The following is a 576,716-nucleotide window of genomic DNA, read 5'->3' as shown; positions in this document are numbered from 1 at the left end:
AAGAGATATCACTTGTAGTCACTTCCACATGCAGAGCCATTTTAAGTCAATTGGTTTTATTATTACTGTACTCTTCACACTCATTTGCCTCAAATTGGACTGAAGCCATTTGAATTTATCTGCTGTATCGAGGCAATCAAATGACAAGGAGTGGTAGTCATTGAGGATGGATTACCTTGGATCTCAGTATCATCTGCCTTTAGAAATATAGTGAGACATTCAATCCAAGGAGGGATACTCCAGCTTTTAATTGATGTTTTCAGAATGCTCTTATTAACTTTTCTTTTAACTTCTTTCATTAATCAAAGATTATAGCTATATGGTTGAACAGATAGAGGGAAGAATGCAAACACTATATGATGAAGTCTGACAAAGAAAAAGGTATTGTAACTCTTTCAGCAAAAGAAAAATGTGTTCATTTTTATTTAAATCCGTCAGAATTCTGGGTTTAATGTTAAGTCTCTAACATGATCCAAAACAGTAGGTTAATTTCTTTTAATTGTTAAAGATTATCACTTAGAAGACAGATAACAAAGCAAAGTTGTTACATGACAGTAAGGTACTAGACCATATAAATTGTTCTGTACTTGTTTGTGTATAATTTTAGTGAAGTAATCAGTTTGGGATCTATATTTTTGAACAGGTGAATGTTTTCTTGTGTGAATACTAGAAATGTACCCTTCGAAAAGAGAATGGATTTGAAATTCTGCATATTTGATCTTACATGATATTTGGCTTGACTACACAGACATAATTCAAAACCTTCTCTACGTGTAATCATAAAGTTAGATTATGACAGAATATGCTTTACTGACAGATTGCGTAATATTTCATAGGAATGGTAAGGTGAAGGATAATAAGCACTTCTCCTAGGTCTAAATCACTTGCATCCAGATACTTTGACTCTCAAAGTAATGTTGTAGGAGTCAAAACTTGGCCAATTGTAAAATTAAATATTTCAGTTCCTCAAGCGGCAGAAAATGGAGTTGGGAAAAATTATTTCCTTCTGCTGAGACTATGGAGACTGTGCTGGTAATGTCTGTTCTGTTCAGTTACCATCCCTAAAATATTAGCTTTAGATGGGAAAGGGCAAACTACCTTTTTCTTCACTGTGCTAGTGTATCTGTGCTAGTCTTCTGCCTAAGTCTAAATGACCGTACTCCAACATGCAAAATGTTATTATAGGGCAACACATTCTGCACATTAATTTGTAGTCGTATTATAGGATTATTTTTGTAACCCTAGTTTGCAAGTGAGTTTAATACTAGTATTGCTGGTGATTTCTTCACATTGTGATTATTAATGCTAGGCACGTCACTGATCTGGCTCTTGATTGATAAGCTGCATGTTGAGTTCTGTTCCCAAGGCTGAGAAAGAAGATTATTAATTGTATTCTGAACATTATTCAAATAGTTTTCTTGTATCACTGGAATAATAAAGAGTGGTATAAGGATACAGATCTTGAGCTGCCGAAAGTCAGGGGCAGCTTTCAGCTGGGGAGTCTCTATAAGAATGATCCTGTGGTTGTGGCATCACGGGCTCTCTTCTTTTGGGGTGGATTTTTAAGCTATTGGCTATGTTCAACAGTAGGTACCTAAGGTGGGAAGGTTAATGCTGACTCGGATATGTCTTCAGGATGTTTCACTTCTCTTGGTTCACTGCATATGCATATTTGCAGTAGGCCTTGCAAAGGCAAATTAGATACATACTGTGCACTCGGCGGTATGCCTGGCTCTTTACAAATAACTCAGGGACAGACCATGTGCTTCAGCTCCTGGAAAAAATTCCATTGACTTGGTAGGGGTGAGCTTTCATTTCAGGCCTTTAATACATGTTTTGCAGCTATACCTGCTTTGAACAATTTCCTTCTTAAACATACATGATTTTCCACATTTTTATGCATTTATTTTCCCCATTTCAATTTTATTGCATCCTGCTACTTGCTTCTGATTTAAGTTGAAAGTTCAACTGATAACCAATTTTTCTGTAACACTGGTTATATTATGTCAGTAAGTGGGAATAGCATAGCATCTCTGTTTTCACTCAATGGAAAGTGACATACTGTTGATTAAAATTTATTGCTAATAGCTTTGGTGAGTGTTTCAGAGTATGTCATCAGTTTACTTTTTAATTTCTGGACACCTTCTATTTCTATTTTATCAATTCTGTTTCCTCCAATGTTTTAGACATAATGTATGATGGTAATACCAGGTCAGCTTCAAAAACCTGGAGCATAAAATGATACTTTTGTTGAAGGAGAGTGATTTATAATGTTCTTTAAAATACACGATTACATTTGTTGATTGAGGTGTCAGTTACATACAGAAACATAGGGGAAGATGTTTGAATTTCCTATTTCAAATTATTTAACACGGAGTCATAATTTATAGATGGAAGGCAGATTTATTATGTAAGCGAGCCCAACTCCGATCAAAGGGACCGTCCACTTCCTAGCATCTCTTTAATGCTTCTTTAAGCTTCCAGCATTCCTTGAGAAGACTTTCATGCAAGTTTTATAGATGCTCAGTCCGTTAATCTCTTCTCACTTTTTTCCTCATTATGCAATAATACTACAGGTCAGCTCACCATGTTGAATCACTCATTTTCCTTTCAGAGAACCAGGTCATATATTTCACATGATCACTTCAGTCCATTTTTGTAAAAGCATTTTGTAATAGTACCCACCTTGCATTGGAATAAAGGACTAAGGGAAGTTCATCTCTTGACCAATGTTAAAATAATATAAGTAGGCTAGCGTAAATTAATTCTTACATCTTTTGACCCTGGCTGCATATATTTTGGTCCTTGAGGTCCTTTTTAACAAGTCACTTAAGTGTATGATTACCTCTACCCATGCAAACATTTCATCTCACTCATCTTCCATGTGCTCCCATTTTCTCATTGACTGCAGTTCATCCAGACTACTCCTGGACGCTGACTCCATAAGGCTTCTTGGAGAAAAGTATTCCTACTGGAGTAATTCCTCTACTGCAAAGGAGCATGGTTCCTATGTGGGTGTTCTATTCTATACATAGGTATGCCCAACCATGTTTTTCCAGCTATCTCTAATTGGGTCTCTATCACTGCCAGCTGATTGTTTCTTCTCCAGTTTCTCCTTTATTCAAAGGATATATGCTTTGGATTATTTTTCACGATCTGTATTACCTAAGATGTTACCATGACCTCAGATGTGTCCAAATTAGGTGTTCTTTTTTACTTTCCCCTGCCCATTTTTCCACTCTGTTTTGCTTTTCTGTTGTTAACCATGTCTCCCAATATAGAATAATTTGCCAGTTTTTGTAATATGATTATTTCTCACTCTTCCAGATCATTTACAAAAATATTAAAGAATAGGAATGATAACCACAATTCCCTTATTACTGCAAAAGATGTCAACTTGGCATACTACTACTCCTCATCGTCTTTTGTTTACATTCAGTTAGTCAGGTTTTGGATCTGTCCAATCCAATTTGAATTACTCTTTCATGAAAAAGACAGTAAATGCTTCATTAAATTACATGCTTTATTAAAATAGCCATCGACTTCCATAAAGACACTTTGTAACACAATGTTTTACAATATAAGTGGTTTTGCACAAAATATCACAGTCTTGAAAAATGTATAATTTTAATTAGGTTGCAATTTAAAATGTTAGATTTTTGATGTCTTCTGTATGAGGGGATAATAAACTGATCTAAGAGCTAGAAGGTCTCAGATTTCTTGAGCAAATATATGTGGCTTTGTAGGGAAATGGAGCATTCGGCTCCCTCTGAAATCACAAATCACAAAACATCATGTTTGTCCCTGAGAAAAGACAGAACAAAAAGACCGTCTCCGTGCTCCAAGATATTAGTACAAAAAGTTTCCATCAGTGGAGAGACAATGGGGGTGGAGGGCAGGTATCTGCCTGAAAATGTTTGCAATTGCCTACAGGGCAACTTCTACTGTTGTATGCAATGATACAGCTCCCTTGTGGTCAACAAAATAGCATGAGTGTTTCTGACAGCTATTTACTGCATAATATGGAAGAAGTGCACCATAATTTGTAACAAGTCTTTTAAGAATATCCAAGTTCTTGTATCATATGATAAATGTTTTCACTGCAATTTTGGTGCTTTTACTGGATCATTTATGTTTTTTAGAGTTCTCCCTTCTTTAGGCCAGAATCTAGTCCATCACTTAAGCATCTAAGTATATACTTAAGTATGTTCATATCCAAAGAAGTGCCTAAATTTAACCTTAACTGTAACATTAGCTACCGCTGTGAGAAACTGGCTATCGAGCTATGTTTGAGTTCACAGAGGTGATGGCAACCACTAAGGCACTTAAACTTTGTATAAGGTTTGTCAGTCTTCTTTTCTCTGAGTAATCACTCAGCAAACAAAATCTGTTGTTTTTTTCTCTCCCTTCCCTCATCAGGTATTTTAATTTAAGTATAATTTTCCTTCTGGGTTATTTGCCAGCAAGAAAGAACCTGGTAAAGCAACTGTCAGTAGCTCTACTGGGACAAAGCAATGTCTCTGCTCCTACAGTTGCTGAGTAGACTCCTAATTACAGCATGAAGATATTTTAGAACAAAGACATTAAAAATCTTGGTTTTTATTGGCTGTTCACATGCCTTCTATAATTAATACTACACTAGGAAGTTTGCTTTCAGTTCAGTTGAACACATCTACTTTTAACCTAGATGACTGAGTAATTTCTCATAAGCTTAGTCATGGATTAATGTTGAAAAGATATAGGTGACTTTTTTTTCCTTTTAAATGCTACAGCCACCTACATTGTGAATATATTAGCTGGAAAGCTGTTTCATCAGTGGTTCAATACGGAAGTACTTACTGATTTGAGACAGGTGTAAGATGCTGAGAACTGCTATGGAAATTGTAAAATATTTATTAATACAATAATACTGCTTTATCTTGGATTCAAGTTATAATTTAAATTGTGTATCACAAGGATATCTTTGTTCTTGAAAGTACTTTTGAAAATGTCGGTTTAGACACATGCTGTATAAATAAGTAATTTTCTTTGCTTCATATATAGGCAACATAATTTGATCTTTAAATTTAAACAACCATTTCTTATTATATTCCTGAATAATGCATTTGGGTATTTTCACTTCTGCTGCTGGAATACTGTTTACAGGCAGGAGAAAAATCTGACTACAGCTGAAATTCAAAGTTTTTATATAGCTGGTCATAGATATTGTATTTGGAAATAATTGAAATAATATGTCTGTCTTTCCATATGTAAAGCTTCAGAGACCCTGATCCAATTTCCAAGTATTAGTGAAAAACTGCTCTAAAATGAAATACATGTTAGAGCCATTTCAAAGCCAGAAATTTGCAGTTCTGTTTCTGCATTTACCACAGTGTGTTTCTGTGTAGGTAATTTGGGGTTGGTTTCTTCCATCCTTACTTGTGAAATGCCTTCAGGTCTGCTCAATATTTTTCACTTTCCACACTTTAAAACTGGGGTAATAATTCTTAATTCAGGTCTGGATGTGGCCTCAAAGGCGAGTATAGAGGAAACTACACTACAACTTAGCTTCCTCTGTGTTTAGTCCATCTCATGTGTTCTAATACTGTGGTGCTGATGGGTAAAGGAGGAGGAACATAGTCCACTTTCAGACCTCTACAAAATCTTCATCTCAAACTATTTTACACTACAAGCCTGTTTTGAAGCTTCATCTTATATGTATAAAGAACTTGGGGAATATCATCTGTGGAGGACTACGTATCCTTTGACTTCTGTAAGATCTTTTTGTTGTATGGACATGCCATGGCCACCCTTAGGTGCTCCACTGGAAGACAGCTGAGGAATATCTGCATGACATGGAGGTGTGAGCTCTCTGGGCTATAACAATTCTGTAGCTAAATACAGAACCTCGGCTCCTTGTACCTGTGGTTTGAGCAAGTGCTCAAGTCCTCTTAAGCAGTGGAAATTGCTTTGGACAATCTGACGGCAGTTTCACTGAATATATAGTGACAAAAAGGGGAAATGGAAGAAACTCATAAGGCCTTAAGCCTGCAGCTGATATGGATGAGCTACCAGAGGGTGTCAAGTACAGTGGCTTTGTTCTTTCTGCATTGTTTATTAATCATGATTTTCTTATAAGCATTTCTCAAGTTTTAATGGACTGTGTGACCCTCAGATGGATTTCAGCTTCAATGAAAGGAGGAAGGTAATAGCAGAATAACTGTAGTGGTTTTACATGGCTTGGGGTTTTTTTGGTTGTAACTTTCTTTTTCACTTTAGTATTTTCCTTTATAAATGACCTGCTATTTATTATGAAAGGACATTATGTGTATCATGGCATGAATAGGACATTTACAAAAAATCAAATTGCTAAATTAAATTGCTGATTTGGAGACCAGACTGCAATTAGAATTTGATTTAATGTGTCACCTTTTTTTTTTAAGAACAAACTTGTGTTAACCTCCAGAAATTGTAAAAGCAGCGTGGGCTTGGATCCAAAAAGAGACTTGAGTTCTGTTCTTAAGTAACAGGCAAGTTCAGTCCTTGTTTACACGCATGAGACTTTTACTGACAATGATGAGCTCAGAGCTTTATGTGCTACTTGCACAGAATACATAATCAACAGTGGAAAATAACTCTGAAGCACTAGCTTTTAAAAAAGACAGGCTTGAGATATGTGCTGTGGTTAAGGAGTTTTAAAAGGTCCCATAATAAAGTGCTCTGAAGGGATGAATTTTGCTTGCTACCAGACTGAAAGGTGAACTTCTGCATAGGATACTGCAACTTGACAGAAAACTGTTTTGTTGTCTCACATCATATAACACATAGGATATATTTCATATCATGTCCCTCATAACATGAGAATCCCATATTCTCATGAATCACATCATGGACACACTTCGTTAGTTCCAGCAATGCTGGGATTAAGCAGGAGAGAGGAGTCCTGAGACCAGTACAGGTGCTTGTGCTGAGGTCTGCATTGATCTATCAGGTCTGTACATCCTCTCTTTCCTTTTGTAGCCTGTGAAATTTGAGAATAAAAGCAACAATCAAGAAAGGAAAAGCTTATTTGTACAAAAAAGGATGTTTAAATCTTTCCCCGTAACCCTAAATGTGCTTTGTTCTCATTGCTAGGAACAGATTTAGGCCCTTTCTGAAAGCCCCAGCAGACCAGAATTGTTGGTTAATAGTTTCCAGTAATACACAGTTTATAGAAAATGGGAGTGTTTAGGTCAGCAAATCTCCTTAACTTGGATTTTTTTCAAAGCAGCAACATCCAGCACATTTCTTCTTATATTTCTTCTTTATCATAGAATAACAAACTTCTTCCTAAAACTTTTTTGTAGAAGTTTCACGTGAAACTCCTACTTTGTCATAACTGTCCTTTCAAAAGAAAAGTCAGTGTTAAAACTAATGGACTACAGATAATTTGTTTGAACTGAAGGAATGTCTACATCTTGACGTTGATGAGAGGCAGGTGTTCCGAGATCCTGAAGCACTTAGGTGTGCCACCTGTACTGCAGTTTCAGTTTCCTCCACACTCCATGGAACAGTATTAAAAAACAAAATCTCACTGTGACGGTGCAAAAGCAAATAATCATGATAAACAAGATCTAATATGCATCTTGGCATTAGAAATTGGAATAATGTTAACGCCCTCCAGAGAACTATCATAAGTTTTACTGATGTTTAATAATTTTTTTCTTTTCCTCTGGGAAACATGTTTCCTGTCTACATGTAACCTGGAACATTGCAGCCGTAAATTCCTGAGACAGACAAATACATTTCATATACACATTTTTTTACCTTTTTTTACAAAAATTAAAATGTTCCCATCTTTGTTGACTAAAAATACATATATTTAATGATGATTCTTCCTGAGTCTCTTTTCTCTACAAAAAGCAATTCCTTTCTTAATTTAAAATATTTGTTGACTGATTCAAGTTGTTTCTTATCTGTTCTTTATATTCATGAAGTAGATTTCAGCTTTACCCTCTGACAGTCTAGGCTCCCAGAATTTCATTTTTATATTTTGACATTTTCAAGGTATCATTATATTAGAGAAGATACAGAATATATTCAAATGAACTTCCATTTATCTCATTGCTTTCTGATACGTACTGGGATATCCATCTTATTCACGTCTTTATCCTTAAGGTATCCGTGAAGGATATATGAACTGTGCTATAACTTGTGAATTTGCAATGTTGGGAAGGTTTTTCTCCTGGCAGGTGATGGATATTGAAGAGGGGAAAAGTTTCTCAGCCCTATGGTTATATAGAATCCTTAATTCCAGACGAAAATAAGCCAAATGTCTGTGGCTTCTGCGTTAGAAAGGATTTGTTGATCCTAGATGTTTTGTGGAAGAAATGAAATCTCCTTTTAAGAAGAAGAAAAAATGAAATTCCACTTCCCACCAGTGCAATAGTATGTCCTTTACCATCTGGAATTTGGGGCAGCTGTGCCTACTGTCTTCTAGGAATCACAGGAATAAAACCTGCAAAAAACATATTTCCACTCTTGCATGTGAATACACATAGTAAAGGAGGTAAATGTTAGCAGTCATAGCATTAACATAAACTATGGAGAAAGAAACCTCTTTCCCCACTTGCATCTTCGGATAGCCCAGATCTGTGTTCTTCTTTATCTCAATACCCAGATAAAGACTCAATTGTTCCCTAAGTATGTCTGCAAATCTGTTTTAGGGACAAAACTTTACCAGCAGTTTTTGGGTACAAGTGGGAAAGTTGAGGATGTAATCAAAGCTAGACCCAAGCCTTATACTTAGGAAATTCTATGCTTAATGATAAGTTGCACTAGTCAGTAATGAAATATATGAAAAAAATCCAGATAATACACAGCTAATTTGAAATAAAGAAAATCTGAAAATTTAAGTCAAACTGCTACTTTTAATTTGAAGATCCCCATCTTCTAACAAATCACTTTTCACGTGTTTTTATCTTAGTGGTCCAAATTGGAAATAGGCTGGCGCAAGCTTAGGCTGTTCACCTTCTGCTATCTTACTAGCCAGGCAAATAAATGAACTCTGAATCTGTCCTGGAGAAGCTTGCAAACAGATATTTTAACAGGTAAAACATTGATTTTAACCTTGAGCATATAGAAAACAGCAGCAGTTCCCTGTATCAGAAAAAGGAAGGAGTCATCCATCATCTCTGGATTTATGGTGCTTATAACTAAACTGTTGACTACGATGGTGTTCAAGAATTTCTGCTGTAAATTGCCCACTCTTGTGGTGTACTGCAAATAATTGTGATTAATTTCTCTGGGCCATTAAGCTCATTAGGTCCTACAGTGGTTATGGGCTGATATCCACTCAGGTCTGTAGAGTTAGCAAGCAGTTAGGAAGGAGGACTTTTACAATCCTTTGGAAAAGAATCCACTCCCCCATTTTTTGCCTTTTAAGGAAATTCTGCTTTTAAGAGGCTGATTGGAGAGCTGCCCTTCAGCAGAGTTATGGAATAACTTCATCCCTCTGTCAGTGCCTGGCCTGGTTCACTCTGGTTTACAGAACATTTCTCCTCCACATTTTAGCCCTACAGAAATACACCTTAAATTTCTGGATATTGAAATAACTACAGGCAATGTAAAATTCATCCTGGTCTTGGCTTTCTCTCTGGATGGATTACGTGCTTGGGAGCCCATCACCATTATAAAATGTGATAAATCCATGTCACAGAATCACACAGAATCACAGAATGTTAGGGGTTGGAAGGGACATTGAAAGATCATCTAGTCCAACCCCCCTGCGAGAGCAAGACAACCCAGAGCAGATCACACAGGAATGTGTCCAGGCGGGTTTTGAATGTCTCCAGAGAAGGAGACTCCACAACCTCTCTGGGAAGCCTGTTCCAGTGCTCTGTCACCCTCACAATGAAAAAGATTTTCCTTATGTTAATATGGAACCTCGTATGCTCCAGCTTGCACCCATTGCCCCTTGTCCTGTCATTGGCCATCACCGAGAAGAGCCCCACTCCATCGTCCTGACACTCGCCCTTTACGTATTTATAAACATTAATGAGGTCACCCCTCAGTCTCCTCTTCTCCAAGCTGAAGAGACCCAGCTCCCTCAGCCTTTCATCATAAGGGAGATGTTGTACCTCCTTAATCACCTTTGGATCTTCCATAGACTTGTATAAATCAGGACAGAAATGTGACTTCAATCACAAGGAAGCACATTGCTGCACACTTTATACTTACAGATATACCCTCATAGAGGTTATGCCTCTGAGTAGAAAAACATTTTGAAAGCTTTGGGTGCTGAGTCGCACCGAGTTTTTTTACATCACTCCCTTCCTCTACCACAGTTCACTCTTTGCAAGCTCCAGACCTTCATCTGTAACGTCCTGATTGTCAGTGGAAATAGTATAACACTGGATATGTTTTTAAATCCTCTATTGGCAAGATATTTTGTTAGTTTGCTTGTTTTTAATTAATATTTAATTGGGTGCACAGACAAGGGGTTAAATAAGCAATTGTAAAATGGTGTAGCTCTGTCAAAGCTGATGTTGATTTATACAACCTAAGAGGCTAACTTGTCCTTAAAGGCAAAAACTGTCTTCATAGGAAGAAAAATGGAATTAAAAAAGTAGATGTCATACTGTGATACGTGGTATGGTAATAATGATTTGTTGACTGCTTAGGGAAAGGTGACTTCTGCAAAAGAACTGGAAAATTATTGGGAGCTTTTTTCTTTTTTTTTTTTTTTTTTTAATTCTTACTTTCATCATAGAAAGTTTATTGCCAATTAACTTTATGGTAAGGAATTATAGTGGTGGTAAGCAATTAAAGAATACAGTACGTATTTCATAGAATCATAGAATTATAGAATGCATTGGGCTGGAAGGGACCTCCAAAGGCCATCTAGTCCAATGCCCCTGCAGTGAGCAGGGACATCTTTAGCTAGATCAGGTTGCCATACTTATGCAGTGGTAAGTGGAATTACTATAACTTAACTTGCTTTTTAAGCTTTGCCCTGGCTTTGTCTCTAGATACAAGATACTGTTTTAACTGAGATCAACTGCTTTGATAAGAAACTGTATTTGGTAAAAATCAGAATATATTTTCTTTTACTTATTAGTGTTAGTCATAAAACTCATATTGGAAACAGCACATAAATGAGTTTCTTATCCATAAAATCACTGTAACATAACATGACATTTACTACCTGAGGTACATAATTAGACTCCCATTCACTTATACAACCATTTATTTCAGCCATTGAATGTGGTAATTTTGGGATAAGTTGGCTTTCTACTAAAAAAATGAAAATTTTCGGTTGGACACTTTCTCTCTGTACTCCACACCTCAGAAAGTGTTATTTCAGATGAAGTAGTGAAATCTGCAAAAACAACCCCTTATTCTGTTTATGAAGTGCATCACTATCTATTGAACTGGGTTTTTTTCAGTTATTTTCTCCTTGTATTTGATGAAGTTATTTATATAATCTTTCACTATTGCTCCTAACAATGATTTTAATTATAAAATAATTGCTCTAGTAACCCATCTGTAATTAATGCACAGTATTAAAGATGATCAAGAATGGGCACTTAAAAATTATTCTTCAACATTTCTATGAGATCCAGCTTCAAAACGAGGTTACAGATTTGCTTTCAAGTTCTGTTATTGAATATAAGCATTAATAATTTATTTAAATTCAAGATTTTTTTTTGATTACAAACTTAACATTTCTCTAAGCTTAGCTATATGTTTGGTGTAGAGACCTAGTCATTCTCCAAGACTTGATGCGTTACCCTTTGATTTGTTTTCTTGTTTACTAAGTACGGCTAGCAATTGAAAATTTTGCATACCATCTCCTTTTTTCCCCACAGGACAGCCCTCCTCAGGGTGAAAGGAGGTGAAATTCTTCATTGGCTTTTAATAGAAGAAATGGAACTGAGATTAACATCTTACAGCAGATGAATTAATTGCATAACTAAAATTTTAACTATTTTGGAAAGAATGGAGCAATATGAAGGTGCTGTTAGCATCTATTAACATGCAAAAACGGTTCTATATCCTTTTTTAGGAAGACAAGAGACTCGTAGGTTAAAACTAAAAAACAAACCCAAACTAAGGTGCCCCTGAATTTACCAACAAGACCTCTCTTTACTTTTTGGTAATGAAGAATGTGGTCTCTTCTAAGTCATGTTTTAATTGTGAAACTTGATACCTTCTACAGTACAAGGATCAAACTCTGCCCTATTTCAGAAAAAAAAAAGATAAGTTTTCAATCTTTTGGTTTCACCTTGTTCATGATTTTTGTATGTTTGTTTTCAGCAGCAAAATAGAAATATCCCTGAATTGCATGGTACTTCAGTTTGTGTCTGCACTGCAGCACACTTTTTCACTGAGTAGTGCCTTGTTTACAGCTACTTTCTATAGTAAATCTTCCCTATTGTTTTGTCTTTATTGGTTGTGCCAGAAGGCTACTGAGCTAAAGCTCATAACAGCTATCCTCCAATACTTATTAACACTTTTGCGTTGCTCATCTGTCACTTTAACTGGCAGTTATCTTTGATGTAAAATATCTGGAAGTCTCCAAGAACCTAGAATACTCAGGATCTGGAAACAGTATGAATTTTTGAAGCAACTATTCATTTAATAGAAGTGGTATAAAATTATCATGGGAAAAAATATGCACTGTCTTGCTCAATTTATTTCAGAAAACTTTTCCAGCACAAAATTAAGTCATCCTGCTATCCAAATCCTTAACTGTTGGCTACTTGGTTTTACGATAGGGCCTGTGTGCTTTCTGCCACTGTCATTTGTAATATGGGGAGACTCTGAAAGCCAAATATTTAAAGGGCACTTGTTTTCAGTTCATTTCCTAATGGAGTAGTTATATAGGGCTGTAGATTTCTCCCTTTGTCTATATGTTTGTATAGGATATAAGCCAGATTTCCAAGCATCATGCTCACTTGGTAAGCCAGAAATTTGCCTTTCCCTCTGAGCTAGCAGCTGGTTTCAGCCAGGACATCTGTGGCCATAGAAATGGTTTCCCTCTGGATGAAGTGGAAGAGGACAGTCTTGGATGAGTCCTTTCTGCTTTCAGATATCTGTATCACCTAGCAGACTGTGGTATGTATGCTGGTTTGTAAAATTAGAACAGAAGGTGTCCTGCTCAGCATCTGGGCAACCAAACAAGGGATTTGTAAAAGTATTTTATCTTCAAAATCTTCAGCAGTTGGGAATGCAACCTGGAAGGACAGCACATGCTGTCTACGCTAACTTTGCAGAAAAGAAGCTAAATTTCAAATTTGCCGAGTTGTTCTGAGAGCTAGGAGCAAGCAGTCATTGTGAGCTCTGAACTAAAGCATGATTAAAAACCCCAAGAGATTTGTCCATATTTTGGTGTGGTGGGTTGACCCTGGCTGGGTGCTAGGTGCCCGCCAAAGCCACTCTATCACTGGGCATGGGAGAAAAAATATAACGACAGGCTTGCAGGTTGAGATAAAGAGAGGGAGATCACTCACCAATTACCGTCATGGGCAAAACAGATTCGACTTGGGAAAATTAATTTAATTTATTACCAATCAAATTACAGAAGGATAATGAGAAATAAAACCTAAATCTTAAGACACCCACCCACCCACACTTCTTCCAGGGCTTAACTTTACTCCCAATTTCTCTACCTCCTCCCCCACAAGCAGCACAGAGGGACAAGGAATGGGGATTGTGGTCAGTTCATCACACATTGTCTTTGTTGCTCCTTCCTCCTCAGGGGGAGGACTCCTCACATCCTTACCCTGCTCCAGCATGGGGTCCCTCTCACAGGAGACAGTCCTCCATGAACATCTCCAATGTGAGTCCTTCCTACAGACTACAGTTCTTCACAAACTGCTCTAGCATGGATCCCTTCCATGGGGTGCAGTCCCTCAGGAACAGACTGCTCCAATGTGGGTCCCCCGCAGGGTCACAAGTCCTGCCAGCAAATGTGCTTCAGTGTGGGCTCCTCTCTCTCCACAGGTCTGCAGGTCCTGGCAGGAGCACAGGCTTCCCACAGGGTCCCAGACTGCTTCGGGTGCCTCCACCTACTCCAGTGTGGGGTGCTTCACAAGTTGCAGGCAGACACCTACTCCACCATGGATCTCCATGGGCTGCAGGGGGACAGCCTGCCTCACCATGGTCTTTGCCACAGGCCACAGGGGAATCACTGCTTTGGCACCTGGAGCACCTCCTCCCCCTCCTTCACTCACCTTGGTGTCTGCAGAGTTGTTTCTCTCACGTATTCTCACTCTTCTCTCTGGCTGCAATTACTGCTGCACAGTAACTTTTCCCCTTTCTTAAATATGTTATCCCAGGGGCACCACCTTCATCACTGATTGACTCAGCCCTCTCCAGCAGTGGGTCCACCTTGGAGCTGACTGGCATTGGCTGGATTGGACATAGGGGAAGCTTCTAGCAGCTTCTCACAGAAGGCACACCTGTAGCCCACTGCTACCAAAAACTTCCCATGCAAACCCAATGCATTTGGTATTTGAATAATTAGGCTCTTTGCTGCTCTGCTGTAAAACAAAAATGACAGTTCTAATTATGCTTTGTTTAACGATTTGTTTTTCCATTTATGTCCCTATATTGTTACAGGAATATTTCACTATTTTTATAACTAGACTGTGCTATCTGTCAATACTGTGCAAGGAACTGGCTGATTGTTCCTAGTTAATAGGTTGTGGTCCACTTGACAACTAGTTGATGCAGATGCTTTTGGTTGTCTTTAGTTATTCTTAGTAGAGAGAAGTCATAAAAGTCAAATATCACAGATTGTATTGTCCAAAATTAACGGGGGAGGCAACATTAACTGAGTAGGGTGGAAAGTGGGAAACCCACGTTTGCTAGTCCTTTATGGCTCTTGAGCTTTAGATAATGCACTGCAGCAATTTATTTTATTTTAATGATGGGGAAGGGGAAACATGTAATTTTTCAGTAATTTCACACATGCCATTAGCAACATAATTTGAAAAGATAATGATTTACAAACCACCTGTGATCTGGCAGATGCTTAAATATTTGCACGTGTATGGAATATGGTATGAAACATATTCGAGGGTTTTAATTGCCCACTAATGTAATAGTTTCTGTTCTCTTAGAGAATGCTTTCTGTACAGGTTAATGATGCTTTTTCTTTTGAAGTAGATCTGCTGGGGATCTTTTCTAATAGCAAAGAAGAAGGTTCTTCACAGGCTTACTCAGTCCTTTTCAATTATTTTTATACTAGTTGCTTTCAAGTGGCTAGAAATTAAGAACATCTGTTGGTAATAACGTGAGACCTTTCGAAAGCATCCTGAGAAAGGAAGTCATGACCTGTCCTAGCATATGAAGAGGAACAACGATTTATATTTTATCCAAAATGTACTGAGGACCTCTGATCTTCTCAAGAGTCCTTCGAAGTCAATAGGAAAAGTCATGTCCACTAGAAGCCCGCTTCTTGTGGAAGGCCCATGGCATCACAAATCCTGTGCTAAGCTCCAGGTTACAGTGGTGGTTATATCATTGGTAATGCTTCCAGCAGCTCAGGCTCCAGAACTTGCAGTGAGTGTTTGTTATTTCTTTATGAATGCACCTGTAACTTTTATGCATTTAATAGCAAGGAGGTAAAACTGGAGTTGGCACCATTCTACACCAAAAGTGCAACATCTTGATCAAAAGAGAATACTTTGCTGGGAAAGGAAGCCTTCAATATGAGTATCCCAGGAGAAATTTGTATCCTGATCCATATTCAGTCCTGAAACTGCATTTGCTTATTCCTATTCACTTTCAGTGAAAAGTTAAAAAATTCCCACCCCCAGAAAACCGCACACATAAATAAGAAAAAGATCATGGTCACTGTGGCAGCATAAGCTTTTGAAATTGCTTAGAGGTACTTGGATAAGCATCCGCATGCAGAAGCAGCACCTAGACTGTTAATGTCACACATGGACCAAAGTCAAGTGGAGATTGTGAGCTCCATAAAGTCTACTTATTATGGATATTTTCTACGATTGCAAAATATTGTAATAGTCTTGCAGACAACAGGATTGCAAAGTCAATGCCAATGTATTCATGAGGTATGTGCTGGAAATACCAGACAGTGCGGATTTGCTTTAGCCACCATAAAGGATGCAATCTTGACTCTTAATCTAAGCAGACAGAAAAAGCTGGATGTTTTAGTGAATTGAGAAAATTATAACCTACTAGGACACAGCCTGTATATTCAGTGAGAAGAAAGGAGCAGTCGTAGATGGCACTTAAACTTTGGTATCTTTACACTAATGAATCTAGCACAGGCTAGAGATGTCCAAGCTGAACAGAGAAAATAACAGAATTATCTTTCCCTGTCTTTCAAGGCCCTGTACTAGATGTAGTAGATAAGTATTTTTTATTCAAACTTGCAGTAATATGCTGGAAGGAATTATAACTGCTCCAGGTTTTACAGGGTCACTGAAAATGCAATGTAATTTGAAAAATTGGATTTTAAACATGAAACATTCTTGTATTTAATCCAGTTTACATAAGGATTAGATACCTTGCTGAATTTGTCTTGGTATAGATTAAAACAATGGCTTGGAAAAACATATGTAAAACCAGAAGTGTTAACAATCCCCAAAATGTTCCCCTTGATGCATGAGTGTTTTACTTAATTGCGTACCACCTTCAGGTACAGCCTGATTCCTTCTCATGCAACTGTCTACTCTCTTATCCATAATTTTGAGTGATTAATGATTGAAATGTTATTTAAATCACTGAGCTTTCCTCTGTCAGAATTTATAACTAACTTGCTAATGGAGAGTGAAACTGAACAATCTGTTCTTTTTTCTTTCTTTCAAAAAGTGCTAAAATGTTGTATATTTCTGTTCCCTGCTACAAGGGCAACATCCCTTCTCCCAGTGAAACCAGAGGGATGTCTCAAAAGGAGTGATAATGTAAACGTTTGCCCCTGGCAGATAAGCAGTGTCGAATAAACTGGATTTGACAGCATTAACAAATTTACTGTGTTGGGTTTGAATGCATTAGCTGTGGTGGCTGTGGAAAGGTTTGATAATGTCATGGCTTTCAAATTATGGTCTTACCAAAGCGCTTAACAGATTTGTCTACTGTTTCACATCTGTAAATGACTACATAATTTACACATTTAATGGATGTTAGATTACCTGTCTGCCATTAGACTCTTAGACTACAGTGAATGAAAACCAGAAAACAGTACTTTCCCAGAATATAAATGCTTACTTAACATCAGTGGCACCCATGTATCATTCTACATGTTACAATACTGTGGCTTTGGAAAATCTGGATGAAACAGATAATTATACCCATCCATTAACTGTATTTAAGAATTTCTATCTATTACCCACAGAAAGATTACCTGGAAAACTTGTTTTATAGCCATTGCAAGTTAGAATGATGTTTAATCAAAACAGTGATGTTGAACATTGATAACCTGGTGAGATAATCTCTGTTATTAATCAAGGTGACTTTTAGAAAAAGGCTTCTTCACTGAGGCCTTTTCATTTTTCTCTCTTGTCTAGCAATAAGGGAAGTAACAGAAAACAGAAAAACATTTATTATGTGATTAGTAGCACTTAAAATCCTAAAATGAACATTGGAGTAGTTGGAACATATACAGAGAAGAATGCATTTGCAAATATTTCAAGCTAAGAAGTTTAGTAGACAGGTAGGAGTAGACAGGTCTTAGTGACCTAACTAGTTATTATCTTTTTTTATAAGATCACTTGAAAGAGCCCTAAAAAAATTAATAGTTATACAACTAACAAAGTCTGTGGAAGGTAAGCTATAATCTTTGAATAGGCTTCGATAGAAATATACTATATGCCTAATAGACTTTAATAAATAATTTTTAATATAGTTTCCAAAGTAACACATAAAATTAAAAAGAATATTTTTCCTAGTATGAAAATTTATAGGCAGGCTTTCTTTCCTTATTGGCATGCAATTAGGGTTCCTCCTGTATGTCACGTTGATACATCATCTAAATTATGTCCATTGATGCATTTCTGATATATCCTCACTCAGCTCTCAAGCCTCTTGTGGCTGCTTCACACGTGCCATTTCCAGACACTTGGGCTAAGTTAATTCAGCCTTGCTGTAAACCGCTGATAAATCTTTCCACTTTGTGGACTGAAACCTGCACTGGACTTCCCATCTGTTGTGGTTTGAACGCACCCAGCCGGCAACAAAGCACCATGCTGCCGCTCACTCACAGCTACCCCATCCTCTGAGGGATGATGAGGAGAAAAATATAACCAAAAACCCTTGAGGATCAACACAAAAGACAGCGGGGGCTCACTCACCAGTTATGGTCACGGGCAAAAGACAGACTCAAATCAGGGACAGAAACATCAATTTAATGATCAACCACCACCATCAAAGATAATGACAAACTCAACCAGGTCTTAAAAACACACCTTACCCCTACCCTTCCTGTCTTCCTGGGCTTCCTGGGCGGGAGGGAATGGGGGTTACAGTCAGTTTGTCACAAGTTGTCTGTGCTGCTTCTTCCTCCTCAGGGAAAGGGCTCCTTGCAGTCCTCCCCTAATCCAGTGTGGGGTCCCTCTCACAGCAGACAGTCCTCCACCAGCTTCTCCAATGTGAGTCCTTTCCTGCACAGCTGCAGCTCCCCATGAACCGCCCCAGCGTGGGTCCCTCCTGTGGGCTGCAGCCCTCCGTGCAACAGGCTGCTGCAGCATGGGCTGCCTTGGAGTCGCGATCTGCTTCGGGCCCAGTCCCTTGCTCTGGCCTAGGATCCTCCACGGGCTGCAGGCCAACTTCTGGGCGACTGCTGCTTTCCATGCTCAGCAGGGGCTCAGCCTGACATCTTACCGTGGGCTGCAGGGGAACCTTTGCATCGGCACAGCTCCTCCTCTCCTTCCTCACTGACTCGGGTGTCCACAGGGTTGTTTCACATCTCCCTCCTCTCTTCCACTCATAAACAAAGACTCACAAAGAAAGAACTCACTCCACAGGTTCTTTCACTCTTAAATAGAGTTATTCCCAGAGGTTCCGATTGTCCTGGCCTCGGCCAGAAGCGGGTCTGAAACTGGAGCCGGAGGAGCTTCTAGAAGCCTCTTGCAGGAGCCACCTCTGTAGCCCCCTCCCACAATACCAAAACCCCGCCAGACACCAAACCACTACACCATCCCAGTCTGGCCATTTTCCATTACTTTAAAAACCCAAAAGCTCTATTTCAATCTCAAATTCTGAAGCTGCAGTTCTTGAGGGCACAAGGACAGAAGGTGGCCTCGGTCATGCATGACAGCATTGGGTTTGCCACCAGCAAGAGGAAAGAAGGTTCAGTTGTTTTAATGGAGAGTTTTGGTAATAAAAATCAGTGACAATTTTTGTTTGAAAATATTTGCTTTTGTACTGATTATGCTAGTATTTCTTTCATAGTATTTGCTGTTCCATTTGCTTAAACAAGGCTGATAAACATAGTATCTTTCCTTAATTCCATCCTGCCAGCTGAAGTTTTTGTCCTATATCCATGTTCTTAATATAGCATATGATAATTTCACTGATTATAAGCCATTGCCTGGTCCTCTATTATCTGTAGGTTTTTTTAACACGTGAGATTTTCAGCTCCTGCAGTCTATTACAATTTTGAAAGATGATTTATCTCCATATTAAACAGACTTGTGGTTTGTGTAAGTATAATGTATACCAGTATTTGAGGATCTGTTATACCACTTATTACATCTGTTGTCAGTATAAAATTAAAAGACCATGGTGTAAATAAGAATCAGACTGTATAATTTAGCCTGCTGAAAAATCTTATTTAATCAAGTTCAATTGCTGTTAGGTATCCTATTTCCCATTGTGTATAATTAAACTTAAAAATAATTGTCCAGCAACTATGTGTAACAACAAAGACAAGTTGCAGTCTTGAATTTATTCATAATCCACTATTATTTGTAATGATAATCTGCTATTTTCTGTAAAAAAATTAATTTAAATTTAATTGTTTATTGAGATATATGTTGTTAACAGTGACTCCAGCTACATTTTTAGGACATCATGACATAATCCAAACATTTCTAAGTTGTTACATCTAAGATATCACTTATAAATTAATAAGAATGTGGAAAAATAATTATTTGTAAGAAAAAATTGCATATGTTGAAGCTGGCAATCTCAGTGAAAACATCTTGGTTTTGTTACAGTGTTTGCTACACATTGCTGGTACTCTTATTTTTTCCCCTTAAATTATATTTTTTCTGTAGTAATTTTAGATAATCTTCCTGTCTAAGTTTTTGTGGGTGTCATTATTTCATGGAGGGAGGAAAGAAATACAACACGGTGATGAAAATTTAACGTTTTATGAAACTGCCTATTTGACATGCTACCAACTACCACTAGGATGAATGTGGTGCTTTCTTTTAGTTCCTTAGTGCCATCCCGAGGCTGGGAGATGCACCAACACCTACCAAACAGCGAGGGAGTTGGAATCATCCTCTTCAGGGTGTGAACTAAAGTGCCTTGCACTTACTACAGAGCCTTCAGTTGTCATTTGAGAGATGTTCTGATTTCAGACAATGTTGCTGGTATAAATTCCAAATCAGAGACTCTTCATCTTAATTTGTAGTCTTTTTCTAAACTTCTTCCTTTAAAAAATGTACTAGATTTTGACTAGTGTAATGCAGATTTCCCTTTAGTTAGTATCTCACTCTTTCTTAGCCGATTTAAGGATCATGTAGCTGACATGGTCAGTAATCATTCATCCTACTTTACCTCCAAGTGAATGAACCCTGGTGCACAAGGACTATATTGATGTCCTTTGGGTTATCTGTTTATCTAACCGTAGCAAACTGTTTTGAGCATCATTGACTTTGCTCTTTGGTTCGCCAAAGAAGTAGTCCATAAGTAATGTGGCGTATTAACCATCAGAAATTACATTGCTCAGGGAAAATAAATACTCAGTTTTCTGTTCTTACAAACTATTGCTTTGAAAAACAGGTTGGATTGCTGCTTATTCATATAAATTTCCATCTGAAAAGTAAAATATTCTTGCTCAAGTCATTAGGCAGATATCTGGTGTACTACCTCTGTGTTGTTACCCTCTCACTTGTCCTCTGGCTAGCTCAAGGTACATATGACAAGTTTGACATAGTCACAACTCTATGAAATTTTGTGTTATAACCAATTGATTTAAGTCCTTAAAATAATTTCTCATGTAAACATTTGTTTCTTGATGTCCTGTTATTCTATTCCCTGGTATTCACTATTAAATCTGTGTTAAAATCAATTGCGGATGCTCAAGTTTGTCTCCAGATGTGGAAGGTTTGTGGATTTGGCAGCCAGTTTGTGCTCTGCTGCACGCACAGAATTGATGACAAGGATTGCAGAGGAATAAACTGAAACTATTCTTTAAAAGTTTATTGATGAAACACATAAAAAATGTAGGACATATTGCTGAGTTTCAACAGCCGTAAGCTGCTAGAAAGCAGATCTCACTAAAGCTGCTCTTTTGCTAAAGTCATGCATTTTGCTCTCAGCAGCTCTCCATAATTGTGTATGTGCTTGTTGTTCCCGCTATCAAGCTCCTGTCTTTTACAAAATTGGTTCACCATTCACATCAGCGTACATATTGCTCATCTTTCCTACTACTTGTGTTCTCCATCAGCCACCCCTGCTGTGCACACTTGGCTGCTCAGCCCTGCCAGCCCCTCTGCTCCATGATATATTTCCCTATATCATACTGTAATTCATCACAAGTCCCTCAGCTTTACAAAACTAGCTATCATTACTGAACGTGTCTCAGTTATGTATAACCAATGTAAATGAAACGTCTACAGCATGCATGTGGGGTCTTTTTTACTGAGGTCCCATCTCTCTCTATACGAGGTGCTGACAAAGCATTCCTACTCATCTGACTCCCTTCAAAATCATTGGCAAGAGCTGCTTTTGCTTTAAATCTCATACTTATCTTTACTCAGGAAAAAACCCCCAACTAATCCGAAACAACCAAAATAGTGAAACATTTCCTTAAGGTTGTGAACGAATTTAAAAATTTGTGGAACCAGGGCCAAAATAAGAGAGCCTGGATGAAGAAAATGGCCAATAGAATTTTTCTGGGACATTTAAGTGTTTTCATATATCAAGCTCCTTTCCAAATAATGTTACTGAACATCTCGTCCTTTCCATGTGGGGCTGAAGACCAGACTCACTGCTTGCTGGAGAATGGGTGAAGAGTGACTTGTCCTGTGTTACGCATTTGATGTCAGGCGAGACCAGATGGCCGTGGCTCTTGCTGAAAGCCCAGGTAGCACTTTCATGGAACATGAATTTGAGCTGCCTGTGAAGGAAACATGAAGGTAAAGTGTCTGGGCTCAGGGTACACAACACCTTGTGCCATGTCTGAGATTACAAAGAGTGCAGTAAGCATCAAAGTTACTATCAAATGCTCAAAAGATGTCCTCTCCTGCACATCAAGTCAAACATGCTATACACCCCTAAATAAGTACAATTACAAATAAGGAGAAAAGTATTGAATACAAAGTAGATGTTATCAGCATGCTTCATGTTGTGCCTTTGTAAAGAAATAAATTTGGAATAAAATGCAGCACCTACCGTTGGAGATGAAAATGAAGAGTCAGCTGTAGATGTTCTGGGTTTGTGTGCTGTCTGTATTTGTACAGTAGTACACATGGATTCTTGTATTTTCCTTCTTTTTCTATTAAACCTGAATTTAAGATCTTATTTTGTGAACTTCCCGACAGCAAATCATAAGTGCTGACTGGGCAACTTTTGTCCAAAGCAGTGGCCTATTGAGTTAATGGCCTTCTTAATGGAAGCCTTCTGTACTCCACAAGACTTTGGTCACCTTCTGAAGAAAAATAAAAAAAAAGATAGACCCAAATTTTCAATCTGGCTTTGTTTTAGCTCCACATTGAAATTATGAAAAAACATGTAGTATACTTTCAAGTATGGAATTATGTCAACTCAGATTTCCATATTTCCAAAGTTGTCATGGGCAATTGCTCCCCACTGCAATCTGGTTTTGGGTAATTTGTGTTTATGTGAACAAACTCTCAAAAAAGAAAAGAAAATCATAAGCTCCTGAGCCATACAAGTTGTACAACAAATTAATTCTAGAATTTCTCATTTTTCACTTTTTAAGGCCAGTAATAAATGTGTCTGGAAAACCTGTAGAAATGTTTATAATAAGGGTGTTAAGCAACTGTCTCCATAATTCTCTCAAAGATACTACTTTTAAGACCTTCATGGGTTTTTACTTACGGCTACTAAATTATGAAAAGCTAAATAATCTGCAGGTAACAAGGTGTCATGGTTTGAGCCCACACAGCTGGCAACAAAGCACCACGCAGCCGCTTGCTCACCCCTACCCCATCCCTTGAGCGATGAGGAGGAGAAAAATATAACCAAAAAGGCTTGAGGATCAACACAAAAGACAGGGAGGGCTCACTCACGAGTTATGGTCACGGGCAAAAGATAGACTCAACTTGGGGATAAAACATCAATTTAATGATCAACCACCACCATCAGAGATAATGACAAATACAACCAGGTCTTAAAAACACACCTTCCCCCTACCCTTCCTGTCTTGCTGGGCTCAGCTCTACTACCTCTTCCACCCCTCAGCAGCACAGGGGCCAGGGAATGGGGGTTACAGTCAGTTCGTCACAAGTTATCTCTGCTGTTTCTTCCTCCTCAGGGAAAGGGCTCCTTGCTGTCCTCCCCTGCTCCAGCATGGAGTCCCTCTCATGGCAGACAGTCCTCTGATGTGAGTCCTTTCCCCTGTGGCTGCAGCTCCCCACCAACTTCCCTCCCTGTGACAGGCTGCCCTAGTGTGGGCTTCCTTGGAGTCATGGCCTTCTTCTGACCTGGTCTCCTGCTCTGGCTTGTGGTCCTCCACAGGCTGCAGGCTAACCTCTGGACCACTGCTGATCTCCATGCTCAGCCACCACCTCACCACGGGCCGCAGGGGAACCTCTGTTCCGGCACAGCTCCCCCTCCCCTTCCTCACTGACCTGGATGTCTCTCTCACATCCCCCTTCTCTTTCCCACTCACCAACACAGATAGCCAAACAAAGAACTCAATCAACAGGTTCTTTCACTTTTGGCCAGAAGCTGGTCCAAAATTGGAGCCGGGGGGGTTCTAGAAGCCTCTTACAGGAGCCACCTCTGTAGCCCCCTCCCCCACTGCCAAAACCCCTACCAAAACCCTGTCAGACACCAAACCACCACACAAGGTAATAAAAAAAATGTAGGAAAAAAAAAATATTACTTACCAATATTTGCATGCAAGTTGGATGATAACTTCAGCTGCCATTGTAGAAACAATTCTCAGCTCCTAGGAAAATAAACCAACAACCTCCTGACGTGCTTGTCCCAAATGCCACTATGTGGATGGCTATACCTTCCTTGTGAATCATGGTGAAAGGTGGAGGTGGAAGGTTATCTCTGGTTGGTAAGTCCCTTGGGAATGCCAGTACTGCCCTAGCGATCTGGGTGATAGATGCAAGTTGGATGAGGAATGGAGTAGGAAAAACATCCATAACAGCTTATGTGTGAGGCATTTCAGCTGTAGCGGTGCTAAGTTGGTCAGCACTTCCTACCCTTTAAAATCTTAATAGCGTAGAAACCTAAATACAACCAAGAAATGAAGGTCCAGTCCACTGAGATGCTGAAATCCTCTGTTCCTGCTTAGGTTTTTTTACTAGCATTAGTGGGTGCTCAGGATCATAATAAAGGTGCAACTTGAAGCTCAACAGAATGGTCAAAATACAACCAGCAGGAGTGTCTGCTCCACGGGTCTTGGATCAGATGCTTATCTGACGGTAAGGTACATTGATTGATTGAAAATGTGAAACAGTTGATAACTGCAAGTGGCAATCTTCTAGAAAAAATGGCACATGTAAGCCTCTTGTTGCAAAAATCAGATGTCTGATATGCGCTTACTAAGTCCAAAGTGCGGATGAAACTTTTATGTAAATTTTTAAAATAAATTTTTTAATGTTGCATTCTGAATTCAGTTACTGGTGACAGCAGTCAAGTGGCATGCTTTCAAGGGCAATATCAGGGATAATTATCTTGTTCAATTACAGTTTTTAATTTAAGTAAAACTTTTTTCTTACTGAGATTATTATTACACATTCATATTTTCATTTTATAAGTTTGTGTATACAGCTACTAAGTTATTTGCATGTTATAGAATTTTATTTTGTATTTAACAAACAAATGGCATCCAAGAAATTTTAGATTTAATTTGATCAATATTTAATGAATTATAATTATAATTACAATTCAGAGTTTTGCACTGCCAAATATTGCTGTGTAATGTTTAATCAAGGAGAGTGAGAGAGACTAAAATATAACTAGAAAACAGCTATCAAGTGTATGTTAAAGAAATGTAGTGGGATTATTAACTAAATTACAGAGGTCAAATTTAATAATTTTTCTAGTTACTACTTCAGAATCGAATTCCAAGAACAGTTCCCTAATTTGTAGGGAAGTACATCTGCAGTATTTATTTTAAAAAATACACAAATAGTAAAATTACTTCCTGATATTGATGTTGGAAATCTCTGCATCACTAGCAAAAGTTCCCAGGTGCTCTATCAGGGAAAAGAGAATAACATTTCTGCAATTTAAAAAGGAAATCTGCCTATATGGACAGAATAGCACAGTCAATAGTCTTTGCTTATACATTTCTAAGAGACTATTATGTAAATAATGTGGGAATCAAACAAACTTTTAAGGTTAATGTAACTGAAGACAGTGAAATGGGTCATGAAAATCCATGAAAAGTGTATGTTTAATATCAAGCCTTTTGTTCCACAAACTAAAAATATTTTTTCCTCAGAAATGCAGGTGTATTTATTAATACCAACGTGATTTCACAATTTTTTTTGATTGATTAAAACTTATGAATTGTGAAACATGTCTGGTACTGCATGCTAGACAGAAACATGTATGTAGAAATGAGTTTTGAACAGGAAGCCTGGAAAAAGAGAGAGTCTAAAAATTTCTGTTTCACTTTAAAACAAGGCATTTAAAATACGAAGTTACAGGTTTTAAAAAAAAAATTTATGTATAACTACTTGGAATAAATGATACAATTTTTCTTTCCAAGTGTTTCTGAAGAAGGCAACAAGACTCTCCCCGTTTGATGCTATGTCTAAAGACACAAGTTATTTACAAACATGTAGGTGCAATGCATCTCTGCTCTGTAACATGCTGCTGCCATCAGCTGAATTCACATATTGCATGTGAGCACTTGGCTTCTGCCTCCACTCTTCTTGTTACCTGAAAACAGAAAGAAGATGCTCTTCACCCACATGCTTGTGGCTGTTGTTTTTTCTGACAGCAACTGGTAACTCCAGATGATGGAACATACATTGAAAAGCCCCCTTTGTTATCTTCCTCTAAATAATTATTTTCTTACTTCAAGTGTAAAGCTAGACAATGTAAGGCTAAGAATAAATTCCAAGATTTTACCCTGTTTTTTTGCTAAGTCCCTTGGGAATGCCAGTACTGCCCTAGTGGCCTGAGTGACAGAAGCAAGATGGATGAGGTATGGAGTAGGGAAAATATCCATAACAGTTTATGTGCGAGGCACTAAAAACCTGCAGGCAATTCACTGTGGGAACAACTTACCTAGGGATGTGGTGAAATTTCTGACACTTGAAATCTTTGGACCAGAATTGAATATATGGCTTATATATAAATACATATGTGAGTTGAACAAGGAGTTATGGTTACAGGAAGGAAATTGATGAATGAAATTCTGTGGTCTTCAAGGTGTATGAAGTGCCATTTGGGTTATAAAAATGAGCCCGCTCTCGTCTTAAAGCCAGGAAGCCGTAATCATACAGCCAACAGAGACATGAACTAGCTATTGATTCTTGCTTTTTATTGATATGCCAAGTGTGTATTAGATAGAACAAGAAATTGAGGTGGGAAGGGGGGTGGGACAAGGGGGAACTTGTTCTGGAAAGGCATAGAGAGGAAAATGGTTTCAGTAAATTGTTCTTTTTTTTTTTTTTTTTTTTTTTTTTTAAGAAACGCTTGTGTTTTCTAATTAGAAATCTGTTTGTGGTCAAATAATGAATGTGATGTGGTAAAAAATCTGTGTTAAACACTGTCACTTACAGCTAAATGACAATGAAGGTATTTTTAGCTTAACAATAATTTTCATTGTTTGAAGACTTTTGTTCTTTCAGTTAGCAATTTGGAATGCAGTATGTTGTTCTCGTCATGTATGATTATTTACCATATTGTAGCATCCAATTTTATTTGGAGTGATGACTGCAGGTTTCCTTCAGCCCTTTTAAAAATATTTTGCTAATAAAAAAAGAAGAGTATAAAAATCTAAAAGCAAAAGACAAATAACATCCAAGCCTGAAATGTTTATCTATGTAAAGGTTTTAGTACAGAGGTATTGTACAGCCCAGCTTTGCTTAGCCGTTTCAGGACTAGCCTCTTAATTTGTTTATTTTTTGTCATAAATCATGCACTTATATTCTTCTTATTTTCTAGATCTCATAACATTTTTTGAAATGGGAAAAAATTCCTAAATTCTTATTTTATTAATATATGCAAAGTACAACTTCCACATCTGATGTTATTCATCACATTCCAAATTAATCATCAGGGACAGAACCCAATATCCCATTTCAAGAAAAGTCCAATACTTCTTGGGGAAATTAAATCATATTTCAGAAATATTTCATTCTGAAAAGCTAATAATTCAATGGAGATGGATTTTTAGAGGAAAAAACCTGAGTGTGTTATATATTTTTTCTGTAGGGTTCTCCATCTCCTACACTAACATTTCATACACATTTTAAATCAGAATTTGTTGAAAAATAGTTTACATTGTTGTTGTGAGTGTCACAGTCCTTTAATGTTTCTGAAGTGATAATATGATTTGGAAACTCAAGGGAACATCACTTAAATCTAATTGAGACAGAAACAAACACAGAGGAAGGGACAGGCATAGAGCATGAAATTCTGATTTTTGCAATGACATTTTTATCTCATCTTTTCCCTCCCCTGTTGTACTTGAGAATAGCTTGGCCAGCCAGTTCTACAAAATAATGTGCAATCTGTTGTTCTGTTACCCTTCCCACTTGGTATGAAGAATTAATGGAGATTGGAAAATGCATTAAAAGCATATTTATTTTTAGCTTTTCTGCTATAAGAGTAGATAGCTCATGGCTATGCAGTGAGGGAGAAAAGGATTTATATCCTGTACTAAATATGGGAACAAGGGAGATGTTGTACTTAAAAGGGGAAAGGTTGGTTTCGGTTTTTTTTGTTCCAATAAGTGTTCGGAAACACTTGCCATTTTAAAGATATATTGGCCATTTAAAAATAAACTTCATGTATAATTTTTTTAAAAATTTTTTATTATAAAGCAGACATTCAGGTGTGCAATTCTGAAAGGAACAGGAACTAAGCTCAGTTGCAATGCCATGTGTTGAATGTTGTTTCATGGTACTTGCAGGCTCTGGTGTTACAGATGCTTGCAGCTAAGTCTTCCACTTGCTTCAACACTAGTAGAGTTGTAATATTCTCTAATAGCCAAAAGAGAGGTTGTTTTGAAAGTTTTCAGAATGTATTTTTTTCCTGTATTTGGATTCTCTTTTTCTAAATATATTTATGCTCCTAGAGGTGCAAGAAGTGTGATCGTCAGCAGGGCTCACACTTAATGGGTCCCCGTGTTTGCCTGTGCCCCCATGTTGTCCCATGTGCTACACTGCCCTCCTACATCTGCCCTACAAGACTCCTGATCATCCCTTAGCTATCTCTGAAGGAGCTGCAAGAGCTACTTGAGACAAATAAGTCTATCATCAGTAGTCTTGGTTTTATTTTGAGGGACGTCTCCTTCCACTATGATGTTCTCAGCATTACCAGTTGAAAAAAGGATGAAAAGTCCTGCTCTGTTAATGCCAGGATATCTATCTTGAGTTTAAATTTGCACAATAAACAATGAACTGAATACTTATCAATCTCTTCAGAATAGTCTTAGCCAAGACATCATTTAATCCATATGTTTCATTGAAATGACATATTAATTATTGATTATGCTTAATGAATATGCTAATATGCAGAATTCTAGGTGCTCTCTAGACCCTCATACATTTTTTAAGAGGTGTCTGTAAGAGACGGTGTCTGGGCATATGCCAAGACATCATAATGAAGACCACATACAGAGTTGAAGGGCTGGTGCTTGTCCTTCAGGAATAACATCAGAAACTTGTTTTGTCTGACACTTGTTCTTGAAATTTTTAATTAGATTATTCACTTTTTTCTGTGTGAAAGTGGGGTAAGTTATTAGGTTTTTTCCATTCACCTGGGGACGTAAAATAAGGTTTGACCTCATTTTCCATTTCAAATTATGGGGAGAAAAATAAGTGGAAAGAAGTTCAGGCCAATGGTCTACTCAATAATATATTAAAACTTAAGCACTCCTTCTGTATGCATTTGCAATGAGATTACAAAAAGGATTAAGTGTTTCTATCTTCTAGCTGTTTTTAATACTCAGGTGAAGTAACCAATATGCATAGTGGAAACAAAAATTTCTGCTGTCAAGGCCTTGATTGTGGTCTTGAATACAGCCTCAAGCAAAGGCTGATGTTTAAATTGCTTCACTCTAAAGAGCAGTGGGGGGCTTTGTAGCATCTATGAGGACCTCAGCAGATGCATTCATAAACCTTTATGATTGAAACCCTTTATACAATAAAACATATTAAAGTAGGGACAATTAATGTAATAACTTAGATGAAAATGGGAATAGTCTAGTGTGCCAGGCTTGAAAAAATGTGCTATTGTAAGCCTTTACAAACGTAAGATGGAAGCGTATCTTGAGATCATGTTACCATGGGCACTCCATGAATTGATGAAAATACCAACCTTGAAACTATTAGATTGCAAAGAAAAAAAGACACATTTTTATTTTTTGAACACTGAATTATTTAATTTCAGCGATTGTTGTTTTTCTGTTGTTTTTCAAGTGCTAGCAGTCTCTTTCCATTAAATCATAAATTAAATGATGCTACAGCTGCAAGTCAGGGCCCCATGAGAAATCAAATAGTACGTAAAGAGGAGTGCCACTAAAGACTTGACCCCTAACTGTGTATAAGCACAGTCTGTGTATTAATGAGTGTATAAAGAAGTATTATAAAAAGGCAATGATACTGAGTCACTTGGACAATCAATTTTATTATTTATAATTCTATTCGAAAATTCTTTAGAGATTTTGGGGAAGTCCTTTCTTTGGTGGGAATTAATTCAGGGAAGTGTAAAGTTAATCTGTGAAGAATGGGATGTGACCATCACTTTTTGGGGTGAATTGGGAATGTGGATTCAGGGCTAGTGAAATATTAATGTGATGATACATGAAACTTCCAACAGAGCTGGATGCTGTAGCCCTGAAATCAGAGACTGTTTGTTGCATTCTTCCTCCCAGTGCATTTGGGGAGAACCTGCTGGCTGTGGGACAACATCTTACTGATGTGCAGCAGGTTCATCCATCATGGAGCTCCAGAATTCAAGAAGTCTTGAATTGCATACTCTTCCTATGTTTGTCTTATCTCATTTTTCTCTGAGGAGAAGGAATGATTTATAGACAGGTTCTCACTGGTTCTCTCTCTGGGATGTCTGATTCATGTTAGAAGCTTGGCTCCATCTCATTGATCCTTATAGGAAGGTGTTGTGTAGAGTGAGCTTAAAGAATAGGTCATAACATTTTAATACATCTTTACGTAACAGGTTTGTATAAGTTTTAATTTTAGTTCAAACCAAAGTACTAATATGTAGCATAAACTTGAAGATAAACTTTCCTCCAAAGCCTGGAAATGCAGCTGACAACATCTGTTAAAGTTATCTGTTGTTTGTAAAAAGGAAAGTTACATTATTATAGAAGAATAGGCCTCAGATAGACATAGAATCATAGAAGGGTTTGGGTTGGAAGGGACCTCAAAGATCATCTAGTTCCAACCCCCCTGCCATGGCACAGACACCTCCCACTAGACCAGGTTGCTCAGGCTCCATCCAATCTGGTCTTGAACACTTCCAGGGTAGAGCATCTTCAACTTCCTTAGGCAACCTGTTCCAGTGTCTCACCACCCTCAGGGTGAAGAACTTCTTCCTTGTATCTAGACTTCTTCCTTGTATCTAGAAGATCAAGAATCGGAAGATAACAATTTTTTTTCTATAGCAGAAGAGCAGATAAGATTGCTCTTTCAGCCAGGGGAAAACATTTCTTATTGATCCATCAGTTGTGCAAAAAGAGTGATGAGATTAATTAGTTTAAACTGGCCTAAGGTTTCCTAAAACAGTTGAATAAATTGTTGTGTAACAGTAGGTTCTCCTCTTATCTTTAGATTTAGCAAAAAATCTTAATCTTTTATGATCCCTAAGCACAGTCTCAGGGCACACGAATGTACTGCTTCTCATCATCTCTCCTGCTGCAACCAGAACTTATTCCTGCCAATATAATACTACAAGATAGTACGGTATCCTACACTGGTGTATCATATATGATACACCTTACATGGTATTCCATAATACAGTATGGCTATCTTTGAAGGAAAGTACTTTTTCTTGGGGTTTTGTGCAAAGATGATCTATGTGAATGGGTTTCCAGGGGATGTAGAACAACTTGGATCTTTGCTAACTGGATGTATTCTTCTGAAAAAGCATACAGATTTGTTCCTAGTGATTTTCATTTAAAAAGTAAGGATTGTTCCTGCTTCTGAAACTGGATGCCTTAAAAAAGGCTGTCCTGAAAGGTTGGGGTAAAATGCTGATTGTTATTATCTATGCTAATCACAGAGGCATTAAGTCAGTCTACACTAGCTGATGAAGTAGCACTCTTTACCCTCAGGATATTTTCTTTTCTTTGTATGTTGTTTTCTCCATAAAATTTAAAGTGGGATGTGTAAAATGGATTGCCAGAAACTGGAAGTCTGAGTAGAGGCAATAGAAAAGGTGCTATATTGAACTTTGTTGAAGTGAAAGAGTTCTGCCTTAAAGGTAAACAAGTGTAAACTTGTATTTCTGTGGTTGCCCTTGGGGGTCAAATCAATAAGTACTCTTTTTTCCTTGCTTGAAGTTTATACTTTCTGTAGGAACGTGATTTTGCTTTCAGAAAGCCTTAATTCGTCTTCCTTGTGAAAACAAATTTCATCACCAACCCATAAATAATCACAGAAAAAATAATAGCAGCCTAATTTACATCAAACCTTTCTTTAATGATTAATGGATACTATTTATGTAAACTGTTCCTACATTGCAGCGTGAAATGAAATTTAAATTGCAAATTTTACAGTGGTGTATTTTAACTGATGACCCTTTTCCCAATCACAAATTAAAAAAACCCCAATTATATTTGTAATAAAGATGCTAATGTATATTTTGTTTTTAGGGCATGTAAAGTTCTTGCTGCCAGCAACTTTATTTTCGTTGTCAGTGGGTCAATAAAAATGTATTTTCCAAAGTGCTCCAAGATATGTGTATGTGTGCATTTAGGAAGGTAGCTAAAGAGTAATTCTCAGCACATCCACTTTGCAGCAGCATTCATGGCCAAGTAAACCTATTGCACATTGAAGTCTACGTCATCTACCGTTCACAGTCAAGAGCAGCCCTTTGAAGGAAAGTAGGTTTTCAACACATTTGAGGCATTGAACCTTCACACAAGCCAAAGGGCTCTTTAGCAGCTGCGATTACTCAAAGCTGGTGCCAAAGATACTCTTCTCTGCCTGCTTGCAGAGGTCTAAGTGCTGCACTTTGCTTGGATTATCCTTCATCCAGGGCTGCAAGGAGTGGCAAAGAGCAGTGCTCCCAGCTGAAACATGGCACAGGTCTCTAGAGACTGGCTTTTTCTAACAAACAGCTCTTGAAGTTACTTGTGCTCCACAGAGCTTTTGATTTAGGGTCTCAGAAGCGGTTTGGTTCCAGCTGAAGCATACCTGTTAAACAGTGATCTTTTTCTTTTGCTTCCAGTTGCACTCAGGACCCTTTTTGGGGATTAAAATTTGAAGGCATTTTTGTAACTCATTGTCGCTTCATTTGGCCTCTGAAGGAGGATACAGAAGTGGTGGAGAGAAGGGAGCTGGAGAGTTTTCCCTGTGTCTCATCATATTCAGGACTGTATTCAGCTGTGACTTTCAAAGGGCAATACAGGTCTACCAGCCCGCTCTTGAAAAGGCTGGTGTCCACCGCAAGCTGTACAGACCTGCTGAGATGCAATTAAAGCTGAGGTGCTCCAAAATGAGTTTGTCACATCAGTCTGGGGATCATGAAGTGACTGAGAAGAAACTGGGACTTTCCAAGTGTGTGCGTGGGAAAAGTTACACCAGAACAGGGTGCACCTTACTACTTTAGGGTGGCTGGTCTTGTGAAGGGAACATGGGCAGAGTTATTCAGCTGGATGTATTTTCATCCCCAAGACAGCAAACTAGACAGAAGCATGTAAAAACTACTTGAGAAGTCTTTTTTTTTTTTTTTTGAGAAGTCTTTTTTTTTTTTTTTGGAGGTGGGGAAGATTTTTTCTATTTTTGTAACAATGTGCTGTCAGAAAAGTTCAGGACCAAATGCTGTCTTTGTTTATGTCTGTACATCTGTAGAGGGGGGGAGGAGAGTAGAAAAGTGATAAGGACAAAAAACTAGAAAAATATGCAGAAAGGCAGAGTTTTGGTACAGCATAACGCTGCTTGTTGTCAATGACAAGAGACAGAGCGAATAACTGCTCATGAATGGTTTGCTGGTCTGTGACCAGTGGTAAGAAAATATCTTTCTATTTGTAGACTGAGCAAACTCGTTCTGTGAAACTTCAAATCCCTGGGTGTCATTTTATGAGTTGCTTTGCAGAATAAAGGAGCACTTTAATAGCAGGTATGTAAATCTTCTCAGCAACACTTTTGAAAACCATGACAGAGATGAACCCAAGGAATTTCAAGCTGTAACTTTTGCCTTGGCTTCTAGGAGTACTCAGTTGTTCCTGACTGAAAGATCTCTTGGGAGAGGGAGCAACTTTGTGTGGTAGGAATCCACAAAGTGTGGAGCTGTGGCTAGACTAACTGGGTGAATAATATAACAAGTGCAATCACCTTGCTTTAACTTGGATGAAACTAACTGCTTAGTGTCACAAATGGCTTGTAAGATGCCTTGGATGCTGTGGATGACTCTTTGGAGTGCAGTTGATGGCACAGGATCTGCTCAAGCCAGCAGCTACCAGCCACCCAAGCATGCCCCAGAGATAACTCTGGAAAGCCCAAATCTGGGCTCTAAACCTGATGTGATGGTCTTGGCGTAGCATGCTAGTGTTTGCATTTGCAGTTTCTTAAGTCCAGAGAAGCCCAGCATTGGTACTTTTGCTGCATCATTGGCAGGTACACTGTATGCACTTACTGCTTTTGTAGCTTTGCTTAGCTCTTATCGCTAAATTCAAGAGGCCTGAAATCTCAGTGCTCCTGTCTGTGACATGATATAATTGGTTACCCTGACAATTTATTAGCACATAACGCTGTCATTGTATTACCACCAGCCTAGAGCTCTGCCATTGTGTGGTTTTCAGTTTCCTGCTGTTGTTCAGGACAGCAAAGCTCACCTGACCTTGTTTCTTTGCTTAATGTCTCTATGTGAAGACTAACTTAGTCCGTTTTGCTTACAATATTATCTTATTACTTATTTTATCATTTAATTTTTATCTGAAAGTATTGTGTAGTTACAGTTAAGAGGTTGGTTCCCTTCAGTAATTCATTCATGTATACTCACTGTGCAGGTGACCAAAGCACTCAGCTCAAGTGATAAGAATTTATGCAAAGCCTGATGCTCTTGCTACCCTTCAGAGCAGGCTTCTGTGTAATATTAGGTTCAGATCTTTCTTGACAAAGAGGCACCAAATGGATTTAATGGACTGTTATAACCACAGACAAGGCTTCAGATTAGGATAAAAACACTTTTTCCACCCTCAGTTACTTCACTGCAGGGGTTAGTGGCTTTTACTGAACATGAACTGGTTTCTGGCGATATTAGAAGTAACACGACTGAGTTTGTAAATGAGCATGGTTAAATGGAGTCTATAATACATAAAAATGAAAGTTTGACTATTTCATGTTTTCTTTAATGAAGTTATTCAGGCAAGATATTAGTTATATTGCTTAAACAGTTCTAGTATAATAGAGCAGTGAAGATGCCGAACTTGTTAGCTGCATGGTTGTGTCGGTGCTAATCATGACTGACAAATAATTTAAGCAATGTTTCTAACTCTATTAAAGGATATATTCCAACAACCACAAAATGCTCATCTGAAAGGCAAATCCTGTGTGCTGTAGCCCACTGAGAATCTTTCCAAGCTGTGCACACATCAAAATGTTGATTGTGCTGCTAGATGTGAATATTGACTTTTAATTTACGCTTTAAAATTAAAATCAGGAGAAACCTTTTCTAAAGAGTTTTAGCTCCTTCTTATTTAACCAATTATCAGTATACACATAAGAAAACACCATGCAACATCCCTCTTCCATGACTTGTAATTTACCTAAACGGGGAAGAGAAGGCTTTGGTGGGAGGTTTATTTTTGCTTTTTAATAAAACTATTGATTTTGTACAATCTGTTCTGTTGTGAGAGCAGACACTGAACCTGTTTCCTATTTCTACACCTTCCAATAAATGCTTACAAGGCATGGTATTCTCCCTCTCCATAACCCTGTAAATCTTGAACAGCTTTTAACACAAGAAAGGGGGAGCATCCCTCCCAATCCTAACACGCAGCACAGCAGTCAGCCTCTGTTTTAGGGAGGGAAAGGACATCCATGCACACACACTGAGGCAGACACTCTCTGCGTAAATGACCCATGTTACTATTTTATTACACTTACAGGCAGAAAGTGGGGGGAAAAGGGATGGTCCCTATATTTAGACAAATGTGCCGTCCTGTCTGAGATCTGGGTTTTCTTTGGACGAGTCAGATAGGATGAAACACCTGAAGCGGGTTATCAGCCTAATCCCTGGGCTTAGATGGGAGGATGGTGCCTACCTGCTTGGATGCAGGGGGGGCATGGAAATATAACTGCATGTGTTTGGGGAAGATTTCTGCCATCAAGGATGTGTTCAGGAAAAGCAATGTTCTAGGATGTTCCCTCGGGGAAAGTCAGAGTGTACATCTGGATCCCAGACTGCTTGAAGTTTTGGCAGCTCTGATCTGATTTTTGCAGCTTTCATCTGCAGCCCAAGCATGTCCTGCTCCTCAGTGCACTGCTCTCCAGGTGTTGTAAAGCATCCTGTCTCATCCAAATAAGATATTTCCTAGTGAGGGAAAGGTTTTCCTGTGCTGTTCTCAGGATATAGACTTTAAAACACTTTGCAACCTACCAAATTGCTATTATTTTTTTCTACCATAGTAGTGCACTTTTGCCAAAAATAACCTGCCTTCCTTTTCTTTTTTATTACTGTGTGTGATTTTTCATTAAAATATTTATCTTTTTAAAGCCCATTTTCAAGCTCTCATGCTATGAGATTGCATGCCACACCTTCCATTTAAGTATATGCCACGATGAGAGGGAAGATTATAGAGGGAGATGGTGGAGACCGAAAACGCTGACATTTGCCTAAATTCTTCTGTACGTCTTGAGTTAAGTGGCAGGTTTAAGAATCTGGTTGGAGAGGTCCTTGAGGAAGTTCATATATATATGTGGGCTCACTAGCATGCTCTTTACTGATGAGAGTATACAGCTGGGTAGAAATGGAATCCTTCATTTGAGAGGTTGTGATCAGTGGTGCTGAGTCTAGTCGGAGGCCTGTAACTAGCGATGTTCCCCAGGGGTCAGTACTGGGTCCTGTCCTATTCAACATATTCATGAATGACCTGGATGAAGGGACAGAGTGCACCCCAGCAAGTTTGCCAGCAATACAAAACTGGGAGGAGTGGCTGACACACCAGAAGGCTGTGCTGCCATTCAGCGAGACCTGGACAGGCTGGAGAGCTGGGTGGAGAGGAACATAATGAGGTTCATTAAGGGCAAGTGTAGGGTCCTGCACCTGGGGAGGAACAACCCCAGGCACCAGTATAGGCTGGGAGTCAACCTGCTGGAGAGCAGCTCTGTGGAAAAGGACCTGGGAGTTCTGGTGGACAGCAAGTTACCCCTGAGCCAGCAATGTGCCCTTGTGGCCAAGAAGGCCAATGGTGTCCTGGGGTGTATGAAGAAGAGTGTGGCAGCAGGTCGATGGAGGTTATCCTCCCCCTCTACTCTGCCCTGATGAGGCCACATCTGGAGAACTGTGCCCAGTTCCTCTTATGAGGAAAGACTGAGAGACCTGGGGCTCTTTAGCCTGGAGAAGAGAAGACTGAGAGGGGACCTTATCAATACTTATAAGTACCTAAAGGGTGGGAGTCAAAAGGATGGGGCCAGGCTTTTTTCAGCGGTGCCCAGTGACAGGACAAGAGGCAACAGGCACAAACTGGAGCACAGGAAGTTCCAGCTGAACATGAGGAAAAACTTCTTCACTTGGAGGGTGGCAGAGCACTGGAACAGGCTGCCCAGGGAGGTTGTGGAGTCTCCTTCTCTGAGACATTCAAAACCCGCCTGGATGCAGTCCTGTGCAACCTGCTCTAGGTGAACCTGCTTTAGCAGGGGGTTTGGACTAGATGATCTCAGAGGTCCCTTCCAGCTTCTACCATTCTGTGATTCACACAAGAAAGAATTCCCTTGGGAATTACGCTAACTATGCCGGCGAAGTGTAAAATTAAAAGGTCTTCTGTGATTGACGTCCATGAGCTTCAAATCAGTTTAGAACTACATTCATCACTAAAGGAATTGCCAGAATTGTCTTCTAAGACAATTGTGCTGCTGAACACAGATACTGAGTCCAACACCTGGCTTGCAATTTGTGGAAAAACCTAGATCATGCGTCCCTCAGATGTATTAAAGTCAGAAGCCTAATCCTTATTCTTTGTGTTTGTTTCTTTCTGTGATTTTTTTTCTGCCAAAAGTAAAATTATACTAAAGCTTTCTTGCAGGCATTGTATTTAAAACATTTCAAAGCGTCCAAGACAAAAATTAAAACATTAACATAAAAGGCATTTGAACAACTGTAACACAATACATTACATTTAAAAAGCCAAATGCAATGACAGCTGCATCATTTCAGGCCTCTTAAGAACACCTGCATCAGTGAAACAAGATGGACAGGGATGTTTCAAAAGGATAGTTCTGAATGTATTTTGGTCCTGTTAATTAAATCATCAGCTTAATAACTCTGAGGGGGGAGGTAGGTTGTTGTAAATCCTTATGAGTGCTGGAGTTTGCTGTTCCCTTGTCGTTTCTAGGCCTGTCTAATTTCTGCTCAGCCTGCCTTATCAGTATGTCAGATGGAAATCTGATCTCTTGCAGAAGCTGTATCATTACTGTTCTGTTTTTAAGCAAGCATAAAAACTGACAGTTTTCTGACATTTTTGGCAATTGGGGGCATGGAAATTTTAGATTGCAATGATTCTCTACACAAAAGCTTAATAGACTTGATGTGATTTTCCACCTTTCCTTTTTTAAGAGGTATATAGGAGCCAAACTGAGATGTTAACTCCCACAAAGAAAATGAGAATCTGCCACTTTTTTTTTTTTTTTTCTCTGAAGGATCAGATCCTCAGTTTCTAGAAACTAGCTTCAGTTTTGCTGAAATATGCTTGAACATTCATGTTGTTTGTAGCTTCAGTGTGTGCCATTTAGCACAAGCGACTAAAAATTGATAGCTTAGTACCAACTATTATTTTTGCTAAAAAGGTACCAGTTCATGCACTTTTTTGTTCGTAGTAGAATAAAACTGGAGTTAAGCATTCTTTTGGCCAAACAAAATTCAATATATTCAGACTTTGAATAGCCTATTTTTCCCCTTTTTCTGTCCTTATTTTTACTTTATTCCCTTTGCAGTCTGGAGTAAAGTAACATCCTCAGCTCATCATGATCCAGGTGTTTGGGTCATGTTAATTTACTGATAATCTCAGAAAATTAGGACTACAGGTTTTGAAAGGGGGAGGGGTCAGTGAGTCAATGAGCCTTTTAAGGGGGCATTTCTGTGCTGTCCTCCATATACCACAGTGTTATTTTTTTCTTCTTTCTGTGCATTGGTGCATTTTCACTAGTTTTAGTGAAAAAATTCACAGTGATGTGAAATTACTTCGTGGGTGTTGCTTGTTAAAAGGATTCAGGATTATGAATATCCTTGCAACAACACTTATTTTGAGAGTTTTTAAAAAATAACGAAAATCCTGACCTCCCTAGGAATGAATTTGGCCAGTTAGGTTTTAGCACATAAAACATCTGCGAACACTGATTTTTTAAAAAAAATGAATTTATATGCATTTTTAGCACTTTTAAAATGTTTCCTTTTGAAATGCAGCAAAAATACATCAAAAAACCTCAGTCTAAGCCTGTGATATGATCTGCCTATGTGCTGGTTACTCCTTACATGTAAATGATAAATAATTATACTTATTGGAAATTCAAAACATGTATAAATCATCATTAGGCTTATCACTTGTGTTTTGTTACTGAATTATGAATCCAAGAGAAAAGTGCTCATAGCCAGTACCCTGAAAACTCCCATAATGAATTCCCATGATACAGCTAAGATTGTTGACAATAACATAAATAAATGTGCTGTACCATACCATGAACATGAAATGGAATACAAAATATAACAACTGAAAGGTTGGGAATGGTAGTTCTTTGGTAGTTGGTTTATATTTTATAACTATGGGAACTAAATCAATATCATGATTCTTTATGCACAAACATTTTCAATCTTGCTATGGAATTCTTATGAAATATTCAATAAACCAGAGAAAAGATAGTAACTTGAAGAGTTCGGGTTATTTTCTTCACTCTAGTTGGAACATTGCTTTAGAGGATTGAAAAATATCCCACAGAATTTTTCCATGAATGGTGTTTCATGCATGTCTCAGAAATAGGAATAAAATCCAATAGCTTTATGTAAGCATGTTAATCATGTTAGTGAACAAATACTTGTAAACACAGTGACCTTTAGTTAAATGAGGCAATGGAGTTTGGGGGAGGTGGGGGCTATCCAGGCAGTAAGAGGTTGTAAACTCAATCTAGCAAACATTATTTGTGCAGTCAGTTGTCTTCCTTATAGCTCCTCAGGGTTTGCAGTTTGCATGATGATAGAGATTAAAGGCTCTTGTGGGTACAGGCGGTTGTGTCCTTCAGTGTGAGGCATTACACAGCTGTGTTTCACTGCCACACAGGTCTTAAAAGCTTTCACATTATGCCCTGATTTTGCATCCTTTAGTGCCCTCCCATCTCAGGCCTGGTATTGTGATTTCAAAAAAACTCCCAAACCCAAACTTTGTATTAGGACACATTCTTTTCAAACTTACACATAAACCTGCTTTAAACATGTGCTTAAGATAAAGCATTTTAAACTGAATGTTGATTGCTGTACAGAAGAATGGAAAGCAAGTTTTACTGTGCAAGGGAGTCTAATTTGTTTTCAACTATTTTAGGCACTTAAAAACATGATTTGTGGCCTACGTGAAAAATGGAGTTGTTTCATGTAGTAAAGCTCGATTTTTTTACTTCAAAGAGCACATAATTTTGTAGCTGCTTTTCTGAATAGTAGAATTTCACTTTGTTTACGTTTTATATTTAAGCTTACCATTTAGTTAGTAAATTATTTATTACTCTGTTAAACAGAATTTCAATTTCAATTTCAATTTCAATTTCTATTTCTATTTCTATTTCTATTTCATTTTCATGCTATTAATTCCAACTCTTTAGATTGGAAGGGAATTCCTGAGGTCATCTGCTCCTTCCCTCACTCAGAGCACAGCTGATTCTGAAGTCACTCTAGTTTGCTAAGAGCCTTGTCTATTTGCCTTCTGAATATTTCCAAGGATGGAGATTCCATAACGTGTCTATAAAAGCATGAGATACCCACCCCTGTTCTGCATTTGTAACTCTTGGTTAAACTAATTTCCTGAAGAACTCAGTATAGCACTAAAGAGGTCACAAGAACTGCTGCCTTATACCAAGGAGGATTTACTTTTAATGGATAATACAGTACAGGGAAGATAAGGCCGCTAAATAAAATTTGTATTGCAAAATTAATCCCTTCATTGATGAATCAAATGACCTGCCACATGGAAACTCTTTTTTGGAAGGGTCTATAAAGGACTTCATGGAGGAATTTATTAAATCCTGCTTTCATGAAGTCAAATAGAGTAGTCTTTCTCTACTTTTTCCAAACAAAAATACTTCCTTTGGAAAAGATTCATTGTTCTCTTATGATTTCTAAAATAATCATTGACATTTTCATCCAGCAGGAGATTATTATTTTGTCTTTTGTAAGAAAGCACTTAGCATTATGCACATGAAGCATTAAAAAACGTGAACCAAGCCTGCCCCGTATGTCTTAAAACATTGGGATTTTTTTTTAAAGCTCTACTCCTTCGTCTTCTCTTTTTTGCAGCCTGATCAATGTTTTCATACCTTTCATATCACATCAGTGTTATAAATTCAACTGCTAATGCTGGAACCGTTTCTCTATAAGGAAAGTAGAGAGACTGACATGGACTCCAAGAATTGAGGAATTATGAAATATGTATACATGTGAAATATAAGCAACAAATTTAAAGACCATGACCATAACTGTGTGTGTACAATTATGAGTTTCCAGTAAAAGCAAAACTTCTGGATTTTAGAATAAACTTTTTTTTTAAACATTTGGATAAATGTTATTTTCCCTTTCATTTCCTTACTATTACAATTTCAGGAAAATATTGTAGAAAGGTAACAGTAAGGGGAAGATGGGTAGGCTGGAACAATGGGCTAACAAGGACCTCATGAAGTTCAACAAGGACAAGTGAAAGGTCTTGCATCTGGAAAAACATAATCCAGGAGTGCAGCACAGGCTGCAATCTACCTGGCTGGGGAACTGCTCTGTGGAAAGGCACCTAGGGGTCCTTGTGGACAAACTCAATATGAGTCAACAGGGTGCTGCTGCAGGAAAGAAAGCCAAATGATGCTGGGTTGCATCAACAGCAGCATCACCAGCAGAGATAAAGTCATCATTATTCCACTCTACTCAGTACTTCTCAGACCACACCTGGAATACTGTGCTCAGTTTTGGTCCCTGCTATGCAAAAAAGACGTGGGGAGGCTGAAGAGGGTCTGGAGAAGGGCCATAGATGACCAAAGGACTGGGAAACCTGCCATATGAGTAAAGGCGGAGAGAGTTGCTTTTGTTTAGCCTGGAGAAAAGAAGGCTTAGGGGAGACCTCATGACCGTGTTCTAATATTTAAAGAGTGACTACAAAGAAGATGGATCCTCTCTTTTTACAAGGAGTCACATGTAAAATATGGGGGGGGAAATGGGTAGAAGTAACTCCTGGAGAGATTCCAATTAGACACAAGAGGAAAATTTTTCACAAGAACAATCTGCCATAGGAATAATCACAGAATGGTAGGAGTTGGAAGGGACCTCTGGAGATCATCTAGTCCAAACCCCCTGCTAAAGCAGGTTCACCTAGAGCAGGTTGCACAGGACTGCATCCAGGCGGGTTTTGAATGTCTCAGAGAAGGAGACTCCACAACCTCCCTGGGCAGCCTGTTCCAGTGCTCTGCCACCCTCCAAGTGAAGAAGTTTTTCCTCATGTTCAGCTGGAACTTCCTGTGCTCCAGTTTGTGCCTGTTGCCTCTTGTCCTGTCACTGGGCACCGCTGAAAAAAGCCTGGCCCCATCCTTTTGACTCCCACCCTTTAGGTACTTATAAGCATTGATAGGGTCCCCTCTCAGTCTTCTCTTCTCCAGACTAGAGCCCCAGGTTTCTCAGTTAGCTCTGTTGAAGTCCAGGGTTGCAATCCTACTCATTGCCATGCTTCCTCCAAGCAGGATCCTGAACTCCACCCTCTCGTAGTCACTACAGCCAAGGCTGCCCCCAACTTTCACACCCCTGACCAGTCCGTCTTTGTTTGTTAGTGTGAGGTCCAGCAGTGCACCTTTCCTCATTAGGTCCTCCACCATCTGAGTCAAAAAGTTATCATCAGTGTTTTGCAGGAACCTCTTGGACTATGGCTGCTTGGCTGTGGGACTTGTCCAGCAAATATCAGGGTGGTTAAAGTCCCCCATGAGAACTAGGGCCTGTGACTGTGAGGCTGCTTCCAGCTGTCTGTAGAAGTCTTCATATACCTCCTCATCCTGATCAGGTGGCCTATAGTAAATGGCCACAGCAATGTGTCTCATCTTAGCCTGCCCCCTAAGTCTTAGCCATACGCTCTCAGACCAGCCTGTTACCAAAGATACCCTTGCCTCTTCCAGACAGGTGGATTCCATCCCTCCCTAACAGGTTATAGTCAAAAAATGTCCCGTTGTCGTAAAAACCGAAACCCTTACAATGGCGCTAGTCACGTAACCAGGAGTTGATGTGCACTATTCATCTATTTCTGTCTGCCTCCTTTTCTCCAGCTGGTCAGATGGAGGAATCGAACTGTGACACCAGAATTTTTCACGTTCAACCCCAGGGCTTTGTAATCCTCCTTGATTCTACCCAGGCTGTGACTTGCAGCGTCATTCGTGCCCACGTGAAAGAGTAACAGTGGGTCGTAGTCTGTACTCTTAATAAGCTGTGGCACCCTCTCAGCTACATCTCAGATCCTAGCTCCAGGAAAGCATCATACCTCCCGTTGGGATGCTGGAGACAGAAGCGAAGCCTTGTTTTTGTGGGTCACCAGGGTGCAAGGTGCCTTATTCTCAGTAGTGTCTGCTACAGCCACATGGTTATTAACCCACCTACCTATCTCTATCTCAGCTCCTCTAATGCTACGCAGCCTTTTGACTGTTTCCTGCAGCTCTGCCACCTGACGTAAAAGATCTTTAACCTGTGCACTTCGCTTTTCACCAGGTAAGGGGTCTGGGCACTTGCTGCAACCTGCTGCCTGAACTGAAACCTCCTTCCTTACCGGTTCCGCCTGCGTGGGTGCATCAGACATCTGGGGTTTTCACTGCAGGAGCTCTGGTTTTAGCTCTGAGGGGAGTACCCACCATTTTGCCAGAGACCTGGAGCACTTCCCTGGGCTGCTGACCTCTCAGCTGTTTAGAGGACACTCCCTACGCGCAAATTGTGGCGCCCCAGCTGCCGCACCACCCCGCTTGCCCGCCCTGTTTGCGGTGCTCGTGGTCGCTGGTGCTCCCCCAGGCCGTTTAAATCTCCCGTGGTTGCTCCTGGCAACGCCCAAGCTGCGTCAGCACGTCAGCCACGGCATGCGAGAGCTGCCGGATTTGTGGGCTCTTCCTCGGGGTCCCCTGGCTCCGGGGACACCCCTGTCTGCCTGTCGGTCTCGATCTAGAGCACGGCCACCGAGCTTACCTCAGCCGTTGCCATGTTCCTCGCCGACTCCAGGGAAGTGGTGGATTCCCCAACATTGGACACTTTTAAGACCCAGCAGGGCAGGGTGCTGGGCCATCCTGTGTAAACTGTGCTTTTGCCAAGGAAGGTTGGACCACATGATCCTTGAGGTCCCTTCCAATCTGGTATTCTGTGATCCTATGAAAATATGCCAAAGGATGATTGTGGTATTTTTAGTTAAAGTCTAGTCTCCACAAAGGGGTTTCAGATCTGCTTTGTGAATAAAGTTCTCAAAATGTGTCTAGACTTGATCTAAATGAGCCTTTGGGTAGTTAGGTGATCTGTGAATTTTCTGATCTCCATTCAACCACTCCTGTCTTCAGGAGCATTTCATACAGAATACATTTTACTTTAGAAAACCTCTAGATTTGATTAATTTATGCTGGTATTGATACAGAAATGAAGCTGCATACCCTACAATACCTATTGCAACAAAAATGCATGTAAAGTAGTGGTCAGTTCTCCTCTCTGCACTGGCTTTGTCCTGATCAGTCTCTGAAGGGCTGCTATTTTGATATTCAATGTTTTTTACAGGATTAGCTCTGATTGCTGGAACAATTTCAACTTGCTGTGGCTATGGCAATTGCATTGTTTGGAACTAGATTACAGAATTTTCTGGTGTGAAAGACACAAAGGCTGTAGACTGCACTGTTTTTGAACTAAATATAATATTAGTCTAAGTACAGGATTTCTCCAATGCAGACATGAAGGTTCCAGAAAAATCAAACAACCCAAATGCCTCCGTGCATCTCCCATCCATATTTCATTGGAAGACTACTTCTTTTTGTCACTTGTTTTTAAATAGCTGAGAAGCAGTAAACTACTGCCTTAACAACAGTGCGGATTTCACACACCAGCTGAGAAAGTTTCTCAGCTCCTTTGCATTCTGCTTCCTCCACCTGTTTTGCAGGAGACATGAATTCTGAGGAAAAAGAAACCTCACCTAGTGCCTTCTTTCAAGAAATGGAACCTAATTAGGATCTCTGTTAAGTGTTAGCCAGATGGCAGAAGTCTTCTAGTGCCAGTGAATTTTTTTTTTCATTAAGAATTAATACCATTACCTTTTAAAGGGTATTTTATTTAGACATTGCTAGATGTATTACAGAAAATAAAATTTTAAAAAAAGTAAAAGAATGTTACCTAAGGCCATTGCTACAGTTTGATTGCTTCTCATTTCTGCTTAATTCACAGTTGGCTACTACAAGGTCCTTACCCCTTACCCCCCACAAAAGGCAGAACAATATTATACATGAACTTTATTATATTCCTTTTAAAAACCCCAAACCCCAATTCTCTTCCCCTGAAATGAATCGAGACAGTCTGAAATCCTTTTTGTGTGTTCTCAGTTCTGAAAATACACTTTGAAGGAGTCCTTTGGTTCTCATTTTCAGGTGTTTTGTTGACATCTTGGGTGTGTTTCTCTTTTTAGCTGTACTCATCACATATTCCTTAGGTTATATGATAAAAGGCATGTCCAGTCAAGACAGGAGTATTTTTAATACATAATTAGCTTACCAGTAATAGATTTCCTCCCTCCCTTTAAATCACAATTTGCCTTGTAAGCTTTTAGTGTGTAACATTTTATTTTTAAAAACAATCTGATTCCCTTAAAATAACATTCATCATGGCTAGTTGTTATCACAATTGCTATAATTATGCAGGTAAACTGATTTGTCAAGTTGTCTACTTTTTTTTTGTTTTGTAAATGTTCCAGAGATCATGGCACCTGTTGCCGTGACCTTAAGACAAGAACGTGTGGCGTACAAAAAGCCCATCGAGCAACAGGACACTGCATACAATGTAAAATAGCTGTGTTGTGAGAGCAGCAGGTTACTGGGCTATTCTTCTGAAAGCCCTGGGCAATTTTTACAAGAAACACTTGAGTGTCCACTATAAGGTATCTGCAAAGAGAGGAGCAATAAACAACAGGGGACAGTAATGTTTTGTACTGCTCCATCCACCTGTGAGAGGTTGTGGGTTTACATCCGTTGTGACTTCTGAAAATATTTGCCTTGTTATATGTATATATGTATTTGTATATAGTTTCTTATGAATCTTTTTAAAGATACTTTTAACAGACTAGAAAAAAAATTTCTTTTCACCATGGAAATATTAACAACATTTGGATATTTATTCACAGCAAGTAGTAACTTACTTACTGCAGTGCTAAACTGGCCAAAGTTTTATATTGTCCTAAAAAATTAACTAAATAGCTACCAAAAAGCAAGACTCAATAGCATAATGATCAAACCCTTTTCTTAAGAATATTTTAAGAATAGATGTTTTCAAGTGTATCTGACTGCTACTGACCTGAGACAAACCCTCCATTGGAAAGCAAAGACTGGAAACTTTCAAACATACCTTTTCTGTGAATGAAGACTATGAGTTTATTTGAAGAACAGTGTTAATTAGTTTGAGAAAGATATCAAATATCTACCCCATATCACTTTGTCTTTTTATATAATATTCATGTTGCTGGTTGCTACTGTAACTGGACATTAAGAATGTTCTTTGCTACTTTTTCCTGGTGCTAAACAAATGTTGCCCAGTAAATAATTTCTAGACACCAAAGATACTGGTAGCTGGTGTTGGCTACCTCCACTTCTGGCGTAATGAGGCTGTGTGTAATTATTATAATGTAAGTTAATATTAGTATTTAATTAATTAATTAATTAATAATATTAACCACTAATATTAATATTAGTATTCAATTTATATAATTGCCCATTTTCTTTAGCTGCTTAGCTACTGTTCTCAAGTTTGATCACAACTCTTGAATGAGTTTTGGAGGTCTTTTTGGAACTTAAAGAGTGGGATTAGATCCCCTCTGTTTTGAAAGCTAAAACTGTTCAGTTTAAATGCTACTCAAACTCATGCCTTGTTCCAACTTATTTCTTTATGCTTTTATTCCTCAAAACTCGTACTCTGCTAAAACAGTACAATAAAAACAGGGCACTGAAGATGTATTCAAGCAGAAGACAGGTGCTTTCCTTTATTAATATACGTAACTTGTCAGAAGTACAAAACTACAAAAATTGGTTTACTTCAATGTATTGAATTGTTTAAGAGAAACATCATGCCAGCAATTTCCCTTTGCTTGGCCTCGGAAGAAAGTAACATCTGATGTGACTCCAGATAAGAAGGAAAGGCTATGTCACAACCACCTACAACTCCAGAAGGCCATGTCTAAGCATATTTGGTGGATGGAGGTGAGACAAATCTGGATGTTCTTTATGTAGTGAACTTTTCTAAATGAGGATAACAGCTCTTTGCAAATAATTGTTTTTCCAGTAATGTGTCAATGGGAAGAATTCACTTCTTGAGATTTCCTTAGATTGGGGAATTCCTGTGGACCATATGCACTTCCTTATCTTCAAGGTGGAGTAACTCTACATTCTGTGAATTGTCCAGCATGGAAAAGACTATCCTGATCATTAACTAATGACCTTTTCCGGTTCCTTCAATTTGATGCAGTATGTCTATAGGTGATAACCATTTCCCCAGCTTCTGCTCATAATATCTCCCCTCCATTCTTGTTCTCTTGACCATCTTAGTTTTTAACAATGATTCTGCCACTGTATTGTACAGGGGAAAATATTGCTGCCTGGTGGAATTAAAGGGGATCAAGAACTGTATGAATGACTCAGTCAAAGTAAGACTTTGAAAATTGGTCCTGTGTTCATCTCTGCTGGCCTTTGCCTCTGACAATGTGAAAGGAAATTATAAATGCTTGTTGAGACAAGTGTTATTCATGTTCACCATTTGTGCCAATTTGCTGGCTGTACTCCTAATTAATCATTCCTTTAGGCTTCCATTTAGTTTCTGACAATTGCTAACACATGCTTTCAAAAACTGCACCCTGTTTGTGGGAGTTTTCTGAAGGAGAGGATGTGGCCATAGTAATGCATTCCACAGTGCTTTGAAATGAATTCCCAAGTGCTTCAATCACCGTTCTTTGCTCTAGGCCAAATGCAAACATTGTTCTTTCTGAATGCGATGCAAGTTTCATTTACCAGCAATGTGATATTAAAATATAAAGATTCCATTACATGGGATGTATTTAAATGAAATATTATGAAAATGGAGGTTGTATAACCCTCTGCATGAAAGGTTTAAAATGGTTTGAAATGAAAGGTGTCCATGCTAAATACTGTTATCTTTCCATGGTGTTAGGTTGCTGCTTGCCTTTGTGCGGGAAGCAAGAAGCAAGAATGGTGACTCTCGGTTAGTGCAGCCCCAGCGAACATGAATTTAATTATACGAACATGAGAAGTCTGCGAGGCCCTTCCCTGGCTATGTGCAAGACAGGTATGGAGAAGAACAGGCATTTCTTTCTTGTAAAAGTCTTTCAAATTATATAGTAATTAGCTGAAATACTAAATAGCATTTGGATTAAGGACTGGAACCACGCAAGACTTACATGAGTGTGTCAGCCACTTCTTTGTGAAGTCAGGCTCCAGCTTGCTTGCTTGCTTTCTCTTTGTGCCTAGTCTTGAAGTTTTTCTCTGTTTTGTGTGGGATGAGGTGAAGATCATCTTTCCTGGTCCCTTAGGAGAATACATTTGATTTCACTTGGGCAGACTAGGAAATTGAACATTCCTACTTCTGCATAAATTACTATAGTGTATAGCTATTTTCTGTGGTTTGGGTTTTGTTTTTTTTTTCCTTTTCTTCTAGGGTCACTGACAAAAGAACTTTTCCAGTCATGAGTAAAGGCATGGGAGGAAGACGGGGTTTTATTTCTGCCCTCTGTTTCTTAGCTAGTTCTAAATAAAGAACCGCTGAAGCTCACTGGCTTTCGTCCGGAGTCTCTGAAGGTCTCGCGGTTCTCCTGGTCTCTGGGTCCTGCATCCTACATCTCAGTGCGGTGCAGTGCACACTTCACTCCTCTAAGATCTGGCCCTTAACCTTTCTATCTGTATTTCAATATAGAGTATCTTTTTATTTTTATTTTTTTAGACCATAATGTATTTTGGGAGGACCTTTGTTGTGGTTTTCTGTGCTTTATCTAGTGACATTGATCAATCCATACAATGTGCTATCACACGCTGCTCAAAACAGTAGGATCACAAATGGGTAATTAGTAATACCAAGTGGATTGTTTCCCTAATTGATTTGCATTGTCACCTCAATGAATGTGTTTGTTCATGGAGCTATACAGAAATAGATGTTACTCCGATATGACAGTTTCTGAAGTGATGGACTTTTCTGTTGATCCCTCTGGTCTTGACTGTTGTTTGCAAATACATAGTTAAAGCGTTGCAAAGAAAATCATTTAAATGTGACTCTAGCGTAATGCAACGTAATGTAATAAAAGGAGTGTAAAAGCCATATCTGCCTAAGTCTGCAGAAAGCTTGAGACGGTAGCTTTCAGTGTGAGGTTTCCTGGCTGGTTCAGTGGAGCCTCATTCATACCACAGTGATAATTTCTTTAACGTTCAGCAAATGGTGATGTGTTCCACAGCAAATTTTATTCTCAGGACACTTTCCTCCTTTTGCTTAAAATTTTCTTCAGAATATTATTTTTAGAAAGTATTCTCGTAGAAACTAGGCTCATCCCAGATTTGTGCTACATTCATTTACTACAGATAAAGATTTTTAATTAGAATATAATGATTTTGTGTGTAAGGTACTGATTTGGGATGTCAGAGGCCTTGATTCTACTGCTGATTTCATCATGGGCTTGCTATTTACTCACAGACTTACTACTTAATTTTGTCTATTTCTGCTCTGCCTGTCATCTGCCTTGTCTCTCAAAGACTGTAAATGTTTTAGGGAATGGGATTTTTTCCTGCTGAAATGTATAGAACGAACACAATGCAACCATGATCTCACCGAGGGACTTCAGTCATTACCATGTAACATTCATAATACTCATTATTAATAATATATTCCAGATGAGCATCCTAAAGCCGAGTTTTGAAAGGTAAGGCAGCTAGCAATTTCTGAGATAATTCAGATCTTAAAAAAAAAAAAAAAATTCTCTGTGTTCTTCTGTTGACATTCTGATAACTCAGCTCCCAATCCTATAATGACTTCTCTGCAAATCTGAGTGTACTGTTGAGCGGCTTTACTGATGAGTGTTTGCAATGTTAAGTGTGTGTGTGAGTTATTGAATTGGAATAAAATATAAGAATATTCTTTTCAATTTTTTTGAAACTCTGGTCTGTGATCTTGCATACAAATCTTCTTTGTCACGTATAGAAGATTTCTGATTTCTGACCCTTACAAGAATGAATTATTGCATGTAGTATATTCTTACAAGCAATTTATACTAGCCCTCAAAAGCAGGCATTTTTGGTGAAAATACTGTCACGTTCTTTGCATTAGCTGCCTAACAGTAAGAATACAGAAAGCCATGTCATTTCAGGCTTTCTTAGTGTCTTTTAATTATGTGCAAGCCAAAATTAATGAGCCAGTTCTCTGCATGTGAAAGAAGTCAGCAGTTTTCGGATATTTCTGTACGTTCACTTCACAGATTCTGACTGAGGTTAGGAAGCTACTGTATAACAAATTAATCTCATTCTGGAGGAGATGTCTAAGAAAATTAGGTGATTATTCTCTGAGAGTGCCTGTTTCTCTGTATTGTCTGTAGCAGCAGTGTGGGCAACTAGCTCAGATGAACTGCCTGGCGTTGGGTGAGGTGAATACCCTTGTGATGGGCCACGGGGGAGCTCTGAGAGACTCAGATCTGGATGCACAGGATGGATAAAGGAACCTGCCTCCATGACTCTGAGGGCAGTTTTTTTCTGTGGGAGCACCCCAGGTCAGAAGTTTTCCTGTATTGTGAGGAAGTTAGATACTGTGATTCAACAGAAAGGAATTTGAAATATTTCAGAAATTCTGTCTCAATGAATGTGGTACACTAGGTGAGGCAGGTAGATGTATTTAGAGGTTTTTTTATGTTTATAATTACCCCTTTTTCTGGTCTGGATGTGGGCAGTTTTCTGAAACACTGAAAGAACCCTTGTAAACCCTGTATTATTGTTTTGACATCAGATATTACAAAAGGGATGACTCTGAATATAACTCATCTAGAGGGCTGGGTCTTTGGAAAAAGTGTGCAATTTTTCTTTGTCATAGTTTAACCCCAACCGGTAACTAAGCTCCACACAGCCACTGTCTCACTGCTCCCTGGTGGGATGGGAGAGAGAATCAGAAAAGTAAAAGTGAGAAAACTCGTGGGTTGTGATAAAGACGGTTTAATAGGTAAAGCAAAAGCTGTGCATGCAAGCAAAGCAAAACAAGGAATTAATTCACAGCTTCCCATTGGCAGGCAGGTGTTCAGCCATCTCCAGGAAAGCAGGGCTCCATCACACATAATGGTTGCTGGCAGAGACAAACACCATCACTCCGAATATCCCCTACTTCCTTCTTCTTCCCCCTGCTTTATATGCTAAGCATGATGTCATATGGTATGGAATATCCCTTTGGTCAGTTGGGGTCAGCTGTCCTGGCTGGATCCCCTCCCAACTTCTTGTGTACCCCCAGCCTACTTGCTGGTTGAGTGGTGTGAGAAGCAGAAAAGGCCTTGGCTCTGTGTAAGCACTGCTCAGCAATCACTAAAACATCCCTGTGTTACCAACACTGTTTCCAGCACAAGTCCAAAACATAGCCCCATACTAGCTACTATGAAGAAAATTGATTCTATCCAGGCCAAAATCAGCACATTCCTCAAGAACTAGCACTCAATTAAGACTACTTCATGGAAGCAGAGATATTAGTAATAGCCTATTGAAAATCTGAGAAACTACAGTGATACAGATCTGGAAAGTCCCCAGTAAAGGGTGACTTGGTCTGAGTGGCACTAAATACGTATTTCATGTCATATAGAAGCACTTCTTGTCTTCTGTGATGCTAGTAAATGGGACCAATGTAAAACCAGATTGTTTGTCCCATGGCAAATTCTCCTTTTTTAATATTTACTTACGTCTTGTACTGGAACATGAAGTTTAAGGTATTTATAGAAAGAATAGGCCTTTAAATGATCAGCTTGAAATCGTTGAAACATTTTGTTTTAACTTGGTCTGATAGTAATCCACACCTGCCTACAATTGTCTGATGTCTCATCTGAGCTGTGATTTGAGCTGTGTGAGGATCTGAGAAGCCACTCACCATGTAGCTGCAGGCTTGGCAACACTGGGTTACAGCTGCATCAGGTCAAGATTTGGTTTTGATTGTACAGTAAATCTTTACCTTCCATTGTCTTTTACACTCTGTCTTTGAATTTTGGGCAGCTGAAGGTGTGAATCAAAACGCTCACATCCTTAGTGGCCTTCAGGAGTGTCCTACAAGGTCAGACAATCTGCCTTCAACTGCTGGTTATCAGCAGAAGATGTTCAGTATAAAGGCAGGTACCTCTGAAATGCTTCTGGAGATTTCTGCTGCAAGGCAGAGCTAAAACTACTTAATGACCACTTTATGGAGGAACTACATCCTTTTACACTGATCTGGTAAATGCCTAAGTACACACATTGAGGTATGTTTAATTGCCCTCTGAGGGCAAGAATCACATGTGGACATCCCTCTCATAATACTTGTAGCCATTGCTCCGTATGTGCTACTCATAAAAAGCATTGATGAAAGTTGACCCTACTAGCAAACCTGACAGATAAACTAAAGTTTATGTAAGCTGAAGTCGCAAGTTTCAACCTGAGGGTGATGGGTAGTGCTTTGTGTGCAATCTGAGCAGGCTGGGAGGCAGGAGAGGTTTTACCAGGTGCAAGAGGATCTAGATAATCCTGGAATGTGAAAATCTCAGACACGGTTCCCATAAAACAAAGATAAGGATTAAATGTTTTACATAAGCCATCTTGTCATGATACAAAAGGGGATAAAGACCTAGCAATGAGCATGGTGACCTTAGTTGAAGCCTTTTGGAGTTTTATGTCATTCCGTTTTACCCAGACATCTGTAGCTTACCTTTAGAGTTCAAAGGTGCTAGACCAAACATGCAAGTTTTCTTGGGTTCAGTAAATCTGTCCAAGTTGTTGTCTCTAAACCGAGCTGTGGTTCTTCTTTGGACAAGTCAGTGGGCTGAGACCTGCTGACTAAGAGTCTGTTGGCATTGCAGTGCATGGGACCTTGACACTGACACACCAGCACCACAAGAAGAGCAAAAACCCCCATGGCTGTTGCTGGTTATCACCAACCACCATGACAAAAGACATTAAATGGTTAAGGCATATTCCAAGTGCAATTCACTATGGGATCAAAGAATGAAGGGAGTATTTCAGCTTGGGATAATCTGACCTCAGATAGATTTGCTTTCATTGTCTTAATGGATTTTATATGTTTTGAGCAAAAATTATGTTTTGCCATAGGGAAAACACTTAGTTGGAGAATTTCTGATCAGTGCGACACACAAGGAAGCTTCTTCATTTAATCAAATACTTGTCAAGCACACTTCACACATCTCTCACAGCAATTAAAGGTGCCATTTTCCTGAAGTAAGGAAGGCATTTGGTTAGACATTATTTAAATGTAAAATATGACATGTTTTGTCAAGAGTATCTTTAAAATGACAGTCTTGCTTTACGCTGTGATTTTCTCTTGGTAACTGATCAGTTAGAACTGAAATCACTTTTAGGGCAATAATTTAGCATGGTTTTAATTAGTTTGCTATTTGCCTCTGATATTTTGCTCAATGAAAATAATCTAGAAAGTATTTTTTTCCTGCGGATGGGCTACTTATCAAAATTCAGACACCACCATGGAGAGGTGCAGTACTTTTATGACCTTGTGTGATTAGTGATCTCTGAATCTAATCTTAAGGTACTTTAATGGACTGTAATTATCTACAGTGTATAGTTACTACCCTTCCTGGGATTGATTTAAAATTGCCTCAGGAGGCAAGTGCTGTGTAATTATCTGATAAGAACTAAACTTGATACTCTGACTGGAAACTTTTGGAAACACAAAAATAAATATAGTTCAGGACAAAACATACTGCTGGCCAGCTTCAGAAATGAAATCTGTTCTTGCAGGCTGTCTCTGCAGCGACAGATAAAGAAGAAAAAGGGAAAAGCTTACAACCATTTTCAAGATATCAGCCTAATTTAGCAAACTTAGTGGAAGGTGGGCTTGCCCTCTGCCACAGATGTTCTTACAGAATCATAAACAGAAGAAAGGAAGGTGGAGGAGAGATAATGTGTGAACTCCTTTTACCCAGATGCTAGACAGTAGCTTTTATAACAAAATAAACAAGGTGCTTGGGAGATTGTGTTTATGGAAATTAGTGACTGCAGGAAGGAAGGTAGGTTTTGCAAGCATTCAGCAAGTTGTCCACTGCCTCTGGGAGTACGTGGTCTGTGCTAACACCAGAGTTTCTGGAAGACAACTCCCATCCTAACGTGACTTTCTCGCTGGAATTGACACATCTAGGACCAATGCCATTTCAGAACTTCACCAAATTAATCACTTTTTAACATATGGTGCTGGAAACACTTCTGAGTGTAGCATGTTCTAGGAAAATTAGAACATTCAATTGTTTTCAGACATATTTTTTAAAAATTCATCTTTCCTTGCACTTTTCCTATTATTTCAAAAGTCTGTTTGCTCTTTTGACCTATCACAACAGAGATTCCTTGAGAAGTTTGCTGTCAGAGGCAGGATGAGACAGTAGAATCTCTTTATGTGTTGACTGCCGTAAGAGTTTGAAGTTTGTAACAAATTAATGAGATGAATATGAAGATATATGGATAGCATCTATGCTGGGTCAAGGAAGAGTAGACTTCAGGGTGAACTTCAGGGTGCTGAGTTCTTGACTTACGCTTTTTCCTTTTTGCTTGCTGTTAGCCTGGCTTAGTTAGGGCTGAAATGTTGTGTTTAGGAAAACGGTGTGTGCTGATGAACTGCAGAATAGGCCAAGCTTTTCCACATTCAAGCCCAGTCATGCCTTATTGTCCAAAATGCATTAGCAAGAGTTTGTGCCAATGGTACAGTGCTGAAAATAGACGTGCCATGCCTCCAAAGGCTTCAGGAGTTGACAGCAGACAATCTTAGGACAGGAATCCTGTGCATATCCAAGACCATGGCTAAAGATGAGAGACAGAATAAGAGACCACATGGAGCCTGAATTACAGAAATTTGTCTTAACTAAATGCCTGCTCTCTGTAAGAGCTGCTTTCCACTCCTTTTAGGTATCAGCGATTTATCTTCTGGGTTACCTAAATAGATAACGACCATGCAGTTAATAAAAACTAATCTACCTGCAAATCATGGAATATAAGAATCATAGCATCATAGAATGGTTTAGGTTGGAAGGGACCTCAAAGATCATCTCGTTCCAACCCCCCTGCCATGGCAGGGACACCTCCCACTAGAACAGGTTGCTCAAGGCTCCATCCAACTTGCTCTTGAACACTTCCAGGGATGGAGCATCCACAACTTCCTTAGGCAACCTGTTCCAGTGACACCACCCTCAGGGTGAAGAACTTGTATCTGATCTAAACCTGCCCTCTTCCAGTTTCCAACCATTACCCCTCGTCCTGTCACTGCAGGCCCTTATAAAAAGTTCATCCCCAGTCTTCTTGTAGGCCCTCTTCATGTACTGGAAGGCCATGATAAGGTCTCCCCGGAGCCTTCTCTTTTCCAGGCTGAACAAGCCCAACTTTCTCAGCCTGTCCTCATAGGAAAGGTGTTCCAACCCTCTGACCATCTTGGTAGCCCTCCTTTGGACTCGCTCCAACAGCTCCATGTCTTTGTTGTGTTGGGGGCTCCAGAGCTGGACACAGTATTCCAGGTGGGGTCTCATGAGGGAAGAGTAGAGGGGCAGAATCACCTCCCTTGACCTGCTGGCCACACATCTTTTGATGTAGCCCAGGATACAGTTGGCTTTCTGGGCTGCAAGCACACGCTGTTGGTTCGTGTTCTTCTTACCATCCACCAGCAACCCCAAATCCTTCTCCCCAGGACTGCTCTCAATCCATTCATTGCCCAGCCTGTATCTATGCTTGGGATTGCCCCTACCCAGGTGCAGGACCTTACACTTGGCCTTGTTAAACTTCATGAGTCCGGCCTGGGCCTCCAGCCTGTCAAGGTCCCTCTGGATGGCCTCCCTTCCCTCCAGTGTGTCGACCTCACCACACAACTTGGTGTTGTCAGCAAACTTGCTGAGGGTGCATTCGATGCCACTGTCCATATCACCAACAAAGATGTGAAATAACACCAGTCCCAGTACTAATCCCTGAGGAACATTGCTTGTCACTGGTCTCCGCTCAGACATTGAGCCATTGATTGCAGCTCTTTGAGAGCGACCTGACAGACCATTTCTTATCCACCAGGTGGTCCATCCATCAAATCCATGTCTTTACAATTTGGAGACCAGGATGTTGTGCAGGACAGTGTCGAATGCTTTTGCACAAGTCCAGATAGATGATATCAGTTGCTCTTCCCTTGTAAATTGATGCTGTAATTCCAACATAAAAGGGCACCAGATTTGTCAGGCAAGATTTTCCCTTGGTGAAGCCATGTTGGTTGCCACCAATCAGCCTTCAGGAGGATCTGCTTCATAAAGAAAATCACTGAGTTTTCAGGTTCAGACTCGTGGACAACCCATCTCAATTTCCTGTCTCTGAGAGACAGCAGCACATGAAGCACTAAAGAATGATGCAATATTATCCTATGGCAAAAAAAAAGGTCTTTTAGCTGGATGACATGTTATCTCCTGCAGTCTTCTAAAAGTGTCAGTGATAATTTTCTAACACAAAAGCTGTTGTACTTTCCATATGTACTTTAAGCTTCAAAAAGGTAAATTTCTTAAAGTGGAAGAAGTTAAAAGATAAAAATTAGTTGAAAGGAAAATTTGAAAGACTAAAATGTGAATGGTGTTTAGAGCTTGGAGGGCCTTTCCATCAAAATGACACAATTCAGCAATCGAGGTGAGGGGGAAAAAAAAAAAAGAACAACTTCTAGCTTAAAATCCATTCTAGTTCAGTGGAGAAGCGAAGCAGAAAGTTAGAAATAAAAAGAAAAAAAGCAATGCAAAAAGGGACAAAAAAGGAAACTAGCTGGCATTATGATATGGAATCTAAAAATAGTGAGAAATAACCATGCTTGGCAGAAGAATTTTCTTACGTAGCTTTGGAAGAAACCTTTGCAGTGTTACAAGCCCACTGGTAGATGAAGATGATAAAATCTCTAACAGTGATTCAGAAATGGCAACACAATTAAATATTTAAAAAGAACAACCCTCCACATCAAAGTCCACATGTCAACTGAATATTTCCATCTTGGTTAGCATGACATCAGTTGTGGATCTAATACGATATTCAATGAGTAAAGAATGAGAGGACGGGAATAGAATGAACACTAGAGAGCATGGTTTATGGGAACAGGCACTTGCCAAGCAAGACTTGTTTAATCACGATGAGATTATAAATTTAGGTGGTAAAGGAAGTGGTAAGCTTGATATACTTAGTCCAGTAGACTTTTATAAGACATTTAACCTAGTTTGCATTACATTCCATGAAAGAATTACTGATACAGTATCAAGGAAGTTCACATTAATTGGATTAAAACCTGACTGACACAGTTGAAGATGTAGTTACTGCAGAATAAAAATCAGATTTTTTTTTTCAATTTTATTTTTTTTCTCCATAACTGGGTTCTGTATGGATTAGGAATAGACAGAAGCTATTCAACATTTTTATCTAGAAGCAGTGCAAACTCATTGCAGATAAAAGTGTAGAGGTGACAGAGGGCTGATGGAGTGGTAATAATGAGGAGGCTTGGGAACAATCTAGATAGCTTGACAAGTCAGCCCACTCAAAATGAGTTTGTTTTAATATCATCAGAGTAAGGTCAGGCAAGGTTTATATCTTTTTTTTAATAACAATTGCTGTAGCTGGAAAAAAACCAGACAATGTTCAAATGTGTAAGCTCTTCCTAAGATCATACATATAGGACCAAGGAATGAAAAGCAAACCTATAAACTATGTTCCCCTTCAAATCAGTGAATAGCGTTTAAAAATACCACAAAATAAGCCCCAACACCCACAAAACCAGAAGTAGTAATTCAAGGCTTCTCAGAAGCCCAGGTAAAATTTAAGGTTTGTCATAATGATGAAATAGATCCCCGATAGAGGGTGGGCAGATTAGGGGTGGGAGAGGTCAAAGGGTATTTCAGGGGACTAGAAGGGTCCATGGGACCTCTGTGAAGGGCCTTGTAGCAGCAGGTAATGTAGAATGCGCTTGGTGGCATTTTGTCGAGGCATTTGGACATGAGACAGCGATGGCAAGGCGTCATGGGGGTTGGTCCCTGCCTCCCAGACTGCTTCTGGAACCACTTCCTTCGTCTCTGTGGTCCCCCAGAGAGCAGGATGCCCAGCTATAGCTTGCTGCTCTGCAGGTACTGGACAAGGTGTCAGCTGCCTTTTCACAGAGGTCAGCTGCTGGGAGAGTTCAGCGAAGAAATGTCTGACCTCTTCCCACCTCAAGCTCCAGACCAGTCATTAGTGGGGAAGCAAGTGTATTTTTGACTGATAAGCGATATGGCTCTGTACGCTGGCTGAAGTTTTTGCTATGGTACAAATTTAAGCAGAGTTGCTAGATTTTTTTTTCTAGATATATAATTCCCTAACTGTTTTGAAGCAAATACCACTTTCTTTTTATATTTATGAACAGCTGGGGATCATGAGGCAGCTGTTGAAGGAACTGTATTTACTTTTAGATGTAAACAAAATATTAAAAGTGCCCTCCAGAAATCTCTGTGCTCACACGAACATCTCGTATTCTATATTATTGATATGCATGAGTGTGTGGGTTGCTGCAGCTTGTTTCTGTCTGATACATTATGTCTCCCTATGTGACAGGCTTTCTCTAGATAAAGCAATCTGCAGAGAGTGGACACACTATTGCTGGAGGGCCACTCCAAAGATGTTGTTATGGAAAACAAACTCCTTTTTCTTTCCTCTTAGATGAGGAAGGTGAAAAAAAATCTCCTTAAACATGAACTTCCCTTGCTGGTAAAAACTCAGTAGATTTTCCTCATGAAAGAATTAGGGAATATTAAAATAGGCATTTTGTACAACTTGGAAGAGTGTGAAGGAAAGATGCAAAACTGATAAAATGAATCCTACTCTCCTTGCTCCTGCTGAGCACTAGCAGATGTGGGAAGACATGCTTTCTTTCAACCTATTACATATACTTGCTTGCAGCCTTAAAATTCTCCCTGAGTCATACAGACTTTTCCTGCCTACCAGGAAGATTGTCATTGACCCATGTGCTGTTCCCATTTATTTTAAAAATACAGAAAAGAGGAGACTATCTCCTGGAAGGTTAATTAGAGTGTTCAAGGTTTCTAGATTGCTACTCTCATTGTCACTAAATTATTTCATGTATGATTGCCTGTCCCTGACAACAGTCTTTCTAAGGGCTTTCCTTGGGCTTTTCAAAGGACTGGATGGGAGACAAATAGAAACATTTTTTTAAATACAGGATGACAATTTGTTGATTCAGGTGAAAATTCTCACAAACAAGTCTACAGATGTGTTAGAGACAGGGAGGGAGCAACTGACAGTGATGACCTCTAACTGGTTCCAGAGGGTTTGCTCATGAAGGGGTGGGGAGTTGCCCATGAGCTGCATCCGGGCAGCCCTGGGGCTTTCCTGATTTGCACCAAAGGAATTTTGGCCTTTCACCTCCGCAAGAAAGAGCATGATATTTTAGTAGGAGCCAACTTTCTCAAAATGTGGGTTTTTTTAATCCTTTCAGCTTTGGTTGAGATCAGAAGGTTGTAGGCGGACACTTCTCTATGATGTTCCTGTGCTTCTGGTTCTGGCCATATACAGAGACAATGAAAAGGGATAAGAATAACAGGGACTTATTAATCAGGGGCCTAAACCACTTCTTCATCAGCACTGGCTTTTTGGCAGGTGGGCTGGAGATAGGGCTCACACAGAGGAGCAAATTGCAGGTATAGGAAGGCAGGTGGGAATTGCGGCAGTGCATGGGGACCACAACACGGCCCAAGATGGGGCTTGTGAGAGGCAGAGGGCTTGCGCCTCTCCCATTCAAGGGCCTTCATCAAGTGACTAGCAGGAGCCTCACCTTCCACCCTCCCATGCCTGCCTTTACATTTTGGCTGTGTCCATCTCAGGTGGTTCACATCTCCATCTGGGCTCTTCTGAAGTGACTGATGTGCATCTAGCAATGATATGTATTCTCCACTTACACTAACCTTATAACCTTGGTGTTCGGAGTCAGCCTAGTTTATATTGACTCAAACACGTTATAAATTTGGGTTATATCCATATTATCAGAGGAAAATTTTTATGATTACATGACAAGATGCCAGAAAAAAACCCAAACAATCTGAAACCTATGAAAATCAGCAGTATGTGCTGAGAAAAATCAATAAGTAATTTGCCCAGAGAATCCCAAAGAGAATGCATGTTTTTTGAGACTTAGAATAACTTTTACTTATTGATTATTAAAAGCTTCCGAACAGGGAGAAATGTAAATACAGGGATCCTGCTCCTCTGGAGTTCAGTGAGAGAAGGATCAGGCCCTGAGCTGGCAGCTTTGGGATTTAGAAAAGTATGCTCTGCTGCTTAATGAAACTATTAAATTAGAAAACTTTGTCACAGGCTATATGTGGCTTGAAGGCAGTTTTATCAAACAGGCTGAATAATTCTTTCCGACCATTAAAACTGATTGGTATTCTTAGCTTTGAAGGAAAAGAAACAGAGAGAGCACTGATAATGAAAGCTGCGCAGCATTTGGGGAGTTGCCTTTATGGGAGTCTGTTTGAGTCTTTGTCTTTTGAGCAGGTACTTGTGGCTTCTTTAGACAATTTACCACCTGACAAGCCAAAACTAAACTGAAATATTCATAGCTACATATTTTGACTGGTTTTGAGTCAGGACTGTGCAAAGCCGGAGTGCTAAATCAGAACTAATTTAACTCAATACCACCATGCGTGTGACTGTGCCTACTTTTAACCAGTTTAACTCTATGTTCACATTGAATTTTTTAATTTTCATTTTAAAAGCTTCTGGTTCTGTCGGAGAGTGGAGTACGTAATGCTAATAAAGTCTATGTTTCTGAGTGTCTTTCTTGAGAAAAACAAAGGAAGTATAAATTAAGAACCCAATTTTTAAACTCAATTTTAACAGAATATTAATTGAAGAAGAAGTTTTTCCTTTTCAATGTAATTTGCTTGCATATTCTCCCTTACTTACACTCCTGGATATTAAAGGGCAGGAGACGCTGTCCAAAAGTGAGAGTGACAATCCTCTTATTCCTAAAATTCCAAAGGAAAAATCTTGTGTTATTTCTTAAGTTTGGGTTTGTTGTTGTTGTTGGTTTTAATTTACAAATCTGTTGATTCAAAATATTGAATATTCATGTGAGAAGAAAGTGAAAATTATGTCAAACACACCCTTCTCAGTTCTTAAATATGTCATTGTTTTTGCGTTCCAGTTATTCATCTGCTCTTTCTGACTTAGTGTGATGCCTGATCTAACTGGGTACCTTATATCATTGTTCTCCAAAACTGAGGCTCATTTCCATCACATCACGAGATTCAGCTCAGAAACAGGCTGGGATATACCTCAGGGTAAAACAATGAAAGATGGTGTTTAAGGGACATCTAGGTCAAAGTCAGAGTGATATAGGAGAAATTGCTGCATTTGGATATACTCACGCACTTCATCTGGAAAATTTTTTGGCTTTAATATCCAAATCTACCCCCATCATTAAAAAGTTGAAACAAACATTTCCTAGACAAGCATTGCATTGGGATAAGCATTCAACAGATTCTTATTGTGGTCATAAAGGAAGATCATTCAGAAGATTAAGAAGAATTGTTTCTAAAACAATTTCCACCTTGATGCCATTCTTGTGGATTTTATAAAATTAGATCCATAGAGTCATATTTTTGAAAGACATGTATGAACCAAGTACAAGAAAACTTGGGCAAGAGTTTTAGAAATGCCTTGTGACCATCAGCACAGACTTTGATCTTGTGGCCATATTTTGAGAAGCTTATTAGTATGATGGATTTTTTTTTGGTATGTGCCCCTATCTAATAAAAATTTCCTTTGTTACTGTATTTGTCCATTGACTGTTATGCTCTTGCTGCACGTGTCTGAGAAGCGTCTGACTTGGTCTTCTCTGTCAGATAGCTGAAGTCTTCCCTTCTCCAGATTGAACAATGGTAGCTCTCTCAGCTTGTCAAATGTCATATGTCAGATGCTCCGGTCCCTTAACAATATTTGTGTCCCTCCACTGGATTCTCTCTAGTATGTTCATGTGTCTCCTGTACTGTGGAGCCTAGACCTGGACACAGTGCTCCAGGTGTAGCCTCACCAGTGTAGAGTAGAGGGGAAGGATCAGCTCATTCGAACTGCTGGCAATGCTCCTTCTAGTGCAGCCCAAGGCACTGTTGGCCTTCTTTGCTTCAAGGACACATTGCTGGCTCATGTTCAACTTGGTGACCACCAGGACCCTCAGGTCCTTCTCTGCCAAGCTGCTTTCCAGCTGGTCAGCCCTCAGCCTATACTGAGATTATTCCACTCACGGAGTAGGGGTTTGCACTTCCCTTTATTGCCTTTATTGAATTTCAGGAGGTTCATATTGGCCTAATTTTCCATCCTATTGTAGTCCCTCTGAATGGTGGCCAGACCATTCAGCATACCAATGTCTCTCCTCAGTTATGAATCATCAGTGAATTTGATGTGAGTGCACTCTACCCCATCAACCAGGTAATTTAGTAAACTCATTGAGCAGTATTGGCACCAGCATTGATCCCTAAGGGATAGAGATTGAATTTACAAGTTGCTTTCTTAAAGAAAATCTGTGGAGTTTTCTGGTGACTGCTGCTCCTGACCATGGCAGCTCTCTTTGAGGACAGCCACAGCAGTTTCAAGACATAAGCAGCCTCCTGGATGTAAACAGTGAGTGAATTATGTTGCATCTTCTTAGTGATAACAAACAATTTCAGTCTCTCACAATGTGTTAAAGAACACTAAAAGCACTAACAGCTTTGGTATATTTTATGCTTTTTTTTTTTTTTTTTTTTTTTTTTTTCTGGATGTCTGCATCAAGATTTGAGAGATGCTGTGCCCCAAAGTTACGCTAAATAACTTCTGTGAGTCGAGTCTCATCTCACAGTTACTCATGGGATTATTAGGGGGGAGCGTATTTTCCTTTAATGTCTCACAATGGTACCTGGTTCAAGACAGAATATAGCATTTTGTGAAATAAACTCAGGGGGATTCCCTCTACAAGTACGTGACTTTTAGAGATAAAGTTTTGCACTTCAATAGGTTTCCTCTCGTTTACAGGGCAGATGATTTGGGTAGAGTTTTGAATGAGCTCATATTAATTTAAGGAAATAAATTTTTCATTTTTTCCGGAGATTTCCTCTTATAATGGAAACCTCATACTCTTGAGTTTTAGAATATAAGCCACAAAAACCCCCTTCAGCAGCTGTTTTTCGCTGAAACACTTTAGGTAAGAATGGTTATTCTGAATTGGAAATCAGAGTCATTTACCACAATTACTATTACTACTGCTAAAAATTCTCTAACTGGAAAATTTGACATGAAAATCTTTTAGCTAAAACCTTGCAGATGAGGCACAGTGGGTGCTAAAACTCTTTCTGATGGAAATGTTTGTGTAGGATAATTAAAAACTATGTGGGAAAATAACTTTGTGCAAGACAGGAAGCTTCTTGTGGATGCAGTGTAAATGTGTCCAGATGAAGACAGTACACTGCTTTTTGAGGACTTTGCCTTAGGAGCACAGTATTGTTGTCTGAGGTGCTCCTCCTTCTTTCGGCAGCGTTATTTCTTCAGCTGAAAAAAAGGTGATTTAAGAGGGCAGATAAAGCTTCAGTCTGTAGACAGCTCCTTCAGCTACTGCCTAGGATGGTGCTGCCTTTGTGGTGCCCTTTCCAAGGCAGTCAGATGGAAGAGGTACCTCTGCTTGCTGCCTAGGGGCTTACACAGGCATAGTGGGTATCTGACGGTGCTGCACTGCCTTCTGGAGCTTCTCTCAGAGGCCAAGTGAAACCACTGGCTGAGTGACGTGGTGTGACTGGGCACATGTGAACAAAGCATGGAGCTATAGCTAATGAAGAGCTATACGGTGGGCTGTGCCACTCTGCCTTGTGCGTGCTCTGCTTATTTCTCCCTGATTTCCACCTTACCCTTGATGCATCATGACATACAAGCTCAGTGACGGAGTGGATAGGTTTCTGCAGGCAGTACCATTTGCTCTGTGTGCTGGAAATTGCCGGATAGGAGTCTATAGATCTGCTTTTACACCATTCACAGACTGGAGTTACTTACGTCACTGCACTGAAGCCCTAATTCAGCAAGGTGTTAAAGAATATGCTGACTTCAAAGCATGTGACTAATGCCTTTGAAATCACATGGCTATAGTAAGAATATGCTTTGCAAATGCTGGTGAGCAACTTCTAACTGGCTGTGCAGTGGAGTCCCAGGGTACCATGATGACCCATGGTTGCGCAGTGTACAGATATCTCAGGTCAGCACAGAGGGGCTGGTCAAACCACAGGCGTTTCTCAGTCCTAGTTTTAGCTACTCGATGTCAGTCCTCTCAGGACCCCACATGTCTTTATGTTTTATAAATCATTATTTATCAGTGCTAAAAATGCCGAGGCTTAACAGTGAAAGCAGCCTGCAAAGGTAAGAGAAACAAGGCAGAGTAGCTGGCTGACAATTTTTTCAGACTGCAAACCTCTACCAAAAAAATCTCTGCAGTTTGTCTCCTCCTCTCAGTGGAAAGGTTTTGTCGTTTTTTCAGCACTATGTTAGAATCTGTCTTTAATTGTAATAATTTTCCTACCAGTTACAGGCGTTGTGCTAAAATACCTTCCAAGGATGAGGTAAATGCATATGTCTCTTGCCTGTCCAGCTCAGGGTGCTGTAAATGAAAATATCCATAATATTTATATCTATTATATTTAAATTGCTGACTTACATCTCCCAGTGCCTTAATAACAACAGCAAAACAGATTATTTTTTTTTGCACAGTGTTGGACATTTTTATCCTGTTGTGTTATTTCTTTTTATTTTATATATTTTAGTTTGCACTGTTAGATCAGTCTATGGCATTTTTCTAAGTAAGAAACAAAGGCTGCTGATTTGTGTAACACCTGTCATTATTTTAAAGCAGGGTGACAGCTTTAATAAAACCTTTTTGCAGGGAAAGAAAGACCTGTATTTCACAAGGTCCAGTGGGAAAGAGGACATCTCCATTCCCCATCATATCCTGCCTGCCAGTACTTAGCATGTGGCAGTGCTGAATCAATAATTGCTGCTCTTACCACCTCCAAACTTTATTTCATCAGTCAGGAATTGAAACAAATAACTCCCAAAACAGTACAGCCTCTTCCCCAGGCTTTGCATGCTTGTTAGCTTTCTTCTTCCTCTTATGTTTTGTTGGGAATGCTGTATGCAGTTCATTACAATAAATGCTTTGCCACATTAAATTTTCTCCAATGTATTTTGGCAGCTGCATAATAGATATATGGCTTCTCTCACTACAGTACATGAGGACCTTAAATTATGAATACATTTACCTTTAGTTTTGGGGATTTTTCAGGGGTTTTTGAGGTGAGTGGACTCTTTTGTATAAGGTGTAATGATGCTCCCAGATCTGAGTTCTTCAGGGAGCACAATGGGAACTGGATGAAGTTGATTGTGATCAGGGAGAACATGGATACCTGCAACAGAAATGTTATGCGCTTCAGTGCTACAGAAACTAACAGGTGGCAGAAGAAGACTGTCTTACCCTGACCTCTCCGTGTAAGGAGGCAATAGGTAGGTGCAGAAGGTTTCCCCTCCTGCAGGTCTTCTCTGAAGAAATCCTCCCATAACAAAGTATCAAGGCCATCATTTGCACCTCTTGCTTGGGGCTGGTAATCAGGAAATTACCTGAAGTCCAAGGCCATAGCAATGAGGGAGGGAGACTGCTGATTTAAATAAGATTGTGCTGGTTATAAAGAAAAACTCAAGAGTTGAAGGTGAAAGAATGTAAGTTAGGGTGTCCTCAGCTCCCTCATATAGACAAGCCTTCCTTGCTCATTTAAGCTGTTGAAACATTCAGACTGGTGAATAGACTGAAGTTAAGATATTTAATCAAGTTTCCCAATGCTTCCTTATGATATGCAATAGTGATGATGAAGAAACGGGGCTGGACCACATTCTTTGAGGAAACCAAAGACTGCATATTAGGTTCTTTCAGTCACCAAGAAAAAAATAATCTTTGTTTTCTAAAATATGTGGGTGACATTTGATGTATGTGTGCTGATAGATTGCCCTAGGAACTAGGGGACGATTTTGAAGAAACACAGTTCAGTCCTGTGAGGTGCTGAGTGTTCCTGGTTGCACAGCAAGGTCTAATATTTTAAAGGCATTCAGACATTACCCTTCATCGTGTTATAATCCTCTTTTTTATACTAAAGTATCATCTCAAAAATTACCTTAATCACCTAACATGTTTTATATTTTTTAATAATATTCATTAAAACTAAGTATATTTAGGCAATCAGTTCCCTGTGCTTTCCAGAAAAGAGTCAGGAGCAGATGGAAAACTAGGCTTGAGAAATGAAGGAACAAAAGACTTTTCCTAGGCGCTTGGAGGGATGGTGTAGGTTTGGTGCAACCCAGGTTTGTGGGAACCTGAGCCACAATGCTGATGGTGACCCTAAAGGGAAGGTCTAACCCTGCAGTATCACAATGGACAACAGGGAGAGGGGGCAGTTTTCTACCAATCCTTTTATTGCTTTCTGTCCCATTTGAAATGTCTTTATTTTAAGAACGGTTTACTATGTTAATTCTCACTCTAATTTTACTTTTGAAGTTAAAAGTCCTCTTTCTGTTTCTAAGAGTAGACTTACAGAAGGGCTACGGCAGTTTAGTGCTTAGACAGGACTCAGTATCTTGTCATGTCTGTGAACATGAGTGGTAACACAAAGAGATTTTGGTTGTGTCCATTTTCCATTTTCTCTTTTTTCAGGCTATAAAGTGTAGTAATGTCTAAAAACTAAACAGAGGGGAAGGGATAGGCGTGTTTTCTGTCCTATTTCATGTATCTGATTACTAAGCCACGACTTTAATCTAGGTGGTCAAATAGTATGAATAAATGACTGTTAATAAGATTGATATGGGTTCAACTTTTATGTGTTTATTTATTTACAGACACCGCATTGAATTTTGGGCAAGAGTTCAGGCCTCTGCTAAATGTACTCACACATACTTTTGTTTAGGCTTTCTCATCTTTCCCTTTCAATGAGGCAAAGTCCACCAATGCTGTGGGATCTTGCCTTTGATTCAGTACATGGTTTTCAGTAGGGCACCAGGAACCTCTGTTCATGCTGATTTCCCAACTTCTCCTATTGATCCCTGGAGCAATGGAGGAAACCAAAGGAGCTGTGGCTTCCTGCAGAGTCTCCACCATTCTGAAAAGGCGATAATAAGGCAAAAAAACAGAACACTTGTTCTTCCAGCTCTGCAAAATGCTCTGTGAGCACATAATCACACAAAATAACAGAAGGATTTTGTACAGCGCACGTTTAAACATCATGTGACCACCACTGCTACTATGCCTATACTATGTCTGCAATATTTCTTTTCAGTACCCCCTGTGGGCATTTTGTACCATTTTTCAGCTCATCACATCAAGAAATTACTGTTTATACTAGTTCCCATGCCAGCCTATGGAGGGAGGTCTGATGTAGCTGAGTGTATAACACAGCTCATCTGCATTTCTTCGAACAGCATCGCCTATGGTGGTCCCAGGCTGGAGCACATATGGACAGCCCAGCTAATACCCCAGGTCCCTCGTAGGCTTAGTCCAGCTATCAAACCCAACCAGAGACACTGATGCATTTTTTATTACTGTGGTTACAGCATTGCAGTCTCAACTGCTTTTTTGGAGCATCTCCATCCTAAAGATCAACCTGCTAGTTTCACCAGGGGGAATGTTCCTTGCTTGTTGTTATGAACAGATATATTCTGTAACAAGTCCAACAAATTAACAAGTTACATATTTGTGTCTTCTGACACACACAAAAAGATAGTCAGGACTCATTTTTACTATATAGTACTCGTCCTTGCTTTCCACCCAGGCACATACTGGGACACAGCCATGGTTTTTGCAGTACCTGATTAGTGCTGACAATTTCCCAGTAAGGACTCAAACAACTATGCTGTGTTGGCCATTTCTTTATGAGGTATAGAAATTGAAAACCTTGGCTCTAGGTTTGCAAACCTTGGTTTACATACAGAAAAGACCTTGCAGAAAGAAACAAGCAGTGCAAGGGAACGGTAATGAAACAGTCTGTGCCAGTGTTCTGTTATCAGAGGTAGATGGTGCTGTTGACCAAAAAAAAGTACTGCAGAGACTGCAGAACTTCTTCCTGAGACAGACGCCCACGGACAATTGCAATAATTATGGGTCTCAGAGCTCCTTTGAGATCAGCAAGTATTATTCTGGGTGGAGATGCTCGCAGAATTTAAATTAGTATTGTTACGATTTTACAACTAGTAATATGCAAGTTGTGGCTTTGGAGGAGCATAATCAACTTTGCATAAACCTCTAGATGTGTATGAACTGCTCAAAGCTTTGGTGGGTACAATCCTGACAAGAAAATCTTCGGGGAAAAGTCTCTGCCATCATGTTGGTGTGGAAATTTCAGTTTCCCAGACAGATCTGGGAGATGCAGAGATAAAACAAAAGCACAAATTGTTACATGGGGGTAATGCTGTTTCTGACAGTAAGTTTACAAAAACACTTAGAGATGCTCACCACACTCCAGGCTTCGTTGCACATGTTAAGAGTGCAATAAAAACCAGTCCTTTGCCAGTAGGATCACTATTGAATAAAAGTTTATGAATAGTGGGGGAAAAGAGATGGCATTTTAAATATGAAGTCTGATATTCTTAGTGGCAAGTTACACTCAACGGAATAAAAACTATGCCTTTACGAAGAGCTCAAAGGAAACCAAAGATTGTGTTTGATAAGCTGCATGGGCAATAAATACTATTCCTAATACATGATTCACAAACTACTACAAGAGTTTTGAGACTGTCATAACCATCAGGGAGGTCATTCATGCTAACATGAATGCGCATTGGGGAAAAGCAGTTCATGATTTCGGGCAACACCCTGCTCTCCCTGTGTTCGACTCACATTGACAGAATTGGGTCATGTACCCAACTAAGAGCACATGTAAGGGATACGGTTAAGGATATGCAGGCAGTTGAGGTGGGAGCTGAACTTAGAAGGATCCCTAACTTTTCATAAAATAATCTATCTTCTTTTTACATAAACTCTGTAAATGCCATTTTTATGGTTATGATATTGCTGAGCCCAAACATTGGAGAATGATGAAATATAATAAACATGCTGGGCTTTTTTATTTGTCATTAGATTCTGAACATTTTAAGATTCACTTGGGTCACTTTTTGAAGCTTTTCTCTGCAGCTATCAGGGTTAGAAATGACATTTTATAAAAACAAGACTGATCTATTCACACATTCACAAGATTCCTGAAACTAAAGCTTTAAGAGCCAGCTGTCACAAAAGTGCTTGGCACGGCCAACGCTGCTGAGAAATGAAGGAGTGCACTGCAGATTTGTGTGAGCTGAATCAATATCAAGGACATGTAGCTAATGACTGTGATTTTATTCCTCTGGTTTTTTGGTTAAGTTCTCTGCAAGATAAATCTGAAACCTTAGAGATTTTTTCATTATCTAGCCCTCCTTTAGTATGTCTCAAGTTTTTCAGAACCAGGTTAAAAGTATAACTGAGAAAAAGCAAAAGTCTTCACTTGTGATATTTCTCTAAAACAAAATACTTTTGCAATTCTTCCTTGACCTTTCTTCATGTTCTTATACTCATTTATAAGGTGCAGGGGTGAGGAAGCCAGGGAAATTCGACTTGAAATATGTTTTAAGGCTCTGTGAATTTTCAATCACTAACCTATAGGTGCAATTTTAGGATTGAAAACTCAACAAGGATGTCTGTAGTTTCTAACTAAATCCTTTTCCCCTAGACAATAGAATTATACCTTTGGGCTTTTTTTGTCTCCTTTGTAGTGTTTGTGTGTGATATCTCACTAAATATGATCCTAGAAGACTATGTACTGAAAAATATTATTATCAGGCAAGAGATTGGTCTTAGTAGCCAATTTATGATGGATAAGTAAAATGAAATGCAAAGAATAATGGAAAATCTCGCTTACATTGCCAATGAAAAAGCTATAGGTCAGATTCATGTGATATGGAGCAAATATTTATTCCCAGTTAAAGCCATTTTGATTCACTGTATTTGATCAGCAGTCCTGGTTCAGTTTCAGGGTTTGCTTTTCACTCTTTCTTCTTTCACATATCTTCTCTTAAGCTGTCCTATTTTAATCAATGTATTTTGTGGTAACTACTTCACAACACCTAACTTTTTCATTAGTCTGAGCAGTCCTTTGGTTTTACCACTGTCTAAAACAGATGGACCTCAGCTGCCATGAGCTGCTGTAGTGCATTGTTCCCTCTAGCCTTGCCAGAACCAGGAGGCAGAAGAATAAAGGTGATAAGAGCCCTTAACACTCTTCGGAACATCCTAAATTTTTAGTTATAAAGTAAGCTTTGGGATCCTGTTTTCGTGATTTTGGGTCTAAGTAAGGAATAGTCCTTATGAAAAACCTGTCTCCATTATTCAACTTACACGTATGTACTCTGGGCCTAAACTGACATCTACTATTTTCTGATCACCATTTTTTCTACATTTCAATGCATTTTCAAACTCTGATTAGATATGAAGTGTTAGTCTTTAAGATTATTTTTGGGTTGATAATAAAAACAATCCTAAGATAACCTTTTGATTTTTTCATTTTTATATAAAATCAGTAAACCCACTGATATTTTACTAGTAAAAAGATCATTCTATTGAAGTCTCAAGGATATTTAATAATTATTAGTATCAAATCTCCTCTTGATAGAGGACCAGCACAAAGATTTTACTATGTCCAGTGACCTTAACTAAGAATTATGTGGTCTGTTGGCCTCACTACCCTTTGGTGAGAAGTTGGTTTTCCTCTCCTGTTATTTCAAATCTGAAGACATATGATCATGGTTGAGTATGCCACTGTACAAACCCAGGACAGAAATGTTCATAAAATCATCATATAATCGTTTGAGTTGGAAGGGACCTTAAAGATCATCTAGTCCGCTCCCCCTACCATGGGCAAGGACACCTTCCACTGGTAGGACAAAGCTGGGACAAGTGGTGGGGATTGTTCACCTCTTCTCAAGGCTTGACTTCAGCTCAGGTCCTCACCCTTGTTCCTTGCCTGAGCTATTCTGCAGCCAAGTCTGTGCAGCCACCCTGATTCCAATGTGATCCTAACTTTGTAGCTGGACCTTGAACCTGCCTGTGGTGGGTTGACCCTGGCTGGGTGCCAGGTGCGCACCAAAGCCGCTTGATTAATTCCCCTCCTCAGCTGGACAGGGGGGAGAAAATATAACAAAAGGCTCATGGGTTGAGGTAAAGACAGGGAGATTAACCACCTGTTACGGTCATGGGCAAAACAGACTCGACATGGGGAAATTAGCTTAGTTTGTTACCAATCAGATCAGAATAGGATAATGAGAAATAAAACCAAATCTTAAAAACACCTTCCTCGCACCCCTCTCTTCTTCCTGGGCTTAATTTTACTCCCAGTTTCTCTACCTACTCCCCCAGGAGCAGCACAGGGGGATGAGGAATGGGGGTTGCATCAGTTCATCATACGTTGTCTCTGGTGCTCCTTCCTTCTCAGGAGAAGTACTCCTCACACTCTTCCCCTGCTCCAGTGTGGGGTCCCTCTCACAGGAGACAGTCCTCCATGAACTTCTCCAACGTGAGTCCTTCCCATGGGATACAGTTCTTCACAGACTGCTCCAGCATGAATCCCTTCCACGGGGTGCAGTCCTTCAGGAACAGATTGCTCCAGCGTGGGTCCCCCACAGGGTCACAAGTCCTGCCAGCAAACCTGCTGCAGTGTGGGCTCCTCTGTCTCCATGTGTCCGCAGGTCCTGACAGGAGCCTTCTCCAGTGCAGGCTTCCCACAGGGTCACATCCTCCTTCGTGTGCATCCACCTGCTCTGGCGTGGGGTCCTCTATAGGTTTCAGGTGGATGTCTGCTCCACCGTGGACCTCCATGAGCTGCAGGGGGACAACCTGCCTCACCATGGTCTTCACCACAGGTTGCAGTGGAATCACTGCTCCAGCTTCTGGAGCACTTCCTCCCCCTTCTTCTTCACTGACCTTGGTGTCTGCAGAAATGTTTCTCTCACGTATTCTCACTCCTCTCTCTGGCTGAAGTTGCTGTTGTGCAATTTCTTCACCCTTCGTAAATACGTTATCACAGAGGTGCTACCACCATCGCTGATTGGCTCAGCCTTGGCCAGCAGCAGGTCTGTCTGGGAGTCAGCTGGCATTGGCTATATCGGACATAGGGGAAGCTTCTAGCAGTTTCTCACACAAGCCAGCCCTGTAGCCCCTGCTTACCAAAACCTTACCACGCAAAGCCAATACACTGCCTTATCCCTATGGACTTGCCCAACAATCTGGGCTCTCGGCTGACCCTTGCCACTGTGCTCCCTGACTTGTATGACTACTGGAGAGAGTTTTGCTGGTTATTAAATTATTTGTATTGCTGAAAAATCTGTGTTAATCCTTTAAATCACATCAGAAATAGGATTTCAATGTTAGTCTGGGCTAGGGTCTAAAACCTGCCACTTTATCTTCACAGGGAAGAGCGTGGTCAGCTCAAACACTGGCTAAAGGCAAGTGAAGATGCTAATACATGACACACTGTTAATACTGTTATCAGTGTCAGTCAATTTAGTGCAGATCTTGTATAATATTTCCAGTTAAGAGTATTTTATGTTGAAAACTGCCATGAGTCTCACGATGTCTGGAAAAATAGTAATGATTCTGTGTGTGCTTTTAATTCTTCAAAAGAGAAACATTTTGGATCTGGTGGTGCCACCTTGATCCTGGGATTAACAGTGAAAACAAAAGAAGTTCTTATTTTGAGGTTTAGCCCAAAAAAGCAAGAAAACACAATTCAGTGATCACTAGACAATAAACATTTTAGAAAAGGTTCAGGAGGGCATCACTTACTAAGAAGAATACACAGTTCTAATTTTTTCAAAATCTGAATGTGAAAAGTGGATTTTTAAAAAGCTAATACCTTTCATTGACAGCCTATTTCAGAAAAAAATAAAATTAAATCAGTCACTTCATTAGAAAGACTATAGAGGTGTGGTTCAAAATTGTATTTCTGCCAGAACTTAACAAAGGCTATTCATCATATAAGTACCCCAGGCTGCAAAGCTCCCATTTCACAAAGCAATATACAATTAATACAACCTTAAAGATGTATGCTATAAATCCTGATAAACCTTTAACCACAATGTGAGGTGTTACAGAATGGGTAGCTCTGGGCACATAGAACAAAGTGGACTGAAGACAGGATGCATTGAAGGGAAAAAACTACCTAGAAATTAAAAAGAGAAATATTATTTCCTCTTACTCCTTGTTGCCCTCTTATTGCCATGCTTGCATACAACCTTTCATTTCTTAATTGATTTATATGCAAGCAAACATCACCTGGATGGCTTACTTTTAAAAGGATTTAAATGCTTGGAAAGTACTTAAACAGAGAGCAGCTAGATTCATAGCTGGCATAACTCTGCACAGCTCTGCTGAAGTCAGTGGATTTATAATTACTTAAATACTTAGGAACCAAGTTTAAAATACACAGCTACAGAACTGTAATGCTTCCTACTCAGTAAAAGATTTCCTTTGGGTAAATCTCACACTAGAAGATAAAACACCTCTTCCCTTTCACCAAGAAAAGATGCTGAATGGTTAATACTGGACCTGTCAGAGAAGCTAGTGTCTCCTGTATATGGACAGTGTGGCTTAGGAAGATCTTTCTGAGCACCAGACTGTGGGAGACAACTTTGTGCAGGGAGCGATGGTTTCTATGGATATCTTTCTACCTTACTGTCTTTAATGTTATGGCAGAGATTTATTTTATGTCTGCAGTGCAGCTCCATAGCTACTTCCTTGTCTAAAGAGATGATTTATTCCTATCTGCTGCTAAAAGAGAGGATCTGGTCCTGGGGAGATGGAAATAAGCAGCTGAATTGTAACAGGAGTCCATGCACCACAGCCTTTGCTGTGGATATTCAGCAAATGAAACCCCCAAAACTAATTTGCTGGAAACTTTTGAATAGGTCAATGCTTACATGAGGAGTCATACCTCTCAAGCAGGATGGTCAATCACTTTCTAGGTGATGGCAGAGTTGGTTGTGAAGGTCTTTTGCACCAGTGTCTCCATCGAGATCCAATTAGACTGCCCAAACTTGCCTTGTGATCATATGTGACCACTACAGTAAACACAGGTTCCATTGCTATTTATTACTTTAGACTAGGCACAAAACACCCCCTACCTGCTTTAGCTACATAAAAAAGGGCTGGACTGTGTGACCATTCACTACTGACTCTGAAGGAACAGTTTTTGCTGACTAATTACATTTATCTTATCTAGGTGGAGTTTGGTTGATTCTGCAGCAGCAGCTGCCTGGGGTTGATGCTGGCACAGCAGAGCCTTCACTTATGTTACTGATCAAGACATTTAAGTGTCAATTCGACTGCACACAACAGGAGTTACCTGGGGGAATCTCCAGAACAGTCCAAAATCGCTTCCTGGAGAGCTCCTTTGATACTTAGTCAAATGCTTCGCTGGGAAGCTGCCTAAGAGGTTAGTCAATCACCTCATCCCAGTGCGGTCCATTGGCTCAAATTTGTTTCATCTCAGGCTGTCTCATCTATTCAGAGATCAGCTGTGGAAGTCCTTGCCTGCCCAGGGAATTAATGATCAAGTGTGCTGGGAGTGCACAAAGGCATAGCCCGGATGTCCAGCTGCACCATGATTGTAACTCTCATTTTCTCCTTATGACTTAAATCCCATAGATTAAATTGTTTGATGCAGACTGGGAGATGTCCCTCAGCTACCCTGTGGCACATCACACCCCCCCTCTTAGGGAGCCCAGGAAGAGGGCTGACAGCTGCAGCCAGAAAAAAGGACAAGATGGAAGCATCTTTACCTTGAGATCCCAGCCATAAGGTGAGATGACTAAATGGAGAACCTGGCCCAAATCATGCAGCTAGAGGAAGTATCACATCTATAACACCAAGTTTTCCCTATGAGTAGGTCTTGTAGAAGTCTACTTGCTGCCTTGCAGTGGGCTCCAGACTCATTGCTGCCTCTCAGCTGTTGAGCAAACTCAGAGGAGGCATTAGATCTGGAGCAACTAAGATGTTCAGGGTCATTTCAGGGTTGAGCCAATGCACTTTCATGAAACTGTTTTATGTTAAGAGGTATCAGAGGCCCTTGTACCAAAGGAAAAAAAAACCCAAAAACCTCGAACCCTTTTAGGCAACTTAAAATTTAATTTGTGTGAAAAATACAAGCAGCATATGTTAGAAGCAAAACTCAATTATGCACCACCAGTAGCCCCGTGCTCATGCTGCTTATCAGCCCTTCCAAGACAGTTGGATAACAGTGTCATTTGGGAATGTCAAGTAATATTCAGAATTCCTTTGAACATAGTGTTCCATTAGCTGAAAATTAATTGGATCTGTATGTCAGTGTGAACTGGATTACCACAGTTGAGGAAAGTGGTGGGCATACTGCTCATTTCTAGTACATTAGCAAATGTCTCCTGGAAAAAATGTCATTGGAATATTTCAACATATGATGCATCCTATAAGTCTTAGTATTTCAATAGTAGCCTGCGCCTCCAGTATCACAAAATCACAGAATCACAGAATGTTAGGGGTTTGGAACAGTTAAAAATTGCTTTTCATTGTCCCAGCCATCTATTGTAGATAATTCTACTTTAGAGTGAGTAGACTGGCTTCCAGCATTTGCTTGATGGCACTTCAGAAGCCATGTGTGTGTATTTTAACAAAGAGGCTGAGCTTAGCATCACAAAGATGAATTTAAAGAAAGAATTGGGGGGAGAGAATGAAGGTATGCTCTGAAATGACTAGTAGGGCATAGCTAAAGCCGCTGATTTTTCAGCTTAATTTTAAGCAAGAGGTGTTAAAAATCTACTGAACTTCTGTGCTTTCCTAAGATTTTTTGGTAGCTCTCCATCTACATATTTACTACTTTTCCCTTGCTTTCTGTTTAGGGCTTCTTCTTTTCTTTCTTTTTTTTTTTTTTTTTTTTTTTTAAGTAATTTCCGTGTATTTATATAAACGAGTACCTCTTGTTATTTGCACTCCTAGTCTCATTTCTTTCTATTGTCTCTTTTTCAGTTAGATCCTTGCCATCAGCTTCCTTTCTTTCCTTTTATTTTGTTTATTCTTTGTTGAAATAGAGTATTACTTGTTTACCACAATTGAAAAAACTCCAAATAAATCCCAATTGTTCAGTATGACTCTGTATAGTACAGTAGTAGTATTTTAGACTGTCAGGTCGCATCCACATACTCTGTGCATAACTGTTTTAATCATGGATTTGGCCATCCTACTAATTAATTTTCCTAGATGTGAGATCAGGAATGTGGCCATAAGCAGCTAGTTAGAGACATCTAGGATTGAAAACATGCATTTTATTTACATTTTCTTTTTTATTTCTCAGTCCTGGTTGATGTGCTCATTTTAGAGGAAAGAATACATGCAGCCTGAAAGCAGCATCAGTAACAACATTTACACTGAAAGACTGAAGGCCAGGACAAAGATAAGTGCATTTTTCAGAGTATGAACCAATTAGGGGATAGAAGGTCATGAAGGACATATCTTTATGTAGAACTAATGAACCGCTAACAAGGCATCTTACTTCTTCATGTTTTCCTGAAACATCAGCTGTTCCATTGCTACTGAATCACTGATATGGATCAATTCAGCTTAGTGATTCAGCTCAGAGGTTTACAAGTTTGCAGAATTTCATAGACTTCCACAATGCCCAGCAAGAGATGGGGATTCTTGCAGTTTCTATGAATTTGCCACTTCCCCTTTGATTGAGTGTGTGTAATCATAATTTTCTGATATGCAAAAATTAAGAACAAATGCAGCCTAGTGCCTACACTCTGCAGTAATTCATGCTGGTTTTATGGATTGTGTTTTCTTTACTGAGGACCTTCTGGCTGAGCAAATTTGACAAATGAAAACACTTTCTGAGATTTTATTTCTATGGCAATTTTCTATGTTTTCTTCCACTAACAATATCATATTTTTGTTTCTGAAGGGAAGAGCTATTGTTCATCCTAGTTATTCGCCTCTTAGAGGGGAAGTAAAAATAACTGATATTGAGGACACATTAAAATGGAAGCAGGTGGAAAAAAGCAGCTCATAAAAAAAAAAAGATTAGAGAAAATTTTGCAGACTTGCTTGTGGAAAACTACTGCAAGTTATTTCAGGAGACAAATGATGATTTAACTTATTGGGATATTTGGCTCTTTTTATCTTGCTGGACATCTTAAAAAGTTAAAACACACTTTTAAGAATTACATTTATTTGCATTACTCTGGTAAGTACAACATCCAGATTTTCTGTTGTGCTGGAAATGCATAGCAAAAGGCATCTCTTTTTCCTGGGCATATTAGGCAGATGAAGAGATGGGATATATCGGAAAAACACGGGTGGCAACCTGTGTTTTCCAAGCTTCCTCTCTAGAAGATCAGTCAGTCTTCAAATCCTCTTTTTGTACCAGTCTTTAGGAAACAGATGATTTATATGTGGCCCTTGGGAGATGGGTGAGCAGTACCAACAGGAACTGGATTCGGTCTGTCCAGGGGTACTTTTGTAAAGTGAAATAGCTGTGGCTTGTAGATGAAATTTTGAATCTAAGACATCATTGTTTTGCCTCACTGCTTGCTGGCATCTGCTTGGGAGGGGATGCAAACAGAAATATCTCATTTATTCCTTCCGGAAAAAATAGACTCATCAAACATAACCATACATTAAATTGCCCACAATAAAGTGAATAAAATGCAGTCACTGTGTTTGCAGGATGACTAGCACCACTTGCAGTAATCATTTAGCTAGGTGTGGCCCAGAAATATTAGTCATAAAGTAGCTTTAATTCTTGTAAATGGCATTTAGGCATTGAATGAAACTGAGGGTGAGTCTGCAACATGCTCTGTAGGTGTGTATTATTGTAAAGATCTAAATCTATATGACTTACAATTAGCTAGCCCAGAGCTCACCACAGGCTGCAAAAGATTCACAAAACCTTGGTCCACCCACATTCAGCTGCCTGCAGCTATGCATCTGCACCAAGGTCTTCCTTGGTTAGGTTTTCCAGCACATGGCTGGAGACCACAGCACTCTTGTACCCATGTGCTCAAACAAACAGCAGCACTCCTGTGCCATCTCCTCTGCTTGGTGATGCAAAACAGGCTTGAGATGTGGTCTGGCCTTGCTGGAATCTCTGGGAGGTGGTTTGCACAACTCATGCCTTTTCAGGAATGTGCAAAGCAACAAATTGATTTTAGGTTTTAGGAAGAGAGAAGACATAGAAACAAAGCTGTTCAACTCAGTACATAACTTTATGCCGTACTTGGAAGTGAACTGGTGCCATGCTTGGAAGTGAACTGGAACTAATTTTTCTCTGCATGTCTTACAGGTAAGGGGCCTTCAAATGCTCATCACAAGATAGGAAGATAGTATTTATAGGTAGATAAATGAGATGGACATGTTTATACAAAAAGCCAATAACCTGAAAACTGTCATAACTACACTACCCCAAAGGGAACTTCTTGGTCAGTATTTATTTTTTTGTCAGAAGCTGAAGAACGTATCACTGTTAGATTTTGGTGAGAAGGAGATACACCCCCACACCTACACATCAACTGATGCTGTAATTGTGAAATGTATATGAAAAAACATAGTCCAAATACGTCATTATGATGAGCACTTGAAAGGGGGATTGTACTTCCTTAGGTTATTAAAACAGCTGTCTTGAGCCTAGAACACAAATAATTTAACTACTCTTCTGTGCAAGATCCTCCCTTGGCAGCCCAGATAACATCAGGATAGAGAGGATATTAATAGAAGTAGCAAAAAGTCTGTAACCCCTAACACTTGAAGGTCCTGTTGTAATGCAACTGGTTTTGGTATCATAGCAATGGAGATAGTGACTAATTTTCTTGTACCTGCTGCTGCTGATTTTTTTTAAGCCCAAGCTGTCTGCTGGAAAAATGGATCTTACGGGATCTTCCTTTTTTTTTTTTTTTTTTTTTTTTGTGATTGTTTTTAAAGTAATAGAAATGGACAAACCTGGAAATGTCCATCACACTCTAATATTTCAGTAAATTAAAAAATTTATTTAGAACATAGGTTTTTATTAGAAAATTTTAGTTTATCGTAACAGCGTTCACAGAAAATATAGAGTTTTAAATATAAAACATAATCTATTTGAAATCTTAGATTTTAATGCAATGAAGAAATAATTTCAATAACAACCTCAGATACTCAGACACTGAAACATGATTTAAGATGTGTTTTGATGAAATGGGACATCTTTAATTGTCACTCTATAACAGTCTGTTAAGAAAAATGTGATTGATACCCTTTTAATCTTTCTTTTTTTTTTTTCTTAAAAATAAAATAGATTTATTGATATTCACTGGGGCCCAAGTTCTTCCATTAGGTATGGCTGGAGCTATTCAGCGTTTTCAGATGTAGCTGTATCTGTTTTACATTCCCTGTTATTTAACCTTACTGAGCAACCTTAAAGCCATGAGACCTGACCTGGTATTACTGAATTAACATTATCTCTTGATTTCCTTTTGTAAACCGTACATTAACCAATCTACAGAAAAAGTAGCATTTTGTTAAAGGCGATTGAAAGACAAAGTATTTCCATATTTCTACATTTCATGCTTTACTGTTTGAAATTCCATTCATATATTATTATCAGTGTTTGTACCTTTTCTTGTTTTAAAACAATTTAAGTCTAACTAAAGAAAAAAAGCTTCTGGTTATAAGAAAGAGGAAACAAAGGAAGACGACTTATTCTGTACTGTTAATAAAAGCATAATGCCTAAGTCATAGTAGGGTCTTTTTCTCTCCCTGAAGTGTTTTCAAAAATTCAGTTGTTTTTCAGTTGTATCTTTGAACCTGTAGTCACATAATCAGATTAGGGTTTTTTTTCCAGCAATCAGGTATTCTAAAATGACTCTTGAATACATAAGAGAACAAATTGGCAGATTGGAGTCTCTACATTAATTCTGATCGACATTTTTTAAGAACGCAGAAGGTAGATAGTATATCTTTCCACAGAGCTGCTGGTAATATAGTCTTGCACCTTAAATCCCCTAAAGGTTTTGCTGCTGTTGCTTTAAAGAAATAGTCAAGGCTGTTTTGTCTGGTTGCATGTAAAGAAGACAGAAAATAGCTAGATTATTTTAACTTTATCCAGCTACCAAAAATGATGCTTTTTGGTATTTTATATATTGCTTTATGTACCTCTGAGATAGCCTTCACTGACCCTCTCACAGCTGTTCCTTCCTTCTCCAGAGTGATTTCAGGCATTGACATAGCTGTTTCCCTGTAGATCCTATTTTGGGGTATGCCACCCATGGCACAACAGCAGTGCAGGCAATTGCTCTGCTGCTGAGGCAGAGAATAGTCTAGGGCTGGATTCATTATTCTTCTTTTGTTCCTATTACTTATAATGAAATAGATTACTATTTAAGTGAAATTATCTTTCAAAGTTTTTTTCAGTAGACTTTTCTTTTAATTTAAAAGTACTTTGTAACAAGCAAAACAAAGACAATCTCATTAGGATCTGTGAAATTTGGACATATGGGGAGATTTAACACCTTTTGAAGTATTACTTATGATAGTGGTATGTATTAACCAATTGTCTCTTACTGTGGTGTGAACAATGAGATGAGTCTGGAGTCATAGCAGGGAAGGATGTTAAAAGCTGTGTTGATATTTGTTGATAAATTTGCAAGAGTTGCAGTTGGCTGTAATGTTACCCTCTCACCCATATGCTTCACTGCAAATTAATGTGCTATGTGACTCTCCCGCCCACCCCACTGTCAAAAAAAAAAAAAAAAATTCTGAGTGCTTCGTTTGAGAAACACAATTATATTTGAATATTCTGTTGTACCTTACCAGGTTGCCATAATGCATAAACTTACATAGTACCAAATTTTCTAAAGTCTATAAAGGTAGTGCTCATGTTAGAAATTAATCTTCCACAGATTATCAAGGTTATTTCCGAACTTCAGAAAAAGATAAAAATCTCCAGCTCAGTGACTAATGCTTCTATTAGCCAAATACACAAAGCAAAGTATGTCTTAAGTTGTGTTCTTAGCTGAAAATTCAAAAAGTGATGTCTCTCCTGAGGCCTGTATAATTCATATCGTACTTTAACCTGTGATTAATTACAAAGGGAGCGGGAGCTTTGCTTCTTCCCACTTGTGCTTTCATCAAAACTGAAAACTCTAAAGTAAATCTCTGCTAGGCAGTAAGAGACCCAAGTGACTTGCTAGGCTGATTAAAAATCAGCCATCCTGCCAAGTCTTGAAACAACACCGGGTAAAACAGGGATCTCTGAAACGGAAACATCTACTAGAGATCAATGCTGTAGAAAGTAGCTTTTTTTTTTTTTTCTTTTGGTGGGGAGAAATGACACTGAAAAAGCAAAAGAAGGCTTCTGCACAAGCACAAAACTGATCAATGGGAGACCAGGTATGACTTTTTGATGGGGGGGTATTGTTTTTCATTGAAGGTTATGAGCTTCTGATGTGTTCTAGGAGTGGAAAGAGGGGAATGGCAATAGCACCATTGAAGCATCATCTTTAGTTAATCCACACAGAACGAATCACAAGTTAGTGAGTTTTGCCATGCAAAAAAGCCTCTTGACTGATGCTCTTTGATGTGCAAAACTTTCTTGCTGAAGGTGAATCATCTGTGAGCAGGGACTTGCTCTCAATAGCTGCCTAGAAGTAAATTTTCCATGGCAAAACCCAACAACATTATTTGAAATAGATTTCTCCATCAAGTATTATTCTGCTATTTTTATGTTTATTTGTGGTCTAGTTGCTTTCACAAAGTTTCAAGGTAATTAGGATAAGGTGAAACAAAAGGATGGGGTAGGCATGGGAAGAGCAAGGTTTCATTTGTGTGTTTTGAGCCACTTCTGTTCTTTGTCAACATATTTCAGATAGATGATATGTCAACCTTGCATGGTGGAATAGTTATCTACAGATCAGGGAAGGTGGTTCCCTGCCTTGGTTTTGCTGTGGCTGTAGCTCAAGAACAGAAGTGAAAGAAAGCAGGAACACAAGACCCATCTTCTTGTGAATGGAGAGTAGGCAGATCCAAATGTGTTGACCGAAAATATGGGAGTAGTTTGCCTAGCAGGTGGTGTAGACAGCTGAGTTCCTCTTGGGAGAGCTATGAAAAGCAATCATGAATACCTCTGGGAGCCCCAACCCCTTTACGTCTCACCCAACAAAACATTTCTTTGCAAAGGATTAGGGACACTGAGAGCACACAAAATATTGTTTTCCATTACTTCCCTACCCCTGGTTTCCTCCTGTTACAGATTCTAACAACTTCATTACTTTCAGCAAGAGATGGGAGTGGAGAACTATAAAAGTTAGGGCTTTGGGGCTTGTTACAGCCATTAGATTGCAGTAACAATTGCCCCAGCTGTCTGTCTCTTGCATGGTCCTGCACATGCCTTAGGATGCAGCTGGACACTTAACCAAACGTGTAGTGCTTGTTCCTTTTAGCAATATTTAGAGAGCTGAAAAATGAGATGAGAAAACTCACATAAGCAAAATAAACAATAAAAATAAATAAGTAAATGGTTCTGCATTTTAGTTTTTGGAACTGCATGAGGAGAGCAGCAGCTGGGGCTGAGCAGGGGAGGAGGAGAGTCGTAATCAACATGCTGATTTTTCAGTAAGGCCCAGATGCAGATCAAGAAATGCGAAGTTTGTGCTGACTAGGAGACAAGGGCCTCAGTTCTCATCCAGCAGAGAGTAAATTAAAAAATAATTATGAAGAATAGCAATTTCTCTGAAAGTGTTCAGTGCCTTGCGTATTTTTTCCATAGTTTTTTCTTTCTGTAGATGATATTGAAGGGCCTGGGACTTGGCCTGGGAAAATTTCATGCACCTTTGTTCCTCCAACAGCCCTACCCTGCCCACAGGGCATGTCACCTCCAGCTGATAAGCATGAACTGCTCTAGAAGTGGAGTTTTCCAGGTGATGTGACTTAGGAGCTGTTGAGAAGGAGTGAATCAGTAAACTCCTAAGGGTTGAATTCCCAGGCAAGGAAACCGAGAAACAGCAAAGGCTGCTTTTACTTATTTGGTGCTTCCATGTGTGAGGGAATTCAGTTTTGGGGGAATGAATATGAGCAACATTTGCACATCTAAGTGAATATTGAACAAATCTGAACAAGTTTCTCAGACTTGTCCTAGTATTATCCATGCCCTAAGCAGCCCCAATGCTGAACCATGGCTTAATTTCAGTGTTAGGGCAAACATGAAGTCAGTAAAGAAGTATTCATCTTTGGTCTCTAGTACTTTGACCAACCTTGTTTTAAATCTAGATGTCTTCCCTATGTTATATATTTTCTGTTTCACCTAATAACTGAGTTAGGTAATGTTGATAGACCTATAAAACACGTGAATTTAAGGAGAGATTGCAGGTTCTTGGCCAGTTAACAGGTTCTTATTTTATATTTCCATTGCACCATACATTATAACATAGCCTGCTCTTCAGTATATCATGGGAATGCAGAGAAAATATGAGTAACATATATTTAAAATCATATAGAAAACAATGGCTTTTTCCACATGTGTTCCCAGTTCCTCTTTTATTCTCAGCATAAAGCATGAATTTACATTCAGATCAGACTTATTCACAAGAGGCATGCAGCTGTGGAATGTGTTACATATTGTAATTATAAAGATATATTAGTTCCTTTTTCCCTGTGAATAGATTATTGTATTGATTTGTTCTTACTTCTGCACACCTATACTGAGGCAATGGGGAGAAGGTTGATTTTATGTGAAACAACTTTAATTGCCTTATCTCTGGGGAAGAAATACAGTCTTTGAAAACCTCAGTTACAACTTTGAAACAATTTTTCCAAACAGACTTAGACTAATGATCCAAAACACTTTTCTTCTTAATTAAGACTATGATTATAGATGGTTACTAGGATGCTTGGAAGGCTTGGGGAAAAAAGAAAGCCTAGAAAGTTCAAGGAAAAAAACGTAATGTTGAGCACACATTTTTAAAATGAATGAAAGCCATAGCTTCTGTAAATTGTTTTGAGAAAAAGAGTTATCCAGCAGATTTAAAGACATCTAATAAGTGAAAACCTGGACAAAAGCTGGAGTTTTACTTTCAATCCTACAAAAAAGAGCCAACAAAGAGTCAAAAGACCAAAAAAGAACCAACTCAAATCTTAGACCCCTCAAAGAGATCTTTGTGGAACATTGTGACCCCCAGGCTCAGCTCTTGTTTTCCTGGACGTAAATGGAGACAAAATCTAATACAGTCAGTAGATGAGGCCAGTAAGGCAACCACGAGGTGTATCAGCTGAGGATTAGCTACAAAAAACAAGGACTATTTTTAAGCTTTGAATCCTTTTTTTACCTCTCGCACCTCCCTTTGAGGTAATGTTCCAAAAATTGCTCATAGGTTTGTGTGCTTTGGGGATACTGTTTTGAAAAGCAGTAACGAATTATAAGAACTATTATACACTCTATTGGCTGTTCTTACTGAGTTTCAGGTTTTTTAATTCTGAAATATGAGTGTCTCCAAAATTACTGCAACAATATGGGTCCTGTTACTACAAAGTTCTTGTTAATATAACCATTATATTTCATTTTAAGAATAGTTAGAATATGCCTATTTTTAAAAAAACTAGAGGGAAGGAAAAACAAACCTTGTATTGGACCTGACGTTGACCTCTGAATATGTGAATCCTCCACAGACATCCTGCAGTGATATTGAGTGGGGAGAGCTGTAGAGAAATGCTGACAGAGGATGTTGCATCAGATAAATAGATCAATTTTCTTGGCAGAATAACAACGTTTTTCCTTCTTTGATATGGGGCAAATGGAATTGCTGAGCTGTGTTCTCAGTTAAGGTTAGATACATATTTTGAGCCCAAGCTCCTCTCTATCAGAAGTTAATATTAACAAAAAACACAAAAGCCTCTCCGCTTTAAGTACTGCTACTACTGCTACTACTGCTATTAATGTGTGTGTGTCTGTCATAAAGTATAGCATGAACGGTTCTTGCTTTTTATCCACAAAGAAGTGAGTTCAGCTCTTTTAGAGGAATGGGTTGAAATGCTTTGATTCACAATGTTTATTCTTCTGTGGTTTAGCTGAATACAGATGAATTAATGTCTTAAATGAATGTGCAGAGGTCCTCTCTCTTATACTCCTAAAAGGAACATGTTATGGTTCTCTCTCATCTCAGCATCTGCCCAAGCCGGGTACTCTTCCTTTCCTGAGTATTTTTTTTTCTTCCTTTTTTTTTTTTTTTTTTTTTTTCAGTTATCATAGGCACCTTTTGGCTCAGATGGTCTAGTCTTGGATGAAAATTAGATTTTAATTAATCTCTTGCAAAAATTTCTGCCTTGTGTGGATGATGTCATGTTTCCATTATCTAACCCTTAATAACTGATTATAGCCTAATTGAATATACTAGAGGAAAAACGACAGGATGTCAGGATATAAAGTTCATTAAGGAAAATCAATTTGCAAGGCTTTAAATTGCATTAAAGGCTACCCTTTAAATCATCTAATGTATTCCTTCCTGGTTTGGGAAGGTAAATAGGCACATTGTGGAGAAATATGTGCACGAAAAAGTGGTAGATTTTGTGGGTAAATTAAATTGCAAATGACTGAAGTTCAGATAACAATTTCATTATCAATGACAAGCTGCCAAGGTACTCAAAGCAATACTTTGCCAAGTGCCTTCTATTTGCAATTTCTTTGTCATTTAAAAATAAATAAATCTTGCTTGTAGGTTGGACCAAGATGTATCTCATTTTATTAAAAAAGCTAATAGAGAAGGGTTAATGAATACCAACTCTGTTACTTACTCTCCAGGATGGATTTGGCAGCCCCTTTACATGCCAGACCGGATGTTTTCATCTTTTTCAAGTCTATAAACAGTAAAAGCTGCTTATAGTCATATTCTTGGCACCATCATCAGCTGGATGCATTTCAATTAGTGTCTTTTGTGCTATGAAGTCAATACAGTACCTTTGTGAATTGTTTAATAAAAGCAGTCAGCGGGAGACAACCTTACCTTGGTAGTTAACTCTTGACAGTTATTTCAGAATGTGGTGATACATTGGTGACAGTTGATGTCTCATGAAACCGGTGTGTTTCTGTTGGGGTCTCACGGCTAGCTGCATCTGCTTATGGCTTTCTGGGTGATCAAGGGAGAAAATTTTGGAGCAATGCAGGATGGGGAAGGTAAGGATGATAGCTGGCTCTGAGGCCTGGAGCTGCCTATGCTACCTTGCATATATCGGTGTGGGACAACTGGTATTGGGATACCTCTTGCTCTCTGCATGACCTTGGAGCTTTAGTACCAGGCAACAATGGTTATATTCAAAAATGACAATAAAGTGATAGAAAAAACCTCATTATATTACAAGATAAATTAAACAAGATTCAGTTCTAAACCAGAGGGTTTTCTCTTTAGCATCCTGTTTTCTTCTTGGTACTATTTTGGGCTGGATTTTGGAAACATAACATAGTTTGGTCAATCCACACATTCCCAGCACTGCATCGAGAGACAAAGGCCCCACTTCTGGCTGGGAGTCCCTTCTGGGGTCAGGCCAGTACAACCAGGCAGTAGGCGTGACTTCAGCTGCTTGCATGGTACACGACAGCCTTTGATGAAAGGATATGTCCCAACCATAAATCCAGTACCATGAACATATTCTATACCTGCATTTCTTTGTCCAAGATCCGATTGCCTACCAGAGCTTGCCATGGTCTTCTTGTGCATCAGTGGGGATGATGAATCCAGGTATCTCAGTACACAAAAGCATACCCGCAGTCTCCTGTTTACAGTGATTTTCAGGTGAGATAATTAATTAGGACTTCAAAGGAAGAAGATGGCACTTTTAGCATAAGTTTTAAGTCACATTTTGTCACATTACCAGAACTTGATTAAAGAGAATTGGTACAGTATGTCTTTCTCTTTGAGATGTTTTATACAGAGTTTTTAATTACATTGGAGATCTCTTAAATGTAATTTTGTATGATGGCATCTGGTACAAACTAGATGCCTCACTTTGATCTCCTGAGGAATAGAGGTTGACAGTAATCTTCAAATGAAGAGTAACATCAGCAGAAAAACAGAGATGAAATTAACATATTGGAGCATAGCTTTTCTTGTAATCATCACCATATTAAATATGGAGGGGAGTATTCTGAAAATCAAGTTTGTATTTTGAAAAACGTTAGTGGGGCTGAGTTGCCCACATTAGCTATTTTGTATTAAATTTGATAAGAAAACTGATGCTGACAAGCACTGAAAATGTTTTTTTTTTGTCTGTGTTTTATCATATTAGATCACCTACTAAAAATATTGTAATATTTTAATAGGTATCTCACTTATAGTAAAAAAAGGTGAACAAGCTGAATGCAGAAAATAAAAATGCAGTCTTCTCAGCCTTTTGCTCCTTGTAATGGTACCAGAACGAAAATCATAGTGTATCTGTGTTTTACTTTACTTTCAGTTTGCAAGTATACTTTTGCATATTTGATAGGATTGAAAAAATATCTTACGTATTTCTGCAATGAATTTGCATTTCATGTACAAAATTTGGGCCAGCTTTCTTGTAAATTCCACATGACTGTAAGGCCCTTTAGGGTTTTTTTTTTCAGGATTTTAAAACATTGCAAATGTTTTCCCCGGGTGTAAATAAGATGCATCAGAATATACAGCTGCTCACTTTTATGTGTTATCATCCTACAGATGAACTCATAGTGAACATTTTAATTCTGAATATGCTCAATTTTGTTTCTTTTTTCAAACAGGTACATATTTGGGAATGCTGAAGGGAGAAAAAGTACTTTTATAATTCCTTGAATTTATTGTGAAAACTTCTAAATATTCCTGCAAACATTTATTAAAGACTTTTATTCCTAAGGAATATAGTATATATTTTGTGTGTCAAAAGCATCAGGTTAATTTTGTCCTTACAGTAATTCCAGGGGAGTCAGTAAAGTCTTTCTTTGAGGAGACAGATGCTGCTGGAGGGTTTCTGTGTTTTCCTAGCTCTGACCTCACTCCATTGCTGCTTCAGTAAGGAAGGATTCAAACAGAAGAGAAAGGCCAACATCCTTGCATTGATAGCCATTCCATCAGGTGGGCTTTAGATATGTTTATTATACTTATTTATAAATTTTTAATGTTCTTTATTTGAAAGTAGATTTACTACATCCTGCTTCACCAAAAATGCAATCTAATTTGGGGTAATGCTCTTTATTCAACAGGCACTACATACAAAAAAAACTATTGTTGCAGGTTGGAGTTCAGATACTTTGTCAAAGGAAAAATAATAACTTTGTCATGTTGAAAAATAATAACTGCCATCACTACACTCAGGCCTTGTTGGTGCAATTTGGACCTAACCCAAAGCCCAATGAAGATGTCAGTATGTTTTGAATGTTACCTTCAGCAAACTGGCGCTTATGCATTTCCTTTACGTGCCTCCTCTTATCCCAGTGCAATTGTCCCCAATCTGTGCCATGTACTGGGGACTTGGCTGTTACTTCTTCCCTTTGTATTTTAATGGCTCTCTATGCTTGAGGGGAGTGCGTTTGCAGCAGGACAACAGACCAAAGCAGAAGAGGGACTTGGTGATGTATGGTTTTAAAAAAGCATCACTATTAGCTATGGTGATACCCTCTTTTGGATTGACACAGGGGTTTTTTGGAAGAAGGGGGAGACAAATACTGTTATTTTCATGTAAGCTCAAAACACTAGCTACTGCACTGCCATTAGGGAATGGCATATACTTGTGTCCCTATATCTTGAATGGGCTTGTGAGCCACAAGTGTGCCTGATAATTCAAATACGCATTGTCACTGATGGCATCTTTCCTAGAATCATAGAATTATTTAGGTTGGAAAAGACCTTTAAGATCATCAAGTCCAACTATTAACGTAGCACTTCCAAATTCACCAGTAAACCATGTTACTAAGCACAACATCTACACGTCTTTAAAATACCTCCAGGGACGGTGACTCAATCACTTCCTTGGGCAGCCTGTTCCAATACTTGACAACCCTTTTGGTGAAGATATTTTTCCTAATATCCAATCTAAACCTCCCCTGGTGCAACTTAAGGCCATTTTCTCTTGTCCTATCACTTGTTACTTAGGAAAAGAGATTGACACCCACCTCGCTACAACCTCCTTTCAGGTAGTTGTAGAAAGCAATAAGGTCTCCCCTCAGCCTCCTTTTCTCCAGGCTAAACAACCCCAGTTGCCTCAGCCACTCCTCATAATATTTGTTCTCTAGACATTTTACCAGCTTTGTTGCTTTTCTTTCAACATGCTCCAGCACCTCAATGTCTTTCTTGTAGTGACATCTCCAAAACTGAACACAGTATTTGAGGTGCAGCCTCACCAGTGACGAGTACAAAAGGACAATCGTTTCCCTAGTTCTGCTGCCCACGTTGTTTCTGATACAAGCCAGGAGGCCCTCTTGGTCACCTGGGCACACTGCTGGCTCATATTCAGCCAGCCATCAAACAGCACCCACAGCTCTTTTTCTGCCAGGCAGACTCCCTGTCATTGAAGAGAACTATAAAAATATATAACCAGGCACCCCAAGTTTCTCATTCTCATAAGAATCAGGGGCATCTCTGGAAAATAATCTTAGCAAAAAAATAATACTTATGGTTGACCTGTTATTTGCAGTTGAGAAATTGTGTCATGCAGTGACTGTTTCTTGCTTAGCATGACAAAAAGCGAGACAAATATATAGCAAACCTGCAGCAGAAAAACAGAGAAAGCAGTAAGAAATTAGTAGGAAATCAGATCTTTGGTAGATTTGGGACAGTGAGTGGCATGATAAGAAAATCAATTGTGTATTTTATTTCAGGCTGAAAATCTACTGTGGTTTAGGCAATGAGAAGCTCATGTGCCATTGTGCTAGTACTGCTGTGGTTATGCTGCTTGTGGATGGCAGAGACAGAAGCAGTCTGATGAAGTATAACCACCTGATGCATAACTCAGTCTTGCAAGGGCAGTGTAGGAAAACAACATCATATCTAGACCAATTAATCTATCTTAGGTTTATGACTATCTCAAGGCCTACTCTTTCATTGTCAGTTCAGTCACAGGTATATATGTGATTATTATTTCATATGGAAAGTTCTTTTCCAACAGCTATTTTTGAAAGATGCTGTCTCACAGAAAAATCCCTTTAGTGAAGCATGTGTTCATTTTGAAGAACAATAGCAATTGTCAGTTAGAACCATCATTTATTTTGCTTTGTTCTGTTTTCTTTCTATTATTTGTGTATTATCATTTCAGGAAATAAATTTGTATGTAAGCAGTCAGTTCCAGAAGTCTGAACTTTCATTTGTCATTTTAGACATTGGCACCACTGCAGTGCGTTACACTCACCAATCCGAATCATAACCAGCCGCTTAATAACAGGTGTATAAAGTTGGCTGTACTTACAAATTGGAACAACTTAATAAATACAGAAGAGAAAAGGAATATTATGACACTTTGCAGGAGATTGAGGCACGGAAAAGTTTGGTCCCCTGCCCACAAAGGCATCTGGGTGTGCTGACTGCAGAGAGTGGGATCTGTTGGAGACCCTTGGCCAGCTCTGTTGGTATCAGCCTACACATCGTGATTTAAGTCACACAGCCATTGGTGGTGCATCAGATACTGGTAGCAGCATTTAAGGTCAACAGGCTGTCCTGAAAAACCTGAATTTGTGATATCACATTGTTGGCCAGTACTGAGGTTGCCTGTAGACTCCACTAGAATGGATTAACAATAAAAAAATGAGTGTAATATAAGATATTATAGATTATAATATAGCGATTATATGTGTATCATTATTATGTAACATATAATACAATAACTATCATATACCATATAATATAATAAAATATAATGTAATGACAAAACCTGAGTAACTGTTAGGCCTGTGGAGCAATTTCCATTCTCTCTCTCTTCCCCAAATATAACTCTGAATTCATGCTTCTTTTTCTTCCAGCTTTCATGTGTTTGTTTTACTAGACATACTTGCCATGAACAAGCCACTGAAATCTACCCAGCTTGCAGGTGGGCTATTTTATTATTCCACAGAGCACACTGGGGTAGGGGAGGCTCCGCAGAGAGGAGAAATAGTTCAAATGTGAGCAAACTGCATCCAGGGGGAGATGGTGGGGGAAGAAAGAGTGATTTAGAAATTGGTGTTAAGGATTTTGTATAAGAAAATCGAAGATTCAATAGCTTCTGTTATCTTTAGGATGAGACATGCAGAAAGCATGTTTGTGGCTCTTATCCCTCAGGCTATCTGAAAAGGTTATGGATATTCTCTGCTCTGTGGTGACATACTGAACATCCATACATCTCATTCATGTATCATTGTTCGCAAATAGGGTCACGGCTTTAACATCCAGGGACAGAAAAATGTCCTTCTGAATTACTTCTGTCCTTACTCTGTTCTTTTTATCTAGTTCCTTACCCATTAGAAAGGGTTTTTTTCCTGGAAACAGTAGAAAACAGCAGATAAGAAAGCAGGCTACAGCAGATATAACCACTTAGTTTCTGTCAGCTAGACAAGCATGCTTTCTTCTTCCCTAATACAACAGCAAAAAAAAAAAAAGTAAACAAAAGCATGTTTTCATTCACTAAGTTCCTTCAGTGCTGGAGCTGATAAAATCTTAAACATGCATCCAGAGCCAGAGGCAATGGAAGAACAAAAGGGACTCTTTTGCAGTGGGTACCAAACAAATGGAAAAGGGAAAAATCCTGACATTACTCAGTGCTGTAACAAGGGTAAGGAATAAATGGGTTAGAATTCAGGGAAGAAAGGTCTTTGGGGGGTGGTTAAATGTGGTGCTGTGGTTTAAGTTTCTAGTCAGGAAGTCCCTGAACTATAGATTGCAAAATCTGGGAGGGAATGATGGAGAAAGGATCACTCTCCTCTCTTTCCCTAATGCTCTTTCCACAAATAACTACGAATAAACACATAATATTGTACTTAATAGACTTCTGTTCTGACTCCGGGTGGCTGTTTCTCATAGTGGTTAAGCAGGGCCGAGATACAAGGCTGGGACGAGCGTCTTGACAGTTTGATAGTAGCACAACATGGAGACAGATGGGTAGGAGTCTTCTCAAATTTTATTTTTCTTTTAATCTTTTTTTAAAAAAAGGATTTCTGTATACACTTCTCTCGACTTTCTACAAAATCTGCTATAGTAAGTAAGCAACTTTAAACAACCAGCCTATTGAGTAAGAATAGGCCTGATATTATCTATTTAAGTAGCATTTATGCTTCAAATCTGCAAATGTTAATATTAATTTGTATTTAATTTTACAGAGCTGTCAGCAAAGTATGGTATGAGGGAGCTAACAGTGCATGTTGTTCATGGTTTTCGGTTTTACTGAAGAGTACACCTAAAGACTATTGATAGGACCCAGCTAAAATGTATGGAAGGTTTGTGAGGAGAAATCAGCATTATTTTTGCAGGTGTAGGTAGGGACTTTTCCTCTTCCACCTGTGGCTCATGATGCTTTTCCCAGAGAAAAGGGTAATCAAAAGTGTCGGTATGGACAAACTGGTTTTGCACTGAAAAAAACCAACCCAACAAAAAAATCCCAAACATTTTTACCACCTTACTTTATTACCGCTTTATAAGGCATGTACCTAAAACATGAGGGAGTCGTGTCTTCTTTCTAAAGGTATCTTAAAATGATAAAGCATTTCTAAAGCAAATAGTTTCTTCTTCACAATATATTTCATGTTAATAATAAATGAATTTGTGGAATTGGCATGGTTTCCATCTGCTTTAATGCTATCTTTTACAAGCCCATAAAAAGAGAGATTTCCAGAATAACAATCAGACATTGTTAAAAACCCAAAAGGTAAAGAAGTTACTCAAGTTTCTCACCCATACCATATTTATTTGGAGGAGCTGAAACTTCCTTATAATCATATAAAACCTAAATTGTTCTTTGTATGGCCATCAAGACTGAATTAATATTTCTAAAGGTTTTGTTTCTGAGGGCTCTGGAAATCAGACTTTGTTTTTTGTGCACTGGAATATTAATAAATATTGCATATCAATTCTTACCTTTTCTTTGTTTCACTGTGTATGGCTCATAAAAATGTCTCTTACTCCACTTACTAATAGCCAAACTAGGAAAAGCATTAAAACAGAGCACATAAATACAGCAGAAATGTAAATTAAAGAATTCTGATAACAAGACCTGCCCAAAGAAATCCGTACAGACACAGTAAAATATATTTCCTTCAAAACATCTTAAAAATCTTTTACTCTACCTCCTGCACATTATAAAACACTCATGGAATTATAGATTTAAGTCCTGGAATATGGTTAGATCATTATTTCCGATTACAACAATGCAATTCTTTGAACAGTGTGCATTTCATATATACAGAACAACAGTAGAATGTCAGGCACATATAGCAATCAAAAAAAACTACATTTCATGATTCACTTAACGTGTGCCAGAAAAATAGGAACAGGTAGATAGCGTCACAAATTTATTATGGGCTGTCTGGTGAAGATTCTGTCAGTGAATAATTGCAACCAATAATTTTGTTTTCTCTAATTTAATATAATATTATACACGTATATCAACCATGGAGATAAACAAATCTTGACAAACCACAGGCCTCCATTAAGTGCCAGTTTAAGGGCAAAACTTCTGTTTTCTACAGGGCTTACAGAAAGACTGAATAATACCTTTTTACTCTGAAGAGCTGATGGGCAACCTCACGGAATTATGTATTATTCAGTACTTTAACTGGAAAGCACAGCTAATTTTCACAGGTCTCAGGTAGCTTCTTCAGGTCTCACCTTTTGTTGGCTCCTTCCTGGTGATGTGTCACTGCCAGTTAGGGCCGGTTTCTCTTCCAAGCCAGTTGCATACACTGCCCATTGATCATGCAGGTACCAATGCACTTGGTAGTATCTATACTACCCATAGGCAAGAGCAGCAGGAATACAAAGTGACCCTGAATAGGTGTCATCTCTGACACTGCTTGCTTGGCACGTCAGAGACCTTGACCCAGGCAGAGGCCTGGGAGAAGATGGGACTGTCCACGTTTCTGGGAACAAGGAGCACTGGGTTTGACAAGATCTTCACAATCACCCTACAAAAGCACATATCAGAGTCTTATCAGCTTTTCAGGGAATGACGGACAACCCTCAACACAGCAATGGTCAGAAACTTCCAAGATGGTGGTGACTGGAAATTTGGCATTTCCCAAAAAATAAAAAATCCCCTTCTCCAAATGTGTTTCTGCAATTACAGAATAGGCATAGGGATTACAGGTATAGGGCACTGGAAACAGGTGAGGAAGATGATGTTTCATCAGGAGAGGGCATCAGAATTGGCTAAGCCTTAACCAAGAGTGTGTATGAAGATATAAAAGGAAGATGCTAGTTACTTGAGGCTTTCTCCTGTCGGAGATGAAGGCACTTAGCTGCATGCCTGGAAAGGCAGAGGTGGTGGAACTGGAGGAGATTCCTATGACTGGAAAAAGGCAAATGTTGCACCTGTCTTCAAGAAAAAGGATCCAGTTTTACTTCAGACTCTGACAAGGTTATGACATTTCCAAGAACATGCTTATGTTGGATTTGTTTTCAGACTCAGGTGACTTAAAAATGCATTGTTCAATGATAAGAATCTCTAGTGAGCATACAGCAGAGGGCTCCTCATGGGAATAGGATGTGTCTGAGTCACTGTAGAAGTGACAAGCCATAATCTCACTGCACTGACCATTCCTGTTGTCCAAAGTTATTTATCAGCTGTACAAGAGACAGGTACAGAAGGCTTGACATTTCAGACTGGAAGCGGGCTTAGCTATGCCATATCAGAACTTCATGTCCATTTTAAAACAGAGAAGGGCTAGGAAAACATGAAGAAAATTCATTAAAATGGATACAATACAGCTGACACACTTCATGCCTGCATCCTTGGGTGTCATTAGGTATATGCTAATCATTAGAATTAAGGTTCATTAGGTAGCACTAATAATACTGTCCATCTATGGGATTAGTGAGCTATGTGAAAGAATGTCCTTTAGATTGCACTGATGACTGGAGTAGGCACTGAACCATCCCAAAAATCTGTATCTGCAACTTTTAGACCATTTGCAATGTTTGACCTAGGAGCAATTTTGGTAGACTTGCCAAAAATCTAAAGTATCAATGATTGCCTGGGATCAGTTGAGTCTCACTGCACAAAACAGAACAAATAAAAAAACTTAAATTCAGTGGCAATCAAAAAACATTTATCACAGAAGATTTATGAGCAGGAATTTGTTCGGTTACACTGCTGTCATACTGAAAACGGCTTCCTCTAAATTAATTTTTTAGGTATTTAATTGGGAGTCACTGACATGAAATCAAAAGTGGCAAATATCAATAACTGGATGTTGGATCAGTTTTCAAGGTTGGGCACCTTAATTACCTTCATCCTGATTTGAAGAGCTCACCCATAATAACTTTTTGGCTGTGTATCTTTATAAATCATATTTTCACAAATCTTGATATTAAAAAAACCCTTTAAAATAAAGTGCCTCAGAAATCCTCTATACTTTATCAGTTTTTGTCTGACCTGCTGTAGTTTAGTTCAGGTGATATTTGATTCCCCACTGTTGATGTTCTGGTTTGGGTTTTTTCTTTTGCTTCCTGTGGAGATTAGCTTTATATAAACATGTTATCCATAACATAAATCAAAGTAGCTGGAAATAGTAATATAGTATGGTCATGTATATTCATGGTTGGTTGATGAAGGAAAGACATTAACATATTTCTAGATTCTCTGTCATTCCCTTCCTTTTTTTTTTTTTCCTTAAAACAAAAAAGAGAAAGAAGGAAAATATTCTAGTAAATGAATGTATTTATGAGAATAATTTTTTTTCTCTATTTTGCTGATTTGTAAATTAATGAGACAAAAATGTTTTTCTGGTTTCATCAATCAGTGATGTAGCAGATTCTACTCTTATAATTAAGTGCACTTTTTCCTTCTCCCCTTCAAACTGGGGAATTTAAATGGTTTACAGGCAGGAGCACCTACACCTGTGTCAGAGAGCTTGCAGCAGTTCTGCACACGTTGTCAGATTGATTTTATTTTTTCCAACCGTCACCTGCCAGTATTGTTCATATTGAGTTTATTATCTGTACTTAGGATTATAGCTGAGAGACATCCCTTCATGCAAGTTCTGTGTTATAAAGTGTGTCATTATCCAGGTGAAGGGAAGGACAGCATCTCATCTGGAGAATTTTGCCCTGAAGGCATTAACATGTGCAGAGCCTATTGCTGAGTACTTGTTCTACTCTGGGTTCCTTCACTGATTTTTATACTTAACAGCCTCATCAAAGGTAAGTTTCTCATGGTGTTATGCCCTCTGTATTCTTACAAGAATTACTGGCCAATAGCCTTTAAAATTCGGAGAATTCTTCCTTTGTCTATTCATAAAATCTCAATCATTCTGACCAACTAGATGATGGTGTCTAGAAAGCCCCAGGTCACCCTCATAACTGAGGATCCCTTGTGACCTGGCCTAGGACTTTCCTGCTTTCCAATTTCTGCAGCCATAAGGGTTACACAAAATGTTGACAAAAAAATGGGAGGAGAGGTCATTCATTCATTTGTGAATGAAAAATTGAAATTCTGAACATTTCCCAAAGATGGGAAAACTGGGGGGTGGGGAGCCATGAGAGAAACAAGCAAAAAACTTAGCAATCATCATGAAATTGCAAAACCTGGAGTGAATTTGAGGCTGGTGTCCAGGTTCAGGGGATCCCCTGCTCAGCAGTGGCTTTCAGCCCTCCTCTGTTCCCATGTCCTCCCCAGCAACGGGCAGAAACCAGGAGACCCAAAACATGAGGTTTTGCTTTCTGCTTCTGTATCAGAGTACCTCTGGACTCTGAGAACATTACAGGAGCTCTCCTGGTTTCTGCAAGCTTGAGATGTAGGAAGGAAGCCCTGATTAGACCTAAGGTTCCTTCATAAGTCTTTCATTACTGCATTATTGCTGAAAAAGATAAATTAAATGAGACCTACCTCTTCAAGATTAGACGAGCATGAAGAAAGGAAAAACTGACAAATACCGGTTTGATCTAATAGTGCAATAATGGAAGAAACTGAATTTAATACACAGTAAAACAATACCAGGCAATTGAGATACTATAATTAAGGAAATAACTTAATATGTACATGTGTAATTAAAAATACCATTTATCTAAGAACGCGCACTCTGTTTTGAATAGTAATTTGAAATCACTAAAGCTCTAGTTGAACAATATAATTTTCACTTCTTACTGATATTGGACCTGCACATGAAGGCATTCAGCACAGTAGATTTCAGTGAATTGTATAATATTTGTACCTTGCATCCCAAACTGTGAAAAGTAATGTGGATCATAGAAACCCAGCACATAAATGCCCTTATTACATAATGCTAAAGTTAGCACTTAGCGGTGTCCGGCTTCTGAAATAATATTGACAAGGCTGTTACTTGTAATCTCTATAGCTTTGGAAAAAACCCCAAATTTGATTCCAACATGGAATATTTAATTGTCAAATTCCTCTTTTTCTACCATTATTTTAAAAATTACATTAATTTTGAATAAAATCATAGTGAATAAGTCTTGTTGCTTTGTGTTTCCTTTGATGTTTTATACTGTATATTTATAGAAAGTGGAAAAAGTAGTATAATAATAAAAAATTAAAGCATTCGTTTAATGGTCTTCTGTTTCTTCTTGTTGTTTGTTTGCTGGGGTTTTTCATTTGTTTGTTTGGTTGTTGCGTCATTTTTTACTTAATAAAGTATTCTGAAAAGACACAGCATTTTACCAACTGCTTCCAAAATCAACAGCCAAATAAAACTCGTCCATGCAAACTCAGGTAAAATGAGAAACTGAAAATTATGATTTCAGAATGTGACAGGGCGTGAAGGGAAGCTGTATTGATGGAATGATGTTTTCCAAGGCATTTCTGATCAGTTCCACAAACAGCTTAGTTCTTAACCTCTTGATTATCTCATTGTGTTCACTCTATTCCGTCTTTTGTGGATATTTTTCTCTTTGTTTCTGTTATAATTCTGCAAGAATTTTAGAAAAAGGCTTATAGAATTAAAACCTTTGTTTCAGTGTTTATAAAAACTCCTAGAATGTGATGTTTTTTCTTTCTAAGTCATCAAGCTTGACCTTAGATTTCTTACCAGAAATCTTTCTGCTTATGGAAGAGAATAAGACATTTCATGGATGTGTCCCCTCTCATTGTCTCAGCTGGGCATTTAAGCTGCTTCCCATGTAGTTGTAAATGCTACTGGTAAGCATTGGTTTCTGATATTCAGGTTTTAGATATCCTCAGTCATTGCAAAACTATGTACCTCCTAAGGGTGCATTCAGTGTGGTGATGGAGCTGATGTCATCTGCAGTTCATTCTTTCACTTTGTCCCCTCCTTGTGCTTAATGTGAGAATTTTGAATTAAATATATTATTAAACCTGTCACATGTTTGTATCATGAAAAATATAAATGAAAGATGGAAATGCTTGTGGAGGTGGTGATCCTGGGGAATGAGTACTCCACAGTGTCAGACTGAGCAGTGAGAAATGCTTTTCTGCACATGAGAAACTCTTGTTGAGATATAAAAACAGGAATTCCTACTGTGGTGTGCTGTTGGGTAGCAAAGCCATCAGATACAGTGCAAAGTCAGTAACTTCTGTCTGTGCCTATAAGCATCTTAGGATAGGGATGGAGTCTGATCTCAGCTCAGTGCTTTTTGGGAAGTTACTGTGCAAGAAGACTAATGTATTGCAGTAGCATCCATTGCTATGTTTTACTCTGTCTTGGTCTAGGTAATCCCTTCAAGGACTGTCTCCTAGATTTCTGTGAGATGACAGCATTACTTTCCTCAAATTGGAAGATAACAAAGATATTTTGGAGCATTGTGTCACTCACATTGATTTATTAGAATAAAACAGTCTTAGACAGCAGTGGTCATGGAATGCACATGAATTGCTGTAATTTAGGCTTCTCATTTACATGATAATTGGTTAGTTCTGAGAAATATTCTGTATGAAACAGACACCTGTGCTTTAATAATGTGTTTTAATAGATCTGAGGCATCCATCGGCCCTCTTGAACTCTACAGATTGTTCTTTGTCCTCTGTTGTGCCACGAAAATAAAGTTCATGGAAGCTGCAAACTTTTCTGTGGGATGCTACTCAGAGAGAAGGTGGGTGTTGGAGCCTTTTGTAATACAAACCAGACACCCTGGTCTTGCCCTATGGCCTTAGTTGCTTATGTTTAAAGCTAATCACTGGTTTTCTATGAGAAAATACCAACTTGTTTAAAACTGAAACTGTAAGAAGGAGCTTCTTTTGATGAATTTCCTGTTCTAATGTTCAGGTTTGTTTGGTTTGTTTGACAAATGGCCACATCTCCAAATTCTTTCAAAATGTAAACCTAATTTTTAGTGGAAAGTTTAAAGTAAAATAAACCAGAATATCTTCAAAATCCTTTTAAGTTTGTTGAAATTAAGTGTTTCAGGGGATCCAATAAAACTTGAGGGAATTTTAAGTCTGAAATATCTCAACTTCTGCTTTTTGCCCCAATTCAGCATAGTTTTTCCTCCCAGAATTCTTGTAGAGGTGGTGATCTGTTTTTACCATGCCCTATTTATTAATCCTCCGACCTCAGAGTCTCCCCAGATTAAATGATTTTTTCACTGCAGAGAGAGCAGCAGATGTTCTAAATTCTATTTCTTTTTTAAACTATATTTTTTACCTTGTCACTTCACCTTCTATTTCTTTCTTAGCTTCTTTCTCTCTCTCTCTTCCCCCCTGCCCCCCAAACAAGCCCAACAGACCCTCAACATTTCTTGACCAGGAAATCATCATCCCATCTGAGGACTTCACTGTGGCAGGGGAAAAGGCTCCATTAATTTGAGACTTCCTGCTGAGTTTTCTTTCAGCTGGGGCTCAATCAAACCTCTTCTGTTGCTGCATGCCAGCTAAAACCTCAGAGAGCTAAAACCTCACTGCTTCCATACAGCACGGATAAGCCTTGCCTGGTTTTTACTGAAAATCTGTTGTCTTCATTCTCATGAAGATAATAATTTTCATATCTCAGTTATTCAATGCCAACTAAAGCTTTAGATCCTTCTTTTTGCTCTATAACTTCAGATGGGGCTGATGAAATACAATAATCTAGATGGGTCTGATTAGGAAAGTCTTGCATATGTCTGTATTTGAATGAAATAAAGTGGATTTGTTTTAAAACCCCGCTATTTTCTTATTGACTGTGTATTTTAAAAGCAACACAGTAACTGAGATGGTAAAATTGTTAAGAAATACATGATCTAAATGATTGGCATGTAGAAAAACATTAAAAAATTAATTTATTTAAATAAATCTGTGCAACCAAGGTCATGCATATCACTGGCAGCATAATACCCATAAAAGTCACTGCTCACCATAACAATGCAAGGCCCCACAGGACTTCTGATTCACTGTGCATGTGGAGCATTTCAGGGACTGAATTAGGAATGGAAGGAGACCAAAATAGCTTCCACAAAGTTGGCTGATTTTCTAGCTTGAAAAGCAGCTATGATAAAGTAACGCCAACCTAAATGTTTCATATTCTTCATCAACATGATAACTTTAATAACAGCTTTCATATTTAGTCTTTAATTACTTCTCCTAGATGTTAATTATTTTGCTCACATACCTTTAAATGGCCTGAGTGCTCTGCTGCCTAGTCCACCTCAGAGAGTTGTGTTGGGCTAACTAAATGTTTTGAGAAACCCACTAGCCTAGTTGCTCAAAGTTGGACTGTATTTGTGCCTTCATGTTAGTATGAGCTTGTGATTCACTGAAATAAAGCTAATCCATTTCAATGAATTCTATAATGATTTAAGTGTCCAAGCATTAGGGTACTGTACCAATTTAGGCAACTGCTCTTTTAAACTAGATCAGTTATATCAAGTTAGTTTATCCATTAATTTCTAATTTAACCATTATCTCTAACAGAACTTAGTGATAGGTAACTGCAAGACACAATATGTTCCAAAAACATTTCTCCATTTTGAGTATTACCCAGAAGAATAACTGGATTTCTGTTTACTAGGCTTAAAAAGCATCAAGGAATTTCTTGTTCATTAAAAATGCCATTGAGAATCTCATTTGGATTGTTAGCAAGCCCACCACAGGTGAAATTCAAACTGTTATCTCTTGGGTGCTTTTTTTCTTTTAACCTCTTAAAGACAGTTTAAAGACAGTATATTTAAATAATCTCTAAATGTGAAAGAATATACATTCTGGAAAAAGATATGGGAGCTCATAGGAGAACACTATTACAAAGCAGTTCTGATTAGAACAAGTCAAGCCCTATAAAATAAGTTCAGGAGAGTTTGGGAACCAAAATGCTCACTTGTGTTGAATCATAAAATGTGGACCTAACAGAGACATTTAACTTTTCAGCACTACCTACAGCCAGCCAACACCTCAGATAATTACTTCCAATTCTCTATCCATAAGGGAATTTGATTTTATCACTGCTTTCCTTGTTAACATCCCCCTCTGCTCCAAGGTTGCTAACCACCATTTTCTCATATTGTCAAACTGATTAATGTGATCAAGTTAAACTCAGACTGACACAACACTGTCTTTCCTGAAAAGTTTTTGTCACCTTCCTTTGGAGGAAGAAAAGCCAGAGTGAGCTGCTTGTGCTGGAACTGTTGTAGCTCTGCCATTTTATGCCTCTTGTTTGTCTGTCTCTCTTTTCCTCTCATTCTGAGCAAGGGATACACATAACACTTGGTATGTAGATGATCTGCAGAGTTTTAGTGACCTCTGAGTTTTCGCTGCTAGCTAAATGTCTTGATTAACCAAACTAATTGGGAAGGAAAGGACACAGTAGCCCATGAGCTGGCAGCTCTGAGGGCCAGAGACCTTTGGCAAAGGGGTTATGATAATCAGTGGGTGCCTGTAGCCCCTCTCAGTAGGAGAAGACATGGGGACACCATCTCAACTCCATTTGGGCACTGAGATGACTCATGTGCAGCCGACCCAGCTGGGGCAGGAGTAACCTCTAGCATGGAGGCAGTGATAAACACCTGGGCATGAGCTTCTTGATGAAGAGGACATGGGATCATTGCTCTAATCCTCTTCCCACTGGGGAATAAACTACATAGGTATCAGGATGCTTTATAGCAGCATAACTGGGTCAACAAGATGCATGGGAAACTAGCGTTTTGAGGATAGCAATATTATTAGAGCTGTGTGATCTTTGTGTCAAGAGTAGCTCAGGGGGCCCAGGTGATGGGGAACTTGCAGTGTTTCCTAGTTCTCTTTCACTGCCATTTAACCTATAAAAATACTCTCATTTCCAGCTGTATACTTTGATATAAAATGGTAAAAAAATAAGTTTAACAGCCTTCTGAAGTTTTCTGTTGGCTTCCCATCTGTCAAGTCTTTCTTTGGTAGTTGAGCTAGCTAGCTTATATTAGTCATTTGGGAGGTACTGCATTGATTTACATTACAGTGTGTCATAAACCAGTATGTGATGAATCTAGTGTGCTAATAAAAGCTAATGATACAAGTAGAACAATATAAGGTGGGACAATGCTAATGTTATACCTTTCTGAGAACATATAATTAAGCCTTCCTCAAGCCTTCTGCAACCCTATGTGGATTTTTCCCTATAATCTCAAGGTTATATTTGCATTTTTTTTTTAAATGGTTTAGTATTTTTGCTGAATTGCTCACTACAAAGAGGAATAGTGGTGCATACATATTTTTAAATCAGTGATTGTTTTGTTCTATATGTAACTTCAATTGTTCTAGTTACCAAGAAAACTCTTACTTCCGTGGAAATCACTGCTGGTTTTCACTAGCTGCAAATCCGGTCCTCTGCCTTATTGATTTCAGTATTTAAAAATTAAATGCTGTGCTTTCTCCACAAGAAAATGGGGGGCAGAAGTTCCATCCTGAACATGGAAGTAATTCTCAGTTCCTGTGTGTTGATACAGTGATGCACAGATGTCCTTCACATACTGGGTCTGTCAGGAGAGCAGCTGTCTAGGGTTGAGGCTGGGCCAGCCACTGACGAATGACAGACACTCTCTATTAACCCCTTTGCCCTCCCAGAAGGTGAAGGGAGAGACAAGAAGGGAGAGAGACTTATGGTTTGGAAAAGAAAACTAAAACAGCCTTAATGAAACAATAACAATAAAAGAAAAGATAGTAAGAAAGATAATAAAATATATACAAAACAAGTCCAAAACCAATACTGAACAAAACTGCCTGCACCCCAATGACCATAGGTCACCACTGATGCTGCAGGGCTGGCACTTGGGAATTCCCAGGCTGAACTTGGAAGCAGACAGGAACCAGAATCAGGAGCTGGATTCAGGAATGCACAGATCAGGATTGAAGACACAAGAATAGATGGAGTACTCCTTGGATGTCGGCCATTGAAGAAGAGAGCTGGACCCTTGTGATCTCTCAGCTTTCTACTGAATATGACGTATATAGGATGGAATACTCTGTTGGTCAGATTTGGGTCATCTGTCCAGTTCGCTTCTCCCTGCAGGTGTGACTTTTTACGTGCTTGTGACCCTTTTCACTTCCAGGATCCCAGCATGGAGTACAAGATTTAGTAGTGCCTTGGTTGCTATAGGAGCAAGTATAAGCAAGAGCCTCTCTGCATACCAGTCCTTGGTATTAACTATACATGTCAAGCACTATCACTGCTAGAAGCAGACACTGTCTGGAAAAGCATGCTGTTGATTTCAGAAAGTGCCGTTAGTTAGAAGAGACTTAAATGAAAAGGAAAATCACTGATGAGAATTAGTTCTGTTGTAGCTTAAACCAGGACAGAAGCTTAGCAGAATTTCAGGTGTCAAGAACAATTAGGTATTAATTAAAATGATATATTGCTTGTCCCACAAGGTCATCTACTCTAGTTCAATGGCAACAATGCAACAAAAATACTGGGACACATCTTTTTTCCAGCTGCCTCTATGACAAAGCAAGTAGCTTTTCAGTTGATCAATGGGTGAAAAGCCCCTCCATCTCCTGTGATACAAAGGGAAACCTTGTGACTTTCCCTCTATTAAGCCACTCACATACTTTCACTGAGAATCTGACATTTTTAGTAGAACCTAAAACAGCCTCTCCCTCTCCGCCTTTAGATGTGAAAATAGTCAAATATTCTGCTGTGCATCTTTTCTTCCTCCTTTCCTAAAAAGCTATGTGTCATAGGCCCTCCCACCGACGCTTTGCTTGCTAGCTGATGCTAGAAAGGTTAATAATGGAGAGAATGTGTGATGAGCCTTAGCTAACAGATTTTCCCAGAGAGAATAAATCAGAACAAGCCTGCCTCTCTCCTGTCTTTTCCATTGAGATTCAAAGCCCTGGTGGCTGCTTCAATTACTAATTATTATAAGTTACACTCAACCATGAAGGGAACAGAACAACAGCAACTATATGACTTAATGTGAATAATCACACTTTGCTGCTTCAGCTTGAGTCTGGATTGCTGAATACTGATGGACTGTAACAATTTCTTGTCTTTGGGTCAAAGAAAAGGAGAAAAAACTGTTCCAATACCTGAAAAAGGCCTATAAGAAGGCAGGGGAAGAACTATTCACAAGGGTTTATAGCGATTGGACAAGGGGTAATGGCTTTAAGCTAGAAAAGGGTAGATTTAGGTTGGGCGTTATGAAAAAATTCTTTAATATGAAGGTGGTGGATCACTGGAACAGGTTGCCCAGAGAGGTAGTGGAAGCCTCGTCCCTGGAGACATTCAAAGTCAGGCTTATTGGGGCTTTGAGCAACCTGATCTACTCAGAGATGTCCCTGCTTATTGTAGGGGGGTTGGACTAGATGACCTTTAGAGGTCCCTTCCAACCCAATACATTCTTTGATTCTGTGAAATAAACAATATTGAAGAACACGAAAGAAAGAATAGAGCTAGCCTAAACCTGCTTGACGCTATTACAAGCTGAATGTTAGGCTAAAATTCTCACATAAATGTGTGTTCACCAAGGGTTTTTTGTTGGGCTAAGAGTAATGGAAGAATTGGAATGACACAATAAGTTTTCCGGGACTTCTCTCTTCCTTTATTTTGTCTCCTAAACTCTGTATGCCTCATTTTCCTCCATCTTGAAGATTCCTTTCTGATCTCCCACTCCTTATCTAAGACTAGCAGCTTAATTTTCTCTAGTAGTTTCTTTTCCAGTACTGCATTGCTTCCACCCACTCCTGGCCACTGTCTCTATTTGATTAGTCACCTACTTCTGTTGTGATATGTTACTCCCCATTATGTTCATCCATCTTAATTTTCATTCTTTACTCTCTACTTTCATCTCTAACTGTGTCTCAGTTGATTCATTACCATTATTCCAAGTCCATAATAATTACAGACTCAGCTTTACTCTCTCTTCATTCTCCATCCCTGGGTCTACTTCCTCTCTAGCCACTTGGCTTGGCTTATGAAGTTCCCATCTCCTTCAGCCCACCTCTCTCTCTTTGAACTCTCATCTCTGCTCTCATTTCTCCAGTCCCAACTACATCATCCTGAACTCAACCTTGCCATTATGCGTGTCTTTTTATGAGTTTTGTGTCAAGTAGAGATCTTATTTCTAGCAGAACCTAGGCTACCTGGTGTCAAGCAAATGAAATGCGGTGTACTGAGTTCCAGCAGGAGATGGGAGAACATGTCTTGGCAGTGCAAGTCAGGTTGAAAACTCTACTTTTGTGGATGATGACTTAGGTATTCAGAACTGTGACAAAGTCAAAACACTTGATCCCACTTACGTCTACAGGATTTTGGAATCAATTAGATTTGCTGTTTCAAAGTTGTGGCATTATAGGTAAATCAAATATCAGAGTAACAGAGGACACTGGGAAATTTTGTCTAGGACATTTAACGGGCAGCAAAATCGGCAAAGAGGATGTTAGCTACTGTCTTCAGCACTCCAGCTCAAAGTCCCATTTTCCATCTTGAAATGCGGTTTTGCATCAAGATTACAGGATGTGAGATAAGATGGTTCACAAACAAGCAAATTTTCCTTGCTATCAGCCCTAGTGATGGTGTGGTAAATTCTGGCAGAAAAGAAGAAACAAATAGCATAAAGTACTAATTAGTCCTTGCTTTATTCACCAAAAAAAGTCTGCAATGTTAAAAAAAACCTGAAGGGAATCAGGAGCCCAAATCCATGATGGAAGCTGAGTGTTTGACTGCTTTGAGGTCCTCTCAAAGTCCCAGTCTAATAAATGGCAAGTAGTATCACATAACATGGCTGAGAACAATGGAAACATTGAGTCAGTTTGTCTGCTTTAAGTACTTTCTGAGTTACACACTTAGAGGACTGTAGCCTGATGACCTTTGTGGGTTTTTTTTCTGTATAAAATTTGATTCTCTCTTGTGTTCAACAAAACCTTTTATTAGAATGTTTAAAAAAAGTGAAAGGTTGCACCAAGTGATCTGTGAATAAAGATAAACACAACCAGCTGAAATTATGCAGGCATAAGGTAGCATGGCAAATTATAAAGCAAGGCAATTTTGATATCTTACAGACAAAAAATATCTTAAAGATCAACTATTCATCAGATATTTACTGCTAAGCATAAATTACAAGGTAAAAGATGGTCAAAAGCCACCAAAATAATGTTAAATTATATGAGTAAGAAAGACCTTAATTTACTTCAGTATCTGATGTTTAGGAGCAAACACTGATGAAAGATTAAATGCTTGAAAATCCTTATGAAAATCACTTCTGTACAAAATTGCCTTCTTTGGAGCATCTCTCATCTGTGTGTTTGCAGTAGGATCAAAATTTTTACTTTTCTGTTTTTTTCTTTTTTTTTTTTTGGATCAGTCATAGATGTAAGAACAACCACATCAGCAGTTTTGTCACCAGAGAACTGAAAAAAATATTCAAACATGCACTTAGTCTCAGCCTCGATGATATTTGAGGGTAGTTAAAAAGCCTTTTCAGTGAGAAATTTGATGCAATTAACCAGCTTCCAATTTGCCGTATCAGCAAATCACATATTTGTGCAATGTAGGCAAATGCTGACACACAGCTAAGAAAGTTTACTGAGTTTACTGAGTTTACTGGTAGACCGAATTGAATAGATTAAAAATGTTTTGATGCAGAATCTGTAAAATAAGCCTATTGTTTAAAAAAATATAAATCTCTTACATATTACTCAAGTAACAGAGTACAATAGATTCACTTGTAGAGATCTAGCAGAGGTGGTTCATTAATATGGCAGGATTCATTTCTGCTTTTAGGCAACATTTAAGTGCCTTTTTTGGTAACAGTCTTACTAATTTGATTTGTGCATAATTATTTATGTGTTTATTTTTATACTATAGAGAGCTATGCATTCACTCTTGCTTCCAGACACCATCCTGGTCTAAGTACTTAGCGTCACGACAGACTCATCTGCATCAGAAGGCTTATAATACTTTTATGTGCTGTCCATGGTGCACAGCTTTCCACTGTGCCTTGGACAGCAAAGTTGTCTTTCTTTGCATCGGTGACGCTTGAGGATGTTGTCATAAATTAATCAAAGGTGTGAAGCGAATGCATTAATTAAAATCCATGAACACCTGCATGGATCCTCTCAGTCATAACTCATATCACATTAAATTGCTTTTGCAGAACAGCAGACCTACTTTGAGATTGAACAGACCTGTAAAGGGTGCTTATGAAAGCAACCAAAAAAAATTAACTTCCAGGGACTTAGGCTTGGCAATAGCCTTGGAACATGGCCCAAGATCATCAAAAAGTATGAGAACATTTTAAGCACACTTGGGACAAGATAATTTCAAATGAAGGTGACACTTGTGGTCTGAGACAGCTAGTGAAACACCATGATTTTGAGAGGGTTCTGCTTAGGGACTCAAGATTTAGTAGCATGTCAAACTCAAAGTCAACACAGCAGAATTTAATGCTGTGTAAATGGGAGCCAAAGACAATGCCCTCGTGAATCCACGTGATAAATGTGCATGCATTTCCCACAGCTGTATTCTCTAGCACCAGAGTTTTCCTGTGAAATAACAATCATTTCTAGGTAAAAGAAAAGCACTATGAATACTCAGTTCTCAGTGAAGCTTTCTGAAGTATTTTTATGTGAGAGAAAGCCTTTACAGTTTTTAAACTAAAATCCTCATTTTTTTGTAATTTGTTGAGGAGAAAGAAAATTGTAAGCACAGACAAAATCGGATTTAAGACTGATCCTTAAAGGAAGTGGTGAGTAACAAATGACTAATATATCACACGGAAAGACATACAGGGCCCAAACCAGCTGGAATATATCTGATAGTCACTGGCAGTTTGCTTCATGGGGTCGTTTACAATAGTCACACTAAGTTCACTTGCAACTCCTTTAGTTTCCATTAACTGCATATTGTGTAAACTAAAGGACTTTACCTGGCAACTTTCAGCTCTACCTAACAGTTGAAAGATGTGGATAACATGATAAACATTGCAAGAGAACAAATCTGTCTATTGTAATACTTGAAAACTTTTTTTTTCATAAATATTGTGTGATCCTTTAGCACGGTGATAAATATTGTGTGATCCTTTAGCATGGTTATACTTACTGAAAGTGGAGAGGTGTTTTATTTTATGAGCTTCAATGCAGTTGAAATTACTTCTTCCTCTATAAACCAGACAGTCTTAGGAGTAAATAACATCCCATACTCGGGAAGTGAAAGCTAACTGCCTCTTCGTACCAGGGCATTTATCCTATTATCAAGCAATGGTACCTTTTTTTTTAACATGCAAGATGCATTTTCTCTACTTCTTTTCCTCCAGACTCCTCCCTAGCACCTATCTTTCATTTTAGAGACATCCTATTTTTCCTGTTTTCATGTCTATATGATGCTTGCTTTCTAAAAAGACATGTTTCACACTAGCTAAAAGTACGTTGACTTTGCGCTTGTTCTTTTATGCTAGTGCTACATGAAGACCTACACTTTACTGGGAACATACTAATTAGAACTGTATGGAATTTTTTTAATCAGATGTCATTCATTCAGATTTCTTTTTGATCAGGAAACAGTTTCAGCAAAACCAAATATCTTGGAGGATTGATTTCAATTAATCTTTTATTGAAAAACTTACTAAAAATTTTTTAATTGTTGAAAAATCTCATTCCTGAGTAATAATGTTTCCTTTTTGGCTAGACTGAACTTTTGTTTAGGCATCTCAGTTCATGATACAGTACACACAAACTGGAAAAGGATAGAAATCTTAAGTGAAATATTTCAAAAAGGTGGAGTAAAAAAAGTTAGGAGTTGAGGTTATTTGCTGTGCAGCCTTCCCGTTTCCATGTTAAAAGAGAATAAAGCACTTCTTAGGTGTGTTTGCCTCGGTTCTCTGTAGTGTTTTTTCACAGATTTGTTTGAAAACTCAGTGTAGTGCTTATTGCTTGTGGTAATGCCTCCTGTGATGAAAGTTAGGCTTGTTAAACCCTTCTGTCCCCTTAATTCCTTTGGCAGCAAGTTGTGGAGATACAAAGACTTTGTTACCAGTGAAATTATACCAGTACTGAAATGGTTTGAAAGAAGTGTTGTGCAAAAGAACTAAATGCTTATAAACAGACTTAGCAGTTCTCAGGGCTGAAGTCAAATGACTTGCCTCATTTTCAGGTTCTATTTTTTTCTTTTTCCCACTGAAAATAAAGAAAAAGAGAGAGGAGGTAAAATGACGAAGTGCCTATTTGTTGATGTTTCCATTTTCTTGCTATGCTAAAAAAAAATTATAAAAATCTTGTGGAGTCTCGTGGCAAGAAGCCTTTTAAAATTAAGTTAAATTAAATTGTTTGAAATGTGACCTTTGGCAAAATGCTTTGGTCTTTCTCATCCCCTTTCCATTCCCCCTACCTCATTGCTGTTCCCATTTGTAGAGCACAGCTAATTTAGAGCATCTGCCTCTGAACATTATGAGGTTGTTATCATGAACACTGCTGTGCTGGAGAATATTTCTGTGTAAAAGCAGAATCCATCATTTGTTTGACAGAGACTGTAAGCAGTCTGTGCCAGACCAGACAGGGCTCTCATCAAGCAGCAAGACAGCCAAAACTTAGCAAAACTGGTTTGCTGCAAACGTATCTGTAGCGAGTTTAATGAATGACAAACTCAGGAGCTGGTGGACCAGAGATTACCACTGACATAGCAGCTAGATTTTGAGGATGAAGGGTACACCGGAGTCAAACAGATAAGGAGAGATAGCAGGAAGACATTTAAATAGCTTCAAAAATTATGAGCAAGAACATACCTGGGGATAGGAGCCTACACCAGCTCCTTGAGGAGGCTGTTAATTTGGCATCCGTTGAGATGTTCACAGAAAAAATCCATGGGGTATCTGCTTGGGAGGGATGGAGAGTGTCTTCATCGCAGTGTTTTTCTGTTTGATTCATAATAGTAGTAAGAGAGGACTGAGGAACTCCAATTTTGTCATAAAGCTTTCTTCAGTACTTTGGAAATTACATTTATACACAGAGGAAATGTTAACATATACCCAAAGGAGCACCACACTTTTAGGGCTGCATCAATGGTCATGTACATTTGCTGTGGTGGGTCATCTTGCTGCTGAGGATGACTATGAAGCCAGAATGAATCCAGGTTCTTATTTTTGATACACAGAGAAAATAAAGCCAAGGGAAGAGTCTGCCTTGTTTGTGTTCCAGAGACATTTCATACACTACATCACTACATTTAAGCAATCTCAACACTTTGAAGTGATTATCTTAAAGAAGTTTTGGAAAGTCAGAGCGTAATAAACATTTTCCCAAAGCATGGACAGCAGGTGCCACAGATGTGCAGAAGTGGAGGAATTCACCTGAATGGTTGCTGGTTCTTTCATGGTGTTTTATGTGACGAATGAATGAGCTCATCCCTTTTTATAGATAGATCACTTCAATACCTTTTGGCTTTCACTTTTTACCTAAAGAAAAAAGTCTTCAAGATCAACTGTCTAGAGATCGATACTGTTTACAAACTTTTATTCTTCCCAGAATCAGAAGGAAACAGAAACCTGAACTTTCTTTACAAAAGTATTTTAAAAGTTTGGGTTTAGTCCTTCTGCCTTATAAAGTTCTGTAAATAGGCCTATATTAATAGTGTTGGTTTTTTTTCATAAAGCAAACTACCCATTGTTGCTATGCGGTTGTTTGCTAAGCTGTGTCTATTCTTACTTTGTATTGTCTTCCACAGAAATTTTAAAAGTTTTGGAGATCTGAGTTCATTTTCATTATGTACATTTCTGGTGCTATGATAGCACAGGATTAAATTACTATGCTCAAAACAGCCTCAAAGCAACACAAAGAGGTCTAAACTACAGGTTGACACTAAACTTAGTAACCAAATCATCTGATGCTTATCGGCATATTTTAACTTCAACGTGGATCGACAAGGTTATGATTAGAAAAATACAGGTACCAGTCCTGCAGTATTAAATGTAGAGGGCAGGAAGAGCAGTCCCATTAAAGTCAATACATATAAGCTTAGGTAAGTCTAAGCCTGTTAGATTGATGCCCTGTATTTTTATTTATGTTTGTTTCTTTTTGTGTCTCTGTTTCATTTATTTTTCACAAAGCGCTTCCTGTATGTGTTTGTCTGCGAGATCACTTTTCTTTGAAGTCCAATTATTTGTGTGGATTTCTTTTTCTGCCATAGTTCTGTCCTCTCTGGTTTTGATCTCTTGCAAGAATATACACTTTTTTTTTGTCTCTTATCTGGCAAAAAACACTGCCTTAGAACCACAAGTCAGTAATTATGTGCATAGCGTACCTCTTTCTCTTGCATTTATAGTAGTTATGGTGGTAAATAATATTTTGTTTCTCCTTAGTATTCAGGGAGCAGAGAGGATGAGACTGGCATGACCACCCCTGGATGACTGCAGATCAGAGGATAGACATCATGCTTCTTACATTTCACTCTAGTGCTCTGTTAACCCCAGGAGTCAACAGCAAACCCACAGATCTTTAATTCAGGAGCTAAGTGATTAACTGCAAAATTTCAATATATTTATTCCTGCGGGACAGCATCTCACTGAATGAACCTGTTTCCAAGTAAGAAACCAGTTGGTATGTGATATGAATAAAGTTAACACATCCACCCTCCGAGATCTGAATATATGTGAATGCATGATTCTGCAATTTAATGCTTTAATTTGGATAAAACTAGTGAAAACCGGCAAACTCCAGTTACATTTCAGACACAAAGCCTGATTAGCAATGCCTGTATGTTTTCTGCTGCAGTAGAAACATGTGAAACGTAAAAATTCCCGAGTGGCAGGAAGCACAAAAATACTGTGTCTTGTTTGCTTTATTTGCTACGTGTGATGGTGCAATTTAGAGTAGATTGAGCCATGCCACGGTGTAACAAAATCTTTGTCCCCATGCCCTATTACTCAGTGCATCTTCTTCACACCCCTATTATGAATTTCATAATGTACGTTGAGATAATTTTAAGCTCCCATTGATCTATGATGAGTTAGACAAGCTAAAGAGATGATGAAGCAGGCAGGCAAAATTACCAGCATACAAGAGAGAATACGAAAACTTGCTTATGCAGAGATATTCAAGTCTCCCAATTCATAGCAACATGGCAGCAAACATGAAAAATCTGTAATTTGTTTTTCACATGAAGTACAGACCTTTGTGCAACAAAATAAACGATCATTTCCATTTAACCCCTTTGTCTGGGTGAGCTTTGTTTCACACTGCTAAAATAATGGCAGGCTGGCTTAAAAAACACTGAAATGCTGCTGCAGATCTTTGCTGCTCCAATTAATATTTTTCAGTAACTGCAAAAGAGCAGGTTAGCTGTTAAAACTACACACAAAATACTGACAGCAAATATTTGTGCCTTCTTATGCAGTGCCACTCTGCAGTGGGATAAAACGCTTTAGCATAATTAAGTGTGAAGACAGAGTTGATTTTCACACATACTCTCCAGCATGTATGTCGAAGACACCGAGATCCACCCAGGTGCAGCTAGTCTGTCACATCTGACACCAAAAGGTCTACTTTGGCCCCAAGTGTTGAATTTCAGTGTTTTTATCAAGACTTGCCTGCCTCGTTCTTGTGGTTTCAGCATGCTGACGCCACTGCTCATTGGTAATGTTTTATGCTTTGTGCCAGGTAGTTGTTGTGGTTGTTTCTGCACTCACCACAAGAAAAATTTGTCCCCTTTTTTATACTTTTATTGCATCTCACTTGTCCAGTTTCTGCTGCAATATTCTGTACTGTCTTAGTTTCCTGGGTTTTGTGCAACTATAAAAATAGTTTGAAAGTAAGGTTTCTCACTTCTCATGATATTTTTTCCTTCACCCTACACTATTTTAATGGAAATACATGCTGCAGGAAGGAGGAAAAGAAATTGAGGAGAAAAATTGTTTTCCAGTTTTCAAAGATGGATACCGAAAGCTTTTAAAAAACCAAAATGGAATGAAAAGACAATCTGCGTTTGGAGAAAGAGGTTTATTACAGGGGGAAAAAAATTGCCTTATGCGATTTTCTGTAGAGTAGTTCCATGCTGCCCAATCTGCCTGCAAACATTTTAATTAGATAATCCTACAAATGCTCAATAATTGGTCTGACTGCTCAAGTAGTTTGATTCAAACACACTAAAATGGTCTGTAGATCTCTTGGCCTGGCAGTTGGGCAAGTGAAAGAAAACTTGTGTCTCTATGTCTTTAGTTGTTTTTCCTGCCATGGACTGTGGCTTTTTTCATGCCTGTTGACCAATGAAGGTTTAAGGGAAGAAGAAGGTGGCTTTTGCTGCCCACTGTAGAGATTTCTCCTAGGATAAGTTCCAGCTTATTGGGTTAAGTAGAAAACATGAAAGTGAATCTGCCCCAAATTCAATGCCTGGTTAGGAGCTATAATAAAATGAGCAACTGACCTACTCTGCTTGGATTTGACCATAAAATGAAGTTTCACTTCAAAACCGAAGAGCTTTTCTAGCACTTTCACCTTATATGTGACATGCTAAAGGTAAGATTGGCTAAACTCTGTCAAAATACCAAAACCAAAAATCGATTATGAAATCTGCTGGTGTTTTTTTTTGGATTCTGCTCTATGATAGTTGTCCAAAACTGCAACACTGAACCAAATCATTCAACATTGCTAATTAACAGAAAGAAAAAAAAAATGTTGAGTGTACACATGTGTGCCAACTGGGAACACACACTCAGCCTTGCTACTGGATGAACCTAGGGACACAAAGCCACAGGTCTCCTGGGCTACTGGATTCAACAATCTCTACTGTAACTAACTGCTTCCCTTTTGGGTAGGAGCATGTAAAATCATATTAAAAAGTATCCTTTTGTATGCCAACTCCCATGCACCAGTCTTGCTCAAGGCCAAGATTAAATTCCTTTATTAGGAATATTCAGCAGGGTTTGCTAGATTTTCATCTCAGTGTAGTTAATTCCACATAATAAAATAAGAATAATTATAGCTGTAAATAATTTTATTAGTTCTTCTGCACACCAGCCAGTATATGACATATTAATAACATCTGCTTTACAAAGATAACCCATGTCCAGATTTGCTGTCATTTTTTTACTGCTATATATTTATTTCTAAATATTTTTCTTTTCTGGTTTGCCAGCTGAATTGGAAGGTAACCCAGTTTGCTGCTTATGCATCTTGTGTTACTAACCCAGACAAATCTTCTGTTTTAGCCACAATCCCTATCCTAGTGAGAATCCTACTAATTGCTTTGTTTTTAAGTGCTATAGAAATCTGTCTCTTTTTTATGTCTGACCAAAATACGGATTTAATGAGTCTGGGGTAAAGAATTAGAGAGCTGGGAGACCCTGTGATTCCAAAACTGGGGCCTCAAATGCAGGGGATGAACCTGCATCTCTGCAAAAGCATGTGCGACCCTGCAGACCTTTCCTCTGCAGGTGACGGATATCAGACTTCTTTTCATTGCAACACTACCAATTTATAAAATTTAAAGCCCAAGGGCTTTTAGGTCTTTTAATTACTTCCTAGAAAAATTTCTGAATTTTTAGGCCTGAGTAGTCTCTTATTGCAGGATGGTGTGGTGCCATGGAGAGATGTGCTTGCTGCCCTGGGCCGAACTACATCTGGCAGGAGATGCAACTCCTGTTCTATGCTTCTGGAAAACCTTTTTCTTAGTGCATGAATGCTGCTCAGCCTATTCAGTAATAACACACTGCTGCCCCCTCACTCATGTTTCACCTTTTGAGGGCGAGCAGTGCAAGGAGCTGTCTTTCTCCAAATAGTTAGAAAGAGAAAATTACTTTGGGGAGCAGGCACTGTTACTTAGGCCTAAACTTCTGAAAGACGGATTTGCATCTTTGCTATGTGTGTTCACAGTCTTCCATGAATATCAAAAAAATCTTGTACCACACAAAGAAGATACTAGAAAGCTTAATTACCAATTTCTTTAGTCTTGCGCATAGCTTGCCTCTAAAGATCCTTAAATATGCTGCTGCTATGGCTAGACAGAGGGCTCAGTATAGTAGATGTTATACAAAAGTTTCTGATATTAAAATGTTTTAACTCTTTTTTAATTTATTTTTTTAATTGTAAACAGTTTTAGAAAAGGTGAAACCTTTCCCTTACCCTAAAACCCCCCAACATTCTCTGTGATAAAATGCTGTGAATGTTTCCCATTATACATATTAAGAATTTATCTTATATGACACTTAGAAGCAAAATATTGAAAAACTTCCTATTTTCAAAACCAGAAGTACTTCATCAATTGAATCATTTTTGTGTTTCAGTGCTAAATTAGGGATGTTTTATTAATTTGGGGATTTTAGAAAATTGTTTTCTAATGGTTAAAGGCCAGTCAAGTTCTAATGAGATCTAAGGTCTTTTTGTTCCTGTTACTAATGTACATCTGCAGCTTCCATGCTGAAGATATACAATGTGTAAGTAAACTCGAGACTGACCTTCATCTCAGAGAATTCAGTGTGAAATGCCAATAACTTCCACAGAACAGGATCATATTCAGAAAGAAGGGCTTGGGAACATCCCTGATCCCACATGTTTCCATGTATTTCTTTTCATTGTGTTTGAACTGAACATTTGTAGAGATTTTCAGAGAGGAAAGAAAACTAGAGCCAGAAGATGTTCTCACAGAAAGGTTGTCGTAGATGGAAATAGGCAAGCACATGCCTTTGTACTGAACACCGTAACTGAATTTCTTGCATTGATTAAATCAAAAAGAAAAAAAACAAACAAAACAAAACCCTTCTTAACACAAGTATTGACATAGCTTAATTTCTGCAAATGTTCTGTATTTGAAGAAGGGAGGTGTCCTTCAGACAGAAGGGCAAACTAAACAAGAGTGGGAACTGATTTTAAGAGGACAGAGAAAGATACTCTGTCTCCAGTAGTTGAAATGGTGCATAAGATTTTGAGTTTTCCACAGTAATTATTCAACTGTAACCTTCTCAATGCCTTGTCACTTCTTAATTTATTCTGTATTGTAAACACCTGCAGGTGCAGATGGCTGATCTATTCTCTAAAGCTTTGGCTATTTTGCAGTGCTAAAATGAGGTAGGGCACTGGTGCAATACAGATGAGGTTTATTGTTGAGAACTGATATTCACACTTTTACATGTTCGTGGATAGGAGGACAATTCTTTATGAATCTGTCCAAAGAAACTGGCTTAGGATCCTTCTCCACCCTGCTTCCATTAGGTAATATCTTCTCTTGACTGAGTAAAAGCACATTTGATAGATATAGGTAATAAATTATGCTGATGAGGTGGCTGAATGACTTCAGAAAAAAATGGGCATTTGCTGCAAATTGCACATGAAGTGAGGATTTACCAGCATCTTAGCTGAAGTTCCTTGACTTGGGGTAACAATTTTGCTTTAGGCCAAATTTACTTTCCATGCTTTTGCAACTTCAGGTAAGGCAGTGGGACTCAGGAAGCCTATCTCATGATATTCCTGACCTCCATTATATCTTACTGAATGTTTAATGGATATGTCTCATTTTCTGATAAGTAAAATAAGGGTGAAAATCAATTACCATCATTTGTTGGAGTCAGTCCTTTGGAGGCTGGGACTTGCAAGCCAGTGGAGCCATGCAGGATAGGACTTGGATCTTGGCTACTGATATACATGACTGTAACATGGAGAATAACACTGATCGTTGCTAGGTTTATCACAGTGCTGATCTAAATCAAATCCCTCTCCATACTTTAAGAGTGGAGGGAAAGTGAATGAAAAGTCACTTCTGACCTCCACCAGTCAGCTCTGAAGACGCTTCTCTAGGGGTAAATACATTCCTTGAAAATACTTATGCTCTCCTAGTAAGTACTTACCCATTGGGAAATATGCACTGCATATGTAATACCTGTATATCAGCATAAATGGAATGGAAATTTTATAACAAAAAAATTGAAAGAAAATGGTATTTTCAACAAAAATGCTGTAGAAAGGGACAAGAACTTGTGGTTTAGCTGATGGTTTACAAAGCCACTGCAAATAATGTCTTTAATACACAGTAACCATCTAAGAATAAGGAAAAAAATATTTTTTCACTGATTAGAAGTATGTCGTGTTTATTAAAGTAATTTGGGGATCTGAGACAGAAAATTGAAGTATCATTTTTCCAGTTCATTAAGATTTGACTTTTGACTACTGCTCTGCAATTGATTAGTTAGTTTAATTATGCAGATACCAAATGTTCTGAAGGCCATGCATGGTCTTTCACATATCCACATGCTATCTATGATAAAATGTGCTTTTGTTAAATGATAATATGAGTTTTTCTAGTGAGATAACTGCTTCATTTGGCTTGAAGTAAGAAATCCACTATTTCCTGTCAACAAAACTTTTTGTGGTATCCTTTAATTAATATCGTGAAGCACACATGTTCTTTGAGTGATGTAAATTACATTTAAAGTGACAATTAGTCTCTACCACATAGCAAGACTTTCACACTCCATTAAGAATAAAATTAGGAATAGCATTTTCTCAGCATAATCCATGGTCATTATAAAACCATCCATGGAGATCAAGTATTGTGGTTGTTATTGAAATATATCATTATAACAAGGGTAATGATTGCAGTATTCATCCAGCTGTAGTCATCAGTTGCTCTTTTTTGTTCTGATTTGAGAAGGAAAAATCTGCAATTAGAAAGCCACATATTCACAGAAAGTCGGAGCACTTACTTTCTGTCGCATTTATGCTTTAGAACTTCATGCCATATTTATCAGAACGTTCAAGAAACAGTCAGATTAAATACAATTTTATTTTATAAAAAAAATAAATGTTAATTCAGCTGCTATGTAAGTTAATATAAGGGATCCAATGTGGACCTTGATGTTAAATCAAATAATCTGAACATTTGACTAATCTTCAGCTTCAGGGGGCTCTAGCCCTTTTTCTCTTTTTCCTCGTTCTTGCACTTCTTGTTCTTGGCATGACTAATGTAATGAGATGACTCTATATTTTTAAAGACAAAGCCATTCTCGATCAAGGCTCTCATTGCCTTTGGGCTCTGTGCACACACCGGCCTGTGCCCTGCCCTTTGTTGTCTTTTCTGGTGACTCTACTTTTCCTCTAGCTACGTGGTGGAAGACGCCCTGTATGTAGATCTCTGCTGAAGACAATCATCTGACCTCTTATGCTGAGCTCTCCCTCTTGGATTTGCTCACCAAGTACAGCAACAGGACTGGCACAACTATCTGAAACACTTCTCAATCCTATTTCCTGGCCACTGGTTCTCCAGATAATATGTTTCTCAGATAAAGAATCAGTAATGTACACCTGCCCTGTCATTAAAAGTGACCTTTTCCTAGTATGCTCTATTCCTATCTGTGGTTGATCACTGTGCCTTGCATGTTTTGCTACACAAACCTTTCTAGTGGTTGTGCTTCCTGATTCTTCTGTCTCTTCCCACTTTCAAATACATATCATTTTGCTTGAAGTGCCAAGACCTGAGTATGCTATGGGTATAAGATTCAGTGTCCTTTAAAATTAACAAAGCCTATACTGAGCATGGTGTCTAGAGTGAATTTAGTGGACACTAATGTGAATGCAACAACACTAACTTTTCAGTATTACTGGAAGGGGTCAGTGCACCCGTTCCTGTGTGCTGCAGAAGAGGGCGCAGCTCTCTTTTCAAATGCAGATGCATCTGCCCTGGATGCAAGCCTAGCTTGGCAGAAAGAGGTGATATCTCTGGTGACACTTCTTATGCTTTGGCTAGGCCGCAGTACGGACATTTTTACTGCCTACCCCAGCTCATCCTGCTCAGTCCTTTGCAGGGCTCTTCTACAGCTCTTGTGAGTGTATCGAAGTCAGGTCCGGTTAGTAAAGACAGCACATTTCTGGTACTTGTTTCACTAACCTTGTCTTTAAAAGAACACTTGTGTTGCAGGGCAGCTAAAGCTCTAGAACATAAAGACTGATTTGCACAAACACAAACTATTGAATTGGGCAATTGAGTTATACTATTTTGATTACATAAAACAATATTCCAGTTGTTATTATTAACAGCTATTAAATGGTTATACCCAAAACAATTTCTAACCTTGCATCTACAAGGATAATATGCAGCCATACAAGCACAAACATGCTGCCTTATTCACACACTAGTTATCCCATTACTAAGGAAAGACCACCTTTCTATCCATCAGCAGTTCAGTGTAGGAACACCATGAAAGTCATGTTCTAATGCATGTCTTGACATACTCATGGAAGAGACGCAAGCTGATGATGGTGGGGAACTGTCACTGGCTTAGGGTACTCTTACTGATCCAGACCATGGTCCACACATGTAGCTTTGGCCATATAGTGAAATTAGTGTCCTTGTTTTATCTCTTGATTGTCAGTTGGGTTCAGATTGGTCTCCTGGTCATCTTCAGAAGAACTTTCCCAAAATTCATCTGGCACAGCTCATGCTTATATTGGAGATCGCCAATCCGATCCCATGGATCACCTAATCAGATGTTTCCTCATTCGTCTTTATTTTATCCAAACACCATCAGTCTCTGGAAGACCATGCCTTTCTGCTGTTTTTTTTGACCAGTCACCTTCAAGGTCAATAGTTAGTTTCCATTTTTATTATACAAATCCCCTTACAACCCAACAGTTGTTACAGTTGTAACAGTTACTTTCATTCGTACACCCATAATCTTAAACTTATGGTTTATGTATCTGTCTCCTCTACAGGCTGACAAGTAGGGAAGTCCAGTTCAGATGATCATAAAACTTTGCATCCTCCATAACTTCATCAGTTTAAAAGTGTTTAAACTGAACATACATTATTAATCATATACACTTTGCGTTTGTGTGCCTTCATTGAGAAAAAATATCTATAGGCCAGTTTAATATCATACTGCTTAAATTCCTTGGGATGTCAATGAAGCATAAGTGTCCACTGACTGTGCACCCTCCTGTTGCAGATTTTTTTGCAAGCTTTTTAGGATGCTATGCCTTTCTCTTCCATATACCAGCTTCTTTGCTCTACAGAAGCCTTATTCGTTATTGCACTGGTCTTCAGACTAATCTGTCTCTGAGTTGGTGAGCTCTCCTACCTCTGTGAATGCATAATACAAAGGCATCTTACAGATTTTGGGTAGTTATACTAACCAGCAATGAGTGAAACTGGTATTGTTGATATATGGGGTTTCTGCTTAAGGGAGACACGTTGCTGAGATTTAATTTCCTGCAATACAATTAATAGTCTTGAACATATGCTTTATGGGGACATTTCCAACAATCTTTGCTAGATAACAGGAATGTTTAAAAGATGTTCTCTTTATGCCTGCATTAAGCTAAGGTGCAAATGCCATTTTTAGAGGTCAGGTCTGATGGGAAATGTTTCGCTTGTTTTTTTTATGGCAGTGTTTACCAATGTTTCCTGTCAAACAGGAAATTATGAAAGGTGCCAAAATCATGACTGCATTTAATTCTTCACACTCTAAACCAAATAAATTCAGACTGCAAACCAGGCATACTTGTATGTATGTTTAACAGCAGAGGAGTCGCATATCAAGGGTTATGCCATTTTCACTGTTGCTGTCAGGGCTTGAATGAGGACTGGGTATGCTTTTAGGTTTTGTGTTGGAGGAGAGTCCTGAAGGGAAAAAACAGAAAACTTGTGTTGTACAGAAAATCATTCTAGTTGATTGCAATTGTTCTTTCTGGCCTGGTTGGCTTTTAAATGGATTTATTTTATGCTAATAGGGAACTTGGCACCTTTACTTCTATTGAGCACATAAGATACATAAGATTCCCACTGGAGCCAAAATTTGTGATTCTACTACAACACTGAAATTCAGTAGATAAAATCTAGATTTTTTTGTTTCCAGTGAAACGAAGTAAACAATGTTTCATTTTGGGTTAGTCCAGAATGTTTTGAAATGTTTTTTCCTCCAGTTACTTATCCTTTTAACCTGCTGTTTTTTCAATTTAGACGTATTTTTAAATGAGGTGCTGTTTAAGAACTAATAACCACAGATTACTGTTTCGTATTTCATAATGAAATAGACTTTTATTTTAAAACTTAAACACCAAACTTCACCCTTCCCCTGTTTATTCCTTCACAATTTTTATTGAAGATCCTGTTTATTGCAAATAAGTAAAAAAAAAAAATAATTTGCTCACAGTTTAAGATCTACAACTAGTTAAGAGATAATTTTTTCCCATAAGATCTTGGACCCAAATTTGGCTGAGAGGAGTAGTAATGAGAGTTTACCTATCACTGTGTATTGCTTATGGTATGCTTATGTATTTGATCAAAACTTTAATCATCCAGCTGCTTCAGTATGAGAGAACTAGGGGTTTGTTTTTGTATTATATGTGAGTTTTTTTCTTTTGAATAATGCCATATAGAATAATTACTGTGGAATATTTATCTTGTTCTCCTTGCCCATGCTTCTCCTATTCAAACCCAAACTGAGTCTTTCAATCTGACAATATTTATAATGAAAAAATCTATTTCAGTCAGTAAATGATATTGCTACTAATAGCTTGGACTGCAATCTAGTAAAACCCTTAAGCATATGGATTATATCTGTTTAAGTTAATTGAGCTGCTAGCATAATTGAAATTACATATGCTTAAAGACCTGATACCAGGAGCTTAGTCAACTCAACTGAGTTGTATTGGTCTGTGGGATCCTCTTGGGATGGGATCTAGGGAATTATATCTTTGCCAGAACTCATTCAGCATGTGATGTGGGGGTTCAAGATTCCTCTTTTCAGATGGGTAAGTTTAGTTCATCCTGACAGGGACACGGGTCACTTCTTGTGAAAAATCATTAAATTATTAAAATTAATCACCTTTGTAGCAATCTTGATTGTTTAGTGCAGTTCCAGCCACTATCCAGGTGTTTGTGGTAAAGCCTAACAGTTGTGTGTCCCTCATGGGTGCCACCGTGGGACGTCTCCAAGGTTAAAGTCATGGTGAGCCATAGGGAACAGGGAAGCCTACCTCTCCTCTTTGCATTGCTGATGCTATCATCTCTTGTATCTGATACCTGTTACTTCGTATGTATCAGGTGGAAAAAGCAGAATGGCCAAGAAGTGGGGAGAACATGTTTGGAACCACTTTTGTAAGTATTTGCTCTGTCTTAGGCAAATCAAACTGTGTGCTTGAGCAGACTGGTTCAGACCAAGCAAACGGGGCTCCATGGCATTACTGCAGCAGTGGTAAGTGAAGCCCAGGACATGTGGGATGGGGATGGCCTGGAGTGTGTTTGTGTGATATGGGATGTTCATCAGCTTCTTTTCCAGCAGAGTGCTCAGCTCCAGGTCTTGCAATTCATCCTTTCAGGACAGATTTATTCTGATCTTTTAGACAGATTTATTTTTTAAAGATAGGAAACATAGCACCTTCATTTATAGTAACTACCTCATACTTTCAGTGCCAAAAATTACTCAATTTTTCAAGGCAGAAATGCTACTTAGGCACATTCCACTGACAGAGAATGGAAATTTGTGTGCTTTGTAGAGATTTACCTTTGAAAATCTTCCCAGAGTGTTTTACAGACTAATTATGTATGCATAACCACACTCACATGAGCTTAACGGTTTTAATCTGATGATTTACCAGAGCAAGACCAGAGCTGACCATTCTTTAAGAGCTGATAGGTCTGGCTTTCTTTAGACCACTTGTCTTCAGTGGCTGCAGTAATACAAAGTTTAGCAAATTAAATTTTGCCAGTCACTGATGATTCTTCCCACATGCTCATAGAGTGGCCTGCAAAAAAGGACTTAGGTATAGGTTCAGGAATGCCATATACCAAATAAGTGAAACTGACAAAATGAACATGGCTTTCCCCACTTAAAAATGATGAGTGTGATACTAAATAACACACAGATAGGTGTGTGGTGGGGCGTGAAGTTGATGACATATTCAGGGATAGAGATCACACTTAGTCATCAGGCAAGCTGCTGCTTTGGGACATTACTCCACAGCAGAAGATTTATTCCAATGGCTTTAACTTTCTTACCCTATCAGAACTTCTCTTTATCTTCATTGTATATCACCCTGGCATTTTCCTTGACTGAACTCTTATCTTGCTTCTCTTTTTAGTATGTCTGCAAATCTCTCTGTCACTACCTTTGCTATGTCTCCCAAGTCATTACTATAGTACTTAATAAAAGGTGCAGTAAAGTCGTCTTAAGGATCTTGAGTTCTCAAAAGACAGCATATTCAGCATTAAAGTATTGCCCGTGTGTCAATAACTGTGGTGTAAACAGAAGTAATTCCATGTCAGCTAATGAAACCAGACCTGTGGAAAAAGACACTCTACCTATAATCCATCACACTGTATATAGATTATGTATCACAGCAATCTTCTACATGCAGCAACAAATACGGTCCTCTGTGTAATATACCCAACCACAGTGGTTCATATTAAAGAAATTTTTCAGTCATGTAATTGAATTTTAAAATGTCACAGTAATTCAGGCTCTACTTCATTTACACCTGTACAAATCTGTTTATGGCATCTTGATGTAATTTTGTCCATTATAAACTGGCTTAAATGACTTTAAAAGGGGATTTGTTTCCCCTTTCAATTCCCTGAAAGCTTTGCAGAAGTTAATAAAGCAAGTTCTATATGCTATTTTTGCAGCAGGCAGAAACTTCATAGTACCTTGTTTAGTTATTAATTTACTTCAGTACAAAGGGAGTGTAATGTCATGGTCATTAATAAATTACATAAATAGGATTTTTTAATGTGTTTTGGGGAAATTTTTCTTGCTGATTTTCATTTAGGACCCATTCATGAAAATGCAAATAGCCTAAAGAACTTACAGTTAAGGGGCTGATTCAAAGAGAGATGACTAAGGTTTGGCTTAAGTTGACATGTAGGACAGGAGGGTGGAGTGAGGCTTTTGTGGCTTTTTTTTGAGATGCAGAGAGACATCTTCTTGAAAGGCGGACAAAGACTGTAGTTCATGTTTGAGGCTGGCCTCAGGGATTGGGGTTCTCTGGAAGCCAGCTCTGGGGAGAAGATGAGTTGAATGATCTATGTGTTGTTTTAGTAACCCTCCCCTCCATCTTTTCGCACCTTCTGCTGGTATAGTTGGGCAGAATAAATATGCAGAGTGTATATGGCTGTCATGACTGCAACACACACAGATGATTTTTGCTTAACTCCTTCTCTTCCTCCTGTTTTGTTTTTTCCCTCCTTTCCCATGCTCCTAAAACCAATTCAGCTGTGGAATCAATTTTTCCTTATCTTCATCGACCATTTATTTGTCTCAAAACAGTAAGTATGAAATGGTCTCTTCTACTTCCACTACTTAGCTGTGGACTAGGTAGGCACATCCAGTACAGGAGATCTAGCAGCTTCCCATGATTTCTCTGAGGGCTCACCCAAATTAATTTCAATTACTTTTGGCAGCTTCTTCACTGGAAAAAATCTCTGCAAAAATTTTGTGTCATTGTGACCCATGTAGAAAATCAAGGCCAAATATATTGGGAGGTTAGTTATTTTTTTCTGAAGATAAAGTAAGATGACAAGAAAAATTTTTCTATCCACTGCACGAAATTACCTCTCCTGAGACCAAACAGATTAAACATGACACAAGACTTAGCAGTATTAGTTACATGGACAAGATAGCAGCTCTGGTGCTCAATCAACTTACTAGTCCATGTCATTTAAATAATTACAGGTACCTAAGCCTGATGCAGACTTAAAAAACACTTGGATAATTCCTTCCTGAGAAAGACCTATCTGGATTCAAGAGCACGTGTTACTTGCAGCTGCATAAGCCACTTAGATATATCAGTTCAGACCTCTGCACAAGCAACATAATTCTGTACGGTATTTCTTTCAGTAATGAGGCTGTTGGCACTGCATATAGCAGATTTCCAGTCACAAGAAGGGGATAGTTTTCAAGTGTGAATGAATTTGCCATACTAAAGCAATTGGAGTTAATGGGCACCATACAAAGCAAAGAACGAACAGAAAAATATCAGTTTGATGCAGTACAAGGGAGAGGGAACGAAATACTGAGGCTAAAACAAAATGAAAAAGAAAGCTTGTATCACAATAGTGGTACCAAAATAGAAGGAGAAATACAAAATAAAATAAATCAGTGGGCTTAATTTTAAATTTCACCAAAGAAGGTCTAATTAAAATTTGCCATTGATGTTGACAGACACTTACTGTTGTAGCCATGTGTCATTCTGATGGTAAAATATTTTCACATGGAAAATTTTGTCTTTTTCTAGATCAAACAGGGGTATTTTTTTTTTTTTTTTTTTTTAAATCTAAGATCTGCTGGAATTTGATAGCTATATGTTTATGAATATAAAAACCGGTATACTGTAAATGAGTTCTTATTGGTAGTGAATGAACTATTTCATGATTATTAATGAACTCTGAAGTTGCTATTGCTGTCTAATTATACTAAAAGTATTTCTCAAGGTTCAGGAAACTATATAAATCAATAAAAAGAAGTGACCCTGAAACATGAAGTGGAAGTTAATACACTGCTTGATGGGACCTTACTGATGGCTACTAGATGCTCCATTTTTTTCTTCTGGTTTAATTTTCTTAGTTGCCTGAGGAGTCTTTCTGTAACAAGGCAATTTTGAATAGCTGGTGTTTTTTGGTAACCTACCTGAAAGTTATTTTTGAATTGTACATGCAATAGCCAAGAACTCTCTCTATATAATTGCTGTGGGGCTATGGAATTTTCCCTGCAGTGAGTTTTAATTATTCTGTGCTAATTAAGCAACTGACGCCTACTGTGAAAAATTTTCCCTTTGGAACAGTGTGAGCGAAGGTGCGTACATAAATTTCATAACATATGCATAAAAGCATCCATTTCTATCTCTTGTACTAAGTTCATGTCCTCATGTTCAATCAGTGGAATATATAAATATAACTCTTATTGCCATATATAGCATGCTCATAAGACATAATATTAATCTCTTCCCATTAAAAAAAATAGCAACATGGTATTTTTGGTTTTGTTGGATCCTCTCTGTAGAAAAGACTGCAAACCATTACAAAGTTAGATAAAAAATGACATGCTCAATTATGTTTGTATTAGGAGAAGACTTGGTCAGAAGAAAGCAATAATTGAAAAAAGTAGAGACAGATTGTACAGTCAACTTGAAAAGTACTTTTTTCCCTTAATTTTTATGAAATGTTATGATTTAAGAAGAAAATGGGTAACAGGGTGGAACTGCCCTAAGCATGCAGCTCCAGGATAGATAATGGGCAGCACATACCTCAAGGCTTTGCCTGCATCTCTATCTCCTTCTGCTACAAAGTCAGAGAGTTTATATCTTTCCATTTTTTTATACAGTTCTACTGATATTTTACTGAAAGAAGAAACATTCTGAGTAAAGGGCAAGTTATATAGAATAGCCCTATAGTACTGGATTTATTTTTTTTCTCAGGAGTCTCATATTATGCCTTGTTGGTATACAGCAAAAGAGCCATAGGATGGTCTGGGTTGGAAGGAACCTTTAAAGATCATCTAGTTCAAGAACCTTGCTGTGGGCAGGGGCATCTTTCACTAGATCAGGTTGCTCAAAGCCCCATCCATCCTGACCTTGAACAGTTTGCAATCTCAATGAAATTGCAAAGTGCAAAGGGTAGAGAGAAAGGTTTGGTGGAGGAGAAACTGAAGAGAGGTATTTTCTTGTGGAAAGCATATCCATGAGACTGTTGCCTATACTGGACGGACTGTTGCAAGAAGTGGCAAGATTAAAACTGATGACATGGAATCGCTATCAGACTGTCTTAAAATGGAGGGCACGCAGTAAAAAGGAGGAAGTCTAAAGAAAATAATCATATGTAAAAGTGGCTGAAAATGTAGTTTCTGATCAAAATAAGTAAAACCAGATTTGTTTCTATTATTCAGTTGAAACTAAATAAGTTTTTTGATAGATGTGCTAGAGGTAAAAAATATTTTCTGAGGAAACTCTCATTGAATTAAAATGCAAGGTTTTGGCTCAAAGAAGTGTCAATATTGAATCAGCATTAGTCATTTCATATAGTGGTTTGGAAAGTAAATGTTCTGCTTCAAGTGAAACATCGCATATTATGCATATTATGCATATTATGCATATTATGCATATTATGGAAGTAAAGCTGAGTGGACCAATAATTGGATAATTACAGCATGAATAGGGCCCTGGGAAAACTGGTTCAGGATCTTACTCTGATCTGGATGTCAGCTGTATCTACTCTGTGAAGTGAAGATGGGCTTGACTCAGCCAGATGGGTGGATCTGCGTGGGCTCTTGCTGCACTGCTGCTTCCCTCTCTGGCTGTTGTCAGGATCAAAACATCCAAGTGTAACTTTGGAAGAGGAAAAGTCTATATAACAGGTATGGACTGGTATGGAAGCACTTGACAAGTGTCAAGAGATTTAAGTTCTTTGCTTATGGAGAACATAAAGACTGAGCTAAGGCTTTGTTTGAGGGTGAATCTGGTATAGATGAACTCCTGAGCGTGTTGCTACACCCAGTTGGGTGCACTGAGGCAGAGCGTAAATGTCTTTTCCCAAGCCACATGAAATCAGTAGGAGGCAGAGGCTGTGCCTGGAGGAATTTGGGCTTCAGCCATTCGTTCTGCAAAGCTGGAACTTCGTGAGTCATTAGAAGCTACATATAGATTGGGAACAGCAGAAGTCTTCACAGGTGCAAAGCCCTGTCCTGGGCAAGCAGAGCCCCAGCAGCCATCCAGGCTGGACCTGGCTGGCTGGGGGCAGTGAGAAGAGGGGAGGCCCCATGCTGAGGGCAGCAGCATCCTGTGTGGCATGAATAGGGGCATAGCCAGGAGATCCAGTCTGTACATCTCCTGTTTCAGTCCTTGTCCATTGCCTCCTACTTCCTGAGGCCCTCCGCTGGCCTTGCTCCAGTTTGTCAATGTTGATGTCCAAAACTGGACACAGCATCTAGATGTAATCTAAGGAGTGCTGAGCAGAGGAGGCTGAATTGTGCATCTGGTGTTGATGCCAGAGCTGCTCCTACCTTGAGCAGCCGACTAGATCAGAAACCTCCTGAGATCCCTTCCAGCCTGAATTAGTTGAGTTATCCTGTTATTCTTAAAAAAAATTGATAGAGATGAACTAGAGATAGAAACTGAGATAGAAGCTGATTTTAATTTACTTCAACTGTTCAAGGTGAAAGAAATTCAGAAAAAAAAGCAAACCAGTTGTAAATTTATTTCAGATTAAAAAAAAAACCCAAATAAAATCACTTATTAACAGACAGATATCTGTGTCACCTAGGTATTATAGATGGGTAGACATGTAGATATCCCAGTTCTGATCCACCTGTAAATCCAGTGCCTGTCAACATATTGCTGTGACGATCTGGTCTGATCCAACAGGGAGATTTTCCCAAAGTCAGGAGCTATTGCATTCACTTCAGGATATGTCCTCCAGTCTGCTGCCAGGTATATGTGAAAATACTCATCCTAGCAGTGAGCTTTCAGAAGCAGGAAAATGGTCTGCTTTCTACTTAATCCTGTCTATATGACCAAAGTGAAACTATAGGAAAAAAATCTGCGTGAATTATCTTTAGCTCAGCCCATTTTTCCTCTTCAAATTACAGATCTGTCATTTATATAGGTTTTTAATTCAATTATCTTTCCAGTTAACTGGAAACTCCTGGCCCATGTAAAGGTACAAGACAAATATTGTCTTTTGGCAGCTCAGCCTCATCTCTCCTTGCCTTGACAAAGTGTTTAAAGAAACTACAGGTTTCAAAAAGGCTCATTTATCTTGTATATTACTTCAAGATACTCTGGGCAAGTTAATCAAAATGATTTTCAGATTTACCACTTTTTTTGATCTTTCTTTCTCTTCCCTGTCTTAGCTGTGCTCAGCATTGCAGGAACACACAGACATAAATTTATGTATTTGTTTCTTTTATCAACATGTGCTCATTTTTAAGTTGCACTGTTTTTTTTTCCTTGCTATGGCATATGACACTCAGTAGTCAGAAGATGAAAGATTTATGTATTTTTCATTATTTGCTTTTCCTCCATTAAAGGCAGCTGCCCTGTACAACAAACTGTGGGACCAGTGAAGACTGCAAGAGATTGTCACAGAGGTCTTCTGATAGTTCTGGTCTGTGTCCCCAGAAGTCTTTGCTCCCTAAATTTAGAAATTTCCCCTCCCAGAAAAGAATTTTCATTCTGCAGAGGGTGCTAGCACTTTGAATGGGTTTTCATTTTTAAGGGAGACAAAAAGAAATGTTAAATTTTCCTGTAAACAATGAAAGTCTTGAAAAATGTAGCTTGCATTTATCAGTTTCCTCTTTGGTAATCTCCAAACATATATTTTTTTAGTGAAATTAGAAGAGTGTGGTTGCTGCTGTTGACTGAGGTGGTTACCCAGTCCACATCAGCAATGGAGCTATTTGGATAACCGATCCTATGATGTAATCCCAATTATTTTTGAGGATGGTACAAAATGTTCTGCTTTTGAACACTAGTACAATAAAACAGCAGGAGACGGTACTTTTTTCTCACCAGACTGTCTTTTGCAGCCAGTGCTGTGTAGATAAGCCCTGCTTTGTTTTGCTTTTTCCTTGGGGTCATGTTTCCCAGGCTGCCTCTGCTCTGTCTGTAGATTCTTAGCTCCTTCCCTGCAGCCTGTGCTGCCTGCACATAGCTCCATGGTCTGTTACCTTTGTTGTACAGCTCTCGGTAGAGATTCCCTAGGACATATCAGCTGTATTTTGAGTGTTGCTCTCATTCCCATAGAGAAGCTTAACATAGCCTGAAGAAAAACAGCAGTTCCCACAAACATCCATGGGCCTTTACCAATATCCTTTCTTTTACCTAGCAATGTGATAAAATAAAGACTATTCAAATGTATAAAATGTGTAATTATCTGATATGTTGATTGTTTAATAGTATGTATCTTTATAAATAAAAATGTACCTCCTGAAAACTGCTTAAGCTAAATATATCTTATATATGCAATACATTATTGCCTTTTCCTAGTTTAGGGCATGATCTAGTCAAAGAAGATGGCAAGGGATCTGCTTCCTTTCCTCCCTGCCACTGCCTGCGTAGTGTCTAAAAGTGTATATAAAAAACATTTAAAATCAAGCTGTGTGTCAGGTTTGGGGGGAGCAGGAAGGCAGTTCAGTATCTACATTCTCCAGCATGTTCTGTGAAATGACAGTGAGGGTTAACAGACTTTTGAGCATGACATATTCCAACTTGCTCTACTTGATCAGATGAATTTTGGAGTGCCTCCCTCCCCATCACAACGGCTGTCATTTCTGGGAAAGGGCACATTTGATCAAATACCTGTTGCTCTCCTGCTGAACAGAGCTTGCAAATTACTAATGATTCTGGCAAAAGAGCTTTAATTTTGTGCCAGTGGGAGATTTCAGGTTAATTAAATAGTCTTGTTGCTTCTGTGTTTCACCAAGTAACTGCTCTTGGCTGACACTTAGAAACTTACAACTTGCAGCCCTAATACTGTCTTGACCTGAACTTCACCAGGCCAAGTGAAAGTGCCCAAGTGTCTGAGCAGTTCTGAAGCTAATTTTAAAATACTTTAGGGCTACACTAAGAAAACAGTTTGCTCTGGGCAGTGAAAGAAATGCCTTGATGCTTACAACCTTTGTTGGGCTTTAAGCAAATGTCCAAAAATGTGAGAACAGGAAAACCTCACTGCTGAAGCACATGTCATCTAAATCAGGATCCAAGTCTCACCTATGGTGGTAGGTGAACAAAAGAGAAAGGCCAGGAAATCCTTAAGCAGAAGGTACAAAAATCCAGAGCAAGCTTTCACCTGCAGGCACTAAGTGCTTTCATTCTACAGCACAGACTCCTGCAAAGGAGATGAGTGCTGTGGGAGAGAAAACCTGATATACTTGGTGTGGCCAGAGGACCTGCAATCAAATCCAGTCCTGCCTATACATTAACAGTGGTGCTCTATTACAGTTTGACATAAGTATTTCATTGCTCTTAATAGCATTTATGAGTCGTTATTACTATGGCATGATCCAGGTAACATACCCTTACATCTGCATTAGTTCATCACCAAGAATTGGTCTAGACTCCTACCTCAGTTCCTTGAGCAGCAGCCAGGCCAGACAGCTATGAAAGACTGTCAGAAAAAAAGGTTTTTGGGGAAAAAAAAAAAAGCATGAATCATTCTTTTCGTAGAAATAAGAACACACAAATAAGATGCATTGTTCCCCACCATAAACATGTGGTGGGGAATGATGATGGTCAGCAAGATGTACTGATTCACCCACACTGGTGCCATCCTTGCAGTATAGGGGTTTGTGTTTCAGACACAGCTGAAAATGGCAAAAGCTTAGTTGAAAGTTAGTAGCAGGTTGGCTAAAAACTCTGGTTTTCTGATTTGTACAGAAGACCCTGAATTCCTTTAGCTTTGTGCTTCTGATAAATGGCCATAATTTAAAATTAATTTAATGTAATTTTTAACAAACAGCTCTGACATGCCAGGTCGTGTCAAACCTTCTACTAGTTCATTGTCCATGAAAGTCCATGAAAGTGTAGTGAGGGAATTTCTGGCCAAAGTCTTACAGTAAAATTTTGGTGATGTTCTGACAGATTTGGGGGTCTGGATGAGTAGAGTGGGGCCAAGAGAGATGAGAAGGGTCAGGACTGCGGGCTCTGAGAGCCACATTTGCACAGGGGGAAATCTGGAGCAAAAAGAGAGTCAGGAAGCATTTGAGAGACCAAATATGGGATTTTTCTGAGACAACTTAGAGGGTTTGTTGGATAAAGGGTCTGGTCAGATTGAGTATAAGAACAGAGAAAATTAGATAAGCGAGGGGCTCTGGGGTAGGGGAGGAGTAGCTAAAGAGCTCAGTGCTAATTGGTGAGCTATAGGTGATGCTGAAACAGTTCCTTCCACTTCCCACCCCATATGGGATGCTGGCCATCCCATGAATACTTGCTGTTAGAAATATAATAATCCCATGCGAGGATAGGCGTCTGCACCTCTTTTTAATTCCTGATTCAGATCTTCACATTCACAAACTCGTCAGCTACTTAAATCTAAATCTTCGCCAGCTTCACCCAGCAGTTACACTCCTGTCGTCGCTCAGCTCCTCTCCAGTTCTGCAGTGGTCTTACGGGAAGCAGAGTTGGGCTCCAGTGCTGTGGTTGGTTTGTCTGAAAACGCAGTATCAAACTCTTCAAAGTTTATGCCAGAGTTTAGCATACATGGCTGTCTAAATGTTCTAGATCACATTTTTTGACCCTGAATGAAGCAGAACAATGAAACAAGAACAACTGCAGAATATAAGCCAAATGTTGCTAAGAGTCCAGAGGCAGAGAACAAGAGTACAGGTTTAGAAATCATGACCTACAAGGACAGATCAAGTTAATTGGGTTGGTTATCTTTTGAGGAGAAAAGACATAAGTGAGACCTGATAGTCTAGTCTTCCAGTATGTCTGCTGCTGCTGAGTAGTTTCTTCTCCATGCCAGGGCAAGCAGTTAATTGGCTTTGATAGTAGCAAGGGAAATTCAGGCTAATCACAAGGCTAAATTAGGCTTATAAGATTTCTAACAGTTTGAAATAGGGGTTGGAATAGCTTGTCTGAAGAGGTTATATAATCTCTGTCACTGCAAGGTTTTAAGACCAAGGCATGTATATCCAAGAGGAATACAGCAGAGGTGCAGGTGGTCCTCCCTGGCATAGGGAGATGATTTTGTAGCCCTTCTTCAGTGTTTCCATGTATCTCATTCTGTGACTAATATATACCTCTTTGTATGTACGAAAATCAAAATGTATTTTCACTTTTTTCTCCCCAACTTTGACATGTAGCTTTTCTTTGTGCTTTGTAAACTTTGCTCAGAGATCATTTCATTTAAATAACATTCCCAGTGGTTTTTTCAGAAAGGCCTTTTCTGGGCATAGGAGTTATCTGTCCAGCTGTTTATGAAGAATGGAGAAACTGTATTTCAGGTTTTTGGAGAAGGCCTCTGGCCTTGTCTATGTTGACCCTATATCATTGGTGCTACCATGATAAAATAATTACATGCAAATTTAGTGAAGAATCAGTTATGCATAAGTTTTCCTGTTGCTATCTTTATGAAAAATAATTTTGCCTAAATAATAAAGTCAATCTCATCTGACAGTAAGAAGCTATCTTATGATGACAGCAAACAATATGTTAATGTCTCCTGGTTACTTATAGGTTACTGAGCTATTTGGAATATCTTTTATATATTTCTGTCTTTTTTTCACTGATTAAACTTTTCTTTCTCTAAGCACAAAAAATTAAACATTCACTTGTAATAACAAATTCTCTGGTGACAAGAAATCATTATTAAACAACTTCAATAACCATTAGAAACATAAATGGAATATAGGAGAAACATTTCTTTACAAAAGTCAATCAGAGGTAGGTTTTTGATACTATTTGTCAAATCTATCTTGTTGCTAAAGCATGATGCAAGTTAATATTGATTGACATTTTAAAGCGTAGCTTGTCGGCTTTGTTCCACTAAGCTGCCAGCACTGTAACTCTCAAGGTTTATTTTTGCAATGCTCTCAGATCTCTGAGGCTACTGGAGCATGTTAGGGCTGGTAAGAATACAACTAGCTGATAAACAAAAGCTATCAAATATCATCAAGGGAGAATGAAGGGGAACAGTAAAATCTCTACCTGTGTCTAGGCTGTGAACACATTAAGAGTATTAATTAAAATATATGTAAAGAAAAACATCTATAGTAACAGCACCAATGTGGCTATTGATTCTTTCTCTAATATGACAGTGATGAGTAGCATCTGTCAAGTATTTGATTTTGGATTTTGCTATCTTACTAGTAGAATTATAAATTCCAAAATTAAAAAAAAAATCCTTACTACATATCACTGTTCAAGTCTGAAAACTTACCTCACTGCCCTTAAAGGAAAAGGATATATCTTCTGGCATTTCCTTGTTTTCTCTGGGGTCTCAGATGCTTCTATCTGGAAGTGCTCTTAATATGCAGTTCTACCAGTAGGGAAGTTATGCTAGACCTCTTCTTGTTCTCATATTACAGTGTCTCTGATTCATGCACAGCTGGAGCCCTTGTGACTCAGGCCCTTGGCTTTACAGGCAGAGGGGCATGAGAGATGCATTTCACAAACTCTAATCTTATAACAAGCACTCTGTGAAGGCAGGAGGGCAATCAGAGCCCATTGTAGAATTTGATCTAAAATGCCAGGACAACAGATCCCAGATATTGCAGTACTAGGTCCGTGGCAACCCATAAGTAAATAGCTAGGGATGATGCTAAAAATCTTGCATGTGGACATGCAGATATGCAGGAACTGGAGTTCCTTCTTCTCAGCCCTGAGTTGAAAGCCTTTCCTTCACGGGTGAAATGAAAGATTCACAGATAAAACCATCTCTGCCTCATCCTGTCAAAAGTCTTGATGTACTTGACACACTCTTACAAAATTCTTGAAATGCTGTACTTCTGTTGAGTTGCTGTTTTTCAAGGGAAGGTTGTTCAGCTGGAAATTTTCTCGGCCAGCAGAACCTCAGGAGGCCATGCAGCACATCACTGTCCAGCCAAGTTACAGCCTGAGCCTCCTTCCTCCCCAGATCTGTTTTGGGGTTTTTTTTCCATCCATCAGGACAGTTTGCTTCTAGTACAGGCAAGATACAGGAACATTACACTTGCTTGTGCAGTGTGAAGGCTTTATTAGCACATTTACTTTGCACTGTCTGCTGATTAATGGGGCAAACAACCCTACACTCCATATGGATGCAAACTTTATATTACTTCATTGCCCTTGGAGAAACATCATCCTAAATGGAAAATATCACAACATGATCTGTGTATGCATAAAGTGATTTATTTAAAAATCACAATGTATTAATGGTGCTTCCACCCATGTGCTCTTTCTTTGATGGAGAGGAATTGCTATCTCAGCAGATGGTCCTGTGAATGCAATTTGCACTTGCTTTGCCAAGTGACATGAAACTCAACTCTATACCCTTGTCTCCCTGAGTTGGCTTGTTAAAGAGTATTTGGGCTACAGCAGCTGATCTGCAGTAGTCAGCTGAAGCACCAGAGGGATCAAATGTATGTGAAAATATTGAGGAATTTTCCTGCTTAAGGCAACTTTTAAACACACCCTCATCATTTGCTCTGTATGCTTAATCCTGTTAAAATAATAGCATGTCAAACACACTTAGTCACCAGCTAGCAGGTGTCCCTCCTGTGATTTTCAGCTTTAAGTTTTCCTGTATCTCGGTGCAAGGATTTTTCTTAAATATTGACTTTTAGTTTTCAAGGTTACTGATGATATGCTCAAGCACATGAGTTCTTCAGATTACCTCAGGAAAAGAGGCTCATTAAGAAAACAAATGCATTTATCAGACAAATCTTCCAGCTGACTATATACTTTCAGCCTTACCTGTAAGACATTAAGTTTGAATAAATCCACGTTTTCCTGTAATTATATATGCTAACACCTGTGAGTCCTTATCTTTCAGTTTTGCAAAGAAGTAGGTCTAATTTATGATGTTTACATGGTAGTGCATATGTGTTGGCACCAAACAGGCTTCAATCTTAATGTTAATCTCCCAAAAGAAAGAAAAAAAATTGGATTTAATAACAGTGAGAAACCTACAGAATCAATTGCAAACAATTGTCTGACAGTACAGTTGCACTTCTAGCTATGGGTAAGCCAATTAATTTAAGTATGAAAAAGAATGAACTTCAGGCAGGTCTGTACTATACTTTTGCAGCTGATGGTACTTAAGGCTGCAGAAGAAAGGGAGGGAAAAGCTGGATTTCTAGATCAGACAAAATGACCTGCGCTGGCTGGTTTGGCTGTGACAATGCCGGGCTTTTTACGCAATGTCACAACTTCTTTCAGGACACCTGTTTCATGATTTAATCATTCAGGTCATTTGGACTTCTATGGCATAGTTAAAAATAGATGCTGTGTTCAAGCCATTTGTCTAGCTCTGTATTTCTCAGGAAACAGTCCAGCAGTGCTGTGAAAAATTATGGGGTTTTTGTTTCTTTGGGTATTTTAAAGAACAACTGAACCAGTGCATAAAACCAAACCGAACCAAAACCAACCATCCAAATCCCAGAAAAACTCCTTTGATTTGTGTACAAAGAATTTAAAGAAACTCAAAGAAGTAAGAAACTGGGAGGGAGGAAAAGTAGTTAAATCAAAGATGTTTCTATGGTGCTGATAGCTGGAAACCTGGCTCAGGCAGTGTTTAAAATGCTTGTTAATCTTTTGTCTGAATATTTCACAATCATAAAAAGAAAAAGTACTGAACCTTTTTTTTGTTAAATTAAACCCAGAATAACCATTAGATATAATAACTGTTGTGTGCTAGTTAGTTGAATGTATTTTTTCCCTAGCTCTCACACATTTTGGATGTTGCTTTTGTTTTTTTTATAGATTTGTTTATTTGCAGTGTTTACCACAATGGTCACACCAGTTTCTGGCTTCATGAACTGTTTGTCGTTCAGGGTATGTGATCTTCTCCTCGATGACTTGACTACTCCCTGATCGGCCAGCTGAAATGATTATAGCCAAAGATAATTAAAATAACAAATGGCAAACAGTAAATAGCATATAACGAGTATCAAACCATTGTCTGTGCAGGTCTACTCATGTGTAACGGGTTTGCGTGGCAAGGTTTTGGTAGCGGGGGGGTTACAGAGGTGGCTTCTGTACGAAGTCACTAGAAGTTTCCCCTGTGTCAGATATAGCCAATGCCAGCCGGCTTTAAGACGGACCTGCCGCTGGCCAAGGCCGAGCCAATCAGCGACAGCGTTTTTCGCCTCTGTGGTAACGTATTTAAGAGAGTGAAAAAGTTGTTGCGCAGCAGTAATTGCAGCGAGTGAGAGGAGTGAGAATATGTGAGAGAAACAACTCTGCAGACACCAAGGTGAGTGAAGAAGGAGGGGCAGGAGGTGCTCCAGGCACTGGAGCGGCGGTTCCCCTGCGGCCTGTGGTGAAGACTGTGGTGAGGCAGGTTGTCCCTCCTGGAGACCATGGGCGGTGGAGCAGATGACTGCCTACACCCCGTGGATGACCTCATGCTGGAGTAGGTGGATACCTGAAGGAAGCTGTGAACCCGTGGGAAGCCTGCACCGGAGCAGGCTCCTGGCAGGACCTGTGGCCCGTGGAGAGAGAGAAGCCCACGCTGGAGCAGGTTTGCTGCTAGTGACCCCGTGAGGGGGACCCACACTGGAGCAGTCGGTTCCTGAAGGACTGCACTTGTGAGGGAGACCCATGCTGGAGCAGTTCATGAAGAACTGAACCCGTGGGAGGACTCACGCTGGAGAAGTCACGAAGGACTGTCTCCTTTGAGAGAGACCTCACACTGGAGCAGGGGAAGTGTGTGAGGAGTCCTCCCCCTGAGGAGGAAGGAGCGGCATGAACAAGAGTGATGAACTGACCACAGCCCCCGTTCCCTGTTCCCCCCCTGCACTGCTCAGGGGGGAGGAGGGAAAGAAATTGGGATCAGAGTTAAGCCCAGGAAAGAAGAGAGGGGTGGGGTGAGGGGAAGATATTTTAAGGTTTGGTTTTATTTCTCATTACACCTCTCTCAGTGAATTGGTAATAAATTACATTTTTCTGAAGTCGAGTCTGTTTTGCCCATGATGGTAAATGTTGAGTGATCTCCCTGTCCTTATCTCAACCCCACAAGCCTGCTGTTATATTTTTTTTTTGCCTCTCCCCTGTCCAGTTGAGGAGAGGGAGCGATAGAGTGGCTTTGGTGGGCACCTGGCATCTGGCCAGGGTCAACCCATCTCATCATGTTTGCATGTGATACAGATATTTGTATAAATGGCTGTGGCCAAGGAGTTGTGCAAACAGGCTGTTTGCATGAATGCTTATAGCTAGGAAACAAGAAGGGGGGTGAGAACTTCTGAATTAGGTATTATGAATTTGAGTAATGCAAACACTGTTCTTGGAACAGCTCAAGTTGGCACTCTTATTCATGTAAGTCAATGCGTGGTCACTTTACTTTGGAAATCAGTTGGAGGTTTGCCAATTCAAACAGGAATGCAACTAGTTTTCGTAATAACATTTAGTCAATATCAGTCTTAATCTTACAGGATTGCATTTGTTACCTGTTTCAATTAGATTGTTTTAATGTCTACGCTAATAAATGTTATTTAGTCCAACAAAATTAAATTCAGATGGGAAAATGTGTTCAGTGCTACTGTTTAGGTATAATATATAATACTACTGCCACGTTTTTACATGCATATATACATTTATGTGATATATGAATTCAACATGAATAACAATTTTTCCAAACCAAAATGTATTTTTCTGAAAGTCTGAATGTAATGAAAATACTGTACTTGGCTTCAGTTCCCTCTACCTTCTTTTCTTGATTTACCTTGCTCAATCACATTACTCAGTTAAGTTGTTTCAGCTACCTAAGTGCAAAACCAAGGTGGGAAATTCCCCACAAAAAAATGTGACGGGTTGAGATGCACGGGCATGCAGAGAAGTGCCTAGTGCTAGAGAAATTATTTCCCCCACAGCAGCTTGCAAGAAATGCAGGGCCATGAATGTCACATTTGTAACAATGGGCCAATGGGGGTAAAGGGAAGGAGAAGTGGTCCAGCTAGAAATGACTGGATTACAGCCTGCCTTGTCTTTGGGTTACATTTCTATCCTGAGTTCATCTAACTCTTTTAAAGTTGGGGGGGGGTTTATTACTTTATGATGCCTGCTAAATTAAAAGATCACTATAAATCAGATCTTCATCTCAAAACAAAATCACTCGTTACTGGTCAAATAGTGTAAGTTTCTAACAAAAAGAAACCCCCTGAAATCTGGGGTTGCCTCTTTCCTACTCACTCATTTATTTTGCATACCCCATGGTGTTAAAACCAAGATGTGCTGGTGAAATCTCCATCATAGAAATGGCAGTATTAGACATAATCAGCATGACTGGTGAAGGGGAAAATGAACATTTAACAGAAAGGTTGTAAACTAGGACTAAAGTGCATTGCCAAGTGTGTGTAATGTCTGCTACCTGCCTGACACCAGCACTTCATGCAGCTTTGCCTCCTCTTGTAAACTGCAGAACTTTTTAGAAGTATAGGAAATAACCGAAGGTAATTTAAATCAATAATCTGTTTCTTGTATAACAGCTTTGGTATTGTATACATATTCATACACTTCTTCAAAACTGATTTCTCTGTATTCTTTGGAGGGTGAGAACCTCGTTGCTAATCAGAACACTATTTCTGCTTATAAGTTCTAGCAAATGAATCTCAACTAGCTGTTTAAATTGAAATTTTTAGTTTCCAGTCAAGACAGGTCAAATGGGAAATGAAAAAAATTAGGAATCACTGAGTAAAAAGAACCAATATAAACTATATGCATACACCCATGGCTCGATGTATTCTCTGGGAGATTAGCTGCATCCAGATGGCAACTATTCACATGGCTTTCCTACTTTAAAAAGTTATTTCAATTAAAAGGAAAAACATGTTTTTAAATGCCATCCAGTCACTGTAATTGACTGTGCCAGAAGGTTAAAATATCTCTAAAATGTATATTCCACTTCAAATTGAGATTTTTGATGACCAGAGTGACTCCGCTGTATCTGCAGCAGCTCTCTCAACAGCTTCTCTGGGGAAAAAAAAAAAAAAAACAACAAAGCAACCAACGACCCTAGCAGGTAGAGAAACATCTACTTGATACTTATTGTGCCTTTATTTATATAGCAGCAGGAAATACAGGCCCTAGACACTAAGGCCACTGTGTGCAAGATGCTTCACAAACATAAAAGATGAGTCGTCCTTGCCTTAATGAATTTTAAGTTGATGTCTCTACCAAATTCTTGAGAAGAAATAGAAACACAAAGGTCAAGTGGCTGGTATAAGGACCTGAAGTGGGTTATTGGCAAAATAAGGATTGAAAGGCTCTCTAGTTCCACACAGCACTACTTTAAATCAATGGATGCTGGATTGCAGTTGCCAGGTACTCTTAATGTAGGGTGTTAAAAACAGTTCCAGCACTTTAACAGCCAGTTGTATGACAACCTCTGATATTTTGAACCATGCCATTTTATCTCACAGAAACACCTTTTTCAGCTCTGAGAATTATGTAGCTGTTGCCCTTAAAGTCTTGGTAATTGCTGCAGGTAACACCATGGGTAACAGCACTCACTCGCAGTACTCCTAAATATTCCTCTTGAAGTAATATAGGGAAGCGAGGTCACACCACCAACACACAGACATGCATCTAATACAAGGGTAGTACGTCTCTGTATTTGATATCACACCTAATTTTTTTCCTTAGACTGGAAGACAGGGAAAAAGTATATGGCAAAATTACAACCTTGTTATAGTTAATAAGTGTAGGTAGCTCTTGTAGTATAAAATATTTCACTAAAATCTGAAGGCTTCTCTGTCACACATCTAGACACATTTTTACCTCTAAGCATTTGAACTATCTCACTGAAATCAGTGAAGTCATAAATTTACACTGGAAAACACATACGAATGCCAACAGAATGATTCCTATCACCAGAAAAGAGAGGATGCAAATGGCTCCTTTAGACATATTCTTTTTTCTTTCTTTTTTTTTTTTTTTTTTTTCTTTTCTGGGCCATCAAGAATCCACTCTTGCTGCGTACAGTTGCCACAAAATCTGCTGGAGATAGATATGCTGAACTGAGCTAGTACCCGACTCTGGCTTTCCTGCTTTCATTCTGGAACTGTAAAAAGCAGGAAAGGATTTTGGTAATTGAAGTCACAGGCAAATTTACTCTCAGTGCCATTGTAATTTACTTGTTCAGACAGATGTCTTTTACACTTGCATAATTTCTTTGCATTGTGCGTGTTATTCATAGTTGAGTAAAGTTGAAAATCCTATAAGATACTTTAATTTAGCTCTTTCTACTTTGAATCACTTAAGAAGTATTTATGGGATTATTTTTTGCCTCACTTTTTACTCATTCAGTCTCAGTTGGAAAAGAAGAAGCTGCATGCAACAAAACCAAACCAAAACACCCACAACATGCCCTCCAGCAAACCAAAGCAAGTTTACGGGTGAATGGCCATATTCAAGCAGGGCATGAAGTGGATTGTGTTGTGCTCTCTATTGGTGTTTCAAGGGAATTTAGGGGTGAGACAGCCCTGAGAACAAAATCACACCACTCAGGGACATAAAATTTATGATTTATGAAGTGAGATAGGCATAGCAGGTGGATTGTGATTTCTATGATAAGGTTTCTGTTGTTTGATTTTTATTCTCTGACTGTAACAGACTTCACACTCCCTAGTCCTGGCCCTGCCCCATTTGGAACCAGCACCAGAGACCCAGGGGACCAGGACACACACATCCCACTGCTCAATATGTCCACTCCTGGGATGCAGCCCAGGCTCTGTGTGTAACGGTCCCACTGTGGGCTTGGACTCCTACATGATATTGGCTGGCTGTGTATAGATAGTCCCACAAGGGCATTGTTGTCCTCCTATTTAGTGCTTTATAACTTGGTTAGACGGCATAAGCAGGCAATGGCCCTATTAACCATATTGACCTGGGCCAAGCTCTTTGATTTCCTCTGGACTGAAAGTCAATAAGGTGTTGTTATCTGGGTCACTACCACCTTCTAGCCTCCTGCCCAATATGTGTTAAAGGTGCAAAATTGCTGACACCTAACTGAACCATTAGAGCAAGGCAGACACAGTCCAGAAGTTTTCGGTAGGCTTCCCCATAAAAATTACCTGTCCATTTGTTTCCCTGCACACACTAGAATCAGTTATGAGTTTGAGCTCAGCAAATGTAGCCAAGGTCTCAGGTATCTGAGTGGTGCTTTCAGGGAAGGCTTGCCCCATGACAGCAATTTATTATCTTTATCAATTACTTGGAAGAGATGATTGGATTAGTAGAGAGACAAAAAAAGGCACATAATGCAAAGAGTAAGGAGAAAAGGGGCACTATGTACTTAAGTTGACTGATAGCTGATAAAAATTTAACGTTAATTTTTTAGTTGGCTGAGCAACTGCAAACAATATGCATTTTAATACATATAAAGGAAAGGTCTTGAATTTAGTAAGAAAAAAAAGTAAGTGACACCTGTTCTGGGAAGCAGTGACTTTGCGAAGGGTCCAAGGGGTCTGAGCACTGCAGGGGAATACTTAGAGAAAGGTGAGGAAGTGGCAGTACATCAGTATCTAGGCCTGATGCCCCAGCCCTAGTCTTGGCATTTTAAGGTCCTACAGCAAAATGGGAGTGAGTTGAAAGAAGTGCCGTGACATTGATGAAAGCCTTAGAAAAGAGGTATTGTAGTAATATGTAGCATGTAAAAAATTTTATTGTGATAAACCAGAAATGAAACCAAGAACGTTTCTCTCTTGAGGGAGCACGGTCTGTGACCTGCGACCTGCAACACAGGAAAGAGCAATTTTAAAGAGAAATTTTGTTTCACAGGTGACTCTAAAAGCACCTGATGTTCTAAAGTTGAAGCTAAACAAACGTACAATGTAGATATCTGTGGTTTCTGCTTTTTCGGGGGGGGGGGGGGGGGTGAGTGGTTTTTTTTTTGTTGTTAAACAAACAAGCAGGGTTATTAAGCACTGGAATAGCTTACTGATAGTGGTAGACTCAACATCAGAGGAAGTATTTATACTAAGGGTGATTTTTTTTTTTTTCCTAGACACTCCAGTATACAGCTATGGTCTTTGATGAAAGGAATTGATTCAGGGAAGTTTTATGACTTGTGCTCCTTTTGACCTTAAAATCAACAAATATTTTGAAAAGACTAGGATAGTATTGTGAGAGAAGTCTTGCAACAGTGAAGGAAAGTAGAGTGGAAAAGAAGGCTATTTTTGCAAAAGAAATGACCTAACTTGGAAACAAACCAACCCCAAACACCAAAGAGGTAAATTAATAGTATAAAATAACCTGAATAATAAATATATGCTGATTTGCTGTCAGTCTGGATCAGATCATGAGAGGATACTGGGGTGATTATGTATTGCAAACTAAGCAAAAGGATTAAACTGACCTATTTTATTATTCAGTGGCTGAAAACCATATGCAAAACACCCTATAGCTCTAGGGAGAAATACAGATCTTATCCTGCCAGGTCCTGAGCATGCTGTCTACTCATCAGAAAACCTGAAGAAAATGAATAATTTAATTCCTCTCCTGCATCGGCTTCAGTACTATACTGAAAGTGTGTGCCTCACTTTCGGGGAAGCCAGATAAAAGCGGAAAACAGATGCAAATAAATGAGCCCAGAGCACTGCTTTTGCAATAGTCTCTAATAACAAAACTTTGGAGAAGGGAGAAGAAAAGACACCTTCCTTTGTCTGCACCAGCCTTGGAGCTTTGGGGCCATTTGGAAAGATTACAGTGCACTGATGATACTGTATATTTAGTGTATCTCAAAATGGGGCAAAACTTTGTTTCAATGACAGATCATCAACCATTCATACCCAAAGAGCCTGACGAATATAGGGCCATTGAAGTTGGCGGAAAACCCCCTTTGGCTTTGGGGGGCTTTGAGTCCATTCCTGTCTGTCCTCAGGCGGTAGGTACCTGCTGCCGCTTCTGACTTCAGTGAGAGATGCAGACTCTAAACATCTTAGAAAATTAGCTCCAAAACTGTCATTTTCCACCCTTTTTTAAAAAATCTTTCTTTACTCATTTAAAAGCAATCTTTATGGCACAGTACATTGCAGATACAGTCCTAACCAAATGATATCTTCAATGTGCACCATTTTGTGCAATATGCAAGAATTTTTTGAGGCTGTAAAACTTAAATGAGAATGGCTTCATTAAAAAAAAAAAGAAACTACTTTTGTTTACCAGAAAAACCCAGTCCTCTTTTGCTCTTGTGCACTATTTTTGCTCTGAAGTAAAGTGAGCTTCTTCTGCACGTTCTAATTGGGCTTTTTACATCTGACTGTGGTACCTTAACTACTTTCATCTGAAAAGCATTATTTTCACAGCATCATCTTACAGTTTGGAAATTTTCCATCTTTTGCTATGTGTGTAACATTACTGTTAAAGTTGTGCAGCGGCACTAAGAAACAGAAGAGGGAAAAGGAGGACTTGGAAAAGTGTGGCTGGTGGCATGGACAAAGGAAAAGGGAGGTACACACACCAAACCCCTCCGAGCTTGTATTGGGTTTTGACACAGAGTTCAGTGATTATAGCCAGGTTCTTACCCACAGCACATAAAATAATGGACTTTCCTTAACTCTGGCATACAAAATCCAGGCCTTTTTTCCAAATGCAGTTCAAATACTTTCAGCATTAACTCCATATTTTTGCTCAACATATTGGTAGTACTTGGATTAGGTTGCTACTACTTTTGTTGGTCATTTTAGGGATCTATCTACAGACTGACTACAACATGATAATCCTTTGGTAGAGTAGTGAATTTCCAGGGATGTAATGTCCATTAATGCTAGATGACACTGTGGCACATACACACACACCCCCAGGCACAGATATATACGCATGTATGTAAGAAACATATTACTCCTAATTAAGTAAGGCTGCTTGACAGCTGGTAGTGGCTGTTAACCTTCTGCATTATCCTTCCACCTTCTCCACCTTTGATGAGTTGTAACTTGCGTTCTTCTAAATATTAAAGGACTCAGTCTCAAAATCAAACCAGGACATTGTAAGACAACGTAAGACATGACCAAACATTGCTTCATAATAAAAACATATTATTTCTATTTATGTTTTAGTCAAAGAAATTGTTCAGTCATAGCAGCACTGGTAAATGCTATGAATGCTTTTTGGTCTGAGAGTATATTTCAGTTGAAAAGCAATCAGGTGAAAATCTACTGCTTTGTAAACCTTTCAGTAAATCTGAGATATTACTTAGCTTGTAATGAAGCATTATTCTTCAGAATAAAAAGGAACAGAGTCCCTGTAGTTGCCATCTAACTTGAGTTATATTTAAACTGGAGAATAAACTCTGCATAAGAGTTATACTGCAACATTAAAGTGGACTGTATGTACCACCCTCTAAATGACTGTTCATCCAGTGATGAATAAGACTGGACCCAGTACTGACCCCTGGGGGACAACACTAGCTACAGGCCTCCAACTGGACTCTGTGCTGATGATCACAACCCTCTGAGCTCTGCCATTCGGCCGGTTCGCTATCCATCTCACTGTTCACTCATCTAACCCACACTTCCTAAGCTTACCTATAAGGATGTTATGGGAGACAGTGTCAAAAGCCTTGCTGAAGTCAAGGTATACAACATCCAACGCTTTCTCTTCATCCACCCAGCCAGTCATGCCATCATAGAAGGCTATCAGGTTGGTCAGGCATGATTTCCCCTTGATGAATCCATGCTGACTACTCCTGATAACATTCTTTTCCTCCACATGCTTAGAGATGACAGCCAGCATGAGCTGCTCCAGCACCTTTCTAGTGGTGGAGGTGAGGCTGACTGGCCTGTAGTTTCCTGGTGCCTCCTTCTTGCCCTTTTTGAACATCAGCATCACATGGCTTTCCTCCAGTCCTCAGGCAAACTCTCCTGTCCTCCGTGACCTTTCAAAGATGATGGGGAGTGGCTTAGCAATAACATCTGCCAGCTCCCTCAGCACTCATGGGTGCACCCCATTGAGGCCCATGGATTTGTTGGTGTCCAGTTTGCCTAAATAATTTCTAACCCAATCCTCCTCACCAGGGGAAAATCTTTTCTCCAGTCTTTCTCTCCTACCTCCAGGGTCTGGGATTCCAGAGGACTGGCCTCAGCAGTAACAACTGAGGCAAGGGTGGCATTCAGTAACTACACCTTCTCTGTATCCTCCCTTCGTTCACTACTTCCTACTGGCAGGCAGGTGTTCAGCATCTCCAGGAAAGCAGGGCTCCGTCATGCATAGTGGTTACTTGGGAAGATAAAACGCCGTAACTCCAAATGCCCCCCCCCCCCCCTTCCTTTTTCTTTCTCCAGCTTTATAGGCTGAGCATGATGCCATATGGTATGAAATATCGCTTTGGCCAGTTGGGGTCAGCTGTCCCAGCTGTGTCCCCTCCCAACTTCTTGTGCACACCCAGCCGGTGGTCTGAGAAGCAGAAAGTAGGCACTGGTCAGCAGTAACTGAAACATCCCTGTGTTATCATCAATTTCCAGCACAAATACAAAACATAACTCTATCTACGAAGAACATGAACTCTATCCCAGCCAAACCCAGCACATCTGTAGATCCATTTGCCAATATAAAAAAAATGAAACTAAGAAAAATCATTCAAATACAGGTTTCCGTGCAGTCTTACATGAATATGATTAAGTAACACTAAAAAATGAAATCATTCACATAGAAATAAAACTACTTCCTGAGATTCTTATAATGGTTTTCAAGCCAAAAGTTGTGAAATATAGACTTGTATTAGAAATTTTTAGTTCATATATTTAATTCTCTTTCTGTGTTGGAGAGGAGTACTGAAAGCCTGTTCTTAAGTGTAAACTGATACAACTTTCAAAAACTTCATTAAAGTCTTGCTGATTATCAATAGCTGAGCTTTTTATTGCTATATAGTGAACGGAAGTTTCATTTCTTATGATTCTACTACTTTTTCCTCTTCCTTCTAGTTTCAGCAGACAGATCATTAAAGGGTCCCTATAGCATAAACTTATTTAAAGATATTCCTGACTGCTTTGGCAATAGAAAGAGACTTGAAATTTAGTTTCTAAAAGTCAGTATCCCTTCATTTAATGTAATTACAAAACCACATAATTTTAAAAAATGAGACATTAACTCTACATTTATGATATTTAATGTTCTCAGTGTGCAGATGGAATGCATGTAAATGTGAAATTTAAAAAATGGTATTTTAGAAATACTGTACTTCAAGACCTTCTGTACATGACTTAGGGGAATCAGCAGCAAATCCATTCAAAGGCGTGAGTTATGGATGATAAAAATCCAGAGAACTTGTCTAATAAATAATGGCACTAAAAATCTCTTCCATAGTTCACATTTCTAACATGAAAATGTACAGCTTGGTGTGACTGAAATACAAATTGCAGCTGTGTGCCTTGAGATCTTTTCTCTTTCAGGAAGGATGAAAGGATCCTCCTTGGCCAAACTGCTGTGAGCAGAAGGTGACTGTTTCTATCCTGAGAGAGTGATGGCCTCGACACTCGTTACATTGAGCTCCCCTGTGTCCTCACAGCTAGGAGTGTTTAGAAGAATTAATTAAGACAACAAGCGACGGAGAAGCAAAACATCCTGGCTACTTTCTCTCTGTGGCCACTGCCAGCTTAGTGGTTTTCCATCTCTTGGTAAACCTTGTTGCCTTCCTGCAAGCAGTGGCTTCTTGTGTAAGTGTTGCATCCAAAGGTTGTTTTATGAAGTGGCCTAAATTTTTGCCCACCAAAATCTCCTGTGGTTGTGAGTTCTTACCTGCAGAAATTTGCTCCCTTTTGTTTTTCTTTTGCACCTGTCACCTTGTCATTTTTTGCAGTGCCTTCTACTTTCTGCTATAAGAGAATGTGAGCTAGTCCCTGTAAAACAGCATGTGCTGCAGAGAGGACCACACTTCCGAGATCAGGATGGTATGAGCCATGCAACTGAGCAGAGTCATGCAGCTGGTCTCAATGCCACACCATGCCAATCACTAAAAAAATGGATCTGTTACAGCGGTCCATATAGCTCCAATATCATCCTCTAATCTGATCTGATCTAGTCATAGTAGACATCTCAGGCTTAGTATTGTTCAGTGGTGTTTTGAGTCACTGTATGTTTTCAGTCACATTAAATTGCCGCTTATTTGCGTTCAGGTCTGCTCTACATGTGATAATAGAATCAATATAAACAATCATAATGCACTATCAAGAGGAAAAGTAGCACAGAAATAAAAGACCAAGGGGTTTATGTTGTACTGTTTCTCTTCTATATATTTCATAGCCACTTTTGCAGTTGCTAATGTCCTATAAGAAGAGAAGATTCTGTCAATTTAAGATGATACTTTAAAACTTATTTATCATCCTGAGACTTCAATTGGCCATTGGTATTTCTTGTAGTGAGAAAAGAGTGGGCAGAAGTGACTAATATTCAATAATATCTGTTATAATAAATATATTTCCAGACTGTATATTCTGATAGATGCTTGAGCTCTAGAGGAAGATTCGTGAGTGAGATGGTAGTCATAAAAAGAGAGGTAAATGAGATGTCAAGGGAAGTTTATGGGACTCTATTGATACTACTGCTCTCCTGGCTGCCTCAGTCAACCACCAGCAAAAATCTACTTGGAAAACCAGGCAAAATTGTTGGGAAAACTTTTAAGGCTTTATTTCCATCTCTGTTAGCATAGGTGGTATTGAAGGAAAGGGCAAAGGAAGCTACCGTACATAGCTACCTGTTAAATCCAAACCAAGAATTACAAGTTTATAATATTTTCCAGGCTAAAAATAGGGACTTTTTTTTCTTTTTCTTTTTTTTTAAACCTAGGGAATTTTTCATTCATTTTTCTGCTTATAAATGAGATCACAGCTTTCACTCAATTTCAAAATGTCCTTTTTGTTTGGTTGTTGAATTATAAAACCCAAAATAAAACCCAAAGAATTATGACTTCAATATTTCCAAAGTAGTTTATATTTTTATCCCCTTCTTTTCCTCTGTTTGGTCTTCATAGGGAAATGTAAAGAAGTTGAGAAAAGGAACTTTGAATTTGATTCAAAAAAATTGAGTAAATCAGAATTTCACACTTTCCACTAATAAGCTGTGCCTTTTTTTTTTCCACACTATTAATATCCCTTTTGATAAAGTTAAAATGAAAAATAGTTATCAATACATTCTTTTTTTATAATCAGAAGCATATTTATTTCTTATACACGTAATATCTTCTGCCATCAACTACCTTAATCTCACATTGTTTGTGCTTCAACAGGCTTTGGCACTGCTGTGATTATCTCTTCTTATTTAATAAAGCAGTTTCATTGTGGTGCAGAACTGAAGCCTATGAGATGACCAGAAGCAGAGAAAGGTGGTGTGGAAATTGGCATATATTTGCATCAAATGTGAGCAAGGAGCCATTTGCATTGTCTGTTATTTTACTCAAGCGGGGTGCCTGAAGATTTTTTTAGGCTTGGTCTTGCACATTGCAATTAGACTTGCAGGGGCAACCGTACATTTAGTGCATTTGAGCTGTGTGGGAGAACATCACTTTGCAAGGTGATTTTTTGCCAGGCATGGTGGTTACTTCCCACCTTGCAACCACATTTGTGACATGTGGTAGGAGATTTCATTAGGGAATATTTCTGAAAGTGTTGTTGCCTGTTTCTTTTGTGAATAAGCAGGAACTGCACTCTTCTTACCAACTCTGGCGAAAGTCTTCTTGGGCCGTACTCTGTTGTTACTATGAAAACCTTTTTAAGCCATCCAACTAGTTAATTTTACTACTCATAAAACCATTCCCTGCCCTCATATTCTGTGGAGGTGGTGAGCAGCTGCCATCCGGAGCGTCATCCGGAGTTCCTGTTTTTTCAGGCAAGTATGAATCTGGAGGATAAGCTGCAGGATGATTCCCATGCTGAAGATGGTCCTGTTAGTAATGTCACAGATGCTGATGTTGCTTTGGATACTGACAGTGATGAGTGGTGTGTAATATCTGATAAAGATTAAAGGCCTCAAAATCAAAACAAAACTCCTGAACAGGAATCCCATGATACAAAATCAACATTTATAAACTGTGACAGCAAGATAATTGGCCTGGGTGTGGCTTCTATTTACTGGAATAAATGATAATAAATAGTGAATCTGGCTGGACTTTGACTGGAGGAAAATGGAATACTCATAGATATATTTTTGTATTATTGCTGTTGTCAGAAGACAACAGAGAAGAGAATGTCTATGCATTTTTGTGTAATTTACAAGTAAAAAAGAGCAGGCTGTGCACAAGCAAATGCACTATTGCATTGCTTCATCGTGACTCCCACACCGTGCTCTTTCCCATGTCATATCCTATGTGTCTCATCCATAAAGCCCCTGCTAGATCCATTCCTTCTTATGCCATCTCCCATATTCGTTATTCTTGTCACCTGTGACTTTTCCATAACTTAAGTATTTTCTCTTGACGTGAAAATTGGATTATCATCTCGAGATGGATTGTGAAAGGAGGAAACGTTGCTCGATGAATCCACTCTTAACTCTCCTCTTAGTTGGCAACATCCACATGGAATAGTGGGAAATAAGGTCAGGAAATGTGATGCCTGTCCATCAATGTTGAGTTGTCTCAGAAAGCTAAGAACCATCAGTTTCTTCTGCCCTTTCCTGCAGCCATTTCTGTATGACCAAGCTTCTCAAGGTCATGTAAAATACACTGCTGGTAAGGGGAAACTTGCTGGAAGAACAGTAAGTAAGGCAAGGAGGACACATCTCTTTTACCTTACCATCCTGATATTTATTTTTTTTTGAGCCAACTCAGGTCCTTTTTGGGGTTCTGAAAGGAAAATGATGCTGGTGAAAGGGTTGGAGGAACCCTTTTGATAAACCCCTGTACTGGCTTTGCCTGAGATGAAGTTAATTTTCCCCAGCAGGCCTCATAGTGCTGTGCTTTGTAGTGGTAGCTAGAAAGGTGTTGGTAACACTCCAGTGTTTTGGCTACTGCTGAGCAGGGCTTGCACAGCATCAAGGCTGTCTCTCCAACATTTCTGCATGCCCCTGCACCAGTAGGCTACAGGTAGGTAAGATCTTGGGAGGGGATATAGCCAGGACAACTGACTCAAACTAACCAAAGGGATATTCCATACCATATGACATTTGCTCAGCAATAAAAGCTAATAGAAAGGAGAATGTAGGGGGGAGATTCGTTATTTACATTTGCCTCCAGAACAATCACTATGTGTGCTGAAGCCCTGCTTCCTGGGAAGTGGCCAGACATTGCTTGCTGATGGGCAGTAGAGAATAAAATCTTTTGTTTTCCATCACTTTCGTGCGCAACCTTTGCTTTTGCTTTATTGGACTGTCCTTATCTTGACACACGAGCTTTTCATTATATTTTCTCTCCTCTGTTCAGCTGAGGAGGGGGAGTGATAGAGCAGTTTTGGTGGGGACCTGGAATCCAGCCACGGTCAACCCACCCCAACCCAATGTATAAGGAAGTATCACTTTGTCCTCATGCTTAGAATGGCAAATGCAATTTTGGCAGCAAGGCTGGCTGAGAAGCCAGTCCTTATCATCTGACTTCAGGACTTTTGCATTAACCTTTCTATTTCAATTGACTTATGCTATTGAGCAGTTCATGAAGCTGAGAATTTATAGAGAGAGCATTGACATGACTTTGAATTGGGGTTTTACATTTAAACTGCAGGAGTAGTCTTTAGCTCTAGGATAAGGACTGCATTTATGAAATTAAAAGAATAAAGGAAAAACCAGTTAACCTACAGGCCTATTCCCTTCAAAATTATGCCTGCATTCACCACAAAAGGGGAAGAAGTACATTTGTAAATGTAGTGTTAAACACAAGACGCTGAGTTGCTAGAAGGAACATACTTGTTATGACAGCAAGATAAAGTATCCACTGTCTTTTAACCAAGTAAATATTGAAGGACTGTTCATTAAAAATTCAGTAATCTTTCTTCATCGTATGTCCCACATTTCTTCAGTGGTGATGAGTGACTAAAAAGCAGTTCAGATGATAGCAGAACCTTGTTTTAGGCTTTGTGGTTTTTCACTCTACAGGCTTTATTGGGAGGAGTCCCATCATGATTAAAGACAAAATGTTTATCCTGTGCAAATCAAAATGAAAATTAATGATTCCAATTAAAGGAATATGGATAGAAAAGTGGTTGCAGAGATAAGAGTAAAAAAGGGAAGAAGGAACAACCACACTTGTTTGGAGTGTAACTTAGGTGTGATGAACTGAAAAGGGAATCACTGACTTCCAAGAACAAGTGCTAGAACCTGAGTAAATAGTAAAAGAGGATTTGCTGAAAACTTCGCAGGTTCTGCTTTTTCACAAAATACTCCTGGTGACTCTCCCCACCCCTCTCCTGATTCTACTATTGGAGTAGAAATTAGAAAACCTTCTTTCTTGAAAAGACTTTTACAGCTAACATCTCAGGTTACTGCACCTTCTCTTTTTCCCCATTAAACACGCCATTCAAAGGTAAAGCAGGTACTTCACCAGCAAAAAAATGATTTCTTAGGGCCATGGGGGTTTTTTTAGCACTTGAATCCAACTGAGTAACAAAGGGAAGAATAACACACTTCAAGGCTTCAAATCATACATTTTCAACAACCCTTCAGCCATTGGAGGGATCAGAACATGCTGACTAGGTTCACGCACCACAACATACTTCTCACATAGTAGTATATTTGTTAAATTGAAAGATGCCTCTTGCAGAATAAATCTCAAAAAGTGTAGTGGCACTAAATACAACAATTATTTGTGTCTCCAATTGAAAATTCTTCTAAATTTTCTTATTAAGATAAGTACTTCTGTGCCAGAAGACAGTGAACAATTCTGCGCAGAATATTGGCTCAGTCTGACTGTGCTTTTGTAATGAATTTATAGAATTAGAGGTGTTTTTGAAAAATATCCTTGCTAAAATTTCTGTTAATTTTATAATAGCATTTGTCAGCACTACGGAAGGAAAGAAAATTTCCATAATGACAGTAATGTGGGTGATTTTGCCTAACTTGCTGTCACAGAGTGGGCTGACGTTCATCTGAAGCCACTTGTGAAAGGCTTCTCTACAAAGGAAACTAACTGCATCTAGGTGTTGGACTTTTGAGTTTTGGTGGGTTTTTTTTAAGTACAGTGATGCTTTCAAAGTACAGGTAGACACTTAGAAAAGGTAAAGGTATGATAGTATCTGAAAATACCTGTATATGCCTTTAGATTAAAGGTAAGATTAACATCTTCAGATAGAACAGTCTTTTCATATAGAATCCAGTTTCATACAGCTCAAATGTTTCTAGGGAAACTTAGCACTTCCCACAAATTGATTTTAAACAAACATGTTAAAATAATTAAATAAATGAAATACTGGATTTTTTTTGCAAAAGACTATTATGCTGATTTATTTCACGTTATCCTGAGCTTATTCCTGAGGGCAGAGTTACAATTTTGCTTTTGAAGAGCTGGGCAGGACTCACAGAGGCAGTGGTGGTGGTACAATCTCTTTTCTGTGCTTTAAGTGCTCGGGTAATATTATGAGTGTCTGACTTGAAGGACCTTCTGATCCTGAGAGGGTCCAAGCACACAGCTTGCATTTGCTGGAGGCTACCAGGGCATTCTTGTAAAGCTCAGGCCTTTTGACATATCAGTTTGTTGCAGGAGATGAAAAACTTGTCCATCTCTGCATCCTAGTATTTCAAATACTCTTTTAGTGTGGGGAAGCAGTTAGGATATGTGGTCCCTGCGCTGTGCACTCTTTCTGGGTTTCATCCACTGCAAAGCACATACACAGAGATAAGGGCTTAAGGTCCTGCCCTCTTCTTCCACTCCTGTAAAAAGATAAAGCCCTGACAGCTTTTACATTTTAGGCCCAGGATATTCGTGGAGCAGATGCAGGTGTTTCTCAGTTACCTAGCTTGGATTATTCATACCTTGGAATGACAGCCTTCTTATCTGAATAGAGGTAGAGGGTGGTGCTAACCACAGCCCACGTAAGTGCTGCAACAAAGGTGCCAATAAATAATATCTGCCATGCAGATAAAGCCTATCTATTGCTTGCTCTTTCTTTTAAGATCTACACAGCAACAGCTATAAAAGACCAGGATCTCTCTTATCAGCTCCTCTTCTTGACAGACAGTCTGTGCCAAGTAACGAGGATGTCAAAACAGAGTGCTATTTCGTGAGGACCACCAGGTGCCTGTAGAGGAAGAAATTGCTAGTTTACCTGCTGTTTAAGGCATATTAATAATATAGTAACTTTGATTTCTTAAACTCTAACTAAAGGCTGTATTCAAAACCCGCTGTCTTCAGAACCTTTGCAATTGAATCATGGTCCCCACCTCCATACTTCTGTTTTTTGAATAATTCTCTTTTGTGATTGTTTGACAAGAATCAGGTGTCCTCCCACCCCATGCCAATGTCTACTGCATGCTTAATTTTTTTTTCTGGTTCTTCTTACGTTAGTCATTTCAGTGTTTGCCAGGTATACATCTGTGGCCTTTATATGTATTTTTATTCATCCATTCATGGGCTTAGTGCAGCTACTAATATCCATCATTGTTATTGCCCAAAATTAAAGCTAAACTCTTTTCTCTTGTGGGTTAGCACAGAGATACTGGTGATCATTTATTTAAACCAAACTTTTCTCTTCACCAGCACAAGCACTGTCTTCCAGGACTTAGATTCATCCAGCTAATCTTCAGTTGGCAGCAAATCTCCAGTACTTTACAGGATGGGAGTGTGGAATGGGAAATTACGCACGTACAAATGATACTGTATCTATTACAACCTCCCTTGAGGACAGTCTGAGTGTATAAATTTTCTTTTGGGTATTTTGAACCTTTCTTAGTGCCAGCACTGCTAGAGTATTGGCTGTCTTGGTACTCAGTGTAGTGCATTCGGTGCCTTACTTTTATGGCAAATTTTAATTTACTTATCAAGGTTTCACAGTGGTCTGCCTCTGGATTTTATGTTGCATTTGGAGTTGGGTACCTTCATATGGATGTAGCCCTTCACAATTGCGAGATTGACTCAGGAGGACTGACTAAGTTTAAAAGGTTTTCATGGCTTCTGTTCTGGCTGTCTGCTGAATGTCTGGTTTTATGAGCAGCAGAAGACAGACTTGCTTTCTGATGGGTTAGTGTCTGGTTAGCAGCAGAAGTTTAAGGCTGCCTGACAGTATAGGCAAAATTCAATTTTGCAGCATAGCAGAGAAGAAGGGAAGGTTTGGGGGAGGGGGGTATCACATTGGTCCTGTCACATCAGAGCAGGGGAAAGGGTCTGGGACAGGCTGCTGGTGCTTGGGGAAATGCTGGAAGGTCTGGAGTGTAAGTGGTGAGTGGTGAGGGTTGGGGTGTCCAAGGTCCATCTGTGCTGAAGGAAAATGGGTGATGTCCATTCCCTGACCTCACTAATCCTCATCTTTCCAGACTCATTTTATCAGGAACCTTCTCCCTACACAGCCTCTGCATTAGACAGATGTGTCCTTCTCTCTAGTGCTCCTATCGTCTCTCCCCATCACAGCCTCTTCTTACTTTCCCGAAAACCTTGGGCTGTTGCCATGCAAGATGAGAAACATCCCCATGGCAGAGTGCCTGGAAGAACCATTGTTGTGGTTTGAGCCCACCAAGCTGGCAACAAAGCACCATGCAGCTGCTCGCTCACTCCTACCCTATCCTCTGAGGGGCAGGGAGGAGAAAATACAACCAAAAGGCTTGAGGATCGGCACAAAGGACAGAGAGGGCTCACTCACCAGTTATGGTCATGGGCAAAAGACAGACTCAACTTGGGGAAAAAAACATAAATTTAATGAACAACCACCACTATCAAGGATAAAGAGAAGTACAACCAGGTCTTAAAAACTCCTTCTCCCCAGCCCTCCCTTCTTCCTGGACTCAGCTCTGCTACCTCCTACCCCCGAGCAGTGCAGGTGGACAGGGAATAGGAGTTACAGTCAATAACAAGTTGTCTCTGATGTTCCTTCCTCTTTGGGGAGAGGGGTCCTTGCAGTCCTCTCTTACTCCAGTGTGGGTTCCCTCCCATGGGAGACAGTCCTCCATGAACTTCTCCAATGTGAGTCCTTCCCACAGGGCTGCAGCTCTCAGTGAACTGCTCCAGCACAGGTCCCTCTTGTGGGCTGCAGTCCTCCCAGTGATAGGCTGCTCCAGTGTGGGCTTCCTCAGGAGTCATGGCCTTTGGGATGCACCTACAGGTGCTGAGGGAGCTGGCGGAAGTCGTTGCTAGACCACTCTCCATTATCTTTGGTAAGTCGTGGGGAACAGGTGAGGTGCCTGAGGACTGGAGGAAAGCAAATGTCACTCCAGTCTTCAAAACTGGCAAGAAGGAGGATCCGAGTAACTACAGACTGGTCAGCCTCACCTCCATCGCTGGAACAACTTATCCTCAGTGATGTCTCTAGGTGTATCAAGGATAAGAGGGTCATTAGGGGCAGTCAGCATAGTTTTACCAAGGGGAAGTCATGTTTGACCAAACTGATAGCCTTTTATGAAGACATAACCAGGTGGATAGACGGTGGTAATGCAGTGGATGTGGTTTATCTTCATTTAAGTAAAACATTTGACACCATCTTCCACAGCATCCTCACAGCTAAGCTGAGGAAGTGTGGTCTGGATGATCGGGTAGTGAGGTGGATTGTGAAGCAGTTGAAGGAAAGAAGTCAGAGAGTTGTTGTCAATGGGACAGAGTCTAGTTGGAGGCCTGTATCTAGTGGAGTCCCTCAGGGGTCAGTACTGGGACCAGTACTATTCAACATATTCATCAATGACCTGGATGAGGAAATAGAGTGCACTGTCAGCAAGTTTGCTGATGACACAAAACTAGGAGGAGTGGCTGACACACCAGAAGGCTGTGCTGCCATTCAGAGAGACCTGGACAGGCTGGAGAGCTGGGCGGGGAGAAATGTAATGAAATACAACAAGGGCAAGTGTAGAGTCTTCGTCTGGGAAAGAACAACCCCATGTACCAGTCTAGGTTGGGGACTGAGCTGTTAGAGAGTAGCGTAGGGGAAAGGGACCTGGGGGTCCTGGTGGACAGCAGGATGACCATGAGCCAGCAATGTGCCCCCATGGCCAAGAAGGTCAATGGCATCCTGGGGTGTATTAGAAGGGGTATGGTCAGCAGATCGAGAGAGTTTCTCCTCCCCCTCTCCTCTGCCCTGGTGAGACCGCATCTGGAGTATTGTGTGCAGTTCTGGGCTCCTCAGCTCAAGAAGGACAGGTAACTGCTTGAGAGAATACAGTTCAGAGCCCCAAAGATGATTAAGGGGGTGGAACATCTCCCTTATGCTGAAAGGCTGCAGGAGCTGGGTCTCTTCAGCTTGGAGGAGACTGAGGGGTGACCTCAGTAATGTTTATAAATACGTAAAGGGCGAGTGTCAGGAGGATAGAGCCAGGCTCTTCCCGGTGATGTCCAATGACAGGACAAGGGGCAACGCGTGCAAGCTGGAGCATAGGAGGTTCCATATTAACATAAAAACAAACTTTTTCACTGTGAGGGTGACAGAGCACTAGAACAGGCTGTCGAAGGAGGTTGTGGAGTCTCCTTCTCTGGAGGCATTCGAAACCCGCCTGGATGCATCCCTGTGTGATCTACTCTGTGTGGTCCTGCTCTGGCAGAGGGGTTGGACTAGATGATCTTTCAACCCCTAACATTCTGTGATTTTGTGATTCTCTGGGCTCAGTCCCCTGCTCTGGCCTGGGGTCCTCCACAGGCTGCAGGCCAACCTCTGGGCCACCACTGATCTCTGTGCTCTGCAGGGGGCCAGTCTGCCATCTCACCATGGGCCACAGGGGAATCTTTGCTTCGGTACACCTCCCCATCTCCTTTGCTACTGGCCTAGGTGACCGCAGGGTTGTTTTGCTCACACCCACTTCCTCTTCTCCACTCACAAAGACTCACAAAGAATGTGTCCACATTTAATTAGACTTATTCGCAGAGGTGCTGATTGGCCTGGCCTGGGCTAGAGGCAGGTCCGAATTTAAGCCAAGGTTGCTTCTAGAAGCCTCTTTCAGGAGCTATCTCTGTAGACCCCTCCCCTGTTACCAAAACCCCACCAGACACAAACCCACCACAGGCATGTATCAGATTCCTTGCTTTTGCTCTTGCTGACAAGTGTTGACCGCAGGGGCAGCAGTTTCAATCCATAAGCAAGGTCCCTCCTGTGTGTCAGAAGGAGGGAAGGTGCCCAGGCCCTGGCTCTGCAGGTAGGAAGTAGGATGCAGGTGTCAAATGACATTTTTGATTCCACCAGTTCTGACTTCTAGCATAGGCAAAATGGAGAGAAGGATCCTAGTGATGGCTGAGGGTCTTTGACTGTTCCTAGAAGTCTGATCTCTCCATGTAAATGCCTGCTTGGTGCGTGCCAGTGCCCTATGTCAGTTTGGTTGACTTTTGATCATATAACCATCCTTACCTTCAGAATTCCTATTTTAGTTCTGCATGAAATGAGTCTGGAAACTTCATCTTGAGACCCCTCCATCAAAACTGGAGCAAGACAGACAATGAGTTCAAGCACTAGTTGGGGTTCAAGGCACAATATGATCATCTCACAAGAACATGTAACTTAAATCAAATCAGTGATCCAATTAACCTGGTGTCTTGCCTCCAACTGATGCCAACAGCAGGTGCCTGGGGAAGGAGGTAAGAGTAGAAAGAGCATTTAGTTACACTTTCCCAGGATACTTGTGCAGCCTCTGGCAATTTGCAGTTGGCCTTGTCTCCCTATGGAACCTCATGAAAATCTGTCTGTCTCAGATTTCTTTACTGTGAGGAGTGTAGTCAGCCTTCCAGTTGTGAACTGTTAAACACATGAAGTACTCTTGAATCAGCAGTTATCAGAAACATGGCTCCATTCTAGACATTGTCCCTTTCCCTTTGCTTGCAGACTTGGTCTGAAGCTGTTTAAATCTTTTCCCAGCTGTTTTTTGCATGTCCAGAATTTTGCTGTGATACAGATTTTCGCTGTGATCCTCTGTATTCATTTAAGTGCTTTTAAGAACTCAGCTTTACTCTCACTCCAGTTGTGCATGACACAAGGAATTTTGGTGAGGCATCAAGGTCTGCACGTGGGAAAGGAGGTCTGCAAAGGACCAAGCCCAAAGAGCTGCAGAAGCTGGGGACAGGTCTGCAGTAGTGAAATGGCATGGGCACTTCCATGGTTTTCCTTTCAGGATGAAGATGGAGAAAACAGTTTTCAACCTTGTGGGGTGCAATTCCTCTTAGAGACTGTCTTTGGTGTAAAGAGAAAGACACGGACAACAGAGATCACATTACTAGATCTCTGGTGATGCAAACATAGAGTTAGAAGATAACTATATGATTGTAGACAGAATTTTCTTGGAAGGTATAAACGCCTTTTATGCAGTAGATGAATAGCAAGAGATAAGAAATATTACTATTTTATAGAATTCACACTGTATGGTAAATATGTATTGTCTAGGTATGTTGGTAATAGACTAAATGTTCTGATGCAGAGAAGTAGTATGGCTCCAATGAAGATGCTAAAATAGGCTTGAGAAATAAACAGAAACATATTTTAGACTTTAAGTTTTAGGCAACCAACCTTGTGTTGCTTGTAGAGTGGCAAAATGCGCCAAAGCACAGCTAAATAAAGTCAAATATGCATATGCAGATACAGGTAAGACATTATCTAATTTCAGCGTCTCTTTGTTCTGTACAGGGAATTCCAAATATCTTTAAAAATCTCTATTGATCTCTCCACCATGCACAAGGAATAAGGCTTTTAAAGAACTGCTTTTAAGCAATATGAAAATACGTATTTTAGGAAGTACTTTTGGAAATTTGTTATTTCTGCCTGCAGATACAGCTTTCCAATGTGAAAATTTGTATTTGATTTACTGAATCTTGAATGTTATGTGCGTTTTTCCATGATTCAGTCAAATCTATTAAGTAGGTTCTGAATTGTTTTAGATGTCAGTAAGTACTTTTTCGGCAGTCTTTGATGCTAAGATGTATTTATTTAGTAAGAAGTGTTATACTTTGATAAATTCTTCCTGGGTGGAGCTATTTTGATTGACATTGAGAAAGGATTAAGCTTTAAAATTGCACAGTGCCTCCACATATAGGAAATCACCAAATGACTTGGGAAAGTTGTCTAGGTTTGAAAGACGTGTCTGCGGAGGAAGGCAGGAGCCTCCCTTGAAATGGAAAATGCAACCCCCTTCCCTCCAAATTATTATAATTTTGAAATTAACGGGCCTTCAGGCAAAGATATGGGGAATAGGAATAACAGTTCTTTATTAATATATATATATATATATAACACAAGGCAGGGAAAAAAAAACAAACAACCCACTGGTTTACACTGACAGAGTCAGAAATACAACCTGACACCCTGTTAGGGTGGCAGTAGCAGTCCGATAAGATGATGGCTGCAGTCCTCCTGAAGTGATGGATGTAGTTCTGTGGAAGCAGCAATCAGGTAAAAGAGTCTGGTCTTCCTCCGAAGGTCCAGTGGTAGGTAGGTAGCTCTTGTCCTCTGGAACTCCAGTGGGGGAAAAACTCCTCTGGGAATCCAGTGGAAGAAGGCTGCTAGGGTGTTCGAGATCTCAGTTTTCATTTGGCATGGACTGCTTGGCTCCTTTCCCCCGGGCGGAGCATCTCACAATGGGATGGGGAGTCGTGAGGCAGTTCCTTGATGGGCCATTAACAGGAGATAGTCCAGGAGCGAGTTACCGATGGGTCAGGCGATAAGGCATTGTTGTGCCCATTGACAGAAGATAGTCCAGAGGGGGGAGGCAGGGAGCACCGCCCCACCTGGTCTCAACAGCTCCTGAAGATGGTAATAGAATACTTTTTTCCTTTTGGCACATTTTACACTGTAACCTAGGACAAAAGTAAACACAGGTAACTGTTAAAATACGGGATCTAGTTCTTCACTTTTTGGAGGAGATTGGGGAGCATTGCTACAAAACTCAATAGTTACGTTGATATAAAATTATCAAAATTAGGATGTGAAATTGCTTTAGGGACTTCTTTATTTTATGTTTGTATGGGATCTGGCAAATTAAAGATGATAGCAGATGCCTAATTTCAGGACAAATTGGATCAATTGTGTTTCTCTGAGATTACTCAGCTATCAATTTATTTTCCCTTATATGGCTTGTGCTGAATTCTCTTTACTACTTCAAGGACAAATTTCTATTAATTTCTAAATTCTTCTTAAGACAGATGTGTGTGAGAACTTTAAGGTTTTTCTACTGATATGACACTATCCTAGAACCTGAAAAATTGGAGAGGTTTTACTAACCATCCAGATACATTAGCTAAAATTTTAGTAATGGCTTTCCCCCCTTTCTTCTGTATTTTGGGGAATGGAAGTGAAGACGTACCGTCCAAAGCAAGTAAACAGTAACTCCAAGGAAAAACCACCTATTTTTCACTGCACAAATGTTGGAAAAATCTGTCTTTTAGTGAAAAGAGTTGGTTTGGTTTTTTTAGTTATCAACATTTTCCTGTTTGCATTTTCATTTTTCCAATCCAATTCTTTCATAGATAAACTGTTTCAGTAGTTCCTTTAACCCCCTTCATTTCTTTTGCTATAATATGCAAAACAAAAGCTGCTGAAAACCAGTTTATATCATCTGTGTTGGCAGAAAAAAATAGAGCAAAATTCTGCTCTCTGATTCACATTCTCCTAGGAACAATGTTTTCTTCTAATATTTCATTTGGTTTCCTTCCCTTTAGCAGGGGTTGCCACTCTCCATCTCCATCTCATCAGCCAGGATGTAGTGTTGTCCAAACTTGCTCATACATTGTGGCACATATTGAGTAATTTCGTTGATGTAAATTGATTTACCCAGAAAAACCGAGATCCTGCAGCTTTATTTGTCTAAGCAACAACCCCCTCCAGAGTAGTTTGCATCTGTTGAAAATTCATCCTTGAATTTTTCTTTTTCTCTTTTCCTTTTCTTCTTTTTTTTTGATACAGAGACCAATTGGTTAATTTTATTTATCTTTTTTATCATGAGATTCTTGTGAGCAATATGTTTTAAGAACATTTGTCCTTTTCAACAAATACAAAATTCTACTTAGAGTATAATGAAATTCAGATGGGTGCTACTTAGCATTGAATTAGTAGTATTTTGTATCCACTTTTATAACTGAATGTTGTTGCAGGTTTACTGATATTTCCATTGTCCTTTTTTTTTTTGTTATTTTCTATTTTCTCTTTACTATGCTTGTTTTGTCACTACCCATCAGGGTGAAAGCAAGACTAATTCAAAATTAGCACACCAAGTTATTCTCATACAAAGGAAGCAAGTGCTAGTCTGTGGTAAATTCAAAGGAATACTTCTGTGATCAGGAAAGTAATGAGGTCTGTATCTTTTGCTAGTTAATTTTCTTCATAGTAGCTAGTATGGGGCTATGTTTTTGATTCGTGCTGAAAACCATGTTGATAACACAGGGATGTTTTAGAGATTGCTGAGCTTACACAGACCCAAGGCCTTTTCTGCTTCTCATACCACCCCACCAGCGAGTAGTCTGGGAGTACACAGAAAACTGGGAGGGGACACAGCTGGAACAGCTGACCCCAACTGACCAAAGGGATATTCCATACTATATGATGTCATGCTCAGCATATAAAGCTGGAGGAAGAAGAAGGAAGGGGGAGATGTTCAGAGTGATGGCATTTGTCTCCTTAAGTAACCATTACCGGTGATGAAGCCCTGATTTCCTGGAGGCAGCTGAACACCTGCCTGCCAATGGGAAGTACTGAATTAATTCCTTGTTTTGCTTTGCTTGCTTGTGCAGCTTTTGCTTTACTTATTAAACTGTCTTTGTCTCAACCTATGAGTTTTCTCATCTTACTTTTCTGATAATCTCCCCCATCCCACTGTGGGGGAGTAAGAAATTGCCTGTATGTTGCTTAGTTGCTGGCTGGGGTTAAACCATGACACATATTCAGAGTGCAGCTGGGATGCTGCATTTGGCATTAGTGTCTGAAGCACAGAAAGTAGCTAGAGATACTGAAGGCTTAGCAGAAAACATAAAGAGTTTGAGAAACTGCTGACTAAATAGACCAAAGATTTATGTGTTGTCAAGGGTTGAGGCTGAGCTGGTCACTAATGAATGACAGATGTTCACTATTAACCCCTCCCCCTTCCCAGAAGGGGAAGGGAGAGAGAACAATGGAGAGAGACTTATGGTTTGGAAAAGAAAACTGAACAGCTTTAATGTAACAATAACAATAAAAGAAAGGATAATAAAATGAAATATAAAGAAAACCAATACAAAACCAATACCAAACCCTGTTCCCTCCCTTGATGATGATACATCATCACTGATGCTGCAGGGCAGGCACTGGGGAATTCCCAGGCTGAATTTGGCAGCAGACAAGAACTGAATGCAGGAGCTGGATTCAGGAATGCACGGATTGGGATTGAAGACACAAGAATGGATGGAGTCCTCCTCGGATGTCGGCCATTGAAGAAGAAAGCTTGACTCTCATGATCCCTTAGCTTTATACTGAATATGACATATATAGGGTGGAATACTTATTTCATCAGTTTTGGGTCACCTGTCTGGTTCAGGTGTGACCTTTTTATGTGTTTGCAACCCTTTTCACTTCCAGAACCCCATCATGGAGTACAAGATTTAGTAGTGACCTTGATTGCTATAGGAGCAAGTATAAGCAAGAGCCTTTCTACATACGATTCCTTGGTGTTAATTATACACATCAAGCATTATCACTACTAGAGCAGTCACTGTCTGGAAAAATATGCTGTTGATTTCAGAAAGTGCGGTTACTTAGAAGAGACTTAACTGAAAAGTAAAATCACTGAACAGAATTAGTTCTGTTTTAACTCAAACCAGGACATGTGCACACAATTTGTTACATACTGAAGTGTGTACATACACTTGAGTATATCTATTCTATTTATACTTTCCTCATTCTTATTGTTTTACAGAGTTATTGATCATTGGAAAACAGGCTGCTCTGACCATCTACTTCTTCCTTTGACATGAGTTTACTGCTGTAGAGAGAGGGCCTGTGATATTGAATTCTATTTCCATGGAAAATACGTGTGATCTGGCCCTCTTCTTCAGTGGCTTAGTGAAATGCATCCAGACGGCTGGATGACTGCGAAATCTATAAGTCTAATTTAACTGATTTAAATGCCTTAAATTTCTGTTCCTATCCAGTTGATGTCTCATGTGGAAATCCTGACACACACTGTGATTTGTTTTGAAGTCCAGACATCTCACGTCTGGTTCATTACCGCATAGGTCCACTGGCTCCATGAAATTCCACTTGACGTACGCAAATAATCATACAAAATTTCCATAAAAGTGAAATCGAAATGGGATCTTAGACAAGGAATAGGATAACAGTTCTGGAGTCCCCAGGCTTACAATCTGTGGCTGGTGACAATGGTACTGTGTCATTCCATTGACTTCAGTGAACTTTGGTGGTAAAAAAAAATGGCTTCTGTTTTACAAAGACCTTATTTACTCTAACACATCTTGAACGCCAATGCGTCCCTGCATTTTTTTTTGTTCAAAATGACACTATGTTTCCCCCCTTCTGTGTTACGCAATTTAATTATACGCAGACCTTGAATGTCATTTTCTAATCCTCTGTGGTTCATTTGAAAGTCTTGTAAAATAAAACTAATTGGTGTGTTCATTAAAATGTCAGAAATATTTTTGAGTTCAATTAGATAATACAGCAGTTTTATCTAAAGTGTGCTTATAGTACAATAACTATGTCAGGAGGATGTAATTAACAGCCATTTAAATGAACAATTGTCTTAAATTTTTCTGGTTCTTCATGCATGATAACTTAATCAAACAGCAAAGTTCTTACAGGCATATCCATTTGAGAGAAAGGTAAAATGCTATAAACTTGTATGTAAAAAGTCAAATTGAAAGCCGTAAAACTACTGAACTAAAGAAGTCAATTATACAAAAATGAAATGCAGAAGTATACTTCACTTCAATGTCAGCACATTGCAGCTAAAATCCAGTCAGAAAATATTCACTGAATTTTTGGAAAGACTAACATTTACATTGAATGAAGGTCAAAGGTCAGAATCACAGACTCGTAGAACGATTTGCCTTGGAAGACACCTTCAAAGATCATTCAGTCCACTCCCATGCCATGAGCAGGGACATCATCCACTAGATCAGGTTGCTCAAAGTCCCATCCAACCTGGCCTTGAACATTTCCAGGGATGCGGCATCCACGACTTCTCTGGGCAACCTGTTCCACTGTCTCACCACCCTTATCGGAAATAATTTCTTCCTTATGTCCAATCTAAACTACCCTCCTTCCATTTAAAACCATTGACCCTTGTCCTGTCACTACAGGGCTTGCTAAAAAGTCTTTCTCTGTCTTTCTTAGAAGGCCTCTTTATATATTGAAAGGCTGCAATAAGTCTTACTGGAGCCTTCTCTTCTCCAGGCTGAACAAGGCTGACCCTCTCAGCCTTTCTCCATAGGTGTTCCAGCTCTCTGACTATCTTTGTGGCTGTTCTCTGGACCTGCTATAACAGGCCTATGTCTTCCTTGTACTGGGGACCCCAAAGCTGGATATAGTACTCCAGGTGAGGTCTCACTAATGTGCTCCCTAGTTTTGCTTGTATTAGAATATTTAAGACATTAGGACCTTCTGCTCTATTTTCCTGTTATTTTGATATAAAATATCATTCACTGTTCAGTGAAGGCTGTGTCACATTTGTTTCTGTCTTCAGTGGCCTTAAATTAATTTGTGCAAAAACTATCTATTAGACAGCATACTAGACAGGATTGGTCCTCATGGTCCTAGTGGGTAAGGAGACAGTGGCTTCCAGAAGGGTTTAGCAAGTACAGCTTGCTTTTGGAAATGCAGAATCACACTGAATAATATCACACACAGTTTTATAAAAATTACTGAGCTTTGTCAGAATTATTTTTATCATCCATTTTCATCCAAATATGCCGGTTTGTCAAAATTGACATTTTGTAGTGAAGACTGTTTCTGTTGAACATCTTGATTATTTTTTTGTTTCCATTTCAGGATTACTTGAAAACACTGGAAAAGATTAATATACATTTTCTTGATTCACTTATGACTTTGTTCTGAACTGCAAGCTAATTGTAGTACATGTGCAAAAAATATGGGAAAGAAGGTTCACACTCAAACAAAACCTTCCCCTTGGCCTAAACTTAGTCAGGAAGTCAATTTGTAGATTATATTTCTGTCTGATTAGGTGAATAAACAAAATCTAAAACCATCAAAAGGCTCCTGAAAAGGGGAAAAGCAGTCCTTGCCCACCTTCAGAGATCATAGATTCAGCTGAAACAATGAAAACCACTCAGAACATGATCAAAGTTGCTCCTCCAGGTCCTGGAGCTTTAAATAAAGCTGTGCAATATCTGGAGCATACAGTGTAAGTGCTGATGCTTACCTTTGTGCCAGGTGGGATGGTCGGCACCTGAATATGAGGCTGTTTTGTGATGAGCGTGTGAAATTCCTTGATCTGACAGATACTGAAAGAGCCAGCACTGTGCTTTGATCCTGTCAGGGGCTGAAGGCTTTGCTCAGGCAGGGAAGTATGAATATGATAAGATGCAGAGAGACGGGAGAGTTGAATTTTTTTCAGCAAGGCGTCTCTCTTGGCGTTGTAGCTCTGTGGCCAGCTTGTGTTGGTGGTAGCTCATGGTCACACAGCGAGTCACAAGGTGGCTTGACACAGCCCGTTGCACCAGAGTCCTCAGCAGCCCAGACTGTCCAAACTGCGGTGTTTTATTCTGTATCAGTGGGTTTGCTGGTGGTGTTTGTTGGCTGAACCTACATGTTCCACACAACATAATATACTATGTACAATCTCTGGTGTTGACAGAGCTTACATGCACATCAAGTCTACATCACTTTGGGAAGATGATGTGGTGACAGGAAAATTTACTCTTGACACAGTCTTGGTCCCTGGGGACTCTCCTGTTATCCCTGTGGTGGAAGAACATTTCGTGGTCAGGTCAGAAGCTGCGTTGCCTTTGATACACCCATAGGATGATAGCCAATTGGGCTGTCCTGACATTGACTGCATTTAGCCATTGAAACTTGGTTCTGACACAGTACTTCCATTTCCACCTCTTGCAGCACCAAACTAAACCAGCATTTCCTGGATAATGACAAGGACTCCCTGTAGTCCCCCACTGAGGTGGGGACTTTGTGTTTTAAAAAATGTGCATCCTTAAAAATATTTTGTTGGAGTAAGTTAAACAGACTCCAGACTCAGTATTCAAAGTTAGGAGGAGGAAAACAAATAAAAGAAGAGTGACTGTGGTACAGAAACTCCTGTACAAGTTTTATGGCTTCCTCTTCCCCTGATGCAAGAACATAAATAAAAGACCAGCTCTGTAAAGCATTCCTCAGCAGGATACAACAGAAAAGAGATTAAGTTTCAGTAGGCCACCTTTGTATTTGAATGTGGTGTTTGCTGTCTCTTCTCAAAACAATATTAGCTGTTCTGCAAGCTATAAAGGAATTTTCAGCTGCTTTGTCTTGCTGGCTTTCATTGCTGTTTTTTAATTAAAGCTTAAGGCATTAAATGAACCAGGGATGCTGGGGTTACACAAGGATGAGAAGAGATCAGGCAGTCAAATCCACCAAGGTGCAATGGGGCACAGGCTGACTCTTGGATTATCATACCCAATGATTGTTTTTTCCAGCTTAAAGCATAAACATTAATGCATTTTAAGCATCTGGGTCAGGCTGACATCGTACAAATATCTGGGCAAATTAGATCTGAAGCAGATTGGGAGCGACTTTATTAAGATTTTGGGTATGATTTGCAAAAAATATTACAGCAGAAGGCTTTCTGTTATATCATTTTGCACTGGGAATGGAGAAATTAATAATCAAATGCTTAATAAGAGATATACCTATTTGGAAGTGAACAGCTATTGCATGAGGCATAATTCTAGCTGATACAGTGGTATATCTATTTTTTAGCACAAACATTTGTAACATTGATTGTTTTGTTTACAAATTGTGGTCACATTGTATAATTTAGCTGTAAGCTGCCATATTTAATTGAGGTAGGGGAGGAAATGAACCTGTCAACCACGGTCCTAATATTTACAGACATGGAGCTCTACTTTTCCATTACTCTTGTAATAGATGCAGTTTTGAATTAATTTTTAGAACTGCTAGTAATAGCAGCATATTGGATTCTCTCGCTATTTTATTTTATGTTCTGTGTCCCTGCAGTGTCTCTTGATTATTACTCATTAGAAACAGGCTACACTTGTGTTTACCAGAACAAAAATATTCCCCTTTCTCATTGCACCTTGCAATTCAAACTTTGCCTTGGATTTAAAAAGATGCAAATTAAATATTTAAAAGTTTCAAAGACTCTATCTTCTACCATTTTAAATAATGATGAGCATTTATGATGACCTGGGAGGATTTTAAAATACATTTCATATGCCATAGGCAACAGAACTGGTTATTCCTTTGCATGTTTTCTTTTATGGGAATAATAACGTGTGTTTATCTGGAGACAAATACCAGGATTGTTATTGGGATTTGAATGGGATAATGACTAGATAGGTAAAGTGCTAAACTGGGTCTTGGGAGAGCCATGGTCTGTTTCTGACTCTGTTACAAAGCTGTGGGTTTTGCCTTGCACCAGACTTAATATATGTCTGTGCAGATCACTTATTTTTGTATTAAGCATATACTAGCAGCCTAAGATGCCCTTGATATCCTGTGAATCACTGCAATTCATGGTAGCACTGAAGGGTGGTAGAGCATGGCTGGGTGTAGATGGTGGCTGTGCACCACAGATGTGTGAAGGGGACTTGGAGGGTGCATGGTGGGCTCTTTCATTTCATCTGACTGCTGGTAACTCACTGCTTGGGGGTACAAAGTCCTCTGGCTCATGACTTGTTTCAGCAAACAAACTGGATGACTGGAATGCAGCAGGCTCAGAGATCTTCTGAAGCTGAGCATCCCTGAACTATACTCAGCTTTGCTGGTGTGAACAGGTATAAACATGCTGGCTTTGCAGTTATCCCTGTTTATACCACCAAGGTGAAGATTCTGTTGAAGGACCCAGAGAAATGTCACATCAATGACAGTCCAATTTTGGGGAGTTTCAGAGAACATTTTGCCAGCCTTCTGGGCTAATTCTTCTTCAAAGCCCAGCTATTGTAACTTGATGGATACCTATGTAAAAGTTATGGCAATGGGACCTGAGAGTGGTCTTCACGAAGCTGAATGCTTTTGAAGGCATTGAGCTGTGTTATGTTTGGATAACTATACTGGAGCACTGCTTCTAATGGATTTTGCAGAATATGCAGGTGTTACAGTCCGGAAGAGGTAAACTTCTACTGGGACTGCTGATTCGAATACCTGCTGAGAGATTAAGGCACAAATGCAGCCATATATTGTCAATACCACTACAAAGGTTTATTTGGAAAGAGGAGGGGGAGAAAGAGAAAGGAAAAGAGCGCCTGGGGTAGTAGCAGTAGTCACCACCAGGACTCTGCAACATCCTGCTGTTCCAGTCGGGTGAACTTCCCCATCGAGTGGTGGTCCAGTCCAGGCAGGCACCCAAGAGGCTGCCAAGAGTCCCTTTTATACCGTAGTCACAGGCAAATCCAATCACGATTGGCTGTGGTCAAGCGGCGAGATCCAATCCGACAGAGACAGTGCCGCTTTCACGCACGGATCCCGAGCTAGCCCCGAGGCAGTACGCAGGACAGGTGCTCTTCTGAGGTGCCATCGCTAGGGCGACAAAACATGTGGGCTTCTAAGCAGCCTCGCCTGGCGTCAAGGCAGTGCACAATTGCTGCGGCAGCTTGCCTCTTCAAAGACAAAGCTTGAGACAAATTTAAAGTTTAACGGTCCTGATTCTTACAGCAGCAGCTCCAGGTTTCTCATGTATATGTCTATGTAAACTTGTAAGCGAAATGTATAACATGGTGTCTTGGTTTGAAAGACAGATGTCTGCGGAGGAAGGCAGGAGCCTCCCTTGAAATGGAAAATGCAACCCCCTTCCCTCCAAATTATTATAATTTTGAAATTAACGGGCCTTCAGGCAAAGATATGGGGAACAGGAATAACAGTTCTTTATTAATATATATATGTATATATATAACACAAGGCAGGGAAAAAAAAACAAACAACCCACTGGTTTACACTGACAGAGTCAGAAATACAACCTGACACCCTGTTAGGGTGGCAGTAGCAGTCCGATAAGATGGTGTCTGCAGTCCTCCTGAAGTGATGGATGTAGTTCTGTGGAAGCAGCAATCAGGTAAAAGAGTCTGGTCTTCCTCCGAAGGTCCAGTGGTAGGTAGGTAGCTCTTGTCCTCTGGAACTCCAGTGGGGGAAAAACTCCTCTGGGAATCCAGTGGAAGAAGGCTGCTAGGGTGTTCGAGATCTCAGTTTTTATTTGGCATGGACTGCTTGGCTCCTTTCCCCCGGGCGGAGCATCTCACAATGGGATGGGGAGTCGTGAGGCAGTTCCTTGATGGGCCATTAACAGGAGATAGTCCAGGAGCGAGTTACCGATGGGTCAGGCGATAAGGCATTGTTGTGCCCATTGACAGAAGATAGTCCAGAAGGGGGAGGCAGGGAGCACCGCCCCACCTGGTCTCAACAGCTCCTGAAGATGGTAATAGAATACTTTTTTCCTTTTGGCACATTTTACACTGTAACCTAGGACACATGGCAACTGTGAAGAGTGAAAACCTAGGGGGATCTCAGGAACTCCTTGCATTTACTACCATTAGGCCCTGAAAGGAATGTGGGTTTGCAGAGTCTTAAGAGAAATGTTCCTATAGATACATTCAGTCTTGATGCTCTATAGCATCATGCTCCTGTCTCTGAACAACTGTCCTTTGAAAGAGCTCACTTAGAGTCACTGGGAAGCTGATCTAGACTTCACTAATGGCCTAGTGGTGAAAATGCTCAGATCTTAGTAGAAATCATCCGAACTAAATTGTATGTCATACACCACACTATTGAAATATCAACAAAGGACTTTTATCCCTATTACACAGATGGACAGAAATTATTTATCCCTGTAACTGTCAGTTATTTTTTTTGGTAATCCAGCTAGAGCATAAGCTTTAATTAAGCCAAATTTCAAATTTACTGTGGAAAATAATGTGACATTCTCATATTCTAATTCTTTATTTGGAGCTGGAGGAGCTGAGTTGCTAAGAGACAACTTTTTTTTTTTTTTTTAGAGTGACTCTTCTTCATAGTTTCCTAATTAATAGTCAATGTCTAGAGTACAAATAATGCTATTCTTAGCAGATCATACAGAGACTGAATCTTGTTTCCTCACTGTACAGAAAGGAAGAATGAGGAAGGCAAAACCGAAGCAATTTCTCCAAAGACAGCAGCAGGTCAGTGGCTGAATGGACTGTGATAACCTCTGGATGTTGCCTCCTGCAGCAGCTCAGATCTTGTGAAGGTAGAAATGATGCCACACTGTAGACCAGCTGAAAGTACAAATATGCTGACAGTAGAAGGAAAGTTTCCAAGCTCTTCACTTCCCTTCTGAATTTCTCTCTCCTGCCTTTGAGTATCCTTGTTGCTGAGGTTTCCACTGGCAGCCACCTTTCTGGGGCTATTCATACAGATCTCATGAGTCACCATCACCTCTTTCTGAAGGCTTTCATTTATGTATAGCAGTGTACCATAAATACTATTCTTGCCCCGAGAGATTCTGTCATTTTTTCACCAGTGCCAGCAATTGAATCAACTTCATTGCCCATTCTTTTATGTGGCTTTCCAATAATTCACTTAGCTGCTTGCGTATCTCTCAAAGTACACTAGATAGACACAGTGCATAGGGGCAGCTTCTAGCTAAATGTATGGATACTTTTCCGTTGTGTGAGCCGTAGTCAAAAGCTTTATGGTTAGGCTTCAGAGTGCAAATGGTGAAGCAGAGATGTTATGAGGGTATGTTCTCACTCTTCTTATGCATTTCTTTTTCTCCCTGAAGACTCTTGGCTGCAGCCAAAGAAATATCTTCATTGCAGCTGAGAAATAATAAAATACTGTTAGCACTTATCACTGCCTTAGCTTCGTGAAGCCCATTCTAAGCTTGCAGTGTAATGCTGAATAGGACAAACAGGATGAAAGATGCTTTAGTTAGTGTATAGGCAGTTAAGTTCAATAAGTTGGGTTTCAATGAAAGGGTTGCTGTAGTGCAGTAATGCTCACTTAAATTGCTCACATTTTTTAAAAAAACACAGCCCTCCTCACTAACATTTGGTGTGGCTTGACTTTTAAAATCAACTTTTTAAAATGTTATTTTCTCAATGGCTTAGAAGTAGAGTGTGAAACCTCTGTGTATTTTACGAAACCATCTACGTCTTAAACTTGATAGAAATAAATCTTACAATCAAGTCTACCCTAAAAAGGTCACATTAGAGAACCAGCATGTCTAACATTTTGCATATGCTTTGGTTCAGTCAAACTTCCACTCCAGAAACCACTTAAGAACAGGCTCTTTATTAAGCCACTTTGCTTTTAATATGACTATGACTTTCCAGTTTCATTTTATATTTTTGTTATCATCCTCATGGATCACAACATTAAAGAATATTTTGAGTGATGCAACCAATTTTATCTTTTCACTTGTGTTAATTTTGTGACCTTATTGCCTGTACATGTGTTGTTTTGTTTTGTTTTTTTTTTTTAAGGGCCCTGGTAGTAATATGCTCTTTATATCTATGACACTTTACTTGTCCTGCACTGATTTTTTTGCTGGCAATGAAAGTGAAGAATGCAGCATGAATACAAATGCAAATACACATGCAGCTTCACCTTTACTTGGTAAAAATGCATACATTGGTGGGCTTTGCAGTTATTTATATATTCATTTTACTTTCATTTTCTTCCCTTTTCCCTGCAAGCTTTTCCTGTGAATGTTAATAAGATGGCTTCAGGTATGTTGTGTGGACAGGATGCTCTTCTCAAATTTCTCCTGGGTGAACAGCCACTGTTTCTCATCATGACCCCTGCCTGCTGCAATCAAACTCCAGAATCATTTCGTTCTGCACTTTGATTGAATCCTCACATTTGCGGCAGTGACTGGCCACAAACTCGGCATTGCAATCTGCAGGGTCAGTCACTGATGTGCTGAGCCCTTCTGCTAGAACCACTAAGTGTAATTTATATGTTTCAACACTTTCTCAGCCTGAATGCTAGGAAATAATATCTCAGGGAAATCCGGCAACTGATGCTGTAATTCCCAGTGAGAGGTTTGTCTGCCAATTAACCAGCTAAATTGTGCTCTGGTGGTATATTCGTGGTGTACGTATATTCAGGCTGTTATGACGCAGAGGGTTTTCCTTTCCTTTTTCGTGTATTGCATATCAGTTCTCATCCTGTTTGTTCCTTTATTTCTGAAATACAGGGTATTTAAAAACACACAGTTACCATATAGAATATATACATATATATTTCCAATCTGTCTAATTTGGAGCTTGAAGAGCAAGAAATGGAGCAATATAGCTGAAAGGATAGATTGCAAAGCTTCTATAGTGCATACTGTCATAGACTCTTTTTTTTCTTCCTCAGCCCCAGCAATGAAGTTTTTTGCAATGATTTTGAAGAAGGTAAATCATTTCCCCAAAACAAAGTTTGAAAGTATCCTGCTTTGAGAAAGATGATATTTTCCTTAGTAGTGTGGTCACTGAAATTTGTCTGAAATTATTTAGGGATAGTGTGTGGCTGGTCTCATGCAAGGAGAAAATAGGTCAATCAATACTATGGCTTCAGGTAGAGCTATGGAAAAAAAAAATCTCGTGGAAACCTCTGTAAATCTCATAGAAAAGATCCATACGCAGCTTTAGTCCTTTCATAACCCATGTTATAAGGCAGTATACAAGGACAGTTTCCTTGCTGGTTTTTGCAGCATTTTCTCCTGCACAACATCTTTCTCCTGCACAACATCTTTCTCCAGAAGCTGCAAGAGATGGGAGAAGCTGAAGAAAAATGATCACTCTTTTATCACAATGTTGTTGTTTTCTTCAAGAAAACTGTGTTACCCTGCTCTTCATATTGTGATTTGACCAGTCTCCTGACATTGTCTGTTGATGGGGGAAAACGGCAACATGATCTTCTGGACTTGAGTACAGCAGGCATAGGGGTATGGGCACGTGGCTGATAAACAGATAGTTGGGGCATCCCAGGTGAACCCAACCCGCTTAGCTTTAAACCAATGAATCCTAGGGACTAGTCAACAGGATTGTATCATCAAGAGGATAGCATCATCGACAGGACTGATGATATAACTGCATGGTCTTTAGCCTGTGACACCAGTCCCTGGTAAATCTGTGCTGAGGACCACGATGAGTTTGTACTGCTAAGAATCTATCTAGATGCCAACTATGTAGGTCTGCAGTGTTAGCTGCAAGTGTATTATGAACATAGTGGAAAATGCAGACATAACATTTGTAATCCACATAGGTTTTTACTGATGTTTTCTTCTCTGTTGTCTGACATTGTAGCCATGCATCAAATTGGATTGTTGGTAACATCAACAACTCTTCTGAGTTCTAGATCTGGACATAATAAAAAAGTCTTCAGCACAGATGACAAGATATTGACATAGAATTTAAAAAACCTGTTCTTTAAAAAATATCCTGGAAAACACACCTCTCTTACGGGAGAAACTATTTGCAAGTATATCCACACATTTAGCTTAGCTCAGAAAGAAAATGATGCTTCATGACTTGCTATTATATTTTAAAATAGGATGTTTTAACTCATTAATTGCTTTTGTCTTTTAAAATTATTTCCTTTATTATTTTTCCACTTTGTTTTCTTCTTACTGAAACATTATTTTTCTAGTGATGCTTCGCAAAAGCATTGCACAATTTCTGCAATGTAACAAAGTCTGAAAAGATGGAAGCAGTAAATACAGAAACATTGCACATTTCCCACCTCATCAGACCCTCAGTTTTAAATCAAGTAATGAGGCTGATTTCTAGAGAAGGTAATACTGATTATGAAGACAGCATCGGAAGTCTCAGAGTGATTTTCCTTGAATTTTTCATCAACAGATATGGTATGATACTGCATATTTGAGCCATTTGTTTAGTCATAGCATTTAACAGAACACAAACATCCTAAAAGCTAAGAATATTTAGATATCTTTTCCAGTGCTATCTACGCTTGTATTACACAGCTGAGGATATAAGAAGTTTAACCAGAGGGAAGTGTGATGTGCCATAAGCTGCTTCAGGTCCAGCTTTGAAAGAAAGAGGTTCTGTGTTTGGAGGTAGGAGAAATAAGAAAAGAACATTGTTTTATGAAAATGTTATCATAATATGCATGCTTGGTAGAAGGATGAATAAAGTGTGAGATCAGGACTGCCACATATTGCAGTTTCCAACCCAGGATTTGTGTTATATCAAGTTATTCTAAAAATAGAGTTGTCCTGATGGGTTTTATATCTATTGTTAAGGATCCTGCACATTTAAATTTAAATTCTTAGATTTGGGGGTTTAGCACTGTGAGCTCTCAATACTGAAACATTTTTTCCACTGATACATCACCATGGTCATAAATTCAAGCATACTAATTACTCCTTGCTTCTCTTGTTCATGTGGGTGAATAAATCACATACTGGGGCAGGATATTTTTCACAAAATAAAACAAAAAGCCTGCACCATCCTTTGTCAGATGCAGTCTGACAATATGATGAAGGGTAATTATTTTGGTATTGATTCTGAAAGATTCAGATCTGTACATTTCAAAGGGTTAAACACTTTCTGTCTGTGCAACAGTTAGACCTATGAAGTGTTGCAGTTGCTATAGAAACAGTGCATATTTGATTCAAATGAAAAAGAGTAAACAACCTCTTTTTATATCTCAAAGATAAATGAAATGTGGCCCCAAACTTTGTGAGAAGTTATAAATACTTTTAAATCAATCTGGAAATATATATATATTTTTTTTTAATAAACTAAAGCAAACAATTAAAAACAAAGAAAGGAAAAAGGGAGAAAATCCTGTGGTGATGGTTCCTTCTGCTCTATTGAAGACCTCACAGACCACAGATGATTGTGGTGGCTTCGAAAGAGGACCCAATGCCTTGGCCAGCCATGCTGCACAGCCAGGGTTCCTGCAACTTGGGGCAATGCTGCTCCCCAAGCACAGATACTGATTTTCTGGTGAATGAGGTGCTGGCACAGCAAGTTTTGACCACCTGAGCTCATTAAAAAGCTGCTATATTTGCTGTCCAAAGACTTCTGAGGCCCTTTCATTAGAGATCAGTTTACCTGTACATGCAATGAAAATAAACTGATGAGGGGGAGAAAAGGGAAAATACAATAATTTCTGTTATCAATTTTTCCCTTCTAACTAGTTTCAGATTCCCATCCCTCTCCTTTTGCAGCCATCTCACAGCAGTGATGTGACAGGCAGAGACCTTTAAGGGCTAGTAAGATATCTAAAGTCAAACCAGTTGGTTTTTCTTAGAGGGAAACACAGCTTTCAATTAATAGGTATGCCCTATGAGAACAATCTCTTTCCTGCAGGAAATTTTTACTATTGTTAAGAAATCACTCTTCCCTTGTCATGTTAAAAAGAATTTGGGGAATAAAAGGGAAAATATTTTCTAAATAGATTTCCTAGTTAAGCCTTTCTAGACAGGAATGCTGATCACACCAGAGACCCTGCCTAATGGGAGGCTGCATTCTCTACCAACATTGTGCTGGACAAATTTCTGCTGGATGCATTAGTCCTCCCGAACCATCTGCACCAGCCCTATACTGCTCTTTATAACTTTTTTTTCTTCTTGTTCATGTGCCTGAAGCCTTCTGCCCAGGCAACATCTACCAGAGGTGTTTTGCCTGACCCTTTCTCAAGGGATTTTACTCTTCATTCTGTAATTTCTGGATGTGACCTTACATTGACTATGGGGCTAATTAATGAATCTCAGCTTATTTGGAGACTGAACTTGGCATGTCTGTCGTAAAGCTGATGGTATTGTGCCTGGTGATGTTACATAGTTGTGTTATCAATTTCATATGTATTGATAGAAAACATAATGCTGCTAGATTTATTCTCACAGGTTGTCACAAGTTTAAAAACGGTGAGAATAAAATGTTTTGTTCAGCCCAAACCAGATTGTGATTGAGTTTTATTGCAGCTTTTCTATAGAGTGGAAGAAATGCAAAACATCCCTTTTTGGACCAATACAGAAACATTAATTTTTCCATGTTGGTTTATATAGGAAGTGAAAATATAAATGTATTTCCATAGATCAAGTACTAATGGGATAAAACAATCCTCTGTGTGGGTAAGTAAATTTTTTGTGTTTTAAGCCACACACAGTTCTTTTTCCCTGGCAAATAATATATGAGTAGGAGGCATTGAATGTCAATAGGCTTGCTTTCATAATTCCCAGAGCCTTGTTTGTAAAGAGACTACTAAAAAATTACACAGTATGAATCGGTGTACAGAAACCACCAGTGACCTGAAGCAGCAGAAGAGCTCTGTATGCATGGTAGCAATGACATGTAAACCTGCAGCTGAGAAATTAATCATATATCTACGTTTCTAGCATGGTACTTTTTCAATTATATTGCACGCAGTAAGTGACACTTACGGGGATGAATTTAGAACAAGTTGTTTCTTTCCTTTTTTCTCCCCTGACACCTTTTACACCTTCTGCAGAGGAAAAGCAGGTGTCAAACACACATGAAATAAGGTAACTTTGAAGGGATTGGGAAATAAATTGCTTGAGAAGTGGTTTTCTCGTTTAAACTTCGGCGCTCTCTCAGATTTTGATAGTTTTTTCCCTGATGTAAGGTCCTCGAAAAGCTCACGTTTTCAGTGTGGCTCAGATCAGTGCCATTCAGCATATGGTAGGGCTGAAGAACAGGGAATAGGAGCAACTGGGCAAAAAAATATGGGCCTGTCTGGCTTGTTACCTCTGTGCTATTGTGAGTGTGAGGGTTTGTAATGTTTCTTTAGCTCCTGTGATCCCAACACGAAAACTTTCCCTGCTGTGAGTGCTGCTGTTAGATATTTGGAAAGGGCTACTGTTTTCACAGTCCTCCATCCATGCAGGCTTTTAAAAATGCAGACGGCACCTCTTTTTCAGTCTTCAAGATACACCTGAAGCTTTTAAGAGGAGATCCAGGCAATAGACACAGCGCAGGTCTGATCTCTGCAGTGGCCAGTGGTGACGGGAGCTGGTGGCAGCAGCTGATTTAGGGTCATTGTGATTGTAGCAAGCAAAGGAGCTTTCAAGATGAGGTTTAGAGGAGGAGGTTAGTTGACTTAGGTGGGAAGGGATGTGAGCCAAGTGAAATGTGGACCAGGATGGGAAGAACAATACTGAAAGAACAAATGAAGTGTTGAGTGGATGACGAAGAAATGCAGCTCTCAGAAAGCAGCTCCAAGGTGGAAAGATTAGGGAAGAATATTAGACTTGGTGGAGTTTTGGGGTAGTAAATAGGAATTCTGGGCTGGGAAACCCTGAAATTTTGGCTGTGCTAGGAGACTGGTGGGAGGAGGAGGGAAGGGTATTAAAAGACATCTTACCACTTGCACAGCTGCAACTGGGATTTATTTTTAGTGAAGGACTGTCCCTACTTGTCATCTTTTTTCCTGTTGAAAAGATGGTAGTCAGAGACTGGTCCAGGTTCATTTTGCCACGTCAGCATGTTCGCGTGACACAGGGATCATTAACACTACAATGCCTTTAAGATCTCAGCAGGCATTGAAAGCAAACCCTCTGGATTTATTTGAGATCAGTAGATAAAAGTTTCCCAGGAGAGATTTTTCCTTTCAGCTAGAATCTATTTTCAAGCTGCCTTTTCACAGCAATCTCACAACTCCTTCCAAGCCACTTTTATTTTAGCTTGAAAAGCTTTTAGGTGATGATAGCCCTGGTTGGGGAGGAGATAACAGACTCTGCAATGGCTTCAGTGATGTTCACTTTCCTTAAAACTGTGCACAAGGAGCCCCCAACCATATTCTTTAACAAGAAGCTGTCATTAAAAGGCTCGAGGTAAGAAGGTCTCAAATTCATGCCACTGCTTTAGAAACTTTGATCTTTGATATACCTATATGCATATTGTATTTGCAAATGCAAAGATTGTTGATATGAGGATATTTTTCAAATGCTAACATTGGATCCCAGATGAATTTTGCTATGATCATAGGCAAGAATCCACAGCCACAAGGAAGTTTTCTTACTCCTCAGCTCCTCAGCAGCAGATCTTACCCTGCACATGATTATTGTGGGTGCTAGATCACAAAATAAATGGCTCTGGAAACCATACCTCAGTCATGCAGTAGTGCGCACTGAGCCAGAGGTAAAGTCAGCAGGAAACACTTGAATAAACACATAGTCCTATATGTCATTTTAAACAAGAACTGTATATTTTCACCAGAATTACTTTTTGCAGAAGGAACATTTCCATTAATTGTATTACAAAAAAATGTTGAAGATTACTAGCAACTCTTTGCTGCTCTGCTCCATGGTCATTTCCGGAGGAGAGGAGGAGTGAGTGAAAGAGGCGATTACCTGTCAGAGCGGGGATTTGGAGTGAATGACTCAGGTTGTTAACATGACAGAGTAGGACTGCTCCTGCCTGCCAACTGCATTTGGCTTCTTGGTGTCACACTTACTTTTATGGATTTTTAGCTTTGGTTTATTTGCACTGAATCTGCTCTTATGGATTTTTACTTTAACTCTCATAGGCTGCTGGAAACAAGATGGTAGATCATAGTGAGTGTGGAGGGGAAATAGTATTACCATTTGTATTTGTTTAACCACCTAGAGAGCAGATTTATTTAACTTACTATAGAGTAGAGAAAGAGAAGCAGCACCAGCAGTGATTGCAAGAGTTAGTTTTACAGAGAGTAATAACTCCGCAAGCAGGCCCGTGACGACTTTTTGAAATGGGTACGTGCTGAATTGATCTTCCCAGTATTTAATAGCTTTGGGAGCAATATGAGAAGATACCCATGTCTTCTACCCTTAAACTATGTGCTGACAACTTATTGGGGCAACCCTGGGGCAACATCAGAACTCTGGGCTCTGAAGACAATAAAGGATTTAGATACCAAAAAGTCAGGCGTGGCAGGAGCTGGTTTCAGGGTCCTGATTCCTAGGGCTGAGCTTTCTATACAATTCACAGTGAGTCTGAACCAGCCTCACAGCAGACACCATTGTGCTAGGATGGTTTAGCAGTGGGCTTGGTAGTGTTAGGATAATGGTTGGACTTGATGATCTTAAAGGTCTTTTCCAACCAAAATGATTCTATGATTCTATAAGAAACCCCTGAAGTGGCCATGGGGTGTAGCTTGATGCATACTTATCCTGGTTTGGCTGGAATAGGATCATAGGCCAGCCATGCTAGGCAGGCTTAAGTCAGCCAGGGTAGCTGACCTGAGTTAGCTACAGGTATAGCCCATACCATAATGTCAGGGTCATTATAAACGGGGAAGGTTCAGTAAGGAGAGGAGGCTCCTGTGGGGTTCTTGCTGAGGCTTCTTTGGTTTCTCCTGAGGACTGCTCTCTGGTTGATTGTGACAACTGTATATTAATTTGGCTAAGAATATCTCTGTTGGTATTGGTGGTGTTTTCAGTAATCTGCACTTATACCAACGGGTCTGCTCTCCTGAATCCCATCCCTGGCTGGTGAAGGTTCCTCAGGTGATAGAGCAACTGTTACAGTTTAGCTCCAGGTACAGGCTAGATGTAGACAACACTTTTTCCCCATGAGAACTTACTGACTCACTGAGTCTCTTTTTTTTTTTTTTTTTTTTTTTTTTTTAGCTTAATATATACAGTCAGAGAGGAGGTGGTAATGTGACGTGTTCTTATCCAGGATAAGAGAAGCCTTTGCACTTGGTAGACACGGCAGGTTTCATATCACATCCATATATTGCAATGTCTGTGCTCCAATTTTAAAGGAGCTAAGAAAAAAACAGACTATCACCCTTTTATTTTTTCTGTTACAGTGGGTTTTTCTTGGTTTTGTAGCTGTCGTTGCCCTAAGGAAAAAAAGCTGATGGGAGAATGCTCTGTGTGTCTGCCAGACCTTCTGTTTCACTCTCCTCCTCCTCTCCCTATATCTCTTGAATCCAATGGCCAATTTCAACCACAATAAACTGTGAATAAGAGATCACTAAAACGGTAACCTTTCTACAGGTCTCATCGAAATACATGGCTAAATAAAGCCATGAGATGCCATTAGTCTCTCTGCTAAGCACAAGATGCAGCATCAGGTCAGTCTTTTTTTGGATAATGGAGCAAAAAACTTGTGGGAATAACTTTAGAAACAGCTTGGCTGTTGGAATGGTGTCATTTATACCTTCCACCTGGCTCAGGTGAGAGCTGCTTTTTTCAAGATTACAGATAATGAACAGCATACACTTTCTTATTTCAAGGAAAACTCAACACCATAAGCTTTCCGACTTCATGGGAAACAAATGAAAGTCATGCTCTGATTACAGTGAAGAGAAGACATAACAAAGGAGCTTTCCCTTGGGTTTTTTATGCTATCAAGTGGCAGAAAATTGCAAACGACTAGAAGAATAACCTGCATCCTTTGTATGCACATGTGTCCTCCATCCTTTTTACCCAGGCTTGAGACTCTCTCCCAGTAGCTCTCCCTGCCCCAGGAGGGTGCAGGTGGGCAGCTTGTGCTACACCACTCCTGAGCCACTTTGCTCTGCTTACAGCTTTAGCAGGAGCTCATTTGAATGCCACTGACTTTCCAAGTGTGTGTTTTCAACTGTAGTTACTTCTGCTGTCCTGCCAAACCCAGGAACTTCCAAATGAGTAGTCACAGAAAAACAACTTACAATATCAGCTGCTCCAGGAGGTTCCAGTGAGTTGGAACTCTATTTATTATATGCTTGAGAGGCTCATGAAACGGCACAAAGCTGTGCATTAATACATGAGCAGGCAGAAGACAGACAAGGCAGATGCTGCATTAACCACAGCTCGTTGGAGTTGGAGAACAGTTAGTCCCTTGCCCTGCCTGTCTGAGATGGTCAGCTTGATAGCCTCTTTATATAATCCCGAAGAAACCTGCTGACATGCAGGTATGACTGAAATCGTTTTTGAAATAGCTGGCAAGTAGAGGGGGGGCAAGTTTCTCCCATTAAGCTCCTCTAACTAACTTGCTCTGTCTCCAAGGCATTTGTGGGTTCATTGTCTGATCCCAGGTGACTACCATAGGGGAAATCTGTTCACTAGCAAGCATCTGGAATGTTTGATCACAGTTGCTCTTCTGCTGGACCAGAGCAGGAAGATGCAAGAATGTGAACAAGCCTCAGTGCAAAACTGAGATCTCCAACCTTAAATGGACAATTACGGTGGTGGTCAGGCAAGTGGGGTGCCAGCATGCCTTCATTCCTCTAGCTCAGCTGTGGCAAGGTGACACACACAGAGGGATGGCAGGCAGACAAGGGACAGTTAGAGGAAAAGATTATGCTGAAGGTGAGTGTGGTTCACTCCTGCACTCCAAAATAACAGTCTTCAGAAACTTAATTCTTCCCATTGTTCTAGTTTTCACTCTGACTATATTCATGGCCAGTTCTGTATTGATTACTTTCACTCTAGTATCTCTACCTTTGCAAGCACAATTTTATTGCAGGATTAATATTGCAGCACCTGTCAGGTCTTCAGAAGATTTGTTTGTATTTGTCCCCAAACCCCATTTCAAATAGGTTATGTGTGGCAGAATCAAGGATTTATGATATCCAGTTCCTTATTCTAACTGAAATATTTCCCTATGCATAATATTTAATGCTACGCTCATTGTATCATGTTTTCAAAAATGATCATCTTTGTTTCTATGAAAACTTGTATAATCATAAATCTTTGTATGTACATAACAATGATTAAGATTAGCAGTTTGAGTTTCACCTTCAGTGCCTGGAAATAAAGCTCAGAGAATCAGACCACTTAAATGAAAATGAAGTGAATTAGCTGCATTTAATTTTTGGAGCACATATGGTATGTTATCTTTTCATATTGTAGATACATAATTTCTGGGTTTGCACATGATTATGAATATTGGTTGGTTTCCCCATCTGGTACCTTATTCTGATTAAAAAAAAAAAAAAAAAAAAGTTGTTATTAGCCGGAAAGGTCAGCCTGTTGCTACAGCAGCCTTCTAATAGGATCACAGCTTGTATTTTTAATTTAACTTGTTCTTAGACTATTACTTGAGCACCTCATGTTTTCTCACACTGGAATCACTACAGGCTTGTGGATCTCTGTGAAAATGCATGACTTTTTTTCTCCGTCCTTTTAGATGTTATTCAGTCTCTTAACCAGTGCTGTAGAGAGGAGAGCAAGGAAAGCAAAGATACTTCTGATCACTTTGTTTGAAAGTAATCCATGTGTAAGGGAAACAGCTGACGTACTGTACATTTCTCTACTGTTTGTCAGATGTGACACTTGCAACCTATCTGAAGTAGTTGTTTATCATTACATATAATTGCATTTTTAACCTATGTCATTTAAAGCAATTCATTAGGGGGTGTTTGAAAAGTCTCTCTAACAAGCCTCAACATTAAAGATTTAAAATTTTTTTCCCTGTTTCCTTCCTCATTCCCCCATCAAAATAAAGTAAAATTCCATTTGTCTATTCAGAAGGAAGAAAAAACAAATTTCTGTGGAAAATAAATGGCAGGAGGTAAATATGAAAGTCTAGTTGAAACAAAACTGCCCAGTCAATCATTTCAGTCATTTCTTCATCATGGATAAGCAAGACACTAGCATACACAGAAAAGGAGCACATCATGAATTAATACATTGGTATGGAGGATCTCTGTAAAAATGGAGAAAAAGGAAAACAGTGGATGGGATGGGGAAAATGTCAAGTTGTTTTTCAGATATCTTCTACTGCACAGCCTTCCAAATTTTCCATAAGTCAGGCAATTGGTCTGGATCATGTTTTGCAGATGGATCAACAGCAGCCCATCTTCAGCTGGGCATCTCTGAATCTGCATGACAGATGGTGCAAACACACTGGCATGTATTTTCTGGATCAGAAGGTGGATTTTTTTTTTTTTAATCTTCCATCAGCCTTTTGGCAATGTAGCTCTTGGCAGCAATAGGTGGATAAGGAATGACAGAATATCTGAAATAAGTTAGATTCCTTTGTTGGATATTTATCAGAGTAGCTTTGAGCTGGATTATATCTAATCTTCTTTCTTATTTCTTTGGCAACATGCTGCAATGCTAAGAGCTCATGGAGAAAAGATATAACCAGAAAAATTATATATTTGCTCTTTGATGTCTCAGTTAATCCAATATAACACTATTTTGTGTTTCTTATCCTGTGGAATATGGAGAAACAAGGAAATAACCATTAAAGAAATAAACCAATGAGGCCATCTATGGACCAGTGGTTTTTCACTGGACATTGAATAGTAGGATCTGCCTGTCTTCTAAAATTGCGAGGTATTTTCTTGAAGCCAGACTTAGAAAACAGTATGGTGTAAGATACACCGGTGAATAACACATTGCTCTCGCACAAAGGGCAAAGAAATTTTGTCATTGGTATAGAAAGTACATTCACTTCTATCCTGCCTCAGTAATAGATGCGTCTGCTCTGTTTGTCTGCTCTCCAAATGCTTGGTGTATAGCCTGTGCTGCCTGTGGTATCCTGCCTGGGGTTATGGAGTGGCATGTTAAAATCTAATGTCTTTATCAACGATCTGGACAAGAGGATCGAGTGCACCCTCAGTAAGTTTGCAAATGACCCCAGTCTGGGTGGGAGCATTGATTTGCTTGAGGGTAGGAAGGCTCCACAGGGGGATCTGGACAGGCTGGATCGATAGACAAAGGCTAATTGTATGAGATTCAACAAGGTCAAGTGCTGGGTCATGATCTTAGGTCACAACAACCCCATGAAATGCTACAGACTTGGGAAAGTGCAGCTGGAAACCTGCATGGCAGAAAAGGACCTGGGGGTGTTGACAGCTGGCTGAATATGTGTGCCCAGGTGGCCAAGGCGGCCAACAGCATCCTGGCTTGTATCAGAAATAGTGTGGCCAGCAGGACTAGGGAAGAGATTGCCCCCTTGTATTCAGCACTGGTGAGGCCGCATGTCAAATACTATGTTCAGCTTTGGGCCTCTCACTATAAGGAAGATGCTAAGGTGCTGGACCATGTCCAAAGGAGGGCAATGAAGCTGGTACGGGATCTAGAGAACAAGTCTTATGAGGAGAGGCTGAAGGAACTGGATTTGTTTAGCCTGGAGGAAAGGAGGCTGAGGGGAGACCTTATGGCTCTCTACAACTGCCTGAAAGGAGGTTATAGCAAGGTAGGTGTCAGTCTTTTCTGCCAAGTAACAAGCAATAGAACAAGGGGAAATGGCCTTAGGCTGCACCAGCAGAGGTATAGATTGGTTATTAGGAAAAACGTCTTCACTAAAAGGGTTATCAAGAATTGTAAGAGGCTGTCCAGGGAAGTGGTTGAGTCATCATCCCTGGAGGTATTTTAAAGACATGTAGATGTGGTGCTTAGTGACATGGTTTAGTGGTGGACTTAACAATGCTTGGTTAACAGTCAGACTCAAGGATATTAAAGATCTTTTCCAACCTAAGCAATCATATGATTCTATGTTGGCACTGTTGACCTGTTCAGTCCCATGTGTCCTGGATGCCTTGCAGAGTACGTATATCTTGAGTACGTACATCTCAAGTATGTTCAAAGCTTTCTTGAGGGCTTGTCATCTGCAATGGTCACATCCCTCTGTTTAAGAAATGACAGCAGTGTGGACCACAATACTTAAATAAAATTGGCAATGAATTATGTCAAGGAGAAATATTAAAAATACACAATTGAAACTTTTCATTCTTTGGCTTTAGTCCTGACTTCCCTCAACACCTTCTTCCTGTGTCAGGGCTTTGTGTGTGTTGTACTCCAGCTTGAGACTGCGATCTGACTGGGGTTCTTTTTGATACTTCTCAGAAACAGAATGAAGACATGAACGAGGTCATGGACCAAGCACTTTATTCCTTACAACATGGTTTGAGAGAGATAGAGAGAGAGAAAGAAAGAGAGAGAGACAGAAAGAAAGAAAGAAAGAAAGAAAGAAAGAAAGAAAGAAAGAAAGAAAGAAAGAAAGAAAGAAAGAAAGAAAGAAAGAAAGAAAGAAAGAAAGAAAGAAAGAAAGAAAGAAAGAAAGAAAGAAAGAAAGAAAAAGAAAGAAAAAAAGAAAAGAAAGTGTTGATAGCTACCACTGCTGGTGCAAGTTGTTCCGGCACTGAGTCCTGTTTGCGTCGTCTCAGCTGGTGGACATCCCACCTTGGTTGCTGTGTGATGTTCTTTTATTGCTCCTGGTGCCACCTCTTTCTCAGAATTAATCTGTATAGTCAACTAGTCCTCGGAACCAGTTATCATAAACACACCTCCGGACTGGCATTGGTGTTCATGCCCAGTACCATCACTTGGGGGTCTTAGGGGGTCTTCAAGGGTCTCCATACCCCCAGATCACTGTGACCCCAGGTGCATGTGCAAAGGTTAGGTTACCTTTCTTGGAACAAGTTCTGTATTCAGGTCTTTCCAATGCTGAGACAAAGAACCGGCACCTGCGTAAAAACAGGGCACTGTTTAGTCTTGTGGTTGACTAGCTCCTTCGTTGTCATGCCAGTGTCGTCTTTGTGGTTTCCTTTAGCGCTTGTTACAAAAATGTTGAGACAAACAACCGACACCATCTCTTACAGTGTGCTTTAGGAATGTGGCATTAAACACATATTTCATTGAATAAACATTTAATTTCAAGTGAATGGATGCAAGAAAGGAGAAAAACTGTCCTAAAGGAAATATTTGGCCTGCAGTTTTCATGATGTTAAAGACAGGTGTGGCACCTTGTGCTTTATATTGGCCTATGCCACAGCCCTTCAGAGGGCCTGAATGCTTTCTACCCCTACACAAATCTATTTGTTAAGATTTACCATATATTGGGGTTTAAGTGCTTTGAAATTTTTATTGATTTTATTTCTATCATTGATCTTGGTTTAGAACATGGCTCCAAAAAATCTCATGATAAGGAGAGGATTAAAACGGATAACTGAACATAAACTGACCCCATCACACAAAGTGCAACCTGCCATTGGAGGACATGGACCGGTGATGTCTGATTTTAAGATCCCAGTGCTGTCTTTCCCATGGAAGGAAAGAGCCTCTTACACGGGGTAAGTGGTAAACCCTGCTCTCACCACTTTTTGGTTATCTGAGAAAGGAGTAGAGGGGTGTACACCTCAGTTTAATGTAATCTCAAGACCATAACACCTTATTTGCTCCCATCAGTTGGCTGCTACTTGTACAAATGAATAGCTAAAGGTCACAGCTCCTTCAAAAAGTGTATTGATACTTTGAAAAAATCTGAAAGCAGAAATATGAAAGAAAAAAATCTCCTTTTCATGCCCACACTCCAATTATTTTGGTGGGTGGGTGAAAAGAAAGATGTTATGCCTTAGGTGAGAATGAGTGGTGCATACTAAAGTCCTGGTCAGAACCATTGTACCAAACTAACTGTAGCCTTTCCTTCCACACCAACAGCTGCAGTGTAGGGATGCAGAGCTGTTTAGAAGTGAAGATGCTTGAGTGGAGCATGCTGCCAAGCTGGGGAAAGCTGGCAAGTTTCTAGAGTTTTTGTACTTGGTAGAGAACATAGAGAGAAATATATTGCAAGAGAGGATCCAACTCAATATGTTTCTTTTGACCAAAAAAAAAAAAAAAAAAAGAGACTGGATTTCTCATAAATGCTTCTCATGGAGCCTGAGCATAAGCCAAACAGGCTACACATTGAAGAAGGCAACGAATTCATGGAGAAAATTAACATACCTTTTACATCCTGTTTGTTACTGCCAACATTCATCAGCTCAAAGTTTTTCTGCATACCCACTGAATCAAACATGTTGTGTCTGCTTTTAAAAAGATACTAGTATACGAGTTAAATGCCCACAATTATTTTTTATTTAGGGAATTTCCTTGGGTAATGATTCAACTCATCATTTTATTTTCATTTTTTTCAAAAATGTCTTTAAAAAAATGGGAATGAACACAGCTACCTGTTGTTAGGACCTTTTGTTTGTTGAAGCATTAAGACCTTTGGCTTAGTGCTTCAAACTTTCTAAAGATAGGACAAATCTGGCTGCACATATACATTTTTGAGGGCAGATGGCAGCAGAGGAATGGCAAACACATTTTTTTGAGTATGTAACATGGAAAATACCTCCATCTACCAAAGGCTGGTTACTTTGACGGAAAAGTACAAAAATCTAAACCTCAGTAAGTACTGGAATTTGATTGTCCAGAAATATTAGAAGGCTGTGGCTTAGTGGCTCTGTATGTATTATGTGTTTTGATACTGTCTATCAATCTCAGTTTTGCTGACTTAGTTTAAAGTGATTGGTGCAATGTATTTTATTTAACAAAGCGTAGTATCAATTCAGTTGTAAAGATAACTGTGATAATGTTTGTGCTCCCGCTAACACAGCCATCAATTATGTGCTGCTATGAGCTCAGACTACACTCTTGAACGGTCTGTGCAGATAAATTACTGACCTCTCACTGCAGAAAAGACACTTTTTTGTATTGCTGTTTCACTAATCTTGAGAGGATGTGATTAGTAACAAATGCCCCGAGATAGATCCAAGGATATTGAAGATATGACAAATTACTCATTAAGATTCTTCAGTGGAAAGGTTATAGTGATATATTTAAAGGCAAGCAAGAGCTGCAATTATGTTTTAAAATATTGACCATCAACGCATAGTATGCAGTGTGACACACCAGTTAAATGAACAAGCAAGCAAGCTGAACAAAACAGACACCTGGATAACCCGCTCAGAGCATCTTTCCACCACAGTGAAAAACACAGTGGTTTGTCTTCCCTGAAGGAAATTCACATATAACCACCCCTGGCAGGATAAAAAGGTGCTTTTCAATACCAAGAGAAAGGATGACTCAGTGCTGAGCATTAACCATGTCCACCTTCTAGATGCAGACCTGAATTTTGCATATGAACCTTACCTTTTGTAAGAGTTCTGACCAGTACCCTTAATTCATACATCTTTTGAAAGCAAAAGTCTGAGATGCAGTTAGGTCTATGAGACAGCTCAGTTTAGGTGATAATTCTAATTCTATTATGATTTTCTCTGTGCATTTTTCTTTTTTGTGTAAATATTCAGCTTTAAGAAGAAAAAGCAAAATCCCCTAACATTCCTTCACCCAAACCATGGTTCCTTTTGTGTAGTGTTTACAGAAGAGTGATCAGGAGTGTGTCCAAATAGCTCAAAGTCTTTATTCCAGTATCAATACCTGTCTATGAGCCAGTATTCCTCCCATTGACCCAGCTTTGCTGGATTCCTTTGAATTCCTTTAATGTGTCTCCTTTCATCTAACCTTATCTAAATAATTGGTCGACTTTTCTGCGTTACTGCTCCTCCCCTATTCAAACAAAATTAAGTCTATACATTTCTGTCTGAGTATGGAAATCTTGCAACTCCCAAGTGTTATGTTTTTTTCAGTGATTAAAGTAAATAATTCATTTCTGCTGTTTTACCTTTTCTTGCAAGACTGCTGAGTTTCATGTTCTCTAGAGAAATTGACAAAAGCTTTTGAAAATCCAAATAAATTACTTTGATTAATTTTATGCATTATTTGGTGCTATTCTCAAAAGATCCTAAGAGAATAGAGGTCTCTGATTCTTCCACATGGGTTTGCCCTCATGGCAACCTATAATTTTGCTTAGATTGCAAGCTTTTGGGCACAGGGACTGTCTTCTCTGTTATTTTTTGAAAAGTGCATCACTTTAAGCAAAACAAGGTCCTAATTGAAATAGTGAGGCATTATTAGTACATTAAAAGCACGTATGTCACTAGTTCTAACCTAAGAGATGGGGGGAATGGAAACAGTTCCATGGTAGGGGTGGCAGGTGAATCCCCTCTCCACCTCCCTCACGTTCCCAGTTGCCTTGCATAACAGATATGTGGCTCTAGAACTTGAGGGTCAGGAGGGTGAAGATGTAGATGAAGATCCATCTGGTTAGTTATCTTGGGTGCATCAACCAGCCCCACGCATTACGACTGGCTCTGTTAAGAAAAGAAGGAGGGTAATTATCTTGGGCGATTCCCTTTGAAGGGAACGGAGGGCCTGATATGCTGCCCAGACCCACCCCACAGGGAAGTCTGCTGCCTCCCTGGGGCCCCGGTGAGGGACATCACTAAAACGCTCCCTGGTCTGGTACACCCCTCTGATTATTACCCTTTCTTGATTTTTCATGTTGGAAGGGATGAGGTTACAGAAAGAGGCCCAAAGGCGATCAAAAGGGATTTCAGGGCACTGGAGCGATTGGTTAAAAGATCGGGAGTGCAGGTAGTGTTTTCCTCAATTCCTTCAGTGGCAGGAAAGTATACTGAATGGAGCGGGAAAACATACCAGCTTAATACGTGGCTCAGAGGGTGGTGCTGTGGAATTTTGGATTTTATGATCATGGGGAGGTTTACACTGCACCAGGCCTGCTGGCAACAGATGGAGTTCATCTATCTCAAAGGGGGGAAAAGATTCTGGCACATGAGTTGGCTGGGCTCATTGAGAAAGCTTTAAACTAGGTTTGAAAGGGGAAGGGGATAAAACCTGGTCCACTAGAGAAGAGGGGGAGAGGGTTAATAATAATATCAGGCTTGTCTGTGACAAGCTCTGAGACAACACATCAGGGGGACAAGATGCTAGTAAGGGCCTTCAACCTGTTGCCCTAAGGCATGCTGGGGACACTGCAGCACAGGCAAGGTCTTACGGAGACTAACTAGGGGCTCCTGAAGTAGTAGGTACCAACAGAGAAACATCCGTGAAACAGCTTAAGGGAATTAAGTGTTCCTTGAAGATGGCATGGCAGTCAGCCCAGAGGAAGTGCCACTACATGAACGCATGCAGCATGGGCAACAAACTGGAGGAACTGGAAAATACAGTGCTGCTGGAAAGCTATGACATAGTGGCCATTACTGAAACTTGGTAGGATGAATCCTATGACTGGAGTGTGGCCATCGATGGCTACAGGGCATTCAGAAGGAGCAGGAGAGGAAGGAGAGGTGGAGGTGTTGCCCTCTACGCTAAGTGCGAAGAGATGTCCCTAAAGAATAGCCAGGAGCTAGTCAAAAGCTTATGCATAAGAATTAGAGACCGAGGCAACAAGGGGAACCTTGTGGTTGATGTCTACTACAGGCCATCTGATCAAGGGGAGCCAACTGATGAAGCCTTCCTACTCCAGCTACAGGAGGCATCGAGATCACAGGTTCTCGTCCTGCTGGGGGACTTCAACCACCCTGACATCTGCTGGAAAAGTAACACACCAAGCTGTAGGCAATCCAGGAGACTCCTAGAGTGCCTTGATGACAACTTCTTAAGGCAGGAAATAGACAGACCTACCGGAGGGGATGCAATACTGGACCTGATGGTCGTTAATGCAAGTAAGCTCATCAGGGATGTCAAGACTGGAGGCAGCCTGGGCTGTAGCGACCATGCACTGGTGCAGTTCACAATCCTAACGGATAGGAGTCAGACAAGGAGCATAGTCAGGACCCTGAATTTCAGGAAAGCAAACTTCCAGCTCTTCACAGAAATAGTCAATAGGACCCCCTGGGAAACGTTCCTCAGGGACAAGGGTGCAGAACAGAGCAGGCAGATCTTTAAGGATGCTTTCCATAGAGCACAAGAGCTCTCGATCCCCAGGTGTATGGAATCAGGAAAGCAAAGCAAGAGACTGGCATGGCTGAGGAGACCTGCTGGTCAAACCAAAAGGCAAGAAGGAATTGCACAGACAGTTTAAGCAGGGACGGGTATCCTGGGAACAGTATAGGGATGCTGCCTGGTCATGCAGGGATGCGGTCACAAGGCCAAGGCGCGACTGGAGCTGAACTTGGCTAGAGACGTGAAGAATAACAAGAAGGGCTTTTACAGGTATGTCAATCAGAAAAGGAGGGTCAAAGAGAGCATACCCCCTGTGAGGAACAAGTCTGGCAAGATGGTAACAACAGACAAGGAGAAGGCTGAGGTTCTCAACAACATTTTTTGCCTCGGTCTTTATTAGCAACCTTTCTCCTCGCACCTCCAGAGTTGAAGGACCACAAGACAGGGACCAGGGCGACAGAGTCCTCCCCACTGCAAGTGAAGACAAGGTTCATGACCACCTCAGGAACCTGAACATACATAAGTCTATGGGACCTGATGAGATGCATCCCAGAGTGCTGAGAGAATTGGCTGATGTAGTTGCCAAGCCACTCACCATGATATTTGAAAAGTCATGGCAGTCAGGTGAAGTCCCAGGTGACTGGAAGAAGGGAAACGTTACACCCATTTTTAAAAACCGTAGAAAGGAGGACCCCGGGAACTAGTGACCTCTCAGCCTCACCTCTGTGCCTGGGAAGATCGTGGAGCAGATCCTCCTAGAAGCTCTGCTAGGGCACATGGTGGACAGGGAGGTGATTCGGGACAGGCAGCATGGCTTCGCCAAGAGCAAGTCCTGCCTGACCAAGCTAGTGGCCTTCTGTGATGGAGTGACTACATCAGTGGACAAGGGGAGAGCTTGGGATATTATCTATCTGGACTTCTGCAAGGCCTTTGACATGGTCCCCCACAACATCCTTATCTCTAAATCGGAGAGATACGGATTTGATGGGTGGGCTGTTCAGTGGATAAGGAATTGGCTGGATGGTCGCATCCAGGGGGTAGTAGTCAATGGCTCGATGTCCAGATGGAGACAGGTGATGATGAGTGGTGTCCCTCAGGGGTCCATGCTGGGACAAGTACTGTTTAATGTCTTCATGAATGACATAGACAGTGGGATCGAGTGCACCCTCAGCAAGTTTGCAATGACACCAAACTGAGTGGTGTAGCTGACACGCCTGAGGGATGGGATGCCATCCAAAGGGACCTGGACAAGCTAGAGAGGTGGGTCTGTGTCAATCTCATGAGGTTCAACAAGGCCAAGTGCAAGGTTCTGCATCTGGGCCGGGGCAATCTTTGTAATCAATACAAGGTGGGGAATGATGTGATAGAGAGCAGTCCTGCCGAGAAGGTCTTGGGGGTGCTGGTGGATGAAAAGCTGGATCTGCGTGGCCAGCAGATCAAGAGATGTGATCCTCCCCCTCTACTCTGCTCTGCTCTGGTGAGACCCCACCTGGAGTGCTGCCTCCAACTCTGGAGCCCTCAATACAAGAAGGACATGGACCTGTCGGAGCGTGTCCAGAGGAGGGCCACGAAAATGATCAGGGGGCCGGAGCACCTCCGCTGTGAAGACAGGCTGAGAGAGTTGGGGTTGTTCAGCCTGGAGAAGACTCAGAGGAGACCTTATAGCAGCCTTCCTGTACCTGAGGGGGGCCTACAGGAAAGCTGGGGAGCGACTGTTTACAAGGGCAGGTAGTGATAGGATGAAGGGCAATGGTTTTAAACTAGAAACGGGTAGATTTAGATTGGGTATTAGGAAGTTCTTTATCATAAGGGTGGTAAAGCACTGGAGCAGTTTGCCCAGAGAGGTGGTGGAGGTGCCATCCCTGAAGACTTTCAAGATCAGGCTTGATGGGGCTCTGGGCAACCTGATCTAGCTAAAAATGTCCCTGCTCACTGCAGGGGGGTTGGACTAGATGACCTTTGGGGGTCCCTTCCAGCCCAATGCATTCTATGATTCTGTGATTCTATTATTCTAATTCTGTTAGTTCTGGTTATTCTGCTTGTTCCTAGATATCAAAATTAGGCTTTGTATATGGTTTTCAGATATCCTCATAGTCTTTTAAAGCCAAGTATAGCACCAAAGTAATTTATTTGCTGAAAATATGTGGTCATAACCTGTGTAGCAACTGTACATACACCAATAGAAAGAGTACTGCTAACTTTTTTTTAAGCTTTTTCTTGTAGTCTTGAGACTTTCTGCACTCAAGGGAATCTGACAAAACCAGAAGAAATAATAAGGAAATCATTCTACACCAGAGCGATTTCCTAATTATTCCTATTACTTCTTACAGCTGTGATCATTGTTCTTTTCTGATTCATTGGCTTTGCTTTCCAGGTCCTGCAAGCTCTGTCAATGGTCCATTCCAACCGAAGTTATTCTGCAGTTCTATGATAATAGCTTAACAATAGGTATGTCTTCAGCCACTTCTCTCTGTGTTGTTTATTGTTTTAGCAGGACAAGAAAGGAGCATGTAAGTCTTTTGATGAGAGGAACCTCTGACTTGAGGGTGATCTCATTTCCCTTAGAACTTAAGAAGCAATTGTCTAAGCACTTTATGTATATTTGCATGCTATTTAAAGCAATGAAAGTAACTCTTAAAATCTTTCTCTGTTAGCTTTGCAGTCAGCCCACCATGCAAGCAACACTAAAAAGACTCATTGCGACCTCAGACACAAAGCCACATTTGCTTTGTGCTATGAGGTTCTTCAGCAAAGAAAACCTTTGGGACAATCATATTAAGCCCTGATAGCCAAATTAGAGGAAACCGCTCCTGAATAAACATATTGAATGAGCCATCCTTCCATGAAGGAAGGACTTTTAAATTTTGTTTATGTTCTGAAGGGGTGACTGCCTCGAGCAAAGAGAGGACGTGTGTCATTTTATCCCTGTGGACTCCGTATTAACCCAGCTATGTAAGCAAGAAAATAGCAATTGCCCTTTGTAGACCCCCATAGCACTGCAAATTTGCAACTACTGTGTATTCCATATATTGAAGAACTGTAATCCTAGAACTTTTGTTGGCTTGATGTGACCACACTAACCTAGGACACTTCCACTCTTGCTCCCTGCCCAAAGCAAGTTCGAGTCTGTTTCTAAGATGAATTCTGATTTTCAAGGTCCTATTTGCAGCATCTTTGTGTCTGAGGCCATAGGCATTGCCAGGAAGTGTATGGCCATAGCAATAAAATCTTATTCTCTTTCAGCCTGTTTTTTTTAGTGCCTCTCTTCTCAAAATAAAACTGGAGTGACTTGTTTGAAAGAATTATCCCTGATGATGGACAGTGAATGGCTTTTAGTCTCTCTGCTCATAAGGCAGATGAGGGCTTGGATTGGATTGAATTTGTCTTTCATGGAAGATTTCTCTCCTTTTGACTTTTGTCCTTTCTAAAGGATGGCAGTGCTGAAGGCAATAGACTTTTCCTTCTCAGCATGTCTATGGCTATCCTCATTTAGCAACAGTTTGTAGATTCACCAATGCATAGTGTGTGATCTGGTTGTTAACAAAGACAGAAAGCAATGTACCTTGCAAGCCAACTTTGCAAGGCCTGGTCATTTGCTGAGCTGCCTTTCATGGTCCTGATAGAGAGCAGATGTTTCTTACATAAACAGGCAATATCCTCATACATGACTTTCTTTTGTTGAATTAGGAAAGTTGGTATCAATTTCTGATCTCATTTATGAGTATCAGAGTTCTAGGCTACTTTTGTTGCCTAATAAATATACTGCTGAGAAATTAATTAAATTGTAAAAAGTATCAATGAGGGGTAACATTCATCTTTCATGTAGCAGCTGTGATACAGATCATTGCCAGAAAAAATATCCTAGACAATAGAAATTATTTTATCTGTTGTGCTGGTGCCTAATAGAAAAGTTGAAGCTAATCCTTGCAAAGCAATAAATGAGCCAATACATGAAGATGCACTGGTCTTCAGAGTTTCAGTTTCTCATATCATTAAACAAAGAAATTATTGTTCCTTTTTGGAGATTTGTATTCGAATAATCTCAGACAATGTGTTGGATTACTTAAAAAGGCAATACCTCAGTTTGTTCCCAAACTTAAATAAACAATATCTTTGTTTGTTTAGAAGTGTTTATATTTTAAATGTAAATTATCAAATTTACAAAACATATAAAATTATTAAATTATCAAATTTTCAATTTCTAATGGCTATGGAAATTTTGAACAATGTATCTCTTTGTAGCACTGTATTGAATGTTATACAATCTTCAATTTGAAGATTAATTTTAAAAAATTCTTTCTTTTTTCTCAGTAACCTATCTCTTATGGGAAAGTTTCTGTAATGACACCTTAAATTACAATTGCAACTCTCTTGTCCCCATTTATGAATTTTTCACTGCTGAAGTTTAGTTGTAAAATTATGAAAATATTTCTGCTGTGGTTTAACCCCAGACAGCAGCTAAGCACCACGCAGCCACTTGCTCACTCCTCCCAACTTCCAGTGGGATGGGAAGGAGAATTGAAAAACATAGTAAAACTCATGGGTTGAGATAAGAATGTTTTAATAACTAAACTAAACTAAAATTTAGTAACAATAATAATAAATAATAATAATAATAATAATAATAATTGTAATGAATAGGAATATAATTACAAAAATGGTAAAGAAAATTTTTTTTAAAAAAAAGAGAGATAAATAAAACCTGAGAAAAGACAAGCAAGGCACAATGCAATTGCTCACCACCTGCTGACTGATGCCCGAGCAGCAACCCACCCCTCCCGGCCCCCCAGCCAGCTTCCCCCAGTTTATACACTGAGCATGACGTTCTATGGTATGGAATATCACTTTGGCTAGATCGGGTCAGCTGTCCTGGCTATGCTCCCTCCCAGCTTCTTGCACACCTGCTCATTGACAGAGCATGGGAAACAGAAAAATCCTTAACTTAGGATAAATGTCACTTAGCAACAACTAAAATACCAGTATGTTAACAGTATTCTCACACTAAATCCAAAACACAGCACTATACCAGCTACTAGGAAGAAAATTAACTCTATCCCAGGACAATTTAATAGATAAAAACTCCAAAACATATCTTATGCTCATATAAAATACATAAAATAAGCAATTGTTAATTTTCATCCACAGGAACCATTTTGGAAATGTCAAGTGTTTTGTTCACAACCGATTAACATTTATCGATTCTAATACATACTCAAGACATGCTTCAGCACAATGAAGACATTGATCCCCCGCAGAAGATGGCATTTGCACTTCAAAGTGTAAAAACTTTGACAGTGAGCTTTGGGGAATATTCTACATTCACCGCTCTCCCCCTTTTTGTTGTTACACAAGTTTAGCCCTCTTATGCTCAGCTAAAATACTTATATTGTCATTTACTTTTTCTATGATATTCTTATTTTTATATTTTGTGTATCTTTGCCTTTTTTGTATGTGATGCTGTATGATTTTGTGGACAAGATGAGAGTGAAGGTAAAGTATGTTAAACCTCCGTATTATATCCTTGCATTTTCAAGAGGTTGGAAGATGTATTTCAGTGGTGGTTTTTGTTTTAGTAAGATGTATCTCAGTGAAATTTTCTTTAGTAAAGAATTGTAACTAAAGAAAATAATTTAAAAATGCATGGGCTTGTACCAGTTCAGAGCAATTAGGCTAGGTAATTAGAAGCACGATAAAAGGGTTGCATGGGGAAAGGAATTTAAACCCTCACTGAACTGCTACATCAAAAAGTGAATAAGAAAAAATTAAAAGCAGGGCTTATAGCTGGTAGGCAAAAGATAAAGCCAATTATTCTGGAAAAAGAAGTGCATGGTTATTTATCTAGAGCTACTATTCATCTATTCATCACATGTAATAAGGTTCCTGAATGTAGAAGTAGTAACTTACTGCCAATTTCCCTCCTTGGTCCCAACTTACTGGTCTTATTCTGTCAGAAGATGAACAGTATCAGCCTTTCCCAGGACCTTGTCACAGAGGAGTATGGTAAAGAGCATGGTTTCCCAAAACAAGTATATGAAGAAAAATTAAACAACATTACGGATAGTTGACATGATTAAAGACTGCATCACCAAGTGTTTACTTTGAAATGGATGGAAAGAGGAACTAGGAAATGAACTTGATGCTTTTTTGTTTTTTCCAACAGGAATAATATTTTTTTTTTCAGTGGCTCCTATGCTTGAATTAAATGCCAACCACACTTCAAAAAAGTAAGCAATCATGCAGCTGGGTGAATTTGCTGGCATTTGGTAAGGTTTGAATTTACTCTGAAGTTTTAATAACAGGAGTACTGGGAAAAGAGACTAAGGGGATCAGTTACACTATTCTAGCCCAGTGGCAATATTTCTGTGAGCACATACTATGTATCAAAGACCAAAAGATTAGCCCTTCATAATGCAAAAGATTATATGCTAAAAACTTCCGTCCTTGAGAGAAGCATGGAAAACACCATGGTGTGATTCACACCAAGTTCCTAGAAGGAGATGTATAAATTGCCATGGTCAGGAGAAAGGATTGATATGTTCACACTTAACCTCAAGGCTGTAGAGGCATTCACATGTTGCTGATGCCACAGGACTACTTACGATGATGACGATGCTATTTAATTGATTTATAGCTTGTGTGTTTGATTACTACTGGTCTCTGAAGCAGCCATTAGAAATGAGCTGCAGATCTCCCTGGGTTCATCTGTGGTTAATTAATAATCAGATACACTTTTTATCAGTATACCGTAACAGAATTTGACAGCAAAAGACATTTAAAACTATTGATTTAATGAGGAGACATAGTTTTTCTTTAATGACTGTAAATTGTCAGATTATTTAAATCAAAAGCTGCCATAAAAATGCCCTCTTTGTAACAACACCAACAACAATGTTGCCCTTGTAACCAACTTACTAGTAAAACAGCAATAAAGCAGCTTAATTGTGCTATGTATATTGCCATACATTTCAAGACCAGAAAGCACTTTTATGATAGTCTAATCTGCACTCCAGATAACCCCAGCCAGATAAATTCATATAATAATTCTTCTGTCAAGCATCTAATTTTGTTTGAGATGGAGTATCTCATTTAGAAGCCTGTGAAGTTCTGCTGAGCTGCAGCAATCGAGTGCAAGCATTAGAGGCATTTTTGTCCAGAGCTAGAAATTCTTCCAGACAGACTGAGCACAGGACATGAGAGGCTTTGCTTCATCCTGATGTGTGCTGTGCAAGGGCTGTGTGTGTCTGCATAGAGGGAAGTGGTCTCCCTGTTCCACCCCTGAGTGTGCGGATGGAAACTAGACTTTACTCCCATAGAAATAATGTCTATGCCAATGGCAGTAACTTTAATGATTCCTATGAAGGATTTTTTTCAAGAGGCTAAAGCTGTTTTTCAGTAAGGTTATGTTGAAGCATAGGGGCTGTTTCAGGTTTTTTTTTTTTTCCCCATAAGTAATGGAGGAGGCAACTTCAGTAAGGAAGGAAAGGACTGGGCTATCTCATTTTTTAATTCCTTATGTTTTTCTGGACGTTTCTTAGCCTGCTCTGTCTTGTATTGCTTTGTAAGAGTAGTAGAAGCATTAATTTTAATCCTTTCATCCAGTTTCCATTAACAGTTTGAATCTTTCCCACTCAGCATATTTCAACTGGTATTTAAAGCAATAGTACTTCACTGTGATTAAAAAAAAAATTAGGAGTCTAACTTGTGTGTTTTGGGTTTTTTTTAATCTTTTTATTTCTGACCTCACTCTCTATACAGTTATTTTTGTTTGGGGTGAGTCTAGCTCTGACCAAGGCTTTTCAGTACTAACACTAGGCAGAGGTTTCTTGTGTATTTGCCAAGGAAGAGCAAGTTTTCTAACCTGCACCCCATAATGCATTCCTCATTACTGACCTGAAGGGTCACCTACCCAGCAGGGGCATATTCCATATTCTCTGCATAGACTTCCTTGCTGTGACAGCCTAGATCTGCTGTATGAAACCAACATGCTCAACACTTTACTAAGGTCATCAGACAACCGTTAGATATCAGACACTTGAACTACTGCTTATTTATGATGGGTTTGAACTGGTGGCCTTAGGGCAAAAGGTACTGTCAAGCTCTCCAAGCTATCTGTTTTTCTGTTTTGCTTTGTTTTCTACTTGCTTTCTTACTTTAGTGACAACTCCTGAATAAAAGCAGAGATGGGAAAAGTACGAAAAATGCGCCTGGAACTACAGAAAGACAGAAGGCAATTTAAAGTATTTTTTTCTTCCCAGAAGTCAGAAGAAACTAGGAGAAACTAAATGCCCTGAGCAATCTATCTTTTAAATGATTGATACTTCCTCCAGCATCCTCCCAAAAATTCAGTTGTAGAAGGTGTTTTAAGATAACTTTGTTCTTTCTCATGGGAAATCAAAATCTTTTTCATAAAAATACTACCCCACTTCCTTTGATTTTCTGCTCTGAGCAAGCTTGCATTTTAAAGTGAAATGAACAGAATTGGGTGGTAAAAATGAGCTGGAAATACTTGTTGTTATTTTTATTTATTTATTTATTTATTTACTGCAGACACGAGGATCACAGATAGTACACTACTGATTATGACATTTAATGTAATTCTGGGACAGAATTCTTCCATGTTGGCCTCAGCAGGCATCAGGGAACCATGGTCTGAATGCCATTAGTTATCATCAACTTCCCCGGGCACACCAAGGGATGGCTGCAGGGAGCACTCCAGGCTGTTAAACCAGCCCCTGGCCACAACCCGTCTCCCTAGCAGAGCCTGGAGCTTCTGCCCAGCAGTTCTCAATACTGCTGAGCCTGGAAATTGGGATTGACGCTATCTCCAGCTGACCCTGCTTGCACCAGCTGCTGGAGCCATGGTGCATGTGAGTGTCTGCTCCTCTGTCCTATGAGAACAGTTTCTTTCACCCATCCAGACTGAATGCATTACAAGACAAGCAATAAAGCTTATTGCAAAGCGTGGGACCTTTTACAATCCTCAGCCTTCATTCCACATGGGTTTCTATCTGCAGCACTGAAGCATTAATGTGTACCATATCGCTATGGGAAAATATTGCCTTGCAGGAACACTGTTTAAAGTGTTTAAGAAAACTTTACAAACTCTAGTGATCTCAATTCAGGCTTCTTGAAAATAACCAAGGAATATGGAGATTCTTTGGCAGCTGCAGCATTACTGAAGTTATTCATGTGTTTTTCATTTTCCAGAAGGTCAAACAACAGCAACAAAAAAAAAAAAAAAAGAAAATTAGACTTTTCTGTACAGAAATGACGTACAATGAAGAGATAAAAGAAGTAGTCAGCTTAGACATGGATGTGAGAGACTGAAAATCTTTCTCTGAAGGCCCAGGTTGACTAAATAAGAGAATTGAGAAGCTGGTAAACTAGGATGAAAGCCAGCAGTTGGGTTAACAGTTTTGTTGACTGAAAAAATATACATAATCCCCTCCAAAAGCAGCTGATTCCTGAGACAATGTGAGCAACTACTCACTAGGATACATAGATGATGAAACAGAATAAATTTTTCATTTGTGCTTCCTCTCCATCTGCCCTACTATCTGCATCATTAACAGCCCAGGTTGTAGACCTCGATGTTTTTATATTTCTTTCCATCTCTGTAGAGCTTACAGATGAAATCCTGACACCACTGACCCTAGGGGCTCTGGGATTGTATTCAGCATCTTCAGTCCTCTTTAGTCTAGACAACAAAGGCTATGTCAGTAAGTCCTTTGGATGGATTAGTTCCTAGGATGGTTTTATTTATTACTATCAGACAAAACTGCAACATATCCATTGAAAAACTCAGTTTGCCGAACCTTCAACAGCAGGATTTGGAGTTATTAGGCACTTCCACAACTTCTTCTGTTTGTGGTAGTTAAAAGACGTATCACAGTAGCATGCCTGGTCTCCCTTAATCTTAATTTAGATCTGTTGACAGATGACAGATTCACTTCTTTCCTTCTAAACTTCCACTCAGTGACTTATAGTATGTTAATTTTTAACTATCCTGCTGAGCAGAAACATTCATAATGAATATGATATAGAATAAATGCGTTACAATTTATTTTTGCTGTAGGCTTAAATTACGCTTTTATAGCTCTGCATTGTGAAGAAAAAGTAAATTTCCAATGAAGGTACTTAAGAGTGCAAAATGCTCTCTACAATGCAGGTGTTTCCTCTTGCCCAGATACTCCTTTGTTTAATTACAGTTGCAATGATATTTAAATATAGGTTTGTGTCACATATCTACTTTGCAGCTTCTACTGCGAGAGGGCTTTCCACTCAAGTGAAATATGGTTTCATTATCTTCCAAAGTTTACAGCATTTAAAAGAAAGTGCAATTCTAGTAAATAAGCTGCACATTTTCTTGTTCACTGCTTTTGTCTTCCTTGAAACAACTGGCAAAGAATTCTATTCCATGCCACACTCAGGTGAGCTGGGTCACAAGGCTATCAGATATTCAGATGATATTGCTTCCTCTCATTAGAATGAGATGTTATGACAAGTTACTGTAACTGGTGTTTGCTCATCTTGAACAAGAGAAATGAGGCTTTGACAGTATTCTTGCTCAACTAGAAAGAACTGGGACTTCCCATTTCAAGAAATGTTATGTATTGATTTATTTTTAAAGGACTGGTATCAGTAGGAAAGGTTGTTTACACTGAAAGAGTGTTTTGAAAGGGAAAAGACTCTGCATGCTTCTGGAGGTGCTCACAGGCAGGACATTTGGGAATGAATGTGCTTTACAACACAAATAAAAGGTTTTTTTTTACCCAAGAAAGCAAGACTTGTGATCATGCTGTGTGCAGCCACAAGAATACACAAATTCCAATACACTACTGGGGGAGAGACACAAAGGTAAAGTGCAACCAAACTTAACAGGAGGGTACAGACACCAAAATACTGGATTTCTGTAAGTCTCAGGAAAGTCAGTGACAGCTAGAAGTGGGACACCTTTGTAACCAAAAGGCAGCATATGACCTCAGCACCTATTAGGCTCCAGAAAATCCACAGAGAAGTTGTGCAGCCCTAGCTATAGAAACAGCTTCATGAGGTGCTTGTACTCTGTGTTGCAAGACAATAGAACAGTTCCACAAATTATTTAAGTTGAATCTAGCCCTTTTAGGTCACCATAGGAACTGCTGCATACTGCGATTTTTTTTACAGGAGTGTTGCATTGCTCAGGGAAGCTGCTGAGTTCTTGAAAATATGGCTTTCAGCAATCTTAAAATTCTGGTGCACACACTGATAATAAATCAAATGCAAATCTTGGTAGCTTTTTACCACAAACTGATATGCCTCTCAGAACTTTCTATATTTATAAAGTCCAGGAATGTCTGTCTATTCAGTCCTCTGAGTAATATGTTGATATATTAAAGTTATTACTGTCCTTTACAAGCTGGAGAGTTAAACTGCACTTAGCAATTCAGTGAATTTCACAGAAGGGCAGAACTAGTCCTATATTTGTGTTCAGTGCATGTGTCATAGCACTGTATAATGTATAGATTAGACTCCATTCAGTGATGATGTCTTATCTCAGCAGGACAGACTTGTGAGCTATTGAGATTTCTTTAAATAGATAAATCAATTTTTCAAGGACATCCCTTAAGCTAAGGAAGGTTCCATACAAACATTACTTTACACATAAGGTATCATTATGTCTCATTGCAGTTTAATATGAAGCATGACAAAATGTGCCAGCTTAAGGACACCTTGTCAAGCCTACTGTGCCCTTCCACAAAAGAAATACTCTGTTGATCAATGGTTGCTAATAGCAGTGGTTTTAACGCAGATTTGTCAATTTGAAAGATGTGCATATGTGCGTGTGTGTGTGTTCTTTCATTACTAGTCACCTGTTTTAAATCATGTTAGAAATGAAAAATTTTATGACAGTACTTTAAAAAGTGTCAAGTAAGGAGTTTGAAAAGTGTGTTACAGTTCTTCTGTAGTTGTCTAGAAGGAATTCTGAGAAAAGTTGCAAGTGCAACTCCATTGCTTTCTAGAGAAGAGAGCCAATCAATGCAGCAGTAGGACATCTGATGACCTGATATATCTGGATTCAAGATATAGGAGGACTTTTCCCTTAAATGGAAGAATGGTGACTATCCGTTTCATCACACTATATCAGTTTTCATTCTCTGTTTTTCTATAATTAAGAAAATTCCAAGGGCTCTTTCTTTTTTTTCTTTTTTCTTTTTTTTTTTTTTTAAACGGTTGTCATAGATTTCTTTTTATTACATGTGGTTAAAAAGAAAATCTGTTGATAGTCTTCAAAAATTGTTAATAATTTTTTAGTTTTTGAGATGCATATCAAAGATCAATTGCCTTCCCCTTAGCATTGTTATAGGATTTTTTCTTTACATTCTTTAACTCTGAAATTTTGATATCTTGGAGTTTTGTTATCAACCATATGCTTATAAATCCTGCAAATTTTCATTAGCATTGCATTGTCTGGACTTTTACCAAATTCAGAGATTTAGCAGATACTAGCAACTCTCTGTCTGCAGAATTAGCCCAAATACAAACAAGAACTCTCTCAGCTGCAGCTATAGCGAGCGTATCTGCCAGCCTGCCACAGCACATGCAAATCTAGCTAGTCATTAGGTAAGATAAGTCAAACTATGAGAGACTGCTATGATAAGTCTTTCCTGCTTCACAAGTAAATTAAACAAAAGACATTGGCTTTATTTTAATTGTGTATTTGTCTGAAACTGTGGGGAAAAGATGTGCAAGACATACTTTTTTAATTTTAATCTGTTGTATTATTTCTGTGTGGAGATTTGAAAGTTATACTGCAATACATACATGCCCAGCAGTTTAGAAATAATTGTTATAGTCAGCTGTCTGGTTATCATATGTTTTGGCTGCCCCTTGTGAGTTTGGTTAGAAGGTCAAGGCTGTTTGTCACAGCATATTTAGATACCTGATATCTGAAATAATTGCAGCGATCCAGCCTGAAAATAATGCTGTCCATACTGGGGCAGTCATTTCCTACCTTATAGTTTTTGTAATTTTGTAGTGTACCCTATGAGGTTTTGCTAGTCACATCAGCTCAGTGCTTCCCTGCATCTTTAAAAGCTGGCATGATTCAGCTTCACTGTTTATCTCTCCAGTGGGCATCTCAGAGACATGCTACCTCCCTAGCAGGCAGCCTGGTATGCTGAACAGAGGAAAACTTATGATCTGGGAAGCCTGAAAACAAAAAGTGTCATTGTCAACCATGAAAGAACAGTATGCCTCTTCCTGACCTTAATCCCCAGCCATTTCTGGGGCTGGAGTCAAACTAACCATTCCAGAGTACGCTGCAAAACTCTAGTGGGAGTTTGTTTAATAACCAGGTATTGTTGGATCTTAGCAGAGCACTTATACAAGAAGAGTATATAACATAATTGGGGAACAGGGCTGTCCAATATAAATACAGATGGGCCTCTAAAATTTGTCACAGAAGGAACATCCCCAGTATCAGTGGAGGATGCATTTGATATGGATTCTTGAAAATGAGAAACCACTGCCAACACCAGAAAGGGGCAAGATAGAGAAACAGAAAGTAATAATTATTAAAGTCTTAGTGACCATCCATATATTGTGGAAACACTTTTCAAGAGCTGCCATGTTAGGACTTCAACAAGAATATCACTTGGTAGGGATTTCAGGTTTGAATAATTAATCATATTCTTCAAAGACAATAACTTTAGCTATCTCTTGCCCTAGCACAATCTGAGTAGACAAAAGCCAATGCAAGGGAAGTGGCAGCATGGGCTGGTGGCAGAGGAGAGGAATATGCAGCTTCCACCCGTAGGGACAGAAGAGCTTAGGGAGAGGAGAACGTGATTTGCTGAAGGAAGAGGATAAGATCTGTTTCCCATTCTGTGCCTTACTACTACTTCCTCAGCTCTTGGATTCATCACTTCAGGATCCTGACCAACAGCCCCTCTTATCTTTTTACCCTCTTTTTGAGAGTGAAGGAGGCAAGGGAAAGGAAGGCAGTTACAGTGCATTGGAGTAGATGGTTAGAGCTGGGTCAGCAACAACCTTGACAAGATGCCTTTCTGCTTTGGTTGTTTCCGGCAGTGGGAACAGAGTTTTTGATTTCTCTGATACTTCTCTAAGAGAAGAATATCCTGTGCAGAATGAGCAGCTTGCTAAACGCAGGAGTCTAGTCGGGCTGACCCTCATCTAATCCTTATCACCTAGGCACCCCTGTCCTCCCTGTCAGCTGTGCACTAGGGTTCAGCCTGGTCTGCTGATGCCTTCAACTGCATGCCAGAAGAAACAGTGATCTGTATAGGGCCTTCACCTTTCTGATATGTGATGGACCAGTTGCAGGTCTTGCTAAAGGTAGAGTCAATGGAGAAACGCATGGCTTATCAGCTCTCAACTGACAGGAGAATCACAATGTAGTAGATCTAAAAGCTATATAATTTCTGCAGGGTGAAATATACCTATCACTAGATTTACTCACTAAAATAGAGGGAGGTGAATCAGTAATAACAAGAATAACTCTTCATCTCAATGCCTCATCATCCTAAATCTGCTTCCCACTGCAGGAAAACAGCTTGAACCACTCTTTCTCGAACCTTGACTGCTAGTTTTGATATTACAGAGTTACAGTAACATGTAAGAACTAAATAAGGGTTTTGTTCGACAGTTTTTACTCAGACAAAATCCCCCAAACCGTGCATTGTGTGCTCAATAGAGTGCTAATATGTTTATAATAAGATGTTTTTTCATTCTGCTGGATTAAGACCAGTCAGTCAGAGAAAACTATTGAATTGTATTTGGCTACGATAAGCCTGAAAGGTAACACTTCAATATATCAGATCCTCAAAGGGATACCTTTCTCATTTACAGTAACTCATATTGTTACAACTCACATGACTGTAAGATAGATATTTTAGGTGGTCTTTGGGCATTCTTCACTGAGTAAAATTAAAATTCTTGAGGACGGGTAGCAGAGAGAAGTGTTGCATTGTTTATAGATGGGTGGTGAAAATGAGGAAACATATGTTTTTGGTTTTCCTTTCTGTGTCTTTATGATTCTTCTAGTTTTGTAGCTGTATCTCTATTACAGAAAACAGTCTTAGCTAAAAATGATAACAAAAGAGGATACCTCCCCTGAGTCCTGTAGTTACTTTATTCACTAACTGCTCATACATGTTATTTGATGTATTTTTGTATATTCTTTAGGAGCTGTCAACATAAGAAAAAAATATATGTTGTCAAAAAAAGAAAAAATACTAGCAGACATCAGAAAGGATGTGATTTAGAGGAAAACATAGTCTATATACTGGTAGCAGACAGAACTGGAGGCATTTTACAAATAATTGAGAGATTGCCTCATGTCACGTATCTGCTGTCATACCTATGAGAGAGCAGGTGGGCTCCTTGCTGGCACACAAGTCACTGTTTACTGAAATGGGAGCAAGATTAGAGTGACTGAATTGACAAATAAACAAACACAAAGTGGAAACATAGCTCTCACAACCATTCAGTGATCAATAGTAACTACAAGGGGTGATGCTCTTCCAACTTCAGCTACACTTTCTTTACAATATTGACAGTGATTATAGTGATGGCAAAGCCTCTTAAAAATTAGCATATTTTAAAAAATAAACTGGTGTGCTGATAAGCATGTAGAAATCCGTTCCCCTAGTGTCATTTAAAGCAATTAAGAGGAATGACATATTATTTCCAACCAATGGCTTGCAATGATGCAAACCATGTAGAGAATAATTAAATTGTACTTTTGAAAGGCTAATAAAGCAATTTACCTTGTCTTAAAATTTTAATTTAGATAATTGTACAGAATTTTGCAAGCTCACAAAGCCATTTATCTACAACATTTGCCGCATGTATTTTATGTGAGGCATACTGTGCCTCTGCTATGGTCACCCTAGTGTGTGGAATATAACTGAGTAGCATGTGGAAAAGAGATTTAAAATGTTATTGTCTGGGTATTACTTATTCCCTTATGTTGTGATCAGATTGTTCATTTTCTCTGCTGCTTAGTACAAGACCATTAGTTGCCACTTCAGGTCAAATGAGACCCTATGGTGTGGCCATTTTTCTTAACTTCCATAGGGATGATGAACTTTCTCATCAAAATGGGAAGCAGCAATAACCTAGTGGTATTCAGTGGGGAGGTGGTTGTGTTTTGGTTGTTGGTGGTTTCCCCCTGCCCAAGGAACTTAGGAGAAAACCGAGGTACTTTTCTGTTTTATATTATGAATATTTTTTACATCCAAGACCATATCTTAAAAAAAGTGATACTCGGTATGATCCAGCAATGTCTTAAAGTATCAGGCTTCAGAATGCTTGTCATACTAATAGCTATGAGAGATTAGCCAGTATTACTGCGCTGCTACATACAGGTACCTGAGGTAGATTTCATTAGGAACTTGGCACATCCTGCTATTACTTTCAGTGCTGCAGCCCAGAATCTAGTATGACCCGATTTATCCTGCCATGGAACAAGGTGCTAGAGGTCTGCCCTGGCAGTTATTGTCATATAGTAAGCAAGTGAACATGTAATATATTTTTAAAAGTTTAATTGGATCGATAAAGTGTGAAAATTTCCTTTAGAGCTCTAGTGCTTTGTTGTAACGCATTATATCTCTTCAAGCCAGCTGGATCTTAAGACTCAGAAGTTATAGGCATTCCCATTTTGGCATTAACACTTATCCCTGCAGTGAAGAAAGAAATACTCCCATTAAAGCCTATGCCAGTGTGTCATGCTTCTTTTCTGTTGCAGTTCCCTGAGATTCCTGTTCTTTGCTTAGCTACTGTGATAAATGAAACAAAAAATTTTCCCCAGAACAACCCTTGAGACACACGAATCAGATTTTCATGATCTTTTTTTGTGGTACCACTGATAGATACTGTGAAGCTGGTATGGACATGCAATAATAAGATGATCCCGGTGCAAAGGGAGCAGCTGAGAGGACAGAGCTGGTGAAGTACTACCATACTTTCTTCAGCAGCTGATGCTGAAATTATACACAGGGTGAAAAATGAAAAAGGGGTATTGATGAGGCTTGCTGGTTCCCTGCAATACATAGTAGCCCTTCTGGTCCCAGAGGCTGGCCAACAACAAAAGTATCTAGAAGCTAGAGCTGATGGATCATACTGACATCTTTGATTGGCTGTCTTGGTCTGCCCTGTTTAACACGTACCTCTGAATAAGCACCAAGAACCTGGGCCCATCATTTAGATGGTGAGAAAAACTTCAGAAAGGCATTTTCCCCATTTCCCTCACTTCTTCTACATATGTGTCTGTGGCATGAGGTGAAAACCCACTAATAATAGGGATATTAATAGTAGATTAATAATAGCTAACAGTAGTTTAATAATAGCTATTAGTAACTGGTAACATGGCATGTTTTCTGAAGGATCTTCTGTTGCATGGGATCCTACCTTCTCTTACCTCTGCCAGGGATGAACTGGTAGGGGTAGAGCATCCTCAGTGCAGGAAACCCCAAAGAGTGCCCCAGATTCAGGCCCTCGGTTGCAGGTGAGATGAAGTGATGCACTCTGTGGCCTACCAGCAGGACTCTCTTCTCACTCCCCAAGACAAGGACATAAGCTACTGACCAATGAAAAGGTGCTTCCTGCGGCACTAAAAAGCAAAGAAAGAAGAGAATAGAAGGTGGAAAGTTTCAGATACCAGACTTGTGTCCACCTTTTAAAGCTTTTTTCTTTTAGATTTTTCAGTCCTGCAAAAATAGTGACTCAATTCTAATTTAGAGATCAACTTCATTACATTTATCCTGTTAGAAAAATGTAAATACATCCCTTTCTAAAATATCAAACAGTTTCTGAACACACCTAGGACACTCATTTCAACATTCTGCTTTGCAATTGATGTTACTCAGCAGGTGGTATTAAGCCATTTCAATATTACTCCTGAGTTTTTTGTAAATTTGCAAAAAATGTGCATAACAATGCTTCCTTTCAGCTTAATAACTTTATGAAAGTTTTAATTGGTTCTCAAGATATTCTTGCTATTTCCACAGCCTTTCAGTTTTCCATGCAAACACAGAAAGAATATTATATTCAAAGCTCTATTGAAATTAAGTAAAATGAAAATTCAGCAATTCACTATTTCATGCCCATTTAAAAGGTATTTTTAATGCCTTGATAAAGAAGTATCTGGGGAAATATACAGATGTTATACAGTAGAGAAAATCAGGTGTTTGGGAAGAAAGAGTGTTTTGTATTATTTACTATGTTTTTAAAGGTCTTATAGTGATTTCTGAACAGTGACCTTAACTAATTGTGAATACTCCTTGTTGGAGATAGGTTAACAGACATCATATTAATGCTAAAAGTTGCAAGTGAGCTCATCAGGGATGTCAAGACTGGAGGCAGCCTGGGCTGTAGCGACCATGCACTGGTGCAGTTCACAATCCTAACGGATAGGAGTCAGACAAGGAGCATAGTCAGGACCCTGAATTTCAGGAAAGCAAACTTCCAGCTCTTCACAGAAATAGTCAATAGGACCCCCTGGGAAACGTTCCTCAGGGACAAGGGTGCAGAACAGAGCAGGCAGATCTTTAAGGATGCTTTCCATAGAGCACAAGAGCTCTCGATCCCCAGGTGTATGGAATCGGGAAAGCAAAGCAAGAGACTGGCATGGCTGTGTGGAGACCTGCTGGTCAAACCAAAAGGCAAGAAGGAATTGCACAGACAGTTTAAGCAGGGACGGGTATCCTGGGAACAGTATAGGGATGCTGCCTGGTCATGCAGGGATGTGGTCACAAGGCCAAGGCGCGACTGGAGCTGAACTTGGCTAGAGACGTGAAGAATAACAAGAAGGGCTTTTACAGGTATGTCAATCAGAAAAGGAGGGTCAAAGAGAGCATACCCCCTGTGAGGAACAAGTCTGGCAAGATGGTAACAACAGACAAGGAGAAGGCTGAGGTTCTCAACAACATTTTTTGCCTCGGTCTTTATTAGCAACCTTTCTCCTCGCACCTCCAGAGTTGAAGGACCACAAGACAGGGACCAGGGCGACAGAGTCCTCCCCACTGCAAGTGAAGACAAGGTTCATGACCACCTCAGGAACCTGAACATACATAAGTCTATGGGACCTGATGAGATGCATCCCAGAGTGCTGAGAGAATTGGCTGATGTAGTTGCCAAGCCACTCACCATGATATTTGAAAAGTCATGGCAGTCAGGTGAAGTCCCAGGTGACTGGAAGAAGGGAAACGTTACACCCATTTTTAAAAACCGTAGAAAGGAGGACCCCGGGAACTAGTGACCTCTCAGCCTCACCTCTGTGCCTGGGAAGATCGTGGAGCAGATCCTCCTAGAAGCTCTGCTAGGGCACATGGTGGACAGGGAGGTGATTCGGGACAGGCAGCATGGCTTCGCCAAGAGCAAGTCCTGCCTGACCAAGCTAGTGGCCTTCTGTGATGGAGTGACTACATCAGTGGACAAGGGGAGAGCTTGGGATATTATCTATCTGGACTTCTGCAAGGCCTTTGACATGGTCCCCCACAACATCCTTATCTCTAAATCGGAGAGATACGGATTTGATGGGTGGGCTGTTCAGTGGATAAGGAATTGGCTGGATGGTCGCATCCAGGGGGTAGTAGTCAATGGCTCGATGTCCAGATGGAGACAGGTGATGATGAGTGGTGTCCCTCAGGGGTCCATGCTGGGACAAGTACTGTTTAATGTCTTCATGAATGACATAGACAGTGGGATCGAGTGCACCCTCAGCAAGTTTGCAATGACACCAAACTGAGTGGTGTAGCTGACACGCCTGAGGGATGGGATGCCATCCAAAGGGACCTGGACAAGCTAGAGAGGTGGGTCTGTGTCAATCTCATGAGGTTCAACAAGGCCAAGTGCAAGGTTCTGCATCTGGGTCGGGGCAATCTTTGTAATCAATACAAGGTGGGGAATGATGTGATAGAGAGCAGCCCTGCCGAGAAGGTCTTGGGGGTGCTGGTGGATGAAAAGCTGGATCTGCGTGGCCAGCAGATCAAGAGATGTGATCCTCCCCCTCTACTCTGCTCTGCTCTGGTGAGACCCCACCTGGAGTGCTGCCTCCAACTCTGGAGCCCTCAATACAAGAAGGACATGGACCTGTCGGAGCGTGTCCAGAGGAGGGCCACGAAAATGATCAGGGGGCCGGAGCACCTCCGCTGTGAAGACAGGCTGAGAGAGTTGGGGTTGTTCAGCCTGGAGAAGACTCAGAGGAGACCTTATAGCAGCCTTCCTGTACCTGAGGGGGGCCTACAGGAAAGCTGGGGAGCGACTGTTTACAAGGGCAGGTAGTGATAGGATGAAGGGCAATGGTTTTAAACTAGAAACGGGTAGATTTAGATTGGGTATTAGGAAGTTCTTTATCATAAGGGTGGTAAAGCACTGGAGCAGTTTGCCCAGAGAGGTGGTGGAGGTGCCATCCCTGGAGACATTCAAGATCAGGCTTGATGGGGCTCTGGGCAACCTGATCTAGCTAAAGATGTTCTTGCTCAATGCAGGGGGGTTGGACTAGATGACCTTTGGGGGTCCCTTCCAGCCCAATGCATTCTATGATTCTGTGACTATGAAAAAGCTTTTCAATTTGTACATTACTTTTTTTCCTGTATTTCTTATTATGCTGAAATAAAAGTGGGAGTTCCAGTGAGGATGACAATCAATTGTTAACTCTGTAAGCCCATGACTATCTCCTAGAATTCCAGTTTCTGCCTCTCTATAATAAAGAAAACAATTAGTGACTTCATGGGTAAACCTAAAATATTAAAGTATTGTGCAATTGGCTTTTATAGAGGTATGTTGTACTTGAAAGATGTGCTGCACCTCTGTGAAGGAGTCACTGAATTTGTGGATAAGGCAACCTGGCCGATTTCATCAACTGAAGAACTTACCAATCTATAAAGTGCTGGAGGCAAATATTCTGGGAAAGCATTGCTGCACGTTTACCTTGTGTGCATTCTTCCCTTGGCATCTGCTGTTGGTTGTTGCTGAAAACAGGCCACCTTACCATATCAACTAATAATTGATCTACCCCAGTACTGGTGTCTGATCTTTTCATCTACCTGGGTTCATCCTCAAAAGCTCTGAAAGAAACAAAGCTACTGATTAGAGACAAAAGCCCCTGACATGGGTTATTATAATTTGATGTAAAAAGTAGGAAACAAAGAATTGATTTCTGTGGCCAGCTTTCTAAGTGAAGGAAGATCATCAATAGCTTCCCTCAGACACCCATGCCAGGTGTTGTTTAGATGTTCGCTTAGAGAGTGACTAGTCAGGAGATAGGGTTTGCTGGTGATATTCAATTACTCAGGCAAAAACAAGGAAAGTCAAGTTAAGAAGAGCTGCAGAGGGCTCTTAGAACAGTAACTTAACAGACAATAAAATAGTAGATGAATTTCAGCAATGATGAATATTATACGTGGCATACAAGAAAAACAGTCTAGGTTTCAATACTAACTCCAAAATATTACTACTTGAGAAGTTATAATATATATGTTTACAAGATCTTCACATCATTGCCCCATGACAGCCAAAATCAAATCATGTTAATAATTTTTAGGAAAGGAACAGAGGGGAAAAAAAAATCTAAAAGGTGTAATTACTGCACTGCATATAACTATAATATCCTCAAATATCTTGAGTATTATTTGGTGTTTTAATCCCCTTTCTCAAAAAAGATGTAAGGGAGTTAGAAAAAGAACATAAAAGGGCAGGAAGGATCATCAAAGGCAGGGAATGGCATTTCTTTCTTGGGGAAGTGAATGAGATTGAGATTTATAAATCATGAGTAGAATAGAGAAAATGAATATGGGACTATTATTCATTGTCTGTCTCCCCTGAACAAGAACTGTAACTATTAATGGAACTGTCTCAGGCCCAAGAAAAAGAAACAAACTCACCCATCTACATAAACTCTGCATTTTTCCATAAATCGTGTTTAAACAGTAGAAGTTCTTGAAAAAAAAAGGTGTTTAGGATGGCCAAAAATTTGTGTGGGTTAAAAATGTAATTGGGCAAAATAACTGAAGAGCAAGCCACAAAGGGCAGCTGAATACAAGAGATCATTGCCTTGCTCAGGAAGTTCTTGAGACAGGAATTGTTGGAGGTTGGGAAAGGATGCTTGCTAAACCTAAACATTTGCCATCAGAAACAGCATAGAGATCTGGACCGATGTCCTGGTTTGAGCCAGAATGGAACTAATTCTGTTCAGTGATTTTACTTTTCATCTAAGTCTGTTCTAAGTAACTGCACTTTCTGAAACCGACAGCATATTTTTCTAGACAGTATCTGCTTCTAATAGCGATAGTGCTTGATATTTATAGTTACTACCTAGGACTGGTATGCAAAAAGGCTCTTGCATATACTTGCTCCTATAGAAACAAAGGTCACTGCTGAATCTTGTGCCCAATGTTGAAGTACCATAAGCGAAAGGGTCGTAATGAAGTAAAAACATTGCACCTGTGGGGAGGAGCAAGCCAGACAGGTGACCCAAAACTGCCGAACTAAGTATTCCATTCCCTATACATCATATTCAGTAGAAAGCTGAGGGATCACAAGGGTTAAGCTCTCATCTTCGACAGCCAGCTTCCGAGGAGGATTGAGTCAGTTCTTCTGTCTTTGATCCTGATCTGTGCATTGCTGAATCCAGTTCCAGATTCCAGTTCCTGAGTCCAGTTCCCATCTGCTGCTGAGTCCAGCCTGGAACTTCCCTAGTGCCTTCCCTGCAGCGTCAGTGATGGGGTATCGCCATCAGGGGGTTGGGTTCAGTATCGGTGTTGTGTATATTTGTATATATTTCACTATTTTCTTATTAGTATTATTTTCTTTTTATTGTTACTGTTTTATTAAAACAGTTTTAATTTTATTTTCCAATCCATAAGTCTCTCTCCCTTATTCCCTCTCTCTTCCTCTTCTGGGGAGGGAGAGGGGTTAATAGAGAGTATCTATCATTAGTTAGTGGCCGGCCCAGCCCCAACCCATAACAGCCGAATTGTGGGTTGACCTAGTACAGTAATTCTTATGACTAAAGATGTAATAAATAGTAATAGAAAAATGCCACTGGTTCCTATAGATTTAGGATGCTAATGTCAGAAGACTGGAAAAGCAAACCCTTGCAGATCCCTTGATACAACAGCAGCCAAATTCTTGCCCAATAAGGTCACATGCATCTTGCCAGAAATATCGTCAACATTCTCCTGGGTGGATTCGTCAGTGCTGAGTAGTTGAGATCTGCTGTACACAGGAAAAACCCAGCAGCCACTTGAGATCTCACAGGTTTCCACCTGCAGTATGAGACCTTACATTTTGTACATACAGTAATTGCAGACTTTTACTACCTCTGTAGTTTAAAGCCCTGAAGGATGATCCTTCCCTAGTTTGTGGAGGATAGATACTCCCGCAGACTGCTGACATATTACTGAGCTGTGATCGTTTGTGCTTTTTCTTTGTAATTGCCATCTCCTCTGTTAATTGTATTTACTTAGTTTTCAAAATTATATCAGTAGGTGCTTTCTCTCATATCAAAAATAAAAGGCTATTGTGTTTTGATACGCGTGTTTAGCATCAGCCAGGCATTACTGCTGGCATCAATGTCACTTGATGATTTCCAATACCTACATCCTAATGCCAAACAATTAATAGTCAGAGTGGAGCCAGACAACTAAAATTAAAAAAAATGAGGCAGCTTGATGAATAGCTAAAAAAATCACTGGAACCCTGAAGAGATGGCATAGAATATTTATGGATTTAACATTGTGAAGTAATTTAGGTAACTGATAGTTAGGAAAAGAGAACCAGGTTACAAAGCACATATTATAAATTAGTGATTGATTCTACCTGACATAAGCCCCTAAAAAGATTATTATCTTGGCCCATAAAGGGCCAAAGTAATGGCACAGTTAAATCTTGATGGAATAAAACATGTCCTTCCTATATTCTTGTTTGTTTTGTTCTTTTTTATTTGTGAGTGGAGGAATAATTAGTTGCTTTGGGTTTTTATTCATTCTCTTAAGTTGTTGTGCTGGGGTTTTTTTGTGGTATGTACTGAAGTTTATAGGCCTTGTCTTGCTGTCATTTTTGTGCAGTAATTAATTTGTGATATCACACACAGCCCTGAGAAGGGGCTGGCATCCTTAATGTCAAGGAAAAGGACACAATTCACAGCTATGTGTTGGACTATCACTAGCTTCTGAAGTCTTCTAATTGCAACAGCTGGCAATTAACATAATTGCCTTAACCCCTTTCACAGAAAAAGATGTCCCTTTAAGAACTGTGGGCTTAATCCAGACCCAGGTACAACATGATGTTAAGGGAATAGCTGCAGCACAAAAGTTCAGGTAACACATGTGACAACACAGCTTAGACAGTTCCCTTTGCCTATAACTGAGCAGGAAAGACCAGGAACTCTAGTGATTTTGAGTTACAGCTTCTGTTTGAGATAACAATGTCTCTATGTGTCCACATCCACCCCTTTTAACTCTACAGCAGCTTTCACCTCCCCTTTCTCCTATAACCACCCATCCAGCACTGCAGATCCTGTGGATGACTGATACAACCCCAAAATTGTAACCCTTCCTAAAACTTTCTAACCACAGAGAACAGTCTAGCATATACCAAGGAGAGCTTACTGTGGTGCATTTCCTTCAGCAAGTCCCAGCTGGTGGCAAGTGCCTAATCAACCATCTGGCTGACACTGACAGGCTATAAAGAGAAGAGCTCCAGGTAAGCTACCTTCCCTAACTGAGGTTCATGTACTTTTATCACAGAACTGCTGAAGTAAAGGCAGTGTTACCTATTGCCACGGAGGCACCCTCAAAACAGACAGAGTAGTCACTCAGAACACTCTGACCAACCAAACCAAACCGCAAGCCTGGATGCCAGGCAAAGGCACTCACAAAACAGACAGAGCAGCTACTCAAAATTAGACAGCACTCCGACAGATCAAAGTAAAGTTAGGATGTCTGTTGGGAATATACTATTACACAACTTGACTTAAGAATTCCCAAGTTTTGCAAATAGTCCTTTTAGAAAAATGATGCAAAATGTGCACATACTAAATTACAAAAGGGGGGAAAACCTCCCATTCAAGGGTACCCAGAAAATAGAATCACTCACCCAAAAGGGATGAGGGCTCACTGGAGGATATCCAGCAGAGGTATTCACTCACACAAGGTGGGGGGATGAGGGCACTCAACCCCACAGAGTTTCCTCAGGTGGCATCCCAACCCAAGGGGAGAGTTTGCCACTGCAGACCCACTGCCCTGAGTTGGAGAGGCTCCCATTGGCTCTCCAGCATGGCTGCCTTTGTACCCCAGTTGAGTCTGACCTGTGATCAGTGCTAATTAGCTGGGAGCAAGCGTGTGAAAAGATAAGGTAAACAAAGTGATCAGGTTTTAACAGCTGGAAAACCTCAGTCTTTGTCTTTGGTAAGGTCCAGGTCATTGTTTTCTTTGTCAGGGTGGATACATATGCCACATCGATCAGTACAGATGGACTCATATTTGACTTCCAAGAGGTGAAGAAACACAGTCTTGTGGGTTTTTTTCTAAACAGTTTGTGAAGTCCTGTGTGTTGGTATCCTCAAGTGAAGTGGATTACAAACTTCCTCAGCTTTTCTGCAATCTGTTTGTCCACATTTGCCGACTGCTTCCCAGCAAGTTAAACTGTAAGCAAGATGGATCACTGACTTTGAGGAATGGGGTAGAGGTTCTTCATTTAAGCACCTACCTTAGAAAAGCAATGTATATTGACTTTATGTTTTAGTGAAGTGTTCGCTGTGTTTGTGAAACTCATATACAGCCTGGGCTCTATTATACAAATCTTCTTACCCATGTATACTGGTTTGTACTCAGCTTCATATACCAGGAGTCAATCCTTCAGTATATGGCTTTAGTGCTGCTGAGACGACTTATATTAATTGAGAGTCTGGCAGCTGTTCAGCAAAGTATATATCTAATAACAACGTTTGGATTCTTAGGAAGAGCTTTGCTTATAGTGGGTACTAGCAATACTGGTGGATTTGAGGCTTAGGTACAGATTTATACATTTTTAAATACATAGGAAAAATGGCAACAAAAGTAAGCAGATGTAGTCTTTGTTATGTGTTGTTGCATGGGCAACTTAAATTGCTATTGCCTGTAGTAAAACACTGTGGTCTCCAGGCCACTTTGGAGTAAGACCTAGGTGAAAAGAAGACTGGCAAAGTTGTTTTTTTTTTTTTTTCCTGTGGTTGGGGAAAATTGTTAATCTTTCTTCTTCAAGCTTAGATTGCTGACAGAAGCTTATGTACCCCTACCTGAGCTAAAGCTTGGTCTGCAGCTGTGCTGCTCCACACACCTATGCAGTCCAGGGCTGGTTGCAAAGCATGTTAAATGAGCTGAATAAATGAAAAAGCCACTAGATTGCATAGAGCTGCTGCCAGCTGTGGTGGCACTGCTCTCTCAGTGCCTTATGCAGTTGGAAGCAAGTTGGAACATGTTTGTATGTGCTACACCAGCTACCTTGGCAATGCAAGCAAACAACACAAAATTGTTTCTGGAATATGCTGAGTTGGTGAACAATCATTATGGGAAATGAACGAAAATTGGACACAATGCCAAAATATTTTTTCTTTGTTTTTAAATGCTTTCAGTGATAGTTTATCTTTACCTGTAAGTGCTCATGCCTGCCACACTGACATGCTGAGGGACATTTATTGCGGCACTGGCCTGGCAAAGGCACCTAAGCTGAAAATAAAGCCTGTCTTGCCATCTTGTTCATAGGCACATGTTATTGAACATGCCAGCAAGCAGACTTTTAAGTGTTGAAATCATGCAGCCAGTATGTATCCCTAAGAACTTATGTGCTATATCCAGAATGGTACTTACTTGCCAAGCTCCAAGAACATGTGACAGAATGAAAATTATGGAGACAAGAACATAATTAGAAAGTGCATGGTCAGGATGTGTAGGAGGTGGGAGACAGTATTTTCTTGTCTGAGCCATGACTGATGCTTGCAATCACAATTTGAGTACAGAGAAGAGAAGAGAAGAGAAGAGAAGAGAAGAGAAGAGAAGAGAAGAGAAGAGAAGAGAAGAGAAGAGAAGAGAAGAGAAGAGAAGAGAAGAGAAGAGAAGAGAAGAGAAGAGAAGAGAAGAGAAGAGAGAAGAAGAGCTGTGTTCTGCATTTGGCTTTCTCCATACTAACTTATCTGCTTTTTTTTAATTGTTTGTGACCCTAACACCAGCAGATATGAGAGAGAAAGCCAGCAACTCTGAAATAAAATCTGTAAACTCTCTAAGCTTATGAGAGTCCTCTTCTAGTTCTTGCTACATGTACTACATCCATATTTGCTTGACTCACATAAAACCACTCTCCTCTCTAATCCCCTATTCTTCCTTTTGGCAGTAACAGGATTCGTGTTGTCTCCTTGGGGAATTTTCTGATTTTGTTTTCTTTCCATGCCTTTAACAATTACTTCCAATGAATATAGTTGCTGCAAAGATTATAGTGGTTTTTTAGAGAAATGTCTGCAAAATCCGCATCAGCCTGTCGTATACACTGTCACAGATATCATAATGTTACCATAGGGTTTATTTACATGCAGAAAATAATTTTAATGGGGCTATACTGTTACAGTGATGTTAACATGTCAATAAATGTACCTATATAGGCACTATTTTCCCAGAACCAAAGCTTTCTTTCTCTAGGCCAGTTTGCTGAGAAATGGCTTAAGTAGAATCAGAAAATAACTTCTAGAGATATTTCTGATGGGGAGATCTACCAGCACAGCTAATATTGGGGACTTCACTTCAATAGAGAATAAACTCTCTGTGTCTCTCGGTTCCTGTTCCCCACTTTTATAGTGAAGATAATGTAAGGATGCAGCCATTTGACTTTGAGAAATGCAATGCCAGGGAGCAGCAAGAGCTGGCTGCTATGTGAGGCAAAGGGATCCAAGGATGCCAGCTAGATTGGCAGTGCTCTTATCAATGAGGGACATGGTCCTGCAACACCTGAGTAAGGTGAGCTAGCAGGTCTCCTGGCAGTGATCAAGGCCAGCCACTACCTGGTGGTCATTAAGGAAGCCCATGGTGATGGGGCAGGACTGAGGCAGTGTTCGGAATTCAAATGTGTGGGTCAGGATCAGCAAAGCAGGTGGCTGGGCACAAAAATGCCTGCAATATGGCTGAGGTGAGGCCAAGGACTAGTGCCTGAGCTTAACAGCGGATTGGATCACAGTTTTCTTAGAAACACATCAAAATCTATCCTGATTACTTTAGTGGCAAGAAAAGCATTCAAAATCTTTGGTCTTTCCATGACAACGGAACAGATGTGGCAGGATGTATATTTCTCCACGTGGGAAATACTGACAAATTGAAGTGGAAATATAAAATATTTGCTCTTTGGGCATTTTCCCATCATATCCTTCAAGTGTGTCCTGTTTTTTCTTATTCTTATCTCCTGGCTGCAGTTGAATACACTTGAGCTGAGTTTGTTAACTGAAAGTGAGAGCTGGGGATGCATGTGAACTCATATCGGGCAGCAGTGTGAAGAAGGGGAAAATGTGAGCCAGGGATTGTTCCAGGCAGCAATAAATTGCAAGATCCCACTGCTTGGAGCTACACTGATGATGCACAGCAGTTGTAAATGTAGTGTCTTCAGTCTGCTTGCTGCCCATCTGGCACAATGCAATAAAACAAACAAAGAAACCAGACAGAACAAATGAATCTGACCCTAAAAGCTAAAATTAGGCAATATAGTTTATTCCTAACAGCTTGAGAAAGCCTTGAAGTAGTATTCTCCCTGGGATTCTTTTTCTGCTCATGTCTGCATGCCTCCATGCAAGAAACTAAGTACTTTCTTGTAGAAATGTCAAGTTTAATTGAAGACCACATACCACCAATGTTTCATATTTGAGAGAGGTATGAATGTCATGATTATTTTGAAATCTTACACTTATTACGGATGTGGGAGAGAAGGGATTAGGGAAAACAGACTCGAAAATCCATTTAGTCTAAACCCACAAAAAAATTTTAAAAATAGTAATTGCATGGGTGATTCATATAGCCTGTGTATGGCGGGAAAAGCATTCCTTAAGTGTGACTTCCACAACTTAAAATGGTTTTGCTTTCTTAAGTCTGCTAACCTAAACCTGAAATTAAATGTGTTTTATCGGGTGTATTTGGTGAGGTGTTGGCAGCAGGGGGGCTGCAGAGACCTCTGAGAGGAGACCAGGAACGGCCCCATGCCAGTCCCAGACTGTTCTGCAGCAGCCCCACTGCAGCCACAGCTGAGCCCCCCAGTAATGTATTTAAGAAAGGGTGAAATGCTGCCTAGGCAGTGAGGGGACAGGAAAAAACAGCCCTGCAGTACCCAAGGTGGGAGAAGTAGGAGGAATTGCACTGCAGACCATGGAGAGACCATGGTGGAGCAGGTGTCCTCACTGCAGTGGACAGAGGAACCATGCTGGAGCATGTTTATCCTGCTGGAAGCTGTAGCCCATGGGAAGGACCCACAATGGAGCAGGAGAAAGTGTGAGGAAAAAGGAGAAACAGAGAGGGGCTGTTATGGACTGATCACGATCTCCACCCCCTTGCCCTCCTTGGGGTTGGGGAGGAGAAAGAGGAGCTGGGAATGAAGTTGGGCCTGGGGTGAAGAGGGTTAGGAAAAAGGCAGTTTAGTTTGTTTCTCACTACCTAAATGTAGTTTAATTGTCAATCAATTAAATTAATTTTTCCCAAGTTGAGTCTGTTTTGCCCATGAAGGTAATTGGTAAGTGATCTCCCTGTCTTTATCAACCCTCGAGCCTATTTGTCTTATTTCCCATCCCACCTGACCCTGTGTCCTAGGTTACAGTGTAAAATGTGCCAAAAGGAAAAAAAAGTATTCTATTACCGTCTTCAGGAGCTGTTGAGACCAGGTGGGGCGGTGCTCCCTGCCTCCCCCCTCTGGACTATCTTCTGTTAATGGGCACAACAATGTCTTATCGCCTGACCCATCGATAACTCGCTCCTGGACTATCTCCTGTTAATGGCCCATCAAGGAACTGCCTCAGGACTCCCCATCCCATTGTGAGATGCTCCGCCCGAGGGGAAGGAGCCAAGCAGTCCATGCCAAATAAAAACTGAGATTTTGAACACCCTAGCAGCCTTCTTCCACTGGATTCCCAGAGGAGCTTTTCCCCCCACTGGAGTTCCAGAGGACAAGAGCTACCTACCTACCCCTGGACCTTCGGAGGAAGACCAGACCCTTTTACAAGATCGCTGCTTCAACAGAACTACATCCATCACTTCAGGAGGACTGCAGCCATCATCTTATTGGACTGCTACTGCCACCCTAACAGGGTGGCAGGTTGTATTCCTGACTCTGTCAGTGTAAACCAGTGGGTTGGGGTTTTTTCCCTGCCTTGTGTTACATATATATATATATTAGTAAAGAACTGTTATTCCTATTCCCCATATCTTTGCCTGAAGGCCCGTTAATTTCAAAATTATAATAATTTGGAGGGAAGGGGGTTGCATTTTCCATTTCAAGGGAGGCTCCTGCCTTCCTCCGCAGACACCTGTCTTTCAAACCAAGACACCCTGTTGAGAAGGGGGAAAGAGACACCGGCTGGGTGAGGGCCCAGCAGCTGGCCAAGGTGAACCAACCATACATTTTTAAGAGTAATTGTACTGTAGGTACAATTAAGACTTCTCTTAACGTGGTTTGCACCTGGAAATCTATGTGGTGATTTTTTAATTTTCTTTTTTACTGCTTTTTTTTTTTTTTAAAAAAAAAAGGGTTTTCCTGAAAGGAATTTTTTATGCATTTAAGTCATTAGTCTCAACACTGCTGTACAGAAATTTTTATACAATTTAGAGGGACATGGTGATAACAGTTTCAGAAGAATTCATGTGCCTAGGAAGTTTATCACATCTGCATTTTTCAATGGCTAAGAATCTGATTCTCTTCTTATTAACACCAATTTCCCACTACTGAAGTGGTGCCACAAGAAGGTGCTTGTCTTATAAGAGGAGATGAAGGTGGAAGAGAAAGGGAGCGTTATAGATTCTCTTCTAAAGAAGAAATGTTGCTAAATGGAAAATCACACTGTTAGAAAAATCTCCTCTGAGGTCTTTCAGAATGTAACACAAGCATGTATTTGTATGGGTTAATTGATGCCAAATAACATAAAATCCGCCCACTCGTCAGAGGACCATGGCTTCCCTGAGCCCTGCACCCACTAGCACTGATGCAGCTTCCCAGACAGAGCTCTCGTGGGAACATGCTGCCACACAGGCGCTGGGCTGCAGGGTGTGCCTGACTCTTATGCTGCTGTCTGTTGGCACTGGTGAGCACCCCTGTGGGAGGTGTGCCCAGGTAGAGCAGCTCCTCTACTTAGCGATGGAGCTCAGGGAGGAGGTAAGCAGGTTGAGGGCCATCAGGGAATGCAAGAAAGAGAGAGAGATACTTGGAGTCATACCCTGACTCCCATGATAGAAACCCAGCAGGCAGACAGAACCCCTGCTACAGAGAACTCCCTGTCCTCTCTCCTAATGTGGTGATTTGGAGGATAGGGGGCAATGGCAAAAAGTTCCTGCCGGCACGACAAGTGCAGCAGGCATGTCTGCCCGGTAACTAGCCCACCTTCCCTGGTGCCCTTGCATAACAGGTACATGTCACTGAGGCTAAGACAGAGTATGCCTCGCAAAAAAACATCTGATAAAAAGAAAGAAAGACAGGTCCTTATCATAGGGGATTTGACTCTGAAGGGAGTGGAAGGCCCAATAGGCAGGCCAGACTGGCCACATAAGGAAGTCTGCTGCCTACCTGGGACCCAGGTTAAGGATGTAAAGATGAAGCTTCCTTCCCTAGTACGGCCCTCAGATTACTATCCCCTTTTCATTTTTCAGGTAGGCAGTGATGAAATTGTGAGAAGTCTTAGGGCAATGAAGAAAGATTTCAGGGCCCTGGGACAGCTGGTCAAGGGATCAGGAGCACAACTTGTGTTCTCCTTTATGCCTCTAGTTGTGGGGAGTGATGAGGTAGTAAACAGAAAGAGCCAGCAGATGAATGCCTGGCTCCAAGACTAGTACCACTGGCAGGACTTTGGGTTCTTTGATCATGGATTGATCTTCAAGATACCAGGTGTGCTGTCAACAGATTGGAAAAGCTTATCTTATAGGGGGAAAAGGGCTCTAGGACAATAGTTAGCAGGCATCACTGAGAGAGCTTTAAACTATATTTGAAAGGGGATGAGGATGTATCTGGGCCTGCCAGAGAGGCTCCTGGTAGTAGCTTAGTACCCGTGGGGCAGTAGGTTAATGCTTGTATTTTTTGAGAACCAAAAGGCCTACCACCACTTGAGAGTGAAATCTGTATGCTCAACTCCCTTCCTGAAATGCCTATACATGAATGCATGCAGAATGGGGAATAAGCAGGAAAAACTGCAGATCTGTGTGTGGTCACAGAGCCATGACTTCATTGTGATTACTGAGACATGGTGGGACAGCTTGCACAATTGGAATGCAGTCATGGACAGCTATGTACCCTTCAGGAAGGTCAGGCCAACTAGGCAAGGTGGGAGAGTTGCTCTTTATGTGAGAGAGCACCTAGAGGGTATCAAGCTCTGACTAGGGGGAGATGATGAGCGAGTTGAGAACTTATGGTTAAGAGTTAGGGGGCAGGCTAAGATGGGAGACATTGTTGTGGCCATTTACTATAGGCCACCTGATCAGGATGAGGAGGTAGATGAAGACTTCTACAGACAGCTGGAAGCAGCCTCACAGTTACAGGCCCTGGTTCTCATGGGGGTCTTCAACCACCCTGATATTTGCCGGACAAGTCACACAGTCCAAGAGGTTCCTGCAAAACACTGATGATAACTTTTTGATTCAGATGGTGGAGGACCCAATGAGGAGAGGTGCGCTGCTGGACCTCACATTAACAAACAAAGAAGGACTGGTCAGGAATGTGAAGGCTGGGGGCAGCCTTGGCTGTAGTGACCACAAGAGGGTGGAGTTCAGGATCCTGCTTGGAGGAAGCATGGCAATGAGTAGGGTTGCAACCCTGGACTTCAACAGAGCTAACTTTAGCAACTTCAAGGACCTACTTGCAGGAATCCCATGTGCTAGAGTTCTAGAAGGTAGGGGGGCCCAAAAGAGCTGGTTGCTATCCAAGCACCACTTCCTCCAAGCCCAAAACCGATGCATCCCTACAAGGAAGAAATCAAGCAAAGGAGGCAGAAGGCCTGCTTGGATGAGCAAGGAGCTTGATAAAACACTCAAAGGGAAGAAGGAAGTTTACAACAGGTGGAAAAAGGGATTGGCCACTTGGGAGGATTATAGGAATATTGTCAGAGTATTCAGGGATGTAATGAAGAAGGCTAAGGCTGTCTTGGAATTAAGTCTGTCTAGGGATGTCAAAGACAATAAGAATGGATTCTTCAAATACATCAGCAGCAAAAGGAAGACCAGGGAAAATGTGGGCCCCCTGCTGAATGAGCCAAGTGCCCTGGTGACAGAGGATACGGAGAAGGCAGAGTTACTGAATGCTTCAGTCTTTACTGCTAAGTCTGATCCTCAGGAATCCCAGACCCTGGAGGTAGGAGAGGAAGTCTGGAGGAAGGAAGACTGCCCCTTGTTCAAGGAGGATGGAGTTAGGGATCTCTTAGCTGGACTGGATACTCACAAATCCATGGGCCCCAATGGGATGCACCCGCGAGTGCTGAAGGAGCTGGCAGATGTTATTGCTAAGTCGCTTTCCATCATCTTTGACAGGTCATGGAGGACAGGAGAGGTGCCCGCGGACAGGAGGATAGCCAATGTCACTCCAGTCTTCAAAAAGGGCAAGAAGGAGGATCTGGGAAACTATAGGCCAGTCAACCTTACCTCTATCCCTGGAAAGGTGATAGGACAGCTCATCCTGGCTGTTATCTCTAAATAGGTGGTGGAAAAGAAGATTATCAGGAGTAGTCAGCATGGATTTACCAAGACGAAATCATGCCTGACCAACCAGATAGCCTTCTGTGACGGCATGACTGGCTGGGTGGATGAGCGAAAGCAATAGGAATTGTCTACCTTTGACTTTAGCAAAGCTTTTGACACTGTCTCCCACCACATCCTCATAGGTAAGCTTAGGAAGTGTGGGATACATGAATGGACATTGAGGTGGATGGGGACTGGCTGAAGGACTGTGGTGGGTTTGACCCTGGTTGTATGCCAGGTGCCCACCAAAGCCACTCTATCACTCCCCCTGCTCAAGTGGACAGGGGAGAGAAAAATGTAACAACAGGCTTGTGGGGTGAGATAAGGACAGGGAGATCACTCAGCACTTACCGTCATGGGCAAAACAGACTAGACTTGGGAAAAAAAGTAATTTATTACCAATCAACTCAGAGATGAGGAGTAAGAAACAAACCCAAATCTTAAAACACCTTCCCTACACCCCTCCCTTCTTTCCCAGGCTTAACTTTATTCCCGATTTCTCTCCCTCCTCCCCCAGAGAGACGCAAGGGGCAGGGAATGGAGGTTGTGGTCAGTTCATCACACTGTTGTTTCTGCTGTTCTGCTTCTCAGGGGGAGGACTCCTCACACGCTTCCCCTGCTCCAGTGTGGGGTCCCTCTCATGGGAGACAGTCCTCCATGACTTCTCCAGGGTGAGTCCTTCCCATGGGCTACAGTTCTTCATGAACTGCTCCAGCGTGGGTTTCCTTCATGGGGTGCAGTCCTTCAGGAACTGACTGCTCCAGCGTGAGCCCCCGTCACAGGGTCACTAGCAGCAAACCTGCTCCAGCGTGGGCTTCTCTCTCTCCATAGGTCCTGCCAGGAGCCTGCTCCAGTGCAGGCTTCCCACGGGTTCACAGTTTTCTTCAGGCATCCGCCTGCTCTGACGTGGGGTCCTCCACAGGGTGTAGACAGGTATCTGCTTCACCGCCCATAGGCTCCAGGGGGACAGCCTGCCTCACCATGGTCTTCACCACAGGTTGATAGGGGGATATATAGAAAACATATTTTATAACCAAATACATATCGAAAATATTAATAGGGAGCTACATAGACAAACAAAGCTAAAACTATTAAAACTTTCTTCCCAGAACTAACATGCATGCAAGTAAGCAATTAGTCACTAACCCCTGCAAATTGCTCGAGAAAGAAGCTGATAAGAGAAACAGAAAAGACAGAAACAAGGACATAATTCATGGCTCAAAGGCGTCAAAGGCAGGAGGAGATAAGAGCTAAGGAGGGCTAGCTAACATCCATCTCTAAACAAGAACAAAAACGAGATAGCCACATGTGCACACAAGGACAGATCAGGCTGAAACTAGTCTGGTACTGCAAGCTCAGCCAAATTAGAGATTCCAGGGGAGAGGTGAGGAGTACACAACGAGGAAGACCTACGGCCTTCATCCCTGCAGACCCCTGCCCACTACCACCAGGAGGAACTGCGCAAGGGCACCGAGGAGCAGCCCGAGGTGGAGATTATGGAAATGAAGTGAGGGGAGGAACTGCCTTTGCGGGGATAGGTCATGAATATGTATAGGCGTTTCAAAATAGATGTTGTTTTAACTGTATAAATACTAGACAAGCGGCCACGGTGGGTATGCACGTTTGTGGTGGAGCGATCCCTCATGCATCTGCACACAATAAACATACCTACTTTATAACCTTTCAGGTTGTAAAGTCTTTTCCCTACGTCAAGGTTGTAGGGGAATCGCTGCTCTGGCATCTGGAGCACCTTCTCCCCCTCCTTCTTCACTGACCTTGGCGTCTGCAGAAAATGTGTCTCTCACATATTCTCACTCCTCTCACTTGCTGCAAATACCGCTGTGCAATAACTTTTCCCTTTCTTAAACACGTTATCACAGAGGCACTACCACCATCACTGATTGTCTCAGCCTTGGCCACCGGAGGGTCCATGTTAGAGCCAGCTGGTATTGGCTGTATCGGACATAGGGGAAACTTCTAGCAGCTTCTCACAGAAGCCACCCCTGTAACCCCCCTGCTACAAAAACCTTGCCACGGGAGCCCATTACAAGGACAGAGCTCAGAGAGTTGTGATGAGTCATGCTGAGTCTAGTTGGAGGCCTGTAACTAGCGATGTTCCCCAGGGGTCAGTACTGGGTCCTGTCTTATTCAATATATTCATCAATGACCTGGATGAAGGCATAGAGTGCACCCTCGGCAAGTTTGCCAACAATACAAAACTGGGAGGAGTGGATGACACACCAGAAGGCTGTGCTGCCATTCAGTGAGACCTGGACAGGCTGGAGAGCTGGGTGGAGAGGAACATAATGGGGTTCAATAAGGGCAAGTGTAGGGTCCTGCACTTGGGGAGGAATAACCCCATGTACCAATATAAGCTGGGGGTCGACCTGCTGGAGAGCAGCTCTATGGAGAAGGACCTAGGAATTTGTCATGATTGGAGCCCAACCAGCTGGCAACAAAAGCACCACGCAGCCACTTGCTCACCCTTACCCCGTCCTCTGAGGGGTGGGGAGGAGAAAAATGCAACCTAAAATGCTTGAGGCTCAAGACAAAGGACAGGGTGGGCTCACCAACCAGTTATGGTCACACGCAAAAGACAGACCCAGCTTGAGGATAACAACACACATTTAACACAAAACAACCACCACCATCAAGGACAATGAGAGATACAACCAGGTCCTAAAAACAACACACCTTCCTCCCCCACCCCTCCAGTTTCCCCGGGCTCAGCTCTGCTCCCTCTTCCCCCCTAGCAGCGCAGGGGCAGGGAATAGGGGTCACAGTCCATCTGGCACAAGGAGTCTCCGCTGCTCCCTCCTCCTCAGGGAGAGGGGCCCTCGCAGCCCTCCCCTGCCCCACCGCGGGGTCCCTCTCACGGCAGACCTTCCTCCTCCCGCTGCCCCAACGCCAGTCCTTCCCGCGGGGCCGCAGCTCCCCAGAACCCCCCAGCGCGGGGCCCTCCCGGGGCTGCCGCCCTCCCACCCACGGGCGGCTCCAGCGCGGCCGCAGTCGCGCTCTGCTCCGGGCCCGGGCCCTGCTCCTCCGGCCCGGGGCCCTCCAAGGGCTGCAGGGCGACCTCTGGGCCACCGCTGGGCTCCGGGGGCTGCAGGGGCTCAGCCGCCACCGCACCGCGGGCCGCGGGGGAACCTCTGCTCCGGCACAGCTCCCCCTCTCCTGCCTCACTGACCGGGGTGTCCGCAGGGCTGTCTCTCTCCCATCCCCCTTTGCTCACCAACACAAACAGAACAAAGAGACGCGATCAGCAGCTTCTTTCACTCTCAAATAGTTATTCGCAGAGGTGCCATTAGCCTGTCCTTGCCCAGAGACAGATCCGAAATCGGCACTAGGGGAGCTTCTCGAAGCCCCTTACAGGAGCCACCTCCGTAGCCCCCTCTCCCACTACCAAAACCATGCCAAAAACCCCCCGCAGACACCAAACCACCACAGAGTTCTGGTAAACAAGTTGACCATGAGCCAGCAATGTTCCCTTGTGGCCAAGAAGGCCAATGGTATCCTGGGTGCATTAAGAAGAGTGTGGCCAGCAGGTCACAGGAGGTTATTCCCCTTTACTCTGCACTGGTGAGGCCACACCTGGAGTACTGTGTTCAGTTCTGGGCCCCCCAGTTCAAGAGGGACAGGGAACTATTGGAGAGAGTCCAGTGGAGGGCTACTAAGATGATTAGGGGAGTGGAGCATCTCTCATATGAGGAAAGGCTGAGAGACCTGGGGCTCTTTAGCCTGCAGAAGAGAAGACTGAGAAGGGATCTTATCAATGCTTATAAACACCTAAAGGGTGGGAGTTAAGAGGATGAGGCCAGGCTCTTTTCAGTGGTGCCCAGTGACAGGACAAGAGGCAACAGGCACAAACTGGAACACAGGAAGTTCCAGCTGAACATGAGGAAAATCTTCTTCTCTTGGAGGGTGACAGAGCACTGGAACAGGCTGCCCAGGGAAGTTCTGGAGTCTCCTTCCCTGGGGATACTCAAAACCCACCTGGATGCAGTCCTGTGCAACCTGCTCTAGGTGATCCTGCTTTAGCAGGAGGCTTGGACTAGATGATCTCCAGAGGTCCCTTCCAACCCCTACCATTCTGTGATTCTGTGATTCTGTGACAATCCTCTCCCTCTGCAACTTTAGCCTCCTTAAGAGGCCTGTGAGTGCTTTGTTTTGGAAACCTGCTTGTGCCCTTTTCTTCTGTTTTTCCAAAGTACAAATATTTAAATCACTACAGTGCCCTTCTTTTTTTTTTTTTTTTTTTTTTTTTTTTTTCTTTTTGCTAGCAGATATGCAATACTTGCATGAAGCAGAGGCCCACACACTTGTAGAGATGAAAAAACACTAACTCTGAAAAGAACACCTGAGGCTGGCAGATTATTTGAGCGGACAGCATGGCATAGCATATGTCTCTGACTACCTTTCTTAGAAATACTTGTGCTATGAAGGCAGCAGTTGTTGATATGTACTAGATGTTTCTATTATTTTGTGTATTGCAGAGCAGGTCTTTAGGTCAGAAAGGAAGAAGAGAAGGAAAGGCGAGAAATATTTTCAGTTTTCCCATCTTGATCCTTATTCTAAATCATCATTGTATTTTCTGAGTGAAAAGCAAAGCAGTTCGGCAAATTTCACGCTGCAGTGAAAAGTTCTGTTCAAAAACCACACAAATACTTCAATAATGGGTTAAAGACTTTGAAAAGGCTGCATAGCCACGTCCACTATATGAAAAAGTTCACTTTATCAACATAAATCTCATCACTGTGCCATGACTCATTTGCAATCCCTTTCATAACTAGTCCAAAAAGGGTCTCAAGCTCTTTTTTTTTTTTTTTTTCCGGTGGCTTTCACAGGTTTTCTGTTCCTCTTTTCCTGATGCTGTAAGGGTTATCTGTGCCAAAGTCTGAATGGTGGCTGGAGTCACTGTAGAACTGAGGTTTTTGTGTCATACCACACTAGATATCCTAGTGGACTGAGAACTTTAGTAATCTAAATACGATGAAGTGATATAGTTTGCAGTTTGTTCATGACTCCCTACCCTCCTTTGTGGAATTTCTTGCAGGATACCAGACAGCATGCCTTATGCCTCCTAATCCTGATCAAGAATGTCCTACAGATAAAGTATAACATTTAAAATGGAGTTTAAACTCTTAATTGTAGTCTTAACTGCACTTCTTTTTATGACTTCCAGGGTGGTTTTCTTTTGGTTGTTTGTTGGTTTTTTTAAATTTAAAAAATACTTCATGATATAATCGTCTAACATTGCAGTATAGTATGTCACAGCTATGCAGAACACCGATTAAGGTTCACTATAGATTAAATATACATGCTTCCTAACACATTCTAAAGGGCTTATAGAAAATAGGGCTGCTTCCTTTCATAGCAAGAACACAAGAAAATGTGTGATATTTCCTTTATCGCAAAACATCAAGTCAAAAGAATGTAAATTTAGATTACACAGAATGTAAATTCTTGCTTCTTGGTGATGCTGGTAGATATGTGCTTTGATGCTTGGTCAATGAAGGTCTGAGGAGCTAGTTGCCTTTGCAAGCCATTTATGTGTGAAAAGAGCTGTTAGACCTGAGGCAAGATGCAGCTGAAATGCGTGTCTGTTGCTTGGATGTTACAGTTGGGGGTCAGCATAACTCTGTCCATAAACGAAATACCTACATGAGACCCCATTTCTAGATAATGTCTTTTTACGCACTCGGCATGTCCAGTCTTAGTCAGATTGGTCTGGCTTGTGCTGTCTTGTTAACTGGTACTTTCGTAGTGTTTTCTACCTTTGAACTCTCAAGTCAAAGCTTTAATCTAAAAAGATTAAATCATTGCTTTTTTCAAAATGTGACTCCAGTGCAAACCGTGAAATCCTTTTTGCCTGAGACTTTTCCTGTTCCTTTCAGAAGGATGATATTAAAGTGAATGCTGAATGCTCTTGCAATTGATTAGTACATCCATGAGAAAGAGTTGTTCCTAATGTTAAGATCTATCACTGCAGTATGATTAGACTCCATTTTTTGTATCCACTTGTGTGTGGAGTTTGGCTTGTAAAGAAAGCTAGAAATAGATGAGACATCTGGCTGGTATGTTACCATGGCCTTCCAGGAAGAGAAGGACCCTGGATATTCAGTATCTGACTCCTGTAAGATCAAGGAGCAAGTTTCAGGAAATGAGCAGCTGTAATTTAAGATAAGAAGAAAGATACTGTTAAGCAAGATGAGTTTTAATATCCGAAAGCAGGACAGACATCAAACACTGGCTCACACTAGTGAAGAAATAATGTTCATATAACTTCTACAAAGTTAATATTGGAGCCAAAATGTTACTTAAATCCACTCTAAGAGAGAAGTTCTAACCTTTTCTCAATAACAGATACCACAGCATAACATTTGGCTGATTTTAGACTTTATTAGCTTTTTGAGACTGTGAGAGTCATGCAGAAGGCTAAAGTAGAAAAACATGATAAAAAACCAATGTCTTTCTTATATTTTCTGCAATCTTTTCCCAGTTTAAGGGGAAAAAATGAGCTAGTATTTATCTGAACAGGACCTGACTTTTCATTAGAAATAGGGCTTAATACCCTACTCGGGAAACTCGAGGTTAAAGATATCAAGTTTGGGGGGATATAGGAAAGTCCCAAAGCATTATAAATGGTGAACTAGGATGGCTCTGAAAGGTTTAGGAAACTTTAGGCTCTTCTTTTAAAGAATAGAACATTAAAAAAAATTTCATGGATTTTTTTACTGCCTCGTTGGAACAAAGAGGATTTATTTTATTTAAGAAAATCTCCATACATATGTGGTTTAATACAAGGTATCCAAAACATATAAATGACCATCCTGTTCCACAAATGTATGAAATCATGTCACAGTCAGAGAAGGTACAATGTATTTCTAAATGCTGAGGGCAGCAACAAACTTGAGGCACCCTCAAGGTGCAACACACAACGGATTATTGAACATACACATTGAGGAAAAATTTTGTGCCTAAAATACATATATGATAGTCCTCTTCAAAATACTTATCAATGTCCTAGAAGTGTCTGGTTAAAGCACAGGATAACTTATTTATCAATAAAAATTGCAGGTTTAGAAGAAATATACTGCATTTAATAATACAGTACTTCTCCATTGAGGTTTACTGGGTAACTGTTCAACAGTGAGCTGATGTGGTATATTTTGAGCAAAACACTCAAAATAAAGGAAGAAGAGGAATTATTCACTGCAACTACAGTAGATATTTCCTCTGTATATTATCAACCACACATGATTAATATCCTTGACAGGGTCATCAAAACAATCCTTCAGGGCATGAGTGGAAACAGCAGAATTTTCTGAAATATCATCTCAAGTATAGCACTATGGGAATACCTATAGGCATTTAATAAATGGATTTTTACTGCTGGCTTTTTTCTTCCTTTCATGGAAGATTCACAGATCAGACCGTTGCAACTTGTGAGTTGTTCAAAAACAATGCCCCATTAGTATCTGACAAACATCAGCGGATTACTTACTGTACTCTTGGACTAAAAGTATATGGTAATCCCAAATTAACAAATGAGACAGGCTGTAGAAGGTTTTGTCTAGCATGGAATGTCTCTTTTAGCTACATGTAATGACAATGGGTAGCCTTTATGTGAAATGTAACTTTTTTTGTACTAATTAAGTATCTGGAATAAATTTCCATTTAGATGTCAAAGCTCTGTAACCAAACCATAAAACCCAGTCAGCTGGGTTTTTTTTGTGGAGAAAGCAGGAAGTATTTGTTCCTGTACATACAGTTCAAACCCTCTATGATAGTCTCCTGCTTGAATGAATAGCATTAAATCAAAGAAAGTGCAGAAAGAACCTAAATAATGGCATAGGTAATGAACCTGAGGAAAAAAAGTTCAAAAGGCTTACTGTTGAAATGGAGCTATTTGGTTCAGTCTGGACTAGAATGGTTTATTCATTCCAAGCTTATTCTTGGGAAAATAAAGAAGATGTTAATCTATTAGTTTCCAAAACTTGAAACCAGAGGGAGTTCGTTGGGAAGCTGCTGCCTATGCATTGGCAGTGGGTATAGAGAGAAATTCAAGACACATAAATAGCAATACATCAGCCTGCTTCTTCCAATGTAAATAGGTAGCTAACTGGGCAGCTGTGTGAGGAGGGATTAAAGGTTAGGTCAACAATATACTTATTAATCTTTATTGATTTTTTTTATCATTTCTTTCTGTGTGCTTTGTGACTGTAGATGGAAGAACAAAGCTTTGAATCACACAGAATCACAGAATGTTAGGGATTGGAAGGGACCTCAAAAGATGACCTAGTCCAACCCCCCTGCCAGAACAGGACCAGCCAGAGAGGTCACACAGGAATGCATCCAGGTGGGTTTTGAATGTCTCAAGAGAAGGAGACTCCACAGCCTCTCTGGGCAACCTGTTCCAGTGCTCTGTCACCCCCACAGTGAAAAAGTTTTTCCTTATGTTAATGCGGAACCTCCTACGCTCCAGCTTGCACCCGTTGCCCCTTGTCCTGTCACTGGACATCACAGAGGAGAGCCTGGCTCCGTCCTCCTGACACTCGCCCTTTACGTATTTATAAACATTAATGAGGTCACCCCTCAGTCTCCTCTTCTCCAAGCTGAAGAGACCCAGCTCCCTCAGCCTTTCATCATAAGAGAGATGTTCCAGCCCCTTAATCATCTTTGTGGCTCTGCACTGGACCCTTTCAAGCAGTTCCCTGTCCTTCTTGAACTGAGGGGCCCAGAACTGGACACAATATTCCAGATGTGGTCTCACCAGGGCAGAGGAGAGGGGGAGGAGAACCTCTCTCAACCTACAGTTTTTTGAAGGTGGTGTTTGAATTATTTCAATGTGCTTGCCCTTCAGAGATCCCTGCAGTGAATGGATTTATGGGTGTCAAATTAAACTGGGCCTCCTCTCAACACAGAGAACTGAGGTTATAGGCAGAAACACAGTTCCAAAATTATTAAGTTGCTTGATTCTGTCCAGATGGGTGGAGGTGGAGCCCTATCAAAGGGATATACCCAAAAGGATTTTAAAAGGCTATGAAGCTCACCCTGTCTCTGCCTGTGAAAAACACATGATTTGAGGAAGAGATGCTAAGTGTTATTATCTGAGTGGCATTTTTCCTGAATGTTTTGTCTGCAGAAGCTTTCCCAGTGGGCACTCATTCCTGTGAGACTGGAAATTTGTCGCGGTAGGGACCGACACCGACAAAAATATATGTAAGAAGGCAGCCTTTATTAAGTTACAAAAAGCCAAGATGGGCAAGATGGCACAGCAGAAAAAACATACTCTTTTATAACCTTTCTTATCTGTCCACCGGTTCATGCACTGAGGCTGTTATAATGATTCGCTCAGTACCTCTGTCCATTCACCTCTATTCATATACTGATTGGCTGGAGCTCCTACTGTACTTCCCACTTCATCTACTGTTCTCTTGCCAAATTTCTGCTCTGTGGTATTCACTTGTTTAGTCTCTCCTTGCTCAGTCTCTTATCACCTCCTCAACCCTGTTTACAACATTCTTCACTCACTTCTTTCATCTTCTCAGGGGTATACTGGGATGCTGTCAAGGCCAATTTCATCTCCCTCAGTCAGGCTATCCCCAACAGAAAATGCCTTGTAGCTGCAATTCTGCAAGAGCTAGAGAAGGGACATTGAAGAAAGGCTCATTATTTCACTATATTTAAATGTGGAAACTAATACATATTGGTGTGTAAAATGGCACAAGAAGAAAATATTTTGAGGTTTAAAAAGGGTTCCAGGAGAGACTAAGTAGCTAAGAAATGCTGTAGCTCAAGACAGCTGCTGGCTTTAACTTCACAGTGGCTGACTCACAATCTACCCTACTAAACACTTTTTCACAGAATGTTGATTTCTTAACAAAATGCTTGTCTGGAGATGAATAAGTGAGAAGAGTGGCTAGAGAAGAGATAGATAATGACAAAAAAAGGAAAACAACTCAAATCCAGAAGGGTTTACTTCCACCTCTGCCTAAAAAGTCATTTAGTCATCACTCTTCAATTGCCACTCTTCAGTAATACTTGGCTAGGATATACTGTTATTATTGTGGCTGGGTGGGAGACCATTTTCAGCATTATAAAATATTTTTACTACAAGAAAGTAGAATTTACAATTGTTCACCTACAACTCCTAAGAATAGCTAAGCTTGAAACATGGTAGTAGTATGCAGTTACTGTCTCAGGTAATTAAAGACCTGCCAAATTTTAAGCTGATGAAGTTGGAGGCATTTGTTCAGCACAGCTGCACAGAAAAGAACAACTCTGTTTTAAAACTCAGTGTTATTTTGCATTTGGAAAGAATATGCATACTGTAGCATAGCCCACATAGCCATTAGCTAAGAAGCTCCCATAGGCACTGTAGCTTCAAGGCCCTCTCCAGAGTCAGGCAGAAGGTAGACTTGAAATGTGATCTCTCACTTTCCAGCTTACTGGAATTACATTTCTGTCCTCTGTATGAATCATAAACTCCATCCTGAAGCTGGGGAGTCTTCCTTCTGATTTTGTTGCTGGTATATTGTGCTGCTTCTAAAAACTATTACTGTTTTGATGAGATAGCATTTTTCACAGGAAAACTTTATTGCACCAAGTAGTTGGCAGAGGGGAATATCAAGAAGTTAACCTTAAAGAATACAAAACCCAGTGCAACATGACAGAAAATAGACTAAAGTCCAGTGAAACAAACAGATGGTGAGAGAGGCTTTTCCATTAACCTTGTCTTAAGATCACATATTGCAAGATCTTTAACAACTCCAAGTGCACCTTTTTTTTCAACCTACTTTGAAATGTCGGTAACCTCCAATGCAAGCACAGGCTGGCTCAGGTAAGTTATGTTAGCACTTACTTATATATCTTCCCTGCTGTACTTCTGTGCTTTATTAAAGAAGCTTTCTGCTTGGTTATTCCTCACCCCACAGACACAGAAGCTGAGGAAATATATGGTGGAAAAAGTACAAAAATATCCTAGAGCTGTCCAGAGCAAAATTAAAAATGAATCTATGGTGCTAGCATACCCTCTGTTTGAAACAAAATGATTGTTGAAAACAGTATGTTTTATTCATAGTGCTGTATTTCAAAGTATATTCTAAAATAACATTTTTGAATATTCCTATAAAAGACTAACACAGCACCTGAGCATTCTGCAATATACTATCTTTTCATTAAGAATTATAAACCAAATACTGAGTCAGGAAAAAACCCCAGGAATCCAATCCTATACAGTTAACTTGCATTGACTCTTTAGCTTTGCAGGTGTTGGAGGATCAAAGCAAGCTTCCCTTTCCCACATACTTTTGGTTTTTAATAAGAAGTGGTAGTGTGCCAGTCTTAACAGGACACTTGGCAGTTCTTGCTAGCATTACTAGCAGGAACAGACACAGGATGGAGTTCTGGTATCTGAACAAATGGTTTAATATAAACGGTATGATAACACTTTGAAGGTAGCTATTATCATGTCAAATAATACCTACTTAGTACCCTGTTATAAAAGTATATAATATGGTTTTAAGATGACTATAAATACCTATTGGTTTACTAGTAAGTATTTTTGTTTTGCAACTATTAGCATAAGCATTTGTAACTCCTGCCTAAGAGAGTTTCTGGTGCCTGTTTCAGTTCTTTGTATGAAATTATTCTTGCATGGCATTTGTAATTTTTCCTGTCAGGAAAATGGAAACCTTGCACATATTCAGTAATGTGCTTTGGAGAGCATGTAACCTTGGAGATCTGCGTAATGTACCTTTGGATAATGGAAATTCTGTAGATAGTTCCTGAAATACTACTTTCTTCCTCAAGAAACCTGAATTCTTTCCAGAGATAATGTTTTCCCTTAGCAAAAGAAATTTTGATACAATAATGTTTGTAAACTGCATTAGATGCAAGAAATCCTTCACATTTGTCAAATGCCCCAGTATAAATCTTTCTGCTTTTCAAGCGTGCAGAAGGCTGTACTGAAAGCTAACAAAAAAAACTTTGAGTAATAAGTATCCAATAAAATGAAGAAAATGTGATCTTTTATTGTTTATGTTTGCATATGAAAATGTATTACTTGTTCTGAAATTGCAGCTTCCCATCTCATTCTGCCCCTTTCAGATTTTTAATGAAAAAATATGCGCTTTTCAAAACAAAGTAAGGAAGGATTTTCCTTGTCAGACTATTTTCAAGGGCTCTACCAATTTTAGGCCTACTTATCATGTAATCTATCTTTTTATTAAGCTCAAAAAGCATATTCTTTTTCACCTTTGATATCTTCATGGAGGTGTTATCATGAAGAACCAGTACAGAAAAATAGGTGTGTTCTCTTACAGATTGAAAACAGTAAGTTTGCAAAAAAGAATAAATAAGTAGAAATACTGACATTGTATTTTCTAGATGATTTACTTGTGTGCTTTGTGAATAACAGATATAAGCTTTTAAATCATGTATGTGCTTTTTACCCAGAACTTTTCATACATGAATCAGTGCATAGACAAATCAGATACTTCAAATCTTAAGAAAGCTAGGGCTACTCCAGTTGCTAAGGTATTCAGCCAGCTTTCATTATGCTGCTTGTAATCTGCATCTATCTTCCCTTCTCTTCCCCAGAAACAGCAGCAAGCCCACATTCACAGACATATTGTCCCTCCTTTTCAGGCAGTGACTGCAAAGATTGCTCACCCGTCTCCAGTTTACTGTTAGGAATAAAGTGTATCACATGGCAGTACTGCATTTAAATAGTCCATCTTTTCCTCACAGAGAAACACCAGTGCCCTCCTTTCAGTTTGTAATACAACCAGTTTACACTAGTCATGAATTTTAAGGAAGCCTTTACCCTACAAAGTGCCTAGCACTTTAGTGTAAAATGGAATTGTTGGGAATTTGGCCTTTCTGGCACTAAACATTCCATTTGCCAGCTTTGGCAATATCAATGAAAAATTTTGTATTTGTTTTTATCTTTGACAGTGTAAAATATCGGCTAGAACTAGTATTTCTAGGCTTTGCCAGAAGCTGCACCCTGTGACAAGTTGCATTGTTACATTTCTCAGCAGGGCTCTCCTTCGGCAGCACTCCCTTTCTCAACTTGGAGTGGTGTGCCTCAGCAGCACCAGGATACAAAATCTTGTTAAAATATGTATTTATTATGTATATATAATTTGTATATATTTCATCTAGTAAGACTTTTACTATATAAATTTACTTTGTAGTCTAGATGACTATTAACATGTGACTGAAAGAGAGTTACGCTTATGATAAAGATACATTTTATGAAACTGTTCTAAATGCTAGTGAATATTTAATATATCTCCACAGGTACAGCAAGCCTAATGATTTGCTTGACCCTAAAATAATTATTAATATATTGGGTCAAAGAAAGATATTCAATACAGTATTATTACAATATTTTATCAGAATGCATTTTATACAAAAATGTACAAAATTATGAAAGAACAAGATTTTTTATAAAACTTATTAGGAATGTTTGTTTCTACTCATATATGCTAACAGTCTTTTCAAAATTCCTCTAAGTCTCAAAGTCAATGATCTCAAAAATAAAAGTATGGCATCCTGTTAGGCTAAAGAGACCAGTTAAGATAAAAAAAAAAGTGAGGTATCTTTTATCCCGTTAGACTGTATCAAACCAGTTGCTGTAATGTAGTTCTTTATTTTTCTTGTGCATGATCAAAAAGTGGGGAAATGACCATTTCTTCTTACTGAAATTTTTGTTTGAGGGGTCTGACTAATGCCAGTGAGAATATGTGTTTCTGTTCTCAAGTTCTTTACTGAAAGAAAATATAGTAACTCACACTGGCTTCAGCAGTTCTGTTATAGGATTATGTGCCTTCGTGAGCCTTTCTTCCTTTCAGGATGTCTGTTCAGGGCATATCTGTGCTAACAAAGGCTTGAGGCATCGCTTTCTGCAAACTGGATTTTGAAGATGAGGAAATGTGTCCATTGGAACCCTGAAGAAATAAAATTTCCTTTAGCAAAGTTCTGCTCCAAAACTCCCTGAAATCAGTAAGAACTCTTCAATTTGATTCCACAAACTGTGGAGCAACACAAAGACCTTTCAGTCAATGGCAGCCTAGACTGAGAAACAGTGTTTCTCAGAAATAATTGTGATGTGACTTACTTGATGCTTTTCTGGACACAATGTTGTTGGACTTTTTTTAGAAAAAAAAAGAAGACTTCTTTCAAGAACTGTGCACAAATAGGGTATGCAAGGAGTATGGCAGAATTTTGACAACATCATATCTTAATGCAGCTTAGTGCTAGAAACAACATTGATCCTAAGCAAGCTGTTTATTATCATATCATCTTAGAAAAAAAAAAAAAGGCCCATGAAATTAGAAAGTGATGTTAAAGATCAGGTAAAAAATAGGAAAGCACAGTGTAAGGAAACAGACTTAGGTCAAGTCATAGCCTTTGTGTACCCAGGGAGTTAAAAGCGTTTTCATAAATTAAGAACAAATAATATAGCGGAATCTGACATGCTCTCCTAGTGGAATGATCCAAATTAATTTTGTTACTGATTCCTTGATGATATTAGGTTAATCTTCACCATTCTTGCAACAGGTTTGACTGCACGTTGGTAGTTGGAAAGGCAGTTTTCAAGTCAGAAGTGTCTCAATTTTCCTAGGGAAAGCCAAGTGGTGGATTACAGTGCTGCAGCATGCTTAGGACTGAAATCTACTTTTCAGATATTACAGATTAACAGCTTGTTTACTCAGCAGTCATTTACTGGGTGAGTTCCAAAGGTACCAGAAATGGACTTTTGTAATAATTTTCTTAAACATATTTAATTAAGAAAATAGCAGATATTTAAAGCTGAAGCTGCCATGAACCCAAAACTATTTGCATCGGCTGAAATCATTCAAGCCACTTTCAATAAACACTTCATCAATCATAAAAACCCTGTATGCAAGTTAATTTTGTTGGCTGCATGAATTTTCTCATGTGTTCTCTTGTTTTTTTTAATGGATTCAATTATTATAGTTATTTTTTGCTGGTTCTCTAATCATTATTTTTCAAACAGTCTCTACAGTCAATGTTTAGTTGTGTCAGTAGTTTCCTACTTATGCTTTAAATCCCTATATATGAAATACCTGGGTTAAATGTGTTCCTAATAGGCACTTAAATAATTGCTTTAATTTTCAAAAGAAAAATTATTTGGAAATACATCTTGTTATGTTAGCTAGTAACCCTAGGCAACCGTGTAGTGCAAATGTATCTAACTGAAGTGAATGATCCCCAAAATCTTTTAGGTCATCAGCAGTGTGGATGTGAATAAAAAGATAACAGATACATAAATGGAAGTGAAATTTGAGCTATACTACTTCATTCAATTCTGCAGAATCTGTCTGATCTTTTCAAGGTAACCACAAAACCTTCTCAAAACCCTCCTAAACCTTCAGGTTTAGAAAGTAGATTGTAAATATGTTATTTACGAGATGACGAGTATTAAAACAATGTCATCTTCAGATAATTCTGAAGGACCTTAGAAAGGTGGTAGCATCAGTGAACATAGGTAGTTTTGTTTGCTTATAGTTTGAAATCTGACTTTGGTTTGCAAGCCTGTAAGAATCTGCCTCTGAAGCATGTAGCATTTTTCAAAATTTCAGGATTTTGCTGAAGGAAAACAAGTATAAGTACAATATTAAGCCCAAAGAGCTTAGTCACAACAGGCCTTTAAAAAGCATGCCACAAGATTCAGTGCCTGTCACGTGGAGCAGCTCTGGTGCTGAATCACCTGCTGAATCTCCTGAATCAACTCGTAATCAGTCACCCAGCAAAGCATTTTTGAGAAAAGTTTGAGAAAGAGGGTTAACTGCTTAACTTCCATTTCTTTGAACAGATTCACCAAAACGAAGCCCAATCAGAAAACATTTGGGTTAGTGTCTAATGTCCTCTGACAGCTAGATTCAGGTGATAAAATTGCACTTACCTTTTAAAGTCTAAGGTTATCTCGTGCAGGTATCATACACTTTTGAACAAATACTTCTGGAAGTGATGCAGAGTAGAGCATACATGTGAAAGATAGCTATTTGTCAGTGGTCAGGATAAAAATACATAATAATATTATGAGTTGGCAGATAGTAAGTTTCCACCTATATTTTAAGTCAAGTTCTGAAACTGTTGTATTTTGGAATTGCTCTACTTTGCTCAGAGTAACTACACCAACTGATACCAACAGTGTTACTGAGCAATTGTATTACAGCATATATGACCATGCAAGGAATTTACCTGATTGCTTTTGCCTCCTCTAAAAGCATCTTCTGAGTGTTTACTAAAATTTAGGTGCTGTATTTCTTACTTCCTTTTGAAAAAAAAAATATTCCTCAAATGTGGCAATAGGGCATTCTTTCTTTTCTCCATCTTTATAATAGTACACTTCAAGAATATTGCTAAAATAGGTGCTGATCAGGGTACTTGACAAAAGCATGGTAGACTCCCCAACAGAAACCTAATTAAAAATTGTAAGATAATTTGATGTTTTAAAAGGACTTGGTGCAGAGTGTGAGCTAAAATATTCTACCAAACTACCTATCACTTAAAGCTGAATGTATGGAGACATCTCCAACCCTGTTCAAAGGGTTGTGGTCAAGCTATCCACTCCTTACTGTAAAGAATGTAGCTGCTTTTGTATATTGATTCGGGATGGATTTTACAAACTCTAAGTGCTCCTTGACAGAAAATAAACACACAAGCGTAAGAAGTAAGCTTGAATTATAAACCAGGATCTTAATATAGAGGCGATAAATAAACTTCTCTGCAGGTGTACAGTGTCCTACAGCTGCTGTAAGGGCAGGTACCTACACTAGTCATGTCTCCTGACAGTCTCTCTCTGTTCACAATGGCAAGGTGTCTTCCAGCGCTCTCGTTTCTTGCTCCTCCAAAAAGTGTCTCCTTGCTGGCTGGGAAATCCATCCTCACTGAGCCCCCTAGATGTTGGATGTGCAAAGATTAAGTCCACACACCCAACACAGTGTCTACAGCAAGTCTGAGCCACGGTATTTTCTAAGTGCTTGAAATAGTTCAGGGGATGAGTTCTGTTTGATAATTAGATAAATAATGCAAACTGTGGTCATCTGTAATGTGGATTCTGAAAAAAAGTGCTCCCCACACCAATCTGCTTGAAGATAAAGCGGGTTCTAAAAATTAAGTGCAGTGAGGCCCCAAATGTCCTCCTTTCTCCATGTTACCAATCTTTAATGAATTTCATTATTCTTTTTTAATTTACATGCTCTTGCAGAATAAAGGTCCCCAAATCATTAACTAATTTGATATGTCTGAAGTACCAATTTAATTCTCTGGTCCCTTGAGAATCTTAGCCATCTTGTTCAAACACCTCTTAACTTAGTTTCATAATTAGATACACCTTGATTGATGGTTTTTCGTATTGCATTTTCAGAGGGAAGGAAATCAACCTAATTGTTATCACAGTTTAGCAGGTTTAAGACTAAAAGTCTTAGCCAAATTACTGATTTCCAAGAGGAAACAAGGTCCTGCTCTGATGTAGGGTAAGGTAAGGAAGGTCTTTCAGGTAACGACTCCAATAATTAATTGTTTTGGGAGGAAGCAATTGATATGGCAATTACTAAGAAAGTTATTTCCATGCTACCTGCACTTTGGATATATATTTATATGAAAACAGGGACATCTAGTTTTTCTTGTTCTTAATTGCTAAATCATTCAAAACAGGAAGTTGGTGATGAAATAAATGTTGGAAATAAATTATTAGGCATAGAATTATAGAATCACAGAATCATAGAACAGTTTTGGTTGGAAGAGACCTTCGAGATCATCGAGTCCAACCTTTGTCCTAGCTCCACCAACACCAATAAACCATGTCCCTAAGTACAACATCTACCTGTCTCTTAAACACCTCCAGGGATGGTGACCCCACCACCTCCCTGGGCAGGCTGTTCCAATGCCTGACAACCCTTTCAGTGAAGAAATTCTTCGTAATATCCAGCCTGAACCTGCCCTGGTGCAGCTTAAGGCCATTTCCCCTTGTTCTATCGCTTGTTACTGGGGAGAACAGACCGACTCCTGCCTTCCTACAACCTCCTTTCAGGCAGTTGTAGAGAGCGATAAGGTCTCCCCTCAGCCTTCTCTTCTCCAGGCTAAACAGCCCCAGATCCCTCAGCTGTTCCTCATACGAGACATGCTCCAAATCCTTTACTAGCTTGGTAGCCCACCTCTGTACACTCTGTATAGTTGCAACAAAAGGGAAAAAGTACTTTTGTCTAAAAGAAACCCTCTCCTTTTAGAAGAACTTCTAATGGAATCTTTTTAATTTAAAAAAAAAAAAAAGTAATTTTGAAAGCCATGTTGAATCCCAGACTTTTATGCCTGCTCACGTGCCTGAGCAGTCCTTACACAGTCAGATGTTGTGGCAGAGGTAATTTCAGGATCAGGTATTGAGCCAATGTGAACACACCCAGCTTGCTACTCTGTTACAGTTGAGCTGTGGGTTACAGCGTGCTGTTATAATGGGCTAAAGTCTTGCTATGAGAAGAAATAAGAATAATTCATGGCTGAGACATAACACAGACTGACTCAAAATCTCCATTCTTACTGAAGAAACTTGTCTGCAGAGGTAGAAATGAAAAATTGTCGCATCATTGTAGAACATGAATTACTTTAGGACTGAAATAATGACCTGAGAACCATGTTTTGAGGGCAGAATACATACTACAGAGTGCATAAACTTAAAATAATTACTTTCTGGTTTATGCAACTGAATAACACCTTCAGGGTTAGGCCTTTTATTGTAATATATTTAAAGAAAACTTGAAGAGATTTTCTGTTTCTGGTACTATTTATCTATGCATCATGAACTCAATGTACAGTATATATAGCATATATAGGCAAACAGTTATAATTAGGTATGTGGATGGGCAGAGGGATTTGAATTTACAAGTATTTGAAATGGGTATCAGCAACTCAGTATTTTGTTAAATTTTTAATGTTTTGGGAATAATCTTGTGTTAAATCAGCTGGAAAGGTTGTAAGCCACATATTCCTTACATTGTCATCTGTGTGAGTGTCTTAAAGTTTGGGAATTATTCAGGGTATTAAAGGTGTCAATGGTTACAGATTTACAGTTTGTGGGTACTACTGAAGAAATTTAGTTATGGGGCCTGGGGAATTATGAAAAGACTAACTTATTTTCAGCATTCTCTTTTTCTCTTTCTTTTCTCACTTTGGAAAGTTTTGGATACTTAGCTTTGTGATTATAAATGACTAGTAGTGGTTAACTGTAGCCTATGCATTTTGTTTGAGTTGTGGTTATAATGGAGATCACACCATCACAGTAGGGAAATAGAGATGAAGGTTTTCATCTAATGCTTATAGAGTGGTAAGCTTGGAAGAATCTGATTTTACTTATTTTTTGGACACTTTTCGTAGCCTTGTTACTTTAGTCACGTGCAGTTGACTACTGTAGTTGATCCGTTGTTTTTGCTTGGTTTAGATTTTAGGGTGTTCTGTGCTGATTTTCTTAAATATTTTTCCTTTTAAGAAAACTCAATTCGACTTTGCAGGAAGTTTAGAACAAGGTTCATGGTGCAGTATCTATATATCTATGCCATTTATAGACACAAATCAGGCAAAATCTATGGCCATAAGTTATCAGCTATTCTGGGATTTTGCATTAATGGTGGGGAGGAGGATAGGAAATGTGTAGAATTATGATATTTTGGATGAAAACATGCCTTAGTTCTGGAATTTCAGGTTTAATGAATCAATATTTCCAGCCAGTCTCTATCAGTAGAAATTAAGCAAGTTGTTTACATGCAAATTCATGTTTGTTTTGCTGGGTAACTCTTGTCTCAGATGAATGCTCATAATATACTGATTGACAAAAGTTATAAATCTGATAAGGGTTGTCATCAGCTAATACAGTAAGGTAAAGGAAATCCATAAGGGAAATCAGGATGCTCTAAACTAAAGCCAACCAATTTTCATTGCTGTATTAATCTGCTTCTTAATTGGCACAGAATGCGTATTTGCTGAGTAGAAAAGTCATTGGTTGACAGAAAAAGGAGCATAGAAACTGAAGAGAGAACAGACAATACTTCATTTTAGTTGATGGTTTGAAAAAGTATACTTTGTATACTTTATTTCTTCTCTCATTGTGCTGTTCCATCCAACTGTTCTTATCTCATCCCACGGGGTTCGACCCTTTTCTCCCAATTCTCCTCCCTACCTGCCGCGGGGAGAGGGGTGAGCGAGGGGCTCCTGGCTGGGCCTAAACCATGACACCCAAACAAAACACAAAAGCTGAGACTCATGAGCAAGCATGAATATGTTGATTACAGCTCTCCAATGTTATCTGGTAACATTGAAAGCTACTGTTTTAACATTTTCCGAACAGTAATCATTAAAAAGGGACAGTTTATTTAGCAATAGTGCAAGATCTGTACTGCCACCACCTGTATCTGTTCTTTTAAAAATATTTTCTGCTTGTCTCTTGTAAAATAAAACTCCATGGAAAACATACCTACACAGAATCTGGTTCCAAAAAACCACAGGTATTAAGTACATGTACAAAGTTCATAACTTAGCAACACACATCCTGATGCTTTGAAATACAAGTTTCAAACTACGTTAAAAGATGCTAAGTGATTTCCATCTGTTATATAGCATGGAATATGACAACATAAACTCATTAATTATTAGACATGAGGGACATTGTTTTGCCCTGCCATGGCAAAACAAATAAAACAATACGAGAACTTCTACTGCATGGTCCAAATATACATGAAAACTGATTTGTATTTGAGTGCCTATTAACCTACATATTTTCTCTTCTAACAATGCTCGTGCAAAACCTTTCTCTTGCCCTAGTGTCACAGACTTACACATATGTATTATAGTCAAGCATTAGAAATGCCATGGAGAACCATCTGTAACTGCTGTATTATATTCCTATCATACTTAACTCCAACCTGGACAAAATTAATTTCTATTCATGTAATTCAGCCAGTTTTTATTAATGAGGTCTATTGAGGGAGGATGTCTAAGCCATTGGACTGTGACTCAGATAATTTCCTAGTTTCTTCTGTGACCTTGAGCAAGTTGCTCAACTTCTCTGGCTGGAATTTTCTGAGACTCCAAACATTTTAGAAGGACAGTAAAGCTGATTGACTGGTTTGGTTCATTAGCTAAAGCAAAAAGTCATGCAATAGTGAGGTGAGGTTTAACCAAAACCAAATGGTCAATAAAACAGGAAAAACAAACAAATAAAAACCTAAAGAAGGAATAGGTTAATCTCAACAATTGAATTTTGCTTCTAAAGTTCCTTTCTGGCTTTTTTTTAATTATATTTTGGAAATTTCTGAAACAAATATTTGACTTGTATAAGAAGTAGAATACAATAAGAATGTTTTTGTTCCTCATGTTTTCTAGAACAAGCAATTTGACTTGAAAAAACTAATCAGCTTTAACTTCAAATTTGCCTTCCTGAATTGCAGTACTATTTTTTTTTTTAAAAAAAATCACATTTTCAGTGAGATTGTATACCTACAGCATTTACACAATAAGTTTTATATTTCCTAGGCCTTCAAGGCATTTGTGTAATAAAAATAAATTCATAAAGTCTTTTTTTCTTATGTTCACACTGAACTTGGGTGACAGTGTAAGGAGGTGAAAGGGAAACAACTGACTGTTGGATAAGCTTGTAAACAGAAAAAGAAAAATGCTGAAAGGAAAAAATTACTTCTATGGTCTCAAAGTAAGTCAAATAAGACATCAGAAGACTTGGTTTCTTGTTGTGACCTAAGTAGGAACAGCAGGACCAAGAAAGACATATCCTGAAATTCAAAGGTCCCCAGTTGCACTGAATCAGGCTTGCAGCTCCCAGAAATGTTACTGGTCTCTACAGCAACAGATTTAGTGCAGTTGATATATCCATCTACAAGGATTCAGTGTATATATCCAGTGTAAGGGCTTCACACTACAAATGCTATTTAAATGCCAGTCTTCTTTATTTTCATATGAATAAGTAAATGGCAAGATCAGCTCTGCTCAAGATCAAAATGGCATGATTCTACTCTGTTCTCATATCACCCCACCTGGAGTATGCGTTCAGCTCTAGGGCCCCCAACATAAGAAGGACATGGATCTGTTGGAGGAAGTCCAGGGGAGGGCCACAGAGATGATTAGAGGGCTGGGCACCTTTCCTATGAAGACAGGCTGAGAGAGTTGGGGTTGTTCTGCCTTTTTGCTAGTGGCTTTTCTCTATACGGAAAGATCATAATTTTAACAGTGGTAAATGGAAAGTATCAGTCAGTAAAAACCAGATTTATAATAGACAAGGCACTTACTGAACTAGAAATGTAGCAGTAATAGTAGCAGTAGTAGTAGTAGTAGTAATAATAATAATAACAATATTTTTATCGATTATTGAGATCCAGGGCTTGAATGTACCATTAGGGTGTTTGCTAATGATACTGAACTGAGACGTGCTGTTGACTCTGTTGAGTGACAAGAGGCCTTGGAGAGGGATCTGGATAGATTGAAGCATTGGGCTATGATTAATGGGATGAAAATTAACAAGTCTAAATGCCGTATTCTGCACCTGAGATGGAGTAACACTGGACACAAATATAGACTGGGAGAGAAGTGGCTGGAGATGAGCCCTGCAGAAAGAGATCTGGGGGTGCTGGTTGACAAAAGGCTCAATAGGAGTCAGCAGTGTGCCCTGGCAGCCCAGAGGGCAAACTGTGTCCTGGGGTGCATCAAACACAGCATGACCAGCCGGTCGAGAGAGGGGATTATCCTGCTGTATTCAGCGTTGGTGCGGCCTCACCTGGAGTACTGTGTGCAGTTCTGGGCCCCACCATTTTCAAAGGATGCGAAGGTCCTTGAATGTGTGCAGAGGAGGGCAACAAAGCTGGTGAAAGGGCTGGAAGGAATGTCCTGTGAGGAGTGTCTGAGTGGGTTTGTGTAGTTTGAAGAAAAGGATGCTGAGAGGTGACTTCATTTCTCTCTACATCTTCCTGAGAAGGGGACGTGGAAAGGAAGGTGCTGATCTCTTCTCCTCGGGATCCAGTGACAGGATACATGGGAATTGTTCAAAGCTACTCCAGGGGTGCCTTAGACTGGACATTAGGAAATATTTCTTTACAAAGAGGGTGGTCAGACACTGGAACAATCTTCCCAGAGATGCTGCATGCCTGTCAGGGTTTAAGAGGCATTTGGACAATGCCCTTACTAACATGCTTTAACTTTTGGTCAGGCTTGTAGTGATCAGGCAGTTGGAGTAGATGACCATTGCAGGTTGCTTCCAATTGAAATTTTTCTATTCTATTTTTCCATATTCTCTATAAATTTTACATAAATATATTTTTGTTAAGTCATAGACCAAAACACACAGAAATGCAGGAAAAAGTGAGGGATTCTCTCCTGAGATGCAGTTGGAATGATCTAAACTTTGTGTCAGCTCAACTCAGTTGAAGATCTGTTCAAAGACATGCTCTTCAAAGGCATGGTCAAGGTGTGTTCTTTATAGAAAGGTGTGTAGTAAGATCTGTTCAGGCATGTTCACACCAGACAAATAATTTTCTGAGCCTACCAAAATTATTCTAATCCAGATATGTGTTGTCTTTCCTTCTCTTTTTTTGTGTAAAAAGTCTGTGAGAAGTACAGAAAAAAAAACACTGAGGAATATAGAGCTGACAGAAGAATATGCTATCTTATTTTAGTGTGCTCCCTGTTGGGAAAATTATTACTTATGAGATTTTTTTATTGAGACAAAGAGAAGCTCTTTCAGACGTCTGTTTTCTAGCTTTTGACTGGTTCTAGGCATTGCTGATTAACATACTTGAATTTTCACAACACTATATGTTGTAGTCACAAATGTATGCAGTCTTTATCAGGTGACAAGTTTTCTCCCTGCAATCTATGCTTATTTTCTTTTTCTCGTTTCTTTTTTTTTTTTTTCCTTTTTCTTTAATTGGCCAAATATAAATCATTTGCTAGTACAGACCTTGGTGAAAATTATTTTGCTCCCCCTGCGTTGTCTTGCTATATCTACTTCTAAGAGCTGGAAAGTCAGTTTTGCAGGTGTCATGGTTTAGGCCCAGCCAGGAGCAGGGCATCAAGCTGCTGCTCACTCACCCCGCCCCCCACGGTGGGGTGGGGAGGAGAATTGGGAGAAAAGGGTCAGACCCCGCAGGCTGAGATAAGAATAGTTTAATGGAACAACACAAAGAGAGAAGAAACAACGATAACAACATGATAACAACAACAATACTAATGAAATCGTATGTACAGCGAGTGACACGGAACGCAACGGTTCACTGCCTGGACCGCTGGCCTTTCTGCACCAGGAGAGCCTTCCCACCACTTCCCCTCTTCCCCTTACATACTGAGCATGAGGTCAGCATGGCATCGAATACCCCTTGGCTACTTTGGTTTGGCTGCCCTGGCTGTGCTCCCTCCCAGCTTCTTCTGAAAATTAACCCTATCCTAGCCAACCCAGGACAGCGGGGTTGGATGGAACCTCTACAGAGTATGCCTGAGTATGCTGACCAATATGTTGGACCTAGCAGAGGGGGGTCTTACTGTTTCATGCTGATCTGGTCATTTGCAAGTACTCCTCAGAGCAGAAGGAAAGCATGTTTTCAGAGGAGTTTCTGGGGCTTGCCAGAACAAGAAAAGTATTCCAAGTGATGCAACTTAGAGGGCCACTGCTGCTTTCACCTGAACCTGAAGCTTCATCTGGTGCCTTAAGTAATAAATATTAGTCAACCTGAGGTTGTTTTATTGGTCTTGGCATGCATACAGTTTAATGAACATGAGGCTGTTTTTATTGATTTTGGTATGCATACAGTTGGAAAAAAATCTACTAATGTAAAGCAAAAATCACACTGAGCCTTTCTATTATTTAATAGTTTGCTTAGAATTTTTAAATCTTAAGCACTTCTCTATCAACTGCATTTATGGGAAAAACTGAAGACTAATCCCCAATGTTCACCCTTAAAAAATATTTTTAAATTAATGTAAATAATTTTGCAGTGTATAATTGTTGCAAATCTGCAGTGGTAAGAAAAACTTATCTACACAAAGTTAGGTAAGTAGAGACGTCCTTTATTAACGATGCGCCCTGTGCGCACTGGGGACATGGGATCATTCCCAAAGATGTCCGCCTGCACATTGCAATCAACAAATATTTATATATTAAATTCATACATATTCAGTCTATACAATGCTTATTTATTATCATCCTCTCGATGATTGGTTCTTATCACTTTTTATGTAAATTAGCGCGCAGCCTCTGTCGTAGTCTTCTATTGTTCTCTTTTGAGTAGGTGGTATAATTTGGGTAGGTGGTCCATGAGTCGGAGGTCTCGACCACTCCTCGAATTGACCATGTACGGTCAAGGAACATGTCCTTGGCTCGTAGGCTCTTGGCTCATACCTACTTCGGTCATGATTCAAAGATGATACACAACGGGTACTATAATAAATCCTGTCTAGCAGACATCTTGGACTACAACACACTGTCCTTGTTTCTAACCACTAACAGATTATTGGTTAATTAATACCTTAGGTCTGGAATTTTACAGGGATATGCTAGCAGCATTGCCAATACAGATTTTATTTTATATTTGATCATTTATTCCATTTGAGACTTATTTTCCCAATATAATCATTAGTTTCTCCTATTAATATTCACTAATTAGAATTCTTGATATTCAAATCAAGATGGGAAAAGTAAGGGGATTTCTAAGCAGTGTCCTAAAACCCTAAATCTGGTGATTGCTGCAACAAAATGACTGATACATTTAAAACAAAAAAAAAACAACTCAAGAGGCAATTAAGTTCAGTCCCTTAGATGTAATGCAAATGTCCCTTAACTTTTTTTTTCAGACTTTTCAGTCATGAACAACAAACAGATGAGTAACTTAGATACTAAACTCAGAGTTCATAGGCAAGCAGTGCCTAACTTTCTAGATCTCCCCCAAATACATTAGGAATTTTTATCTTGACCTACTGAGTTTTCTACAAAGAGAAGATCACATTCTTGGCCTCAACTGTATTGTTTGGCATTCTACCTCCAACACTGGTTGATCACTGTATCAAGGTTCTTAAATAAACACCATTATTTCTCAGGCCCATCATAGCAAATGTAACTCCTCACATAAGATATGGAATTGTTTTTCTTTTTGGTTTTGTTTGGGTTTTTCTGTTTGGTTTTTTTTGGGGTTTTTTTTGTTTTTTTGTTTTTTTTTTTTTTTTAAGAGGCTGTGGGAAGTATATGTGTAAATACAGTTATGACTTCATATATCATTGCAATTTTTCCAACCCCTATGAAATCTAGCATGCTCAATGGAGAGCTACAATAGCTAATAATTGCTATCTGCAAAAAACAAATGCATATCCTTGGCCAAACTGCCTTCAGCACACAGCACTAGACATCCATTGTGCAAGCAATAAGAAAAGGCTTATTAACATGGTCACTGAAATGATTTTGCAGTGGTTTGCCACGGACAGTATCTAACATTTTGCTCATGGAAAAACAACATGCACATGTGAAACAGCTGGAAAGAAATATTTAAACAGCACATGCTGTTCAATAAATCACTTAGTGTTTGCAGAAAGGGTGAAATATGGGACAGGTTTGTGGTTTGGAAAGTAGTGTAAAATTCTCTAGGGAAAAAGTAGATTGGACTTTGTTTCAACCTCCCCTCAAATACAGATACAGTTTACTGATATGTCATGTCAAAGGTCCACTATAACACCCCAACATGTCCAAGTGTTGTCAGACAGACTATAAATTGGATTGTTCCAATTATCTAGGCTCCAGGAAGAATAATACCGTAGTAAATAGAGGTCTCTGGAGGTTTGTTGCAGGCTTGTAATGGCTTAGTGAATGCCAGTGTCATTCCTACAGATCTGGCTGGACTGGAGCATTTTAACATCTATAGAAATTTAACTTCGGCTTTCCCAGGAGATGCTGATATTGTAGATCCTAGCCCTGCCAGCATCTCCCAGGAATTTAAGGTAGTGGTGATATGAATGGGTTGAGAAAGTAATTTTCCCCTCTTCTTAACATCACGTGTAAAATACATGTCACTACCTTGCCAAATTAGTGTGCAGTATTATCATATGCATTATGAAGAACATCTTCAACAACTTAAGGACATTTGGGAATACAACTGCAGAGACTCAAAAGGAAACCCAGGCTTTAGTGAAGTCACAACACTCATTTTGTCCCCCATTTATGTAACTTAAGAGATCTGGTTCTTTTGCACAGAAAACTGTTGCATACAACTCCCTGTGGAATTAAGATGCTGTTTCTTGAGAGAAAAAAAAAAATATCAAAATCTGTCGAAAATCTGCAGGAGGAGGGGGAACATCTCTAGATTTCTTTCTTTTATAGAGATCACCATAAAAAGTCCTAGAACACAATTGTTCAGTGAAACTTTTCAAAAGGTAATTTCTTAACCTAGACTTTTCAGCTTTCTTCTTAGGTTATTGTATCTGACAACCTGGAATTTGCAGTGGATGTCAACATCTCCTGTTCAGGTGCTGTCATGGTTTGAGCCCACTCAGAGAGTCGCTGGCTCATCCCCACCCCATTGTGTGAGGGATGGGGAGGAGAAAATACAACCAAAAGGCTTGAGGATCAACATAAAAGACAGGGAGGGCTCACCCACCAGTTATGGTCACGGGCAAAAGACAGACTCAACTTGGGGATAACAACACACATTTAATACAAAACAACCACCACCATCAAGGATACTGAGAAATACAAGCAGGTCTTAAATACAACACACCTTCCCCCCACACCCCTTTGGTCTCCGCGGGCTCAGCTCTGCTCCCTCTTCCCCCCCAGCAGCGCAGGGGCAGGGAATGGGGGTCACAGTCCGTCCGGCACAAGGGGTCTCCGCTGCTCCTTCCCCCTCAGGGAGAGGGGCCCTCGGAGCCCTCCCCTGCCCCACCGCGGGGTCCCTCTCACGGCAGACCTTCCTCCTCCCGCTGCCCCAACGCCAGTCCTTCCCGCGGGGCCGCAGCTCCCCAGAACCCCCCAGCGCGGGGCCCTCCCGGGGCTGCCGCCCTCCCACCCACGGGCGGCTCCAGCGCGGCCGCAGTCGCGCTCTGCTCCGGGCCCGGGCCCTGCTCCTCCGGCCCGGGGCCCTCCAAGGGCTGCAGGGCGACCTCTGGGCCCCCGCTGGGCTCCAGGGGCTGCAGGGGCTCAGCCGCCACCCCACCGCGGGCCGCGGGGGAACCTCTGCTCCGGCACAGCTCCCCCTCTCCTGCCTCACTGACCGGGGTGTCCGCAGGGCTGTCTCTCTCCCATGCCCCTTCGCTCACCAACACAAACAGAACAAAGAGACGCGATCAGCGGCTTCTTTCACTCTCGAATAGTTACTCGCATAAGTGCCATTAGCCTGTCCTTGCCCAGAGACAGGTCCGAAATCGGCGCTACGGGAGCTTCTCGAAGCCCCTTACAGGAGCCACCTCCGTAGCCCCCTCTCCTGCTACCAAAACCCGGCCAGACACCAAACCACCACAGGTAGTCAAAATAGAAAACCTTTTATTCTTTCTAAAACTGAGATGTGAGTGGAAGCTATTTGGAACGTTATTTTCTAGCTGTCTAGCACTGTAAGAGCTGTATCTGCTTCTGTACCTAGTCCATATTCTCTTGGAAAATTTGCTTAAGAATGCACAAATATTTTAAAAGTTGTCATTTAATAATTGCAATAAAACATGTAGCTGTGTAGCAATCACAATGCTAGAAAAGGCTCCAAAAGCCAATGTTACCTTTAGCCATCATCAAAAACATGCCCAACCCGTGAATACACTAGTTAAGTCCATGAGTCGTGCTGCGTGTCCTCTGAACTGCTATGTTCTGTTACCTAGAGGAAGCAGAAATTTTAAATAGAACCTTGGACACTAATTGCAGGGAGTATAGTAGAAATTTTGCCTTGATATTGTTCTCAATAATTATCCTTTATGAAATTGTAAATCTGATTTTTTTTTTTTAATTTTTGTATCTGTGCCTGTTTCTACGTGAAACTGTAGAGTTTATTTAAAATTAGCAGCAGTTTTATTAATGACATTTTCAAGTAATGTGTATAATGTAAATATAATTATATAAATATAATTTTCAGTAATAAGTGTATAATGTAAATCATTTAAAGTGCTTAATATGACACAACTTCTTGTTAGATGTGTGTAGTGATAAATTAGAAAACATAAAATATGCAGCAGAAGGAGAAAGCTATGAAAGTTTCAGGATAGTGGACAGACTTGGCCAATAGTGATGTGTATTTGTCACAGCCCTGCCCAAACCAGGACAGTATTATAGGTCATAATGGAACAGCGAATAACCTTCATGTCTTTGCAGTTGTTTTCCTAAACCTTCATAATTTTGTTAACTTTCATTTTTTCCACCAGCAGTTATTGGGTTTTTGTTCAAAGGTATCAGGAAGAAAAGTACCTATAGGCTGTGTTGCACCGGGCTGTTGACCCAGTGTCATTTAAAACAAACCAACCAACCAAATTATGATCACTAATCACAGCTACAATAGGAGATGCTTTTTTGAGGGATGAAAGTCAAACACAGAAATAGGCAAATGTTCTGGACAGTGAATTTACAATTAGCATTTCAACTCACTTTATCTGGTGGGATAATATGGTGGCCTATTTGTACAGCATTTGAGTGTCTACCATATAGAACAATAATAATAATAATAAATAATCTGTTCCCTCTTTCAGTTCTGATTCTGAGCAGGGTGTATTTGGGGCAGAATCAGTACTGTGTAGCAGAGGCTCAGTAATACTGTACTGCTACCTGTTGGACAGGAGTTTGCTAGCGCTTGCCAAGTGGGACAGTCAACACTTCCAGGGAGTGCTGGCCCAATTGCACTGGTTTATTTCCCCTGCAGTCCAGTTGTGCATGCAGGGTTAAATAATGTTTTCAGCATCTGATTGTATAATACATGTGCAGTGAGTCCCCTCATAGCTTTCTGCCATGGGGCATGGGAATTGGTTGCTCTGCAGTCATGTCCAGGATTTTGGGACATTCCGTGGCTTAGCTGGAGCTGCTGTGCCAAAGTATAGTTTTTGGTCATGTAAGAGTAACAGACTCATTGAAAGACATGAAGGAAATTTTGAAGTTTCACCTAGACAAATTTTTCTGCTGCACCTAAATGACCATAGCTGTTTGTCTTGCTCTAGACAGAATGGTTTAAACAGGAGTTAACAGTATTTTAATGTGGCTGTATTGTCAGATGGTGATACAGTAGATGATTTCTGCAAGAACAAAATTCCTATCTGTGTGACATGACTACAGCCTAATCTGCAGGCATTTGTAACTAGCATTCGTTCTGTTATACTTTGTTAGCCTAAAATTCCATGTAATCCTGGAGTCTGAGAAATGAAAGGGTGCTCAAAACAGTATGTTTCAAGTTACATTTGTAAAATGTCGGCATAAAAATCGACAGTCTTGTACATAGGCTGTAATGTGAAAATCTTCTTTTTTAGATAAGGTGGTGCTTTTCCATTTATAAAATTTAATAATAAGAGAGAACTTTCAATGTCAAGATGTTAGCTATATATTGCTTAGTCCAACTATTATATTCACTTCAATACTAAGCAGTTACTTTAGAAAATTTATTTTATTGAAAGTTGTTTTCTTTCATAAAATGGTGCATGCAGGTTTCACATTTGCCATACCTTCATCTTACAAGAGAATTCTGTTTGTGTCAGTGAAATACAACATCTTTCCTTTAATAAGAAGTGAATTTGTTTTAATAATTGTCTGACTGTTGTAGTAAGGTCCCTGAATATATAGAAGTTCTTCACTATAGTAAACATGAAAGTGTTGTAGTTAAAAACTCAGTTGAAAGTCTTTTGGTGAATGGGAGGTCACTCTAAAAACTGCAAAACAAAGTTAGAACAAATCAATTTGATTTCCATAGATGCATTGCTGTCTCTATTGCTGTGTGATTTTAGTTGTAAGCAAAAAGTGTAAATGCTTTTTGGGAGACCCAAATTCTACTTCCAATGCTAGTATAAATCCATGATTTGTATTATTAGCCAGCTTATTGCTGGCCTATAAACTTTATGGACTGCTTTTTTATGATAGAGCTATATAGGGTATGTGGAGGTAATCAGTAGCCTTAAATATATTAAATGAAAATGATCAATATAGTCTAGAAATATAAAATAATAATGCTAGAAGTAACAGTGAAATTTGTGGGAAGTTCTGAATAATAGTGTATATTAATGTTTCAATATATTATGACAATCCTTTTTTAAAAATCAAACTGCAGCTCTAAATCATATTTTGATAGCTCTTACTATCTGGAATTAAGCTGAATTATGAACAGCCATTGCCTGGGATGTGGCTATAGATACATAGGGGTTTTTAATACTATAATTTTTTTTAGCAATGGTCAGTGTTTGGAGAAATTTCAGTCATGCATTGACAGAACTGACTTCTAACTGTTTTCAAAGATCTGACAGAAATAACTTCCCATATTTCCTGTAGGCCGATGCATAACCAAAGCATGCCTTTGCTTTATGTCTATGCATTGTCCTAAAACTCGCTGGCTGAAATTTTAAAACTTGCCTTAAGGATATGGATGCCCAGCTCTCATTAATTTTAATTCAATTAATTAATTTTGTTACTCATTTCCCATTAATTTACATTAATTTTAATAGGAATTGGGCATCCAAGTCCCATAGGCAGGTTTAAAAATATCAGCCAGAATATAATGAATATCCAAAGGAAGGGAATTCCAGAGCAAGTTGGAACTTCTCAACTGCAAAAGTTCACCTGTTAAAGAGCCATTTTGTTGCTTTTCGTTGTCAGGAGTCACAATTGATGATCTCTCAGAAAAAGAACAAGTCTCTGACAGTCAATCAACAACTAGAATTATGCCTTAAGAAAGCAAGAAAGCAATGTACACCTAATTGTGACTGCTCAGTGCTGAATTGCAGCAGCTTGTTGTATCTGAAAGTCAAATAGCTATGATCAAGTGTGAGCTCTGACACACAGGATTCATTGCTATGGTACTGGAATACTATGCTAGTGTCATATAAAGATTTCATGGGCCTATGATGCTGTTGCAGCATCCACATTAGATGGCAACAACTGAATATTTTAGACAGGCCCTGCCAATCTCAGGATAAGCCTGGCAACACCGTGGGATCCAGTGGGTTTCTTTGTGCTCAGGTGGTGCAAGATTGCCAGAAGAATGGGCACCACCACCCAGGGACAGACAGATGCAAACAGCAATAAGTTTGCTCCATCAGATGTCCTGGTTTGGGCTAAACCAGAGCTAATTCTGCTTTAGTGCTTTAACTTTTCAGTTAAGTCTCCTCTAACTAACGGCACTTTCTGAAACAGCAGCACGTTTTTCCAGACAGTGACTGCTTCTAGCAGTGATAAGGCCTTATGTGTATAGTTCGTACCAAGGAATGGGATGCAGAGAGGCCCTTGCTTATACCTATTCTTACAGCGACCAAGGCCACTGCTAAATCTTGTACTCTGTGTTGGGGTGTCGTAAGTGAAAAGGGTCACAAGCATGTAAAAGGTCACACCTGCAAGGAGGAGCAAACTGGACAGGTGACCCAAACCTGACCAACAGAGTATTCCATCCCATAGACGTCATATTCAGTATAAAGCTGAGAGATCACGAGGGTCAATCTCTCTTCTTCGATGGCCGATCTGAGGAGGACTCTGTCTGTTCTGTCTTCGATCCCGATTCGTGCATCCCTGAATCCCATGCTTGAGTCCAGCTCCTGCATTTGGTTCCATCTGCTGCCATGCCTAGCCTGGGACTGCCCCAGTGCCAGCCCTGCAGTGGTGAGGTATCGTCATCAGGGTGGAGGGAGTTGGGTTCAGTATTGGTTTTACATCTATTTGTATATATTTGTATATATCTATTTGTATCTATTTCATTATTGTCTTATTATTATCTCTTCTTTTATTGTTACTGTTTCATTAAAGTTGTTTTAGTCCTCAGCCCTAGACAATAGTGCACGTGCTTCTTTCAAGCAATTGGTCAAGTTCTTTTGCTGGCACTCAACATGATCTTTTGGGGTTTTTTTGTTGTCTTGGTTTTTTTTTTTTTTTTTCTCTCGTGATGTGTTTTTGGCTGTTATCCTTGAGAAGTGTTTAGTTTACATTTTCATTCATTTTACTTCCTAGCCATACACTTAATTATCCTTCTGCACATCTGCTTTTTGCTTTAAAATTTAGAGGGGATGTCCCTTAATCTATTAACAACTTTCTTGCATAAGAATAATTATTAAAAAATAGTTTTTTCAGCACCTTTAAGGTTACCTTATTTTTATTTCATGGAAGTTTCAAATACCAGAATTGTAAACAGTCTGTTTCTTTCTGCTGTTGTATCTAATGTATTTCATAAACCAAACATTGAGAAATCATTGTCAAACAGAAAGTTGGTGACCAAGTCAATAGCACCTATTATTAGTCTTAATACTATGAATCTCTTCTCTCCTTTTTTATGTTTGTGGAAAACATTGTTCCTTTTTCTTTTTAATTACCAGATTGCAGCCACTTCTGTTTACAATAAAACTATACTGGAGAAATTAAATTTCTGAATTAGCAATTGAAGAAGAAAAGCAGTTTAAATTGCAAAATAAGCAAGTCAAACCTCCCTTAATTAATTTTATTGTTACTTTATTTTTTTTAAAAAAAAGCCATTTAGCTGCACAGGGGAAAATGTCACTTAATCATACTACATTTCATTGGAACAAATAATTATAGTGAAATATTAATCATTATGCACTGAAGCCCCGTTTAAAATGTAATCAGTTTGAATTGAAGACAGCCTGCTTCCTGCATTAATTTGAACTGTAACCTTACTGAGGTGTGTTTCCTATGAATATATGTAGAATGCTTGTATCTATTCTAAAACTGTACATAGCTTGAATATAAAATAACTAAGCTATTGTATATGAAAATTGCCACTGTGGGAGCCTGTACACATCCTGGAAGAAGTATTAGGATGGAGTTTTAAAAGCCCTTGGTATGTGCTTTTACCATTGACTTCAATGGAAGCAGAATTTCTCAGTGCCGAGAGCTTCTAAACAATCACTCTCAAGGACTGGCAAGGAAAAAAAAAGTAATAATCATGATTGCATCGATCAGTTTCTATCTAAATGTCCTCTGTTTTTAAATTTAAATGAAGATGGATTTGTTGTTCTGGATGGCTTAGACATCTATTAATTATACATGCACATAATATTTAATTGTCTTGAGTAAGTATGGCAATTTTCTTGAATTAGAGATGGATTATTCTATTCAGATTCCAGAAATTGGACTTTATGATGTTTGTCAGTTCATAATTAGCTTTGAATTGCTAGCTATGCTGTGGGTATTAGGAAGTTTTTAAATGCCTGGAAGATCCTACAAGCTTAGGAGCCTCTTGTGGTAGAGATGTCCTCCTCCTGGATGCCCGTGTGAAGTCTGAGGCTATGAAGATCATTAGTAACTTCTTCCAAGCTCCTGATTGCCTCAGCTTGTGGCCTTTTGGGCTATGATTCTGAAGCATTCTTTGGCTGGGTTCATAGTTAATAAAAATAAAATGTTCAAATGTAATAGGCCCAAAGCAAGTGCGTATGTTGTAAATATGCACTACAGACAGTAGACTTTCATCTGAGCATAACATCTTATCTCCTTTTATGATAACATGCAAGGAAATATAAATGGCAATTGCCTATATGTATACATAAGTATACTAACATTGTCTAGGAGCTAACATTCACACTTAACACAGTTTAATACAGTGTAACACTCTTACACAGCTTAACACCTGTATGAGGTCAAATTCATAGATGATATTGGTGTCTGTGCATCCACTGATAGCATCAAAACACTCTGAAATACATATATATGTCTTTTAACTACGGCTATGGTAAAATGTCTGCTGAAACCTGAGCCTGAACTGATATAAGCCGCTAACCTTGAAGCAATGAACAACTTAACAAGCTTCTCCAGTTTGTCAGTGCATGGGAATAAAAAAGCATACTGTTCAGTTTGCTTGTAAAGAGTACCCCGGAATAGAGGGTCCCACTTTGCTGTGGAAATGAAGGGGCAATTTTGGGGTATTTATCTCTGTGTGGGAGAAAAGGAAGTGAGAAGAGGGAAAAGGGAAGAGAAGCGTACTCTGAGAATTTGCTGTTAGCCGAGTTCAGCTCTCCACTTTTGGCAAGCAATCAGAGCATTGAATAATTTCCTCCCCTAAAGTAGCACAGAGTAACTATTAAGGAAAATACTTTATAGATACTAAGTTTGCCATGTGCCTCAATAGAAATAGTTAGCTGAGCATGTATTATCTCTGCAATCAGAGGAAAGAATCACTTTCCTCTCGAGCTGCCTTGCTCCTTGATGTTCCAAATGCCTGCCAGTGTTTGTCTTTTCTATGAAGAGCTTTGGCTAGACGTGTCCGCATGGGAATTGGCAGTTTACATTCAAGTTGTGAGTGGAAAAATGTGTGTGTGTGTGAGGGGGAAGAGAGGAGAGTGGAAAGAGAGAAAGCATATATAAGCTATTTTCTGAGAAAGCTTTGGAGTTCAGGCTTTTTGTCAGGAGTCAGGACTTGCTGAATGGATAAAAGGAGAGAGAAGAAAAAAGCAAGACGAAGGCAATTTAGGATACTATCAAGTGTATCTTTGTGCTAGGTATTATTGAAAACCCATATTTAATTTAAGCAATGGTTCTATGAAGTGTATTAACTGTTCTACTCTCCCTACCCCCATGGTGAGCAGTAACTGTCTTTTCTTGGTTTTTTTTTTTTTTTAAATATCTTACCAACTCTACTGTATCATTTTTAATCTCCTCTTTGAAGGAAATGTATCCCAGAAGTTATCTGATTGTAACCATGTTAATCTACCTGCTCTGTCCCCCAGCAAAGAAGGTAAATATAGATTGTAAATGGGGTTAAAAAAAAAAAGCTGAGAGGTGAGAGAATGGCAAGGCAGCAGCAGGAGTCAGATTGGCTGGCAGCAGAATGGATGAAAACTATACAGTTAGCAGGCTAAAATGAGTTTTAAGGAACCTGTGAGTATGTGGGTCAAATATTCTGCCAGTATAGATGTCACAGGTGTGCTGACTTTGGTAAATCTGTGCCCATTTATTTCGGCAGGAAAGTTAGCAGTGCTTTCTTGTACTAGTTAATTATAGCTGGTGCCTTAGGTTCCTATCCATGCACAGGAATGACCCGTGTTTTGTATTCTCTTCTTTTCCTGTCTGGTCTCTGACCTGACTTTTGTAATGTCTCCTGAAATACTTGCTGGCTTCATCTAGTGAGTTTGGCATCTGTGGCTTGGACATGACTGAAAAAAACCCCTCTCACTCAGCATTTGATTTACAGAGTTCTAGTTAGGATAAATTGTGCTTTAAAATGAATTTTTATGTCCCTTTTTTTAAAATTATTATCACTGGCATTTTCCATTTAACTTGCCAGTTAAGCTGTAAAAAAGGGAAAACAAAACCTTCATACGCTGAAGTTTGAGAAAACATTTTTTGCCACCAAAATGCTGTGTTAACATGCAGAAAGGTTATACTCCTGACATGATACCATTATTGTGCTAATAGTGTCAGAAGCTGATAGGTGTTCTCATCTATTTCATATGCATAATGCATCAGTGCACAACATTACAGTGTGTATTAACACATATTAGAGTTAGGTAATTAATTAATCAACCCAGACTCCTCCATCAGCTACTGTCCAGGGCATTGCTTAAGAACAGCACTATGCAGTTCCTTTATGGCTTTCAGTAACTTCAAAGCCAAGGATGCCTGGAGCCAGAAATAGTATATTTCATAGCATTAATATTATTTGATAGTACTATCTGGACTTTTCTTCCATTAATCTCTCCAGTTGCTTATGACCTTGGGTGTACTTTAAACATCTACAACATCCCAGGTCAAGTATTTGTATTGACATTAATACCTACTGTGAGATCTGTTCTGTGAAGTCTGACTGTGTCGGATGTTTGATTGAATTTAGAGAATAGCACTTGCATCACTGAATCTCCTTTGGCTTGGAGGTTTGGCAGTGTTAGTCTATGACAGGGATGACTTACAGGTCCAGCAGTATGTACCTTTGTGTGTTACAACAGTTACAAGTTACAATTGCAGTTGTTTCCAATATTTGAAAGAACCTATACTGTACATATTGTTCTTCATAGCTGTTCTTTTTCAGTGTTAAAAAGTGAAAAAGAAGCTAGAAAATCAATGAATTGTTATGTTTGAGATTATAATATGGGTGGTGAAATTATTTCATCCAGATGGCATCAGAACTCACAGTCTGGAATAATTTATCTAATGCATGTTAAGAACTAGTGTAATAGTTTCAATTAGGGGTCTGGATAAAAATGTCCCGATATATTTTGGAGCAGCTATAGTTCCTTCTGACTTTGAGTAATCAATAAGCTCAGACATTTCACTTCTGAAAATGTGGTCCATGAGATTTTTTTAACGGGCTCCACCACAGATTCCCTTCTATATGATGAACAGAGCTGCAAGACCTCAGCTAGTTTGCTAGTTTGCTATGAATGAAAAACACTGACAGCCACTGCCCAAAAAAGAACAAGCTGCATAATTTACTGTGGGTCACCCATTTTGAATTTTATAAAGCTATTTCCAAAGATGTCACCTTCATAGATTGAGTGACCTCCTGCAATAGTATAATTTATGAAATAAAGAAACATATATTACAACTTACTAATCTTTAGACATTGTCAGAAGAATTTCTGACTGCTATTTGCAAGTACCAAAAAGTATGAGACAAAACAGTTCTGTGAAAGTTTGTGGAGAAACTAAATCAGCATTTTGGAAAAAAAGACTTTGCATCTTCTTTCTGAAATGGAGTGACTTTGATCTTTAAATACTTACAAATGAATCCAAATAGAGTTTGGGGCTTTCTGAAGTTTACATAAGTGATTTGCATTTCAAAAAGCCCTGCAGTAAACACCAGTTAAGGTCACAAAAATCTTCTAAGAAGATTACTAACTTGAGAAATCCTTTGTTAATAATTAGTGCAGCTGACTCCTGGGTGAAATTACATATGGGGGAAAAAATTCATGTATCATCATGCACTAGATTCTGGACTTGAAATCAGTTTTTTTATAAATCAGAATTAAATATATGATGGAACATTAGCATTTACATTTGAGTTCGTAGAAATGTAAAGAAATCATATAAAAAATGTTTAAACAGCATTACAAAAATGGAGTTTGCTTTTCTGTGGGCTCTGTAGAGTCCTATGAATTGCTAAGCAATACAATTTTTTTTATACCATCAACATACTGTGGATCAAAATTCTTCTTAAACAACGTGAAACAAGACTGAAAGCTCTTTTCCTGTCTGACATCACCAGCTAAATGTAAGTAAAGGAACATCAAACAGATGGATATGGCCTGACTTACATGAAATGGCATTTCTATAGAGAAGAGTGGCTATTTAAAAAATAAAAATAAAAAAAAGCAAAACAAAGTTAACCACCATCCAGTACTACTGCACCCAAAGGAGTGTAAGTCCTTTCCCCGTGGCAAGAGCTTCCCTAGTTTAAGCCACAGGATTGTGCAGATGATGTGTGACTACTGAACATCATCTAGACTGCACCCCTGATTCAAAGCAATTTCAGTTATAGAGGGATGCTCAATGCCTTTTCTGGTCAAGTTACGGATATCTGCAAGGATGGAGATTTCACAACATCACTGAGCAACTGTCACAGTGTTTGACCACTCACATGGTGGGGAAAAAAATAATCCTTATATCAGAAATTTCTTGTGCTGCAACTTGTCTATGTTGCCTCTTATCCTAGCTGTATGGAAATCTGAGGACAGTCTGTCTCTGTCTTCACTGATCTTTCCTTTAGGTAGTTGAAAATAGATGTAAGATCTGCTGCTGAAGCCTTCTCTCTAGGCTGAACTTGCTCTCTCAGTCTCTCCTCATGTGCATCCTAGTCATCTGGGTAGCATTTCAGAGCCCTGAGTGCACCAAGTCCTTCAGTTCCTTTCCTGAAGAAAGCAGGGACCTCCACATGTTACTTGAGAGCTGTGTTTAAGTTCAGCCCCTTAGCCTCAGCACTAGCCTGAGCAATGTTGCAGGTATTTTTGTTGGATCAGGACCATGGCAAAGGCTGTCTAGGTCTTGTGCTTCATTTCTTCCTTTATCAAACTGCCTAAGGTATCAACACAAGATGTTAACCTCTTTATTTGATATGAATCATTATGACATCTCTAAAATCACTTTTATCTTATTAAAAGTTATTTCAGCTGAGGTTCTGATCCATCTTTCATTTCTCAATGGGGCAGATACAGCTCCAGGCCAAACTGTGTCACATGTACCTCACTGCCTGATGAGAATGGGGAAAAAAAAAACCTGCTTTTTTATTTTTTCACATTGCCTTCCATCCCATAAAGCCACACTTCTCCGTTACTCTGGAAGAATATTGGAGAAAGATACCTTTTTATTCTGGATTAGGCAAGTAAAAATTAATAATTAAAATAATAGATGGCCATCTCACACGGATTAGCGTATGCACCACAGTTCTGTAATGCCTTAGAGGGAAAAAGAAGGCTGCATATATGAAGTTGGACAGGTCACTCAACGCATTTCAAGATGTCATCTTATTTATCTATCTTTTCTATACCAGGATCAACTCTGTCTAAAGTTTTCTGGCAGAAAGCTACATTTCTGGAGTAGGAAGCAAATGCTAGGCCTTTTGCTGCTGGAGGGGAAACAAAAAAAACCCAAAACAACGAAGAGATGATACTTCACCAAATTTTCAAATCAAATGTCCTTAACAAAACATCCTGAGAAGGATTATTTTGGTGGCATTGGTGTTCATGACAACCATGTTGGAGGTTGGATGCATGATTTCTAATAGCAGGAGCTATAGACTTTTTTTAACACAAAATTGAAAACTTGCCTCAGGAAATTGCTAGCTAAACATCTTGGATCCATTTTTCCTAGAGGTATTGGGCACCACTGAAATCTTTCGTCAGCAGTTGTCCCTTCCCTCACTCCTCTAAAATGCAATATTGGCACTGCTTTTGTCTCAGGGCTCTTGTGTCTTTTTCCAGAAAGTCCTGCTTCCTCATTTGTTATGCGAGATAAATTACTGGATCTGCTATGTACCAAACCCCAGAATTTCTGGATGATGCATAAGCAGCAGTGTCCTTAATCAAGACTGTCTTGTTCCTTTTCATGGTTGACACTAAGTCATGTAATTTAGAAGAAAGCTGACGAAATAGCTTTATGTTGTGTGACTTCTGTTAGCTGGTCATTAATATGCATAAATGCCTTATGCAGGTGCAACCGATATTACTGTGAATTCCATACCTCATTTCCTCATTGGGCATCCCTTTCTTCTGCTACACTCTCCCTCTCCTTACCATAGTCCTCTATTTCCCCTCTACTCTCTCATTTCTCAGCAAGGTATATGTTCATGGTGATAAATGAACAAGATGGTTGGACTAGATGATCTCTAAAGATCTTCTGAATGTTCTAAAATTATATTTAAAGGTCTCTTCCAACCCAAACCATTCTATGATTCTGTGATTCCTGTACCCATGTTAAATCAGATACTGCATTCTCCCCTATCCTCGCACTAATGTCCTTTTTTTCTAAACTCCGGAATTCTCATGATATCCTTGTTAAGTGAGAGTTGAGTGAGGAAGACTTGCTTGGCCTCCTATGGCCGCCATGACTTTTGTAGTAAAGAAGTACTGCAGAATTTATCTTCTAGTGCTACAGGTTTTATCAGCAACAGTGCTACATTGAAGGGAATTACTCTCAGAAGGGCTATCAGACTCCTAATGTTATATTTTTTCCCTCTTAAATTTGATGCAACCCTTGTTTTTCTGCTTACAGCAAAAGGGGTTTTATGAAATAGCAGAATATCATTTACACAGAGAACTTCTATCCCTGAGAAACCATCCAGAAATCTAAGTAGAACTCTTTTTTTTTTTTTTTTTTTTTTGTGATATTAAAAAAAATAATAAATAAAGCTTAGGCTTTCAGTTATATTTAAATGACAGTCTAAGCTGGCTGTACTCACTGCTCAGCCTCACTACTGTAATGCACAATTAATAGCCTTAAAAGAGAAAATACTCCTAATCTCCCTTGCCTGTATTGAATTGTTTCCCTGTGACAAATTTAAAAAAGGAAAACTCTCTATCCGTATTGTCTGCTTAGTGCTGAAGGAAATTTTCCATTTACAGGGTTTTTAAGCTTAGCTTTTTCTATGGAGTTTCCTCAAAAATATTTTGCTTGAAAGCTGGAAAGCTTTCTTATTGTTCCAAGATAAGCAAATATATGTTAAGTATGAAGATGCAAATCTTCTGATATGTTTTCTGTGTTCTTGGTCATTATTTTAAAACTGCTGAAGTTAATGATGTCTGTTGTGGTTTGAAGCTGTCTGGCAGCCAAACGCCACACAGCTGCTCGCTCACCCTCCCCCCACCCCAGGGAAGAGGAGAGCAAATTGGAGGGGTAGAGGTAAGGAGACTCATAGATTAGAGACAAAACCAATTTAATAATTGGAATAAAATGAATATAATAATGTTAATAATTATGATAATAATACAATACACAAATGAAATATGCCCAATGCAATTGCTCACTACCTGCTCACCAATGCCCAGCCCATCCCCAGTTAGTCATCCCTGGGGGCTTCCACTGGCCTTGCTGCTGTTGACACCTTCTTGCTGATAACTTTCCTGTACAGGTGCCCCCAAACTCTATACAGTAGAGGAGGATAATAAAGTTTCTCACTCCACAGGCTACACTCCTGTGAGTAACAGCACCTGTGTGGTAGCACCTTTGCCTGGTGCCTCTGCTTCGGCCAGAATACGCTTCCCATAGGGAAGGTCGCTATCATCCCCAGTCCCAGGGAGGGTCCCAAGCATTCCCTGTAGATCCACACCCAGATGGGGGCGTCATCCCTGAGGGCTGAGGCTGCTGTGATGGGTTACTCTCTCCACATACTTGCCATGTGGCAGTTGGGAACTGAGCCCTGTGAGGTATTGCCACCACTGTTGTTTGGTCCTGTTCTGTCTGGAGGAGCATCTAGATTTCTTTCTGCACACCCATAGCACCAGTTGCCCTGAAAAAATCTGAATTATTTCAATCCTAGCAGCTACCTCACTGTCCCCACAGCAGCTGTCCGGTAGCCCAAAACTATCTAACCAGCAGGCACTTAAAGATTCTTTTTAATCAAGAACTGGACAAACTAGAAACTAGAGCTATAAGCAGCAAATCCCATAAAAGCTACCAGAAGCAGCTAAAACCAGCAATCACAATTTAAAAGCAATATAATCAGAAAAAAATAATACAGAGCAAACAACACCAGAAACAACTTCTGGAGGGGAAATAAAATTTTTTAAATGAAGCAAAAAAAAATCATGTCATAAAAGAATTTGTGGATTAGATATACTATCACTATCTATACAGGTTGCTTTATTTGCATTTTATAGCCCATTAGCCAGACATACCCTCATTTTGCCTGTGTACTTCCCAAAGGACAAGTAAGTTTTATGTCAGTTTTTTTTTAACTCCCCTTTGAGGTAGTATGTGTATGTTATATACAGTTGTTTGGCTCTACTTCAAATTTTAATAGAATGAGTATAAGAATAGGGGTTCTTCCCTTAGGGAAAGTTCATGTCAGTCAGCCTATCATGTCTTTCCCAGATCAAACTCTTTCCCCCTCTCCCCCTCTCCAAGAGTTTAGAGGTTGTTATATGTGCATACTCTTTTTACATGAAGTCTGGATTATTTCTCTGTGAATTATCTTAAATAAGAAGTGTTTATGAATTACAGTAGATGAGAAGTTCACATTGTCAGTTGTCAATGCATCAGTGCTACCAGTTTTTCTTTTGGAGATCAGCCATTGCCTAAGCAATAGTTTCCAATTGAGTTAATTACTGCTTAGTATAGCAATATGTTCTGCTCTGTTAAGTTTGCCATCTGCTCTTCCTTTTAAGCTTGGTTGTCCTTCCATAGTGAATTATTTATCCTAATGCAAGCTATTTAACAATACACATCAGAAGCCCTTTGACCACCAGGGGCGTTGTTGAGTTATCAGGGATACATTCAAAGCAATGTGGCATTCCCTGGGAAAGGTGCCAGTTCTGTGATGGTGTGTATTTCAAATGCACCTAAGTGACTCAGCTCAACCTTCTTTCTGATAAGAGGTCATAAAGTTCCTGTGGAATTGCGTCTAACTTTTTAGAAGCAAGGAAGGGTCCTATTTACTGCAGGTTGTGTTTGCAGCCCATATTACATTGCCATGCTTTTCTGAATTCTCACATGAACCAGAAGCCAGAAGAGTACATTAACAACCATTTGTTCTTTCTAAATCCAGCTGGGTAGTGGTTAGATGGTTCCAGACCATTGAAATCTCTCATGCCATGAAGAACGCTACTGTCTGGACTTCTCAGCTGGAAATTTTGTGCCACTTTTGTTCGAATGTCCTGAAAACTCAGTCTCCCTGCAGATTTAGTTCATATTTGTTAGAAGTATGTTAGACATGATATTGTAAGTGTATTTTGTCAAATCACTTTTGCCTTTCTAGAGTACTTTGCAATTTGAGGTTTTCCTTGTGATCTCTCTCTCTCTCCCTCTCTCAGTATATCAACTAGATGATAATTTTTGTTGAGCCTTAAAAATAGTGTTTAAAGATTCTGTATGATGATGCAGTTATTCACGGGGAAAAGCATGATATTTCTCAAATGCTCCCTTTGTTATAGTAGCACAGTATACAAGGAAAATCTACAAAACCAGATCAGCGGTACTGTGCATGCTTTTTAGTTAAATATGCTTTCAAAGTTCACTGCAGACTATAGTCTTATATTAATCATTTCCCTTTTGTTTGGAAAAAATATTTCTAAAATACAAATGTACACTTGAGACGCTATTTTTTAGTATACAACAGCAAATGGAAGAGTCAGGTTTTGGTGTCATCATTATAGATCAGAGAGGAGTGTGCTCACACACCAGCTTTTTGCTATATGCTGATAAGAAATTTACTAAAACTCTTCATAAAAAGTCATATACTGCAGCATAATGAAGAGAGTTGACTTTCCCTGGTTTGTCTTGGGAAACAAGCTCTTATCATCCTCTCTTTGCCCGTTACTTACTATACATGTAATAAGCTTCTTTCTAAATTGTATAGCATATGGATTTCAAAGGGTGCCTGAAAGTAAGATAGAATAGAATACATGTCAGAAAACTGAATAATTGATATCTTGTAGTGAATTAAAAGTGGCAATTGTCAGAAAAGAAAGAAAATATTTGCTCAAATTAAGGCAAAGACATTCCTAAGAGATTTGAAAGAGCAAGTTTTTATATCTGAGGTTCACTATTCATGTTATTTTTAAAAAAACTAGCAAAATTAGAGGAATCTAGATCATCTGCTTAAGTATCACAGCAAGAAATCTTCAATTGTGAAGTATCACAAGCTTTTCTGTTAAACTGAAATAGATTCTCATTTTACAGTGGAACATTGTGCTTTTCTATAATAAGATATATAGGCTGCAATACACTAAATAAGACTCCAAAAATTATTTATTATCTTATGTCATAGTAAGTGTATTGCTAGTGACCACTTACTAGAATCTTTGAGTTTATGCAGCAAAAATAAAGGAAAACATAATAAATTTAGTTGTACGGCTTTCTTCGTTTTGGAAAGGAATAGTCTGCGGTAATTGGCTGTGTATTTAAAAAAAGGCTTCCCTCATGTAGCTGGCTATGTAATGACTGGTATCAAAAACCATTCATGCACCTTCTCCTGAAACATCTGTTCAACTACTGGCAGAATCAGGATAGTACATAAATTCAATAATAAGCTAATTTAATAAGGTTTTATTGCCGTTTCTCATAAATAAGCTTTTCTAAAATTAGCATTCATATATAGCTGTGCATGTCATTTTAATGGGAAAATGTTTTAAAGGAAGACAACGTGTTGTTCTAGAGTGATTTACTCCATCTTAAAGATATTCCCTGGAATACCTAGGACACTGTAACATCTCCAACTATAATGTTCCCACTGAGCTCAGGAGTTCAAAAACATGGCTAAAAAGTGTGGTATGCACACATTGATAAATTAGTATAGTCTAGCTGAGCTGATCCTGGCTGCCCAATTTACCTCAGTGTAAAAGAAAGCTGTTCTCTTCAAATCTGAAAATCACATCGAAGAAATCATTCCAATTGTAAAAATACCACTAAAATACAATGATTACTTTGAGCAGATGGTTCTCAGTCATATTCAAAACTTATCTGTTCCCTTTTTATTTACTAGCAGTCTATATATTTAAAATAGTTTCACATTTGTCTTAGTCTACAAGCCGGTATGTAACAGGTATTCAGGCAAAGGGCTGCTCCAAGACATATCATGACATAGATATGTCTTGTGCTAATCAAGAGACGCTCAAGAAGTGGAGAAGTCAGTGTCTGAAATGACATTTTTTAACAAATAATAACAGTAGACCATATATCAATGCCAAGAAGTTCTAAGTCCATTTAGACAGTCTCTGATTGGGTCCATCCTGCTGAGAGATCACAATAGCAATTATGGTAGAAATATCTGGACAAGCACTGTCTCTCATCACAGCACTGAAAGTTCAAACTGCAATTACATTACGTTTTCACCAGATAGCAATATACTACACCATCAATACAGTACATAAACATTTCCATTTGATCTCATAATCTTGCACCTGTCTGGGCCAAAATGCATCTGAAATCTACCTCATTTTTCATTTTTGAATAACAAAAGGCCAACTTCTTTTTGAAAAAAAAAAAAAAATGCTGAATGCCTAACTGGTTCAGAAAGTTTCACCTGAGATTTAATGAGGGAGAGCTTCACCTGATCATGAGCTCATGAACTTGAACATATCTCTGTGTTGGAGCCCAGTTCAGGTCCTGCCTGAAGTGGGTGAGGAGCAGATGAAGGCTCAGGGAGAGCTGGCAATCTGACGTACTTGGTGGCACAACCTGGGTGTACTTTAGAGGGAGTCCACAGCTCCTCCTAGTTTAGTATCATCAGGAAGCTTACTTAATGTACATTTGATTCCTGTGCCCAGATCATTTATAAAAACATTAAAGAGCACTGGCCCTAAAATTGAGCCCTGGGGAATGCTACTGGTAACTGGATGCCAGCCTGATGTAACTACATTTACTGTAACTCTTTCAGCCCAACCTGCCAGCCACTTGCTCACCCAACATATTATGGACTTGTCTAACTGTGTGCTGGATAGTTTATTCATAAGGATACTGACAAAGACAGTACCAAAAGCTTTGCTAAAATTCAAAAACTCCAAATCTACTGGCTTCTCTTGGTCAACTAGATGGGTGACCTTGTCATAAAAGGAAATTAAACTGGTTAAGCAGGCCTTTCCCCTCGTGAACCTGTGCTGGCTATGAAAAATTACTGCATGGTCTCTCAAACGTTTTTCAGTAACTCCCAGAATAAACTTCTCCATAATTTTACCAGGCACTGAAGTGAGACTGAGGCCTGTAATTACTAGAGTCTTTCTTCTTACCCTTCTTCAAAACTGGGACAACATCTGCCAACTTCCAGTCTACAGGGACCTCTCCAGACTCCTGAGAAACAGTTAAGGAAGGCACTGTTCATATTAGCGGTCATATTAATCAATTAGGTAAACAGAAGATAAAACTTGGGGTCTTTATTACGGATCTGTGTCCCCCTGGGGACTGCCAGAACATGGGTATGGAGGTCCTCATGGTGACCACCAAGCCTTTTTGATGGGGGGCAGCATTGTGCCCAAATATCACTGTGACAGGCATCCCCATGGGAACCGTGGGGATCCTTGGCACTTGCCTCTGCGGAGTTCCATGAGGTCCTTGGCAGCCCATTTCTCTGCCCTGGCCAAGTCCCTCCCAAGAGCTACTCGGCATCTGCACCACCACCCTCAGAACCTAACCTGTGCCCAATGAAGCACCCACCTCCCTGTCACATAGTCACCTGTCTCCATTCAGTAACCTGGTCAGAGTTGAATGATCCCTCCAATGTGGAGCTTGCCACCGCCTGAGCTGGTGAGCAGATTAATTCATAAACAGAAAGGATGGCTGTTGGCCCAAGCTGCAGTTTACCCCTATCTCTGTCTGGCTACCAGTCTGTCATGTCTCTCTTCAGCAATGGTCAGGCAGTTGTTCTTTCCATCAGGCAGGGAGATCTATGGATGCTTGCCTTGAAGAGAGGATGGAGAAGCAACCTGAGTGCAGGGAATCCAGACAAATCACTCCCAGCACCGAGAAAGCGTGCTTGGAGGAGCTCTTAGCTACTGATGATCCTGCTGTGCATGGAGTTTCTAAGGTAATGGCTTAAGGGAACCTTCCTGGGCTTCCAAGGACAAGAAGCATCTACCACTTCCCTGACTCAGCCCAGCATTAACAGCAATCTTTGACTTTGCTGGTACTGCCCCAGCAAGAGCTGCTAAGGGAAGAGCCTCTGTTTGGTAACTGCTAGTGGCCTCTAGGGAGAAAGTTCCTATATACGCCCGCCAAAGAGCTCCACACAATGACACAAGCGCAAGCCAAATCCAAGCCCAACGAGCTGCTCCCAAGCCTGTCACAGGGGCTATCAGACCATCAAGTGGCCACCAGCCCATCAAAGGCCCATCCATCTGCACAAACCCAGAGGAGCACAGGGATGCATAGTGGAGAAGGGAACCCGAAGCAAGGACTCCGGAGGAGAGAGCAACTTATTCGGGTGTCCCAGCAGAGCCATCAGCCTCGGGGTCCAGGTGGCACACCCACCATGATGAGCCAAGGGGAACAGCTCCCCAGGTCACCTCTCAGACTAAGGAGGTTGCTGCCAAGGGGTGGGACACATTCTGAGCTGCATGGGAAAAGCAGTTCAGGGTCGCACAGGACTTCTTTTGAGTTGTTTAGCGGAGGAACTCAAGATAAGACAAGAGTGACATGGAGGTGATTTCAGGAGGATCAAGAGCAGGGAAAAGAGAAAGGCAAGGGACTAAAAAGGGCCAGTCACGTTCAACAGTTGGCTGGTCAGTGTGCTTGCCTGGCCATGCCCTGGCCCTGACCAGTGCAGTCCGTCCTGTCTGCCTGTTAAATTCCTTCCTGGCTCTGTCCTGGGCAAGGGCTCTCTGTTCTGTGTGCCTGTGCACGTGCAGGGCTGTGAGCACAGCAGCTGGGGTCAGAACACGTGGCACAAGGCCCCTATGTCCCTGGGGCAGCGACAGGAGGGAGTGTGGGTGTGTCAGAGTGTGTGTGAGCACCAGCGAAGATCAAACTGCATGAGTCAGTGAACAGATGACATGGCCTGGGAACAAGGGGGTGAGTGGGTCCCTGACAGCCAGCCCTAAGTGTGAGAGAGCCTGGGTGTCTCTACTGGTGAGAGCACAATGGGTCAGCTACAGGACCAGGGGAGTCTCACCCGGCCCAGGGTATGTGGGATAGTCTGTACCAGCAGCTGGTCAACAGCTGCAGCCTTAGTGGCTCCTACATGCAGGGGCCAGTAACTGGAGAGGCTGGGACCCAGGGGCCAGCAATGGGGCAGGCTGAGTGCCTAAGTCCAGCTGCTGGAGGGAATCACCTTGCCCATGTGTGTACATTCAGTCTTACTAGTGGCCTTCCTGGGGATAAAGCCCCTCATGATGTCACTGGGTTGCTAAATGAACAGAGGACTGCAGTCTGGAGAGGCCACTGGGACTGGGTGTATGCGGTGAAGTGCTGGCAAAGTGAGAAAACTTGTGGGGTGAGATAAAGTCAGTTTAATAAGGAAAGCAAACACTGTGCACACAAGCAAAGCAAAACAAGAAATTAATTCACTGCTTCCCATCAGCACGCAGGTATTCAGCCATCTTCAGGAAAGCAGGGCTCCATCATGCATAACGGTTACTTGGGAAGTCAAACGGCAGCACTCTGAATATGTCCCCCGCTTCCTTCTTCTTCCTCCAGCTTTTTATGTGGAGCATGACATCAGATGGCACAGAATATCCCTTTGGTCAGCTAGGGTCAGCTGTCACACCTGTGTCCCCTCACAGTTTTTTGTGCACCCTCAGCCTACTCGCTGGTGGGGTGGTGTGAGAAGCAGAAAACGCCTGGGTCTGTGTAAGCACTGCTCAGCAGTAACTGAAACATCCCTGTGTTGCCAACACTGTTTCCAGCACAAATCCAAAACATAGCCCCATACTAGTGTGGAGTAATTACTGGAGATGACTTGGAAATAAAACTTATATTAAAGATACAGCATTGTTCACACATTAAGGAAAGATATAGAACAGAGTGCAGCGGGTACAGAAGGAATCCATTCCACAGAAGTACCCTAGGCAACGTCAGAGGAGCTTGATGTGCTGACTCTAAGAGAATACGGCATGGAGGGTGGAGTGGAGTGAAATCACCGTGGCCAGGCTCTGTGATACTACTGCCAGGATGGGAACTTGATGGAACATGGAACTGCTAAGCTGCATAGTTGCTACCCTGGGCCAACACTGTGATTTTTTGACAAAATACTCCTTTGGGTGAATTTTGCTCATTATAATCTCATCATAATACTGAAACACACCTTCATCCCAAAAGCTACCCACCTTCAAGGTGTGACCACCCCTCACTGAGCTTGTGCCCTGAATGTCTTCAGTCTGTACTTTCAAAAGAGAAGCGAGAGAATTTTACACCAATTGTAATAAAGGTGTGTATGACTAGAGTCACTCAAGCTCCACCTGAAAGGTAAAAATTAGTATCAAAATGGCCTTTGAGAGAAGGATGTTAGGGAAGACACCATCGATGACAAGTCATGGACCATCTTAGACTTCTAGGATCAGTCAATGGGCTGAGCGTCTCTTCCCCCCCGTAGGGATGCCTTTGGGTAAGACCTGAACACTCAGTTACACCTAGTGCTCCCCGGGAAACAGAAATCTCTATAGTGTTGCTTTTACAACTTAGTGTGTATTATAGCCAGACTATGTTATTCTTACCTAAACTCGCACATATTTTGTGAATTTATCACTGGCCATCCAAAGAGCTTGTGTATCTGTTGCTGCTCTAATAAACTGCACTATCGGTAATCTAGCCATGTGAGCTCTTTTGAATGTGACCACATTCCTACATGTGGCCGTGGTAGTTCATCGAGCACCACTAGACTGATGGTACAGGGATGCCGTAATCATGATAGTTCAATTATCCATCTAGCTGTGTGAGATGTTTCAGTGCCGCTAGATTGATACTGGACACGACTGGACTCCTAGATCTGAATTGGGCATCACTCAGAATCTAAGCCCAGCCGCCCCCAGCCCCTCTGATACCTGAGGACAAGCTGGAAAGCAAGGGTGTTTATTTTCTGACAAATTCCTTTGTCTTTTGACGTGACAGCTAGCTACTACGAAGAACATTAATGCTATCCCAGCCAAAATCAGCACGCTGTTGTTGATGTACCTTAATTGATGAGATTTTAATTGATTTCTTTGTCAAACAAAAAGGTCCCATCTTTCTTTCCAACTCCCTGAGTCCTATCCCAGTTTGAACATTTATTTTAAGTTATAGGCCTAGGAAAAAATCCAGCTATCAATTTGCCACTGTCATTTACAGTACAAAAGAACAGAATCCAACAGAAAACTTGTGACCCTCATGCTTCTCCACAAGACAGCAGAAAAGGTTCAATGAAACATTCAAACCTATTGAATACAGTTCTAATACAATAAAGACAAGCAGCTGTCATGAATATCGGGCAAATGCATTTACATTTTGTTAGCAGTTATCTGGGAAATAAAACTTTAAACTTTAGCTTTGACTTTATGGCATTGACTTTCACACTGAAACACAAACTGTCCGATCTGTTTTTATTATCACAGTTGGGATATGATTTGACACATGCTCTGGGAAGAAATAAAGAGAAAAAAATAAAGCAGAAAAGGGATTGCTACAGATTATGAAACATCCCACCGCTGGTCTCAGCATTGGTCCTCAGGAAACTGACAGACCTGTCTCCTTATCTCTACCATTGCTAACCCAGATGGGTTGCTGATTTACAGCTTTCACATGAAAGCAGTGTCTTCCTTTGTGTATCATCTTCTTACATGCCCCCTTCTCCTTTTTATGCTCTGCCTCTTTCTAGATCTTATATCTTGACCTATTTTCTGTCCTAATATTCCAAAAGGTGTAAAACTAGTCTTTGTATGTAAAAAACAATCTTTGTTTTCTAACAGCTCAAATAACTACTCCTGTCCTACCACATCTGTTCCTTCCATGCCAACCAATTCAATGCCATTCTCAATTTTCAGTTTTCAGACTGAAATTCAGCCATATGGAGTAGAATTAAAATCCCCTGCAGAATGGGGTTTTTTTTCCCCTGATTCACCCATCCCCAGCAGTTACTGTATCTCATGCATATTTCCCTTTCAGAGCTTTTTACTTCAGATAAAGTAATCTTTTGATCAAATTAGAAAAAAAAAATTCTGCTCCACTTACCACATTCTGCTAAAACCCCTATATCCTAATTTTCAGAGTATATTGAAGATTAGCAGTAAAATAAAATCTTCTTTCCTAGATTTCAGGCATTCACTGAAGCTGCTCACTGCTCTGATCAGATTTTTGCAGTGTATAGTCAAAACCTCATCCCTTGGGTTTCACCACACCGTGGAGTCTGGTATTGTGTACCATTCTATGATTCTATATTGTAAGAACTGAGACAGACACAGCAGTGTATGTAAAGCCATTATACCCTCAATCAGATCAACAGTCCCATCCAAATTGGTGTCATCACAGAATCACAGAATCACAGAATGTTAGGGGTTGGAAGGGACCTCGAAAGATCATCTAGTCCAACACCCCTGCCAGAGCAGGACCACCTAGAGCAGATCACACAGGAACGTGTCCAGGCGGGTTTTGAATGTCTCCAGAGAAGGAGACTCCACAGCCTCTCTGGGCAGCCTGTTCCAGTGCTCTGTCACCCTCACAGTGAAAAAGTTTTTCCTTATGTTAATGTGGAACCTCCTATGCTCCAGCTTGCACCCGTTGCCCCTTGTCCTGTTATTGGACATCACCGAGAAGAGCCCGGCTCCGTCCTCCTGACACTCGCCCTTTACGTATTTATAAACATTAATGAGGTCACCCCTCAGTCTCCTCTTCTCCAAGTTGAGGAGACCCAGCTCCCGCAGCCTTTCATCATAAGGGAGATGTTCCAACCCCTTCATCATCTCTGTTGCTCTGCACTGGACTCTTTCAAGCAGGTTCCTGTCCTTCTTGAATTGAGGGGCCCAGAACTGCACACAATACTCCAGATGCGGTCTCACCAGGGCAGAGGAGAGGGGGAAGAGAACCTCTCTCAACCTACTGACCACACCCCTTCCAATACACCCCAAGATGCCATTGGCCTTCTTGGCCACGAGGGCACATTGCCGGCTCATGGTCATCCTGCTGTCCACCAGGACCCCCAGGTCCCTTTCCTCTATGCTACTCTCTAACAGCTCAGTCCCCAACCTAGACTGGTACATGGGGTTGTTCTTTCCCACATGCAAGACTCTACACTTGCCCTTGTTGTATTTCATTAAATTTCTCCCTGCCCAGCTCTCCAGCCTGTCCAGGTCTCTGTGAATGGCAGCACAGCCATCTGGTGTGTCAGCCACTCCTCCCAGTTTTGTGTCATCAGCAAACTTGCTGACAGTGCACTCTATTCCCTCATCCAGGTCATTGATGAATATGTTGAATAGTACTGGTCCCAGTACTGACCCCTGGGGGACTCCACTAGATACAGGTCTCCAACTAGACACTGTCCCATTGACAACAACTCCCTGACTTCTTTCCTTCAACCAACTCACAATCCACCTCCCTACACGATCACCCAGATTACGCTTCCTAAGTTTAGCTGCGAGGATGCTGTGGGAGACAGTGTCAAATGCTTTACTGAAATGAAGATAAACCACATCCACTGCACTACCATCCTCTATCCACCTGGTTATGTCTTCATAAAAGGCTATCAGGTTGGTCAAACATGACTTCCCCTTGGTAAAACCATGCTGACTGCTCCTAATGACCCTCTTATCCTTGATATGCTTAGAGACAGCTCCAAGGATAAGTTGTTCCAGCGATGGAGGTGAGGCTGACCGGTCTGTAGTTGCTCGGATCCTCCTTCTTGCCCTTTTTGAAGACTGGAGTGATACTTGCTTTCCTCCAGTCCTCAGGCACCTGTCGTGTTCCCCACAACTTACCAAAGCTGATGGAGAGTGGTCTAGCAATGACTTCCACTAGCTCCCTCAGCACCCATGGGTACATCCCTTCAGGGCCCATTGATTTATGTATGTCCAGATTGCTTAATTGATCCCTAACCCAGTCCTCATCAACCAAGGCAAGCTCCTCCTTTGTCCTGACTTCCTCTGGGGCCTCAAGGGTCTGGGGCTCCTGAGAACAGTCTCCAGAAGTATAGACAAAGACAAAGAAGGCATTCAATGACTCCATCTTCTTTGTATCACCTGTCATCAGGGCACCCGCCTCATTCAACAGTGGGCCTACATTGCCTCTAGTGTTGGTTTTGTCTGCAATGTATTTGAAGAAGCACTTTCTGTGGTCCTTGACCTCTCTTGCAACGTTTACCTCCAAGGAGGCCTTAGCTTTCCTTGTTGTCTCCCTCCATACAACAGTCTTATATTCCTCCCATGTGGCCATCCCCTCCTTCCAAGACCTATAGATTCTCTTCTTCCACTTGAGTTTACCCATCAATTCCCTGTTTAACCATGCGGGTCTCCTGGCTCCCTTTCTTGATTTCCTAGCTGCTGGGATGCTCTGATCTTGAGTTTGGAAAAAGTGGTCCTTGAATATAAACCAACTATCTTGGGCCCCTTTACCTTCTAGTACTCTGTCCCATGGGATTTCCCCTAGCAATTGCTTGAAAAGGACAAAGTTGGCCCTGCTGAAGTACAGGGTTGTGATCCTGCTTGGTATTCTGTTCCTGTCACACAAGATCCTGAACTCCGCCATCTCATGGTCGCTGCAGCCAAGGCTGCCCTCAACCTTAACCACTTCAACCAGACCCTGCTTGTTAGTTAGTATAAGATCCAGCATTGCTCCTCTCCTAGTTGGCTCATCCACCATTTGCATCAAGAAGTTATCATTGATGCACTGGAGCAACCTCCTGGACTGTGAATGGCTAGCTGTGTAGGCCTTCCAGCAAATATCTGGGCAGTTAAAATCCCCCGTGAGTACCAGAGCCTGTGATTGCGAGGCTGCTGTTGTCTGCCTGTAGAAGGCCTCATCAACTTCCTCATCCTGATCAGGTGGCCTGTAATAGACACCTGCAACGGTATCACTTATATCACAATATCTGCAAACTTACTGAGGGTACACTCGATCCCCTTATCCAGATCATTGATAAAGTTATTAAACAGAACTGGCCCCAGTACTGAGCCCTAGGGAACACCAGTTGTGACTGGCCACCAACTGGATTTGGCTACATTCACCACAACTCTTTGGGCCTGGCCATCCAGGAAGCATTTTACCCAGTGAAGAGTATACCTGTTCAAGTCACAAGCAGCCAGTTTCTTCAGGAGAATGCTGTGGGAAATGGTGTCAAAGGCTTTACTAAAGTCCACTACACAGCAACCACAGCCTTTCCCTCATCCACTAAGTGGGTCGCCTTGACATAGGAGGAGGTCAGGTCAGTAAAGTATGGCCTGCCTTTCATAAACCCATGCTGACTGAGCCTGAGATGTAACTACCTCAGCTGCAAAATAAAAATGAGTGTCCAGAGGAGCAAAAGAATAGCTCTGGAGCTGTCAGAGATGAGAACAGAGAGACTGGAGCCAGGAAAATTGAGAGATAAATATGTAGAGAGTGAGGATACAAGAGAAGTTGTGGACACCTGAGGAGTTAATTGGTAGAAGGATACTGCACCATGGTAATGAGTTGGAGGGGAACAACCCACTTATCACCAGCCTGCCTCATTAATTGTGAAGCTTCTGCAGTGCCTGTCACTGGAAGATTTGCTCAGCTGGAAGCAGAAAAGCAGGCAGTCTTATGAAAAGAAAGTAGAAAAGGGGACAATCTTGGACTTTTTTATACCTTCAATAGACTTCAGAAGGAGAGACAGAGAGAGAAGAGACTGGAGAGCACAGGCAGTCCTTTTATGTCTGCAGCACAGTGATGGTAGTTCATACAGCCATGCCCAAGCTAACTTTAAGCCAGCCTAGTAAAGTGGAGCCTACCAATGAAAGCTTATAGCTCTGTGTGAGTTGGAAAGCTCAACAAAACAGTGGGGTGTGTAGCCCACAGCAATACCATCCTGAGTCCTCATGGTTTTATGCCTACAAAGGCCACAGTCACTACGTTAAAGCAAGTGAACTCCTTTGTCCTCACCTTGTCATGAGTTCAAAACACATTACAGACCGGAAAGCTACAGAGGTGAAAGAGATAGAGTATAGGAGCAAACTCCAAAGTCTCTCAGCAATCCCTGCTTGATGCTCCCCACCTTTGGGGTCACGTTGTTACTGGAAGTTAAAGCAATGGCCAGACTTTTCTGCATTTGGGAAAACACAAAAGAAACAGGGAAGACCTTTTCAGCTCCCAGAAAGTTTCTTTACTTCGCTGCATGAGAAATTGTTGTTACCTGCAAAACAGGACTCCTAGGTGATTCTTAAGCTAAAGAAAACATTCCTGGCTCAAGCTGTTTTAAAGATTCAGAGGACATGAATAATTCCTTGGATAAATGCATTGTCAGCCTATATGGAGGCTTTGAATAAGACAGCATTTTCTTTTCATTAATGAGGTGGTATAACCTGTTAATATTTCAAGTCACTGCATTTTGAGTCTTTGGTGCTTAGGTGTCCTGGTTTGAGCCAGAATGATACTAATTCTGTTTAGTGATTTTACTTTTCATCTAAGTCTGTTCTAAGTAACTGCACTTTCTGAAATCGACAGCATATTTTTCCAGACAGTGTCTGCTTCTAATAGCGATAGTGCTTGATATTTATAGTTACTACCTAGGACTGGTATGCAAAAAGGCTCTTGCATATACTTGCTCCTATAGAAACAAAGGTCACTGCTGAATCTTGTGCCCAATGTTGAAGTACCATAAGCGAAAGGGTCGTAATGAAGTAAAAACGTTGCACCTGTGGGGAGGAGCAAGCCAGACAGGTGACCCAAAACTGCCGAACTAAGTATTCCATTCCCTATACATCATATTCAGTAGAAAGCTGAGGGATCACAAGGGTTAAGCTCTCATCTTCGACAGCCAGCATCCGAGGAGGATTCAGTCAATTCTTCTGTCTTCAATCCCAATCCGTGCATTGCTGAATCCAGGTCCCGAATCCAGTTCCTGTGTCCAGTTCCCATTTACTGCTGAGTCCAGCCTGGAACATCCCTAGTGCCTTCCCTGCAGCGTCAGTGGTGGGGTATCACCATCAGGGGATTGGGTTCAGTATTGATGTTGTGTATATTTGTATATATTTCATTATTTTGTTATTTGTATTATTATATTTTCTTTTCATTGTTACTGTTTTATTAAAGCAGTATTACTTTTCCAACCTGCAAGATTCTCTCCCTTATTCTCTCTCTCTCTCTTCCCCTTCTGGGAAGGGGAAGTGGCTAATAGAGAGCATCTGCCACTTGTTAGTGGCCAGAACAGCCCCAACTCATGACATTAGGCAATGTAGCTATCTAGCAAATGAGCGTAAGGACAACAAATAATACATAATTACAGAGCAATGACAAATTTACAGCAATGCACAACTAAATGCAAGATATTATTAAAAGGTCCTACTAGGATAGTGGAAATGCCCTAGAAGTCATGTCAACAGATCATGGATAGATGTGCAATTTTGTTGCATCTTCCACACCCCTCCAGCAGCATAAAGTAATGAATCACCCTGCTAAAGAAATGAAGAAAGAGGAAGAAAAACTGATCTTCCAAAGTAATTACACAATATGTATGGAGAGGCTTTCTAAGGCATGATGGGTGCCCAAGTCTCTTAAAGATTAATGACATGTAGGCACTTAGGTCCCCAAAATGCCTTGAAAATCAGCCCCATAGTTACAGACTTTGTCCCTTTATTCTCATTATAAAACTGATCCAAAAAGGAACATGAAACATCAGGGTACATAGGTCTCTGCATATAAATGATATAAATGGGAATTAATATCAGACTAATTTTCAAGACAGGGAAACTATCAAATGAACATTTTTCTCTTTTTTAACATCATCGTTTCAGGACCATGTAATTGGATAATGTAGAGCTTTTGAATCATATATCTTAGCTTCATGAAGTATCTAAAATGAGCACATTGTCCCCTACTGAATGTTAGAACTTTCTGAAAAGGAGCAGCAGCTGAATTTCAAACTGAAAAGTGACTACATCACACCCAGTCCATCCATTAGAGATGCAGGGCTGCCTTTCAAAAGGAAGGCAGCACTGTAGTTCAGTGCAATGCTTCCCAAATTCTTCAGTTTGTCAGCATGTTTCAACCGTTCGCATTTCAGCACCTAACTTTATTACAAAGCATGTCACTGGAAGTCTTAGGAAGATCATGAAAATAGTGCTGTGTGTAATATGACTCTATGAGCTTCCCACTGGCTAATTACTATGCAGATTTCTAGTGGATGTAATTTGAGAGTCGTTTGTCCAAGAGACTGAAAATAGTTCAGGGTATTAAAAGATTTGAATTTTATTGCTATAGTTTGTTATTTATATGACTTTATATCTTTATCTATATGACTTTTTTTTTTTTTTTTCATTTATGTGACTTTCTTGCTAGTAACACAATGGTTTTGCATGTCTGAGATTAAATTTCATAACAGCCCTTCCATTTGGCGAAAGGCACTAACAACATTAGGGCACTTGATTTTTGGATCACCTAATGGGTTCCAGAGGCTCTGAGACTCTTCTATATTTTCAGAAAAATCCAGGCACGTCCCCTACAAAAAGCCTTGCTCTTGAACATAACCTACATTAAACTCCTCAGGAAATGGAAGGCTTCCCAAGTCACTTTATTGGGGAGCCAAAATATCTCTGCACTCTATGTTAAAACCATAGTCCTTGTGCTGGTTTTGGCTGGGATAGCATTAATGTTCTTCATAGTAGCTAGTATGGGGCTATGTTTTGGATTTGTGCTGGAAACAGTGTTGGCAACACAGGGATGTTTCAGTTACTGCTGAGCAGTGCTTACACAGACCCAGGCATTTTCTGCTTCTCACACCACCCCATCAGCGAGTAGGCTAGGGGTGCACAAAAAACTGTAAGGAGACAGAGGTGTGACAGCTGACCCCAACTGACCAAAGGGATATTCTGTGCCGTCTGATGTCATGCTCCACATAAAAAGCTGGAGGAAGAAGAAGGAAGGGGGAGGACACGTTCAGAGTGCTGGCGTTTGATTTCCCAAGTAATTGTTACACATGATGGAGCCCTGCTTTCCTGAAGATGGCTGAATACCTGCGTGCCGATGGGAAGTGGAGAATGAATGCCTTGTTTTGCTTTGCTTGTGTGCATTGCTTTTGCTTTCCCTATTAAACTGTCTTTATTTCAGCCCATGAATTTTCTCAGTTCAACCCTTCTGATTTTAACCCCCATCCCACCAGGGGGAAGTGAATGAGAGGCTGTGTGATGCTTAGTTGCCATCTGGCATTAAACCACGACAGTACTCTAATAATATCTGAGCATAGCAACCATCCTTTCTTTATTAGTGCAGGAAAAAAAAATCTATAAACTTCATGAAGAGCTTTAGGTAACTTTTTATCTTGCTTTTAGATGAGTAAGCACAGACAATTATAGCTGGTAAATATACTGCGGATTTTTGTCTGTATAGCCAACTGTGCTCCTAATTTGTTTTCTTATTTTTGGTGGCACTACTTCTGGGCTCTGAAAAGAGTTGGTTTTGTCTCAGACAGGGCAAGAAGGAAGTACTGAGCTCCAAGCTTTTAAAAACACACATAAAGTGGCATACATAGGCATATTTCCCTTGTGTGTACTGACCAGTGAGCTCACCTAGGTAAGACAAACATGTCTGACATGGGAGAGACATTACTCCTCACTGTACGGGTTATCACCATCCTATATATATCCTACCATCCTCCAACCCTTGTTAATACTTTAAGTGTGAGGAACTGAGGGAGAGAAAAATTTTTGCTCGGGTTGATGAGGGAGGTCTAGTGGAAAAAGCAATCGAGAACTGAACATGAGCTGGGATGGTACTAGCTGCGGATCCTACCTTTCTCCTTGTCAGCCATAGCCCTGAACTGAATGAAGGTAGCCTATGCTTTTGTGATTCAGATCACTGGCTGCTCAACTGCGGAAATTAACTGTAGTTTTTCATAATCGGTGCACCCCTTATGAGGTTTCTCACCGATTCAATATATTTCGCGAAATTTCTACAAGACTGGAAATCGGGTGTTGGCAGGCGGGTGGAGCTGCAGAGGGTCCTCTGTGAGAAGAGACATGGGGCTGCCCCTCGACGGTCCCAGCCAGTCCCAGCCGGCCCAGCTGAGCCTGCCAGTGACACCGGTGACACCTCTGAGAAAATGTATTTAAGAAAGTGCAAAAATGCCACACAGCAGTGAGGAGCGAGGGAAAAAGTGTGAGAAACGGCCCCGTGACTCCCAGGTGAGATAAGATGGCAGACGGGGGTGGGGGGAGGTGTGTGTGTGTGTGTGCTGCAGGGGTGTGCTGCAGGCGCCGGGGCAGGGATTCCCCTGCAGCCTGTGGGGTCACCACAGCAGAGGAGCTGTTCCTGGCTGCCGCCTGTGGAGGACTCAGGCTGGAGCAGGGGAAAAGCGTGAGGAGGCAGGAGCTGCAGAGAGGAGCTGTCACCGACTGACCGCAACCACCATTCCCGCCCCCTCCCCGCGCCCCTCGGGGGGAGGAGGTAGAGGAGCTGCGAATGAAGGCGTGAAGTTGAGCCTGGGAGAAGGGGATTGGGCGGCAGGTGTTGTTTTAATTTGTCTTTGTTTCTTACTGTCCAGACCTATTTTGATTGGCAATAAATTAATTTTCCCTAAGTCTAGTCTGTTTTGCCTGTGACAGTAACTGGTAAGTGTTCTCCATCTCCCCATCTTTATCTTGACCCACAAGCTTTTCCCCCTGTCCCGTAGTGGCGGGGGAGTGAGACAGCAGTGGGTGGGGTCTGGCAGCTGGCCGAGGTCAACCCACCGGAACTGCCCCGTGAATAAAGACTTTATCTGCCTGTTATTTCAGGCTACTTGTGGTATGAAAGTACTGTATTAGAATCTATATGTCCATTTAATCAATGGCCTCATTTCTGTCTGAATGACTAAACATCGCCAATTTCAGTTTTAGTAAGCAAGTTCTGTGTGTGTGTGATGTGTACCATTCAACACTAAGCTAAGGGGAAATGACTGGGCATTTATTGTAATCTTGGCTGTTAACTTCCTTATTACCCAATCAAACATAGTTCTAGTGAACTGATCCAGTGATTATCACTGCAGCAGATGCTCCTTCTACTCTGAACAGTCAGAATGATTTTTTTTCTTATCATAATAAAATCTCAGGGAGTTCAGCCTGTGAAAACCACTTCATAACAGAAACAAACATGTATACCAGTGTTTTGCAAGGGAGGCATGCATAGAGACAGAAATTTGCCCAATATAGTTTGCCTCATAAGCACCTGTAACTACACTTCTGCCTATAAATGCAGTAGGCAGAGAAAGGTGAGGTGAAATATTAATAAGCATTTAAAGACTGGCTCCTTTAGCTAGTGTAACTGGCATTGCTCTGTTGAAGTCAAGCATACAATACCAGTTAATATAAGTTCACAGATGACCCTAAAGGGATCCTGACCAGTCACTTCAAAAACCATCTTCAGCCAAGACTTCACTGCAATTCACAGCATTTCAATAGTTTGTACCATTCATGAGATGAATCAATTATGCTTTTCTTAGGTAAAAGATACATGAAGGAAAAAGTATACTTTAAAGTGTTTTCAGTGTTTTAGTTTTAATCACTTTGGAAAGGAAACACCTACTCTTTTAAATAATTTTTTAAAATTTTCTTTTGCTATCATATTGTGCTTTGGTGCACATCACTGAGTGATGAACTTTGTTGCTTTTGGATTAAACTAAACTGGAAGAGACACTCTGAAATATTCCAGCCCTTACTGGGTATTTGGTCTACAAGACTAGAGCAAAGATGGTCCAAAATTAAACTCCTTGAAACTCATCTGTTGTGGACCTTAAGTCCTCATCGCCAGCTGGCGATTTACATATAGGTTAATTTAGACATAGGCAGAAAGGTGAAGGCACAGTGCATGGATTGGGAACGGGGAACTGTCCTTTTTTAACGTGATCCCTTCCCCATGGGTTGTGTTGGAAAGCATGTGTACCGAGGTCTGCCTTAGAACATGATTTTTCCTTTTATTAACACCTGTAAATCACCAGCAATGCAGTAGGCTGCATGGGCAGAAATAGAAGGATTTCTCCTAAAGTATACCCTAAAATGTTTGCGGATCTTTTGTTAACAGCCACTGAGTACTTCTGGAGATTTCTAAATTTTTTAAATTAAAACCTATACTTCAACCAATGATAGCATAAATGTGTTATATTACTATTAAATCCAGGAGAAAAAAAAATTATGTTACTCTGTAACCTGCTTAATGTTTGTAAAAGTGAATATTGTTGTTCGCTTTTTTGTTTGGTAAGTGTTTACAAAATCTAAAGTTGGTTTGGTCTGTTTGGTTTAAAGTACATATGCTAATGTGTCTATTAAGATAAAGTAGATGCACTAAGAACAAAATATCAATTTACTTTATTTTTTTTTTCTTGTAAGAAATACTCTCTCTTCTTGATCTAACTATATGTTATAGTCCTCAAAATTGCCAGGAAATAACGTATTCATGGCTCCAAAGTGAGTTTAGTGAATGTTTTCTCTGCAAGTTTAATTTCTCTCCCTCTGTCTGCATATATTACAGTCCTCAGCTGTTGCACATTAACGTACTTTTCCTCTCATAAGTTGTTTGTTTGTTTTTTGTTTTTTTTTTTTCTACCCAGCACTACAAGAGTACAACCAGCTCCCGTTTTCATTTGTTTAAATTGTTTGGATCGAACTGAAAGCACTTCTGAGTGGTATGGGGAGATGAGTGATTGGCATGGTGGTTTCATAATAAGTATATTGGGCAGCAAGCCAGGGACAAGCTGTGCTGAGAAAAAAATTAATGAGAAACAGAAACATTAGAAATTTGTGCATTTCCCAAGTCAGAAGAGGTATTCATGGCCCACCCTCCTGCTAGACTTCAAATTGTCAGCGTAAATATGTAGGCATTTTGAGTCTTTAAAATGAACTGAAAGAATAATAGAAAGCCAATAAGATCTGAGTTCTGCAGACACTCTTGCACTAAGAGACCAGCAAGTATTACCTATTTATCACTAAGGTGCTCACAGTCTCAGATCACTGCCAGCCCAGAAAGTTGAATGCTCTGCAGGGACAGAGAAAAAATAAGAGGCGATATTTCTCTTTAAATCAGACCTACGTCAGACATTTCTACCTTGGAAAGGGTTTCATTAAGCTTGCAAGTTGACTAAATACAAGGTAAAGACTGGCAAACAAAGTGTATCTTGAAGGCAAGCCTTCTGGTGTCTGTGATTTCCTGATGGCGGATGGAAGACATTTCCCTTCTCTTTAAGTTCCTAGCAATGAGTACTGTGTAATATTGCCAGAGTTCCTCTATGATATCACCTGATTTTCTGGATGTTTAGTGGCCATTCTCAGCCTCATTAATATTTTTGCCAGGGTTGTAAGTGATGATTCTTAATAACGTATTTGGCCAATACACCATCAGTTGGCATTTAGGACTACTCCCAGTTTGTGACTCAAAAAGGAAGGTAAAATGTTCATTAATTAATATTTTTTTTTTAATATTTAAGCACAAGCGTGTGTTTAATTCACCTCAAGGAGAATAATAAAAATTCCCCGACAACTTCTAAGAGATTTAAGTATCTAACATACCTAAAGGTTTTATGGGTAACGGTAAGAAACATGCTTGCATAAAAATGAGTCTGAAAGTCACAGATGCTTGTTTACTCAATACTTAATATATAGCTATTGTGATTTCCTGTGAAGAAATCATACAGTGTTTAATGTCCCATTTTATTTTGACCTGATGTATAACCACAAGCAGCCCAGATCAGCTTTCATCCTCATTCATGGAGCAGGATGAATATGATCTCCTATAGCTTCTACAGCCTTTTTGTCAAAGCTGAGACAGTTGTGTTTTTCTTACTGCTTGCATTCATTTGAATATCCTCACATATTTTGAGGCTGATTTTCCATGTGAAGTCTGAAATTGATGATCACTCAAAGGAGGCTAGAAGTACTTCTCTAGCTTCCCTGCTGGGTGTTCATGTATGATACACTCCAGAGGAACAACATGTACCATTGCTTTTACTTAAAGAAGTGCTGTCTGAGGTAGTTGATAGCTGATCTATCATTTAAACTGATTATTAACTGTGAAAATAACCTAGATTATTATAATTTACGTTAGAAGTAGAAATGAGTTGCACATTTTGGTCTCACTGCAATAATATACTTGTGGCAAATGCACAAGCAAATGGTCTGCAAGTCCAATAGTAGTGGTTCATCGTGAAGAATAAAACTGTCACTGGCAATGTTTCCCTGGTCAATAAGGTGGAAGTGAACCTTCCTCACCAAATTAAGAAATTTGTGTCTAGTAGGTCACTTTGTAGCCACAGAAATATGCAAGTTCTCATTATGCACTAGTGCAGGAAAACACAAGTGCAGTGTGGACATTTAGCCTTTCACTGATAACATGTAACCAATCCAATGAGCACCCAAGCTGCAGTTCTAGGTGGCCAAAATTAGGTCCTGGACAAGCTTGATACCAGATTTTAACTGGTGTGGGGAAAAAACAACAAAAAAATAAAATTGCTCTAGAACCTTGAGGCACATTAGAAGATGTATCAGTAAGTGCAGTAAGTGTTGCATTGCAGATGAGTCTTTGAGGTGGATTTCTCATCAAGTTATTCATTTTAATTTTGCTTCAGGATTTCCTGTTGAGCACATGAGCTGCATTATTTTTTAAGTGGGTTACCTGCCCTGCCTCACTTGCAAGCAACAGGCTGGTAGAATTTCAGGCGCAGTTACAGACAGATTTTCATCTTTTACCAAATTATTTTCCAGAGTCCTGGTTTACAATACATCAAGAAATGAAAGGTCTGCAAGGAAGTCTCTCACATTCCTGTACAGAAGTGTAAGTCCTCTAAAACCGTATGCTCCCTTATACTTCCATGTGGGGGCTGGTCATAATCTGGTTTAAGCTTTGCAAGCGGAGCTTGTTATTCTGAAAAACTTGTATTACTGCTGCCACTTAACATGCAATATTTGAAGATTGTTCTGTATGTCTCTAAAAGAAGAGTCCAACTTTCTCCTATTTGTTCAGCATGCAGCTCACCTTTGCAAACCTGTTTTCCCCTTTTTCAGAGTATACAACGAGAAGGTTGACTTGCTTGGATACATTTATTTTGTCTCTACTTCAAGCTCAGAAATACTTAACTTGAATGTTTCTAGTTGCCCTTGAAACTGAAATAACCATTTTCCTCTCTGCGTTCTTCATAAAAAAACGCTCTGTTACAAAACACGGTAAGTGGCAGAAGTGAGACTGTCCAAGTGGCCTTGTTTGTAACCTGCTTGTCTAGTTCAGTGATTCTGAGGGCTTCATCTACAGCTTGCAGAAATTAACTGATTTTGATCTTAAAGCTTAGAGCAGCAGGTATTGAATGCCCAAGTCATGTAACACATTCACTGGATCTTACAGAGTAAACCTACTTTTAATTTCAGCTGGTTGAGTTATAAACAACAATCTGCTATTAAATTCATTGCACCTGAATATGTGGAGAGATATATGCGCGTATGTATATCAGAGATGCAGAGATTGCTTTGATGGTAGTGCTTAGAAGGCTTAATAAATAAGGACAATTTTAAACTTTAAAACTAAACCGTGCTAAATTAATTCACTAACAGTATACTTTATGACAATGGTTAGATCCTAGACGTTATTTAACATTGTCACTACCTACACAGAACTGTTGAACTTTAGTGCTTATATTCTAAATTATCTAAGGGTGTAGAATATCACAGAGCTGATGCCACATAGTTAGCAAAGATGGCTACGGTCCTTGGTGATCTCAGTAGCCAAAGACAAGTTGGAGAACTCTTTGAAGAGAGAAATCAGGACTGAAGCAGGCTTGTTTTCTGTCTTCTCTGTGACAATAAATGCTGATGATTCTATGAAGCTTTCCTCTTCCCAGAAGGGTGGTTTCATCTGCTGTCCATGCTACTTTTCTTGGGTTTTGGTTTTGACAGTCATCTTTTTCTATGGAACAGGATGCCCTGCCTATTCACAGTTTCATTGTCACATTGCTCAGGCAGTTATGTAAAGTCCTTGAGCTTTGTGCCTGGCTATGTTATCACAATGTTACCAAATACTCAGATACTGTTGTTCATTGCACTATTTTAAAATGCTTATATTTTGATTGAATGGAAGCTAATATTAATTCTATCCTGATTAGTGCGCTTAAAATTTATAGATGTTTCAGGCTTCTGCTTTCGCTACAGAGTTACTGTATGTTCTAGGCAGGGCTTGCTTAGATATTCGGTAGTGGTATCAGTCTAAAAATAGTGCTTGTACCTTTGGTGCCGTGATCATCATCACTGCAGTGATTATTAGCAGACTCACGCAGGGAGCTTGCCAGTCTTTCTTCCACCTGATGAAAACCAGAAATTGCTTCACTGTGCTCTTTCAGACCTGATGAGTATATTAGTTCTTTAAAGTAGGAGAGTGTCAGCTGAAATGTCTGGCAGCTTTACTGATGCAGCAGAAGCATAACGAAAAGAGCATTTGGTGATAGTATGGGAGACCTGAGTTGAGGTCTCAGCTTTTAATGGGTTGAACAGGCCTTTGAGCTTATACCTTATTTTTCTTGATACCGCTGTAACTGGTGCATGTGTGGTTATTTTTTCCTATGGTTCTTCTCAATAAGTTTCAGTGAAAATGTTCCCATTGTTTATATGAGTTTTGCACAGGGATTGCTGCTAGGGCATTGCTGAAAGAGAATCAATCAGAAATACTTATTTAGGTGTATTCCCACTGTTTTTACAAACCCCAGTTATGAACTCAGGTGACCATGCTGTGCTATCATACAAATATAGGTACACAGGACCTGCTGTGAGGACCTTATTAACACAGGAACATAAATACCAAATATATCTAAAAAAGGAAAGAAGACTCTAAGAATTAGGTAAAGATCAAAGGGGTTTTGCTCTGCTGATCTTAGTCTTCTTTTAAACAAAAGTAGCTTTTCTCTTAGAAGGAAATTCTGCTCATTCTTTCCTCATGTCCATCTTGTTTTTCTGTCAATTGGCTGCTAGTACACATACAAACAGCTTAAGGTGACTTTCTAGAAAGATGAACACTGGGTTTCAGGCCTTCCAGGGTCCATTTCTCTAGTTACTTCCCAATGTTTTCCGTTTCCATGCTTTTGTTTTAAGTTTTGTGATAACTTGGCATTGTTATAAAGTAGAACCTTTGAATATGATGGTTGTGTAACTGTTATAATATTTTTTCCTTAAAAATATCTGAGCAATAGAGCAAATTAATAGCAACTTTCAGTCTCTCACAGTTGCAAAATTAAGTAAGCTCCAGTCATATATCCAGTTTCAAAGTCTCAGAACATAGAAAGGCAATTGACAAAAAGATAATTAAAATATCATACTTCTGCAGGCTACCCTGGGATTTTGTGAGGCCTGACCCCTGTGTTCTATGCTCTGGTGTTCCCAGTGTTTCAGAAGAGCAATGTCGCTCCTGTATTTAAACCAGATGCTCAATGGTACTGAAAGGCACCAAAAGGCAATTACTGGAAGGCAATTGAACAGTCCTATTTCAGGTTTACATAATTTGCTTAAGTGATTTACTAATGCTAACTGTTGCTAATGAAGTTCTGCTTGCATCAGGTTTACATAGGCATTCGTGCGTTTTGTCTTAAGTGCAGTTAAAGGCTTCCTTCAAATACTTCAGATTTTGTAATGTTCATTTTATCAGGTGAGGAAGGTGGCTGACATATCCTGATCAGCCAAATGGAGCTGGGTGAGATTAGACCTTGAAACTGTAGAGACTCTTGCATCTACAGGCTCAAGACAGGAAAGCACAACTGAGGTGACACAAGGTGGCAACGTTTTTTTTTGGAGATCAATGAAAGTATGGGCCTCACAAAAGCCTGATTTCTAAAGGTCATAAATGAAAGCAGCAAAATTGTTTCTGCCTGAACTTTGATTAACACAGTGCCTATGAAAAGAAATGTGATAGCTGGCAGTGTACTCCTGGAGACATGAGTTTTTTGCAGAATTGAAAATTTGCAAGTAGAGTATGTTACAAGACAGGGGGCTGAAGAATAGCTACCCATAAATATGCAAGCCTACTTAAAACTTTAAAAATTATTTTTGAAAGCAATATTTTACATTTTCTCTGAATGTTATACAGTCGTACCCTACAGAATCCATGTTATCATCTATTAATTCATTTTAATATATAGCATTGCTATGTTGTGATTTGCATATATAATTTACTTATATCTGATTGAACAGCTTCCCAGGTCTGGGTACACATTCTAACACAGTTGTCTAATGTCAGCTTCATTTGAAAAAGAGGAAGGGTATCATTTTTACCCCAGCTTTATTTTTCTTAACTAATTTCTCTCACATCTCTTTGATTCCAGCTTTTTTAAAAAACCCCCAAAACCCCAAGAAAATAAAAAGAAAAGAGGGGGGAGCCCCCTCCTTTCCTTTTTCCCTCCTCAAAGAGGATAAAACAGGAACACAAATTGAAATCAGTGGACTTTAGTAATTTCACTGAGTCCGTGGTTTCTGGGTAAGCTTTCAGACAAAATATTTGGCCGCCTCCTCTCCTTTCTACTTGGCTTGTGTCTATATGCTAGTGACTCAGAGTTGGAAGTGGAGACTCAGGCCAGACATGGTTGGCATATTCGTATCTATTCTAGAGAGAGATGAATAGACAGTGAGCCTCCTAATGGACTGTCTGCAGGAGTTCAGAGCCTCAGTTCAATGTGTCACATGTAGCTACACTAGCAACAACATCTGTTAAGATGCAAATCAGCAGGAGGGGGAGGAAGAAACCAAACAAAAACCTCTTCCCCCTCATTTACTGACTTTTGTGATGCTGAAAATGGCAGTTACTCTAAGAATGCAGGGAAACATCTGCCCCCAGGGAAAGACAATATGTGTAGCACAGAAATGGTGATGCTTTGCCTAGGTTTACCCATCTTGGTATCCTATCCAGATAATTAATTAGTAATGAGACCTGTAAGGGCCCTGAGGCACAAATAGACCTTTGTGACTCTAATCAGTCTTACTTGCAACCCGCATCCTGCCCATGGGCCTGGGAGTCTCATTTCAGCCAGCCCAGGGCCATTGGTCTTGCTGTAGCCATGCTGTAGGATGCTGGTCCTCATCTTCTCTGTCCTGTCTCCTGGATGGACTCCTTGGGTGGGCTGAGACACCCAGTCAACAGGACTATGTTGTCTTTCTACTCATTGTAATTATTGGTGCAATTGTTCAGGATCAGGATTTTCAGTCTCTGTCAAAGAGCTGTACATGGGGACTTTTACTACGAAATCTGGATGTCCACTTAATTTTTATTTTTCTGCAAGAAGAAAGAAAATCACTCCACCTTTTATACCAGTACTATTTTTTTCAAAGGATTCTCACAAACTCTTTTCCCATACAATTTTTTTTTTTTATTTTATCCCCTATTCACCTGAGTTGGTCTATTTTAATATACAATAAGCAAATAGACAGACTGAGTAAACAAAAGTGCAGAAGAAACAAAAAGGATACAGGACTGAGAGTTACAGCAGCAATTTGAGAATAAATCTCAGTGCGTTTTTCCCTGTGTTTTCTGTGAACAAGCTACCTTTACAGCCTAAAAGCACTGGAAATGTTGTTTGGGTTTTTTTTCTTCCCTTTCTCCCCCTTTTCTTTTTTGTTATCCTGGTCCAAAGACCACAGAAATCTGTAAGAGTCATTCCACAGATTGTGAGAATTTGTCAGACCTTCTATGTGTTTTAACTTGTACTCTTCACAAACTACTTCTTTGATTGCAGAGAGCTGTTGCTCAGACTCCAGAGTAACTCCTGGTACAATGGCTCCCCTCAGCACTTGCTCTGGTGTAACTCATGCAGGTCTCTGTAGAGCTGGCAGAAGACTTAAGACAGATCTTCCATGTTGACTTGGATGTGATACTGTGGAAGGGGGGGAACATGAGCTATACACCATAGAACAGTCCTTTCAAAAGACAAGAGCATAAAAGAATTTCTAATGAAACATTTTGTTTGTCTCAACTTGCCTTTTTGAGGGTAATATTTTTCGTCAGGAGGGATAGGAGTGGGAAGCCTCAGTACATCACTGTACCTTCAAATTAAGCACCTTTATCCAGAACTACAGTTAGATGCATATGAGACAGCCAGAGGTAGATGTTTGCTTGCTAGCCAGCAGTGCAGCATTGAATCCAAGGATGAATGAAGCTCTGTCCTTTCCTATTCTGAGTATTCTCACTGTCAAACTTAACATTGCTCCCCATTCCCTCTGTGCTACCCACCCTTTAAGCTTTGTCATCCTTCACACTGGCTTCTTGTGTGGTCTCTTCTGAGATGTCAAAACCTTTGTACATTTGTCTGTGCAGCACAAAGCTGTGCTGGGTTCATCTGCCTGGAGGTCTTCTAGACCAAGTCTCCAAGGGTCTTAGGGTACCATCTGATCTTTATACCTGTGGTGGGTTGACCTTAGCCAGCAGACAAACACTGACCCTATGTCTCTCTCACTCTCCTATGGGATGGGGAGAAAATAGAAAGAAGGAGAGAATTGAGATAATGACAGTTTAATAGGGAAAGTAAAAGCTTTGAGCACAAACAGGGCAAAAAGAGGAATCCATTCACTACTTCCCATCAGCAGGCAAATGTCCAGCCTCTTCCTGAAAAGCAGGGACTCAGCACATGTAGTGTTTGCTTGCGAAGACAAATAACATAACGATGAACACCTCCCTTTTATCTTCCTTTCCCCAAGCTCTCATGGTTGAGCATGATGTCATTTGGCATGGGATAGCCTTTTGGTCAGTTGGGTTCAGCTGTCCTGATTAATGCTGTTCTTAGCCTTCAGACATCCTCAGCTATATGGGAAGTATTAGCGTATTTGATGAGTGCCAGGTTTTTGCCTCAGGAAGAAGTAGAATTGTTCTTAAACACATTTTCCAGGTAGCCTGCCAATGGGGCTGAGCCTGCATATGAAGGAGGAGAGTGACAAAAAAGAGAAGAGGTGAGAAATAGTATGATTGCTTGGTTTTGGACTGTGCTGAAAGTCTTAAAAAGAAATAAATGGGACTGAGAATGAAAAAAAATAAAGTCAAAATAGAAAAAGCATTGAGATTGGGCTGGGTTGCAGGAATCAGGGATGAAAGAAATTAAGTTTGTCTAGGGGTGGTAGGGAAGTATAAAACCTTAATAACCTTATTCTGACCTTCTGAGTGTCCTCTGCAATGTCTGCTGAAAAATCCACTTTCTAACACTGACTGCAGCAAAGAAAAATTGCTCAGTTCTCATAGTTTTATACCATCTAAGGATTCAAATTTTTATTTTTTTTTTTATTACATGTTATTAACAAGCAGTAAGAGGACTATCAGGATCAATGTTAGCAGTAGAACAGATAGACACAATAACAGACACATATGAAATGTGCACCAACAAATTCCTGAACACCCTTCTGTAATCTCAAGAAATTCTGATTCTGCATGTGTGTGCACGCGCAAACACACACACAGCAGGCTGTATGTGTTAGCAGCACACACACACTCTCCTGGCAATGCAGGTTCCCCTCCTTGTACACCCTCTGTGGGACAAGGTGGGTGCTGCAGCCACATGTGGACCCCTGTGGCTTGCTACACCCTGCTGACCCACATGCCTGTGTCAAAGCCCTCCAGGAGTCCCAGCTGCACACCTAAGATGGGTCTCTATGTTCAGCTGATTGGTGTAAGAGGTGGTTTTTCAGGCTGCACAGGACAGTTTCAGCAAGGATATTTGTAGTATCTGTTTCTTCAGTTGGAGAAGCAGGTATGAAATGTCACACATGAACTGAATTTAACCTTTCTTGCTTGACTGTGAGCCAATCTTAACTTTAGCAATTCCTAACATTAAAGAGCTAGATTTCACAGCTGTAATGTCCTTTTAATGTGGGTGTATGAATGAATAATAGGTGACTGTATTCTTTTTGCTTGTTACTACCATTCCTTTTTCTATTTGAAAGCCTCCTAATTGTACCTTAGAGCAGGACCATATTTCCTGATAGTTTTGGAAAGACCTTAAAGAAGTGAGTAGCTAAGAACAAAAGTCACTTAATGCATTAGCTGACTCCAAATAATGAACACCAAATTTCCCAATTTTGGGTAAGAAATGGAAATCTCTTTCAAGATTGCAGATGAAGACTATCTGTGTAAGACTGCTGTGTAAGGCAGCACACATATTCTCTGGACAAACTGGGTTTTATTTTCAGGAAAGCACTTTTTTTCTTCTAGGCAGTACTTTCTCACACGGTTCCTTTAGGAATTCAGCTATGCTTTTCCTTGTTTTCTTTTGGCATAATTAAAAGTAAACTTCAATTCTTTCTTGCTTGTCTATAAGGACAGCTCTTTTCCCTAGGTCTTCCAAGAAGAGAGGAAGAGAAATCCCTTTCCAGTTCAATGCTTTCGTGTTACACTAAAGGCATCACAAACATGCACATAAACTTACACACACTTTCTCTCATGGAACTTGAAAAATAACCCTAAAATTCCATATTTTTTTGTGCCATGTCAGAAAAATCCAACTTGAACATTGTGTTCTTTTGAAATTATTTTGGGGATGGGTGGAGAAGATACTTTTAGAATGGTTGTGGTTTGGTTTTCATATATTTGTTTCTCTCCAGCCCCTTTTCCCTCTCCTTTTCTTCTCTTTCTCTCCAACTCCCTCAGTTCCCCCCAAAGCTATTGAGAGTAGAGGATAAAAATAATCAAGAATTGGGAAATCCCTAACCTACCACTCAGAGTATTCTTGCCTGCTAGAAGTTTGTATTCCAGAGGAAAATTCCTAAAGAATACAAAACTTAATCTTTCATACTTTTTCTTTTATAAAGCTCTGTGACCAGAGACATCTTAAAACTTATTTTAGCCTAAGATCAGCTCGTATTTTTAGACAAAAGTATGCATCTAAAGTTCACTGCACAAAGCATCCCATTTTAATAACTTAAGCTCATGAAAAAAGTGTCCCAATAATTCAGACAATTAACCCTGATACCTTTACAAGTCTGTGATTCCCCCTCAGGAACACTGAATCTTTTTTTATAACTTTAACTGGGGAACTAGCTGCCTAGTAAAGGGTATGTACGTTCCCATTAGAATGGCTATTTTTTACATTAAAAATATAGTAAGCCATTAAACTCTTAAAATGTAATCATTAACATTTAGCACACTGTGCCTGATGCATTAAAAACATTATGTGCAGCTGATCTCTCTGACTCACTTAGGGAAATATCAAATGGCTTCAATGTACCTTTGCTTTATCTTTTAATTTTGGGTGATATTGCTGTGTTCTTACTAATTTGCTTCAGTGAGTTCTCCTATTTCTAGGTGTTTATAATTTGAAAATCATAAAATATAATTATACGTAGTCTTTTAGAGGGCTAAATCTGATTTATTCTTTTTCATTTTGACTTTCAAGAAGTGTCAGAGTTTGTGAAGGAAATTCACCATCGTTTAAATATCTTTTGTTAAATGAATACCTACTGTACAATATGACATACAGTTTAATTTGTATTCATTCTTCGTAGATGCCACACATTAAATCTTCATATTTAATGATTATACGATCCCAAGATTTCATTTTAGAAGAATATCCTTCTGTTTCTTGATCATGAGAAAGTGCTTACATACATATAGACATCAAATGTTACCCTTTGAACTCTCTGACTAGGATGTACTTGAGTTCTCCATACAGACATTAAACATTTGACAGTATTTTGTAGCTCATTGGAATATTCACTATTATTTCTTCTTGTATTTTTCCAGTTTAAATTGAACCTATGTGGAATTTCAGCCATTTTTGAAATCATATTCCAATGGTTCATATCTAAAATATTTTTTCTTTGGTTCATAAACAGTGTCAGGTCTCCTATGTTTTATTCCACATTATAAACGGGGAAATTATAGAAGTCTTAAATTTGGATGAAGGAAAAGATTCTTCCCAATTAGCACAGTATTTTCACATCATAGTCATTGATACTAAATTTAGTGTTCCATGTGTTATATGTGTAAGACTGCATTTTTCAGTAGGTCTGCTAACTTTTTTTATAAGGAAATTGTCCAGTGAGCATGTGTATAACTAAATGAAATCTCTCTGCCTCTCTGGCACAGGGAAAGATCTTTACATTTGGGTTCTCTGTTTCTCAAGAACTGAGGGAACAGATGCTTTATCATATTTTCTTTACCTGATGCATCCAGATGTAGTTCTGTGAACACTGAGCAGTTTGGGGATGCTTTGTCACCCAATCAAATCTTAAAGGAATTGAACCTAATATTTTTTCTAGAAATTTGCAGAAAGTACTTCCTTTATTATGCTGCTTTTGATGCTCTGCAGCCCAGCTGAAACTGGAAATGGTAGAAGTCGTAGCAGAAAATGTCATCTCTATGGAAACTTCCAAACCCTATTGAGGATGGTGGGATAAAGTTTAGAGAATAATCAATATTTTATTCTGAGCTCATTTCTAGTGGGGCAAGATAAATTGAACTCCTGATTGGACAATTGCTCCTAAGGCAAGATGTTGAATTCCAAATAGAAGTGGAAACTTCTGAAATGGACTCAGTCAAAGGGTGGATTGGAGTATCTAGGGCTGAAAGAGGAAGAAGGAGTGGAACAAACACAAACTACATTGGGGATATGTACTGTAAAACGCCAGCTGACTGGAGGAAAAAGCAGTATCACCTCTGGCTGGGTTTTAAAATTTGGTAGGGATGTAAGAACTGTTTATTTTCACTGTCGGATTGTGTCTAAACAACACAGGATTGTATTTTTTATATCACTCCAGCTACCTCATTTTTAATACCTTATCCTCACATTTTCTTTTTTTATTACTTGTCTCCTGTTTATGTACTATTCCCTAATTCTGAAGTCTGTCATTCCTGGGAAGACTTTTAATTTTTTTCCTAGACATGCCTGGGCCTATCCTCACAACTGGAAACCATTATGATCAATCACCAACAGATGGTCTTCTTGACATCCCTATTTACTCCTAACCTGTAACCCAATTTTCTTTTATTTATCTGTGTCCCAAACCTATTTGGTTCCCCAGTCCTGTCATCTTTCCTTCCTTTCCTCTAAACTGTGGAAATGTTCTGTTTCAGAAGTGTGCTAGCTCTGCCCCTCTGCTGGAAACTAAGCAGATGCTTAGGCAAAGGGAACAAGGAGAGGTACAGTATGGTGTAATCTTCCCCCTCAGCTTGTGGTAATGACCTTGTGATTTAGGAACGGCCATGAAGACACTCCAATTAACACAGTTAATAGACACCAATGAAATCTTTCTCTTTGATTTTTTTTTTACTTTTTTCCACAATTTCTTATAATTTGTAATTATTTATAAATATTTTTTGGCCGGCAGTGATGCATTGTGGAACTTAACAGCTATGCATGATGTGAAAACATACTTTAAATCTGTATCATGTTCAAAACCATTGATTTCACTTGCTTTTTATCGCAAGAAGCTGCACGGGCCCCTCACTACAAGAAAGACATTGCGGTGCTGGAGTGTGTTCAGAGAAGGGCAACAAAACTGGTGAAGGGTCTGGAGAACAGGTCTTATAAGGAGCGACTAAGGGAACTGGAATTGTTTAATCTGGGGAAGAGGAGGCTGAAGGGAGACCTTATTGCTCTCTACAACTACCTGAAAGGAGGTTGTAGTGGGGGTCAGTCTCTTCTCCCAAGTAACTAGCAATAGAACAAGAGGAAATGGCCTCAAGTTGCACCAGGCGAGGTTTAGATTGGACATTAGGAAAAAATTCTTTACTGAAAGAGTGGTCAAACATTGGAACAGGCTGCCCAGGAAAGTGGTGGAATCACTGTCCCTGGAGGTGTTCAAAACCCATGCAGATATGGCACTTTGGGACATGGTTTAGTGGGCATGGTGGTACTAGGTCAACAGTTGGACTGGATGATCTCAGAGGTCTATTCCAACTTATGATTCTGTGATTCTGTGACGGCTCCCTGCCTCTGCACTATTTATATAACTTCACCTCAGACACTTAGGTTTTTTATTTTCAATGCAAATCCCCATTTTTTCTGTTTAGTTTTCATCCTAGAGAGCTACACAGGTGCAGAGATCATTCTGTATTGAAAACTGAAAGAAGGAGTGCTCTCAGCCATGTGAACTAGATTGTCCAAAACTCCCTATTCTGCTGGTTAGCAGACACAGCTTCCCAGTCTGATTTATGGAAATAATTTTGAGGCACATAGTGGTTTTCCTGCCCAGATGCTTATGCCAGGAGATTGGATTCCACTCAGTGTGTCAGGTGCCTGAAGATGTGTTTGCAGCACTAAAATCCATTTGCAAATCTAGCTCTTTCTGCCTCAATGAAAATCTACTGAGACAACATGCTTGAGAAGACTAATCATACACATGCTTTGCAATGCATATTCTTAAGATAAAAAATCTGTGATACGGTAATATGCCACTATGGACACTGACTATAATTGTTTTTAATAGAAAAGCATATGCTTTGTTTATCTTTTCTGTCTCAGGCACATGCTTCCTCCAAGAATTAGAATTTAAAATGTAATCTGTGCATAGCTGAATGAGCTCCCTAACCAGTAAGCAGATGCTAAGCACTGAGAGGAGCTGGAGTACATGGAGTGGCAAACCAGTTTTACGATGCTGTAACTCTGCTGCTTTAGGTAGTCATGGTGTGGTCTGAAAGATTCAGTGTTTTCAAGTGTATTAAAAAGGAAAAGATAAAACGCTCAATTCCCCATGAACTAAGGCATACAGAAAATTCAGTTCTCTGATAGATGCTGAGTGCCTACCGGTACCAATCCTTCATGCCTATGGTTTTCCAATCTTGGCCAATATGTACAATTTCTAATGCCTAACAGGAGCCCATGTATTTATAATCTGAATCTTCTGTATGTCAGCATATTTTTTGCATATCAGGCAGAGAGTCCTTTTTAATCTCACAACTGATACACATTTTAAACTACCTGACTTGCTTGTAGCTATTGACTGAGACATTAATCCAATTGGATATGACAAATTGTAGTGAAGCCAAGCATTATTAAGGCTGGCTTTATTACTCTCTGCTTCAATTATTTTGCTGATTTTGCATAATTTATGTCAACTGTTCTCGGTTTCTCTGGACCAGTCGGTGTGGCCCATGTGCAAAAGGAAATGTCACAGTATTCCTGTATAAAGAAGGTTGCCAGTAGAGATACTTAAACAGGGGGATAGCGGAAAGAATTGAATGAAGTGCCACAGAAGTGGCTGAAACAGTTTCAATTGCTGTAAATTATTTTTTAAAATAAATTTTGTGTAGCTAACTAAACTGCATTTTTCTGATTACAAAAGCTTACAAAGCTTCTAGTAAAGCTTAAGTCCTTCTGGAATCAGAAAATTATGTAGAAGTAGCCTGCAATCCTGCATTAGGGTAACTGATCATGAGCTCTCAAGTACTAAGCCAGTCTTTGCTGCTGAGAAGTCCTTGTGTGATGCTGTTTATTTTGGTCCTTTCTGTACCAAAACCATAGTAACTGTTATTCTAGGGTTATCCTATTTTTCATAAAGTAGACATCACAGTCTGTCGGTTTTGGGGCAACAGTTCACATCTCATGCTTTTTGTCCTTTACCAAGACACCTTTATTGTATATTGGTAGGGAGAAATGCAAAGAAGGTTGTTCAGCCAGCCCAGGAATTGTTGTGTCACTCTTCCCTGGCCTTGCTGCACAGACCTGAAGTCAAACGGGTCAACCAACTTTCCTCATCTCCTGTTGTATGGTCAGAGTTGAGAAAAAGCATTGCATCTTCTCCACTTGTGCATAAAACAGGCAGTTTCCAGTGCAGGCTTGTTTCTCTACCACACCATCACTAGGAAGCAATCCTTGGTTTTAATATTTCTGTCTCCCTGTGTCACTGGAATGTCACAAGATCTCCCAAATGTCAATCTTTGCAATTACAGGTGAACACTGAGTTTCCAGAATTCATCCTTTGCAGAGTAGCCCATAATTGCAGAGGCCATTTCCTTACCAAGAAGGGAAACAACTGCTCTTGCTGAAGATGCCAACCTCAATCCACAGCACCAGAAGAGTTCAGGTTTCATTCAGCAGTTGTATTTTAAAAGGGCTGAAGAATGTACCATAAGATGGTTTTTTCATATATAGAAAAAGAAGACTTCCACACTGCTTTCATTATGCAGCAACAGTTCAAAGCAGACACTGTAGAGAGGAAAAAAAAGAGTACGTTGTGAGGCTGTAGGAAAAAAGCATGGGTAAAAGCATGGTTTAGATCACTGAAGACTGGAACAGTAAGTGAACCCAAATGTTTCACTGTCTCTTGCTCACTGGATAAATATTTAAGTTTAAAGTCAGAGGAAACTTATTCTTAAGGGTGAAAAACAGCAAACTATGAAAGGCTTTTGACAATGTAAAATACATCCTCTCCCAAGCTAGCTGATCATAAAGAATGCTGCCTTTTAACATGCCTGGACGAGCTTTAAAAATGACTCAATAGATTGTAGAATTGAGCACATTTTCTTCCCAATTATTTTTGAAGAGATTCTGACAAATGTTTTCTAAGAGAGGAATGGCAGACTGTCAATTTTATTTTAGTTTTATGGGACTTTTATTTTTATCCTGTCATGAGAAGCAAATGGCAGAGCTATGATTAGGATAAGCCATGTAAGAGAGCTCAATCTGCACAATTTATAGTACAGCTTGCTTTAATCTGTCAGAGAATGTGTGCTATACTGCCTTTCAACAGAGGATAGAGCTCTGGCTATATATGTTAATAAATTCTATCCAGGCAGTCTTAAAAGATACGAACAATAGCTGGAAGTACGTGGAGCAGAAACTGTCTGCAATTTCGAATCCTTGGAGGATTCTGGATAGTGTGGATTTCTTTAATAAAAACCAGGCAAACAAAGAAAGCCCCCAACATCCCTGCTATTCAAAAAATCTTTGGACAAACCATTGAAACTGTAGCTACCATTGCATTTTGTAGTAATTAGCTTTCTAATATTTACCAACCTGATAACAAGACAGTGGTTATTATTATCAGTGACTTCAACAAATTTTGCATTATTGTTTTGTTTTGTTTTTTCTTTGTACTATGAATTTAAATCTAATAGCAGGTTGGCTTTTGCTAGTTCCTGCCTGTCGACACCCAGAACTGGTCCCTGATGATAGGCTGGGGACTAGAGCTCGAAAGCCAGCTTTGCAGTCTCTCTCCTATAGGCTACTGCAGCTTTGTAATTCTCTGTGACCAGAGATATGAGAGGCTGTAGTTATCAGCTACTGAAGAGGAAATCAAAAGTGGGTATTGGTCTCTCCACTCAAGAAAGTGTTTCACTGCTGGAACCCAGACTTCATATTTTGATACTCCTTTTCTACATGGAGAGAATTGCTTTGTAGAACAAGTTCATGTAGCATTACATTAATTTTAGTTTTGTGGTATGATATGGTATTTACAGCAGTAGAATTGTGGTGCAATAAATAGTCAGGTGTGTCAGTAGTGAATATTTATATGCTGCCAAACCCCTAAAGTAGTGCTAAAACACAATGCCATCCAAATGCAATGCAGGTTTGAATATACATATTGGATAAATCCGAAATTCTGCACTGATACAGGGTTTTCCCCCCTGTTTATTTATGTCTTCATTGGATTACCACTGCCACCTGGTTTCAACTCCTACAATTCATGGATTGATTTTCTCCATTGAGGTGAATGTGATAGGAAAATTAAATATTAGTATTTGCACTGATAGATTCTGGGTTTGTATTATAGAACAACCTTTGAAATGTGAATAAGAGAATTCTTGAAATGTCATGGAAAATAATCGAAGGTTCTTTAAAAAAAACTTTCCACATGTTCCTCTGACTATTTTTCGCAGTGGGAAAAGAAAGAAAAAAGAAATAAAAAAGAAAAAGTCACAAGTGTGAATGCTGAATGCTAGTCTAATCCTAAAGGAGAAGACACAGCCTCCTCTGTTTAAGGTTAAGAAAATTAAATGTATCGTCTTTTCCATTGGTTTCAAATGTTTTTCAAGAAAAGGCAAAGTAATGGCTTTAAATAGTGGAATAGAAAAAAATAACTCACACATGGTATTATGGTGGCTGTCTAGTCAAAATTCACATTTAAATTTGCGTAAGGATCAATGACAATTATAAGCACAGTGACAGCAACAATAGGTAAAAATAAAGTGAAATTATAATCTCTCATTCACTAGAAAATCAAAGCTGCAGACTTGGAACAGCAAGTGCTCAAATCAGTTATGTTATATGTTATCCTGACGGTCCAAAGAAAACAGAAAAATTATACCCAAAATAGACTGAGAAACACTATTTTTCCGAAAAGCATAGGATCACCTTTCTGGACCTATGCAAAATTTCCATTGATTAAATATTCTTCATATCCCAGATGGATTTTTTAGAATATTTTCCTGATCTGTGGGAATATGGCCTTTCAGTGTGACTGTCAAGGTCTGATAGTCCTGATGATACATAATCTGAGTATCATTTTCTTCTGCATTCATAATCTATGCTGATGTCTTCGTTTTGCTTAACTTCCTTTATTCCTTACTTTCAGGGGGTTTTGAATATCAAAAAGCACAAATAACTACATGCTGTTGCTTTAACGGCTTACTAATAGCAGTGTCAAATATGTCTGAATATCTCCTTTGTGGCAGGAGGCAGACACAAATGTGCTTTTCACCCTTCTGGACTTCTGCAGAGTAGGATTGGAGCTACCTGTAAGCAGCAAGTATATGATATTTCACTAACAAAAAGGTGCATTAGGGATATTCCACCATTTGGTTGTGGCACTGAATAAAAACTAGAGAAGGTTAGCTTGCTGCTGGTTGTATGTTTTCCCAAAAATGATCAGTCCTGAGGATCTAGATTTCAAGTTGCCTTTTTAACCTTAAAAACAATGCTTTGCAGACACTTCTTAAAGGCAGCTGTGGTTTAAAACCTCTTTTATCTTTATATCATTGAACAAAGTCTGAGCAAAACAAATGCAATGCCTCACTTGGAGCCATGCAACTCCCTCCTCCTTTTTTTTTTTTTTTCCCCTCCAGAATTATAAATAGATATTGTCAGTATAGGTAGAAATCTCATTTAAGCTTGTAAATAAAAGTCATTAAATCTTTTATTTGTTCCCTTTCCTAAGAAGGAACAAAGTGAAATAAACCACGAAAACCTATCAAAGGAAGATGTTAAAGCTGCTATTTGTGTGAAAAGGTCTTAGATCACCACTTGTTTAAAAGTCTACAGCAATTGTATAAAATACCTAATTACTTTTTTAGCAACCTATCAATCAAGATGTATGTCAGCCAAATTAGAAGGTAGATAACACTTGCAATTAAGTTAGTGTATGTGCTATAGCCATAGTTATTTATGAATGTGTAATAGGCCATCCTGTCAGAAGGAGATAATCTCTTATTAGAATAACTTTTTTTTTCCCTGTAGAAAAAGCACACAAAGTTGTGGACAAAGACGATTGATTCAAAAACAGGTATGTCTTTTCATGAGTTAAGCTCTAGCTCTAAGCCAGCTAGTTTCTGGAGTACTCAACTTAGTATAAAATGGTTAATTTAAAATCTATCAAGTTGGGAAAAACCCCACAAATACATTGCTTTTGGTTTGCTATTGTCCTAATGGAAAGCACTCTCTGAAACCCACATAATCCAAACCATCTGTTCCATAAAACTGCAAACTTACCTCACAACTAAAATTCTACAATTTCATCCCAATTTATTGCCAAGATATTGCCTTTTCAGTGTTTGACCTATAAAGCTAGATGTCAAGCACTCAATTATTTTTTCACATCAGAAAGTTCTCCCAAGAACTGATTGAATTCTTCTGGAATGAATTTTGCTGAGACACACCAAACTCTCTTATAAGGCATTCCAGGTTGTACAGCACTAACACTATTACATGCTCCCTCTCTCAGCAATGCATCTGGTTGTAAAACAGGTTATCCTCCAAAACTGTGACCTTACAAAGAGACAGTTCAGTATTAAAAGTAATCTCAGTATTTTATTTTAATGTTTCCAGGAAGCTTTCAGACTGTTTTAATAAAAAGTTTTCTAACAATTTAGTAGAGAATAACTTCATACAGAATTTTTTTTATGACAGGCTACAGAAGTACTAAGGGGCCATTGCAGATAATGACTTTTGTTCCAGGCCACAGATAGAGGAGAGCAGAATGCTCAAGAAAATTGTCTTTTGTGAAGGGGACTCCAGATGGTACCAGAAGAGCTTTCGATCCAAAATTTCTTCTAGAGTAGAGACCAGAGCTGACTTTTTGCCAGTAATGTCCCTTTAGCCTGTATCATTTGATTCACTGTCTAATATAGATTAAGCAAGTTTAGTAGTTTCATTGTGACTTTGTCACCATGTTTACTTAGTCTTTCAACTGAGCCTGATTTAACAGTAGCCAAATGATGAAGGTAGAAGTTAAGCAGTTAATTGGGTATATCAAAATGTTCTTTCATGTTACATTAAAACCTCACCAAATATGATATTCATTATACCATAAGTTTCATCATTTGTAGGCCAAATTTATCACATCTGGGACTGACAACTCATTTCCCTGCTCATTGTTACTGTAATCCCAGCAACAATATTTATTTTGTTGGAGTTAATGTAAGAAGTAGCTGGCTTGCCCTCAAGTTTTCCTTCCCTTCTTGTGCTCTTTTTCAAAATAAAAATGTTCACTAACGAGTTCTTTTAATGGAAGCTTCTTTTTTCTTCTTCCCCCCCCCCCCCCCTAAATCAACTAGATACTATTAAGGTGAATTCTTAAAAAAAAATCCCCAAATTCTTCTTTTGAGTTTGAAATATTTTGCTTAACTTTTTTGAGTACAGATTCAGTGTTGCATCTCAAACAAACTACTTGGCAATATTTTCTTTTTACAAACAAATCAATGTCTTTCTTGGGTCAGATTGCGTTTTATGTCTAAGTATCATCTAATTTAATCTTCTTTTGTTATACTTAGTGAAATTTTAGGTAATGCTAATCATAAGCTGGCAAGAGAAGTTTTTGCATATTTGAAGAATCATGTAGAAGTGTAAGGCAAAGTGTTGGAGACATTGCTGGGGTCCCTTGATCACTTCTGTAACTCCACTTTTGTCTTGTGGCACATATGCCATCCCCATGCAGCATGCACTATTTATCTGATGAAGTTTGTTTTGCTTGATTGTTATTCTGGCTTCACTCTTAGGCACATTGCACTGTGTATCTGCTGCAACAATATTCTTCTAAAGTGTAGTTTGCACTGTTTCTATAGGTCTGATGCACTTCTTGTGGAGCTTATCCAATTTTTTTGTCATTCTGCAGCAGTGCTCATGGAACCTACTTATGCTAGAGACTGTTCCCTCAAAAATCAATTGTTCTCACACCTGAAGTTAGAATGGTTTAGTAAAACCAAATGAGATAAGCCTTAATATGATCTTATTCTTGATTCCGTACACTGGATTCCAATACACACTGAACATTTTAAATCTGTTTACTGGAACCAGAAGAAGATGAGATTCTAATTAACATTCTTGACTGTGGTTGCCACTGATCACAGGTCAAAGGGATGTTTGCACTTGTTCCAACATTCAAGTGATTATAAGCAGCCTCCTACATTCATCTCAGCTCTTCAGGTCCTGTGCCATGGTGCATTCAGAAAAAGAATATTTTGAAGAATATTGTATGCAAAGGAAAATGATGCACTGTTTTTCTTCTACCCCTGTTTCTCCCAGTTCTAGTGTAATTTTCTTAATTCTTTATCAAACATGCACAGACTTTAAAGAATTTATGGTTTTGGAGATGTTGCAATACTCTAGGGAAACAGGTTCTAAGACAGGATGAGCAGTAATCTGCTTTACAGAAAGAAAACACAGTAGGTGAATGCATTTTTAGCAGCACTGCAGTAATGTATTACCAATGCCCTGGGAAAATTACAGGTGTAATGTAGTATATATGATCTGAGATGAATTAAGAAACATTAATTACAGGCATTGATGCAGTAAATTAGTTTATACACTTTGCTAGCTTTGTACAAAAAGTAATTGTTCTCTATGTACGTTGCAAAGATACAAGTTTGAAATGTACTTGATATTTCTTGGCAATATGAATCGTGTTTGGGGAAAAACACTTCACTATATGCAGTATATATTTTCTAATTATAGGAATATGTCATTTATTTCTATTCCTCCTAGTATTGTTTTTATTTTTTGTCAGTGATCTTAAGATCACTACCAGCACACAGGTGCAAATATAGTAATGAGATGTATCCCTACCTTTCTATCTATCAGCACCCTCTGTTTGACCAGTACTCCCATATATATGATGGGGAGAACATTGGTACTGTCACTGTTTTCATCCTAAGCATTTGGAAATTTTAAAGCTCCCTTCTTTTGTCAATTCTACTTTATTTCAAATAAACACTTAAGAACACCTCAAGTGCTTTCCTCAGTGTTGCTTGCTTTAGTTGGGAATTATAAGATTTATTTTCCTATACAGTTTCACCCTATTCAGAGAAAAAGTATAGTGCTGTCATTCTTTTCTTAAGTTTAAAATGAAATCTTTATCTTGTAATGTGTTACACAATAATTATGAAATGAGTGAAGAACAGATATGATGGACTGTATTTCAGAGAATAAGCAAGTAATAAAATAAAATAAAATAAAATAAAATAAAATAAAATAAAACAAAATGGCATGAGTTTTATACATTGATATTTGCTGATAAAATTTAGGGAAATTTTGTCCAAATATTTGTTTTCTGGTTTTTTTTTTCCTTATTTAGGATGAGAAGGAGGAGGGATCAGAATGAAACATACCAGACTGACAAACCTTGTGAGATTAAAAATCAGCTTTTTGGCTATGTGACTGCTGTGATAAAATGCCAATTATAAAATTAGATATTAAAATTTCAGTTCTGGGAACTCATAATTTGCTGATAAGAGAAACTTAAAACTCATTGTGGTCTTTATTCAGCCAATACTTTCTTATCGTTACTTCACTCTGTGAGTCCTAATCTAGCTTTGTACCATCCTGAGTTATTTCTCTTGGTTCTTTATTAACTACTAGCTTTCATTCTTATCTTTGGCTTTATACATGCCAACATATATTTAAATGACTTGTGGTTTACTTAATCCTTACAATTAGTTCCACTGAAATATCCTCATCACAGGTATGAGAGCAGGGTATCAATAGCTCTCTGAAATATGATTCCTCTTAAAACATAAGAAATGAGCGGAAAATATGCAGGCATACTTGTTTCATCCGAGTCCTGGTGAGGACGTGGGTATTTGTTAGGTGAAGACTGAACAAGCCATGAGACTTCTGCATGACATAAACCATCCCTTTGGGACTGGAATTTTCTGTAAGTCTCTAAATTAATCCAGTGATACTTTATTCTTTTTTTCCCTATCATTCATCCTACATCTCATTAGATAGCCTGCAGCCTAACTTGTGAATATTCCTTCTTAGTCTTTGCACTTTTTCTTTTAACATTGACTATGACAGACAAATTATCATTCATTAATTCCAGTGCAATGTGCTATCATTGTAATGTAGTCCACCATATATTTTAAAATTCCTTCAATGGATGAACTCATTATCCATCTTGCTTTTCAGTTAGACCATATGCAGCTTGGGTATTGGTCTATTAATCATGAGAACCCAAAGCCTGTCTTGATTTAAGAACACTGAACTCTCCTTTTAACTAATTTCTATCTGTCAGTCATAACATTAAAGATGTGATTAACACATGCAAGCTGCATTAAAGTAACATTAAAGGTTCTGATTTAAACTTGGGAATGAAAGAAAATGTATACAGAAGATTTTTTTCTTGGTGCTTGTCTCGTGGAATTTTTTCTGAGTATTGGAAATATTTTGCTACTGGCCATCAGGGAAGAAAAGAAAGACACTTCAAGTCCAAAACTGATTAGGTGGTTTATTACTATATGTAGTTTGAGCTACACTTAGAAAGACTGTTTTTAGTATTACTTAAATTCAAAGTCTAATTCCTCTTTTAAAGTACAATAATAATAATAATAATAATAATAATAATAATAATAATCTGCTCAAATACTAAAGTCTAATTCCTCTTTTAAAGTACAATAATAATAATAATAATAATAATGATAACTATTATTATTATTATTTTTAAAAATCTGCTCAAATACACATAGACTCACACTTACACAGTCATATTCACATACGCATGGCATAATACTCCAGAATGTTTCTGTGGAAATCTTAACTGAAGCCACAGTGTATATTTATTTCATATATTTAACAACATAAATGAGTATTCTCATGTTACAATAGAGTACAAAAGTATGGAGGGAGGGAAATATGTCACTTACTGTTGCATATAGTATGGTGCTATCTTACAGAGTCCACTTTTGTCCTGACTTTGTTTTTCTTTTATAAAATTCTTGTATCCTGAATCAAATTTTTGCAATAATATAGACAGTTTGAGTATTTATGATCAGTCAGTAAACTTCTCTAGGAAAATGGATGAAAGTAAAAACAGAGAAAGTATTCAGAAAGAGAAGTGTGAGCAGAATTGGAGCCATTGAAGCTGTATAAGTATTAAAGAAATATCTGTTGGAATTAGGTTCCTAAGTATCTTTAAGAATCTAATGGATTTCTCAAAGGCAAAGGACTAATTCATAGTGAATCCAAATATAAAGCCTAAGTACATCACAGGTAGAGCTGAGGTGCTTTTGAAGTCAAAGGTAAAATTACACCATCTTAGAGCCAGGGTTGCAAGACTAATTTTTACTTCAAGGACAATTCTGAGAGAAGATTGTATTCTCCTGCCGTTTAAGTTGATGAAAGTTTTGCTGCTGACTTTAAAAAAAAAAAAAAAAAAAAAGTGCTATATAGCCCAATAACTTGCAATAAACCAATGCTGCTATTATTTTACCTATAACTGGAATCTACATAACACATTATTATACTGCATTTGGCACAATGCAGTATGCATATGTACATAAACAGATTTTGAGAGATAATCTGCTGGGTAAGCAACCTTTTAGGCAGAACAGTTGAATTTTGTTGCCAAAAAACTATTAGCCCATGCTCAGTTTATTAATGATTATAAATTCAGGAAAATACTTTTCAGAATAATTCATACCCCTTTGTTATGGTAGGAATTTTTGATGAAAAATGTGCCTGGTGCCAGAAAAGGAAAGACATTTTCTAGTGGTTTTTTTTTTTCATTTTTATCCCCGTGGGTATGCTCAGCTGTAGATTCCTTTCATTCTCAGAGAAGCCAATATGTTGGCAAATACTGTGCCAGAGTAATTTTTGGAGTTGACCTGAACCTACTAGCTAATTAGAAGACACACTCTTGACCTACACTAGTTTTCATTACCTGGAGTTAAAAGCACAAAATCTTTTATTGTATTGCAATTTGAACCACACAACTTGCTATGTTTTCTTTTAAGTGGTTATACTCCTTTTTCTCCAGGCTGAAAGGAAAGCTACTGTTATCTCTGTTGCTCATACTATTAGGCCATGGTCAGACAAGCACTTCCCTTTACTGTTAAAATATTCCAAAGGATAATTACTTGTACAATAGGCTTGTATATATAGGCTGCAATAGAGTGGGCTTAAAAGACTGCAATGGGTATACTTAAGGGCTTTGTAGGCTTATTGGTAAGCACATCCTCATATGCACTTCTGCACTTAGACCTTCAGACTCTCTCAATATTTTGTCTTCTACCTCCCAGATGACTGCTTAAGCTATTTCTTAATACGGGGACATTCTCCGTCATTCTCCTCCTTCCCTTTGTGGAGGGTAATGATTGGGATGATGGCTTTTGTAACTAGTACTGGAGTATTAATTCTTTCAAAGCATCAAAGCAGTTCACTTTTGATAGGGCATTTCAGAGATGCTTTACTTTTTTTGTTTCAGCAGAGATTCTTCACTGAGTTTAATGTAAAGCCATTGGGCTCCTGGACTTGAATTGCTCTTTTCAGGAAATAAACAAACCATTCAAAAGGTTTATGCTGAATACACTTATAGCTTTCTGTGGATTGAGTTGGACAACACCTAGCTCAGCACCCAAAAATCTTTTTATCCAAAAGCAGTGATGACTTTAAATCACTGAAACCTTAATTTCACTGGGATTGTATTCTGAAATCTTTGCATTTGCTGTCCTCCAATTTGGGGAATTTAATATCCTATGTGGAAATCTTTGAAGAGGAGGCCATTTAAGATGGACTCCATCTTCCTTACACTCACCCCAGTACTGTGCACTGAGCAAGCCTTGCCATGGGGATGGCAAGGCCCCAGTGGGGCCAGGAGAGCCCAGCCCCACTTTGTGTCATTTTTTGGTTGTCTCAAAGGCACCTGTGTGGATGTGTGTGTTTGTAGCTATGTAAACAGTATATTTTCTTTTACCACACTTTTAAGGGTCAGGCTGTGAATGGAACTTGAAAGGTACTTGACACAGCTGCACCTTGTCTGGTGTACAGAAGCTGTGTCTAAAGCACGGAGATTCAAGTAGTTTCACCAAATGGAGGCAGAGATTTCAGTTAATTGAATGCTGGCAGGCCTTCAGTGCTTTATTATTTTATCATTATGCAAAGCCAGTGCTCACCGAAAAGCAGACATTCAAAAATTAAATTCATATAATCATAATATAAAAAATTGTTTACAATATAACGGTAAAGTCATAAAGTTTTTCACTGAAACAGAAAGCCTGCTTGTATTTTACTGTAGAGGTAACTCTGTGTGTGTGTTGTGGGGAGGGGGTAGTGCAATCAGTTATTGTAATTTTAGTCTCTTATAATAATTATCTGATGTCTGTTATTTTATCAGATTTGAAAAAAACACAATAGATTTAACTGGTGGGTTACCTGCTTTTACATCTAGTATTTGCTTAAACTTTGGCTGAATTGCAATTTATTCAGGCCTCTGCTCTGCAGTTGTGCAAGAAACATTGTATTGTACAACCTATAGTTACAGGACGGAGCATATTAATGGAACTCTAAACATGCATAAATATGATTAAACTTTTGCTGAATTCAGGTTATATAAGTAACTGCCATGCTGATTAAGTATCCAAGAGAAAAAAAACAGTTTTCTTCCTAAAATGGATTGCAAATCTTGTGATCTATGCAGAAGTCCTTAGGAATAGTTTTTCCTTGCAGTATATCTAAAGAATTCATATTTAAAAGCTTTTCTTTTCTTTCTCCAATGCCTTAACTTGGAGGCAAATGGGGTGTTCAACTTTGAAGATGCTGGCAGAGGAAGACGTTGGAGGAGAGAAGCTAATGGTCCCCAGCAGCAATGCTCCAGGGATATAAATGATTTAATTATGATAAACCCTCTGAGTCTTTTTGGGATATCACAAAGCAAGCAGCAGCTATTGCCCAAAGGCCTTGGTCTTTTTGGTTCCAATTTGGATAAGAAAAGTAAAGTGATCAGCAATTTGTCCTCAAAGTGTTTTATTTAAAAAAAAAATGTAACGGTATCTCCTCTATATCTAATTTGGTTAGCCTTGCCTGGCCCCATCAGTGCAGAAGAGGGGGAGGAGGTGCTACAGGCATGGGAGCAGGGATTCCCTCGCAGCCCATGGAGGACCATGTTGGGGCAGGTATTTCCCTGCAACCCACGGGAAGGATCCACACACAGGAGGGTCTGAAGGAACTGTGTCCTATGGTGAGGAACCATGTCAGAGCTGAGGAAAATTGTGAGGAGGAAGGAGTGGCAAAGAACTGTCATGGACTAATCACAACCCTCATTTCCCCTCCCTCTGCACCACTCAGGGGTGAGGGAGGAGGTAAAGCAGTTGGTAGTGGAGAAGTGATGGGAAGAAGGGGTGGGGAAGGTGTTGTTTTAATTCGTCTTTGTTTTTACTGTCTAACTCTTTTTATTTGGAAACAAATTAATTTTCCCTGAGTCTGCTTTGCCCATGACAGTAATCATTAAGCAATCTCCCTGTCTTTATCTTGACCTACAAGCTTTTCCATTTTATTTGCTCCCTCTGACCTGTTGAGGAGGGTGGGGGTATGGTGGCTGGGTGGGGGTATGGCAGCCAGCCAAGGTCAGCCCACCACAACATGTTGTCCTGACCAGGAGGAAACAATAGTCTGTCAGGCAGCTCAGCAAAGAAAGTCCAGTGATGATCTTATTTGTGACTTGGTGAGGGAAGAAGGGAGAAAACAGCTCATCACCCAGCAGCTGTCAATGCAATATTTACAGCCAGATTTTTAGAAGAGCCCAGTATTCAGTGTAGTCAGATATCTTATTAACGTAGTCACTTTGCAGCCTAAATGGGAGCTGTGGTAATACTTAACAATTTTATTTGCCAGTAGCGTTAGGACAGTTGTAAGGATATTCATTCTATAGGGAGCTCACATTTAAGACAGAGCACATTACAGTGATATAACCTGCCTTGTAAGGGGAATAATACTGCCAGTTACTCCATCTCATTCTTTAGGTTGTTAGGAAACTTCACATTGATGTAACATTATGAAAATCAATGATTTTGAAATAAAGATGTGGAACCTGAAATTTTTGGAAGAAATGAAACCTCAACAACTCACACAACTGCTGTGTCAGTAGGTTGGGTCTATAGTTCCTTATAGAAACTCTTTATTTGCTAAGGACATTTTGAATTAATCCACGTATTAATCTCTCACGTTTTCCTCTAAGCTTCTTAGGACTCATAGTCCCAAAAGTACTTGGCATATGCTTGGGAATGTTAGTCAGATAGTTTTCCTGCAGTATAAAACCTTCCATTCTTTTTTTCTGAAAGGCATATGAAATTTACAACAGGAATTGTTCATAAAGTAATGAGGAAATCAAGCCCATGTTAAGCAATGTGCAGACACCAATGTTAACATAATGGGTGTCTCTTCAAAATAGACATAGTTGTTATAGTCTCTCCTTGGCCTCAGAGCTATACCAACAGTATCTTTCTGATGAGCCAGGGAAGCTTGTTGTAATAACTGTAATTTCCTTATTGGCAGCTGAATGATTCTCCCTGCTTGGTGTCTCATCTGCCATCTTTTGGGAGGAAGAAGAGAAAATCTTTCCCTAGTTAGAAGACCTCCGTTTATTTTGTTATTTCTCTCTAAAGAACTTCATCGCTGTTATGAATCCTATATTATAAGATTGCAATAGATATTTTAAGAATTTATTGTTGGTTAAAATTACCCTTATTAATGTCCATATGAGTGCTCCAGATGTTTAGCTGCATTGCATTGAAAGTATGTAAAAATTTTCAGGGGAATATTCGGAAGCAAAGAATATATTTTGACATGGTCCTTCTGAAAAAAGCATCTAGTAAAGTCTGGAGTACAAAATCTGCTGTGTGAAAGGCAAACATGGTCCTGAACAAACCCCTGGGACCCTGGTGCCACCAAATGCGAAGATTTATTCAAGGCTCAAGCTTCCCACCTTATTCACCGAGATGCCCCAAACAGTTACGTGTAAATCAAACACTTTTGAAACTTGGCACCACATTCTATAATGAACAGAAAATCTTAGAAGTCGTAGGTGGAATAGGGGAGATAATGATGTAAAAAAAAAAAAAAGTTACTGGAACTTCAATTTATGAGCTTTTCACTGAATAAAAATGCAGTGTGGGGGAGGCTAGCCTTATTCTCATTCAACAGATTCAGTCAAAAATATATATAAAAAAGTTTCTTTCATATTAAAAATAATGAAAACATTCCATCTTGAAAGCACAGAGAAAATGCAGAACTATTACTTTGGATTCTCTGAGTGCAAAATGTTCTCTTTTTTCTTTTATTCCTCTAGTCCTGATGAACAAAAAACCTCCACTGCTATCTTGGTAAGTTGTTCTGAAATAGTAGGCTGCAGCTCTGCTCCCCTGTCAATCACCAAGGATCAGTAAAACTAACACAGCAACATAGTAGAGGCAAAATATATTGTGCTGCTCATCTTGAATAAGATTTTTTTTTTCTGTATAGACATGATTCCAAATTCTGGAAAATTCTATTATGAAAGTAAGTCAGATAAACATTGCAGACCCAAATTCTACCTCCTCCATTAATACTGATAAGATCATATTAATAAAATGAGGTTCCATTGCATTTTTCATGCTTTAGACATGATTTATGAGGACATTATCACCATCTGTCTTTCTGAATGTTTCTAGAGGGTACAATAATCATGTCTGTCAATTACTGTACTGCTGCCTTTTGGACATGTTTATGACGTATGTATTTTCTGATAGTCTGAAGATGACAGCAGAATTGGGTCCTTTTTAGGACTAACTACATAATTATAAACAAGCATTAAATGTATGGAAAAAACATACTTCTGCTGAGAAATTTTGCTTATTTTTGTAACAGTTAAGTTGCAGTATTATTGTCCTGCATAATATAACCACAGAAAAAACCCTTTCAATTAATTTTTCCCAGGGTGCTACAGAAAAAAGGCAAAATTTGAATACAAAACCATATGTGTTCTATTCATGTTCTGTCTATAAAAATCTTTATTTTTTGCATCTTAAGAAAGTAAGTGATGTGAGTTTTTTTCACTTAAACGATTTACTCAAGAATTTCAAAGGAAATTACTGCAGTTGGGTGACAATCTTCTAGGCTCCTTTAAAAGCCCGCAATTTTATTTTAAGAGTAGAAAAGACAAGCTCTCCTACTCTCTTTTTGCATACTTAGCTTTAGTAAGAAGATGTCAAACTCAACAGGAGTTGGAATTGCTCGGTCTCTCAATGGAGAACTTAATCTCCTTCTGAGTAGAGTCTGAAATCCAATCCAAAGGCTACTGAAGTTAATTGAATGATCTGATCCCTACTGTTTTCAGTGGGAACTGAATTAGGCCCTAGGACATCTTAAATGGACTGATGGCATTTAGTCATGACACTCTCATTAATTATGATAGGAACTGAACTGTTACAACCCTGTCTAACATAGAGCACTTGCCCTTTTTCATATTAAGATTGACTTTGTAATGAAGGGATTTACATTCTTTTTCACTGCATAAACCTCAATTCTGAGTGGCATCCCAATATTGAAAAATAAATACTAGAGTATTTGCAAACATCCCCTTTGGCTTAATGAAATATTTAAGGAAAAATCCCAAGTCTGAATCTGCTCATCAGGCTGTTTTGCTTGTTTGTTTGCTTATTCTGATTGAATAAAAAAGTTTGCTTGGAAACATGTCCCTTTTCTACCACTTGGGTGTACGAGTGTGTTATCATAAGGCTTTCAGCTTGGCATGTCTGATGTCATCTACTTCTGTAGGACTTCAGACGCTTTCAGAGCAGTACTAATTGTAGCTCTGTGCTTGTGCCAATTGCCTCGTTGATTGGAAGTTTAATTAGTGAGAAGTACCTATCTCTGTCTTTTGCATTCCTGTCTTTTTTTTTTCTTCCATGTATAACATGCATACATTTGTGTCTAAACATATATACGTGAAACTTGGCTGATAAAAAATTTAATCTGTTTTATGTAACGATAGGTTTTGTCATGGTTGTTTTTGTTTGATTTGTTTTTTCACTATAAAAATGTTTATATAACAATTTCAACTTCAATGACTTCTTGCTTTCACCCAGCATAATTCTAAAGCAAATGGACTATTTTTTTTTCTTCAAGTCTGCTAAAATTAAGCCCATTCTACAACATGAGTTATAAAGCTAAGAAGCTTTATAGAAATTATAGCATATGTAAAAATGAGCACCATTGCAAATATTAATTTCATTGCCATGTGTTCGATTTCTGTGCAGCTCACAGGGTTATCAACCTGGAAAATAATTCCAGTTTCTTTTGGAGTTGCTTCCCAGGTGATCAAACACACAAAAATAACAAACAAAACAAAAACCCAACCCAAAACATCAAAACCTTTCCTTTCCCCACCCTTCTTCAAACACGTTCATGGGAGAAAAAAAAACAAACCAAGATTGTGTAGCCTTTCCACTTTCTGTAAAATGTATCTACTGTAAGACAACCTCCGCTAAATATTTGGAGTCCTAAAACTATTATATGTGATGGTGCAAATACTGGTTGATCATAATGAAAACTGTATTCTCAAAAATTTGTGCGGAAGAAGGTGGGAGTTGGTCATGTTGAGTCCAACTCAGCAACACTTCTCTAAAGTAAAGGTAAAATACTTGTTCCATATCCTGTCTCTGTAGATTGTTGTTTAACCATGATATAATCTGAGAGTAAACACTGGTTAATTATTTTATCTGAACATATTTTTCTGTCCTTGTAGAAAATACTTGGTTTTTATTAAAAAAACAGCACCCACAACAATAAAAACAACCCAAAGCCCACACAACATAGAAAGCAAAAACCCAGAAGCTGATAGAAAGATTTCTTGGTGTTTGATTCAAAAGTTTTAGTTTTTGGTTAAAGGCATTTTCCATTAACAAATCTGAACATTTCTGCATAAGGATGACTAATCGTTCTAAACTTCTGTTAGAAGCAGCAGTTGGTTTGGTGTCTAGTTACCTTAACTTAAAATAGATGAGCTTAACAGATGAGTTCTTAAATAACAGTTAAATTTAACACTGGTTTTGGAAGTGTCAGCTTTAATTAATGAGTATAAATAGTAAAAAGAAAATACCACGTTTTTTCTAAAAAGCTGAAGTAAAAATACAATCACTTTTATGGATGCTTATTGCCCTTTTTTACACCTTCACCTTTAAACTTGTTTTATTTCCAAGACTTTATGGACCCAAACAAGTATCCTGAATATCGAAATAATGGACTGTTAAGGATGACCAAGAATAAAGTATTGCTTGAAAAAGTCTAGCTTCTTGAAAAATAAAAATAAGACAACTGACACTATAGACTAATTGCAAGCTTTTATTTCAGACTGTGTAATGTTAAACCTTCCTAAGAAGCCTATGAAATAATGTTTATGTTAGGATTTTTGATTTGACAGAAATAAGTAAAAGAAGGATAAATACAGAAAAATTGGGTTATAGGAGCTTGCATGTTTTGTCCTTAACAAGGTCTTAAAGAATTTCCTTTCCACCCTTCAGTCCCTAGGAAGCTTAGGACTGTGAGAAACCTAGGGCAACTTAACAAAACCTTGGCCTTCCTTCTAGCTGACCTGCTATGTTTATTAAAAACATCAGACAGAGTTATGTCCTACAGCTCTGCAGGAGCCCAGATTAATTCTCCTTCCTGTTAAACACCACAGACTGAAGAAGAGACTGTTTTGAGTAATCTGGTCTGTCCGAGGTATATTTTCCTAGACAGTCACTGAGTGCTAACTTTACAGATTCCGGAAACGTTATCACTCTTTATACTTGAAAGTGCCTTTAATAAACATTTATAGAAGTTATTGAGGAATCAAACAAACTGCGTGTTAAATTACACCTGTACCCATTTTTGTACAACTCAGAGTAGCATCTAATTGCTTTAACGTTTCCACGATCAAGTGACACTCAATGGCAATACATTTTTACAACTCTTCAGAGAGCTTTTTGCGTGCACACACAGTACTCTCCATTGTCATTGTCTGAGCTCTTAATTCACCATTCAGCCAGTTATGCTGAACTCTTCGAACAGTCCAGTTTTTGTACCAAGTTAAAGGCTAGTTTATACATCCGAAAGAATTTTTCCATATATAGCATTCTCATTTCACTATCTTCAAAATTGAGGATAAATTCTTGGCAAAACAGGTGATGAAATATCTCATCAGTTGATATTTTGTGATTACTTCAAAAACCAAAATCATAAAATTAATGCAGTGAAAAAAGCATACACTAGGGCATATGATATGCTAACTGAACTCACTAGGGCTAAGAAGGAATTTGAAGACCAAGTAGCCAAAAAGTTGAAAGCTAAGGTTAAGAAATTCCTTCTATTTAACAGGCCTATATAGCCAGAGAGTGACTTGTGAAACTGAACTTCATGGGAGAGTACAGCTGAAATTAAGAGACCACTGGCAACTGTAATATATCTGCAGAGCCACAGAGTGGTTTGAGGGCTGTTTCATTTAGGTTTGTAATCTGAGCAGCATCTCCATGAATAAGTGAACACCAAGGTGATGTCCCCTTCACTGAATACTTGTTGTTCAAAGGAGATAATGGGACTGTAACTCATGATACCGGAATGACTGATGATGAGGTAATTTTTATTTAATAACGGAATTTTGGTTTAGAGGAGTGCTTTTCACCAGTAAGGTTGTGTCTTGGATTTTACTGTCTTCATTAACATTGAAATATTCATAACCTTGCTTACATTTTCTTTCTGGTTCCTATTATTTCACCTGATTATTCTGCTTTTCAAACCTGCCTCAGTTATTAAATACGCACTGCATTTACCAACACCCCATTTTCTCAGGTGTTGCTTGTTGAGATGTGACACAGGGGGGTGTGGTGCTTTGGTGTCTGATGGGGTTTTGGTAGCAGGAGAGGGGACTACAGAGGTGGCTCCTCTAAGAGGCTTCCAGGGGCATACCCCGCCCCCCGCCCCGGCTTCAATTTCGGACCCGCCTCTGGGCAAGGTCAGACCATTGGCACCTCTGCGAATAACTATTTGAGAGTGAAAGAAGCCGCTGATCGCGTCTCTTTGTTCTGTTTGTGTTGGTGAGCGAAGGGGGATGGGAGAGAGACAGCCCTGCGGACACCCCGGTCAGTGAGGCAGGAGAGGGGGAGCTGTGCCGGAGCAGGGGTTCCCCCGCGGCCCGCGGTGCGGTGGCGGCTGAGCCCCTGCAGCCCCTGGAGCCCAGCGGTGGCCCAGAGGTCGCCCTGCAGCCCTTGGGGGGCCCCGGGCCGGAGGAGCAGGGCCCGGGCCCGGAGCAGAGCGCGACTGCGGCCGCGCGGGAGCCGCCCGTGGGTGGGAGGGCGGCAGCCCCGGGAGGGCCCCGCGCTGGGGGGTTCTGGGGAGCTGCGGCCCCGCGGGAAGGACTGGCGTTGGGGCAGCGGGAGGAGGAAGGTCTGCCGTGAGAGGGACCCCGCGGTGGGGCAGGGGAGGGCTGCGAGGGCCCCTCTCCCTGAGGAGGAGGGAGCAGCGGAGACCCCTTGTGCCGGACGGACTGTGACCCCCATTCCCTGCCCCTGCGCTGCTGTGGGGGAAGAGGGAGCAGAGCTGAGCCCGAGGAGACCGGAGGGGTGGGGGGAAGGTGTGTTGTATTTAAGACCTGGTTGTATCTGTCATTGTCCTTGATGGTGGTGGTTGTTTTGTATTAAATGTGTGTTGTTATCCCTAAGTTGAGTCTGTCTTTTGCCCGTGACCATAACTGGTGAGTGAGCCCTCCCTGTCCTTTGTCTTGACCTTCAAGCCCTTTTGGTTGTATTTTCTCTTTCCCATCCCTCAGAGGCCAAGGTAGGGGTGAGCGAGTGGCTGCGTGGTGCTTTATTGCAGGCTGGGTGGGCTCAAACCAGGACAGTGGAAAAAGACCCTTCATGTAGGTCTAAATATAGGTTTAAAAGGATTCCAAAGTAGGTGTTAAGTGATGGAGTATTTCAGAAGCTGCTGGGTATTACAGACATGAGTCACAGCACGATTGAATCCTCCCCATTGTCAAGGTAATAAAAATCATAAACAATACATCTGTAACAGACTTTGAGCGTAATTTTTTTTTAAGAGACAGGGAAGAACCTGTTGCGATGTAATCTTTCTTTACATTGTCTGGCTTGGACCTGAAAAACAGTGATGAATATTTCACAGGCTTCCATATAATCTACTCCAGTATTTCAGTCTTCACTATTAGAAAGTTGTCCAAATGATCCAATCTCTGCATCCCTTTCTTCATCTCAAGCCCCTTAGCACTGCGAATTTATTTTCTTTTTTTTTTTTTTTGGTTGTCTTTTAGGTATTTGAGGACTGATATAGTTTTATCATATATCCCTTCAGTCTTCTCATTTCTAGACTAAAGAATTCTCATTCCCATGGCCCTTCTTTTAGGTTATGACAGAAATTCATATCCATAGCAGTGGAAAAAGATAGAACTTCCAAACTATCTTTTAGGAGCATAAATTTCACAGACAGCCATAGATTAAAATTTCTAATTCAGTCAGTGCTTTTGACACCTGCCTATAAAAAGGCTTCTTGGTTCTTAAGCCATCAATGCAACCTGTGATGCTTACTGCACATTGATTCATAGACTCCATTAAGAGGATTTTACAGAAATATTTCCATGGCACATGGAAGAGAAATGTCTAGATGAGTGATTTATAAAGAGCTGTTGCAAATAAATGGCAATAAAAGTCCAGTGTGGGCTTTTAAAAAAAAAGAGCTAATTATGATTTCTACAATTGCTAATAAATAATGGTAGACTTAGAACCCTAAATCTCATGCTGCTTGGACAACATCAGTCTTTGCGTGTTTATATTTAAGTCCACTGGTTTTCAGATTGTGGTCCATAGACCCGTAGTGATAGGTTATATATGTTATATATACATAATTTGTATATATGTATTGTATCTGTGTCATATATGTACGTAGTGTAGCATATTTTGTTAAAGTATTGTTTCTGAATGCTTATTTGATAATAAGGGGAAAGCAAGTACAGTGATATCATAGAATGTCATTATAACTAGGAATTCACATTAAGAGTTTCAGAAAAGAAGTCTGATTGCCCCTCACCTGCATGAATCTTCACTGTTGTTTCTGTGCAACCAGGCATCAAATACCACAGAGGAAAATGAATCCATTAATATTTGCCTTATTGATCTAATAAATGTTTATAACATATTTTGTGTTTTAAATGTTTTTTGAACCTTACATCCCTTGCTTCCTCCAAATGTGTGTCATTCCTTCTACATTATGATCCTAAGAGCAATTGCTGTAAGAAGACATTTTTGTTTAAAACCGTGTCAGACAGATTGATCTAGAAGTATGGCTTGGTTCTTTTTGCTTCTGTGAGAAATTACTGTATTGTGGTAGAAGAACCAGTGATGTGTGTAATGAACCCAGTGATTGCTGTGATCATTGCATGTGATCTGTGATCTTGAAAATTGTGCAACATCTTAAGATGTGCCATAGACTGTTTTCTTCAAAGTTAACATAGCATCCAGTGTGGATTTAGTGTATCAGAAAAATTATTTAAGGGTTTCTTAACAGGTTTCAAATCTACTGTCATTCACAAGATGGCTCAAAAATTAGTTGCTATGTCTGACACTGAATGGCATCTAGAAGAGGAGAATTTTATTTCAGTTTCTGAATGTGATCCCATATACTAATTTCCTATTTTACTACAATTTATGGGTAATAAATACAGAATTTCCCTTAACGTTACTGTGCGAGAAACGCAGTATTAACATTATTAGTAGCTAGGCTTCCTTCCCCAGGGACCACTGAGTAGAAAACTTAAAATGAGTTACACCCCTCATGGCTGGCAGCAGTATACCAGTAAGTAGTTTCACTGTTCTCATGTCACCTTCATAAATTGCCTTTGGCAAGGTGTGTTAGCCCTTTTTGACAATCTTGATCTCACCACCCAAGTTGTGATTGCATTCCTTCAGACATCGTCCCCTCAAATGAACTTGGAGCATCTGAATTTCAGTTTTCAGACTTACACCATGGAAATCTCTGTACATTAATATATTTTAAGCCTTTGGGGACAATGCCTCGTCGTTGTGAGAGTGGTGCTGGTATGTAGTAAGCTCTACTCCAGTCACTGGATACAGGAGCTGAAGGGAAGCTTTGCTTTTGCATGATAAGCTCAGACTCAATGGGTCTCCTCTGAGCAGAAACCTTGTCTGAAACCCATCTTAGTTGTGCAACTCGACACGCATTTCACCCTGCTTAAAGATGAGGCTAGCTGTCGTCCCAACAGTAATGGAGTCTAACTCATTATAAAATAAAGCTTTATTGAGGCAGTAGGAAGGATAAGCAACAATGTGCCTATATGGCAACTCACCTGATCACTGAGACCGTGGCACCTGCTTTGAGAAACCTGGTCTGTTGGAGGCTGATGGGGTCCATCTGTCAGAGAAAGGGAAGAGCATCATTGGTCATAGGCTTGCCAAGCTGGTGAAGAGGCCTTGAAACTAAAGTTGTCAGGGGAGGGGAAGCTCCATCCATCTCACTCCTACCAGTCCAATGCCAATACCAGCAACAGATGCCTGGAGCCTGAAGAGGCATCTCAGGTCAGCAGGAGAGCACCTGAAGGGCAGCACAAAGGTATTCCAGCCCATAAGTCTGCTTTATCAGGGGCCCAACTTAAATGCACATAGCAAAACAAGAGGAGTTAGAGACATACACGCATTTGCAGGGCTATGATCTTATTGGCATCACAGAGAGACAGTGGGATGGCACCTATGACTGGAGCATTGGAATTGAAGGGTACAGGCTCTTTAGGAAGACGAGGAGGGGGTGTTGCCCTCATATCAATAACCAGCTGGAGTGCATGGAGCACTGCCTGGGGATGGATGATGAGCTGACAGAGCACTTATAGGTCAGCATTAAAGGGAGTGCAGGTACAGGTGACATTGTAGTGGGCGTCTGCTACAGGCTGCCAGACCAGGAGGACTAAGTGGATGAGGCCTTGTCTAGACAGATAGGAACAGCCTCGCATTCACAAGCCCTGGTCCTCATGGAGGACTTCAACCACCCTGATATTTATTGGAGGGACAACACAGCAGAGCACAAGCAATCCAGGGGGTTCCTGGATAACATTCTTCTCCAAGTGGTAGAGGAGCCAACAAGGAGAGGTGCTATGCTTGATGTTGTTCTCACCAACAAGGAGGGGCTGGTGGAGAATGTGATGCTCAAGGGCAGCCCTGGCTGCAATGACCATGAAATAGTGGAGTTCAAGATCCTTAGGGTAGCAAGGGTGATGCACAGCAAGTTTGCTAGCCTGGACTTTAGAGAGAGCAGACTTCAGCCTCTTCAGGAAACTGCTTGGCAGAGTACTGTGGGATACAGCCCTGGAGGGAAGAGGGGCCCAAGAGTGCTGGTCAATATTCAAGGATCACCTCCTCCATGCTCAGGAGCAGTGCATCCTGACAAAGAGGAAGTCAGGCAAAAATTCCAGGAGGTCTGCATTGATGAACAAGGAGCTCCTGGACAAAGTCAAACGAAAAAAGGAAGTCTACAGAGGGTGGAAACAAGGATAGATAGCCTGGGAGGGATACAGGGAAATTGTCTGAGCTGCCAGGGATCAGGTTAGAAAATCCAAGGCCCTGATAGAATTAAACCTGGCTGGGGACATCAAGGGCAACAAAAAAAGCTTCTATAGGTGACATAAGGAAGACTAGGTATAAAGTGGGCACTCTCCAGAAGGAAATGGGAGACGTAGCTACCCGGGGTATGGAGAAAGCTGAGGTACTCAACAACATTTTTGTCTCGGTCTTCACTGGCAAGTGCTCCAGCCACACAGCCCAAGTTGAAGAGGGCAAAGGCAGGGGCTGGCAGAATGAACTTCCCACTGTAGAAGAGGGTCAGGTTTGAGACCATCTAAGGAACCTGAAGGTGTACAAGCCCATAGGACCTGATGTCATGCATCCACAGGTCCTGAGGGAACTGGCAGATGAAATTGCTAAGCCACTGTCCATCATATTTGAGAAGTCATGGCAGTCTGGCGAAGTTCTGCTGACTGGAAAAGAGGGAACATAGCCCCCATATTTAAAGAGGGAAAAAAGGAAGACACAGGGAATTACAAGCTAGTCAGTCTCACCTCTATGCCCAGCAAGATCATGGAGCTGATCCTCCTGGAAGCTGTGCTAGGGCACATGGAAAATAAGTAGGTTATTGGTGGCAGCCAACATGGCTTCACCAAGGGCAAATTGTGCCTGACAAATTTGGTGGCCTTCTATGATGGTGGATAAGGGAAAAGCAACCGAAAGAGAGTCAAACATTGAACAGGCTGCCCAGGGAAGTAGTGGAGTCACCATCCCTGGAGGTGTTCAAAAAACGTGTAGATGTGGCACTTTGGAACATGGTTTAGTGGGCATGGTGGTATGAGGTCAATGGTTGGACTTGATGATCTCAGAGGTCTATTCCAACCTTATGATCCTATGATTCTATGATCATTTACCTGGACTTGTGTAAGGTGTTTGACACTGTCTTGCATGACATCCTTGTCTTTAAATTGGAGAGACATGGATTTGATGGATGGACCACTTGGTGGATAAGGAATTGACTAGATGGCCACACACAAAGAGTCATCGTCAACAGCTTGATGTCCATGTAGAGACCAGTGATGAGTGGCGTTCCCCAGTATTGGGACTGGTGCTCTTTAATATCTTTGTCGGTGACATGGAGAGTGGGATTGGGTGCACCCTCAGCAAATTTGCTGATGACACCAAGCTGCGTGATGCGGTCGACACGCTGGAGGGAAGGGAGGCCATCCAGAGGGACCTTGACAGGCTTGAGAGACGGGCCCATGCAAACCTCATGAAGTTCAATAAGGCCAAGTGCAAGGCCCTGCACCTGGGTCAGGGCAATCCCAAGCACAGATACAGGCTGGGTGATGAGTAGATTGAGAGCAGCTGAAAGAGGGTAGATTTAGATTAGATATTAGGAAAAAGTACTTTACTGTGAGAGTGGTAAGGCACTGGAACAGGTTGCTCAGAGAAGCTGTGGATGCCCCCTCCCTGGAAGTGTTCAAGGCCAGGTTGGATGGGGCTTTGAGCAACCTGGTCTAGTGGAAGGTGTCCCTAGCCATGGCGGGGGGGTTGAAAGTAGGTCTTTAAGGTCCCTTCCAACTCAAACCATTCTATGATGCTATTCTATGAAATACATATTTTAGGCACTAAAAAAAGTTATAAAAATGCTTTCACCCTACAGAAAGCTTGATTAGATCATAGAGAAAAATATAGTGTGTGCAGCTGATTATGCATTAGTAGTACAGGTACTGCTGACAGACAATATAGGAGATGGCAGGAGAAATCCCACACCCTCCCAGCAGCCTCAGGGGACATTCACCCTGGAAGTCACTCATCTCATTAGGTCACATGCTCTGTTGTGATTGGCTGGCAGCACCAGCTACCCTGTCCAGTTTACCAAGAAGTACATCATGCCTGGGAGGCCCTTTCCCAGTGTACACAGGGCAACACGATTTTGTTTTGGACTCCATTTTTTCCTGGTGCAAAGGAAGCAGGCAGGCAATCACAAGACTGCCAGAGAGCATGTGGGTATGATGGGTCAAGAAATGGCCGTCAGTCAGTCACAGAGCGGTATCACTTTCAACCAAATGGTTGCTCCCTGCCATAAAATGGCAGCACTCTGTGAAATAATGGAGTCCAAAACACTGCTCAGTGCAGTGCCAAACTGAAGGGTTTTTTTTTATTTAATTTGCCTTCTGATAGACCCTTCTTGTACTCTGTATGACAAGGGGAAAAGTGAAGAGAGATTGCATGCTCATGGAATAAGATTGTACTTTGCAGATCCTCACAGCTGACCCTCTCAATAGGAAGACTGCCCTAGAAAGTCCAAATAAAAGAAGATTTGGGACCTTGAGCTCAGCCAATATGTATTCTTGTGTGAACTGCAGTAGTTCAAACACCACACATCATGCTCACATGCTCCTCTACTGCATCCTATAGAGCACAAGTGCTTGGTTTCCAGGGGACTGGTGGAATTACCTGCTCAATTTTCACTCATTTTCAATGTAATTTGATCGCATGAAGCTCTTTGAAAGGGGAACAGCACAGAATCAGGTAACAGTAACAATGGGCTTCTATTTCTAAAGGCTGCCATCAGGCTGCTGCCGTGTCTTTCCTCTTATTTGGTTTGCGTTGACAGAGCTGTGCCTGTTGCAACACGGCATTCAACATATGCTTGCTAGTCAGGTGCACGTACCTTTCCCACAGCAAAAATGCCAGTGGGATGTTCATTCAGTAGGACAGACCTTTGCATTTCCTTATCTATAGAAAAAATACTGCTAATATTTTAATGACTCTGAGGCTGGAATGATTAGCCTACTATAAACTTAAAACCCCCTTTAGACAGAGTTATTCAGGGCCATGTAAATCTAGAAGCATATCTGAACTAGCTCAATATTTTGAAATGTCATGATATATTTAGAAAAAATATTTAATTCAGTTGAAGATAGTTATTTTCAATCTCCTGGGCAGGAATGAGTCTCTGGAGGCCTGAACTGCATTTATTATAAGCTCTTTAAGGGACTTGTCTGATTCTAGGCTCTAGCAAAAAAAAAGAATAAATTATTGATGAGTAGGCAGTGCAATTCCCTCTCCAGAGTCTTCTGGTCAAATTAATATAATTGATACACCACAAACTAGCAATCACTTTTTCATATTTATGGTTACTTCTATAGCATTTAGCTATGAGATGAAATGCAGCCGCCAGAATGTGGCTGTACTATATGGTCACATCTACAAAACTGGAAAAGGATTTTAAAAACACCTCCACCTTATTGGCTTCATATTTCCTATTTGTAAAACCTGTGCAGATAAGATATACAAAAGGCGTGAGCAATAGAGAAGGGTCTGTGCTAATGTATCAGACAGATCAGCCTTGCATTTAGACAATGCAGAGAGCAAGGATGCTAAAGGATCAAACAAGCCAGTTTGATTTAAAGTGTGGGCTATCATCTGCAAAGCATCAAAACCCTATGTTGGTATTAGTGTGATAAAGATATCTATCTTCTGTCCTCCACCCTGCCATGCCTCATTGGCAGTATGAAGGAGGAACAGAAGAAACTTTTTTGGATTAACAGTAGCAAAGTAATTGAATTTAATCCAACCCCATAAAAAAAGCTGCTCAAGGTACTGTGCATGTAGGGACCCAACACACTGAGTTTGAGCAATCACATTCCAGAAGCCTGTCTGCTGAACAAAAGTGATTAATGTAAAAAGTTAGCTGATTTGATGATTAGAAGATGATCATACTGATTTCATACAAGGAAGCGTTACTGTTATGCTAGCATACCTTCTCTGCAGGGCTGAATCAATTCATGTTGTTCAAATCAATGGCTAAGTGTTGTAATCTACTCAAACTGTAGAACAGATTGAAATCTTCAGAAACTATGTAATTAATATTATTCCTAATGCATCACCACATTTGATGGATTTAGCTTCCTGTTACTTAGCCAAAAGAAAAAGTGTTTTGACATCAGATTCTTGAAGCCTTAAGACTCAGAGTAGAGTTTGACATGTGAGAAGCAATTAGAGTGTGATTCATTAATCTTGTACTGAACAGTGGATGGCTCATGGCTGGGTGGAATTAAAAATAGAGGGAAGAAATTAACATACTTTATGGGTTATCATCGTATGCAATGTTGCTGCTGCTATCATACTTTTCTAGATTACTTTAATATTTATGTTAAACAAACTGGAAACATTTCAGATCATGCACTAGCATAGGAAAAACCCATTCCGGGAAAAATTTCTGATTACAAAATGTTCCCTTTATGGCATTACTCCTGTTATGGATTTTAGTTTTTATTTTTTTACATTAATCTGCTGTATGGATTATCATGAGAAAATGAAAATTTTGTGGAAGAAACAAACTACCTTCAGAAACTCAGATTAACTAGAGTATCGATTTGCTTTCTCTCCCTGTTTCTAGAGGATATATTTTCAGAAGAAATCACTAGCCAAAAAAGATTCATGAATAATTTAGCAAGGTGGAATAGTAGTTCACTAATGTTGATCACAGGTGTAGAAACAGTGTACTTCAGTTCTAGAAAGAAAAGCATTCTTGTTGGGTTTTTTGTTTGTTTTGTTGATGCTGTTTAAGTTGAGTATTCTAACAACGTATATTTTGCTTTCTGAACAAATATTACTACAGTGCATTCTACATTTCATCAGCTAAACCTAAACTTCAAATTGATGTCACCATGCTTTGTCATTAGCATCATCAAAATATAGTCTCAGTTGGAAAATAAATGTGGACTGGTGGCTAACATTCATAACAAGAATGGTTTAATTCATCAAAATTCTCTGCCAGTGCAAATTCTCTGATAACTTTTTTCACCATTTCTCTCCCAGTGAGCCCAACTTGGTCGAGAGTGGGCAATGTTTTATTGTAAGTAGACCGTCCAGTGTCTCGACTGACATAAACTGAGAAGTTACACAGCAACCAGCGACTTTAAAAGGTCTTTATATTGAAGTGTTTTTTCAGACTTGCAATAACATCCTGGAATCAACCTAAGTGCAGTTTATTTTGTTGTTGTTATACTAAATGCTTTCCCTGTCCAAGAACTCTTTTTAAGGCTACATAGTATACAAAGCAGGATTGTACAAAAGACCTAAAGTGGGCAAGCCAACCGGCCAATGATCATTAATTTTGTAACAAATTTCTCAAACATAAACAGAGAATAACCTGCTGTCACTGTGATCACTGATTTATTTTGTATGCTGATGAGATCAAAGGGACAGTACTTGCAGCCTTTGAGAGCAAAATTCATGGGTGAAAATCCTCATGTCAGAAGTTGCATGGAGCTGTGTAAATTAAAAAAACCCCAACTGTTTAGCTGGAGTAAAGTCAAGAATTAAAGAAAATAAAAGCAGAGAGATGAATAAAGCACATCCTTTAAGGATGCATTCAGAAAAGCAGGAATATTTTTGATCTATATTTCCAAACCACAGTCACCCTACAGCCAAGGTGATAAGAAATTTCCTAGGAAAACCAGCTCAGAATAGTAACAATAACAGTAGCGGAACCAATAATGTTTAGGGCATTCATAACATGTTTTAATAAATAAAGCCCCCAAACCCAAAAAAAGGGATTCCAAAACACCAAGAAAGCCTAAGGGTTAATCGGATTACAGATTGGAGTGAGAGGATTAGTGACTATGTCTTCTGAACAGTGTCACTCTATCAACACAGATCATGTTCTCAAACAGGGCATCAGATACAGCTTATTCCCAAGTATCAATTCTGAGACAAATCCTACTATAATTGCAGTCAGAGAGCCAAAATGAATAAAAGAATTATAATCCAGATGTAAGGTATTGGAAAAAATAGCTACTTATTAGACAGCTTTTTGGAAGGATCATAATATTGTTATTGGTAGCAGACAGATAAAAGTTTTTTTCTTATTAGGCTTTAGCTGGATTTCACTTTCATTTCAGACTACACAGTGTTCTTTTGTTAGCAATTGTTCCTCAGAATTACATCCCAGTAGGTTCCACATTACCTCCACAAGGAATATCACTTGCAAGGAATATATAAACCTGAAGAGGTGTGAAACTGCCATGATCCAGACCTAAGCTGAAATAGGTACGTACCTGCTGCAAGGATGTCTTGTGTCGGTATAAAATATGGATAAATAAAGAAAAAGGTTCATTTCCACTTCTGAAAAAAACAATGTATTCTTAATTTCTCTATAGGTTTCAGTCTCCAGACTTTCATTGTCATCATAGCTCCATGATCTTATTTGGACAAATGAAAAAAAATATCTCCCCACAAAAAAACCCGTGCCCACACTTAAACAAGAGTGGCTCTTGTTTTAATATATATTTTTTTTCAGTCACAATCTTGACTCTTATTAAAACAAGAAAAGTGATTCTTATCAATAGTAGGGTGAATAAATGCAAGGTTGCCACATGGCCACAGCATTTACAACAGACCTTTGTTCATTTCAGTCAGAAATAGAGGTCCATTCCTTGATTGCTATGGGAAAATGGAAGGCTTTCTAAGTCACCATGTATGTCAGGTATAATTTAGGAAAAAATAGTTCTCTGACCAGTCATAGAGTGCTGATATTTCAACCAAGATACTTACACAACTCTCCCAACATTTGAGTACAGTTCTGAAAGGAAGATGATATTTTTATTTTGAAGATTATTTTGGTTTATCTTTAATATGAATCTCTTGGCATCACAGAAAAAAATCTCTAAATGAAAGGCAAACTTAACATTTGTGACTATGGTCACACAAAAGTGACCTAATCATATTTTTATCTGGGTTTGTTTGTACCTCAGAAGTGAACCCTTCTGATTCAACAATGATTGCATTGAGTTTTCTGTGCTACAAGAAGCCATGTCAAAAAGGGTTCTAGCTTGCCTTTCATAATTTTTTATTCTAGCAGGACACCCCACTACAACAGATCAAGAAACCTGTGTTTCTACACCCCTAGCCACAGCAGTAGGATTTTAAATCAGAATTTAGTAACATGTCCATTGAATATTTCATACCAACAAAATTCAAGTCCCTAAGTCTATCAGTATTACAGATTTCTGAACATATATCATCTTCCTGAAGCTGATTGAAAACATGGAAGTTGTAACAATGTCTTCATTAATAATGGGTATGTTGATTCGGTGTGTTTTTACATTGTTCTTTTCTGGCAATAATATTTATTTCAGCATTCTTGCACTTGTTTTTAATGCCGGAAAATGGCTGGTAGAAGTCCATGATTAATCTTTTGTGCTCAGGTAATTTATTTGAGACTGATGTTGGTGGGGCAGTTCACTAGATACTTGAATCAGCCCTAGGTCAAACAAGGACTGCACATGCATATTTCATAGCCTAGGAGTCAAAGATTTTTTTTGTTTGTGGTAAATACCATGTAACACCAGAATGTTTCCTTGAAAACATATATTGGATTAGCAGGTGGCATGAAAGATCAGTTAGCAACTAGCAACCTCTATTTTGGGAAGGCTGCTTAGCACAAGAGCTGCTGTCCCATCAGCCTAAAAGGGATGTGATCTTCCCTGTACCATATAACTATTTGGATCTGAAGTGTGTCATTTGGCAGGTGACTTCCTTTCCCCAGTCATGTTTTTTGTGATTGACTGCTGAATGAGTCAGCCAAGTTTCGGGATGAGATGGAAGATATATTGCATAGAAATTATTAGGAATTGTTAATGCATTTGATATCTGATCAACGTAGAAAGCTGATTAATTTGATGATGTTATTAATTTGATTTGATTTTTTAATTGATTTGTCATTGTTCTTTTATAACTTGGAGATGCGACATGTAGGGTGCTACTTAGCAGTTTAGTTAAGAAACTGTATGCAATTAAAAACTTACACGGTTTAACTCTTTCTTTCCTAGATGGCATTCTCGGAATTTGAGGAGCCCTCAGAGTAAATAAAAGCAGCTATACTATCTGTTGCTTGATAAGTAACACCTTTTGTAACTATGGCCTGTATTGGAACACAGTGCTTCTCTATGTTCTTTTTATCCTCTTCCATTTTTTAAAGGGATATCAGAATTTCGGTGAACCAACATGATAGTAACAATTGATTGGCCAGGGTAGAAGCTGATCAGCTCCTCAGAAAAAAAGAATCTATACTTTTCAGAATGGTGAAAGGAAAGGGGTTTTTTTTTCAAGTTTTTAGGCATCTTAGGTAACCTCTTGATTTCTAATCCCATTGAAACCAAGTTGAGTTAGGTACTTAGGAAAGTTTTAAATCTGTCCACACAAGGACAATTTTCATCCCTAGGATTTGTTCAAACAAAACTGGGCTTCCCTTGAACAACTTGTTCATTTCCCTGAATTTCCTCCCTCCCACTTTCCAAGTGGTCTTTAGACAACATGGACCAGGATATTGAATCAGTGTTAAGTGTAATCTCAACTGGCATGTTTCATCCTTTCCCTGCATTCATTCCTGCTTGAAACACAATGCTTGCTGGATTCTTGACATGACTTCATGACCTGGGCTGCTTTAACAAAGGTCATTATCATACCACAGAACATGGATAATTGCATTGTCATCTAAATTACAAAGCCCTGAAGTTTCTAGCCCATCTAAGAAATACGTTCTGACATACTTGCCTGAAAGATGGTGAAGTTAACAATTCAGACTTCATCTACAGGCCTTCCTTGCTGTCTCTTATACAGAATGAAACCAGGAACAAAATAATTACCTCCATGAAATATGAAGTGTCTTCCTTTTTCTGAGCAGTACAAGCATTTCTGAGTGCTATTCTTTTATAAGATGCCTTTCCAAAAGCCTTTAATGAATGAAAGATGAACACTAATGGAGTAGTAGTTGAATGTTGCTTTTTTTTTCTGATTTAAAATATACATTCATTTTCTTTTTATCTCTAGCTTATGTCTATATATCATTTTGCCTTACTACTTTAAAATGGGAGTAGCAGCGTGCAACTCTGAAAAGTATTCTCATTATTTTTACCTTATTATCACACAATTCAAGATACATTGTATCAAAGATGCTACAGAAAAAGAAAATTAAAATTGAATTGCAGTAAAGATACTAAAGAATTCATTACACTTCAAAGAGTTTACAACTAAATATGTTACGTGGTGGGAATGAACAATTAAATGCAAAGAATAAGTATTAATATGCTGGTTTGTAATAACTATTGAATATGTGGTTATGTGTAGTTCATTTGGTACGTTTAATTGCAAATAATTGGTGATTCATATGTGTTCAAGGCTGCCTCAGTGTGTGGAAAATCTTTTAATTTTCCTACGAGATGAGACGGAGTAATGGTTTCTTCTATGCACATGCTTCAGTAACGGATTGGTTGGCAACAGCTTCTAATACAACCACTATTTTTGTGAGACTATATGTTTTCGTATCTTATGGAAGAATTCAATAAATGGAGAGGGAGTAAGGCTGGCATTATGAACTTTTCAGAAAGGCAATTCTGCTGTAGTTTTCCCTCTGAAATGACTTACATGAATCACTTGTTATGCTTAGAGTATTCAAAAGATCTTAGACATAATACTCCATTGATTGTTTCTGCGAAAACTGAAATTTTACGGTGCTACTCATATATCCCATAAAAAATAATAAAAAAACCCTTCTTCTAAAGCCAGTCTTGCTTTTGCATTATGAGAAGCAAAATATTCCATTTTAATTATTTCACTAATGTACTTCATACTATAATCTTTAGCAAATGTCTAATGACCTGATCCTGTGAAGTACTAATCAGCATTGGCTTCTGATGAAGTTATTGAGCTCTGAGGTAGCCTTGCCAGAAGAGGTGGAAAGTGTATTTTTTTCCAGAAAGTAACATCTTTATGTTGCTCCAGTATTTTCAGTTCTTCTGCAACTGGTGTGGGTGGGGATCGAAGCTTTAGGAATTATAAAGAAGAGACAGAGGAAATATCCAATAGTTACGATCAATAGGGAAATCCAACCCTGTCCTCACAGCATGTGCGTTTCTCCCCAGATTTCCTGGCTGATACCTGTCCTTAGGAAACAAACAGCTTTGAGCCTTCCAATGCTATACTATTTCATGACTGAAAAATACTGTGTGCCCATCTGATGAGTCCAGGTGAAGTATTAGTAGTGCTGGTGGCAGAAGAAACTGGGGGAAAATAGAACAAAAGGCAGCAAGAGAAAATTACTGTTTGTGTCCTTGTTTTCTTTACAGACCTGTTATCCACACTTAACCTTCTCTGGCTCAGTATCTACCTTGAGAAAGAAAGTGATTAATAATATTATCACAATATTTCTGGCAAAAAAATGTTTCATGAACAGGTTAGAGATGGACGTTTAAACTGTAATTGAAAGATTGATGTCAAGTTCTTAATTGGATTAATTTTCAGTTCTTGTTACATTCCTGGAATAGAGTACGGTAATAGACTACTGATTCTTCCATTGATTTGTGTGTACTGTTTTTCTCTGTTGTAAGAGCTTGAGGACTAACTACCTTTAAACAACCGTTCATTTTAGAGACCTTAATTCTCTAAAGACTGCTATAATTTCCTAGACAAACCATGTCAAGTTTCTCAGATTTTCATAATAGTTTCTTTTTGCCTTTCAACATGGATTTGAGATTTCCCAGCCTGAATTCATAGTATTGCTTAATCATGGGCTGAATCAATCTGGACAAACTGATTAATTAGCAAGCTGTCCTACGCTTAAACATCACAGTCAGATACTATATAATCTTTGCCAGATTTGAATATAGTCAACTGAGGGCCTGAAAACTTTCTGTTAATTGGCAAAATTAGTTGCTCATCATATCTTCACATGAAGTCTAGTGAAGTACATTCAGACTGTATTCAAATGTAAATAGGACTAATTCAGAGATGTATATTGGCTGGCATCATTTTCATCAATTTTTTCTATAAAGAAAGGGTGATAAGAAAACTAATTTTTTGGAGGGATGGGGAGAGGGCTACTGCTAATCTCACATAGTTAAAGCATTAGTTTTGATCTTTTTAAAAAAAGTAACAGCTAATGCTAATTTAGCATTTAATGACCCTATGAATACAAAGAACTTAAAGATCTACTTATGCATATTAACACTGCTAATGAGTCAATATTGATGCATTCATCATGAAAAAAATAAACCCTGAGAAAATACCTTCTCCACTCCAAATGTGCTTTAAAATTATTTTTAAATAAATAGTTTTCTAGTGAGGACTACTATTCTACTGTATAGTAATTGGAGGAAAAAAAAAATCTGTTTATTATGCCTAACAGGGCAGAGCAAGTGGGTCTTGCGTATTTTGACAACGCCTTTCTATGCTTTCAGATATTCAGCTTTCATCTGACCTTAATTTTAACTCAGTTTTGGGGGGATTCCAATTTTTTTTTGTCAACTACAGTAATCTTGTATGACTTGTCACTGTCAAGGTATCAGTCCTTATTCTCAAAGCTTTCTGTAAGAAAGTATTTAGGCAAGAAACTGCTCGTACATCTATCAGCATAAAAATTTAATATTATTATTACTATTATTATTATTAATAATAATAATAATAATAATAATAATAATAATAATAATAATAATGCTGTTTTAACATAGGTAGATATTATAATTTCAGTAATTTTAATGTAATCTTTTTCTGAGTAGTGGAAAATAACACAGTTGGTCTTTGCCCAAGAATAAAAAGCTGCCACTTCCTGTATTTAATGATTTTTTTTAAAAAATCATTTTTAAACCTCAGAATAGAGCAGTTCTGTGAGTCTACTCAGGCTATATACTTTATCACATAGGGCTTACAGGAAGGATCTACAATTTAAAAAGACCAGATGGGTAATACTGCTGCCTTTCCAGAGGTTACTACTGAAGATAATATCAGTGCAGCAGTAATTATCCTTAGGATTTTGTGTGGCCTTTCTGAAGTGTACCAATTAGTGACACTTCAGCCTGAAAAGAGGTGAAGCTCCTTTCTGGGGAATTAACTTGTTTCCAGACAATAGAAAACTGTTTGTATTTCTTAGTCAGTTACAGACTTCCTTAGGTAATTGAGATCCTTATCAAATGTTTGAAGTCTTCACCCAAAGCTACCTTGGGTGAAGTGTGCTTGGGAAAGGAAAAATACAACTTGTAGCTTTTAAATTTACTCTTTGCTCTGAGATGAAATGTCTCTGATATGAAACTTAGGACATTAAGGGTGTGTTCAGAGACCTTATTCAGAAAGCAGTCATTTGTGGAGATATTTCTGAAAGTATCTACTAATTTTTCAACTGTGATTAAAAATCAGATACAGTGCTGAGCTTCTTAATAAGAGGGATGAAAAATGGTATAGATGATATTATTATAATAATGTTATAAAAAACATGCCTGCCCTAGGATGGCTATGTTCAGTTCAGGCCTCTCTGTCTCGAAACTACCCAAGAAATGTAAAAGACATTTAGAGATATGAATCAGGGCTCTGCTTGACAGAGATGGAATAATATCGGCTGGCTGACAAAGTTATCATCTCTATCTGTCTGTAGCACCAACGGTGTACAGACAGTCAGATGTTCATGAATCAGCAGTTTAAAGTAAAGCATTAGCTTTGCCAACCTGTAACTTCTCTGCTTATCAGTCAGATCTTTCAAACTGATTAGGAACATATGAAGCTCCCGTGTGAAGCAAAATTTAAAAGATCAAGACTCCTTGCTTGACAAGGAGCAGCAGAGGTGATGAATGAAAGGTAACATGACACAAATACAGACAGTAGTGAAGACAGAGACGTAAGCACGAGTGTTACCCCTTCTGACCAAAGAAAAACTGAGGATGGCCTGATGACATGGAAGGGTGGCTCTTGCAGAGAGGCAGAAGGAAGGACCTTGCCCTGCAAAAACAAGCACAGAATATGACACAGGAAGCAGTAGAACTAGTTGATGATCGGTATTTTGGGGGCACAGGGAGATTCAGGAAAAAAGATTGGAAATATATGTAGAAAATAACAAAAATAACCTCGCTCATACGTTAATAAGTTAATAAGCTATTTGATTAAGCTAATTAATTTAATGATTTTTAAAGTACTGTAATGTGATACAGAGTCTCAGAAGAGGTGAGTATTTATTTTCAGAATATAACCAAATGATCCTTCCCTATGAGAAAGGAAGAGGTTCCCCCATGCCTAAGGAGTTATGTTGTAATTTGTGGTAAATGGTATTATCTGAATGAAGGAAGAGAATACAAAGCATCCAAAGTCCTGTTCAGTCTGACAAATCACAATGAATAAAGGTCAGTATATGAACAAGTGATTTTCCACTGTTGTTTGCCCTTCTTGGTTAAGAACTGTAAACATTTCTGTTTGTAACTCTTGTCTCGAAAAACCCACAAAAACATAAAACATATATAATGCAAAGTTTCATTTGGTTTCTTTAATAACAGAATGAAGAAAAAAAAAGCATGAATAGAACCAATGAAACTGTTAGGATATCAAGTACATAGATAGAAAGCAGCTGGAGAAGTAACTAGATGTAAAGAGAAAACAAAGGAAGAATCAAGAATATATCCCAATTTAACTCCATCTTGAACAGTTTCAAAGGCCACTCCAAAGCAGCTCAGGAAGGCTTGTGCTTAATATTAGACTAGAATTCAAATAATCTGAGCCTTGTAGAGGCAAAGGTGACCCTGATTCACTGAAGTGGTGACTAGCATCAGTATTTCAGTCTGGATGGACAGTAACTTCACCGTCATTCTGAAACTTCTGTACTGATGGGCAAGATGTGGATGGAGTCTTACCAATGAGGGGACAGCACAAAGGGAAGAAAATCTGCCTCTGAAAGAGAGCTAACAGGATGTTTCTTTCCTGCCTGGAGTACATAAGGAGCCAGAATTTAACTCACTGTAACTCCTTGAATGGTGCTCCTGCAGAGAACATGATTTGTTTCCTGGAAGTTTGTATATGATGGCTGCTACCAATTTGTTGTGTTAAATTTTAACAGTCTGTGTTAATGGCGCATTGTCTACCAATCTGTTACCAGTTTGTTTCATCCAATTTACAGACTACATTGGTTAAATTCTCCATCATTTTGTTGCATTACTGCTTGTTAGCTTAATTAAAGTCTTAATGGTCTAATCAAAGAATTATTAGTTCTGTTGCAATGGAGCTAACACCAAAAGTTCACATTATATATGGTTAAAGCTGATAGTTCTTCTTTACCCCTTTCACTGATGTTATGCTCCTTTTTTTTGTGCCCCTTAGACTCCTGAGGTTGATGATTTAGCCAAGGACAGGAGAGATACAAGAAGCTGTCAGCATCCAATGTTCTTTGCCAAGAAGTGTACCTTGCTAATGGTAAGTGTTTCCTCCTTTGCATTTTTAGGTTCACTTAACTTAATTTTTATGTATTTGCTAATGCAGACCTTCTGCTTGCTTTTGGTTTACAGTTCCACGGTATGTATGAGTTTCCAACATAATGGGATTTACAGATTTTGGGGACTTGTTCTTTAGTCTCTTTGTTACCCCTAAAGCTGGTTTTACCTAGCTCCCGAGTTTGTGTTTGTGTTTCTTTGATGAGCAATACCTGTCCACTGATGAGTTTTTATAGTCCCAGGGCCTCCAAGTATCATCCCGTGTCTGTATTTTCAAGTCATCTGCTGTCATCGCATGCTTGTATTCTTGTGTGATGCATTTTATTCTCTGTTCTTACTCTGTATCAGTTAGAGAAGTCTATATATAACAGAAATATACAAAGCTAAGCAAAAGAAAAACAAATAACAAAATAGCTAGACAGCTCTTTCTACAGGCATGCACCAGCAAGGCCATATTGACTAAGCTACAAAGCTGCAAGGCATCACCAACTGATTTGCTGCTGACTTTCCATGCCTCTCTTCCTACTGCTTGCTAGCATTTTATGAAAAGACAAGACTGGGACAGCACCAGGTCACCGCTAAGCACCGTCTTTCCTGTATCTAGAGCCTCTTATGACCTTGGTCAGAGCCAGGGTAGAGATGGCATTTGGTTGAGAATCATTCTGTTAGAGAGCTGGGAGGAATCTGCTGAACTGCTCTAGGAAAATGTCATCGTTAACATGGTATCAGCTGGTAATTTTTTCTGGAAAAAAATACCACTTATTAAACCACAAGTTGAAGAAATGTCAAATAATCATAGCACTTTTTTTTCTGTTTTTCCTCTTTTTTGTGTGTCTAGATTTTACTGCAAAGTCATATAGAAAATACAATTTCTGGTTATATTACTTCCCTTTATATATTTTTTTCCTTAAAAAAAAAAAAAAGAAAAGAAAACGACTCTACCATATTTTCTCATGTGTCTTTCTTATGCTTTGATGCTTTGTATGGTACCACAGTAGGAAGAAGGGTTCTTTGTTTCACAACATTAGCAGCAGATTCTCCCAGTTGCAAGTGGAATTTAAAAGATGCATATTTCTTTTCTGTATTATTTTCATGATGATGGTGGTGGTGAGAAAACCAGGTTTTTTAAATTCTGTTTCATTCTTAAAGTACTCAATACTTTTAAGTTTTACTTAGCATTTTATTTTGCATTTTCTATGAGGTGCATGGTCACTGTGGCAAACAGAAATTGAATTGTAATGCTGATTTGTCAATTATAACTAATTATTATGAAAACTGAGATGTCCTGGATATCTAGGAAAATGGGGAAGAAGGAGACAAAGGAAAGGGGGAAAAAATAGTCTTTTGAATTTTTAATCCTTTTTTTGTCATTCATATATATATGCTATTAGCTTTTCTTGTGGGTTTACTGCTTGTGCCCCGGTATCTGACCGGGTTTTGGGGAGAGGGGACTACAGAAGTGGCTCCTCTAAGAGGCTTCCAGAGGCATGCACACAACCCCCTCCCCCGGCTCCACTTTTGAGACCTGCCTCTGGGCAAGACCAGGCCAATTGGCACCTCTGCAAATGCCTCTATTTACGAGTGAAAGAGCCTGCGGAGTGAGTTCTTCGTTCGTGTTTCTTTGTTGGTGAGCGGAAGAAAGGAGGGAGATAGGAGAGAGACAGCCCTGGGGACACCCGGGTCAGTGAGGCAGGAGAGGGGGAGCTGTGCCGGAGCAGAGGCTCCCCCGCGGCCCGCGGTGCGGTGGCGGCTGAGCCCCTGCAGCCCCTGGAGCCCAGCGGTGGCCCAGAGGTCGCCCTGCAGCCCTTGGAGGGCCCCGGGCCGGAGGAGCAGGGCCCGGGCCCGGAGAAGAGCGCGACTGCGGCCGCGCTGGAGCCGCCCGTGGGTGGGAGGGCGGCAGCCCCGGGAGGGCCCCGCGCTGGGGGGTTCTGGGGAGCTGCGGCCCCGCGGGAAGGACTGGCGTTGGGGCAGCGGGAGGAGGAAGGTCTGCCGTGAGAGGGACCCCGCGGTGGGGCAGGGGAGGGCTGCGAGGGCCCCTCTCCCTGAGGAGGAGGGAGCAGCGGAGACCCCTTGTGCCGGACGGACTGTGACCCCCATTCCCTGCCCCTGCGCTGCTGGGGGGGAAGAGGGAGCAGAGCTGAGCCCGGGGAGACCGGAGGGGTGGGGTGAAGATGTCTTTAAAACCTGGTTGTATTTCTCTCTATCCTTGATGGTGCTGGTTGTTCATTAAATTGACGTTGTTATCCCCAAGTTGAGTCTGTCTTTTGCTTGTGACCATAACTGGTGGGTGAGCCCTCCCTGTCCTTTACCTCGATCCTAAGCCTTTTGGTTGTATTTTCTCTTTCCCATCCCTCAGAGGCCAAGGTAGGAGTGAACGAGTGGCTGCACAGTGCTTTGTTGCTGGCTGAGTGGGCTTAAACCGTCACAGGTGCCTTTGAGTGCCAAGGAAACCTTTTCTTTTCGCCTGCTTGCCTGACTTAAACATTTTCAGATTTTGAAAAGATGTCTTTATGACAGTACTTTGCTTTATGGCAAGAAGATCATTACATTTTGATGTTGCTGCAGTAAAATTAGAGGATATGATGAAGTTAAGTGTAGAAAATGCTACCAAAGCAGCATGAAAAGGTCATAAAAAACTGTCTTAATAGACAATTTACTGGAAACTTGGGCTGTGGGAGAAGCAATGGAAAATATGCTTTCCTTTTTGCTAATATGATATAATTTCTCAAAACTTGATTATATTTCTAACAGCACCAAACCCCATCCCTTTTACAATATTTATTTTCCTAAGAGTCTTCCTCAAAACAATATCAAATCTGGAAAATCCTTGATTTCAGTTCAGTCCAGATGAACAATGAAAAGCTGAAAGGTTACTTGTGATGTTTTCAGTGTTCACTGCATGGATATCACTATTTGAGAATGACAAATTTCATCCATCCTTCCTAAACTGCATTTATGGTACTTGCAATTAAAAATAAAAAAGGGATCTAGTTTAAAATTCTGTGTATCTGACATCTGGAAACCAGATCCCCTATTAACAAAATCTAATTTAAAAACAAACTCCACATAAGGAAACGAAATTTTTATTGAATTCTGTCATAGTTATTTGAAGAATATATCCATTAAAGTATCTGTAATTTAGGTAACAAGTTCTGATCCTGCTGATGGTGGTGAGTTCTGTTGCATCCTTTGGAATTTTGTGCTTTGTGCTACCATATTGTGAGGATAATCTCTTGCACAACTTCATATATTTGCGTCTAGTCCAGGTAGAGAACAAGAAATGCAGGGAAAACAAGAGGAAAGGAGAAAAAATGTAACTCCTTGCTTGACCTTCTTTGTGTTTTCTGTTTGGAAACTGTAGCATCATGTGGTTCAAAACAGTTCTTGACAGGGGGAGGTATTACTTTTCTCCAACAGTGTAAGAAGCTTTCTAGCCAAAAAGCACAAAAATGAACTTTAAGTGGTCTCCCTTGGAAAAAAGACAGGACATGAACAACTAGAACAACCTTCCAACAACATTTAGTTCATCAAATCCACCAATGTCATGACTGCTGTGTATCTGCATAATGAAATGATGTCAGATAAAATTCAAGTTTAATCTGTTGATAACAAGGTTTCATGTAAGTATTGTGAGTTCTTATTATACCTGGGGAAGCTGAAAACCTGCAGATTCACAACACAATGGATTGAGAATGGCTACAATGTCCCTCAGATATGGATATATTGTTTTCTTCCTTATTTGTTTTTTGCTTTTTTGGTCAATATCATTATCAGTCTTTGGAGATCTAACTTGTTTCACAGCAAATTTTTCTAGAAAAAATATGACTAGAAGGAGGAAGGGAATTATATTAATCAAATACACTGAGCACTGGAGTCTGCTTCAGTGTATTCCTTTTGTTTGATATTTAGAGAACAGTTTCATCAAGGATTTTAAGCAGATTTTGATAAAAAATGGATTTCTATACTCAGTATCGTACAGTGGAACATGAAGCAAAATGTATTGAGTTTAGAGTTGAAATTTTGGTGTTTGTTTCCCCATTTATTGATCCCTGCTATATTTCTTCCTTATTTGTTCTTGTCTCATATAATTTTGTGAGATAGTTCTGGGAACATTTCTGTATAACTTCAAGCTGAGAGCAGGCACTGTATGGCCTGCTCAGCTGACACTTCTATCTAAATAATTAAAGTGACTGTCCATTAAAGATTTGCAGCCTCATGATACATTTCCCAGTCATGACAGTCAATCATTTAGGAGGTCAGCTCAACCTTTCCTGCATTTACTTTGCTGTAAATTAACATCTGGCCATAAAAAAGGTATTGCTGTCAGAACTAAGCTCAGATATTTTAATATGCTAGTGATGATTGAAAGTACTGCACACCAATATAAAAAAGAACTTTCCAGGAAAATAGATTTTCACATTTCATTATCCCAGTTCAGTATCTTTTTAAATTCACTGGCGCTGATTTAGCAATGATGAAAAGACAGGGCAGTGGTATCTGAATTTTGAAGTGGTCATAAGCTTTCTTCCAATTCCAACAGCTGTTTTGAGACTTGGAAAATGAAATCTGTTTTTACTGTTGCAAAACTTAAGTTTAATTTAGTTTGAGGAAGTTATTAACTCAGAGAATTTTATATGAAGTTGTTTTGGGGCAAAAAACTAATTATGAACACTCTTCAATGTTATCATTTTCCTTTTCATTCTCTGAGATTTTGGTCAAAATTGAAATTAGAAATGCTCCCTCTCCCAGAGGAGAGAAAGTAGAGAAAACAATCTACTTTTTTGGGGGGGAATCTCTGCAGTGGGATTCTTCAACTTTTTAACAGTCTGTGGCTCTTGCTGTAATTTTCTTGTTTAGCAATGATATCCTTCCTGAGGAGTCCCCTGGCATCAGGCAAATCCTCCCTACTTATATCTCTGGGAAGTCAGACACCACCGTACTCTTTTTAATAATAGCAATTGCTTTATTAGGGGCCGGAACCAGCCTATGGATGTCCCTCCAAGCCCAGCCTCCCTTCACTGGGCAGGTTCCTCTTCCTAATGACATCTCTGCTGAAGCTAAAATAGTAGCAATGCCCAACAGATGTTGCACTAATAGATACTTAAATAAGTACGAAGAAAGCAAATTAAGCTTATATGGAGATTAACATCCCTTCTGCGATCTGCCACTTGATGCCCCTCCGTTTGTAGTGTTTTCACCCAATTGTTCTTAAAAGAGAACAAATGAAATGAAGTGTCAGGATAGTTCCTGCTGAGATGTTCTAGCTGCATTACTGAAAAGGTGAATGAGTGTGAAAATAGACTTGAGACACTATTGCAAGCAAAATGAAACCTAAACCCCCATAGAACGTGTTTTGTGTGTTTGTTGCATGGCATCATCCTATAACCCCCAAATCTTTAAAGTGCTCATTAAAGGTCTCTTTCTGGAATACTTTCAGCCTCATATAAAGAAGCTTGCCTTGTAGTTGGTTCTTTCTTCATACATTCCCAGTGATCCATCCCCTTTCAAATAAACAGGCATTGAGTGCTATTATCCACTTAGTTAAAAACCCTTTGCATAACCTACCTATCTGCCTACTTCTGACTTGCTTCAAACTGCAGCCTTCAAACTCCTTCTTACAGCCTAACCTATTTTTGTCACTGCCTTTACTAAAGATTGCCCTCCAGAATGTCAGGCATTACATTATGAATCAATCATTGCTGCCCTTTTGACTCAGTAGCCTCGATTTCCTTCAGTACAACTAAAAAGCTTGTAGGAATTGATCAAAAAGCAACACAGAAAGGAGCTAATGGAGGAAAAGAAACATTCTGCATGGGTAAGTATTAGTTGTAACTGAAATATTTCGAAGAATTTGTTCAACACCACAACAAATACTTCCATTAGACTCAGTTTAATTATCTGTTTTTTTCTGGAGGTGTCTTAGACATGCAAGAGGGAAATTAAGAGTGAAAAGGAGCAAAAAATGTCAAATATGTAAGTGTGCATAGACAATGCCATGTTCAGGACAGGAAAGGATTCAGTGAGAAGGCTTGGCAGAAGAAACATGGTTTGATTTTTAAATGGATTTTCTCCTGTTTCCATGTATTTCCTTCTGCTTCTAAACCAGAATATAATGAATGTGGTATGAATAAGGCTGTTATATAATTTGCCTTTTATTTCTGTTTCTCCATTGATAAAATAGAGATACTGATCGTTATACTTTGCAAAATCTTTTGCAATCTACCACTAACATGTATACACACACATATATGTATGGTGATTATGCACATGTATTATAATTATAAATGAGCATGTCTGTAGATTGAAGTTTCACACATAATATGTTTTCGATTTACTTTCTGAAATTATTTAACTATGATGATGATACGATGTGACTCTAATGAATTGATGGGGTCCAGTGTGACCCCAAGCTTAACACAAATAATTAGCAAACACTTTTGTGAATACATTCATTGAGTAATTCAAAAATAATGTGACATTTTAGTTACACTGCCATTTCAATTTAGGAATTTCCACTACAGAAATTTATTTCAAACTGGACAATGTATACATTGCATTTTTTTATTTCTTCCATGATGAAATGAATCATCCCACTTTTTTTTAATAACGCTATATCCTTGTACATTGAGTTGCTGGTTGTAATTCAGAGTATTAATTTAACAGAAGACGTAAAATGCGCTTTTTTTCTCATCATGTTTTTTAAAAGCTGCTTTGAATTGAGGCCTGGTGTGTTCTTATTTCATCCCATGAAAAACCTATTTAAGCAGGTGCAAACTGTAATGCTTTATTTTGGTATCGTTCACATAATTTTTAATAGATGTCAATGCTTTCCCAGTGTGCAAGACACTAGAGACTCACATACATTACGTGTCAGTAGTTACAGTGGAAATTTGATAAGAATGTTTGTACTGTATTGAGACACCACTGGATGGTATTTCAAATGCACCTGTGTTGTAAATCCTGACATTGTAAATAACAACTGTAGCACACTAATTCCATTCTAATTTTCCAGTCTAGAAGACAAAATCAACCTTCTCAACTTCCTATATTATTTATCTAGAGCTTTGATCCCCACTAAACTATTTTTCAGAATATCAAATATACTTTTGATATCATACTGATTTCTTCTTATTACCATTTACTTGCCGTCAAGGCTACCTGAAGAATTCAACTTAATTTTGATCTAAAATTCATACACATTATGGCTCACTATCCAAAATTGTTCTTGCATTTTGTTGTGCTCTCTGCTATTAAACTGTAATGGGGATGTTTCTGCTTCCCTGTATGCCAATTTTGCACTGTCTGTTCTAGACAAGATGAGTTTCTCATAAACTCTTCAAACAGCAATGCCTGAGCATCTTCTGGATCGGCATTACACGGTGTGACTAGCATCTGTCATGTGTGACTCATGTCCTCTTCAGTATCCAGGGTACTAGTACTTTTTGGTAAAGTTTGAAGACTTACTGTTTGAATTTTTGTGGTTGGAACAGACAGAAGTCTCTGTTTTCCAATGCTGGCTGATCTAGTCAGCCTGTCCTGGACAGGCAACACAAGGCTGTTGTCTTCATTGTTCATGGAAATGGGACAGCCAAGGAGAAACTCACCCTCCGTGGGAAAATAATGGAAGATTGGTGAGAAGGACTGTAAACATGCTCAAGAGACTTGCAGTTGGGGTGTTGAAAAACACATATATCACACTAATTGTTGTTTGTGCTGTGTATTTGACAAGTAGAACATCTGTGTTCAGATAACATAGGCCTGTGATGGACTTGGAGGTACCTTATCAAACATGCTTGAGGTTCCTGCTCTGCTGTGGGAAAGATCGAAGCACAGGGGGAAAATACACCTGCTGAATCCCTGATATAACAGGTGAAAAGCAACAAGTTTGTTAGCTTTTTGCTCACTAGCAGGACTGAGCTCTGCAGTGCCTGCATCTCTGCTTATAAACTTCCGCCTGGGTGCTGCTGTAGAGATCCCCTGTATCGCAAGGTAACAAGAATAAATTTACTCTTTGCATTTCATCTTTGGTTTTGTGGTTGTTCCTGTGCCCTGCCTGTGTCGGCTCACACACCTTCTAATCTACAGCTGTCCATGTACATCCATCAGTGATTTAGGAATCATAGAGTCACAGGCTAATAGAATGGCTTGGGTTGGAAGAGACCTTTAAATATCATCCAGCCTAGGACATGATTTGCTTTATGGGCTGCAAGCTCACATTGCCAGCTCATGTCCAGTTTGTCACCCACCAGTATCCCAAGTCCTTCTCCGCAGGGCTTCTCGCAATGCCTTCATCCCCAGCCTGTATTGACATTGGGGATTGCCCCTTGCCCATGTGCTGGACCTTGCATTTGGCCTGTTGAACTTCAAGAGGTTTGCATGGGCCCACTCCTCAAGCTTGTCAAGGTCCATCTGAGTGGCATTCCTTCCCTCTGGCAAATCAACTGTGCCACTCAGCTTGGTGTCATCCACGAACTTGCTGAGGGTGCACTTAATCCCACTGTCTATGTCATTGACGAAGATATTAAATAGTACTGGTCCCAGTACAGACCCTTGAGGGACACCACTTGTAGCTGGTTTCCATTTGAACACTGAGCAACTGAGTGCAACTCTTCAGATGCAGCCATCCAGCAAATTCCTTATCTATTGAATAGTCCAGCCATCAAACCCATATCTCTTTAATTTAGCCTTATTGAAACTCATGGAATTGGCCTTGGCTCAGAGATCCAGCTGTCCTAGGTTATAGTGTAAAATGTGCCAAAAGAAAAAAAGAGTATTCTATTACCATCTTCAGGAGCTGTGGAGACCAGGTGGGGCGGTGCTCCCTGCCTCCCCCTCTGGACTATCTTCTGTTAATGGGCACAACAATGCCTTATCGCCTGACCCATAGATAACTCGCTCCTGGACTATCTCCTGTTCATGGCCCATCAAGGAACTGCCTCACGACTCCCCATCCCATTGTGAGATGCTCTGCCCAAGGGGAAGGAGCCAAGCAGTCCATGCTAAATAAAAACGGAGATTTTGAACACCCTAGCAGTCTTCTTCCATTGGATTCCCAGAGGAGTTTTCCCCCCACTGGAGTTCCAGAGGACAAGAGCTACCTACCTACCACTGGACCTTTGGAGGAAGACCAGACCCTTTTACAAGATCGCTGCTTCAACCTAACTACATCCACCACTTCAGGAGGACTGCAGCCATCATCTTATCAGACTGCTACTGCCACCCTAACAGGGTGTCAGGTTGTATTTCTGACTCTGTCAGTGTAAACCAGTGGGTTGTTTTTTTTTCTCTGCCTTGTGTTATATCTATCTATCTATCTATCTATCTATTAGTAAAGAACTAATTTTATTCCTCTTCCCCATATCTTTGCCTGAAGGCCTGTTAATTTCAAATTTATAATAATTTGGAGGGAAGAGGGTTGCATTTTCCATTTCAAGGGAGGGTCCTGCCTTCCTCCGCAGACACCTGTCTTTCAAACCAAGACACCAGCCTATCCAGATCCCTCTGTAGAGCTTCCCTACCCTCAAGAAGATCGACACTTCCACCCAGCTTGGTGTCATCTGCAAACTTTCTAAGGGTGCACTCCATCCCCTCGTCCAAATCATTGATAACGATGTTAAACAGGAGGGGGCCCAGTACTGAGCCCTGGGGGACACCACTCATGACTGGCAACCAACTGGAGTTAACTCCATTGACCACAATGTCACCAGATGCTGTCTCATTTATCAGGAAGGGTAGTACAATTTCTTCTGTCTTCCTTTACTAATTAACATACCTGTCAAAGCCCCTATTATTCTTCACATCCCTTGTCAAATTTAGCTCCAGCTGTGCCCTACCTTTCCTGGTCCTATCCCTACACTCCTGGGCAGTATCCCTATAGTCTTCCCAGGATGTATATCCCTGCTTCTACTGCCTATGCATTTTTCTCCTGTGTTTCAGTTTTACCAGGAGGTTCTTACTCAGCCATGCTAGTCTCCTGTCTTCCTTGCCTGATTTCTTGCACATGGGAGTTCAAAGTTCTTGTCCTTTAAGAAAAACGTCTTTAAGTAGCTGCCAGCTGTGTTCTGCTCCTTTATCCCTGAGGACAGTTTCCCAGGGGTTCCATCCACCAGTTCCTTAAACAACTGAAGGTTCACTTTCCTAAGTTTTAATGTCTTTGCTATACATTTTGCCTGGCCTCTATCCCTTGAGATCATGAATTCCAGCAGGGCAAGCTACCAGCAATCTTGATCTCTCCAATAATTTCCTCTGTGCTAGGGAGCAACAGGTCCAGTAACACATCTCCTCTGGTTGGGGTTTCTATCAACTGGACTAGGATGTTATTCTAGTGCACTCCAAGTATCTCCTAGACTGCTTGCATCTTCTTGTACCACTTTTCCAGGACACGGCAGGGCGGTTGAAATCCCCTAGCAGGATCAAGGCCTGGCAGCATAATGCTTCCTGTAGTTAAAGCAAGAATGCTTCATTGGCACCCTCCCCTTGATCTGTTGGCCTGTGTTGTCTTCGTCTCTAATTTTTACCCATAAGTTTTCACCCTCTGTATTGCTGTTTTTCAAAGACAGTTCTGTGCAATCAATCCATTTTTTCATACAGACAGTAACTCCCCATCTTTCCTCCTTGCTTGTCCCTCCTGAAGAGTTTATAGCTGTTGATTGCAGTGCTCCAGTCATGTGATTCATCCCACCAAGTTTCAGTTGCCAACTGATAGCCATCAGTTCATAGTTTTCCAACTTCCAGCTTCCAGCTCCTGTCATTTGTTACCCATACTGTGTGCATTGGTATAGAGACACTTCAGTTGGACTTTCGACTGTCTCACCTTTTTGGCAGAACTTTTTTAGAGGGTTGGAGGCGTTCCTTACTACTCTGGCAGGTGCATTCATCCACCCTGTTGCTTATGAGTATGCAAGTGTCGTGGCTTTGGACCCACCTCCAGGTTCACTAGTTTAAAGGGTGATTTATTAAGCCAGAAGTACTTCAGGATCTTGTAGAATGTCTAGAAATTTCCTCTAGATGTAGGAAAATCTCCTAGGCTGCATTGAAGGAGTCATGGAAACAAGTTCCTTGCCCTCAGTGATTGAATCCATGGTTAATATTTCTTTCAGACTGTTGTTGTAAGCCCTTTCAAACAAAAGGTGTTTGGTATCTTTTAAGCAGCCTCAGGTTGAAAGAACCTTCACTTCAAACAGAATTTGAGGGTAGAAATAAAGCAAAATACATTAGAATAATAATAATAACCACAATAATAGGCATCCATTTAATCTTTCTTTGTTTAGCCGAGATGTGAACGCAGTTCTTAAGCCACACTACTCCCTTAAAAAGTTGATTTAAATCTTGGAACACAGCTAAAATTATTGCTTTGGGACTGGCTTTTAAATCTACCTGGTGATTTCCACCACAGAGGGAACCAGCATATTTCTGTTATGACCCTGGTTATGATGATACCCAGCTCCTTTCTACGCACTATCCATTGAAGATGCTCAGCTGTCAGATAACTCTAGAGCTCCTGGAAGCATAAAATACATATCAGTAGATAATTAGTAAGTGAGGGCATAAACAAATAATCCAATAATAATTACATCAGCAACTTCTTGCAGCAGACTTCGTTAAAGCCGAGGTCTTAGTTAGCTAATTGTTTTTTCTACTGTCTTTATTTCTTTGACTATTATAAGTCTACATATGGTAAGTGGCTTGTGGCCATGCTGCTTAAATCCACATCTATTAATATGATCTCAGAATTAATCATTTCATTTGGGAAACTAAATGAAAATATGGAGACTAGTGTTCCAGGAGTCCTGGCCATGGTGTTGTTGCAGAAGAGGAGGCTGTCATGTGTTCCTGTGGTTGTATATAATTTTTTTGATTCTCTATGGTATTCATTTTCCATTCATATTCAGGAATACTCATGTAATCACTCCACTTTCAAATTTGGGTTTAACTTAATTGGTTGCTTTTGTAGATCTCTTAATTCTTCTACAACCTGTGACTAAAAGTTGCATTGATATCTGATGAGATTTTTGTAACTGTCTGCCTTGCCATTTTTTTTTTTCTTCAAAGACATTTTTTCCATTCCTTCTCATATCTCAATCATGTTCTACATATGTATGTATGCATTCATGTGCAAATTTACCTTTTGCTTTGAAGAACTCTATTTCTTCGCAATGTATGTTCTCAGCCAACCATTCTCTCATATTTCGAATTTCTTTCATACCAGCCAAGCTTTTTCAGAGCACAGTGTTATCTCCACCTCACCTTTGTATCTCGGTTAGTTGCCGCATCTATCAGAGACTGTTATATACCTTAAGATTTGTTTCTCCGAATATTTCATGATGGAAGGGACCTTTCTTTGGCGTGGGACTTTTGCCCTAGACTGGGTTGAACGCCAACCAGTTCTTTCCTTAGGTTTCCTTGAAATCAAAGTATTTGAGAGAATCTTTACTTCTCCTTGAAAGGAGAAGCTTTTCACAATGGTTACAACACCTTTCTTGGCATATGGAGTATTATGGCTTCTTTTTTAATTATTCTGGATGTTATTTCCTGCTCCTTTCTTAGAGGATCTGATAAATATGTGTGAAAGTCTCATCATCACAGCGTGTACATCCCAGCATTTCCAGCATCAGTTTTCCTCAGTGACTGCCTTTCACAGGTATTTTAAGCATCATTCTCAACTTCACTGGTCCTGTGTGAGGTGACTAGATTTAATTGTGGTGGTTGCATTTCTTCTCAGTCAATAGTTTTAGTCACTGATAAGATATACAGAATATAATTCTTCCTAGTTCTTAGTTTATTTCCTTTGCTGGTCTTAAGATCAGTTTTCACCTATCTTACATCAAAATCATTTTGGCTGAAGGTTACCTGGGGGCTCTATTTTCATTCCTGTGTCAAAGGTGATTTTGTAAAATTTTTCTCTGATCTTGTTTCCAGGCTTTTGATGTTTTCATGGCTAAAAGTGCCTGGGTATCGTGTATAATTTACTATATCACATTGGTAGATCATTTAAGGTTTGGTTTGCAGAACTTTGGGGGTTTTTTTGCCCTATAATGCTACACGTTCCTCTATATACTGACTAAAGAGAAGTATCAACAAAGAAACATCAAAGTGAATTGTTGCACTGGGAATAGTTTTTTTAAAAAATAAAAATGATTGTGTGGATTGAGACATTATGAGAAGCATAGGCAGGTTGAATTCCATTTTTTATATTAAAGTATTTTTTAAGGATGACCACTATGGCACATCACTTGGGCATATACCTCACTTCAGGGCTTAACTATTCAGATGGGGTGCAACACAGAGAGCCAAAGGATAGTTAAGAACAGACTAATCTCAGAAAAGACTATTCTCCAATTATTTCTAAAAAAAGTAAAATTCAGCTGATGCTCATGAGAGGTCATTGTGGAAGCTGAAGAAACTCTGGCACTAACATATTTCCTAAAAAACTGTTAAATATTTTCATATTTATTTACAGATATTTTTTAACACAGATATCTGTTACTATCTCTATTTCACAAATAGGAAAATGGAAGCCTTGAGATAGTGACTGGAAGGTTGAAGGTTTCTCAACACATTCAAGCAGTCAGTGGAAGGAACATATGATCAAAATCGGTTTTAACACTGCTGCAGCAAAAACATTTATTTTCTTCTTCCGTAGCTTCCACATCAAGAAAAACCACCAACCTACTAAAAAGATTAGCGTTCTAATAATACTTTTCTTTAACCTACAGTGGTATTCAGATTTACATTAGGTGAGACCATTTACATTATGTGAGACCAGCTCTGCTATATTAGAAATATGTCTAGATTTGAATTATGTCAGTTTTGGAGCAACAACATACGCAACAAGCACACAAACAGTATTTGCATTAAGATATGGAATGTTAAGTTTTTGGAAAAATGCAGACTGTTATTACCATGGTTTAATATCCTCTTCAATTAATCAATATTTACCTTGACCATTAGCATTTCTTTTTTTTTTTTTTTCCTGTCGTTTTTATGAGTGTTTTGTTCAGTAAGATTTATTAGGGGAATACATGTAAAGATGTGTGTAGATTTTGTGGAAGAGCAGTTCTAAGAGGCCAAATAATACTAATTAGGACTACCAGAGAAGGGAGGACATATAGGTTGTTACTTCCATACAGATTATCCAGGGCTGCAGAGAAAGAACTTGCCACACATTTCTGACAGGGTATGTGGTGAAGCCTACTGATAGAACAATAACTGTTGAATTTGCTCGAGGAAGCTTATATGATGAAAACCTTTAGAGAGGACAAAAACAAGGGATCATAAGACTAGCTGAGGTATGTAGGACAGAGAAAAAAAGCAGACACACATGCCTGCATCTTTATTTAGAATTTTGGTATGTGCCAATGTATTAAAAAACCCCAATCTAATAGGAAAGATAAAGAAGACCAGATCACAACCTTTCTCTTCGCGCCCCCAGAGTTGAAGGACCACAAGACAGGGACCAGGGCGACAAAGTCCTTCCCACTGTGAGTGAAGACAATGTTCATGACCACCTCAGGAACCTGAACTTACATAAGTCTATGGGACCTGATGAGATGCATCCCAGAGTGCTGAGAGAATTGGCTGATGTAGTCGCCAAGCCACTCACCATGATATTTGAAAAGTCATGGCAGTCAGGTGAAGTTCCAGGTGACTGGAATAAGGGAAATGTTACACCCATTTTTAAAAAAGGTAGAAAGGAGGACCCTGGCAACTAGTGACCTCTTGGCCTCACCTCTGTGCCTGGGAAAATCGTGGAGCAGATCCTCCTAGAAGCTCTGCTAGGGCACATGGTGGACAGGGAGGTGATTTGGGACAGGCAGCATGGCTTCACCAAGGGCAAGTCCTGCCTGACCAAGCTAGTGGCCTTCTGTGATGGAGTGACTACATCAGTGGACAAGGGAAGAGCTATGGGAAGAAATATCTATCTGGACTTCTGTTAGGCCTTTGACATGGTCTCCCACAACACCCTTATCTCTAAGTTGGAGAGATATGGATTTGGTGGGTGGGCTGTTCTGTGGGTGAGGAATTGGCTGGATGGTCGCATCCAGAGGGCAGTAGTCAATGGCTCGATGTCCAGATGGAAATGGATGATGAGTGGTGTCCCTCAGGGGTCTGTGCTGGGACCAGTGCTGTTTACTGTATTCTTCAATGACACAGACAGTGGGATCGAGTGCACCCTCAGCACGTTTGCAGATGACACCAAGCTGAGTGGTGCAGTCGACATGCCTGAGGGACGGGATGCCATCCAAAGGGACCTGGACAAGCATGAGAGGTGGGCCTGTGTGAATCTCATGAGGTTCATCAAGGCCAAGTGCAAGGTCTGGCACCTGGGCCAGGGTAATCCTCGTAATCAGTACAAGCTGGGGGATGATGTGATAGAGAGCAGCCCTGCCAAGAAGGACTTAGGGGTGCTGGTGGATGAAAAGCTGGATATGAGCCAGCAATGCGTGCTTGCAGCCCAGAAGGCCAATTGCATCCTGGGCTGTATCAAGAGAAGCGTGGCCAGCAGATCAAGAGAGGTGATTTTCCCCCTCTACTCTGCTCTGGTGAGACCCCACCTGGAGACCCCAGCTCTGGAGCCCTCAATATGAGAAGGACATGGACCTGTTGGAGCAGGTTCAGAGGAGGACCATGAAAATGATCAGGGGGCTGGAGCACCTCAGGTGCAGGCTGAGAGAGTTGGGGTTGTTCAGCCTGGAGAAGAGAAGACTCCAGGGAGACCTTACAGCGGCCTTCCTGTACCTGAGGGGGACTACAGGAAAGCTGGGGAGGGACTGTTTACAAGGGCAGATAGTGATAGGACAAAAGGCAATGGTTTTAAACTAGAAACGGGTAGATTTAGATTGGGTATTAGGAAAAAGTTCTTTACCATAAGGGTGGTAAAGCACTGGAACAGTTTGCCCAGAGAAGTAGTGGAGGCCCCATCCCTGAAGACATTCAAGATCAGGCTTGATGAAGCTCTGGGCAACCTGTTCTAGCTAAAGATGTCTCTGCTTACTGCAGGGGGATTGGACTAGATGACCTTTGGGGGTCCCTTCCAGCCCAATGCATTCTATGATTCTATGATTTTCTGAACTACAGAGTACACATCCACCTGAATTATGCAGTATTTATGAGAACTGAAGTCAGATCCAGCAACAAATCTTGATTTCTTTTTTTTAAAATATTGAATCACACTTTGTAATTCTGCAACCTATTTTATACACTTTAATTTGTTTAAGATAGAAAAGACTTGTTTCCTTCTATTGTGTAATGGACATGTGGATATATAGAATCATAGATTCATTACGTTGGAATAGACCTCTAAGATCAGAAGTCCAACCATCTACCTAATATCACCATACCCACTAAACCATGCCTAGAAGCGCTACATCAACACATTTTTTTGAACACCACCAGGAATGGTGACTCCAGAACTTCTCTGGGCAGCATGTTCCAAAGTTTGACAACCCTTTCAGTAAAGAAATTTTTCCTAATGTCCAATCTAAACCTTTCCTAGCACAACTTGAGGGTGTTTCCTCTTGTCTTATCACTAGTTACCTGGGAGAAGAGACCAACCCCCACCTCATACAGCCTCCTTTCAGGTAGTTGTAGACAGTGATAAGGTCTCCCCTCAGTCTCCTCTTCTCCAGGCTAAACAACCCCAGTTCCCTCAGCCGCTCCTCATAAGACTTGTTCACCAGACCCTTCACCAACTTCATTGCCCTTCTCTGGACACACTCGAGGAACTCAAGGGTCCTTCCTCTAGTGAGGGGCCCAAAACTGCACACATTATTTGAGGTGTGGCTTCACCAGTGCTGAGTACAGGGGCATGATTACTTCCCTCCTTCTGCTGGCCACGCTATTTCTGATACAGGCCAGGATGCTGTTGGCCTTCTTGGCCACCTGGACACACTGCCAGCTCATGTTCAGCCAGCAGTTGACCGTGACATTATATCTGAATACGTGTGTGGACTTGTGCATGTGTGTTTTAATGACTTTTATTTAATGTGTAAGGACCATTCCTTTACCTGATAAAAATGAAGTGATCCTATGTAAGTCACAGGACCAGATCCATGAATATAGTGATCCCATGGACGTGAAAGGAGCTACCGTACAATCAATTTCAGTGGTTAGGTTATGATAAATATGTATTTTCTGCCTATATATGTATATACTTCTGTATATACTTGTGCATATTTTTATTTATATAAGTATTTCCACTTATATATATGCATGTACCTATATATTACTTAAATACATTTTTCCTGAAATGTTATATACCATTTCTTTTCAAACTGTGTGCCTGCAAATAATAAGAAAAGGTAGTTTGAAGCAATTTATCAGACTTACTTCTGTAGAAACTGAGTTTGTTGAGCTCAGATAATGACTCCTATTTTTCTAAAATTATAAGCTAGTTCTACCATCCAGGGATTTTGACATTAACACTAACTACTTCTGTCTGTGGTGGTTTTAAATGTATTCACTAAATAACTTCTGGAAAATTTTAGACTTTTTTTTGCTTAGAAAGTAAGTGAAATGAAAAGCTTCCATTTCTAATTTATTAGAAGACTATTGTAGAATAATGCAGCATCAATGAGGAAGATTGTGCATCTGGTCGTAAGAAGCGTCATAATGCAGATGAACTAGCACAGTGTCATATTCTCAGTCCTAATATCATAAACCAGGAAAATGGTAGAAACTATAGTTGTGAAACTAAAGTCTATTATAAAGCGTAGATTAATATAGGTATTTGGCCTTCAGTGAAATATTAACTTTAAAATACTCAACACAGTGCTATGTTAAGGCAGTCTAGCAGAATGTGAACAGAATTAGCTAGGCACTGGCAAATACAGCGTGCAAACAAAAGTGGCTTTTGCATAATTTTGTTTTTAGAATATGCCTTTGTATTAGATTTCAAAGCATTTCTAACATACCATAGGGAAATATGAGCAGCTGTTAGCATTCAAAGTATGGTGAGTTTGCATACACCTTCTAATAATTTCTGGAAGGGAGAGACACCCGTGTAACAGCTCTGCTGACCACCTTATAGCTTTGCAATATTACTGAAGCTGTGGTAAAATATAAAAAGTGTGATTGTCCCTTACCAGGACTTCTATCAGTGATAATTTTGTTAGTCGTGTCGGATGTGAACAGAATCATTCACTAAAATAGAAGAAATCGCATCTTCTATGTCTCTCACTGGGGGAAGAAATCTGACAGGTGAAGGCAAGTAAAGGCCTGACATGCCCAAAAGTTAGGCACTACAGAAAAATCAAAAAAGTTGAGATTATCCACAGTACAACGTGCAGAGGCATTAAAGACCTATGCAGCTTCCTATGTGAGCGTGTGAGGAACTGTAAATCACTAAAAGTCAAACACTAATGACAGGATTTAGACAATAATGCAATTTACAAACATAGACATTAAAAAACAGGTAAGATCACGGATATTGTAGAGCTATGCCATAAAGATAAGCTTATTTATTTGAGCAGTTACCAGAGCTTATAAAGTGTTAAGGTATGCAGGCTGATGACTTGGCCCTGGCCTGAGGTTTAGGTAAACGAGCAGACTCTGGGAAATGACTGGGTATGACACGAACAATCGCTGGACATAGCATGTAATGAAGTGAGGTGGTGTAAAAGGTATAGACAGTGCTGTGAAGGATGGCTGTATTGCAGAGAAGTAATGTGAGAGACAATCAGGCTTCACAGATAATGGGAGGGGAGTGATGGGGATCTTTTAGAGTGTAATCTTGTAAGGCCAACAGAGCCTCAGTAACCTATCAGTAGCACTAGGGAAAGCCATGTTCAGTTTGGTAACAATTTCAGAAATACCAAATTTGGATGCAGATACTGCAAGACCAGAACTAATGGAGAAAAAATAATTAAAGGCAGGATGTTAGTTTGCGTGGCAATTACAATGGAGAAAGGCAGGGGTCAAGGCTGAAGAACAAGCAGCCTGGGAAAATGGAGAGAAAGGGGATGAGAGGGACTGGGAGCCAGCAGAAGTCATGTCCATCAGGCTAGGGGAGGATAAACTCCTGGATGTAAGGGTGCCCTATGCTGGGCTGCAATGGGCCAGGAAGGAGTGATCCAATCTCAAAGCTGCTAGACTTGGCAGTTCCCTTTCTGCATAAGCAGCAATTCATCAAAGTGAGGTAGCTCAATATAATAAAAAGTGACTTTGTGATTAATGAGAGACTGAGATGGATCTGCTGAACATTTTGCTTCTCAAATGTGTTAGCGATCAACAAGAAAACAGGAACTGATGAAGTTAATAAGGCAAAATGAGACAAAGTACACAGTAATAAATGACTGAAAGACTGGGTGAGTAGACAGAAAAGGGGAAGATAGATACACCATAAAATGAAGATGGTCAGTGATGTTTGTTGGTGCCCAGTAGCAGTAGTTCAAGGAATACATAACAAGGCTTTCAATAAAAGCATTCATGTCAGACAGTTTGCTACTAGCAAACTGAAAGACAAATTCATGAACATATAGCTAGAAGACAAATGGATGACAATGATGCAGAAGTCTTGCTGGGGCACTTAATATATTCACCAAATACAGCAGAAGTGCAACAGAAATAGCCATTTGACACATGTTACATGAAATAGCTTAGCAAAAAAAGCATTTTTTTTTTTTAAGACCTGCTGCCTATGGTGCATCATCACAGCAGGCTTATGAGAAAAGATTAGTCACTGCCTGATGTTCAGACAAAATGCTAGTGGAGTTGTTCACAAAGGCTAATGTTAGTCCTCCAAGATTAGGTGTCCTCTCTTGTTCAAGGTAGGAGCTTATGCCTTCTGGGAGACAGTCCGTCCTCACAAGCTACTAAATAAGCCTGGTAAAATGTCATTAGGCAGAACACCCATGCTGAGCACTACCTACCATAAACCTCCTCCCCCTCAGACTATGGTGACTGTCTCCAAACTGCTACTATGCTGTTGCCATTGAACAAAACCTGACCGGTGTCTGGGATAGTGCTCTCTGTCATCAGCCAAGTGTTAACAGTGAATCACTGTCTGTCACGGACAAGTGCTTGAAACAGTGTCATGACCCAGATACTGTAGGCACATGTCTTACGACTGGTTTTGGAGGAAGGTTGATTACGGTTTCTATGAGGTAATTATCCTATCCACAGCCTTTTCAATGTAGGGAGAAATTGTCACTAGCTTTCTGGACTTTGACAGGAAAGAGTGAGCCCTGTCATTCATCCAGAGGTCAATCTGGAGATTATACACTCTTCAGATTTCAGTGCAAATAAGAAATGAACCAGGACAGGACCCTGAGTTTGCCTTCCAGGCATACAAGAACAGCATGGGATGGATGGTGTATCACTTCTTCATACCCACTCATCAAGTGTGGGCAAGGCAGCACCATGGGAGAAAATATGATATTATCATGTAGAATATTGGGAAATGAGAGAAGACTCAGGCACTGCTTTCTCTACAATCTACTTCTGAGGCAGCACTGCTGCAAATTAACTGTATGTGAGGGCTTGTAGGAAAGCTCCAAGCCTGCCAAACAGAAATGCGGAATGAGACGTTTCAACAAGGCTGTTACACTTGTGAATCTGATGGAGAGATCTTCAAGTATGAAATGGTGAATTGGGAAGTCTTTACCCTCTGCAGTTGAAGAACAGGCTGATGATGCAGAAGATACGAACCATCTACAGAATGAAATGAGAATGGCCTAAAGGGATATGTCAAAATGTTAACCTTAGTGAAAACTGAAGAAATGATGCATCATGTTGTTACCAAAACCAAGGTAACATTTCAAATACATGTAAAAATGTGCCATGAAAAATGTAGTCATTAATGAGAATAAAGTCAAAATACAGTTTTAAGCAAGATTAAAATAGTGAACAGTGATGTCTGCTGTGTGAGACATGGTCTCTATCTAATGAAATAAAACAAATATAAGCAATATATGGATCCAGAATAATTTGAACAGGTTCCCAGCTGAGCACCACTTAGCCATTTTCTCCCTGGGGATGAAGACTAAGCTTTTGGCTATTCTGACTCATTTGACTATGAGATATATTTTAGGGTCACCATTGGACAAAGGAAGATGAAGAACTTTTTTTTTACTGGAAAAAGTTGTTAAAGATCTTATGCCTTTGTGAAAAATTATCAGAAGCAGAGTGACAGACAATGCCACTGTTGTCTATGTTTAGCCTGTACCTGGGGCTAAACTGTAACAGTTGCTCTGTCACCTGATGAACCCTCACTAGCCAGGGAGGGGAATCAAGGAAAAAAGGAGAGTAGACCCATAGCAGAAGTGCAACAGAACTAATGAAAACACCACCAATATGAACAGAAACATACTTAGCCAAACAAATATGCTGTTGTCACAATCTACTGGAGAGCAGTCATCCGGCAAACCCCTGCAGTAAATCTTCCCCCTTTATAATGACCCTGACATTATGGTATGGGCTATACCTGTAGCTAACTCAGGTCAGCTGCCCCGGCTGACTTGAGCCGACCTAGCATGACTGGCCTATGATTCTATCCCAGCCAAATCAGGACAGACTGTATTCTGCATTTCCTCAATAGAAAGAGCCCTGCCATTGAAATGGCTGGACTGAATGGTGCTGGGTGTCCTGGACACACAGAACTATGACAAAATATAGATGTGTGGGTGTTTGTGTGTGTGCACATCCAAATAAAACTATCCCCTATCTGGGAAAATTCTTTGTCATTAATGGCTGTTCATTTGTGACTTACAGGGCTTAATGCTGTACTTAGATCACTGCTTGAGAACATCCAGAACTGATGCTGTCAGGGAGTGCTGGCTGAGGTGAATCACATATTACACAAAGTCAACAGCAGTGAAAAGCACCAGGAGCAGGAAAGGCTGCAGGTGGAGAATCCACCTCTCTCTGAAAAGGCCATCAGATAAGGAACTGCTTTGAGAACAATGAGCTGTCAGAAAGGCATCTTGGTCTAGCAATAATTACTGAACTTTGTCCACACAGACAACTGAGAATTGTGACAAGTAATCCTCTCGTTTGTCAGACACACAAGCTGTGCATTCTAATCTCCTGCCTGAGACTCTCTACATGTGAGAAACTCTCCATGATACTCCGTGAGTCTCTGTGAGACTCCCCTTGTTTCTCTCTCCATTAATTGCATGAATGACAGGTTTTTTTGTTACTTTTAATTAGCATTGCTTTCTTTATATTCAATTAAAGCAGAATAAAAGGTGCAGATGTGGAAATAGCAACTGGTATGATGGAGGGTCTGGTCTGCCATGTGACAAGAGCACTACTTTTTTGAAGGCTTCAGATCTCTTTCAAGTGGACATTTACAAAGGATCATTATTTTTACTTGCATTTCTCCTAGTCACACACTTATGAAATTCAAGGTCTGTGTAAGATTGTGTTAAATTTGTGGTTTAGAGGAAATGTATTCTGTTCCTGAGTATATTTTTCTTTAGTTCTGTAAAGAAGGTTTGTACTTCTAGAAGCCATGTTAATAAAAATTGGATAAATTGTGTAGTCTCTGGGAGTTTGGACTGAGTAATGAATTCAGGATTTTGGGATAACAATAGTAAGGATGAATATCTCATCAAATGATTATTTTAAAATCCCCTTAAAGCACCAGAGTGCTCTGACTCATTTAGTAATGGGGGAACAAATATCATTGAATCCTAATCATTTCATTGTTGTTCCAGTACCTCAGAAGCCTATTTATTACAGATATAGCTGTTTAGACAATATTAAAAAAATAATAAATAAAAAAGCCCTGGGGCACGGCTTCACCTCTGAAATAAGCTTTTGTCTCCTGTGAACAATTAACACCAGCTGTCTTCATGACCCTGTATGTTCAGGCAGGAGGAAATAGTGGTACATTCCCTTTGTGACCCTTTAGCTTTCTACCCTTAACAATGAATGAAGTTATGACACCACAGTGAAATACTCAGAGACATGCACTATACTGTGGTAATTGTCCTCCCCCTTGACAAGGCAGTTGGCTGTGTGCCTGATCCTGGGCCAAAGCTGGTTTCAGGAGACAAAAACTGACAACCAGTAAAGATGTTGCCCCTGATAGACAGTAACCTTCTCCTTACTTCCCCCATGACATTCAGCAGTAAATATGTCTTGATCACCCCTTGTTTGCCTAACGTTAATCCTACCCTCCAAGCCATGAAGAAACACAAAACTGGACCATTCTTCACCCCCTCAAAAAAGTAAGGCAATTTTGGGCCCAGGTGATGTCTTAACCCTATTCTCAGCCCTGGAAACGTAAAGAGAAGCTAAGTTGGGGCAACTTTCTTTAGTCCCACAAATGAACAGGCAACTTTTGGCCAAAGTGGCACACACCAGGTTCTTATTCACAGCAGCACAATCTTGCAAAGCTCTTTCTGCATTTTCAACTCTAGATTAATTTCCGTAAGAAAATCTGATCCAGGACTATCATATTTCAGTCTAAATTCATATCCATCCTCAGCGTTAGGTGGCACTGTTGAACCCCAAACCTGTGGTCCTTTGAATTTACTGCTGCAGTTTCCCCTCTTGAACCTTTTGTTAGATTACCTAACATAACTCACCTCAAACCCAACCCCAAGCTGATGTCTTCTCAGGCCGCAGCTCCTTTCTTTTTGGTCTAGCTAAAAGCATCAGCCTTTTTCCTAATTCTGTACAGTTCTTCAGAAAAACCAAACCAAAACAAAACAAAAACTTGATGCAGGTGCTAAGATTTTCTAAGATGAACTGGAGTGCAGTTCCAGGTAGATATAGAGCTATATTTCAATGATTTCTCACCAAATAAAACATTTCTTTGACATCTAACCCTTCCTCTGTCTGTGGGCCTGAGGAAGGTCTGTAACAGTCTGTACAGGCTGTTATATAGGCTGAACCAAACTGTTTCTTCTTCATTATTTTTCCTAAACCTAAGCCCAGCCTTAACCCAAGACTAAATCTGACCTTAGGGACTAACATTTCCAACTGATAATGTTATTGCCCTTGGGACCAAAATGACATCTTTTAATTCTTCAACTCCAGGAACATACAATATTAATTTTACCTTCTGAACTCTGAACTTTCCTTTCACCTGAGTCTGACTCAGTTCATCAAGGACTTTCTGTCTAAGAAGTACTTTGTGCTTAACCAACATCAGATCTCTTCCAAATCATCACAGCTCTCTTGACATGAAACACTAAGACCCTTTATGAAGCCTTTGCTTTTTTTATCACAAACAACATACACAACTTAAAATCTAAACAGTTGCTATGGGAGACAGCTCCTTCTCTTAAATCAGCTATTCAGTTTCAGGTCCAGGTAACACCCAATCTCTTCCTCAGCCTTCAAACTACTGACATACTGAAGTAAACTCAGCCCTTGGTCCTTTAGTTTTCTTGACTCTAACTCAAATCTTAGCAGTAGCCCTAAACGGTGTTTGAGCAAGTGAAAACACTTTCCAACTAGTAACTCCTAAATCATATAGCAGGAAATTCTCCTCTTGAATCTTAATTTTTTCTAATCCTGATCTAAATCTGAACCCTCATCTCAACTTGACCCTGTAAAATCACTGATTTTAAAGTTTTTGCTGCTAAAAGAAAAAAAGTTTAAATAGCACAATATTTGAATTCACTATCAAAGTAATTTTACATGGCTTTCTATTGTGTATGAAACAAGCAGGAGAGACAGCTGTGTTTTAGCTTTGGTAGTTACAATCAGCTCTAATCTGTTTTCTGAAAAGGTAGATTTTGTAATAAAATGATTAAGTGGAAAGATCATTGGCTATATTTGCTGGTATAGTCTTCTTTTTCTATCACAGTATTTTGTTTTTTATTTTTGGCAAGTTTCAGTTTTTGCTTCAGAATGTCATACATTTCGGATAAACACAGTGCAAAAAATTTACGAATTGCCATAAACAACACTTAAGGATGTTAAAGCCATATTCTGTTTCCTGGTCTCAATCTGTTTTTTCTCTGGTGCCACAATAATCTGTCTCACTCATATGCACAGTGGTACTGCTAATTGTCCTTAATTGAGACTAGTGGTATCTAATATGCTACAGTGATTTTCTGCTGAATTTTGATCAGGCGCATACTGATGTGACATTATACCTGCCTATTGCTGTTTGGACAGCCACAAACAATGCAGCATGAGAGACCTCCTCCCTTTATAGGCAATATTTCCAGACTCACATAATTGTCAACAGTTATCTAAAGATTTTAATATTCCCTTACTTCTTTCCAACTGTTGAAATGCCATCCCTGTGAATATAACGATGAGGAGGCAAATTAGTTTCTTTATGTGGAAATAGTTTTCCTCAACATTTGTGCTGGGAATTAAGAAATAGAGGGATAATAAAAATATTTCTGCCAAGGAAAGTTGATCTTAGCAGAATTTTACATCCTCCATATTTCCCAGGTGGGCACATAAAGGAAAAGACGGCATCACAGATTTAATAGTTTCCACTAACACCCATTAAAGCCTGATACAAACACAAGCAATTTCAGACAAGTATGATTTGTATTGATACACTGAGGTTATGATGGGGGCAAACTCCTGTTGCGCTCAGTAGTCTTTGAAAAAAGGTTTAAATATGAACATTTCTGTTGATAGCTTTTGAACATTTCTTTTGACTCATCTTTTCCACTTTCTTCTTCTATATGTTGGCTACCCAATGTGCATTTTAGACATAGTAGCTTGCAGTCTGAGCACGCAGCTACAATGCGGAATTTCTTTGGCATAGGTTCAGTCAGTCAGAGGTGTGAAGAGCTGTGACACCCTGACACTGCTGGGTTGGTGGATGGCTTCAGTGCAAATTCAGTAACACCAGCCTCAGGCAGCATATGTAACTTTTAAAGTATTGATATTCTGTACAGATACTAATGAAATTTTATTATTATTTCTGAGTCCACCACAGGAGCACTTTGCATCTCTGAAATAGTCTGATACTGCCAATCAGATATTGCTTGTTTAGCATAGCCTTGTCTTCAAGTGTAATCTTAGTTTTTGCATCATGATTGGCACTCTACATGGGCACACCTAGCAGTAAAAATTGCGGTGAAAATTTTGGAGCGTTGACTTCTTGACACCTTGACAATGTTAAGATTGAAATGTTCGCAGCAGACGTCTGAGTCTGTGACATATAATGTCTGCAGGAGATGGGTTGAGATGTTTTCTTAGTGGTGTCTATGATACCTCAAGAAGTACCAGAGAGCCAAAATACATTAAAATGTGCTTTTATAAGGAATATAAGAAAAACAGAAGTTAAAGACAACATTAACCCAGAATTATCCAACTTTTCTCTTCCTAGGCAACTTCTTAAATAAGAGACTTTTTGCTGGTGCCCAGCTACAAACAGTAATTGAAGAAGATTTCCGGCTTCAAAGATAATTAATAAATTAATTCACAGAATAGAAGGTTATCTCACAAGTGGGATAAGATTTGGGCTGGTGTAAGTACAGTATCAATTCCTCTGGCATTAAATAACCTTTCTTTTTCTGACAGACATAAATGGCCTTTCAGGTAGAGGCATGTAGTTTTCCCTGCCATTTACTTTCTGAGAGAGCTCTCATATTGTTCCCAGTTGTTACAACTGAGTTTAAAATTCTGCTCTATACAGGGTAAAGACATATATATCATCAAGTCAAAGCTCCATTAGAGAATCAGGTGGTAGAAAACCAGTGCTAAATGTATATGGATTTAGTTAATTGCTCATTTGTATTCAACCATAGTGATGCAGGTTATATTTTCTGTAGGAGGGTTAATACCTCTACCTGAGAACAAAACCAGAGACTGGGTGAGAGAAGACTTTTTGAATTTGTAAAGGGCAGGCAGTTAATTTATCTTATAGGCATGGCTCTGGGTACAATCTGAAATCAAACAGCTGGAGCATTTAGCAGATGGAAAAGGCACATAATAAGCAGGATATATATTACCAGATATAGGATGAATAGGCTGCATTAAAAAATAATAATAAAAAAGGCTAGTAAAACATCATGCAGAGGGACTTAAAATGTCCTAAGGGATCCTCAAGAGTATGGAAAAATGAACTGAAAATTCTAACTCTTGCCATCATTTCTGAACATACATTGCAACATGACACATCCTTTCTTTAACAATATAGGGACCAAAATGATCAATCTATTCTTGTGTATAATGTTGCAATAAACAGAAAATAAAGTATTTGCAAAAAAAATGCAGAGGTGAAAAGTAAAGGCCAAATATAGTGAAAAAAAAGGCTTAATGGCTTAAAAGCCATCTCTGTTCTGCTATGGATCACTTTTCATGTGGGATTAACAAATCTAGCACAGTTTTTACATACAGCCCTCAGCAAGTGTCTTTGTTCAGTTTACCTACACCGTTATTACAGATCAGATGCTTTGTAAGTATTAGCTGTGAGGCTAAGATCACTTTTTCTTTATTCTTTTTGGTGGGATTAGCAAACCTTAATTTTAGAAGTAATAAAGGACTAAAAAAATAGGATTTGCTACACTGTATCATGCTCACAAGTGTTTGTCATTTTGTAGGTCTGAATTAAGAAATAGATACTCAAAACAGTGAAGGAAAAGATGTTATAAAAGATATGTGTATGTATGCTTTTCCAGAGGGCATAGAGTGATGTTTTTTATTACTTTATGTTGTCGGTTTCTGTTTTGAAAGCGTGCCATCACTGAGAGAGCACATGTAAGAGCCTCCAATGGTCAAACATTCATTCTTTTTCTTATTTGCATTTCCTCTGTTTTTGTAAGATTGCACTAATTAAGATGATGTTCCTGCCTTCTATTGCAAAGAAACATGAAAATCTGGGAAGTAATTAATAGTTTTATCTCAAATGAGAATTCTATCTGTACAAGTCAGGGAAAATATACAGGACATTGCTTTATAAAACAGAAATAACAGGTAAAGAATCACTCTGTTTTTCTATCCACTAGTGTACAGGGATATCTGTCACTCTACATGGCACCAAAATGTCCTTTGAGACAGTAAGACAAAAAGCCATCATCTCTTTCCCCCACTTTTTTTTTTTTTTCTGATGTATTATTAAAACAATTTTTTTTTTAAATCTCCTGTGTCTAGATCTCTGTGGGGAGAAGAGAAAACCCCAAATGCCAGACACTCTTGTCAAGAGAACATGCTTTATATTTGCTGTTGTTGTGGCTGCCATCCCACACCATTTCTCCTCCCATGAGGATGCAGGCTGGAGACAACACTGTAGCAGTGACTGATTATGCACCATGACCATCCAATGGTGGCTCCCTGCACCTCCTGCATCTTCAGAGCGTTGTGAGACACCAAATCCCATAGTTCAGCATGATCTTCAAATGATTTAAAAACCTTCTTGCAAAAAGCCCTATATAGTTAGGAGCCCACCACACCAGCAAGATTTCTTGGCCACAGTACTTTTTGTTTTGTCTCAGCTGACAGATAAGGCCAAATCAAACAAAATGTGGTTTTGGTTTGTTTTTTTGTTGTTTTTTTTTTTTTTTGGCGGGGGGGTTGTTTGTTGGGTTTTTTTTTATTCAGCATATTTGCAACTTCTAGTTATAAATATTTAGCATCCTGATAGCCGGGTGTTATGGATGTGACAACTTGAATGCAACATCCTACACTTTTATAACACAGGGCACAATCCTCTTTATTAGGTAACAAAACAAATGCAAGCATGTTTTTTTTCTGCCACAGCAGTGAAATGATGAAATAGAAATAAAATTAAAATTTGGATGATATGTTAGCACAAAATTTGTTTCATGTACAAAAATTGGGAGTCAAAACAAAACCAGAAACATATCAATGAAATATAATATTCTGCATTAAATATAAATTATTGCTTTTAAAGCCCAAATCATGCAGAAAAGACAACAGTGACACTAGTAGGATTTCCAGGGTTGAAGGAGGTCATCACTGTATTTCATGACCATGTCCAGGGCCTATAACTCAGGGAGTTACGTTACATACTTTGGAGTAACAAAATTTGCCATAGCGGGCAACTTCATCAAAAGCATGTACATATGCACTATTTTAAAATGATTTTTTCTTTTTCAGAACTGGAAGCAGAAAGATATTCTTCCCATTTAGAGAATGGGGTGGATCTCTAGAGGCATTTGCACATGCCTCTGAGCTGTGGGAACAAATATATAGGCTACAAGAAAAATGTTGTACATGGGCAAAAGTTGACTTTGTTGCAATCTGCTATCATTGTATGGTGAAAATTAGCCTTGGCCTGTTTTATTGTCAAACCACAGCCTCATGAGGGGATACTTTGCCTGGGCAGCTCTGCTTTCTCCATGGAAGTGATTTTTTTTTCTGGAGTGGCTAATTAAGCATAGCAGGAAGAGGTCCACACTTAAGCAGAAAAGCTAGCATAATGCGAAAGTGTAGCTATACTTAGAGGAAAGCCACATTAGCCTGGGGGACTGAAAGCTTTCAGCAATGAAACAGAAAGTCCCTCTGGGATTAGCTACAGCTGGATGATGTGGACACACAGATATTCACAAAATTCAGTGCAAAACTAGCAGTTAATTGCAGTGAACAGGGAAAAAGCAATCCTGATTCTGTCCTTGGGAACTCCTGATCCTCTTCCTAAAGAAGGAAAACCAAAATGCTGCACATTAAGCATAGTTTTTCTTTCCAAGATACCACTTCCCATGAATGACTGTTGGATTCAGTACAAAGTCCATCAAAAGAGATATCTTGAGTGAAATCTTTAGGATTGGCTTTGACTTCACGGAATTGCTGAACTAATCACCAGTGTAAAACTGGTGTAAAGCTAAAAGAAGAAAAGATCATGTCCCTGCTTTGGTTCTTTTTTTGTTGTTGTTGGTTGGGTTTTCCTTAAAATTCCAGAGGTGCAATTCTGTATTTAGATAAAGGTTATTTTTTTCCCTCTGTACAGCAGCTAGCTCTGAGCTTTACCTTGACCATTTACCTTGTACAATTGCCTGGCTACATATATGAGTTGCAAATGGTCTTCTCTGAAAAATGATCCCTTGGATATACCACTTCAAATACAGTTTGAAGTGAAAAGTCTCCAGGGGTTTTGTTAGAAGAAAAGGGACAAAAGCAATAAAAACACAAAGCCAAAACTGTTTTACTAACAATTTTATTTGTATTCAGCTAGATTGGATAAAGAGCATAACAATATATGAAATGTATAACTTGATTTTTAAACTACTGATTACCCTCTGTCTCAAACCTCTGAAAAGAGAAACAGTTATTCTGTTAGCTTGATGCTAACAGTGCATGATTTATTAGAAAGACAGAATTGTACTGGATCTAGTTGCACCTACCCCACCTGAAATAACAAATTTTTTAAAGATACTGGTAAGAAGGACAGTAGTTAGAGATCCCAGCGTAATTACAGATCCCAAAACCTGCAATAATTAGAAATTCCATCCAGACCTAAAAACAGGCATCATATTTTTAAGAATGACAGATCTGGGATCCAGCAGACCATGACAGAGACTGAACAGGGCTGCCCTCCCACTCAAATCAACTGCCAACAAATAAAGTTCACCTACAAGCACAATTGCATGGCACATCTTGAACTCTTTCCAAGAGGACTGTGTGTTTAGGACCATTAGCTTTCAAACGAAGTATAAAACAAGGTCTTGGTTAAAGCGCAAAAGTACCCAAATAACTTGGCAACTACAGTCCTCATTTCAAAACTGACACACAAACTCAAGTCCTACTTGCTGTAGGCATTTCTGGAAGAGTTACCTTTTTATCAGTTAGTCTTATCAAAATGTATGTGGCTAAATGTATTTCCAGAAGTGACTTAATCTCTAAAAAAAAATCCCTCTAATCCTAGCTGACAAATTTACAGTCCTCATAATTTTGACAAGGAAGACTAATGACTCCTATTGCACAGATACTTTAAACACACTTCATGGATCTTCTTGAAAGAGAATGTTCAGATGGACAATGGGAGTTCAAGATGAAGGTGGTCAGTACCTTAAATCATGTTAATTCTCCATTGTTCCAGAGAGTTCAGTTGAGTTTTGACAACATTCAACAACTAGTATTTTTTTAATTGCATTGTATTCCTTTAATTTCTTTTTTGTTAAGGAAACGATTAAAAAAATAAACCTCTTGAGTTTGAAAATTCTGTAGAAGAGAGTATATAACAGAATCAAGGAAAACAAAATAAAGCTTGTGGTGTGGAAGTAGCCCTCATGTTGGAATCACTAAACAAGCTTGCGAAGAGAGGGAGGATTTTGCCCCCTAGTCTCTGTCAGACTGATGGGATGGGATTTATGTTTTTTTTCTTGCTTGATTGCATTATGTGGTGCATGTCAGGCTTTTGTAGGTCATTTTTTTGTAGATCATTCATTAGTTTTGTCCAACAAATTCCTTCTACTTTGATGTTTCTTATACTCCTCCTAGGGATCATTATGTTTCTAGTTACGGTCTCCTGACCTCATCATCATCTTTCTGCTTAACCTTTTCTTACCTTCTAGTCACTACTTGAACATACTATCTGGTTTCACAAATAGTAAAGAAAAGTGTAGTGAGAAGAAAAGAAATGTCATTAGACATCTCTGCAGCAGCTTTAATGTGCCACTTTGGTAGGAGTCCCTCCTCCACAGGTTTCTACTCCATTATTGTCCTTGAAGTTCCTTCAGGAGTTTGGATGTGGGTAAGAAAACCTAGAAACTAAACTGAGCCCTGCTCCCCTGGACCTGTGGCCACTTATTGCTAGGCTACACTCATGCAGATGACAACGTGTGCAGTGTCATTTCTATGAGCGAGTCTATGAATGCATCTCTACATGCGCCTGGATGCATTTAATTTTAAAAATTATGCCATGCTTCACCAGCACTACATTTACATGTGCTGAGGCCCTGTATGGTCTTGACTGCTTAGCGTTGTGGGAACTCCTGCAGGGAAAAAACGGTCGCTTGCTGTACTTCTGCATCTGGTGCCTATAAATCTACCCTTGAGCCAGTAGAAAAATTATTTCACTCAGGGATGTGTCCTGGTAAGCTCAAAGTAAAGAACCTTCTGCTTCATCATAAACAGCTGTCAAGTTTTATCCTTAGAAGAAACACATATTTCTATGCATGCCAAAGGTTAGGAAGATCATCCCCAGACTCAAATTGTTTGGGAACCAGGATGCACAATGGTGCTGCAACATTGATCCTCATTTTTCTCAAAGAACTTCTTTTTGTTGAGTTTGTTTCATGTGTCAGGTATTTTGAAATAAATTTTCTGGCTAAATACCTGAAGCCATACTCCCAAAGATATATCTTCTGGCAGAAACTCTAATGCTGCTAATGCTATTTTTAGTTCCTAATTTCTGTTACCTTTTCCTCTTTGATCATCTTGGATGGAGAACTGTATTGGGTTTGTGTCTGGTAGGGTTTTGGTAGTGGGGACGGGTGTCTTGGTTTGAAAGACAGGTGTCTGCTGAGGAAGGCAGGAGCCTCCCTTGAAATGGAAAATGCAACCCTCTTCCCTCCAAATTATTATAATTTTGAAATTAAGGGGCCTTCAGGCAGAGATATGGAGAATAGGAATAACTGTTCTTTACTAATATATATATATATAACACAAGGCAGGAAAAAAAAAAACCAACCCACTGGTTTACACTGACAGAGTCAGAAATACAACCTGACACTGCAGTGGCAGTCCGATAAGATGATGGCTGCAGTCCTCCTGAAGCAATGGATGTAGTTAGGTTGAAGCAGCAATCAGGTAAAAGAGTCTGGTCTTCCTCCGAAGGTCCAGTGGTAGGTAGGTAGCTCTTGTCCTCTGGAACTCCAGTGGGGGAAAAACTCCTCTGGGAATCCAGTGGAAGAAGGCTGCTAGGGTGTTCGAGATCTCAGTTTTTATTTAGCATGGACTGCTTGGCTCCTTCCCCTCGGGCGGAGCATCTCACAATGGGATGGGGAGTCGTGAGGCAGTTCCTTGATGGGCCATGAACAGGAGATAGTCCAGGAGCGAGTTATCTATGGGTCAGGCGATAAGGCATTGTTGTGCCCATTAACAGAAGATAGTCCAGAGGGGGAGGCAGGGAGCACCGCCCCACCTGGTCTCAACAGCTCCTGAAGATGGTAATAGAATACTTTTTTGGGCACATTTTACACTGTAACCCAGGACAACGGGCTACATGGGTGGCTACTGTAAGAAGCTTCTAGAAGATCCCCTGGCTCCAAGTCAGACCTGCCTCTGGCCAAGGCTAAGACAATCAGCGATGGTGGAAGTGCCTCTGCAATAATATAATTAAGAGGGTGTTGTGGTTTGAGCCTACCCAGCTGGCTCCAAAGGCACCACGCAGCCCCTTGCTCACCCTTACCCTATCCCCTGAGGGACGGGGAGGAGAAAATGCAGCCAAAAGGGCTTGAGGGTCGAGACAAAGGACAGGGAGGGCTCACTCACCAGTTATGGTCACAAGCAAAAGACAGACTCAACTTAGGGATAACAACACACATTTAATACAAAACAACCACCACCATCAAGGACAATGACAGATACAACCAGGTCTTAAATACAACACACCTTCCCCCCACTCCTCCGGTCTCCCCGGGCTCAGCTCTGCTCCCTCTTCCCCCCCAGCAGCGCAGGGGCAGGGAATGGGGGTCACAGTCCGTCCGGCACAAGGGGTCTCCGCTGCTCCCTCCTCCTCAGGGAGAGGGGCCCTCGCAGCCCTCCCCTGCCCCACCGCGGGGTCCCTCTCACGGCAGACCTTCCTCCTCCCGCTGCCCCAACGCCAGTCCTGCCCGCGGGGCCGCAGCTCCCCAGAACCCCCCAGCGCGGGGCCCTCCCGGGGCTGCCGCCCTCCCACCCACGGGCGGCTCCAGCGCGGCCGCAGTCGCGCTCTTCTCCGGGCCCGGGCCCTGCTCCTCCGGCCCGGGGCCCTCCAAGGGCTGCAGGGCGACCTCTGGGCCACCGCTGGGCTCCAGGGGCTGCAGGGGCTCAGCCGCCACCGCACCGCGGGCCGCGGGGGAGCCTCTGCTCCGGCACAGCTCCCCCTCTCCTGCCTCACTGACCGGGGTGTCCGCAGGGCTGTCTCTCTCCCATCCCCCTTGGCTCACCAACACAAACAGAACAAAGAGACGCGATCAGCGGCTTCTTTCACTCTTAAATAGTTATTCCCAGAGGTGCCATTGGTCTGGCCTTGGCCACAGTCGGGTCCGAAATTGGAGCCGGACGAGCTTCTGGAAGCCTCTTAGAGGAGCCACCTCTGTAGCCCCTTCCCCCACTGCTAAAACTGCTCCAAAACCCCGCCACACACCAAACCACCACAAAGAGGAAAAACCTGTTGGGCAGGTCATTATTTTGGGGAGTGGAGGAGAGGAGAGGGATGTGACAGAAACAACCACGGGGACACCCAGGACAGTGAGGAAGGAGAGGGGGAGGTGCACCAGAGCAGAGATGCAACCCGTGGTGAGATGTCAGGCTGATCCCCTGCAGCCAATGGAGGTTAACGGCGGAGGAGATGCTTGCCTGCAGCTCATGGAGGACCCCGGGCCAGAGCAGGTAGATGCACCCAAAGAAGGCTGTGACTCTGAAGGAGGTCTGCCCTCAAGCAACCTGTTGCTGGGAGGACTGCACCCCATGGAAGGGACCCATGCTGGATCAGTTTGTGAAAAGCTGTAGCTTGTGGGAAAGACTCACATTGGAAAAGTTCATGGAGGACTGTTTCCCATAGAAGGAATGCCACATTGGAGCAGTGGAAGCCTGCAAGGACCCCTCCTCCTGATAAGAAAGGAGTGTCAGAGACAACACGTGTGATGAACTGACTCTAACCCCCATTCCCTGCCCCCCTGTGCCACTGCGGGGAGGAAGAGGTAGAGAAATTGGGAGCAGAGATGAGCCTCGGAAGAAGGGAGGGATGGGGGGATGATATTTTTAAGATGTGGTTGTATTTCTCATTCTTCTACTCTGATTTGATTAGTAAATTTGTGGTAGTGTTTAAATTAAATTGCTGTTGTTTCCCCAAGTCAGGTCGGTTTTTTGACTGTAATTCTCCCTGTCTTTGTCTCAACCCTCGAGACTTCTCTTATGTTTTCTCCTCCCTATCCCATTGAGGAGGGGGTGGGGGGGGTGGGGGTGAGTGAGTGGTTGCATGTGCTTTGCTGCCAGCTGGGCTTAAACCACAACAAGAACAAAATAAGAAAACAAGGCAAGAAGAACATTCACAGTATGTCCTATTTCCTCTAGTGTCACTAAGACACTGATGTAACTTAGATTGTGTTAGCAGTTATGACAAAAGTGATCAGCAGGCCAAATTTTGAGTACAGTCCTGGTTCTGAGCTTCATTCTTTCTCGCTTGATTAGCATCCTTTCAGCTCAACTTGCACTTGAAAAATCAGAGAGGACTCAAAGATTTTAATCACGCCCTAGAGACATTAGAGGTGTTTTAGCCTCAGTTTCCTCTCTGCATTATACTGTAAAAGCAAGAGCTACAGTATTTTTATTTTGCTCTCCTAAGCTCTCTGCTCCCACTCTGTCTGTTCTTTTCTTCATGGCTGGATACTTCTTTTTTCTATTTAGTAGCACACAGGGCCATGAAAACAGAATCAACCATCTCTCACTCCTTTCACCCCTAGTCAGCCTTGATATTATTTATTTTCTGGTTGGTGAATGAAATTTTTTTTCAGCTTTTCTATTCCAAATGGGGTTCAACATTTGCCTGAAATGAAGAGTGTTAATTATGCGAAATACCTTCATTAACATTTTCAGGACAACGCACCAAAAAAACACTCCAAACTTGGATATTGCTTTCCAACATAGTTAGGTTATGTGATAAAAGTCTGATCTCCATACATGCTAAGGAGTACAGGGGCACAAGGCAGGGTGAGGAGGGATGGGATGAGCCCCAGTAACCCAGTCCGTCACCTGCCTGTACTGGGAGACCATCTGCGTCATGGGCTGGGTGGTACCCTTTGTGGTGAGTCATTGCTGCCCAGGTCATCTCACAAACTGAAGGGCATCACTGCCTAGGGGCACAGGATGCCTTAGGGGATGCAGTGGAAGAGCATTTGGGGATTGTATAAGATTTATAGGATGTTTAGGAGAGGAATCAAAGACTGTGAGCTTGCTGTATTTTTGTAAAGCATGGACGGTATTTCTAAAATGGTATTCCTGCCTTATTTTTAAACCGAAGCATAATGCAAAGGGAAGAAGGGGAGATAAAAAGAGGTTTTTTTGCTTTTGAAGAGCTAAGGGTTTCTCAGATAATGAGCACTTTCAGTATATTTGGATCTGTGTAGGCGATTGTGCCAAGACTGCGGTCTGTTGCTAGAACCAAGATCACATTTCTCAGCCTGCCAAGCTCTAAATAGAAGAAACACCAACATAGCAAAAGGACCCAGAGAAAGGAAAACAAGACATTGTAAACCCGCAAAGCCAAAAAGGATGGGAAAGGGGAGGAACTGGATTTGCGTGTTGTGAACACAGGGTACTGTTCCCTGACCTGTGTTTCATGATTCATCTATCACTGTAAATATTTCACAGTAATAGAAGGGAGCAAACGACAGTTCTGAGGGGACAGAGATAAATGTGTATCTGAAATAAGGGAGTACTGAAAGATATAGCTGAGATATACCCAAGCATGTTTATATATAATAGAAAGTCTGACAGAATGCTTGCCACTGGATACGTACACTGGTGTTATTACAGCTGACAATGTGAAAGCCTTGGTAGCGATGGAGCTATTTATTGTTGATAACAGCATGGGGAAACGTAGCTTTTGTCAATGCCAAATTGCTCCTTTTACAAAGCAAAATATCGCATGTCAGCCAGTTCAAGACACCTTTGGTTAAAAAATACCACTTGGAGACAGTATAGACACACACACACGCAAACACAGAGGCACCAATATGTGTGCATGTGATTGCCACATTGGTGAAACAGTTTTGCAGAATTTAAAGGAGGGCCATCCAGCACCAGCCTAAAAAAAATGATGGCAGTAGATTTTTGATGGTGGAACTCCTAAAACTTACATTCTGTATGGATTTTTGGTAGCTCTTTGACAGAGTGCTGTATCAGGACTGAAAGTTTTCAGAAAGGCAATGGAAAGGTCAGGAGACAATACTAAAAACAATTCTTTTTCTCATCTGGATCTTATCACTTCCATATCCTGCCTGTATAACCTTTTCTAGATGAATATATTATAACTTATACAAATGCACTACTAAAACTGCAGAGTTTGAAAATCAGACCTTTTGATGTTTTCTAACCTGTTTGACTTCCTCACCTTTTCATAGAAATTGCAGAAAGAGCACCACAGAGCTTAAAAGAAAACAGGCAGTGAGTGAGGGTGTCTTTGAAGCATCTTTTCCCTCTCTCAGTCCTCTGTAACCCTATGCAGCTCCCAGCCACAGGTGCAGGCTGACACAGGATGAAAGCTGCTCAGAGGTGTCAGTGGAGTCCAAAAGGACACCACCATGTGAGTAGGGTACCCGGATGTCTGGTAGCAGCTCTTTCTTGCAGCTACATACTCTACATTGAGAAGTAGCACTGGTCCAACTACCAGCAAGTAAATGTCTTATGTTTGATCATATTAATAAAAGCAGCAGATCCATAACTTGGGTAAACTGCATATCTGATGTGAGTTGTTCACCCTGCAGATCATGATAATGAGTAGAAACAACTTGACTCATTATTACCTCTGTTCCTCTGAGGTAACAATTTCCCTCTGCAGGCAACGCCTCTGGGCAGCTGATGGTCTATTAGGGGAATTTATTATGAGTTTGCACACTTCTTTTGAGAAACAACATATAAATATTTGCTTTTATATATTTATTTAGATTCAGCCTGCATTATTCATTTATGTATGTAAAATAAACACAAAAAGCAACCTTGCAGCCAATTTTCTTCAGTGTCAGATGGATTTCATAAAGTTTAGTATCATGGAGAGAAATGGCAGACCATTTCATGCATTGTTGTCTCGCTGTGGACAGGTTATGAGGCTGAGAGATAACAGCAGCTTTCAGCTATCAAGTTAGCTCCAACTATGATGCAGATAATTGTTACTGCCATTATCTTTGAAGCCAGATGTTTGGTGTCCCTGTGAGAAAAAAATAGAATATCACTACTACTTCTAAAAAGAATTTTTTTCCACATTGTTATAACTCAGCAAAGAATGATATGACTAGGGACTGAGTTGAAATAGGGAGGGGGAAAAAACCATTTGTATAAATGGCAGAAAGGATTAATATAATTAATTTCCTATTTATTAGTGGTCTTCTGTTGTCAGGATGTGCTAAAAAGAGCACATAAGTGGAAACAAATTGCAAATTATTACAACAATGTTCTGTCAGGTGAATTTGATATGAAAACTCTTCAATAAATCACCTGGCATGTTTATAAAAATAAACTTCAAAACCAACCAACCAAACAAATGGAGGCAGCTTGCAGCTGTTTTATTACGCTGATAAATATGGGACAAGGCTCAGAAAAAGCAATGAGGCAGGTCTTCAGACACTGAATTTCCTTTGAACATGATACCAGAGCTGAGAAAAAAGGACAGCATATTCATCACAGCGATGAGGATGGAAATAGACATGTTCATCTGAAGTTGGAGAAAATGGAAAGGCAAAAGAAACCAACAAACAAACAAAGCCCTAAACCCCCTTACCTCCACCAGGTGTCCACAAACATTGAAACATTAATGGTGACCTTTGGAAATGTCATGTTCAATGGTTAGTCCATACTCACCAAGCCAGACACATACCTATGGGAATGGTGACCATTGCTGATTCATTCAGTGGTCACCTGCCTAGAAGGGACAATGGTGGACATGGCATGTTGTGTGGGCATGTTTTCCCCCACTGGGTTCTTCATCCAAACACTGTGTGGCTCTGGAGATACCCAACCAGTGCCTGAGACATGAACAAAACAAGTGGACACCTCTTGGTAACACAGATTTCAACTTACAAGCATGGCTCTGGAAGAGACAGTCTTGAGATCTGCTATCCCTGAAAACTGCATTATCATATAAACCCCTTCATAATTTAATCAAACTCTGCCATAGAATTAGTTACTGTACTTATTATGTTCTTAGTCTTTTTTTTTTGTGTTGATGAACATACCAAATAAAATCAATTCTAAGGCTCTGTTTTGAAAAGGTCTCATAGCAGCATGTCATTTTACAACTCAGTCATTAAGGGCATTACATAGCTCTCCCTATACTTACCTCAAGACTGTTATATTATTCTCCATCAAATACTTTGCTGAAGTCAATATAGTTTATTGCATTTCCTGAATCTGAAACTGAAATAAATCAGAGATGTAATATCCAACAGTTTATCAAAGCATTTCACCTTTCTTGATGAAGGCAAGGAATTATTTCAGCAATGCTTGAATTGAGAGAGACACTTAATGCACATGCCCTCTTTGAGGTGTGCAGTCCCAGCTGGAGTGATAACAAAAATAGTCAAGACATTTTAGACCAGGATTGAAGCAAAGTTATAAAGCTATTTTCAGACTATGCCATGAGACCTACTCATATAGGACATGATTCAATCAAGGTCAGGTTGGATGGGGCTCTAAGCAACCTGATCTAGCTGAAAATGCCCCTGCTCACTGCAGGCGGGTTGAACTAGATGATCTTTAGAGGTCCCTTCCAGCCCAAACTATTCTATGATTCTATGATCTATACAAGTAAAATGAATTTGAACATTTCTGTTGAACTTAGAAACCTCCCGTTAATCAGAAATAACTCATGATGTTTTAAGAAAAGAAGAACTTAACAACTCTAAAGAGTACCTTTAATACTTCTGAAAATCTTTTTGAATGCTATCATAGCATGGAAAACAAGTAAAACAAAAAAATCCAACCTTATACCCTTTGGTAAATTTGTGTTCACACTTTCACCAAGAAGAACTGCAGCTCACACTAAGGACTGACCAGCCAGTAACTGCTTTTGTTTTTGTTAAATTCTTAACTGTCCATTAAGACTACAATTATGACATTAGATATTCTCCAACAATAGACATTGCTTGTCACTTAAGCATTGATGAATTTGAGTATGCAGAAATCCATGCGAATCCAGTGGGAATACTCAGATCCTAAAAGTTAAACATGTTTGAGAGCATTGTTGAGTTGAAATCAGACCGAAGTTAGGTTGTCTCCCAACCTAAGTCCAAAGTCAGCAAAGCATTATTTTTATGAAATAATTAATGCTGTATGAGTGATAACCTTTTAATTTCTCTAACAGAAATTAATTTACAGTGATGTCTGCCTTATGGAATAAGTTTACCACATCCTCATTCCAAATAAGGCAGTTCCTCTTGGGTGGTTTTATGAAAGAAAGATAGGCACTAGGTTTTTATCATCCCCACAGTGATAAGTCTTCCTTCCCTTTCCCTTGAGTGCAGTAGATGTGGAGGTTGGGGAGCCCCAGTAGCACCTGGCCCAGATTACGTGCAACATAATCCTGTACTTGTACTTCTTTTATAGTAGTCTTTTACCTCTAAGGAAGAGATACTATATGCAAATGGCATGGACTTCAGGTTACCTGTCAGTCACAATATAAGAAATATAATCACTGCTGTTCATTGCCTTTTTAATCTAGTTTTCCTTGAAATTTGCTTTTGCTTAATTTACTTTTCCTCTTGTGTCTCAAAAAGAACTAGGAAATTATTCTATCTAATAAGTCATATTCCACTGGACTTTAAAAACCTTGACAGTTTGGTGATCTACAACTGTATGAAAGAGTAGCTAGTATACACGTATGAAGTCATTAGAATAAGGACAGCCAAAATTGAGAAAGTATCTATGGAAGCAGTGAGTCCCGAATATTGAACATGCACTGGGTGGAGTGTCTGCTTATCAACAGCAAATTACACCTAACTTTGAGCAATATGGTAAGGCAAAGCTTCTGGAAACCTGTAACTGTACACTATATAAAGATCAATACCACAGAAAAAAGCCTTTTAATGTTTTTGGCAACTTTTCCCACCTTGTTCCTGCAGCCTCGTCCTTTTTGATCAGCTTCAAGTCACTTCCATCTCTCCTTCCCCAAATTGGAGCAGTCATTGCTTCAACGACAACATCGTCAATTCACAGTACATCTTGGGACTGATGTACTGTGTACTGTAAATGCCTCAAATCCCAGACTGAAAACTGCAGAAATTAGATGGCTAAAGAAAAAAAAATCACAAAATTTCAAAGTCTGTGCTATTGTACAGAAGTGTCAGTGTTTTAGCAGAATGGCTCTATTTTTGTCAAAACTCATTTTTCTCTCGGTTGCCTGATTTCAGTTTCATTATTTGTGATGACTAGTTTCATCATCTTTAAAAAAAAAAAAAACAGAGGTTATTGCTGCAACTCCCACACAGTAATTTATTTGTAAGATGGCTACAAAAAAAAAAAAAAAAAAAAAAAAAAAAAAAGAGATGACACAACAGTCATTATTTTTAACAGCTAATTTAGGGAGTTATTGAAAACTAGAATAAGAGCAATGGTGGATAACCTTATGCACTTAGTTAACTAGATCACCTGAATGTCTGACTACTATGATGGATTTTTTCCTAACAGAAAAAGAGGAAGTCCTAGGACATCCTTTCTTTATGGACTGTTGATGAAGAATATGAAGGTCATAGGACTGAAAAGGAATAGTATAAGTTATAGTGTGCATATCTAGCAAAATTGCTATTATATCAGCTATTTGAATCCTCATAGTCTTAGCATCATGAGAAATAGGTATATTGGTGGTTTTTTTCTGCTGTCTGTTACATCTCTCCTTCCCCTGCTAAAGGACAGCATTCACATCTGCAGTTGTACATCTTTGGATTCGGAGTGATTCCTGAATGCATATAATTCAGAACACTTTATTCCTTACATCTTCCCCGCCCCGCCCATCACCTTGAACATTCCTATTAACGATTTTGCAGAATCAGACCCTACACATTCAGAAAGCATGTGCAACCTGCAAGGAGGAATTACTTAAAGTCCTTTGTGGGTTGTTTTAATTGCCCAGGACAGAGCAGCTGAGGACTCTGGAGCTGCAAAACCTTACAGAATTTTAAAAATAAAGATCAGATTTGACTGACCTTTGCAATTGTTGATGCCCTTTTTAGTCTTGAAATGCCTCTGGCATGTATTTGTGATTGAAAAGTGTCTCCTAAAAGTGCAGCTAGAACAGGAAGAGACACTTATAAAACCTTTCATAAAACAAAACAAAACAAAACAAAACAAAACAAAACAAAACAACCCACCACAAATTTTTCTTTCTGATTTTAGTAGGACAATTTTGACACCAGCAGATAGAGTGGGTTATGTTACCATAACTAAAGCATGAACAGATTTGAAGTTTTCCTTAGTTGTTTTCAGGATATCTCCAAACAATTCACAGGGCAGAAAGAGAAATACCTAGTTCAATGACTATGAGCAGAAGGCAAATTCGGCTGCCTTTTTGATTTTTAACAACATCCTGTTCTTTGCTTCTGACATTACCAGTTGTTGCACCAAAGGTAGAAAAACTATGAAGGTGGGAAATTAGTTTAAATGTCACATCTAATTGAGAAAGACTAATCTCTAGTTTGCTATAGTTCAGTGTCAGCCCCATACAGAGGCTCATCCTGGACATTAACCCTTCTGAGGACAGACTGTATCAAGATTGTGCTATATCTTAGTCATACATATGTATTTTAGCCATTATACATACAAGCATAAAATATACATATGTACATACACATATACATTTATACATACAAGCAGTAATATGAGGAATGGAGATTAGATACAGCCACAATTGAACTGTAACTAGTATTCAGGCATAACGAAGATTGATTAAAAAGTTTCCTCACTGTCTGTTCAGCAGTTGTAGCACTTGCTCTTCTTTGAACAGACAAATACAATTGCCCTTTATCTGGTTAACCTGTAGATTTATAAAAAAATAAGTATCCGTGTTAATATAATACAGTGAAAAGCTACTATTTTCTGTGCTTATATAAGCAGTTATATTTACACTTACATATTATTATTATTAGTAATAATTATTATTATTTCCATGTTGGTACCACCTCAAACCCCAAAGGGAACTAGAGGCTGATAGGTTCATCACATCTGGATTTTACCATCCTAAAATAAGAGACACATAGCCAAAAGGGCTTAAAAGTGGTATAGAAACAAAAGAGATGCTACTAGAGGAAAAAAAGAAGCACTTTGCCCCTAATCAAAACGAAGGTCACTGATAGAGGTGGAATTTGCCTCTAGGGCTGTTGATCTATACAACTGCAGTGCTTCTCAGTTTTCCTGTCTTTTACAGTTCCTTTAAACAGCACATTGTACATGTTACATGAAAAGGAAATGTGCAGTTAACCTGGAAGTATAAATTCAAGAGGCAAAGTAGAGTTGTTGCCTCATAGACCCCATCTATTTCTAAATGGTGACTCTGACAGCTGAATAAGTGCATGATGACAATTATTTTTCATTTTATTATGTTGAGTAGAAAGCCACTGTGGGTGGACTCATCATTGCTAATACTTATACCATTAACAAGATGTGTTCTCCTACTTACTTGATTTTCACTTAGACAGCTACTAACTGTAACAACTGGGCTGCTTTTAAGGCCTATGAAATAGCTCCTAATTTCTTCACTTTGAACCAAGTGCCTTTTTCCCCTCCATTCTGATTTAACAGGAAAATTAGAAAATGTTTAAGCAAGTGATGTTAATAGAGCTCCATTTGGTACTTACATCATACATTAACATATCAAACACAGTTTAACATTCAAAATATCTCCTGTCTGGCAGCCAGGAAATTATGCCATAATGTTAATGTACATGCCCTTATTAAATTTTGCCTCTATAATAGACAATCTGTTATAACGTAAAGGGAAAGCAATGTATCACAGATACTACAACACAGACTAGTGCTGCAAAGATAAAATTTCAAATATACATACATATACAGCTACTATCTGAATATCTTTATCTTTAATATGTTTATTGAATAACTTCATTTCTCTGGCAAATAAACCAAGGACTCAGGGAGAGCAGGCACTTGGGGAAAGGAGACAGAGGCAGAAGGGGAAGAAGAACAAGGAATAAAATGCCATGTGCATGATCAGTGTAAACCAGTGTTAAATTACACAAAATCTGGGGGCAATCTTGCCTCCCTTCTGCCTGCAGCCATCTCTTCGCACCACTGTCTCATACTTGCTTGGACTCGGTGAGGCAGATCAGTTCACTGACCTGATTGAAATGTAATGCTGGAGCAGAAAACTTGCTTTCCACCAATGCATGTGAGTCACTACAAATGTATACGGCTACTTTAACCACCCCACGGAAACAAGCGAGAGGACACAAACAAGGGAGCAGTGTGCAGGAGAAAGAAGGAGCAGCTGCCCATGCACAGCAGTGCAGAATCCATCAGCTGAAGTTGGTTGTGAAACTCCACTGTAGGAAAATGAAGTAAGTTTTAGGAAAGTCCTCAACAAAACCAGTTGAAACTTGAAATTTATGTTTTGTGAGTTTAAAGTAGTTTAAAACAGCAAAACCAAATGGCCATATTTCATATAATTAATTTTTCAATTTTATTTTTAATTTCAAAGCAAAATATTTATTTATATTGAATTGAGATTGTCCTTGGAAATCCAACCCTGAGAAGCTTTATTACATTCCCACTTATACAGTTCCTGGAGTGCCCTATGGGATGCAAACGTTAGAAATTATCATCCATGCTGTCTGCATGATAGTATTTCTCTGGAGCCACAACATCTGAGAGCTGTGGAGTCAGATGGTCCTTCACCTGGCAATGCTGCCAGGAAGCTGCACAGTTTGGAAGCAGAATTTCCCAGCAAGCCACTACAAGGAACTTATATACATTATATTCTCTGAGACTTACATAGCAATCTGAGCAAGGAGAATCCAGCCATTCTTAAAGAGAGGGAGAAAAAAAATAGTTTGAACATATGAACAAAACTGAGCAGCATCTAATAAATTTTCACACTTGAAGTTCAATTTGTTTTGCTCTTAAGAAATCCAAATAAATTAGACACTTCCCTATAAAGAAAAAGAAAATTGTCTATTTGAATATAGAGATCAGCAAAGGAGGCCACTAGAAAAACGAGGAAGAAGAAAGCTTTAGAGGAAAAACTCAGCTCCTGATTATTCAGGTCTTTGTGCCTTGTGTGTCTGTTTTACCCTGGGCACAGCAGGCAGGCTGTGTCTTTTGCTAACTTGGCCAACACGGCACAGTGAGAACAGTCAAAACAATTGCAAGGCCGAAGATGACAAACACCAAACAGAAAATCTGAGCCAAGAGAGACAAAAAAGTAAAAGTATTTAAAATATGTATAAATTAAATTGAGGAGGAAGAACCTGAATGTAGTAAGAAACTTTAGGCAAGTTATAGACGAAAACTATTCTTACTCAGTACAACAAATAAGGTGAGATTTTAACTGCAAATATTTTTTTAGATTATGCTGGAGAGGAGATCCTGTCCGCCACTCCCATTCCCTGCCTTTCCTTCTCCTGTACCTGAATAAGACTATTTGCTGCCCTTTTCATCTGGCTCTGGTGTTGCTTCCTCAGTGTCCCACTGTGCTTACTTAAAACCACTGACTTCTTGTCCTCCTAGACCCTTGTTCCCCTCTCCCCCTGGTCCTGGGTCACCACTGTCACCTTCTTTGCCCTCATTCATCCCTGCTGCCACGAGATACCAAATTACCGCCTGGTTGTCTTTGCTGTGGGTTGACCTTGCAGAAAGCCAGCATGTCAGGTAACACCCATGAATATGAAGTCAGTGCATTATGGTCCTGAGATGGGAAATGGTGACATGGAGCATCCTGTACCTGGAATTGCACCTGGATTCCTGGAAGCCTCATTCTGAGCCCTAGCAGATTGTTGTGGCCCTGTTTTTGTGCCCCTGTTTCCTTTTCATCCTTGGTTTCCTTTGTTCATATTTAAGCCTCCCAAATCAGAAAATACCTCTTACTGAAAGAAACACTCTGCTGCACATCAGGCCTGATGCGAGTCAAAGCCTTTACACTGTTGTACATCTAGATTAAAATATCCTCTATTTCTCAGGCTAATTATTTTCTTCCCATCCACCCCGCAAAAAGCAAACCAATGACAGCAACACCACCATGAACAACATTAACAAGTCATTGGTTTACAGTGAAATAGTGCATGGAGTCATTCTGTCTCCCTGCACACCTGCTGCTTGTTGATGCTGCCATGCTATGTACTTGTCAGCCTCCTGCAGTGCACTGCCCTTTAGTTAGCTTGCCCATCTGTTTATAGTTTACCTTCAGCACACACTAACTTTGGCATTCTTTTAAACATAAGCCTGGGTAAATGTAGCCTTGCTGCTGGAGTTTCTACTTCTGGCCTCCTTGGGCTGTTCTCAGGACCCACAAAAGTCAACAGAATTAAAGCTTCCCATGAATTCACTGGAGCTTTAGATATTTCTGCTGTGGCTAATTAATCTTGTTCATTAGTTACTCCCCAGGTCCCACTCCCTCTTCCTCATCACTTCGTGCTAGTGCACATTATTCTTGTCTTTTAAACATTAATTGTTGCTGTGCATGCCCTTCCTGTAATGTATTAAGATTAAATGTCCCCAGATATCCACCTTCCTTCTTTTGCCAATGCTTCAGAGACTGGGGAGTCAGAATGTGGCAGGTGCAACACAGGCCAATTAAAAAGCAAATTCATGCTAACTGATGGATAATCTTCAGTGGAAATCACAAGCGACATTATTGGGTGCCTGGGGAAAATTTTCATTAAGCAAATTCTTCCACTGCTGGCACAGCTCTGACACCTCCACATGTTGTAGCTGTTGCAAGGTAAGTTTCCTATAGTTTCACCTGTGGATTTTTTTCCTATTGCTTGCTGACTCTGTATATGCTACTAAACATCTTCCTTCATTTCTAACCTGAGAGATGAAGGAAGTCAGGGGTAAAGTGTGTCAAAACAATCAAAACAACCATCAGTCTGCTTTTTATTTACTTCCTTTTCATAACTATGAGAAGGAAAAAACCCCTAACTAACCAAAACAACAAAAGACCAAAAAAATCCCAAACCACACCTTTTATATTTCTACTTAATTAATAGATGCTATTGTTAGAATTATTAATATTGTTATTGTTAGTATTATTTGCAAAGCACTGTCACTGATAATCAGTATCAGAATCTCAGTTCAGATTCAGAGTTCAATCTCTATCAGAATATCTTCCTATGAGAGAAAAAGCAAATTATTTAGAAAAATCACTGTTAAATTTAAAATCTTAGAGTCTACATGCACGAGTCAGACAAAGTATTGGAGAGGAGGAGGCAAAGTGAAGTGCAAACAGGGACACACGCGGCAGATGGGAATGTCCTCTTCTCCAGATGCTGTCTCCTCTTTGTTTTGCAGATTTGTAAAGAATCTTATGGATTCCCTTAAAGCCTATCAAAATCTCAGAACAGGCAGTAGGCTCATAACACCGACATTGATGGGCTGTGATTCACAGAATCACAAATGTTAGGGTTTGGAAGGGACCTTGAAAGATCATCTAGTTCTATCCCCCTGCCAGAGAAGGACCACCCAGAGTAGGTCACACAGGAACGCATCCAGGTGGGTTTTGAATGTCTCCAGAGAAGAAGACTCCACAGCCTCTCTGAAGAGGAAGGACATGTAGACTGGAGGGCTTTGAGGGTTCAGTATTTGCAGAAGATCCTTCTTTGCCCCACTCTGGGGTCAGACAGTTACCAGTAATGTAGAAGAGGTTAAAGCGAGCTGGAGCAAATACAGTGTCTGTGTGTAACACTGCATGCAACTAGGATGTTACCATATCCTGTATGAGAGAACGGAGCTTCAGCTCTTTTAGCTTGAGTAATTGAGATTGACCTCTCCCTGGCCTTAGAAATCTAGCTTTGCCTGTAGAGCTGCAACACAGGCTGCAACACTGAGCCCAGGCTGCTTCCATACAGAGATACATTGACTGAAAACAACCTCTCTCTATACATACGAGGATGACATTATATTCACCAACTGGCAAAACATGTCTGACACCAGTTGAGCTTGTGATCTGCTCTATTTCACAGGTGAATCCATGGTCTGGTATCTCAATATATTAAGCAATTACCATATATTTTATAGATATAGATGGTGTATCACATATATGGTATATGATGTACAAATGTTATATATTAACATAGAGCAGAGAGTAAGTAGTGCAATTATTTCTTTTCCCTCTGTACAATGCAACATTTGGAATGTTATCTCAGACTTGCACCGCATGAAAGCAAAATGAAATGGAATTGTGTGAGCCAAAATCCTTACTGAGCTGCAATTTCCACTTACCGCTTTCAAATATTGATCCAAGATTACTTTTTTTTCTTGCATTGTGTGTGCTTAAAAGACGTTTTCTTTTTTGTTATTTTGGGGGAGAATTAAGTCTGAATTCAGTTCATATAACACTAACAATGCTGCTTCTGCACATCTTGAGATCTTTTATCTTTGTTCATTTCCTTTTTTTTTTTTCTTGACAACCCTGTACCTTAGCTTCCAGGACTTAAGGTGATAAGCTTCAGATACAGATATTATTTCTAGTGTTTTCTTTCTTGTTCAATGGTTTAGAAGGAGAAGCCTCTGGTTTTTAGAACTGCGATAGGCATTTGAGTAATTTCTTTATAGCATTAAATAAGTGTGTGATTGTGCATATATATATTTTTGTTTAGAGGAAAATATTTAAGCATGAGTAATCTACCTCTAGCACCATTTAAAAACTTTATGCTTTATGCCCTAGAATATATGACTATGTGCTATGATCACAAGGCAAGAACACTTAGCTTCCAGTAAATGCTTAAAAAAAAAATAATTCGTCTGCTATTCCAAAAAGACAAAGAATTTGGGTAATTTTGTACACCCTAAAGTTCTCTGCTGTCTACAAGCAGTAGTAGTAGCCACCCTGTGTCACTAAGGACAGGAGAAAGGCCAGGCTTTGTGCTTAAGAACTATGTTAGAGTCTAAAGTTTGCAGCACAGGAATAACTATGTACTCACCTTACGTATCTGGAGGATTCCTCATCAGTGTGATACAGACTGTCCTCATATGAATGAGGATACTTAAGGTAGTGAAATATTGTGAAAAAACCCCAAATCCTTGAATTACCATTCCCATATTTTCCCTTCTTAAAGTTAATTTATTTGTCTTTACTTATATCTTTACTAACACAATAACTTTCAGGCCAGGATTGAAAATTCTGGTGTTTCTGCAATAAAAATAAAAAATAAATATCTATAATTCTTCCTAAACAATAATAATAAGAGCAGTTGTAAACAAAACCAAGAAGCAGATGCTTGAGAACAAATGCTGACAAGATTTGAGAACGTTCTGATATCTTTTTGATAAAACTAGGTGAGAAGACAATTAATTGTCTGAATTCAAAAGTTTGAAACCATGCTTTTTGTTTTTTTTTCATTTTGTATTTCATTTGGAGGGTATAGGGACCAGGTAGGCTAGTGTGCTTGGTGTACCAAAAGAGTGCAAGACTTGCAAGGTAGGAAAAAAGATAGTCCTAGAAGGTTCAGTGCCATAGGTTCCCAGAAGGCAGCACAAAGTTGCATCGTGATGCAATAAACTCATATATGTCAGCAGCCGTAACATATGATATGTCCCCTAACAGAACTATTAGCTGTGCACAGTGCAGGGATGTATGTATTTTTGACCAAATATTTAAAAGATATTTAAGTTATATACATGTTTAATTATTTCTTGCCATCATGCTCCATACTGTATAATATCTTTCTTTCATGGGATATTTCGGACTGGGGCAGGCTGACAACCAGCTTCAGTGACCTTCAGTACTATATTTTGCTTTTCAGAGGTGAAGAAATTAATTCACGGTTCAAGAAATAGGAATGTCTTTTTACTTTATCCGTCAAACTTCCTTCACTACTTAGTCTAATGCCACCCAAGTGAGGGACTGTATCAATTGACATGAACCATAATACCTATGACTGTTTTAAATGTTCAACTGTAGGTTGCTCTTTAATGAATAGCTGAAAAATCTTCCCCAAAGACACAGAAATCTGAGTAACTAAGATGTTGATAAGATACTTATTTCTGCTATGGAAATATATTTCCAGTTATTTCAGCTGTATTACTGCAAATTTACATCATTGGGATGGAGATCACAGGCTTGGTCTACTGTCCCAGAAGCACAGGAGCTGAAAAGTTTCAAAGTGTGAAATTAAGAATTTAAATTTCCAGGAACATAAAATCTTGAACAGATACTTCCAGAGCTAAAAGTCTGTTTTCAAATGGGCCAGCAGACTAAGCAGTGCTCAGAGGAAATCTCTTGCTTGAGATGAGAAGGTCTTGTACCATGCCCTGGATGGTGATTCTGGATGTCTTCTACTACTTGTGAAGTAGAAATACAGTGGCTCAAGATTCCCTGCCCTTTGACAAGAAAAATCATGAAGGTTAATTGTGTGGATGTACTTAGGCATTTGTCATCCCTTAGTACATAGAATGAATGCATTCCTATGCTTCCTTTAGAGATAGACATGTCACAACCCTTCTGAACAGTACAGATTTTGCTCTGCTCTATGTAGAGACAATCCTTAATTTACTGCAGCGAGAAATTAATTTGGCCTGGCAGAGCAGTTTCACTAGTAACTTTACAGAAGCTTATATAAAGGGCCAAGAAAAGTCAAACTCTCCTACAGTTAGGTTTCCAGATGGGTATCAGAGAGATTCCCCTAATTCTTGTTTAGGTGATCTTTAAATCTACAGTACTGAGATTTACAAAGGCAAAGTTACCAACACATCTCATTTTCTCCCACTTAACGGATGCAGAACTGGCTATGCTTCAACGTTAGAAGTAGACAAATCCAGTAAACTTTGGTACCCAGGGGATCTCCTTCCTGGACTGCTGCAGGCAAATCTAGAGGGCTCCCAGCCCCAGGGAGAGAGCTCTGGGGAGAGGCTAAGCATGTATTCCCAACCAATACATGTATGTACACAGTGCAAAATCTCACAGGTCAGCACAGAGAGACGAGTGCCCTTATCAGCACCCAGAAGCTGCACCCAAGTGAATATGATCAACACAAGCAGGCCACAACTGACCCTCCCTGCCCTGATCATCACTGAAGTTCAACAGTGGAACATACCAGCTTCTCATTGTCTGGATTCACACCACAGTCACCGCTCCCTCAGATATGAGCGGGACTTTTAATATATCCAGCATCTATGCTTGGACCATCAGTTCATTACTCAGTTGCCAGATCTTTCCTGATGGAGGTCTCCCACTATTGGCAACTTAGACCAGCTTGAAGTACAAAGCCACGAACGCTTTCACCCACCCGCCCACCCACCTGCTCCCTAGAATAGGGTCCATATCCACAGAAAAAACATAGGAGTAGAATAGTTTGAGTTGGAAAGGACCATTAAAGGTCATCTAGTGCAACCCCCCTGCAATTAGCAGGGACATCTTGAACTACACCAGGTTGCTCAGAGCCCCGTCCAACCTGACCTTGAATGGTTCCAGGGATAGGGCATCTACTACCTCTCTGGGTAACCTGTCCTGGTGTTTCACCACCCTCATCGTAAAAAAATGTCTTCCTTCTATCTAGTCTGAATATACCCTCTTTTTGTTTAAAAACATTACCCATTGTCCCATCAGAACAGACCCTGCTAAAAAGTCTGTTCCCCTTTCTTATAAGCCCCCTTTAAGTAAGGAAAGGCCACAATAAGGTCTCCCTGGAGCCTTCTCTTCTCCAGGGTGGACAAGCCCAACTCTCTCAGCCTTTCCTCATAGGAGAGGTATTCCATCCCTCTGATCATTTTTGTGGCCCTCTTCTAGACCCACTCCAGCAGGTCCACGTCTTTCTGTGCTGAGGACTCCAGAGCTAGGTACAGTACTCCAGGTGGGGTCTCACCAGAGCAAAGTAGAGGGGGACAATCACCTCCTTTGACCTGCTGGCCACACTTTTTTTGATGCAGCCCAGGATTGGCCTTCTGGGCTGTGAGTGCACATTGCTGGCTCATGTCCAGCTTTTCATCCACCAGTACCTCCATGTCCTTCTCAGCAGGGCTGCCCTCAATCCCTTCATCCCCCAGCCTGTATTGACAGCAGGGATTGCCCCAGCCCATGTGCAGGACCTTGCACTTCACCTTGTGGAACCTTGTGAGATTCACACAGGCCCACTTCCCAAGGTCCAGGTCCAGGTCCCTCTGGATGGCATCCCTTCCCTCAGGCATGTCAGCCGCACTGCTCGGCTTAGTGTCGTCTGCAAACTTGCTGAGGGTGCACATAGTCCTACTGTCTATGTCATTGATGAAGATAATTCCCCTCCCCAATATGAACCTGGGGGACACCACTCATCACTTATCTCCATCTGGACTTTCAGCCATTGACCACTACCCTCCAGATGCAGCCATCCAACCAATTCCTCACCTACAGAACAGTCCACCCATCAAATCCATATCTCTCCAATATAGAGAGAAGGATGTTGTGGGGGACAGTGTCAAAGGCCTTCCAGAAATCCAGATAGACGACATCCGTAGCTCTTCCATTGTCCACTGATGTAGTCACTCCATCGTAGAAGGCCACAAGCTTGGTCAGGCGGTACTTGCCTTTGGTGAAGCCATGCTGGCTGGCTTGCATCACCTCCATGTCCTTCTAGGAGGATCTGTTCCGTGATCTTCCCAGGCACAGAGGTGAGGCTGACAGGTAAGTATGGGACAGACTGTGGTGACCAACTGGGGTTCAGTCAGGCAAGCATGCTCACTGATCTCTTTTTTATATTTGACTCCTCCTTTTCATCTGTTTTTCTTTCTGATTTTCCACCATCCAATCTTTTCACCTTCTGATTTTCCCTCCTTTTTCCTTGCCTTTTTCCCTCCCCTGAACATCCAGTATTAAGCCTTGCACATCTCTGTTACCCCCTTAAAATATCCCCTAAGAATTTTTACACAGTCTCAAACCTTTCTTGCTTTCGTCCCAAAGTACTCTTATTGCTGCATCCTACAGTGAGCCCTGTGCCCCTACATGCATGTCCAGTACCCTCCACCTGTGTGCAGAGGAGTCCTTTACTGAATCACCTCCCTGGTTTCACACTAGCGACAAAATGCTAATCTGCTCTGATGGATTTAGGAGCAGTGCACTGTGTGCTGTTTTCAGTGATTAGGTTACTGAGTTTCATTCACCCACTTTCATTCCTCTGATCCTTGCCTGCTCTTTGTGTTTATCTTAATTAGCTTTTATTCAATGAGTGTAACACTAGGCTGTGTGGAATATTTTAATTTTAGAAAAATTGTCAGACAAAACATTCTGCATGTTGCTACCAAGACCTGCTACGAGAGGTATTTTGCCTGCAAAAAGTCCCCCAAAAGACCAGTTCTTGGGATCCTTGTCTGAACCAGGTGCTTTATTCTATTTGCTTTATTCTATTTGCTTGATAGAAGGGAAAGTCCATTAACTCCAAATTCTGCCAGGAAAAGTCAGAGGTGCTGGGTGTGACTTTTCCTAATTGAAGAAAGTCTTCTACTAGCTTCTTCATACCTGTGATTTGTATTGCCTTTGTTCCTTATATTGTACACAACCTTATTTAAAAATCGTATTGACTAAGTTTGTAACACCATTAGAGGCTGACATAACTATGTGACTATCATCATAACACAGGCATACTCCATACCTGGTGATTTCATTGAAAAGCCCTTGGAGAGGGTTTGAGGTTTTCAAAATGTTTCTTGTTACCTGTGTTGAGTCAAACACAACACACATAGTTTGGAAACTATCCCTTAGTTTGGAAACCTAGGTTTTGGTGGGGAGAGTTGCCCTACAATGCTTAGTAAGTCTTCATTTCTTTACCTAGGTACAGCAGCTTGTTCTTTGCATTATGTCGGACTATAATGCTCTTCAGTTTTTATATGCCGAGATCCTGATGTGTTTGAATGCACAATAAAAGATCTTCCAAAGGCCAGCTTATAGTAACTCAAGAATGTGAAAAAAGTCCAAGCAAAATTTATTTGGCACATTCACAATTGTCAAGATCTATTAGGCATTCATGTATTTCTAAATTACATACTATGTGGATATAATTACATAGTTAAAGAGTGCTTGTCTTCTGAATAATGCTGATACTTTAGTAAACTGAGGCATTCCTGAAATTTCACAAATACTCAGATAAAGTGTTCTGCAGGTGTTATAGTTCATGTATTAAAACACTGTGGTTGTGAAAGTAATCAGCAATATATACAATGTTATATCTATATACAGTGTCATATTTTGTAATGGATTTAAAAAGTTATGCTGAAATGCCATACTTTGAGACTAAGATTCATGCTATTTGTTTTGACATACTGTACTATGTAATAAGCAGCCTTTGTTCATTTAATAGATCTATTTTACATAATCACCTACACCCATGAGAGGGAACACAAAGCCACGGAAGTATTACACTCATTGTATGTGTTTTACTAAGTAATCAGTTTTTAGTGGTGCGCTTTATTAAAAAAATATTTTGGAACAAAGCAGCATCTTTCCTACTAGATTGGCTACAATCCGAACATCCAAATTCTAATTTTAACTTAAAGCTGAAAAAAAAATCTGTAGTTTTCAAGAGAAAGCAATATCTTGACTATTAGGATCTGATCTCTTTGCACTTAAATTTTCACCCTTCATCATTTTCCTTTCTTCTTATTTTGTTCCTAAGGTTTGGGCCATCTCAGTATTTCTTTTCTATTTCAGCTATAAGGCAACAGGAAATAAATAGCATCTTTTACAATCACACGATGTCAATACACATACCAGATTAATAGCTCTAGAGAATGACGATCTCTGATACTATGAAGGAGAAAGAATAGTGTCTACAGGAAAAATATTAGTAACAAAATGTATTCTCTCCCTTTCTTCAATGTTTCTCAACTCCTTGTTGCTTCACTGGATGAGGATGGGTGAACTTGTGAACAAGCTAGTAGGGTTGCCATGATTTGGATAACTGACTAGTCTATAAAAGATGGATCCATCTAATTATGCTTGAGAATGTTTAGCAACTATTTTCTCTACAAATGCATTATAATTGCACATAGAAATTATGGTTTATATCAGGATAAACCTGGTGGGTTTGGTTCTGATGTGTCTGCAGGAACAATAGTTGTGTTTCTCAAAAATAATTTTAAACTGTAACAAAAATCCTTGAAACAGTTTTCTTGGGAAACCATGGAAAAGATCTTTAGGTTTTTAATTTTATTATTTCTTTCTCTTTGAACAACCCTTTTAGGAGATGGATCATAATTTTCCTTCCTGAATAATAATTTGTCCTGCTTTAAATCTTAAGGAGAAGGACACTACTCACACATGTATCCCATTATATTACAGAGCATTCCATAACATGCTGTCATTTGGTGGTTTCTTGTTGTATTAACCAGGCTGCTATTTTAGTGTCGATCTGTCCTTTGTGTATAATGACATTAAATATCTGGAATAAAACTTTGGTATTAAAAAAAAGGAGTCACCTAAAATACTGAACTTTTACATGGATAAGAAAGAGGCAAGGGATTTCAATGAAGCCTGGCAAACCAAGTTTTTATACACTGCTAAAAAAACCCCTGCTGGCGGAAAACCTCAGTGATAAGTAATTATATTTCTAAATGAGACAATCATTGTTAAGCTATGAAGAATATAATTAATTTTATAACATTCTGTGGTGTTGTAGTCAATACAGATAATAGACTTTTTGAGATATTAGCTGTCCAAGTATACTCAACTAATTTAAAGAATGTCATTGTGCATTCTCTTAAATGAACTCAACATTAATAAAGTCCTTCTCTGTCACTCTGATAAACTCAGTCAGCGGCTGACTTTTGCTGAAATGAATTAACTGAGTTTAAAGAAACTAGTGTAGCTCTAGTTCACAGACATTCAACCAGTTCCTAACTTTATTTCATAAGGGTTTTGATTTGCAAGCACATCACATTTTAATATACAGTGGACCAGATTTGTCTTTTCTATAATCACACTGATTCCAGCTAAAGATTTACCAGCCATGTATAGGAGAGAAAAAAAAGAACTAGACAAAACAAAAAATCTAAAAAACAGTTGCCCTTTCAGATTAGTGGCCATCAGAGTCACTATCTTGTATTTTATTGGGAACAACAGATGGTGGTCCAGAGGAAAATTCGTGAAAAGCAAATGCATGGAAAAAGTTTAGAAGTCAGTCTTAAGACCTCAGCGAGCAAAGCTCTAAGATCCTAAACCAAAAGCTTTTGCATGTAAATGCAGTCTTCTGTTCGTACAAGATTGATTTTACCTACAAGATTAGTCTATCACTACAATTTCTGAAGGATATAGAGATCACAGCTCAAACAAGAGACAACCAGCTTAACTCTTTAAAGCAAAGCTGAGGTCTACTGAGAGTTAGGCAAACAGAAACCTTTGAAAGTAATAGACTGCTTGGAGAGAGATTAAGAAGTAACAGATTTATATTTCACTGTGTCTCCATTCCCCACTGCATAGCTCATACTTCAGAGATGATTATTTTCTCTATTTTTAACACCACTGAAAAGCAGAACTCTGTCCCACACCTGAATATTTTAGGGTGGGCAGTATGATGCTCAAGGAGAAAAAAGAATTCTTGGTGTGACACACAAGTAATCATGAAAGAATTTTGACCTGCAAAAGAACTTTGTTATTATTGAGAACAAGATGTGAAAATTTTGAGGAAGATGTTGAGATCATACAAAGATGAAACTGTGGTAGTGATTTGTCACACAGTCCATGTGGAAGAGAGTGATGATGATGTAAAGGCGAATCCCTGTAGATACCTTTCAGTGTATTGCCAACTGACATCTCTTTGCAGACACACCTCTTTATACTCCTTAAACCTAATATGGTAGCATCCCCTCACACCAATGGCTGCCACCAGAGGAAGAAGGGGTATTTGACCCACTCTGTTCAATGGCTTATGCATGCGGCTGAAAAGAAAAATACTCTATATTGTGTTACAAAGTGTTGAATACCAAGGAGAAGCCTGCTTTTTGGATGGCTGCAGTTACTGATGGATTGCTGAGAGCTTTCAAATTTAACTAGTGCGTTTCCTATGGCTATGTCAGATGTCATAGAATCATAGAATCATAGAATGGCTTAGGTTGGAAGGTACCCTAGAGATCATCTAATCCAACCTCCCTGCCATGGGCAGGGGCGCCTCTCAACTAGACTAAATTGCTCAAGGCTTCATCTAACCTGGCCTTGAAAACCTCCAGCGAGGGGGCATCCATGACCTCTCTCAGCAATCTATTCCAGAGCCTCACCCCGCTCGTACTGAAGAACTTCTTCCTAAGATCTAGTCTAAACCTACTCTCCTTCAGTTTAAAACCATTTCCTCTTGTCCTGTCGGTGGACACGTTTGTAAAATTCTCTCACCAGCCTTCCTGTAGGTTCCCTTCAGGTATTGGAAGGCAGCTATAAAGTACCCCCGGAGTCTTCTCTTCTCCAGACTGAACAATCCCAGTGCCCTTAGCCTATCCTCATAGCAGCGATGCTCCAGCCCCTGGATCATTTTTGTGGCCCTCCACTGGACTCATTCCAATAGATCTATGTCCCTGTTATGGTGGGGACACTAGAACCGGACACGGTATTCGAGGTGTGGTCTCACAAGAGCAGAGTAAAAGGGGGACAATCACCTCTCTTGATCTTCTGGCCACACCCCTCTTGATGCATCCCAGGATACCGTTGGCCTTCAGGGCTGCATGAGCACACTGCTGGCTCATGTTGAGCCTCTCATGAATCAACACCCCCAAGTCCTTCTCTTCAGGGCTACTCTCAAGCCACTCTCTACCCGGTTTGTACTTGTGCCTGGGACTGGCCTGACCCAGATGCAGGACCTTGCACTTTGACTTGTTGAACCTCGTGCAGTTTGCACTGGCCCATTACTCAAGCCTGTCAAGGTCCCTCTGGATGGCCTCCCTTCCCTCAAGTGAGTCCACCGCGCCACACAGCTTAGTGTCATCAGCAAAACTTGCTGAGGGTGCTTTCAATGCCACCGTCCATGTAGCCTACAAAAATGTTAAGCAGCACTGGGCCCAGAAGAGACCCCTGAGGAACTCCACTTTTCACTGGTCTCCACCTGGACTTGGAGCTGTTGATCACAACTCTTTGAGTGCGTCCTTCTAGCCGGTTACTTATCCACCGAGTGATCCACCCATCAAGTCCATGTCTCTCCATCTTAAAGATAAGGATGTCATGTGAGACTGTGTCAAATGCCTTGCACAAGTCTAGGTAGACAACGTTTGTTGCCCTTCCATATCTACCAGAGCTGTAACTGTCGTAGAAGGCCACCAAATAAGTCAGGCATGATTTGCCCTTAGTGAAGCCATGTAGGCTGTCACCAAATACCTCATTATTTTTTGTGTGCCTTAGTACAGATGCCAGAAGGATCTGTTCCGTGATTTTACCTGGCATAGAGGTGAGGCTGACTGGCCTGTAGTTCCCTCTGTTTTCTTTGCTTCCCTTTTTAAAAATGGGGGTTATGTTTCCCCTTTTCCAATCTGTGGGAACTTCACCAGACTGCCACAACTTCTCAAATATGATGGCTAGTGGCCTAGCAACTTCAGCCGCCAATTCCTTCAGGACCTGTGGATGAATCTCATCAGGTCCCATAGACTTGTGCACCTTCAGGTTCTCTAGGTGTTCCTGGACCTGATCTGCTCCTACCCTGGGTGCTTCTTCACTCTCTCAGGCCCAGACAGTGTCCTCTGTGACTTGGGTGGTGTGGCTCAAGTGGTCACCAGTGAAGACTGAAGCAAAAAAGTCTTTGAGTACTTTAGCCTTCTCCTTATCCTCAGTAACCAGCTCACCCGTATCCCTCAGGAGAGGCCCCACAGTCTCCCCCATTTTTCTGTTTTCTCCAATATATCTGTAGAATCCGTTTTTGTTCTTTTTAGTGTCCCTGGCCAGATTTGATTCTGTCTGGGCTTTAGCTTTTCTAACCTGGTTTCTGGTTTCCCAAACAGTCACTTTGTAATCATCTCAGGTTACCTGTCCTTGCTTCCACCCTTTGTGTATTTCCATTTTGTGTTTGATTTTGGCCAGGAGTTCCTTGTTCATCCATATAGGTCCCCTGGCATTTTTGCCTGATTTCTTCTTTGCAGGGATGCAGTGCCTTTGAGCTTGGAGATGATCCTTGAAAGTCAGCCAGCTTTCCTGGTCTCCCAATCCCTCCAGGACTTGGTCCCATGGCACACTAACCAAGGAGGTTCCTGAAGAGGGCAAAGTTGGCTCTTCTGAAGTCGAGGGTTTTGAGCTTGCTGAGAGCCCCTTTCTTTGATGCCCTTAGGATCTTAAACTCCACCATCTCATGGACGCTGCAGCCAAGGCTGCCCATGAGCTTGACGTTGCCCATATGTCACTATAAATATGTCACCCATTTATGTCACCATAAATAAGATGAGAACTCTCTGCTATGGGCCACCTTTGGGTGCTTACATGACACAACAAGATATAGTCCACCTGAAGAGAGCAGGCTTTAATATCAGGTCTATATGGGAGCACAAATGTGTCATCATGGCAGAATCAGATGGGGGTAACCAAAATACCCACACTGTTGATCCCCAGAGGCAGTCTTTTCAGTGCCAGGAAAAATGCCGTCTGTTTGCATTTGAAAGCAGCCCCTGATGAAGAGGTGTGTTAATATTTTACCAGGCTGCCCAGCTTGGTGCACAGCTGTTGATATGAACATAAATATGCTGGAGCTTGCAGGCAGAAAGAAGATGTTGTCTTTCAGTCTGATCTTATTAAGAAAAAAAGTAAACCCGCTCCAAACAAGTCCAAAAAACCCCACAAAAAGTTAAATTGCCAAGTTGATTAAATTCTCTGTGGGGCAAACTCATCAGTGAGTCCAGTCTTCCCCACACCACCATGGTAAGAAAAACAAAGCATCTAAAATCCTACCTGTTTTCTCTAGCTGTTGAAATGTCCTTGCATGATTTTTTTCAATTATGCTATGGCCAATGTCTTGTAGAAGTACAGCCAAGGATATATAACCCTGGAGCACAGCACTAATTTAAGAACAAAGAAAGCCCTATCTAGCAATAGGTGGAAAGAAACAAGACTTTTATTTTTTCCTTCCTTTCTATGCTCCTTGTTTAGTTAAGTTGTGCAGGTACAACAATCACCTTGGAATTAAGAAAACTTACAGAAGTAAGCTTTGAGTGATAGACAGCAGAGAAAACAGTTGTGGCAAATGGCTTGTGTACTTGCATCGATTTTTAAAAAGGGTAGAAAGGAGGACCCTGGGAACTACCAACTTGTCAGCCTCACCTCTGTGCCTGGGAAGATCACCGAACAGGTCCTCCTAGAAGGACATGGAGGTGATGCAAGCCAGCCAGCATGGCTTCACCAAAGGCAAGTACCGCCTGACCAAGCTTGTGGCCTTCTATGATGGAGTGACTACATCAGTGGACAATGGAAGAGCTACGGATGTTGTCTATCTGGATTTCTGGAAGGCCTTTGACACTGTCCCCCACAACATCCTTCTCTCTATATTGGAGAGATATGGATTTGATGGGTGGACTGTTCTGTAGGTGAGGAATCGGTTGGATGGCTGCATCTGGAGGGTAGTGGTCAATGGCTGAAAGTCCAGATGGAGATAAGTGATGAGTGGTGTCCCCCAGGTTCATATTGGGGAGGGGAATTATCTTCATCAATGACATAGACAGTAGGACTATGTGCACCCTCAGCAAGTTTGCAGACAACACTAAGCCGAGCAGTGCAGCTGACATGCCTGAGGGACCTGGACCTGGACCTTGAGAAGTGGGCCTGTGTGAATCTCACAAGGTTCCACAAGGCGAAGTGCAAGGTCCTGCACATGGGCTGGGGCAATCCCTGCTGTCAATACAGGCTGGGGGATGAAGGGATTGAGGGCAGCCCTGCTGAGAAGGACATGGAGGTACTGGTGGATGAAAAGCTGGACATGAGCCAGCAACGTGCACTCACAGCCCAGAAAGCCAACTGTATCCTGGGCTGCATCAAAAGAAGCACATCCAGCAGGTTGAGGGAGATGATTCTTCCCTTCTACTCTGATCTGGTGAGACCTCACCTGGAGTACTGTACCCAGCTCTGGATTCCTCAACACAAGAAAGACACGGACCTATTGGAGCAAGTCCAAAGGAGGGCCAAAAAAATTATCAGAGGACTGGAATACCTTTCGTATGAGGAAAGGCTGAGAGTTGGGCTTGTCCACCCTGGAGAAGAGAAGGCTCCAGGGAGACCTTATTGTGGCCTTTCCTTACTTAAAGGGGGCTTATAAGAAAGAAGGGGACAGACTTTTTAGCAGGGCCTGCTATGATAGGACAAGGATTGATGGTTTTAAACTAAAAGAGGGCAGATTTAAGCTAGATATAAGGAAGAAATTTTTTACAATGAGGGTGGTGAAATACTGGAACAGGCTGTCCAGAGAGGTGGTACGTGCCCCATCCCTGGTAGCATTCAATGTTAGGTTTGATGGGGCTCTGAGCAACCTGGTCTCATAAGCATGTCCCTGCTCATTGCAGGGGGGTTGCACTAGATGACCTTTAATGGTCCCTTCCAACTGAAACTATTCTGTGATTCTATGATTCTACTATTCATATGTAACTACTTTCTGACAGAAAGAGTGTGTCTTTCCATTTTAAAATGGCAGATCGAAAACTTATTGGTGAGATTGTACTTTGTGGAAAGTATCTGAAATCAAGACTACAATTTTCGTGTGCTTTTTACCCAGTAGAATGACAGTAATTGGCATAACATTAAAGGACAATAGTCCATTTGGTGCAGTATTTTCGCTCAGATCATGAGCAGTGCAGATTTCTCCTAAGGAAGTCAGATACCACTAAAGGACACATACCTATTTCAATTCAAAGCAGGCATCGCTGTTACTTCTGTTGCCCTTCACACTATATGTTCTTGCTGACTGATGTCATGGGAAAATATAAGGTGCTTTCCGAGGTGATAGGAAAAATATTGTGAAAATGGCCATGTAACCAATTATCAGTATGAAGGGAAACTGTGAATCAAGAAAATAATTCAAGTCTCTCTGCAGCAGCATAGCTCATTCCAGAACACAGATATAATTTCCAGAAATGATAAAATTATTTTACCTACTTATTGCACAGAATATTTTAGTCATACCAGGAACAATGTGGACTTCAAACACATGTGTTTTCCATGTGTACAGACTTAAAGGAATACTGAAATTAGTCAAGGAATCACCGAATCACAGAATCACAGAATGATAGGGGTTGGAAGGGACCTCTGGAGATCATCTAGTCCAACGCCCCTGCTCAAGCAGGTTCACCTAGAGCAGGTTGCACAGGAACACACCCAGGTGGGTTTTGAATATCTCCAGGGAAGGAGACTCCACAACCTCCCTGGGCAGCCTGTTCAGTGCTCTGTCACCTTTAATGTAAAGAAGTTTTTCCTCATGTCAAGATGGAACTTCCTGTCCTCCAGTTTGTGCCTGTTGCCCCTTGTCCTGTCTCTGGGCACCACTGAAAAGAGCCTGGCCCAATCTACCTTGATACCCACCCTTTAGATATTTATAAGTGTTGATAAGTCCTTGCAGACTACATTAAAGCCATTGGTATTATAGTAAAATAAGGCTTAATTTATTTAATTATTTTTTTTCTTGGCTAAATTGCTTTTCACAAGAAAATTGTAATTTTATATTTATAACAACTATCATTGTCATGGGAAAGTCTTACAAACCTGTGAGGCATATGGTTCATAGGAACGAACCTCTCCTGCTGCACTTTCATAAGAGCTGAGACTTCTAAGACTAGTATGGAGTCTAATGTAAGGCAACACATCCTAGGCCAACTTACAGGCACAATACCTTATTCCTGTTTCAGTAGAGCTATCTGTCCTATCTGAAGCATATAGTGGGTCTCTGCAGTCCCTGCCACAGAATCACAGAATGTTAGAGGTTGGAAAGGACCTTGAAAGATCATCTAGTCCAACCCCCCTGCCAGAGCAGGACCACCTAGAGCAGATCACACAGGAACACGTCCAGGCAGTTTTTGAATGTCTCCACAGAAGGAGACTCCATAACTTCTCTGGGCAGTCTGTTCCAGTGCTCTGTCACCCTCACAGTGAAAAAGTTTTTCCTTATGTTAATGTGGAACCTCCTATGCTCCAGCTTGCACCCGTTGCCTCTTGTCCTGTCATTGGATATCACCGAGAAGAGCCTGGCTGCATCCTCCTGACACTCGTCCTTTACGTATTTATAAACATTAATGAGGTCACCCCTCAGTCTCCTTTTCTCCAAGCTAAAGAGACCCAACTCCCTCAGCCTTTCATCATAAGGGAGATGTTCCACCCCCTTCATCATCTCTGGGGCTCTGCGCTGGACTCTTTTAAGCAGTTCCCTGTCCTTCTTGAATTGAGGGGGCCAGAACTGCACACAATACTCCAGATGTGGTCTCACCAGGGCAGAGGAGAGACGGAGGAGAACCTCTCTCAACCTACTGACCACACCCCTTCTAATACACCCCAGGGTGTCGTTGGCCTTCTTGGCCACGGGGGCACATTGCTGGCTCATGGTCATCCTTCTGTCCACCAGGATCCCCAGGTCCCTTTCCCCTACGCTACTCCCTAACAGCTCAGTCCCCAACCTACACTGGTACATGGGGCTGCTCTTTCCCTGGTGCAAGACTCTACACTTGCCCTTGTTGTATTTCATTAAATTTCTCCCTGCCCAGCTCTCCAGCCTGTCCAGATCTCTCTGAATGGCAGCACAGCCTTCTGGGGTGTCAGCCACTGCTCCCAGTTTTGTGTCACCAGCAAACTTGCTGACAATGCACTCTGTTCCCTCATCCAGGTCCATGATTATATATTGGATATATATTGAATAGTACTGGTCCCAGTACCGACCCCGGGGGACTCCACTAGATACAGGCCTCCAACTAGATTCTATCCCATTGTCAACAACTCTCCAACTTCTTTCCTTCAACCAACTCACAGTCCACCTCACTACCCAATCATCCAGACCATATTTCCTCACTTTAGCTGCTGCAATTTTCTAAGTCAGGATGATACAATATGATCTCAACAGCATTGGAGCTACATCAGAAAGCTACTAAATGAAAAGAAACCATGTCTTTATTTCACATAACCTTTCTGCTGTGCTTCTTTCCTTCAGTAGAAAGGAAAAGAGAAGAAAAAAACCCCAAAACGCTGTATGCTAAATGCAAGCAATAATTCACAAACTGAATGACCTGGGCAGATAACACTGAGAGGGAGAAACTTTTTAGAGCTTTCTCTGTCACAGTGCATGTTCATAGCCATTAGTTACAATAGCAATGAAAAGCTTGGTGACACAATTGTGCTTAAAATGCTGAGCACGTTATTTTGTCTTTTTGACTTTAGGAGTTCATCTCTGTCACCTCCAGTCCACCAGCTGGGCTGGACCCAGCAATTTCAATCCTGGCCACAGCTCGTGTCCTGTGCAGCCCCCAGGGCAGCGGGGTCCAACACCCACTGGAGGTACAACTGCAGCTCAGGTCCTTGGTTATCTTTCCTCACATGATGAATAGTCCTCTTACCTCACTGACTCTTTACAGCTCTCACCTAATTTACAGATGGCCATTTGTGACAGGTACCTTATAATCTGGAAGTTTTCTCAGCCACCTTTTACTTCTTTCAAATAAATGCATTAGTCCTTTGCTTAAAACCTTTACTTTCCCTCTCATTCATACAATTTCTGAGTTGAAAAACTGAATGTAATTTAGTAAAGCAAACAGATTAACAGAGAGAAAAACAAGGGACATTAAATAATAGTCTCAGCAATTAGATGAGGAAAGGAATTAAATAGCTTAATTCAAGGGCCTTAGCATTATTCACTGCAGTGCTTAATTTGAATTAATATGTAGTGTACACACATTTATAAATGTCATATATGGGTGGCTTTTCAACAAGGAATATTGAAAGTAATAGCAAAAGTAGTTAATCCTTATACTTTCAGTAAAAGCACTTATTTAAGGTCTGGAGAACTAGTTTTAATGAGGATGTTATTAATGTGTTGAGAATGAGACAAGCTTCTGCTGTTAGAAGAGGTCTTAGGTTTCGAAGTAAAATAAATGTATTTGTTTATTTTTTTCTGTTATTTTACCCTCATCTGGATCAACTTTCTGGTGCAATGGCCATTTTGACTATAGGAGTGTAACCAGTACTGTGTTGAATGTCGGTGTTTTTCACAATCTGCTTTATTCACTTCAATGCAGCATTTTTCAAGGGTCAGGTTAGCTGAGACTGTGGAAATTGCAAGGTCATTATGTTGTATTTCTCTTGCTTTTGTGAAAGAGCTTGCTACTCTTTGGCTTAGTTTCAGAAGTTCTAAGGCAAAAGGTCAAGGTTTATAAGAAAATTGGTTTTGGGGCATAGCAAAGAAAAGTGGATTTTTATCTATTGTCAGGAGCTGAAAGCCTCATTTAATAATAGAAATATTTATCTATTTATTTGATAATTTTTAAGCAACTTCTGAGGCAGATTCTGAAGATGCTCAATGAAAATATATATATTTTTATTGGTGAAATGAAAACACCAGGAATCTATCCCTCTAACAAAGACTATGACTGTAAATAATGTGCCACATTGCCTAAAGGAATATTCTTTGTCTCCCTTAAAAGAAAGTCAAGGAAAAGAAAGACTAATATCATGAAACTGCTGGTGCTGGAAGTGTCCTTCAAACTTCTTACTCAGAATTGGTGACTTCTTGAGTCAGTGAGTGAATTTGGGTTTTAGTACTTTGCTATCTATCTTTATTGTTGAGATAGTGTGCAATTAGCTAATAATGTGGTTTTTAATTTCTTGTTTGTTTGGTCAAAATCTGTTGCTATGTAACTTGATGGGCAGTGCAAAAGGGTATTTTTTTTTTCTTGGTTCTGGTGTAGACTTCACACACAAAGCACACTTCCCTAATATAAAATATTTGCTGGCTTCCTGTTGAAACAAAAATAAGCTACTTGGAAAATAAAGGAAGGATTTTTTTTCTCCTTTTGTCACTTAGATCCATTCCTAAAAAAAAAGCCAATGGCAGGAAGACAATCCCTTGTTTCATCACTCTCAACAGGAATATCAGTTTTGATGACAAGGCAGCAAGGATCAGCAGTTGCAGTAGAAAGTTGCAGCTGGAGAAAAAAGGGTTTACTACAGATCTGCTAGATAACAGTAGAATTAACAAGTGATAGTAAAGAAACAAACCAAGAAACTAAATATTAAATATGCATTAAAAGCTCACAAAATATGTGCCTCGGCATGATTTAATGACCTTGTTATACCAGTATTTTCACAACTAAAAATTTTATTTCTACAAATGCTTAGTCACTCAAGAATACATTTGTTTCTTAATAGCAATTTTTCAATAAATATATTTAATTGATGTTTCACAGCAGGACCTTACAGTGGCATGAATTAATTCACTATACATGCGTATTTATGAACTTCTTTGTTCATGCCATGTATCAAAATAAGCCTAACCGTACGAAAGTGTATGTTGTAGTATCAACCCCTTGAAAAGAAAACCAAAATAAAGAATTAACATTATGAATGTGTTTGACAAATAATACCTTAATATATTGTCAGTCTTTTCTGCTCTGCAGTAAATCACAAGTGAGTGATCAGGGTGTGTGTGAGTGAAAGAATTGCTTCAATCTAGAAAATACTACGACTTTTAAGAAAAACTTAAGTTATAAGCTTGAATTTACCTGAAGCTTGAACTAGCTGGAATTTACAAAGGCATAGGTATTTTCCCCTCGAAAATCCAATAATTATATACTTGCCTTTGTTCTAATTGGATAAGATTATCATCACCTACTACTGAGCAATTGATTACAGGAATAGCTTAAATGCATGTCCTGTTAAAACCCCTTAAAGGCAATGCCTCCATTAGCACAAGAAAGCCATAGGTAACAGACCTATTATATTTTTAACAACTTGTCAGATTTTATTAGACTTTGTGAAATTTTGTATTTTTTTTTATCTATAAACCACTGACTTCTTATGAGGAATGACATGTTTTGTAACAAAACAAGTAATTCACGTCACTGTGGTGGAAGGAAAACAGTAAATGTATTCAGGTGAAATAAATCATTATATACAGATTTTTAAAGGGACCTAATACGATGTATATTTACAAACGTGATGGGAAAACTACGTATTTCATCAGTGTTTGGAAGTTCACAAACAATTGCACCTTTCCAAATATGTGAGGTTTACTTGATTGGCTATGGGAAATTGCTTGAGCTGTGCACAGGACTAGCTTTATTGTTCTTCCTATGGCATATCTGGTAATGCTGTAATGTATGCTAGGAAGATGGGGTTTCACATTGTGGATGAGAAGTATCTAATGAAAAAGTACATCCACAAACCATAGTTCAGAATCTCTGAGCATATAACAGATTGAAAGAGAGGAAGGCAAATAAAAAGAAATGCAACTTATCATATTGCTCAACATGCCTACAGGGAAGATTTTAGTTTCTAGGCCAGCATTATGCACACATACAGGCAGTGAACCAAAGAATTGTCATTCAAATGTATATGGCAGTTTTACTAAACACATGGCTGTGTTTCCACATGGAACTAAAATTGTGGCATTCTACCCTGTTTAAATGGTGGAAAAAAAATATCCTAGTCTCTATTCTTGTAGGATGTCAGCTGTGTCTAAAGCGGAACAAGAGAGCAGCCTGCTTTCATAATTTAAATATTCAAGATAAACCCATTCAAGCACTGAGATATTTGCAATAAGGATGTTATGAATCCTGATATAAGCTGGGATAATATTTTCCAAAGAGGCCTAACTCCCCCTTTCAGAAGTTAATTAGGTGCTTCAGGGTCTATGTATCAGGGAAAGGGAATGTGAAAGTTCTTATGAGACATGACTTATTAAGTGTTCCTGTAATCTAGAAAATACTATGATTTTTAAGAAAACCTTAAGTTACATGGAATTTGATGATGAATAAATAGAGTGAAATGTTTATCCAGAATGCTTTCTGGAAGGTGGTAATTATCGCCCTCTTCAGTGCTCATTAGGACACATCCAGATACTGTCTCCAGTCTTGGACATTGACAAACTGGAGCAAGGTCAGTAGAGGTCCCCAGGGCAGTCAGGGCTGGAGCACTTGCCCTGGCAGGACAGGTCACAGGAGCAGATCTTGGCTAGCCAGGGGCAGGGAAGGCTTTGGAGGGACTCACAGTAGCCACCATGCCTGCAAGGAGGGGATGAGAAGATGTAGCCAGGTCCTTCACAGAAGTGCCATAGTGGGGTCAGAAGACAATGCTTTATAGTTGGACTCTCAGGCAATCAGGTGCTGCATGGCTCAGACTTCAGGGTCACTCCACAAATGCAGCTGGTGATGGAATTCTCCTCTGGGACATTAAACTAAATCTCTTCATCCGAAGCTGGACACAGCTTGGGATTCTAGTTGCCCGGACATAGAGCGGTATCTAGAAAGTGCAAAGTGGAGATGTTTAATGTGCCTGCCTGCCTGAAGCTTCCATATTCCCTAGATTCCCAAGCTCTTATCCCATAAAACCCTGTTTTTTGGCATGCTCCAAGCAGCTTTCATTTCTACAGTGAGTAGTCCAGCCACACCTATCTATCAAGCAACAACACTCAGTTGATGTATTTCAGTGACAGAGAAATTTGAACTCAGTTGTAGTAGGTTGACTTTATTGTCCTTTTAAAAAGTGGGAAGACACTTCTACAAAAAAAAATTGCCATGGTAGTACAGGAAGAATAAGCTTCATAGGTGTTTGACATCACCCACATATTTTGAAGGAATGGTAGTGTTAAACTGTGGAAATCACAAAGGGAGTCACATGAAAATCTGTGTAAATCTTAATGTATTACCATTTATCAGACTACTGTAATAAGTAAATTCAGAGTAAAAAGTATATATGTACTGTGTATGGCTCCTACATAAACATTTTATTTATGGATAGCTTTTCCTTTGTATATTTTGCACATACCTAAACATGGATACACATGCACACAGGATGTCTCAAACGAAAACAGGATAATAATTTAAGACACTATTAAAAAAATACCCATGGACTGTTTAAAGAAACAGGCTTTCTTTCACATTCAGGAGAATATTTCTGAGGAAACTGCAATATTTCACCCCTAGCTTCCCTTGCAAATAACTGAAAGAAAAGTGGGGGTGGGAAGACTTCTTTAATTCTTTTTTTTTGTTACTTTCCTCCCATGCAGACATACTTAAATAGATTTAAAAAGCCATTTAATCACAGTATGCATGAGCAAGGTAGTGTATCCCTGTTGTTTACATCAATCTAAGAAGAGACTTATTGGTGTATTAAAGTAGACAACAGCCATTTGTACCAATAAAGCAGTACAAGTATTTGCCAATTTATGTACTCCAGCAAAATTTTATATTAAAACAAAATAAAAATTTTACTTTTTGTGTGTGTGTGTGTGCATGTGCATGTATAAAAGAATTTCCTCTTTCACGCTTCAACCTTCTTGACAATTTCTAGACAATCTCTCACTCTCGCCATAGTAGAAGAGCAATCACTAATTTTCTAATCTTAAAGCTACTGATGTAAGAAAACACAAGGTATGCCAAACACATAATGGCAAATTTATTTTACAGATACAGAAGCGCAATGTGAAATCTCTTCCAGCTATGTCAGCTGTGTTTACACATTTCTACCTACTATACTACAAACACTTCTGTAGTGTAGACAGACAAAGATTGTCTTGTGGATGGCATCGCTCTTCAATTCCCAAAGCATTTTATCACAAATTCCTTGTGGCAGCTATAAAAACTTTGGTTACATGCAAAAAAGATGTGTTAGGTTAAATACAGCATAGACAAGATGAAAATATACTTACTGATATATGTGAACATGTGGTTTTATATACAGCTGGTATTTTTATCAACACATTTTATATTCAAACCCGGTCCTTTATTCTTATGTGTTATAAAAGAATGCAGGCATTTTTGGCAATAGCAACTTTTGATACAAATTCAGTGAAAAATTAAAAAAAATCACTCCATCTACAAAATATCAACAACTGCGAAATTTGTGTTTATGATTTTAATCTCCATGTTTCTATAGCTACAATTTCGCTCCCATCAGTTTGAAAAATATAAAAACGCTCTATTCTTTTTTTACCAGTGGTGGTGAAAGTTAATGACACAGAAGTAAAAAAAAAAAAAAAGAACAAATTCCCTTAATATTTCTTTTAGCTATTATTCTCTACAAAATTACATTGCATTTTAGTGTCACTCTTTAATGGCATTCTCTACTACCTTACAAGATGAACTATGGCCAGATATTCTTTCCATAAAGAATAAAATAATTGATATATATACTCCCTAAAATCTATTTTGTCTGCGAGATGCTGCTGTGTACAGAAGGAAGTGAAATAAAGTGTGTGTGTGGGCATTTCTCTATGCTGTAATACTTTCAGAGGATGGAACTGATGACTGTTTAAGAACAGATGTAAACATAATTTAAACAGTTATACACTTGCAAGCTCACTCCACCTTCTCATGCATTCATCTTGGTATGAAAGCACTTAACAGAAAAAAACATGATTGATGGATGAGTTTGGTAGCGATGAAGGCACCTGGAATTTAGTACTCACATGCTTTTAGAAAGACATGAAGCATGTGTTAATACTGCTTGTGCTTGTCCTACAAGTCTGTACTTGCATACAAAAATACAAGACTAGATAAAAGCACTTGAAAATACACTAGAAGAAACAGTGTGATGGCCTCTTTTCTATGCTCATCTTTGTCACAATGTGAAGCAGCTGCAGGAAGTCCAAAACGAGCTTGAACTTTAGTAGTTTTGGAATGATTTTTATTAACTTTTATTCAGATGGATAATTACTCTGTGATCAGCATATCATTTTCATGGGAATGGGTACCATGGAAACCACAACCTTATTTCTCAGTGAATTTAATAAATAAGCATATGAAGTCAATAATGAAAACATGAGGGTTTGACCTTTATATTAAGTTTATTTATGTTTAAAAGATTGGAACCTGTCAGAGTATTATTATTATTATTATTGTTTCTTGGAGTGGGATGGTAGTTATTGTACAGTGGGAAATAGTATAAATGTTATGTGGACCTGTATTAAACTCTTTATTTGACATAACTGACAGAACTGTCCATCTCACTGCTTCATAGACATAGACTACAATTAAGAAAAACTTTCTTAGCTGTTGATTACACAATATTTTTCAAATTAATAATGCTTTTCAGATACCTGCTTTGTCACCATGAATTTTCCTTATCTACAGGTATCAGGACAATAGAATCATTTCTGGCCTCAAAACATTTTGAGTAATTCCTTTCATACTGTTTTGTTGTGTAGGTCATTAGGAAACAGGTTTTCAGCTGAGCACTCTGCAGATTCCCATGGAGCTGTTTTCTCACCAACTTTGTAGCTGAGACCTATTTATACAGCTACTGTATGTGTTAGTAAAGTAGTTAAGAGGCCAGAGGAGTGGAAAATCTGAAAATGTGGCAAGGTCCTCACCTCTGCTCTGTCTTAACTATAATTTAAAAAAAAAAAATAAAAGGGAAATAAAAGTATTTTATGAGCTCCAGATCTAACTGGTGATTCCTTTGTTGCTGGTGTCATAGCAGACAGATGTAAATACACGTCTTGAGGATGTCCTACCACTCTCCAATAAAAATTGTATGCTGGGAATCAGACTCATACACAGACTGGCAACTTCTTAAAATCTCAGAAAATACTAAAATAAGGGAAGTGTAAACTGGCTAAAAACTTATTTAGCTTTCCACTGGGTGCAAGTCCTGTTTCTTTGGATGTGCCCATCATCAATGCTACAGTGGCCATGATAGCTCTGGCTGAGTGAACTCAATGTCAGAAACTGTCTTGCCGTGGGAGTACCAGGGCTCTACATTGCTACATTAAGCCATCACAATCCACTGTGGGTTTTATTATAGACATATATATGTTTAGTAAAGGGATCATAAAGCTTCTGAAAAGGCCTCCCATCCATCCATGGGATGGGGGACAATGGTTTTGTATGTAGAAGCAAATTGTCAGAACACTTACAGTCACCAGTAAATAGATAGTTAATCTCAGAGAAATTAGCTGACATAAAAGAAAATGAGACCAGTTGCATCACAGGCTGTTCACATGTGTTCATGCAACATGGTAAAATAGTTGTAAAAACTTCTGTTAACTTAGTTTTGATAATTTCTGTCAGGTTTAAAGAGATTAAATTATCATCAACTCCCCATTAGCCAAAGATTCAGAGTTAATCAAGTTGCCTGAAACACTCTCATTAAAAATACCAGATGTGTAGTTTTTAACACGCTTTAGACTTACACTCCAATCCAAACATGTCAATAGCTTTCAAGGTGTTTGTGCAGATCAAGGAAGAGCTTTTAACTTTAGCTTTTCATTTTTGTTCTGCTAATAGGGTTAACGTTTGTTTTCCAAGGATGGAGAATATGATTCTCGTACAGGCAGTTGCTTAGAACAGCAAAAGAAATTGAAGTTGGCAGGATGTTAAATAAAGTTAGGCACTTGCAGGTTCTTAATCAAGCTTACAAAATATTTATGAACTTACCTTTCCTTTGAATACTTTTTTTCAGCTGTTTTTCCGGATGTAGATCTAGTTACTGCAGATATAATCTAATTACTAATTTTAGTTTGTTCCAAAGGCTCCGACCTCTCTCATCAAGGCATGACTTTGCTATAGTTGTTATGCAAGAGTTCCTGTGTTGCTCTGAATCATATAAGAAAGGAGAGAAGAATCTTTCTCTTTTTTTTATGATCTTGCAATAGCTTCATAAGATATAGCTTAACAACAGCTTGTTCTTCTGTCTAATTGGGATGCATACTAGGCAAAGTCATAGATATTTTAAAACCGAAAAGAAAAGAAGTTAGATACTCCACAGGAAAGAGAAAACAGGACAAGGACAGTTTGAGGAGACATTCTATCATCAAATTTTCTCATTGGAAAAACATTTTAGACTATTTTTTTTTTCTTATACACATCAAGGGTACTCAGACAAGCAGAAATAATGGCCTCTGGCTAATGATTGAAAGGTAATGTCAAAGAACTGGTAACCCAAACATGTGTGGCTTACAACAAATTTCCCTTTTCTCCTTTCTTTTCTGCCCCATCCAGGAAAAACGATAACACTTACAGAGTACGCTGCCATATCTTGGAGAGAGAGAGCAGTATTACAGGTTGGAAGGGATCTCCAAAGGTCACCTAGTCCAACCTCACAGTCAAAACAGAGTTATAGAAGGTTGTTCAGGGCATTTTCCTGTCAAGTTTTGGCTGTCTCCAAGGATGCAAATTCCACAAAGTTTCTGAGAAATCCATGCCAATGTTTGACCACACACGCAAAGCATTTTTCCTTATATCTAATCAGAATTTTCCATGTTCCAGCCTGTGCCTGTTGCCTCTTTTCTTACTGCTGCTTCTCAGAAGAGTCTGCCTCTGTCTTCTCTACACCCTCCCATTAGGAAGCAATAATGTTTCCCTAAAGCCTGCTCTTCTCCAGGCTGAAAAGATCAAGTTCTCTCAGCCTATCTTTATATGTCATATTTTCCAGCCCCCTAATTATCACTGGGTTTGCTCCAGTATGTCCAAGTCTGACTTGTAGGGAGAACCCTACAGCACTTCAGGTACAGTCTTACCAGAATGCCTCCCCTGGTGGTCTGCCTTTGTTGCTTCAAGGACACATTGCTGATCCAGTGTGTAGTGCACCAGCACTTGTAAGACTTTTTCTGCAAAGCTGAAACACCAGCCAGCTGGCCCAGGGCCTGTATTCTTGCATGGGCTTATAACAAACTGGAGGGAATTGACATGGTTTATGAGGTTTCTTTTGGCCCATTTTTCAGTACTGTTGCGGTCCCTTGGAATAGCAGCCCTTCCCCACAGTGTATCATGGCACATCTCAGTTTGACATTGTCTATAAACTTGCTGAGAGCGTACTCTGTCCTATCATCTACATCATCAGTAGATAGTAGGACACCACCCCTTGAGACCAGTTTTCCAGTCATTTTATGCCTATCTCATGCTCTTACCCAGCCCATGTCTCTCCGATTTGGCTAGAAGGATTATATGGGAGACTGTCAATGACTTTGCTAAAACCAAGGGAAACACCACCTATTGCTCTTCCCTTGTCCACACAGCTACTTGTTTCACTGTAGAAAGCAATCAGGTCAGGTTTGGTTTGCTGGCTCTTTCCAGTCTCAAACTGTTCTGCATGCACCTGGGTACTTAAGAAGAATTCCATAACCTTCCCAGGGAATGAGGTGAAGCTCACAGGCTTGTACTTTCCTCAGTCCTCCTTGCCCTTCCTGCAGGTACGTGGGACGTGTCTTTCTCCAGTCAATTTTCTACGCCTTCCATGATCTCAAAAGTGTTTGAGACAATAGAGAGCAGCCTTGCAACATCTGCCACCTCCCTGAGCACCCCCACATTGTGAATTTGTGCATATTCAATCTGCTTACATGTGCTCTAATTTTGTCTTCCCTGGCTGTGGGTGCGGCTTCATCCCATAGACTCTGCTCCCTGGCTCAGGGTCTAGGAGTCCTTAGGGCAGACCTTTCCACTGAAATACTTGGCAAAAAGGCAGTGAGTGCTTCAGTCTTTCCCATGTCCTTCCCCACTGGTGTACTGGACTCCTTTACCCAGTCTCCCACTGGAACCTGCCAACAAGCTGAAATATGGTCTCCTAAAGCCTGGGGCTGTGAATCTGCTTGGTCATTTCTCTCAGTTTTTTGAATCTGCGCCATCTTATGGTTGCTGCAGCAACAGTCACACTCGACCTTACCTTTAACAGGTTCTTCCTTGCTTGCTTATAACAGCTCCAGCAAAGCATCTCCTACTATATCTTGTTCATCACTTGTATCAAGAAACTGTTATATCCACACTCTAGAAATGCCCTGGATTGACTGGGAAACTTTGTCAAAGAAATGAGAGGTACTGCAGGAAAGATCTCAAATAAAAATGGAAAACTGGTTTTGAAGCATATTGACTTGTACAGTACTTTGGCTATAGAAGAGAAATTAAAATATGATGGACTAGAGTCCTTTGGCAGTCTAATGTCATTATTTTTGTAGGAGCCCATTTGGTTTACTGAGAAGAATATCTGACTGTTCCCTGTAAAAAATTGTTGAGAATTGTTGTTGAGAAACAACACATAAAATTATGTCATAAAGAACATTATATGAGTATCTCTTATACATTATGTATTTCTTATTATAATAAGTTGGCCCATATCTTTCTTTGAATCCGATATACTTTAAATTGTGTTCATTCATTATGTACCCTGCAGAGACAAAATAAGCTTAAAAAATTTGTTGTTTTTATATGCAGTATAGTCAATGCCTCCTGCATGTCACGTTTTGTCCTTGGTGAGAAGAGCTTTTTTTCCCCCCTGTATGTTATAAATGATTTTGATATCCCTGCAATTTCCGTTAAATATGATTAGTGTAGGAGTGTATGTCAACGAGATTGACCAGGGATGATCTTGATTCAACTTAAGCTGAAAAGAAAGTAATGCAAATACTTAGAGATGACAAAGGCAGATCAATTGAATTATAATTCCCATTACTCTTGGTTTAGTGATTAAAATGGCCTAGAAAAGAACTCCCCTTAACACTGATTCCATTTAAAAGGGTGAGGGGAGAACATTGACATTATATGTCAGAAATTGGTTTCTGGCTTTTACGGGCATTTTCTGAATGTGTAAGGGTATAATATTAGAGACCCTGAAGGCATCTGTGTTTTAGTTGGATTTGATGAGACATGAAGAACTCGACTCTCTTACCTTTTTCATATATCAGAAAGGATGTTTAACCAGCAGCTGTATTTGTTTTGAAAGACGCAATTGGATTTAGCCTAATCCCAGAGACAGGGAGAAAGAACCTTGGTTTATTAGCTGCTCTGAAGGGAGGCAACTGACTGAATTCTGGAGCACTTTGCACTACTTTCAGCACCCAAGGGAGGAAGAAAGCCTCAAACTGAGTCGTACTGTTTATTTTATAACAATATGCTCTGATATATTTTGAAATTGATGATCCAAGAAGCCAGGCACAAATTATAATTATACAGCACTGTAATGTTGCTATCTATTTACTTTCAATCAGTAAGGAAATATACCACAAAGTGCTTACTTTTATACAAGGGGGAAACTTATGTACATCTACCCCACAATCCACAGAATTGTAAATATATTGTGACTGAATACATGACAATGAAATGCACTAAGACATTTTCTCTCAGCAATTTGTGTCTAAGCACATAACGAAGCCCATGGTGCAACTTAATAGGTTGTTGCAAATTAGCACATTGTGAAAAAAGATCTCTCTGCTTTCATAAATGAACAATCTTAAACTCGGTATTAGCAGACTAGTGGAAGAACATTTTTAAATAAGTAGGATACGTGTGCTTTGTTGCACTGCTCACAATATTCTACTATTGCGTGAGTCGTGTGAGGAAGATGGTGCTTAGTCTTTCCTTAACCTGTGAACAGACAAAAAAATAACCCCCAGAAGGGGATTCCACTTTAGGTGCTCAAAGTGCATTTGCAGGGCACCACTCTCATGCCATCCTTCAATATGCTGATTTCTCACAGAGAAGTTTGAGAACCATCAGTTAAGTGCTTCCCTCTCCTTTCCCAAGTGCTTCTCTCTGAGTTTTCTGAGCTTAGACCCTTTTTTATTTTTTTTTTTTTTTCTTGTCTCTTCTGTCATGTAGTCTAGTGTCTGAGAGATGAATATTTGTTGCTGGTGGTGGGATGAATAGTACATGCGTGAGTTTGACACCATGTCCCTGGATGGACCTTCATACAGCCTCAAGCACTGTGCCACTTTCCTACAAACCATGTCATGCTCAGGGATATGTAGGCAATGGCAGATGCTTTGATCAAGTAAGCAAATTACAGCAGGGCCTTGCCAAATATCACAGTCTCTGGGACAGGAAGTAGGAGTTCTACTCCCTCTGAATTTCTCACCTCAGCTGTACAAATGCTACCCACTTTTTCCATGGGTCAGGGATGACCATGGATGTTCCAGAAACTCATCAGCCCTTCTCAAGTTGTTTTGGACTTTTCCCTTTGGAGGAGACAGCACCAGCCTCAAACATAAAATGCTCTAGTTAAAAAAAAACCAACAAACAAAACCAACCAACCAACAAACAAAACAAAAAACCCACAAACAAACAAAAAAAACAAACAAACAAAAAACCACCAAAAAACATTATTTGAAAGAAAACAAAACAAAACACCATCACATGAACATGTCTCACATTTTAGAGAAGGCATTTTGAGTTTACTGACATAGAGGAAGGATGGGAAAAAAAGGAAACTGCTGAAAGGAAGGATCAAAGTGGACCAATGAGGAAATGGAATGGGAGCATAAAAGGGTGGTAGTGTGTGAAAGACTGGTGGTGTGTGAACAAGCTGCTGGTTTGTGTGGCTGAGGCCTCCACCTGACCACAGCCCTCTGATCTATCTCTTTATGAATTACTACTTTCTGTGTATGAGCACACGTGTGTGTGTGTATGTACATGCAAATTATCTGCGAGAAAACTTCAAGCTGGACTAACTGGTAGGTAGAAGTCTGGCTGCAAGACAATGGAGAGACTATGGGTCTGGGTGTGCTACCAGGAAGACAAAGGGTCTAGGACCTGGATACAGGAGAGATCAAACATCTGGGAGCTATACATTGGAGAAATCTGTGAGAGGAGGTTTTCAGTGAGAAAAAATCCTTAAAAAAAAGATTAATCTGTTAGTGCTATCTTAACTTATGTGCGTGCCTGTGAGTGTACTGTGCTCTGGTCTGTGTTAACCTGTCTGCTCAGCTGTGGCTGTAGAGTGGGCATGTACCTGTTGGGAATTCATGCCTAGCCTTGCTACTGATGGGACATGAGACTGGGGATGGCGAGCAGCCTCTTGTCTCGACTGGCCCCAGGTCCTTCCATCCACCAGCCTCAGCTGCCCTTAATAGTTTCCAGTTGAAATCCCCTTTATTGCATCTTGTGAGCACCCTCTCTTATCTTTATTCTGTGAACTTCGAAGAAGAGTCTAGCTCCATCTTGTCTACAAGCATCCAAGGTGTAGATGAAAACAATTATTAACCCCTCCATAGCCTAGTGAATTAAATTAATTAAGTAAGCAGCCTTAGAAATGAGAAGACCTCTATGAACACTGAATACACCCATTTCTCTCAGGCTGTCAAAGTACATTGTATTTTCCAGCCATTTCATCAGCAGTGGATTCACTTCAGTATGTCAATATCTTTCTTATACTGAGGAGCCTGAAAATGGACCCAACACTCCAGGTGCAATCTTGCAAACGTCAAACAGAGGGGAAGGATCACTTCCTTGTACCTGCTGGCTAGCGTCTTGCTAGCACAGCCCAGGATGCTGTTGCTCTTTGCTGTGATGACACATTTGTAACATGTTCAACTTGTCCTCCAAGGCTGTCCAGACTTCCTACAAAGCAAGCAGGCTTCCAGTCAGTTGGCACCCACTATGTACTGGAATTGGAAAGGACCATTAAAGGTCATCTAGTGCAACCCCTCTGCGATAAGCAGGGACATCTTGAACTACACCAGGTTGCTCAGAGCCCCGTCCAACCTGACCTTGAATGGTTCCAGGGATAGGGCATCTACTACCTCTCTGGGTAATCTGTTCTGGTGTTTCACCACCCTCATTGTAAAAAATGTCTTCCATCTATCTAGTCTGAATATACCTTCTTTTTGTTTAAAAATATTACCTATTGTCCCATCAGAACAGGCCCTGCTAAAAAGTCTGTTCCCCTCTTTCTTATAAGCCCCCTTTAAGTAAGGAAAGGCCACAATAAGGTCTCCCTGGAGCCTTCTCTTCTCCAGGGTGGACAAGCCCAACTCTCTCAGCCTTTCCTCATAGGAGAGGTATTCCATCCCTCTGATCATTTTTATGACCCTCTTCTAGACCCACTCCAACAGATCCACGTCTTTCTGTGCTGAGGACTCCAGAGCTGGATGCAGTACTCCAGGTGGGGTCTCACCAGAGCAAAGTAGAGGGGGACAATCACCTCCTTTGACCTGCTGGCCACACTTTTTTTGATGCAGCCCAGGATTGGCCTTCTGGGCTGTGAGTGCACATTGCTGGCTCATGTCCAGCTTTTCATCCACCAGTACCTCCATGTCCTTCTCAGCAGGGCTGCCCTCAATCCCTTCATCCCCCAGCCTGTATTGACACAACCGGTTACCCCAATCCATGTGCAGGACCTTGCACTTGTCCCATTGCTCAAGCTTGTCCAGTTACCTCTGTATGGCGTCCCATCCCTCAGGCGTGTTGACTGCACCGCTCAGCTTGTTGTCATCTGCAAACTTGCTGAGGGTGCACTTGATCCCACTATGTCATTGATGAATATATTAAGCAGCACTGGTCCCAGTATGGACCCCTGAGGGACACCACTAATATTGTTGCATGGACTTATACTGTCCCTGATGGTAGACTTCAAAAACCTCACAAACTCCCAAAGTACTGCTTATCCAGCTTCTCTATTCTATCTTCTAAAGCTTCTCAGGCAGGCGAAGTGACATTAATCTCTCGAAGGTCCTGGAAACATATCTGATTTCTCAGCCTTTCTTCTTCCAAAGTTTTACTCCCTTACAATAACCCTCTCTTGCATGTAATGGTGACTGAATCTTGTCTACAAAAACAAATTTTAGTGCTGAAAGGATGAAAAATAGCAAAATAGTGAAGTTTGCCTATGCTTCTAAGGAGCCTTGTGCCTGTTCCAATATAGCTAGAGGATGTGGGAGATCTTCTCCTTCCAAATACTAGCACTAGACAGATTAACATCTGTCTTTCCAGGTTTAATGATCCATTGTTGACACTGTCCTTAGTAGTCCAAAATATTTTCCATTGCCAAGTTTAGTAAAGCCTGTTAAACTTTTTTTCACAAAGAAATGCACATTATGAGGCAAGTTTAGATCAACTCTAGCTGTTTCTTTTAGCTATTGGACTATTTATAGCATGAACTGTTGGAGCATTTATACCACAGTTCAAAGACAGGTTCAGTTTTCGTCCTATGTACATATTAAAATTCTGTAATAATTTAGCATTCAGTATTTTGTAAAGGGAGTTTCCTACAATAGAATGGCAGACAATTCAGTAGCAACCACTCAAACACTGAAGACTGATATGAATATATGAGAGGGAGATAGTATTTCCACATTCACTCATTTTGGTAATTCAGTTCTAATAGCTTCTTTCTAGAGCTAACTTGCTGGTATGTTACATTATTCTTCACTTGTTTAGCCTCTATGACTGAAGCTATTAAAGTGGGTGGCACATTCTTCACCCAGTGATAGCTGCATTTTGGTGTGTGTGAGATGATTTTCACAAACATTGACTGCTAATTCTGCCAAAATCCATATGTATAAAACATCACATAACAAAAGAAGAGTACAACTAACTGCAAGATTGTTATGTCAACAACAGCGTAAAGAAGAGAAAGAAAAAATAAGATACTAGCTTTGGCTGATATTTTTATTACATCTAGCAGGACTTACTGTTTTCACAGTTCAAGGAAAGATTAGTTAGCATTATCTGAAAGAGCAGAAAATGCTACTATTTTAATGAACACCAAATTCTGCTCACACACTAAGGAAGTGTGATGGCAGAATAAATCAGGTAAATATTTCAGTCAATATCATCCTGAAAGTCAAATTTTTATCTTTTATATAAAGTGGGAATATCCCAGGAAGCGAATGTTTCTTTATCTCTCATTTCACTTTTAACCACATTCTGTGTTTATCTTCTTTTTGTATTGCCTGAGATTATTTCTTTTGAAGAGGCAAGATGGAAAACAAAAGAAGACATTTTATTTTGTGACTCCCATCTTTTATGGCCTTATTATCTGGATGGCTACATCTCTTTGTATACTGTGTGTACGTGAGAGGTAAAGTAATTAAAACTTTTAACTTAGACTGTGCCTTTTAACGAAGCAAGTTATACAAGCATAGAAAGATGATCTTTATTTTTTAAAGTCTCTTTTATTTCCAAAAGAATTAAAATTATTCTGCTACTGATTTCTGGGAGGGGGCAGGGTATTTTTGAGGTAACACATTGCCAATCAACAGAAGAAGTCATTATCTGGAGATAACAACTGCATTTCTGGAAGTGTCACTGAAACGTGCAGCATTAAAAAATTTAGTCATACATGAGAAGGAGTAATGTACCAGACAGTCAAATCTTCACATGAGCTAGACCTAATTTTAAGCATTTGAACACAGTTTTCCCGAGTTCAAAATAGTTAAGCTCAGTTCATACTCAAAATTGAAAGTGTATTGAAGTGTTTGAAAAGTTTGGGCATCAGTTCTTATGCATGCAATAGGATATATAAACTGTAAGTGCAAGTTAGCGAGAACATTTTTCAATGGTCTTTTGTAAGAATTTGAAAACATATTTCCAGCTCTCCATCAAGAATCTTCTAGTTTTATTAGTCAAAGGTTCCTACAGAGTATGTTTTTATGACCCATATATTCAGTAATGTGGTGGCCTTTACACTGGAGAACTGAAAATTGTCTTTTCAGCTTCTCAATTCTTAATTACCAAGAGGCATATATTGTTCCTTCCACTGATGGGACAAATGAATCTTGTGCCAAATTCTGATCTGATTGACATATTCTCATTATACGATGGGAAATGTAAACAGGATTCTTCTTTCTCAGTTGTACAGTTCTATACCAGTGATCCATACTGTGGTTTGGAGACGAAAAGGAAGGCTGCTGATCTCTTTGGGTGTCCTAGGCTGCATTAGGCAAAGCAATGCCAGCAGTTCAACGGAGGCCATCCTTCCCCTCATCACTCATGAGGCCATACCTGGAGTACTGTGTCCAGTTCTGGGCTCCCCATTACAAGAGAGACATGGACATACTGGAGAAAGCCCAATGAAAGGCCAGAAAGATGATGAAGGGACTGGATCATCTCTCCTATGAGATACTGAGAGAGCTGGGACTGTTCAGCCTGGAGAAGAGAAAGCTTGGGGGGGATCTTATCGATGTAGATAGGTATATGAAGGGAGAGTTCAAAGAGAATAGAGCCAGGCTCTTCAGTGTTGTCTAGTGACAGGACTAGAGGCAATGGGCACAAACTGAAACACAGGAGGCTCTGCCGAAACATTAGGAAACACTTTTTCACTATGTAGGTGACTGAGTTCTGGCACAGGTTGTTCAGGAGGTTGTGAAGTCTCCATTCTTGGAGACATTCAAAAGCTATCTGGACATGGTCCTGGGCAACTGGTTCTAGATCACCCTGCATTTGGATTGGGTTGGACAAGATGACCTCCAGAGGACCCTTCCAACCTCAACTATTCTGTGATTTTGTGATTCATTACTTATTGCTTATTTTTCACAGCAAAGCTGTGCCACAGATGAGTCCTGTTCTGTTTTATCCTGTTTTAAATGTGCTCTTTACACTGTGAGGAAAACTATTTAATATCATATGTAGTTTTTATTCTATACTGGCTGCTCTACTTCTACCTGATAAATTTTACTTCGCCTTTCCAACTTTGCATGGTGCCCTTTCTGGTAAGTTTGAAATCTTATTAACATTTTTAATAGAGTATCACACCATGAAATTATAGACTTCAGGGGATAAATTAAGGTAAAATATCAAGTAAGAGAATCACCGAGGTATCATTGGAATTTTAAAAAACTTTTCAAAGAAAAAGCAGCATGTTTCTATACCCGCACAGAATTAATACTACGGAGTCAACAACCTCTGAGTTTTCACAAAACCTCTTGGATTTTGTTTTCTTTGAATGCTGCTATACACAGAATTCATCAAATGTGATGAAACACAACCCCTACTTATAAACCAGTTTAAGTAACAGCTGTGTGAAGGAGGTGGGGAACAGAGGATACAGAGAGGATAAGAGAAGAAAAGGAGAGAGTGTGCTCTTTCTATTGTGAGGCCTTATTATTCTGTATCAGCTATCTTACTTGATGTGTATTTTCTTCTGCCAAGACTACCAGAAAGAGTATGTACCTAGAAAGAAAAAAATCATTACAATACATCTTAGCTCAGAATTCAGAGCCAATGGGATTTAAATGCATGAAAAGGTAAATGCTTTCACAAATCTGTGATCCGTACGTTTAAATGTTTGATAAAGCGAAGTCTCCCATTTCTAATATTTCAGTTTCAATTTTTAACATAAGTAGCTCAAAAATCTCTGATCATCAGGTATTTGTGTTTTGCACTAAGGTTAAACAATTTCCAAAGTAGTTTAATAAACCTGACCTCTCCTTAACTAATATGTGGTAAATTACCTCTACACATGCCATTAGCTACAAAACATAGACATTTTAATCATAACTTTATCAATTGTAGTTAGATTCCCAAACCGTGTATTTCAAAGTACATGACATGTTTGCAACTGTCTTATGAAGGTAAATTAAAGCTGAGAATAAATTGTTGCTAGCCTTTGAAGATGTCCTCCAAACTGTACAGGATCCTTCCAGAAGAGTAATGATTTTTCAACATTCACTGAAAGTATTTGTTTCACCCTTTCATGAAAAGATTTAACAGCATTACAATCCTACTGATCTGCACAGGGCATTTAGAATACACCCAAGAAAATATGATTCCTCAGAGAGCTGGAAGGAAATAGTGAACTCTAGAACAAAAGTCATAAAGAGACTCCCATCCCCTGCTTGTAGTAAAATGACATTTTTGGGGTGGTGTTTCTCTGCTCCAGGTGCAACCTAAAATATCTGACATCCCTGTTAATGAATTAGGTCACAAGCCAAATAACCATATGGTTAAATTACAGAAACCTGTTCTCGAATTTTTCTTTCTCCTTTCTGTAGCCCATGTTCCCCAGCCAATGATGTATGAGAAACCTGTTGACCATTTTAGCATACTTTATAACTGAGCTGAGGAATGACACACCCATTAATTTTTATTATTTGAAATATAAACTTCCTTTCAAAGAAAATATAATAAATAAGCATCAATAGCTTTAATGGTAAACATGCAGCAGCTCTCTTTTGACATGCCCTTGAATTTCTGAGTTGCAGTAACAAGAATACCTCATTACTTATGCTAAACCTCTGGCTGCTAACTTATATGGGTTTTGTACTCCCCCATTGTTTACAGGATGACATTTGTTCTTTTGTCTCTGGAAGGATGGTGCAGAAACAAGGGAGCTGACAAGTAAACAAAAGGAAGGTGCTTTTTAAATGCAGAACTGTTAACTGCAAATATGGCTCCGTCCTGCCTATTATGAACTTTGCAAGGCAGGTGTTGTTTTCTCAGATAATAACGCTAAATGCAGCATGCTATTCAGAGACTTTTTCCTCCTACTCTGCAATGGATAAACAGATAACTAATGACATACCAGAAAGCACATTTTAAAGATCTAAAATCTAAGTTGGCAAGGCAACCCTGAATAAGAGTCTTGTATATATGCACATTACAAAATCATCTTTAATGGTATAACAGCATTTCATTTTTCACAGCACACCTTTCATCTCAGCACATGCTCATGACACTTGGGGACCTCAGAAGGGACCCTTCTACTTTGCCAGAACGACAACAGGGTTCTGATGTCTATTGGTAGCAATTTCTGACTCATTAACATTCCCTCTTGCTGCATAACATTTTTTAATAGCCATTGCCTCCCAGATCCTTGTACTTATTGACCCTCCTTGTCCTATTACCATTTAGAAAAGGTTTCACAGGCCAACATCCTGCCTCAATCCATGGTGATGTCTAATAGAAGCTCTTTCCCAGAGTGCTGATCTGTATCCTTAATAGTCCTGCTCCACGTCTTGAGGAACTGACAGGCTATTCTTAGGAAAAATTCCTGAGCTGCAAATAAGGATTTAGCTCAATTAGAGCTTCCTTATTTGCATGCCTTTTTTTTTTTTTTTTTTTTTTTTTTTTTGCTATTAAGTAACTCTGCGAATGGCTTTTTATTACTAGGGTGCAGGGAAGCTGGAAGCTGTCAAACACAATAACATGAATTGAAAAACATCTCTGTCTCTAAATCAGGGCCACAATTATGACCAATTCTTTTTTCCTCCAGGGATAATCTGATGTTATCTTGAAGGAGGTGTAATAGAACAAGAAAGAATAACGCAGTTAGTGGATAAATTCTGCTGAAAAAGGGACTAAGGAAATTGCCTGATTAACAGTGTCATATTTGTTTTTTTTGAAAAGGGATAACTAAAATGGGGTGCATTTAATTACTATATAAATTTCAAGTTGTCACAGTTGGGAGTGGGAAGAACATCATAGAATTATACCATTAAGCATTTGAGTAGGTGAAATGGTGTACATTAAATGCTTATTTAATCAGTATACTTACAAACTAGAGGCTGGTTGTATTTCACAGTGTTTTTGCAGTTGGACTGACAGTACTTATTTTATTCTCTGCATGTATTTGCTTTTTGTTTTGCAGTGGATCATCATGTTTCAGCTTCGGAAGTTCTCTGTGCGGCAGTCTAGCTTATCTCCTGCAAAAACGTAATAATAAAAATAACTTTGATGACTGTAGGGCCAGTGACAAAGAGAGGCTGGTACGCAACAGAGATTAGAAAGCATGCACAAAGCTGCAAGCACTAATGGAGGAGAAGAATAACATTATTGTTGTGTTCACAATTACATGCTGATACGATACTTTCCACCCCTGGAGTCAGCTCCCACACAAGTGGTGCAAAGCATGGATGGCTGTTCAGTAGCTGATGAGCAGGCAGGATCTGGGTGAGACAACTGCTACGCACTGTTGCAACCAGTTCTTCTATCAAACCAGTCAAGGCTTACAGAGAAAGATGAGGATGCTTACGAGGATAACTGAAAACCTACATGGTCCTTGGAACAGAATCCATACCTTCCCTCCCACTGGGAGGTCACTTCATTACAAGACGTAAGGATAAGTTATGTCCTCTCTGTCTGGAAAGGTCTGTGCCTGAAGTTAGCCTCAGCCATTTATGGCATAGCTTAGATACCTCAACAAACATCTTCGTGCTAGCTTTTACAGCCATCTCTGACAGCCATTCCTCATTTATTGGGAAATGTGTTACAGCTTTTGGTTTACATACTTGCTAACAGAAAGCCATGACCAGAAAATACACTGCAAATAATGTTGCAAGATAGAACAGACTATTTATAACTATTCACAGCAGCAGTAGTACTTATAGAAAAAGATATTCACCTTAGACAAAATGTGTCTGTGTCTGTGTGTATGTGTGTATGCAGAGTACTGCTAATCTTGAGAATGAGATTACATAATTTTAAGAAAAGAAATAAGAAACAATTCATCATTTCAAGGACAATCACACATTTAGATGACTTTTTGTAGAGAGAGGTTGTCTAATTATCTATTGAGGCTGAGTACTAGGACAATATGCAACTTAATGTTCTTCAGCAAACCCTTCTAAGTGCTTCCTCCCACAGTTCCAAATATAAACTACATACAGCAGTAGCTACTCTTCTCATCAGAGCACATGTTTATTTTCTAATATTTCTACATGATACTGAGATATTTAATATGTTATTTTTATATATTTAATATATTTTATTATTTTTAGAAGGCTTGGCCCCAATCCATTTATTTATCCCTTTCATTTGCTAAGTTGTTATTGTTAGACAAGTCTTTGTGCATCACAATAAAAAAATCCAACAATGGCATTTATGAGATTTCTCTTCCTTTCTGTTAAGATAGATAGCATTTTGTTATCTTGATTTCATCCTCTGCCAGATATAGCTCAGGTAATTGAACCAAGTTCTTGTTTCTTACTTGGGTTCATTATCAAAATAGGAGAGAATAATGAAATAATTCTGAAAATATCAATCTTTGAAAAGGGTGAAAGGAACAACGAGAAAGACAGTTTGCATCCTTAAGTGGAAGGATATGGTGTCTAACATTTCTCTGCTGCACAGAACTTAATTAGGCTCATTCTAAATTAGTGAGTTTGTTGGATGTGAATAACTTTAACAAAGAAGTAAGTTTCTGAACTTTAAAAAGGAAATAGGTTTCTAAGTTTCTGCAGTTATACCTTTGTGCTATTATCAATTGTCTATGCTTAATATGTGTAGAACCTTTCAAAGTTCATGGCAACTGGGGAAGGATGACTGGAAAAAAGCAAATATCGCTTCTGTCTTCAAAAAGGACAAGAAGGAGGATTTGAGCAACTACTGATTGTTTATCCTCATCTCAAACCCTGTGAAAGTGACAGAGCAAACAATCACAGAAACCATTTTAAAAAATATGAAGGATAAAGAGAACAGTCAGTACGAATTTATGAAGGGGATATTGTGCTTAACTGATCTGGTAACCTTCAACGATGAGATGATGAGCTTGGTAAACAAGGAGAGAGGCGTGGATGGTCCAGCCTGCAACAAGACAGAGCATGTACTCCAAGTAGACACACAAACACAGACACACTTGTCTGTCCAGTGGTCTTAGACACTTAGTCTATGCAGTAGCTGTTGCCAGGCCCTGATCTCTGCATGCTGTCACCCAGATCTAGGGAACCCATACTTCTGCAGTCCTCTCTACTGTGATCACCCTGAGAGCTCCCTGTTCATCACCTCATCCCACCTGGAGTTTGCTGTCATTCAGACTCAAAGGACTGGAATAGGAAGCACAACCATGCAGAAGACAGTTGGAAATAGGATATAGTGTGAATATACGACCAACTGCAGTGATCAAGCACAGGGCTTAGCCAAGCAGCACTTGTTTACATAAAACTTTCCCCTCTTATCCCCTTTTCCCTCTATTTTCTCTCATTTCCCCTCCCCAGTCCATCTTGACCTCTCTTTCCCTGCCTTTGGGCCTTCCCCTAAGCATCCCATATAAAGTCTTGCATATCTCCACACTCCTTTTAAAACACACCATAATAAATTTTACCCCGTCTTCAAATGCTCTTCCCTAGCATCACGTAAGTCCTATCCTCCTTTTGGCTGTAACTCCCTTTATTTTGCATGCCTTTCCAGCATATTTCCTTGACTTCACCTCACATCGGGACCACACATAAATCCTTTGCTTTGGATAGCCCTTGGACTGACCAAGCCAGCAGCTCAAGTTCTCCTTGGTTAGGAAGCCTATTGCTGTTCCTCTGCTCCCTGCCATGTGTTTGTGTTTAATGACAGTAACCATTAGTGAGACAACCTAGCTGACTCCAGCTCCTAGGAATCAGGCAACATTTCGACTGAAGATGCAGTTTTCAACAGATGGTAATTTTCACAGAAAAATATCTATTTCCTCCCACTCTTTCTGCGTAAAAGAACTAGGAACATAAAAATTAACCCTTTTGCTTCAGGTTGGCTCATCCTAAATGGAAATGTTGGCATGTTTAGCTGAACCGGGGGCATTTAGCATGACATGAGTCTAGGTTTGCTTTAGCTACTACAGTGTCAGTGTAGGATTATTTTTTGACAGCCTAGTGGCTTTTTTTCTATTTTACAAGGCAGGTTTCTCAGATGGTGTACATAATATAATATATATAGTCTCAAACTTATATATGTAAAGCAAAATTCCTGTACGTTATTGACAGTACAGTATAATACTTCTTAGGATACAGGTCCTAAGGAAGGTCATAGAATCATACAATGGTTTGGATTGGAAGGAATCGTAAAGATCATCTAGTTCCAATGCCCCTGCCATGGGCAGAGACACCTTCCACTAGATCAGGGTCCTCTAAACCCCATCCAACCTGGCCTCGAACACTTCCAGGGAGGGGGCAGCCACAGCTTCTCTGGGTAACCTGTTTCAGTGTCTCACCACACTCAGGGTGAAGAGCTTCTTACTTACATCTAATCTAAATCTACCCTTTTTCAGTTTAAAACTATTACCCCTCATCCTATCACTACACTCCCTGATAAAGCGTCCCTGCCTATCTTTTCTATAGGCTACCTTTAAGTACTGGAATGACATTATAAGGTGTCCCTGGAGCCTTCTCTTCTCCAGGCTGAATAACCATACCTTGTAGGTCCTTGTAGGGGAGTTCTCCAGCCCTCTGATTGTCTTTGTGGCCCTCCCCTGGACCTGCTCAAGCAGGTCCATGTCCTTCTTATGCTGAGGGCCCCAGAACTCGATGCAGTACTCCAGGTGGGGTCTCACCAGAGTAGAGGGGGACAATCATCTCCCTCGACCTGCTGGCCACACTTCTTTTGATGCAGCCCATGGTGTGATTAACTTTCTGGGCTGCGAGTACATATTGTTGGTTCATATTCAGTTTTTCATCCACCAACAGCCTCAAATCCTTTTCCACATGGCTGCTCTCAATCCACTAATTTCCCAGCCTGTATCTGCTTGAGATTGCCCTGACCAAGGTGCAGGACCTTGCACTTGGCCTTGTTGAACTTCATGAGGTTTGCACAGGCCGACCTCTCAAACCTGTCAAGGTCCCTCTGGATGGCCTCCCTTCCCTCCAGCATGTAGAGTGCACCACACAGGTTGGTGTCGTCAGCAAACTTGCTGAGGGCGCACTCAATCCCACTGTCCATATCGCTGACAAAGATGTTAAACACCACCAGTCCCAATACCAACCCCTCAGGAGCACCACTCATCACTGGTCTCCACTCAAACACTGAGCCACAGACCACAACTCTTTTGAGTGTGACCATCCAGCCAATCTGATCTTCTTCTTAACTACCTTGATCTCCTTCTGTGACCAGGTGACCCACCTAGTGGATGAGGGGAAGGCTGTGGATGTTAGTAGTTACTGGACTTTAATAAAGCCTTTGACACTGTTTCCCACAGCATTCTCCTGGTGGCTCAAGGCCTAGAAAGGTGTGTGAGGGTGTGTGGGTGATTGTGGTTGCCCCAGCAAGGCCCAGGTCTCACCAGCAGCTCTCGCGAGAGCTGCCAGCTCCTGGCAGGTCTCCCCGCTGCCCAGGCGTTTTATAGCCACTGGAAAACGCAGCATGTGCCGAGATCGGCCACCCCTTGGGGGTCTGAGTCAATGCCAGAGCAGCTTGTTTCAGCCACCAAGTAAGCAGACAAAGTGGCCTAAGCACTCATACTGCATGAGATGTACAATAAAGAGAATAATAGCAATAAAAACATAAAGTATTTACCAGAAGATATACTTAATAAAATACTTAGGCTAGTCAGTCATTATCTTAGAATTAAAAAAAAAAAAGTCCAAAGGAAAGCAAATGAAAATGTTATCTTTAAATAGGCATTAAAATGCTAATGTTTCATGCTTGTAATGAAGGTTTTAATAAGAGCAGAAGATGAGAACAATTGTGACCGGTAATGTACCAGTTCCTATTCTAGCTGTCATTTTACCAACATGATTTTGTGGTTCTTTCAGCTTATTGGAGCTCTGTTGATCGCAAGATATTTCATTTGCTTGCTGAGTGTCTGCCTGTGTGAGGTAACATCGTTCTGGCGTGAAGCGCTTTAGCCTCTGTGAAAGTGCTTGAGTTTGACATCAGAACATGTATAAAAATCAACTGTATATGTGTTCTGTTCAGATACCCTGTACAGCCCCAAGCTATGTAGATCCAAAGTGTTCATTAACCGATGGTCTGTTCATGGTTAAAAGCAAAGAGAGTGTGTTATTGTTTAAGGATGTCTGCTAGATAGGATCTATTATTCTAACTTTTTGTTATCAGTCTTTGATTCATGATCAAAGTATAGTTTGAGCCAAAGCCCTTGACTCAAGGACATTGGAGGGTTGCACCTTTTGAGTCTGGGGTCTGCGGGTGACCACAGAGCAGCCTTTCGACTCAATTCAATAACCTACTGAGCATAACCGGATGAAGGTGGAAAGATGATAATGAATTACCAGAATTAACATGTTTATGTATGAGAACCTGTTTATTAAGTATTATGTATCCAATATAATCAGTAACTGTTACAGGTTAGGTGTGCTTGTTGGTGAGAGGACTCCCCTGTGCACGGCTGTCAATAAAGAATGCCTGCTTCTTGATACTACATTGCTGTTAAAAAATTTTATTCCTGGTTTCAGTGACAAGTCAATCTTTAATCTTTTCTCAAAATGCATTTTTCAAAATTATTTTTAAATGAGCTTTTAGTGCCAGTGAAAGGAGTAAGATGTATTTATTCACATTTTTTTCTCTTTTCTCTCCAACTCAGGACTTGTCATGCATATCTCATTACAAATGACAATTTTCTAGATAAAAAAATTCTCCCATTATATCACAGACTGCAGTGGTGCAAACTTCCCCATACTAACTATTATAGCCCAGACTATTAGCATCTCAGTGCCTCAAATCTGTGATGCTTCATATGAGCGAAATAACTGCAAATGACTTTTGCAGATCCGTAAGAATACCAGACCAATCTTCTTCTCCTACTCTGTCATGTTCATCTTTAAATTTTATATGCTTTTACATTCCTTCTCCCTCCTAATTGGCACTGATTTCAATCTAATACTTCAGCAAAGACACTTGCCCACTAAAACATGATCTGAAATTTCTGTATCATTTCAGAGGGGCAACAGAAGTCTAGTGAGCTTCAGGCTATCCTAAGAGTAGCTTGATTGTAACAGGTAAATACTGCATTCCATACCGATGCTCGCCTATTTGTTTATTCAAGGGGGGGAAAACACACACAAACACACACACACATACTCTCCTCATTTATTAATAGCAGGATTTTCATTGAAGTTTAATACTAAATCTTTTCATAAAGGGGTATCCAGCTGCCAGTGGCCAAGGCAATACAGTGAGGCTAATGGATTTCATCAGGGTCCCAGTTTGATGAGACTGAAATGTTTCCCTTTCCTGACCATTTCCTATGACTGCTATATGAGATACTTACTGCAGTTTTCCTTTTTTGCAGTAAGAAACACTTTCTTATGCAAGGTCCATTTATCCATATTCAAATAAAAAAGTGGGAAATTTCTATTAATCTGGGAGCAAGAAAAAGAGAGGAGCCAAGTGTAGTGTACTACATGAATTAGGAAAGTGCCCTCACTCCTTTGGTAAAAGGAAATGTAGTCTTCTATATTTTGCACGTTTTTAAAAACTGCCAGGATAAGAAAGTACAAAAAGGTTACAGGTGAACATCTCAGTAATATTTCTGCTTCAAAACTGTGGGGTTCTTGCCTGCAGAAAGCCAAAGAAAACAATATGTATTGTGATAATAAGACTTAAATACAATTAGCTTAGGGACTGATGCCTAGCAATCTTTCAAAGCATATTGCAGGCTTTGTATTCAATTGACTGAAACACCAGACCCTTGAGTTGCAGGCAGCACAACACACATCGAGAAAAGAAGAGAACTGCGCAGACTGAAAAGACTTTTCCCCTAGCAGCCTTTCTCGCACTGAGTCACTGAGAAAGTTAACAGGTTAAGAAGAAGTGCAGTCAGACATCCAGTTTAATTTCTAAATGTCATTTCTATATAATGAACTCACAGCTAAGGACTAGAGGCACTGATGACCTCTCTTAAAAGTGACAAGACTTGAACCTACTGACCCTGGAGTAAACGAAGTACTTTGCTACCTGCTTAACAAGAAATACATAGATGGGAGTGAATGCCATGCTTTTATTGCACTGTAATCTGTTCCTTGAAGAGCTGCTGTTCCTCAAAAGTTATGTCTAGAGGAACAAGGGTGCAGTGTAGCAGGTCAATGGACAGGTGGATCTAACATATAAAGAGGGAGCAGTAGGTGATGATGTTATTTAAATTTAAGTTTAAACTCCAAGAATAGCACACTTCTTTTTTTTTTTTTTTTGGCCTGTTTTATACAAACAATGGCTACAAGTCTATTTTCTACAAGTTAAATGTCTGATTTTTTAATAGTTGCCATGTTGGATGAATCTGCAAAATTTCTTGTTCCACTGGCAGACTTTGAACTTCTGATTGTTATGTTGAGAGGCACTAAAATTACTGTCCAGTATCCATGCACTGGAATTCTTACATAACGACAACATGAGTTTTTAAGGAAGCCTGGTTTTATTCAATTTGTCTGACAGATTAGCTATGCTTTAGCTATGCATTAGGTGCCTTCATGTAGCAATGAGTACTCTACAAAGAACTCTGAAAGTGACATGGATGTTTCTTCTAGCTTATCTAAATGTGTCTCTTTTTGTGTGCGTATTCATTTGTCTCTGGAGTATTCTACATATTCCAAACAGCAGGTGGGAGACAGCTGTAAGAGAATTGAGCCCCTAAACCTCTGCATTGTGCCCTGGTTCCTTCCCTTGAAGTAATATGTATTTCTGAGATGGACTGCTCAAATGGCAGTACAATTTTGACCCAGGTCAACCTCACAGAGAAAAAAAAGAAAAAGACTAAATATTTACATGTTCAAAACAGTAGAAAAATCCTGTAAATTCATTATTTGTTATGAAACATATGTCTAACTTCCCCCAAAGAAGCTGTATCATCTTTGAAAACATATCAAAAGGGAATAAAGGGGTAATTTAATTCAATAAATGCATATATCCCAAATGATACAATAAATGATATCTAATTCTCTTTCACTGTGATTTTCAGTGATTACATAAGCTATATATACTACACTATTACTTCATACACAGATATTACAGGTATTTTTTAAGAAACTCTTAAAATATACTTACCACAGCTTAGTGTGAATTAGCACAGGTAAAGCTGTTAATAACAAACTCAAAGTTACAACATGAAAAGATAATTTGCTAGTTTGTTACATTCAATTTATCAACAGGATAAAAAATATTATTTAATTACGAAATTGTAATGTATTTACTTGAAAAAACAGATCTTTTCTAACAGCTATTGAAAGAAAATAAAGTATCTACTCAGTTCTATATAAAGCTTATTTTTTTAATATATACTCTTAAAATGGTTATAGTGGAATTATGGTTTCTATGATCATGGGGAGGTTTACATGGCACTGGGCCTGATAGCGACAGATGGAGTTTGGCTTTCTGGAAAGGGGAAGAGGATTCTCATGCATGAATTGGCCAGGCTCATAGAGAAAGCTTTAAAATGGGTTCGAATGGGGAAGTGGACAAAACAAGATCCACCAGTGATGAACCTCGGGGTGGCATGCCAATGTTGGGGTGAAATCGATAGCTCAGCTCAAGTGCATCTACACCAATGTACGCAGCATGGGCAACTAACAGGAGGAGCTGGAAGCCACTGTGCAGCAGGATAGCTATGACTTGGTCACCACCACAGAAACATGGTGGGATGACTGTCATGACGGGACTGCTGAAATGGAAGGGATAGGCAAGGAAGGAGAGGCAGTGGACTGGCTTTATATGTTAGGGAGTGTTTAAAGTGTGTAGAGCTATTGTGAAGACAAGACCAAGTGCTTATGGGTAAGGATAAGGGGGAAGGCCAACGAGGCAAATATCCTGCTGGGAGTCTGATATAGACCACCCAACCAGGAGAAAGAGGCAGATGAAGCATTCTACAAGCAGCTGACAGAAGTCTCACAATCGTTAGCCCTTGTCCTCATGGGGGACTTCATCTTACCAGATGTCTGCTGGAAATACAACACAGCAGAGAGGAAACAGTCCAGGAGGTTCCTGGAGTGTGTGGAAGATAAAGATAACTTCCTGACACAGCTGGTAAGGGAGCCTACCAGGGGAGGTGCCTCACTTGACTGTTTATGAACAGAGGACTGGTAGAAAATGTGGTGGTAGGAGGCCATCTTGGGCTTAATGACCATGAAATGATAGAATTCTCTATTCTTGGACGAGTTAGGAAAAGAGTCAGCCACACCACAGCCATGAACTTCTGGAGAGCTGACTTTGGACTGTTCAGGACACTGCTGAAGAGAGTCCCTCGGGAGAGAGTCCTGAAGGGCAAAGGGGTCCAGGAAGGCTGGACATTTTTCAAGGAGGAAGTCATAAAGGTGCAGGAGAAGGCTGTCCTTGTGTGCTGGAAAATAATCTGGTGGGGAAGACAACCAGCCTGGTTGAACAGGGAGCTTTTGCTGAACTCAGGGAAAAAAGGAGGGCAGGCAAATCAAGAAGAATATAGGGATCTTGTTACGTCATGCAGAGGGAAAATTAGAGAGGCAAAATCTCAACCAGAACTCAGGCTGGCCACTGTTGTGAGAGACAACAAAAATTCTTTCTACAAATACCTTAACAACAAAAAGAGAACTGAGGAGAATCTCCATCCTCTATTGGATGCAGAGGCGAACATTGTCACCAACAATGAGGAAAAGGCTGAGGTACTTAATGCTTTCTTTGCCTCAGTCTTTAATAGTCAGACAAGCTATCCTCAAGGTAATCAGCTCCCTGAGGTGGAAGGTGGGGACTGAGAGCAGAATAAACCCCCCATAATTCAGGAGGAAGCAGTTAATGACCTGCTATGCCACCTGGATATTCACAAGTCTATAGGGCCAGATGGGATTCACCCGAGAGAACTGAGGGAGCTGGCGGAGGAGTTTGCCAAACCACTCTCCATTGTTTATCAGAAGTCCTGGTCAACAGGGGAGGTCTCAAATGACTGGAGGCTTGCCAATGTGATGCCCACCTACAAGAAATGCTGGAATGAGAATCCAGGGAACTACAGGCCCGTCAGGCTGGCCTCAGTACCAGGGAAGATTATGGAGCAGTACATCTTGAGGGTGCTCACATGGCATGTGCAGGACATCCAGGAACTCAGGCCCAGACATCATGGGTTCATGAAAGGCAGGTCCTGCTTAATCAACCTGATCTTCTTCTATGATCAAGTGACCCACCTAGTGGATGAGGGGAAGGCTGTGGATGTCACCTACCTGGACTTTAGTAAAGCCTTTGACACTGTCTCCCACAGCATTCTCCTAAGAAAGCTGGCGGCTCATGGCCTAGACAGCTGCACACGAAGCTGGGTTGAAAACTGGCTGGAAGGCCGAGCACAGAGAGTGGTGGTGAACGGAGTTCAGTCCAGCTGGTGGCCAGTCACAAGCAATGTCCGCCAGGGCTCAGAATTTGGACCGGTTGTGTTTAACATCTTTATCGGTGATCTGGGTGAGGGGATTGAGTGCTCCCTCAGTAGGTTTTCAGATAACACTAAATTGCGTGGGAGTATTGATCTGCTCGAGGGTAGGAAGCCTCTGCAGAGGGACCTGGACAGGCTGGATCGATGGGCTGAGGCCAATTGTATGAGGTTAACAAGGCCAAGTGCCAGGTCCTGCACTTCAGTCACAACAACCCCATGCAATGCTACAAGCTTGGGGATGAGTGGCTGGAAAGCTGCCTGGTGGAAAAGGACCTGGGGGTGCTGGTCGACAGCTGGCTGAACACGAGCCAGCAGTGTGCCCAGGTGGCCAAGAAGGCCAACAGCATCCTGGCCTGTATCAGAAATGGTGTGGTCAGCAGAAGTAGGGAGGTGATCATGCCCCTGTACTCAGCACTGGCGAGGCCGCATCTCAAATGCTGTGTGCAGTTTTGGGCCCCTCACTACAAGAAAGACATTGAGGTGCTGGAGCATGTCCAGAGAAGGGCAACGAAACTGCTGAAGGGTCCGGAGAACGGGTTTTATGAGGAGTGACTGAGGCAACTGGGGCTGTTTAGTCTGGAGGAGGCTGAGGGGAGACCTTATTGCTCTCTACAACTACCTGAAAGGAGGTTGTAGTGAGCTGGAGGTCGGTCTTTTCTCTTCTAGTAACTAGCAATAGGACAAGAGGAAATGGCCTCAAGTTGTGCCAGGGGAGGTTTATATTGGGCATTAGGAAAAATTTCTTTACCGAAAGAGTAGTCAAACATTGCAACAGGCTGCCCAGGAAGTGGTGGAGTTACCATCCCTGAAGGTGTTCAAAAAAGTGTTGATATAGCACTTTTAGGCATGGTTTAGTGGGCATGGTGATGTTAGGTCAATAGTTGGACTTGATGATCTCAGCGGTCTATTCCAACCTAATGATTCTATGATTCTATAAAGCTAAAAAGATAAGAAAAAACCTCTTCAAATTATTTTTTGCATTATACCAGGTGTGCTTTTTCATTGCAGTTCGTTCTTACAAATAAAAATCAAATGCATTGAAAGTACAAAATATTTTGTTCATCTTTTGAATCTTTTCAATTCATTACAAATTGAGTTCAGTAAACTACATAGCAAGCCTTGTAATGCCCTGCAGATGAATGCAGAGACCCTAATCAGTGCTGCTTCTGAGAGATAGATCCAAAACCTCATCATTTTATGAGATTAGATCCAAGGCTGTTTTCAGCGCTTTTCCATCATGCTTTTTTTTGAGGTCATCACGTGTCTTTCAATGCCATGGATAAGATCTAGCCATACCATTTAGAGTTCATTTTCAAGTAAAATTCCCTGTTCATCTTCTTACTTTGTCTCCTATAGCTCTGCATGTACATTATTGCCTTGAACTATTACTTCAGTAATTTAATGAAAAGGCAACCAGGCTTGCCTAATTTAATTCTTCCCTCTAAGTCCATGCTGCTGGCTATGCCTTGTACTACTATTTCTTATTCTTTTTCTTTCATGTATACATTTCTCTCAGTACTTGTGTTATTTTCATAGCTATTGGATACAATTCACACTGTTAAAAACATCCTGAAAGAAAACCCTCTTTCAGATCACTTTCTGGGTGGATGCAAAAATTACTTTTACAGGTGATTCAGGTGACATGGAAATTTTAAGCTCATGTTAGCAATATCCAGCCAGACACTTAAGCATACGATTATAAAGTTAAGCACACACTTTAATTTTGTTTCATGTTGAAGCTTTTGGGAATTTGTATACATCTAGTAAATATTTATGTAAAAATATTCACTGAGGATGCTGACTAAGCATACCTAATTTAAAAATTCTTATAGTACATCAATTATGGTACTCTCATGGTTGTGTTTTTTTGAGCTGTGACTAACTAGCTGGCTGCTACAGTGTGTCAGTATTCAGGAAATATTTTGTTTTAAGCTTGAAATGAAATAAATAGGCCTTTGAGGGAAAATAAATTTAGATTATTCTTTAAGCAAAGGAGGATTAAAAAAAGAAGGAAAAAAAAAGAAAGAAAACAACCAAAACAGTAACAAAACATTTGTATTTGTTATGTGCAAGATGTTCTTGTTCCAAATACCAACCTTTAACTACAGATGGAAGCTAATCTTAAAGGAGAATGTGTTATTTAAATTTTTAAGCCTGCTTTCTAACATTTTCTTTCCTTTGTTTGAAGCATGTCATTTACCTCTCTGTACCAGGCTGAATGACCTCTCCATTAGATCTCAAAGTTTATTTTGCTTTATGATGAAGTTACTCATAACTGCAATAAAACTACCAGTGCTGGAATTTCAAAGGTGTTTTCCATTGACACAACACTGCCTCTGCCAGTCACTTAAAAGTTTTATTGCTGACTGCTTTGGGAGCAGGCTGGCAGGAGATCATGGAGGGTCAACCATGCTCCAAATGATTGGTCATTTAACTCCTGTGACTGTGTAAGTCAAAAGCAGCTGCTCATTCATCTCTGGGATATGCCAAGTTGTCCTGCTTGGGAAGGGGCTGAGGGCCCTGGGTGGAGCTCCCAAGCTGTGGGCAGGGGTGGGAGGTCCCATGTGAAGTTGGGCAAGACCATTAAGGCCTGTTAGTGCCCTTAACACTTTGAACATATCAATGGCCTGTCATGGATTAATTATTAAAGGTGTGCAGTGAGTAAGACCACAAAGGGACTAGAGAGGATCACAGTTCTCGGGCAAATCCATAAGCCAGGAAAATGATGACCTCAAATCTTTGGGAATAATTGTCCAGCCACTCAAAACCTGCCTTTTGCATGACAAGAATGTCAGCATATGCCTCAAAACACAGGTAAATTTCTCACAGCTGTGCCAAAGACTAAATAGCAAAACTCACATTTACTTTGTTTGTCACCTATAAAAATGAGAATGTAAACCCCACTTATTTTTCATCTAAATATGTGTAATAATGATGCCTTGTGAAGAAAAAAAGGGATGTGGGATCCTTATAACCAGGAAGATTAATAGCTTAATTAGGGTCAGAGGTGGTGATCCTTCCCCTCAATACTAGTGAGGCCACATCTGGAATCCTGTGTCTAGTTGTGGGCTTCCCAGTACAGAGGAGACTTACTGAAGCAAGCCCAGTGACAATAATTAAGATACTGGAGCAACTCTCATATAAGGAAAGGCTGAGAGATCTGGGACTGTGCAGCCTGGAGAAGAGAAGGCTCAGTGGGGGATCTTATCAATGTGTATAAATATTTGATGGGGAAGGGCAGTGAAGAAGATGGAGACAGAGGTATCCAGTGACAGGACAGGAGGTAATGGACACAATTTTTTTAAAAAAACAACAGTTAGTCTGAACATAAGTAAACACTTTTTTACCTTGAGGGTGGTCAAACACTGGAACAGGTTGCCCAGAGATTTTGTGGAGTCTCCATCCTTGGAGACACTCAAAGCACAACTGCACATGTTCCTGGGCAACCTGCTATAGCTGTCCCTTTCTGAGTGGGGGTGGGATAGACTAGGAGATCTCCTGAGGTCCCTTCTAGCCACACTGATTCTGTAATTACAGTGAGGACAATATATCCAAATACATCAGACAGTCTAGGAATACCCTGGATAAAAAGGACCATAGTGAGTTCTGCTCATGCCAGCTCAGACACTGAAATGGCACAAGTACACAGTGTCCAAGCGAAGTCCAGCAAGAGAAGTCATTAAAGCTGGTCTGTGTTGCTGTCTTGGTTTGAAAGACAGGTGTCTGCGGAGGAAGGCAGGAGCCTCCCTTGAAATGGAAAATGCAACCCCCTTCCCTCCAAATTATTCTAATTTTGAAATTAACGGGCCTTCAGGCAAAGATATGGGGAATAGGAATAACAGTTCTTTACTAATATATATATATATATATATAAAAAACACAAGGCAGGGAAAAAAAAACAACCCACTGGTTTACACTGACAGTCAGAAATACAACCTGATACCCTGTTAGGGTGGCAGTAGCAGTCCGATAAGATGCTGGCTGCAGTCCTCCTGAAGTGGTGGATGTAGTTCTGTTGAAGCAGTGGTCTTGTAAAAGGGTCTGGTCTTCCTCCGAAGGTCCAGTGGTAGGTAGGTAGCTCTTGTCCTTTGGAACTCCAGTGGGGGGGGAAAAACTCCTCCGGGAATCCAGTGGAAGAAGGCTGCTAGGGTGTTCGAGATCTCAGTTTTTATTTAGCATGGACTGCTTGGCTCCTTCCCCTTGGGCAGAGCATCTCACAACGGGATGGGGAGTCCTGAGGCAGTTCCTTGATGGGTCATGAACAGGACATAGTCCAGGAGCGAGTTATCTATGGGTCAGGCGATAAGGCATTGTTGTGCCCATTAACAGCAGATAGTCCAGAGGGGGGAGGCAGGGAGCACCGCCCCACCTGGTCTCAACAGCTCCTGAAGATGGTAATAGAATACATTTTTTCTTTTGGCACATTTTACACTGTAACCTAGGACAGTTGCTGAAAAACAGATGTTTTGCTACTTGTGAGTGTAGGCTGGTGAACCCATCCCCTGTCATGCTGCATGCATACAGCCTGAGAGGTTTCTATTAGCTTGTCCAAACTAATTTATAATGAACATCATTTACGTGTCTTGAAGTTATACCAAAGGAGTTAAGTAATTGCAGAGAAGTAAGCTCCTGTATTACAATTTTCACCTCCAAATTTCAGTCACCTTGGGCATAGGGGCAATCAATGAAGAGAAATGAGGAATCCTGATCTCTGATTCCTTTTTCTTACGCCTGGGGACTACACGATCTGTGTGATCACAAGTGTCTATAACTCTGTAAATCTAATTTAAACTACACTAAATAATTTGAGAAACATGAAATAAAATACAAGTTTCCTTATTTAGTCATGATATTGCAGTATTACTGTAATATGCTTTAAAAGTACTGGGACAGCTATGACCTGGGCTTCCAATTCCACTTGGAATCACATAAAAAAGGCTGATAAAGGACGTATTTTAAAAGGTACAAAAAACTTGTTTGCTATTACTTGGGAAAAGATAAAATATACCTTAGTGTCTTCTCATTTGAATGTACTATGTTCCTTTTTGTCCCTCCTCCACAAAAACTTTATATTTTCTTCTTTTATTTCAGTCAATTAATAGATAGACTAATATTTTTCAGTAAACCACAACAAACAATACAAAAAGTTTAGGTGCATTTGATAGCTTGCAATATAAATGTATTACCAGTGTATCACTGTAAAAATAGTGTGAACTGCTCTCCCTCAAAAAAAAGATCTCTCAACACTTCCTATGCCAGCAGGTCAATATAATGAGTAGTGAAAGAAAAATTGGCAATAAATTTGGACAATAACCTCTAGAAGTTTCAGATACAATGAATTGCAAAGGGCAGTGGCACACAGTTTAGGAATTTTGCACTCTTTTAACTTGAACTCTATAGGGTTTCCAGTCTATATATAAACAATAAGACTGCGTCTTTTTCGCAACACAAAAACAACAGCATGCATCTGTGTGCACATAAGCTGATGACTGTTCCCTATGTTTGCCACACACAGTGATGATTTGCAGTCCCCAAAGTACTCATGAGCATGTCAGAAAACCTGAGAGAATCCAAATGTTCACAAAGTTAATGGCTCACTTCTGCTGAAAAGAGCGACAAGTGCAAAATAAAAGTCTTGTAATATGTAGTTTGAAAGATTTGAACACTGAATGTAAACCCAAGCCAAAATGTACTTAACGAAAAGTCCCCTGTGTAATTTCAGACAAGTGCTCTTGCAGTGCCCCTTGGTCCTGTTTACTATTTACAGGTTATATTTTCAAGTCAAATTACTACAAGAGGAGACCGAGTGAGGATATAAATTAAAATGTGCTGATTTGGAGAGAGTTTGAATTCTGTACTCACGAAAAACATTGAATAAGTTGGAGTTTTTTACAAAATATATAGCCACTGTTAATTCTAATACACAATAGACTTTCTGAATCTTTACTTTAGTAAAAAAGACAAACATCTCCAGCTCACTTGACAAAATGGTACAATGGTCTATTTAGTGTAGACCTGTGAGATGAAAGACTCCATGCAAGGGTGTGGATTTACAAATAATTAAAACATAGTTTTGGAAAAGCTTCATGTTAAAAATCCTTTCCAATTTATTTAATCTTGCCATCCTTTATTCAAAGATCAACTATTTCACAATAACTTTGTGCGTGATTTTATGAGCATAGCAGCTGAATGGAGATTTAAAGCAGGGTGTATCAGAGTTTAGAGTTTAGTTACTCATCAATATGCAGCACAGAGGAAAAATAAATTAAAGAAGCAGAGGAAGAAAGGAAAGCAATGTTTCAAAGCAACAACCATCTTTATGTGCAAACCATGTAAGCATCTGGAACCAGGACCTTGTGTCTTCCTTATATCCATGTTGATACTATCTGCATGCTGCAAGTGCTTCCTGACTAATTGAGCATTGTCAATTCACTATTCACCTCACTGGATCAGGCAGAGAAGCAAACCTTCTGTACAGACACAGAAGATGAGGGGAAAAGGGAGGAAGAAGTGGGTAAAAAGATTTTCTTCTTTCTGAAATCTAAGAGGGTAGCTTGTGATCCTTACCTCCCAATGGAACACAAGAGACACTGCAGACCTTCACTCCTTCCTCATACCCTCAAATACTCCAAGCAACAACAACAAACCACAAAAAAAAAAAAAAAGCCCTGTTTAGAACAGAAATTAATTGCAAATTCTTGCAGCAGTGTTACTTCTATTTACCAGCACTAACTATAATCAGCTTATTCTAGAGTAAATTTATTTTGATTCTTAGACTTTCATCTCACTCTTTCTTCCTACTCAGGGTCAATAACTGATTTTTTTCCCCAGTATCTTGAACTCAACTGGACAGCAACTACAAATTTCCTTCCTAAACTTAAGAATCTATAAGAACTGTCATATACTGTCTAGGTTAGTTCAAAGGTTTCTGTGGTTCAGTATCTATCTTATTGCTGAAAGTCGCCATTAGTGGATGCCTAGGGAAGCATATGAAAATAGGGCTAGCGTTCCTCAAAGCACTCCCCCACTCTTTTGGGGTTTCTCAGACATATCTATTGCCTTTGAGGGGAACTATCCTGGATAGATTTTTCTTTCATGAAAATAAGAAGCCATGAAATAGCTGGTGATAGTGTAGTAAACATGGTACTTCGTTAAAACATGGCAGGTTTTTATGGAATGGAAACTATTTTTATAGGTAAATGAGATCTACTTTAGAACAGTTTTCCCAGTGGTGTAGTCTCCACCTGTGTGGATATTCAGAACCTGACTGGATGCAGTCTTGGGCAACCTGCTTTAGGTGACACTGATGAGCAGAATGTTTGTGGGGGTGTGTGTGGGTGTGTGTACAGGATGATCTCAGGAGGTCCCTTCCAACCTAAATGATTCCTGGATTTTATGACAATGATAATATTAGTCTAAATGTCCTCCTTGACAACAACATTCCAACTAAGTATTATACCAGTAATCAAGGAAGGGTATTTTCTACTGGATACATTCTTGTGATCAGTTTTCCACTTTATGATCTGACCCTTCAATATAGCATAGTCAGAGATAATGACACCTAACTATACACGATTCATAGTACTAATTCATATTATGGAAATATGCACTGTGGATGAATTAGTATAATCTTATTATACATTTTTACGTCTCCTGGGTTTTTAAGAAATATTATAGATTTGAAGAGATTTCATTTAAAGACATAGTGTTTTCATTTAACTCTAATAGCAGTTGGTGAAACTACTAGACAAGAACTTTTAGCTTAAATTATATTGTGGATAACCTTATTTCATAAGTTCTTGGACTGCAGAGTACAGATAGCTAAATGTAAAACATCAGTGAATAAAAGCAAGTCTTCTCCCACACTGGTGATCCACATTAAAATGATGTTCAAAAAGCCCTTAACACTAATCACAATTCCCAATTGCATCACAGTTAAGGCAAAAATATTTGAAGGGAAGGTCAAACACAAGTGATCTTATGTTGCGTCATCACAGCAGGACAATCTAACAGCAACCCAGACTGACCCTCTTCCTAAATATTGGTTCCAGGTGCTGTTATTTCAGGGTTCCAGATCCTGCTGTAAGGAAAGCTAAACTGTTGTCTCTTACTGAAACACTGAGGGTCTTGCAGAATCTAGTAAAAGAGTGGCTTGTAACGTCTTTAAGCTCCCCAGCCCTTTTCCTGACCAGAATGGTATCAGTAACCTTTGTTATATTCCACAAAAAGACCACATAAAGTACTTGTTCTTATTGACCCTCTTTATTCTTTTTGTCCTGTAGAATAGCTAGTTTTAGATTTCCAAACCCTAACCTTAATTAAAATTATAATATTGTCTGCAACACTAAAAGTCACCATAAGGCTTTATGTCACTAGAAACTATCAGCTCTAATAGGCCTCTTCCTGTCTCTAGCGATGATACAAAATTGAATTGAACAAAATTGAACAATTTCACTTCTTTAAGCTTATTTCCCAAAGGCTCCAGTCCAACACTCCCAGCATAAGCTCTCCATCTAAGTCAGTGGGTGGGAAGTATGAAATCAAGTAATAAATTGAGTTCTTGGAGCATTAGTTTCCCAAACCCAGCTGTAACCTAATCTCTGTTGTAACTAGACAACAAGTAGAGAATATAAAGCCTCTGCAGAAACTAGTCTTCTTTCAGCCTCTGTGGTCACTGGAGAATCCAAAAGCAAGCTGGTCTTCTGAGATTTCATTTTCAGTTGCTAATCGCTATCCAGTTAAAATGCAAAACACTTTTCCCCATACTAAAGGGTAACAAAAATTAATCACATTTTTTTTGGCCTCTGCTCACCTCCTCGTTTTGTAGACCTTGGAGAATGCAGCCATGGGCTGGGTTCTTCGGTGTTTCATTTTGAAAGCCACACTCTAACCACAAAGTTCACTATATAATCTTATACGGACAACGTGGGCCTAGGTTAAAATGCAACAATTAGGCACTGGCCAGCACAAATAGCAGTCTACTTCCTCATTCAGTGGGTTTAGATGAATGCAAAAATAACCAGTTCTGAATCTGAAAATCTAAATGAAATCTAAATCCTAAAATTATTTTGCATCAGGATCATATTCCTCTGATAAATGACAACAAATCTGTCTGTTTTTATTGAAACCAGTTTTCTGTGGATGTAAGGAATCCAATAATAAATGGGACTCTGCAGTGTTAGATTGCTAAACTCTAATCTACCTAGAATTATATTCAGGTGATTTTAACATAAAATAAAAGGCAACATAAAGCATTAACTATTTTTGGCACAGCCCATTTCCTCACTTTCAGGGCCCAACAGCACCTGGTAAAAAAAAATGCTTCTAAATATGGACAATAATGTCTTAGGGTACCATGCTATAGTAGAAACATAAGGCTTTGATGCCAGTCTTTTTTTCTGCCTCTGAGGGTTTTTCCGCATGCAATATAAACTGATTGCACAATTTTGAGTCCAAAACCTAAATTCTAACCATATCTTTATCAATAAAATTAAATGTAGGATAAAGTTTTGTCCTAAAACGATATCAGCCAGCCCCCTAACCCTCAATTGGGAATTTTAGGCCACTTTGCTTTAGTAGAAAAAGAATTATTTTGGCCCCTAATATATACCAACTCAGTCTATAACACTGAAGTCCTTGCAGAAAGCTGCAATAAATGTTCACTCTTTGATTTTCCCTAATCTAATCTTAATGCTGATCAAATTTGAGAGGCATCACTACCCTCTCTACTAGTCCTCTTCCTACCTTGGGGAATCTGGAAGCATATAGAAACAAACAGGGCTACAGGGCCTTTTTATTTCCTAGTCCTAACCCTTAACACTATTTTGTATTGTAGTCCAGATTGGCATATATATACTAGAACTTTCTCCTAAATTCATGCTAGGACTTACCCAAACACTGAGGGCTTTGCAGAATCCACAAAAGCATGGAATCCTCAATCTTTAAATTCTAAAACCCTTGCCATAAAAAATGTAGACCAAACAACCATGTCAATATAGTGAAAAATAGGTTTTTACTTTAATCCAATCCATTCATAATTCTCATAGGCATGCAGCATCCAACAGTATAAATTGATTCTTCTGTATTTAGCTGCTCTAATCTTACCTTTACTGTAATCCTAACCAATATCATATTGATACAGTAAACAGTAACATCCAGAAAATAAATGGAAGAAACAACATGGATGTCAACTGCCTAACTGAAGAGCCCATGAACACCCAGCAATGAAGTGGGTTCCTCAACTGTGGAAATGTAAGCCCTCCCATAACCCATAACCATTATTTTCAGCCAGTGGTTACGCACCTATACATTGAAAGATGTGACAAGGCTTAGACCCCATGAACTCTTTCCTAATTTCAGATGCCTACAGTATCTAGCCATGATCAGGGTATGAAATCAACCTATAATTACAACCACATAGGCACCACCTACAGCAAAATACAACTTAGGGCAATGACTTCCCATGATAACCTCTTATTTATCTGTGTTAGCTAAGGGGAATCTAATAGAAAATGTCTCCTTCACATCATCTTCCCTCAAATCTTAACCCTAATCAGAGCCATAACCTAGACTTTAATTAAAACCAGGTAGCTGATAGCTACAACAAAACTGGATACGTGATATAAATCTTTGATAACAGCAGCCTTCTTCCTATCCCTGGACACTGAGTTGAATCCTGCATTAACCTCAGATATTCAAGCCTCCTCTTTTCACAAGGTCTGCCCCCAACACACTACCTCCACAAACACAGCACAGCTGGCTCCTAACTTACGTTTCCAGGGCTTTTTAACTGGAGCTCACCATTTTTATCTCCTGTGATATAACCTGGAAATCAAAAAAAGTTGAGCTAATTGTGCTTCTCTGTTCCAAAAAAGATGCAGAACAACATCTTTGTTAATTAAAAAAAAAAAAGTTCTAATCTCTCAAAACTTTCTCTGACTGAGGATAAAGTATTCAAAATCAGGAATTCTTTCAGAGTGCTATGTAAAGATACACATTAACCTCAGTTGCAACTAACAGATGAAATGCACTCCTGACTCAGCTGTCAGTACATTCACTAGAAATAAAGCCCAACAAGAAGAGTCTGGAAATTCCAGATAGGTCTTGCCTGAATCTCAACACTGAAAGGACCAGCTGATAAGCTTACTAAACACTTTCTTTTTACAAAGATTTTCTCTTCTCCCAGAGGACAAAATGACTCAGCCAGCGACTGTAATCTATTCTGCACAGTGGAATCAATAATCAGCAGGAAGCAAAATAATAAATAACTCTGTTCTGCTGGATGGAAAGAAATGGAAATAAGATTTCTGGTGCAAATTAGGAATGACAGAAGCAAGGGAGGAAAAAAAACCCAAATATGCCTTGTAATTCCATTTGCAAGAAAATGGGGTTTGCCTGCAATCTTACTGTGAGAGAACAAAACCATGAACAAAATACCTTTGCAACATGTTCTGAACAGAATATATTTTCTTTAGTATAGGAACACAACTATTCAGTAAAGTAGTTTTTATTCCAGTTTTAGTTCTTGTACAGGCTGCAATGTTTTTCATTTCACTGTTACAAATTGTCTCATTATCAGTCAAAAGGTAAAATTCAGAGCTGCACAACTAGTATTGGGGCCCTGCTGAAAAGAGTTATCTGACCTTAGACAGTGCATTGGTCTGTAAGTTTGACCCAGGATGGGCATTTCTTCTTCCACAGAAGCTCAATTGCTTCAGCAGTGTAAGATGAAAGGCACAGCATTTATCCTGGCTGGGGCAGAGTTGGGGCAGGGAGAGATCCATGCTCCAAACTTTTCACTTCACATCTCTACCTTCGTCTATTTGTAGTATTGGATGGCATATATAGTAACATGATAGCATTTATTATAATAAATTAATACTGACAGAATTATAATGGTGCAAATTACACTTACTTCCCTTGCAAAATGCATGGAGATTTGTATGTCTTAAGCGTGGGGAAAACTAGGGGATACTCCTGAGTGGAATAAAAGATTCCAATTTTAAATTCAGTAGTCTTACAGTCTTTGCAATTAAGACTCATTATTTCTTACATGTTAGCATGTTAATATTATATATTTTTATACTCCATATTTTGAGAGTCTGCAAACTACTGAGGCAGCACAGTTTAACAGATTTGCCTCTTCTTTTTTTTTTTTTTTTTTTTTTTAAAGGTGACCACCATTGGAAATAATGATTGCCCAGCGCAAATCTAGTTATGCATGTCTTATTAGATTATACTAGTACAGACTTACATGTGTGACCAAGACTCTTGCTGGACCAGAGCAAAATGGTCAGACCTTGACAGGGTTAGGCTCCAAAACTAGAAAAAATCTACAAGATAAGACTTAAAGCAGCAGAAGCTGTGAGTGACACCTGAACACTGGCCTTATGCCATTATAGATCAATATTATAGTATTCATAACATATTTAACATTTTTCCACAAATAAAAACCTGATAAGCCAGACCAGGACACATATGCACCAGTTACATTAATTTTTTTAGCAGAAAAGTTACGGTCACTCAGACAAAATTATGAATATCGAAAAGGTCAAAATAAGATTTCACATTATCACAATTCCTACACTGCTTATTTTGGACAATGACTTATTTTTTTTCTCCCAGCACAGAACATTAATCCATTCTTCTGACAAAATTTAGGAATAGAATAAAAATTTTCACAAGATGAATACATTGACATTCCAAGATTCGCACTTCCACTGTAACGACTTTTTCTTTCTAGATGTAACAAGATTTTTCTTGGCTTAATTTTCTTGTAAAAAGATCTCTTGGCTTATTAGAAATGTAGCTGCAGACTTCCCAAGTCAGGGACTAGAATTGTGGGAGTTTGTGCTTAGTAAAAACAATAGTGCTCCCTACTAATTTTTTTCAGACTTTCTGAACCCGTCTTGCTAGGAATAGTGAATGGCAAGAGAAGGCTGTGTCAGTAAAGCTTGAAAAATGTTTCAAGCTAAAAAAAACAACAGACATTGTTCTTCTTAAAAAACCAACAAAGTTAAATGCCAAACTGGAGAAACTTAGTGCAAAGTCATCTTCATTGGAGATCAATGCATAGGTATTTATTTTTAATTTAAGTTGTATTTTTTGTTACGTGTTTGCTACAGAAGAGCTAGATAGTCATATTCATTGGTCTGATTTCTCTTAAGTAAGCTAGCATCTAATGGAGGATCACAGAAATCACAGAATGGTAGGGGTTGGAAGAGACCTCTGGAGATCATGTAGTCCAACCCCCCTGCTAAAGCAGATTTCACCTAGATCAGGTTGCACAAGAAGTTTCTAAACTCAAACCTAAGCTCGAGGCCCAGAAGCCAAAGTCCTATAGACAAAACTAAAGCAACTCCCACTAAATTCAACTGGCTTTTAATTAAGCATGTAATGGGGAAGTGCATCAAGACTCTAATCCCAAAAACTCTTGACAAATCATATATTTGGGCTGGCTGGCAGTTTCCCAAAGACCTTGTCACTTGCAACACCCCTACACCTTTTCCCTGTCCCACAAGTGCTGCAGAGGTGGGAATGAAATCATTCACGAGAGAGTGAGTGTCTTTTTGAGCAGAGAAAATTTTATTTCATGGGTCATTACAGAATCAGAGAATGGTAGGGGTTGGAAGGGACCTCTGGACATATCTAGTCCAACCTCCTTCTACAGCAGGTTCACCTAGAGCAGGTTGCACAGCACCATGTCCAGGCAGATTTTGAATATCTCCAGAGGAGAAGACTCCAATACCTCCCTGGGCAGCCTGTTCCAGTGCTCTATTACCCTCAAACGAAAGAAGCTTTTCCTCATGTTCAGGTGGAACTTCCTGTGTTCCAGTTTGTGCCCGTTGTCCCTTGTCCTGTCGTTGGGCACCACTGAAGAGAGTCTGGCCCCATCCTCTTGACAGACGCCCTTTAGATATTTATAAGCATTGATAAGGTCCCCTCTCAGTCTTCTCTTCCCCAGGCTAAACAGACCCAGGTCTCTAAGGCTTTCCTCATAAGAGAGATGCTCCAGCCCCCAGTCATCTTTGCAGCCCTCCACTGAACTCTCTCTGGTAGTTCCCCGTCACTCTTGAACTGAGGGCCTGGAACTGGGCCCAGTACTCCAGATGTGGCCACACCAGGGCAGAGCAGAGCGGGACAATTACCTCCTGTTCTGGTCTGAGCCTACCTAGCTGGCAACAAAAGCACTAGGTAGCTGCTCGCTCACCCCTACCCCGCCCCCTGAGGGATGGGGAGGAGAAAATACAACCAAAAAGGCTTGAGGGTTGAGACAAAGAACAGGGAGGGCTCACTCACCAGTTACGGTCATGAGCAAAAGACAGACTCAACTTAAGGATAATAACATACGTTTAATACAAAACAACCACCACCATCAAGGATAGTGAGAAATACAACCAGGTCTTAAATACAACACACCTTCCCCTAACCCCTCCGGTCTCCCCGGGCTCAGCTCTGCTCCCTCTTCGCCCCCAGCAGCGCAGGGGCAGGGAATGGGGGTCACAGTCCGTCCAGCACAAGGGGTCTCCGCTGCTCCCTCCTCCTCAGGGAGAGGGGCCCTCACAGTCCTCCCCTGCCCCACCGTGGGGTCCCTCTCACGGCAGACCTTCCTCCTCCCGCTGCCCCAACGCCAGTCCTTCCCGCGGGGCCGCAGCTCCCCAGAACCCCCCAGAGCGGGGCCCTCCCGGGGCTGCCGCCCTCCCACCCACGGGCGGCTCCAGCGCGGCCGCAGTCGCGCTCTGCTCCAGGCCCGGGCCCTGCTCCTCCGGCCCGGGGCCCTCCAAGGGCTGCAGGGCGACCTCTGGGCCACCGCTGGGCTCCAGGGGCTGCAGGGGCTCAGCCGTCACCGCACCGCGGGCCGCGGGGGAACCTCTGCTCCGGCACAGCTCCCCCTCTCCTGCCTCACTGACCGGGGTGTCCGCAGGGCTGTCTCTCTCTCCCATCCCCCTTCGCTCACCAACACAAACAGAACAAAGAGACGCGATCAGCGGCTTCTTTCACTCTCAAATAGTTATTTGCAGAGGTGCCATTGGCCTGGCTTTGGCCAGAGGTGGGTCCTAAATTGGAGCCAGGGGAGCTTCTCGAAGCCTCTTACAGGAGCCACCTCTGTAGCTACCTCCAACACTACCAAAACCATGCCAAAAGCCTGCCAGACAACAAACCATCACACCTCCCTCGACCTGCTGGCCACGCTCTTCTTAATGCACCCCAGGACACCAATGGCCTTCTTGGCCACAAGGGCACATTGCTGGCTCAGGGGTAACTCGCTGTCCACCAGGACTCCCAGGTCCTTCTCTGCAGAGCTGTTTTCCAGCAGGTAGACCCCTAACCTGTACTGATGCATGGGGTTATTCCTCCTTAGGTGCAGGATCTTACACTTGCCTTTGTTGAACCTTATTATGTTCCTCTCTTCCCAGCTCACCAGCATGTCCAGGTCTACCTGAATGGCAGCACAGCCTTCTGGTGTGTCATCTGTTCCTCCCAGTTTTGTATTATCAGCAAACTTGCTGAGGGTGCACTCTGTCCCTTCATCCAGTTCATTGTTGATGATAGATTCGCATTCCTAATAATGTAACTACATCTTCCAATCATTTTATTAAAGGTTTGGGGGACTGAATAGATGTCTGTATGTGTGAAAGACTTAGTCCGTTGAAACTGGTAACCATTATGGAATTAGGGATCGAAGGGGAAGAAATGGTGGGAGAGGTTTTCACTACAAATAAGACTAACATGTATTTCATATAAACTTATCGTGCAAATTACTTTTTTTTCCTTCAATAATTAGTAAAACATGTGTAGCTTGCACCCATGAAGCTTCTTCCAGCTTATGGCTGGCAACCCTAGCACAAGTGGGTTTTGAAACAAAAGGTGGTGATAGAATGGCTCCTTTGAAACATTGTCCTGAGACACCCATCAAAGTATGGGAGTCTCTGGGAAATATCCTCTGTCACATCCCACCTGTGGGGAGGGGGGAGTGACTAAGGTTCACAAATCCCCTCAGTGTGGTTTAAGGTGAAATAGCACTCAAGGTCCAAACATAAACATCAACTATAGTAGGAACAAATATTCTATAAACGTTGACCCTCCTGCATTTGTATCTATTTAAGCTATGTGGCATTATGGGAACTTCACACCTTTAAGGGAAAAGAGAAAAAAACAAGAGACAGAGAGAAGCGAGGGAAAGAGAGATCACCAATTCTGGATTGAGCACCAGACCTGCCAATAGGGATATTCAGCCACAGAGCCCTATATATTGGCCCCAGTTCCTGGACTTCTGGATCCTTCCCTTGCCCCAGCTCCAGAAGTGGTTGAGACACTGATCAGTCAAGATGAGTGACACCAGGCCACTCCTCATGACTAGCACATGTATTTCTGGAGCCTTCTCTCCGGGCATGGCCCAGGGTCACAGCAGTCACTTGAAGCTCATCCCTTACATCTTCTCACAACTTTTGCTATAGTTTCCTGTCTGTCACTCCCTAGTGAAAATTCTCAATGTCTCTTGCAGCTGGAAACTGCTTATAAGGGTGGCTTTTAAGCAGGAAACTATAAACCTCCAGTTGATGTTGACATGTGTTTCGTCTCTTGACCTTCTGGCAAGGAAAAGCACACCCAGCCTCAGATCTTCTGGACTGGTAATGACAAATTGTTCCATTTAGCTCTTCTGAAGGACAAAGGCTTATTTTGGTTGAATTCTGTGAGTTTGATCTCAGGCACAATTGCAAGAAGCAGAGCACTATTCCGTGCAAGAATGTGCTGCAGTATTACTCAGGACAATGTCATGGTAGTGACAAGATTGGAAAGTTATGGTATGAATCATGGTATGAGTAGAATGTGTCCAACTGTAGCAATATCACAAGTCACACTGATCACCGTTAACACAAAGTATTGATCTGTTTTCCTTGTAAAATATTTGCATTTTGATTTCTAGCCAGGAACTGGAACATACAGAGACGATAAAGGATCTTAAGTCTAATTTCATAGTATGAAGTGTATTCATTTTGAATCTAGGAACTGAACTGAAAGCTATGACAATTTATTACTTGCTCAAAATTAATTAAACTTTGGGGAAAGACAAAAAAGCAGAAAATAGCTTGTTATTGACATAATTAAAATGCAAAGTTGGTTCTCCTATTTTTTTTTTTTTGTTTTGCTAGAAAGAAAAAAAGCTTGGAAAGAAAGCTTTCTGAGTAAGCCGTTAGACTAATTAAAAGTAACAAATTCCACTACCTGGAGATGAAGGTATAGATCACTTGTTAAGGATGCTACACGGTGTCATTTACTGACATTAGAGAATTGGAAGCATCATCTGATAAATGAAAGCTAGCAAAATACATCAGACAGCATATGGATTGATTTCTCAGCAACCTCATTTAATTTAAACACACTGTTCAATACTGTAGCAAAAACACTGTCTCATTTATAGCTCTGAGAATGGAGATACAGAGCAAAAAAGTACCTGCTAGTATTTGGAAAAAAATGGTGCACGGGCAACCTACAAGTGGGTACAGTGTTAATTCAGGCCATAAACATGTTGTCTTTAAACCACTTTGTAAAAACAAAACAAAACAAAACATATATATAAAAAGTTACAGCTCATAGACAAAGGCGTATTTGGAAGGTTGACTCTTTCTTCTTACCCGTCAATTTAACCACAATGTGCAAGGTGGGTTCTTTCAAAGGTATTAGTCTTTTCAGCCTTAGATCAGTGTAGTTAATGAAATGAACTTAGAAAAATCCCCTAAGAAGGTATTTTATAAACATTGCTACTAAAAAGCCCGTGCTGATGGGCCACTGTCTCTAGTCTACAAACTGCTGGACATCATTCAAAGAACTGCAAGATTTATGCATGGAAGTTTAAAGTTCAAGCTACAGAAACATCTCTGAAACAATTCCTTAGATCTTTAATTAAGAAATAAGATAAATAAATAGAAACATTGTAAAAAGGAGGGAAAATGGCAAAATTCAGAACCAAAACAAGTTGAAGGGTTATGGTATGAATTCTGTGAAACTGTATATTAGACAACGGGATTTGCATCTTACTGTATCAATGGATGGGTGAAAATCTGGGATGGGCAGCTTTTCAGTGCACAGCATTTTGAGAACAAAGGCATTCTATCTTCCTCTATTTCCTACCTCTCGTCATATTATTTTCTATATTAAACTATATTATGCAAAAATATAGGGACCCTTTATATTTTGCCATTGTTTTCTCTATTTTAAACAGCTGAGTAAACACATTTTGAAAATAACAGGCTGCAATCTTGCAATTGAAATTGAAGCTTGCACAGGCCATCCCAAATCTCCCATACTCAGATACTCCCTGTCTGCTGGCGACTGAGGCCTTTCCAGTTGGATTCCTCAAGTTATCAATATAACCCAGCTGACAGTTGCTGTGTAACTCAGGAAATCATAAAAAAAATCCCAATCATTAGCAAACTTCTCTGCAGGTGACAGCCTTACATGATGCTCACATCGTGTCCGCAAGAAAAAACCCTAGCTCAAGAAAGGCAACATCAATAAGAAAGCAAGCACATACTACCATGCACAGCAACAGTCACGTGGATAATATCAACCAAATGCTCAGCATTTCAGTGAGATTAAGTCTTGTCACTCTTAAGACAGAAAACAGAACATTGTGGTAGGCTGACCTTGGCTGGCTGCCAGACACCCACCCAACTGCTCTCTCACTGCCTCTCCTCAACAGGACAGGGAAGAGAGTTTAATTAAAAAACTCATGAGTCAAAATAAGGACAAGGAGATCACTTTAACAGTTACTCAAGAAAAAACAGACTCAACTTGGGGAAAAACAAATTAATTTATTGCCAAGTATTAAGAGAATACGATAGTGAGAAACAAAAACAAAACTAAAACCACCTTCCGCCCACCCCTCACTTCTTCCCAGGCCCAACTTTGTCCCTGACTCTTCTATCCACTCCCCTGAGGAATGCAGGGCATGGGGAATGAGGGTTGTGGTCAGTTTATAACACTTCATCTCTGCTGCTCGTTCCTCCACACACTCTTCCCCTGCACCAGCATGAGGTCCTTCCCACAGGATGCAGTCCTTCACGAACAGACTGCAGGTCCCCCATAGGCCAAATGTCCTGACAGAAAACGTGCTCCTGCATGGGGTCCTTTCCATGGCCCACGGCTCCTGACAGGAGCTTGCTCTCGTGTGGGTTCTTCAAGGGCTGCAGCTTCCTTCAGGGTACATCTATCTGTACCAGCATAGAGTTCTCCACAAGCTGCAGTATGGATCTCTGCTCCACTGTGGTCCTCCATGGTCTGAAGAGGGACAACCTGCTTCATCATGGTCTTCACCACTGGCCACAGGGGAATCTCTGCTCCGGTGCCTGGAGCATGTCCTCCCTCTCCTTCTTCACTGACTTTGGTGTTTCTCCCTCCTCTCTCACAGCTGCTGTGAGGCGTTTTCTACCCTTTCTTAAATACATTACCACAGAGGTGCCCCTAGTGTCAACGATGTGCTCAGCTTTGGCCAGTGGCAGGTCCGTGTCTGTCACAGGGCAGCCCTGTTCTCCTCTCACAGACGCCACCCCTGCAGCCTCCCTGCTGCCAAAACCTTGCCACACAACCCCAATAGAAAAATGCATCAGTGTCATGTTATGTACCCCAGGCTGCCAGGTGACAGCCTATGTTACCAACGCTATGATTTTATTCTTATTCTCAAGCTACTTCACATTTTTTAATTGAAACCTGGCATTATGATTTGCATAAAAAAATCCAGACATCATTTTGGTTTAAAATGCACTTAGATCTCTCAGGGTAGCAGATGAAAGTTGGAAAATGTGAGTCTTAACAGATCAAACACCAGAAGTAAATTAAAATGAAGTTAAGTTGCTACTTTTAGAGCACATCACCAAAAAGCAAATCTCACAATTAATGGATGTTTTCCATTAGCCTTAAAGCACCCCAATATCTAGATAAAGCACAGCAGCCCGGGGTCTGCACTATTATGTTGGCAATATACTTCAGCAGTTTCACACTCATTAGATATTTCTGGACAGCACTGCAATTTTTTTTAGGAGCAGTGAAGGACTGAAGTAAAAGCAGCTATGGCAAACCCCTGAAAACAATCTCCCAACACTTATTACATTGTTTTTGAGTATGAACTTATAATCAACAAGCATTCAGGAATATAGGATTTTGCTGGTTTTTGTTGACTCTGCTTTTACAGAAAGCTGGCCAGCCACTATACATTCTCTGCACTTAGTGGGTGTAACAATTGCTGATTACACTTCTCTAAGGGTTCAGGCCCTCCACTGTAAGTCAGTGGTTGTCTTAGGAAGCATTTAATGAAAATTATTATTGACTTTTGTACAGAGGTCTCAAACCTTGACCAGTCCTCAGAAAGAGTTTATGAGCCAGCCTCTGCTGTGCTGTATGCTTTTGTCTTTCTGTAAAATATTAAGTATTAGGCATGATGTAGTGTGTTGTCTCTGGAGAGAGTGACAGGATACAGCTTAAAGTACACTTTTATACAGAGAGAGAACGTAACAGTTCTAATAGCTTCAAACTATATCAGTTTAATCAAAAAAAATCAGAGATTTGGGTTTGTTGTAACTCAGTAGATTTATTTTAAACGAAATGAAGGAGATGATAAACCATATTGTCTCTGAAGTGCCTGTTTACATTAGCCTGAAAAATGTTGATATTCTAAAGAGTCATGGATCACAAAGTGTTCAGCGCTATTCTTAGCACTTAGAAATCAGAGCAAGGACTTCCAAAGTAATTTTCATTTTGGGAGAACTGACAGGTTTTATTTTTATTTAACACAGGTAATGAACAAGATGGGAGGGGAGTTTTGGGTTGGTGATTTGTTATTTTTATTTGAAAACAAATCAGATTTCACAAGAAATCTCCAGGATATTTATTCTGAAGAAATACTTCAACATTTCACTGTACAATATGAATTAAAAATTATAAACCTTAACATGCTCTCAAAAATAACAAATGAGACACCAGTAAAAATATTTGCAGACTATGTTCTACATAATGATGTGAATTTATATAAGATTTGTCATGTTATCGTATAAAAAATTACACATATCAACAAAAGAGAACAAAACTAACATCCATGTTCTTAGAAACTTATTTCAAAACAACTTTGTCTCTCCCTTTTGATTCATTTGCAGTGAAGAACTGGCCTAGGAATTTGAGAAGAATTCTAGATTACTTGTTTCTGAGAAGGTTTGTAATTGACTTTAATTTCCGACCATTCAGACTGAATTAAAAAGGTATTTTCTTTTTTTTTTCCCCATGATGTTGAAATTTTTCTTAGTGACAAAAAGGAAGATAAGTATTATAGACTCACATGATCCCTGAAGCTGAAAGTTCAGAGAAATGAGAATATGCAAAGCATTATCACTATAACATCACAGGAAAAAGTAGCTGAAACCTCTGTACACAAACAGAGCTTAGATCAATGTGTGAAGGGTTGTGTAGTCATGGTCTTCCCCAAAACATTCTGTCGGATTTTATACAACTGTGCATTTTAAAACCCTGTCAGGGATAACAGTGTATACCAGCTTTGGATGACAAACCCACAAAAGCTGGATGGTTTCATGTGCATTCATGTACAAACAACCCAAGATTTATGGACATTTGGGGGATTGGAGAAACTGTGATATGCTCACTTTCTGTGAATCTGAAATGCTTAAATAGGGAATTATATAGCCAGCTTTATATAAACACTTGTGAAACTGTCCGAATAGTCTTACTGACATTTAATTACACAAAGAACACCAAGTATATGTTCTCCTTATACACTCCAATTTATAAATGGCAAGATACTGATATGGAAGCAAATACATAAAGTTTGGCAGCAAGGAGCAGCTTACAAATCAGACTGCTTTCATTTGTTGCTATCTTTCCTGTTTATTTCATGGAAGTGGTTTGATATCTCAGGCAGACTAAGATCTCTTAATCCAGAAGTGCTTGATTATTTAAAGGGTTCTGACTAACTCAGAATAGGCAGGGCCTCATGCAAGTTAGGTCACACAGCATATAGACATTTAACACTTAGAAGTTAGGAAAATTATGTCCCATAATTAATAGCAAGAACAATCAAAGAACAAGCAACAAGTTCTCTCTCCTTCCTGTGTCCTAAGTTTTTAAAGGTGGTTGGCACTGAAAGGCAAGGCCATTCTGGCCTACCAACCCAACCATGCCATTGAATGGTGTACACTCAATCTTCTAACTGGTCTAAGTGTTTAAACATAAAAAAGCAAACAAGCAAACAAAACAGAACAAAACTACTCTAAAAAACAAAGGAAGGAATGAAAAAGACATACAAAATTTAAAAGCGTTTATTGTCTTAAACCAGATGGAGGGCAATCCAGACATCTACAAAACCGATTTTGCTCACACAGGATAGAAACACATTTAATCTATATTTGTGTTAGGACTAGTCAAAAATTTTTAAATAGAGCTCCTGCAGGTGTTTGAAGATACCAAGACATTAGTCCATATTTTACTTTTTCTGAGCTGAAGATCTTTTCTTTTTGAGAAACAACTGGAAAAAACAGCAACAGACATTTGGACAATTTTCTGCCACTCAGAACATAGCCACCTTTAATTTGTGATCTTTGGGGTTCTCCACAGATGGGCTCTGAGACAGGTACCCAGTGCAAGGGGTGATGAGCACAGGAATGATGAGGATTCAAGGGACAATTGTGCAATACATTACCAGAAACATCTGAGCTGTGGATTTAACTGTTTGTCCTCTAACTAAAATGAGGAATGTAGTTTTGTGAGCTCCCAAATAAGCATGCAAAACATCAGCATTAGCTAACAAGTGAAAATGTGATCAAATCAAGAGGGTAAGTAAGTATCACAGGTCAGACCAGCATGGACCATAAGCATCTGCCACAGACCACTTGACATAAGAGACATATGAAGCTCTGTGATTGCATCTGGAGTGCCACGTCCAGTTCTGGAATCCCCAGTTCATGAGAGACTTGGTCAGCTCAAATAAAGTGCAGTGGTGATCCGTAAAGATTTTTAGTGGGCTGGAAACCATGATGTGCAAGGAGGGACTGAGAGTTGGATTTGTTCAGTCTGGAGAAGGGAGACCTTATTTCCATCCACAGCTACATAATGGCAGAGTGTAGAGAAGATGGAGGAAGACTCTTTTCAAAGATGCAAGACAAAAGAAAAAGAGGCAATGGGCACAAGTTGGACTATGGGAAAGTCTGACTATATAGGGGGAAAAAATTTCACTTTGTGGGTTGTCAAACTCCAGTTGCCCAGAGATTCTGTGGAATCTCTGCCCTTTGGAGATATCCAAAACTCAACTGGACAAGGCCAGATGGCTCCTGGAGGTCCCTTTGAACTTGAATTTTTTCTTTGATCTTATAATCTTCATGAACTCAAACAAGTCCTGTAAAGGCACCGAAGATATTTCCTTTTAACAAAGCTAAAAATAATAAAGAGAGACAATCTAATATATTTTCTATTTAAAGATTCCAGCTCTGTGTCTCAGGTGCTAGGGGTATTATCAGTATGGATGGCAAAATCAGATCTTTTCTCTGCCTCTGGAGGCAGTAGAGAACATAATAAGGAGAATGGAAAAGAGACTAATCTCAAAAATAAAATATAAACAAAATTAACACAAAGATATTTAATTTGGCAATATGGGTTCAAATTTTATTAGCATGCCCTGGGTTGGCATTTGACACTAATTTTCTATGATGAGTGAAGGTATTCCTTTGAGATAATTTTATTTCTAATTTAAGTTAGATACTCTCATGGTTTTGTACTGCACGTGCTTTATATCTTAGCTTCTCATTCTAAGGGAAAAGAGAAAGAATGATTTTTAAAAGCCAAATTTTCAGTGCCAAAAGAATTAACATACAAATTGAGCAGATGTTGCTTTCATAAAGGTTCACAGCACACACACAAATAAGTCAATACTGCACACTGCAGAGAATTTAATCTCTCTTCTTCCTCTCATTCCATTTTGGAAATAGTTTTAAGTACATCAGTGATTTCAGGATAGATGGCCATCAGTTTTGTAGTCTAAGTCTGTCTTTCATTTTCTTTTTTTCATTACATTTACTCTCAAAGAAACAATCCAATTTCCTCCTGGGTGTGTCCTAATCCAGAATCACTAAACGGCTTATTCCTATGTACAACTAGTTTCCAACTTGATTCTGAATGCCAATATTTGAGTTATGGGCTGCTACGTGCAGGTTGCTTTGCCTGCACTCTGAATGTTTGACTGAGATCATACTGATTCATACCAATACACAGTATTTTAGTGAAGCCTTGAGGAACTTCTATATATTTTCTGCATTTTTAATGGTGAAAGGAATCTTCAGTTAAGCCTCATCATACAAATACAGCACCTGACTAAAAATCCTACTGCAAATTGTAAATACAACGATTATATGATTAGGATAAAGCACTTCAAGAGCACTACCTGAATAATTATTTGAAACATGGACCAGGGTTGGTGCGCTACTTTGTTTATTCATAGATTCATAGATTAGTTTCGATTGGAAGGGACCTTTAAAGGTTATCTAGGACAACCTGCCTGCAATGAGCAGGGACATCTTGAACTACACCAGGTTGCTCAGAGGCCCTGTCCAACCTGACCTTGAATGTTCCCAGGGATGGGGCACCTACCACCTCTCTGGGCAACCTCATTGTAAAATATTTTTTTGTATATCTAGTCTGAATATACTCTCTATTTGTTTAAAAAATATTACCCATATGTTCCATTGGAACAGGCCCTGCTAAAAAGTGTCCCCATCTCTCTTATAAGCCACCTGAAGTAACGAAGGCCACAATAAGGTCTCCCTGGAGCCTTCTCTTCTCCAAGCTGAACAATCCCAACTCTTCCAGCCTTTCCTCACAGGAGAGGTGTTCCAGTCCACTCATCATCTTCATGGCCCTCCTCTGGACTCGCTCCAACAGCTCCGTGTCTTTCTTGTGTTGAGGGCTCCAAAGCTGGACAAAGTACTGCAGATGGGGTCACACCAGAGCGGAGTAGGGGAAAAGAATCACCTCCCTCACCTGCTGGCCACGCTTCTTTTTATGCAGACCAGGATACGGTTGGCCTTCTGGGCTGCAAGCACACATTGCTGGCTCATGTCCAGCTTTTCGTTCACCAGTACCCTCATGTCCTTCTCATCAGGGCTGCTCTCAATCCACTCCATCCCCATCCTGTATTGATAGTGGGGATTGCCCTGACCCAGGTGCAGGACCTTGCACTTTGCCTTGTGGAACCTTGTGAGATTTACACAGGCTCACTTCTCAAGCTTGTTCAGGTCCCTCTGGATGGCATCCTGTCCCTCAGGCATGTCAACCGCACCACTCAGCTTGGTGTCATCTGCAAACTCACTGAGAGCGCACTCAATCCCACCATCTATGTCATTGATGAAGGTATTAGCACTGGTCCCAGTACACACCCCTGAGGGATGACACTGACCTCCATCTGGACATCAAGCCACTGACCACTACCCTCCAGATGTGGCCATCCAACCATTTCCTCACCCACAGAACATCCCACACATCAAATCCATATCTCTCCAATTTGAAGAGAAGGATGTCGTGGGGGACCATGTCAAAGGCCTTACAGAAGTCCAGATAGACAACATCTGTAGCTCTTCCCTTGTCCACTGATGTAGTCACTCCTTCATAGAAGGCCACTAGGTTGGTCAGGCAGGACTTGCCCTTGGTGAAGCCATGCTGGCTGTCTTGAATTACTTCCTTGTCCACCATGTGCCCTAGCATAGCTTCTAGGAGGATCTGTTCCATGATCTTCCTGGGCACAGAGGTGAGGTTGACAGGTCAATAGTTCCCAGGGTCTTCCTTTCTACCCTTTTTAAAAATGGATGCAATGTTTCCCTTTTTCCAGTCACCTGGGAATTCACCTGACTGCTGTGACTTTTCAAATGTCATGGAAAGTGGCTTGGAAATCCTCTCAGGACTCTGGGATGCATCTCATCGGGTCTCATAGACTTATGTATGTTCATGTTCCTCAGGTGGTCACAAACCAGATCTTTTACACTGGGAGGGACTTCACTCCCCGAGTCCCTGTCTTGCAGCCCATCCTCACGAGAGGTGTGGGAAGAAAGGTTGCCAGTGAAGAGTGAGGCAAAAAAGTCATTGAGTACCTTAGCGTTCTCCTTGTCCATTGTTGCCAGCTTGCCAGACATGCTCATTACAGGGCATATGCTTTTTTTTAACCTTCTTTTTCTGGCTTACATACCTGTAGAAGCTATTATTATTATTCTTTGCATTCCTTGCCAAGTTCAGCTCCAGCTGCACCTTGGTCTTCCTGACCCCATCCCTACACAGCCCGGCAGCGTCCCTATAGTCTTCCCAGGATACCTGTTCCTGCTTCCATTGCCTGTGCAATTCCTTCTTGCCCTTTAGTTTGCTCAGCATGTCTTGACTCTGCCATGCCCATCTCTTGCCTTGTTTTCTCAATTTCTTACACCCAGGGATTCAGAGCTCTTATGCTCTATGGAAAGCGTCCTTAAAGATCTGCCAGCTCTGTTCTGCACCCTTATCCTTGAGGGAAGTTTCCCAGGGGGTCCTATCGACTAACTCCTTGAAGAGCTGGAAGTTTGCTTTCCTAAAATTCAGGGTCTTGACTTTACTTTTTGTCTGATCCATATCCCTCAGGACTGTGAACTCCACCAGTGTCTGATCACTGCAACCCAGACTGCCTCCAATCTTGACATCACCAATTAGCTCACTCACATTGGTGACCACCAGGTCCAGTATGGCACCCTCTCTGGTAGCGCTGTCTACTACCTGGCTTAAGAAGTTATCCTCCATGCACTGGAGGAGTCTCCAGGACTGCCGACAGCTCGCTGTGCTACTTTTGCAGATGTTGGAGTGGTTACAGTCCCCCAGCAGGATGAGAGCCTGTGAGTGTGAAGCTACCTCCTGTAGCTTGATCAGGCAGCCTGTAGTAGACCCCAAGCACAAGGTTCCCTTTGTTGCTCAGTCTCTAATTCTTAACCATAAGCTTTCAACTTACTTGTAGCTATTCTTCAGAGACAGCTCTTTACACTCTATCCATTTCTTGATGTAGAGAGCAACACCTGATGCCCCTTCTTCCTCACCTGTCCCTTCTGAACAGCCTGTAGCCATCAATAGCTGCACTCCGGTCATGGGATTTGTCCCACCAAGTTTCAGTAATGGCAACCACGTTGTATCTTTCTAGCAGCACAGTGGCTTACAACTCCTCCTTTTTGTTGCCCATGCTGCATGCATTTATGTAAAGACACTTCAGCTGGGCTCTTGGCTATGTCTCCTTCTTAGGGGAACACCCCTTAATTCCTTTGAGAGTTCACTGGTGTTTTCCCGTTGGATCCTACTGCCTCAGGAGCCCCCGGCTCACCTCTGTAAGACTTCAAGTGTGCTGCAGCATATCCAGCACCCCTCAGAGTGACAGGCTGATGGCCCTAGTTAGCACCCCATCCCTCTAACCATGATGATGATAATTATGATGATATTCCACATATTCAATGTCCTCACTTAGGTCAGAACCAGAATAATAGAATCATTCATGTTGGAAAAGGCCTTTGAGATCATCGAGTCCAACCATCAACCTCTACCAAGTACAACCCTAAACCACATCTCCAAGCACCACATCTAGACCTTTAAACACATTAAGGGATGGTGACTCAATCACCTCCCTGGGCAGCCCATTCCAATGCCTGACAAGCCTTTCAGTGAAAAAATCTTTCCTAATGTCTAGCCTAAACATACCCTGGTGCAGCTTGAGTCTATTGCCTCTTGTTCTATCATTAATTACCTGTGAGAAGAGACCAGCACCTACCTCTCTACAATGTCCTCTCAGGTAGTTGTAGAGAGCAATAAGGTCTCCCCTCAGCCTCCTTTTCTTAAGACTACTGGGAATATAAGTAGGAAGAAGAGCAGCAGGCATACTGCACTTAGTGTATTTTGAATGAATGGTATCTGGGATATCAGAAATGCAAAGAAATTGAAAGAAAATAAAGAGGGAATTTCACTGTGTGCCAGAGCAACACAGAACAGTCATGAGTATCGCACAGGATCTCTCTGACAGTGGCTAGGACATGAAGAAACATGATATCCCATGATGGGATGGGATGATAAGCCAAAAGACTTTTTTTTTTTATTTTCTAGTCCTATCCATTAGATAAAGGTCCCTGTCATGAAGCTGTGAATACCAGACATTTAGCATTCTTATGAATGGATATCAATGAAGAATTATAAATTAATCTTAGAGGTGTCTCATCTCTTTTTGAAGCCTATGAGAGGATAGGTTACTTATACCTCATCCTGACTATCTCTACATCTTGTGTGAGGAAAAACACAGCAAAGGCAGAGCTGCAAAACCAACAGACACTGTATTGGCTTCTGTCAATAGCAATCTTAAAGTGTCTAAGAAACAGAATCACAAATAGGTGATTTGTGAGCAGCAAATGCAGATGTTCACCAAATGTTGACAAGTCAACATTTTGCAGCTTGACCCAGGGCCAACTGAATTCGCTACTGTCTTCACCTGATAATTCCATGGTCCTGTAGCCCAAGCCAAACTCCTTGACTGTCCACAGAGCCAGGGTTTGACTCATACATTGGCTTTTGTCTGGAGTGGGCTAAGTCACTCTCTAGACAGGAAAGCTCAGGCACAGGGAAACTGAACTGGGACATGGGAAGAGCAATCTGTTACGGTGGGCAGTGTGGATGTGATTGTCTTAAGCCACTTGGCTGTCTGGACTCAAACCTAAACTCAAGGCCCAGAAGCCAAAGTCCTATAGACAAAACTAAAGCAACTCCCACTAAATTCAACTGGCTTTTAATTAAGCATGTAATGGGGAAGTGCATCAAGACTCTAATCCCAAAAACTCTTGACAAATCATATATTTGGGCTGGCTGGCAGTTTCCCAAAGACCTTGTCACTTGCAACACCCCTACACCTTTTCCCTGTCCCACAAGTGCTGCAGAGGTGGGAATGAAATCATTCACGAGAGAGTGAGTGTCTTTTTGAGCAGAGAAAATTTTATTTCATGGGTCATTACAGAATCAGAGAATGGTAGGGGTTGGAAGGGACCTCTGGACATATCTAGTCCAACCTCCTTGCTACAGCAGGTTCACCTAGAGCAGGTCGCACAGCACCATGTCCAGGTGGTTTTGAATATCTCCAGAGAAGAAGACTCCAATACCTCCCTGGGCAGCCTGTTCCAGTGCTCTGTCACCCTCAAAGGAAAGAAGCTTTTCCTCATGTTCAGGTGGAACTTCCTGTGTTCCAGTTTGTGCCCGTTGTCCCTTGTCCTGTCGTTGGGCACCACTGAAGAGAGTCTGGCCCCATCCTCTTGACAGACGCCCTTTAGATATTTATAAGCATTGATAAGGTCCCCTCTCAGTCTTCTCTTCCCCAGGCTAAACAGACCCTGCTGAACTCTCCCTGGTAGTTCCCTGTCACTCTTGAACTGGGGAGCCCAGAACTGGGCCCAGTACTCCAGATGTGGCCTCACCAGGGCAGGGCAGGGCAGAGCAGGACGATAACCTACCTCAACCTGCTGGACACTTCTTAATGCACCTCGTGATACCATTGGCCTTTTTGGCCACAAGGGCTCATTGCTGACTCAGTTAACTCGCTGGATGCCAGGGCTTTTAGATAAGGCAGGCTACCACAGTAAGCACTGGGATCCAGATTGCTTGGACTATACAACAGAATCACAATTGTGATGCATGAACCTGAACACAGACAACTACATCCAGGTACTATAGCAACATTCTTCTCCCATAGTCGTTAAAAGAGGTAGTTTCCAACTCCTCAAATAGCAAACTGTGAAGCTTATATGAGAGGTAACAGCTGATTCAGTATGTCTCTGGCTCTCAAATTTTAACCTAAACTTCCTTAACCTATTCTTCCTTTACCAGTAAACAAATTGGAGAATACATTACTTCTGTTCCCTTAAGGATGGATAATTGGATTTTCCAGCTTCTGCTGACATGGCATCCCTACAAACAAGACATAGGTCTTGAAGTATTTCCTGTGAAAATAAGCAGATAAATAATTAAACATGTTTGCATAGTAGAAGTTAATGAAAACAAACCAGGAAGCATTCCTGAGCATGGAACTGGGGCAGGATTTTGTCTTCTAATCATTATGAGCAGAAAGTAAACAGAGGGGAAAGGCACCAGAGAAAGAGCAGAAAGTTAATTAAAATGCACAACCTTCTGACATTTCCAAATTACATATTGACCTGGGGCAAACTTCCAGTGTCATCCACCAGGATATTCTGTAAACATAGACTTATAGAGGGCTTATTCCTCTAGAATTATATAGAAAGTCTCCTTTTGCCAGTTGAGTAATTTAAACAGGTAGAATTTTGCATTATGCTATCTATCTACCAACCTCATTTGTAATCTTCTTTCACCAATGTATCTAGAAATTGTTTGGTTTTTTTTCCTCCAGAAAATGAGTAAATTTCTAAACTTCTCACGTAAATGAAGCTGGCTTCAGAACCCACAAAACCACAGCTGCATATGACAGTCCTCCCTGCAGCTCTAAGGTAGAATATGTTTTCCAATTTAAAGACAGTATTTTTTTATCTCTACCAATTTAGACACTCCTGCAAAAATCCAGATTTCTAAACATTCACTATGACATTTCTTAAAGATCATATGTCACTCAATCCCTTCTACCATCAATCACTTCAAATATCAGCCATTAGAAATCCTCAAATAGTAATGTATCACAGGGAGGCTGTATTCATTAGGGCTATTTGTGTGAGTTCTGGCTGAGCTGTGTTTCTCTACTTACTTCAGGGAATCAGATTAAAATTTCCTTGTACACATTCCAATGGGGCTTTTCCGAAATTGTAAGCATCCACTGAATTATCTAAGAACAATAAACATAAATTCATAGAAGTTATAGTTTTATTTGTGTGAAAACCGTTTTAAACAAAAGAAAAAAAAATTATTTGTAACTATGACACTGACCTGATGTCACTATCTGATCTAATAGTGGAACAATCTGGCAGAAGTTAAACCCCCTGGCTTTCTAACTGACCTCAGGTAATTCTGGGTGGCTAGGGACGGCTGAGCTTAACTCCTGAGTGATGTTCGATTAGATGGTTTATTGTGACTCAGATTCACGATTCTCAGAAACAGAATACTCAAAATGGAGTCAAGTGCTAACTCAATTTAGTCAACTATGTTCACGTGGAGAGAGAGAGAGAGAGAAAGAAGGGGAGAGGAGAAAGAGACAGTCACAAGATAGCTACCATGGATCTTCAGCATCCTGTTGATCTGATGAGTCTTCAGGGTTTTCGTGTCTTGGATGTCCAACGCTGCAGTGATGAAGCGGGGGGGGTCTGTCCACGCTGAAAGGTCAGCTGAGTTTTTCTCAGCTTCTGCCTTTTCTAGTCATGTCTTGCTACATATTTGGAATTATCTTGCACGTCTATGCCTCCCACCTGCTGGTGGGGAGCATGCCCAGTACCATCTCTAGAGGGTCCTGGAATATTCCAGAGGGTCTGAGCCTCCTCAAAGTTGTTCTTTCACTGACCCTGGACCCAGGTGCATGTGTAGTGGGTCATGGACTACATGCTCTGAGCCAGGCATGGTGTGCACCTGTTGTCTTCTGTCTTTCTTGGTGCAGGGAGGGGCCTGTTGCCATGGTAGTGAGGTCTTGCAATTAGAAGGTTCTGCCACCAATGTTGAGGCATACATACATGTATGATTTCTCTTTTTGGTCTCTTACACTTGGTTTACTCCCTGGGTGAATACAGACAACAACTCAAATGGCATATCAATCTCATCAACTTGCCCTCCTTCCAGAAGTAAGCCCAGAATTCTTTCTGATCACTGAAAACAAATATTAAAAATAGAGTACATCTCACACTCACCCCAAATTATATGTTTTTGACTTTCTTCCGTTTTGATGAGATCTCCTATAGTATGCACCTACCTGTTTGACAACACATTTCTGCTCAGACAAAGCCATCTCCCAATTCTTTGCTTGGCCTTTGTTTTATACAATCAAAACTCAGTTCTCAGGGTGAAAATTAAAACAGCAATCCTAACTCAAGTCCTTCCTGAAACAGCCTTAAAGCCTTTTCGTAAGCCAATTCCAAACATGATGATAGTGTTTTGGGAAGCATGAACCAGGTTTATTTATCTTTCTTTTCCCTCTGTAAAAAGTGCTCGACAGTATTTTTCACCCATGACACTCAGAACTGCCTTGCCTGTGCTAGATAACTGAGTGAGACTGAATAGCTTAGAAACAAACCTTTATATTTCTTAAATTAGTTGGAAGTCCATCTGCTGAAACACTTTAATGTGTTACAATAAATGTAAATAAAAAAGAACATGCTTTGTGCAAAATTTGAAACCCTAGAATTTTGCATGAACACGAAAAGCAATGTAAGTGATAACACTTTCATCTCACCTCTTTTCCCATTCTTTTTCTTTGCCATGTTCTGGATATGGAGTCTAATCCCAGAATCACATGTGCATTATATACGTATTGAGCACAGTAAGCCTGTAGGGATCTTTTCCTTTGTTATACCAATTACTTGCTTTGAAACGTTATGAATATTTAAAATTTTTAGGGCTCTGTACTGAATGAGCTGGGGAAATCAAATCTGTAGTTTAAGGAATATTTATTAGTCTTGTTTAACAAAGGTTAAGATTATTTTTATTCTAATTTGGATGAGCTAAAGAGTATAATAATACTGAAAATATCTGTAGATACAGAATGTCAGGAGTGCTCCAAAAAACACTCTCTCATTTAGAGATTAAGGAATTGATTGGATTCCACCCAGGCTGATTAATGGTAATCTACAAAATCATTCAAAGGCTTTACTCTGTCTCAGAAAATGCCTGCTCTAATTCCTTTCAAACCCAAACTATGCAGCCAACAAAATCTGAAAACCTCAGGAAAGATGGCATTACTAAAACCAAAACAAACCAAACAAAAACCTAAACATAGTTTACTTGCTTTAGGATGTATACTTTTTAGATGGAACAGGATGAGTTGGTGATTAATAGTGAGCTGAGTTAGCAAGAAAGACTTCAGCCACCTACAATATAAATTGTGTTTGACATGCTAAAATGCAAGAAAGGAAAAGGAATTTAACGGGAATGTATTATTTGTTCAAATGGCTTTTCAGCTTTCTGAAATACAAAGTTCAAATCTAGCTCCAGTGAAATCACACATAAAATTACGAAAAATCTGTGCCTATTATACATATGTAATTATGTGGTTATAAGATTATAAACATGTGCAGAGAATATATTCAGAGGGACATATAGGCTTTAACCACATTAGTTTTATCTCTCTGGAAACATACTTGATATGAAATTCCTAATTTTACTGATCTAAGTAAAACAGCAAATTTATATCATATAGTTGCTGCATTTTATATTTAATTGGGCCAAATTTGGTATTGCAAGTAGAAGCAGCATGCTGAGCACCTTACCTCCATGGTTGTAAGAAACCTAACGTGCTGCCTGGAAGTCAGACAAGAAGTATAGCAGATGAAAGATAATACATACAAAGTGGTTGTTTTGTGGAACAGGGTGATCCCAGGAATGGCACTGGGCAGAAAGACAGTATGTACCTGCCTGACACATGGCTCTTTCTGGGACTACATGCTTGGGAAATCCTGTAATTCAGTATTTTGACCTGTCTTCTCCTGACTAAGAAAAGAGAGAAAAAAAAAAATCTCTGCCATATATTTGGAAGAAAGGAAGGTAATATTTTTGGGAAATTAAAATTTTACTGAAGTTGGCTCCCCTCTAATTGTATTGTAATTGCTCTGGGCCAACTTTAAAAAAGAGGCTGTCCCAGAGGGAGGAGGCACCGGAGAGAGAGAGTGATAACACAAGAAAATATAACTGAGTTTTGTAAATTAAATGTCCCTGAAAATTAATAAAAGAAGTAGAACAGAATGGATGTCAGTGTCTCAAAAATGCTGCAATGTAAAAATATAATAAAAAGGGAATTATTACCTTGGGAGTGACTAAAAACAACGTATGATTCTTTAAATATATAAGGGGAAAGAGATAAAAGGCTGAAAACTGAAATAATTAGCCCACTAAGGGATTAGGGAGAAACTTAATACCAAGTGAACAGGATATAGTGGGAAAATTAAATGAGTTTTGCACTTCTTAGTATTCGTGAAGGAAATCTGAGGTGAAACAGCATAAATAAAAGGAACTGTATTTTCCAACTGCTGAGTGGTACAAGTGAAAAGATATCATTGCAGAAGATGACTTGCTTAAGTTGAAAATCACTAAAGCCAGATAAAGCTTCAAGAAAATGGGTTATCCCTTCAATAACTGAAAGTAACAGAAGAGGAAAATAAGTAAGAGATTGTGAAGGTTCTTTTAAAAGAAGGAAAGTACAGAAGAGCTGCAAAAGAAAAGGGGTATTCATATCACTCCTTTAGGAATGAAACAGTGAAATAGTAAAGGAGTAGCTTAATGCCCAGATCCCTAGATCCAGCTATAATGATATACAGTGGAGAAATGCAACACGAAAATGCTAAACATACTTATTCTATCAGTATATGATTGTCTTTCAGGAACAGATTCTTTAAAGTTATGTTTTCCAAATATACTCACTACAACAGTATAATTATTTTAAAATTACATATATTTAGTTACTAGAAATAAAAAAGCAGTAGAATAAAAATAAAGAAAATTAAAGACAAGAAATATTTCTATTTTCAGTAATTAAAATTCTGAACATCAGAAGCAAAAATAGTCCATTCAGAACTTCGCAGTGGCTTTGGTCCTAATTACATGCAATTATTATACTGCATACAAAAAAATAATCTCCAAATAATTCTTTTTTGTATTGCCAGTGTGGCACTCTAAAGCAATTACTGTGCACTCAAAGTGTATTATTGATAAACAATAATACTAAAGGAATAATAAAATATCAATCCTATACAAAATACTTTATAAACAGAACCTCATCGCATTAAGTGATAAAATGAGTACTTTGTTAAAAGAAAAATAAGATAAATGAAGTGACTTAGAACTATGGAATCATAGAATCATTTTGGTTGGAAAAGACCTTTAAGATCATCAGGTCCAACCATTATCCTAACACTACCAAGCCCACCGCTAAACCATGTCCCTAAGCACCACATCTATACATCTTCTGAACACATCCAGAGATGGTGACTCCACCACCTCCCTGGGCAGCCTGTTCCAATGTCTAACCACTCTTTCAGTAAAGAAATCTTTCCTAATATCAAGTCTAAATCTCCCCTGGCACAGTTTAAGGCCATTACCTCTTGTCCTGTCATTAACTACTTGGGAGACGAGACCAACGACAGCCACAATACAACTTCCTTTTAGGTAGTTGTAGACAGCAATAAGGTCTCCTCTCAGCCTCCTCTTCACTAAGCTACACAATCCCAGTTCCCTCAGGCGCTGCTCATAAGACATGTTTTCCAGACCCCTGACGAGCTTCATCGCCCTTCTCTGGACCCGCTCCAGGACCTCAACATCTTTCCTGTACAGTGGCGCCCAACACTGGACACAGTACTCAAGGTGTGATCTCACCAGTGCTGAGTACAGGGGCACAATCACTTCCCTGCTTCTGCTGGCCACACTGTTTCTGATGCAGACAGACTCGTCTACAATCACCCCACAGATTGTACTGTTTTCAGTCTAGAACCTCAACTACAGGGATATTTCATCTTCAGAAAAAAGATCTATAATCAACCTCTGATGATTCATCCAATGATAATGCTAGGATTTATTTACCGTTTCAATGCTACTGAGGTCAAAGACTTGCCTTTCCTATTAATTATTACATTAATAACATTTATTAAGATGCTGTCCTTGTTTGGGCTAAATCAGAACTAATTCTGTTTTAGTGCTTTAACTTTTCAGTTAAGTCTCCTCTAACTAACGGCACTTTCTGAAACAGCAGCACGTTTTTCCAGACAGTGACTGCTTCTAGCAGTGATAAGGCCTGATGTGTATAGTTCGTACCAAGGAATGGGATGCAGAGAGGCCCTTGCTTGCACTTGTTCTTGTAGCGAAAAAGGTCACTGTTAAATCTTGTACTCTGTGTTGGGGTGTCATAAGTGAAAAGGGGTCGCACCTGCAGGGGGGAGTGAACTGGACAGGTGACCCAAACCTGATCAACAGAATATTCCATCCCATAGACATCATATTCAGTATAAAGCTGAGAGATCACAAGGGTCTCTCTCTCTTCTTTGATGGCTGACATCTGAGGAGGACTCTGTCTGTTCTTCTGTCTTTAATTCCAATCCGTACATCCCTGAATCCAGTGCCTAGGTCCAGCTCCTGCATCCCGTTCCTGTCTGCTGCTGAGTCCATCCTGGGACTGCCCCAGTGCCAGCCCTGCAGTGTCAGTGGTGACATATCGTCATGAGAGTTGGGTTTGGTATTGGTTTTGCATTGGGTTTGTATCTATTTGTATATATTTCATTATTTCTTTATTCTTATTATTATCTGTTCTTTTACTGTTATTGTTTCATTAAAGCTGTTTTAGTTTTCTTTTCCAAACTGTAAAGTCTCTCTCCCTTGTTCTCTCTCCTTTTCCCTTTTGGGAGGGGAGAGGGGTTAGGAGAGTGCGTCTGTCATTTGTTAGTGGCCGTCCCAGCCTCAAACCGTGACAGATGCATACACTTATTCAAGTGACCATAATTAAATAATTTACCACACAGGTACTGCAATTGCTGTCCTAAAATTGATTGTATAAAGCATTGTCTGAAAACACCAGGTGGCGATTGTGTAAATGCAGACCATACTAGTGCCTTAAGACCATAGTCACGATATAAAAGCCATAAATGCTTTTAAAGATCATAGGTTCTTATTCCATTTAGTTCAGTAAAATGTGCAATACGTCCCTACTTTTGGTTTTAGGTACGGGGAGATATAAATACAGACTACTGGGGGGCAAGAGTGAAATTAATTAAGCCAGAAATTATATAATTATCATAACTTATAAACAACCTGAGCAGACATACAGTACAAAAGGATATTTTCCTATGGTAAAAAATTTATATGAAAAAAAATTGGAGTGGGATGATGGCTATAAATATGTGCATTCTGACAAATACAACAGAAAAAAAAGCCAAAAAAATGATCAAGAAAATGTTCAGGTTTCAGAATCTAAAATTAGATCTTAGTATTCTTATTTCACAAAAAGCAAATGTCAACTCTGAAGTGGAAATAATAAAAAAAAAAAAAAAAATCCTTGTCCATCAGTTTGGTAGATACCTCTCTCCATTAGATTTGAGAAATTACATCAGAATACAATCTGCTTCCTCAAAAAGAAGTAACATTGCTAATTGTTCATTTAACAGGTCTCATTTAGCAGCAAGAAAGGTATCTTCAGAAAATCCAACCTGCAAACATAGCTCTTCACGATGTTAGTATTGTTTGAATGTAAGAAAAGAAATAGAGAATTCATCCTTTCATTTATGCTTTATTCTTAAATAATATTCTAGCTGCAGGCTTCATAATGACCAATTTATTTTTTTTTCTCTTAAGAAAAGAATCTGACCAAGACAGAGTACTTTGTCAGTCCCTTTCAGAATCTGTTAGATGCCCTATGACATTTTTCTGTGATTTCACCTATAACAGAGATCAATTGATCGGCAGAGTGATTACTTCAGGCATTTGAAAAATTTTCTGCAACACAGATCACAGAGAGGCTGCAAAGTGAGTAGCTTGTTCCATAAAACCCCACGTTTTGTAGCCTGCAAGTGGGCATTTGTCTCAGCAGCAGCTTAAGTCACAGCACTGACCTGCTGCTCTATTCCCCTTGAGGATGCCTTTCAAGGAGACTGTCAAGGTAACCAACCTCCTGCATTGCTGGCCGCTGCCTCCCTAGAACTGGGATCCAAAACTCACAAAGTGTATAGTCTTAATAGCAGACAGTTATTTTCTAAGTTCCTATTATTTGTCTTATTGCTTATGTATCTTGGTAATTCAAGCATGCAGTTCAAGGTTTCAGTGAGAGTAAATTAATGACCTTTGCTCAAAGTATTTTATGAATACTTTCAGTCAATTACTTTTTATTATTTCCATATCTGTAGACATTATGAACTGGTTCTCAGGTAATTAATTTTAATGGCACCATGAATAAATGGGAAGTCTATCTCCTGAAAGGGACATTTGGCTGTTATTTTTCAGGTTTCACTGCTGTAACAGAAACAATGTTCCTACATAGCAGATGAAACGTGCAGGAGCCCAGGCTGTCATGAGATTATTAGGAACAAGATATCCTACTGATTTCCTGTCTACACCTGAGAAGCAACCCACTTCTTCAGTGTAGTCAAAATGGGAAGCAAAAAAGTTGTGTCTGTCCAATATTCTTTCTTCTCCACATCCATTTACAGCCTTACTGCTGTTTAAACAGCCAACCTGGTACGTTATGGATATGTCACGGTCTGAGCACACCCAGCTGGCTCCAAAAGCCCCACGCAGCCGCTCGCTCACCAGTACCGCGTCCCCTGAGGGATGGAGAGGAAAAAAGACAACCAAAAGGGCTTGAGGGTCGAGATAAAGGACAGGGAGAGCTCACTCACCAGTTATGGTCAGGAGTAAAAGACAGACTCAACTTGGGGATAACAACACACATTTAACACAAAACAACCACCACCATCAAGGACAATGACAGATACAACCAGGTCTTAAACACAACACACCTTCGCCCCCACCCCTCCGCTCTCCCCGGGGCTCAGCTCTGCTCCTTCTTCCCCCCCAGCAGCGCAGGGGCAGGGAATGGGGGTCACAGTCCGTCCGCCGCAAGGGGTCTCCGCTGCTCCCTCCTCCTCAGGGAGAGGGGCCCTCGCAGCCCTCCCCTGCCCCACCGTGGGGTCCCTCTCACGGCAGACCTTCCTCCTCCCGCTGCCCCAACGCCAGTCCTTCCCGCGGGGCCGCAGCTCCCCAGAACCCCCCAGCGCGGGGCCCTCCCGGGGCTGCCGCCCTCCCACCCACGGGCGGCTCCAGCGCGGCCGCAGTCGCGCTCTGCTCCAGGCCCGGGCCCTGCTCCTCCGGCCCGGGGCCCTCCAAGGGCTGCAGGGCGACCTCTGGGCCACCGCTGGGCTCCAGGGGCTGCAGGGGCTCAGCCGCCACCGCACCGCGGGCCGCGGGGGAACCCCTGCTCCGGCACAGCTCCCCCTCTCCTGCCTCACTGACCGGGGTGTCCGCAGGGCTGTCTCTCTCCCATCCCCCTTGGCTCACCAACACAAACAGAACAAAGAGACGCGATCAGCGGCTTCTTTCACTCTTCAATAGTTATTCGCAGAGGTGCCATTGGTCTGACCTTGGCCAGAGGTGGGTCCGAAATTGGAGCCGGGGGAGCTTCTCGAAGCCTCTTAGAGGAGCCACCTGTGTATCCCCCTTCCCCACTGCTAAAACCGTGCCAAACTGCCGCCAGACACCAAACCACCACAGAATCACATCCTAGGATTTCTCTCTCTTTAAGCATCCTGTAGCACGCATTTCTACTGCTGTTAGTGGACCAGATCACAGCAACATTCAAATTTCCAAAGATGAAAGCACAAGGATTTGAAAAGGTAGTTGCAGATCACACCTACACTTGCAATTATCTTTCTAAGCCCTGCATATGTACTGTACATACACATAGATGTATATATCTGCAAACAAATATATGTATATGCACATACACATATAAAAACTATTTATTGCTTCAAATGTTGAATATGTACATTTTAATTGGAAGGAAGATGTATGAAACTTGGGACTTACAGCTCCCTGGAGCACCAAAGAGCTCAGAGGGAGTCTGACATTAACGTTGGCCTGGGGTGAGGTGAAATTTATAAATTATCTTTTGAAATATTGTGAATTAGGTCTGACTTTTTTTTTTTTCCCTAATTTACTTACTTCAAATGTTCACTAACCTTACATCTGTTGCTAAGTGGCTATTCACTTTAGGATTTGAGCCACTCTCCATGTGCTAGCAGAAGCAATCTTCTCTCCATGTCTGGCAAGCGCTATATCAGTCAATTTTCTCTGCCTTTCACCAGATACTGCAGTCAAAGAGAATCTCATTTTTACACAGACACTGTAATGCTAATTCACTTTAATTAATGACTTGATTTCTGTCCCTCCACAGTGTGCTGAAGCTGATTCATACAGCTTCTCCATGCAGAAGGGAGCAAACATGTCTCGAAGGGGCACTAGGTAGGACAGTAAGAAAGGTAATGAAATTTTCCCTTTACCAGGAAGGTAAAGAAACTCTGTGCAAAACAATCAGTGACCAGGCAGCCCGTGGACAGTGCTGCAGACACCACTAGGTACTGCTAAAAACTGATTTCCTAATGGTTGAGCAACTTGTAATTCCGATGTTAAGCCAGTAACCATTAATCTGTTTTAGGTACAGTATATCTTCCTGAGTATTTCTTCCAAAACCCCACTAGTCAGAGGCTACTTATGCCCTGAAGGTTGAAAATTTATTATCCCTTCCAAGGCGTGAGTTTGTTTATTTATTGAGGTAAAGGAAATTAGTCTTTGTTTAGTCTTTACTATGACAATGCATGGATCACTATAATTATCGAATTGATTTTAAATTCTGCAGAGCTCTTGGCCTTGGTGATATCTTGCAGTTTTAAAAGGAGGGCTAAGTTATAATGAGCATCATGTCTTAAAATTTTTTATTTAACATTTCCCAATAATTCACCGTGAAGTACTTACTACCCCTTCTGATATGTCTTGAGAACAAAGTTAAATAGATAACCTGCTGGTTTTAAGCACTTTTAGCCATTTCCTCTGGGAAATGAACACCTGCTGCTGCCAAATTTATCTACTTAGTCATCTCATAGTGAAGCTGTTACATGTTGTCATGTTCAAGCCCTCACTCTGGACTTAAGAAGCTGTGATGGTAGATGTGCATTAATCCTGGGCTATTCTGATACTGATGCATGTAACTAACATACCACAGGGTTCTGATAAATTTCCTTTCTCTTTTTGCACATTTCTCTATAGAAATATGTCACAGTTTGAAGCTGGGCCGGCCACTAACAAATGACAGACGCTCTCTACTAACCCCTTTCCCCTCCCAAAAGGGAAAAGAAGAGAGAACAAGGGAGAAAGAGTTTCCAGTTTGGAAAAGAAAACTAAAACAGCTTTAATGAAACAATAACAGTAAAAGAACAGATAATAATAAGAATAAAGAAATAATGAAATATATACAAATAGATACAAACCCAATGCAAAACCAATACCAAACCCAACTCTCATGACGATATGTCACCACTGACACTGCAGGGCTGGCACTGGGGCAGTCCCAGGATGGACTCAGCAGCAGACAGGAACGGGATGCAGGAGCTGGACCTAGGCACTGGATTCAGGGATGTACGGATTGGAATTAAAGACAGAAGAACAGACAGAGTCCTCCTCAGATGTCGGCCATCAAAGAAGAGAGAGAGACCCTTGTGATCTCTCAGCTTTATACTGAATATGATGTCTATGGGATGGAATATTCTGTTGGTCAGGTTTGGGTCACCTGTCCAGTTTGCTCTTCCCTGGAGGTGTGACCTTTTACATGCTTGTGACCCTTTTCACTTATGACACCCCAACACAGAGTACAAGATTTAGCAGCGACCTCGGTCACTATAAGAACAACTATAAGCAAGGGCCTCTCTGCATCCCATTCCTTGGTACGAACTATACACATCAGGCCTTGTCACTGCTAGAAGCAGTCACTGTCTGGAAAAACGTGCTGCTGTTTCTGAAAATGCCATTAGTTAGAGGAGACTTAACTGAAAAGCTAAAGCACTAAAACAGAATTAGTTCTGATTTAGCCCAAATCAGGACAAAATACTATGAATGCCAACCTCCTCTGCATGACTCTTTATTTCTATCATTCATTTACCAGGTATGGGATGTTCGCTTTATATTAGTTCTTTTACCAATACATTAGAAATTATAATGACATTCTTTTTCCCACAGCAGTTAATGAATTTAAATTCTGCCAGGAGAATGAAAATCAGTTAGTTCTATTTTATGTAACAAGCTTAATGCTAACTAAACTTTAAAATACTCTATATTTACCTGCACGAAACCTCCTAGTTCTCTATATGGGTGTATTTTGTTCATTTATATTGAAATTACATTAAGAAAATCCATACAGTCAGCAAAAATTAAGCTGTAAAAAAGAACAATTTCTTGCTTTGAAAGAACTTAGATGCTTTCTTTTCTCCTGTGATCAATCTGCTAAGATTTAGTTTAAGTGTTGTGATTTCAATAACATATAAACTATTTCCTATGAAAAAGATTCTCTAAAAAAATAAATCAATCTGAAAAATAAAGGGGTTTCACTACTGATGTTATTTTCTGGGGTTTTTGTTTTTTAATAGTCAAATAAATATGTGCAAATAGAGAATAAATAGGTATAGATATGTCACGGAGGCACTGTCAAAACAGACAGAGCAGCTACTGAAAACGGAGATTTATTCCAAAAAAATTTAGCCAGCACTTTGACAGACCAAAGTAAAGTTCGAGTGTCAGGTGGGAATATAATATTAGACAACTTGACTTAAGAGTTCCTAAGTTTTGCAAATAGTACTTTTAGAAAAATGATCCAAATGTGCACACACTAACTTACAAAAGGGGGAAAAACCTCCCACTCAAGGGTACCCAGAAAATACAGTCACTCACTGAGAATGGGATTAAGGCTCACTGAAGGATATCTAGGAGTATTCACTCACCCAAAATGGAGGAGTGAGGGCGCTCAGCCTCAGAGAGTTTCCAGGGGCAGTGTCTCTACTCAACGGGAGAGTCCACAACCGTAGACCAGCTGCCCCGAGCCAGACCAGCTCCCATTGGCTCTCCAGCATGGCTCCCTTTGAACCCCAGTTGGGTCTGACCTGTGGTCAGTTCTAATTAGCTGGGGGCAAGCATGCAAAATGCAAGGTAAACAAAGTGATCAGGTTTTAACAGCTGAAAACCCCAGTCTTTGTCTTTGGCAAGGTCCAGGTCATTGTTGTCTTTGTCAGGGCATGTGCATCTGCCACAAGATAACAAAATGGGCAAAGGAATACTGTCACCACTTTGCACTTCTAATTCTGCTTCTTTTTTTACGTGTCAAATAGCACTTAACTCCAGAAATGCCCTGTTAGGTATTTCATCATACTGCAACTGGTATTTCAAAAATGAAATGACTCAGGGATGTCCAGTGTGCAAACCATGATGTTCTATTATATCTCTGCAGTTTACAGAACATTGTTGCGTTTTGATATGCTGAGTATTTGTGTTTTCTGTCTGCTTCCCAGATCAACTTTATATATTTATTGATATGTGTTTAGTTCTGCAGGGATGTAGAGAAATTAAAGCATAGGAATAATGAATAATAAATAAGTACGATCAGATTCAGTCACTTCAGTGGTCTGTACAGAACCATGTCAGTATTCACCCACTGCCTTTCTTTTATACTATTTGATGAATATGAGTAGAAACCTCCATTATAGAATCATAGAATCATCATTCATGTTGGAAAAGGCCTTTGAGATCATCGAGTCCAACCATCAACCGTACTCTACCAAGTACAACCCTAAACCATACCTCCAAGCACCACATCTAGACCTTTAAACACATTAAGGGATGGTGACTCAATCACCTCCCTGGGCAGCCCATTCCAATGCCTGACAAGCCTTTCAGTGAAAAAATCTTTCCTAATGTCTAGCCTAAACATACCCTGGTGCAGCTTGAGTCTATTGCCTCTTGTTCTATCATTAATTACCTGTGAGAAGAGACCAGCACCTACCTCTCTACAGTGTCCTCTCAGGTAGTTGTAGAGAGCAATAAGGTCTCCCCTCAGCCTCCTTTTCTTAAGACTAAATAGCCCCAGTTCCCTCAGCTGCTTTTCATAAGAGTTATTCTCTAGGCCTTTCACCATCTTTGTTGCCCTTCTCTGCACTCTTTCCAGCACCTCAATATCTGTCTTGTGAAAGTGGTTGAGGTGCCCAAAACGGAGCACAGTACTTGAGGTGTGGCCTCACCAATGCTGAGTACAGGGGGACGGTCACCTCCCTACTCCTGCTGGCCACACTATTCCTAATACAAGTCAGGATGCCATTGGCTTTTTTGGCCACCTGGGCACACTGCTGACTCATATTCAGATGCTTGTCAATCAGTACCCCCAGGTCCTTTTCTGCCAGGCAGCTTTCCAGCCGCTCTTCCCCAAGCCTGTAGCGTTGCATGGGGTTATTGTGGCCCAAGTGCAGGACCCAGTGCTTCGTCTTGTTGAAGCTCATCCAGTTGGCCTTGGCCCATTGAACCAGCATGTCCAAGTCCCTCTGTAGAGCCTCCCTGCCCTCAAGCAGATCAACACTCCCGCCTAACTTGGTGTTAGGCTTACTAAGGGTGCATTCTCTCCCTTCGTCATTGATAAGTATGTTAAACAGAAGTGTCCCTATAGTGTTTACTAGAAGTTCTATGGCAAATCATGTCGCAAAAGTGGGAAGGAGCTCAATAGCCTGCATTTAACCTGAAAATACTAGTATTTTGTAAAGCAATTCGCTGTAATTTCCTGTATCTTTTTTACACAGCCATGATTTTAATAATTGAAACTTCTGGTTCATGCAACTGTCTGAGTTAATTTAATTTATACATGCAAATATCCTAAGAAAGAATTCCTGAAGGCAAGCATTTGTCTGATGAAGCTTATCTTCCTTTGTTCCCTCTACAGTAAATGGAGAGGATTAATCAGGCTGATCACCTTCTTGATTGCTGAAACTTAGCTTTTTTTCTGAGTTAGTCGCTGTGCAGACCATAGATAGAGCCTAGGAAGAGCAAACCATTTAAAGTTACTCATTCTGAATATCCCATGTAATTATGAATTTAAAGCCTTTTTTCCGGTTTCCATATTAAGTTGATGCATGCCTATGGATACTAACAGAGATATTTAATTTTTGGAAATAGGCATGTTCACCTACAAACATACAATTTGAAAGACCTGTTCCCAAGTACATGAGAGCAGTGAAGTAAAGGCGGGGGGGGGGGGGGGGGGGGGGGGAAGAGGTGAAAACAGCTCCATTCTAGAATGCTGGATTGCAATGAATATAAAATAGCAGTTAGTAACAAATACTCTTAAAAGTACTTGTTTTGTTCAGAGTAAAAACGTACTAGTTTAGCTTCTCCTCCCCCTGATAAAATTCCTTCAAAGGCTTCCCTTCATAGAGATGCTAGCTCCTGTTCAGAGCAAAAACATTTTGATTGTTATTAATTGCTTAATTCCAGGAAACTTTCTGCTTAGATTGTGGCAAGAAAGGTGAATCATCTTGACTATTAGTAAAGATCAAAATGTTTCTGGTTTACACAGCTGTACCAGTGAGGATCAGAAATGACTGGGCTCTAATCCAGCTCCACTCTTTCCATAATGAAAGGATGTAAGAGTTGCACATCCACACATGTGCATTTCAAATCTCTGAAGGAAGTGTTGGTCATCAAAAGATATGGGCATGATAAAGATCAGAAAGGATTTCTCCATCACTATTGTTCTGACATTTTAAATTGTTCTTTATTGTAAATGTAGAGGTTTTCAAATGGTGTCTCCCAAGCAGCACACATTACCATGAGCATATCAACCCCTGTCCTCTGGTCTTCAGTCTCACTTTTTATAGAATTTTCAATCAAGTCGAAGGGGTTGCTTTGAAACTTCAAAGCAGCTCATGCTCTTGCCCATTTATCTCCTCAGTCTCCAAGACTAAGTTAACAGTGATCGATTTCACCCCTCAGGCACAACAAATATTTTTTTTTTCTCTAAAAATAAACCAGAAATTAAATACTCAAATCCTGTCAGGCAGAAAAATCCAGAATTATTATGCTTTTGGAAGTATTTAAGCACCCAAATCCCAATGGGTTTTGATTTATATATTGCCTTGCTTTACCAGCATGGAAAAAAACCCTTCAAACTATTCCAATGCAATGCAGTCATGCTACATGCACTGTTCTTTTCCTGAGCAGAAAATGACAGAGAATTGAACTATGCACAGACAACGTGTGTAGGTTGTTGAAGGTACTTGCTGTTTGGGAGCAGTTTTTCGATATGTATTTTTAACTTGGCATCGCAAAGATTCAGTGATGCAAGACTCAGGGTTTTCAAAGGTAATCAGTCATTCACTGGTGATACAGAAATTCTTATCCCCCTTGGGGAAAAAGGGAGTTACTTTTTCATAGAACATCCATAGTTCCTGTGGTATATCCTGTCTATTTTGCTCTTTTTCCACTCCCTACTGACTAATTTTTTTTATGCGCCAAATCAACAAAGGTAAGTACAGAAGGAAGGAAAGGAAATATGTAAATATCAGACTGTAGAAAGAAAAAGGTCTGATAAAAGTCATCTGAATACTATGCTGTTAATGCATAAATTGCAGGAACAGTACTAGAAATGTGATAGTTAATGAAAGCACCTGCTGTTTAAGAGCAGAGAGGTTTCCACCTTGATTGGGTAGGAACCAGTGTCTTACTCTCTTCTCCACAGCAGTAATTACAGGTGAACAGTTAAGGTGTCTATCTTTGCATTTTTTTCTGTGCTAACTCTGTGGCCACTATGGTGCAGGAGAACTAAAACTGTTGATTCCATACAAAATTAGGAGTAGAAATAAGTGGCCCAGGAGGAAGAAAACTATTTGTTGCTGTAGAGCGAATCAGAGAATCAGTGCATACAGTATTTGTTGCAGTCTCAATAGAATAGAACAGGATTCGCATTAAAATTCAAGAAAGTTGTTCAAACCAGAATATTTAATAACATTTTCACATGATGATAAGAAATTAATTTGCATCTCTGGATAATATTGCATATAGTTATAAAGGTTACAGCATTGGAAATGTTCATCTGTGAATTTGGTTAGAACATTGTGAGCAGCATACATCCAAAGCCAGAAAAAGACAACGCTATTTTTGTCCTATTTCCCTTCTGAAGTATACAGTACAAAACTAACCCTAAAAGGGGCAGTTACAGACAGTTGTAAATATTAAAGAAATTCAGCTGAATGCTGCCTGAAGAATGAACCCATATAAAAACCAGAAAGCAATAATCACAGTTCCTGCATAGATTCAAATCCACAGGGTAAAAAAGCCTTAGAAAATATGTTTCACGAACACAAATTACCGTAATCCTCCCAAAGCTCAGGTGTTTTCACTTAATATCCTCATTAAAGCAGGAATGGAGAACAAAATATAGCATGCAGAATCATTTTGTCATTTTATTACCTCATTCTGTGGTTTTGCTTTTCTTTCTTAAGAAAATGTATTTTTCTTTTGGCCAAAAAAATAAATCTGAGAAGAACATCATTCCTTTCGGATGATGCACCACATGAAAACAGTTCTAGGTTTTACACATATCAAACAAGGTAGTTATACTTCTGACTCCATCAGCTCAAGTTCCGGGATATAAAATATTGTTTACAGAACTATAAAAGTCTGTTCCTCAGAGGCATTATGGAGGGAAGAAAAACAATAGTACCTCTGCTTTTTCTCTCTTTCCTTCTGCTGGGAACTTTACCTGCGAAATACCTATTCAGCCTTCTAAGCAACCATTCATTACTTAATTCTCTTCTCCAGCTGAGCATCCCATTCCCCAGGAATACTTTTTAATTTTGATTACCATTTTCTTAGTTGGGTTTATCTGTGTCATTTTGTAGGAGATGGCCAGTAATTTGAGTAACTTTTAAGTAATTCATACATTTGTAAGATACATTTCATAGCTGAGAGTTCTCCTTCATCTTCAGAATAGACAATGTTGTCTTTAATGCCGTTTCCCAAATATGTCTTGTTTTCATTCCAGATGAGCCAGTGATACTGTTAGTCACCCTGTTCTAACAAGTTATTTCTGACAGTCTCCGCTAAATCTTTCGTGTACTGACTGTGTATACCCTAAGTGAAGCAAGTGGATGACTGAGTGCAGGCACCAGACATCTATTTGGACATTTCTATCCCTTCATTTCTTTGATGGGCAGCAAAACTTGTGCATTTCGATCTCTGCTACTCTACTAACAATGTAGAACATATAATAAGTACTTCTTCAGTCATCACTACTGTGTGAGAATGTCATGTTTACAGTTTTTATGCTAAATTATGCCTATGATGGTCATGAGAGCCATCAGGAGCAGCTTCTCAGTGACCCTGCTTTACCACTGTGCTTCAGGAAAATGCAACCCATTATTCGTGTAATGGTTGGAAGCTGGGAGAGGGCAGGTTTAGACTAGATATAAGAAACCTCTCCCTGAGGGTGGTGAGACAATAGAACAGTTTGCCTATGGAAGTTCTTGATGCTCCATCCCTGGAGGTGTTCAAGATCAGGTTGGATGGAGCCTTGAGCAACCTGGTCTAGTGGGAGGTGTCCCTGCCATGGCAGGGGGGTTGGAACTAGATGATCTTTGAGGTCCCTTCCAACCCAAACCTTCTATGATTCTATGATTTTCACAGAATCACACAGAATCACAGAATGTTAGGGGTTGGAAGGGACGTCAAAAGATCATCTAGTCCAACTCCCCTGCCAGAGCAGGACCACCTAGAGTAGATCACACAGAAATGTGTCCAGGCGGGTTTTGAATGTCTCCAGAGAAGAAGACTCCACAACAGGAGTTCTCCCTGACTCCCAGGGAGGTAGATCATCCAGTTCCCAGATTTTGCAAATGAGACTGTGTGCATCCCTAATCATTACAGGGCTGGACACTACGCCACTCACCTTCAGAGATGGGAAGGGACAGGGCGAGAAGATCATCTCCTTGTGTCCATGCACAATGCTTGCAATAACGACCATGAAGGTTCTGCTGTTGCAAACACAATGACATATTATTTTATGTGCTGCTACTTTTGCAATTTACATTTGTACTGGTGTCTGTACCCAAAATTTGTCCTACACATTTTTATGAGCTAGAGCACAATATTGCCTAATTTCTACTGGGGAAATCCCACAGTTTCTTCTACTCAATATCTTTGCCATGAGTATTTTAAATTGTGACTAATTTAGTTTTCTCTTTTATTAATTATCTGACTTCTAAATTAATGCATACACTAACAAGTATCTATGTTTATTTTTCAATCTCTTTTCATAGGAAACCATAGAATACATATGTAATTTATAAGAGATTAATTAAACAATTAAGGAATAATAAATTAACAAAACTCACATTATAACATTCTATTTAAAATGTCTCATTAAAACTACAGCAAACATAGAAGCAATCAGAAATGTATACATCAAGCATTTGTTTTGCAAGCACTAAATTTTCAGTTCCTTCAGTAAGTTCAGGGTGAAAAGGGAGTGATGTGTTACTGGTAAAGAGTGCAAGCATCCCAGTTTGCTGACAAAGCACACGCTGTTAGTGGTGTCCAATTCTCCAGAGCTTCTAAGCCGAGGTGTGTTGGGTTTGTGTGGCAAGGTTTTGGTGGGGGGGCGGGGCTACAGGGTTGGCTTCCGTGAGAAGTTGCTAGACGCTTCCCCTATGTCTGATGGAGCCAATGCCAGCCGGCTCCAAGACAGACCCACTGCTGGCCAAACCGAGCCAATCAGCAATGGTGGTAGCACCTCTGTGATAACACATTTAAGAAGGGGAAAAAAACCTCTGCAATGGCAACTTCAGCTGGAGAGAGGAGTGAAAATATGTGAGAGAAACAACTCTGCAGACACCAAGGTCAGTGAAGAAGGAGAGGGAGGAGGTATTTATTTAAGGTGCTGGAGCAGAGATTCCTCTGCAGCCCATGGTAAAGACCATGGTGAGGCAGACTGTCCCCGTGCAGCCAATGGAGGTTAATGGTGGAGCAGATATCCACCTGCAGCCTATGGAGGACCCCATGCCAGAGCAGCTGAATGCCCAAAGGAGGCTGTGACCCCATGGGAAGCCTGTGCTGGAGAAGGCTCCTGGCAGAACCTGTGGACCTGTGGAGAGAGGAGCCTGCGCTGGAGCAGGTTTGCTGGTAGGACTTGTGACCTCACGCAGGACCCATGCTGGAGCAGTCTGTTCCTGAAGGACTGTACCCCATGGAAGGGACCCACACCGTAGTAGTTTGTGAAGAACTGCAGCCCACCCGTGGAAAGGACTCACATTGAAGAAGTTCATGGAGGACTGTCTCCTGTGAGAGGGACACCACACTGGAACAGGTGAAGAGTGTGAGGAGTCCTCCCGCTAAGGAAGAAGGCGTGGCAGAGACAATGTGTGATGAACTGCCTGCAACCCCCATTCCCCATCCCCTTGTGCCATTGGGAGGGAGGAGATAGAGAAAATTGGAAGTAAAGTTGAGCCTGGGAAGGAGGGTGGGGTAGGGGGAAGGTGTTTTAAGATTTAGTTTTTATTTCTCATTATCCTACTTTATTTATTGATAATAAATGAAATTAATTTTCCTCAAGTCAAGTCTGTTTTGCACGTGACGGTAATTGCTGAGTGATCTCTCTGTCCTTATCGCAACCCATGAGCCTTTCATTATATTTTTTCTTCGCTGTCCAGTTGAGGAGGCAGAGTGATAGAGTGGCTCTGGTGGGCACCTGACGTCCAGCCAGGGGTCAACCCACACCAGGGAAAAGAAACACCTGAGAATTATGGCACTGTTTTGATTTGCAGTGGGAGCCAGAGAGACTTCTCTGTGTCAGCAAAACACAAGGCCTTGGAGAACACCAGACATCAAAGATTCCCAATTATTTCAATGTTCAGAAGGCACGTCTTTTAGACAGAGTCCACAACAGGAAAATTTCTTCTCCAATTTATGTTTTTTAAGATGAAAAGTTCAAAGTAAATCCTATCTCAGCAGCACAGGCTGAAAGTCTCAAATAAGAAGATAAAAGAAACTTCCTCTTCCTCTTTCCTAAGCCCTTCCCCAATGTCATCCTGCAAATAAGATCATGCTGGAGATATTAAATTATTTCCTAAAGTACCAGGTAGCATCAAATCCAGAATTTCTATCTCTACATAGGCACTTTGGTATTTTAACACTGTCTTTTTGACCCAAATCAATATAAATATCTAAAACTTCCAAGGTATGAAAAGTGTTGCTAAATGTTGATGCAGAATTCTCAATATATGACATATAAATCTGCACTGATTTTTAAACTTTAATATTATAAATTTAAGTACCTGTACATGCAGTGACACAGTTCCTTATGGCTGTCATAACCCAGTTGTTCATGAACTCGTCATACATATTGATGGCTCCTGCAGTCATGCAGCATAGTTGAGGGCAGTTTACCCACTTCCAGGGAGTGTAATTTTTAGTCAAGGAGATAGGGAAATCAGGCCGTGTTCACTATCCTGCTAAAGAGCTGGGCTAGATAATTCAGGGATTATTGTTTTTTACTATGTAGTACCTTATGGAAATAAAAAAATCTTACATGCTTAAGAAACACTAACATTTTGTCTTCTGCCAAGCAATCTTTGAATTTTGCCCAACCTGTCAGAGGACAAGAAGACTGATTAGTTTGTGCATGAAATGAAAATAAGTTTTTCAGGCATTAATTTTTAAATGGTGGCTTATCACAAATCTTGCTGAGGGTATGCACTGAAAGTCATGGTATTCTAAAAGCAACATTTTATTCTGTATGTATGTGTATATATATCTCTCTATATAAAGACACACATCATAGCCTTGTCTAGCAATGCTATTTTTCTTCGCTTTTATTGGATGCTGATAATATTAATCTCTGTAAACACTGTAAAAAGAAGCATGTGTTCTAAGTTTCATTTGATACATTGTTATCATCTTCACCTTAAGTTCTGTATGTTAACAGACATCTGAGAATGAAGTCTGCTAACTCTGATTTTGGACCACTAACACATCAGTTAGTTGAAATAAATAAGAATTTAAAGACTGTTTGAATAAGGAGAAACAGGTTTTGCTAAAATGGATAATTAAAGATACCACTAAGGAAATAATGTGCTTCTTAGCTGAATTGTACAGAACCAAAGATAGTTGAATTGTCCACACAATGAGACATGCAATGATTGCTCCAATGCTCCTTGCATAATCCATTCAGAGATGGCTGTTTTATCTTTTTTAGGTGTTTTCTGTAATCACCTCTATGCATTTTAAGGTTTTCAATCATCTATGCAGGAAAACTCTTGGAAATATAAAATCTAATTCTTTTCCTAAGGAAAAGACTGCATAAAGAGTGGTGTTACTTCAAGCAGTTCTGTCCTTCATCTGCCCAGAGAAATTCCATATTCAAGTAACCACAGTGAAGAAATATTTAGTATGACCTTCTGAATTCTTACCAATCATTGCATACCACTAGTGGGATTTTCCAAACTTCTTAAGGGACTGGATTTTCTGTTTATCACTCACCTTTAATATACATTGGATTAAAAAATCTGGTGGGTAACTTTGGATGTTTCAGCTCATATAATTTTCATTTTGATCTGTTAGTCCATCTATAATACTTTCTTCTGCCTAGGGTAGTCTATCATGTGTTCTGTATTTCCTTTTTTAGCAGAAAACCAAATCAATTAGGGTTGTGCTTCACTGAAACAGTAACACTCCCAAATACTATGATGACAGACCAGGAGTGCTGCCTTCTGCAGTGAACATCAGCACTGCTTCCTTGAAAAGGTGATTTTTTCATCATTACTCAAGATCCAACAGCTTTTGCCCATTCCGGATGTACGTACAATCACAGAATCATAGAGTAATTTAGATTGGAAAAGACCTTTAAGATCATCGAGTCCAAGTGTAAACCTAACACTGCCAAGTCCACCACTAAACCATGTCCCTAAGGACCACATCTACACGTCTTTTAACTACCTCCAAGGATGGTGACTCAACTACTTCCCTGGGCAGCCTGTTCCAATACTTGATAACCCTTTTGGTGAAGAAATTTTTCCTAATATGCAATCTAAACCTCCCCTGCCACAACATGAGGCCTTTTCCTCTTGTTCTATCCCTTGTTACCTGGGAGAAGAGACCAACATCTACCTCACTACAACCTCCTTTCAGGTAGTTGTAGAGAGCTGTAAGGTCTCCCTTCAGGCTCCTCTTCTCCAGATAAACAACCCCAGTTTCCTCAGCCACTCCTCATAAGACCTGTTCTCTAGACCCTTAACCAGCTTTATTGCCCTTTTCTGGACACGCTCCAGCGCCTCAATGTCTCTCTTGTAGTGAGGGGCCCAAAACTGCACACAGTATTCGAGGTGCGGCTCCACCAGTGTCGAGTACAGGGGGACAATCTCTTCCCTAGTCCTGCTGGCCACACCACTTCTGATACAAGCCAGTAGGCTATTGACCACCTTGGCCACTTGGGCACACTGCCAGCTCATGTTCAGCCAGCTGTCCATGAACACCCTCAGGTCCTTTTCCGCTGGGCAGCTTTCCAGCCACTCTTCTCCAAGCCTGTAGCATTGCAGGGGTTGTTGTGACCCAAGTACAAGACCTGGCACTGAGGCTTGTTGAATCTCATACAGTCAGCCTCAGCCTGTCAATCCAGCCTGTCCAGATCACTCTGTAGAGCCTTTCTACTCTTGAGCAGATCAACACTCTCGCTCAATCTGGTGTGACCTGCAAACTTACTGAGGGTGCACTTGATCCCCTTGTCCTTATCATTAGTAAAGATTTTAAACAGAACAGGTCCCAGTACCGAGCCCTGGGGAACACTGCTTGTGACTGGCCGCCAATTGGATTTACCATTCACCATCACTCTTCGGGCCCAGCCATCCAGCCAGCTTTTTATCCAGTGAAGAGTACACCCGTCCAAGCCATGAGCAGCCAGTTTCTCCAGGAGAATGCTGTGGGAGATGGTGTTAAAGGCTTTGCCAAAGTCTAGGTAGATAACATCCACAGCCTTTCACTCACCCACTAAGTGGGTCACCTTCTCATAGAAAGAGATCAGGTTAGTCAGGTATGACTTGCCTTTCATAAACCCATGCTGGGCCTTGTGACACATGCAACTGCCTTCTCCGGCCACTTGGTCCCAGACTCCCTCCTGCTTGGCTGCTGGAGCTCAGTACCACCCAGTACAAATCAGTATAGGCTAATATGGTCCTCCTGTGCTCCCGGACTCCAGCCTGGTGTACTGTGGTCTCTTGCCCAGGCTGAGGGATACAGCTGCTGCCTTTCCATCTGCAGGTTCAACCAGCAGCGAAGTTGGCCATTGTCCCAGAGACACAGAGACACACACACATGCAGGACAATGACACAGTTGCTGACAGGCTGCCACAGACAAGGTGCTGCTGTTGCAGAAATCACCAGATTTAGGATTTTAGGATACTGCTTGGAAATCCCTTTGCTTTTCCCATCTTGATTTGAATATCAAGAATTCTAATTAGTGAATATTAATAGGAGAGACTAATGATTATTTTGGGAAAATAAGTCTCAAATGGAATAAATGATCAAATATAAAATAAAATCTGTATTACCAATGCTGCTAGCATACCCCTCTGAAGTCCCAGACCTAAGGTATTCATTAACCAATAATCTGTAAGTGGTTAGAAATAAGGACAGTATGTTGTAGTCCAAAATGTCTGCTAGACAAGATTTATTATGGTACTCATTTTGTATAATCTTTGAATCATGACCAAAATAGGTACAAGCCAAGAGCCTACAAGCCAAGGACATGTTCCTTGATCAAACATGGTCAATTTGAGGAGTGGTCGAGACCTCCAACTCAAGGATCACCTGCCCAAATTATATCACCTACTCAAAAGAGAACAATAGAAAACTACGACAGAGGCTGCACGCTAATTTGCATCAGAAGCGAGAAAAGAAGATCCAATCATCAAGAGGATGATAATGAATATGTATTGTATAGACTGAATATGTATGACTTTAATATATAAATCCTCTGGGGCTGACACAGACAGGAGTTTACTAGCACAGGTACAGACATAAGACACTCTCAGAATTCACAAGCACACATATTCATGGGTCCCCCTCTGTACTGGGGGGACAGCCTTTCTGTCCCCCAGTACCTCTGCCCAGACCTCAGCCCTCTGACCCACCCCACAGGTCCCTGACTCACTGCCTAGTCCAGCTCAGTGCTTGCTGCAAGCACGCTGCACCCATGCACTCATCCCACAGGCACCCCACAATGGCAACTTCCAGTTGCGGGTGATGATATGGGATGGAATAGAAGGATTCAGGTCATAAATACCTGGTTTCGAGACTGGTGCTACAGGCAGGGTTTTGAGTTCTTTGATAATAGCTGGGTTTATAAGACATCAGGCCTGATGCTAGTATGTGGGAAAGGCTTATCTTGTAGAGGGAAAAGGGTTCTAGGGCAACAATTAGCAGAGCTCAAACACAGAGCTTTAAACTAGATTTGAAGGGGGATAGGGTTGTAGCTGGGTTTGTGCTGGTGGGGCAGTGTTCTAGTATTAACGAAGACCAGAAGGCCTCCCATTCCCCTAGAGTGAAGTCAGCTTGCTCAGGTCACTCCCTGAAATGCCTGTACACCAATGCACACAGCATGGGGAATAAACAGGAGGAGTTTGAAATCTGTGTGCGGTCAAGGGATTATGATCTGGTGGTAACTACAGAGACATGGTGGGACAGCTCACGTGACTGGAATGTGGTCCTGGATGGCTATGTCCTTTTCAGGAAAGACAGGCCAACAAGGCAAGGAGGTGGAGTTGCTGTTTACGTGAGAGAGCAACTAGAATGTGTTGAGTTCTGTCCAGGGACGGATGAGGAGCGGTTGAGAGCTTGTGGGTGAGAATTAAGGGACAGGCTAGCATGGGAGATATGATTGTGGGTGTCTATTACAGGCCACCTGATCAGGATGAAGAAGTTGGTGAGGCCTTCTACAGGCAGCTGACAGCAGCCTCGCAATCACAGGCCCTGGTTCTCACGGGGGATTTTAACTACCAAGATATTTGCTGGAAGGCCTACACAGCTAGCCATTTATAGTCCAGGAGGTTCCTCCAGTGCATCAATGATAACTTCTTGATGCAAATGGTGGATGAGCCAACTAGGAGAGAAGCACTGCTAGATCTTACACTCTCTAACAAGCAGGGTCTGGTTGAAGTGGTGAAGGTTGAGGGCAGCCTTGGCTGCAGCAATCATGAGATGGTGGAGTTCAGGATCTTGTGTGATAGGAACAGTATACCAAGCTGGATCACAGCTTCAGCAGGGCCAACTTTGTCCTTTTCAAGAAATTGCTAGGGGAAATCCCATGGGACAGGGTACTAGAAGGTAAAGGGGCCCAGGATGGCTGGTTTATATTCAAGGACCACTTTTTCCAAGCTCAAGATTGGAGCATTCCAGCGGCTAGGAAATCAAGAAAGGGAGCCAGGAGACCCGCATGGTTAAACAGGGAACAAATGGGCAAACTCAAGTGGAAGAAGAGAGTCTATAGATCACGGAAGGAGGGGATGGCCGCATGGGAGGAATATAAGACTGTAGTCAGAGGATGTAGGGAGGCAACTAGGAAAGCTAAGGCCTCCTTGGAGTTAAACCTTGCAAGAGACACCACGGACAACAAAAAAGTCTTCTTCAAATACATTGCAGACAAAATTAACACTAGAGGCAATGTAGGCCCACAGTTGAATGAGGCGGGTGCCCTGATGACAGGGGATACAAAGAAGGTGGAGTTACTGAATGCCTTCTTTGTCTCTGTCTGTACTGCTGGAGACTGTCCTCAGGAGCCCCAGACCCTTGAGGCCCCAGAGGAAGTCAGGACAAAGGAGGAGCTTGCCTTGGATGATGAGGACTGGGTTAGGGATCAATGGGCCCTGATGGGATGCACCCATGGGTGCTGAGGGAGCTGGTGGAAGTCATTGCTAAACCACCGTCCATCAGCTTTGGCAGTTGTGGGGAACAGGACAGGGGCCTGAGGACTGGAGGAAAGCAAATGTCACTCCAGTCTTCAAAAAGGGCAAGAAGGAGGACCCGAGTAACTACAGACCAGTCAGCCTCACTTCCATCCCTGGAAAAGTGATGGAACAACTTATCCTCGGTGCTGTCTCTAGGCATATCAAGCATAAGAGGGTCATTAGGAGCAGTCAACATGGCTTCACCAAAGGGAAGTCATGTTTGACCAACCTGATAGCCTTTTATGAAGACATAACCAGATAGACAGATGATGACAGTGCTGTGGATGTGGTTTATCTTGGTTTCAGTAAAGCATTTGACACAGTCTCCCACAGCATCCTCGCAGCTAAACTGAGGAAATGTGGTCTGGATGATTGGGTAATGAGGTGGATTGTGAATTGGTTGAAGGAAAGAAGTCATGGAGTTGTTGTCAATGGGACAGAGTCTAGTTGGAGGCCTGTATCTAGTGGAGTCCCTCAGGGATCGGTACTGGGACGAGTACTATTCAATATATTCATCAATGACCTGGATGAGGGAATATAGTGCACTGTCAGCAAGTCTGCTGATGACACAAAACTGGGAGGAGTGTCTGACACACCAGAAGGCTGTGTTGCCATTCAGCGAGACCTAGTGTAAGAGTTCATCTGAAAAACAGCATTGTCTCAACCTTGTCATCAGGGATATGGACAATAAGATACCCTGAGAGTCAGGCTAACATCTTGAGCTGAGTCCACAATGGCCTGCCTGAGATGCATTTGCTGATCCCAAAAATGGAATGCCAGGTTTGTAAGAACATTATGCCCTGGGGAGAGCAAGGACGAGAGCTGAGCAACTTGTTCATCTGGCAAAAAAACAGCAAAGGGATAAGAGTGCTGGTATCTGCTTCGCCCTTCTATAAACTTTGTGAGGGGAGATAACAGCTGAAGTAGGGAGCCTTGCAGGGGCAAGACAGCTCTGTTTTGGCTAAGGAGGGCCGTGCCATTCTCCAGTACAGGGACAAGCCTGAGCTGATAAGGTGGACCACATAACTGCTGTTAAGAAAGACTGATCAGCATCGGTGGAGCCAAGAAGAGGCAGAGATACAGAGGAGGAGCAAGATGTGTTACTTGGCACAAAAAAGGGCTCCTCAGCAACCAAACTTTGGAAGCTTTCCCCACCAAGGATCATGACGATCGCTTGGACTGGTGGGACGCTGCCTGAACTTGGGACCATAGGGATGCCTTGGACCTGTGGTGGTAGCTATTGATCTCTTTCCTCTTTTCACTTTATTTTCTCCTTTCCTTTCACCCTCTTTACCTATCGCATGCCGCTTTATGGGCAAAGAATAAAGTTTCACTGTTTGATTGAAGCAAACCCCTTTGGTGTGGTTGCCTTAATTTTGCACTTTGAGATCACAGCAAACAAATCATCATGAGTCCACTAAGTGGACCATGACACCTAGATAGGCTGGAGAGTTGGGCAGGGAGAAATTTAATGAAATACAACAAGGGCAAGTGTAGAGTCTTGCATCTGGGAAAGAACAACCCCATGTACCAGTCTAGGTTGGGGACTGAGCTGTTAGGGAGTAGCGTAGGGGAAAGGGACCTGGGGATCCTGGTGGACAGAAGGATGACCATGAGCCAGCAATGTGCCCCCGTGGCCAAGAAGGCCAACGACACCCTGGGGTGTATTAGAAGGGGTGTGGTCAGTAGCTTGAGAGAGGTTCTCCTCTGCCTCTCCTCTGCCCTGGTGAGACCGCATCTGGAGTATTGTGTGCAGTTCTGGGCCCCTCAATTCAAGAAGGACAGGGAACTCTTGAAAGAGTCCAGCACAGAGCCCCAAAGATGATGAAGGGGGTGGAACATCTCCCTTATGATGAAAGGCTGAGGGAGCTGGATCTCCTTAGTCTGGAGGAGACTGAGGGGTGACCTCATTAATGTTTATAAATACGTAAAGGGTGAGTGTCAGGAGGATGGAGCCGGGCTCTTCTCAGTGATGTCCAATGACAGGACAAGGGGCAATGAGTGCAAGCTGGAGTGTAGGAGGTTCCACATTAACATAAGGAAAATCTTTTTCACTGTGAGGGTGACAGAGCACTGGAACAGGCTGCCTAGAGAGGTTGTGGACTCTCCTTCTGTGGAGACATTCAAAAGCTGCCTGGATGTGTTCCTGTGTGATCTACTCTAGGTGGTCCTGCTCTGGCAGGTGGGTTGGACTAGATGATCTTTTCAGGTCCCTTCCAACCCCTAACATTCTGTGATTCTGTGACTCTGAGCAATGAAAATTTCAGAACTACAGGAAAATTGTGGATAGGGTTGGAGGGGAGAAGATCATCTGCGAACAGTCCACAATATGAAATGCTCTGTAAGGTATGAAGTACTTCAGTATTTTAATAAGAGAATCCTACTTTAAGTGTCAATCATGTTTTCTGGAAAACTGATCTGTTCAAAGTCATGCAACAATACAAACTATTACGCTGAAATACAAAACTGTTGGATGAATTTCTCTTGTGCCCTCTTCCCCTTAGGTTTTTCAGAACTATGTACCAAATCCCACTGACTTCAGTTTATCTCCAATACATTCTCCCAGTTTCAAATCTGATTTTGGTCTCTGACTTTCCATGCATGCAATAAAAGCTTGGTAGAGTAGCTTCTTCTCTATCACTCCACTCTACCCACTGCAGTTTAATGTTTTATAGTCAGGGTTTCAGATAGTCTCCAGATTTCGTCTAACTTCTGGCAGATGTTTAACACCATTCTACTTTTAGTGTTTACAACAGAAACCATGGCCTCATTCAGTTCTGGCTGACTGCACCAAAGGTATTTCTAAAGTAACTTCTGGAAAAAAGGAAAAGAAAAAAAGTCCCAGTATGAAAATGTAGATGATCATCTTTTACTTGATTGCAATTTGAGTGGTCAATGACCCTTAGAAGGCAAGGCAAATGTTGATTTACTGACTTTAAAAATTCTCCCACCCAAAGGTCTGTGTCTTTCCATAAGAGAAAATAAGGATATCGTGGATATTCTTACATTGTTTTTTTTTTTTTTTTTTGCTTCAGAGTTAATCCTGGAATTTTTGTTTCCTTTTCTGGAAAGTTTTGCACACATAGCAATTCTGATAATGGAAGACTGAGGGGAGAATTGATCAGATGTTTATTTTAAAGAAGTTTAACAGCAATTCATCTGTCAAGTGTGGAAGACAGGTGAAAAAAGAAATAGCTTATATTTTATGAAAGCTTTCTTAGTGTAGGGACGAAAAAAGTAGTTATGAGTCACCTAAAGTGCAGACAATTATCTTTTGTGGAGACTAGGAAGCAGTTTTCCAGCCTTTTCCACCATGTATCTCCATCTCACCACTTCAGTGTTCCAGTAGACTCCAGTAGGACAAAATTAAGCACATTGAATTTCATTCAGATTTTAAGTCACTTTACTCACTGTGTCTTCCATAGTCTCAAAAATTTGAAGCTCACATGTCAATAACCTTTTGTGTCCATTGACTACAAATTTTCAATTGATAGGCTACTAATCTGAAGCTTATCTGTCTGCAAAACAACAGAAATTGTGTCATCTGATTGGTGTTTCCTGATCATTCTGAAATGAGATGATTTACACATCTACATGGGCACATTATCACTAACAACACAGGCTCTTGCATCAGTAGTCTCAGCAGAAGGGCTGAATGGACAAGGAGACTACACTAAGGGCAGTTCTCCAGGTCTGGAGAGGAACACACTGGCACTGCAGGCAGATGTTATCCGTATCACCAATGTCTGGTCCATACCTTTTTTGTTGGGTAGTTGGAAAGTCATTTTTCCAGGCTACGAGCCTGGTACCTTTCATAAGCATTATACCCAGTATCATAATAATGCACTTTTATGTTACCTGTCCATTCAATGCTTTGATGTTTGTTTAGCAAGTTGAAAGAACGAGAAAGAGGAAAAAAAAAAAACAAAACAACAACAAAAAAAAACCAAACAAAAAACAAAAGACCCTGGAAATCTTTTGAAATCCTTAATGTTTCACATTTTTTCTTTTGCTACAAAGGAAAACATTTATAATGTAACTGGTTTAAAACTCCTTTAAAACTTCATGTTTTTGCCTAAGTTGAATGAAACAAAGCCACTGAATATCTTTAACAGTGATATAGCTGTAAAGAGAGAAGCAGTTTTGTGTCGGTCGCTAATAAACTATTTATTTAAAAACTTAAAACAAAATAAAACAGCCAGAAAGCCACAGATCCACTTCAATGAGATACAAGAAGAGCTGCATGTTCCAAATCAGTCTCACATTATGAGCAAGTTCCCCAGAAGCTGACCATGGTCAATACTTCACATAAAACCTGGAGTCCTGTGCAAACATAGGTGTGGGCATTGTGTCAGAGATTTTTACTTCAGATGGGAGGTTCATTATAGGTTGGAAAAAAAGCAGGTTTGCCCTTAAGCCGTATATGCATGAGAAGGAATCTAGGAAATGCAACGTCAAGCTGGCTAATTGGAAGAGAAAGTAGATTTTTTTATTCAGCTGCAAACGCTGGCACTGCTATTTGGACCAGGCACTGACTGGATTTCAGTCTTTTGTAAATACAAAACAGTGATGGAGTGAGCAGGCCCTGACAGTGTTCGCAGAAATAAAGCAGAGACTGTTCACAAAAAATATTCTACTGCCAATTTAGACATTTCACCACCTCGAGCCGAAATTTGCATTACAATGTAGAGCAAGAAACCTTTCAGCAGCAGAGAAATAAGTGTCCCTTCAAAAACACCCACCTGCCCACATACAGACTTTGCTGTACTTCATCAGAGATGGTTCTCTACTCTATTCCCATTTTATGGCTTATTATGGCTCATTGTAACCCTCTTGGATATATTCCTTTCAGACTGGAAAACAAAGCAAGACATCTTTAATATGCAGGGCCTGCTTCTGCTCTGGTTGAAGTGGTTGAGTTTTTAGTAAGAATGGAAGTTTCTGAAAAGTATATTAAGTTGCATGGGAAGTATCTGTACAGGACCGTTGCCTGAACTACTCTTCAGCTACTGAATCAATTACATATGTAGATTAATGTTTGATGGTGAATTAGGTAGAAGTGGACATATGTCGGATACTTTTCAAGCACATTGGTTTGTACCTTTTCATTCATGCTTGATCACAACTTTTTGCCATTGCAGTGAATGGGAGAGCGGTATGGAGTCTGTTTGACAAAACAAATAAGTGTATCTCTAAGGCCTTGCTATCAGATCAAGAAGGTCATGATCACATATTACAAAACATTGGTATGATATAAATTCACACTACTAATTCAAATTTGTTCCAAAATGTTGATGGATTAACTTTTTGCCAGCAGATTCTCTGATAAATCAGATATCACTGGTCTTGCAGCAGCTGGCACAAAGCCATCATAAGAGCATAAATATGACATAAAGTCTATATTGGGTGATGCGGCTCATTTAATAGAGAGGCACTTCGATCCTAATCATATTTATATTGCTGGGTGATTTGGAAGTGCAACAGTTTCAGTAGTAATCACGAAACTGCAGCTTGTCTTCCTGTAGTAAAAAAAAAAATAAAATAAAAGGCACCACAAAGGGAGTAAATAAAATACGCTCATGTCCTGCAAGACAAACGACATGTTACCTCCACATGACACTGGAGCTGGCAGCTCGCTGGGCACCTCAGGGGCCCATTCCCCAAGCATCTGAGTGGTGCTGCCTGACATTGATTTGTCCCCATTGCAGAACGTGATTGATGCCCATTCAACTCAGTGGAAGCAACCTATTTGCTAATTAGTTCCTCTTGTCAGCCCATTTCCAGAGTGCATATTTGCAGTGACCTGCTTCTTGGGAGTAAGTTTCCATGGGTTGTCTTCAATTCTTCATCACTGCTACTTGACATAAATGGAACTATCCTCTCCACCTAAGAACTGAATGCTGACTCTTCTTTAATATTTGTTTGCTAAGAACTCAAAATTAATATATTGTATTATTCGTGTTTCCCACGTGCTACTGCTTACATCAGAGATAGACCTCAGGCCCCATGAACATGACAGGGGTCCTTATTTTGCCAAGGGCCGTATAGAAGTGAACAAAATCACTGCCCAAGAGAAAGTGGAAATAAAGGAGTCATTTGTCTTTGCCACATCACAGTGTTCAGACTAGAAGGTTTAGTTCAAACTGACATGGTCATCTGTCATATGAATACACTCATGCTGAAAAAATAACATGAGCTGATGATAATGAGACAGAAATTCAGAAAGATTATCACATGTAGACTGCTTCAGGAATACAAGGTGAATAGAATTGGTTCAAAGCCAAAAAATTACAGGAGTGATTTTGATGAAAGACCAGTTTTGGCACAAAATTGGAATGAGACAACAGAACAGATGACGAGACACAACTTGCTGGTACAAAATGTGAAATCATAAGAGCACCCTGATGGGACAGATCCAGGGTACTGCATTTTGCAAGGTAAATTAAAAGAGGAGAACAGCCAGATGAAATTGCCCATTATTTAATAATAAACAAAAATTAATATTTTTCCATATTATTCCTTTTTAGTTGTCAGAAAGTATACTTGGGTTGGTGAACAGAATTAAACATGATTTTGCCGCTTTTATAGACTGTAAGGTTATATGGTAAGTCACATTTTTTGTTGTTTTGCTGGTTTCATTGTCTGAGTTTTTAGATTCTGATTTTCAAAGGACAATAAATGTAAAATTAGCATCTGCATTCTGAGTTGCCTTAAGTTTATTGAAAATTCTCATTTTTTATTCAAATCTTGTGACAACTGATGATGACTAAATTAACAGGTAACTCGGTGAGTGGATATTTGATAAACTGCTTTGAGAAGTGTGAAATATCTCTCCTCCAGGTGTGGTGAAAACTTAACTGAATACATACCTGAAAAATTATGAAATAAAAGAGTATCTGAATCTTTTGGGGGTAATAATTGAACACAGTATTTTTCAGACAGAAACAATGGTCTCGTATCTCCTGTCATTAGTAAAACATAGTCTATAAAGTAAAAATATTGGTCAAATAGTAACAAGCTTTTAGGAAGAGTGTGTCTTCCAGATTCATAAAGAACCATGATTTTGTCTTGTACACTGCATTATTTTGAGTTTAACAATAAAGTATCTATCTCTTTAGTCTAAAAATTTAGAAGGAAATACTTGCAAAGTGGTAACACTTTCCTACTTCTCTTGTCAAACATGTAAGGGTAATAACAATATGTTATACTAATTATTCTAAAATACTTATAATATAAATAAAGTAATTGGAGCAGAATTTTATCTAACAAAATCTAGAATGTTTTTGCATAAATTAGTTTATTCCTCCAAAGTGTCCTGCTGTTTTTAAATGAGAGTTTATTCCTTTACCTTCAAGATAATGGAAGGTTAAAAGCTAAAAGAAGGACAAGCCAGGTATGAATGAGAAGATATGATAGGTTTAGGAGCTGTTGGTTTGTTTTTGCTACAAATGAGAGTAGGTAGCACTGAGACAGGTATGTTAAAAAGTATTTAGATTCTTTTTCAAAATTCAGAACAGTGCCCTTTCTGGATGCACACACACACACAGACACACAGAGAGCTATCTCTATTATAAAGCAGGTAAGTCCAGTTCCAGTACTTTTCTAAATAGCAAAGCAAGCACAGCTGCCGACTTGCAGTCATCCTTCCCAGAAGGGTGGCTAACCATGGAAAAACGATCTCACTCTAGGCAGTTTTGCCTATTGTCAGAGTGACTGACAAGTCTATGAGTGTGATTTGCTCTTCCCTCTTTCCTAGTTTAGCCTTTTGATATGCTTGGTAGTGGATGCTTCTGTAGTGATCAGCAGTGTCTGGCAGTGGGCGAATACAGCAGAAGACTCTTAAGTGAGAAAAAGCATAAAAAGCTGTATTTAATACTTGTGTGGGAAAATTAGGTTGGTTGATATTATGATGTGATATTACTAAATGATAAGAGCATTTATTAATGGCATTCTTCTAGACAAAAGCTGAATTATTGGTAAAAAACCAATATAATTGATCATTTAACTAAACAATGAAAGTGTTTTCTCAGCTTGAGAGATATTTGGAGGGTACATCAGATCTGAGGAATCTATAAGGGGAATGTGGAAAACCATCACTGTTGCTGCATGTTGCAAAGCATGGCTGCCAAAGGATCCGTTCCAGCAAGCACTGAAAACTTCCAAAGAAACTGAAAAAAATCTTGCTTTCAGTCTTGACAAGACCAAAATCACTTTTCAAGATGAAATTTTCAGCTATTCAGTTTTCAGTTAGTCTACTGTACTCAAGACATAAAAGCTCTCAGTTTCTTCCACAGTTCTGATGCTGATACATCCCAGTTGGACCTCTGATAGAGAGAAAAGGGAGGAGAAGCAAACCAAACACGGAAAAAAATCTGAGAAAAGAATTAATTTGCCATAGTTCTCCAACAGAATAGGTTTAGAATAGTGAACACTCAAATATTTTCATGGTGTCTCCAGCCAATGATCAGATGAACTATTCCCTACTGGTACTTTTACAGCTGAAAAACCAGTGTGAGAAACCAATGTCTTTTAAGCTACACAATAGCTCCAGGAGTTGCCTACACTAATGCCTCAAATCTGGAACAGAAAATGAGCCTATTAATCAGTGAAGAAAAGGATTAGAGACTGTCCTGATTTTGTGTGGACATGCATATCATTTAGCTTTTGTAGTGTAACTGAAAAAAAGTTTATGACCCTCCAAGTTTTATTTTTTCAGAACCCCAATTAAAGGGCTGTGATATTCTGGTGGTTTGATCTGGAAAATAGATAGCTTCTGCTGCTGACAGCTAGCAAATGATCTACCAGATGCTTGGGATCTGCAGCTACAGAGCCCAGCCATGATTTTAGAGTGAAGAATTAAAATCTCTTCCCTTCAGCAGCTAAGAAATGCCTTATTAGTGCTATAAAGGAAGAACTGAAGGCACATCACTACTATAAATAGTGCTCCACATCTCTTGTTAGCTTAAGTCATTAATAGCCTTAGGAAGGAATGAATTGCCAGACTCATAGCTATGTTTTTTACATCCACAGAACCCAGTGATGTGGGTTGTTTGCAAATGTTCTCCCTGTTTTTCATCGGGCCTCGGCTTCTCTTAGACTGCCCAACAAAAGCCAGAAAGGCTTTTTTTTGAAAATGGGTATGGACTCCTAACTTAGAAAAAGGGACACTCCTGAACAGAACAAAATCAGATGTTCCCATGGGTTATGGTTTTTTTTTTTTTCACTTATGAAAAACATTACGTATGCAATGGTTCTATTCTGGTAGTATTTGTACCCAAATCGGTACTTAGAAAATTTCCTTTCCCAAGCCTTATGCTAAGATTGCCTTGACAAATATTAAGCTCAAATTTCAGGAAGATCGTGCTGGTTTAAAAATAAAGTCTTAATTAACAATGAAAAAATCATCTTTGGGTCCCTAACAGACCTATCTTTCCCTTTCAGAGAAAACCGTGGTGGAATGCTTAATTTTAATGCCAGTGCTTCCAGATATTCTAATATCTTATGTCAAGACACTTCTTTTCAAGGACAATTACAATATTAAATGTTACTTGCTTATTTAATTGAGGAGAGGGAAAGGGTGACGTCTCAGTAACTTTTAACGTATCCTAGTTGAAAAGTAACATTATTAGTTTATTTGCAGGACTGCCATTTAACTATGAAGTCTTCATCAAGTGTGTGTTTTTATGCATGATGTACATCTCATCTAGAGTAAAATATCAAAAGAGTATATCATCTTTTTCTCCACAAAAAAAAGGTATATCTACTATCTATTTACATTATAATCTACTATTATAAACAGGTAATTCTACCATTTATAAAATGATGTTGCCTAACATGCAGCAAGACTTTTCTTTCCCAAGTTAGGCAGTTTCTTGAAAGCTGTCTGAAAGGAAGTAAAAATCTCAAACATGGTTTTAAAGGCGTTTCATTTCAAAACTTTCCTTTTACTGTGAGTTTGAATGCAATGTGGAATTAAAAAGTAAACAATACAGGTTTTTATTTCCAAGCATCCAGCTCTAATTAAACATCATAAATTAAGTATGATGCACTCAGGGTTGACTAAATTGGTAAGCAAATAAATATTGTTGTGGAAATTTTAAATGAGATGGTTTATGTTATTCCACTAACATCCTTTTCTGTGGAAGAAAATGTCTCACTTCTTTTAAGTGCAACATAAAAATAACCTTGCAAACCTGAAGTGTAATGTGCACTTTTGCTGTTAATAACTATAATCCATAGATTTTTGGCACACAGTTTTGTTTATGAAGCATATTATTACGCGAAAGGTTAACAAAAATATGACCTACTGCTCGCTCCTTGGAAAAACTAGTTTAAGTATTTTAATAGGTTGGAATATAATTTTATATATCAACAGAAATATTTCAGGAATGTGTTCCTCAGCTGCTGTATGGACTGGGTGCCATTAAAAAATCAAATCACAGAAGAAAAGGCTCCAATCAACTGATGTACATGTTCTGTGCTGAATTTATGATATTCGGATGGCTTCTCAGTTTCATTCATTCTGATCCAAATTTGAATTATTAACTCAGATCTTACTTGAAGTCAGTGGGAGTTTTGCCAGGCTAACAGTGGAGCTGAGATAATTGAGGACTTCGGGATTTGGCCTGTGTTGAGAGGTTACATGGATCAAAATGCTAAAAGGACAAATCCTCTACTTAGCTCTTTCTGAGCCAGTATTATGTGGTTTGGCCCATAGTGTCGGGGGTTTTTTTAATATGTCGAAGCCCAGGTTCTAGTCTAGAGAAATCCAGAAAGATGAAGGCAGAGATTGAAGTGTTTTCCACTGCACTTGAGTGAACCTTAAGCTTGTGGGACAGTAGGAGGTTATTCTATTCAATTACCTTCTACATTTGACAGCACACATAAACCATAACAGATTATTTCCTAGCCAGACCTTTAATTTCTGTGGGTTATGCTGATACATACAACTTTAAGACCCAGTCCAAAATACTTGGTTTCCAATGTCTTCCCTGAAAGTCTTCCCCTTATTTTGTGAGAGTGAACAGTTTACAATATTTGAGTTTAAAAGATTCCATGATTCTCATTTTCATTTATCTGTGGAAATGTGATCTGAAGTTCTAAAATTAAACATACTTAGCTGAACAAAGCAACTAATGTCTTTCACAGAAGAAATTCTGGAACCACTTAGTCATAGATGAATTCATAAGTAAACTTCAAATTGCAGTGTGTTTATGTATTATATCACACTAACTGACATTTTGTCAGTGATTTATAGCCAGCAAATACTGCTTCAGAACATGCTTACAATCCATAATTATTTTTATAACTTACAGAGGATTTACTAGATTGGCAGGAACATTTGTTTTCTCTCTTTGAATAAATGCCTATACTGACATAATAGCTCAACAGATTCATTTTCACCAAATGACTTTAAACCTAGAGTAGTTGTAAACTTGAAAATATTTGTGAATTAACATTTTAATAGGTAAAGATTGCCTTCTCAAATTAGTAGAACACCTAACTATAGGAAAACTTAGAGAGCTCTTTATTCCCAAAGGCATTTTTTCTAATATATCAACCTTGTTACCATAGAAAGCCAGTGAATGTAAAAGAATATTTCATGCAGGAGAAAGACATAAACTACTTACTCTTTTATGTTTATCAGCAAGTATTAAACTCCACATATCAGGTTGTATTATTACTAATTTACATCACTGTAAATTCGTTGACTTGAGAAGTAACTCCATCAGTTTTCAGCAGGTTAATGAATACAAAGTGGAACATTGACAATTTCTGCTTTATTTTTCTTTCTTCTTCAAACATTCTATGAATGATTTGCATCAAAAAATACAAGGATATCAGAAGATAAAACAAATAAGCTAAGTCAGCTGCAAAAGCTGATCATCTAAATGTGTTACAATCAAAGCTCCTTTGTACTAAGCCCTTTCAAGAAAGCATGAATTCAAAGAAAGTTGCTCGAAAGTAAGTGAAGTAAAAATGCAACTTATGTGAAAGTAAGTTGGAGGTGCCTGCAGATATGGTGACTGAGAAAAGCGTAACAAAACCATATATGAAGTTAAGACACTGTTTAATAAATCCATCGTACAGTCTCACACTATACCTGAAAGACTCTGTCTGCAAGATGCAAAACTAACCAAACTGAAATGATAGATCTAGCTTAGTCTGACAATAACCAGTAGTGCTTCCTGCATCAGAAGTCTTGTTTGTCCTGTGTTTTTCTTTTCACTTTTTCCTGTTTCTCTCTCAAGAACTTCTGCAACTTAATTACATCGTATATGAAGAGCCACCTCTTTTTCATTATTTCAAAGATGCTATTTTCTAGTTTTATATGATGTCCTCTAGTTCCGGTGTTCAAAAAGATCATGAACAATCATTCCTTATTTACCTCTGCCCTTGTGAGACCCCACTGGAGTACTGCATCCAGTTCTGGAGTCCCCAGAATGAGAAAGACATGAATATGTTCGAGCGGGTCCAGAGGAGGGCCACAAAAATCACCAGAGGGCTGGAACACCTCTGCTACGAAGAAAGGCTGAGAGAAGAGGTTTCAGGGAGACCTTATTATGGCCTTTCAATATGTAAAGAGGGCTTATAAGAAAGATGGAGAGTTTTCACCAGGGCCTGTAGTGACAGGAGAAGAGGCAATGGCTTTAAACTGAAAGAGAGTGGATATAGATTGGACATAAAGAAGACATTTTTTTATGATGAGGGTGGTGAGACACTGGAACAGGCTGCCTAGAGAAGTTGCAGGTGCCCCATCATTGTAAATGTTCAAGGTCAGGTTGTATGGAGCTCTGAGCAACCTGATCTAGTGAAAGATGTCCTTGACGACAGTAGAGTGGTCGGACTAGAATCTTTGAAGGTCCCTTTTAACCCAAACCATTCTATGATTGTATGATTCTAAACCTTTTCTGAGCTGCTCGTTTTTATAGAGCTCTCTAGTACTACTTTTGAACCATATGTTTTGCTTATTCAGACCTTTAATTCATTCTCGTGCTCTCATCTGGATCACTCCCAGATGCGTCTTTTTGGAGGAGAGATCAGAAATCCAGGCATACTCTTCACAAAGTATTGAGCTCACCTTGGATTTGTTAAGTAGCCTAATGATGTTTTGGTCTTTACTCCTCTACTAATTGTTCTGAATATTTCAACTACTTTTCTGACAATGATTGAGCACAGAGATGATACTTTTCATGGAATTATCTGATATAACCAAAGATCCCATTCCAGAGTACTAGCAGTAAGCTTTCAGCCCTTCGTTATACTAGTCAAGTTAAACTGTTTCTCTCCATGTGCTTTAGTTTACTCTTACTTACATTGAATTTCACCTGCAGCTTCATTATCCTGTCATTCATTCTCAGCAATACCTTCTGCAGTCCTTGGCCTCAAGTTCTACTACTCACAGCATCTTAACATACTCTGTAAATTCTGTTGTGCTCAAAATAAATTTCAGTATTGTTGCTTAAATTGCCCAACACCACAATTGCATAAAAATTTATCAGAAAATTTAACAGGCAAAATGTGAAAGATTAGGTGGACTCATGCTTCAGAGAACATAGAGAGAAATTCTGCATAGATAGAGAATGTTCCCTGCTGTCACTGTTTGAGGCTGGGCCGGCCACTAACAAATGACAGACACTCTCTATTAACCCCTCTCCCCTCCCAAAAGGGAAAAGGAGAGAGAACAAGGGAGAAAGACTTTCCAGTTTGGAAAAGAAAACTAAAACAGCTTTAATGAAACAATAACAATAAAAGAAAAGATAATACTAAGAACAAGGAAATAATGAAATATATACAATATGTACAAATATATACAAAACTAACACTGAACCAAACTCCCCCCCCCCCGATGACAATACGTCACCACCACGCTGCAGGGCTGGCACTGGGGCAGTCCCAGGCTGGACTCGGCAGCAGACAGGGACGGGATGCAGGAGCTGGACTCAGGCACTGGATTCAGTGATGCACGGATCGGGCTCGACGACAGAAGAACAAAGAGTCCTCCTCAGATGTCGGCCATTGAAGAAGGGAGATTGACCCTCGTGATCCCTCAGCTTTATACTGAATATGATGTCTATGGGATGGAATACTCTGTTGGTCAGTTTTGGGTCACCTGTCCAGTTCAGTCCTCCCTGTAGGTGCGACCTTTTTCGTGCTTGTGACCCTTTTCACTCCCAGCACCCCAACACAGAGTACAAGATTTAACAGTGACCTTGGTCGCTACAAGAATGAGTATAAGCAAGGGCCTCTCTGCATCCCATTCCTTGGTACGAACTATACACATCAGGCCTTATCACTGCTGGAAGCAGTCACTGTCTGGAAAAACATGCTGCTTTTTCAGAAAGTGCCGTTAGTTAGAGGAGACTTAACTGAAAAGTTAAAGCACTAAACCAGAATTAGTTCTGATTTAGCCCAAACAAGGACACCTGCTTACCTGTTTTTTACAATAGAATTCTGTTTAAAATTTGGACATAACCAATGTAATTATCTTATATTAGATGATCATATTATTCCTTCTGTAAGAAGAGGAAAAATCTTTCATACCAGTTTTATGAAGTAGCGAGCATACAAGAGAGTGTAAAAAATGGAATTTGATAACAAATTATATTGACAGGTCCTAAAGTAACAATTAGTCATGGAGAATCATTTCAAATCAGTTTTTAATGTCATGATTTAGCTCTAGTTTTGGCATATACTGACAGTTGCACTTATTTTAGATAAATATATTTTATCCACTGATGGGTAACAGTTTCGATAGCAAAATAATTCCACTCTGCAGGTCACAATATATATTTAGAATTAGATGAATGTGCTCGGGTAGAAAATGACAAAGGAAACAAATGCATGAGCATATTAGCATAACTTTGGTTTTAAGGCTACAATGACTATCTTCTCAATATTCATCGAAAAAATATATCTATTTATTTTCATTAAATTGTAATCCTTTGCATCTGACAATATCTGGAAATGCAATCTAGTAATGGAAAATTAAAATGTGCGGTTTCAGCTACAGGGACTTATCTTTGATAATGGAACTAACCAAGCAAAACACTCCTTTATAGAGAGTTTCACTAGCAGATGGTCTCTGTCCATAATGAAAGCCTACTGAAGTAAGAAACTTTGCTGATAACCTTCCTGAAATTGTTCTATTTATGGCCCACCTTCTAGACTCATTAAATTTCTGGAGCTGCTCTTTCCTATTCATTCACCATGAAAGCCAAGTAATTGTCATTTATGGCTGGCAATATTTTATGCAACTTTTTTCATGCTCTTTCCTGACTATTAAGCAACTACACAGATTATACATTTATTATAAATAAAAAATCAAGTTTAAATAGACTGCTGATTTAAGCCAATATTTTCATATGCTTGAATAAATAGGGCCATTAATATACAACTTACTGATGGATGTTGGATGGGTGACTTGGTCACAGTCAATGTGTTTGGAATAAAGTGTGATTTAGATTTTGAAAGGATAATGATTTCCTGATAAGGTGAGGGAGGAAATTTCTCCTGTTACACATATAGTTAACATGACAAGATATTAACTTAATTCAGAAATATTTGAAGGACTGGAGAAACAAGCAGAATAATACTGAGAAAGACTCAAAATGAGAATGGCATTATTTTTCTTTGAATCTTTTTTACAAAAAAAATGTGTGAAATAAACAGCATTCATGTTGAGCAAAATACTGTGTGCTGATAAACTCCTGCAGGCTTGCCTTCAGGATCCCTGTTCATAATGCACATAGGAATCAAACCAGCTCCTGCTTTTCTCATGTCCATATGAAATGAAAATAGAGAACTACAGACACACAACCATGCCTGCACATATGTGTTAAACCTCAGGTTACGTTTATTTCCGAAGGAGTAACACTGAGTCAAATAAAAAACTTTCTGAAATGTTCATGCACGATTTACTGGTATTTTTCTCAGAGAAAAAGCATCTATTTGCATGAACCTAATTTACTGTAGAGGTACATTTGGTAAAAGCACTTGAGGCTAAAGAGTGATCTGAAGCTAGTAATAAAACTTTAAGTGAAATTATATAATTAAAGCTACACTGAGAACATGTAACAAATATATGCACATATATCTATGCATGTGATCAGGTACTATGTCCATCGTTACCTAGTAGACATATGAGATACCAAAACAAAATGTAAATGCTGCCTTGCTGCATTAGGGAGAGAATTAAATCTTCATAGCTGGATTTACTAGAGATGCATTGAAATCAATCTCTTTAAAAGACATTTTAAGGACATAAACAAGTGTTGTACACACCCAGAGCAAAATTAAACATAAAAATGTATTGCCTCTGAGGCAGAACAAAATAGTTTCTTGCAGTGAACAATATTGCAGAGTCGCAGCATGGGTTTTGAATTCTATTTCAGCAAAGAGGCTCCAAAAAAAGAAAAACACATTAATAATAAGCTTCTGCCCATGATAATGGATGTTTTGAAATTCTTGATTTTAGTATGCCACATAAGTGAGGAAAATCTTCATGGGCTTTTTTTTCCTTCTTTTTTTTAATGCAAAGCAACATCCCATTCTCTATACTATTGGTGACCATGTTGTGATTTTAGTTCACTTAGCAGACAGCTAGCAACAAAAAAGATAGGAGCTCAGTCATCAGGAAATTTTCTCTTTCCTTCCCTTCTTCTCCTTTTCCCCTCACCTTTCCCTCATCTAACTGAGCTGATGCCTTACATTGCCTGAATCAAATAGAGAGAGAAATAGCAATTCTTTTTAATATGATTCCCATATGGGAAATCTGAATCTTTGTCATATGAAAGTATCATAAACAATATGACAACACAGAACTACAGCATATTTCCATACAACCTTGTAATAATTTGCCTTTTATTTTACCTTTGGCTATACATGCCCATTTAAACCCTGTCCCCACCTGTGCACTGCCAATGAATGACTCTTCTACTGGAAGAAATGAGCAAGCATTGTCCCCCTCAGACTGGGTAGAATCATTAGCACTTGGATGAACTCACATATAGGTGAGTTATTTGGGAATGAACACAGCTCTGAGAGTTTACAAACCCCAAAACATTTAGTGATCTTGCAATAGGACATGGGAAACAGTCAAACCCGAATTCTTCCAATTTCTTTATTGTAACACCAGGATGGATGGCTTGAGTAGAGTGTTTATTTTACTCGTTTCCTAATGGCAGCTAGTCTGGTGTGCAAGATAATGAAGAATAGGAATTGGAATATAAGGAAGAAGAGCTGAATACATATAATCATCATGGAACTTCACACTGTGATATATTATCTTGATGCTCTACAGCAGATGTACTATATTCACTTTAATGTCTTCCAAACAGCATGGATGCAGCATTGTGCATTCTACAGTCCCCATAGGAAATCATTGTCATTTTGCATAACTTTTTCTTTTTTAAAATCTTGGAAGACTCTCTTGCTTTTATATCCATTTCTCCACTCCACCACATCATTTTTTCCTTTTTTAGAGTCACTGTAACTCCTTTGAGAAGTGGCATATTCAGTGTTCTTCCACTGATGAAAACTCAAATTTTAATTTTTATGAAGCATGCCATAATGGATCCAACAAGGAGAATAATAAGCATGGTCTGATTAAGCTTGCTTTCCTCCCAAACAAAATGAAATTTTCAAGGTCTTAATTTACACTGGGTTTTGTTTGTTAATTTATTTGATTTTGTTTTTTCAAGATGTCTTTTCTATAGTTTTGAGTCCTGTTTTTGTATTTACCTAGTTAAATGCTTTTCATCCACACTCCTTCATGCTGTTCAGATTTCCCTCAGGAATACTAGTATCTGCCAGTGGGAAATAACTGCTGAACAGCAGCTTCCTTTGTGCTGAGCTAATTTTAGAAGGTATTCACCTTGCCCTCAGCTTTGTTAAAACAACTAGTGGTTGGATGTTTCAACCTTTTATTTCTAAATATAAAAATAAAAATGTCAATACAGCTGTAGGGAACCGATTAGAAAATTGCCCTTCCTAGGAGACAAAAGAGAATGATTAAGACCTAAGTAGAGAAGATGCACATTAGTTCTCCCTTCTCTTCCTCTTCCTATTTATAGCCAGGTAAGAGAGAATTATAGGCTCATTGTTTGTCTGTCTAGTGTTTAGCTGTCACATGGAAGAATATAGTCAAATTCTCGTATAACGTGATCTCAAAGCATTGTAAATTGTTCAAATTAATTAAATCCAATAAAGTCCCTGAAGGATCAGCTTCTGTGACTCCTGAGACACTTTGGCTTGATTCCCTACTTTTGTTTTACTTGGTAAATGGTGGAAAGTCATGTTAAATTAGAATTGTGAGGCATTAATACAGGACAGGAAAAAGCTATTGTAGCAAAGAGAAAACAGACCAGAAATGGGCAGGAATTTTACTTGTAGAAGCAGTGTGAAAAAGCCAACAGACAGGACTGGGAAGGGATTTCAACTCTGATCTTGAAGAGAGATTTCAGAGTGCACTGAAACAACAGGAAACCCAAATCATTACGCCTGATTTCTTGCTCTCAGGAGAGATAAAATCTGGACTACAAGGAATAAGCAGCAGCTAATCATGGGCATAGAAGGAATGATTTTCAGAGGTTGCAACAGAAGTGAGCCTCACAGAAAAATTCCCTAGAGGACCAATTGTCAACTTTTGTGGTAATATGAGAATTAATAAACTGCACCTTTGTATATTTTCTGTGTTCCATTTGCATTGCGAGGTTGTATATGGAGACTCCCTCATGTTGGTGAAATTGTGACTTCAGTCTAATCCCAAATGAGAATGAAATTTACACAATATATTTGTAATCTTTTCATTACAAATTTGGGGGTTTTTTGGGTTTTTTTTTTTGTTTTTTTAAATACAGACAATTCACATGTTTAAAGTTCTATTTTAAATTAGTGAATCCACTGGCTCAGGAAGCTATGCTTGGTGAAACCTTGGATGAAAACTCTTTTTGTCCAAGATGAACTAATTGCATTCAAGAAGAACAAGATCTGGCCTACTTTCTGACAGTCTGTGAAGGGCCCATTTGTGTCAAGAAATTCCTGACATGCTTTATCCATGGTCTGTTTTTAAGAGCCAGAAGACATCAGTGTTTTCCATAAGTTAAGGATTTGACTTCCTCTTTTATTTATGTTCATTTTCTCAGGCATCTGCAAAACAAACAGGAGGCAGAAGCCCATGTCATTTAATAATAAACTACTTGTATCCTAGAACATGTTGTGTCAGAAACTGGTGTACAAACTTTCTGCTATCTCCCATAAGTATTTTGCTCCATAAGTGCATATGAAAGTTCAGCTGGTTTTTTTGGAGCTTATATTCATTGACACTGTTAACAAAAACTTACATAGTTCATTACCTCTGTATGATAAATCTAGGCAAAGAGTTAATTTATCTAGGCAGCAATTTATGAAATATATGAACCAAGGACCAATTTTAATGTAGTTCATGTGACAAGAAGGTGAGTACATACTGGCAAGCACCTAATATTCAAAACCAAATATTTGATATTTGTCAGAAGAAAAACAAAACAATTTTAAAAAGCCCAGGCCAAAGACTTGAGATAGTATCAATAGATCGTCCACATATATAGAAAATGCATGGCTGAATTGGACAGTTATAAATTTTCCAGTTCAACACTTTGTCAGCCAACATGTTAAGAATTTTAAACATATTACAAGGTTTCTTCAATAAAGTACTGCATTATTATAGAGGAAACTTGATACCACTCTGTGCATCAGTTTAAAAATTGAGTTTGCTTTTCTTAAATTTATTAATAGTAACCCTTTTCCAAAGTAATTTGGTTCACTTAGACTCTCAATATTCTGTTTAAAAGCCGTATATCCAAGCATTATTGTGCCCTAGACTCTCACCATTTGCAATATTCTCTGCAACCGTCAACATGAGTGAAACCCCCAGAAAGAAACACCATCCTTTCTCATATTGATTATAATGTTTCTTCATGGTTCCTTCAACCAACTCTTGCCTTGACTCAGTCCTTGCTTGTAGCTTAGGAGTGGGGACTCAGCTGCTCATGGGGATTGTAGGACCACAAACAACACATAGGAAAAATATTCTTGTGTGGCCATAATATCCTTCAAAGTTGTGTCTATTTAATCTCATGTTTTTGAACAGATTCAGGCCATCCTGGAGACAGATCAAGGGGCTTGATATACTCAAGAAAGCCAAGAATTTCTCCCTTCAATTTTCCAAATAGTCTCCATATCCTAAAGTATAAGGACTGAAACATTCAGGTAAATCCCTTATATTCTCTACAAGAGTAAAGAATATACTGCTGAAGAGAGGCTATCTGGGGAAGAAAAGGAAGGGAGATTTATTTCTGCACTAGTAGGAACAGCACGATGCTGGAAAAAACTATTTAAGAGATAAATCCTCAAGTGCAATCTGTGATATGTGATACTTCTCCTGACAGGGAATTCTTGTATCTACTGCAGCTAGCCAGGTAGATGTAAAGCCTTCCCTTGCCTTAAAACAGTCCCTTCTCTTGTTCAGGTGGACAAGAGAAGGACAAGGTGGTGCTGCTAAAACAGAAATTCTTATGCTATGATCCATGGTGGTCTGAAGAGGACTTGTTTGCTACTAAAACGTGGCAGCAAATATGTGAATAAATCAGCATTTTCTGGCAAATGGCTTATCAAAACAGTTCTTAGGAGAGGCACGAGTTAAAAAAAAGAGTTGAAGGATTTGTTTAATTATGGTGTATGTATCTGATGTTGGTATTTCATCAAGAAGGTGTTATTTTATACATTCATTTCAACTTTCATCTTTTTTCGGGGGGGGGGGGGGGAGGTGGGTCATCTTTTTTGTAGAAGTAAAAAAATTTAGCCAGATACTAGTCCAAACTCATATTTTAAAATCTCGAAGTCTTTTTCGGGCACAAAACCTATGTCCCAATCATATTTGCTACTCCTACATTTCCTTTTATTAGCTGCCAGCTAATAGCCTAAAGAATAAATTAAAAAGTGCAGCTACTCCAATTATGTGTTATTATGAACAGAGGCTCTTCTACATGATAATAAGTGTGTAGGCTTAATTAGACTGTTGATAAAAGACTTATTTGAAGCCTGCTGAATTCTTAAAATTGTTACTCCTACAGACTTCAATGGACTTCGAAAAAACTCTGACTTGGTATCTGGGGAAAAACCTAACTATTTGGTATATCTGGCTTCTGTGATAACTGGCTGCTTGAGGGCAGACATGAAATGGTCTTTTTGGCGTGATCTTTTCGTTGGAGAGATAGAGGGCTACAAAACTTGGTGTTAGATATATGTAATCAGCTTGAAGCTGTAGTGTTTCTCCTAGCACCCAGACAACCCAGCAGAAAATCTAGCCAGAAGATAGTTGAGGTCTACTGTATGGTTTATTTCATGTGTCAAGTTAAAGTATGTTGCTGTGATTTTGTATGACAGGCTGCTGGAAGTTAAACATCATGATTTTGCCAATTCACTTAGCAACAGCTGTGACAACTATGTAAACTGCAGTAGTCCTTTTACTGCCTGGCCAAATGACTAAGCCAGAGTGCTTCATATTATGTATATTTATTAAGTTGTTTACATAATAACCAGCTGAGGACTCTAGTAATAATGAGAAACTGGATTTCATACATATGGCATTTATGCCACTCCAGTTACTTAAAGTGGAAGCATTTACAGGAACTTCATCAACTATTATTGCCAACCTTTCTTAATCTAAAGCCTTGATAAACATAAATCAAGGACTTTTTAGCCTTTGAAAAATGTTAAATTTATACGCCCAGTGAATAAAAAAACCCCTTTTCAGCATACCCTCAAAAATCCATGTTAATTTAAATAGCAAGTCTGGAAAGAATGCCAATCCCAGTAGTGCAGCATAATTTTATTAAAATATCGCTTTTAAGGCAACAGACTAATATTGTTTGACCTCCAGGTTCATTAAACTACAATCTTCTGATGGAATTTCCTATTAAAATGCCACAAAACTAGTGAAAAAGTAGGGGAAGGCATAAAAAGCTGTGAATGGTGCAAATAAGTGCTTTGGAGTTACAAGATTTGAAACACACAGTTTTCAGAGAGAGTTTTTATAAAAAGCAGAATTCTATGGCGGGAAATCAAATGGAAATTATACTACTGATTTTCCAAATTTTTAGCTGATACTTTCTTTTTGAGCATTCTGCCAGCATTAAAAGCCCAACAGATGATATGAAGTAACTACACTAGATACAAGATGAGCTTTTGTTTGTTAACATAATACCTCCCAACAGGATTGTGTGCTGCGCTATGTAAGGTTTGCAGTACAGTCAGTGCCAACCTATGCATTATTCAGAGCTGTAGATCAAGTGACCTCTTCTAACTACTGACTCTATTCATTGCAGTCATTTCAAAATTGAGTTAGAAAGGAAAGATAACTCTGGCTTTGGTGCATAAAGAGACATGATTTCCATTCACCTGGTTTGCCACAGCAACTTCAGTGTCATCAAAGCTGGCAGTTAGAGAAGGAAGGATTTGATATAGAATGGTAGGAAAATATCTGGATAAGACCATAAGTGGTGACTGAATTCACCCTCATGTTCAGAGGAAGATTTCTCTGTGTCTATGCAATTCCAGGCAGATTTTTGTCCTAATTGATTTAAGACAATGCTACAAATTTTCCAGCCTTCCCAGAAAAGTTATTTATTATCTTCTGTTATCTTTCCTTCGAGCAGAGTTTGCTTTCCAACTTGTAGCACCTTTTTGTGATTTCAGGTTCATTAGTTCTTACACGCTCTGCAAAAGACGTGGGACAGGAAGAGTTCCTTTTTTTATTTGCTGCCTTTTGTTACATTGGTGAAGGGTGCATGTAATGTCAGTTTTATTATCAAATAAAGTGTTGTGTTAAGCATTAAGGCATGTGGGCCAGTGACTATGCTGTGGCTTGAGCATTTCTGAGGTAATTGGGTAAGAAGCTGTGAGTCTGGGCATGGATCTTAGATGGGTTTAAAGACCATGGTGATATTCGGAGGATGTGTGAATAAGAATATTGGGTGAGATACACCAATGTTCAATGAAAGGATCAGTAAGGAAAGGGAAATATTGTTAAACTTTGAAATTACTGATGTTATTGCAGCTCCTTAAGGGGTCAAAAGGGCAGATATGAAAGAAACACCCTTTCACAAAGTACACTAGTGAATCAGGTGAGTGTGTGCTGGTGATGGCTATGAAATATATGTGCATTTTTACTGGAATGTGCTGGGTTTATAGCATGATTTCTGAAGACTAATGAGCAAAGTTATAGTTGTCAGATGATCAATAAAAGATGAAAAAGTTTTTAGGATTAGGATCAGAAAACTGTTAAAAGGCAGCAGGAGAGAAAGAAAAAAAGATACAACTTTCATATAAATGTAAAATGGACAAATACACAGAGGAGCTATTGCTCAGCTGTTGCTTCTCTGTCACTTCCTTCATGTTTTCTCTCTGCATCATTTTCCCTCTGTTCTGAACATTCAGCATGAAATTACTTTTCATTTAGTCAGCTGCTAAGACTTGTGGAGACACCAGTACAATTTCTCGTCCTGACTTGGTGTGGTTGTTGGATGATTCCACATAAGTGAGCATTACTTGACATAAAGAAAAAAAACATAGAGGAGAAGAGGAAACGAACATTCTGATTGATAGCAAATTCCATCAAATACCTTATTTGAACCATCTGAAAAGTATTCTGATTATAAGATGAGATTGAAAGCTATGACATACACTCAGTGTCACTCTAACACTTGAGGGTATTGTTTAACTCTCCATTTAGCAGAAAAAACTGCTGACCTATTGTAAAAAAAGGATTAGAAATCAGGAAAAAATGGCTAAATAAAGCCTTCCAGCTCCTGAAAGCTAGTTGTATGTATTTATTCTGAATGTGATCTAGTTGAGATTGTTCACACTGTAGTGTAGCAGATATGAAAGTATATATTTCAACTGATGAGGCATAATAAATGATTAATGGATTCTGATGTCAAGCCAGAACTTTTCAAGTCAAATAAATCTTCATTGACGGATATGAACTTAGAATCCAATTTGATTTTCATTGACATAAATACCAATTAACACCACAAAAGTCTGTGTTTGCAATGAGTGCAATAAATGAAAAGAAGGGTTTTATTTGAACCACTCTGTTTCTTTGAAGAATTATAACTACACATACTATCTATCTCAAAAAGAAGCCATCACCTGAAGCAAAAAACAGTATTTTATTTTTTTTAAAGTGTTTGAAAATGTTATTGATATTTGTGTTTATTTTTTAAGGATGGGACAGGTAGAGAGGAAGCTGGGATAGTGTCATGTACCTTCCTCTGTTAATTTTCTAGGATTTGTTCAGGTATAATGGCTGTTGGTCCAAAATTTCTGTCACCTACAGCACTTCCCTGAGAGTGAATCCTAATGGAGAGAAAAAGCCTTGCTCCTGTCACTTCTGATCCTGTTACCCATGAAGGAGGCTTGAGAATACATGAGTTTAGCAATGGGGATAAAGGACAGAATTTTAAACGAAAATTTAGAACACTAATAAATGTATTAAATGGTTTTCATTACTATTTCATCCACAAAAATGTACTAGAAAATGTTGATCAGTACTGAATGTAGTTGTCTGTAGTGTTCAATTATCAGAGCAGTCCCTGGAACAGATCTGACTGGAGTCCCCAAGGACTGTCCCCAACCATTACCAGGCTTGAAGCAAACAGCACTGGGACTAGTGTTTCCACTGGCTGTTCAGCTATGGCCATGCTGTTTTTGAGAGTTAGACACATATTTTCTATGGACATAAATAGTTCTGTAGCAGTTTGCTTTAAGTCAAGAGAACATCCACAGACATATTTAATTTAGAAGTCTAAATTTAGCTGAACTGTTTCAGTATGGCTCTGGGTAAAACACACTATCGCTCAGTCTGGTTTAACAACATGAATGAACTTTGAAATCAGGGGAAATGTTTATTTTTAAATAAGAGGAAAGGATAATTCAGTTAAATATTAAGTGAATAACAAAGTGAAACAGCTCCCTTCTGGGTGTGAAAAAAGGGAGTATTGATAATGTGGATCCCAGACCTCTATCAAGCTAAAATTCACTGTAGGCTTCAGCTCTTGAACAAATGGCAATTTGAGTATTAGGCAGCAAAATACACTGCAGGTGCTTCAGTATAAAGTCTGGGAGATGCTATACTTACGGCAAGTCAAATATAAAATAAATGTAAGGTAAAACCAGAAAAAAAAAAATCAGGAAATAAAGTTACAGTTGAGCTCTAAAAATCAGGCAGACTTCTATGGCACTAGCCAAAAATTCCATGTGATAGGGGATTCTGATTTGAAAATTCCAATTTGACAGGGATACACAAATGCTGAGAAATGGCATCCATACGAAGAGCAAGGACAGTCCTCTGCAAGTGGATCAAACTGCTGCAAGAATGTTTACTGAACCATCAGTCATTAACTCCTAGCTGGATGTGAACAAATTTTTATGAAGCTGCTGTTGTTTTAGAGGTGTCCTCCAGGGCTCAACCAGCAAACTTTGGAGGGGATGGTACAATGAATATAATCCCAATGGATGTCTTAGACACATTTCTAAACTATAGGGTTTTCTTTTTTGTTTTGTTTTGGTCTGTTGGCTGAGAAATATATACAACAGAAAGACTGATTGGTGGGAGGAAAAAAATTCTTTTCTATTTACTGTTAATGCAGTTCCTACTGTGATACTGATGATAAGGGAAGTAAAATAATCCACAGAAAATTTCTAAGTTAGTAAGTCTCCGTATAGATTTTCCTGACACTTGTTTGGTTACAGAAAAAATTTGTTCCTTGTTTTCTTTTCATCAGCTGAGGCCAATATGATTTTCAGAATTAACAAGTATTTAAAAACTAATATCCTCAAATAAAGTCTGATATTTCATATGCCACACAAGAAAATTGCACAATGATTAAAAAATTCTACTTATTTTGAAGCAGCCATAATATTATGCATTTAAGCAACTAGTTTCATTTATGATAAACATAATAATATTAGACAAGAGTAAAAGCTAAATCCATACTAGAGATATAACACAGTATTAATACTGTTCATACATAACAGTATCATCTTATCTCATCCCTGCCATAGGTAGGAACGTCGAGGTTATGTTCTTTCACTACATGTTGAATAAGACCACATTTTACATTTCTTGAACAGCTGTTAACCTGCCCACCACACTTTTCTAAACAGAATAAGCCTTTTGCTAAAACCTGCAGTTAGAAAGTTTTTCTTCTATTTCCTGGTTTAACACCACCTCAGTAGTACTGATTATTTTGAAATGCATAAATACGTAAAGAGATAAACTCAACAGTCACTGAAAGGGTGTCAAGTGTCCTACTTCAGCTATTTAAACATTTTAGCTTTGGCAGTCACTAGCTATGCATCATCCAAGTTTACTTCATAATAATATCCACAAAACTAGATATTGGTTTCAAGGATTTTAGGAACAAAAATGTAGTCTTAGGCAAAACAGATCTGGAAAAGCAGAATTTCTTTAAGGAAAGAAGAACCTTCAGATTTGATTCAGGTGAAACAGGCTAACAGCCAAATGGTCATTTTGCATTAGAAACCTCTTCTTTACTGTCCTTCTTGACAGAATCACAGAAAATAAAGCTAAAAAAGACTTCAAGAGGTTATATAGGCCAAAATTCGCAGTTTAAGGGAAGTAAACGCTACCAAGGATGTTGTCTTCAAACTGTCTCCACCGATGTTTCATTGTCCTTTTCCTAACTTAGCTACCCCTGGCTGCAGATTATGCCCATTACTCTTGTCTTATTCATCTAAGAACAGATTTTTTTTCCTGGTTTTTTTTTTTTTTGTTTTTTTTTTTTTGCACTTATTACATATTTGATGACTGTTTCCACATCTCCCTTTAGTCTTCCCTTGCCTGACCTATCTCAGCTCTTTTAGTCTTTCCTTGTAAGTTGTGCTTTCTAGATGTCCATTATTTTTTATTATGTATTTTTCTTTTTTTTATATTTAATTAAAAATGTGAATACACCTTTTCATTATAGAAGATTATTTTTATTCTACTGTCAGCTTTCTGAGATGGAGTAATTCTTCACCGGTTCTGTTCACTTCCCTTACTATTATCTTATTCTACTTGTTTCATTATTTTAGATTTATTCTGTTATAACTGCTTTTGATTCTTTTCTAACCTCTGCTGTCTTTACAAGCCATTTGTGGATGACTGGGTCTCTTTTAGTTTCCTTTTCTATTAAAGAAATCTGAGTAGTAAGCCGGTTAGTGTGCTGATATACAATAGCTTTCAGAACTGAGAAAATAAATTTGAAAGGATCCTTTCTATCACTGGGGAAGGAAAGAAAGAGAAGTGAAAGTTCTGAAGATGTATATTTTATACAATTTTATTCCTCTTCACACTCAGGATATTGCAGAATTTGTATTTAGGATACTGAATGGGGAGTAAGGCTTAGAGAAAATTGAACAAAAAGCAAATAAAACTCACCTGTAAATTTAAAAAGCAAGATGAAAAAGGAGAGAGAGCTGGAAAGAAAATATTTTCTTCTCAGCAACATTTAGATATTTGAAGATACTTCTCATCCTGGATCTAAAAACCTTTCAGAAATGACTCTTTCAACATACTCCTTTCTTCATACCCCCAAAAGTTGATAGTCCACTGAGCAGTAAGGGGGCAGTAACTCTGGTTCAGAGAAAAAAGACTTAAAACTTCAGGTCCTGGACCACTGCTGCCTGGCATGGCATGGTAAAGCATGACATGTCTGTCAGGTTTTCCATTATCTCCCTCTTCAGAAAATTGGCCTAGAGGATACCCTTTCTGGATGAAGTTTCAGCAACAGTGGTACATGTTCATTATTAAGTGCTGATTCTAAATTATCTTGACTCCCACTAGCCGTCAAGAGTGCTTTGATTAGGTGAAGTGAAGGCAATAGCTTTGGGGCTTTCAAAGTAATGAGCCACTGTGAGCATAATATTCTGTCATGGCTTGGGTTAGTTGTTGTTGAAACTGGTAGGTATAAGATGTGCCCTCCCATCCAAGCTAAATGGCAGGGTGGTGTGTTCTTTGGAGCTGGGAAAAGAGAGGCCACTCTCCAAATCACGGCTGTTCATGGCAAGATTAAATACACCCTGCATCATGTGTCCAGTGCTGGGGAATCCATCACTTCCCTGGGGAGATTATTCCAATGGCTGATTGTACTCATTGTGACAAAAATTCCTCTTGTATCCAGTCGGAATCTTCCCTGGAGTAGCTCGTGCCCATTACCCTCATCTTTTCCATGTAACTCCTTGTAAAAAGGGAGGCTCCATCTTCTTTGTAGCCACCCTATAGATACTGGAACATGGTAATAAGGCCTCCCCTAAGCCTTCTTTTCTCCAGGATGAACAAACTCAGTTCTCGGCCTTTCCTCATACGGCAGGCTTCCCAGTCATTTTTTTTACATAGCAGGGACCAAAACAGAACACAGTATTCCAGGTGTGGCCTGACAAGTGCTGAGTAGAGTGAGATAATGACTTCTGTATCTCTGCTGGTGATGGCCTTGTTGATGCAAACTAGCACCCTGTTGGCTTTCTTTGCTGCACCAGCACATTGTTCACTCGTACTGAGCTTGTTGTCCATCAGGATCCCAGGTCCCTTTCCACAGAGCTGCTCCACAGCTGGGTAGATCCCAGCCTGTGCTGCAGTCCTGGATTATGTTTTCCCAGGTGCAAGACCTTTCACTTGTCCTTGTTGAACTTCATAAGGTCCTTGTTAGCCCACTCTTCCAGCCTATCCAGGTCTTCCTGCAGGGTGGCTTTCCCTTCTGCAGTGTCCTCTTCCCCATTCAGTTTGGTATCATCAGCAAACTTCATCAGGGTACACTTGATCCCATCATCCAGATCACTTATGAAGATACTAAACATCGCTGGGCCCAATATTGATCCCTGGGGGACCCTACTTGTGACAGGTTGCAGTTTGAAAAGGAGCTATTTACCACCACCCTTGGGGTGCGGCCTGTCAACCAGTTCCTCACCCACTGCACAGACCACTTGTCTAGACCATAACACATCAGTTTCTCTAGAAGGACACTGTGGGGAACCATATTGAAAGCCTTGGAGAAATCCAGGTAGACAATGTCCACCACTTGCCCCATGTCAACCGACCAGGTTACTTTGTTGTAGAAGGTGATCAGGTTTGTCAAGCACGATTTGCCTTTGGAGATGGGGGTGACATTAGCTAGTCTTTTGGGATGTCCCCCGATCTCCACAATTTCATGTCCACTGTGTGCTGCTCGTACAGTTTCTCCTTGCAGACCTTGCCTGTGGGTGTCTACAGCTGTTAAAGCTTCATGTCTGGTTTTGGTTGTAATGCTGGAGGGCGGGGACTGAAGCAGTCCTGCTTTTGGGGGTCACCAGTGTCCAAGGTGCCTCATTCTCTGCAGTATCAGCCACAGGCGCATGGATCTGAAACCACTTATCTATCTCTGTCTTGGCCCCTCTTACACCGTACAGCCTTTTAACTGTTTCCTGCAACTTGGCCACCTGATGCAAGAGATCATCAACGTGTGCACATGTTTTGCGGGTACTTACCTTTTCTCCAGGAGAAGGGCTTGGGCACTCATTGCAACCTACCGTCTGTACTGAAGATGCCTTCCTTACCAGTTCCATCTAGGCGGAAGTATCAGACATCTCAGGGTCTTTCTCTGTAGAAACACTGGTTTTAACTCTGAGGCGAGTGCCCACCATTTTGGCAGAAACCTTTTGAGATGACAGGGTGACTACAGCCTTCCACCGTGTCCTTCCATGCTAACTGCTGCGCTACACCCTATCTGACCTGCCACCCCTGCTTGCCCTCTCTGCTCTCTGGCACTCCCCGGGCTGCTTTCTATAGTCGGGGCAGGGGGGTGTGTGTGGGGTGGGGTGGGGATTGTGGTTGCCCTGGCAACCCCCAGTGCTCGTCATCGCCTCTTGTGAGAGCCGCCAGTTCCCGACGGGTCTTCCAGCTGCCCGGGCGTTTTCCTGGCCTCCAGCAAACAAGCCGTGCACCAGGATCTGCCGCTCTGAGGATGTACGATGCTAGTATAGGACCATGCTGGTAACTTGTAATTTTACCCTTGTGATTTATGAATTTTTTGTCCAAAATAAAAGTGACATTGAATTACTTTAAATAGCCATCATGACTTATTAGTGCCATACATCTTAAAAGATTTCTGCTTTCTGCACGGAGTCTAAGGGGTGTTATTAAGTGATGACACTCACAACACCATTTCGTCCTGTCTCTACAGATCTCTGTTCTTCTCTTGCACTGACAGCCTGTGTTTGATATCCTGTTTTTCTGGTTTTGCCCCTGGTTTTTAAGCAAAGTCTCATCTTCATATTTTTAAGTGAACTCCACAGGTTTGGGACTCATGGTAGCTGTACAGGCCAGTAAATGTGGTGTTGCAGGTTCTTATAGTAGGTTGCAGACTTTGTGTTAAGTTAACAATACAGGCTCCTGAGCTTGTCTGAGCCTGTCTGGATGTTTGTTTTAGCTTGTTTAGCTGTAACAACAATTGTCTAATCACCAGGTGACCATTGCCTACATTTTCTTTACCCGGCTTTATATAATTGCATGATGTGGCACTTACTGTATTTTTGCAGCTATTAGATATTGCTAACAAGAAGTTATTCTGCATAGAATGAGCTATCCATGACCTAGAATAGAATCATATAATCATTTGGGTTGGAAAAGACCTTTAAGATCATCGAGTCCAACCATTAACCTAGCACTGCCAAGTCCACCACTAAACCATGTCCCTAAGCACCACATCTACACGTCCTTTAAGTACCTCCAAGCATGGTGACTCAGCCACTTCCTTGGGCAGCCTGTTCCAACACTTGATAACCCTTTTGGTAAAGAAATTTTTCTTAATATCCAGTCTAAACCTGCCCTGCCACAACTTGAGACCTTTTCCTATTGTCCTGTCCCTTGTTACTTGGGAGAAGAGACCAACCCCCACCTCGGTACAACCTCCTTTCAGGTAGTTGTAGAGAGCTGTAAGGTCTCCCTTCAGGCTCCTTTTCTCCAGGCTAAACAACCCCATTTCCCTCAATCACTCCTCAGAAGAGTTGTCCTCTAGGCTCTTCACTATTTCATTGCTCTTCCTTGGACATGCTCCAGCACCTCAATATCTTTCTTGTAGTGAGGGGCCCAAAGCTGAACACAGTATTTGAGATGTGGTCTTACCAGTGTCGAGTACAGGGGAACAATCGCTTCCCTAGTCCTGCTGGCCACACCATTTCTTATACAAGTCAATGGATGGATACCCAGTGAACAACTGGTCTTACTATTGAAGACTGAGGCAAAGAGGCATTAAGTTCCTCAGCCTTTGCCACTATGTTTTCCCCCTGCATCCAATAAAAGATGGAGATTCTCCTTAGCCCTCCTTTTGTTCTTAATATATTTATAGAAACATTTAGCATAGAGGTCAACATGTGCGGAATGATTGTAGAGGCCTTGAAAATACAAAGGATAATAGCTTTGGGCACCAAGATAGCAAGAACTCACCAGTAATCAATCACTGGTCACCAAAGGAGTTCAGCCTTGGAGCTGGATAAACTCACTCTACATATCAAATTCAAATATTACATGGACTTAGACACATCACCAAAGAAAGAACAAGATTAGAGAAAGTACAAAAGCACATTAAAGTGTATAAGAGCAGGTTAGGAAAAACACAAAAATTACTCCAAAGAATACTATCGCAAGGAGTAAGCAGCTGTCAACAACAGACTACTCCTGGCAAAGGACTCAGGGTGATAACTGACTTTAATGCCCTCCAGCTCAGCCCCAGTCTGAAGCCATTGAGAGCAGGACCCAGATAAGCAGTGGAAGAATGGGCATAACATCAGAAGTCTGTATATGCACTACCACTTTAAATGCACACAATTTGAACTGTGAGTTTTAGCATCATTGTAACTGTACTAGTAGTAATGGTCTGATTAGGATTTTAAGACTTTAGACTAGCAATAAATCCTTGGCTTTGTATTCAAGGTGTGTTTCTTTTGTCATTAGAAATATTATAAGTGTAAGAAACTTGTGGGAATTGAAGGAGCTTATTCTGTAACCTGGGTGCAACAAATTGGCAGTGCTAGACCTTCTGAACTCAGGTTCCAAACCCACCTGCACCTGCTGGATGGGTTTAGGCAAGTCACTTCTATCTCTCTGTGCCTCATTATTTTTCATCAGCAAAATGAGGGTAGAGAGACTGACCTCTGCTGATAGAAAGCACTGAAAAAGAAGAGCTAGGTAGTGTGAATCAGGCTTAAACTAGCATAAAATTCAATGCTGTATTTCAGGACTTGTCTCCCTCTGGAATTTTTGAACTCCAAAAGTTCACAAGTTATCAGACAATGTCTCCACAAGTGCTCAAGTTTTACTCTTGCTGTTGACTCCAATATAATGAGAGACAGAGAGAAGAGTTAGTTCTGTATCAATTTCTCCAGCATATACAATTTGCTGACCTCAAGTCAGCCCCTAAGGAACATGCAACTCTTTAGAAAAAATTTCAAGGAAACAAGTACAAGCTATGTGCCACACTAACGTTAAGTTACTTCTCATTTTTAAAAATCATTTGTACACTGTGATTATTATTAACTACTACTCTAATTCCTGGTTCAATCTTTATTTCTCTTGCTTCATAATCTTTACTATATAAGCAAAAAAAGATACCTACTTTTATGTAGATGTTAGCCACAATGAAATCTAGCATACTTTTACTTCATAAATTGCATTTGCCTTAACTCATCTATATGTGTTTTGCTGTGCTGCAATCTGCTCCTGTTAGGAGCAATGTCTGTGCAGAGCAACAGGCATTAACAGGCAGGCAGAGATGTTTGTAGACCTGCTGGGACACATTACTGGACGATGCTGCTTTCATGTTACATGAGACATAAGACTTAGGTGGACAGGAGCCCCAACAGAGTTATAATACATAAACAGTGACATTAAAGCACAGGCTCAGCTGTGTGCTTTTGATAGAAAAACTCAATGAGTTTATGTAAGTTATTGCATACTGGATACACATCACTTGAGTTTTTTAGAAGTTGGAGTTCACCTTTCCTTTTCAAGTTATTTTGTGTTGTCACTTTTGTTTAAACATACTCAAATTATCACTAAATTTTAGGAGCACTGATGGGGATGTAATTAATGTTAACTTGACTTTTACCCAATTTGTTGCACTGCAACAGAGTAGCCAGGCACAACGTGTAAGAATTTTACACACACATGTGAGAAACATAACCACCAAAGAGGCAAAGTTGTGCGTAGTTGCACGTAAGTATGACAAAAAGTTGTCACATTATTTACACACAGGGACTGCAAATAGGTAGGGCATCCTCAGGAACACACAAAAGGGATGACAAGCAAAACAAAACCAAGACAAGTACATCATCATCAGAAGTGACTCCACCATTTGGGAGGGGTGCAAGTGACACAAAAATGTCAAACCTGAAGAAGAACAATGGAGAAGTAACAATACAATCCCATTCTGATTTCAATTTCTCTCACCAAAATACTCTCCAGCCTGAGCACCTTGTCTGCTTAGACTAAAAGCCAACAAGGATCATAGCCATCAGTGCTAACTGCACGGTACAGCTCCACAATACTGCGTACTCAGAGCTAACTTAGCATATGAGTATTAAAAAGTAACCCTTTTGTGTACATAGTGATGATGACAATGGCATGTAAGATTTAACATAGATTGTGCTGTAAATGAGTGAATGAATAACAATGATGATAATAATAAACCAATACCATGATAATAATGTTATGAATGATAATGATAACAAGGAATTATAATAATTATGACAAAAGTAATAATGAGTGAAGTTTTGTTCTGAAGTTTAAAACTGGCTGGATTTGTCAGCCTGCTACATTCCCATTGCAGCATCCTCTAATTCCTTAACAGATATCTACCTAAGTATGTGTGCATCTATTTATCAATCAATAGGCACAGATATGGATGTCAGTTTCAATAATATTAAAATGCATTGATAGCTTTGAAAGAGTGATGAAAGCACTAGTATCAGCCAGAGACCCTAGTACATCTGCTCAAGGGAGCTCAAATAAACCAAATCAAATGCTGTCCAAAGTTATTGTAGTTCTGCATTAAAAGGGTTAAGGCTGGCTTTTTTCTGATACCCTGTCTGAACAAAAAATCAATTTATCCTTTTGACAAGTGTGGAAAATTGGCAGGTTTTGCTGATACTAGGCAGTTTTGCATACTTTTTTGTAATGTCATCTGGCTAGGCTATAAAAAATCAAGTATCAAGTGACTTAATGTGTCACTTGACTAAATTATTAAAGCCTGTTAACTGTCTTAGTACATGTAAGAGAAGGTAGGATTTAAGCCTTTAAAAGACTATTATAAAAAGGACAAAAACTCACTGAAGGATATAGTTTCTTCCTCAGCCTCAAGTCACATGAAAAAAAAAAAAAAAAAGAAGGGACAAGACAGCAACACATTTCATATTTCTCATTTAAATTGTTTTATTCATGTCCCATGGGCAGGAGATATGCACACACACAAAGTTTCTCTCAAAGTAGTATAAAGGAGCTTTAGTGTGAATTTATATGATCTAGTGCTTGTGTTTTTTGTAATAAGAAAGAAAGAAAAATAAGAAAAAATCACTATTTACATGGAACTGCTGCAACTGAATATAAAACTGTATTAAAACATTCAAGGTCAGGTTGGACAGGGCTTTGAGCAACCTGATGTAGTTGAAGATGTCCCCGCTCAACAGGGGATGTTGAACTAGATGATCTTTAAAAGTCCCTTCCAACCCAAACTATTCTATGATTCTGTGATCAAACTCATTCATTAACAATGCACTTTGTGGGTCGTTACCCCTACTATCACTACATATACAAAACTGTTAGTCCTTTGCAGTTACACCCTAAGTTAGTTGTGTAATGCCACGGAGCTGATGCTATAGGGTTAGCACTGACAGGTGTATGTTTTGTTGGCCTACGCTATCATGATGTTACAAAATGGATATGTACTGTTGCTGCCCATACTGTTTTAGCATGTCAACTCTACAGACACATCTTTATCTGGAAGTCTGTTAGTCTGCTTTACCAATGATGAATACCTGAGTCACCCCCAACTGCCCTCTCTCCCCTTTTTACCTCCAAAAATCTTCTGAGTGAAAAGATAAACTGAAAGATGATTTTGTCTCCTATTTCAGTAAAATGATAACAAATCTGAATGAAGCTGAAAATTTGGGACTTGAATTTCAGCAGTTCTGTTATAGAATAAATTGAATTTTACTGCTTAAGGCAATAATTCTAACATACCTCTAACAGCCTGTGTTCTAAAAATTAAAAGCTACTAATGTGCAATTGTTTCTTATTATGTGTAATAAGTCAGAAGAAGTAGCTTTAGTATTTCTCAAATTTCAGGAAATTATCACTGCTTCAAAAGTGCCTAAATGCAGTATTGAATTTCCAGCCTAAAAAACCTCCACAATTCAATTCAACAAAACAAAACAAAGCAAAACCCCACACCCTTAATTGTACAGAATAAAGTCACAATGAATATAGAGAAGAATTACTAAAATGAAAAAGCATTTACCTAGAAATCCCATTAAATAAAAATAGAAATTAACATGGTACTATTGTGTGTTGAAAGATTCAGTTCCTGTCATCTTGTCCTCCATTAAAGTTGACAGGAACTGATATATACTGATATACTTTGACAAACGATCATGTTTGAATAGTTATTAAGAAAACAATAATTTGATTTCTAAAGCTATCTTTAAACACAAGCTTTTATGTGTCAAAACCCTTCATTTAGAAATAAGTGTTGAAATAAATCCTCTTCTATAGTGCTGAACTTTGAAGGAGAACGAATTTATAACCATAATAATTTGGAAAGACTTCTTTTCTTGTAAGACTGTGTCCAGATTATGCTAATAAAAAGATGCGGGAAAATTCAGGTACCTCTTGTTCTTATATTCTCAAGGGAGTAAAAACATTTTATTTGATGCTTGAGTTTTTTCATAAATTACAGCAAATTTTCCATAGCTTTACTCATGTACCTCTGTCTTCTGTAACATAAAACAATTAAACCAAATTTCACCTATCAAGCACACAACTTGAAATTATATTATCCAAATCTAGGTCTTCCATCCACATATAGACCATACTATTGAAGTTTTCAGATCATTAAAAAGAACTTGAGGTGCTCTGGTGGTTGCAGTGTTGCACAGTATGCTATGATATGAAAAATTCTGAAAATATGAGAAATGTGGGAAAATGAAATGTGAATGTCTTGAAATTAAATTCAGTAATATGAAGAATTTTTAAGAATATGTTAAAAATGAGCAGTGTCTATTGAAAACAACTCCATTTCATAGACCTAAAGTTTTGTGATAGAAAACTTTTCTAACTTAAAAGAACAAATTTCACTGAAGATAAATTTGTTTCTACATTAACATCCTTTCTGTTTGCACACTGTCTGGCCTATTTCAATATGCACTCAAGCAAGAAGTCTCCCACTCATCAATGACAATGAAGTAGATACATTTAAAGTTTCAGAAGAATCTATGCAAATCTCAAGGAATGCAAAAATAACTTATTACATGTAAAAGATTTTTAAGAAATGAGTTAGTTGCATCCTAATGCCATAAATGACAGCTGACTTTCTTCAAAACTTGGCTCCCACTCTCTGAGAGCTCAAATATCTCCTTTTAATTTCTAAACCTTTTACTAGATTAGAAAGTGTTTTTCTTGGTTTTAGAAAACCCAAGGACAGCACTTGTTTTGCTGGGTTTTTTGGGAGGTGTTTTTTTGTGTGTGTTATTGATACCTTGAAGCTAATTGCTAGATTGCAAGCAGCATTAGAAACCAAACTTTAAAATGTTCCACTAACAAAAAGTGCATGTAAACATTCTCAATGACTTGAACATGAAGAATTAGCAGTCTTATGCCATACCACACCTGCCCAGCAGTGTTTGCAATAATATTCTCCCTCAGCATTGATGCAGATGTCAAACTATAGCTGATGTCTTTCCATAAAATGCATTTTCTTGCAAGGGATAAGTAGAGCTTACCTAATTTTGACTTATGAACAATGACTTCAACCTACTGACAGACATACGATAAACTGTAAATTTATGTTTATTCCAGTAGCTGCAAATCCTTGTGAACAGGCTTTTTCAGAAAAGCCCAGAGAAGTGTCCTGTTTCCTTTTCATGAGATTTGTTCTTTATTATGAGTTACTTGTGTAAGAATGAAAGTGAAGAGAATGCCTGAAAAACTGGAATAAAACTTTGCAGAAAATTAAAGCTTCTCCAAGGGAAAAAGTGATAGCTTCTGTGTTTATATGTAACCAATGATGTAATTATATCAAATTTGCCTTGAGGACAAATACATCAATAGAATAAATTTGTCCACTTACTCAAAAAATAGGGTGATGAAGGCAATTCAAGACCCAGCTGGAAAGTTTTAGGGAAGGAATGAATGTGAACTGTGAAACTCGGAATAAAGCAGCACTGATGAGGAGGGATGCATCACAGGATTTTCTAAGCTCCAAAACTTGAAAGACTCTCAGTACACTGAAAGCTTATTGGAGGCTCTATTAAATGAAGTCCCAGCTAAGACACTGACAGATCACTTGTGGGAAATAGTAGGTATATGCAGCCATTTCAGAAATACATACATTTCAAAGAGATTTATTTGGTGTGCTCTCCAAAGGCTTTAAAACCTCCCCAGTCAGATGAAAATTGATAAAAGTAGTAAAAAAAGAACAAGACTCTAGAGACATTAGAAGAAATTCTTCTATAACTTCTTTTTCTTTTTCTTTTTTTTTTTTTTTCAGTTATGGTCCTTTCCTTTTGGATAATATTTTTAGCATAGTTATCTCCATTCCCTTTTCCTCTAGGCTTAATTTCTTGTACTTTGTGCTTAGGAATGTCTCCTTGAGGTGCTGGGAGTGTCAGCAGCTTCTTTGCATAGTGTGGGACAGGAAAATTTAGGAAAGCAGCATCTCCCTTGAAACCTTTTCTTGCTTCTTACCCATTGCATGGTGATGCTAAATTGCTCTTTCTAGGGTGAGCATTTCAGCAGATATGAATCAGTCTGTTGTTCCTGATGTGGCAAGGCAATGACCCTGGAACCAGAAATCTGAGTACCTGAGAACCAGGTTTTGGAGGTAAACCTCATATGTTGGTAAGATTTTTGAGAAGTCACCTCAGCTGAGTAACCTACAGCAGTCACTGAACTTTCCAGGAGGCAGACGTGCAAACTGTATATTAAGGACGTGTCCAAAGGAGGGCAACAAAGATGGTGAAAGGACTAGAGGACATGACTAATGACGAGGGGCTGAGGATATTAGATTTGTTCAGTTTAGAGAAAAGGAGACTGAGGGGCGACCTCACTGCTGTCTATAACTTCCTCATGAGGGGGAGCAGAGATGGAAGTGCTGATCTTCTTTCTGGTGTCCTGTGATAGGCCATGAGGGAATGGCTTAAAGATGTGTCAAGGGAAATTCAGACTGGACATTAGGAAAGGGTGGTCAAGCACTGGAACAAGCTCCCCAGGGAACTGGCATCAAGAAGTGTTTGAACAACACTCAGATACATAGTTTAACTGTTAGGTTGCCCTGTGCAGAGTCAGGAGTTGGACTTGATGATCCTCACGGTAATCACAGCAAAAAGTACTTAGTCTCCTACCTGTGGATTTCTTGAGCTTTTCCCTCTATTTCACATCTATAGTAATATGAAATCTTCATGCGTGGATCATTTGTAATTTCTTAATATAATGTTTGCTATGAAAACATGTGGGTTTTAGTTACAGTAAGTTTGATATTTTTGAGATAGCTACACTTCATTTGTTGATGAAGAGCTTCTCATATGTGTGTTATGGTAGGTAGTACACCGTGCTGAATATAATTTCTAATAAGTGTTTGGGGACATTTTTTGATTCTCTTAAAAAAAAAGATTGACTCAAAGAATAAGGAAGAGTTTCTGAGGGCACAGCTATGAACTGGTCATTATTAGTAGCCCAGAAAATTGCACAATTTTTTCTAAAAAGTTGCACATATTTTGCACTAACCTCACGGACTCTTTCTTGATTACAACATACAATTTCTTCCTTTTTTATTCTTTATTTTTAAAACTGCTGCTACTTCTGCATTTTGATCAACACGAGTCTAACTGGGAAAAAACCCCAAAAGATCCTTCCCTCTCTCCCTTTGAAATTCCCAATCTTTGCAATTAACTGAAGAAAAGGCTGACATGAAAAACTCATATGGAGGAAAAGGAAGCACTAGAGAAGTGAAACGCTTATCCTTGGTAAAAGGGAGCATTGATATTTTCCTTACGAGGAATGAGGGCTGACGAGAATGATTGCAATTCTAATGAAACATACTGTCTTGTCTTCCCTGAAGGATAAATTCCCTAGGTGGGGAGATGTTGTGAACAGGAATTGTTCCTCAAGCAAATAAATTTATTGCCAAGGAGCACTGCCACTTGTCTCCATGTACTTTGAGAAAGTTTGGTCTCTCAGAAGAAATTCTTGTTTTGAACTGCTAACATTTCTTTGCCATTTAATGAAAGTGGTTAAAAGTAAGTAAAGTGGTTACAGTAAGTATTATCAAAATAAAGACTTCCATTTTTCACCTAATTAAAATCTTTTGTGTTATGTTACATCAAACCTTAAACGCAGCACAATACTGTTTTAGTAAGTAGACCATGGTAATAATATTTAGAACTCTAACTAAAAAGTAAAAAATAAAGGTTAATAATGGTCATTAGAAAAGGCATCCATTGCAAAACTGCAAGTTTTCTTAATAACTTTTCCTCCAGGGGCAGTTTTGGTATCATCCTGAGCTGAAAGAAATAAGAGTTTTCTCTCCCGTTCCTAATAACAAACCTTTGCTCATACCTTACAAGCACTTCAGTTAGTTATCTCTGAGAAAACCTCGATTAAGACTTCTATTTATTTTTCTTAATACTTTGACTTAGTCAAAGAAGTGCATGTTAGCTAAATAATACATAAACAAAACCTCCTTTATCAGGAACCAAAACCCACAGATGATATACATACAATTCATTAAAATTTTTAGCCCTCGTTTCTTTTGACTGAGAGATAAACAGTGTAACAAACTGCAGAACAAAAATAAATAAATAAAAAATCCCACTTGTCTGCACTAGACAATAATTATACACAAAACCCTTTCAAGTGCAATGAGAAATGAGGTGAAGTGAGAAATATTTTGATCTGGATGGAGCTTAAATAAACAAACAAAAAAAGCAATGTCATATTAAGAATTTTTGCTCATCTATCACAGCCTAATGACAACATTTAAATGACAGAACTAGGTGAATCCATTGCTATAACATGTTTTAGAAGCTGGAACAAAGCTGAGATTGCAAGATTAGGTTATTTCTGAAGCAGTGTCCTGACAAGGAAACATTTTGAACTGAATTTATTTCTCACCTAGAACAGACTTTTAAAATTATACGAATTTAACATGACTTTCTGGTGTTTACAATGATCTGTAGCCTTATACTCAGAGAAACCATAACTGCCCACAAACTTGAAAGGCTTAAAAACTTAAATTGCACAGACTAAATGATGAAAAATATCCTCTTAGAATTGTGTGGTAAGCTAAGAACAATGGTTCTGATTTTTTTTTATAGACTAAGCTTTGCAACAATTAATGTCACAGCATTGTAACAGTGTAACAGCCAGGTCACAAGGTTCAGTGGGAGATCAAGAAGGGAAAGGCATTTTCATTTTAAAACAGAACTGATTTCACTCACTCACCAAAACAATCTCGTGCTACAACATCCACAAGCACCAAAGAAGTGTGGGGCTGAGTGATTTGGCAAGGGTTAATTGCAGGTGCACAAAGTATAGGTGATGCTGAATGTTGAGTCATCATCCCATCTCTTATGTTCTTGAACTGGTAACTATGTGCGAGTTTTTGGATGTGCCTTTTTACCTAATTTGGGACCTCATAGTGACTCTGATCTATCCTTTGATTTAATCTGAGGTTTAATGGTTCTCACTTTAGACTGCTCTTTCCGGTGTTTCCACACCCATACTCTGTCATTTATTCTTCACTGCTATGAACCTTAATGTCTGTTACAGATGTCTATGCAAGGGCAACTACAGCGGTCATTTACATCAAAAAATAACAGGAAATATAAAACAATTTTTAATAGTGTTTAGCAGCAAAGAAGCAATCAGCCCTTGACAGGTTTCCCTGCTACCTAACTAACAGAACAAATCAGACATCTGATTTGTTCCATTAGTCTACTGAGGTTCTTTACACAAGGAAAGGAAAAAGATGTCTGTAGATATTATATTACCTAATTTGGGATTTTATACATTATATATTTGCATTATATCTACATATATTCATAAATATCCAAGTGTGTATATATATCTATACACACATCAAAAAATATATACATAATCAAGCTCTGAGGCAGTCTTTCTAAGATAAAACCTACTCTGACATATTCCATTTAAACTGAATTAGTTATACATGTATGTGTATGTGTATATAAGATAGTTAATTTAGAAATCGCAAAGCTGTGACATTGCAGCCAGTGGAGATACAACCAGCAATAGCACCAGCAATTCTGCCAACAAATAACCACTATTTTATATTCTGTCTTGTTGACTGTCAGATGCTATACAGACAACGGGCAAAAGCAATATAAAATGAAACGCCAAAGCAGGATCTCCTTGGATAAAGAATGTTGTGGAGGTGACCAAGTAGTAACAAAAGCAAAAAGAAATATCAGAAATTTTATTCAGGAGTGCTAATTCAAGATAATTTTGTGATTCAAGTCACAGCTGTTAGAAGTGACTCAATCGCTCATTGTAGAAGTGTGAATTCAAAGGCCGTATCATACATAGCAGGTCAGCTCTCACAAGCTGTATATCCCTGCTATGATATATTTGCCCAGTTTCACGGCTTCTTCAAGAGCTTTCTCAGACCATGTTTTGCAGTGATGCCCTGCAGGGGCTGATCCCCATGGGGGGAAGGCATTTCCCAGTCTTAGAGTCTGTGCTGATAGTCTTGAGTGCTACAGGCACTACCTCTGAAAAGACCAAATTTAGCCTGTTTTGCTTTCACTCGCCTTCTGACAGCTATTGCTTAAAGTGCCTCAAATGTCTACCCTAAATTTCCCCAGAGATCTCCAGTGCTACTTTGAGACTGGCAAACAGCCCCTGCATGTCAGAGGTGCAGAGCATCCCTGGGCCCAGTGCACACTCCCGTAGGGTGCTCAGGTGGGGAGTGCAGACATGTGCAGATGCAGGTAAAAAACACTCTGTAAGACTTCCTGGCACCCAGAAAAAGAGTGTGAAAATGCAGGCTCCAGAATCAGGCTTGGTTTTGTTATCACTTAATTTCTGTCAAGACCTTTGTCAATAATTGTCCTGGTTTGAGCCTAACTAGCTGGCAAAAAAAGCACCACGCAGCCACTCGCTCACCCCTACCATGTCCCCTGAGGGATGGGGAGGAGAAAATACAACCAAAAGGGCTTGAAGGTCGAGATAAAGGACAGGGAGGGCTCACTCACCAGTTATGGTCAGGAGTAAAAGACAGACTCAACTTGGGGATAACAACACACATTTAACACAAAACAACCACCACCATCAAGGACAATGACAGATACAACCGTTTCTTAAATACAACACACCTTTGCCCCCACCCCTCCGGTCTCCCCGGGCTCAGCTCTGCTCCCTCTTCCCCCCCAGCAGCGCAGGGGCAGGGAATGGGGGTCACAGTCCGTCCGCCGCAAGGGGTCTCCGCTGCTCCCTCCCCCTCAGGGAGAGGGGCCCTCGCAGCCCTCCCCTGCCCCACCGCGGGGTCCCTCTCACGGCAGACCTTCCTCCTCCCGCTGCCCCAACGCCAGTCCTTCCCGCGGGGCCGCAGCTCCCCAGAACCCCCCAGCGCGGGGCCCTCCCGGGGCTGCCGCCCTCCCACCCACGGGCGGCTCCAGCGCGGCCGCAGTCGCGCTCTGCTCCGGGCCCGGGCCATGCTCCTCCGGCCCGGGGCCCTCCAAGGGCTGCAGGGCGACCTCTGGGCCACCGCTGGGCTCCAGGGGCTGCAGGGGCTCAGCCGCCACCGCACCGCGGGCCGCAGGGGAACCTCTGCTCCGGCACAGCTCCCCCTCTCCTGCCTCACTGACCGGGGTGTCCGCAGGGCTGTCTCTCTCCCATCCCCCTTCGCTCACCAACACAAACAGAACAAAGAGACGCGATCAGCGGCTTCTTTCACTCTCAAATAGTTATTCGCAGAGGTGCCATTGGCCTGGCCTTGGCCAGAGGCGGGTCCGAAATTGGAGGCAGGGGAGCTTCTCGAAGCCTCTTACAGGAGCCACCTCCGTAGCCCCCTCTCCCGCTGCCAAAACTGTGCCCAAACCTCGCCAGACACCGAACCACCACAATAGTCTTTTAAAAGAGTGTTTGGTTTGATTGGTTGTTCCTCTCTAAGTGTATAGTTGAATTCAGAGTGGGGTGCTTAAGTGATGATCCTTTTAAACTTGTCTCGTTTGAAATTTTGCAGGCAATTCAGGTTCAGTCTTGACATTGGGAAACATTTCTTTATTGAGAGGGTGGTCAAACACTGGAAGGGCTTCCTAGGGAGCTGCTTGATAGTCCATGCTTGTCAGTACTTAGGAGGCATTTGGACAATGCCCTTAACAACATTCTTTAACTCTTGGTCAGTCCTGAAGTGGTCAGGCAGCTGGACTAGATAAGTGTGGCACGTTCCTTCTAACTAATTAAACTAAACTAAACTATACTATACTATACCATTCTATTCTATTATACATTGTGTATGTCGTGATGATGAAGTTGTCTGTACTGTGATTAATCACAAACAGTCCTCAGCTTCCAGAGACTTTGCCTTCTCTAGTTTGTGACACAATGTGAAGACAAACATGCTAAGTTTGAATGCAAACAATTCCACACGCACACATAATACTAAGAGCTTGAGAAGAGACATATTTTTGTATGAAGATCGAGGAAGTTAGGAACCACCTGCAATCAATATTTATATTTATTTTCATTTTAAGCTCTGAAATTCAAGATGCTGCAACTGAGCTTATTTTGATTTAAGTTTTTTTTGAAACATGAAGTTATGACACAGTTTTAGCTAAAGCCTACTGAGAGAAAGTAGATCAAACTCTAAGTTTTAGTACTTCTTCCTAGTCAACCTGAGAAGACAGCTTGAGAGTAATTTGATCAGCACTTCTGTACTGATCAGCACTTGTGTACCGCAGTGAAGTTGCCACCCATGAATTAACTGTCCAAACATATCAATATTGCACAAAATAAACACCATGTTTCAATTCCCAGGTTTCATCAATGCAGTAGAATGGATTTAGGCACAAAAGTAATAATGAAAAATTATTTGTAAACAATGGTAGGGTGTTGTGTGAAATGCGTTAACAGAGAAGTCCCAGCAGCCAATATTTGGCAAACCATTGCAAAATATTCTAGGACCTTTAATATTCCTGGAGTCACACAAACCAATTTTTAAAATGCTGGAGTTTCATAGCTTAAGTCAACAATGAAAAAAAAGATTCTGTTTTCAGCATGAAATCAACAAAAGAGAGAGTAATTGAAAACTGTACAATTATATTATAAAAAATATTGAGACTATCAATAGTTTTCTGTAGGATGAATATTGATTTATTCAGAAGATAAATATGCATCCATTTCAAGAACTCTGGAGAGTTCATTCATGCTAGGAATTAGTACATTGATCGCACCCTGAGATTTCCTATCTTTCTACTTGCTCCTTTCTACAAATATTTGCTGTAGGCATTCCTGAGTTTTGAAGAAAGGAAATATTTTTTCTATTGAAATTCAATATTTCCTACCGATACACACCTTGCAAAGTTCAAAACAGCCTCCAGGTCCTCTGGAAACAAGGCTGCAGGGCTGTGTGCCTGTACAATTATACATGCAAACACATATGTTCATATGTGCGCTCATGTATATGTTAGTATACATAATTTTTTAAAAACGGAATTCTTATAGAGCTCTAAACCAGTAAGTGGAAAAAAAAAAGCTTTTGGTACATTTAATAAAAGCCAATATGAAAGCAAAACACGATTGCTTTTCCTTTCAGTTCTTTGCTTGCAATAGGCTAGGAATAAAGTACCTGACCCAACACAGACACCATCAAAATGTTGGCAGGTAATTAGCTAACTCCAGAGCTGCAGATGCCCCTGACAGTGCAGATTAGGTGTTTGCTCTACAAAAAAAGTTAATTACACCTAAAATGACTGCATGAGACATCAAGTCATCAGTAGAAAACCATGGCTATAGCATGAGAGCAAAGGCAAAAAATGAGGAGGAGAAGACTGACACTTGATAATGAAAGGTCCAAATTTTTCTACAGGATTCTCATCTAGATTTTTAATTCATTGAGCAGCACTTTGTGTAACAGACCAATAACTTAATTTGAAGTAGGATTTTGGCGAGGAGTGGCAGGGGGGTGGGGTGGGAGGGCTGGCAAGGAGAGAGCAGGGTGAGGACAATATTTGGTTTTAAGTTGGGTAAATATATAACAATGTCTTGGTAAACAAAAAATGTTAAATTACCCTAGTCCAATCACACCAATACAAAATTTCTCAAAAAGTTCATTCAGGAAATAAAGCAATGTTATAAAATTAATGAAATTGTGATTGAAAGAATTTCAGTAAGTGAAACAGCAATTAAAAATATACACATTTACATGAAAAATATGGGTTAGATTTAAACATTTGGAAATGAAGATAACTTCAAGCAAAAATAAATTTTCATTTTTTGATAATCACTAATTTTTACAACCTGCATTCAATGAATATTTTACTGTTTTATTCAGTACCTCACTTTCATTGTATTTATAAGGCATGGATTAGAAGAGGGAAGTTTCCTACTTGTCCAGTGCATCTCCAGCTAAAGTTTAGAAGTAAGAATCTCAGAGCAATACCAAAGATATAATTTCAATATACCATGAAGTGCATTTTTTAGCTACACTTAAACCAGTGGTTTATTTTCTTGGTAGATTGCACTAGCCCTAGAAGTAGGATGCCATTAAGCAAGTGAGCATTTTAAATGAGATGGATCACGTCTAACATGGAAAAAAACAGAAAAAAAAAAAAAAGAATCTGTTGATATGATCGAACTGGCTTGAAAATTGTGCAGTTTTCTTACAGCAAACATTTTTATTAGTCATATCAATGTGGTTATGCTTGTTGTACTTTGCATTTGATTTATGTTTTAGCTGCTGGTGGGGATAAGCTAAGTTTATAACCATATAATAAGAGACATCCATTGCCTCCAAGCTAAACAGACAAGGAAAATGATGGAAGAAAATTTTATTACGAGAATTTAACTGGTAGGAAACAGACGCACATGGAGAAGAAATGACATTTATCAGAATTGTAGGGAATTTCTGCAGAAAAAAATAAGAAATGGACTCACAATACTAAAGTGGCTTTGATTAGCTTTGACCACAAGATCAAGCTTCCTTTCTAGGAATGTCTCTTCAGTATTATGTGTATTCTTCGATAAAGAGTACTGTGGAAAAGTTTTCAGTATGTTACAAGATACTCCAGAACATTCTTATTGAACTGTGTAACAGGTACAGTGCTAAATATTACTGATATAAAAATATGAAATCTCCCAGGAGATTAATTTAGAAGATGAGAAGAAGATAGCAATTATGGTGTTGAATCCATAAGACTATTAGTTTGTAAAAATAGTAATAAAACTGCTTATGAAAGAAATACAAAGATTTCTTTTTTTAACTTGACAATACTTTTTTTTCCTAATAATTATTCATAGACTCTGTGTGCTTTCTCAGAGAGGATTATAAATCCTGAGAACAAAGAACAAACCTGTTCCTGGAGTCGAATACTTTAGTCAATCTTTCACTTATCTGTTTTTTCTTAATATATCATCTTTCAGAAATACTCATATTTTTCACTTTTGTAGCCTTATTAAACCTTTTAATGCAGGTTTCCAAGTAATTTCAAGAAAATCACATATTCCCAAACAGAAATGCATCAATAACCTTCATATTATTGGGAAAATGAATGTACAGTATGTATAATACTAACAGATCTTTGTCATCTTTGTAGGTAGCTGTCCAGGATGTTAGGGAATAAGAGAAGTGTTTCTACTAGGAAGTATTATTTTTAAGGTATGTTTTCTTTGATGGCATCGTTTTCTCTTCATAAGCCAGGTAGTAGAACAACATCAATTAGCAGTCAGGAGAAAAAGCCAGCAGTCCAAGGTCTAATTTAAACTACAGATTGGTGAAAAATGCTGAAGCGATAAACAAATCTTTCCTTTCTGAGGGTTATGAAATAAGTGGGTAATAATAACTATCAATATCACCTCATTCCTAAAGCACCTTTCACTTCAGTACCTCAAAGCACTTTATAAACCATGAAGTAACTATATACTAGATGTCAATAAAAGGAGTTAGGCAGGTTGAGCAGGGAGATTAAGCAACTTCCCTGAGGTCTGGTCTCTTCTTCAAGATTGTAGCAGAAGATGCCAGGCTGAGGTTCAATAAGGCATTCGTATTTGGAAAAAACCCCACTCAAACCCAAACCCCAGAACACTGAAGCAAATACTGAAAAGTATTATTGATTCAGTTTTCTGTCTTCAGCTAAAGTAAAAAAAACTTATTCATAACTTTCAGGTCTAAATCAAGGAAAATATCAGCAAGAACCATAAATATTTTAAGGCATTTCATGATGCCCAGTATTTTGGGGCAAAGTCTGGTGTGGAACAATGACAATTTTTTATCATAATTTTGATGTGAAAAATAAGAAAAAGCCTCACACATATCTTTTGTTCTATTTTTTAAGCTGACTGTATAATTTACATTTTAAGTGCTCATTAAGGTGAAAAATGTCAGTACTGTACAAAGAGCAAATAAATTACCTTCATGTCTTTTTTCCCACTTTCTTATTATTAATCCGAAGATCACCAAAAAAAAAAAAAAGTATTCTCAATTAATACAGGAATTAATTTATAATATGTCAAATCACATGCTGGTCGAACACCATAACAGTTCATTTTAATTAGGCCTTTTTCACTGCCTGCAGACAAGAGTATCTGTAGTACACTTTAAAATACTATCACTACTATTATATAGTTACGAGGGTTTAAAATGAACTGTATTTTATGGAATGTTATTGCTCATAATTTTATTGCTCATACTGGAAGATCGTAAGATGCACTGTCATCCAGATGCTCTGCAGAAGTGTGTTCAGTGTGTGCAGCACTTCAGACTTCCAACTTCAGCCTTCATAAAGAATATTCACAGTTTCCAAAAGCCTTTTTAGAGTGTTTGGAGGAGTGCCTATTCACCGTGTCTGGTTAGAAATCCAAATTTTCATTCCCTAATAAGTTTGAAAACCTATCATGAACCAAAATGTGAAACTAAAAGTATTTTAGGCTTGAGGCTCTGAAATCTTGTGATAGCTTGCTTCAGAATCATACGCCTTTTTCCTACAAAAAGCACCACCAAACCCACAAAACCCAGACAAACAAAACCTCCAAAAGACCACTTTCAGCAATAGGCAGTGAGTAAGCCAACAAAAAAACATTCAACTTAGGTCAGCGGTATCAAGGCCTCCCAACATCCAGAGTTCTTAGGCTTTTGTTCCAGTTCCCAAACATGACATTTTCCTGCATATAAACTCTTACCTCATGTCCATGATTTAAGATTCAGGCTGAAAACTTACTAATCAGAACATCCGAACCATGAAGTCTCTGCACACTTCATAATCAAAATAATTTAATTCTTTGATTTAATAGAGAGATGTTTTATAATTAATTAGTTACCAATATTACTCTTACTAAGAGAACTTCTCACTTTATAAATCTTGTCACGCAGCATGTATCTGGAAAAATATTGTTTGTGCCAAAGAATAAACACACAGGTAAAGTTACAAACACTACACCTATAAGTCATTCCTTTTGGCACCGGGATCCCAGAGCATTATTCTGTGTATAACTTACTGCATATATTTTGTGCTGTACTAGACCTTTATGTGTAAGATTAAGTTTCTTATGTAATTTTGTACAAATCTGAAAATCTAATTCAGAGATATTTCAAGGAAAGAAACCAGGATTAATTCAACTATTTTTCCTACTTTTTATTCTCACAGGGCCCATATATACATATATATATATATAACCCCATTTATAAATGTCATGTTTGAATACAATATCATAAATTTACTTGGTAAATTCAAGTCTGATTTAACTTGCTGAGATGTTTTTACCTTTTTTCTGTACTCTGAAACTGTGGATGTCAGTTACTCAGGAGTGTAGATTCTCACCCAGCTGACTATTTTCTACAAATTATTTTTTTTTAATATAATGGAGTATTATAGGAATATGTGGGTAAGTATTTTAGAGAGTTTCTGGAGAGGAAACTGATTGAGAATTAATTTTAATGAACCCTAACTCTTATTTAGAATTTTTTCTTCATTTTCACACAATCTCTTTTATAATTTGTAATAGGTATAACAAAAACCCTGTTGCATGCTAGAGTAGGAAAGATCTGTCATTACTGTTAATCACAGCGAATATTTCACAACGTGCAAGAAAGAAATGACCAGTAATTATGGCTTTGGACTGGGAAGCATGGCAGTTGGTTAGGGTCCTCTTCTGGACTGAGGTAGTGTTTCGTAGTGACCCTCAGTAAATTGCTTTTATAACATATAAACGTAAGATGAAGTTGCAATAAAAAATTCCCAGTGTGCGAACAAAGCAATGTATAAACATGTGACACAATAGCAATGTATTTCTGCCTCTCCCTTCACTTATTCGTAAAAAGTGGTAAGTTACTATTCATTAGGCATGGAAAAAAATATTTTTTGGCTTTTTTTTTCCTAAAAACATTCTCTAAAATATCACAAAAGGATATTTCCAAAGATCCAAATAAAGATATTTCTCAAACATTCCTGTTAACCACTTCTTATTAAAATCAAAAGATTAAAAAAATGTTCAACAAGATCTATTGCTTAGCTTACATATCAAAAATAAATGGAGAGAGTCAACGTATCATTGTGAAGCTTCTGAATGAACAATGCTATAAAAGCTAAGGATTATCATGTTTGTTTTAATCTTTTCAGCAGTGATGAAATCTCAAGCCAAATTCTGCTGTGTATGTGTGAAGTTAACACTGACAATAATTGTTCATGTCATGTTGTTTGATATGGGAGCCTGTTTTACTCTAAATAAAGAAAATAGCAGAGTCTGACTTCAGATTGAAATGCTGTTGCGAGGAGGGAAAATGTGACTGTTTATCTATCAACATTTGCACCATCATCATTACATGGACATTTTAGGCAAAATAGAGCAAGAGCATATATCATTCATAGCAGTTGTAAGATAAGTTGCATTTATGTATTATTTAAGCTTTAAGGCATCCCAGGAGGTAGTGATAAAGCCTAATATTATCATTTTCATCATAACTGGAGGTGGTCAGCTCTCAAGTTTTTTACTTTTTATTGCAACCAACTTATAAGTGGTGATAGATTTTTTAGGTGTGAGAATACTACACCTTGCAGTGTATTATTGTCTTTACAACAAAGTTATGTGAAGAACTGTGGGGCTCTGCTCAATCAAATAATGCAAAGCTTTCAAAAAGAACACTCCTGGCTGTGGTGCAGTCAGATCAGGCCACATCAGATGACAAATGACCTGAGGAAGAAGGATGAAGTATATTGAGCATCAGGGCTATGTTTGACTGTAGATAGCGTTAAATCCCTGGTGAGGACTACAAATTCAAATCACCAATTGGAGGAAATCCATATCTAAACCTGGAGGTATCAATCATGCAATGCTACCACAGGGCTGATTTGGAATTGTGGGACAACTCATCCACACCACAAAGAAATGTGTGGGTGACAAATTCCAGAGGGAGCTTGGACTCAGATTTCTTTCTCTTTGGACAATGTCAATGCTCATCACAAGCCTCCACCTGAGCTGCAGTTCATAGTCACATAGCATTTGGAAAGTCTGGACTCTCACTGACTCTTGTGTGATTTCAATATCTAATTTAGATGCACTGCAGGATTCCCAGAGGATATCCATTAACTTGGACAAGAAGGACAAACAGAAAGTAAGCTGATGAATTTACAATATCTAAAACATGGTGGATAACCTGTAGAATGTGAGGAGTTGTTCTTTTTATGCTTGACCAGTTTGAAAGACAAAGTCAGATCAGAAGTAAAGCAAAAGAACTGCTTGTATAGCTGAAAATACAGGAGTTCTCCAGTTTCAAACTGGAGTGGCTATACTGAGCATTTTGCCCATTATTTTTCAGTCACATATATGTATATTCTCAAGTGCGAGACTAAATATCTCGAGTTCTGGATGAAGCTTTCTTACAATAAATATGAGAATTTTACGTATGAATATATGTCAACACCTCATAGGCAACACTCCAGGTTCCTCACAAGGCAGAACAAAATAATATTGGCTTATCCTTTCTAGGGGCAATAAAATGAGCCATAATCAGACCCCAGATAGGTAACACATGAATACATCTTTCCTTAAAATCAGCACTTATAGTTAACAAAGAAGTTATAAAAACTTAAATGTCTTTTATACAAGCCTATTTTGTCAAAATAATTTTGTTTTTTTCTCCTACTTTTTCTTATTTGGTGCACAGGCAGTATCTTCCATCAGAATTATAGTGAGCCTGGAAAAATATATTTCTCTCCATTTTGCTTGTTGGCAGACAAATGCTTTCCATGTGCGGTAGGTCAAATATAATACTAAAAAGCAGGTTTCCAGTAATAACAATAAATTCAGTAGTAAGAACGTCCTGTAATAATTGAAGTTAACAATCCTATGCATTTCTACTGATATGTGGAAGATAACCGTATCCAATAACAGACTTGATGTTGCAAGGAGTATTTACAAGTGTTCTAATCTTTGCATCATTTTGAAGCCTCCAGTAATACTGATAAAATCAAGGTCCCAGACTAAAGGAAGTTGCTTAAATTCACATTCCTTAAACACCTGACCCCAAGATTTGGGAAATACTAAAGACTGGGATTCTAGTAGCTTGTGACAGGCTACATGGTGAAAGACATTAACATCTTCACCCAACATTTGGTCTAATATTTTAAAAAATTTTGAAACTTTGAAGTTTGACAGCACCTACAAATTGTCACAACAGAAATCACGCAAGCAGTGAATTTGTATGTCCAGATACAAACAAATAGCAAGGCTGACCAAACTGTCAAGCAACTTGAGTTTTGAAACACTTGGTAAAAAAGGTCTCCTCCAGTTCTAGCCAGTCATTGGATGGAAATTAAAAGATCTTTCACTTTCAATGGCTGTTCCATTAGCTACAGATACCCATATTATCATTGTGCTTGTAAGGAAAACCTATGACTGAAGAATACACTTAGTAATTTCTTTGTCACTATTCATGAAAACATGACATTGTGGTATTACAAAAGCACTGAGAGCAAAGTTTCTTGGTCAGCTTCATTTTGAAATAGATTTAAGCCTATTAGTGAATGCAGCAAATGCATTTCTCAAACGGAGAAAAATAGACTCTTAAACTAATTTTTTAGACATAGTAGCAGTAACAAGACTTTAACTAGCCTAGCTACCAAAAGACCAATTATAAACTTATGCGAGGATCTAATCTATCCACTTAAAACTATGAGCAACTTCTATCATATCAAAAGGAGCCAAGTCAAATTCTTGCCAGTGAACACACTTCTCCATAAAATGGCAGACATTTTGTGTTAAAGTGAAATGTTACAATTTCGTATTGTCAGCTCCAAAAAGATTCTGTTAATCCACAAATATTTCAAATTTAATACAGAAAAATCTCACATATGTCTTTTTTTTTTTTTTTTTTTTTTTTTTAAAGTATCTAGTAACCATATCCCCAAAAGGCCTAAAAACCTGCATTTTAGTCTGGATGATATGATGTTATGAGTGACACAACTCTTACAATTTTGAGTACTTTTGTTTAAAAGTCACTAGAATTTTGTAGGAGAGCTGCACACATAAGGAAGCTCCGTGAAAAGTTACAGGCTTTATTGATGTCTCCTTAATGCACTGCACCTAAATTCATGTATATACAAAAACATAAACTGTAAGCTGGTGCTGCCACATTGTAGGACTTTGTATCAAAATGTTGGTTTTCCTGGTCCTTTCCCTCATTACTATCTATAAAAATCCTAGTAGTTTCCCATATGCCATATTGTAGCAGTTTTCATGAGTTCCTGCTCATGAAAAGTATGTTAGTAAAAGCATTAGCTTTGGAAGCATTCTAGTAAAATCACTTAACAAAGAAAATACCTTCATATACACAAAGTGCAACTCTTAAAGTGTCATAGGACAAGTGCACCATGTGTTTTGTTACACATGGGTTCTTCATGCAGTTTTTCTTGCCTCTTAATTGATAGAACAGACCTCAAAATGGCTAACTTCTCCAAAAAGTTAACTTGAAAGCACTGGAAATCATATCAGATACATTTTCACATGTTTAAACTATTTCCCTGAAACACCTTTAAAATATCCCCTAAGATGAAATATGTTGTAAAAATTTACATGTAACAAGAAACTGAATCTAATCCTCATCTTCCTCTGTCCTGTAAATTTTCAAGGTATGAAAAGAGCTTTTGATAGAGAAGTGAATTTAATGGGTCAAAACAAGGATGGATGAGTGATTTTTACTTCTCTCACCTCAATTTTTTTCCAGTGACTACTGAGTTATCATAGGCAAAGTCTGTGACAGCCAATCCAACATTTGCCAGCACAGGGAAAATCTCTGGTCAGAGGAAGGACAGCTAGAAGTAGGACATTTGAGAAATAGAAATAACCAATTATTAAGGAGGTGGAATCACATCCCCGAGGTGCACAATACATATTTCAGGGGCTTGATGTTTCCACCTATTTAAGTAAAAGATCTTTACAGAAACCCAGGCAAAGCAAAATTTCATGGAGCTGCTTTCCAACTTTATCATATTCACATAGTTACTTGGCAGTTAAGAGTTTATTGAGATTGCCCACTGTAGGAAAGGATCAGGTACGAGACCAACTAAGGAACCTGAAGGTGCACAAGTCCAAGGGACTTGATGTGATGCATCTGCAGGTCCTGAGGGAACTGGCACGTGAAGTTGCTAAGCCGCTATCCATCATATTTGAGAACTTGTGTCAGTCCAGGAAAGTTCCCATTGACTGGAAAAGAGGAAACATAACCCTCATATCTAAAAACAGAAAAAAGGAAGACCTGGGGAATTACAGGCCGGTCAGTCTCACCTCTGTGCCTAGAAAGAGTATGGAGCGGTTCCTCCTGGAAACTATGCTAGGGCACATGAAAAATAAGGAGGTGATTGGTGACAGCCAACATGGCTTCACTAAGGGCAAATTGTGCCTGACAAATTTGGTGGCCTTCTACGATGGGGTTACAGCAATGGTGGATGAGGGAAGAGCAACAGACATTATCTACCTGGACTTGTGCAAAGCATTCAACACTGGTCCACATGACATCCCTGTCTCTAAACTGGAGAGACATGGATTTGACAGATGGACTAATTGGTGGATCAGGAATTGGCTGGATGGTCACACTCAATGTCTTGACGTCTGAGCAGAGACGAGTGACGAGTGGCATTCCCCAAGGTGCAGTATTGGGACCAGTGCTATTTAACATCCTTGTCGGTGACATGGACAGTGGGATTGAGTGCACCCTCAGCAAATTTGCCGACGACACCAAGCTGTGTGGTGCAGTCGACACACTGGAGGGAAGGGGTCCATTCAGAGGGACCTTAACAGGCTTGAGAGGTGGGACCATGCAAACCTCATGAAGTTCAATAAGGCCAAGTGCAAGCTCCTGCACCTTGGTCGGGGCAATCCCAAGCAGATACAGGCTGGAAAATGAGTGGATTGAGAGCAGCCCTGCGGAAAAGGACTTTGGGGTATTGGTGGATAATAAACTGAATAACAGCCAGCAATGTCTGCTCGCAGCCCAGAAAGCAAATCCTCGGCTGCATCAAAAGAAGCATGGCCAGCAGGTCGAGGGAGGCGATTCTCCCACTCTACTCTGCTCTGGTGAGACCCTACCTGGAGTACAGCATCCAGCTCTGGAGCCCCCAACACAAGAAAGACATGGACCTGCTCGAGTGGGTTCAGAGGAGGGCCATAAAGATGATGAGAGGGCTGGAGCACCTCCCCTGTGAGGACAAGCTGAGAGAGTTTGGGTTGTTCAGCCTGGAGAAAAGAAGGCTCCCAGGACACCTTATAATGTCCTTCCAATACTTAAAGGGGGCCTATAGGAAAGATAAGCAGGGACTCTTTATCAGGGAGCATAGTGATAGGATGAGGGGTAATAGTTTCAAACTGAAAGGGCGTAGGTTTAGATTAGATATTAGGAAGAAATTCTTCACTGTGAGGGTGGTGAGATACTGGAACAGGTTGCCCAGAGAAGTTGTGGATGCCCCCTTCCTGGACGTGTTCAAGGCCAGGTTGGATGGGGCTTTGAGCAACCTGATCTAGTGGAAGTTTCCCTGCCCAGGGCAGGGGGTTTGGAATTAGATTATCTTTAAGGTCTCTTCCAACCCGAACCATTGTATGATTCTATGACTCTATGATTTTTCCTCTTCTGTTCAGTCTCTTGTTCTTTTATCTGTGCTACGCTACATAAATAATCTATCTTCAAGCCAAACAAACAATTTTTATCCATGGACTAACTCCTGTTATCCTCATCCTGAATATTTCAGTGGCTATTCTACACATTATGTCTCAAAGCTACCATCATCAGGCATCAGCAGAGACCTGCACATGCAATCACTTACCCACCTTTCAGACAGCAGACACTCAGAATAGCACATGGGCCTTCCCAAAAAAGGAATATAGCTCTGTAGGCAAACCAGATCACCAATCCTAGCCCTTGAAACATCGGTACACAATATACCACAGTTTGCAAACCACTATTTAGCCATATTCTAGGGAAATTGCTAAAAAAGATAAAGCTGATTGATATCCAAACCAGCTTATGTGCAGAAGCCGATCATTGTATCTTTTGCAAAGCCTCTGTTTTCCTCAAAGGAGGTTCATAAAGGCTTGTTTGTGAAGTTTGTACCTAAGAAATAGATATCTGTAACTCACTTAGCTATTTAAAGAAATTAATTTATGTTTATGGATCTTCCATCTTGAAGACAGAACTCTTTCTGTAGGCAAGCTCTTCGATTTAGCTATGTAAGACTGAATTCAGATACACACAGACACAGACAAGCCCTGAGCCAACAAACAAATCAGTAAAACAGATTGTGTAGCTGATGTAGCCACTAGCAGGACACAGCTGGAGTTTTTTATTCGTGTATTCATAAAGCAACCTTGCCCTCAAATCTTCCTATTTTGATGTACTGCTTTTGTGTTTCATAGTGTCAGGATTGATTGAAGCTGATTGATTTCACTCCTGCTGTAGGATACAAAATATTTTAAAAAAAGGAATATCTGATTCTGAAGAGACTCAGGTTGTGGCTGAGGATAGATGGCAGGAACAGCACTAGGTGCAGTGATTAATAAATGATGGATTCTGGAGCAGACCAATATATTTCTGAAATCCTCCCATGCTGCAGGGTGCCTGTGTAATGCACCATTCTCAGACCTGTTAAGAAGCAAAGCAGAAAACAGTAAACAAACTTTAAGATATCTGTATAAATGGAAGTGGCTTTAAGATTTCCGAAAAGCATGTATGTTTGAATATACACTTCAGTAAGAGATTTATTGGATGATGAAAACCTTTCTAAGGTGTGTAGCTTGTAAATAATGCTTCTTTTCATACTCAGGGAAGGCAGTTGACAGGCTAGCTTTAAAAAGACTATTAAATCATATCTGATACAAAGCAGATACACAGTCTCACAGCAGTTATAAAAAATGTGCCCTGCCTTTTTAAGACAGGAAGTGAGATTCAGATTGATACCTCCAGCTAATATTTTGGTAAGCAAAAGCACAGCCATTAGGTTAGAACAAGAGAACTGAAAGCCCTCAAACTAAGTGATACTTATTTCAAAATAGGATGTGAAGGGAGTACAGGAAATAAACCAGATCTTCATCTGTTTACCTAAGTCATTACGGTCTTGAAAAGAATTGGAAAGCCTACAATGACTGTTTCTTGAGAGAATTCATATCCTCAGTGACTGCAGCTGTGTGATTTTTTCCCCTAAGGGAAAAGAGTGAAAAGAAGCCGGTGACAGTAACCTGAATTGAAAGCCAGGGGCTGAAGTCAGATAAAGGAGGGGAACAGCAGCTACCTGCAGAGCTGAGGCTGGGGTTTTGACATGACGTCCTGCCAGACAGACTGTACAGAAAGAACAATCTCCAAAAGGGGAACAAATGTTCTCTAAACATGGGTTTAGTTCAGATTTAGCTGTATGACATGTTGCTTCTTTTATTTCAATATGGTTTTCTTCCTTTCTTTTGGTACTACAGCCCACATTTGTTGGAATGTCAGGGAATTTTCTTTTCAGAGTCTCAGGAGGAAAACTACCTTTATTGTATAAGATGTGAAAATGAAGAAAGGAGTTATCTGCTAGAGAGTTTGAAGGGGAAAAGGTGTGGACAAGAATAAAAGGAAAGAAAATGTGGGAGCAAAGCCAGTGCAATTGTATGAGCCTCCTTATCTGTAATCCTAGGGTCATAAACTAAACTTGAAAGACAAAAATCCACCCCCCGCCTCACAAAAACCCCAAATAAATAAAACCGAACCAACTCAACACCACCCAAAGACACCCCAAATTCCACAACAGTTTTACCTTTCTAAACTGTTTAGCAAGGATTCAGGTCCCAGCTCTGACATGGCACAAATATATAACCTTGGATTATACTGCTGTAAAAAAGGCTGTAGAAAAATCAGAAAGGTGAAACTGCAGAGACAGGCTAGATTGTTGAGATAGGGCATATTAGCAGTTCAAGGCTTCAAGAGGAAAATGACCAACATGGAAAGGTATAAAATGGTGATGGGAAAAAACAGAGAGGCTAGGTGGAAGCTATGAAGTTGTACATATCCTGCTTGCAGAGTTTCTGTATAGCTGGCTAATAGTGCCCGAACAAACTGATGCAAAAAACTAGAGTATTCACAGAATTTAGTCAAAAAGATTCTTTTATCTCCAGTTGCTAGACAACTTGATACAGACAGAAGATTTGCATTTCTTTTCATTCTTGGGTCCTTACGTCCCCCCTAAAAGTTATTTTTAACAATACTAAGCTGTTGAGATTCATCTAGGCATAGCATTGTTATTTTCTACTTTGCATAATGAACAGTGTCTTTTCATTTTTAATGAGCCAAATGAAAAACAGAAAAATGTATTTGTTTGAAATATAAAACCAGCCTGACTTTGAATTTAGAGAAGCACTTTGTCACGCTAACTGTGTTTCTAACTTTCCAGGGGGGGTGGGGGTGGTTGTTTTTTTTTTTTAATTCTTCCCTTCTCTCTAACTAAAAACATAATAATCTGATTAGACAAAGCATTTCCATTCATTTCTTTAGCAACAAGTCATCTGAACATGAGACAAATAAGGTTAGTAGAGGGGAGAATTTCTTAAGTAGTAAAACTACCCAGGAACAGAGCCCAAGTTAGTGCTCAAGACAGTAGCAAGAAACTTCTCCTTGTCTACAGTGAGTGAATGATTCCCTGACTTTGGTAACTGTTGCTGTTGCTACTTTGCACCTCTGCCTAGAAGCAGAAGACAAACCAGAGGTGTTTGTCCTGTAACATCGCTTGCATTTGAGATTCAGAACAAAACAGCAGCAGGACAAGTTTAGCTCCATTTAGAGACATTCAGTAGAGAGAAAAAAATGTAATGACTAAAATATAGAGATATTTTTCCCAGAGTAAATGAAATAAAAGTTTGGATTACACCTTTGCATAAATAAATGACATGAAAGTCTTTTTTTTTGACATTCCAGACCTCCTTCTTCATAATTTCCTTAACTTTCTGACCTTAGGATATAGAAATGGTGGATTGGGGTGAGGAAATACCACAATAGTCTTACAGCTTGGGCTGAATTTTTGGCATTAGATCTTAGCCCAGAAAAGGTAGGTTATGTTTCCTCAGGAAGGATAGAAGATTTGGGGTCATGTGCAGGAAGATCATCTGTGTCTTTTGGGATAATGATCAGTGTGGGGTCAGCTTGTGGAAGGCTCTCAAGTCAGTTCCACCATGCTCTTTCTTGGTAAAAGTTTATCACCATTGAAAGTAGATTAAGGTCCTTTGTCTTCCTTTAGAGGAATCCCATGGGCTAGGGTTCTAGAAGGCAGGGGTCCTAAGAGAGCTGGTTGCTATTCAAGCACCACTTCCTCCAAGCCCGTTTTGCATCCCTATGAGGAAGAAATTGAGCAAAAGAGGCAGAAGGCCTGCTTGGATGAGAAAGGAGCTTCTGGAAAAACTCAAAGGGAAGAAGAAAGTTTACAACATGTGGAAAAAGGGACCGGTCACTTGGGAGGAATATAGGAATATTGTCAGAGTATGCAGGGATGTAATGAGGAAGGCTAAGGCCCGTTTGGAATTAAGGCTGGCTAGGGACGTCAAAGACAATAAGAAGGGCTTCTTCAAATACAGCAGCAGCAAAATGAAGACCAGGGAAAATGTGGGCCCCCTGCTGAACGAGGCAGATGCCCTGGTGACTGAGGATACAGAGAAGGCAGAGTTACTGAATGCTGCCTTTGTCTCAGTCTTTACTGCTAAGGCTGCTCCTCAGGAATCCCAGACCTTGGAGGTAGGAGAGGAAGTCTGGAGAAAGGAAGACTGCCCCTTGGTCAAGGAGGATTGGGTTAGGGATCTCTTAGCCAGACTGGACACTCACAAATCCATGGGCCCCAATGGGATGCACCCACAAGTGCTGAGGGAGCTGGCAGATGTTATTACTAAGCCGATTTCCATCATCTTTGACAGATCATGGAGGTCAGGAGAGGTGCCTGAGGACTGGAGGAAAGCCAGTGTCACTCCAGTCTTCAAACAGGGCAAGAAGGAGGATCTGGGTAACTACAGACCAGTCAGCCTCACCTCCATTCCTGGAAAGGTGATGTAACAGCTCATTCCGGCTGTTATCTCTAAACAGGTGGAGGAAGAGAAAATTCAGGAGTAGTCAGCATGGATTCTCTGAGGGGAAATCATGCCTGACCAACCTGATAGCCTTCTATGATGGCATGACTGGCTGAGTAGATGAGGGGAAAGCAGCGGATGTTGTCTACCTTGACTTGAGCAAAGATTTTGGCACTGTCTCCCATAACATCCTCATAGGTAAGATTAGGAAGTGTGGGATAGACAACTGGACAGTGAGGTGGATTGACAACTGGCTGAAGGACAGAGCTCAGAGGGTTGTGATCAGTGGTGCTGAGTCTAGTTGGAGGCCTGTAACTAGTGCTGTTCTCTAGGGGTCAGTACTGGGTCCAGTATTCAACATACTCATCAACGACCCAGACGAAGGGACAAGAGTGCACGCTCAGCAAGTTTGCTGACGATACAAAACTGGGAGAAGTGGCTGACATGCCAGCGAGACCTGGACAGGCTGGAGAGCTAGGCGGAGAGGAACTTAATGAGGTTCAATAAAGGCAGGTGTAGGGTTCTGCACTTAGGGAAGGAATAACCCCATGCACCAGTACAGGTTAGGGGTCAACATGCTGGAAAGCAGCTCTGCAGAGAAGGACCTGGAAGTCCTGGTGGACAGCAAGTTACCCCTGAGCCAGCAACGAGCCGTTGTGGCCAAGAGGGCCAATGGTGTCCTGGGGTGCATTAAGAAGAGTGCAGCCAACAGGTCGAGGGAGGTTTTCCTCCCCCTCCACTCTGCCCTGGTGAGGCCACATCTGGCATACTGTGTCCAGTTCTGGGCCCCCCAGTTCAGGAGAGATAAGGAACTACTGGAGAGAGTCCAGCGGAGGGCTAGGATTAGGAGATTGGAGCATCCCTCTTATGAGGAAAGACTGAGAGAGAGACCTGTGGCTTTTTAGCCTGGAGAAGACTGAGAAGGGATCTTATAAATGCTTATAAATATCTAAAGGATGGATGTCAAGAGGATGGGGCCAGGCTTTTTTCAGTGGTACCCAGTGACAGGACAAGGGGCAACGGGCACAAAATGGAGCACAGGAAGTTCCATCTGAACATGAGGAAAAAACTTCTTTACATTAAGGGTGACAGAGCACTGGAACAGGCTGCCCAGGGGGGTTGTGGAGTTTCCTTCCCTGGAGATATTCAAAACCCGCCTGGACACAGTTCTGTGCAACCTGCTCTAGGTGAACCTGCTTTAGCAGGGGGGTTGGACTAGATGACCTCCAGAGGTCCCTTCCAACCCCTACCATTCTGTGATTCTGTCTCCACAAGAGAGAGGTCAATCTTTCTAGCACTCCTAAAATGCAACTGCAACCTTATTAATGTTTCAGTGCCCTGTGTTCAGTGACTAAATGGAACTAGGATTTAAAAAATAAAAAAAAAGGATCTCCAGTTGAAGGGAAGACAGACAACCTTTCTCAAACATCTGGAAAAAATAAAAACCTCATAAAGAAAAACTGGCAACAGATCTATATGCAGAATGCACTCATGAATATAACACAAAGTCAACAAGACCCTTAAAAGGGACAACACTGTAAGAATAAACATCAGCATTTCTACTTGACATGAGTTCATTAGTCTGTCACAGAGATGTGATATACTACTCAGTAACTCTTTGGCAAGTATTCAAGATTAACAGTAATTTTTGGCTATAAATGTTAGTAGGATGAGGTAGGTAAGCATGGGAATATGATGATTAGCAAAACTACAAGTGGGTCATTTAGGGAAGCTTTGCAAAATAAGACTGTAACTGTGCTCTGTCACTCCAGTATGCTCTGCTTGATGTCACGTGGATGAAAAATAAGGTGTGAAGGACCTCTAAGAGTGAACAAAAGCACAGAAGCCAAATTTATTTTATATTATGAGTAGCTTGATGTGAAAACAATTAATGCAAGATTGCAAACAATGCAAGATCATTGTGATGGACAACAGAAAAGTCTTTTCACAGAAAACTGAAATTCTCTTTGGAAATGCTGGTTTACACTGTCCTGTCAACACAAACTCTATTTTTCAGTATTTCTGTACTGTAACTCTGCTTGGGTATGTCTAGCTAGGTCAAGGGAACATCAGCAGCTGTGTTCTAAGAAACAAGGGCTGGCACTTAACATTTCTGAATAATCAGTGGTGTTCCTAGGGGATATTTTGTTTCCTTTGGAGCCTGCTCCAAGCCAATATCTGAACATGGCATTAAAGAGGCTTGTCATTTTTCCTATGAAGTATGAAATTGAGCCCATGTCTGTGCTTTTCTATGAATGATTTAGTGCATTGTTTTATTTTGATACTATTGCAAGTTTCTCTATCAGCAAATTATTTTATTTCTACTTGCGATTCTGGATTAGAATCACAAAACAGAAGAACTCTAAGTATCTTTTTTTTTTCATCTAGAAGTGATGAGAAGTAAGTTAAAAGTGTCAATACTCCTCTCTCCCAAATTCAGGAACTGTTTACACTGTACTTTGAGATGAATGTGAAGCTTCATAAACTAGTAAAATAAGCATCACTGGATAACTATTAGAAGTGGAAGGAGTATTAAATGGCAGAATCAGGAAGCGTGTGACGTTTTATGGAGCAGAGTCGTCTATTTTCAATCAAATCAACAAACAGCAAATCTTGAAATGTTACAGTTCATCCTGTGCACAGAAAAAATGGATTATAGAGACATAGCAGCTACCTTAATGAAACAGACTGACAATCTGGCAGTAAAGAATGCCTGATGAACTGGATGAAAGCCAAAAGAAAAAGAGCAAAAACAGAGAAGACATAAATCTAATGTAATCATTTTTACACTAACTTCTTAGATTGCTTCTGTCATTGAATAGTTACTTGAAAAAGCTATCATACTCTTGAGCTTCAGTAATTAACTTTTTCTTTCTTTTTTATGATTCCAGGAAAAGATTATTTAAGAGGTTTTGTCTCTTGGAGACTCTAGCTGACAACGGTGACCTCTGAGGAATAGTGCAATATGTTAGTATTACAAACCTGGCTTGCATTCCCGTGGAAAACCTTGTACTTTAATGTGCTGCAGCTCTTGGGTTATGCCTTACAGGAGAAGCTGATCAGCACTACACTAGGTCAGCTGAGCTGTCTGGTATTTATATTAGTTCAGCAAGGGCAGTTGTATGATTTACCAACAGGCACTGTGTAATTACCTGAGGCCCGAATATTAGACAATTTTAATACATAGAGCACTGGACATTTTGCAGCTCAAATAATTGCAGCTGCCTTTTTTTTTTTTTTTTTTTTTTTTAACCAAAAGAGGTTTTCAGTGCAAGATTTCAAATACTGAAGTAGTGTCCTGATCCTCATCTAGAAGTTAACTCAGAAAGGAAAGGCAGACCAGCGCACAGAAGTAAGGAGTTAAGACAGGAATTTTAACAGGGATTGAGCACCGCAGAACTCTGAACAGGATCCAGAAGAGTCATTCTGAGACAGCAAAGGAGAACACAGCTCTATGAAAATGCAAGCACCTTGAGCTAGTGGAAACCTTAATCACTGTCACAAATATCTTCCTATGCCATTTGCTTCATAAATTCTTTAAATAGACTTTCTAATTAAATACTGCAGGATTCTATGGTTCTAACAGAATAACTAAAGGCGAATCACTGCTCTTGCAGGAATGAGCGTAACCATAAGCCTATCAGAACTACTATGATAATAGTGGAATTAATGGGAAATCTTTGAAAGACCACTGGACTTAGATTTAATTAAGACTCAGATGATCCACACAGAGCAGCAGTGTAGTGCACAGTGTGAAATATAATTGTTAATGTAAAGGTTAATGAGTTAATTAGCCACATTTAAATGTTTAATTCAAATAAATGTTCATCCATTATCTGTAATGAGAGACATTTTGTTTCCTCTATTTACACATTCTAGGGTTTTCTATCCCCAATATTCTCTATAGGTATGAAGACCAACATATGGCAAGCTGGCTTTACTTAAAAACTGGAAAAAAAAAAAAGGAAATTATGGCCTTGATTCTAAATCTAACTTTTTATTTCCAACTATAACGTAATGGACTTGAGTAAGGTTTAAGACACATCCCAGAGCAAACCATAATAATTAATTTGCATGGATGGATTTAGCACAAATCTGACACATCTTGCAATTATAGTTCTCCTCCTTGCTTCTAGGCAACAGTAAATTTACACCAATATAGACCAGTGCAAAAGGTCTACTGGCTGTATACTGGCTCAATTAGTCTGGATAGCAAGCAACTGTGTTACTTTTGGCCAGAAAATAAGCAAGTGGTGAGAAGGAAAAATAAAGATCTTCAGATTTCTCAAATGAGAACACAAATGTATCAAGGTAACTTTTGAGTTTGCAAAAACAGTAGATTTTTTTATTTATGCTCAGTGTGTAATGGGGGGGGGGGGGGAGGGGAGTAAGCTAGATCTTATTTTTTGCATCGAAAAGCCATTATCCATGATCATTACTTCGTTTGTGGCAGTTTGAGTTCCAGGCCTAAGATATGAATACATCACTTTAACTGAAGAGCATATTGATCACATTATTAATGTTAGGAACTTGCTATTTACAAAGAATGGATAGATCAGACTAAAGTGTTGTGATTTCCTCATTAAAAAATGGGCAAAACGTGATATTAGAGGGGCTGTAATAGAAAGAAAGTTGTTATGCTTTGTTGAGAATTGTCATTTGTTGAACATTTGGGGACATTGGGTAGATGAAAATATGTTTCTGTACATGTAACTTACCCAGTAATGTAATATAATCTGACCTTATTAGTTTTTCTATTACAAAGGTTTATGTTGAGGATGTTTTTAGTTATTGTTTTAATCCAATATTTTGGCCACTTTTTTTTTTAGAGTGATATAGCTTCAATTTAACTGCTAATTTATGTTTCCATGCTCTCTTGGATGTACTCATATCAGATCATTCCTCTTGATAGTAAATTCAGTTTCTGGGTGCCTCCTGTTGAATTAAAACCACAGCAATGAAACAGCACAAAAAAATATTCCACTGTGAAGATGCTCTGATGAATCAAAACATTTTCAAGCAATCCTAAAAAAAAAGGCATATCCTGAAACGTATTTGAAGTTGCAGAGTTCTGGCAGAATTTGTGCCAGACTAGTTACTGCATGCACATCTTCCCCACTTCACTTAGCCTTTAGCAAGTCCAATGCATTTTAGTTCTGCCCTTTCTGGTCTCATTCTTGCCCTCTGTATGTGCAGATCTTAATTTTCTTGCAATCTTTCCAGCCATGCACTTTTCCTTCTGTGTAGTCAGCACCTAAGGCAATGGAAGAACACTAATACACCCCTAATGACAAAAGCCACAAACATCTGGAGGATGTCAGTCGCTGAGGGGAGCTTCTCCGGAGCTGGCCTAGCCTGCACCAGAGCGGCAGATCTTAGTGCACAGCGGCTTTTCCTGAGGGAAGGAGACGTCAGGGCAGTGGAGAGGCCTGCCTGGAGCTGGCAGCTCTTGTGGGAGACGCAGGCGAGACCTGGGCATAGCCAGAACAACACTGCCCTCTCTGACGCCTACAAAGAGCAGCCCAGGGAGTGCTGCGAACTGAGCATGGCGCGTCAGCCAGAGCGTGAGCGTGGTGCATCAGTTTGTGCAGGCAGGGTGTGTGCGAGGGGCGCTGAAGCTGCCAGTCCAAAGAAATGTAGCGACCCAGACAGAGGTCCTGTGCAGGTCATAGGCTGCAGGGAGTGCTTCGGCCTGTTGCTAGTACCAGAGGGCGGCAGAGACAACACCTGTGTTCGATGAGACCAGGTGAATGATCTGCTTGCTCAGCCTGGTAGCAGAGCTGAAGGGGGAAGTGGAGAGGTTAAGGAGTATCAGGGAGTGTGAGAGGGAGATAGACTGGTGGAGCCACTCCCTGAGGCAAAGGCAGCATGTGAAGGCTCCACAAGATGCAGAGGATCCCCTCCCCTCTTGCCACCAGGCAGAAGGAGGGGACCAAAGAGATGGGGGAAATGGAAACACATCCCGGCTCAGAGAAGCAGGCAAATCCCCTCCCGGCCTCCCTCACCCTCACCTTCCCAGTTCCCCTTGCAGAATGGGTATGGGGCCCTGCAGTAGGAACTGACTGAGGGAGAGGTGGATAGCTCACCCAGGCCAGAAGTACCAGCAAGACCAAGTTGCCCTAGAACAAGTGTCAAAACTAGCTCCAAAAAAACCCAACTAGATGCATCATTGGTGTGACTCCCTCCTGAAGGGGACAGAGGGCCCAATATGCTGTCCAGATCCACTTCATAGTGAAGTCTGCTGCCTCCCTGGGGCATGTGTTAAGGAAGTGTCAGGCAAGCTATCCACCCTGGTGAAGCCTTTGGATTATTATCTGCTTTTGATATTTCAGGTGGGTAGTGATGAAGTGACCACCAGAAGCCCAAAATCAATTAAGAGAGATTTTAGGCCCTTGGGGCAACTGCTTAAGGGATCAGGAGTGCAAACTGTGTTCTCCTCTATCCCTCCTGTGGCAGGGATGAATGAAAGAATTAACAGGAAGAGCCATCAGATTAATTCATGGCTCCAGGACTGGTGTTATCAGCAGGGCTTTGGGTTTTTTTGATTACGGGTTGATATACAGGACACCTGGCTTGCTGGCAACAAATGGGTTGCACCTGTCCCAGAGGGGAAAAAGGATTCTGGGGCAGGAGTTAGCAGGGCTCATTGAGAGGGCTTTAAACTACTTTTGAAGGGGGAAGGGGATATAACTGGGCTTGTTATTAATAAGCCCAAGGGAAGCATGCCAGGGCTCATAGGATGGTGTGCTAGCAAGGACTCTTGCTCTGCCTTCTCAGTGGTGACAAAGCATAAACACATAATGAGGAATGAAGAGGCAAGGGCTGTTGTTGATGTTTTAGAAGTCATGGAAACACTTGAGAAGAGTCTGATAGGAAATGGGGCCCACACCCACAAAAAGGTGTTTGGATTATTAGGTCATCTGAAGTCCTTCTATACCAATGCACAGAGTATGAGCAACAAACAGGGGGAGGCTGAAGCCATGATGCAACAGGAAAACTATGACATAGTGGCTATCACAGAAACATGGTGGGATGTCTTACACGACTGGAGTGCCACAATCAATGTCTACAAGCTCTTCAGGAGGGATAGATAGGCAGTGGGGTGGCTCTGTATGTTAGGGATTGTTATGAATGCTCAGAATTTAATACAGTGGCGAAAGGGTTGAGTGTTTGAATTAGGATAAGAGGCAAGGCCAATAAAGCTGATATTGCTATGGGAGTTTGCTATAGACCTCCCAATCAGAGCAGTGAGGCAGATGAAACATTCTATAAGCACTTGGGAGAAATCTTGCAGTCACTTGTTGTTGTTCTTGTGGGGGACTTCAACTTCCCAAGTATCTGCTGGAAATACAACACAGCAGACAGGGAACAATCCAAGAGGTTCCTGGAACGTGTGGAGGATAACTTCCTCACACAGCGGGTAAGTGAACCGACCAGGGAAGGCACCCTGCTGGACCTCCTGTTTGTGAACAGAGAAGTTCTTGTGGAGGATATAGAGTGGGAGGCAGTCTAGGGAACAGTGACCACGAAATTATTAAGTTCTCTATTCTTAGAGATGTTGGGGGGGGGGGGGGGGGGGGGCGGAAAACTGCCACTTTGGAATTTCGAAGGGCAGACTTTGACTTGTTTAGGAGGTTACTTGTTAGAACCCCTTGGGAGTCAGTTTTGAAAGGTACAGGACTCCAGGAAGGCTGGACACTTTTTCAGAAGGAAACCTTAAAGGCACAGGAACAGGCCATTCCCACATGCCATAAGACGAGCCGGCAGCAAAGAACACCGACCTGGCTGAATAGGGAAGTTTGGCTAAAATCAGGGAAAAATGGAGAGTCTATGACCTCTGGAAGAAGGGACAGACCACTCACAATGAGTACAAGAATGTTGTTAGGTTATGCAGGGAGGCAATTAGAAGGTCCAAAGTCCAGCTAGAAGTTAATCTGGCTTTGGAGGTAAAGGGCAACAAGAAAAGTTTCTATAAATACATTAACAACAAAAGAAAGACCAGGGAGAGCCTCCATCCCCTACTAGATCCAGGAGGTAATACAGTAGTAAGAGATGAGGATAAGGCTGAGGTGCTTAAAGCCTTCTTTGCCTCAATCTTTAGTAATAGGAACACTTGTATCAGGGAAAGTCAACCCCTCAAGCCAAGAGTCAGGGGCCAGGAACAAAATGTGTCATCCCCACCACCAATCCAGGAGGAGATGGTCAGTGACCTGCTGCTCCACATCAATGTGCATAAATCTATGGGGCCAGAAGGGGTACATCCTAGAGTGCTGAGAGAACTGGCAGAGGTGCTCACCAAGCCACTGTCCATCATTTATCAGCAGTCCTGGCTGACTAGGGAGGTCCCAGCAGATTGGAAGTCAGCCAATATAACACCCACATATAAAAAGGGATGGAAGGATGATCTGGGAAATTACAGGCCTGTCAGTTTGACATCAGTGTCAGGGAAGCTGATGGAGCAGATCATCCTGAGTTCCATTATGCAGCACATGCAGGACAACCAGGAGATCAGGCCCAGTCAGCATGGGTTTATGAAGGGCAGGTCCTGTTTAACAAACTGATCTCCTGCTATGACAGGGTGACCCGCTTGTTGGATGAGGGAAAGGCTGTGGATGTTATCTACCTCGACTTTAGTAAGGCATTTCACATTGTTTTCCACAGTGTTCTCCTAGAGAAACTGACTGCTCTTGGCTTGGATGGGCATATGCTTTGCTGGGTTAAACACTGGTTGGATGGCCGAGTCCAGAGAGTTGTGGTCAATGGAGTTAAATCCAGTTGGCAGCCGGTCAGGAGTGGTGTCCCTCAGGACTCAGTACTGGGGCCTCCTGTTTAACATCAATGATTTGGATGAGGGGATGGAGTGCACCCTTAGTACATTTGCAGATGACACCAAGCTGGGTGGAAGTGTCGATCTGCTTGAGGGTAGAGAAGCTCTACAGAGGGATCTAGATAGGCTGGATCGCTGGGCCAAGGCCAATTCCATGTTTCAATAAGGCCAAGTGCTGGATCCTGCACTTGGGCCACAACAACCCCCAGCAGTGCTACAGGCCTGGGGAGGAGTGGCTGGAGAGCTGCCGGGCAGAGAGGGACCTGGGAGTGTTGACGGACAGCCAGCTGAACATGAGCCAGCAGGGTGCTCAGGTGGCCAAGGCAGCCAATGGCATCCTGGCCTGTATCAGGAATAGTGTGGTCAGCTGGAGTAGGGAGGTGATCATTCCGCTGTACTTGGCTTTGGTGAGACAGCACCTCGAGTACTGTGTGCAGTTTGGGGCCCCTCTCTACAAGAAGGACATTGAGGTGCTGGAGAGGGTGCAGAGGCGGGCTACCAAGCTAGTAAAGGATTTGGAGCATGTCTCGTATGAGGAACAGCTGAGGGATCTGGGGCTGTTTAGCCTGGAGAAGAGAAGGCTGAGGGGAGACCTTATCGCCCTCTACAACTACCTGAAAGGAGGTTGTAGTGAGGCAGGGTTTGGTCTGTTCTCCCCAGTAACAAGCGATAGAACAAGGGGAAATGGCCTTAAGCTGCACCAGGGGAGGTTCAGGCTGGATATTATGAAGAATTTTTTTTACTGAAAGGGTTGTCAGGCATTGGAACAGCCTGCCCAGGGAGGTGGTGGAGTCACCATCCCTGGAGGTGTTTAAGAGATGGGTAGGTGTTGTACTTAGGGACATGGTTTAGTGGTGTTGGTAGAGCTAGGACAAAGGTTAGACTTGATGATCTTGAAGGTCTCTTCCAACCAAAACTGTTCTATGATTCTATGATTCTATGTAATGGGGACATCATTCCATCAGGCACCAGACACATAAGCAATGCATGGCCCCAGTGCAATCAACTGGTATAAAGCTCCCTGTGTACCATTCTTAATTCATATGTGGGTGATACTAATTCCTGCACAACCATGGCATAACTAACTGGCACTGCAAAATGAAAGACTGGCTCCCAGTTCTAAAATAACCATGTCGTACTATCCTATAACATGTTACTACATAGTTAAGACCTGATGTAGATCACACTAGTCACATCATCCTAATTCTGTTTTGCCATCTTCTTTTGCAGATCTCTTTCTATCCTTTTATCACCACCGGTACCCGTATGATGCTATCTTTGCTCTGTGCTTGTCTGTATGCGCTTATTCAACCGTCTTTCAACTACATAGCACCACTTTTCACCTCATTCAAATAATGTGATTTAGGTTACTCTCTGAACACCAACATTATCATGCTGTTCAGGGGAAACAAGCACTTGATATCTTTTCAAAAACTGTACTCCTGCTTTCCTTGATTCAAAAGGAGAATAAAGCCATGCATATGTTAGTGCTGCTTCAGCTTGAAAACAGGTCTTTATACAGAAAACAGACCTCTGAGTCCCCATCTGCTACTTTTTATTTTATTCTAAAGCAAGCCAGCATCAAAGACACTGAGGAATATTGACAGGCAACATAACTCAAATCTTTGCATAAAAGCGTCATGACACTGCCAAGGATCAGCCTGCTATTCAGTCTCTTGGACAATAAATGTGCATATTTTGGAGAGACGCTTTCCAAATAGAAAGGTCTCTTTCTCTCTCACCTTTTCCTCTCCCCCACCCTCCTACCAGCAACCCAAGTCCTCAGTGATTAAGTCTTGATGGAAAGCCAGGGCTTATTTTGAGAAATATGTCGCTATTTGTCAATTTTTCAGCACTAAATATTCTGATCAACACAAAATGCAAAGCTTGGATCTTCCATTAGCCTGCTTCCCAAGTTGTAGTAGAGTGAATCCAGAACTCCGCTAGACCTTTATGTTCTGAAAATTTGGTTAAATTCAGTTAAGCCTAAACTAGATTAAAAATCATTAGAGGAGTCAGATATACTATCATATTTCCTTAATAGATGGAAAATGATCTATGATATACCCAGCTTTTCTGTTTTAAGCAAGTTCGTACCCATTAATTCGTGATATCAGATACCTGACATGAATTGTGAATGACATGCTTTGAATGAATAATGTTCATGCAAAGACTATTCAATCTAAACAAGACTGCTAATGTACCATTCCCAAAGGATTAACTCACTAGCACTCAATATATTAAAAGCACTACATTAACTGAGAGAAGTGTGTGTATTAATGAAAACTCCCTTGAAATGTATTTCCTTTTAAATTACAATGCATGTTTTATTTGAGTGGATAGCTAAGATATCTGAAAATGGACTGGAAAGTGACCAAATATTAAGTACTAATTTCCTTATGTGAAGAAGATTGCTTTCTTCTTACAGATAACTTGCCACCAGAAAGGTAAACTATATGCAGACTTCCAGTTCACAAGTTTTAGTTATGGAAGAAGGAGGTGTTATACAGCACAACAGTGGAAGATCGAAAATCTCTCAGAAGTAAGAACACAACAAAAATTAATGATATTTGTGGTGGCTGATTACATACAAAGTGTGGGATCAAACTGGTAATTTTTAGCCTGATTTTCTAAGAAAATTGAATGTTTACATGTATTTGCTTGTCTCACTTTCCTAAAACTCTTAACCTTACTGGTGATTTTCAATCAAATTTTGCAGGAGGATGAACACCTCAAAGATATTTTAAATTATTAAAAAGTTTATAAAAATATATAAATGAATAGAAGAAAAATTCTGTTAATATTTCTCACTGACAGAAACACCGCTTCACAGTCTCAGTCCATGACAGGCAGCATGTTTTCTGCACAATGCCAGAGGAAGCCATAGATTGTGTTGGCTCTGTGGCTGCCTTTACATTTTGGGCCCTGAATCTTTAGTAACCCAAAGGAAGCAGTGCTGTGTGTATATCCAAAGTTAATGATGCCATAAGCTTTTTTTGAAAATAAGCTCTTAAACATTGTACATCCACTTTTACGGAGCTCTGTGCAGCATCAGAAAAGAAAAAAAAAATGAAGATGGGTTCCCAGTCTGGTGAGCATTGCTGCTAGCCCATGTGGCTGTAGATGGGAGAATTGTTTTGGAAGGACTCTTGTAATTTTAATAGGAGCCTTGAGCTCCTGTCAACATTGTATGGGGTGGCAGGAATAACACCGCCAGTCTTAAACAAGCTTCCCATGCCTGAGCAGTGCTGGCAGTTGATGAAATCGTTTCCTATGCGTTTCTATCCAGATACCTGAGAGATGAGAAATGGTAACAATAATTGCATGAAGTGACTTGTTTGCAAAACATCACAAGTGAAGTCAAGTTTTGACAGAAACACCTTCATATGACCCACCATCTATTCCTGCCAAATTTTGTTGCTCCTTGTGACAGCTAAATTTGCAGTTTGATTAATGACTTCATTCCAGAGCTTGGAGTATGTTTTATATTACTAGCTCAAAAAAAGAAAGGCAGCTAATCAGACAAATACAGTGAAGTAGCTCAAAAGACTTTTTAAAGTTGTTAATGTAGGAAGAAAGTAGCATGAATAAATATGACAGAATGAGTGGCCTCTAAAAATATCCCCTTCAAATTGAAGGTTTCTTTTTTTCTGCATTTTTCTTGCTCATTGGAACAAGGCAGCCAGGTATTTGCTAAATGTACAAAGGAGCATGATTATGTTAAATGTTAATCTGGTCTAAATTACAAAACAGGTCTTAAAAGTGAAACTTCATGTACACCTGCAGGTTACTGGTCATAAAGCACAGGCAAATCAGTTCAAACAACTTGCTTTAATTATGACTCACAAACATTATTCTTTGTGCCAAGTTGATAATTGAGATAGTTATTTTCCATGATGTGCAACAGCAGCTGTGGGCTATAACACAGATGAGTCATTATTTTTTCAGTAATTGACTCATTTTATACTTCACACCTGTCATAAAACCTGGTGGTATCACAATAGACTAAAAAAGTTTATATATATATATATATATATATATATATCCCTTCTGTCAATCTATAGCTCTCTCTTTAAGGAACTGTCGCGGTTTGAGCCCACCCAGCTGGTAACAAAGCACCACGCAGCCGCTCACTCACCCCTACCCCGTACCCTGAGGGACTCGAGAATACCACCAAAAGGGCTTGAGGATCGAGATAACGGACAGGGAGGGCTCACTCACCAGTTACGGTCACAAGCAAAAGACAGACTCAACTTAGGGATAATAACATACATTTAATACAAAACAACCACCACCATCAAGGAAAATAAGAATTACAACCAGGTCTTAAATACAACACACCTTCCTCCCCCACCCCTCCAGTCTCCCCGGGCTCAGCTCTGCTCCCTCTTCCCCCCCAGCAGTGCAGGGGCAGGGAATGGGGGTCACAGTCCGTCCGGCACAAGGGGTCTCCTCTGCTCCCTCCTCCTCAGGGAGAGGGGCCCTCGCAGCCCTCCCCTGCCCCACCGCGGGGTCCCTCTCACGGCAGACCTTCCTCCTCCCGCTGCCCCAACGCCAGTCCTTCCCGCGGGGCCGCAGCTCCCCAGAACCCCCCAGCGCGGGGCCCTCCCGGGGCTGCCGCCCTCCCACCCACGGGCGGCTCCAGCGCGGCCGCAGTCGCGCTCTGCTCCGGGCCCGGGCCCTGCTCCTCCGGCCCGGGGCCCTCCAAGGGCTGCAGGGCGACCTCTGGGCCACCGCTGGGCTCCAGGGGCTGCAGGGGCTCAGCCGCCACCGCACCGCGGGCCGCGGGGGAACCTCTGCTCCGGCACAGCTCCCCCTCTCCTGCCTCACTGACGGGGGTGTCCGCAGGGCTGTCTCTCTCCCATCCCCCTCCTCTCTTCCACTTACCAACAAAGAAAAACGAACAAAGAAGTCACTCCACACGTTCCTTCACCCTTACGTACAGTTATTCACAGAGGCACCAATTGGGCTGGCCTTGGAGGCAAGTCGAAAGTTGGAGCCGGCGGGACTTCTGGAAGCTGCTCCCAGGAGCCACCTCTGTAGTCCCCTCCCCTGCTACCAAAACCCCGTCAGACACGAAACCACCCAGGACTTATTGAAAAATTTTTCAAAAAGCCTTATTTTAACTTTTTGTTCAAGATACAAGTTTGTATAAGCCAACGATCACCCTTAGATGAGTTATTCATAATAAAACTTGCACATGGACTTGAATTGCTCAGGAATTCTGTGTTTGACATCATGAAAAATTTTTATACGATTTGTCAATTAAGTGGGACAATTTGAAAGGCAGAGAGGCATTCAGAAGTGATATATATTGCTTGTGATGTTGCCTTGATACACAGCTTGCATTCATGTACCCATTAAAGACAGCTCTACAGCCTTAACAAGAAAGTAAGTATTCCAAGCAGATGGAAATATAAAAAGAAGGGATTTATCTGTCTTGCTTCAAACTATGAACATGAGATAAAAAACTCAGTCTCTGTTCTTTTGAGAAATAACTTTTCTAGATATTCTTTAAAAAGCAAAAGCTATTCCAAACTTGTAACACAATGATGCTGCTTTTGGTGTACCTGCCCTTGCTTTGGAGTGCTTGTGCTAAAGCAGACTTCATCTTTCTTCTGGACATGCTTCTCTCTGTGTTGGTATTAACTGCAGAAGCATCAGGTTTTTATCTGAACTACCTGAAGCTATGTGGAATGAATGTGAACCTGGGATTTCTTGGAAGAAACAGCCAGTACTGACATCTTCTAAGATCTGACATTTCTAACAAAATAACAGAATAACTGAGGTTAGAAGGCACCTTTGAAGATCGTATAGTCCAATTCTTCTGCTTAGACAGGGCCAGCTAGACCAAGCTGCCCAGGACTGTGTCCAGTTGGGTATCCCCAAGGATGGAGACTCCATAACCCCTCTGGCCATCCTGTTCCAGCATTTGATCACCCTCAGAGTACATAACTTTTATGTTTAAGTGTAATTTCCTGTGTTTCAGTTTGTGTGTTTTATGCATTAGTTAAAACCCTACCGTAAGTCAAACTAGTTGGCTAAAACAGCAAATAAGAAGTCCTGAAATATTCAGAAGACAGTCATAACTGGAGAGGACTGTAAAGTTCACAATTATTTTATACAGACTGGAAAACATATCTATCTGGCTTGCAGCAAATTGATTAGATAATATAACTTCAGAAATTCTGGCATATGTTTAATAGTGTAATCCCAGTTCACTCTGAAATTTTAACTGTATTCAGTCCTACCACATATACACTTTATCAGGGACAGTACTGGGAAAAAAAAAAATCTTTCCAGAAATTTTTCCTAGTCGTTATCTCAGTATGTTGAATAAAAGATTAAAATGACCATATGGAAGTAAAGTTTTTTGCTATTATGCCAGATTTATTGTAGTTATATGTCAGCACAGTAATAGGCAGACAAAGCAACTTTTTGTTAATGTGGCAGTTATGGTTATTATTACTCATATGAGAAAAAGCACCCATAATTTTTGCTTATCAATATTCAGCCTCCCTGGGGAAGAGAAAAATGGTAAATAAAGATCTCTAGATTGCCTATATGTTGATGAAAGTGAAAAGACAAAGTTTGGCATAAGGAAAGTAGCTGCCCTAATACAGTATCCTATTAGTTCCCCTATAGATGTTTTACATTACAGCAAATCTGTGGTGAGGTAGTCCTTAAGGAGCAAGTCTTTGTTTGAGAGCTCTTTCATTTCATGGTATTCCACATCCTTTCTTCAAATTCAGAATGCCTTATTTTCTTCAAATTATTTTTCACATCCTCTCTTACTTAAAAATTCCTAAACCCTCGGGGCTTCCCATAGTATGTTCTCTCTCCTTTATTCATCGGGTCAAGTGCTTTCCTTAGCTTCCTCATGTCTTTGTAAGTTGAGCTGTTTAGCATCCTGCAGCTTAATGTAAAGGAAATTAGACATGTCTGAACTATATTTATTTTCTTTTACATTTTTTTCCCATCTGTATTACAGGGAATGGTCCCTGTTACCTGATTTCAAAGAGGCAAGAAAGTTCTAATTCACAAAACTGGCTTATATTTTCACTAGCACTTGGTTAATTAACAAAAATGAGATAAATATCGAAAACAGGCTATAATCTATATTTTCTTCTTCATACCAGTCCCTTTGAAAGGACATGTGTAACTCTCATCTAAAAAGATCAGCTGACAAAGTTCAGTCCTGATAGGAATATGCCCATGTAAAGAGCCCTTCTCAGACCTTCTCATTTGCTTAACAGCTTCTGTCTTTAATCCCAACAACACGCTCGTAGACAAGCTGGAAGCGTCCTTCGGGGCCTGCTTCGCCTCACTGGTGAGCCAGGACTACGTGAACGGCACGGACCAGGAAGAGACCTGCACCGGTGTTGATCAGTGCATCCAGAAGTTTCTGGATGTTGCAAGACAAACTGAATGCTTTTTTCTACAAAAAAGACTGCAGCTATCAGTCCAGAAACCAGAGCAAGTAATTAAAGAGGATGTTTCGGAATTAAGAAATTAATTGCAGAGATTCAAATCAATTCATATCCACTGACTTCAAACTCAGGTTCCTCAGTTAAGAAAAACAAGGGCTGATATACAGGCACAACAAATGTGAAAAATGTTTTACATATTTTTCATATTTCTGCAATTTGAACATTTTGGTATGGACCCTTTGTAATTTTAATATTTCTTTTCACTGCTGTCACGTTCATTCTCACTACAGTTCACAAAATAGTTGTTCATAATTGTTTTTAGGGTTTTCAATACAGTTATATCCAGTCAATGTGACTGTGGACAAGGTGGAGGGCAGTGGTTCTGAAGTGTGGCTACAACTCTTTCATGTGTTCTGAAGACTTTACATGTAGCATAAAAATGCATTCTTAGGTGTAGTGGCATCTAGAGCTCTCGTTGGAGATAGTGCTGCTCTATTACATCTGATACTGAAAAATGTTGTCGTAAAAGTATGCTCTCCCCGATGTTGCCTTCTAACACAGCATTAAACAGCTATGTATTGCCATCCCCTGTATGTTTAAGAGTCAGTGATGATAATGGGCTCAGAAACCTGAATTTTTAATAGTTTTACATATTTCTATGAGCAAATTACAGACTCCTTCATGAAGTAACAAACTGTATTTTCTCTGCTGATAAGCTTTGGAAAATTCTAGTTTGCAGCTAATCAGAAGCATCTTTGGATCAAACCTGCAAAAGCCATTCACTTAGTTATTATACGTACCTGGACAGGCTGGAGGAATGGGCTGAGAGGGATCTTACCAAATTCAACAAGGACAAAGGCAAAGTTCCACGGCTGGAATGGACCAGCATCCTTCGAGGGTGTGGGCTGGGCCTGCCTAGCCAGGGAGAAAACCAAATGGTCCAGCACTGTGTTACAGGTAGACTGCCGACAAATCTAGAACCAAAAAGGAGCACTACAATTATGCATGAGTTTTCCAAATTTCTATTCAAATGTGTCTCAGGCTTTGATACTTTGTCTGTGCTGTTTCACTTTTATTCTTTAGACATTTAGCTCCATGACCCTCTCTGAAGAAGGTTGTGCTTTCTTATGAAATGCTGATCTGAGAACAGACATTTCCTCTGGTAGATTATTTATATGGAGTGCTTAGGAAGGAGTAAGCCAACACAGACAGCACCACCTACTGTCTGTTCTTCAGTTCAAATTACTGAAATAACAACTGACAGCCTTTTCACAGCGTGTTTTAGCAGAGGTCAATGCTAAGGAGGAAGTCGTGATACTCAACTTTATCATGTGTTTTCTCACCTTCATGTCCAGAGATGCAAAGGTGTATGAAGAGCTAGTGAATGACCTCTGGATGCCACTCTGATTAATTGGTGAAATTTGCTTTCACCACTGGATACCAAGTGACCTGTCAGATTAATTATCATTCCCTCAGAAGGCTATTTCTCTTCCAGTGCCTCCTGCTAGAGTCCCTACAACATGCCTCATGCAGCATGGGGTGTTCCCAGCAAACAGTTTTGGGATCGTGGAAATCGCTTCTAAACATACTCTTTCTTTTGTTTGGGAGGAAAAGATCAGTTGCTTGTTAGCACAGCTATACTGTTTAAACGTGTTAAAAGGCAGATTTTCCAAATTACATTAGAAGTTAGAAACTGCCATTGTTAGAATCATGTAGTGGACAGTAACAATGTAAATATTTTAATAAGCAAGTTTACTTCTGAAAACAGGATTATATTCAGGAATTACCTGAATCTCATAGAATGCTTGAAATCTTGACTTCTGCAGAAGTGAAAAAGCAGGAGCCAAATCCTATGTTCCAGGTTTTATACTAGTCTACTTCCATGTAAGCCTGGATCCAGATGACAGTTTAATCATGCCTTCCAGAAACAATTTCAGGCTCTCAAACTGACTTTCTGAGACAGCTTAGTGGTCACTAGAATTGAATTTAAATGACCAGAGATAGTGGCATAATAAGGAAAATCATCCTTCCATGACCTAAGTGTGCTTCCAGTTCCATCTAAGTTTTTTCAAGGGCCTCTTCTTACCACTGAAACTCAATGTCTTCCATTTGTAGGGGGCAGTGAAATTATAGTCTCCCATGTCCCAGCCATATTTTATATTCCAGCCCTCTTTCAATGTAATTCTGTCATTGAAATTTTACCTGCCCTCTTTTCTTTCTTTTCCCTACATTCATCTTCTTATTTTCTGTGATGGATTTACTTTACTGTGATGCTGCCTTTACCTTAGTGAAAACAATGTTATTATGGTCTTCACAAGTGTGGTGGTTTGGTGTCTGGTGAGGTTTTGGCACGATTTTGGCAGTGGGGGAGGGGGCTATGGAGGTGGCTCCTCTAAGAGGCTTCCAGAAGCTCCTCCGGCTCCAATTTCGGACCCGACTGTGGCCAAGGCCAGACCAATGGCACCTCTGGGAATAACTATTTAAGAGTGAAAGAAGCCGCTGATCGCGTCTCTTTGTTCTGTTTGTGTTGGTGAGCAAAGGGGGATGGGAGAGAGACAGCCCTGCGGACACCCCGGTCAGTGAGGCAGGAGAGGGGGAGCTGTGCCGGAGCAGGGGTTCCCCCGCGGCCCGCGGTGCGGTGGCGGCTGAGCCCCTGCAGCCCCTGGAGCCCAGCGGGGGCCCAGAGGTCGCCCTGCAGCCCTTGGAGGGCCCCGGGCCGGAGGGGCAGGGCCCGGGCCCGGAGCAGAGCGCGACTGCGGCCGCGCTGGAGCCGCCCGTGGGTGGGAGGGCGGCAGCCCCGGGAGGGCCCCGCCCTGGGGGGTTCTGGGGAGCTGCGGCCCCGCGGGAAGGACTCGCGTTGGAGCAGCGGGAGGAGGAAGGTCTGCCGTGAGAGGGACCCCGCGGTGGGGCAGGGGAGGGCTCCGAGGGCCCCTCTCCCTGAGGGGGAGGGAGCAGCGGAGACCCCTTGCGGCGGACGGACTGTGACCCCCAATCCCTGCCCCTGCGCTGCTGGGGGGGAAGAGGGAGCAGAGCTGAGCCCGGGGAGACCGGAGGGGTGGGGGGAAGGTGTGTTGTATTTAAGACACGGTTGTATCTGTCATTGTCCTTGATGGTGGTGGTTGTTTTGTGTTAAATGTGTGTTGTTATCCCCAAGCTGAGTCTGTCTTTTGCTTGTGACCATAACTGGTGAGTGAGCCCTCCCTGTCCTTTGTCTCGACCCTCAAGCCCTTTTGGTTGCATTTTCTCCTCCCCATCCCTCAGGGATGAGCGAGTGGCTGCGTAGTGCTCTTGGAGGCAGCTGGCTAGGCTCAAACCACAAGAACAATCTTGTGGTTTTATCCATAGGTGCTTTGAAAGCTGAAGAAAATAATTTAGCAGCTGAGTGAGTGATGTTTGTACATCATCATTCAAGATTATGGACAGGCTAAATTGCTCCAAATGAGGTCGGTATTTACACAGAAGTACAGATACATTAGTTTCTGGATTTTTCAGTTGTTAAGTTTTATTTTGCCAGCAAACCAGGATAAGTTTGTACAAAGGATTACACAGAGAAAACAAAGTTCACTTACTATATGGCATGAACATAAATAGTATAACAATCAGTTGATCTGAGAATGGATATTAGACATTTTTCTATCATTTCACTGAGACATGTTTAGCAGGTCATATGGATTTTCCCACGTTTTCAGAATTCAAGATTCCCATACCTGTGCTAGAGACACACAGAAGAACCTGCGGTGATGGGCAGGACACAGAGCACAGCTGATGGCATATTTGGGGCAGGAGGACAGTTTGGGCTATCCCATGTTCTTGGGGTCAGTAGGGGATGGCAACCTGCACCAGTGCAACATCTGCCACTGGGAGTTATGAAGACCACTCACACACCCACCTCATCATCAAATCCAATGCCACTGTGTAAAATTCCAGAAAGGACGAGAGCCTGTATACCTTTGAGAGGGTAATGGTTTGGTATGCAAACTGGGCTTTGAGAGGTGGAAAAATACATGGATTGGCTGAGCAAATTGGTCTGTTTTTCAACTGTAAAAGTTGTTTTTTTCATTGAAAAAGCAACATGATTCAGGGGAAGGGACAGAAATAGGCAATCTATCTGCGTAATTTCCAAATTTGATGCCAAAATTACTTTCTTATCTGTGAAGAGAGAGTTGACAAAGATATATTAACTTGATATTCATGCTTCATCCAAATAATATAAGCAGACTTTCAGACAAAAGTAATTTGAAATCCTTTGAATATTGCGTGGGAGTTTATGGTATATTTTAGATACAATTTATTTCAAAATTATACTGAATATGCTTAGTAAAATTTTAGTTCCTATGTCAGGAAAGATATCATTATGATGCAAGAATTATGAGGACATGAAACATTGTTTTTTTACCTGTTTTAAGCATGATCAAGGAAAGTTTAGTTAAATACAATAGGCCACTAGAGCCAGGCTGCTCAGACTCATTCAGGGCCAAGTCTTTAGTGAAGTCTAGTTTAGCACTGTTGCAGCACTGATTAATCAGTATTAAGGTGCATAACAATCATTTGTGCCAGCCTTTCTGAGAGGTACAAGTCCTCAAAATTTCATTTTTGAGCCGGACGTATTTGTAACAATTATCAACCACCATTAACCTAGTAAAACCTTTGAACTGATTGTATCCAGTCTGTTAATTGAACTAATTAGTGACATACAAATAAGTTCTGAGACAACTGCCGTGCAGGAGCAAAGCCTTTGTTTCTGTTTGTGATGGACATCTCTGTGGACAAAAGATGCATTCTTGTGTATTGTCACAGCATCACAGGATACTGTATCTTTTATTAACTCTTCCCCTCATTCCCCTCCAATGTACATACCACCTCTAACAGGTACCTTTACAAATTAGTTTCTATGATGCCTTTTTTTCAGGCAGGCAGATTAGTCACAATTATGCTTGAGGTGATCTCATGACGGGAACTTAAGAAATTAATTTTCTGTCTACTGAAAGCCACTTTTGCATTGTCTTGATCATATTAGGAACATGGAGAATGATTTGCAGAATTCACCAGGACAAAATGAAAGAATAGCAGTTGTTTATCCTGAAGACAAGAAGAAATAAAAGGTTTTTTTCAAAGAGGAAGACAATATTTTCCAAGCCTGTGATGTTTAGGACAAAAAGTAATGGACATAAACTGTCTTGAAATACTTAACTCAGACTTTGAGACATTCAGAGCTTCAGTATGATCACATCATCAGATGCTTCCTAAAGTCTTTTGCTTCTCTCTAGTCAGAGCCTTTACCATTTTTAGAGCCTTCTTTAAGACAGCCAAAATTCATGCTTTCTTTAAAGAAGTCTCACGCTTAAGGCTCCTCAATCACATCTTCAAGCAGTTGAAACCACTCTTTCCCCTTTTCTGATGCTAATAAAGATATTTCCACATAGATTTACTCTTTAGATACTTGAGTCTACTAGCTGTTACAATGTAATATAGTTTGCAGCAGACATACTGTCTTTTTTCTTCTTCAAGGAAACCTCCAGTGACTCTAATATTTAATGTAATCAGATTTGAGTGGCACATATTAGCAAATTCTGAGCCTGGCTCCTTTGTGCAGCACAAACTTTGCATAGCTCCACTTTCCAGAACCAACTCTGGAGCTGCCTGTGTTGCTGTGTTATTTTCCATTTCGAAAATTTGAGCACAAAGCCATAGAGAGGAAAATTTAAATGAAAAAGTTCTTAATGCAGTCTAGCTATGACATGATTACAACTAGGTTAAATGTATTAGTTCTCCACATATTACACTAGAGGTCCCACAACATCTAATTTATTTCCTTGACTTTCACATTTCACACTCCCCTGAATGTAATTTCTTTCAATTTTCCCTGCTGTCTGTAATTGGTGTGCCACACATCTCTCTTCTCCAGCAGACTCAGTCTGATTATACTGGCACTGCATTCTGTGTATCTATTAAGATCCAGGGATCAAACTTTCCCCCAGGCCTGGTTTCCATTTCTGTCTCTCATTAATTTGTTAAGGGCATGAAGTCCTCATATTTTTCCCATTTAGAAAGGTTAGTACTTTCTTAAGAAGAGAAAAGCCCACAGCCCCACCAAACTTGCCAGTGGCTGAGGCTGTCTTTCAGACCTCACATTTTGTCTTGCCTTTCACCTCCCCCTATAATGTGTTGCAGTGTTTTCAGAAATGACTCATTTAATGCAGACAGGGATTTCATTTCATCTTGCAAAGTCTTTAAATTATAATGACAATGAAATGTAAAGTTTGGATTATTTTGTAAACTGTTATAGGGAAAATGAAAAATTGAAGAAGACAAGAGCTCAGTTTTGTTTTCAGATCTCAAAGTTCTTACCACTTTTATTACATTCATGAACAGTTTCTCAGGGTCTGCTTCTGTTTGTAGCACCAGTTTTATGATCATGGAAGTCTACTGAGTTCCAGTGAGTAGGTATTTCTTACATCTAGTTTTAAAACATAGCAGAGAATCTGAACTGTGATTTCTTGAAAAAATCTATGCAGATCCTCATGGTAGAGACCCTGTTATTATTCTCCAGCTCCAAGTGGTTCAGTCTCCAATTAAATACTCCTGTCATGTGATATCAGGCCTGCAGAAATTATTTCTGTATGAGTTTAAATATCCCCTCTTAGAAATGTTCTGATACTATGACCTGATTAAAAGGTGTATTTTTTAAAGGATAATGCAAATGTGGTAATGGAAAGACTCACAATCTGCTGTGCATCAGCTTTGGGAGGATTTCACAAATTTCCCAAACAAGAGCTTAACTCAGAATTAATTGTAGCATTTTGTTAAATTAAGTCCACTTTGATTTCTAGTTTCTCTATTGAAAAGTTTTGCTGCTGAAACATTTCTTTCTGCAGTATTTCCTTCCTTTAATTAGTGAAAAGTAGTTTTTCAATTTTTTTGACCAATCCCCAAGTAGGACCTGTCTTAGTTTTATTTTGGCCCTGCCCTTCCCTTCCCTTCCCTTCCCTTCC

The sequence above is a fragment of the Leptosomus discolor genome, chromosome 3, assembly GCF_034619465.1.
Source record: "Leptosomus discolor isolate bLepDis1 chromosome 3, bLepDis1.hap2, whole genome shotgun sequence".
Lineage (NCBI taxonomy): Eukaryota > Metazoa > Chordata > Aves > Leptosomiformes > Leptosomidae > Leptosomus > Leptosomus discolor.
The sequence above is the reverse complement of the archived record's forward strand: the minus strand, read 5'-3'. Positions refer to the sequence as shown.